Source organism: Ambystoma mexicanum, chromosome 9 (assembly GCF_040938575.1).
Source record: "Ambystoma mexicanum isolate Mex_15411 chromosome 9, UKY_AmexF1_1, whole genome shotgun sequence".
NCBI lineage: Eukaryota > Metazoa > Chordata > Amphibia > Caudata > Ambystomatidae > Ambystoma > Ambystoma mexicanum.
The window spans coordinates 485,112,012-485,688,727 of NC_090931.1; the positions used below are offsets into that span (position 1 = coordinate 485,112,012).

The 576,716-nt window shown below is 47.9% G+C and overlaps 1 protein-coding gene and 1 long non-coding RNA gene across 4 annotated transcripts; one reads left to right on the forward strand and one right to left on the reverse strand.

The window, feature by feature from the left end:
- Nucleotides 1-36,622: 36,622 nt before the first annotated feature.
- Nucleotides 36,623-476,900, forward strand: PIMREG (PICALM interacting mitotic regulator). Of its 3 annotated transcripts, none has more exons than XM_069615033.1 (5): nt 36,623-36,720; nt 193,777-194,095; nt 303,502-303,855; nt 418,481-418,572; nt 476,315-476,900. In XM_069615033.1, the coding sequence occupies exons 2-5, from the start codon at nt 193,805-193,807 to the stop codon at nt 476,487-476,489; spliced, it is 912 nt and encodes a 303-aa protein (XP_069471134.1). In that variant the 5' UTR covers nt 36,623-36,720; nt 193,777-193,804; the 3' UTR covers nt 476,490-476,900. The 3 variants fall into 3 exon arrangements, with proteins under 3 accessions (XP_069471134.1, XP_069471136.1, XP_069471135.1); XM_069615034.1 differs by lacking the exon at nt 36,623-36,720 and adding an exon at nt 140,017-140,930; XM_069615035.1 differs by lacking the exons at nt 36,623-36,720; nt 193,777-194,095 and adding an exon at nt 36,830-36,973.
- LOC138488217 (uncharacterized) lies at nt 76,554-139,006 on the reverse strand. The gene is made up of 2 exons (XR_011274609.1): nt 138,012-139,006; nt 76,554-76,863 (listed from the first exon to the last, which is right to left on the reverse strand). It is a non-coding gene; the product is annotated as an uncharacterized lncRNA (long non-coding RNA).
- Nucleotides 476,901-576,716: the final 99,816 nt, after the last annotated feature.

A 576,716-nucleotide genomic window follows, 5' to 3' on the forward strand; every position in this document is an offset into this window, starting at 1 on the left:
GTTGGAGTGAATGGGAAACATTGAAGCTGCAGGAAGCATAGATTCGCTGAATTAGCTAAAGGCATAGATCCGAGCAGACTAGATGGTAGCTGCACAACTCCTGCCAAGATCACGGTAGAAAAGGGAGGTCTGGACTAGCACCAAAGAGAACAGAAGATCATAATTCCCAAGAGCAAGGCACATTTCTCTTAGATTAAATACAGAAACAAACAGCCCTTGAAGACCAGGTGCCCATTAATTAAGGCTTAATATTGGAATAAAATTATCTCAATCAAGTCACCAGTGGACGGGAAGGTTAAAGATGCCAGCATCAAAATAGATTAAAATCCTAGTAAATGTCAAGCAGAATAATCAAAATCGTGGTCTCCTCACCCACGACTTAAAGTTGGAGAACAGGAGCCATTCAATAACTCCAGACACATATGGACTGAGGCCTTCACTCCCCTCAAATTCTCAGAACAAAGAAACAAGACAAAGCTAAGTTAAAAGCTGAGAATCATGGCTCGTAGCCTAGGAAATCAGAGATGGTGTTTTATCATTGGGAAAAGAAACTCCTTGATGTAGCTCCCCCACTAGTATAGTTGATCATGTGCTGATGAACTGCCAAATAGTCAAGGTTGGCAAAGCCAATGCCAACCAATTCTTCCCCCTCCAATAACGTTGTTTTGCAACTGTTGCATCGGCCAGTGAAGTAGTGTGGGATGACTTGTATTCACCTATCAATTTGAAGGTGGTCTGAGGTGGAGCCATCAGATAGCACATGACCAATGAAAAGATTAACCCTTGTGGATTGTATACATAGATGATTCACCTAACCAATCCCACCTTCCCGTAGGTTTTTGTAACGAGGAATGTAATGTGATGTGAGTTATGAGTTGTGCTTTTAACCTGTTGTCGAGCTCAAAACTAATGAGCACGCAAAGACAATTTGTGTTAGCTGCTGTCCCTGTTTTAGCTGGATTGTTAATAAAACAGGCCTTTGTCATTTACCTTGACTGTTCCGTTCCTGGGCCTTTCTGGTCAACTCAGGGCTGGGACCTTCTGCCCCACCGTTAAATATGGTAGCGGAGCTGGATGGTTGCCCAGAGACCTCAAAATTGTCGAGACTTCCCAATGCAAGCCTGAGGATTGCGGAGTGACCTGTGGAGACCGGAAAACCACTTGTGATCTAAGACGGTCATCGTGAGCCCTCTTGGAGAAAATCCTGCCCGCTCCTCTGCCCGTAGGGCAAAGGCAGAATGGCCGATAGAGGGAGGATCGATACCGAAGTGCTCGGCTGATCCACGGATAGAAGTATCAGTGCATTGAATTGACTAATGAAGGTGGGAGGAATTTTGTTTTGTATAATATTGAAGAAGAGTGATAGAGTTTTATTTAGGAGAGGAAACCTAATGCTAGGGTTATAGAAGGTGGTGCCCTAAACACTGGAATGGGGTATTAAATTATTAAGAAGTAAGAAAGATAGTCGAAGAAGAGGGCGCTATGCCCCATTGGATCAGTTTTAAGAGAAACGAGGATACCTTGTCAGAGTAAGGCAGGAAGACTGCCATAGGGGTTTATTGATTGTGCCATATTAAGGGTGCCTTTAGGATGCCCCCATATGTGTAGAGATTGCTGGTGCCAGTGGAAGTGGTTCAGGTTGTGAAAATGAGGACTTATAAACATTGGTTTATATCAAAGAGCATTTGGAGTTTTGGTTTGGACTCAAGTGGCAGAGTCCTGAGCATGGGCAGCATTTGTGGTGTGCGCGCAAATTGTTGTTATTGAAGCCGAGAGGCTTGGAAAGAGGTGCAGAAAGTGTTGGCAATTGAAGAAAATATTGTTAAGGGTTTGTGAAGGAGGAGTGAAGGGATAGTAGATTTGCATTTTTCTGAGTAAGTATTGTCAGTCAAGAACATGATGTGCCATTATGGAGGCTCTTGTACACCTGTGTAAATCCCTGCCGAGATACAAGGACAACATCCAGAAGTATTGCACGCAGTGGGTTCGGGGCACAGCAGGCAAAATATTTTTACCCTGGCCCCACGAAGCCACTCTTTCGAAATCAGTGCTGCAACACATGACCACATATTTACATGCTGTGTATAAAGGAATAAACTGCATAAGAGATTGGCTTTTTTATAGTTATGGCAAACCTAGGGGACTGGGTGGAAGATCCACCGCAACGGAGTGGATGCTTAAGCACCATAAAGGGCAGGGCACAGTACCCTCGGCTCCTCCTCCACACAGCATCGATCTGCCAGACGAAGGACAGTTATTCTATCCATTGAAAGAATCAGTAGTGGCAGGCAACACTAACCCCACATATGCGCCTCCCGCTTACAGCAATGAAGATGCTATAAATGGAGCCAAGTTAAATAATCAAAAGGCAGTGTCTGTGCACGATGAGTATAGCGAGCGCTGCAAACTAGGCAAAGCTAACCTAGATTGAAGAAGGGATGCAAAGACAGGAAACTAGGCAGAATGACAAGGAAGAGACAATGATTATTCCAAATGAGTGGCTGAGAGGACAGATATTAATCAAATTAGACGGAAGGAATATAGACTATTCTAAAGACCAAGAAGGGGAGGTTAAAAGGAGAAAGGAAAAAGAGGAAGCAGAGACACAACAGAGAAGGAAGCAAGAGGCGGAAGAAAGAGAATGGGGTGAGATAATGGAGAAAGTAGAAGAAAGGGAAAAAAATATTAAGCGAACAAAGAAAAGGAGAAGAAACGACAGGAAGAAATGAGAAGGGAACTAGAAGAAAGAGGAAAGTGAAGACCGGGAAAGAGTTAGAAAGTATAAGGAAGAAAGGGAAAAGCCAAAAGGATGCAGAGGAAAAGAGAGCAAGGGAAATAGAAGAAAGGGAGAGACAGATAGATTGGAGCCAAGAGAGACGGCAAAAGGAAGTTAAAAGGCTTGTTAAAGAGCACATACTTTGGCGGAAGGAGGAAAGTAAGAAACAGGAACGTGAAAGAGAAACACTTTAGAAAAATGGAGGAGATGATGAAAAATCATACTCTTCCCCAACGAAGATGAGGGAACAGCGATACGAAGGCCGGTTGGCAACCTATACAGAAGCAGGAGGGACAGTGGTGTTATCTGTAAGGTGAAAAGGAGCATAGTAGGGTCTCCACAGAGAGAACAGAGTTTATTGGAGAAAGCACTGAAGGGAATATATGGGACAAACCCTCCAAAACGATTAGATTTTGAGGACCGAGAAGATGAAGACAGTGATGACAATTGTGAGACAATATGTTCAGATGTGGAGAGGCATAAAGTGAAAATGAGGAAGAGGAGGGAGCCACGCAAGGCTCATCCACAGGCGTCAGCCCAGAGAAAGAGGCACAGTGGTCTGACTTGGAAGAATTAGTAGGGGAAAAGCCTGAACCTATACAGTACACAATGCGTTCAAAAGGGTGATGGTAGAGCTTGGAAGAGATAACCCCTTACACAAATAGGTTATGGATGCTACCAGGAGGAAAGAAAGTGAGCATGACAGGTGCCTTCACAAAAACAAAGGGCACAACTGAACCTTAATATAATACAGAATGAACACAATTCCCACTGTTGGAAAAGGGTGGAGGACAATCACACCATGTCTGTTACATCCCATTACCGCCGTTGGTCTTTGTGGCATTGCGGCAGGGTTTGTCATTCTTTGTTCCTGGCCCCTCCTAAAATGGGCGGTGTTGGTACCTGTTTAGTTTCAGCTGTGGGCGTTGGATTCTCACGCATGGACTGGACGCCGGCAGATAGTCACGTGACAAAATATAGTAGCAGTTCCGCTGTCCGACACGTCACTACACTACAACAAGAAGCTCTGTAAGTTTCCGTTTCTAGGAGCTTTTTCTCTGCTAAATTCTGCCTTTCTCTAACCCCTAACTTGAATTATAGGATCATTGATTCCCAGAGCCTCCCCCGCTTTACTGCAAGAAACTGGGACCGTAACACATTTCATAGAAACACCCTTCATTCTGGAACAGAGTTCCTTTCCATCGTTTCCCTTTGTCAGAACCCAGACTTCGAGTCTTTACCCTATCCCAGACGACCGCACCCAGCTCTGACATACGGCTCGTCCAGGCAGCCTTTCTGTTTACCTTCAACTACAGCGCAGACTACAAGGGAATCGGACCCCCTTTACTGTACAGACTACCAGCCCTCCTTCATGCTATGCAGTAACACATCTGAAGAGCCTCTCTGGTACTGTTTCTCCACACACCCGTCACTGGATCTGAGATAACCAACTAGAATCCTGACACAAAGCCTCTGAAGCAACTAGACGCTGCTCCAAGTCTCCACCTACATCCATCCAGGGTTTTTTACACCAGAGGGTTTCCCTGGGGGTGTTGTTTCCCTCCGTTCCTGGTTTCACCGGACGGGGGGCGGTAGGATTCTCAGGGGGATTCTCACTTTCATCACACTGTTGTCATGTGACCATGTTAGTGGATACTGCAGAATTTGTATTAAGTCTTTACAATGTCCACAAATGGACAAAGATAATCCTTAGATATACGTTGCCAATTTATGGGAGTGGGAAAATGGATTTATGAGCTAGAGAGGATGACCTCGGGAATGATGTTAGCAGTGGGTGACATAATTGGGGAGAGAGCCGCCGACATTTGCAAATGAGCAGGATACCCTGGGGTGACCGCACAGAACACAGGGGAGGGAGCACCATTCAATAACTACAGGGCAGATGTATGGAGAGCACCGGAGTGCAATATCGCGATATGTCAGACATGAGTGCGATTATGATGCGCAAGATGCGTGATGACGAAGACACTGTTACTTATATTCAAGAGATTCAAGAGCGATGGCGCCTTGGGACTCGAGAGCCGTGGGACAAAACTATAGCAATTTTCTTTACCATCTGTTGTGTCAGGGGTTACCCGAGCCAGTGCAGAGGCCATTGAAAACAGTTGTGGGAATTGCAGCGAAGCCATGGCCAGAGATTCAGTTGACTATAGTTCATCATTGTCGATTTGTTGCGACAGAAAGCTAGAAAGATGCTTGAGGAAAAAATGCTAGAAGAAGCAAACTTTCAGAAAAAGCCGTTGGAGTTTTAGTTGGGAGGGGCCGTGTTGACAAGTGGTTAGGGAATAGTTACACAAGACCCAGAAGGTACAGCCAATGGCTGGAGGGAATTTTGCAGGAAGGGGAGAACATAATTATTGGCCACGAGGACGAGGGGTTGCACCGATGGGAAGACGGGTTCGATTTCAAGCTCCACAAGAGGGAGGGTTTAATGTGGGACAGTGCAGATTTGGAGGGCCACCTCAAGAATGTTGGACATGTGGGAAAATGGCACACATCGCTCAAGTATGCAGAAGCAGGGGAGGTATGCAACAGAATTGGCCGGATCAAAAAGCGTCGACGTGTATCCACCACCATACAGTGCAGAGCCACCCAAAATATTATGCGCAAAATCAGACACAGTATCAGACATATACGCTGCCAATACAACCAGCACAACAAACGCCAATCTAAGCACAAACGCCAGCACAACAGAATACCATGGCCGCTTGGTATGCAGGTCCAGGGGCGTAGACACCTGAACCCAGAATAGTTCTTAGTGGGAGGGAATCCTTCCACCGGATAAGGGGTGAACCTATAACCACAATAGGACAGCCCACAGACTGACTTGATGTGTTCAGTTATATCTCTTATACCACAATCACAAGAGCAACGATGGGTTGGAGTAACCATAGGTGACAAAACATTTTCCTTCCTTGTAGATTCAGGGGTGACCAGGTCCTACTGTATTAGGGAGGGGAGATACCCAATGTCAGGCATTGCCACGAATGCACAAGGTTTCTATGGGGCTACAAATTTGGTTCCATTCACTGACGATTTGCACATTACTATAGGAGAACATGACGTTTACATGCCACTATGATATTCCTGACGGACGCCAGCCAACGTAATGGGGAGGGATATGATGAGTAAGCTTAACATGACCATCTCATTTACCGACCAGGGTTTAGTGTGCTCCATTCCAGGGATTCATTACAGGAACATACACACATTTATTTTAGAATTCTCAGGACAGAACGCACAGCAAGGAGTTTCTCATGGGTCCCTAAGTATTTCCATATGGAGTGAACCTTTTACTAGCATGGATTCCTGTTATAAGGGGCACAATATTGCAGATTTTTATTCAGGCCAGAGGTTCCATGGATGAGGAGGAAGGACATGTTTTTCAACTAGAGTTAGAAGCCGTCGTAGTGAGAGGAGACAGAGATATTCTTCACAGACTGATGACAAAGGAAAGTAATGGCGAGCAGTGATGGCTCTTGACGAAGGACACACACTGACTTCACAGATGAGGATCTATTCAGAGACGAGAGTTCAGATGATGTAGTATTCTTCATAAGCTTCACATATTAAATGAGGTTTGAGAACAGGTAAATGCCACAGATGATGGCATTGATAAAAGAAAAAGACACAAAGAAGATTTGGCACAGGTACAGAGTACACTGTGGACCAGCAGTCCATATGATGTTGGCCTGCTTAAAGGAGTCGGTGGTGTAGTTAAAATCAAATTGAAGCCAGGAGCTATCGTATATTGTAAGAATCAGATGAGAGTATTTATGAGACAATCTCTGCTTTAGTGCCATCAGAGGCCCTATATATCACAGCGGTGTACCCAGTGAAAAAAGCGACGGGGAGGTTGTGGAGATTTATTCAGGATTTACGCCCCCTAAATAATAATCTCGAAGTAGAGTTCCCATTGGTTTCAAGCACAGCTATGATATTGTGCAATATCCTATCCAAAGACAAATACTTCACTGATCAATTAAAAAATACATTCTTTTCAATCCCCCTTCATCAAGAGTTACAAGACCTAACATTGCTTTCGTTTAGAAATAAATAGTGGAAACGTACTCATTTACCACATGGGTACTTTGAGTCCTCTTCAATAGTCAACAGGATTCTCCAGATGGATTTAGGAAACGTACACCTTGATCGCACAATGATTCAGTATGTAGACGACATTCTGGTGTGCAGCGACACAGAAGAACAGTGCAGAAAATATTCCACACAGTTGATGACAGTTTCGGCAGATAAGAGCTGCAAGATAGACGAGGAGAAATTACAATATTGGCAGAGGGAGGTTTTGTACATTGGGCAGTGGATATCCCTAGTGATCCCTGAAAGGGCAGAAGCAGTTCTGAAAACAACTTGGCTAAAGAATGTGATCATTCCTGAGCCATTGCAATTACTGCAGGGTGTGGGTCTTTGATTACAGTACATACATCAGACGCATGTCAAAAAAGACTCTAAAAAGCTCCAAGAAATGACAGTAGCATAGCCTGGACAGGCAAAATGACAGAAGCATTCAATTAATTAAAAGAAGCAATATGCTCAGCACCCATTCTAGGAATCCCTGATTATAGTACAGGATTCTATTCTCGCATTCAAATGGGGTGGCAATAACAGCAGTGCTCACACACAAGAGTACCTTGGGACACAAACCATCAGCATACTACAGTGGCATCTTTGATCCAGTGATGAGATGCCATTATCACTGTGAACAATTGTTGGCTGCAGCATCCTTTTGTAATTGAGAAATCAGCCAGTATCACAATGGGCTGTGAAGTAATGTTATATGTGGAGCATGCCCTGTTCGCCATTCTTGAGAAACCCAAAAGCACATTGACCACAGAGAGAGCATCTGGGCATGAAGTGATCATCTCAGACACAGAAATCCAGATAGTACAATGTAGAATAGTACACAGAAGATTATAATATACCCCACGTCAAATAAAGAAAATGCTCTCAGAGGGGAAGTATTCTTCATTGACGAATCCTCATCAATGGACCAGAATTCAGGGGACAGGCACATTGGGACCGCACTGGTAAAACTATAACAAAATGGCAACTTTGAAGTAGTGGCAAGTGCAAGATGGCCTTTATATGTTTCAGTGCACGCAGCAGAATTGGTAGTGCTTATTGTAGCTCTAGAAATGCATGCAGATCAGGAAATCAGTGTATTCCGGCTCTGGCTATGTGATAACAGTACACACAGGACTGTCACGTTGGGAAAGGCATTATTGGACAGGCTCAGACTCACTACAACTCCCATCGGCCATTGCCATGGTGAAGTACGTAGCACACATCAGGGGGGGTGGGATTTACTTTCCCACAGCAACAAAGCAGCTGGCGTAGGTAAAAAAAGAAACGTATTTTTCTGAAATATCTGAATTTCCCACACCACCTTATAAGCGCACAGCATGGTAATGAAAGAATGCTTTAGTTCCTTGTCCATAACACAGATAATCGAATTGCAGGGACATGCGCCACCAAAAGAGCAGGAACTGTGGAAACTGAGGGGGTGCTCCTCCCCCCACCAATGCAATATGGCAACAGGACAGCACCAGCAAACCAGTCATGCCCCTCGCATTACTTAAAGTAGCTTCAGACCAGCTTCACTATCCTTCAGACACCACACAAGAGTCTTGCAGCTGACATTTCTGAAGACTGGTTTACACCCAACCTTGCTGAGCATGTTGCTGCATTCATTGTGAATTGTGTGGTCTGCCAGAAGTTTACGACTGGACACACGCTGTGTGTACATAGAGGAGAAATATCCCGTCCTACCAGACCTTTCCAGCATTTGCATATCGATTATGTGGATATACCTGAAGTTGTATGGATATGCTCCAAAGTTATAACGGCTACAGATACATGCTAGTAGTTGTATGCCCTTTCTGCAGATGCATCGAAGCAGGTTTGTGCACACATCCTGATGCCAAATGTGCTGCAAAATTCCTTGTACGAGAGGTTTTCCTGAGATGGGGAGTGTGCGAAGTCCTACCGTCTGACAGTGGACCACATTTTGTAAATGGAATATTTTGAGCACATCACAATCCTACTGGGTATTAAGTATACATTTTCTTCCGCTTATTACCTGCAGACGTACAGAATTTGTGAGCGCTTCAACATCCTTCTCAAAGAAAAATGATGCTGAAATAAGGATTGATCCATTGACTACTCTTAGCCCTATTTGCATTATGCAACCAGTCTGGCTCAGACCATCCCCAGACTCCTCTAGAGCTGGTGACGGGAAGCTGCATGCATGTACCTCTTGCTCCTCCCACTACAACACAACTGATGCCCATGGTACTGCTGTTCTTGGATCTGAAATACATGCCTATGTGGCTGCTATGACGGCAAGTGTCACTTCTATGTCCCAACAGCTTTGAGCCCAGCAGGAGGGGTCAAAGCAGAATGATGGACGACCAACAGATTGATTTACAAACTTTGCTCAAGCCCCCACCCTATATCCTGGTCATCAGGTTTATATAAGAAATTTTACAAGGAACTGGCATAGTCCCAGGTTCGAGGCCCCCTTTCTGGTGGAGAAAGTCACTCCCACTGCGGTCCAAGTCAGACGTGCATGGCTTCATCTCGGCAACGTCAAACCCTGCAAAGGTGAGCCCCCCGCCCCCTGTCGCCAGTCCCAGACATTGAATCTGAAGAGGAGGTGACGAGAGTCTAGACAATATCAGTCCCAGGAAGCAGAAGCAGACAGCAACCCGCGGATGAAACAAAACTTTTTTACACAAATAACCAGCTCGATTGAACTTTCTCCGCCAAGAACTTTTTACCTGCATAATAAAAGCAAGACCCGCACTTTCGACAAAGATAACGGTTTTTTTTGTTTTTAGAGTACTACTGTATGATAGCTATCTTGCCTTTTAAGACAAGTAAAGTACTGCTTATTGCTCCATTAGTGGATCCTAAAACAAGATTTATTTTTGAAAGCATTCTTCAAGCTACAATGGTGCAATTTTTTTTGTAGATTGCAATAACTTGGGATCCACGTAAGCGTATCTATTAAGTCTCAAAATGTATCTTTTTAACTTTGTTAGGTACAAGCTTTTGCCATGCAGCCCTCATAACGGACGTGCCCCCTTGCAGCATGTGGACACACTAGCAGTAATGAGCGTAGCTGCCTTTTTCACCTTCTGCTGTCTCTGTTTTTCGTTTTTCTGGCATTCGGCGAATTGGTCCTCTATAATGTACCCAAGCCGGTGTATACTGACATGACCCCCCTTCCCATGTTGAATGACGCACTAACCCAATCTGTCTCTATTGCTACTAAACAAATTGTCAGCATTTCGTTTAATTGTTTTAATAATTTCGGAGACCTAAATGCCTGCATGGCTGACTCTGCCCAAATTACTAACAATATGTGGTAACAGAACATGACCCAGGCAGGGAGAGGGACATCTGAAGAGAGCTGCTATGTGTGTTCTCTCATTCCCTACTCTGGCTTATTTTTTTCCATGACGTTTGTAGCCACAGAAGTACCTGCACCTGATGCCCATTGCCAAACTCATTTAGCACACTGTACGACTAGGGGACAGTGTGAGGGAAAATGGGATACTCTATGATGGATGCCAAAGGATACATTTCATTACGAAGATAGTTACATAAAAACAAAGGCCATTATAGATGAACCAAAAATGAAACAAAATGCCACCATATGTTTTAGATGGCCCAAATAAAGGAGTCTCTGCAAAAGTAGATACAAAATTGTTGCAATGCCCAAATAATGTAGGAAAGGCGATAAGACGGCTGCCAGGAGGCTTGGAGAGACCGCAGCTACTAATATAGGGATAGTTATACACTTCAGCCGGATGGGTCGAGGGCATGATGGGGTGTAAAGCACAAGCACTTGTACCAGTAGAAGTAGTGCAGAATGGAAGTGATAAATGCCTCAACAAATGGACCAAACATTTGAAACCTGGGTGGAGGATGAAGAAGACCTCCTGCCCATAATTCCCATGAAAAATTCCACATTATGCTTCAGAAATACAGGTCCTGTGAAAGTAGGAGAAAACCAAGGGTGCATGTGTTTTTGATGTGCCCGTCATGAAGTTGGCACAGCTGTATTAATGGACCACTATTGGACTTGTGGATCCAGAGCTTATATGAAGCTACGCCCAAATTGTGCAGTGCTGTGCTCCATAGTTCTGATAAGCATACCCACGTTGGTAGTATCTGAAAGTGATGTACACATTGCAGCGTTCCCCAAAATGGATGCACACATGAAAAAAAAAGATCCCTCAACCTTGATCGAGCAAAAAGTAGTAACTAGGTCTCCTCCAAAATGGAAGAGGCACTTGCTTGATGAAATACCATAAGGGCATAGGTTGTCCAGCATGACAGAAATGTTCTTTGCCTCTTGTTCCCGGGTTGCAAGCACACAAATGCCAAGCGGTTGCAGATTACCCACTGGGACCTTCTACAAACAATGAACAGTGCTGTGGAAGACTTTAATACCATAAAGGAAGAGCTGCGAGTAATAAGGCTCATGGCTCTTCAAAACATGTATGTCCTTGACTTGATAACAGCCATGAAGTGTGGCGAATGTGCACAAATTGGCCCGTCCTGCTGTACTTGCATGCCTGCTCACAATGATGAAAATGGGACCCTCACAGGGTCCACAATGCTGTTAACAGTTCTCCACAACAAAATGGTAGAGGAGATGGACGAAATAGAGCACAATGACGACTGGCTCTTATCTATTCGCCTGGATCCCCTCCTGGCTGGCTAATGCATTCAAAGTATTAATAGCAAATACTAGTGTTAGTACTGTTAGGATTTTGCATCCTGAGAATAGCTATAAGCCAATGCAAGGAGACGGCTAAAAAGGCGGTAGGGATGAAAATAGTGATAAACGTGGACACCAGGTTGCACGAGCGCACCCTAACCAATCTTTCTCCAGCATGGGGTCTGGCATGGATTCACATGCTCATGAATATTCCCCGTCGTCAGGCTGGGAATCCTCGGTAAAGAAAAAACCAGTATCAGTTTCGTTTCTGATCTGTCTTTCGTAGTAATAACCAATCACTGGTCTCTGCGTCATACTGACCACAGCCAATGACTGCCCTCTACCTAAGCACCGCCTCTGGCAGCCATCTTCAGATTTTTACCGCACGTTCATGTGTTGGGATCCTCGTGCTATTGCTCTCGAGCGTTAGTGCTATTTTTTCGCGCTTTTTCACAAAAACTTCGATTCTTTCGGTCAAAAGAGCCTCAAGCTCCACCGATCCTACATCCGATCAACGGGGACCCGTGTCGGATTCATCTGTGCCCCTCAAGGGTGAAGATTTCGTCGAGCTACACTTCGGAGGACTCCAGAAGCTTCTCAGGCCCGGTCTCGGAGATGGCCCAGGAGAAGGGAAGCTCGACGCCCGGAAAGCTGTTCAGGGCCTGCCCTGGATGCCAGCTGCAGAACGTCTTCAAGGAGGACGAACACTCTTTCTGCCTTTACTGCCTTCATGGGGACAAGACGCACGTGGAGAAGGACTGTGCGTTTTGCGGCAACATGTCGGAACGGACCATGAAGGACCGCCATCAACGTCTCGCCAGCTGGCTGGAGGGTAAGAGCCCGTCTGGCGAGAAGAAGAAGAAATCTGAGCGGTCTTCTAAGACCTTTGAGGGCGCCCCGGCGACGGGGGCCCAACATAAGGCCAAGCACCGCGAGTCCGCTGGCACCGGGAGCGCCGAACGGTCGGGCTCTACGGGCGCCAGGCAGGGCGCACCCTCCCCGGCACCATCAACCACGAGCCAACGCTCTGGGTCGGGTAAGAGGAAGGCCGAGCACCCGGCGAAGCTCCTGGAGAGACCCCGGTCGAGCTCTAAGGCAGAGGAGGAGCGTGGCAGTGCCCCCTCCCTCAAGGATAAGGCGGTGAGCGCACCTAAGGTGGTGAAGGCCTTGATCCATTCGACCAAGCCCTCTATCGAAACGGTCGCGGCGGCCCTGGCCCAGCCTGTGGAGGCTGCACCAGTGGTGGCGGCCTCGGGGCCCAGAATCTCCCTGCCTCCTCGGAGGGAGTCTTCTTTCGTGCCCATCGATAGGACCCCCGTGAAACCCTCCGTGGGGAAGAAGGGGGGGCAGGGCGTCGTCGTAGATTCGGCCTCAACCTCAGAAGAGGAACTGATCGAGGTCTTAAGCCACGGCCTAGGCGTGGAACAAGACCAGCCCGTCGGAATGGGCCCCGACGCAGGTGACGACGACGACATCGTCGAGGATACCGACGGGGCCCCTGCTCGCCCGTCGGATTCCCCTCTGCCAGCGCCGCAAGACAACTCAGCGGCCATTTTGTTGGCTATACAGTCCTTATGCTCCGAGATAAGGACGAGACTACCGTTACCGACGGAGGAACCTCTCCCGTCGGGGGATCCAGAACCGGGACCTTCTGGTGTTCCCCCTACCAAGAAAAGAAGGATCCATCCACCGCCTCCTTTTCAACCGTCGCGCCCCGTCCAGCCCTCCTCCCCGTCCACCCGAGGGGATGATACGGGGACTGACACGGCAGCGACGGGTACGGACGACGAGGCATACGACGAGGATTTTCCGTCGTCGCCTCCCACCAGGGCTTCTCCGCCCGACGAGATTGGATCGTTCCACTCAATGATCGCCAGGGCATCCGAGCTTTTCCAACTCTGCCCTGAGGAGAAGAAAAAGGAAGGCTTCCTTTACCAACGGCGCGAGACCAAGAGGAAGACGGTCCTCGCAGTGCCTCTGTTGGACGACATTTGGGATGAGGGCCTTTCCCTCCTCAAGAACCCTTCCACGACGCCAGCGAAAAGAGACCGGTACGAGAAAAAGTACCGGGTCCCGGACTCGGCCCCCCTATGCCTCCGGGCGCAGCCTACCCCGGACTCCGTCGTCTCCGCGGCAGCCAGGAAGAAAGCGGGGGGGGGTGCGGCCTCCACGTCGACTTCCCCGCCGGACGGCGAGGGAAAGAAATTGGATGCCATGGGACGCAGAGTCATCTCGTCGGCGGCGACGACGATTAAAGCGGCCAACGCCTTGGCTATCGTGGCCCGCTACGACAGGGAACTCTGGTACAAGATAGCTCCCCTGCTGGATTTTCTGCCGGACGACAAGAGGGCGGAGGCCCTTGAGATCCTGCAGGAAGGTGAGGTGGCCTCGGACCACGCCATCACCGTGGCGACGGACATCGCCGACACTGGGTTCCGCCAGATGGGCAACGGCGTTTGCCTTCGACGTCGCGGATGGCTCAAGGCTACGGACTTTCGGCAGGACGTCCAGACCAGGGTCCTGGACATGCCCTTCGACGGGAACAACCTGTTTGGGAAGACAGTGGACGATTCCCTTCAGGCCATCAAGGCGGATACTGAGACGGCCCGGGCCCTTGGAGTACTGCAGCAACGGCGGACGCCCTTTCGGAGCGGCCGAGGCAAGGGCGCCTCCAAAGGTTCCGGCGGCGGTTTCGCTTCCTACCGTCAAGCGGCCCGCTCGTCGTCGCAAGAGACCTACAGAGGACGAGGCAAGTCTGGCGGACCCCGCCGTCGTCGCCAAGGAGGCCAAGGCGGCAAGGCCGCGTCCAAGCAGGATTGAACCGGCCGTGGGGTCGGGCCCCCACCGAAGCACCCCGGTGGGAGGCCGGCTGGCGGGCTTCGTCAGCGTGTGGGAGTCCATCTCCACCGACCGTTGGGTGCTGGACGCCCTGGCCCGGGGCCACGCGCTCGAGTTTCAAAGAAGGTGCCCGCGCGTCCCCCCCGTGGCCAGGAAAGAACTTCACGTCCCTCAACTTCTCCTGGAGGTAAAGGCGATGCTCAGAAAGGGCGCCATCGAACTCGTCCCAAAGAGGCTTCGGGGCTCCGGAGTCTACTCGCGTTACTTCCTCGTGAAGAAGAAGACGGGAGGATGGCGCCCCATCCTGGACCTGCGACGCCTGAACAAGTTCATCAAGGCGCAGAAGTTCCGGATGGTCACCCTCCAGCACGTCCTGGGTCAGCTGGAGGAAGGAGACTTCCTATCGTCGTTGGATTTGGAGGATGCCTACTTCCATGCGCCGCGAGGGGATTCACGTCTACCCCTACCTGGACGACTGGCTCATCCGCGCCAAGACGAGGGAGCTCGCCGTGGTCACACGGCAAGGACCGTCCAACTCCTCACGGACCTGGGATTCTCCGTGAACTACGCCAAATCCCACCTGGTGCCCGCGCAAGTCGCACTGTTTCTGGGAGCGAGGCTCGACACAGTGTCCCTTCTGGCCTCCCCGTCGGAGGAGAGGACCAGGACCATCTTGGGCAAGGTGCAACGGATGTTGGTGGCCGACGCGGCCAAGGTGAGGTCCATCAAGTCCCTCCTCGGGATGATGTCTTCCTGCATCTACCTCATTCCCATGTGCAGGCTCCGGATGCGCCCGTTGCAAGAGTTCCTGGATGCGCGCTGGATCCAGACGACGGGCAGCTTCGAGGAAAGGATCAAGCTCGACGAGAGTTTCCGACGAGCGATACGGTGGTGGGGCACCCGCGCGCATCTGACGGCGGGCATGGACTTCCAGACCCCAGCCCACCAGGTGACTGTGACCACGGATGCCTCCCTAGAAGGGTGGGGAGCGCACACCGAAAATCTGCACGCAAGGGGACTCTGGCTCCCGACGGAGAAGTCCCTGCATATCAACGTCCTGGAGCTCCGTGCAGTGTTTTGGGCCCTCAGGTCCTTCCTTCCGTCCCTCAAGGGCAAGGTGGTGAGGATCTTCACCGACAACACCACCACCATGTTTTACATCAGGAAACAGGGCGGAACCAGGTCCCCAGCGCTGTCCAAGGAGGCGCAGGACCTGTGGCATTGGGCCGTCGCCCAAGGGATTCTTCTGGTGCCGTTTCATCTGGCAGGGATAAAAAACACCATCGCCGACTCACTCAGCAGGGAGCTGCGCTCGTGCCACGAGTGGGAACTACGGCAGGATCTGGTGGATCGCCTCTTCCGACGGTGGGGCACACCCCAGATCGACCTGTTCGCGACGGCGACGAACACCAAGTGCCGGAGGTTCGCCAGCAGGTTTCCCCAGACGAGGAGCATGGGCGATGCTTTCTCGTTCCCCTGGGAGGGCCTGTTCCTCTACGCGTTCCCTCCCTTGCCTCTGCTAATCCGGCTCGTCAACCAGCTCAAGAGGTCACGGTGCAGGATGATCCTCGTCGCACCTGCGTGGCCGGGGCAGATATGGTTCCCGGACCTTCTGGACTTGTCGGCGTCCCCGCCAATCAAGCTGCCGGCGGACGCGGATCTACTCTCCAGGGAAGGAGGCGCCATCCTCCACCACGACCCGAAGTCGCTGAACTTGCAGGCCTGGCTCCTGCAGCGCTAGAGTTTGGAGGATACGACATACCGGCCGATTGCAGAGAGGTTCTTGCAAAGGCCAGGGCGTCCTCGACTCTTAAATGCTACGGACACAAATGGAAGAGGTTCTCTGTCTGGTGCCACGCACAGAAGATTAACCCTCTACGGATTACGGCTCCCCAAGTGCTGCCGTACCTGCTGACGCTGGCCAAAGCTGGTCTGGCACACGCGTCCATCAAGATTCATCTTGCTGCGATCTCCCGATACACCAGAACCACGGGCCGGACGTCCTTGTGGTCTCATCGTCTGGTGAAAGAGTTCATGAAGGGACTGTTCAGATCGTTCCCGCCGGTGAAGGCTCCGGCCCCGGCGTGGGAGCTCAACGTGGTGCTGACCAAACTCATGGGACCTCCGTTCGAGCCTCTGCACTCGGCCCCGTTGAAGTTTCTATCGTGGAAAACAGCTTTTCTCGTGGCCATCACCTCCGCACGACGAGTGGGAGAGATCCAGGCCCTTTCCTGCAAGGCCCCGTACTTGACTTTCCACGACACGAGGGTAGTGCTCAGGACGCACCCCTCCTTCATGCCCAAGGTACCGTCGGACTTTCATCTCAACGAACCCTTGGTGTTACCTGTGTTCTTCCCGTCGCCTTCGTCGCCGGCTGAGAGGACTTTGCACTCGCTGGATGTAGCTAGAGCGCTGAAGTTCTACGTGGACCGCACGAAAGGTTTTCGGAAGACGTCACAACTCTTTGTGAACTTTGGACCTGTCAATCAGGGGAAGGCTCTCTCGAAGGCTTCCATCTCCAGATGGCTCTCCGGCTGTATCATGTACTGTCACCGGTTGGCAAACCGACCGCTGCCTGGCCGTCCGAGAGCCCATTCCACCAGAGCGATCGCAGCTACCACGGCGTTCCTATCTGGTGTGCCCCTGCTGGACATATGCAGGGCTGCTACGTGGAGGTCGACGCACACCTTCACGAAATTCTACTGCGTCGACCGGGATTCCAGGGAGGAGTCCAGGGTCGGCCAAGCAGTGCTGCGCAACCTGTTCGCCTGAGGTGAGCCTGGTGAGGAGGTAAGATGCTTAATGTTGAGTTGATGTGATGCTTAATGTTGAGCCTTTGCCACCTCCCGTGGTTGTGCATGTGTGTACTGCTATGTATTCTTTATTCATGAGCATGTGAATCCATGCCAGACCCCATGCTGGAGAAGGAACAAGTTACTTACCTGTAACTGTTGTTCTCCAGCATGGGTCTGGCATGGATTCACATGCGAACCCTCCCGCCTACCCCTCTGCGGCTCTTCACTTGGTCATACTGCCACTTCACGTGCTTCCAAATCTGAAGATGGCTGCCAGAGGCGGTGCTTAGGTAGAGGGCAGTCATTGGCTGTGGTCAGTATGACGCAGAGACCAGTGATTGGTTATTACTACGAAAGACAGATCAGAAACGAAACTGATACTGGTTTTTTCTTTACCGAGGATTCCCAGCCTGACGACGGGGAATATTCATGAGCATGTGAATCCATGCCAGACCCATGCTGGAGAACAACAGTTACAGGTAAGTAACTTGTTCCACCTCTCTTAGACTTGAGACAAAGTCCTATCGTCCCTCCAGGCTCAAACTGTTGTTATCCCTGATACCCTTGTAATTGCGTAAGATCGCTGGGTATTCTGCAAACCAGATGGGGACTGCTGCTATATGCTCTGGTCAGTGGATGAGCACATAAAACATTTGGGTGACCTGAGGGGGGGTGACAAAGATATGGACCCCCAAGATACCTCACCAGGGAGAGGGACCTCTGAGAGATTTGGTTGAGGACTCTACCAGTGGGTGGGGGGAATTTCGAGAGGCAAATGAATGCGTAATTCATAGCGTTGGCTCCTCCCCCACGTCTATACCATAGGAATGAAAGGAGTGCATAATTTATGGCATCTATCCCCTCTCCGCGGCCATACCCAAAGGACGAGAGACTGTACTCATTAAGACAACCCTAAAGGCCTTACCCCGATGCAATTGAAGAAGAGATTAATCTGCCAGCTCCAGCAGACATGTTGTAACCAAAGATGACGAAAGCAAGCGACGCCGAAACTGACACACGTAGATGCATTAGACATGAATTAGATAGGCACTCACCATGAAGTTATACATACACTAGGTCAAACTGCATTTAGACCTGAAGAATATTACCTGCATTCAATAGACACTAGAAAACATATACTCCATATATACGCTGAAATGCAAGATGCATAGGAATACATATCTTTGCCCAACACAGAAACACAACAGTAATGAGTAGACGGCACAGCCATGTTCGAGTGAATGGGAAACATCGAAGAAGCATCGAAGCAGTAGGAAGAATAGATTTGCTGAATTGGCTAAAGGTACAGTTCCAAACAGACTAGATGGTTAACTGCACAACTCCTGCGAACGTTACAGTAGAAAAGGGAGATTTAGACTAGCAGACTAGCAGAGAACAGCAGATAATTTCTCTTAGATTAATGAAACAGCCCTTGAAGACAAGGTGCCCATTAATTAATGTCCCTCCCTCTACTAGTATTGTTGTTCATGTGCTGATGCACTGACGAATAGTCAAGGTTGGCAAAGCCTGTGCCAACCAATCCTCGCCTGCCAATCACGTTTTGCAACTGTTGTGCCGGCCAATGAAGTAGTGTAGAGATAACATCTATTCACTGCTGTCAATTTAGAGGTGGTCTCAGGTGGAGCTATCAAATAGCGCATGACCAATGAAAAGATTAACCCTTATGGATTGTACACATAAATGATTCCCCTAACCAATCCCACCGTCTGATAAGTTTTTGTAATGGGGAGTGCAATGAGACCTCAGTTATGATGCGTTGTGTGCTTTTAGCCTGTTGTCGAGCACAAGACCGATGAGAGCGTAGAGACAATTTGTGTTTGCTGCTGTCCCTGTTTTATCTGGATTGTTAAAAAAACAGGCCTTTGTCATTTACATTTACTCTTCTGTTTTTGGGAGTGGGATTTCCCGGCTGATCTGGTCTGCTCAGGGCTGGAACTTCACACAACCCCATTACAAATAGTTTAACAATATGTGCACAGCCTAGAAAAAGACCCAGAGAGTCGAAACTCGTGTTGGCTGTGTGATTTTAAGCATTGTTCATGGGTTATGTTTCCTGCGTCATTTTATTTGTGCTGATTACATTTACATCAAGCCAGCACTGTGAGATATTGTTTCCACTACCAGTGTTTGCCGCTGAGTCCGGCTGGGCACCAGAACTCACTTATGCCCTGTCATCACCAGGAGCAGGCTTGCTCTTTCGACATGCAATTACTATTTCACTTGAATACTGTGCCCACGCAGGTGATTAAGCTTCTAAGTGCCCAACCCATGTTCTGAGCATATTTATTCATACCAGCTTAAAACTACTTAATGAATAAATAGTTTATTTTGAGCACACACACTATTTGAAAGTTGAATTTCTCTGTATATGGGTGACTTCACAGTTGAAGACATTACCTTGCATTTCTAGTAAAGTTAACAAAGATGCCCAATTGATTTGCTGTTTTCTGTGCTTAATTTCAAAGCAATATTGACCCAGTGAAGGTACAGAAGTATGGGTCTGACACAGTGGTGGCATTCTTGTTGACAAAGACTTTATAAAAGTAAAGAAAAGGTGTTAGGGAGAATTCTCTCTTTAGGCTGAATTTCCTAACCTAGTGAGTCCCCCAGCAGCTTTGCTGGATTTCTGGAGTTTGTTTTTTTTCTCCTGCCAAGAGTGAGACTCTTTTTCTTTTTCTTTTTCTTTTCGGTCTTTGAAACCACCGAAATATTAGAACCAAGTTGGGAATACATTGAATACAACAACAAGCTATTTTGATAGCTAATATAATACAAATGCAAGCAAAAGCATAACGCAGTGTACCTCCAATATCAGGAACCCATGAAAATAACCAATCCCACCAATTCCCAGTATGCTCTTGGGACACTTGAGAAATGAGATCCCACAAACCTCGAATATGACTTTCAATGGATCACACATACCTTGAACTGCGTTACAACCTAAATTATGCTTCAGCAATAAGTAATCAACAGCAGCTCTGTTTTGCAAAGTAGCTTTTCTAATAACTTTGCTGTCAAGGAGTAACTCTTCTAAAGCTTGAGAAGTATGATTAAGTCCTTTTACTACTAAACATGCTAATTTGATCAAAGACTTGTACCCCCCAGCAGCTAAACCCCAAACTGGTATATTTTACCTACAAGTCCCAAAGTCAACCCTTCCAGAATGTCAAAGCCAATTATGTACTCAGGTATCGGGACAATCAACACTTGGTATTTCTGCCTAGCCAAACTGCCTATTTTCATTTCCACTTCAGTTTGTACTGCGGGGGTCTCCTTCCCCCCTAGACCTGTAATAGTAAAGTGTCTGCCTTTGAATCGTGTCGGATTTCCGCGAATCAGAGAGGCCTCCGCCCCAGTGTCTGTCAATGCTCGCACCCCTTGCGTATTTCCTGGTCCCCAAAAAATATCTTAACATTAACATGGGGCCGCCTATCCACTATTATGCGAGCAGACGCTGCCGGAGCTTGGCCATAACCCTAGTCAAATTTTGAATGAGTGTAACCTGACTCTGCCTCTAGCATTGCACTCACCACCTTCCTCAAATCAGCATATGTCGGTTGGCACGGGGAAGGTGTCCCCATAGACCCCTCTTCCTGTTCTTCCTCAGGAGGGGCAGAAGGTGTGGTGTCCCTCTGTGGCTTAGTCACCACCTGTTTCTTAACGTACTTGCAGCGCTCCTTGGCTGCAAGCCCTCTCTTTTTGTATAGTTCGTACATGACCCTGGTTTCAATGCCATCAATTTCTTCCCGTGGCACGCCATCTTTTAACAGGGCCAAAAACATGTCTTTTCTGGACACTCTGGAGTCTCTACTATCTTGCCTCCTGCCTTCAGTTCTTCTCTCACTACGCCCCTCTCTCTCCCGTGGCTTGTTATCACTCTTGTCCCACTCCCCTAAATCTTCCAGTTGCCGAATGGCATCCACTACTTCATCTGTGGGTTTGCCCGTCATACCTATGAGCAAAGTCATAATGACACTTTTGTATGCGGGCGGTGCAGTCCTGATCACCATGTTTCTAGTTGAAACTGAGAGCGACACGGCCCCCATGTGTCCTGGAGCATCTATATGAATTGCCTCTTTCATAGCATGCTCTCTGACCTTTTGAATCGCCTCTTTCAAAGTATACCACTTTGTTTCCTCGCTAGGCCAATCTGTGGTAATGGGGTACTTGCGGTTACATGCTTGGGCTGCTAAGTTCAACAAAGACATTTGTGAAAGTTGGCCATTCTCATCAGGGGGCGGCCCTGCCCTTAAGACCTCCTGTACATTATTGTCATTGGACAAAGGCAAAAAGCGCAGTGAGTCTGCAGCATCTACGAACAACCCTGCAGCTCCTCCGTCTAGCAATCTCACCATCCATGTCAATAAAGGTTCCCCTGACTTTTGCCTCAAATGAGTAATGATTTCTCCAACCTCCTGTTGAGTGTAATCTTCCAGCGTGGTTATATCCACAACCCGGCCTTCAGGGTCCTGCGGGTGGGGCCCAGCACGGCGTCTTCTGACCGGCTTGGCTGCCATTGCCTTTTGATTAATTTCTGCTTTGGAATCTGACTCATTTGCCGAACTACTCTCTGCGCATGTTGAGTCAAAGATGTCTCCATCCCATTTATCGGTATCCCAATTTACATCTGCGGTTGCGATTACCGCTGCCACTTTTCTTTGGTTGACCCCTCCCCGTCTTTTTCTATACTTATATCGGGCTACTCTGACTGCTGCCCTTTCAGCCACAGCCTGATATTTGTCAGCTTTATCTTTGAAAAGTTTCATCTGAATCTGCTGCATTAACGCAATCTGTTTCTCAGCAGCTAACTCTTTTTCCAGTCGCAAAATATTATCCTTCATTTCCACATTTTTCTGATGTATCTTTCGGTAGGCATGCAGGAGAACCCAACCCCGCCTGCCTAGCGCGGCGCATTCCTTTCCCCTCTCTACTGAAATCTGTTGTAAACAAGACATTACTTCTGATGGATCAGCGTCTCCCACTCCATCATCCCATGTTTCACACAGCCACGCACCGCATGCCCATAACTGAGCCAACTTATCACATGGGCTTTTCGCCCACCCTGGAATCATCACATCGGGACATTCACCGCCAGCGGGAACTCCCTTTTTCCTGAACAAACTATTCATCATTGCAATAATGTACAAAACCTCTGTATATATATATAAATTTCTTCCTACACCGCAGTCACTTGCGCAGACACGCACACACACACAGAACAGATTAACACAGTCCAGCACTCTCTGCCAAATGAAAACAACCTTTCGCTCGCAATGTAAGCAAAACCTATCTGCGTTCAAACAGATTCTTTAATATTTGGAACAATTCATCACAAATATCCCATTCTCGTCACCAAAAATGTATTGCTCGCCAATAGTGCACGGACAGTAATTTATCACCAGTACAGCCGCAGAGCCAATACGTTGAACGCAGGTAGACAACGCAATGACTTAGAACCACACGCACACTTAGAGAGTAAGTAGCACTTATACGGCTATTTATTAATAGTTAGGCATATGTACAATACAAGCATAGATCAGATAAATCATAGGAAAGAAAGTAAATTAGCAAGAATACATCACCAAGGGCGTAACTTGACGAAACCTCATCTCGCCAGAAGCGGCTGAAAGACCCCGATAACAGCCAGGCCGAGAGCACAACAGCCCACAGGTATATCGGACCATGGCGTCCCCCCTCCGACTGAGGTCTTTGTGCTTATCCCGTCTGACCGTTGAGGGTTTCCGCATATATGCCCTCCTCAACAAGGGGTGGCAACTTCTCGAACCTTCTGGCAATGCGCTTGCGCATTGATGGGTGACCGTTGGTTGCCAGCTGGGTCAACCGACAGTAACCTCAAGGAGCAAAGCGCTTCCCTCTCCTAAACGCCCCGGAAAACAATTCCATAACTCATCTCAAAACCTTGGCGCAAGCATAGCAAACCAAAACAAACCTCGTTATCAGTTACCAGCCGGCACCTGCGGATCTTAGCTTTCCCAGCACCGTGTCCTTGGCTGAGAAGGCCTGCATTCCAAACCCATCAGCGAATAACGTTGAAAACATGTTGTTTCGCAAAGCAAGTGCAGCTTTCCACTGAGGCATGGATAAATATCCATTATGGCTCTGAGTTCCCCCAGAATGCACTGCGCACCAGTGCCATGTTTTAGCTCGAACACCACACTGCCAAACACCTGTAGTCCTAAATCTTTTGCAGTGGTCCCAGAGGGAACTGCACAGGTTTCTGCCTAACAAAAGGAAAAACCCATCTTGCCCTATTTATATGAGTAGTTGCCCCACCTCAAAAAAAAACTTGGCGTCTTCTTGATCCAGAAGGATGCTTCTCTCATTCTGGATATAGACTTTAAAGTTCAATTTGTGATGTGCCACACAATGAGCGACTGTTTAAACACAGTTCCCAGGTATCAAGGGGTGGAGGGGAAAAGTCCATTCCCCTTGTTTTCTTCACCCAACTCAAAATTGTAACCCCAAGCCTGTTGCACTGTTCTACAAAAAAGAAAGCTTAGTCCAAATGAATAAAAAAGGAGCACTGAATAAAGTGACAATGCTGTAGATACAACAAACGTTATTCTTTCAGAATCCCCTTTAAGGAGCTTTCAACCATGTCCGATGGGCACATTGCTTCTTGACCCCATGCACAACAATTGGGGTCCTAGATTACAATGTTTATTTTCTCCAGAACTTGCACCACTGCGATCGTCAAAGCTACTTCATGACCCGCTACAAGTCTATCCCAGAACATGTTTTCCTGATGTTTCTCATTACCCTCCCCGAACCTGCCAAATAATCGAAGTCTGGTAGGCCAGGTGCCTTCATAGTCCAACAACAGATGACTGGGTTAGTGCAGACTCTACACAAGGCAGTGGCCGACAGCCCCTCCCCCCCAAGCCCCTTTTACACAGAATTTCCCCTATGTGGGCCACATTTAAACAAATTCTCATGAAGTTCTTCCGGATTCTCCATTCAGGGAACTTTACTAAATATCTGGCTAGAAGCCCCTGTCTTTTATCCACTTTCTGAAACAGATTGGCTGGAACCGACGATCGCATGTTATCAATCGTTTCTATCCAGTCCATTTCTTCCAAGGCTTTCTTTGCTTTTCGAGGATGGTCAATCAATGTTTCCCGATTTGTATTTGCCCAGCCTAACTCTTCTTCAACCGTTACTTCTAGTCCAGAAAGGGTAATTGAACTGTGGTTGCCCAATTGATGTTTAATATCGGAGTACAATGTGCCCTCCTGAACCGTGATGACAAGACAGAAGAGAGAAATTCATTTCTAGCCGGCCATAATCTTTAGTGAAAGTAGGCCCAGTTCAAACCTCAGACTGGCCATATGGAGACTTGGTGGAAGACCGAGAACCCTTTACCAAATCAGGCCTTCCAGCCTCTGCCAGTCCACATTCCATAGGAAAGGCTTCGCTTCAAGGCCGTAAAGCAATATGGGGACCACCTTGGTAGAGTAGAATTTAATCAGAGGGTGAATCGAAAATGAACAGAACTTTAGCAATACCTTTTTCATCTGTGGAACTAGCTGTGTAAGCTTATTCCTGATGTCAAATTCCACCTTAGAGATGGATGGTGCAGCATAGATTGTATAGCCCAGCTAAATCACCTCTTTCACTCTTGGAACTGACTGGCCTCCGAGCAGCCACTGTGCAAAGGTCACCTTTTTTTCGGATGTCTGACGGCCACAATTTTAGATTTCTTGGGGTTAATTGCAAGGCCATTCTCCTTTGCTTACCAGTCCAGTTAAGTTAGCAACCGCTGTAGCCCAACTGCAGTGTGGTCCAATAAGACCACATCATCGACGTAAGCCAGCCAGTGAATTTTAGAGCCATTGATCACTGGACTGGCTAATGCCAAGGGCGCCAGAAACCCCCCCCAAATCTGCCAAATGTAAGTTGAAAAACAATGGGGCCCCCAAACAGCCCTTGCAGACGACTCTTTCATCCCTAATGGGATCCGAGAGGTGTCCCTCATAATCTAACCTGACCCTGATTGTTGTGTCCTTATGAAGTTCGACCAGCATTGCTAAGAGGCCCTCTGGGATACCCCACCTTCTGAGTTTTAACCACAGCCTGTTTCGGTTTACTTGTTCAAACGCCCTCGAGAAGTCTAACCAAGCCCCATAGAGTTGGTTTTCTCCCTTGTCCCTTGTCTTCTCACTCGGGACGCTCAGCACCAATCCATTCAATGGCATTGAGAGGCCCTTTCTGAAGCACGTTTGATGTTTAGACAGGATTCCTGCTTCCTTTACACAGCCCTCCAGTTCACCCAAAAGTATCTTCATAAACAGCTTACTCTCGATGTCCAGGCGGGCGATCGGACGTTAGGTTGTAGGTGAGGTCGATCATTCCCCTTGAACAGCGGGATGATGGTCGCCGTCTTCCAAGGCACAGAACCTCTTCCTCACTAGGATGTCCCCAAAAAGCCAAAAAAAGCAGCTTCGCCCAGAGGGCTGGGTTATTCTTCAGTACCTGATATGTTGGGCCATTCGGCCCAGTAGCCCTTGAGGAAGAAGACTTAAAGATTAGCTCCTCCAAGCTCTGTTCATCCAGCGGAAGACGCCATGCAGCGTCTCTCTCTGGACGGAAAGTGGACTTTATTGGGTCCTCAAAAACACCAGACAGATAGTCCACCCACCCTCTTTCTGTCACCAAGTTACACTAACTGCTATAGGTGTTTCCCCTGCAGTTGATTAATCACTGACCAGAAATTCATGGAATCCTGATTGTTAATTAATTTTAACATCAATTCCCCGTCCTGTTGGAGGCGGAACATTTTTCTATCCATTGACCATTGCTTATATTGAGAGGACAGACTCTGAGTTCCCTCCTATAGTTATCCCCACTCAGAGCCAGTTTTTTGAGTTGTCTTATTTTTTGAGCCCGTTGTTTTTTTGCCTGCCTCGTTTCTTCATCCTCCTCCGCCTACACTTGGTGGGAGCGATGACCAGATGAAATGAACAAACTCTTCCGGGCAACAATTCTCCTGCTGAATGTTGTCTTGAATTTCCAACAGGTTGCTATTTAAAACTTCCCCATCTCGTATTTAAGGAGGCAGACTTTCTCCTTCCAATTCACAAGGGACTGTTTTTGACTATCCAGTAACATAACAGCATTATCAGAAAAGGTCAAAATCAACAGCGAGTGATCACTTCCACCCTCCGGCTTGATGTTCAGCGAAACGTTTCTTGTGAACAATTCTGATGACATAAAATATAATCCAAAGTCGAGGCAGACTTGCCTCTACGCCAGGTGGGGTGGGGGGATGTCCCTTGGAGTTGACACATTTGTGACCGTTAAGCCACATCCCGCAAGGAACTCCACCCAGATTGTCCCCTTGTCTGAGATTCTCTGTGAACACGTGTTTGCAGTTTTATGCTCCAATGGGACACATTGGGCCTCATTACAAATCGCCCGGTATGGAAACAACGGTGGCGGTAAAACCGCCACCACCGTTGTTTCCATGCCGGGCGATCACAACTCCTGCAGGCGGGAGGTGATGTTCCTGCCAGGTCTGACATGGCGGGTTTAACACCGCCCGCCTGCAGGCGGACGAGGAAACACCGGCAGCATTACGAGATGCTGCCGGTGTTTCCATGATCCCCATTCCCATTGAGTCCCATAGGACTCAATGGGAATGGGGATTAAGAACCATTCCGCCTCCGTGATTCCCCGGTAATTCCGGGAATCACAGAGGCGGAATGGTAATACGAGTCCGGCGGTAACCAGGCAGTTTTACCGCCTCGGTTACCGCCGGACTCGTCATGAGGCCCATTGAGTGTTCAAGTCCCCAGCCAGTATTATCCGTGCTCCCTCATATGCTAGTTTGACATCCTCCAATAGTTTAGACAGAACCTCTAAGAAATCCTGCAGGCTTTACCAGGCGTTGTTATAATACACATTAATAAAAATGAACACCAAGTGCGAGTTTTGTTGTTTCAAACTTACTCTGCATGCTTGGATGCCCAATTTATTATAAAAGATTTCTTTTGAAGTCCAAATCGAGGCATTTTTGAATGTTATCAATAACCCACCTGATGGTCTTCCCTTAGCCTTTTGGAGTGCTGATTGGGTATAAATTGAGTAACCTTCAATTTCTAGTGGATTCACCAACCACGTTTCTAGCCGAAGCAAGACATCTACTTCATGGAAGAGCCACTCTTTTGTTTTTTTGATGTAAAGGTAATTGGACCCCACTTGTTCCAGCAAAACATAGACAATTCTGGCTGCCTAAAGAGACTGCTTTCCCACCCCCAGTTTCTGGAGCACTTGCGTTATAATCTCAGGGAGAAGAGACAGAGCATTGTCCCCAAGACTCTCTCCGTTCTCTCTTTGGACGGGGAATCAACTGGACTTACGTTGTTACCAGAGGCCTCCTTTGCCCTGGATGTCCATCTTTGGCCTGTGGACTTCAGTGTGGTAATTTCCAGTGGCAATGTAGTGGAGACCTGAATCCCCTGTCTCTCCAGATCTTTAGAAGACCCTAGTATAGCTTCTTGGCCTTCTCGCGAGGAAAGGCCTATTTTCACCAAAAAGGGGTTCTGGCGATAGGGGATCTTTACCGATTCAATGTCCTGGGTATCCCACAGATACAGATTTGTGATTTTTTTTTTAAGTGAGAGAGGATTACCCCTCTGCTCAGAGATTTGTAGTTATTATTCTAAGACTTTGAGCAGAGCCACAGTTTCAGCATCGCAAAGCTGGAGGCAGATCCTTTCTCAACCCTGTTTTGTTCCAGCAGCTGAGGCGAGTGTTGTTTTGGCGGAGTTGGCCGAAAAGCGTGTCCCTCCGTTAGGGAGAATTCTCTGTTTAGGCTGAATTTCCTAACCTAGTAAGTCCCCCAGCAGCTTTGCTGGATTTTTGGGGTTTATTTTTTCTCCTGCCAAGAGTGAGACTCTTTTACCCTCACTCTTGGGCATGATTTGAGTGTCTTTCTTTGACTCTAGATGTGTTTAATGGGCTATGGGGTCTTTTACTCCATAGGGCTTCATGTGTTTTTGTGATGTGTTACACAGCACCCTCAGTGCAGTAACACAGGGGTGTCATAGTGACCCCCCAATATAGACTCCATACCCTGGGACTGACTACTGTCTCCCGGGGCATGTAAAGTCACCATTGACTTTACTAGTCTCAAATTCTGAACAGAACCAGTACAAACCATCATATTGTGGACCTACTGGCCGGGGCAATTCGATTGCCCCGTGGTCTGTTAGTCGAGGGGGCACGTCTCCGTCCCCCCTGATCGAGTTTTGGCTGGTGGCAGTGGATACTACTTTTTATATTCGACCGCAAATATATCTCTATTGTCGTAAATCTCCCCCCGTCTCACCTGTGATCGGGATCTCCCTTGTTCAGCCGCAGGACTCTTCCTGTGGATGGTTCGCCCGAGCCTCGTCAGGTTGCAGGACGCGTTCAGAGTTCCAGGAAGTTCATGGTTCCAGGGTATCCAGGATAGCGATGAACGAGTAAGTAGGGGGGGAAATCCAGGAACAGGATAAAAGGCAAGGAAGCAAGTAAGAGGATCAAAGGAAACCAATGTAGAGAGTAAACACACTTCGGGTCACTACCGAAGATAGCGTTGAGACGTGCAGGCCCGCAGGGGCGTGACCAATTTATAGTACGTGCCACGACATGAAAGCTAGTGCGTAGCACGGAGCTTGGTACGGCCATGTTGGGAGGAACAAGGAGTACAAGCCCTTCGTGACAATGACCATGAGGTCCAGAAGGGGCAATTTCGCCGGGTCATGACAGCATGCCCCCTCCGAAGACTGGTTCCTCCAGGCTTGCCTGGGTGAATAAGATGGAATCTTCTGAGCAAACGAGGGGTCTTTAAATTAGAAACTGGTTCCCATGTTCTCTCACTAGGGGGGTAGCCTTTCCACTCGACCAGATATTGTAGTCAACCCCTCCTATACCTGGAATCACATATCCTGGACACCTCATATTCCAACTGGTCGTCCACAACAACAGGTGTGGGTTTGAAGGGTTTTCGAGTAGAACTAACGTAGGGTTTCAACAGGGAAGTATGGAAGACTGGATGTATCTTCTTCCAGGAATCCGGGAGCTTAAGTCGGAAGGAGACAGGATTGATGATCTCCTTTATAGAAAAAGGACCATAATAGCGAGGAGCTAATTTGTTTGGTCGTAGATGTCGAGGTAACATTTTCGAGGCTAACCAGACTTGATCGCCAACTGAATAGGAAGGTGATGGTCTTCTCTTAGAGCCCGCATATCTTTTGGTTCGAGTCTGGGCCAGTTCTAACTGATCCTTGGCCTCTCTTTGTAAGTCGATCAGCGTCTGAATCCAAGAGTCAAGGGTAGGTACTGGAATAGATTCTGGAAGAACTGATGGTAAAACAGACGGTGATAACCTTGACTGCAATAGAAAGGCCTGATCTTGAGAGCTGAATGATCTGAGTTATTGTAGGAGAATTTGGCTAAAGGTATAAGGAGAGACCAATCGTCTTGAACCTTGGTGGCAAAACAACGAAGATATTGTTCCCGGGTTTGATTTACTCGTTCCGTTGCCCCATTGGTTTGTGGATGATAGCCTGAGGAAAGGGCACGTTGGATTCCTAGAACACGACAGAGATGTTTCCAGAATTGTGAAATATACTGAGGTCCCCGATCCGAAATAATCTTGGAAGGAAGGCCATGAAGACGAAAAATATGTTCCAGGAATATTCCAGCAAGTTCTGAGGAAGATGGTAGTTTATACAATGGTGTAGAATGAGCTAGATGAGTGAACAAGTCAATGGTTACCATGATGGTTGTATATCCTCGGGAAGGTGGTAATTCAACAATGAAGTCAGTGGCAATAACTTCCCAGGGTCTGGTTGGCAACGTAGGTTGTAGAAGCAGACCCGCCGGCCTCTGATTATCGTATTTGTTCTGACTACAAATAGCACAGGTCTTGATGTATTGAACTACACTGGACTTCATCCCTGGCCACAACAACTGTCTTTGTATAAGACGGAAGGTGTTGGTTACCCCTCGATGGCCGGAGTGAAGAGTATCATGGCATAGATTCATTACCTTCTGTTGAAGTTCTTTTGTCGTAATGACCACTGAATTGTTCTTGAATAAATATCCTTCCTTGATTGTTAGACGCCAGGGATTTTTCTTCGATATGTCCTTCCAGAGTTCAGATAATTGAGTCTGTACTCTGATTTCTTCCAGGAGATTGATCGCTTGAGCTACAAAGATTGTGGGTGGAAACATTTTAGGATAGACCTTATCCTCCAAGGGATCGTAGTCGGGATGCCGAGAAAGGGCATCGGCAATCAAGTTTTGCGATCCAGGAACATGTGAAATTTGAAATTGATATTGAGGAAAGAAGTAGGCCCATCGAGCTTGTCTACTGTTCCTGCACTCCATGGATTGTAGGACCTGAAGATTTCGATGATCAGTACGGACTTGAACTGGATATTTAGCACCCAGGAGTAGATGTCTCCATTCAGTGAAGGCATGATGAATAGCCAATAACTCCTTCTCCAGAACTGAGTAGTGAGTCTCGCTGGTGGTCAGGGTCCGTGAGAGATAAGCAATGGGATGTTCCAACTTATCATCGGATTCTTGTTTTAAAACTGCTCCTAGGGCGTAATTGGAGGCATCAGTTTCCACTAGAAAAGGACGATTTATGTCAGGTTGGGCCCGGATGGGGCCCTGAGTGAATTCTTCTTTCAAGCGTTGGAATGCCTTGTCTTGTGGTATAGACCAGTTCAATGGAACGTCTTTCTTCAGGAGATTAACAATGGGTTGAACAATCTCGGAAAAGGTGGGAATGAATTTCCGGTAGAAGTTGGCAAGCCCCAGGAAGGATTGTATTTGCTTAACAGATGTTGGGGCGGGCCAAGCCAGTATGACCTTCACCTTTGAAGGGTCCATACTAATTACTTCTGAACTAAGGACAAATCCCAGATAGTGAACTGATGTAACATGAAACAAACATTTTTCTGGTTTGGCTAAGAGTTGATTTTCACGGAGACGTTGAAGTACTGCTTTTACATGTTCTTCATGTTTCAAGGAGTCCTTGGAGAAGATCAATATGTCATCCAAGTAGACGATAACATTAAGAAATAACATGTCAGAGAACACCCTATCCATAAAACGCTGGAAGACTGCGGGAGCATTAGTCAGACCAAAGGGCATGTCTAGGTATTCAAAGTGACCAAAGGGTGTTCTAAAGGCTGTTTTCCATTCGTCTCCTTCCCGGATACGGATCAAATGGTAAGCACCTCGGAGATCCAGTTTCGTGAATATCACTGCACCTCTCACAGCTTCAAGGATATCCGAGATCAGGGGTAGTGGGTATCTGTCTTTCAGGGTGTATTGATTTAGGCCCTAATAGTCCAGGCAAGGTCTAAGCTCTTTGGTATCCTTTTTTGGAACGAAGAACAATGAAGCACCAGCTTTCAATGTCCTTTAATCTTTTTAGAGGCACGAGGCAAGGTTGCCCGTTGTCACCTTTTCTTTTTAATTTAGTATTAGAACCATTGTTGGCTTCCAATTGCCAGGCCTCTGGGGTCTAAGTCTGGGCGATATGGCGGTTAAAGTGCTTGCCTATTCAGATAACATGATCATAATTTTAGCGAATCCGGTAGAGGGAGGTACAATTTTGAAGAGTATAATTGAGGAAGTAGGATTGATATGATATGATATGATATGATATGATATGGTATTTGTAACGCGCCTATACACAAGTGTTTCAAGGCGCGACGAGGCAGGGAGGGAGGGAAACAAGGGGAAGACGGACAAGCGATCCTACTAGGCCAGGTGTCATTCAGATCGCGCAAGTGCAGAGGTAAGGGGAAAAGGAGAAAGTGCAGGGGGAGGAGGTGGGGGGAAAAGTGCAGTACAAGGTAAGTGGCGTAGTGAAATAATAACGATAATAATAAATAAAAAGGGCCAACTAGTGGCAAGTGCGAGGTAAGTGCAGAGCAAGTGCTGAGCAGGGGGCTGTAGGGATACAGTGACAGTCCCACAGTGCAGGGGGAGCCAGGGGGGCAGTGCAAGTGGAGAGTGGCTGGGCCCTGGACCGAGGTCGCTGAGAGTGGCCCAGATGCAGGTTAAGTACAGAATTCAGTGGGGAGTTAAGCAGGTTTAGCAGGGGAGAGGGAGAGAGAAGGCAGAAGCGAAGAGGAAGGTTTTGAGGTGCTTCCGGAACCGGAGATGGTTCTCCTCAAGTTTCAGGGAGGCAGGCAGGCTGTTCCAGAGGGAGGCCCCTGCTGCGGAGAGAGATCTACCCCCAGCGCGTTGCTTCGAGAAGCGGCTGACCATGAGGGAGTTAGAGATGGATGAGCGAAGGGCTCGTGAAGGAAGATATTTAGGAAGAGAGAGTTGAAGGTATTTAGGCCCCAAGCCCCAGAAGGCCTTGTGGACAATGCAGAGGGTTTTGAACTTAATCCTCGCAGCCACTGGGAGCCAGTGAAGAGATTTCAGTCCTGGAGAGATACGGTCCCTGGGCTTGAGGCCAAGGACAAGTCTCGCAGTTCTGTTCTGGATAAGTTGCAGAGGGCGGAGAGTGGAGGCAGGGAGATTAAGATAGAGGCTGTTACAGTAGTCCAGCCTAGAGAGAACCAGGGCTCGGGAGACAGTGAGCTTCTGGGGGAAGGAGAGGAAGGGAAGAATACCCCTGAGGAGGTGCAGCTGGTAGTGTGATTTCTTAGAGACATCAGATATATGAGGAGAGAAGGAGAGTGTGGAGTCGAAGATGACCCCGAGGTTTTTAGCCTTGCATGTAGGGGCAGGAAGGGGGCCAAGGGAGGCCGGCCAGAGAGCTGCAGGGAAGGAGGGAGTGGGTGCGCCGATGAGTAGAATCTCAGTCTTACTGGCGTTAAGGCAGAGGTCATTGGCGGCACACCATTCCTGGATAGCAGACAGACAGTCAGAGATGAGGGAAGGAGAGGAGGAGGCCGAGGGTAGCCTGAAAATGAGCTGGGTATCGTCCGCATAGCACTGGAAGTGGGGGCAGAGGGCGGCGATGCGGTGGGCAAGGAGTGCCAGATACTGGTTGAAAAGCCAGGGAGAGAGGTTGGATCCCTGGGGGACACCACAGGTGGAGAAAAAGATGTCAGAGAGGAAGGAGCCCATTTGGACCTGGGAGGGTCGACCAGAGAGGAAAGAGGTCAGCCATGCCAGAGCCTGACCAGTGATACCCAGGTTATCACGGAGACGGTTGAGCAGGATGGCATGGTTGACAGTGTCAAAGGCAGAGGAGAGATCGAGCAGAATGAGAACACAGGGAGTGTTGGAATCGAGGTTTAGGAGCAGGTCCTCACGGATGTTCAGGAGAGCAGTTTCCGTGCTTCTGGCCGCTCTGAAGCCGGATTGATGGTCATGAAGATTACCCACAGATTCAGCATGGAGGTTAAGCTGGGAGATGGCCAGTTTCTCCAGGAGCTTGCCCAGGAAGGGAGTAATGGAGATTGGGCGATAGTTGGCCGGGCAGGAGGGGTCGGAAGAGGGTTTCTTGAGGAGGGGGTGCACAAGGGAGTGCTTGAGGGGGGATGGGAAGACTCCAGAGGCGAATGAGTGGTTGCAAAAGTCAGCCAGGGCAGGAGCCAGGGAGACGATATGGTCCTTGATGGTTTTGGAGGAACAGGGGTGAACCTGTTTAGACGAGGCTTTCATAGATCGGGGATTACTGTCGGGCATAAAATTAATTGTTGGAAAAACTGTGGTTTTCCCGGTTAAGGAAACCCCGTTATGTGATGAATTGGCTGATTGGAATTGTGAGTGGGCAAGACTTGAGTGTAAAGTATCTGGGGATCTATCTTATTCGAGACATGAAGAAAATATTGAATTTTAATGTTAATAAATTGATAGAGGTGCTTCAAAGAGACATTTGTAAATGGCAATGTATTAGTTTAAATGTTTGGGCAAAGGTAAACACGATCAAAATGATGTTACTTAAAGTGCTATATGTTATACAGTCGCTAGCATTGAACTGTTCAAAAAAGGAGCTTAAGCGTATTGATAGAGTATTTCAGGAATTCTTGTGGGGTACAGGGAAGAAGCCAAAAAATCTGCGTTTCATTATGACGTGTAATGTGCAGCAGGGAGGTTTTGGTTATCTCATTATTGAGCATGATCACAGGGGGGTTTTGTTAAAAAAAGTCTGCCTATTATTTTAAGGAGAAGAGGGGATCAGAGCCATTGTGGGTGTTAGAGAGAAACTGTTGACAGCCTTACCATTTAGTTGGTTTGTATTCTTTTGGGAAAATGCCAAAATTGATGGGAAAAACTGCAGACTATAGTTAATACAAAGTCTGCATTGACATTGTCAATTTTAGGGTGTAGACAAAGTCTGTTTTTATATAGCGAGGCATTTATCTGGTATAATTCAGGGTTACAAATGGACAGTAAAATGTTAAACTGGTGTAGCTGAGTTATCAAAGGCATTTTAAAAATTGAGGATATTTGTCGGAATGGGGAAATTATACCCTTTTTGGGGTTATTAGAGAAATATGGTTTGGGGAGGAGGGAGCTCGAAAGGTATAGGGCTCTGGGAGAATTGTTGGCTGAAAACCAACAGATGCTAAATATGTCAATAACGGAAAAGCCTAAGATCTTTGACATTTTTGCTAACCCGCGAGGCATGGTGTCACCCTTTCTAAAACCAATGCCTGTAGAGGGCCCATTTCTGGACTCATGGGAGAAGTTGAGACAAAATTGGATTAATGAGGTTGGTAGGAATATATCAGTAAAAGAGTGGGAGGGGCTATGGAAGGTGGCGTTTAGAGCCAAGATGAATTTAAACTTGCGTTATACACATCAAAGTGTCTTAGGCTGCCTCTATCGGACTTCCGAACGGATGAATAAGCTGGGAATGATAGGAACAGGTCTATGTTGGAGCTGTCAACGAGCGAGAGGCTTGTTACTACATATGTTGTGGAATTGCATTAGAGGGGCAGATTTCGGGAAAAATGTGCTTGACCGATTAGATACAATCTGGGGTGTTTCATTCCCACCTACTTCGACGGCGGTGCAGAGTGCAGAGTTGGTTAACAGGCATGCAAACTCTTTCAACATTTGAAAAATATGTCTATCAAAGACTATCGGGAAGGAAGTTTTGGGAATTGTGGGGTCCTTTTAATGATTTATAGGGTTAAGTGTGGATTGGAGCATCTTTAGCTGGAATATATATGTGTTTGTCGGTATGAGGGGGAAAGGTGGGGGATGAATGTAGGTCTTGTGGTTCTGTCTTTTGTCTGTGTGGTTTATGTATCAAATTGTAATTATTTAAATTTGGTTTTGGGGGAGATTAATGGGATTTACTTTTCTGAATTGTTGTGTTCAGTTTGATTCAGAGATTTTTTTTTAATGTGTTCTAACTTACTAGAAATTGTAATAACACAAGCCCTATGTATTGATTGTAACGTTGTTTTTGTGAAAATGTAAATAAAGTGATGAAAAAAAAAGAAACTAAGTACCCAATGTACTAACCCCCATTCCTGCTCCCCTCCTAAACACATCCCTTGTATTATACACACCCATGGGCTAGCCAAACTACACACAAACACCCAACATGATGAACACTCTCAACTAACAATCCCAAGCAATGGACCATACCCCTACGAACACAACAAGCAAGTGTGCACAATGATAGCCTTAAACACCAGCCAATGTACACATGAAACACACAAACATACACTCAACATAACAGACATTAACATACAACAAAAAACCCAGGCAGTGGAACTCACACTTAGGGATAAAACCAGCCAGTGTACCCAAACAACTCATCTGCAACCCAACACACAAAGTTTCTCCTGGTTCTGGACATGGACCTATCCTATCCATCTACCCTCACTAACCAACCCTGTCCTCTCTCTTCCAGAGCCACATAAGCACCTGGAGACTACCCCTGGGTGGTAACATACTTGCCAACATGCCCCGTTCCAATCTGCAGGTGCTTATTTAGTCCTGGTTTTTTCTTTGCATTCTGGGACTTCTAGTTAGAGTTTTATAATGGGAAAAGTGGAACTACAAGTCCCAGAATGCAAAGGAAAACACAAGACTGGATAAGCAACTATAGATTGGAATGGGTCATGTTAGCAAGTATGTGGTAACGGTGCGCAGTGTAAGTTAACATAACTTTTGTTTTATATACTTCTTATATTGTCATATAAATTGTGACCTTCTGTTTCGTCTATGAGGGCTTTGGCACTAGATTTGTAATTACGAATGCTATCTCTGTTAAAAATTCAATAAAACCCTTTGAACTAAATAATAAAAAAAGCACAAATAGCAAAACTAAATAGACGCGCGCGGACATATTGGAACCAGGCAAACCGATGTAATGAATGAAAAATCTCGACCATCTCTCAATCAGGTTAACGTCTCTCTTGTGAATGAAACGTAGAGGGGAGTGGCATGTTCTGACGAATGCGAGACGAGGTCGAGGCGTGCCAAGCGATTCAAACCAGGGAGAACTAAGAGCGAGCATAGGTTAGAAGCAGAGAGAGGAAAACGTCAGAGAGTCGCAGTCGCGAGTGGTGAGTGCCGCGGAATTCGTTATTTTTTTTTTACCCTGTGTTGGCGTTTCCGTTCCAGACTCAGATGGAGGAGCGGGTTGGGATCATCAGTGTTAGAACTGCTAGTATGGATGGGCCACCGGCAATGGAGCAGACTCGAGATGGCAAAATGGGTCTCTGGCGTTGTCTGCAGGGAGCCCTTTTGGTAGAAGTTGTGTGGTATCTGATGGCGCGTTTGCTTCTTGGAGGGGGAGGCGGAGGGAGCATCGGCAAGGTAGCCTCTTTGAGTAGTTGGGTCCCTTTGTGGTGGCTAGCTAGTTGCTTACAAATGTGGTGACGGGGCTGATGTTGTCAGTGGTGTTTACTTTGTGCCACTTTTTGGGGTTTGCAGTCAGAGCGCTAGGTGTTAAAGGGCTCAACAAGAGTTTATGGAGCCTGGGCAATAACTTGCGCAGTCCACCACGGAACATGCATGCATACATATGTCCCGCTCCCATTTGTGCATTGCTTGAAATAACGGATGCATAAATGAATGAATGCAACAATGACAATTTCTTAAGTCTTCAGATGTTTACGTCCCAGCCCCATCTGTGCCTTCTTCTCTCAAGTCCAAGTGTGCGGCTTCAGGTATAAGTTGTAAACAGTACCGTCTGTTTCTATCTGCGTCACGCCGAAAGCTGCAGGCTGCAACACTGGACGTTCTCACCCATGCAATGTCAGGCCTCCGAATGGGCGAAAGGCCTTTTTTGTCCAGTTTATTCATTTTATAGGCCATTCGTTTCCTGGTTGGTCGCCTGCGACAGCCATTGTTATGTTATTTGGCATTTATATAGCGCCTTATGTATCATTGGTATGACCTCAAAGCGCTGGTAGGTTGAATGCCCTCGGGAACTCTAGTTCAAGTCAGTAGAGAGAGAGACTGTTGTATGGTGTGTGGGCGCACCGGATATGTGTGCTGCTGGTGTGGTTGTTGTATGATAGCTGCTTCTTAACGGTAGGTGTGGTTCTGAGGAAATCGGGTGGATGTGTTCAGTCTGAAGGGTGGAAACACAGACTGAGTTCTGGCTGCGTTAGCCATGAGGGGACGCCCAAGCTAGCCAGAATGCGCTCGGCTAGCTATGTTCTAGCTGAATGATGGTGTAAAGTATAGGGTAAGCGTAGTAGTGTGATATGGTGGTTTATCAGTGAAGCGCTTGCAGTCAGGCATGAGAGCTTCCGCCGAGTCATGAGCCTCACGTAGGTGGGCAATGTGGAGGAGGGGGGGTCCTAAAGACCTGACCTCCATTATATTTCCCCCCCCCCTTTCTTTACTTAAGTAACAAATATTGTAACTCGCCCAACCTCTGGCGTTCTTTTTATTAGCTATTGCTTCCTCCCACGCCGGTGTTCCCTTTATTGGCATCCATACTCTACACACTCCTCGGAGGCTCCCCCCCCCCCCCTTTCTAGCATACTCATGTGGGGTGCAGGATATATCTATCCCATCCGCTTCTAGGTCCACTCATACCATTCCCGTTCCAATGGTTCTTTTATTGTTGTGTGGTATAACCTATCCACTATGTCCCCATCATAATATGTCACCAGTCTATATTTGGGTTCAGGATCCTCACCTGTTTGTACTTGTGCCTCCTGCATAATTTGTTCTGTTCCTCTCATGTTACACATTGTCACCATCATCATTGTGCCATTAGGTACTGCGTCTGCGCAGCACCGAAGAGCTAGCTGGCACACACAAAAACAGGAGAAAAAATACGATGATGGGTATCAGCATTTTGATAGTCAATCCTAGCCAGGATGGTACCCAGGAAAACATTTTATCGAACTAAGAGGTCGGGTCCACTCTTCTTTTTTCTTCATCCGTGCCCCCAAGTTGGGCACTACTTCGATGACGTTTGACAGTGTTCCGTTGTCCGCTTCTGCAGAAGGTTCGAATGTGCAGCAAGCACTCCCGATTTTTCAGCAAACACCTCCATCTATTGCCGCTAACAGGTCTAGGACATACCTGTTCTGCATTGTCATTAGCCTTAGGGCCCTTAGTTCCACCTTGATCAGGTTGAACCCCTCTTCAGTGTCGTTGACCAGTTGGATCAGCTCCCAGCGTGTGATCTGCAGCCACTTTGCGTTGGCTCGCGCCTGTATGCTAGGTACGAGGGAGGCAAATAATTTTTCTGTGGAGTTAAACGGTCAGTACCTGTCTCGAATTTGTGCCAACAGTTCTGTAGAGGCCTTGGATATGTAGTTGGATGATCTCCGCTTTCTTGATATCACACCTTGCGCGTTGTCCGCGGACAGGACATACATTGGTGGCTCTTCTGTTGGTTGTGAACTGCCTGGGCGACGGGCGGCTTGCAGTCCTTCTTCTCCTCCTTCGTTGTGACTCTCCGGGATCACCATCAGGGCCGAGTGCAGCGTCGCCAAATAACATGTGCCCCTCCAAGATTGTGAGAGGTGCAAGTATGCCTGTTTACCGCATGTTAGACGGATTTCTGAACTCTGTCCTGGTGGCGCAGAAGTTCAGAAGGCCAACCTAATTACTTGGAACAGGGTAACCTCTGGACAAGCCAGACCAATCAAGGTAGCGATCGCGGCGGTCAAGACTAGGTCTCAAGAGGGGTGAGGGTGACTGAAAGCCCGCAATGAGCACACAAAGCAAGAGCGCTTACAAACTACTCCAAACAGTTGTTATATCAAAAATATATACACATTTATTTTAAGGCCTTTAAAATAATGACCGTAGCGAGAAAATCACAATATTAAACCAACACATACCATATCAACACAATATATATACAAATACACAGTTGCAAGCGTTTAAAGCACGAAATATGTAGTCCACCTGAAAGGAAAGGAAAACAGGCAGTGCGATAACGCTTTAGACTCAGTTCGCCTTCAGAGGCACCTAACTAGATGGAAGTCCGAGCCCTGCGAAGAGTGGAGCCTTGTGCTCAAAGTACCTGCCACGCCGGTGCCAACGGGCAAAAGGGGAAGCTCTTCGGAGGAAGTCAGGCAGTTCGGGTTAGTGCACAGCAGAAGGAGAACAGGTTCCGCAACTCAAGCGCAGCCTCCACAGCGGGCAGAAGCAGAGCGCGAGTACGGCCAAAAGGGGGCTGTTTTTACACAGCAGGGAAAAGCAATGGGATACTGCAGGAGGGCGACCAGATCCTAGCTAAACTACTCACCGGTCCCCGAAGCAAGCAGACCCAGGCTTCTCCACACTAGTTTCAGCAGCTGGCAGGTTCAGAAGAGCAGGTAACGCCTCGTAGTCGTGTAGAGCAAAAAGACGTCCCAATCGACGAAACCAGCACAGTTTTGTTGCCGCAGCAGGACAACGGAGCGGCCGTGTGTATTCAAGCCAAATGTACACTCCTCCCTTCAGACTTGGGAACGCCAAGTGTACGAAGCGTGGGAGAGTGACAAGGACTCGAAATACAACACAACCTGGCGGCAGTTACAGAGCAGGATTCCCTTGTAAGCTGGTCAGTCAACTGGATGGCCCAGAGACGCTTCCGAAGGCTTACTTGGCAGGAGATGATGAAGTCGCCGGGAATAGCTGTTCCTGCTATTCCAAAGGTCGAAGCACCAGTACAGGCCTTCTGGTTCGATCCAAGGAGGAAAGGGTTTCACAGGACGACAGCAGTGCAAAGGAGGATTCCTTCAGCGGGTCACCAGCGATTCCTCGGTCCAGCCTCTTGGTTGCAGGATACTTGGCTCCTGTATTCCTTTGTTCGTGAGAACTCAGGAGATCGACATGGTAGTGGTGTTTCCAGCTCCCTCTTATCCACGGTTCCCTTCGCGCCAAAACGGAGGGGAGCCAATGGGAGATCCGCTCATCAACACACATACCATACGTGGACCAATCACGGACCACGGGGGTCCCAGGCATTCACACCACCCTAGACTCTCTGGCACCCAGGATGTGTATTGGGACCAGACATCCCAGCCCACACCCTGGAGGCACACAAACGACATGTAGAAGCCCGCGAAAGCAACCACGTTTCGCGGGAAAGTACATGCCCAAATAAGGAAGGCCCCGGATCGCCCGACCTGGGGAAGGTGAAGGGAGCAAGACGGTCAGTGGACAGGACAAAGGAGCCTCGTGGACTGGCCATTTTGGGAGCCAGGCCACCATTTTGGGTTCAGTGCGAAAAACGTGCTCAGAACGCCAAAAGGAGCTCAAAATAAACAAAACGATCGCTGCCACCATTCGAGTCCCTGAATGACTTGCACCGATCAAATACCATCCTAAAAGAGTATCTAGGGTCTGTAGAAGGCTAGAGACCCAAGAGAGCTGTAACTTAGCTTACAGTGCCCTCTTGTGTCATGTTGCACTAAAGCCGCAACACGATAGAAGAAACTACGGGAAACAGCGTTCCCCGGTACTGACTGTCTTAAGGGCATGTCAGTTTCCCCGTAAGAAAGGAGCGAAAGCCCAGAGGAGTGCGGCAGAAGGCTGCACTTCTCTGGCAAAGTCAAGAACAAGGTGTAAAACAACAGCAAAAAGTTTAGGGGTTGCCACATGGAAGGAAAATTCCCTACAATTATGAAATCTTTCCTAACACCGCAGACCCAGTAAGTGTCCATAAGGGCTGCTGTCCCTTTCTTCATATCTGGGATAATTAGCGTTCTACTGCATTTCCTTTTTTGTGCCCATTGTTGTTTTTTCCCTTGCCAAGGAAACATAGTTCGTATGTGATTTTCTTTTTGCAGTTTTGGACTGTTTTTCTATGGCTGTCACCCATGTTAGCTTTGTGATATGCTTCGTCCAAACTGGTGTCAGGTTTTCTCAACCCATTGCAGTTTCTGTCTGGCAATCCTCGTAGTGCTTCTGCTTTGCATGTTATTACTTCTTCTTTCCACTTATTTTCCGAAAACAATGTTCCTTTAATCACTAAGAACGGTTCCTTTAGGCATATCACTCCTTTGGGCCTCGAGTAGCACGTTTTTTCATTTTGCAGCATTTCAAAAGATACTGTGTGTGCCTGGAAGGTGTTCTTAATTCTACATAGGGTGAGATGAAGGAGACACGGGGCGCTTGCAAGAGGAAATTCTTGAGGCAGTAGTACCTTGGGTGTGCCTGAGGCGTGGGGAATCAAGTAGCATACGTAACAGCTCTCATTTGTTGTTTGCTTTGCAGTGGAGCTCATATCTGCATAACATTTATTTGATTGATGTGGGTTCTAAGGTCTTCTATTGTGTCTAGCCCCAGGCCAGAGTTCTCGTCATATTTTTTCCTCCCCACCTCCCTCTGTCATGATCTCTGCTTCCAAAAGATCAGGACTTGCCCGACTCCCTTGGAAGCAGACCCATAACCCCGGTTCCGAGTGCCAGCCAGTCCCAATTGGGACCTTTTGGACCCTGTCCTGGCGCCAGTGGCACCAGGCTCATAAAGATGCCCAGTCCCAGCGCTGGAAGCGCCGGGCTCATAATGCTTGGGTGGACTTACCTGCAGCAGACCATGCTGCTTACTTACCTGCTAGTTGAGCCCCTGATCCTCTTCTGTTTGGGACTACTTTTCCTGTTGGGTGGGGCAGGAGCCACTCCCTAGGTTCAGAACACTGGAACTCTTCTGGAAAGCAGGAACTCTTTTCTTACCTAGGCGAGGCTGTGGAAGGAGCTACCTAAGCACTACAGGAGGCTATTTAAACCACACCCGATGGATGAATCTTGCTTTGCGTTATTCTGCATTCTCTGCAGCAGAACGCTCATCGTGTCTTCTGCTTCTGATCCTGGGCCTAAGGGAACAAAGGCTTACCATCCTGGAATCCAGTCTTCAGCAGCACCTGTAAAGACAAAGAAAGAACAGGTTAGCACTACGGTCTTCAGTGGCAGCGCATCTCTTACCTGGTCCATCGGCTGTTACCAACGCCTCGCGCTGCATTCCGGCATCTGAAAGACAAAGGCTTACCTACTCTTCGCATGCTCCGGAGGTCTTCACACTGCATTCCGGCATCTGAAAGACAAAAGCTTACCAGCTCTTCGCACGCTCCGGAGGCCTTCGGCGCTGCATCCCGCATCTGAAAGACAAAAGAAGGTGCGTTTAAAGACATTGGGCAACTTATTTACTCACGTGCCATTACTCCTTCCCACGCCGAATCCAGTGGGTATTCCAGCACCCTTCAGCTCCTCTAAAGCTCCGAACTTGTACCTGCAAGATAAAAGGGACAGTTGGTGCGCATCGTGAAGCAGGCTACAAGCGCTTTCTTACGTGCTTCCAGGCGCTTCTATTCCTCACGCGGGTTCGATCCTCAACTCTCATCAGCCCGCCATCGCCGGAACCCTGCAAAACAAGAGATATCATTACAAAAGACTTTTAAGACATTTGAAGTGCCCAGAACTTACCGTTCGTGCAGTTAACGACGGACAGCAGTCCTCTGAGGTCAAGAGGCCTGCACCCTTATCCAGTGAAGAAACTGGTTAAGGCTCCCTGCCCGAGGCAGATGGAGAGCTCGGCGTTCACTTACCTAAGGTGAGGGCGTTAACCTTTGGGGTTCTACAGGAGAAGAGAAAGGGAAGAGGAGAGAGGCACCCAATAACCCCATTTCATTAATCCCATATTTTCTATCTGCAGACATCTTACTCTTCGAGTCAGACATACAGTGCACAGAGGTCCAGCCCAAAGAGCCAACCGTGTGTTACACATCACCTTTGAAGATACGGCATTCACCCAGTCAAGACCGGCGCCTCTGCGGGAATCAGGTGAGCGTTACACCCTCCTCCTCCTTCTACTGCTTTTGAGGTAGCCTTTCGCATTTCTTTCTTGCAGTGTTGTGCTGTTTACCCCACCCCCCTTTTCCCACTCATCGTATAGGGCCAGAAATCTGTCATCTCTGCATTCTCTTCCTGTCTATTTTGTGGAGGATTCATATTCTATGGATGGATTGACTGTTGGTGTGGGCAGGTTGGCGGTAGTGTCATATAACCATGATAAAACAGAAGGATTACGATCATTTAAACCATAGACACTATATTCAGAGGCGTTGTACCGGGAAGTCTGGCGTGGGGTCACCCTATTGCTGGTGTCAGTGGGGTGCTGTGCATGGTCCGGGTGAGTGTCATAACCCCATATGAGCTGAAAGCCATCCCATATTAAATAGGCACCTTCTTTGACCCTCTTTGTTCTATTCCCCATGTTAGTTCCATTCCCTCTCCCCTCATTCATATTGATAGAGATGAATGTAATAGCCCAATAGAAAATTAGTCCAAACATCATTGTAAAAAAATATGATTGAGGACCACACGTACGAATATCTACGCAAATCAAAATTCTCGTTGCCATTTCTGTCTGCCCTAACATTATTCGCTGCGGGCGGCCCGTTTGTTGCCATGGTTTCTCCTACACATTGAAACATAAAAGTGCATTAAACATCTCCAAATAATCATGTGTTATTTTCATTAGAGGAAAAGAGAGCGAGAAAGAGAATCTTTGTATTGCATTTTCAAAATTATATACATTTTACTTTGTTCAGTTATTTCATTCAGTTATTTCTTTTGAAGTTATACCACTATCTAGTGATAGGATGCAGCTACATCTTTTTTCTTCATTTATTGTGACACTTCTTCTTCCTCTTATACTCCTTTTTTCCTGTCCTTGTGTGACATTATCATAGGCCTTTTGTACGTCTGTTAAATTTATCCAATATCTCAGGCCCTTTACCTTCACCGCCGTTGGCGTGCAATACACTACCTCGTATGGGCCATGAAATCTTGGGGCATTCCACCTAAGCACAAAACTCCTTACATACACCATCTCCCCTGGCATTAGCTGTCCTTTTGGGCTCTCTTCTGGGGGCGTTTATTCTTTCGCTTCCTACCTCATGTATGAACGGTGGTGCAAGCTGTTTTGCCATCATACGAGCTGCTTTTGTGAGTTTTGTCAAGTACTCATTAAACTCTTCTCCTAGTACAGTGGCACTTCTATGGGCGTCTGAATGTGTGGGGAGTGTGCTGTATGCATGCGCCTTCCTGTTACAATTTTGTGTGGTGACAGGCCGTGGTCCTTGCTGGGCTGATTTCTCAGCTCGAACAAGGGCAATGGTAAACGGTGCACGCAGTTTTTGTTGAGGGAGAAACACAATTTCGACAACCTCCCTTTCAGGAGGCCGTTCATCTTCTCAACTTATCATTACTTTGTGGGTGATAAATCGAGCATTGTTTGATTCCTAACAAAGCTGTTAGTTCCCTGAAGAGATCATTGACAAAATGTGTGCCATTATCAGAGCGAATTACGTCGCAAATTCCCCAGCGTGGGAATACTTCCCTCACCAAGAACTTTGCAGCACATTTGGCATCCGGATGTGCACATGGTCCTGCCTCGACCCATCGTGAAAATGGACAAACCACTACTATCATGTAGCGGGACCCATTGCAGCTCTCTCCCATGTCTGCATGATCAATATGCAGCTCTCGAAGGGGCCTGTTGGTTTTGGTATTGTTCCTCGTAATGTCCTTAGTGTCATTCCTGAATTATATATCTGGCATGTGGTGCATTCCATTGCCATTTTTGAAAGTTGCTCCTGCAAACCTGGGACAAACCAATTCTCCTGTGTTTCTGCTGCAATGTTTCGCATTATGTGCTGGGAAGTGCAGTTGCTGGAAATCTATTTCTAGTAGTTTTATCGGCATCACTACCTTACCTGTGCTGAGCTGATGCCAGGAGGTCTGTTGCTGACTGGCTACACCCCCTTTTTTCCCATAATTATTTTATTTTTCCTCTTTTGTTGCTCCGATATTTGCCACACGGGCAGGGCATTATATCAATCTGGGAGATCCTCTTCTACATGTTTTTGTATCAAGTACTCGCCTGTTCTCTCTCTCTCTCTCTCTCTCTCTCTCTCTTTCGTTAAGTAAGAGGCTTCCTTGGCGGCAGCGTCCGCGTTTCCCAAAGAGATGACATCTGTGGTGTTTGTATGGGCCTGGCACTTCACTATAGCTACCATAGTCTGGTCTTTTAATGCCTCTATCAGTTTTTTTAGGAGCTGTGCGTGCTGTACAGGGGACACATCAGCCCTATGGAACCCTCTCCGTCCCCATCTTGCCAATCCCCCCATGCACTGTAACAGTCATGTAAACTGAATCTGTGTAAATTGTAACCGCACACCCCTTTGCTGCATGCAATGCTTCAATGAGTGCTATTAATTCTGCAGCTTGTGCTGAGTAATGGGCAGTTGGGCGCTGCTGTATTAGCACCTCGTACTCGTCTTCTTCCAACCTTACAACAGCTATTCCTACGTGTTTCTCTCCTCTCTCTGAATTTATTGATGCTGACCCGTCTATGAAGAATACCTCCCCTTCATTCAGTGCATTTTCACTTACCATGGTGGTTTCTCCCACCTCACCCCTGTATGTGGCACAATCGTGCGCTTGGCATGTCCTCCACTGAGCATGGTTCTGTAATGAACCTTGCAGGGTTTACTATCTTGCAACTCACTGTGTGTATGTTTGCGCTGGACATAATTATTTCATACGCTGTGGCCTCTGCGTCGTGAGTGTACTTTTTGATCTTTCCAGGATTGCGAATAGGGAGTGCTCCACGAACAGTGTCACGGAACATCCCATCACTATTGTTGCACTTTTCTCAATGGCGAACGCTGCGGCTGCGAGAGATTGCTCGCAAGCGAAGTGTCCTATTACTGCATCCAGTGTGCCACTGTAGTAGGCCAGGGGCTTGTGTCCCAGAGATGTCTTTTGTGTCAATACTGCTGTCATGAGGGACCCCTTGCAATGTGAGAACAGATGGAACTCGTGCTCATAATCTGGGTTTTCGAGTACTGGTGCGCTTGAAATTATTCCTTTGAGTGATATGAATGTATCATCTAGTTCTGCTGACCATTGTACTTCTGTGTTTTCTCTTTGAGCTTCCTTGAGTGCCTGCAATAATGGTCTTGTGTATGGTGCATAATCTAATATCCATGCTCGGCAATAATTACACATGATGAATAATATTTGCATTTCTTTCACTGTTTTTGGCCTATCTACTGCTGTAATGGCAGCTACCCTGTCTGGTATGATTCTTTTACCGTCTTTTGAAATTAGCTGTCCCAGGTACAACACTTCTCGCTGACAATATTGCAACTTTCCTTTATGATACGATATGGCATTTATAACGCGCCTATACACAAGTGTCGGCCCACAAAGGTTACAAGGCAGATAAAACAATGTCAAGAGAGTGATAGAATCTTTCCTGCACTCCTCCTAATTATTTTCCGCAGATCAGCAAATCATCCACGTACTGAATAATCGTGCTGTCCGTTGTCACATTTCCTAGATCTTCGGGTAGAATTTCTGTTGAATATGCTTGGGCTTTTGCAGTATCACTGGGTAGTCTGCAGTGCTCATACCCTTTTCACCCCAATGTGAATGTAGTTCGATACCTGCACTTTTCGTGGGGTAGCTGCGGGGGGGTAGGTGTGGACACATACACAGGATCACTATACCCCTCGGCGGGCACTGGCTTATTTAGGAGCAGGTACAATCACGTTACCTCTATTGACACTTCTTTTCCCCTACCCTCACCTTCACTTCCGTCTGTTGCCAGGGGAGTGGCGATAGTGGCGGCCTGCTCTGGCGCTACATCTTTCTTTTTGAGTGGGGGCACCGCTTCAAATAGTTTATTTATTTTATTTATTTTTTACATTTGTAAAGCGCACTGCAGCCCTGAGGCATAGAGGCGCTGATAAGTGGTGCTTAAGAAGGCTTGATTAAGGGTTACAAAAAAGCCACCCCAAATAGTCTCCATAGATCTAGTATCTCTCTTCTATTATGGAATTGTTTTCCCTTGTATTTTATGAATATGCATGTGGCTATCATGTCCAGGACACTTTTATCAAACGATCCTCCTTTGGGCCATACCTGGGGTAGCCCTTCACCCTTCAATTCTGTGACCCACTGGTCATGATATTTGGTTGTGTTCTGCATAGCCTGGTAGATTTTTACAAATGTGGGCCATGGGTGTTTCCGCACCCATGTTGTTCTTTCGTTGTTCACCTTCCTGTATTACCTGTCACTATCTCTGTGGCTCACGTGTGTGTGTGTGTGTGTGTGTGTGTGTGTTAGCACTGAAAATTCTGAGATACTACAATAGTTCTACACAATGTTTCTGCCCTTGACCTTACCGGGTCACACTTAAAATGACTGCTTCACAAGAACCTCTGTTACCATTAACTTAACATTATTACTTTGCAGTGCAATTTTGTAAATGGACAAAGCAGAGCTTATTCAACACATGGTAGACATCAACAAAACATTTAACGTACAACACATAACACAAACACTCACCCAGTCCCTCACCCAGTTCTTCCCTTCAACCCTTGAAATTTATGCAATATTCCCTAATATTATTTCACCCATACTAAAGAAAAAGTAAAAAAGCGTGGTCTAATTTATACACCGTGTCTCTCTCTTCTCATTCACCTTTATTTCTATTTTCCACTGTTTTACTTATTCCCAGTACTAGTCAAGATAGCACTATGCGTCGCCGCCTTCTACCCCCTTGCAGAGCTAGGTTCCCGTCTTCCTTCTTTCACCTTATTATCCTAATGGCCATATGCAGAGAAAGAGAATAGTATTAATGTTTTACAGTGCTAGTCGATTTACCCCTAAGAAAAATACCCTCTTGACCTCGTACACTCTGGTCTCTATCCCCTTCCTTTTATTGTCACTCGCACTTAATACTCAAGTGCCCGTCTTGATCCGAGACTCTCCGGACCCGGTCCATCCAGGCGGCGCTGCCTCACACTCAATAGCCACCCCCGGCTCCGGCGACCGGTACTAAGGGTTTTTTGGAGCGGGACCCGTACCCTTTCGCCCTACTGCGTGCGCACGTCCAAGCGTACCAGTTGTCGTAGGCGGGCAGCTCTCTTGAGCGGGCGCGCCGTGCATCTCCAATATGGCCTGGGGCTGTCTTATGCCAAAAGGGGACAATAAGAACGAATCGCATCTTCGGGTTCACCACTGAAGGTAAGCGTCCCCCAATAAGGCAGCTAGCCCCCCTAAATGAGAGGCAATAAAGGACACACCCCAGGAGGGAATGAGACCAAGTGCGGGTGAAGTTAAAAGGTTTTTATCAATATAGGGCATGCAAAGGACTCTGCAATACAAATACACGTCACGCAAGAGCTAAGCTGTAGGGGCCACATAGTATTGGGGATTGGATGGTGATGTCTAGCTACTACGTATTCTATATCCTCGGTGCTTCATGATTGACGGGGAACCATGTGGGGGCATCATAGTGCTTGGGTCAGCTGGGCTCATCGGGGTGGAGCGCCAGGGCACCGGCTGTTGACGAAGATTCACCACTTTAGTTCTAGAAACTTGCCTTTGTGGCCATTCATCACACTCGTCTATGCCAAGTTGTTATGTAAAAAACTTCTAACACATCAATCTAATACCTGGTTGGGGACTGGGGAAAACAGTATGCAATACGAGGCTTCCTCCATACATCATCGTGTTGTCATTAACAAAGAGTCCAGTCTCATGTGCCCAGGTGTCTTATCAGGGGGTGCGGTTCAAGCTACCTTAATCATTTTGTCCTGTTAGATGTAGTAAATGATGACTCTGGGGGATATTTGCACAGGGACGGATAACTGTCTTCGTGGTCTATTGAATTTGGGGTGAACTGGAATACCAGATCAGGGGTGGGCACATGGCTGGTACCTCAAAGGCAGCGGGCTCTAGTACTGGGTGGCTCATAATTCATTTGGCCTGGCCATGGCAGTACACAGTGGTTGTATGGCGGCCTCTGACATGGGGGAGGTAAATTCTTGAAGCGGGTCCATCAGGAATGTGGGGAGGTGAAGCTGGGCTGCTCGAACACCAGCAAGCCCCGGCTGGCCTTGGCGGGTGGAGGGGGAGATGGCCTTGTAACTTTGTCCGAGTCTCTATTCCCCGGGCTGCACAAATACTATTAGAGAGGACAGATGTTAAGGCTTGGGGGCATTGGGTAAATTACAAATTTCTGTCGTTTACATGAGCTTACATTACTAGGTGCATAACAATGGAGGTTTTTCATTGGCCTATACATTACACAACGTTAGTCGGTCTTAGGCTTGCAATTCATGAGAAAGGTGAACATATAACAAACATGAGGTATTGTCAGGTTGGGTTATATACTCTGGAGCAAGAAAGCAATGTGATCTATCATTTTGATTATAATAAAAACTGGCTCAATGCCCTAGGTGGCCTACATGCAATACAACATATTTCATCACCTCATACACAAGCATTTTATATATTGCTTTTCCATTACCCTTTTTACAATAGCAGCAAACATTAGTTGGTACAAAGTGGATTTTCGAGTGGTCGTACACTGGGCCTTAGGACAGGAAGGTGTTGCGGGGGTGAACATGTATCACCTCGCGTAAATACGAAATGGCTTGCACTGTATGTTTTAGCACCATTCAACATACATCCTTTAGCAGCATGGATGAGGCTGGGAGGCTCAAGGGGGTTTAGCATACTTGGTTAACACTTCATCTGGGAGAAAGAGGCTGGGGGTCATGAGCTACATATATCGCGTGCGAGGGGTTAGGCGCAGGGTTGGGGTATACTTGAGAGGGGCGACTTTTGTTCTTTCCCAGACCCCGACTGCAAGTCCGGTCACTTCTAGGGCAATGATGTACTGCGGAAGGTAAATTATAGTGTTTGTTCTGTTACTTGCGCGCGTCTATTTGCTCATGAGAATGGGCCTTCAGCGGATCTGCCATGGGAGGAGGAAGGGGGGAAGTGCAGGACTCTCTGTGCGCGGTCAAGTAAGGGCTGAGCTGCAGCTTTTGTACATAGGCTGTTCTGCTGGGGCCTGGGTTCAATGTGCTCAAAATGGAGTCTTGGTGTATTATAAAATGGCGTCCGTTATGCTACGCTCTGGGCCATGCGGCCTCACGTGTCGATCTGCAGCCTCCCGGGTGCATAGGGGGGGGGGCTGCCGACGAGTCATGAGCCTCACATAGGTGGGCAATGTGGGGGGGGTCCTAAAGCCCTGTCCTCCCATACATTTGATTCTTACAGAGCTGCTGATTGGAGCAAATATTGTTGGAACTTAAGTGCTGTACATGGCACATATTCACATACAATTATCTTTCCAACTGTAGCCGGTACTGATTTATTGACTTAAGAAAATTGAAAGGCTCGGCTGTTTTTGCCAGGATCTGAACTGGAGACTTGCTAACAACACATACATTGCGGCAGCAAGCGCTGAAACCACTAAGCTATCCCACCTCCTGTAAAAAAAAAAACCCGCTGTTCCCAAACGCCAGCACATAACCTGCATGCACCAACCCCCGGTCAGGGCTTTCGCACATCGCTGCAGAAAGCGCTCAACCCACTGAGCTATTTTACCACCATGTTGGGCACCCCTCTTTGTTACTGACTTTCCCTGCGTCAGCTTATCTACATTCTGACACTTGCAACACGACAGCGCTCTCTATTATATTTGGTGTCATGTCTTGGAAGTGGTAAGCACCGTACTACTCCAAAAATCCAGGCCTGCCTCACTGTCCTGCACACTTGAGCCTTTTGCCTGGGAGAGCATTGTCATTTGTCAGTTTGAGATTCCAGCCATGATTTGTAGGAGGGAACAGGTGATGTTTCGGATATTCGTAGTATGCAGTTTGTCTTATAAACCTTTGTGATGCTGGAAATGCATCAGAGGGACAGGGCCTCTGAATCCTCGTCCTTTACTGCTTTTTATCGTGTGTTCTGTCATGTGTTCTGCCCAGGAGTCCATGTGGGACTCCTGGCAGTGCAGCTCTCTCTTTTGGTTTGGTGAACAGACCCATGGGATACCCTTATGGCTCCCATGGGTAGTGGTACAACCCTGTGCCCCTAGTGTATGTTTTTGGGCACCGGTGGGTGGCCCACAGAGCAGGGTATGGGCTGGTGGCAGCTCCATGCTGAATTTGACAGGTGCTCTGGGTGTCCTCCATTTTGGGATACCCAGGCCCTGCCGTTGGGATCAGTTGATTCCTGATAGGAAACAAGATGGCCCCTGTCACCTCTTGCTTTCTATTGCCTGTTACCTTGTGTTCCCAAAGTCCTGGGAAGCCCTGACTCTGTCCCTTCTCCCTGACTGGCTGTTGGGTGGAAGTTCCATATATGGTGTTGTTGTGAAGGCCCAGCTAGACTGACTGGAGCCTTCCCAGTGACTGTATGTTGTGGGTGGGACCTGGGTGAATGGAGTGTGTGACCAATATACACTCCTTGTTGTGGTTGTCTGGTTTCTGGCATTAGAGACAAAGACTGAGACAGCCCTGCCCGAAACTGGCCTGAATGCAGTGTGTAGTGTTGAATGGCTGGGTACTTGTCCCAATCCACATTCCTTGTTGTGAGTGTCTGAAAGGGAGGAGTGTGGCCTGAATGCACTGTGTGCCTGATTGGCTGACTGACTGCATGAATGCCCTTCTGTATGATTGGCTGCTGTGTGTGTGCCAGCAGTGTGGATGAGAGACAGAATAGTATATCTGGGGACCTCTCACCACTGGTAATTGTTCAGAAGCGTTCTGGAGCTGAGTCTCCACTCTAAGAGTAACTGGAACTGCTGATCCTCGACGTCCAGCTGGAAGAAGAAGACTTGCTGCTGCATTTGCTTCGACCGATCCGAAGGCTGCCGAAATAGTCGAAGACTGACCCGAGAGAGGACCTGGTAAGGCGCCCTCTTCCCGTGCTCTGAGGGACCATCGAGCACCGCTCCATCTTCGCCGAAGCGCCCTGGAAGACAGACCCTCGAAAGGCTGCCGACCCGAGACAGGACCGCCGAGGAGATCGAAGTGAAGCACCCGGACATTGCCGCTGTCGAAGTCCATTGCCGTCGACCAGGGTTCGCAGGTTTGTGGTAACCGCTGGAGGCCCGTCGAAGTTGTGTTGCCCAGCCGTGGGAACCACTTGACGCCGTGCCGCCGACGACCGGAGCCGTCCGCTCCTTGCCTAAGAACATTTGAATCGAACGACTCCCTCGTCCGCACCGTCGACCGCTTTATCCTGCCGGAGAAAGTCGAGGACGACCAACGCGCCGAGGAGAGACCTGCCGGTGGGTTTCCCGCCACCCGAAGACCCCAAAGACTCGAACGACTCGACGCCCTTGCTGGGCCCCTGTCTCCACAATCTTTGCGGTCCAGAACAATTGTCATCGAGGTGCCTCGCACGCCTCTGCCTTGCAGGACGCCAACGCTCCGTCGTCGACGAGCACCGCTTGGATCGAAGCTGCCGCACCTCATCGACGCCGTTCTACCCTGTTTGTTGTCGGACATTCGACGCCCCGTGTCTCCCGCTTGAAAGGGAAGGCATTCAAGAAGGGCTGTCGATTCCCCGCCGCCGAACGCAGAGTTCCTCGACGCCTCTTGACGATCAGTGACTCCCGCTTGAAAGGGGGTCGCTCAAGAAGGATCTGTCGACGCCTCTTCGAAGAACTCGACTCCACCAGGTACATTTGGGGGGGTAAAAACATTGTAGGAGGGAATAAGACTTGCAGAACAATATATGGACTGGGCTTGTGCTATATCTTTATTTTACAGGTTGCCCAGGTGGGGGGGGATCTCCACACAGAGCTGTGTCTAGTGGTAGGGGCCAGTATTCTGCCTATTGCTCAACCATCTTATTTTCTCTCCTCTCGCTATTGCTGGGTTCACTCTATTGATCTGTGTGACATTGTTACAGTATTGTTGATGCACTTTAATGAGATCTAATACAAAGGGTGGTACCTCTTTAGAATTTGCCATTGTTGATTTTCCTAAGTACAAAGTGAGCTATTATGATAAGTGTACATAACCTTAATTATTGATTACATAAAGATTGTGTTCTAACCAATACAGTGTGTGGACATTCCTTTGTGGGGGCTTGGGGACTACACTGTACTTAAGAACCAGCCTGCATCACCTCCTGAGAAGCTAGGCCTTGATTGCTCGACCATAGCTACCGAATAGAGAATCTAGGCTGGGGTCCTCTGTGCCTCCCCTCTACCATATAGAGAGCAGAAGTACAGACCACCCCCTACCAGTCCCCTCTTTGACAACCTTATCTTACTAAATGTAATTCCATGCAGGTACTTTGCCAATAATGGGTTAATTGGACCAGAAACATTTTAAATGTTGGTGCACACAGCTCCCTTGAGCTTCGGGCTGGATTCAATGACTTTTTGAGTACAATTAACCAATGGCTCCCAACAAGTCCTCACATGTTTTTTAAATGAGTGCATTTAATCATTTTTAAAAACTCTAGCTAGCAGATGTGAGAGCCATGTATTGTATTTAGGCTCTCTTTAGCCGCTCGTCCTGTGGTGCATTCAGATTAGACCAGAGGTCTTCAATCTGTGGGGGGCGCGTCCACATGCCTGGGGGGGGTTGAGGGGGGGTTGTGCGTGATGCCTTGAAAAACGAGTAGGGTTTTCACTTTTTTTTGTTTTTCTGCTGTACTGATCTGAGCATGTGCAATGGGGAGCTTTCCTGCATTTGGATCGCGCGTCCAGGCTGCGTTGTGGTATCCTGTGAGCTGCTGCTGCCCGTGAGAGGTAAATCAATGAATACTCAACCCTTTGTTTATAACGCGGCTCCCCCGTGGCAGATTGCTGGGCTCCAGCAATCTGCCACGGGAGAACCACGTTATGAATGGATCAAGCATTGACTTAACAGACTGCCAAGAAAAAGTGGACCACCTGGCCGGAAGAACCCTCCCCAGACCCCATCCTACAGGAGATGGACGAACTCAGACGGGTGGAAGCCAGTGACCCGGCTGTACAGTCGGTTGATGGACAAACCCAACCCCAAAAGCGCAACCCTGAAGGAAAAATGGGAGGCAGACCTAGGAGTTACACTGACAGACATACTCTACCCCCAGTGTCTAGAAACGCCAGGTTCAGGTAGATACAATTGAACGTATTATACAGGACATACATGACCCCACATAGGGTGGCCACCTTCAACAGACAGACACCGCCGAAATGTCCCTGGTGTGCAGATGACAAAGCAGACATGGTCCATATGTTTTGGACTTGCACCAAGTCCATGAATTTCTGGGCCAAGGTAAAGCAAACTTGCACTGAAGCCGGATTAACCAGATATGAGTGGAACCCAAAAGAATGCTTACTAGGAGCACATCCCAGTTTGTGCAAACCCAAGCACGTGGTCAAATTGATGGACATAGCCTGTATCCTCGCCAAACGAACCATAGCTATGGCTTGGAAGTCACCAGCGGACCCGAGACACGAACGCTGGCTCAAAGAGTTGGAGAAGTGGACTGAAGCAGAGACCAGAGTTTGCAGGATGGAACCAATGCAAGGGGTGAAGATGTGAACGACACCCTCGATTCTTGGAAGGCCCTACTGCGCGACATACACTTCACTGCAGATCATAAACCCCCCTGATGGCAACGCCCACTGCAGATCATAAACCCCCCTGATGGCAACGCCCACCCAACAGTCGGACCAAGAACCACTCAGACACTGAGAGCCCTCCGGTCCTGACCCCCTGCACCACCCGAACTATTGCCCGTTTACCCCCTAGCCTAAACAGACTGCTAAATACCTCAAACAAAGACTGTTTTACTTAACAAGAATTAACAATTTGAACGTTTAACTGTTTATATATGTTTGCACTTATATATAAATGCCAATAAAATACATTGCGAAAAAAAAAAATGAATTGATCAAGCATGTTGATATGGATCACACTCTTTCTGTAGATCAAATTAGCGTTCCACTTGAGCTGGACCTTGGGTGGTGGTCGAATTCATGAGTAGATATACAAGAAAGGGAAGCCATATTCCTGTTGATGAGTGACAGACCGGATTGGACTGGCCAATAGGGCAACCCCAAAAGTACAGCACAACATGCTAGTTAGTGTGAGTCAATGTGTTTGGTTAAAGTGGACCAGTTGTGTGACATTTTAATGAGTTACTTCACTGGTGGTATAAATATTCAAATATTCTTTAAAATGCACTATTTGCAACACACTTTACCACTTTAAATGGGTAAGTTCTACCTGTGTGCCTCTTGGCCTCTGGGTGGCTTCCTCTCGCTGGACGTAAGGCTAGGTGCCCGTCTGGGTGCTGTCTTATGGGTCTCCCCATATGGGTCTCTCACCGTCTTATCTGTGTGCTGCTCTTGTCTTGTCTCCCATGATTCCAGCTGTTGCTGCTCCTTTAGTTCTCTTTATGCTGTGCATATCTTGTGGATCTTCTCTTGTTGTTTCCCTGCTCCCGTGGTGGTTGGCTTCCTCATTATGACACTGCGGCCCTTGAGGCTCCTCGCCCCCGGGGACTTTCCCCTCTTTCCTTATTTGCTGGTGTTCCCCAACTGGCGGGGATGCCGATCTTCCCGTTGCTGGGAGTGGAGTGGAGTGGAGTGGAGTGGAGTGGAGTGGAGTGGGATGGGCCCGGCCTAGTCTTCTCTGGTCCCCCTCTCCTATGCCGGTAGCTTCTTCTCTTCTTGCGCCGCCTCCCTAGCGGCCCGCTCCTCATCCACTCGGGCTATGCCAGGGTATTTATGCTGCCTTGGCCAAGCCGGCGCTGCCCTCTCTTTTAACGGGCAGTGGGGCAGCCGCGAATCTTCGCTCTTACTGCCCACGTGGTGGTGCACTCCTGACTGCAGCTTCCGTGGCTCGACACCGCACTGCCTCGCACGCTAGCTCCGGAGTAATTTTGCTGATTGCGTCCCCCTGCCGGTTTGTTTACAGGAGCCTGGCCAATTACGCTGAGGTTCAGTCCGCCCGACATTAGGTTTTCTTGGCTCCGGAGTGGTTGAGCAGCCTTTAAACCTTGCTGGGCTTGTGGAGCAGCTGCTGACATTTTATGTATTGTACAATGTTTTTCTGTTTCTGTGATTGCTGGTTACTAATACAAAGTGTACTGAGTCCAGTTGATAAAGGGCCCCTAATGGACTTGAGGAATTAATTTCTCCACATTTGCTGTAACCTATCCAGCTCATAGCGATTTTGCGATTTGCAAAATCAGCTGATGGCCGCAATTGCTGCTATAAACCCTACAATGCCCGCAAAAATAAACCAACATTTCACTCTGGGCTGCTGAGTGAATGCAGCCAAGTTAACTCTTCCTGTTCTGTGTGAGCAGTTTCTATGGTGTCAGACCTGACATCCTGCTCTTCTCCTACAATGTGTTGCATGATTTTTTTATTTTTTATTGATTCAGCTGTAGAAACAACTTTTTCAATATACAGATGATATTTAGTGCAGTCATCATAACAATATACATAAACAATTAAATTACCACTTAAAAAAAAAAAAAAAAAAAAAAATTTTTTAACTGGCAAGAGAAACCAGTCAATACGAAACCCCATACATTATATACGAGAAAAAGGACAAAAGACAAGAAATAAAAAATAAAGCAACAAAATACGCCATACCGGCCATCTAAAAATGATTAACAGTCTCCAATTTTAACGCTTGAATGAAGTTTGTCAATGCGATCTGTAAGGGGTATTGGTTAGCACAGAGCAAAAATGACCACCGCAATTCCTGGGCAACCGCTGCCATAGACGACATCAGATGCTTGAAGTGCGTTAATCTCAAGACAGCTAACTGTGGGCAATAACAGACTAAATGTTCAAGAGATTCAGTAGTATTGCTTTGCATGCAAAAACGACAACCAATTAACATGGCAGATCTTAATTTCCGCCGTACTTGAACCTGATAGGTTGGCCATAAATCAAAGCGGGCCCTTAAATACCCTGCTCTTAATTTGGGTGAGGGAAATTTTAATAAATATGGTTCAGGGCATTTCATCAATTTTGGCCAAAAACGAAATTTACAAGGTTGACAGTAGGTGTTACATTTGTCAATAGTGTTCAACCAGTCAAGGTTATAGAATAATTTTTTGGACCTTGCCGGGTTGTTTATGAGATTGGAGATGGAGATATTTGCTGATGCTAGGGCTTCTAAACAGAAGTTTAACCATGCGTTTGTGAAGTGCTTCTCAGCTGTCAGCATGTATTCAGCAATTACCTTTAGTAGGTAGGTGTTGTGATTTGCCATAAGGCATTTGCGGAATAACATGCAACATCGCCAGGTGTAAATTGCGCACAAGGAGGTCAGGCCCAGTTCATACTGCAACCATGTGCACGGCACACACTGGGGGAGGGATAATACAGACCTCCAGTACTTTCCTTCGAGCCTCCCAAGGAATTGCATATTGCAGTTCAGTAAAGTTTCTGCCCCATATAATATCGCTGGTATGGCTTTCATGGACCAGAAAGTCAGGGCAGGTTGGATAGTGAATTTTCCAAATTTAAATAGAATGATTTTAGCTTGTGAAATTGCGGTATTTAGTTTGGTATCCATTCGTTCTATTTGCCTATTGGGTGTAACTTCACCAGTAAATTCAATACCCAAATAGGTGTAATTTTTTACTATTGTGATAGGGGAATTGTTAATTGACCATGTCAGGTTATAATTATGTAGCCGCTTTGCCTTATATACAACAATCTGAGTTTTATTTAAATTAACTACTAGCTCATTCGCAGTCAGATATCGATTAAATGCATCGATTAAGTTCTGCAGACCCACTGGGGTCTTGGAGATAAGTACAATATCATCTGCGTAATTTAAGTTAGTAATTTTGTGTCCTTTCAAAGACGGCGCATCGGAGCAAGTCTGTTGCAAAATTGGCGTTAAATCATGAATAAAATAATTAAAGATTGCCGCAGCTAGCAGGCAACCTTGTTTTAACCCACGGTCTGTGTTAATTGGGGCAGATAGGAGACCATCTAGAGTGAGTCTCACCCGGATCGTAGTTGCTGTGTGAAACGCATGGATGATATCATGCAGGGACGGAGGACATGTGTCCCTTGCAGGTTTTGCCATCAGGAGGGTTCGTGAAACCGAATCAAAAGCTGCGTGCAAGTCAATAAACGCAAAATAGATGGCTTGATTCTGCTCCTGGCAATGTGCTTTAAGAGCATTTAAGGTCAACAGATTCACACAAGTGCCCAAGCCTGCCACGAAACCTGTTTGATGGGGGTCGCGTTTGGCACAGGAATCGGTCCAATGATTAAATTCAGATAACACCAATTTTGCAAAGAGTTTCCCCGGGGCATCTAAGAGGGCTATTGGCCGGTAATTACAAGGATTAGAGCGGTCGCCTTTCTTATAGATTGGTACGATGACCGAGCACAGCCAAGAGCTTGGAAGGACATGATGGGTCAACACTTCATTAAAAATCGCATGGAGATTTTTGGCCCATAGCTCAGGATTTTCCTGCAAAATGACGTTATGGAGGCCATCAGGCCCAGCGGCTCTAGAGGGGTTTAGGTTTACAATCAGGTCTTTAAGAAGAGGTTGTGAGCACCTTATGTTCCACTGTGTTTTAGCTTGAGTCTTATAGACATGTTGTCGATAGACAGGATCAAGATATAGACTGGTGAAATGTGCTATCCAATCCCCCTCCAATACCGCACTAGTTTGGGCGTAAGCTTGTGTTAGATTGAGGTTTGTGTTAAGCAGGCGCCATGTTTCAGCCGAATTCTTAGAAAGAATCGCCCTAAACATTGTTTCGCTGTCTTTTTGAAATAACTGCGCTCGCCAAGCCCGGAGCCAGTTCTGATAGCTACACCTACTAGCTCTAACTAAGGTGAGGCTATTAAGAGGCTTTGCTCTCAGAATGAGTCTTTTTTCTTTGCGAAATTCGGCCTTACGGTCTTTAAGTGTTTGGTCGAACTGATGTTTGTGTTTCCATGTAATCGGATTAACCACTATGGTGTTGCGAAAAGGTTTCAGGAAATCGGTGTATTCAATCAACTGCTGTGGGTGATCAATACCACAAATTGCATTCGAAAATTGCATGAGAGACTTCTTGGACCATTTCAAACGATTTTTTGCATTATTAATGGTTAGGTTTTGTGGCAACCATTGATTTTTTGGTTGTTCACCCAAGCAGCTCAATTGTAATGACAAGAGATGGTGGTCACTTGCAGAATATGGAATGATTTCAAAACAGATTACATTGCTATATAGAACATGATCAACATACATGTAGTCAATCGTACTTTGACTTGAACCTCGCTGCCACGTCGGTTGAGGCGGAATGTCACGGTTAACTGAGCCATTCAAGACACGCATGTTGTGATCCAGCATAAGATGAGACCATGTGGACATGGCCTTGGAGTTCCTCTGAATTTGGGACGAAATACAGTCCATATTTAAATCGCCCATGATGAGCACGTGGGTAATATCCTTAGCAGTTGCGATTACATCAAAAATCGCTGATAGCCCTTCAAATATGACTGTGTCTGCTAGGCCTGCTGGATTACGATAGATGTTAATAAGGGCAATGGTGAGATTGTTATGAGTGATCTTAACTAATTGGATGAAGATATTAACATGCATCCAAGGCTCTATTTTGTAACCCAATTTTTGATTAACTGCCACCACAAGGCCCGAAGAAGGGCGACCACGTGATCCCATCTTTGCTGGTAATAAACAAACATTGAAACTGTCCCAGGTGGGAGGGACTAAATACCATGTCTCTTGAAGAGCAATAATCGCATAGTCGGATAATGATTGAACAGATGATTGCAAGTGATTGTGACCACAAGTATTCCAGGAGGCTATTTTAGTCACCTGGGCTGAAGAGCCTATTAGTGATTCATTGTAGTGTGCATGTGTGTCGTCACGAGCACTAACATATATTTGTGGGTGCTGTTTAGTTGTCAATTTTGGACATTCGTTCAAGCGGGCCGGGTCTTGGGCCAAAAGAAAACCCATTTCGAATAGAGATCGTTTGGTGAGCCATAACGTATTTAAGACAATGCCAGAAGGGATCCATAGTCTCACGATGTCTGTGGAGACCTCATTCAGGTATTCGACCTGTGCTATGTCTTGGGATGTCAAGTCTTCCAATTCATAAACGTCACTAAAGATGTTAAGCACACTTTGTCTGTTCAGGTTATATGCGGGATGGGATCCTTCTCGACATTTCAGAATCAAGGTATGACAGTTAGATACTGTCGAGCCTGATTTTCGAGAATGGGTTGTATTGATGTGAGGCGCTCCATTGCCATCAAATGAAGAAGGCAATCGAGTCACCTCATTGCGCGGTGGTGCATTCATCAAACCTGTAGAACATTGTGTACGCTGTGAGTCGGCGTGTTGCTTTAGGATTGGTGGTTTCGACTGAGAGGCCACCGGGGAGGACCAGGTGACTGATTTAGATGAATTACATTGAACAGAATTTGGTAATGGCTGAGAGGGGGCCCAGCTACGTTCATCCAAATAGGAGTCAAGGGCCTTGCGCATTTCTCTCAGCAGCAAAGATATTTGACTTTCTTGGATCACCGCGAGCGTCTCTGGGGCACGGGGGGAGGCTGAAACAGCAGGCGTTCCTGCCACAGGAAGGGAGGCCAGAGGGACAGAGTCCAAAGCCTCCACCAGTTCATCCAATGGTACATGGGCTGCCACAGACAGAGGGTGGAGGGCGTCAGTGGATATCAAAGGGTTTTTTGGTGGGAGACCAATAGGACGCTGTGGAGCACCAACCACCTCGGGTGTCGGCATAGTTATTTTCTTTAAAAAAGCATTTAAAGATGCTTTGGTCATGCGAACCGCCGGTAGAATTTTGTGTTTCCTTTTAGATTGAGAACATGGTTTCGCAGTCTTAAGTTTATGACTAGATCTTAAGACTGGAAGAGGCGTGCCAAGAGAAACTGGGTTGGCAAGAATCAAGTTTGTGTTGGCCGAAACAGCCACCACATCAGGAATCACAGAGTCCTGCAAACTAACCCATGAGGTGATTTTTGGGTTAGCATTGGACGCTGAATGCGGTGGCGGCACTGATGTTATTATATGGGGGACGGCTGGCACAGTAGGGAAATTGGTGGGACACATTGGGTTGGCAGGCCATGATGACGCCATGTTCTGGGATTCAACACATGGCGAATCAGTGTTTCGTGAGATGGATGTAATCGCAGTTAGCTTAACTTTTTGAGTCCATATCAGGAGATCATCTAACTTTGAGTCTTGTTTTAGATATTTTAGCGTCAAGGGCCTCAAAGAGTTTAAACATAGCCAACAAGGTGGTATTTATTGCGGACAAAGTTAGTTCAACCAAAGCTGGTTGGGGTCCAGGCACATCAAGCATGGGATTAATCGTCGGTCGGCGTGGTGTGGGATGGACATAGGATATAGATGAAATAGAATGCGCAATAGAATGCTGTTCAACTTGTGAGCAGGAGGATAAATTTAACGAGTTTCGTATTGAAATTGGTGACTCACATTGTAAGGATTGTAAAGATTGTGACGATGTGTCCTGGCCGACCACTGGAGTCTGGTCCAGAGGTGTTATAGATATTAGTGATGTGAGATCAGCGTGGGAGATCTTTTGACATGGTGAATTCAACATTGTATGATCCGATATTTCGCCACACGGTACAGAACCAGCAAATGTTTTCAGGGCTAGATGTTGGCCAATAGCACTACCACGGGTGCCTATATTTTTGGCCTGCAAAGGCAGTGCAGGGGTCTGTGCAGTGGATTTTGGTGTAGATAAAAAAAATGGTTTAAACCAAGTAGCCTCGGCTCCTTTTACAGAGCTCCCCACTGGGGTCAATACAATTGATTTATGGGAAAGCAAAGTTTTATGCGGCGTATGTAAGTTGGGAATGACGCCAATGCCGTTAGTGAGCGCAGGGGGCATGCCCGTCTTTAAAGAGTAGGTTAGCGTGCACATATTTGGTGTACGCGCTATAACAATGTTGGAAAGAAGGGCAAACAACACTTACTATGGGGCCGCCGACTGAGAATATCGCGTTCCGCGTCAACCGCGGCAAAGCGGGTAAAGCGGTACTCAGCCGGTACTCGCGCGCTGTGCGCGTGCGCGAGGAGTTTGTAGGGGCTGACTCTACACCCAGCCAATTGCTGCGACTGGGGGCGGGATCAGGCAGCGGCCGGTGAAAGTGCCGGTACAAAACAATGGCCCGCCCTTGAAAAAGTACACAATGCGCCTCCAAACCGATCCCAGGAGCCAACAGAACAGCAAGCAGAGCGGGTAAAGCGGTACTCATGCTGAGAGAAATGCGCAAGGCCCTTGACTCCTATTTGGATGAACGTAGCTGGGCCCCCTCTCAGCTATTACCAAATTCTGTTCAATGTAATTCATCTAAATCAGTCACCTGGTCCTCCCCGGTGGCCTCTCAGTCGAAACCACCAATCCTAAAGCAACACGCCGACTCACAGCGTACACCATGTTCTACAGGTTTGATGAATGCACCACCGCGCAATGAGGTGACTCGATTGCCTTCTTCATTTGATGGCAATGGAGCGCCTCACATCAATACAACCCATTCTCGAAAATCAGGCTCGACAGTATCTAACTGTCATACCTTGATTCTGAAATGTCGAGAAGGATCCCATCCCGCATATAACCTGAACAGACAAAGTGTGCTTAACATCTTTAGTGACGTTTATGAATTGGAAGACTTGACATCCCAAGACATAGCACAGGTCGAATACCAGAATGAGGTCTCCACAGACATCGTGAGACTATGGATCCCTTCTGGCATTGTCTTAAATACGTTATGGCTCGCCAAACGATCTCTATTCGAAATGGGTTTTCTTTTGGCCCAAGACCCGGCCCGCTTGAACGAATGTCCAAAATTGACAACTAAACAGCACCCACAAATATATGTTAGTGCTCGTGACGACACACATGCACACTACAATTAATCACTAATAGGCTCTTCAGCCCAGGTGACTAAAATAGCCTCCTGGAATACTTGTGGTCACAATCACTTGCAATCATCTGTTCAATCATTATCCGACTATGCATGATTTTGGAAACCTACCCAATCTCCATTCATTTTTGTTTGCTAAACACATTGGATCTGATTTACAAACACGTTTACAATGTCGCAATTTCATTGAAAAACGATCAGTCCCATTGCTTTTACAGTTTAGAACTCGTAACCTTTGTCTCCAGTGACTGTTAAAAGAATAAAAGACTTTCACGATCAACAGAATTGCTTTTTGGGGGAGATACATCGACAATATTATCATCATTTGGAATGGATCAGAACAACAACTACTTGAATATTGTGAATTTTTTAACAATGACTATAATTTGAAATTTACCATCAATTCCAACCAACAAGCAATTAATTTTCTGGATCTTCATCTGTATATTCAAAATCGGAGTATTCACAGTACACTGTACACCAAAGACTGCTGTTAACAGTATTTTACACGCTTCTAGCAACCATCCTCGCTACATCATTCAGAATATTCCATTTGGAGAATTCCTTCGCATCAAACTGAATTGTATATCAGACTTGGAATGTATTAAGCACCAATCGGCAACTATCAAAAAATTCAAAAATCGAGGTTACAGCCCAAAACACTTAAAAGCAATGCTTCAAAAAACTAAGGAGAGATCCAGACCAACCCCACTACAAGAAAAAGCTAAAAAACTACCAGTTCCAGATACTCACGTTCATCACCACCTACAGTACAAACCACCACAGTATCAAGAAAATCTTACAAAGAAATTGGAACATTCTGACAATATGGACCTAAACATGCTTCTGGATAAAAAGCCAAATGTAGTTTCCCGTAATTGTATCAACCTCAAGAAAATAATAAGTCCATCATACTTTGATAACAAAAAATGAGAAGTACAAAAGACTCTTTAATACACACGCAATCCTGGCTACCAGCCCCCATTAAAGGGAACTACAAATGTACTAACTGCCAGATCTGTCCACACATGCTCAACGCCAAAAAGGAATTTGTGCAACCAAATGGTAAATTAACTAAAATCAAAGAATATATAAACTGCAACAGCAACTTTGTTATATATACCGTCATTTGCATATGCAAGAAACCATATATGGGTGAACATCTGAGAGCAATAAAGAATAAGGACATGACATCCCCTCTAGCATTCCACTTTCATCAATGTCAAGAGTCAGATCTAGCAAAAATCCAATGCTGTGGGATCGAAAAACGTTTACCTCCGAAAAGAGGAGGCAATTTGGAACTATGTCTTCGAAAGAGAGAAGCCTATTGGATTTGGTCTATGGACACAATCCATAGTGGGCTCAACGTAGATCATGAGTTACACCACTTTTTTGCAATGACATTAATATGTATGTTTATTTAGACAAAATTGTGTCAAAAAAAGTCAGAAATATATTATTTGCCCTAAAATGGGATATTGCTGCTTATGTTAACCAAAGAAAATGTCTTGTTTTGCAACTATTTGAACATGCAATTGCTCGACTGGCAGTAATTCCCGAACTAACATTGTATTTTCCTTTCTGCGACACACCAAGTGAAGCATTTTGAGCTGGAGTGAAAACATACCTGATTCGTCTGTCTACCTCCCTTAAAACGACCTTTAGTTGCAAATAAATATCGCAACACTTAGCCTTGCAAATAATATATAACCTAAAGCAAAATGGGTGTCTGTCTGGGGCCTACCAGTCAACATTTATTAAGAGGCACACGTATCATCAAATGACGTTTCTCCACATGCGGCACTTTTTTTGAAACCATGTTTATCTAGTTCTTCGCATAAATGAGAAATTGTAGTGAACCATTAGGTTTAACATAGCATACTCCGATTACTTTTTTTTTAAAATTGGAATTCTATTGTTCTAAAAACCTTTTGGAAGAACGAGATCACTGCGGCACCCCATTCCAACCTGGTGTGCACACACACACACACACACACACACACTTCAAATGACTTCTCTCCACACGGCATTTCAGTGAGATTACATCTATCCAGTTTTTTACATAAACAAGTGATTATAGCAAACCCATAAGGTTTAACGCAGTATACTCTGAACACTTTTTTCTTTTGTAAAAACAAACTTTTAATTTAATCATGCAAAATGACCTTTGGAACATCGAAATCCCTGCGCGTCCCCGTTTCAGTATGGCGTGCGCACAAACACACACTTTGGAACGAGTATACGTGGCAGTCGCGTCACAGCGTTCATTTCTTTTTTACACTTCCGGGTTAAACTGACAGCCCGAAAACCTCATATCTTTTACGAGAAATTGGCTGCTCAAGTAAGTTTTTCGATGCATTTAACGAAATGTCCCTATAGTCGCCCGTTTCCAAGAGTACTACTAATAATAAAGTAAATTAACAAACATGACGCATGTTAACTGGAAAACCATATTCTTTTTTCAAATAGAAGTAATTTCTCTTTTCTTTTTTGATTCCCACTAGGCACTTTTGTAAAACCAATAATATCACCAGTACAATTCAACATAAGTGAATTAGTAACTCTTTCTTTTCACTTAAATTTTAAAATCCCCTGAAGAACCGCCAAACACCAAGCGGTGAAACGCATGTCTGGTACAGATTAAGAGGGTACAGAATGAAAACAAATTGGATTTGTGCAGAAAAAGTATTGAATTGAATGGAACTAGAATGTGAAGTAACGGTATCTATTTGAATGTAATTTCTATTTCAATCTCAAAAAAATCACTGGAGTTAATGAAATTCACAAGGAAATGCCACGTTTATTTTAACCAAAAAAATGTACTGAGGTGTATGAATCACTCAATACAACCTAATATCATTTTTGGAAAAAGTCAAATTCTGTGATGCAACAGTTTTTGTTTTGAATGCAATTTATAATTTAACAAACCATTTCCTGTTTGGATTAAAACAAAGGCTAAGACAACGGAAAAACTTTTTGGTTAATTTTTTACTACCTTGAATCCATAACACAAAATAATTTTCTGTGCTGACTGAGTAAATAATCTTGCTTATTAGCAGAGTGCGAAACACCCTAAGGTCTAAACTATTATTTGTGCAGATTCGTTTCCCTTTACAGTCTAAGGGTAATAGACGATTGTTTCCGCTGCTTTGCATCTACCTTATTATGATACAGTGAGGAGCGCCGGAATCATCCAAAGACTGTTCCAATTAGATGTAAAAATAAAAGGGCCAATCGTGATTAGTGATTTTTTTTTTTTTTTTTTTATTTTTTTTAACTGGAAAGTTTAGATTATCAGCTCACAGCTGTAAAATGCTGAACGTTCACTGATAAGTAAAGGGGGACAAGGGGCTCATTACATGTTTTCCGGTGGTAAATCTGCTGGAATACCGGTAAATGGAGTTATTGATACCTCCACTTGGTCAGGCAGTATTACCACTGAAGGTATTTCCTCAAACAGTAATACCGCTAGATTACAAATGGTGGTTTTGGGGGTGTAAATCCCCATTTGATGGAGTCCATAGGTATTACCAGTAATACTGCCGGTATTTGAAGGTAACTCCTCCAATTGATCTCCAAAAATCCGTGGTATAACCATCTGGTAATACCAGCAAACTTGTATTATGGCAGTGTGGGAAAAATAGAGGAATTTTGCCTCCACGCCTAACTCGTAATGACCCCCAAAGTCAGGTAAAATAAAAGGAGTTAAGGTTGGGAGACAGGCAGAGGAAAGGGGAATGAACAATGGTGACACGAGAAAGGGAAGGGGGAAGGGAGTAAACCAAAGAAAAGGCAGCGTGGCAGGTACAGAAGTGAGCTATGCAAAAGACAAGGGAAGGGAGAGACGGAGGAAGCAATAGAGGACACCAAAAGAGAGGAAAGTGATAGGAATGGTAAGAGAAAAGACTGTTAAAGGGTCGAGGTTGAGGGAGGGGGCTAAACAGAATGGGCAAAGAACTAGTGAGAGGTTTGCCTAGAGTGAGAAGGCAGAAGTGAGTGAATGAGAACAAAGCAAAGAGGAAGAGAAACTTTCAGTCAAGCTTGGGACATCTGGGACTCTTTTCTATTACACTGTTGCAGAACCAACATATAAAATGTGCTAATAATCACACCCTGGTTCTCACACGCCCTGTGGGCAATAAAAAACATTTACTGCAAAAACGCAGCAAAAAATACAATTAAGTGCTGCAAAATTTCCTTTTTTATGCCGCAATATCCTGGAGGGTCTGATTTAATGAAGTAGCGTGGCCCAACGATCACACTGATAAACCATTTATAGATACTAATGGATGCTGTGAGCATTGCTCTCCCCCAACTTGGTGAATGATTGCTGTCATTATATTTTCTAATTTGTCCCCTTGGTTTTATTAAGATATAGGCCTTGTTTACTCTTTTGAATGCTGTTGACAGACATTTTGCGTTCACAATCTAATCTTGTATTTGTCTGCATAGTTTGCACATCCGGTGTAACTTTGCATTCCTATTTCTTTCGTGTTTATCATATTGCATTGAATGATAATTGTACCCTGTGTTTTATTATCTAACTGTATGGCTTTTAGAACTAATTGGTCGAAACAAAGATTAATGAAACGGATGCAATGATATTGTTGGCCATCGTTTCTGATTACTGATGAGGTATTCAGAGGTTTGCGGATTTGCTTAGAAACGCATGCTTTGTGTAGGCTGACATCTAGTTGTTGGTGCGGAGCATTGTATGACTTGTTTTTTAATTTTGAAAAGGGATGTCGATAGGTCGCCTCTAACACTACCCCTAGTTTGACATGTACTGTACCCATGGTCCTTCATCCGTCGAGGTCCTCTGATTGTTTTTATTCCGCCATCAGAGTTGGTCAAGGAGTTCTCAGCTTATAGCTAGCGCGATATTAATATTGCTGCTGCAACTTAATGGTCTTCAGACTGTGCTCAATGAAACTGCTGTCGGCGGCTTCTTGGAACAAAGCCTCTTCGGGCTTTGGCCTGCGCAGTAGAGGCATTGGGGAAACCTATTGTTTTTACACTTGGGGAATGTCTCTGCTTCTCTTTTCTAGCCATTGTCTGGCTGCCTTTATACATTGTCATGGAAAAGACTCCATTTAAATCCTACCCAAAGTGTAACCAAAAATGTCAGTGTAAAGGCACACACATTGTGTGCAGTCATTGTCTCCTACAAGACCATTTGGAAAGTCTGTTAGGCGTGCAAACTTCAGACCCTCCAGCATCGGCGGACAGATCGTTGGGTGGCCTACGCCATACAGGCTGAGGCCTCATTGGACTATCCCGCTGTTTTAGGATCCTGAGGAAGCACAAGGCTGCATCAGTGCTTAGTGATGCCGAGCACACAAGGCAGGAGTTGGTAGACTCCTGCATGCTAGTCTCCAGCTCTAGAGGGCAGGCGTCAAGCACTGCTGTGGAGGCAACCACTGGCAACAGGAGCATATACAGACATGGGGACATACACGCAAACGGAATAGCTGCACTAACAGCACTGCTACATGAATTGACTCTGTGTACAAAAAGTCCTTTGCGTCTTCAGCATCCTTTTTGACGCATGACCCTACATCTTAGTGGCCGCTGAGCGCAGTGGTTTCTGCGTTAACATTTTGATGCCTTCGTTTTAGCAGATGCCTGCACCTAAAAGTCCAAGCTTGCTTCTACAACATAAACTACGAGACACACGCCAAAACAACGGTCAAAACAGACGTTAACTGTTTCTAAAGGCTCACAGCACACTAGGGTCACTTCCCTCTTTTATCTGAAGACTTGCACAAAAGAGCCTCTGCTATTGACACAGAAGAGGTAGTGTTTCCATTACAGGAAACCCCATCTTCAGGTACCTGGACTAAACGGCGCTTTGAGACCACAATGGATAAGGTGTTGTTTTGCAAATTTTCTAGAGAAACGCCCTATCGAACAAAAGTATATTTTTCAGAGTGAAGGTGAACCAAAACCTAGAGTAGCAATGTACCACAGCCAGTAATATAGATAAGGATCAGGGGGATGATATGACTATCTGGATGATTACTTCATCCAGTCCCCTTATGTCCCAGATGAGCCTGTGGCTAATCTGCCATTGACTATCTGCTTCTTTTTAATCTTTTAAAGCTGCCGGTCACTTCTGAACCAGAAGATTTATTATTTATTTTAAAGGAAAAGTCAGTGGGCCAATACATTCCATTATTGAAGTTGGTAAAAAAAAAAAAAAAAAATCATGCCATCTCTGACATAGCCTGTTAAAAACTGCTATGCGGATGATACCCAGCTCATTTTCAGGCTACCCTCGGCCGCCTCCTCTCCTTCCCTCATCTCTGACTGTCTTTCTGCTATCCAGGAGTGGTGTGCCGCCAATGACCTCTGCCTTAATGCTAGTAAGACTGAGATTCTACTCATCGGCACGCCCACTCCCTCCTTCCCCGCTGCTCTCTGGCCGGCCTCTCTTGGCCCTCTTCCTGCTCCCACCTGCAAGGCTAAAAACCTCTGGGTCATCTTCGACTCCACACTCCTTCTCTCCTCACATCTCCGACGTCTCTCTAAGGTCACACTACCAGCTGCACCTCCTCAGGGGTATTTCCTCTCTTCCCCCCCCCCCCCCCCCACCCCCCAGAAGCTCACTGTCTCCAGAGTCCTGGTTCTCTCTAGGCTGGACTGTTGTAACAGCCTCCATCTAAATCTGCCTGCCTTTACTCTCCGCAACTTATCCAGAACAGGACTGCGAGACTTGTCCTTGGTCTCAAGCCCAGGGATCGTATCTCTCCAGGACTGCAGTGGCTCCCAGTGGCTGCAAGGATTAAGTTCAAAACCCTCTGCATTGTCCACAAGGCCTTCTGGGGCCACAATGCCTTCAACTCACTTCCTAAATATCTTCCTTCTCGAGCTCTTCGCTCATCCGCCTCAAACTCCCTCAGGGTCAGTCTCTTCTCCAAGCAACGAGTTGGTGGTAGATCTCTCTCTCTCTCTTCGGCAGGGGCCTCCCTCCGGATCAGCCTTCCTGCCTCGCTGAAACTTGAGAACCATCTCCGGTTCCGGAAGCACCTCAAAACCTTCCTCTTTGCTTCTGCTTTCTCTCCCCTGCTGAATTCCTGGCTGAAACTGCACTGGTTACCTGGCAACCCTTTCTGATCTCAGGCCCAGGCTCCGCAAGAGCACACCTGCACTGCGTCCCTGGCAACCCCTGCACCTCGGGACTGTTTTCTGTATCCCTAAAGTCCCTCTACCAGCACTATCACTTATGTCTGCACTTGCACTTGCCACCAGCTGGCTGTTTTTATTTTTTATTTAGTCTACTATCCCATGTACTGCACCCCCCCCCCTCTCCCTTCCCCCACGCACTTTTGCCTTTCCCCCTCCCCTTGCACTCGTGCGATCTGAATGACACCTGGCCTAGTAGGTTTGTTGTCTGTCTTCCCTTTGTTCCACCTCCGTTGCCTCATCGCGCCTTGAAACACCTGTGTATCGGCGCGTTATAAATGCCACATCCTATCGTATCATAACCCACATATAGAAAAGTGGTTTAAACCAGCTCCTAATGATCACTTGTACATTATAGGCCATTTAAAGCCAGACTCCCTTGTCGTCACTACAACTTGTAAGAGGGCAGGCACACCTCTAACATCTTCGTGGGCTACTCCAGGTAAGGAGAGCAAAACAAATATTTAGGCAAGAAGATGGCTACATCTGCAGCTTTTCAAGCTAGGGCTTCCAATAATACTACTTTTTTTGGCGAGTTATAATGGGGCCCAGTAGGAAGAACAATTAGACTCTGTGCCAGAATCTCTCAGGACACAGACTGTCAGAGGGGAAGCAAGTGGCTAATTCTATTATAAAGAATTATTTGGATGCAGCTGACACTGCAGACAGAATAGTTGCTGAGGTAACGCTAATTAAGCGCCACTCTTGGCTCCGGAACTCAGAATTCAAGCCAGAAACACAGGGAACTTTGATTAATATGCCCATTGAAAATGAGGTTTTGTTTGGTAAAGCAGTTGCTGATACACTAGGTGGCAATGGAGGAACACGTGATTCTAAAAACCCATATTCAGATCTCAAACCCTTCACGCATTTGGGATTGTTTAAACCCCATTGCACTTTTCGAGCTCAAGCTTACTCTATGGCATCAGTCCACTTTTTCACCAAGGGCATCATCCTCCACCTCCCCTTGGTAGCCAAACCAAACAACCCCTTATTTCCTTCAGTCCTCTTTCAAAGAGCTTTTCACAAAGGACTGTGTTGGGGCAGAGACCAGGCTGCTAAGGCTCAGCCACCCTCATAAAAAATTACTCTCACATTCAGGTTCCCTCCCATGTCTCCCCAGTAGGGGGGGGTCACAATTCACCCGCTGATTCATGGGCGTGAATCAGTGCAGACAAGCGTGTGCTGTCAACGGGATCAGAGGGCTACTGCATAGAGTTCCTGGAAATGCCATGCAGTCATTCACCAAGATCTAGCCGATACTCCTTGAAGAAATACAGTCACTACTTGAAGGCGAGCAATAGAACTTGTCCCTTTTGGAAGAGGTAAACAAAGGTATGTATTCTGTGTACTTTCTTATTCCAAAGAAAGACAAGTCTGATATTCGACCCAATACCTGCCAACACCCATGTCAAGTCTCAAAAGTTCAGGATGACAACCTTACTATAGGTTATCCCTCTTTTTTAAAAAAGGAAAAGGTGATTACATGGTAACGCTGGACAGGAAAGATGCATAATTTCAATGTTGCCAACTCACCAAAAGTACTTGGGTAGGTAGTCCACCCACTACCAGTTCAAGCTGCTACCCCTCGGAATCATTTCAGCCCCTCAGGTATTCACAGAAGTGGTGGCAGCTCACTTAGACCGACAGTCCATCCTAGGGTACCCTTATCTAGAAGACTGGATCATAATAGGAGACGCACCACAAATGTGTCTACAGTACTCCCAAGACTAAATCGACCTGTTTAAGCTAGCCTTTTCAAACAAGGAGGAAAATTAAAGCTCCCATCTTGGGTGTGTTAATTTGAATAGAGACTGTGATGCTGGAAATGCATTAGAGTGACAGGGCCTCCCTGTCCTTTTTCATGTGTGTTCTCTATTGTTTTCTGCACAGAAGTCCATGTGGGACTCCTGGCAGTGCAGCTCTTCCTCTTTTTGGTCATGGTGAACCGACCCTTGGGATACCCTTATGGCACCCACGGGTGGGGATACAACCCTGTGATCCTAGTGTATGTTTTTGGCACCTGTGTGTGGCCCGCAGAGTATGGGCTGGTGGCAGCTCCATGCTGAATTTGACAGGTGCTCTGAGTAGCCTCCGTTTTGGGATACCCAGGCCCTGCCATTGGAATTGGTCGATTCCTGATAGGAGACAAGATGGCCACTGTGGCCTCTTGCTTTCTATTGCCTGTTACCTTGCTTTCCCGAAGTCCTGTGAAGCCCTGACTCTGTCCCTTCCCCTGGCTGGCTGTGGAAGTTCCATATATGGTATTGTGGGAAAGTGAAGGCCAGACCTGCTGGAGCCTTCCCAATGACTGTATGTTGTCGCCCGTGGGGTGGGACCTAGGAGTGTGTGACGAATACGCATTTCATGTTATGGGTGTCTAGTATCTGGTGTGACACAATGACTGAGACGGCCCTGCCCGAAACTGGTATGAATGCAGTGGGGAGTGCTGAATGGCTGCCTGAATGCTCTTCTGAATGATTGGTTGCTTGAGGGTGACCCAGCTGAGTGAATGAGAGACCAAACTGTGTATCTGGGGACCTCTCACTGATGGGAAATTGTTCACATCCTGAAGTCGATACTCTATGCTTACTATCGAAACTGAGCTGGAAAAGGTGAACTGCTGTTCCCTTCGACGCAATCTGAAAGCTGCTGTGCCTTCAAGAACTGATCCAAGAGAGGATCTGGCTAGGAGACCTTTGCCTAAGACATTTCATCAAAGTACTCCCTTGCTCATTACCGTTGACTGCTTTCTTCCTGCCAGAGAAAGTAAAGGTCGTCGTTATCGACGACCGAGGAGAATCCTCCAGTGGGTTTTCTTCACTGGAATCTCGACAACCCGTGGCTCCTGAATTTTTTAAAGGGAGTTCACTCAAGAAGGGCCCATCGACCACTCATCGAAGAACTCTACGAAACCAGGTACATTGAGGTTGTTGGACCCAACGGTGGCTGTTGAAACAATGGCCTCAAGCAGACGACCAGTGGGACAATCTAGTGGCAAGTTGTCGTGAAGGCACTGCAGTGGTGGACAAAGGAGAACCTATTGAAGGGCAACACCTTTCACAAACCTGCAGTGGAAGTCACTCTAACAGATGCATCACTTTCAGGGTGGGAAGCTTGTTATCTTCAAACGGCACATGGCATGTGGACATTCTCTGTCCAAAAAAATATCAACATCCTGGAGTTACTGGCAGTATTCCAGGCCTTACAAGCTTTTCTACACCAGTTACCGGGCATGCCAGTTCTAGTCCTCACAGACAGCATGGCTGCCATGTTTTACATCGACAGGGTGCAACGTATTCATTGTTACTGCTAGTTTGAACAAGCTGTACGTGGTCTCTGCACAGAAACATTTTCCTCCTGACCCAGCACGTTCCAGGGGAAGACAACTGTCAGATGTGCTAAGCAGAAACGCAGCTTCTCTCCGAACACGAGTGGGAATGGCATACTGACATTGTAAACCTCTTCAAAGAATGGGGGCATCCAGACCTAGATCTTTCACAACACAAGAACGCAAAATGCCATGCTTGCGTATCCAGATTTCCCCAGAGAAGGTCAAGGGGAACGCTCTGTAGATTAATTGGTCAGGGAGATTTGTGTTTGCTTTTCCTCACTACTAAAAGCAATAATCCACAAGATGTATCGGGAACATGATCTGAATAGCTCTAATGTTGGTGCGCCAGACCTGGTTCTCATGCCTATTCAAAATGTCTGCCAGTCAAACTACCACGTCCTTACAACATGCTTTTGCAACATCAGGGAGCAACCCTCCATCCACAGACACTCAATTTAGCAGCTTGGCTCCTGAGGTCCTAGAGTTTGGGCACCTCAGTTTACCTGAAAGATGCATGAACATCTTAATGGAAGCATGACTACTGTCAATCCTATTGACTATTCAGCTTCTAATATTGTGCACTATCTGCTACTCTTTAGACTCTGGTCTAGTGTTCAATTTGCTTAAAATCCATTGTGCACCGCTTTCAGATTCTATTACTTCGCAAAGTGTATTGGTGGAAGTTTCCAGTTGTTAATGCCTTCATGGAAGAGGTTAAAAGAATGGACCCTCTTCCCAATTTCAACAACCCCCTACCCGCCGGGGTGCTGCTATAAATTTTGTCCTAACTAAACTTCTGGGTCCTCCATTTGTACCCATGCATAAAGCAATCCTTAAAGAGATTGCCTACAAGACTGCCTTTCTTATAGCCATCACCTCTATAAGAGGAGTTGGTGTACTACAAGTGCGGTCAGTCACTGCCTTTGTCAACATATATAAAGACAGTTGTCTGTCTTAAGACTACATCCACGCTGCTCACCCAAATTCATTTCAAAATGTCATGCCAAACAATATAACTTCCAGATTTTTTTGAAAACGCACAGAATTCTGGAGAAAGGAGCTCTCCATACACTAGATGTTAGGAGGGTGGTAATTTACTATCTGGAAAAACGAAGCCATTTAGGAAAACCACATCAATTTGTTTCACTGGCTGCAGGTAGAGAAGGGGACCCTGTTTCTGAACCACCAATTTCAAAGTGCATTGACCACTAACCGTGCCACACATTTGCTAATAAAAAACTGATTACACCCAGAGCACATTCAACTCTGGGTACCGGTGCAACCCTAGCATTCATGTGTCCCTAATTTGTAGAGCAGCAATATGGAGTTAATTTCACACATTCACTCAACATTGTGTGGATACTCGGACAAGAAGTGATTCTCGGGTGGGACCTCTTTTTGCCTATGTACCTTCCCACAACCCACCTCCTTCTCCTGTGACTATCGTTAAGCATGTGGTTCTTAGCAGATCCCCAAGCCTCAGAAGAAAAATATTACATGCCTTTATTCGTCTTTCTGATGCTTCTATCTACTTACGTTCATATGCGCCCACCCTTCCTTCCTTTCATTTGGAGTTGAAGGTACATGGACAACTTACAAAGTAATTGCACATCTTACAACTTTCTTGATCTTCTTTCACTGCCATGTACACTTCATGCACCCTCATGTCAGAAACCAAATTGGAGCACCTTGACGCGCGAAGTACCAATGGCTACAGTACACGTCGCAGGGATAGTATTAGAAGCCCTGTCGAAGTGCCTTTTTGAAAACCAGTCCTGCAATACTCTTCACCAACCACGAGATGTCGACCTATCCAACTCCAAGCAGATACCAGAATCAGAAAGACTATTAAAGGTATGTAATATTTGTCACGTATATTCTATCAAGACATCGTTTTAAAACGGCACCGACAACCTAGAGTGTTCTTTTTTGGCGTGTTCCAATGACTGGGACGAGTCTGAGGGTCTCATTTATAATTAATCTGTTTGTATGCCTATATCTGCCCCCCCCCGCGCCACTGACAAAGCGTAACGAAGCCAGAACAATGGCATCTCCCGTTATCACACGTAGTATACGTGTGAGTGGTATGGACCGAGCTGTTGACGTGTGCAGAGATGTATTGGAGCCGCCTCCCGTTCTCTCGTGTTGGTGCAATGTTGTGGACAGCGCAAGGGTAGACTGGCCTATTTCTTTCATCTCGACTCTGCTGCTGTCAATGTGTAAGGCAGACTGGTGCACGAGTTCCTGGTGCTCTGTACTATCTATTTTTTTTATTGTAACCTGACATTACCTTTATGAATACAGGGAGAATGTGAATGGTTTTTCTTTTTTAAGGTGTTTACCGCGATTAACACTAGACTAGATGTCATTGTGGAACTCTTGTCATGGTGAATATTGATAAAAAACGTGGGCTACTAATGGGGCGATCCTGTGCATAGTAAAGCCTTTTTGAATGTACTCCGTCTTGGTGCAGCTTTTTTTTAATATTCCATTTAAAACATCGTTTTGGGTGTTGAATGGAGTTTTTCATACGAGAAATGGATACGTCTGAGGGATGGCACTAAAATATGGAGGGAATTTGTGGGAGGCAGTACTCTGCTCGTGAAGGGTAATTCAGATTTTCAACACATTTGTTACAGAAAGTCATAATTCTATTAAAGACACGGAGGCGAAGGATTATACTTTCTCTACATCTTTACTGTTCAGCAGCAAAGAAAAACAAAATTACAAAGAACATGAGAATACAAAACTAGTAAACTACAATAACCATGTTTTTTCCTGAGTTTTTGTAGTCCATTTCTATTGGTCCTCAAACTGACCATGTGATAAGTCTCTAACCAATAAACAAGTACTCATGTATAAAACCTCCTGTCCTCTTTCCATTCCTCCTCTTTCTTTTTCCATGCGAGGTTGGGTCCAGTTAATCTTTGAAATTCCATTTGCATCCTAGATCAAATCCCGGATTGCTTGCTGTCTGTCGCCATCCCTATAGAAACATGAAATCAGAGAGGTGACTATAGACCGAAACAAGGGTGGGACAATCGTAATTTCAACTACACAGCAATTCATTTCTACATTGAGCATTTACAATATTATTTCATATAGCATCATGTATGTCTCATTAAACATGATAAATATCAACCTTACATAATTTATAATACTTTACATTCTTACTATTGATCGGGTGGGATAATCCTTTGCCTCCGTGTCTTTAATAGAATTATGACTTTCTGTAACGAATGTGCTGAAAATCTGAATTACATGTCAAGACCGGATGCTCTCAGTATGCTTGTTCAAAGCTTACTCACCACTAACAATGTTGCACTTTCCATAGGTTTAAAATAGAACGTTTTTTAAAAGTCGATTCATTCGACCAATCTGCAGACCTCATAATGTCCTCTAATCTGGCTCCTATGTTATACGCTTTAGTAGCCATCGCTCCTCTAGTTGAGTGGGCGCCATATCTCTCAATATCGATGCCCGCTTGTACCATCACCCATCTAAGCCATCTGGCTATGGTGGCCGGTGTAACCGCTTTAAATGGATTACAAATTGCTATTAATAATTGTGACACTCCCAGGGCCTTACTTTCCCTCGTCATATCCTATGCTGCTAAACATCTGACTGGACATAATTTCGGTTGAGTTGGGAAAGCCTCATAGGAAATAGATCTCAAACCTGTTTTGGCCCTTCTTGTTATGAGAAAAGTCACTCCGTTCGGAGATATACTTTTCCTGTTAATCTCCAGTGCCCTAACATCAGAGGATCTCTTGCATGCTAAGAGACATAATAGCATGGATAACTTGCCTGAAATCGCTTTCCGTGTCAAGTCTTGATTATCTGGCCATGATAAAAATAATCTCAAAACTTTATCTACATCCCATAATTGATTATAATTTACGCTAGGGGGTCTGAGCGTCTTTACTCCCCTCCAGTAGTCTACAGATTAATGGATGTTCCCCAATCGCTAAGCCCTCTACTCTAGGGTGCCCTGCAGATATCGCAGACCTGGCTGTGTTGATAGTTCTGTACGCCTTTCCTTGAGCTGCCATCTGAGCTAAAAAAAATTAGCTACATGAACTACATCAGTTCCATCGGGATGGATATTCCTTTCCAAACACCAGATACTCAATCTATCCCATGATGATCTATAAGCCTTGTGTGTCCCTGGGGCCCAGGATTCGCTAATGATGTTTTCAGCCTCATTCGATAGTCCTGGCCTAACCCAAGATCTCCTGAAATTGCCCACCCTAATAGATTGAGTCCTCCTGACCTCACTAGTTGGTAACTGAGATCTCTGGGATCTCGAATGATGAATGCTGTGTTGGGTAAAGCCACTGGGTTGTGATGAGTCAATTCCAGCAGGCTGGGAAACCACACCCGCCCCTTCCAGTCCGGCGTAACTAGGATTAGGGATGCTCTCTGGCATCTCACCTGGACTAGCCCAGCTCCTCGCTATCATGGAGAAAGGAGGGAACGCATAGTTCGTCTGTTGGCCCCATGATTGCAGGAATGCATCTGTCGCCTCTGATTCTGCATCCAGCTGAAGAACCGGGGTAGTTGCCTGTTTAATCTCGATGCAAATATGTCGATCTGGCATGGACCCCATCGAGACATCAGTTCCTGAAGCACTACCTCGTCCAGCTTCCAATCGCTGGCGTCTCTGAGGTATCTGGAGTTCCTATCGGCCACTTCGTTCTGCTGGCCCGGCAGATATTCCGCCGTCACTGAGACTGTTCTCCCCAGACAGAGGTCCCAGAAATCCTTTGCCAGTTCTGCTAGTAACCTGGGTTTTGTCCCACCCAGTCTCTTGATGTACCTGATTGCCGAGACATTGTCCATTTTTAGCAGAACGCAGCATTGAGCCCTCTCCTGGGTCCAGCATTTCACTGCAAAGGACCCTGCTGGCAACTCCAGGCAGTTGATGTGGAGTCTTGTCTCTTGATCCGACCACCTGCCCCCTGTCGACAGGTTTCCGCATTGGGCTCCCCAGCCCCATCTGCTGGCGTCGGATTCGATAATCTGGTCAGGGGAGGAACCAAATATCTCTCTCCTGTTCCATGCATCCATTTGAATGAGCCACCATTCTAACTCTTCCCTCACCTCTTGTGAACTAGTCACCTTTGACTCGTAGGAAGTGCCCCTACTGAAGTGTTGGATCTTCAGCCTCTGGAGTGCCCTGTAATGAAGAGGTCCACGGAATATTGCTTGGATTGATGCCGCTAGGCGGCCCACTAGTCTCGCAATGTCCCTCAACGACAGTTCTCCCTTTGCTAGTGTGTGTCTCAGCTGTTTTTTGATATCGTTCACCTTGTGAATGGGTAGACTGAGCGTTCCCTGAATTGAGTCCACTATGAAACCCAGGAATTCCATTGATTGTACTGGTACTATACTGGATTTCTCCCAATTTATTAGAAAACCCAGACTCTCTAACAAATCTATTGTTATCTGTACTTGCACTATCAGCGTCTTCTCCTTTTGGCACATCAGACATATGTCGTCTAGATATATTATGTCTTGTCCCTTGTGCCCTGAGATGTGATACCACTGGTTTCATCATCTTGGTGAAACACCATGGTGCCGATGCTAGGCCGAAGGGTAGGCATCGAAATTCCCATGTTTCCTCCCAGATGAATCTCAGAAATCTGCAGTGGTCTTCTGCTAAGGGAATAGTCAGGTATGCATCTTTCAAATCTATCCTGGCTAGCCAGTCTCCCTGCATTAGGGTATCTCTTAACAGGTGTATCCCTTCGATCTTGAAGTGTCTGTACACCACGTATCCGTTTAGGCCTCTCAGATTTATGATTGGTCTTGTGCTTTCCTTTTACTAGGAACATATTGCTTATGTTACCTCCTGCCTGACCTGATGCGGGTTGTATAACTCTTTTGCTTTCCAGCCCTCACAATTCTCGTTCCAGTAAGACTTCTTCCCTGTTCATTTCTAGCCCCTTTGGTGGTTTTCCCTGATGTGGTGTTTCTAGAAAATCTATATAAAAACCTTGAGCGGTCTGTATTACCCAGGAATCTCCCGATATGTTCAACCAATTGTGTAAAAATTGAGCAGTCCTCCCCCTTGCTTCTGGGATATTTATATGTGGGTATGTTATTCTCACCTGGGTTATTCTGCTGACGTTCCCCTTGTCGCCAGTTTCTGCCTCTTCCTCTACTCCTCGATGGAAAGAAAGGCGTTTGTCTACGCTCCTCTTGCTCTTGCCATTGAGCTCGGTCCTGATAGGATCGATTGTATTGGAACTGGCCAGCCGAGCAACCCCTGCCTCTACTGGCCCTTCCAAAAATGTGCCTCCCGAACACTCTCAAGAGAGGCTTGTGCCTTATCCAAGGCTTCATGGGAGTTCACAAATTTGGTTAGCTCCTTGATAAAGGAGTCCCCAAATAATTTCCCTTTCGCCGATGATGCTGATTCCAAGGAGGCCAACTCACTCAATTTAGGGTCGATCTTCACTAACAAAGATCTCCTCCTCCTTCACGTGGTAATGGCATGATTGGTGTTCCCCCAACATGCATATCGCCCTCTGGGCCCACCCGATTAAAATTGACGGGTCTATCGGCTCTCCTTTGACTTTAGCCTCCTCTCCTATCTGGAGAATCTTCGTGATGGGTCCCGTCATATGTAACATCTTATCCTGGCATGATCGCCAGGATCTATTCAGACTCTTCCTCACATCTTTTGTGAATTTGCTCATGAAGGTTATCATCTTCTCAACTATGATGGGTGTATCCGCAGCACCCTCTGGGAGGTGAGGTCTGGGGCATTCCGCCCTCATCTTGCTCCTAGCCTCTTTGGCTAGTGGCGCTCTCAGGCGTTTCTTTAGATATGCCGCTATTCTTTTGGGCGGCTCCCATTCAGATGATCTGGGATGAATGAGTGCTTCCGGATCGAAATCATCGTCCTCTGCACCATCCGCCTGTCTCCTCACTCTTCCTTTTCTTCAGCGCTTTGTGGCCTCCTTCCTCTGAGGAGGATATAGATAGTATTTCGTCCTCTGAGTATTCCTCCTCCCAGTCGTCCTTTCCCTCATCTGAGGTATTTGAGGATCCTTCTTGTCCCTGCTAGGCCCTGCTTTTCCTTTCCTCTTCCTTTTACCACCCTTCTTCGTCGGTGGTGTGCCCGGGGGGGTGTGGGCTTCTTCTGCCCTGTGGGCTGCTTTTCTGCCCCCTTTAGATTTTTTTCTGTGCCTTAAGGCCCTTGATTTCCTCCAGGCCCTGCGAGAATCTGAGCCAGTCCTCCATCAGCGCTATTTGCTGAGGTCCATGTCCCAATGAAGCCCCCAGGGCTTTATGGAGGAAATCCGTCATGTCCGTGTGGCTCCTTTTGGCTAACGCTAGCCTTCCCCTCATCACTGGAGGAGCTCATGATTCGCAGACTCTGGGGAATTGAAAAATTTGCATGTAATATATATACCAGGGATTTGGTTCTTTAAATTCCCTCTGTAAAGAGAGCTAATGCATACAAATAAATATGTATATATATTGTATAGATCCCCTGCTTCGTAAGTATATGCAAATATAATGCCAATTGACAGGTTTTACATGGGACTGTGCCCGTATTATCGTGCGGTACCCGAGATGGCCTGCAGGGGCGCTGTCGTGTTCCTGACAGGACGCTACGCTCCGATGTAACGATGCATGCTGAAGCGGAACGAAGATTCTGATAATGATGGATCTTTCGATCTAAAAGAATCAGTTTCTGCAATGCGCATATCACTCGTACGTTCGCCGTGGAATTCGCACGTAGAAAATGGGGGAGAGAGCGCTGGAACTACGCGGTCCCATCACGCGCTCTCTTCCATGTCGTAGTGCCATCTGTGTCGGGTCTGTGGAGCTGTGGCCGCCGGTGTACCAGCCCCGTCGCGGCCGCAACTCCCAAGAACCGACTAAGTTAATGCGGATATGCTCCGCTTGTTCAAGCGCGTGTGTGTGTGTGTGTGCGTGCGTGTGTGTGTGCGATAAAGAAAGGATAGTATAATAACACTATGTAAACACTCTCACAATCACTCGCATTATATAAAGGGAGAATGAAAAAGTACTTAACTCGTTGCCGAGCAGCAAAGAAAGAGGAGGAATGGAAAGAGGACAGGAGGTTTTATACATTGAGGACTTGTTTATTGGTTAGGGACTTGCCACATGGTTAGTTCGAGGACCAATAGAAATGGACTACAAAAACTCAGGAAAAAACATGGTTATTGTAGTTTTTTTTTTTTTTTACTAGTTTTGTATTCTCATGTTCTTTGGTATTTGGTTTTTCTTTGCTGCTGAACAGTAAAGATGTAGAGAAAGTATAATCCAAGCCTCCGGTCTTGACTTAGAATTGGGGAGCAGGGCACAAAATATAGCTGATTCCCAGATTTAGATTAAAATCTTATTTTATGGATGTTTAGTGATTGTTCCACTACGTCTTAGTTTTTTTTTTTTTTTTTTAAAACATTTTTATTATTTCAACCAACAAACAATACAGACCAAATATACAATACAAAATACCGTAATACAGTTTTGAATGTGTGTCGTATGCAATTTGATCTCCAATCCCCAAACCCACCCCCCCTACGAGCCCATCAAGTCTGTTTGCTCTGTGTTTGCGCTGCGCGGTGTGGTACATTCTCCATTGGAATCCGCCAAATCTGCCATCGTTCCAAACAGTTCCGATATCAATGATTTCCAAGCCAACAGGGTTCCCACCTCTTCTCCCCCTCCCACCACACTGGACTCCTGCCATACCACGGTCTCTGCTTCCGCCCACTTTTGCAATTCCTTCCACCATATCTCCACCTGTGGTTTATGACAAGCCTTCCATCCCATGGCAATCCTCCTCTTAGCCAGCACGTATGCCAAGTCCTTCAGTTTGTTAACGTGCTTCAGTTTTTGCGATCTAGGGAACCCCCCCAATAGGCAGGCCCATGCTGACTCTACCACCAGCGTAACTCCTTTGTCCGCCAGTTTCGCCGCTATCTCGCCCCAGAAGCGCCCAACCACAGGGCAGGACCAAAACATGTGTGTCATGTCTGCCTGCTCTTCATTGCACTTGGGACATGCCTGTCTGCCTGCATTTTTAAACCTTGATATCCTCAGGGGCGTCATATACGCCCTATGCGTAATGTATAATTGTATTTGTTTCAACCTAGCATTTTTCGACACCTTCTGATGATACCACAAAGCCCGCTCCCACATCCTATCTTCCATCGGGGCCCCCACCTCAGTTTCCCAATCTAATCGAAGTTGTACTGGTTCTTTACCAATCTTAAGCATCAGCATTTCATACAATCTTGAAATCTCGTGCCCTCCCTCTGTCATATCATATATAGTGTCCACGATACCATCCGGCTCTGCTTCGAGTATAGTTTCGGGCCAAGCCCTCTTAATTTCCCACACTAATCTATGATATGTCATATATTGACCTACGTGTAGACCTGTTTCCTCGCCCAACGTTTCCCAGCTTATGATGGCTCCCTCCCGCCAAACATCTCCCACCGTTGCCAACCCCGTTGATTCCCAGTGGGTTCTAATTCTCCTCCGCAGTTGCTCATCTCCTTTCGCCAGCGCCACCAGCGGTATCTGCGGGGAGCAAGGAGCTGGGATTTTCATCATCCTGCACGCGCGGCGCCAGATCCTCCACCCAAGCAACATCATTTTGGGGCGCCCCTTCATGTCTGTTTCAGATAGCCAGATCATTTCCTTTAAGTAAAATGGGGCGCAGTCTGCACTAAACAATCTGAATTCGGGGGTACTTTCATCCGAGAGCCATTTAGCTACGTACTGCAATTGGCTCGCTATATAATAGGCCTCATAGTTGGGGAGCCGTATCCCCCCTTTTTCATAAATGTTTTGCAGTTTCCACAATGCCATCCTGCACCTGGTTCCTTGCCACAAAAAGTCCCTACATATACTATTAAGCTTGGCAAAAAACTTCCCAGGTATGAGGTGTGGAATGTTTCCAAAAAAATGCAGGAGCCTAGGTAAAACCACCATCTTAAGCATTGCGCTACGCCCCATCATGGCTAGCGGCAGCTTCCCCCAAAATTGCATGCTTTTCTCGATTTTCCCCACAGCTATCTCTGTGTTGTGTCTATGTTCTTGTTCAACCGTATGATACACATCTATCCCAAGGTACCGAAAGGTAGCAACAGTCCAAGGAACTTGCAACACCGGCAGCTGGTCTACGGGGAGTCCCCTATAGTTACCTAACGGGAAAATTACAGACTTCTGAGGATTCACAGCTATCCCAGACAACCCCGCATACCGATCCATAACCTCCAAGATATACTGGAGATTCTCCTCTGGATACTTCAGATACAACAACATATCGTCTGCATATAGAGAGATCAAGTGTCGCTCCCCACCCACCTCAATGCCTATAGTGTCGTACTGCTGTCTAAGGTATATGGCTAAAGGCTCCAATGCCAGTATGTATAACATAGGGGACCATGGGCATCCCTGTCTGGTACCTCTGCCTAACCTCCATCTCTCTGAAATAACTGCTCCCGTCTTAACTCTGGCAAGCGGCTCACTATACAACATCTTCACCCATCTGACATATCCGGGCCCCATCCCATATTCCGTCAAAGCCGACAGTAGCCATGGCCACTTGACGGAATCAAAGGCCTTTACAGCATCCAGGGACACTACCGCCATGTCACCCTCCTTATCCCCCGCCCATTCAATGACTCGATGTAATCGCCTGTGATTGTGAGTTATGTTCCTGTTGGGAACATAACCCGTCTGATCCGGGTGTATGAGCTTGTCTATGACTCTTCGCAGTCTACTCGCCAAAACAGCCGTTAGTATCTTGCTGTCTTGATTCAGCATTGATAGCGGTCTATAGGAGCCACAGCTGTTCCAAGGCTTATTCGGTTTAGGGAGCGGTATTATGACTGCTTCCCTTAGCGACTCTGGCAGCCGTCCCACCTCAAACGCTTCATTTAGCATATTCAGCATCGGAGGGAGCACTTCTGCCATGTATGCTTTATAAAACTCGCTCGGGAACCCATCCGCCCCTGGGGTTTTACTAGTTGGCAATTGTCTCACCACCGCTTCTAGCTCCTCCAAAGTGATTGGTGCATCCAGCTCTTCCCTCTCCTCAGCACTTATCCTGGGCAGACCTATGTCTTCAAGCGTTTCCTTTATTCTCTCTTGGATATCCTCCTCAACATCCCCATACAGTTCTCCGTAATACGTGGCAAATTCCTGATTGACTCCCTCCTGGGTATCCGCCACACTTCCGTCCTCCCTCATTATTGCCCTGATGGTGGGTCTGGGGGTTTCGCTCTTATATAGCCATGCCAGGAGCCGTCCTGTTTTGTCCCCACCCGCGTGCTGCCGCTCTATGTATTTCTTATAATTCAGTTTACACAACCTATCCCAGCACTCTCCACACGTCTGCTGAAGTTGAAGTACCCGCTCCGCATTTAAACCAGTATCACCCCCCTCCTTTTGCGCTTTCTCCAAGTCCCTCTCAGCCTCTTGTAAATCAGCCAGGACACCTCCCTGCAGGCTTTGGGACTTTGCTATGGCCACGCCTCTCAACACCACTTTAAAGGCCTCCCATAACGTGCACGCCGAATCTACGCTGCCCGTGTTCTCTTCAAAGTAATTTATGATCTCCTCCCTCACCTCTTCTTTAAACGCGGGATCTTTGAGCGCCTCCGCTCGGAGCCGCCACGTCGGGATCCTTGCCCTTGGAGGGCGATATTGCCAGCTAACAACCAAGGGCGAGTGGTCCGACAAGACTCTCGCTTTATATTCCGCCCGCACCATCTCCGTTATTAGGCCTGACGTAGCGAAGACATAATCTAGTCTAGTGGACAGCTGTTGCGGGGCCGAATAATGAGAATACTGTCGTTCTTGGGGGTGCTTCATTCTCCATACATCAGTCAAGTCAAAATCATTGAGCAGCGCTTGTAGCACCCGTGCCGCCGGGGCAGGTTTTTCCCATTTCTGATCTGATCTATCCACCCTTGGATCTAATACACAGTTAAAGTCCCCCCCCCAGAGTACCGCACTTCCCATGCACATACCAAGTTGAACACTCAGGGTTCTGAAATACATTGCCGTACTCTGATTGGGAGCGTATGTATTTATTACACTTATCTCTCTGTTCTCTACCATGCCCCTGAGTATGACCATTCTCCCTTCCGCTTCAGCAATTTCCTGTAACACATGAAAGGGGACATGCGGGGCCACCCAGATAAGAACCCCTCTAGCATAAGCTGAGTATGTCGAACCCACCACCACTCCTTTCCATTTCTTCCTAATCATTTCCAGTCTCTCTTTCGTCAAATGGGTCTCTTGCAACAGCGCAATATCTATTTTTTGTCTTCGCAAGTATAGCATGACCTTATTTCTCTTCAAATAACTGTTTAGACCCCTAACATTCCACGTAATTATTTTAAGGTCCCCCATGGCTTGTTATGATTTCCGCCTCCATCCCACTCGCGCAATCCACTGCTCGTACCCGATCTCGTCTATTTAGGCTCGTATCCCAATTCAAACTCCCCTTAACTTCACACACCCCAAACACCCCTCCCCTCCCGTTATCCCACCCAACCACACCCAACTCCCCACACCTCCCTCCCCCCATTCTCCCACCTAACCCCCATATCCCTTTCCCCAACTGTTGCCCAGCTCCATCCCTGGATCTCAGGCTCCCCCGCATCTAGCACTTTCCTGGCTGACGCCTGTACTCGATGCCCCGCGGGGTGAGGCCGCCCTACTGGCTGGCCTAGTACTAATACGGGGGGATAGGGTGCCCACATCCTGTCGCTCCTGATTGCTATAAACTCTACACGCTTAACTATACAATTACCACATATATATGCACTTCACTCTATTCAAGTCCTCGCGTGCGCCCACGTCCATGGGATCTGCTTCCAGCGCCGCCCGTACCCAGTACTACCCCTTAGCCATAGCCATCCCCCACAGTTCTATTGGATACCCCTTGCACATCCTGTCACGCTACATGTAATGTCCCCCGCCACTTATCGTGTTACTCTTGCGCTTGATCCGCCTCCTGCTCCGGACAACCCTGCAGGTCTAGCCAGGTCGTCGCTTCTTCGGGCGTGTGGAAAAAAAACATCTTGCTCTTATGTATCACTTTCAGTTTCGCGGGATATAGCAGCATATATTTGATCCCAGCCGCACGCAGCCTTCTTTTGATCGCCACATAGCTGAATCGCTGCCTTTGGACCAGCATTGTGTAGTCTGGATATGCCGTGATGGCGCACGACGCCCTCTTAATGGTTCCTCCTTTGCGGAAGTATTCCAAAATCTTTTCACGATCCTTATAATTCAGTATTTTAGCTATTATAGGCCGGGGGGGAGCCCCCGGTTGTGGCTTCCTCATGAGGGCTCTGTGCGCACGTTCCACCGCAAACCCCTGCGAGAGTTCTGCAGCCCCTATTTCTTGTAAGAGCAGATTCTCAATATAGTCCGTCGGGTCCCGTCCTTCCTCTCCTTCCGGCAGGCCCACCACACGAATGTTGTTCCTCCTCGCTCTCCCTTCAGCCTCCTCCGCCCGAGTCTCCAGATTGGCTACCTGTTGTTTGAGCACGTGGATTTCTTGTACGTTACTCGTACTAGTGTCCGTGTTGATTTTCACGGCCCTCTACAAGCTACTTGTTCTCTCCGCCAGCCCCCTCACGTCTTGCCTCAGCAGGGCAACCTCTATGCCCACTGCGTCTATTTTGGCCTCTAGGGAAGTGCGCAGGTCCGACATCGCTGTCCCCCATGAGTCTCGCAGCTCCGTTATAGCCGCTAGTATCTGTTGTTTGTCAGTGGCCGCAGCGCCCTCCCCTGGTGCCTCTGCTTCTTTAGACGCTACGGCCGCCGGAGATTGCTGTGTCTTGGCGAATGTTTCCATCGTGGATTGCTTAATCTTGGTTCTAACCCCAGCCCCTCGCCCCGACATCTTGCAGCTTTCGTTATGTACCCGGGTTGCAAGTTCCGAGTGGGTTGTGTCCTCCCACGTATCCGACGTGCCACTGCGTCCAAGAGACCGCACACCATTCACAGCTATTATGCCCAGCTTTGGCTCAATGCCCCCGTGTCTTTTCTCTGTTGCAATGGCTTATCTTCCGGGCCAGCGAACACTTACAGCATCCCCTTCAAAGTGGTTTCGCACCCGGTGTCAGGATGCCAGGCTGCACAAGTGCCTATGTCCTCGCACTGCAGGCCCTAGACCCTTCCGGGGCCTACTGCATTACCTCAGTTCGCCGTGGTATGCCCTTCCATGCGCCGCATGTGCTCATTTAAGCCCAAAAGTTTCCCGTGGCGCCCCACACCAGCAGTGTCCAACTTTCAAAAGCACAAAGTATCCATAGCTTTCTAGCAGCCCGTTATACCATGCACGCCAGGCATTCACACGCTCACTCAGATGTCCGGCTCATAGTGCGGGACCGATCATTCTCTGCCGCTCCAATGTCACGTGCCCGTTCTCTCTCATGCCTCCCGGTCCTCACTGCAGGGGGGTAGAAAGTTACCATCGGCACCTCTGCTCGTCCCGGGCGAAGTCTTCCACTATCGCCGGGATTCGAGTGCTGGGCATCTGTCACGGGGCCGCGCGCAACTCCGCTCACTTCAGGGCTTCCTTAAACCGCCATCGGGCAGCCCATCTATACCATTGCGGGCCGTGGCACTTGCTCGCCGGGCATTCCTTTGTTCACTGCCGCCGCCATTTTGTTTACCATTTCGCCGCGCCGGCTCCCGATACAAAGTAGCGCATCTTCCGCTACAGTAACTTCAGCAGTCCGCCGGTGCGCTCAGACTGTGCCTGAACCGTTCACACATCTATCCATGTGCTCTGAGGTTAAGATGTTCTGTTAAAGCGTGCATTTTTCTTTCGGATCACCGCATCGGATCACGGAGCTCACGGATAGTGCAGCCTACTCCATGGCTGCTTGGCCACGCCCCCCACTACGTCTTAGTTATGTTAAACATTATGCGTTACTTGGGTCTGTGATCATTTGTGTGATTCTGAGTTTATTGTATTATACAGTTATTGCCCCTTTAATGGTTTGATGGGGTTAGTGACATACATTTTTTATTATTTTTTTAGGGGGGGTTATATACATATTACAAATATTGCAAACAAATATCTACTATGAATATATGTGTACATTTGCAATTTATTCTTTGTCATCTGGTTTGTTAGGTTGACTCCTAATAATAGTATGTTTTTTTTTGTAAGCTGCTTGGTTTTTTTTACATAGTGAGCATTCTCTTCCGGGTTTGTTCCAGTATGAAATGTCAATTGGTTTGAAATGTGGATTGGTTAAGCTATATGTTAAAAATGCTTTTAAATATAGTATTGGTTAGAACGATAAATAGATGGTTGTTGATGGCGAGTCTTGGAATCCTGAGTCTGCCATTTATCTCGTTCCTTGTCATTTTGTTATCCTACTGTATTTTTTTTCTTTTTCTTAAACTTTTAATGTATTACATGCGAGGCAGCTGTACTGCTGATCAAGATGCATGATGCAATATAATAACTCTTGCTTTGTCACTGAAGTTTCTACCCTGGAATGTCAAAGGGGTAAAACTCTTCAAAAGCAGGAAAATACTCCACTCGTATAGAAGATGAAAGCTTATCTAGTTCTACAAGAAACACATCTACTAGTGGAGATTATATTTTAAATATAACGTAGAATTATCTAGTTATCACCAATGATCGAGGGGAGTGACCATTCTATTTCGGTGAAATAGAAGTTTGGTGTTAGGAAATAAGTTAATAGACCAAGAGCAGGTATGTTGTGATGGAGATCACTCTGGATGGTAAACCCCTCATCCTTGATATGTATGCTCCAAACAGATCAGGCTAGCTTTTACTTGGAGATGGGGGTAATAGCTTGGAAACGCTGCAAGGAGAGTATTATTTTAGAAGAATTTTTATCTGGTTACCAATAAGGTGCTTCGTAGGTTGCCAGATAGTCTGCGTTGGACAGAGGGAACACCATCAGGGAACTAAGGGATGTAATGTAGACTTGGGAATTAATAGACCCATGCATATCATTGAATCCCATTGTCGCACAGTATAGCGCTTTGAAACACGTGAATAGGTGCTATATGAATAAACTATCATATAACCTATACTCCAACTCTGCTAACACATTGCCACATATTGATTATTTCGTGATTTCTCAAAGGTTGCTGCCTAATGTTTGGGATTCTTCAGTGGGGAACATACTACTTTTGGACCATGCAGACATTAGCATGTCATTGGAGTGTGTTTTGAGGACGCAAGAAGGGATAATGGACGAAGATTTAATGCATTCCTGCTCTCTGATGCAGCTTTTAGGGAAAATAAGGGAAGAATTTTCACACTATATAAGTGAAAATAGGATGTGTATATTTCTGTTTTTGGGAAGCTCTGAAGGCCACTATCGGAGGAGACTTGTGGTTTTTTTTTTATTTTAGTAAATCCTAAATAACAAAAAAAAAATCGCAACAATAATAAATTCTCTGACTGGCGCAGAAGAGAAGAATTAAATTGAGCCTTCAGACTGACGAATAGAGGCAGCGCTTAAGTGCTAGGAAGAAGCCGGACCGATGGTTGACTGAAAAGGTGGAAAGAGCCTTGTTTCATGTTCGACAGTCTCTTTTGGAGTTTGGGGAGAAGGAAGGGAACAAAAATTGTCACAAACAATGTGGTCTTGACCAAAAATACAAGCACTGTGGTTGATTTTTAGGGAGTTATGAAGACTTCTAAAAGTCTGAGTGTTAAAGCACAGAAGCTGATAAATTAGAATGTATAGAGGGGCCTGGGTTGTCTGTTATGCAAGATCATGATGTTGAGATTCTGGCCAATTTGCTTATCAGAGATGAGTTGTTGAATGAAATGACTATGCCAAGGAATAAAAAGCCTTGGTCCTGACTGGTTTAGTGCCCAAGTCCTATCTTATTGGATGTTTACATAGCCATTGTTAAAGGGGGAGGGTTACCGTAATCAAACTGTACTTTATGCAGGGTCAATTTAGTCATGATAATATGAGAGAAGTGATGGATGGTCCTACATCTGAATAAAGACTCTATGTGACGACTGATGGCTGTGAGTGTGACTGCTGAGCGAGCGTTTGACGAGTCAATTGGACATATCTAAATCTGGTATTGGGGAAGCTCCAATTTGGTCCGGTTATGTGGTTGTTCCAAGCTTTCTGTAGTAGGGGTAAAGTGCAGGTCTTGGTAAATGGGTCTAAATCTGCTGTTTTAGAATTCAGTCAAGGATGGCCACTATTTTTAACATCTTTATAGAACTCTTGACAGCGGCAATTAGGGCAAATAAACTTCCAGGGATCAGATGTGACAAATGTCTAAAATCTTACTGTATGCTGGTGATCTGCTTTTCCTCCCCCTCAAACCCAGAAGATTTTCAACAGTGTAATGGACATTTTTCTTCAGTTATGTAGAGCTTCATAGTGAATGGAACAAAGGCGGAAATCTTGCACATCAATCAAACATGTTTTGCAAGTGCGGTCACTGGTCGTTGGTTTTAATTGGCCAAAGATGAATTCACGCATTTGGGGGGGTCAATGTCTCATGAGAGCAAATGCTTGAACATCTTATTAAACTCAAGGAATTGTCTTCTGAATGTAAGAGATGGTCCAAAATTGATCTCACAATATGGGGCAAGATTGGAACTATAGCGATGACTGTACTACCTATTGTATCTGTTCAACATGCTACCTCTTCTTCTCTCAGACAGACAGTAATGGAGGAAGTTCAAGTGTTTCATGACTTCTTATGGGGATGAAATGGATCTTGTTCCAAATTTTATTTTCCGGTTTTCTTAAGATCAGTTGATGAGGGGGTGTGGTTTCCCTGACTTAAGGTATAATGCAGCCTTCTCCCTACACAGCCTTCACTACTGGATTAGTGTTATGTTATTTGGCATTTATATAGCGCTCTATATATCATTGGTACGACCTCAAAGTGCTGGTAGGTTGAATGCCCTTGGGGACCGTAGTCCAGGTCAGTTGAGAGAATAAGATGTCGTAGGGTGCTTGGGTGCACCAGTTATGTGTGCAACTTTTGTAATTGCCTGATGGTAGCTGCATCCTAGCACTTGGGTGTGGTGTTATTGATATCAGTTGAATGTGTGCAGTCTGGCGGGTGGACACAAGACTGGGTTTTGGCTGCGTTCGGCCTGTAGGACGCATGTGTGTGCATGTGTGTGCAGCTAGGCCGGTTTGTCATGGGATATAGCTGCGTTTTATTAGACTAATGTGTTAGTTCGTATTTGAGTAGCAATGCCGCATTTGATTGAGGGGCATAGCTGTAATCTAAATGAGAGATGGTGTAGAGTGAGTAAGCATAGTGATATGGGGTGAGAGTTTGGGTTGAGTTGGGATCTAAAATATATCTCAGGCGGCTCTTTCTAGTTGTGAGTCGTGCGAGTGAAAGCAATTCTAATTGTGTAGCACATGCAAGTGAGTCACGGTGCGATCTCAGGGGTACTTCAAGATGTGAGTTAAAGTTGTTTTCTATAAGTGAATCAATCTAACCAGAACAATTCCTACGATTGTTAATAAATGGCAGTGCCATCATAGTGTGAAATGTAGACTAGGAGATGCACAGTATGATTACTGTGGGCACTTACTAGGTTTGGTTCAATGCAATGCAATGCAATGCAATGCAATGCAATGCAATGCTATGCTAAGTTTAGTGTTAGGGCAATGCACGTTTCAAATTCTAACTTCAACGCACACTAGTAAACTCAGTTCTGTCACAGTGGGCCCTTTCTAGGTTTGAGTCATGTGGGTTGATGTGAGCCGGTATTCACAGTTCTATCTAAATGTGGCAAAGGCTAACATTTACAATCTTGCCTAGATGTGATGCAGGGTAATCGTCACAGAACTGTCTGTGTGGCAGTGGCTAGTGCACATAATTGTATCTAAGGTTGGTGTTGGCTAACATTCATAGTTCTGACTAGAAGCGGTGCAAGTTAGCATTTACAATCTTGTCTGTAGGACACATTCTAACTGTCATTACTATCATTCACAGTGTAATGTTCATGGTTGCATCTAAGTTTGGCACATGCTATCGTTCGCAATTCCATCCGTTTGGCACAGGCTAATATTCACGTTTTGTCTAGATGTGACACAGGCTAATGTTCGCAATTCTATTTGGGTGTGGGACATGCTAACAATCACGATTCCAGCTAAGTGTCATGCATGCTAATATTCACATTTTTATCTACATGCTTCTCAGGCTAATGTTCACAATTCCATCTAGGTGTGGCATGTGCTAACATTCACAATCCTAGCTAGATGCGAAAACCGAGGGGTTTCTGGGAGTCTATCAGCACGAACACGGCCCAATCACCTGTTCTTGGGTGGATGGCCCCTGGGGGAATCTCAACCAAGTCTTTAGCTCACTGTCCCTTACCCAGAGAAGACATATTACTGCATAATCAGTCTTTGTACTGCTCAGCGGCAGTCCAGCACCAAAATGCTAGGAAATTCTCCTCTGAACAAGAGTACCAACAGCAACCCCATACACGTGTTTCAGCCTTGTTGGGCATCATCAGTGAGGTGGAGCTGTGCCCCTCATCCACCCAAGAACAGGTCAATGGGCTGTGTTCGTGCTGGTGGAGAGACTCCCTGACCCGCCTTTGCTTTACGATCTAGATGTAACGCAGGCTAATGTTCACAATTCCATGTAGGTGTGGCGCATGATAACATTCACGATTCCAGCTAAGTATGATTGTTGGAAGTGATGTTTGCCTGGCAGTCTGTTTTGGTAAGGTAATGTAGAGTGGCAGGGATTTCTGGAGTAGAGTGATTGCTTTACTCCCCACCCATGCCACTCTTACCTTTTTAGTTGCTGTCGGTAGACGGCTGGCTTCCCCTGCAGCCACTTGCAGAAACTTTATGGAGCTGCCAATGTAGGAGCCACCCTTTGCCTCTGGCCCTTAGCCGCAGGGGCTGCGACGGGCAGAGGGCTGTGTCCACCCCCCCCCCACCCCTTATCGGTAGGGCAGCAACAGTTGGAATGGAGGTGTAGGATGTCTCCGCTTTGCCGGTGGTGGTTGCCCCAGTGTCAACAGGGTCACTGGTGGTGGCGCCATCGGCATCCCCCTCTGAATATGACACCAGCGTGTGGATATCCTGCGATATGTCTCTAGGGGCATCTGGGGGAACTGGGTCTCCCCCCATGTTTCCATCGTCCCCACCATGGATGGTGTGGACAGTGTATCTCCTCCTCGACGAGGAAATGTAGGTTCCTTGTCGTTCTCTGCCCCCCACTCCCACCAACCCCCCTTGGGTCCTGAAGAGAGGGGGGCGGTTGTGGGCTAATAGCCGGCATCCTCGTCACTGCCGTCTTTTCTAGTGGCTTGGACGAAGCCTCCCGCTTGGGAGGAAGAGCCACTCCGACAGCCACTGGGGCACCCTGGACTGGGTCTACCCCTTTTGCCTTCAAAAGGGAGGCGACCAACTTGATCGAGGATGTTTTGGCCTGTATCACCTGGGCCTTCACGGGCAGCTCTGACACCTCGTCCCGCTTGGCCTTCTTCTCTAGTGTCTCCTCACAGCTTCCCTGGGGTAGCCGACTTCCTCTTGGATGAAGAGATTGAGGCAGACGGAGATGATGAACGCGCCCTGACCGTCGTGATACCCGCTTGTGCAGTGACCCCCAACTAAATTGGACTCATGGTGCTTGGCCTTATTTTGGGCCCGCACGGATGGAGCGCATTCAAAGGACATAGCCTGCCCAGGTTGGTTGGGTCTGGAATAGGCATGCCCATATCACCTGGGGTAGAGGTCTTGAGCCACGCCTCCAACCGGACGTGTTGATCCTTCGTGCGCTTGGTGAAGCCACGGCAGTACTCGCAGTTTTCTTTATGCATCGGGTGCAGACAATACAGGCACTGGGCCTGTTTATCTGTGAAAACATTTTGCAAACTGCAGAACAGCTTGAAGAGGGAACATGCTCTGCTTTCCTTTTTAGATGGGTGGCACAACACAGTTTACCTAGGGACAGTACCCCCTTGTAGGGACAGATGTGTGCTTCCATGACCAGAAAGCGACCATGACTGAATACATGCAAGGCCAGCAGGTTTGGATCATGGAACCCATCCGGCGCAGTGTCTTGCATGAGAAGTGGACTGGCCACTTTGTGGTTCTTGGAAGGATCAGTAAGATTAACTACCTCATTGATGTGAAGAGCCCAAGATATACCAGTTTCCGGAGGAGGTTTGAGGATTCAAAGGACCCACAATGTCTATACCGATTCTCTTGAAAGGCTGCCCAACTATGGGTAGTTGAATTAAGGGTGCCTTGGTGGATCCTCCCACCTTGCAGGATGCTTGGTAAGGGTAGCAGGACCAGACCAATGCTTTTATCTTTGACCAGTTTTCGGCCAGTAGCCAGTCTGCGGTTTTCATTATCCCAAGGTGACCTGCCAATGGAATGTCATGAGCCAAGTCCAACAGGAGCCGTCTGTGTCACTGGGGAAGCACCAAACACTGGCTGGCCCGCGCCAACGAGTACACCTTGAACATCTTCAAGGAGCTCGAGCTCCACCCACCCTCCCCCCCCCCGGCCCGAAAATCTCCCCATCCCAGGCTTGCTTCTCTGACTGCTCATTCAGGTCTGCCAATGTTGGACAGTCACGCTGCGCTTTGCGAAAGACAGCCTGACTTGGGCCCTACTTAACTTGAGGAGACCTGTGAGGTCTAAAGCTACCGCGTCCTCCACCTCTGCTCTGGCAGGTGCCTCTGTGCACACCGGATCTGGACTGGGTAGTACCGGTGGAGCCGGTCTTATGCCATTGCTAGCCAGAAGAACCCCTGGATCCATTGCCACTAGGGCTGCTACGCGAGCGCCTTCCTTTGCCCTCTACCGTGTGACCACAGCGATTAATTTCGGCATCGGGTCTATTGTTTCCTAGCAGTCTATGGAATTGCATCCTTGACGGTGACACAGTTGATGGTTCCACCCTCCAACTCAACGATAACGGTGGGCATCGGGTGAGACCATGTAATCCACTGACTGGTCCGGTAGAACCGGTCATGATCTGGTCCTTTCGCACCCACCATCATCATACAGAAGTGGTACTGGTAGCAGTATCATTGTTTGCTGGTGCTTTGCTCCCATTAATGAACATGTGGTCCAGAAACATTCTTTGTATTGGAGGGAAGCAGGGCCATGTGGGAGACCCAGTACTTTTCGCGCTCTGGGATAGGAGGCTTTTGGCCAACCCCTGGTCAAGTGGAAATTCTAAGATGCCTACATTCGCCATTTTCTCCTTCCATGAGGGTAGCGTTAACTACGGCTGGCTTGGGTCTACTCTTGCAGACAGGATCTCCCTTCCTAGGTCTTATCTCTCAAGTTAAAGCAGACTTGAGGGGCTGTGAGCATGGAATCCTCAGTGCTAGGGATGCCCTTGCTTCTCAATCATGGGGTCTTGCATGGATTAACATGCTCATGAATATTCCCAATCCGGCTGGAGAATCATCTCGTTAAAAATTTATTTTTTAAAAAGAAAGCATTTTTGCTTTAGACTGAAAACTGCTGGTCTCCTCTATAACCAATCACTGTCCTTTTGGGTCATACACTGGCCCACCCCTGGTGGCCATCTTCAAATTGTGACCGCACGTTTCTGTGGTGTTTTTCTCCAGGATTTTTACTTTTGCTAGTTTTTTGGAAGTTTTGATAGGTTTTCCTCAATCCTTACCTCGTCAAACCCACGCGTTGACTACTGGCTGCAGGGTTGCATTGTCAGCGAGCAGAGTTCCATTGTTGGGTCTTCTTTCCAGAAGTTTCGACGGCCCTAGGCTTGCACCCAATTCTCAACTCGATGTTCAAAGCGGGCAGGAGGTCTCTTCAGGCCCTGTTGTGATGCTGGAAATGCATTGGAAGGACAGGGCCTCCGTGTCCTTGTCCTTTACTGCTTTTTATTGTGTATTCTATTAGTGCAGCTCTTTTGGCTTGGTGTACAGGCCCATGGGATACCCTTATGGCACCCATCGGTGGGGGTACAACCCTGTGCCCCTAGCGTATGTTTTTGGGCACGTGTGTGTGTGTGTGTGTGTGGCCCACAGAGCAGGGTACGGGCTGGTGGCAGCTCCGTGCTGAATTGACAGGTGCCCTGAGCGTCCTCCATTTTGGGATGCCCAGGCCCTGTCATTGGGATCAGTAGATTCCTGATGGAGACAAGATGGCCCCCGTGGCCTCTAGTTTTCCGTCGCCTTTTACTGGCTGTTGGGTGGAAGTTCCATATATGGTAGTGTGGGGAAATGCCGACCAGACTGGCTGGAGCCTTCCCAATGACCGTATGTTGTGGGTACACCTGTGGGTGGGACCTGGGTGAATGGAGTGTGTGAAGAATATACACTTCTTTTTGTGGATGTCTGCTATCTGGTCTTTGACACAATGACTGAGACAGCCCTGCCCGAAACTGGTATGAATGCAGTGTTGAATGGCGTGGTACTTGTCTGAATCCACATTCTGTGTTATGAGTGTCTGGATGGAGAAGAATGGCCTGAATGCCCTTCTGAGTGATTGGTTTCCGGAGTGTGACCCAGCAGAATGAATGGGAGATCAACAGTATATCTGGGGGCCGCTCACTGCTACAAATCGTTCAGAAGCTGAAGAGAAACTGGAGTTGAAACTCAAGCTTGACCTTGAAGCCCTGCTGGAAGAGAAGAATTGCTGTTGCTCTATGTCGCCGATCTGAAAGCGGTTGTGTCTCCAAGAACAGATCCAAGAGAGGACCTGGTAAGGAGACCTCTCCCTGAGCTACGAGGGACCATCGTGCACCAGCTGATCTTTGCCAAAGCTCCCTGGTAGACAGACCTAAGAGAGGCTGCCGAGCGGAGACCGAATGCCACGGAATCCCAAGGAGAAGCGCCCGGACTGTTGTCCGTCGCCGACCGGAGCCACAGTGCTCCCGTTGCCTAAGAACATTGGAGCCAAGGACGCTCTCGTCTGCACCGTCGACCACTTTGTCCCACGGGAGAAAGTCGAGGCTGCCGAGGAGCATCCACCGGTGGGTTTCCCACCACCTAAAGACCACAGACTCCGGATGACCTTCGGGGCCACAGTTCTTCAAACTCTTTGCGGTCCTGAATGATTGACATCAAGGTGCCCCGCACGCCTCTTCCTTGCAGGACATCTACGCTCTTGTCGACCACCGCTAGGAACGAAGCTGCCACTTCACCGCCGTAGTTCACCCTGTTCATCGCCGGACATTTGACCCGTGGCTCCTGCCTTAAAGGGAGTTCACTCAAGAAGGGCCGTCAATTTCCCGATGAGGAACTACACCAGGTAGTTTGGGGTTGCTGAACTATTGGAAAGACTTTTGTGAACAATATATGGACTGGCCTTGTGATACATCTTTATTCTACAGGTTGCCCAGGTGGACGGGGGGGGGGAATCTCCACACAGAACTGTCTAGGTAACAGGGCCTGTTAGGGAGAATTCTCTGTTAAGGCTAATTTCCCAAACCTAGTGAGTCCCCCAGCAGCTTTGCTGGATTTTTGGTGTTTATTTTTTTCTCCTGCCAAGAGTGAGACTCTCTTTCTCCCACTCTTAGACACGATTTGAGGTGTTCCTTTGACTTTGTATGTGTTCTATGGGCTGTGGGGTCCTTTACCCCATAGGGTTTCATGTGTTTTTGATATGTGGGTTACACAGCACCCTCCGTGCAGTAACCCAGGGGTGTCGTAGCGACCCCCAAACATAGACTCCATACCCTGGGACTGACTACTGTCTCCCAGGGCATGTAAAGTCACCATTGGCTTTACTAGTCTTAAATTGTGAACAGAACCAGTACAAACCATCATATTGTGGACGTACTGGTCAGGGCAATTCGATTGCCCCGGGGTCTGTTGTTCGAGGGGCACTGTCCAGTCCCCCCCTGACCGAGTTTTGGCTGGTGGCAGTGGATACTACTTTTTATATTCGACCACAAGTATATTCCTATGGGATTTTCCCATTGTTCGAGGCTACCACTTTTTAAAATAGCCTCGAACATACCGCCGGTTTACTAAATTAATAAAAATTCACCGGTTGGTATTTCCTGCCGAAACTTGGTTCCAAAATGGCGTTTGTGTTCGCTTCTGTGACTCCAACCCAAGTCGAGCCCTTTGTTCCACTTTTTTGGCGGGCTTCTCCACAGAAGCCTCCAAAAGTGGTGCCACACTGTCTGGGTACCACAGGGGGTGTGGGAGGGGGTTTAAGCACCCTGGACTGAGTTGCCTCGGCAACTCAAGTCACACTCTTGTGTGATTGGCCCCGGCTCACCACTTAGCATGTTTGAGTGAAAGCTAGGCTGAATGTATGGGGGTTTTCTGCATAAAAGCAGGGGTTTGGGGACTGGAACTTCAGAAGTCGCCACAGGACTTAAAGAATCCGAGGAGGGAGAAGCCGAGCCGACCTGCAACGACGACACCACCGGTGGAGCCCTGCTGAACCGTCTCACCACTTTTCCCGACGACAGAGGAGATCTCCAGTCCGGAGAGTCTTCTTCCTTTGACTGGTGGGGATAACCAGTTTGCCCGTCTTTTCGCCTTCCTGGACCATCTCGTGGCTGCCTTGCCCGTGCCAAGCACCCCGCCAACCGGAATACCACGGTTTACCACGAAACGCAAAGAAAAGGGCAGTACCTTGTAACCGGTAAACTCTGCGGCTGGTTTCTTCCCTGGCAGTGCAACAACCTTCATCTTTCCTCCACGTCGAGACCTCCTTTTCCTCTGGACGAAACACTGACTTGCACCCGCTGCCAGGAACCACTGCCCCCGCTGGAGCGTTCTTCCCATTTTCAGGTACTGTGTCCCGCCTGTTACGGTCACCTGGCTCCCACAGGGGCGTCGGTCGGACCTGAACTGCTGCGGCCTCCACCCACGTGATGCGTAGTGCAGCGATGACTGACTGGATCTGCCCTCCTAATCTTGTCAGCTTGACCCGTAGAAATATTCTCCTACAAGTGGAGGGATGGATTTAGCCACTTGTGGATTCAAGTGATAGCACCCCCACTGTCCTCCACACTAATCACCTCTGAAGCGCCCTCTCGCCTTATATTCTTGAAGGATGAGCCCTCCATTCTGCGAAGCACGCAGGGGCGCATTGATGACCAGTTACTTCATTGGCCTGAGGATATTGGAAGAGTTGTAGACGAATCATGACTCCAAAAGGTCCTGGCGAAGAGCCGTAAGTATATAGTTCAAAATGTCTGGAGTTCATTCCTCTTTTATCTTGCAGCTTTGACCCAATAATTGATAGCGCCCCGGTAAAAGTCTGTGTTACCCAACACTGTCGGTAAATAATGCCAAGGGTTACATTTGCTGCTTTCTCCTTATCTTACAGGTGCGGCATAAGAATATGTGGCGTGCTGATGAATTATACCTCCGGCGGTAAAATCAGGTAAGCATATGGCGGGTAAAGAGATTGTCTCTGTCTCTCTGCTCACCTTGTTGTTTCTTGTCCCCCTTAGGTGCCGGGATTCGGCGATGTAAAGATGGGGACAGCGCCGGATCGAAGAGATGCTGCGTGGAACGGTGAGTATGGTGCGGCGCTGCTGCAGGCGATGCACTGCTTTTAAAACAAAGATTTTCCTCTGGTTTGAAGATGCGATGAATCGTGTAAGAAATCAGGTAATACTCTTGTTCTAACCTTTGCTTCTTTCCTTCTTTCTAGGTGCTCCAGGTTCGAGGCGGGCGTGGCAGAAGGCTGGATGCTGCTGCTGGCACAGTGAACGTTGCGCTGCTGGATGCAGAATAAAACGAAGCGTGTTGCTCTTCGGGCGTGGTTTAAATAGCCTCCAAAGTAGTCCCAGGTAGGTATTCCTCCCCGACCATTGCCGAGCAACAAAATAGTCCCTAAGGTAAAGTAGTCCCTTGCAGGTCTCACATGGGCTTGGATCTTCTTGCAGCATGGTCTGCATCAGTTAAGTGTGCACTTATGAGCCTGGCACCTATGGCGCCAGGACTGATGTCCCCTATGAGGCTGGCGCCATAGGCGCCAGGACTGAACCCAGACAGCCCCTAGCAGGGGTTGCTGGGTTTTCTCAAGGCAACATGCCTGCTCCCGGGGCTGATGGACGTGGTCTGGATGCCCAGGGATATGCATCATGACACCGCCTGGCTTCCCCTGTGACCGATCGTTCGGCGTGACAGTAAATCCTCTACTTTCTAACCTGGGTTAGCCTGGGGCCTGTTAACTAACTTTTCCTGACTTTATCTCAATCTTTTGTGAACTATTTACAAAGACTCTTTGGGCATAACCCCACTGTGTGATCCTGGACACATTTCGCTTGCTCTCTCCAAGAGTGGGCCTGGCATTTGAACTTCCTTGCTCTCCAGTAGACTTTGCCTAACCTGCCTCACTGTGGTTCTTTGAAAAGTATTGAAATTTGTGCTTTCATAACTTTGACTTTTCCCTCCCTTTTTAATAACTTATTAGAGTACCATCTTATGTTAAGCGCACACCTCTGTCTGAAAATAAGTGGTGTTTCTCACTAAGACTCGTCTAATAAGTAATTAGGGTTGTGTATATATATATAATAGTGACTGTGTGTTGAATTTACTTACCTCTTTTTGTGCTAGTGTAATTTACAAGTGTGTCTTTAAATAAATAATTATATACTTTTTACACCCAAGCTCTGATCAGTGTGCGTTTGTGCTACTGTATCTCTGTACCTATTGTGTATACTCTATATACTGCCTAACTCATCTTGAGAGAAGTCTGACTGCTCAGCCACAGCTACCAGGTAAATCTGGGTGGTGCAGACTGCTATCAATTGGGTTTACTGCCAACCACCTGTAGTCCTAAATCTTTTGCAGTGGTCCCTAAGGGAACTGCACAGGTTTCTGCCTAACGGGGCCAGTATTCTGCCAATGGTTCTAACCAACTGCTTTCCTCTTATATCTATTGTTGGTTTCCTTTACAAACTGATTTGTGTGACATTTAACCATACAGTTGATGCACTTTGAAGAGATCGAATAGTGATTGTGGTACCACGTAGAACTGTGTATATTTGCCCTTTTAGATTAGCTGAGTACAAAGTGAGTTATTGTGATAGTGTACATAACCGTGAAGATTAATTATATAAAGAATGTTTTAACTAATACAGTTTGGAAATTCATTTGTGGGTGCTTGGGGACTACACTGTTCTTAAGAACCAGCCTGCATCACCTCCTGAGAAGCTAGGCCTTGATTGCTCGTCCATTGCTACCATAATGGAGAATCTTGGCTGGGGTCCTCTGTGCCTCTCCTCTACCATATAGAGAGCAGGAGCCCAGACACCGCCATCCAGTTTTTACACCTGTGAATCCTGTGGGCTAAAGAACTTTTGACGAGAAACAGCACCTCACGTGCCTGTATTGTCTACACCTGGACCACGGCAAAGACGGATGCGAGATCTGCTGTGGTTTCCTGGCAAAAACAAGAGGGATTGATATTGCAGGTTGGTGGCCTGGCTCCAGGAGGAGAAGGCCTCTGGCGCAGCCTCTGGGTTGCAGTCATGCCTTGTTGAGGATAGGCAGGTCCCATGAGCATGCTCAGCCTCCGAGATAGAGATTGAGGTCCTTTTGGGGATTCTCCTTCCAAAGTGATCCAAAAGAAGGCAAATCACTTTTCTGTTCCCACTAAAGACGCCGTTGCCATGGGATCTGGATCGGGAAGGGCTCACTCTTCGGCAGTCCACGGTAAGCCGGCCAGCAGGTGGGGTGCCTTCTAACCCCCCTCCAAGCACAAGTACTCTTCAAAGGACAAGTCTTGAAAGGAGAGACCTGCAGGATGCCCGGCAGCAGGTCCCTAGTCCGCTCCGGTCCCAAAGACTCCATCAGCGGTGCCCTTGTCTGCCAGGGCCACAACCTCGTTGACTGCCTCTTCGTCGATGACCACGACGCAGAAGTTAGGTGACCATCGTATCCACAGTCAAGATGACAACACCCAGGGTGGCTTTATCTCGACTACCTCAGTCGGCTGTACCGACCATGACTTTGTCATCAGCTGCACCAATTTTGCTAATTGTATAATCTCCTTCCCAAGTACTCTGGTAGGGTGGGGGCGTTGCTGCCTCCATCAGACTTTCTGCCAAGCCCTGTGAGGGTGTCTCCATCAGCTCCATTTGGGTCTCGGAGGAAATATCCCCAAATCTGCAGTAGCTCAGAGGATGAGCATCTGCCTGAGGACTTTTACACAGACAATGAAGTGGGGGCCAACTGCCCATATCCCAGGAAGGTTCTACACGCCAGGATCCATATCTGCCTTTTGCTCCTCCAAGAGGCTTCAGACCAGATCCATTACTGGTTGCACCTTTCACACCCAGGCCAACAGCCAAGGTTTTTCACTGGACATTCTCACCGCCCTGCACACTTTAACGGCTGAGACTCAGCAGAGGCTGCCTTCTGCTCCGGTTCCTGGGCCAGCCCGCTGTCCTCTCAGGCCTCCCACCAGGAGCCCACCCAGGCCAAGTTGCCACAAGATGATTGGCTTCTTCCACACCATGATCTCTCAGGCATCTAAACTCTTTGGTTTAGTTTCGAAGGAGGAGGGATTTCTCTTAACGCCATGAGCCCTCCAGAAAGACTGATCAGTCCCATGGTTCAACAACTTCTGAGACCGATTGGCACTTTTCAAAACGGCAGGTACCACACCCTCCACGAGGGACCACCTGTAGTACAGGGTTCTGGACTCTGCGCCTGGGTGCCTGAGGTTGACAGTCTCCAGACTGTGTGCTGTTGGCTGCCACTAGAAAGTGCTCATCCAATCCTTCCGTGGTGCCCCGGATCAGGAGGGCAAGAAGCTGGATGCGGTTGGCAAACAAATCATTTACACCACAGCTTCCACCGTCCAGGTTGCCAGTGCCCCCACCATCCTGTCGCGTTAAGACAAGGAGCTTTGGTACTGGCTTGGCCTGATATTGGATTTCCTTCCGGATGATGTGGCTAAAACTGGGCTCTGTCCCAGGAGGGCGAGGTGGCCTCTGGTCATGCCATCACTGTGGCACTGGACATGGCAAACTCTGGATTCTGCCAGATGGGCAATGAGATTGCCCTTTGACGAACCTCTGAGCAGATATCCAGTCTAAGGGGGTAGACCTGCCTTTTGATGGGGACATCTTGTTTATAAATTCAGGGAATGAGAAGCTCCAGGCTATCAAGACTGATACGGAGATGGTATGCTCTCTAGGGACCCTGCAGCAGAGGTTGTCCTTTCGTTCTTCGAGAGGGAATTCCCCCAGTCCTCCAAGGGGTACACTGTACCCTCTATCGTCGGCCCTCCCGCTCCACTACCGACAAAGCTTACAGAGGCCATTTGAAGGCCTACGGCAGCAGAGGCCAGCGTTGTCGTTGCCCACAGGTGACAAAACTGCACATGGCTGAACTGTTGCAGAAGTTTTAGCCATGTTAAAGAAAGGAGCGATGGAGCCTGTCCCTCAGCGACTGCAGGGTTCCGGAGTGTACTCGAGATACTTTCTTGTCGGGAGGGTGGCGACCAATCACGCTTCACTTCAATAAGTACTTGAAGTCCCAGACATTTATGATGGTCCTGTTACAGCACGTGATTGACCAGCTGGAGGAAGGGGATTTTCTGGCGACTCTGGACCTGGAGGACGTATACTTTCACATCCCCCATTCACTGAAAACATCGGAAGTTCCTGTGATTTGAGATCCACGGCCAGTGCTCTGCCCTTCGGCCTGAAAACTGGCCCCAAGAGTGTGCACAAAGTGCTTGGCCCTGGTGGTGGCGCATCTATGTCACAAGGGCATTCACGTATACCCGTATCTGGACGATTGACTCATCCGCTCCCGGTCGCACGCCCTGGTGACCCAGCACACTGCAGATACCATTCAGCTTCTGACCGCTCTCGGATTCTACATCAATTATCTGGAGTCATGCATGGTGCCATCACAGAAAGTTCTGTTCCTGGGTTCCCTCCTCAACACGGTTGCATGCCGCACATCCCCCCCCCACCCCCCTCCCCCCCCCCTTAGAGGAGAGGGTGAAGGCTGTCCTTGGGATAGTTTAGCGGCTGCCAGCAGTGTGTTGCAACAGTATGCTCCATGTCGCTGTTGGGCTTGATGACGTCCTGCATCCATTTTTTTCCCTTTTGCAGGCTCCAAATGAGGCCTCTCCAGGAGTTTCAACGCTATATGGCTGCAGCTCACGGGTGCGTGGCCAGACCAGATCGCCCTCACTCGGGAGTTCCGGCAAGCTCTGCGGTAGTGGGGAATGCTATTTCCCCTCATCCTCATCTCACGCAACAAGCCCCTTTTCAGACCCCACCGTACCGGGCCACGGTTTGACAAACCAGAAGGCGTCTCCCCACTAGTCTCCGGGGATCGGTCATCCAGGTGGCCTGGACACAGCTGTTGCTTTTGGATCCACTTCCTAGGGGTGGAAAAGTGCAGGAGGATCACCTGGGTGGGGTGTTTTCGGGGAGTTGGAGTGGGACACCAGATGAGGAGACGCGGTATCCCCTTCCCGACACCTTTACCCCATCCTACCAGGTAGGATACTTGGAAACTTAAGCCTCCCCGTTCGCGCCCCCCCCCCCCCACCCTTTCACAATATGTACACCTTCTCACAGAGAGCCCGCTATGAGAGAAAATAGACCAACACTCGAGCCGTATACCTGACTTGTCCCAATACCATGGTCAGGCAAGGTCGAGCAATTACTGACTATGACACACCTGACTTCCATTACACTTACCCATTCGGATAAAAGGCAGAGCACACTCTGAACGGGGCAAAGCACACGAGGAAACCACAGTTCCAATGTGGCAGTTTAACAAGAGTAGAAAGACTGCAAAACAGAAGGGGATTGCAAGGAGGGAAGTTCCCTTGTCCTTTTCGACAAGGAACCGTTATTTTCATGAAACCTTGAATAGAAAACGTAAGACCAAGAAACCCAGCTTAAGCATCCTGTATTGTGTATCGGAGGTACCCGGGGCTCTCCTGCATAGATAATGAAGGTGGAGTGAATCCCCAGCTGCTGTGGCACTGTCCTTGGCTCCAACACCAATGCAGCGTCAATGAAATCGACACAGCTGGTGATTTTGGGGGGGACTGGTCTGTGTTGAAGCCAAGGTTATTAGCAGCAACATTGCTTTGCGAGTGCTGGATCTGAGAACATTGTATGAAACGTGTGTGATAACCAGCACTAGTAAAGTTGATCTGCAGATAATGATTGGACTTTGAAGCCAAAATATATGATGACTTTGACGGAGTGATCCGGCGCTGGGTGCATGCTCAATCAAAGGTGTCTGTAAATTGTCCAGCTGAGAGTTGACAAAAGTGAAAGGATTGTGAATCGAAGTGGTCCTGCAACGGGTCAAGCTAAATCCTGTGCACAAGTCTTCGATGTTGATACAGTAAAGAAAGTAGATAAAGTTGGTCCCAGCCTGGCAGAGGGAGACTGATTGATAGATTTGGTGTTGGAACGGATCGGAGCCCGGCAGAGATTTTGGATACGTGGCAATCCTAATAAAATTGTGTTTATGTGAAAGACTAACTTTATGTTAAAATGGATCTGAGCCCGGTGGAGGGAAGTTGAACAGTAAATCGCCTGAGAAAAGTGAAAGTAGGAGAATCCTAAAAGTAAAGGAACTTCATTTTTTTGTATCAGGCCCTCTCAAAGAAGAGACTTTGAACAGCAGAGACACTTTGGTACAGAAGGCAGTGATGTTGGAGTTAACTGTGCCCTGGTGATAGCGAAGCCAGAAACTGTTCTAAGCTTTAGTGTGCTGCCTTATCCTGTGCTAAAATGTGGGGGGGGGAAGGGAGACCATATCATTTCTTGAACACACTTCTTTTGCATAACATGGTTTCCCACACTATTTGTATTTAGAGGGAAGGATTGGCAATGGGTTTATTAGTATGGGCCCCTTTTATTTTGACAAGACACCACTAGGACTGCGTTATTTTTTTTTATGGTTGCAGCTTGCTCCCATCTTTGTTATGTAAATTTGTAAAGCGCAACATACGTCAAAGGCATCTTGGCGCTACGGGGTAGCAGGTGTGAAGAAAAACAATTCTTGGAATACTAAAAGAGAAGGGTTTTAAGAGCCCATCTGAAGGCCAGGTGATTAGCAGTAGAACGGAGAGCCAAAGGAAGTTTGTTCCATGCTTTGGCTGCGCCACCGAGAAGGTGCGGCCTCCCGTTCGAGTGCATTCTAACGCAGGGAACCAGAAGGAGTAACACGGTCTGGGAGCGTAGAGGACGATTAGGCACAATTAGGCACATAGTGCACTTCTCCTGCAAGTATTCAGCTCCAGCCTTATAGAAGGCCCGGTGAACAAGGCACATAGATTTAAAATGGATCGGTTGTTCAATGGGGAGCCAGCGTAACTGACTCGAGAGGAGGGCCATGTGCGAGCATGCTGGCGGGCGCACTATTGCACGAGCAGTAGCATTTTGGAGCATTTGGATCCGATTGAGCAGATGGTGTGGTTGGCCGAAGTATAGTGAGTTACAATAATCCACTGCACTAAGAACCAATGCTCCAACCACTGGGCATGAAAATGGCCTGGGATAAAAGGGAGACCTCAAAGTCCGCAATTTAATGGCCGGCTTTGCAGATGGCGACCACTTGCTCAGACATCAGAGAAGATGAGAACTTAACTCCCAAGTTTCTCACCGTAGGAGACTGGAGAGGGAAGGGGCCAAGAGACATGGGCCAGAAGTCCAGAGTCCAGTAGTTGAGGGGGGTGTTTGTCCCTACCACCAGGACTTCTGTTTTACTTCCATTAAGCTTAAGAGAGTTGGTAGCCATCCACGCACCTAAATCTTCAAGACAATTCCTAAGACTGGCTGCAGTGTTGGATCGAGAGAGATCCAGACGTACCAAGATCTGCGTGTCATCTGCATAGGAATGAAATCGAAAACCGTGAGAGAATGAGCAGTGGACGGATGTAGGTATTCAAAAAGAATGGGCGATGGAGCCGACCCTTGTGAAACTCCACAGAACAGTGCGACTGATTTCAAACAGTAAGGAGGCAGAAAGACTGAGACCGGTCGGTCAGAAAGTCTGCGAATCCGTTCAACACCTGGCCCCCCAGGCCTGCGTCCGACAAACGGGATATAAGTGTAGAATGATCAACCGTGTTGAACACAGCCAAGAGGTCAAGTAATGGCAAGGCACCCACCCCGCCCTGATCAACTAACTGGGTGAGGTCATCGAATACATAATTGAGAACTGATTCGGTGCCTCTCCCAGGGCGGAAACCAGATTGAAAAATGTCAAAGTAGCCTGAGGATTCCATGTAAGATGAGGGGAGAGATCAATGCCTCCAGCGTTTTCATCATGGATGGGAGAATGGAGATGGGACGGAAATTCGCAAGGACAGCAGAGTCCAGGGAGGGCTTCTTTAGGAGCGGAAGCACCTGAGCGTGTTTCACGAAGCCAGGTATTGCCTCCTCTTGAAAGGATGCATTAATGGCTGTTGTGACTTCAGTAATCATGTCAGGGGAGGTGGCTTTAAGCACGTCTAAAGGGATGGCATCAGCAGGAGATGCCGACTTGAGACCCTGAATGGCTTTCACAATATTCTGTTCAGAGACCACCGGAAAAGAGACACAGGAAGCAATGGGAGAGGGAGGGACAGGGAAGGATTCATTTTTTACTGAAGCATCCAGTTTGACTTTGATGTCATCACATATGGCAATAATCTTGGAATGGTAAAAGAGGGATTCGCACAGAGCTTGTGAAGGCTCGATTGAAGGGCCAGAGTTGGAGGGCATAGATGGAGATTGCGCCAACTCAAAAAGCACCTTAAGCTGATTAACAGTGTTTTTTTTTTTTCTTTTTTTTCAGCTAGAATGGTTTTTTGATAAGAGCACAGCGAAGATTCCTGTTGTATCCTTTACATAGTTGGCCCTCCACTTACGTTCCGCTTGGCGGCATCCAAGTTTGAGTGTTCTGAGCTCGTCCGAGAACCAGGGTTCGGACACATGGACCCTTTCTTTACCAAGCTTGGCTGGCGCAAGTTGGTCAGCAACAGCCAGGAAGGACACACCTAGGTTCTGCAGCGTGCAGGAATTCGGCAGAGCATAGTGAGAAAGAAGTGAAGCTGATAGTTGGACAGATCGACCTTGCGCCAGTTCCTTTTCAAGGTGACCGACTTAAGAGGGCGACGTACAGGGCTGGGAAGGACCACAGTGAAGGAAATCAGATAGTTGTCTGACCCAAGGACAGGGCTGGAGGAAGTGATGGCAATGAGTGACTTTGGAGCACAAATAAAATCAAGTATATAGTCCAACTGATGAGTGGGTTCTTGAATCAGTCGAGGAAGATTAAGATTTCACATCAGAGAGAAAGAGTTCAACTTGGGTCGCCGAAGTAGAATTGGCAGGCAGGGTTGAAGTCTCCTAACACCCATAGATTGGGGTAATCGACTTGGAGAGCAGATACCAAATCGGGGAAGTCGGTATAGACCGTGGCATCAGCCCCAGGGGTTTGGTATACCAATAGGGCAACAAGTGTCGTTGAGGCCGATATAAATATAGTGGCAAGAAGACATTCATCTTCAATTAATGTAATATCAAGTAGGACATTTTTAGGGAATCTTTATGTATAATTCCCACACCCCCGTCGGGATGTATGGAAGGGCGGTCAACATGAATAAAACTATAGTTATGAGGGAGGGCTTGTACAATAGAAGGGCCCGAGGAGTCACAGAGCCAAGTTTCAGTGAGAAACAATAGATCAGGCTGAATTGTAGCGATCAGATCTTGGCAGTCCAAGGCTTGCACAACCAGTGAGCATGTATTAAGTCAACCACAATGAAGCAAGGATGTGCTAGTAGTGTGTGTGTGTGTGTGTGGGAGGGGGGGGGGTTAATGTGTACATTTTCTGGATAGCCGGTGCAGAAAGGCTTTTGGAAAAGCTGACGGGCAAAGTGGTTTCGAGGGGCGCCAGGGAGACGAGTGCATGGCGATCAAGGAATTCAGTCATGTGCCAGGGGGGGACTAACTGGCACAGGCAGGCTTGCCTTAAGTGGGCCTTTGGTGCGCCCGACCAGAAGCCCTGGCACATTTAATGTCAGTAAATGTCATGTGGGAGCCGGGGAAGCTCAGCCTCATGAGCAAAGAAAGAGGACTGCAGTGGAAAGTCCCTGCGGTCGGGAATCAACCCAAAAAGCAATGCAAGCTGAGCACTAAGCACGTTGCAGGAATACAATGATGTCTTAAAAACTGTTCAAACACACACAGATCAAATAACGGCTTAAAAGGCTTTAAAATGGGCACCCTAAAGGACACCTCACCTTTTCGATGTGCGTAGATTTAGGATTAGATTTTTCAAACCGAATTAAGGTTCAATCAACACCCTTGAACTGTGGTCACTTGCGTCTGTCTTACTGTTGATATCATGCCGTCCTTAAACGGTCACCACAGATACCTGCCTGCAAGGTTGGGCAGCCCACGCAGGACACTCATGCTAGAGGCCCCTGGCTACCGGAGGCGAAGGACCTCCACATAAACGTCCTGGAGCTCTGGGTAGTCTTCTGGGAACAAGTCATTCCAGCCTCAGCTGCGGGGGAAGGTGGTGCAGATCTTCAGACCATACCACAACCATGTTCTACATCCGGAAATGGGGCGGGACGTGCTCTCCTATACAGCGACTGGGCTTCCTTGGAAGCCCAGTCGCTGTAGCACTGGGCCATTGTTAAGGACCTGTAGTCCATCGCAGACTCACTCAGCAGGCAGCAGCAGTCCTGCTACAAGTGGGAACATCAGCAGGCGCAAGTATTCCTTACCTTCCACAAGTGGGGCCAACCCCAGATTGATCTTTATGATAGCAGCCAACTAGTGCCAGAGGTTTGCCTGCAGGTATCAGCCAAGGAGCCTAAGGGATGCCTTCTCGTTCTTGTGGGACAGGGCTTCTCCCGCTACATGTGATGAACACATTCAGACATTGCCATTGTACGATGATTCTCATTGCTCTGGCGTGGCCTCGATAGATTTGGGACCCGGACTTGCTCCAACTGTCAGTGGCACATCCATCCGGCTTCCCCACTTCCTGTTCTTTTCTCCAGAGAAAACTTAACAAGCCTACACCACGACCCAGCGTCGCCGAGCCTCACAGCCTGGCTCCTGCAGCCCTAGAGTTTGCATTATTCCTTGCCGCTTGGAATGCAAGAAGATCCTTGCCAGAGCTTCCTCTATGCTGTCTTGTTACGGACACTATTGGAAGCGCTTCAGTGTTGTGGAGGACTCAGAAGATTATGCCTCTGTGAATCGCAGCTCTGCAGCTACTTCCATACCTGCTTTCGCTGGCCTGGCTTATGATTCTATCAAGGTGCATCTAGCTGCCATTTCCTGGGCACCTGGAAAACCCTTGCTGTGTTTGCACAGGCTCGTCAAGGAGTTCCTCAAAGGCTTCTTCAGGACTTTTCTCTGCTCCGGCTTGGGAGCTCAACGTGGTTATGACTAAGCTCATGGGGCCTCCGTTTGACGTTTCTTTTGTAGAAGACTGTTTTCCTGGTGGCTATTACCTCAGCCAGGCTGGTTGGGTAGATCCAGGCCTTCTTCTGCAAGCAGATGTACTTGACTTTCCATGCTACAAGGGTGCTGCTGCAAACCTACCCCGCCTTTATGCAGAAGGGTCCATCTCAACAATCCTTTAGTTCTGCCAGTTTCCTTTCCGAACCCTTCTACGCCTGCTGAAAGGGCGTTGCATTTGCTGGATGTAGCTCATGCCTTGAAGTTTTTAGTGTCGCGTGCAAAGGATTTTTGGAAAGACTTAATTGTTAGTCAATTTTGGACCTGTGGTACACAGGAAGGCCCTGTCTACGGCTTCTATATCCAGGTGGCTCTCCAGGTGTATCCTGCTCTGTCATCGTCTGGCCAACAGACCTCTTCCAGCCGGCCGAGGGCCAATTCCACCAATGCCATCACAGCAACAGTGTTTCTATTTGGTGTTCTCCTGCGCTACATCTGCCGGTCTGCCACGTGGAGGTACACCTACACCTTGATAAGGTTCTGCTGCATCGACTGGGATTCCATGGAGGAGTCCCGGATTCGGCCAAGCAGTGATATCCAACCTGTTGGCTTGAGGTGAGTCTGTTCCAGGGGTTAGTGTATTGCTTCTGTTGAGGCTTGCCACCTCCCATGGTTGTGTATGTAGTGCTGGGTTATCATTTTTTTGAGCATGTGAATCTATGCAAGACCCCATGCTCGAGAAGGGACAAGTTACCTGTAACTCCTGTTCTCCAGCATGGGTCTTGCATGAATTCACTTGCAAACGCTCTCTCCTTCCCCTCTGTGGCTCTTCGTGGTTCATACTGCCACTTTACGTGCTTTACCAAATCTGAAGATGGCTTAGGGGGACGAGTATCATTGGCTAGGGGCAGTATGACCCAAATGACACTGATTGGTTATAGAGATGAGCAGTTGTAAGTCTAAAGCAAAACTGCTTTTTTTTAATTTTTATTTTCTTACTGAGGATTCCCAGCCTTACTGGGAATATTAATGAACATGTAAATCTATGCAAGACCCAGGCTGGAGAACAAGAGTTACAGTTAAGTAACGTGTTCATTCTCCTCTTTGCTGGATCGGACGATGTAGGTGACAGGGCCCAGAATGTCAGAGGGAAGAACCCATTCTTGAAAAAGAGGGTGCAAACCTTTGTCCTGCCCCTCTTTCCCTATCCTCTTTTGGTTTGTTTCTCACTCCCCTTGTCATCTGCTTTGGATACATTAACTACAGCCTTTTTCTGGATGCGAGTATCCACAAACCGCTTTGCGAGCTCCCAAGGGTCTGTGAAAGTCTTGCCTAGATGCTGGTATAACTCCATCTCACACTGTCTAAGCATATTCTTGCATGCAATTGTTTTAAAACATGCCCGTAAATGGGTCAACTTTGCTACCTCTGACTCAACCACTGAGATGTTTCACAGACTGATGCATACATTTGTCATTCTTGTTGAGCTCTCTAAACCTCTTGATGTACTGTACTGGGGTCTTGCAGAACTTCCGTAAGACTGTAGCCTTCATCTTGGAATAGATGGGCATCACTTCTGGAATCAACTGAATAATTTCAGTTCCTACTGGTGGTAGATGGCTCATGAGGGCTGCTCCCCACAACTCCTCTGCCACCTTCTGGAGGCTGAAAGATAACTCCAGTTTTTGGCACCAGTCGTAGATATACTCCTCCTCCCCCCCCCCCCTCTCCCCACAGGTGGACTAAGTACTGGGGGGGGGGCAGGTTAAGCTTTCCTGCTTTCCTGCACAGCCACTACTGGAGACACTTCCATCCGTCAGAAGTCTTGGTGGCCTCCTTCTGGGCCTGGAGCTTCATCTTGTGCAGCCTCACAAAGTCCCACTGCTTCTCCAGGGCTGCTCTCCTTGCTTCCAGGAGGTACAGCTTGTCTGGGTTGAATAGTGTTATGCCCTCAGTGTCTGGCTGAAGCTCAGAAACCCCTGGATGCTTGTGACCTGCGGGATGCTTCTGGTCTTTGGGAGACCACTGTTCACACTCAGTGGGGGGAATTCTGTGAAGGGTTGTCGCACTCCATGGTATCCATGCCTCCCCCACATCTCCCAGGGTGCATGGGCAATATGGCTGGGGATCCAGCTCGCTGCTGGTGCCCGGACAGCCCTCCATCCCTCATCTTCCTCGAAAGCATAGAGACCTTTTAGCAGTTTGGCTTTCTTAACCTTGCTGCCATGAGGGAGACATTCGCTATCGAAAAAGGTTGCGCAATGGTTGTAAAAACACCTTGGCAGTAAAAAACTAAAGTTAACTGCACACTTATTTTTGCTGTAGGCACAGTCGGTTTCAAATCCGACCGCTGCCACAAGTGTGACCAATTGGATTCTGCCTCGCAGGAGTACAATGGTGAGTTGGGACAAAATGGCTCGCTTAGCCCTTGCACTTCTACATACAAAAACGCAATCCTAAAGGTAAAACTGTGACAGTTAGGGATGCCTTCTAGGGTGTTTGGTAACCCTGGCAGGCTATACTCCTAAGAGGGGCATGAAGGGGAATCTGGAGAGTCCCAAACACAGTATCACAGTCCAAAATACAGGGAATGTCAAATCATGGTTCGATATAAAAATATAAACATTATGAAACCCATCTATAAGTAGAATGAAAGATTACTATACTAAAATCCACCCCAGAGGAAAGACTGAGAAGATACGACAGACTGGAGAACGCACTTAAAGCTTCGGTCCAGGGGTGGTATGTAAGGTACTACCAAAAGGGATATCTTGGTGAAGACGGGCTCAATTTATTTTTCATGTATAAAGCGTGCAAAACCCGAAGGCATCGGCACTGTTACAGATGCCAGTTACATGTGGCCAGTTGGCAATTAACAGTTGCATGCAGGATAGAGTAAATCATTACAGCCACAGGTGAGTAACAGTTGTAAGTTACAAACCCACAGTAGTAATCCAGGAAAGGGGGGGGGGGGAAATCGGCATACACTCGCAGATTATGCAAACAGCCAGGCTTTGAGAGCTCTGCGGAAGACTCCATAAGATTTTACAACCCCACCCCCCTCTCCCCTACCTCTGCAACCGACTCTCCCTCCACCCGACCTCAAAGAACCACCCAGACCCACTGCCTATTGATCCCAAGGTGCAAACTTCAAAAAGCTGGGGGCGTGAACTTGCTTGTCATAGCATCTAAGCTTTGGAAAACACTCCCTGCTACCGTCAGATCTGATGACTCATTTAACACCTTCAAGTTGAAAACAAAATCATGGCTCCTTGTTCAGAACAGAGACATTCTGCTATTGCTCCATGCACCACAGTTTGCATTCGCCTGCTTCTGCCTCTGACTCCTTGTTAATTTTATGGCTAGGAGTTTGGACGAGGCGCCCCCATCAAAGTTTAGTTTGCGTTGTGACTTGTCATACTTCCCCATTGCGAAGTTCTCTGTGCAAGGTGGGCGTTGCTCTGCTGGCTCGTCCTGCTGTTGGGCTAGGCGGTTGGTACGGAGTGCTGGGATTAGGGGATTGTGCTGTCTGATGGGGGGGGGGGGCGGCGCGTACCGATGGGGGGGGGGGGGGGGTTTATAAGGTTATGATGCCTGGCGTGGTTAGGAGGCGTTTATCCTGTTTCCCGGCCGGTGGTCCGGACAAAGCTCGCCGGGTTGGGATGGTGTCAACACCACTATTCACTGATAGCTCGCACTTGTCCAGTATTAGTTCTGTTGTTTGCTTCTGGGTTCACTGGATGGGGGCAGGCGGTGCAACCCAGGGGGCCAGCACCGGCGGTGGTATTACAGGTCTTGCCTGATTCCTCGCACTTGTAGCGAGGGCACAGATCCTTGCAGAGGTCTATGTGAGGGACCACCCGGGTGGGTCCGACCCCTCGGCCTGGGTGTCTGAATGGACCTGTACAGGCACCAGAGGTCTGTGCTGCTGACGAGCTCAGCCTGCCCCCCGTCCTGCTGCAGGCACCGTACCTCGGTCTCCTGCTCCTCCTCCTCCGCGGTGTCTCGGGCTCATCGCTTTAGAGATCTGTTCCCTCAGGGTCCCAGCCGGTGCATGATGCAGCGCTTTGGGAGCGGTGCCGGGCTGTTAGGAGGCTCAGCCGGGCTGGGGCTCCGTGCCACGTTGTCTTAAGCGCCGCCGGGGGGCCTCTCGTGGGCAGCGCCACACCGCACACAAGTGGGGGAGGAAGTGGGATCTTTCCGCCGGCCTCGGCTCCACCTGCGAGCCTCGGGTCCTCCCGCGAGCCTCCGCATGCCGCGAAATGTCTGTCGTTTGGGCCCGTGGGATCGGGCCGAGGGCCTCACGCGGGCCAGTCGTGTCTTTGGGGGCCGGATCTCGTGGCGAGCGATGGCTATGCGTATGCGCTTCTGAGCCTCCAGGGGTCGTTCGAGGCCGCTCCGGCACTCCTCCTCCCGGGGGGCACACAGCTGGTCTGAGCGCCGGCTGCTGGTACTGCCTCGGCTGGATTGGGGGAGGCGGGCGGGCACCGGCAGGCCTCCAGCCCTCACTCTCTGCCCAGGGAGTGCAAGGGAGCTCCGGCCGGGGTTTCGGGTGTGTGAGGCGGCAGGAGATGGCGCTTTCTCTTTTTTTTTTTTTTAAATTTCTTCTCCCTTCAGGGTTGGCACTTGAAGCTTTTGCGGCAACGACTGCTGCTGATATTGGGTACTAATCCACCAGGAAGACAGGATTGATCAGGATTTTGAAAGGCCGTGTGGGAGCTCACAAGGGAGCGTCAATCTTGTTCGGGTCTCCAGCGCCCTCCATCACAAAATCTGACTCCTCCATTGACAAGTCAATACTCGTTCAGTAAACTACACATCTACCACATCAATGGTTGGCAAAACTCTGAGACACATACGGCCTTTAACAAAAAAGTACGTTGCTCTTAGCCTTGTTGACGGTGAAACAAAACCAGTCTACCACTAAAGAGGCTCAGGAGACTGGGACTACTGTCTCAGGTAAATCTACTCCTAAGGGTCCCCCCGCCCCCCGAAAGAGGAGACCACACGGTGAGCACTATATCAAAGGACACTCCCAGACAGGAGACATTAAATCTACAGGTGATTCCTTTATCAGTCTCGCCCACTGCCTACTCGGAGGTTATCTTGGAGGACGTCCTGCAGCACAAAATGGACACTGATTTTAAATCTCGGCAGGACCAACAGGCGCAGTTTTCAGACTCTGAAGAGTTGGTGGAATGCCAGCAAATTCCAACTTCTCCTAATGTCCCTTCAACCACAGAGAGAAATATTTTTCTTGACCAGGGAAAACAGTGCCTTGAAGAGGCACTCCACCCAAGACTGGGACCAAGTCACCTGGGTACACGCCAAATCTCAAGTGGAAACGTGAGCCTTGTTGACAAATCTGCCATCGTTTTTGTCTTTACCAGTTCTTTCCTCATTACAGAGGGTCCTTACACAACTGGATACGCACCAGCAAATTACATCACTACAAGTCCCTCCACCAAATCGATTGCCATCTCCCACCTGGTGAAGGTAAAGGTCTACAGCACGGTCTAGGACACAATCATCCCACAGACCCTCCAGGTCATGCACAAGACGCCGATTACAGATGGGGGTCACAGGGCGGAATTAGTTCCCCCAGACATTGTGGGTCTCCATCACCCCTTCAACAAACACTCTTAGCCTTGAAGGCAAGAACAGTAAAAAGGGGAGCTCAGACACCGATCAGGATGCCCCCCCCCTCCCCGAACCCTCCCCTCTAGACACATCATCACACATTCACCCCAGACGGATGACTGCTGGGATACAGACTCGCCGGTTGATGACCTTCTAGCAGAGGCACAAAACCCTCCTTGCCAGATGACCTCCTCACCATTTCACAATGACAACAACCTGTTCAGCATAATTGCATCAGAGGACAAAAAGGTATGTTTCCTCTTTTATCACATGGGGTGAAAAAGGAAGGCGGTGGTCTACATAAGTTTTAGATCATGTATGGGAGGAACGTCTAAAAACCATGAGGCATCCTTTTACAGAGCCTGTAGTAAAGGGCCGATTAGACAAAGTTTAATCCTCTGGATTCGACACCAAAGCGCCTCATCTCACAACTGTTAAGACTGATTTTCTATACTCTGGCCTGGTGAACAGATGTATAGAAGGCCAACCTATATTGTGACGGGGTCAACTCTGGGAAGCTGTAGCCAAACCAGTTTAAGGTAGCAGTGACAGGCGGTCTAGGCTAAGTTCTTCAGAGGGGCTAGAGTGTAAAGGGTCCACAATGAGGCCCCACAATGGGAGTCGCAAATTACACTTAGACAGGATGTATAAAAATAGTTATTTAATTATGGCCAAACGCACTATAAAGAAAAATGAATACAAGCAGGTAGATTTATCAACCAATACCATCACTCTAAACTACATATATACAGTCACAGATTCAAGTGCATAATACAAATCAAAATACTCCTGCAAGGGAATGAAAGGTGAGTATTACACACAAAAAGCTCCAGTGATGGTCCCTAACTAATATTGTCCAACCCTAAATTGCCTGGGGCCTTGTGCCCTATTGTTCAGGATACAAAAACACAGAACTCGGGAGGCAGGAAAAAATTTAGGTGGGGTCTCTGGGGTCCAGTGATGGCTTCTTAGAGCCAGGGTTCAATATAGACAAGTGCCCAAAATTACCCCAACGAGTCAGAAGTCTTGCCAAGGCAAGTAATGCCAAAGCCAATAGTGTTAGGATAAAGGTTATAAGTCCATTGACTTACAATAGGAATGAAAGGGTATGTTTAAAAGCTCAGTAACTTACCCCCCTCACTCCGAATCTTCCCAAGATTTTCCAGAACAAAATAAGGGTGTCCTGACTTGCTTTTCCCGCTGAATTCCGCGGTCCTCGATTTTCACAGGTTGCAGGTTCGAATGATTCTCCTGTTAGGTTCTTTTGCTGGTGCAAGGACTCTTGATGAAGAAATGCAGAAACAAACGATGCAGTACCTTTCTCGGGACTGGAGGTGGGTCAGTAAAGCAGGTTTCGGACCGTGCACGCCACGCACATCGATGCAGCAGGACTCAGTAGCCATGGTCGGACTTTCCAGTCTTTCTCGGGTCCCCTTGGTGCTTGGGCGCTGAAATTTCGCAGAGGGTGTTGTTGTAGTAGCAATGAAGATAACCCGGTAGCCCAGAAACAAAGCTGGTCAGCCACAGGACAATTCCCAGGCACTTCCGTAGGTGATTTTTGAGCTGGGCAACGAGTAGGCTTCGGGAATGGATGGTCCCTCCACTCCTGTGGTCGTAGCACCTTTGCAGGCCTACTGAAGATTACGAGACAGACGGGGCTCCTCCAGGACTGCAGCAGAAGTTGGTTGCTAGGCCTCTTTCAGACAGGTTACAGGTTTCTTTGTGGGTCTTCTCAGCTGGACGGATTCTTGGCTGTTGGGGAGAATTCTCTGTAAAGGCTAATTCCCCAAACCTATTGAATCCCCCAGCAGCTTTGCTGGATTTTTGGGGTTTATTTTTTTCTCCTGCTAAGAGAGACTCTTTTTCTACCACTCTTGGGCATGATTTGAGAATGTGTTTTGACTATGTAAAGTGTTTTATGGGCTATGGGGCCTTTTACTCCATAGGGCTTCATGTGTTTTTGGTATGTTACACAGCACCCTCATTGCAGTAACACAGGGGTGTCATAGCGACCCCCAAACATAGACTCCATACCCTGGGACTGACTACTGTCTCCCAGGGCATGTAAAGTCACCATAGGCTTTACTAGTCTCAAATTGTGAACCGAACCAGTACAAACCATCATATTGTGGAAGTACTGGTAGGGGTAATTCGATTGCCCCTGGGTCTGTTTTACAAGGGGGCACTATCCAGTCCCCCCTTGTTGAGTTTCTGGCTGGTGGCAGTGGATACCACGCGAAATGTTCCACCGGAATATTTCCTATGGGATTTTCCCATTCATTTTAAATGCACCACTTTTTGGCGCAATGTTAAAGATACAGCCGGGTTATTTATTTATTTAAAGGGCTCGACTTGGGTTAGAGTTTCAGAGGCAAACGCAAACGCCATTTTAAAACCGAAAAGCTTAGGCTTCACTGTACTGCAAAAAGTACAGGTCAGATTGAAAAATAAAAGCAAAAAGTTTGGGGGTTCCATAAAGATGGAAGGAAAGGTGCAGTAAGGAGAATCTTTCCTAACCGCAACCATCCCTAGAATCTGTAGTTTCAGCAGCTGCTAGTCTGAAGGCCTGCTCGGACAAACAAGTGTACAGTGCCCCCAGAGAACAAAGGCAGCAACCGGGATGCTTTTGGTGATAGGCGCTACCAGTCAAGATAGCCAATTCCCTGCCCATTGTCACTCGTTACGGTCATTGGGAGATGTGGCATACGCTAGGCCCCCCGCCCCCCACCTCCTACTGGAACATCTCGCAGAAGACCAAGGAGGCCAAAGCAATCCTTGGAGGGTGAGGAGGCGTCACACCACAGTAATTAACATTGCAGTAGACCTTGCTGAGATAGGTTTCCAGCAGATTGACAATGGAGTGGTATTAAGATGCCTAGGTTGGCTGAGGTCCAGAGACTTTCGACCGGAAGTACATCAAAAGGTGGTCGACCTAGTCTTTGAAGGTGATAACCTCTTTGGGCCAATAGAGGAAGCCCTTGAACATAAAAACTGACCCGGATACAGTGCACTCCCTCATGTCATTGCAGACCCAGCGGTCCGTTCGCCCCTTCAGGGGCGCTCTGGGAACAGCAGGGATCTTCCACCTCCACTAGAGGAGGTAGACCGTATAACAAAGGTTCCTCCTACTACTTGCAAGGTTGTAGGAGATTTTACCAAGGATATTCGAGGTCAAAGGACTTCAGGCAAATGCACAGGTGTAAGCAAACTCCGGGTTCCCATAGAGCTCGGCAAGGGGAGCAGCAACATTAACAGTTACCCAAGGCAAAAGCAGGTTGGGGGTTGAAATGTGATACAGCATGTCCAAAATTGGAAAAACTGTTGTACAGCTGGATACTGGAAGCAGTAACCCATGGTCATCTACTGGAATTTACACGGCTTCCACCCGAAATCCCACCAAATCGTCACACACCTGTGCACATAAGTGTTTGGTTCGGTCAAAATTTTTTATTGCCCCTACGGTTCGGCCATGTGTTTTTAAGCTTAAGTCGCTCGATTTTAGAAAAATTTCCTATGGACCTTACCCGACTTTTCATCCATTAAACGCACGTGAAAACAGGCATCAGGGAGCTGCCATTTTGTGATAATCCTATCATTTCCCCCATCGCCCTGGCTGACCTGCTTTTGCGGCACTAAATCATATCCCCCACCCCTGACCCTGACATTATCAAAACATTCATATTCCCCGCCTCTCTCCGTGACGTTTCTGTGCTGCGTAGGCAAACGCGCCCAGTTTTCTTCTACGCGACTTCACACAGAACCCGGAAACCAACACAGATCAACTCACAACACAGCGCGCCACAATTCGGAATATGAAACTGTACTTTACCAAATGTACTGTGTTGCTGTTTGATTTAAAAGTACATTTATTTGACATTAAATGTTTTATAGAATATTCAGCAATTGCCATTGCCATATGATCTCCGAAAGTCATTTATTTTCTTTTATCTCTATCCGAAAACCCGTAAAAGTTTATCGTGAGTCACGCGCTGTTCCTTTATGGTACACACAGGGTGTTGGTTTTCGTTCAAAGAAGCACTTTTGTCACACGTTGAACCGCAAGGCTGATACATCAAGTAGGCACTAGGCCAGCGTAAAGGTTGATATGTTGCTTCTAGCCGCTAGTACCGTGTAAGGGCATATGGGCCCTTGGCAATCGTCCCATAAGATCGTCAGAATGGTGCAGTTGTTTACATTAAGCTGCAGCTGGCGGTTGAAGAAACCATCTGCCGGGGTCTGAAACTGGTGGCAGTGGCGAAAGGGAAGTATATACCTGTTTTGAAAACATAAAATTTATAATTGGTCTCGCCAGCCGATCTTTATTAATATTATTCATTTTATTTATTACGGCCGAGCTGAAACTATTTGCTTTCAAGGATAGTGCAATGGAGTATGTTCGGCTCTAAAATCAATGCGAAAACTAACGAAATAAATCGAGGTTAGTACACAATGAGAAACGACTTTTTGTCTACATGCGTGTGGAATGTGGACCTGCATGCCCATGTGCCCGCTACAAGGACGATCCCACAAACGTTTTCAAAGCTCTTCATTCGTTCGTTCATTTATTCATGCATCCATTCATTAATTCTTCATTCCGGTATAAAAGCGTCTAAAGAGTTACTTAAATTATATTTGCAATTTCCATTGTGTCTCTGCGTAATGCAGTCCGTAAATCCCACTGTGCTCTTGACAACGATTTTTCGTATACTGAACTAACATGAAACTCGGTCTAGTTTATGAATTTTCTGCTTCATCGTGTCTTACGTTATTGATTTCCCCCCAACCCCCCTTCAAATGAAGTTCTTTCGACATGGTCCCTGTCTCTCGAGGTCAAAAAACAATAGAACCTTATACTGCCAGTGCGAGTTGTGGGCCTCTTCCGGGCACGAGCTGAAAATCAAAGCCGCTGAGCATACATTCTTTCTTTGCAACATCCTGTAGTAAAGCCATCTGTGAGAACTTGAAGTTTCGAATCCATCTATGTAGTGCGCCTCAATGTGCAAATGCAAACTGGTTTCTCTCCCATCTGCAACGGCTCGCTTGGCGCATTCTAAGCCCCCCAATTGTGTCCTCGTTGTCTGGGAGCTTTGAAGCCCCAAAGAACCATAACTATTGAGACTTTTAATTTTTTGGGGAAGGTCAGGGAAAGTATAAAGTACCCGAGGAGTTGAGTTGAAAGTGAGATTTATTGTTTGTTTTATTATTTGCAATATGCAAGCCTCCCCTCGGTTAACAGTGCCCAGCATTTAGAAGAGATTGCGAACATTAATTGCATCAACAAAAATATACACACATATAGACCAGGTCAGCAATATGAGGTGAATAGAGAGAATTCAAAGATGACCCCCAGGTTGTTCGGCACCCAGGATGGTGAAGTTAGGGGTTAGGGTTAGCGTACTTTGTATGCACACTGTACAATAACATTTATTTACAAAAAGACAATCGTATTACAATTATTTAAACCAGGATTTGTACTTCACAACCAGCTCTCCTTTGGGTGGACATGGCACAGTGGCAATGTTGGATGGCAATGGATCAGTGCTCTGCACAGAAACGTTCAAAATTCCATATCTGTGCGTCTCTAATACAGCAACAATAAGGCTTTTGACAAAGTCGAACTCCATTTCCTCATAGACTGGTTTGATCACCCATTGCTTACTACTTTTTGAAAAGGCCTTAGTGTAGCGAGGCATCCTTACATTACCCGTAGTCCTAGATTGTTCACGGCCGAGATTCTCATTATGGGCCAAGACGGCAAGTAGAGTCCTATGTCTCATGCCCTGTATGCTGAAATGCAAGCGCTTTGGCCTGTACTTTAGGCACGTATTGTGGAACACCTCCAAACCTCCTGTGTGACAGAATTCTGTCAGTCCCCTCAAATCTCTTGATAGTTTGATTAAACAATCTTCTCAATGGCTTTGTGTGTCGGTGAAGATGGATTCAACCATTTCTTCTTCCGTGCGTCCACTGGGGACAAAGGGCCATGTTCACATTGGTGGAAATGTAGGTTTTCTGACCAGCGGTGCACGTTGGTACAGTGGTGCATCAGTGATCGCCATTTTTCAAGTAGTATTTCCACTGACCCTTCACAAGTTTTGGAGCTCCACCAAAGATGGTTGCTGATAGACTGGGACCACTCTGAAATACTTACCAAACCTTTTTTTTTTCCCTGCAGCCAAGATTTTCTTATTGATTGATTTAGCAAGATGCCATACGTCAAATTGATGTTTAATATGTGGGAACTGCTCTCTCATTGTCTTGGCAATTGAAACGTGTCTGTCCGTGGCTATGAGGTCGATGTGCATTCCCCTCGATTGCAGATATTCCACTGATTTTATAAATCCTAGTTTCTCCATGGCCACTGAGGATGTACATTGTTTTACCTGCACGACCACCAAACTCACAATTTTCTTACTATCCATGTCCTGAAAGTGGTAGGTGCAGTACTTGGCAGAAAATCCAGTAAAGCCACTAAAAAGTGATGCAACTGCACAATTGCCTGCTGGCAGTTTCCCCAGCATCGGTTATGCAGACCATGAGAACATATGATGTAATCCACAGGCGGCATGTATTGTGACGTTACTGCCTTGTTTTTGACGAGTCACATGAATCAATGGCTTCCCACATACTTTCCCTCTGAAGGAATGCCCACATTTCAGCATACTTATAATATCCATCAAACAACTGTCGAATACTATGTATTTCCCCTCTCATTAGACTGTCATCCTGCGTCAAAGGTGTTTCGGCCTGTGACGTTGAGGACATTTCACCACATTTGAAAGAAATATCGCTGCTATCAAGTTCTGATGCGTCAGTGAATGCTGTTGCTGGTTCATTCTGTCATTTCAACATCTGCTACTTCAACATTGATGGGAGACCACAACAATGTCGACAGCTTTTTTGGTTGCATTTTTTCGGCGGGTGTAGATTGTGTAAATTGATGTGCGACTACTTCAGAGCTATCTTCAATACATCCAGTATCATGTTGTTGCGGTGGTGCGGTCATACTGTAGCAATGGTCCTTTACAACTTTACTGGATTCTCCGGACACATTCATTTCATGTTCTGGCCATTGGACATGAGCACCACTAGTCTCAACACGCGGGGTCTGAATTAATAGTTCCTCCATAGTGTAAATGGTCTGGCAAGCAACATCTCTTATTCGCTTCACTGTCTGTGTATGTATAGTTCGGACACCCACGGGTAACTAGAGGATAGATTGGAAAAGGGATGTTCAGTTTAAACACAAGATAAAGTATAGTACAATTGACTTGAAAAAAACATAAAATAGTCCCCAGCACAAAAGAAATTCTGAAGTTATGAACTGTTTGAAACTAACCTTATTTTTGTTTTTCTTTGCAACTTTTTTGACTCGACCTTCAACATCTGCACGCTGTTGCTACGATACGTATCTGCATGTCTCCCCTTCCTCTTGCGCTGCAACGACTATATTTTTTGTATCCGCATAGACAGCACGGGGTGAGGCTCCATCGACTCCCTGAAACATAGTATTTTCATTACTGTGTATCAAAATATTGTTAGCATAAACCACACGTGAGGACGAACACACATGTACATCTCAATAGCCAAACAAGATTTAAACTTTGTGTGGAACAATCAAACGACAAGTATTCAAGCTCTGATGACCTAGTTCGATGGAGCTTTCAGTATCCATACCTCTGGCTCTGCATGGACTCCCACGAATTATTGTATTGAAGAGGAGGCATCAGCAACTCCCTGAAACACAGTACTTGCGTTAGTATGGTTTTCAATATTGTAAACGTAACACACACTTGGGGTCGACGGCACAGGTACATCTAAAGAGATAACCACAAATGTTGCATTGTCTAAAAGAATCAAGGAATTGTCATGATCACTGCTTCCAAGGAGCCAGGACCAGCCCAACGTCCTTGGAAGCAGGCCCCTAACCCTAATCCTAGGCACCAGCCGGTCTCCACTGGGACCTTTTGGACCTTGTCCTGGCACTGGTGGCACCAGGCTCATCAAAACCATTGGTCCCGGCACTGGAAGCGCCGGGCTCATAATATGTGCGAAGATGCTTGGGTGGACTTACCTGCAGCAGACCATGCTGCTTACTTACCAGCCACTTAGAAGTCCTCTGTGAACAGGAACTACTTTCTTACCTGGGTGGGGCAAGCTCCACTCCCTGGATACAGCACTGGAACTGGAACTCTTTTCTTACCTAGGCGGGGCCGTGGAGGAAGACGCCTCATCACTCCAAGGCTATTTAAACCACACCCGATAGATGAAACGTGCTTTGCGTTATTCTGCATCTGCAGCAGAACGCTCACCGAGTCTGTTCCAGCCTTTCTTCTTTCGATCCTGAACCTGCAAGAATTATACTTACCATTCCTGTATCCAGTCAACAGCAGCACCTGCAAAGAGAAGAAACAGGTTGGCAAGGCAACCTTTACTCGCAGTGCTTACTCACTTGATCCATCGGCTGCGGCCTTTTCTTCATGCTGCACCTCCGCCTGTGAAGACAAAAGCATTGTTATTACTTACCGGCACTCCGCGAATTCCGGAATTCTTCACGCTGCATCGCCGCCTGTGCAGACAAAAGCAGTGTTATTACTTACGGGCATTCCGCGGACTCCGGCGCTGCAACCCGACTTCTGAAAGACAAAAGAAGAGACATTAGACCAGTATTTACTTACGCCCATCGCGCTCGTCGCAATAGAACGCCTGCCAATACTCCGGCGTCTCTTCAGCACGAATTAAGCTGCAAGGGGAAAAAGACAGAGCGCTTGCATTTACTTATGCATTTCCAGGTGCTCACTCCATCTTCCATCTCAAGAGTCCTGCAAGACAAAAGGGGAAAAGCATTATAGAGAGTCCTGTTCAATATTAACGTGCCACGCACCTAAAGACTATAAAGACTAAAAAGGTGTCTGGAAACTCACCGCTCGTGCAGTTAACGACGGTAACGATCCTCTGAGTTCAAGAGGCGTATGTTTTATCAGTGAAGGAACTGGCAACGGCACCCTGCATCAGACGCAGATGGAGAGTCCAGCATTCACCTATCTAAGAAACCTCACCCTACGAGTTCTACACACAGTGTGAAGAGGTTCGACCCCAGAAGCCAATCGAGTCCTGCACATCACTTTTCGAGTCAGACACCTTCCTGCCAAGACCAGCGCCTCCGTGGGAATCGGGTGAGCGTTACAGGAATATTTCAATATGATCAGATTTAATCGACTTATTTCTCCGATTTCTTTACATCTGCATCATCTAAATGGGATCTTGTGATTGTAGTGGAAGCTCCATCGTCTCCCTGAAACACAGTACTTGCGTTAATAGGGAAGAAAGTATAGCAAATGGAATCGCGTTATATGATCACGCTCGATGGAGATGTCAGTATCCATACCTCGTGCTGCTGAAGAATATCTAGGGCTGTTGTCAATGTGGTGCGCACTTCCGAAAGCTGTTGCGCCGATTCGTATCCGCATGGTCCCGCTTCCACTGGAATTACTTGAATGTCAGGCTCCGCATCAACTGCGTGGGTTGACTATTCAACAACTGCCTGAAACATAGTATTTGCATTATTAAGGATTACAATATTGAAAACACAACACACGCTTGGGGTTGACCGCACAGGTACATATCAACGGCTAACCACGAATGAAACATGGTGTAGAACAATCAAACGGCAAGTGTTCCAGTCCTGACGATCACGGTCGATGGAGCTGTCCGTATCCATACCTTCTTGCTGTTGAACATCTGGGGGTGTTGTCAATGTGGTGGACGCTTCAGCATCTCCCTGAAAGACAGTACTTGCATTAGTATGGATAACACTAATTATAACTGAAAACAAACACCAGGGGACAACAACTAAGGTGTAGATCAATTGAAAAGCACTAACCAAACAATTGGTAAAATAATCACACGATACATAAAAACTATTACTTGACATGCATAAAACAAGTCTGTAGCGGAATAGCCAAGTATGATTACCTGATACGCGGTAAGTGTGATTGATAACTGCGAGCACGTGACGGAAGTAGAAATTTCTTGCTTCAGATTCAAGGGATCGTCAAGAAGTTGAAAAGGTAAATTGTTGTTTGATAATGAAATGCCAATATTTAAAATTGCCATGTAAGGCGACAGAATACTTATGCGCAATATAGCACAGTTGCCTGTGCCCATATATAGATTTCGTTTGTGCGTTATGAAATCTAAAAATAATATATTGATAAATGTCATTATTCAAAAAGCTATACACTCATATCAATGTCAAAAGTATTACAAATTGGAAACACCTAAAATATCAATGAATCCATTCGGCTACCTACACACTACCGCAAGGCCTAGAGCTAAAAACGGACACTTGACTCACCAGTGGCGGATTGTGGACGAATAGAGTGGGAATAGCGTTTGCGAGCAATTTTCGTGTCGATCGCCGTTTATAATTCTTTGTTACCCAAGATTTGGTGTACATGTTCGAGGGAAAGTGCCGGCTGCAGATGCGGTATCGATCACCCCTCTTGTCCTCAAAGACTTGTTGGACTCTACTTTCCAGCTCATCCATTGGATATCCGCAATGTCTGACCCATTCTCTTATTCGATCAACAGTTTTCGGGAAAACATGCATTGTAGTGCCTTCAGATTTAGCATGGGTCTTCGAAGGGCAACCGCTAATCGAACAGGCAGGCATTGTTGAAAATTCTGAAAATTAAATATCAAAATTATTATAAAACCTTGATGAATAAAAATGTCAAAGTAAATGAACCATACCATGCTCAATGCAAGGTTTGGTTTGGTCGCCGGAACCATACCAGTTCATCATGTGCGGCTTAGTATTTGCATAAATTACAGACATTTTTTAAATTATGTGACTAAACTCTGAACATGTGACTAGTCCCTTGGATGTTCTGTCTTGCACGAAAAGCAAACATGCTTACGTTATAGACTGGACCCCCGAAGGATGCCATTCGATGACCATTGACACAGATGAAAATAAATAGATCTATTGATAGCATAACAATTGAAACTCAAGTCAATAGCAATGAGACCAATGACCACAGCTCTATTGGGTACTGTAATAGCAAATAGATTGAAATGTAAAAATGACCGAAATATGACTAGGATACATGGCCTTACCTTGACCAACAAACAGTTGGATTCAGCAGGCCGAGCAGTATGTTGCAGGAGAACAGGTAGATGGCCACAGGTAGCACACTGACGAGTTTGCTTGAAGCTGTCACAGCTAGCACGACGACTAGCAGATTAGCATAGATCTCAGTGCTTCTCAGGTAGAAGGTTCAGTAGTTGACTTGCAAAGCACAAAGATGTTCTCATGAGACATCAAGTGATTTATAAAGTATTAGAAACAGGGGTGTGTTTGTGAATGAGTGACGTGTGTATGTTGTGGTATTATGTTTATTGCCTCGGGGGAGGCCTGCCTGAAGACACGGGGTCTGAGTAGGCCATGTGAGCGATGGCCCTTGGGCGTGGGATACCTTTTGAAGTGTACATGCTTTTTGGCACCTTGGCAGTTTGCGGCCGTGACAGCCGCCCATGCTCATCCCCGGGTGTGAACCGCCTTTGATAGAGGGGGTGGGATGGATGGGCCCGGGGCGTGCAGATAAGGCAAAAGAAGACTGCTGAATGGAGACACACTTATGTGGATTGCAGGGGGGCGGCCTGCCTGGAGACACGGGGTCTGAGGAGGCCATGTATGCGATGGTCCCTGGGCGTGGGATACCTTTTGAAGTGTACATGCTGTTTGGCACCTTGGCCGTTTGCGCCCGTGACTGCCCCCCATGCCAGCGCTCATCCCCGGGTGCGAACCGCCTTTTGGCATGCAGGCAAGTGTGTGGGAGCAAGGGGCCATCGGGCCCCTCTCATCCTTTACTTCTCAGTAGAAACTCGTACTCGTGGCTCCAGTAGTGGGTTCGCCCCTTGCCCTTATGTGATAACTTTGGATGACATTCGCATAGATGGGAACACTGAGCAGGACACGGGGCATCAATTTTTGTACCCCTTTTCCACTCCATCTTGGTGACCAGGCCTCACTGCGATAGTACAGCGCGCAGAGCACATGGCCCACACCCTCGTTCCCACTCTGACTGGAAAACTCCAGAGGTATTTGCAACAGCTAGTAAATGTAACACATCACTCTCTGAGATCACAGTCCTGCATGTGAATCGACCTGAACCAAGCACATGGCTCGTTAATCTCCACAAACGTGTCCTTGCCCACGCACCCTCGCCAGTGGAAACTTACTGCCATTCTGACCCCGTGTCCCTTCAAGGTATTCTCTTCATGTGCCAGACCACGCCATGATGCCCACCTAGCAGATCCCCAACTAACATTAGACCCCTACTGCAGTATATCGTTGCCCATCAATAGCAAATGCCACATACCGGAGATTCTTGTGAGCACAGACCCACACTTCAGTGTATTATAATGGTCAAAACCCTTGACCTAAGGCCTGTATAATCCAATGTTAATCGATAGTATAGATATGTGTGACTTTTATAGAGACCTAACCAATTGAAAGACTTTGAAAAAGTGTTATTTAGTGCATGCATTATTGATAATATATTATGTTAGCTTCGATAGTGACCGCCCTGCTTCACAGCGACCTGACCTTCACCCATTCGGAGTACAGATGTCTGACGTCCATCCTTGAATGGAGACACACTTGATTCATTTAAAAAATCCGAAACAACCGTTTTTAAATTATATGTGATGTTTTATTTTGTATCTTATTTTGATGACACAAAAATACAAAACTTTACACATTGTACAGTTCAGGTTGCAGCACAGCGAGAGAAAATCCCCTGTACTGACCGCTGTCACTTGGGAACGTTTCTCTTACGGTACGAACGGCACAGGCGGGTATTACTCTTCGAACGCGGTGTCCAAGCCTCCCGTGAAGCCACCATGTAAAGGAATGACAGGCCACCAGCCTGTACCACCTGTGAAAAGGAATGAAACAAACTTTTTCAAATGACCAAGATAAGTTTAATAAACGTTGTCAATGACAATTCTTGTAACTAATGGCATTCTGCTCGGATAAATGCTATCTAGACACTGCACACTATTGAAAGACTTTGTGCGTTACAATGATATGTATATGTAATTTTGGATATAGTAGAAGACCATGAAATAGGAGTGGCATGACAAGCAGAGTATACTTACTCGTTACTCTGATTACGAGGACGAACAGTTGCGCGAAGTTTGTGCATAAGCACCATCATTATCCTCAACACGGACCGTGTGAGGCAGGCTGCCCTGAATCTGGGAGCTCGGTGATGCATTGCGGTCGTGGCTAGCCTTCCGAAATGTAGGCCACGCATCCCGAGTTTTCACAGCAGCAGCAGTTCTCGTCCTTGGTTGGCATTAGCTCGCACCGATTGCATGTGCACCAGGTGGAAACACTGTCCATGCGACTAGGTCCAGGCTCTTCAGCTATTGAATCGTCGTCCCAAGTGCCGTCCGAAAGAACCATCGTTTTCGCGTGTTTCCCTTTCCAGTAGTTCCTCCTCGGTATACTCGGGCTCGTACATGTAGGGCATTATTGTAGCCATTGTGTGTTAAACTAAAATAATTGATAGCGGTGGTACTGGTATCTGTTCACATGGACTACAAGCAACGGAGGTAGCTGACCAGAGCACAAACGAGTCACAGAATACTCAAAGTAACACAGAGGAATGGAATCGAAAGTCTGCTGCTGTGTTGTGAAACGGTCTGTTTATACTTATTGAGGAAAGAGGCGTCCTGTCATTTCCATGGCGACACGTCATTAGCTGAAGCGCAGCGAATGTTGACACGAGACGTGCTTTGGCGTTGTGAAATGGGCGGTACGCGTCTGCTGATGACAGGCTCAGGGGCGGGGGGATATGATTTAGTGCCGCAAAAGCAGGTCAGCCAGGGCGATGGGGGAAATGATAGGATTATCACAAAATGGCAGCTCACTGATGCCTGTTTTCACGTGCGTTTAATGGACGAAAACTCTGGTAAGGTCCATAGGAAATGTTTCTAAAATCGAGCGATTTTAGGCTTAAAAACACATGGCCGACCCGTAGGACAATGAACATTTTTGACCGAACCATTCCTTTAAAGGAGGTACAACACATGTTGTCAAAAAGGGCCATAGAAAAGGTGCCAAGGTGCTACAAAGGGTATCTGTATAAAATACTGAAAACAAAATGAAGGGGGGGTGCTGCTGAGCAGCCTGCAAGATGGCTGCCTAGCTCTTTAGCTCTGTGACCTGACGGCTGAATATCTGCATGCATCAGCGGTTCCCTGCATCATCCAGCGCTGGGAACGAGCGCATCGTGTTGGTTAATACCGGACCAACACACAGATCCGTGTCGGGGCGAAAATCGGAGCTCTGGTGCTGAATGGGGCCCTTTCTCCTCCCGAGCTGCGTACCCGACAACTGAGGCCTGCTAAGCCGCATGCTATTACTACAGGCCCGGCCCCCCCGTGTGCTGCTGGGGCTGCGGTTTGCCATCTCCCACTGGTCGGCTGCCTGCTTCCGATGCCCTGCCGCGCTGTGTGCTGCCATCTGGAGCGGCGAGCTTGATCTCCTCTCTGCCTGGCCGCCTGCCTGTCTGGTCCGCTGCGCGTCTCTGGGGCGGCGCTTTTTCCCCCGGCCCCGCTCTCCCTGTCCTCGGAGCGTCGTAAGGAGTTCCTAATGTCTTTTAGGGCACCAACTTCCCTAAAGATGCACATCCCTCTGATGAACATCCCTCTGATGAACACCTTGAATGCCTCCCACCGAACCCCATCGGTTGTGTCGTGACGTTTGTGGTTATCAAAAAACAAAGTGATATCTGCAAGGATTTCGGCCTTGAAAACTATGTCGTGTAATGCCTCTGATTTAAAGCACCAGTTGGAGTGGCGAGGGAGGGCAGGCTGCAGAGTTAAGTCCAGTGTCACTGTGGAGTGGTCGGAAAGCATGCGCAGTAGTATCTGCATGCAGAGAGTCCCCCCCCCCCCCATGAGCCCAGCCGACAGGAAGAAGAGAACAATTATAGAATGACTGTCGTGTGCTGAAGAGTAAAATGCAGTGCACTGTGGATCGTACAGCGGTATCAAATACAATTTCTCGGAGGCATTACAACAAGTTACAACTAGCAGAGGATACGCAGGATGCAAAATCCATAAGTTCAACAAGGGAGATGCAGACAAGTGTTGGTGGTACACAAGGAGGCCCACCTACGAGGGACAGGACGGATTCCCTCAACCATCATCTATTGGCTCACCCACCAGGCCAGGAAGCGGAATGTGGGATTCAATGAACTTCACTGCTTCCTCTGGTACCGTGAAAAAAATATAACTTATTGCGATGGATGAGATTCAGCCATGCCGGGAACATGGCATATTCAATTTTCCTCTCTAAGCAGCTTCTTCACGCCGTTGAACTGCCTGCGCTCCATTTGCACATTGGCAGAGAAGTCGGGAAAGATTTGGATAGTTTGAGACTCCAGTTTCAGCTCTCCCTTCTCCCGGACCAAGCGTAATATATGATCTCTATGCCTGAAGCTTAGAACCTTAGCAATGACCAGCCTGGGGAAAATCACCCGGCTTGGGACGGGGTGGTCAGCGCCCGGTGAGCACGTTCGATCGTGAAGAACAGGGATAGTTGAGGATTGCCCAAGAGGTCTCTGGAGATTTTCAACAGCCAGTTCCATCTTGCCTTCGAGGGCAGTCTCCGGGACCCCCACAATGCAGATATTGTTCCTGCAGGATCTGGACTCTAAGTCGTCACACTTCGCCTTGACTTGTTTCATATCACGCACCAGGTCAGAAACAGTGTTTTGGAGAGTGTGTACCTCATACTAATAGGCCCCGATTCTGGTCTCGGCCTCCACCAGCCTGGCGCCGTGCTGATCCAATTTGGCTCGCATAGAGGCCACACTAGCATTAATGTCATCCAGTTTCTCGTGGAATGACGCAAAGTTCTTCACCATGGTTTCCATTAGGGTTGTGAGGTCCGGCTGAGGTGGACATGAAGGTGCATCTGGATCGTCCTGAGTCAAGGCAGACCCTCCCTGCTCCTGTCTAGGAAGAGACTTAGCATATTTATCCATCGCCCCCCGCCCTGTTGGCCCCGCACGATTTACTTGACATTTTGGGAACACACTGGAGCCCCGTAGGGCAGTCTTTGTGAGATGTTAGCCCGTGAGCTCTGGGCCCCTTGAGTATAACAGCATCAGGAAGAGGAGGGGGGGGTCCTCATCCTCCCATCAAGCAGGAGACCAAACGCAATATAAGGATAGGGGTGAGCTGTACACTAGGTAACAGCGTTCCAGAGCGCCGGCGCCTCCGTGCGGAGATGGTCAGTGCGTCCACTAATCCGGTGCAGCACCGTACCCAGGCGGGGTATCTTGTCAGGCAAGGCACACCGCAGGGCCAGGAGGGCCTCAGGCCACCAGTGTCAGCGGCGATGGGCAGCGCAATCAGAGGCCGCCCAGCGGGTGCGGGTGGTTAGATGCGGGCCAATCGACCGCCCAGGCGGCAAACAGGATGTGGACAGGGCAGGTCTCCGCCAGCACTGCCCACCCCAGTCTGGAGAAGCCGCAGAGGTACCCCAGGCAGTGAGTCAACAGGAGAAGGGCAGCCCAGGCAGCGGTGCAAAAGGATCCCACAGGAGAGGAGCAGCGCCGCCCTGAACCTCCGGCCAGGGGGGCTGCATAATCACGATGAAGTTTGAGGGCCCGTGGGCCTGAGGCAGCTTGGTGTATATAGGGTCTCTGGCGCCTGCAGAACTGGGCTGTAGGCAGGTTATGGGCGCAGTAAACACTCTAGGGGCACAGTACGTGCCAACTTCAGGCCCCCGGCTCCTCACCTGTAGATGTCAGTATCGGGCTCCCTGCCGCAGTAGAGGCCCCAGCCACCGCCGGGCCGCCCCAGGCGACCAAGCGGGGTGTATGCAGGCGGGCCACAGTTCGGCTCGCGGCGGCAGTCAGCCCAGCACTGTGGCCGTCACCCGGGAGGGGCAGCCGGTGGGCCAGGCACAGACGGGGGAGCTGCGTCGCCTCAGGGGTAGCAGGACCACTCCAGCAGCCTCCGCGGGGATGGACAAGTCGACGGGGAAGCCGCCAGATTAATCCGGATCAATGTCTTCGGTGCGGCGGGCCGCTCCGGCAGCCACCGCGGTGCAGAGCCAATCAATCCGGCAGCCGCAGGTGTAATGTAGCTGTTGCGCTTGCGCTCCTCCAGGGGCGGGCCGGAAAGGAGGGGCCTCCGCCCTTATCCCACCCAAGTTGGCGCAGATACGAACGGAACTGGAAACCTTCGAGACCCATGTCCTCAGGGAGATACGATACTACGCCCGACTCATTGCGGCTCAGAAGTATGGCGAAGGGGAAAGACCTGGTCGAACGCTGGCCAGACTTGCCCGGATTGAGGGGGGCAGAACCCGGATTGATAGTATCACTGACAGGAATGGAGTGTGGCATTGGTCTGACCAACCCATTCTTGAGACCTTTGCAGAATTCTATGCTGCCCTCTACGCCCCGCAGCGCGAGCATAGCCCGCAGGATCTGGATCTTCTCCTTGACCGTATCCCCATGTCCTATATATCCCACGCCACTAAAGAGCAATTGGACGCACCCATCGCCCTCGACGAGATAACCGTAGCCATCTCGGCCCTCCCCAAGGGAAAGGCTCCCGGCCCGGATGGCCTTACCGCCGAATTTTATCAGGAGCATGTTGCTCTACTGGCCCCGCGCCTACATGAGGTGTGGACCGAGTTGCTACGCCTTGCCACTCTCCCCCAGTCCCTGCGTGAGGCCACCATCACCGTGCTCCCTAAGACGGGCAAGCCTCTGGAGGAGTGCAGCGCCTACAGGCCTCTTTCCCTCATGAATACCAACACCAAAATATTTGCCAAGATCATTGCGAACAGGTTCCTCCCCATCATGATATATTTGATCCACCCGGATCAAAGTGCTTTGTCCCCGCCCGCTCCACTGCCTTAAATATCCGGCGATTGTTCAACGTCATCTCTAGAATTGACCCTAAAGCTAACGCGGTTGCTGTGACACTAGATGCCCAAAAGGCGTTCCATATGGTTTCATGGCAATACCTATGTGCGGTGCTTGAGAAGATGGGGATTGGCCCATGCATGCTCTCCTACATCAAACTGCTTTATACCAACCCTGTGGCCAAAGTCCTGGTTAACTCTGATCTGTCGGCTTCCTTCACCCTCCATAGAGGGTCACGCCAGGGGTGCCCATTTTTTCCTACTGTTCGCGATGGCTATCGAGCCCATGGCGGATAGTGAGACAAGCATACTCGCAAGGGGAGTCTGCGTGACACGCCCAAAATCATCACTGTATGTGGACAACGTACTTCTGTACATCAGGGACCCCTCGGTCCATCTTGACCCAATCATCCCCAAAATAATCAAAATAGGTACATTCTCAGGCTTTACCATAAATTGCACCAAGTCAGACATCTTCCCCCCCTCACACCTGCAACTCCCCAACCGACATGCAAATTCCTGCTCAGGTGGGCCCCTGAGGGCATTAAGTACCTAGGGGTCCAGGTATCCCTGTCGAGATCCTCCTTACTGTCCGACAACTATGTGGCTGCCGCACAATATGCAGAAGCCAGAATGAAGAGGTGGTGTAACCTTCCCCTGTCCCTTTCAGGGAGACTGTCACTAATCAAAATGATTATAGCGCCAAAGCTTCTATACATATTTGCTAACCTCCCACTCTGGCCCGGGAAGCACTATTTCACGGACTTGCATGCGGGGTGCACCGGATTACTGTGGCCTTCTGTGGGCGTACGCAGGAAGTGGCAGCATATGACATTACCCTACGAGAGGGGGGGCTTTAACGCACCGGATCTAACCCAATACTGGATAGCCACACAAGCCCAGCATGCAACACACTGGTATAAACACCAAGACCCTCCTCCTCAAGTTAAACTCGAGATTCTGGCGACCGAGGAGGTGAATTTTATGTCCCTAATCTTCCTTTCATTCGTACCATTCTGACGCCCCGGCTGATCCAGTGGCCACCACAATCAAGGCATGGAAACAGATTCTGCAATCCCACTCCGAACCCCGCCCGTACTATAAATGGTTGCCTTTATGGCCATTCCCGGGCCTCGCCCCCACACAGGATAAACCTCTCATGCCGCACTGGCTGGACCTGGGATATTGTGCACTCTCCGACTTGTTCCCGGAGGGGAAATTCATCACTCCGCAGACATGGAGGCCAGGACACTCCAAGTCATCACTGGAGTTACTGCAATACTTTAGACTCAGAACGCCAGTCCAGGACATGTGGCCTTCGTACCCGGACGAACCCCCCTGAGTCCCCTGAGATCTGCTATATTGCTAATTCCGCAGGGGGTAGGGGCATGGTATCCGCCCTGTATGAAATGCTGATAACACGAGTTGTAGAATCATCCCACAAGGTCCGGGACGCTTGGAGCCATGAGCTGGGGTTGGACATCACTGACTATATGTGGGCAAAAATGTGTGCACACACACGCAAGGTCTCCCTTAATTCTAGATTTAGTTGTGTACAATACAAGCTACTTAATCGCCTGTATTATACTCCTCATGTGGTTGGGAAATTTGCACGTGATCAGCCAGAGATGCAGATCCAACGAAGCGGATCACGCCCATATGTTCTGGTCCTGTGGGGGCACTGGCTCCATTCTTGGAGGCTGTGCTTGAGGCCCTCTCGGAGATGGTGGGGTTCTGGATTGACCCTGACCCCCCCCCTTCTGTATTGTTCGGGCTGTGGGAGGGGACTGGGGCAAGGCGTGTTGCTAAGTTCTTGAATGTGGGGGCGATAGTGGCTAAGAGATGCATTCTGCAGTGCTGAAAGCGGCAATTCCCCCCCCCCCCCCTCGCTTGAAATGGGTTAAGGGCTCTTACCTGGACACAGATATGTGAGGAGGACTATATCTACACGCTGCCTGTGAATGCTCGCCCCAAAAAACGTGTGGACAGAGTTTTGTAGCTATTTGAACAGCAAGGCTGACTTGGAGCTCCTATCTTCTCCCCCATCTCCAGAACAGGCAGTTGTGTAATTTGAACTATGAGCAGCCTTATTAGACTCGATGCGCACTTGCGAATGTACATGGTTTATTGCTAATGCTCTGCTTTGTTGTCCGTGCCCTAAAGTATGTAACACGGTTTGTTGATGTAATGTGTAATGCACCAGGTACTGTTCCTTGCCAATAAAGAAAAGTAAAAAAAAAAAAAACTAAATGAAACCACAAAAATGTCCCCGGACCTGTTGATCGACATTATGGGACTTTGGGGATGTCCCCTGCTTCCATAAAACAAAAGCAGGGGACAGACAATACATTTTAGAAAAAAGGAAAGGATGCTGCGGTGCCAGTTTACATCCACGTAAGTGAAGAGAACTGGCGTTGCAGGGAGAAAGGGAGTTGGCAGCACGCAGCAAAGTGTTAAGATTCACTGCCAATACTGTGACAAGCGTGGAAGGAGCACTGAACAATGGAACCCGGAAGTCACTGAAGAATTCTTCCCATAATTGTAACTTTCTACTGTGTAAATAACAGAGAAAGATCCAATAGTTTGAAGAGGAGACGCCCAGCCACGAAACGCCAACTAGAGAAAACGAGAAGAAAACTAATCAATACCACCAATAAGGACTGTTTTCTGTATCCCTTCAGTCCCCTACCAGCACTCATGTCTGCACTAACCTTGCACTTGTCTGAACTGTTCTTGCACTCGCCACCAGTTGGCTGTTTGTTTATTCTAGTATCCCATGTACTGCACTTCCCGTCCCATGCACTTCCACAATCTGACACCTGGCCTAGTAAGATCGTTGTCCGTCTTCCCTCTGTTCCCCCTCCCTTGCCTCGGTGCGCCTTGAAACACTTATGATATGGCATTTATAACGCGCCTATACACATCAATTTCGTGAACCACACCTCAAGATAGGGAATGAACACCAACCTGAGTGGAGATAGTCAGCAGGGTAACACAGGTAAGTGGGTATTGATGGTAGTGATCCTCAAGGAGTTCGAAGAAAGGTCACCCAACAAAGTACAAGATACCCCTATTATTAACTAATAGAACAAGGGCCACATACTGAGCACAGAGGAGTACAGTAACGGTCTTACCATAAGGGGTTAATGTCCCTCTCTGAAGTCCAAGTTCAAGCAGTTAAAGGTCCTGACCCAATGGCACGAGGACGCCTATGTATCGCACAGCAAGCGTCTCAAGTCTCTTTTTAGTCCAGGTAGTAGTTGCGATAACAGGATTCACTGTGTCTTTCCAGATAGGTTGATGACGTGAAGATAACAGCAGATAACACTTCTGATGGTGGAAATGGATAGAGCAGTGTGTGCGAGAGCAGCAGCAGGTAAATTAACGTTCAGCCAAAGCAGTCCCGTTAACAAAATTGGGTCGAGCGGCTTGCGGGGAAGAACATTTACTTTAACGTAGGATAAAGGCAGTCCTGGGGGCAGAAATGGCTTTGGCAACGTGCAAGCTCAATCCGGTATTGTAACGTTAAGCAGGACAGTCCGTGAAGCAAAAGGATTGAAAGACTTGCGGTCAGCAACAGTTATAAAAAACGTGTGGCCGCGCAATCCAGGGCACAGAAATGGGTCGGGCAGCGTGTGGTCAATTCCCTAAACAATGTGTAATATTTCATGCAGCAAAACCAAAGGAACCAATCGGGAGGGCTAAGGCGAGGCAAATATGGGAGCGTAACCGTAGTTGAAACACAAGAATTCAGAATGCAAACCGCAGAAAACAAAGTCTCTAACACTTCAATCAGAAGCACCGGACGCCTCTCTGGGGGCCAGCTTTATTCGCCTAATGTCGCGTGTGCTGGTATCACGTGGCATTGTACCGGCGGCATTGCGACGTGTGTAGTGCTTACCCTGTCGCCATGGCAACAGGTAACGGGCCAGGAATGGATCTTTCAGTTGCAGTTTAGGGGGTGGTGTAACCCTTGTTCTTAGTGGAGGTATTGTTTTCGCTGTTTGTGAAAGTAGAGGGAGCGGCATGTATTTGGTGGACAGCTTACCCTGGGTTCGCGTATGGCTGTGGTTCCTAACAGCTTGCTGCCAATGCATAACGAAGGGGATGGGAGGAGGAGCAGGTTAAAACTGTCTTTGCTGCGTGGTGGTGATCGCGATTATTGCGATTTTCGAACACATTTAGAATTCGTAATTTTCAGATTCAAAAGTTTCGTAATGGAAATATTCAGACTTCGCCGACGGGGATGGGGCGGTGGGGTTACTCCCGATATTGTTTCATAAGCCCGACTGCAAATGGCAACCCATTTTAGATCTGCACAAGCAGAACAAGTTCATTTAAAAAAAAAAAAAAGCAAACATTTGCCATGGTAACACTGCAGCTATTCCTAAAGGCAGTGCAGTCCGACGACTAGCTGGCGTCCTTAGGCCTCCAGGACGCATACTTCCACATACCAATCCACCCAAGGCACAGGAAGGATTTGCACTTCGTTGTAGAATGTCCCCATTACCACTTTCGAGTGGTACCATTCGGCCTAAAGTCGCCCCAAGTATGTTCACCATGTCTCACTCCGATAGCCGCCAGCCTGCACAGGGAGGCCATCACGTCTACCCTATTTGGACTGGTTGGTGTGAGCATGAGATGACCGGGGCACATCCAATGCCTGGGATTCTCCATTAATTACCAGAAGTCCTTGCATCTTTTAAAAATATATATTTCTTTATTTCTTGCGCAACCTTCAGGTATACAAACACTCCTGAAATAAACCCTCAGCCCCCGCCCCCCGTACAAGTTGAGACAGCCCTGTACTTATGAACAATTCATATACAGTAAACATTTGTGAGTTAAAAGCGACATCTTGAACATACAGTGTTCACTGAGTGCAAACAGGACAATACCCCTCCATGCCCCAAACCTCACAACCACTAAGCAAATATCAGCTGGGATCGCCCCGCTCCCACTATTACTGAACAGGCCAAGGCTGTACCGTCACCCTGGCTTGATTTACCTTCCCCCACCAATGTCTTCTCTGCCAGAGACCCACCCTTAATCGGGGGCCAGTAGCCACAGCTCTGGGGTATATTGTATTTGAATATATAACATCTGAGACACAGCCTCCTCTATTTTAACCTAAAATGGACGAATCTGCAGACCACTCCAGGACACATGAAAAAAAAATTAGCCGGGTCGAACCCGCACCTAGTGCACCAGGTGGGTTTATCAGGGTAAAACCCATTTAGGCATGCAAAGGGGATAATAAACTTGATGCAGAAATATAACATGCATCAATTAGAGGCCATTGTTCAAGGACAAATTGCGCGTCTGCATACGGATCACACCATTGTTCATCCGTCAACACCCTCTCCAGAGCCAACTCCCATTTGAGTTTGTTGTTACCCTCTGTGATCTAATAACTTTAGAGGATACCGGTTTCTTAGTGGTCGGTGGTGCTGTGACATTGGAGTATTGGAGAAGTTGTAGGTGCATCCTGGCAGTTTGGCCATTTGCACTTAAATACGTCTCTTAACCGGAAGTACAACAGCATAGTATATACCGTACATTCCCCTCTGTCCCTCAGGGCCTACCATGTAATTAATCTCCCATTCTCAATGAAACCGCCTAGGGTGTGGACCCCAACATTCCAAAGTGATTCTAAAATATTTTCTTGTGAGTACGTGGTATTCCGCAGACCCGATGTATGGCGAGCAGTGGGTAGTGACAAACCCCATTTCCCACCACATTTAACTGACCTCAGGTCCTGCAAGTGATTGCCACTGGTTGCATTTCTGTTCGCACCCCTCTTCCCGGGCTACCCCAAACCTCTTACGTCATTCGGGTATGTGGTTACTTTCTCGAGCAGGATGTGTGGGAGTTAAGCAGAAGGGAACCAGCACCAGATGTACCTATGCTGCAAAGAAATAAATGTACAATGTACAAATCTGGGTAATTTAGCCCTGGGGTCCAGGGCGGGACATTATTTAAATATGTTTAAAAGCTTCAGAAGGATCACCATGTCAGCCAAGTATACTCTGGCAGCCTGGGAGATGGGAAAGGTAAGATCCACGCTTCAACCTATGTTCCAGTTTCTCGAACCCTGTCACATAGTTTTCCCTATACAAGTCTGTCTGGGACAGTGATGCTGTATAAAGAGGGCGACTTATGCAGTTATTGCCAAAAGACCTATGTAATGTGTTGTGCAATATAATTTTGGTCTCGCACCGATACACGTTTATGCTTCCTGGTGGTATGCAACGCACTTTCCTAGCAAAAAAGGCTCACATTAGTACAGGTTGATGCTTACTTATACTGTGACACGGGAAGGCGACTATGTAATCATCTCGCTGGAATAGGTACATCACAATTGTGAAGAATGGTGATCTTACTACCCGTAAATCCATTGGATACCAGCTCACAGGGTGGCTGACATCAATTTTTACACAGTCGGCAAACAGTGTATGAATATGCATTCGGCAGACGGGTCGAGTCTAGCACTAGTACAGATTGGTGCTTGTTCCTGATGTGTCACAATATAAGTAAGCATCAGCCTTTATTAATGTGCCACTCTTATGCGTCCCCGCACAGGCACGGCCATGTTTTCTGGCCCCCCATTTCGATGATCTCTGGTCACAGCTGTGTTTCCATTACTCTTTCCTTCAGTCATTCACTATGACCCCCCCCCCACCTACCCGCACAATAGCACTTATATTTGCTGTTTTGGCACCACAACAACGCTGCCTTCAATACAGTGAAGACACATCATACATCACTGCATCCCTTTTTAGGTACCACCAGACTTCATTCTGCTTCCACAGCAACCAGCTATTGGTTAAATTGCGCAGTGATTAATACACCACGACTGTCGACATACCAACACCAACCTTCCTGGTTCTACAATTGTTCCTTCAAGTTATGTTCCATACCGTATTGATAGCCATTTTGTTGCCTTTCTTCTTAGATTAATCACTAGGTAATCGGATCAATTATTTTTTTGATCCCAGCCACAGCAGGATCAGCCATCAAATTCACCAGTAGCATTGGACTGTGTTCCCTTCTCCAATCCTTTTCATGAGACAACACCTCCAAGGTAGGTCCTGAACCTGCAGCATCCCTTCTCTTCTACTCAGTCTATCCCCAGGTCACTCTTAACTGACAAACCCCATATCATTCTTCTTCTACAGGTACATCACACTACCTTTTTCATCAACTCTGTCCTGATGACAGTTAGGTCCCTTCAGACAACTTACCTTCATCCAGCAACATCTGTCGGCTGTTCTTGTTCCGAACTAGAAACACACATTGTTAATTGTGTCGACAACAATTGCGTACAACTACTGTTGAGTAGTACGTGAAAATGCACAAATAATTATGATACTAACCCTCACAAGAATGTGTAGTGAATTGTGTAAATGTACCCTTCCTCACTCGGTTTGTTTGTTTTTAAGGCCTCATGTTGAAGTTTTAGGCCTACAACTTTTTAGATGTTTGTCTGAATCTTAATTAAAATGTTTCTATGGATGCATAACCCTCTTCTTTTTTTTTTTTTTTTTCTTGACCTGATCTTCGACTAGTATTTGCTACATCAGTCCATGCTGCATCCTATACCTACCCTTTTTTCGTCTCGGAATAGGGGTAGCTTTTGACTTTCTCTTCCATTTATTCATTCACCCTCTAGAGTCAGGCCTCCCTTCAACAAAAAAGAGGGCCCCTTTTGCCCCTCCAATACTTTTGTTTTGGGGTGCACATGAGTCAAAATCCTGCTGTGGGAAAAGCGTTGGGGTTACCCGTGTTTTTTCCGCTTTGCCCTTTGCGCCCCGATAGGTGCACCCACACATGTGAGGTACTGTTCATCGGGACATCTGTGGGAACGCAGGACAGTAGGCCATGTGTTGTTGGCGGCATGTTTCGGTGGCTGAGCCGAGTGAAATTTGCGGAAATTGGGGCTTTTCCGCCACATTTCAGACTTTGCCGGGGTTTCGGGGTAATAAATTCTGGGCCGATTTGCGCAAGTCAGACCTCTGCGGATTCCCACGGGGTGCCTCTTTTTGGAATTGCATGGGGTTCCCGGTTTTCCTTGGTGGTTTGGACCCCCTAGGCCCATACCTGTATGTTGTGCCCGTCTGGAAAAAATTGTGAAATTCAGCTGTCGGAAAAGACTTGTGGTTAGGGGTGTTTTAGGCTTTTCGCCTTGGCGCCCAGGTAGATGCACCCACACATGAGGTACCGTTTTCATCGGGACATGTGTGGGGACGCGGGAAGGTATGACATTTGTTTGTGTGGTTTTCATAACGTTTCGACCCATTTGCTCGTGCCCTTTGTCACACAACCCTTTCATTTTCCAAATGTGCCCTACATTTAGTCGCTGATTTGGGCACCATACACTTTTGTAACCTGCACAAGTCACCTACCCTTGAAAAGGTCTGCCTGTGCTCTTTCAACAAATGTATGCTTGCTGTTCCTCACCACATTGGTTTTCCTGATTTACACATGCTAAGTACGTCTGTTCAGGTCGTAAGCATAAAACTCCTGTGTACCATGGCTCCGTGTTTGGCTTGTGGTATTGCTTGTTTTTTGAAACACTACAAAAAATGTGTGCTTTCCTAACTGCAAGAATCGGGGGAATGTAGCGGAGCATTGTTTTTCTCAAAATTCATCGAAGTCATTGCTGTACCAAGCCAACCATATCCACCACATACTTTTTTTTTTTTCTTTTCAGTCATTTTCCTGCTTTTTCACCAAACAATGCCATTTTCCCCTACCTAGTTGTTGCCCGACCTGCGCAAATCACCCCTTCCTAATCTTGGAATTTTGTCTACTTTTCAGAAAGGTATGCCTTTCTGTCCTCCAATTCGGCTTTCCTACCCTTTTCTTCCATTCTGTCCACGCATGTCCATTTGGCAAAAATGGCCAAAATCACGTAACTCTCACAAAACGGTTGATAACCACATCAAAATAATTTGTTTTAGTTTCCAGTCAACTGTTATTGAAAGCCAGAGAATTGGGGAATTCAGTACAGCAAACCATTTGTTCCTAGCTCTTACAAGGAAAAAACCACAGGCATAATTGTACATCATTTTATTGGCATTTTTGGAGAAAAAAATGCACATTTTTCGCCCTTTTTGGTTTTCTCCCCCCCCCTCCCCCCCCCACAGCAACCTAGGATTCCTGGGTCGCGTTACGATCGCCTACATGTGGGGAGAAAAAGGGCCACATTTCGCCTAGATATCTCATGTAACAAAAGTTACAAGGAATTGAATGGCGACATACTGAAATCACCAAAAAAGGCCTTGGCACTGGGGGGAGAAGGGCGGGGGGGGACCCATGGCACTTAAAGAGTTAAAGGGACTTTATAGTTACAAGTAAAATCGAAAAATCCCTGAAATTCGCCAGTTATGGTAAGCTAAGCAACCATAACACGCGCCACCACCGTGCACTGCTAAGACTAACACCCAGGACATCAAATGTATCCTTTGCTCGAGAAGTGATAAAGTATGCATGGGTGCAAGTTATCCTATGGATTTGAGAGATATTCCTGAGAGTCCGTGGAGTAAGATTGCAATGGATGTGGTTGGTCCAATATGGGGTGGTGGAAGTTCCACTTTCTGTTTGGTTGTCATCGACATGTTAACCAGGTGGGTAGAAGTTGCTTTCATGCCACAGGTTACCACTCAGAAGATTATTGGGTTCCTGGAGGAACTGTCTGAACGAGAAGGCTACCTCGTAGAAGTATTGACGGACAATGTTTTGCAGTTTAAATCTAAAGTGATGGAGAAATATCTTAGAGAGAGAGAGAGATCCAGAAGTGTTGTGCAATATATCATCCACAATCCAACAGCATTGTGGAGCGATCTAATCTAGTAATTAAGGATGCCATCAAGTTAGCCTGGGCTAATGGAAAAGATTGGAAAGTTGTTATTAAAGAAACATTGTTAGCTCACAGATTTGCTCCCCACATCACCACAGGGGTTTCTCCCTTTGAGTTATGTAGGGGCAGAAAGGCAAATACCAAACTGTTCCCTGGGTGGATGAATGCGGTGGCTGGAAATATTGTGAATTTAGAATCAGTGAAGGAGAGTGTTGAACAGAAACCATTGACTAACAAGAGACTACAAGGTAATAGAAGTTTCAGGAAAAGACTAGCGCCACAAGTTGGGTGTTCAGTAAGAATTAAACTTCCAGTGCCTTTGAGGGAGAATGGATGTCACTGGCCAAAACCGGTCAGAGTGGTGGAAGTGTACTCGCATGCTGTGAAAACCAATGATGGCAGGGTATGGAATAATGAGAGAGTGATGGTTTTAGGAAATGAATGTGTGGAAAGTAATACTCGTGAAATGACAGGTGCGAGGAAGAAGGAGTGATGGGGAGAAAGAATCAGGCAGAGTGATGCTGGAGAGGCGATGGGAGAGGACATAGTATAGTCAGGGGTTGTCGAAGTACTTTTTCTTTGGCAAATTGTCCAGATGAGGATTCTGAAGGATCCAGGAGGAAGTCTAGAGCTGGAAGAGCATAAAGACAGCCAAGACATCTTTTGGACTATGTGAATTAGTGTGATTCAATCAAAGTGCCATAAGGAAGGAGGATGTGTAGTGTCTGTACTTCAAAGAACACAGCACGTGATGGGACAGCAAGCACATGCACGAAATGAAGGAGCGAGGCTGGAGGAGGAAAGGTTCCAGTTCAGAATGTGGGGAGAAGAGACAGTTATTGTTATTTTGCATTTATATAGTGCCTTATATACCATTGGTATGGTCTGAAGGCGCTGGTAGGTTGAACGCCCTTGGGAACCGAAGTTCGGGTCAGTGGAGAGGTTAGAGAGAGTCCAAAGTTGCGTGTGCGCACCAGGTTTGTGTGCAGCTGGTGCAGGATTCATGTGGTAGCTGCTTCTTAGCGGTAGGTGAGGTGGTTGAGAGATCAAGAGTATGTGTTCGGTCTGGCCGGAGTTATCCAGACCGAGTGTGGCAGCGTTAGGCCTGAGGAGAAATGCCTGGCTCGGGGTGTGAAACCAGCCATGTTTACTTGGTGATGGGGGGGTGAGCGGCAGATGTTGATATGAGAACAGTTATACCGAATGGTGTCATAGTATCTCTGTGTTCTAGTTGAATGGTGGTGTAAGGAGAGAGTAAGCGTGGGGTGTGATATGAAGTATGCTTTTTCCAAAGTTCCTTGCATTCCAAAGCAAAATATGCACGTCACGCAATTCTGAGCGGTCAGGTCTGTTCTATGTGTTTTGTTTCTCATCCGCTCTATGCACTGTTCATCCACTCGACGTGCTCATCTGTACAGCATACTCATCCGTTTAGCATACTCATGCGCTCTATATATCCATCCAGTCCATACACTCATTTGTTCCGTGCGTTCATACCCTCCACAGACTCATCTGCCACTCATCAGCTCCGCACTCATCCGCTCCACATACTCGTCTGCGTACACTCGTCCGCTCTATGTACTCATCCGTTCCGTGTACACTCGTTTGCTCTCCGCACACTCGTTTGCTCTCCGCACACTCGTTTGCTCTCCGCACACTCGTTTGCTCTCCGCACACTGGTTTGCTCTCCGCACACTGGTTTGCTCTCCGCACACTGGTTTGCTCTCCGCCCTCTGGTTTGCTCTCCGCCCTCTGGTTTGCTCTCCGCCCTCTGGTTTGCTCTCCGCCCTCTGGTTTGCTCTCCGCCCTCTGGTTTGCTCTCCGCCCTCTGGTTTGCTCTCCGCCCTCTGGTTTGCTCTCCGCCCTCTGGTTTGCTCTCCGCCCTCTGGTTTGCTCTCCGCCCTCTGGTTTGCTCTCCACCCTCTGGTTTGCTCTCCACCCTCTGGTTTGCTCTCCACCCACACTCTCTACATTCCCAGTGATTTATTCCTATTATCCACTTCACTGTTTAGATCTACATAGTTCTGTTTGTCATTGTAGGTTACAATCTGGTTTGTTTAGCTGTAAACTTTATATTTTTTTAAATTTATTTTGCTTTAAGTGGTTTGCTGGGTCGGTGTTATTGTGATGATTGTTGATGCTAGTTTGGAACCGGTTGGTTTTAGGGAAAGAGCCAGGTTTTCAGTAGTTTGCGGAAGGCCGTTAAGTCCTCGGGCGGATGTGGGGTGGGAGCGAGTTCCACAGGGATGGGGCCAGGGCTGAGAATGATGCTCCGCCTAACCTGACTGAGTTTGTCTTAGGAATTACTAGGAGGCCGGCTGACCTTGATCTAAGGGTGCGAGTGGGGTGATAAGGTATTAGCTTTTCTTGAAGATATTGCGGTCCAGTTTTATGTAGTGCTCGATGGGTGAGGCATAAGGTTTTGAAAGCTACCCTACGGGCTACTGGAAGCCAGTGCAGTGTCTTGAGGGCTGGGGATACGTGGTCTCTTGGTCCGAGCGCAAGTAGCACTTTGGCCGCCGCGTTTTTGTGCCCTTTGGAGTTTATTCAGTTGATAGGTGTGAATTCCGAGGTAAAGGGGGTTTCCGTAGTCCAGTCTTGATATGACAATTGATTGGACCGCGGAAACTCTGCTGGGAAATGAGATCTGGAAAGATGCGCCTAAGGTTTTTGAGGTGGTAGTGGCAGGATTTTGAGACATTGTTGACTTGGCGCGAGAGTGTTAGGTCAGAGTCCAGGGTGCATCCAAGATTTTTCACAGTGTTGGAGGGTGTCAGTGAGTTGCCCATGGCGGGTGGCCAGGGTAGTGGGTGCGGAAGAAGATCGGAGTTGCCGCAAACCATGATTTCTGTTTTGGAGGGGTTTAACAAAAGGTGGCTTTGGGTCATCCAGCGTTCTATGTTAAGGAGGCAGGATGCCAGGTCAGGAGTTGGGTTTCGCATTCAAGATTTTTAGAATTAGTTGTGTCGTCGGCGTAATTGTAACACAGGATGTTGTGTGAACGAATTATTGTTGGGAGGGTGATCAGGTAGAGATTGAACAGGAGGGCGGATAGACATGCTCCTTGTGGGACTCCTGTGTCGACAGGTCGTGCTTGGGAGGTAAAGTTGGAGAGTGTCGTTATTTGGTGCCTGTCTTTGAGGAATGAAGCTATCCATTTAAGGGCGGCTCCACGTATTCCTAGGGAGTGGAGGCGGTCAAGTAGGATTGAGTGATTGATCGTGTCAAAGGCAGCCGATTGGTCGAGAAGGATTAGTGCGGCGCATCCCGCGGAGTCGGCTGTCATTTTAAGGTCATCGCAGATCGAGGTTAGGGTGGTTTTAGTTCCGTGACGAGTTCTGAATCCTGATTGGGCGGGGTCTAGGAGATTGTTGGCTTCAACAAAGGCATTTAGTTGGGAGTAGGCGGTTCGGTCAATGAGTTTGGCAAGGTACCTGGTGTTTGAGATGGGGCGGTAGTTTTTGGGCTTGAGAGGGTCGAGCGAAGGTTTTTTAATTGGAGGATTGACGTGCACCAGTTTGAATGCTTCTGGAAAGATACCGGAGGAAAGGGAGGCATTTATGATAGATCCTGTGTGTTCTCCTGCGCAGGTGGAGGCAAAGATTTCTTTAAGGGTTGTGGCTGGGCAAGGGTCCAGTTGTGATCCAGATGGTTTGCGGGCAGATGGGAGTTTGAGAAATTGTTCTGGTGATATTGGACTGAAGGATTCGAACGTTGGTTGCGTAGAGGTCGCAGCTGATGAGCTGGCCGGTACGGGCTGAGGGTTGCCTGGTGGCTGTAAGAGAGCCAATTTGGTGGTTAGAGTTTTTGTCCTTTCGATAGCCGTGGAGTAAAAGTGGAGGGAGAGTGAATCACACAGTGATTGTGACGCGGTCGGGATGGTTGTGTTACAAGCCGGATTGGTGAATTTGGAGATAATTTTGTGAAGTTCTTTGCTTGGGTTTTTGCAGTTTAGGATTCAGGAGTTGTAGTGGGCTTTTTTTGCTTTCCGGATTTCGGCTTTGTACCGATACAGGTGTCGGGCCAAGGTGGTCTTGCTCTCATGGGTTTTCTCTTTCTGCCATTTGCGTTCTAGCGATTTGTATTGTCGTTTTGTGGTCTTCAACTCAGGAGTAAACCATCTGGGGAAAAGGCCACGGAGGGCTGATGGTTTGCACGAGGGGGTGAGCCGCATTAGAGATGCGTTGAGCCATGAGTCAAAGGCCTCAGGGGTTAGTTGGTGGTTGAGACGGCAGGTAGGTGGTGGAGACTGGAGGAGTGTCTCGGCTAGGTCTGGGGTGATTATTAGTTTCTTCCAGCATTTGCGTATGTTCGGAGGTTCAGATACGAGTACGGGAAGGGGTTCAGGTGAGTGGATGGCTAACGAGAGAATGAAGTGATCGGACCAGATGATAGGGGTGGGCAGCATTAGATGAATCAGGGTGTTGGAGCTAAAGATGGCATCAAGAGTGTGTCCTTTATAGTGAGTCGGGCCGTTTATGTGGGGTTGGAGATTAATTGCATCTAAACCGTCAACCAGGGAGTATGTCATAGGGTTGGTGGGGATGTCGAGCCATATGTTTAAGTCTCCAAGAAGGGTGAGGTTGGGATAGTTTAGTTGGAGGGTGGCAATAGAATCGCAAAGGTTTTTTGCGAAGTGTCTATCATAGCCTGGGGGCCTGTAGATTATTAGGAAGCTGTGTGAGAGCGACGGGGAGAGGGATAGTTTAACGAGGAGAGATTCGCAGGATGGAATGGAGGGTTGGTTGTCAATGAGTGAGGCGCGGAAGAGAGATTTGAATACGAATGCTACCCCCCCCCCCCTGGACGGACGGTGGGGGGGGGGCGAAGGGGGAGGCTTCATTAGCGATTGGGCCGAAGTCGTCAGAGAACCAGATTTCATTGATGAAAACTAGGTCTGGTTTGACAGAGGCGAGGAGGTCAAAGATGCAATGTCTTTTTTTTGCTACAGATCGGGCGTTAAATAAGATACAGTTCACATCGGCAGCCAAGGATGGTCTCGGTGCTGGAGCGGGACAGGGCGGTGGCGGAGAAAGTGGAGGGAGGGAGGGGGGTAGGGTGGGTGATGATAGATGGGAATAGTGGGCGAGCAGAGAGATTGGCAGGCTTCGGGTGGGGTTGGGAGGCTGCGTGTGATAGGATGATCGGGTTTGGGTTGGGGGATTTGAAGGAGGGGTGTTGGCGGTTAGGAGTTTCAGTTGATGAGAAATCGAGGGAGAGGGGTTTCAGGCAGGGAGAAGCCACGGTGGAAGGAGGGGATTGCGGGATAGAGGTTATGGGTCGAGACAAGGGAGGCGAGGAGTGCTGAGATATTGAGGGGGACCAGGAACGTTTCCTCTTTAGTTTCTTTGCTGCGACTGGTGTGTGGGAGAGAGTAGGGGGGGTCGGAGGGGGAGAGGGAGGCAGCTTCGGTTCTTGCTAGGGCTAGGCGTGCAGTTTTTAGGGAGGGGGAAAGGGTGTGGTCGGGGGGGGGGGGTGGCAGGGGTATGCAGGGAGGGTGGCAGGTGGGTGATTGCAGCTTGGGGTGTTCCAGGAATGATAGTGAGGGGAGCGGGTATAGGTAATGCTGGAGGGTCGGGGGTCGGGGGTGGGGTTCAGGGGATGAGTGGTCTTAAGGTGCGTGGCTCGCCATCGTGCCCCCCTGGCTTGGTGTTTGGAGAGGGGAATGGCAGGGAGTGCGAAGGAGGGTGGGGAGATTTGGGAGGGAGGGGACGGGAGTGAAGGCAGATCGGAGAGTGGGGGTGGTTCACGGGGGTTGTTTCTGACGGACTCTGGTGGAGTGGGTGCACTCATGATTTGTGCGAGCTTTTAGTTTGATTTAGGAGGGCTTTCTGATTGTAGTTCTAAGATCGGTGGTGACACGCTTTTAGGCACACTTCAAGGTTCAACTGCTCAAAGATGGATACTAGACTATTGGTGCTTTTCTAGATAGAATTGTGGACAGAGATGATTTTAGTTTATTGGGTACACTTCTAAGTTCGCCTGTTCACAGGGAAGATATTCGATCGGCCTCTAGATTGAATTTGCTTAGAGGGGGTATTAGATTATTAGTCACAGTTTTAGATTCTATATTACACAGCTATACTGTTAGTTATACTAATGGGATTGAATAGGGCACGGTAGTGGTGGACTTCTTCCAATTCACCTTTTATACAGGGAGGGTATTAGGCATGGGTCTAAATCAACTTCGGAGTTAGATTAATAGTCATCGTTTTAGATTCTACATTACACAGCTATACTGTAGTTATTCTAAATCTGAGTTTCACAGAGGTTGTTGAGCACCCTTCTAGATTCAACTAACACCGATGGGTAGTTGGGCCCACTTATAAATTTATAGACAGGCTATTGGGCACACTTCTAAATGCAACTTTCACAGAGGCTATTGGGCACACTTCTGATTTCAGAGAGGCTATTGGGCATAGTTTTAATGCAACTTTCCAAAGACAGGCTGTTGGGCAAACTTCTAAATTCACAATTAGCATATTGGGTACACTTCTAATTTTAACTTTTCACAGAGTTTATTGGGCACACTTCTAAATGCAAATTTTAAATGCACTTCTTAATTCAACTTTCCAAAGGGAGGCTATTGGGCGCAGTTCTAAATGCAACTTCTAAATGAACTTCTTAGTTCAACTTTTCACAGGGAGGCTATTGGGCACACTTCTAAATTCGCAGGGAGGCTATTGGGCACACTTCTAGATTCAGCAAGGCTATTGGGCACGGTTCTAAATGCACTTCTAAATGCATCTTTTCACAGAGAAGCAATTGGGCACATTTCTAAATTCACAGATAGGCAATTTGGCACACTTCTAAATTCATAGAGAGGCTATTGGGCACACTTCTAAAAACTTCTTAATTCAACTTTCACAGATGGGCAATTGGGCACACTTCTAGATTCAGTGAGGCTATTGGGCACAGTTCTGGAAGCATTCCTAAATTCAACAGTTCACAGAAAGGCAATTGGGCACACTTCTAGATTCAGCGAGGCTATTGGGCATACTTCTAGGAGAACTTTTTAATTCAACTTTCACAGAGAGGGTATTGGGCACACTTCTAATGCACTTCTAAATTCGACTTTCACAGATAAGCAATTGGGCACACTTCTAGATGCAGCTTCTAAGTGCACTTCTAAATTCACCTTTTCACAGAGAGGCAATTGGGCACATTTCTAAATGCACCTTTCACATGTATAGGATAGCGTTTCCAAATGGAAATATACTAGAAATTTAATGAGTTTACACTTGTGATGCCTTGTTATGAGTGGTAGGGTAGTATGGCGTGAAGTAATTGCTTCAGTCCCCGCCCCCGCTCCTTGTTGAAGAGAGGAAGGAGAGAGTGAAGATGCTCGATGTTCATGCCCCCTTATTTGAACATTCTTTGTTAACTAATGAATATTAACAGTAGAAGTTTAATAATAATAATAAATAGATTAGCCTTTCACATCTATGCCCCGTTACTTCACATGGTCAGGGAAATTTGTTTACGCTCCCCCCTCCCCAACAAGATAGTGCACAAGATGCACCAGGAGCCAGTCACCATGACCCTGGTTTGCTCATCTGATGTCCCTATCTCCTCCAATGAAACTGCCTTACCCGTACAACATGTCGTCTCAAGACAAAGGGGAGACACTTCACCCACGCCCGTAAACACTGAACTTGGGCCTGTCTCTCGAGGTCATAAAGTTTGGGTACCTACAACTCCCTCCGATGTATGGACATACTCCGAGAGGCAAGGAAACCTAATCCACGTTATTGCTATTCCAGTAAGTGGAAGCGTTTTGTCGTCTGGTGCAATTCTAAGAGTATCAACCCCATTGACTGCTCTCCTACCCATATTCTTTTGTACCTGACGCATTTACTAAACTTGGGCCTGGTTTTTAACTCTATAAAAGTTCACTTAGCTGCTCTTTCAGCCTACACTATCTCACAACAGAAGGTGTTGTGGTGGAAGATATTAGTTATAAAGGCTTTCATGGAGGGAGTAAAGAGCATTCACCCTCCCATTTCTAACCCGGCTCCCGGATGAGACCTGTCTCTGTTCGAGCCCATGCATAAAGCAAGTCTCAAGGATCTCACCTACAAGACTGCCTTTTTAATAGCTATACCTTAATTCATTTCAAAGTTCCATGTGAACAGTCCATAGAACTACCAACTTTCTTTCAGAACCCCTCGAGCATGGGAGAGAGAAGCCTGCACACACTAGATGTACACCGATCAGTCATGTTTTACATGGAAAGAACTCGACCACTAAAAGACAAATCAGTTTTTTGTTTCAGTGGCAGCAGGTAAAGAGGGAGGCCATGTCTCCAAATCTACTATCTCAAGGTGGATTGTCAAATGCATCACACTCTGTTGCACTCTTGCTAAGTGAGAACTGCCCTTCAAGCCTAAAGCGCACTCTACTCGAGGTATGGGGGCTTCCATAGCATTCATTGCAAATGTTACATTTGCAAAGCGGCAACCTGGGGTTCTGTACACACCTTTACCAAACACTATTGCCTCCACACTCATTCTAGGTCTGATTCTTAGGTGGGACAATCAGTACTAAGAAGTCTTTTCACAACTGTTCCTGCTCACAACCCACCTCCAACTCCGGGTACTGCTCGCTAGTCTATGCACAGCTTGTGATTCTAAACAGATTAACAAGCATCAGAAGACATGCATTTCTTAACGTAAAAGTATTTGTGGTGATTGCATCTGCTTAGATTCACAAGCGCCCATCCTTCTCCCCCGCTCGGATGGAAGGAGCATAGACGTCTACTGCTTTTTTTTCTCTTCTGTACTCACGATAGTCATAAGGCTCCCTCATGGCAGAAAAAATACAATCAGAGGGACCTCGACGCGTGAGGGATTTTGGGTACACTACATGTCGCGTTAGGGATAGTGTTACAGGCACGCCCATGTCGACGTCCCCTTTCGATTTTTTAAAGACAAATGCAATACTCTGTGGTTACCACTGGATGTCGGACTATATACACAGCATGTGAAACTAATCGGATACAATCATCAGAAATGCGTTTACGGTAAGTAATGCATGTCATATTGAGGACAAGGACCATATGCAAATCCTGGAAAACCTCTTGCATTGTACCAGTCTTTAAAAAGGGTGACTGTACCAACCCGGTAAACTATCACCCTATCAATCAATATTTTTGCTTGAATCATACTCCAAGAAATGGAGGCGTGGGCTTTAAAGACCAGCAGACTCTCAAAATTACAGACTGGGTTCAGGAAGGGAATAGGCACCGCTCTGATTGGATACATTCATTGGTGGAAGAAGTTTATGAAAAAATGACACTTCTTTAACATGTTGCTTGTGTTGATTTAACAGACTTTTGACATGGTAAATCAAACTTGTCTGTGGTCCAAGCTAAAAAAGCTGCCAGCTTCCCGAGGGTTTACTAAACAACCTGATTCATCTGCATGAAGAAACTAATCTACGGGTAAGATTGGACCAGAACTATACACTCTCCAGGAAAATACTAACTACTAAAGTGCTGAGGCAGGGTTGCATGCTAGCCCCATGTCTGTTTAATCTATGTTTCTGACATGGGTGATTATTTGACTAAACCTGCGTTAATTTCTCCCCAATTAGCAGGATGCAAAGTTAGTTGTCTAAGCTATGCCAACGACATAATTCCTCTTGGTTATTCCCAATTGGGACTGCAATGTTTTGAGGGATTCTAGATTTTAACAGATATTAATGAATTAAAATTTCATCCAACTAAAATTTTATGAGGCAAAAAAGGGAGCAGGTGTCTATTGGACATTTTTGGCAATGTTAAATAGGATGTTGACGAGACAAAATATTTGGGATTCTTCCTAATAAAGTCTGTTGCAATGTTTTAAACACTAGATTGAATAGGAAGGGCGACCAATGTGGGACACAGATGCACTAGATCACCCGGAAATATTGCAGATTTACTGTTATCCCACTAATAAAATTCTGTAATGCAAAACTGATACCAGCAGTTTTATGGTCTTGAGACTTCTTTCAGAGGATATTAACTTTGTGGTTCTAAAGGGGAAGGTCTGGCACAAGGCACTCTACCGCCCTAATTGCGTTCCTAGCACAACTATTACATGGGAATATGGTCTTCCCTCATTATATGCACTTTATAGCTGGAGGGCTATTCTTCTATATAGAAATATCATGTCTTCAGAAAATAAATTGTATTGTAATATCCAGAGAAAAATAGGGAAGCCCCATTCCGGAAATAGAAGGCCATCCCAAGAAAAGTGCTTACAAATCTTAGACATTCCTAAACATCAGTTGAGATCTAATAATCTGATTGCTGCTAAGAATTTTTTTTTTATGAGTGGGATTAGGTTGAGACCTGTGATAAAAGTGATCATTATAAACTATTTAAGGACCTAACATTAGAAAACAAATACAGCATCTTCCCAACATATTTGGAATAAATCCCTAATGGTTGATTCATGAGAACTTTTTTATGATTTAGACTCCATCTTATTTCAATTGGAGAAGTGTAGTGCATCAAGAACATTAATAAAGGAAACACCTTTAGATTGCATGACATTGACACAAATTGAGACCCTTCACCATATTGTAATGTAATGCCCTGCAGAATTTGGAGAAAAAAGTTAGTTTGTATATGAAATACACTGGTTGAATAATGATAATTTTGGAGAAGGCTGTATAGTGGAAGGAAAAATCTTAAAATAGCCACTGTAAAATGTTTAAACTTATATCGGACTTATGTGCAGACTAATTTTACATAATGATATAGGGGATGTGTATTAAATATCTTCTTTCATCTAATGCTCAACATTTCGGCTAATTTTGTACATGGTTGTAAAACAAATTGCATCTTGTCCGTTGAGATTTAGCTTTGTCTATGCTGTGTGTACTTACTGAAGTACTAAAAAACATATATTCACTGTTAATAATGTTGTTTAAAAAATTGTGTTTCGATCAGAAAGCATTTCACGAATATGGTTTTATTTACGAAACTTAATTTTGATAATGGAAGCCTGAATTGGGTTGTAACAATGGTAGTGGTGACTGTTTTAATAAGTGCACCCTCCAATGTGGATAGTTGTATATTGATGTAGTGGTTGTTTGGATACACGGGACATTGGGTTTCCCACTTAAGAAAATTTCCTGGATTTCTTTTTTTTTTATGTAAGGGATGTAGACCGTGCAGTAACTTAATTACAGATAATGTAGAATGAGGGAGACAAATCCAAAAGCAAGTAGAGGTTTTATAAAGCGTAATGAAACAAAGGAACTTCTGAAAACACCTACAATTCTTCTCTTTTAGAGGTTATAGACTTGTGTTCTGTTTCGCTGCTTAGTGCCCAGGAATGCTGTTGAATTGTAGATCATGTGGATTTTCATTTCACCCTGCAAGAATAATTTGATCTGCCATTTCTCTAGTGGCTAGTGGCATAGAATATATATTAGATGTGGAATTGTAGCCAATCTAGGTAGGCGGCCTAATTCATTCCCTTTCTTTTTATTTTGAGACCCTTTATTTCGGAGTTGAGTGCACTGAAATGGCTGTAGTTGGTTGGCTTGTATCCTTCTGGATAGCAGTGACAATTGATATTTGTTTTATTTTTATTTCTTTTTTCTTAAATTTCTACTGGTGTTGAAATATTGGATGAGTTGCATAGGTTAAATTGTACTTTGTGTGATTTTTAGCAGCATCTAGTCGACAATCTTAATGTTTATTGCAACCAGTCTTGGCTGCAATGAAGTGTGCACAGATAGTATTTACTTAAATCCTCAAAATGTGTAATTTATTTGGATGTTGAATTGATAATGGCCAATCGATTGCAAATGGTTCAGAGGCATATTTCATTACATTGATCAGCTTGTACCAAATATTGCTTCCACCTTCTCCCCGTTCTTTTCAAGTGCATGTTACCACTAATCCTCCTGAAATGCATACTATTAAAAAAAAAATGCATTGGCAATGCCAACAGTTTGTGCTTTTGTGTCGGCATGGGAAAGGCACTTGTCGGGCACTGCCAAAATGGCATTAACTGGCCATTGATGGTTGCAGGTGCAAAATGGTACGAGTGCCTGGCATGTGCCTAATGCTTACACACGGATTCCAAGATGGCCGCCGACGTGTCGGTACATGTCCTTCTGTCCTCTGTCTTGGTCCTCGGAAGTGGGCCTACGGGCTGACAACTTAAGGTGTGATGTTGTTGAGATGGATTTCTGAACTCTGAGGGGCAGAGGTTCAGAAGGCCAGCCTAGTTTCTTGGAACAGGGCAACCTCTGGACAAGCCAGACCAATCAGGGTAGCGATGGCGGCGGTCAAGACTAAGTCTCAAGAGGGGTGAGGGTGACGGAAAGACCTCAGTGAGCACACAAAGCAAGGACACTTACAAATTACTCCAGACGGGTGTTGTATTAAAAATATACACATTTATTACAAGGCCTTTGTAACATTGACCATAGCAAAGAATCACAATAATACTAAAATAAACTAACACATCGCAATCAATACAATATATATACAAGACCGAGGGGTCTAAGACGTTAGGAGCATGTAATATGTAAACCACCTAGATGGGGAGGAAAACAGGCAGTACAAGTAATCATTAGACCCATTTCGACATCTGAAATACACCTAACTAGGAGGAAGTCTGAGCCCTACGAAGAGACGAGCCTTATGCTCAAAAGTACCTGCACGCGCTGGTGCCAATGGACAAAAGAGGGCCTCTTTGAGGATATCAGGCAGTTCAGGAAGGTGAATGAAGTGATGCAGAACAAGTCCCCACTACTCAAGCAAGGCCTACACTTGTGGGCAGAGGCAGGGTGAGAGTGCGGGATAGTCGCTATTTCGCAACAGGTGTAGAAAAGAAGTGGGCTCCTGCGCGAGGGGCCACTGGTTGGGGTATGGACTACTCACCGGTCCCCGACGCAGGCAGACCCAGACTTCTCCAGTTCAGTTCACGTTGCTGGCAGGTTCAGCTGCGATGATCAGGATGTCTTGACACCATGTAGATTCTGCGTAGCAGGATGCAGGGTCGAGGTGTCCCAAATGCAGCGGACGTGCACAGGTTATTACCACAGCAGGGCAACACGGCAACCGCGTTTATTCTGGCCGCGCGCACCCGTCTCACTTCAGACCTGGGAATGCCAAGTGTATGAAATTCGGTGTGAGGGTGCCGTGGACGCAGAGCAAGCAGTAAACCAAGTTTCGAGGGCTTCCCCGAAACGGCAGCGGTGACAGAGCAAAGCGTTCTGCGTAAGCTGGTCAGACCATTGGTTGGCCCAGGGACACTTCCGAAGAGGCTTACTTGCAGGGTTTGATGAAGGTACCGGGAATAGTTGATCCCACTATTCCAATGGGTCGAAGCGCCGTCGCAGACCTTCTAGGACGATCAGATGCAGAGGGGTCTCGCAGGACGACAGCAGTTCAGGGTGCCAAACCTTCAGCAGGTCACCAGCAGTTCCTCGACTCAGCTTCTTGTTGCAGGATACTTGGCTCCTTATCCCTGGTTCGGTGTGAACTCAGGAGATCGACATGGTAGTGGTGTTTTCAGCCTCCTCTTATCCAAAGTTCCCTTCGCGCCAAAACGGAGAAGACCCAATGGGAGATCTGCTCACACACACCATACGTGGACCTATCACGGACCACGGTGGTCCCAGGCATTCAGGACTACCCAGACTCTCTGGCACCCAGGATGTGTATTGGGACCAGACATCCCAGCCCACATCCTGGAGGGGCACACAAGGTATGCAGAAGCCGCAAAAGCTTTGGGGTTTCGCGGGAAAGTGCATGACCAAATAAGGACTGCCCCGGGTCGGCTCGACCTGGGGGAAGGTGAAGGGGCAAGACAGTCAGCGGACAGGACAAAGAACCTCGTGGCATGGCATTTTGGAGCCAGGCCACTCATTTGTGCCAAACGCGGTAAGCGTGGAGAACATGGCGAAAAAGGGTTCAAAACACAGGAGAAACGATAGCTGCCACCAGTCCCGTCTGTGACACACTTGCACAGTTCATAAGTCCGAGAGTTTCTAGGGCCTTTGGAATGACTAGAGACCCAAGAGCGCGGTAATGTAAGTTACGGTGCACTCTTGTTTCATGTCGCATAAAAGCTGCAACATGAGGAAAGGACTAAGGGAAACAAAGTCTTCCAGTACTGACTGTCTTAAGGGCATGTCAGTTTCTCGATAAGAATTGAGCGAAAGCCCAGAGGAGTGCGGCGGAAGGCTGCGCTTTTCTTGCAAAGTCTAGATCAGGGTGTAAAACAGCAAAAAGTTTGGGGGTTGCCACATGGAGGGAAAATTGCATACAATTATGAAATCTTTCCTAACAGATGTTGGCTCAAGAAGTGACTCTCGCTGTGCTGAATTGCAAGTATATTTGGGAGCTGACGCCCGTTCGGCGTGGAAATGGACATTGCATCCCGTAGCTAATCTGCTTGGTGATTAACTTGAGGAGAACCATCTTAGGTTCCGGAACACCTCAAGACCTTCCTCTTTGCTTCTGCCTTCATTCTCACCTGCTGATCTGTCGGTTTCTGCACTGGGCTCCTGGCTACCCTAAGAATTCGGGCCCAGATCCCTGCCCACACAGCTGCATACCTCCACTGCCTTCTGGCAACCCCTGCACTTGGCTCTATTTCTGCAACCTTACAGTCCCCTTGCCTGCACTTATCTGACACCCTTTGTCTGCACTTTAGTCTTGCACTTGCCACCTGCTGGCCGCACTGCCTGTTTGTGTTTCGCTTTTAATTGTTCTGCACTTTCCAATCCCATGCCCCTTACACTTTCCCCTTACCTCCCCCCTGCACTTGCACGTTCTCAATGCCACTGGGCCTAGTAAGATCGTAGTTTTGTCCTCCCTTGTACCCTTCCCTTGTCGTGCCCTGAAACACTTGTGTATGGGCATGATATAAATAAAATATTGTATAAAAAAAAATCATTCAGTGGGAGGAGTTTTCCCCTTGGGCTTGTGAAGTGCCTGCTGCTGATTAGGCGGTACGAGCCTGGCGTGTGCCATAGAGACCTGCGGTAGATTATTGTGGGAGCGGATGCAGCGAACCCGGAGTGCCTGGCTGGAGCTGGTGTCAGAGAGGTACAGTGTGAGGGACAATCCAGCAGTGCTAGGAGTTGCCACTCCGCTACTCGTAATCGTGAGGAGAGGAGACCTGCTCCGCTGGTCTGTGAGGCAGTGAGTTTGGAGGGGGGCAAAGGAGTGCAGGGAGGGACCTTAGGACCGCTGGTACAGACCCATTACCTGGGCTGCGGAGAGGCCCCTGCCACCCCCCCTCCCCCCCCGAATCATTCAGTGAACAGAGAAAGGGCATTGATAGCGTAGAGGAGGAGGAAGAGGAGGAGGAGGAGGAGGAGGGAGGGAGGAAGGAACGAACGTGACTCCGGATGACTCACTCTTTTGTGGCATTGGTGAACCCCTTATATGGGTTCATCTCACCCCCAACGGACAATTGGCAGTGGCATCTGTTGTGCAGGGAGTACGCCGAGGGAGCAATGTGGAAAAGCGTTATGTGAACTGTGGCACAGTGAAGGAGGTAAGTGTAAATAGGGTGAGGAGTGGGGGTGCTTCTGTTTGGCCTTCCGCTATTAGCATATACACACCCTTCAGGAAAGGGCTCCTTGGCCCGAATCTGAACAGCTTAAGTGGTTTCCCCCCCTCTGCCCCGACACATTGAGGCACCACTGTTTCACCTTTCTAGTGGAGGCAACCCCAGGAGAAGGGAAACGCGAAATACCTTTACGGGCACGGCTATAAAGGATAACAGCAAGGGGGAATCATTTGGTGGAGAGATCCCCACAGATGCCAGTGGCTAAGGGGAAAACTGCCCAGGACAAACTTAAAGGGTCTGCTGATCCACACGGGGCACAGCTGGAACGAAGCTGGCACCAACATCTGGAAGAGGCATTGTGGCAGGTCTAGGCAAACAGAGTGAACCTACGGAGGGGCAACCATACACCATGGCCCTGAATAAATAGCTACAGGAGTGTCTTGAAGGTAAGCAGGACAGAATGATGAATTCATTCCAAGACCATTTGGCCAAAATTGAGGACGATCTGTGGAGTTCACTGCAAGAGGTTAGGAAAGAAATGAATGACTTTGGCACCAGAGTGGACATAACCTAACAGGGTTTGTCAGAAGTAGCTGAGGTCGTTAACAGAACAGTGATCTCTTGAGCAAGTAGCCAGGGCTTCCCATAACCTCGAGTTTTAAGCAGAAGATTTGGAAAATCGTTCCCACAGGTCGAACATACGAGTGAAGGGTCTGAGTGAGGCAAATATTGACACTGACCTGAGGGACACTATGCAACAATGTTTTGGAAGCCTCTTGACTGAGGCAACCGGAAGACGTGAGGATAGACCGGGTGCATAGGGTGGGCCCCAAGAGACAGGATCCAGGGACGAGGCCAAGAGATGTCTTGGTGGCCCTGGCATCATATACAATGAAGGAAGATGTACTCTGGGCAGCGAAGGTCCATCCAGGAATAACAATGGGTCCCAGATCCATGGTTATCAGGACTTGTCGCTAACCACACTACAAAAGAGGAAGGCTATGCACTGAGTGACAAACATTTTATTGCGAAAAATATTTCATACAAGCGGCTGTTTCTGTTTGGGCTGCTTTTTATGTGGGAAGGCACGCAGCAGTGAGTCAACGTATTCACGAAGGGCTGTCTGTAATGACTGTGGAGGAAGAAAGGCAGCCATTGCAATCCTCTAGATATTCATCCCCTCAAGAAGGTATCACACCTTGCGAATGGTCTGGTGGGCGGGGAAGGAGAGGCAACGGAGGCATACAACTAAAAGGTCCTCTAGCAAAGAGGGGGTATGAGCCCCACAGAAGGAACAGGACAATGTACAAGGGTTTTGGATATTCCTTTCTAGACCACACTGTTACTTGGAGCAATGTGGGAGGTTGAACATGTGGATGAGAGTCCCCCTACCAAACGTTTAAAGGGGGTCTTTGGCAACTTAGTTCTTAATGATGTTTGGCAGGTGAAGAAAGGAGAGGAAAGTGGATTCACTTGTTTCTCGGATGTTTACCAAACCTTGTCTAGAATCTAATATGTCTGGATGTCAGCAGCTCTCCTGGGAGAGGTAAAGGATATGAATTTGGGAGCGATCTCATTTGTCTGACAATGCAGCTCTGATGATCACTATAAAGAGATGTGAACCACACAGAGGGCTCTGAGCCTGGTAGTTTCCTCAAGAGATATTATCAGATTAAACTGTGGTGGGGAGGCTGGGAGGCAGGATAGGCAAGTATTTTCCAGATGATGAGAATCGTGGGGCGACACAGGAAGGGATCTGGGAGGCATTTAAAGTGGTAATACAAGGTGAAATTATAGCCCTTCAGTCCCAAAAACAGAAACAAAAAGCAGCTGTTGAAATAGACTTAGAATCCCAGATACGGGTGACCATGCAAACCTTAGCAGGGAAAAAGTGTTGAGCGACATACAAAAAATGGAAAGAACTTAAAACCCAACTAGAGTTACTTTGCTTGCATGCATAGGCAGAACGATCCTTCTTGTACGCAAGGCTTCTAGGTAGGCAACTGAGATGGGCGGAGGCGAATCGTGCTAAAACGATCATGAAACGATGGGATGGGTTGATGGCAACGGAGACGGAAAAGATATTGAACTCCTTTGAGGAATTTTACGGGTCTTTGAAGTATTGTTTTACTGCCCGCTGGTCAGGATTGTCGGTTTTGTACAGGCTGATCCCAATGCTGAAAATGGCAGCCTCTGATTGGGTGTGCCTGGAAGAGAAAATGACTGGAGAAAGAAGTGGAAGCGGTAATGAAGGGTCTGCAAACAAAACTCCCGGACCAGATGGATACGCGGCGTGTTTCTATCAAAGATTCTGTACACAACTGAGTTCAAGCCTCGTGCGTCTCCAACTCGTTTGGCCAGAGAAGTAACAGTGACCTATTCTATGGCAGAGGCAAAGGTAGTGGTGCTTGGCAAACCCAATAAAGATCCAATGATTTGTGGATCTTATCGGCCTATTGCACTATTAAACTTGGATGCCATGATTTATACGGGGGTTCTGGTGGCCAGACTATCACCTCTCCTACCTGATTTGGTTGGCATATGTGCGATATTCTCCAGCATGGGGTCTGGCATGGATTCACATGCTCATGAATATTCCCCGTCGTCAGGCTGGGAATCCTCGGTAAAGAAAAAACCAGTATCAGTTTCGTTTCTGATCTGTCTTTCGTAGTAATAACCAATCACTGGTCTCTGCGTCATACTGACCACAGCCAATGACTGCCCTCTACCTAAGCACCGCCTCCGGCAGCCATCTTCAGATTTTTACCGCACGTTCATGTGTTGGGATCCTCGCGCTATTGCTCTCGAGCGTTAGTGCTATTTTTTCGCGCTTTTTCACAAAAAACTTCGATTCTTTCGGTCAAAAGAGCCTCAAGCTCCACCGATCCTACATCCGATCAACGGGGACCCGTGTCGGATTCGTCTGTGCCCCTCAAGGGTGAAGATTTCGTCGAGCTACACTTCGGAGGACTCCAGAAGCTTCTCAGGCCCGGTCTCGGAGATGGCCCAGGAGAAGGGAAGCTCGACGCCCGGAAAACTGTTCAGGGTCTGCCCTGGATGCCAGCTGCAGAACGTCTTTAAGGAGGACGAACACTCTTTCTGCCTTTACTGCCTTCATGAGGACAAAACGCACGTGGAGAAGCACCTAAGGTGGTGAAGGCCTTGATCCATCCGACCAAGCCCTCTATCGAAACGGTCGCGGCGGCCCTGGCTCAGCCTGTGGAGGCTGCACCAGTGGTGGCGACCTCAGGGCCCAGAATCTCCCTGCCTCCTCGGAGGGAGTCTTCTTTTGTGCCCATCGATAGGACCCCCGTGAAACCCTCCGTGGGGAAGAAGGGGGGGCAGGGCGTCGTCGTAGATTCGGCCTCAACCTCAGAAGAGGAGCTGATCGAGGTCTTAAGCCACGGCCTAGGCGTGGAACAAGGCCAGCCCGTCGGAATGGACCCCGACGCAGGTGACGACGACGACATCGTCGAGGATACCGACGGGGCCCCTGCTCGCCCGTCGGATTCCCCTCTGCCAGCGCCGCAAGACAACTCGGCGGCCATTTTGTTGGCCATACAGTCCTTATGCTCCGAGATAAGGACGAGGCTACCGTTACCGACGGAGGAACCTCTCCCGTCGGGGGATCCAGAACCGGGACCTTCTGGTGTTCCCCCTACCAAGAAAAGAAGGATCCATCCACCACCTCCTTTTCAACCGTCGCGCCCCGTCCAGCCCTCCTCCCCGTCCACCCGAGGGGATGATACGGGGACTGACACGGCAGCGACGGGTACGGACGACGAGGCATACGACGAGGATATTCCGTCGTCGCCTCCCACCAGGGCTTCTCCGCCCGACGAGATCGGATCTTTCCACTCCATGATCTCCAGGGCTTCCGAGCTTTTCCAACTCTGCCCTGAGGAGAAGAAAAAGGAAGGCTTCCTTTATCAGCGGCGCGAGGCCAAGAGGAAGACGGTCCTCGCAGTGCCTCTGTTGGACGACATTTGGGATGAGGGCCTTTCCCTCCTCAAGAACCCTTCCACGACGCCAGCTAGAAGAGACCGGTACGAGAAGAAGTACCGGGTCCCTGACACGGCCCCCCTATGCCTCCGGGCGCAGCCTACCCCGGATTCCGTCGTCTCCGCGGCAGCCAGGAAGAAAGCGGGGGGGGGTGCGGCCTCCACATCGACTTCCCCGCCGGACGGCGAGGGAAAGAAATTGGATGCTATGGGACGTAGAGTCATCTCGTCGGCAGCGACGACGATTAAAGCGGCCAACGCCTTGGCTATCATGGCCCGCTACGACAGGGAGCTCTGGTACAAGATAGCTCCCCTGCTGGATTTTCTGCCGGACGACAAGAGGGCGGAGGCCCTGGAGATCCTGCAGGAGGGTGAGGTGGCCTCGGACCACGCCATCACCGTGGCGACGGACATCGCCGACACTGGGTTCCGCCAGCTGGGCAACGGCGTTTGCCTTCGACGTCGTGGATGGCTCAAAGCTACGGACTTCCGGCAGGACGTCCAGACCAGAGTCCTGGACATGCCCTTCGACGGGAACAACCTGTTTGGCAAGACAGTGGACGATTCCCTTCAGGCCATCAAGGCGGATACTGAGACGGCCCGGGCCCTTGGAGTCCTGCAGCAACGACGGACGCCCTTTCGGAGCGGCGGAGGCAAGGGCGCCTCCAAAGGTTCCGGCGGCGGTTTCGCTTCCTACCGTCAAGCGGCCCGCTCGTCGTCGCAAGAGGCCTACAGCGGACGAGGCAAGTCTAGCGGACCCCGCCGTCGGTGCCAAGGAGGTCAAGGCGGCAAGGCCGCGTCCAAGCAGGATTGAACCGGCCGTGGGGTCGGGCCCCCACCGAAGCACCCCGGTGGGAGGCCGGCTGGCGGGCTTCGTCAGCGTGTGGGAGTCCATCTCCACCGACCGTTGGGTGCTGGACGCCCTGGCCCGGGGCCACGCGCTCGAGTTTCTAAGAAGGTGCCCTCGCGTCCCCCCCGTGGCCAGGAAGGAACTTCACGTCCCTCAACTTCTCCTGGAGGTAAAGGCGATGCTCAGAAAGGGCGCCATCGAACTCGTCCCAAAGAGGCTTCGGGGCTCCGGAGTCTACTCGAGATACTTCCTCGTGAAGAAGAAGACGGGAGGATGGCGCCCCATTCTAGACCTGCGTCGTCTGAACAAGTTCATCAAGGCGCAGAAGTTCCGGATGGTCACCCTCCAGCACGTCCTGGGTCAGCTGGAGGAAGGAGACTTCCTATCGTCGTTGGATTTGGAGGATGCCTACTTCCACATTCCCATCCTAAAGGGGCACCGAAAATTCCTCAGATTCGTGGTCCAAGGGCGTCATTACCAGTTCAAAGCCCTTCCCTTCGGACTACGGTCGGCACCCAGGGTATTCACCAAGTGCCTCGCACCGGTGGCGGCGCAGCTGCGCCGCGAGGGGATTCACGTCTACCCCTACCTGGACTACTGGCTCATCCGCGCCAAGACGAGGGAGCTCGCCGTGGTCCACACGGCAAGGACCGTCCAACTCCTCACGGACCTGGGATTCTCCGTGAACTACGCCAAATCCCACCTGGTGCCCGCGCAAGTCGCACTGTTTCTGGGAGCGAGGCTCGACACAGTGTCTCTTCTGGCCTCCCCGTCGGAGGAGAGGACCAGGACCATCTTGGGCAAGGTGCAACGGATGTTGGTGGCCGACGCGGCCAAAGTGAGGTCCATCAAGTCCCTCCTCGGGATGATGTCTTCCTGCATCTACCTCATTCCCATGTGCAGGCTCCGGATGCGCCCGTTGCAAGAATTCCTGGATGCGCGCTGGATCCAGACGACGGGCAGCTTCGAGGAAAGGATCAAGCTCGACGAGAGTTTCCGACGAGCGATACGGTGGTGGGGCACCCGCGCGCATCTGACGGCGGGCATGGACTTCCAGACCCCAGACCACCAGGAGACTGTGACCACGGATGCCTCCCTGGAAGGGTGGGGAGCGCACACCGAAAATCTGCACGCAAGGGGACTCTGGCTCCCGACGGAGAAGTCCCTGCATATCAACGTCCTGGAGCTCCGTGCAGTGTTTTGGGCCCTCAGGTCCTTCCTTCCGTCCCTCAAGGGCAAGGTGGTGAGGATCTTCACCGACAACACCACCACCATGTTTTACATCAGGAAACAGGGCGAAACCAGGTCCCCAGCGCTGTCCAAGGAGGCGCAGGACCTGTGGCATTGGGCCGTCGCCCAAGGGATGTTTCTGGTGCCGTTTCATCTGGCAGGGATAAAAAACACCATCGCCGACTCACTCAGCAGGGAGCTGCGCTCGTGCCACGAGTGGGAACTACGGCAGGATCTGGTGGATCGCCTCTTCCGACGGTGGGGCACACCCCAGATCGACCTGTTCGCGACGGCGACGAACACCAAGTGCCGGAGGTTCGCCAGCAGGTTTCCCCAGACGAGGAGCATGGGCGACGCTTTCTCGTTCCCCTGGGAGGGCCTGTTCCTCTACGCGTTCCCTCCATTGCCTCTGCTAATCCGGCTCGTCAACCAGCTCAAGAGGTCACGGTGCAGGATGATCCTCGTCGCACCTGCGTGGCCGAGGCAGATATGGTTCCCGGACCTTCTGGACTTGTCAGCGTCCCCGCCGATCAAGCTGCCGGCGGACGCGGATCTACTCTCCAGGGTAGGAGGCGCCATCCTCCACCAGGACCCGAAGTCGCTGAACTTGCAGGCCTGGCTCCTGCAGCGCTAGAGTTTGGAGGATACGACATACCGGCCGATTGCAGAGAGGTTCTTGCAAAGGCCAGGGCGTCCTCGACTCTTAAATGCTACGGACACAAATGGAAGAGGTTGTCTGTCTGGTGCCACGCACAGAAGATTAACCCTCTACGGATTACGGCTCCCCAGGTACTGCCGTACCTGCTGACGCTGGCCAAGGCTGGTCTGGCACACGCGTCCATCAAGATTCATCTTGCTGCGATCTCCCGATACACCAGAACCACGGGGCGGACGTCCTTGTGGTCTCATCGTCTGGTGAAAGAGTTCATGAAGGGACTGTTCAGATCGTTCCCGCCGGTGAAGGCTCCGGCCCCGGCGTGGGAGCTCAACGTGGTGCTGACCAAGCTCATGGGACCTCCGTTCGAGCCTCTGCACTCGGCCCCGTTGAAGTTTCTATCGTGGAAAACAGCTTTTCTTGTGGCCATCACCTCCGCACGACGAGTGGGAGAGATCCAGGCCCTTTCCTGCAAGGCCCCGTACTTGACTTTCCACGACACGAGGGTAGTGCTCAGAACGCACCCCTCCTTCATGCCCAAGGTACCGTCGGACTTCCATCTCAACGAACCCTTGGTGTTACCTGTGTTCTTCCCGTCGCCTTCGTCGCCGGCTGAGAGGACTTTGCACTCGCTGGATGTAGCTAGAGCGCTGAAGTTCTACGTGGACCGCACAAAGGGTTTTCGGAAGACGTCACAACTCTTTGTGAACTTTGGACCTGTCAATCAGGGGAAGGCTCTCTCGAAGGCTTCCATCTCCAGATGGCTCTCCGGCTGTATCATGTACTGTCACCGGTTGGCAAACCGACCGCTGCCTGGCCGTCCGAGAGCCCATTCCACCAGAGCGATCGCAGCTACCACGGCGTTCCTATCTGGTGTGCCCCTGCTGGACATATGCAGGGCTGCTACGTGGAGGTCGACGCACACCTTCACGAAATTCTACTGCGTCGACCGGGATTCCAGGGAGGAGTCCAGGGTCGGCCAAGCAGTGCTGCGCAACCTGTTCGCCTGAGGTGAGCCTGGTGAGGAGGTAAGATGCTTAATGTTGAGTTGATGTGATGCTTAATGTTGAGCCTTTGCCACCTCCCGTGGTTGTGCATGTGTGTACTGCTATGTATTCTTTATTCATGAGCATGTGAATCCATGCCAGACCCCATGCTGGAGAAGGAACAAGTTACTTACCTGTAACTGTTGTTCTCCAGCATGGGTCTGGCATGGATTCACATGCGAACCCTCCCGCCTACCCCTCTGCGGCTCTTCACTTGGTCATACTGCCACTTCACGTGCTTCCAAATCTGAAGATGGCTGCCGGAGGCGGTGCTTAGGTAGAGGGCAGTCATTGGCTGTGGTCAGTATGACGCAGAGACCAGTGATTGGTTATTACTACGAAAGACAGATCAGAAACGAAACTGATACTGGTTTTTTCTTTACCGAGGATTCCCAGCCTGACGACGGGGAATATTCATGAGCATGTGAATCCATGCCAGACCCATGCTGGAGAACAACAGTTACAGGTAAGTAACTTGTTCCATATAAGGAAGGTTTCCCATCTAATAGAGAAGGTGGAGCGTTGTCGGGTTCCAGCGGTATTTATATCGCTTGATGCCGACAAGGCTTTCGACCGTGTCGAATGATCGTTTTTATTCGAGGCAATGGAACTTACGGGGGATGGGCCTCAGATTTGTAAAAATGGTTAAGGCTAACTAGTTTTTCTACGATGAGCTATTAACTCACGCCTGCCGGAAAAGGTGCAAATCTCATGAGCGACAAGACAGGGGTGCCCTTTGTCCCCACTCCTCTATGCAGTGTACTTCGAGCCACTTCTAATATCCATTAGGCAAAATCTAGATCTACAGGGCTAATGTTTGGGGAAGAGGAGCATAAAATAGCCATCGCTGATGATCTGATAATGACCCTGACACAACCAGAAACCTCAATACCGGCACTGCTAATGGAACTCTCCAGTATGGGGAAAGTAGCGGTGCTAACGGTCAATATGGCTAAATATGAATTGCTAAGTTTGGGGCTTACTAAAAATCAGGTGATGAATCTGCCAAAGCTATCCTGGTTTAGAATAGCTTAGAATACACTGGCCTAACTAGGGATTAACTTGAGCCTGTGTGGTGCAAATTATCCGGTGCTGCTCCAATATAAAGGCAGATTTAAACCGATGGACCCCTATGCGTATATCTTGGTTGGGGAGGTTAGCTACAATCAAAATGATCATCCTTCCTAGACTTCTCTACCATTTCCTGGTGCTCCCCGTTAAAGTTCCACAATCGTACTTTAAGGCAAACAACAAGTTAGTATCACAATTTATATGGCAGAACAAACACCCTAGAATAGCTCTGTAGACTTTGATGTCTCCTAGATAGAAGGGGGTTTAGCCAGTGCGATAGCACCGCGAGTAGAGCGCTTGCTTTGACATCTGTGCAGAGCATGCTGACGAAGGTTCGAATCTCGGTAGGGCCAAACTCTCCTTTCATCCTCCATTGCCTTTTTCGCACAGCTTTCTGATCATCTAAATGGTACCAAAACAGACTTGCGGTCTATTCTACATATAGACTTAGCTAAAATAACCAAGATTTACATAAACATTTATAACTTGAACATAATTTAGTTAAATGGACAACTAATTTCCTAAAGTTTACTTGGTATGCTGGGATTGAGCCCATGACTATTTTTGAGTGGCTGAAAAGCACCCTTCTGAACATTCAATCAATACGATTAGGTAAGATGCAATTTTTCCGTTCAGTTGAAGATGTTTAGATTTTGCTTTTACACTTGCAAACCGATACCTAAAAACATATGTACTCAGAATTGTGTGTCTCTTTTTTCCCCCCTTTCCTTTTTCTCCCATTGTTATTGTTTCCTTTGACATTTATACATGGTACCAATATGACACTGTTTACCCATTTCAATCCTCCCCCTATCCCCTCCTTGATGTCTGTGTTATACATGACACATTTCGTTTTATATTACTTATATATTTACTCAATGAATGATAATGTCTATGATTGAAATAGATGATGTTTCGCTAAACTAGCCCCGATTTGAGAAAGACGACTGAGTTCGTTGAAACACGTGTCATCATAAAGGGCACTTTTTGTATTCATAAAGTTAAAATTGCTTAAAAACAAACCTTGACTAAGTGGAATCTGCTTTATTTCGTACTGGCGCATGAGTGATACTATAACTACTTTTCCAATAATTATTTTCAAAACGGAGTGGAGGAACCATTTATTCTCCATTGTTACAAAACTCATGCGACGAACACTGGGATATTGTTGAAGAAAACAGGGCTCTGAGGTCTCCTTGATTGTTTTTGCAAAAGGTTCCTCAACTCTATTTGCTAGGTTTCAGATTGCAATGCTTAGGCTGTTTAAATGAAATCTTCAGGTCATTAAGCACTTGTTTATGAAAAATGTCGATAGACGGAACACTTATTGGTGGCATGAAAGTTCTTTTTTTTTTCCTGAATTCTTGCAGTTCTTCTGGATCTCTATCTTCGGTCTCAATTGTGTCTAATTCATCGAAGGAAACTTTCAATTTTCGAACTTATTTTCTCTGATCTTGCTAAAACCTTGTGCTCCCAACAAATATATTTTCTGAGAAGAATCGAATATATCACAATTTTGGAATACATACAAATAATAGCGGTGCCCACCCTACCCACCCCTGTTTCTTGCAATGGTTGCTTAGCTTACCATAATTGGTGAATTTCTGGGGGTTTTTCGTTTTTCCTGTAACCATAACGTCCCTGTAACACTTGTCCGTTGTATTGCATAGGTTTTTACTAGTGCAACTTGACCATAACGTCCCTTTAGACAACATTTGTCAGTGAATTTGATTGGTTTTTAGCAGGATACCCTTAGTTTGTAAAGATGTACTGTGCAACAAGTGAAGTTGCAGGCACCATGTTAATTCGGACAGCGGTTGTGTACTATGCATCTAGTTGCGGACATCGCGTGGCATCCAACCTGCTCAGGAAGGCATGTGCTCTCTTACATAGTGGTACCAATCGCCAAAGTCCAAGAACATATACAAACTGCACAATGTAAAAAAATTGCAAGGGAAAATGGAGTAGCTGTGCAAATCGTGTACTTAAGCAAACCGGACAAGGCATAGGGAGTACACCATAACGGAATGCACCAACAACAGAAGTGACGTCTGCCTTCAACAATCTTACTGCACTGCTACTGTACATGGGAACAAAGAACGAATGGCCAGAGTAAGGACTGAAAAGTACTAAGACCAAACCGTCTCTACAATGTAGTGAGCACAGTAAAGTTTGTCTGATAATTGCACAGGTGCTGCAGTATACAATAGTAGAGGAGCACAACGTTTCTTTTTTTTACGCAGCAATGGCAAGCACCTTAGTGGCTGGAAGAAAATTTCTCTCATGACGCAATGACTTGCGATACTAACCCCATTGGTACGCACAGTAGTGTGAAGTGTAAATTGTAATATATATTTTATTACATAATTTACGTACTAGACAAAGCCAGAGTAGGGTGAAATTCGTCGTTCCTTCTTGCACCAAAACTGTTGCTGCCTTCTTTGTCCATGCATCTTTAACTAATAAAGGACACTTTGGCTGCACGGTAAACATTGACTGCCTGTGGATTTGTTTGTGATATCCAGTTTTTCATCAAGAGCACAGCCGGAGTGCCGTTGCGCACCTGATTGGATTCCAGTCTTCCTCTTTTTGTTTATATATGTATATAAAACACATTTTCTTTTCTGTAACAGAACATATTGGAAAGGAAAAACTGTGCATAGGAAAATTGACAGGCTGGAAGCCAAAGTGAAACACTGGTGAACAATTGTGCTGCCTTAAAGGTTGCGTACGAGGGTATATTATGGACAAAATAAAACACTGGCAGACCTGCACGTGTACGCCTCCACCATGTGAGAAGCCGCCATCCCCTCAAAATCCGTGTGCGGTGAGGCATTGCGGTGATACCGCAATCTCTTCCTCCCCCCACAACCAACTTGTTCAAATCCCCAATTCCTTACAATAAGTATCCACTTCTACTACCCCTTACCTTTCCTAATGGTGTGTAGGAATGTGTTCAAGTAAACGTTAATATTTAAAAAGTTGCTGTGTATATGTGGTATTTATTTTTATAAAATGCCGATCTGACTCAGCAGCACACAGTCCTCGTTGGAATGACCGCAATTAAGGAAAAGGTAGGTGTCCTATTGACACCGAAGCTGATTGTCCTATCCATAATGACAATGGAGTCCTCCATAGGATGCCAGCATGCTCTGCATGTTGTCCACCTATGTTTACATGTGGGAGCGGAAGTTTGGTCGTTGTGCAAGTACACACATGTGTATCTGTTCCTCTGTGTCCTGGTAACGCCGCCACTGTGCAGCATATGCAAAGGAAAGGTAATTGGGCGGGGCCCCCACCCACATCCTACAGGTAGCTATACAGATATAAATTGCACCTGCTATACCCTATGAACAACCACCGTGTGGCACACTATTATTCAGTAGAGAAGTGGCAACGGTGTGCATAGGACACCTATGCACATGTGCACAGGACACCTATGCTCATGCGCACAACGTATTCTGCCCAAAACGCATCCTGTGAATAGCCGTCCCAAAGGAGAACAGTGGCGACGTAACCATGGGACCCTTATTTGGGGGGGGGGACACGATTGGGACCCTCAGACAGCAGCAGATTACAGTGTTGAGCAATGTACGGAGTGTTTTTCGGAAAGTACAGTTACAAACACAGCACAATGTGCCGTTGCACATTTATATATGTTTTTGAACAATGTAGGCCTGTCTTCCGGGTGCAAGTACTCCTCAAGGAACCCTACAAAAGGCAACGCCCAAGAGCTGCTCCGCAATCTATGTGCAGCTTTTCAGACCACATAGGTTTGCCTTGTAAGTGATGGTGGTCGAAATCTGCTGTGCTACTTTGCGTTTGCAATTAATAGCAACCATGTTAGTCCGGCTCAGTATGCACAGTAATGGCGAAAATTATGAACAACCCTTCCTGTGAGTGACTCCCGCAGGTGCGATAGTCCCCACTGTCCCAATCTCATGGGTAGCATGCTGAAAACGGGAGTATGTGCACATGCATTTCCCCAAGGACGGCGAGGGCCGTGCCCGAATAAAACAAACCTTCCTTCTTCCCTTTCCACTTTCTTCTTTCCAGCACGCCATCATTGTGTACTGTTAAAGTTCCACATGCATCCACGAATGACATTGAAAAGCTCTCCATTTAACAGTATGAGTTCTGTACAACAGTCCTCTGCGTACACACCCCGCCCAGAAAGGTTCTTGCGCAATCCCTTTGCCTCCATAGTCACATTTCCATGGCTGTCATCCTCACAATCCACGGACGTGGCTTTCATGCTGTGTGCAGGCATGGGGGAATAACTTGCAACCAGGATAGGGGGAGTTTGTTATAAAGGGCGGCTCTGAAAAGTCTTTTTTTTCCCGTTTTTTTTTAAATTTAATTTTGTGTTTTCTTGTGCAGACATTGTTACAGTAAACTCTTCACCGCATCTTGTAGACGGGCAAACGCAACCGCATTACCAATGGGCGACAACGAAATGCCATTTGCTTGGAAAAACTCTGCATTTCCACAACTAAAGAAGTCATTGTTGCAGAACAACCTCCCACCAGCGTACAAAAATGTATACATGCTTCTGTTGATTAGACCCCTTCCTTCTTCTGGCTCGGAACCACATCCAGGAGCATTGTCCCATACTCTTTGTGGTGTTATGGATGAGAAAAGCACCTTTGCAGTGGGGAAAAAGCCTCTTCACTACATTTAGCAACCTCTTCAGTCAACGGGACAAACCTAAACAAGACACGCAACCCATATGCATGCTGCTGTAGTGGATAATTAGAACATCAACAGGAGCAAAAGTCGCTACTCCTCTGCAAAGTGCATGTTTATCGGTGAAACTGCGGTCATAGACAGCGCTCCACAATGTGTCCACTCCTTCCAAACCAAAATTGACATCAAAGTGTCTTTCCAGGGCATACTTGTGCAGATCTATCACAAAAGCATCACCCGAAGTCAACACAATGCTTTTCGCCATGTCAGCCAGCCTCACTACGCAGAGTAATGTGCAACAGTATGACCGCACCTTCCTGTGAACCACACCCCCACAGTGCCTGATTGGATTATCCCCACAGTCCCATGTCCATTGGCCAGCATGGTGAGAAGTGCAGATTGTGGCACGTGCGCTAAACTACTGCGAAGGCTGCACAACAGTAAATGGGGAGCAGTTCTTCCCTTTCCACTATCTTTTTTCCACCACTACCTCATTGGGTACGGGTAAATAGGCACACACGATTCCACCAGTGGCATCCAAGATGTTCACATCTAACACTGTCAGTTCTGCACAACACTTTGTAGGTACCGTTACAAATTCAGCCTGCAAGTTTCCTGTCACTCGACAGCATGTCAAGTAGAAAGTTCGGCAAAAGGTTGCAAGATTTGTGCATCCACATGAGCACCCATCACCACAAAATGGAGGTATGAACACGTTTTCTGCAGCATGTTTACAACTGTTATAAGTGCCTGTGCACGGCATCTGCCACTGAGCGGCCATTACGTTCTTTAAAAGCATACTGGCTTTTTTCCCATTCCCTACCATCAAGTGGCACTTCAGTGGTATGTGCTTGCAACGTTTTCATTTACCCATAATCATACATTGTAATACCGAAACGGGAACTCCGCTTTCCTTCCGACAATGCTACGAAATGTTTTCCCCACTAACCCACCTCCTACATAAATCGTAAAAATATGCCACCAAAAGCAGCACTGCATGTATCGTACCAACCGAAAGCAAGTTTCCAAAAGGTCACTGTCTGCACAGCTGTGCTTCTGTCTAGGCTGCACTATTGCAACAGGCTTTTTATTTTTTTTATTTTTTTATAAACTTGTTTTTGTTTGACTTGACAACACACTTGAAAAGAGAGCAGAGGGCAGCCACAGCGATAGAAGTAAGCATACATCTACAGCAACACACAACAGTTCATCCGTGGGAAAGTGGGGGGATCAGGGTGCAAACAAGGTACCAGCATTGGAGTCGAACAGACGTACAGATAACACAGTAATCACATTGTGATGCACATTGGGGAGAGGACCGAGCAGAGTTTGAGGGAGAGGACAAGGAGGTCATGTAGTCGCGGAAGCTTCGCCAGACATCTATTGGCCGTGAGTGCGGATGGTGCATTGCACTCCAGGTTTCTTCAGTGTCATGGGCCCACGTAACTGATCTAAGCCATTGTGAGTGTACAGGTGCCCTAGGCCGGAGCCAACATAACAGAATGCAGCGGGGTGCCAGCAGCATACAGAGACCCGCCAGCCTCCTTGATTTCCGGCCCAGCTGGGGAAATTCATGAAAGAGACAATATAGTGGGGTAGGGGCAATGGGGTGTTCCAGAATGTCCGACAGCGTGGAGCAGACATCGGTCCAGAATTGGGTTAGGTAAGGGCAATGCCAGAGCATATGGATGCAGGTTGCTTGTTCCATGCCGCACCTGCGGCAACTGGAGGGGGAGTCTGGGAACATACGGTGTAATCTCTCAGGTGTGTGTGAAGATATCTATGCAGGATCTTAAACTGTATGATCTTGAATTTCGAGTTATAAGATGTATCGAGTGCGAGCGCACATTCGAGACCACCTTTCGTCAGTGATCTCCACCTCAAGGTCGACCTCCCAACTGTGTTTCAGCTTAGTGAAGGCTGGAACTGCTCTAGTCTGTACCAGGGAGTATAGTCTTGACACTTTAACTCTAAAGGATAGGTAGGAACAGAGTTCTGCAACTATGGGTTCATCTGGTGGTGTTGTGGGGAAATCAGGGTATCTGGATTTAAGATTCCTTCGAAGGGAGGAAAATTGTAGCCATGCAGAGGGACGGAGGGAGGTCCGACCACTCAACGAAGTTGCCTTGTTCGTATACATTGCGAAGCGACAGGAAGCCGGCGTCAGCCCAGTGGGTCACGATGGATAGTGGGATAGGTGGGACATCCGGGAGGAAGTTCCATAGCGGCAGGTCTCCATGGAATGGGCGCGGTGTGTTAACCAGGGCCCAGAGTTTGATAAGGGCTAGGGAAGTGCTCGCCACAGGGTCTGCCGAGTCGGGTTCGGATGGTATAGGCTTGAGGATGAGGGAACCCACCACCCGATCAGAGACAGATAGCTTCTCGAGTCGGACGTGTGTGTGTGGGGTTGGGGGGGTCGGTGGTGTTGAACCAATGAGAGGCGAATTGGGATTGAGCCACCACCCAATACCTAGAGAAATCTGGGGCGCTAAAACCTCCAAATTCCATCGGGGTGGTAAGCATAGAGAGTTTAAGCCGAACAGCCCCTGAATGCCAGAGGAAGGTATTTGTAATATGGCGTAGTGACTTAAAGAATGCATCTCCTGGCCATACAGGTAGGTGGTGAACCGATACAGGAGTTGGGGTAATGCTACTATTTTAAGAATGCCAACCCTACCTGCTAGTGAAATAGGGAGCCTGGTCCAACTAGATGTTTTACTGGTCAAGGTCGACCGATAATTCAAGTAGTTGTCCTCGCGTAGCCTTGTTGTGAGATGGGATACCTCAACCCCCAAGTATGTAAAGCTAGATTGAGACCAGGTGAAACCCATCCGATCTGAGGCGGGTCGTGTACAGTCAGTAAGCGGATAGGGGCAAGGTTGGTGTCCGGTGATCGAATATACAGCAGAGCATCTTCTGCATAGAGGGAAACTAGGTCGGCCTGGCCCACTGTGCGCAATCCCCTATGGGAGTGTGACTGGCGAATCATGTCAGCGAAAGGTTCAATGGCCACGGCAAAAATTAGTGGGGAGAAGGGGCATCCCTGACGGGTCCCTCTGGCTACCTGAAAGGGGACGGAACATCTGTCCTCAGTACGGACTCTAGCTGAGGGAGAGGTGTAAAGTAACTTAACCCAAGTCAGGAAGTTGGGACCAAATTTACATTTCACAAGAACCCGCCATAAGTATTTCCACGAGACCGAGTCAAAGGCCTTCTGCATGTCCAGAGTAGCTGCCACCGCCTGTGTGGTGGGGTTGACCCTGCTGATCACGTTAAAGAGTCTTCTCAAATTAAGGGATGTGGACCTTCCTGGGACAAATCCTGCCTGGTCAGGGTGAATAATGTGTGGTATTATTGGGGCTAAACGGTTGGCTAGGAGTTTGGCGTATATTTGAACATCACGGTTAAATCAACGACAGGGACGATATGAGCTAGATTGGGAGGGGGGCTTGCCCGGTTTGAGGAGGACTGTAATCGATGCCTCCCGCAGGGAGGGAGGAAGTATACCCTTTTCGCATTATTCCCCCCAAAGGGACAACATGTGCGGGACCAGTAGTGACTTATATTGCTTATAAAATTCAATGGGGAAGCCCATCTGGGCCAGGGGCCTTGCCAGATGCCCATGACTCAATAGCTTTGGTGAGCTCCTCAGGCGTGATAGGTCTCTCCAAGGAAATACCAGCCTCGTCGGATAGGACAGAGAGAGGGAGAGAATCCAGGAAGGAATCTATTTCCGATATGGGGGGACCATCGGCCTCAGAGTACACGGATGTGTAGAATGCAAGAAATTCGGAGTTGATGTCCTGTGGGGACACGGCCATGGAACCGTCTGGCCTTGCTATGGCCGGAATATTAGGGGTGCCGAGTTCGCGTCGGAGCAGCCTAGCTAGCATACGGCCGAGGCGTTCACCTTCACCGTATCTTCTCGCCAAACAGGGGGAGTCCAGGAATTTGATCTCTCGCTCCGCAAGGGTACGAAAGTTATCCAGTTCCGAGCCCAATGTTGAGAGAGTGACTGGGGAGTGGTCAAGAGCATATTGAGCCTCGAGATCGGCCAGGGTTGATTCACTAACAGATATCTGCGCAAATTCTCTTAAGAATGCCACTCCCCTTGGAGATAGCGATGCCCCTCGTATATGCTTTGAATGATTCCCAGAGCATAGCGTGTGTTGTCACTGAGTCCACATTGAACTCGAAGAACTCTTCAATGGACGATTCGAGTTCAGCCGCAAAGGCCTGATCGAGGAGCGCATGGGAGCTTAATCTCCACTGCCTCGGTCTATTGGCGTCAGGACCCCAGTTCAGCGAGATGACAACGGGTGAGTGGTCAGATAGTGTTCTGGGGAGGATAGCCTGGTGAGACAGAGACCTAACTAGCCTGTCGGTGATGAGCCATCTATCTATTCTTGAGTGCGAATCGCTGACTGTGGAATAGAATGAATACGCTCGGGAATCTGGGTATATTAGTCGCCAAGAATCAACTAGTGCCAAGCGTGGGAGTGTAGTAAGTATGGTGTAGGCCGCTCTGGAGAGTTGGCGAGGTCGCGAGCCCGACCTGTCTAGGGTGACATCTAATATAGTGTTAAAGTCTCCTCCCCATATGATCGGGATCAAGGGAAAGCTTTCCAGGAGCGAGGCTAGGTGTAAATAGTAGTCCGGGTCGTCAACATTAGGACCGTAAATGTTTAGGGTGGCTACCTCCTGGCACTGCAGCATGCCGATGGTCAAAACATATCTGCCAAGGGGGTCTATACGTGAGTGATTGCACACAAATTTCAAACTTCTGTGTATCAGAATGAGTGTGCCGTGGCTCTGGGTGGAATAGTTAGTATAATATCTTTGGGAGCCTCACTGTTTAGCGAACCGTTCACATTGTTCGGAACGAGCATGGGTTTCTTGCAAGCAGAGAATCTTGACTCCATGGCGCTCAGCGTATAACTGTATCTAGCGCATTTTTTTGTGATTACCCAAGCCCTGAACATTCCAGCTCATGAAAGTCAGGTCGTCACTCGCCATTTGTGTAGGGATGTTGATTCAGCTTCAGGAATGTGTTACCAAATAAGAGAAAGTCTGTAGATTCAGACATGGAAGGATTTCTGCCTGCGTGTATATGATGTGGTGCTGTGGAGCATGTGGCGCCCCTGGTGGTCGTCCAGTCATTTTCAACCATAACTACCCCTCCCCACCTCCCACGTCCCTCCCCCAACCAGAGGGAAGAAACCCAAACCAATTAACAATAACAACAAAATACTAGGCATCTCCGCCAGGGGGGCTGTAAGTTAGCCTAGCGATGGCACGCTGAACTGGGGAGAGCATAAGGATAATACACAGTGCAATAGTAATTGGTAAAGTACATAGTGTTGGCTCGCGGGAGCTGCAGGGCTACGGAATATCAGGAATGGAGCAGCCTGGAGCAAAAGCAATAGTCGAGGGTCTCCGGACGCTGAACAGGGGCGACCAGTGAATACATCATGATCCGGGTGGATCCAGAGCCCAGACAATCAGGTCCGGGTGCCCGAGATCAGCTGCGCAACAGTCACCAAGCTGGGGGACCCGTCCGGGGGCCGAGGCCGCTGCGAACATAATAAGGCTGTGTGGAAGCAAATGTCGGTCCCGCCAAGGGTCGCAACAGGCTCTTTTTAAATCTGCCCACTTCTACTGTCCGCCATCTGGAATGCATCCATAGGAGGAGTGCACGACTTGGGATCTCTCCTGCACTGAAATGCCTGCAATAGCTCCCAGTGGCTGAGAGGGAAAAAAAGTGAAAACACTGCATTATGCACAAGGCTTTCTGGGCATTGGGACCTCAATACCTTCAACTCTCACTTCCTATATTTCTCCGTGCTCGAGCTATTCCCTCATCCGCCTCAGGGTCTGTTGCTTCTGCAAGCAACGAGTTGGTGGTAGATGTAGTTTTTCGGCTGGGGCCTCCTTCTGCAACAGTCTCCCTGAAACTTGTGAACCATCGCCGGTTCCGGAAGCACCTCAAAGCCTTTCTCTTAGCGTCTGCTGTTTCTGCTCCTCTCCCCGGCTGACTGCCTGCCGTAAACTGATTCTGCACTGGTTACTTGGCTCTGATGTTGGGCCCATGTCCCCTACCCCCGCCAGGTGAACCCCTGCGCTGCCTTTGTAGCAAACCCTGCAATCAGACTGTTTTCTGTATCCCTTACAGTTCCTACACCACCTAATGTGTTCATTTATCCTCGACTTGGCACAATCGGCCTGTATTTCTACTTATTGTCATTTGTTCTTCTTCCCATGTACTGTACCTTCTCCGCCATCCACCCATGCACTTGGGCGATCTAAGTCACTCCTGGCCTAGTAGGGTTGTTGTCTCCTCTCCCCTCTGTTCTCCCTCCCTTGTCTCGTTGTGCTTTGCTAAACGTGTGTACAGTCGCATTACGAATGCCATAGCATACAATTGCACATCATGATATCATACACACAATGCATTCATAATAGTAGGATGCCTGCCAGTTACCTAGTACGCTGCAAAGTGTTTTGTTTTCCACAGTACCCCACTTAACACTTCAACAAATATCACTCAAAAGCTGCACTGCATGCATGTTACAAACTTCAAACAAGTACATACAGTTCATTCATACACACAGGATGCCTGCCCATTACCTTGCACACTGGCACCATAGCCTTCTGCACTTTGTTGTACAAAGATGCCTTCTGCCATAGTGTTTGCCTACACACCAGAGCCACAAACCTTATTAAGCAGTATCTTTCGCTCCACAGTTTCATTTCCATGGCTCCCATCCTGAAAAATGGCTGGATGTGGCACGTGGAATTGTGAAACTACAGTGTAATCCATTGAGTTTTCTTGCTAGGATGGGGGTGGGGGGGCGAGTGTGTGTGTGTGTGTGTGTGTGTGTGTGTGTGTACAAAAAGACAGTACTACAGACCCAAACCCCTACCCAGTTTGTTATGTATGTACGTGCTTGCATACAATTGTTTTTTTTTTTCTTTCGTGGAGTTCGTTTGCTTCTCCTGACATTTCTACCAACTGAAGGTCAACAGTTCTCTTACATTTCTACAGGATTCTCTGCAAAGCTTTGTGCAGAGTGCCGAACATAACAGCATTGCCAATGGAGGTCAAAAAATGCCATTTCCATGGAACCTCTGCAAATATTGCTTGTTAATGCTGTCATAGTCCGTTCATACCATCCCAGCACTGCACATAAAGTCACACATGCTTATGTTTATGAAACACATCCCGACCTCTGGCTGTGGACATATTACACCGGCATGGTCCCATGCACCTCTTGGTGGTATAGATTAGAAAATCACTTTGGCAGTGGGGAAAAGCTGCATCACTGCTGTCATCAACTTCTTGAGGTGATGGAGCAAACGTGAGCACGACATGTACCCCAAATGTAGTGCTCCATTATGCACAACCACAAAAACCACCGTACCGACAAAGGCCACACATGTACAAAGGAGAACCATGGTACTGAAACCCCAGTCATAGACTGTGCCCTAAAAAGCCTCCACTCCTTCCAACTGAAAGTTAGTAGCAAAGCCTCTTTCCATGGCATACCTGTGCAGATCTTGCACAAAGGTATCGCCCACAATCGGCACTCTGCGTCTGTCCATCTCTGCCAACCCCACTGCATCGTGGTTTAGGCAAATATATCACTGCCCCTTCCTATGAACCACACCCTTGACACCTGATTGGATAATCCCCACAGTTCCATTTGCAAAGGCACCATGCTCAGAAGGGCAGAATGTACCACGTTCGCCTTCCCAGCTACAACGCGGGCCACACCCCAGTAAAGCAGAGGCAGTCCTTAACTTTACACTATTGTATTTGCAACACTCCCGCATTAGGTAGTATTAAATAGTCACACAAGCATGTAGTCACATCCAAAACCTCCGCATCGAACACTATCATTTCTGTACAGCACTGCAGACGTACCGTTACACACAGACACACAGTACACGTCTTGTGTCATGTGAAAGCGCCTCCAGTTAACACTTCTCCAGACCTATCCACGCTTTCAGCATCCACATTCACCCATAGACATGCACTGAAAAATGTACCATGTGCGAACAATGAGCATACCCATGGAATCAACAATGCCTGCACAACTCGCAAACCACACACAAAACGCAACAATCTGAATAGTTGCAAGCAACCCACATAGCTGTTCGTGTAAGGCCTCCAGCTATGCATCCAAGACGCTAAGGCCTCACCACACCCTAGTACACCGTGTTTTACTGCTCGTGTCAAATCAGTCTATTTCGGTTTTAATATCTTCCTGACATTTGAACGAGGGCTCACGTCTATACTGTGGAGTGTCTCTAGTCTAGTCTCCAACTCCATTAGATCTTTCCTAATAGATTTGCACACCCCAAATGCAGTGGGCATGGCCCCTTGCATACACCTTAAACACCTGCTATAGAATTGCTATGGAGGAGACCTTGCTCACATTGTTTTCAAAATACATGGTCACATGTTCCTGTAACTTAAGAGCATGACAGATAATGCACCGCAGCGGGTTTAAATCGCCCGAGTGCTCGGTCTGCCTTCCGCTAGCCAGCTTATTACCATTGCTACTGGTGAATGGTCCGAAAACGTTTGAGGCAATAAAGCGCACCCCAATACCAACCATACATCAATCCGAAAGTGCATATCATGGACTGTGGAATAGTAAGTGTAATTCCAGTCTTCCTCATGGAGCAATTGCCACACATCCACTAGTCCCAAAGTTTGCATATATCCGACTATAGCGCATGCCTCTCTGGTGAGATTCCTTTGTTGTCCCTGTTCCGTCTGTGTACAAAGTAGTGTTTAGGTCTCTTCGCCATACTATTTCTGCCACCGGTTATGCAGCACAAGGAAGTAAAATCTTGTCATAAAATTCTGGGTCATCTATATTAGGCCCATAGACGTTGACCAGCAGTACTTATATAATGAGCCATGCACTAGTATTCATTGCCCTTCTGTCTCAACCACAGAGCTTATACATGTAAAAACTGAATGGATTGAAAGATCTGTATCACCAACCATTTGGATCGTGTAGAGTAGGTGTAATATCTGTCCACCCCATCCCTGCGCAAAGACCTTAGCTTACTGTTCTTGTACATGTGTCATCGCACACAACAAGCGGAAGCCTTTATTAAAAAAATATATTCTCACGGTGGCCTGTAGCTCACTAAATTTCTCTATTGGAAAGTCTAAATATCCCTCATTACAGTTGCTTATCTAGTGGGCGCTGATGTGCCGCCTATCTAGGAAAGGGGATAGAAGGGCTGGCCCTAGCCTGACTCACTACTTTCCTATCTTGACTATTCGTTAAAACCCAAACACTCGGGTGAGTGTTCTATACTTTAATCTCGCCCTCTTGAGTGTATCAAACTTATGCAGATGGTTCTGCTGTTGAAGTAAAAATCACAAATGTCAACAACCCGGGCACTCCATCAATCCGGTAGTCCTGCGGGTTCAGGGGATTGGCCTGAACACTTATCAAAATCCACTGAAACAGATAGACTGATACTAAGTCTAACCACTTTGTTCAGGACCAGATCACAACCAACGGTTGTGACTTCATAAAAAGAAAGGGATAATCACACACCTCTGTACGGGTCGGTTTTTTTTCTTCTACTGTAAACCTGCAGTGGGAGACGCACACAAAAAAAATAGTGTTTCAAGGGACTTGTGATTAGTTCTTCCAAATTCGCCCTACAATGAGAATATCTTATTGGAAGCTATACTCAAAACATTTATACGTGCACTATAATCTCATTTATTTTCTTTTACCATGTATTCATTTGTTCACTATCTTACCCACAGGGTATTGCGTGGCCACACATAGGTAGCTATTCATCTTTTTGTTTTGACTCAAATTCGATCTCTTCTTTCTCCTGTGTGTAAAAATACCCCCAGTCAGACTCCATGCCATGTATTGTTAGGAAGCACTCGCAGGTATAGGCACACTGCCCCCCCCCCCCTACCCCCCTTAGGGAGTCAAGATAAGAAAGTAATGCATCAGGCTACAGCCAGCCCTTCTTCGATCTCCTTTCCTAGATAGGTGACACATCAGCGCCCACTAGGGATGAATAAGCAACCGTATTGAAGGATATTTAGAATTTCCAATAGGGAGAATTGATGAGCTACAGGCCATTGTGTGAATTCCCTTTTATAAATAAGTTTTCTGCTTGTTGTGTGTGATAATATTGTATTAGGCGGAAGCTGCCTCTCAAGGCCCTTCCCCCCCCCCCTATGTAGTGTTTTTTGTTACTTTTACATGTGTCTCTAGAAGGAGAAAGCTGCAAGCCTTTATGGGACTACAAAATCGTCGAACATTCCACTTTAGAAGTTTAATGCCCCAATACTTTCACGCGGCTGCGCCATTCGCCGCGTGTCTCACGGCTCCGGAATCACTCGAAATGGCGTCCATGGTTGCCATGGACGCCATCCCAACAAAGAAGCCAGCCGACATCACCGCCGCGGGCCCGAGAGCCCATTTGCTGCCTCTCTGCCTGCCCCTCCCCTCCTGCTTTAAACGGAGGGGGAGAGGGCCGAGAGGCGAAGCCGAGCAGGGAAGGCCGTGAGGAAAGGCCTCCCATGCTCTTATCAGCTCTTTGCTGCTCGTCTGCCGTCTGCAAGAAATCTATGCCGCACTCTGGAGGTAAGAGCCAGAACCACCATTCACCTCGCTCATACCCATGCCTGCATAGTAGATTCATCAGACTACGCAACTGCACGCTGCAGGCCACTCTACTCCCATCCCCTACCCACGAACACCCGCAATGCCCGGCTAAGCTCGCGCACCTCACCGCCCTCGCCATATTTGATCACTGCAAGACTCATCCGCCCAAAGCCTACAGCGTCGATGAAAGCCTACAGCGTCGCCTACAGACAATAAAGCAGATAATAAAGTACTGTACCACATCCACAGTTGTGCCACAACCGTACAAAACTTGTCACCACCTGTGCCCACTTGTACTGTAAGGGAGCCCCCCAGTGTAAAATCTGTGGTTAGCAATTCTTCTACCACCATTTTGAATGTTACTGTGCCAAATGTTTTACAACCTGTGTCCACCACGTCTGAAACTAGGCCCCCCAGTGTAAAATCTGTGGTTAGCAATTCTTCTACCACCATTTTGAATGTTACTGTGCCAAATGTTTTACAACCTTTGTCCACCACTTCTGAAACTAGGCCCCCCAGTGTAAAATCTGTGGTTTGCAATTCTTCTACCACCATTTTGAATGCTACTGTGCCAAATGTTTTACAACCTGTGTCCACCACTTCTGAAACTAGGCCCCCCAGTGTAAATTCTGTGGTTTGCAATTCTTCTACCACCATTTTGAATGCTACTGTGCCAAATGTTTTACCACCTATGTCCACCCACTCCCCAGCCACTACCGAACCCCATCTTAAATGCGCCTTGATTAACGCTAGATCCATTAATGCCCATGCTCTAGACATCCACGACCTCCTAACCACCCATGACCTCGATCTACTCATGATTTCTGAAACATGGCTACACGATGCATCTTGCCCGGCACTCACCCTCGCACTACCGCCCGGATATTCCATCACCAGACAAGATCGGCTATCCAAAGGGGGAGGTGTAGCAATTATTGCCAAGTAATGCTTTTCTATCAGCAAAGGTAGAGAAATCCATGCACAACAGTGACTACCTCCAAGTCAAAATTAACCTATCTCCCCAGTGTACCATTGCTGTCCACATTGTCTACCGCCCCCCAGGCCCAACAGGTGACTTCCAAGCCTCTCTCATCCACCTCCTCTCTGACAACCTCAAGAAACAATCTCAAGCCATTCTCCTGGGGGATGTTAACCTAGGTCTCCTGGACAGGAAGGACCCAGCAGCCAAATCGCTTGACTCAGCCCTCAAGGCTCTGGGCTACAACAACACCATCTTTAGCCCAACCCACGCCCAGGGCAGAACCCTTGACTGGATTGCGCAACATAACTGCCCACTCATCATCACTGGAAACCTTCCCACCCCATGGTCAGACCACCACATCACTTTCAGCATCCCCACCACCTGCTCCACCACCCCCCCACCCCAACCCCTGCCACCCTACCTCGCCAGAAGCTCCCGCCAACTCACTAAGGAAAGGCTACTGCCTTTCCTCCAAGGCCCAGCCTTCAGACCCCCTTTCTCCACAGACCCAGAAACACTCGCAACAGCCTACGAAGCTGCCATGAAAGCAGCCATTAACTCCATTGCCCCCCTTAAACCCCGTAAAGCCGAACCCACCACCCATTCCAACTCCTGGTTCACCCCAGACCTCCTCGCACTCCGCACTGAAAAAAAGGATGCCCTCACTCAGTGGCAAATGTCTCATTCTGACAAAGACGAGATGACTTTTAAATCATGCTCCACTAGATATAAAAAAGCAATCACCCTAGCTAAGGCCAAATCCTTTGAATCCAGAATCTCTGAAGCCCAATCCAGCACTAAAGAAATCTTTGCCATTTTCAGGGAGCTAGAGACACCCACGCCTGCCCCCCAGAACTTCACCAAAGACAAGGCCTGGTGTGATGATATACAAGCAGCCATGAAAAATAAACTGAGTCTGCTCCAAAACAAAATACTAGCCACCAAGCAAGCCCTACCCAACACACACACCCCTGTCCCACCACCAGCCCTGGAACCCCCCCAACCCTTCTCATTCAAACCCATTCTAGAAAAAGACATCACCAACATAATGAGGAACATCAAACCCTCCAATTGCAAAGGTGATGTATGCCCAGCCACCATTATCAAAGACTGCGCCGAAGCACTAGCTCCCTTCCTTACAGCCTTTGTAAACGCCTCCTTTGCTACAGGGAAGGTCCCTGCCTCCCTCAAGGAAGCCTGGGTCCGCCCTCTCCTAAAAACACCTCCCCTCGACCCCACCTCCCCCAACAACTATAGACCCATCACCACTGTCCCCTTCCTCCTCAAAATACTGGACAAAGCAACATACCTGCAGGTTCAACATTTCATTGAAGAGAACAAACTCCTAGGACTCCGACAATCAGGCTTCCGCCCCAGACACGGGACCGAAACCGCCCTACTTGACCTGAAAAACCAAATGGACGATGCCAGAGACATGGGCAAACCAGCACTTCTCCTACTTCTTGACCTATCCGCGGCTTTCGACCTCGTGGATCATGACGTCCTATGCCACCACCACTCCTCTACGGCCAAATTTTCCCCAGAAGCCACAGCATGGATCACTTCCTTCTTACAAGACAGAACCATGCAAGTATTCTCGGACCTAGCATCCGCCTCACCTACTATCATACTCTGTGGTGTGCCCCAAGGCTCCTGCCTCTCACCCACCCTCTACAACATCTTCACACGACCCCTTTTTCTCATCCTTGACGCCATGGGCATTTCATACACCAACTACGCTGATGACACACAGATCCTCCTCACCCTCACTGGCAACTACGACACTGACTCCATGACCCTCAACAACCTCTACAACACCATCCAAGCCTGGATGGCTGACAATGGACTATGCCTCAACTCAGACAAGACTGAACTCCTCCTGGTAGGCTCACCCGACACGCTGAAAAATCTAGACTCCCAGTTCAGTCATTTCACCATAGACTCCATCAAAATACCTGTCTCGGAATCAGTCAAAACACTTGGCGTCTACTTCGATTCCAACCTATCCATGGATAAACAAGTCAACGCTATAGCCTCTGCAGCTGCATATCATGCCAAACTAATCAACGCAGTCAGGCCCTTTCTCTCCAAAGAGAACTGCACTAACATAGCCAGAGCCATCACTGGCTCTAGGCTTGACTATTGTAATGTACTCTTCCTAGGTACATCCAACAAAAACCTAGAGAGGTTACAAATCATGCAGAATAGCGCTCTCAGGGCAGCCCAAGGCATTGCCAAAAGAGAACACATCTCGGAAGCCAGAAAACGAGCACACTGGCTCCCAATAAAAAAGATCATCTTCAAAACGCTGACACTGACTCACAAGTGCTTGCACCTTACTGCCCCCGACTACCTTTCCCAAAGGATCCACCCTGACTCTTCTACGAGGCCAACTAGATCACCATATATTAACATGCTTTCTGTGCCATTAGTAAAAAAGCCAGAGCTGGCGGTTCCAGCTTCCCATATCTCGCACCCACTCATTGGAACGCCCTACCTCCTATAATCTGAGGTGAGGCCTCCCTTTGCACCTTCCGCAAATCCATAAAAACCATCTTATTCACATAAGATTCCTCGCACCAGTTGAATTCATCTCCTATGTTCCAGTGCATAAACTGTTTTTAATGACCAACTGTACCAACCAAAACAGCAGCTCTATGCCTGTTGAATACATAATGTACTGATGAATGCCTCTTTGCCTGTAACTAAGCTCCTGCAAGTAACAGCGCCTCAATGCCCATGGGTTACTTGCGCGCTATATAAATTTAAATAAATAAATAAAATACAAGTGCCATACAATACATGCTTTCCTGTCAGGTTTACCCTGGTACAGTCTACACCAAATGTGTTGTATTGTTTTCACCCGAACCTTCACTGCCCTCCCAGCTCCAGCAGTGCAGTCTGCCGCCCTGCCCCCTACCCACCCCTCCGAAGCCCAAACCCCTGACAAAACCTTTGCAGTTGCAATGGGGCTAAGCTTTACTGTGCTTGACAGTCTCCAAATCTCCAGTTAAAAACAGGATGTGACAACCAAACATATACAAAGTTATGTTACTGTAGGCATGTATTATGATTCAAATAGATTTTCAGTCATCAGTCACCTTGAGGAGGTTTCCGCAGTAGAAAGGCTTGGGATGGTATCTTGACTTCAGTGAAGGCGACCACCTCCTCTGGCACCGTAAAGAAATGTCTTGTTATACTGGAATCTCATCCTTGCTGGGAACATCATGGCATTTTGAATATTTTGCGCAATGGTTTCTGAACACCCAGAAACCATGTCCGCTACTGTTGGACTGCAACAGAGAAGTATGGATAAAGTTTGATAATCTGCGATTCCTGTCTCGACACCCTGTGCGCTAACCATGAAGGGCGGCAACGGCGTGGGGTTTTCCAACAATTGGAGTACTTTTGCTTACTCCATATTGCATTGAAGTGCCTCGTCCAGGAGTCAGATAATGCAGATATTATTATTACAAGACCTCGACCCCAGATACATTTCGCCTTCAATGTTTTCATATCTCATTAGCATAGTTAGTGGTTTGCAGCTCATGCAGTGTCCTCTGAGCTGATTCTGAGCTGTCCTCTGAGCTGATTCTTTTCCCAGCCAGTTATTCTTTGGGCTTCCTTTTCCAATTGAGCATGGAGGGATGTTACATTGACTGTGATGTCGTCTAACATTTCATTCATTGCCACAAAGCCTTTTTTTGCATAGAGTCCAACACTTGCTGCAGATTAAGTTTATACGATGCAGACCGGGCCAGCTGGTTTGACGGACTGGGTTACTTTTGGGTGTCTCTTCAGTGAAGTGATCCATGCTGCCTTTCTTCTTTCCCCTTGTGCCCTTTGACATGGTACTACTTGCCCGGGCACTGTAGACCCTGCTCTGCTCCACACCATCCGTGTTGCAGTACTGGCGCAAGGGATACGGCCTCCCAAAGTTATGTATTGTCATGTTGTCATTGTTGGGAGAGGGATCCTCTAACCCCTTCATCGTTCTATATGTGGAATTGCATCCCGGGAGCCAAGCCGCGACTGCCAGCGATGTCCGTCCTGATCAGATTCGTCGGAGGCTGGCTTGGCTGCCGGTGACTAGTCTCTGATCCTGGCTCAAAACAAGCTCTGCAGTGAGGCCAAGCTGACGCCTGGGGCATTCCTTCCAGTGTTCCCCATCTGGCAAATCTGACTCGCAATTCACTATTGCAATATCACCGACTAGATCTCCCCACGAAATCAGACCTCATTCATGAAGACCCCTGTTTGTTGTCCTTCACTGCCTCCTCCAATATTCACTACAAGCATGTTAGGGAGAATTTTCAAGAATGTGCTAATTTCCCTTACATTTTGAGACCCCCAGCAACTTTGCTGGATTTATAGGATTTGATTTTTTACCTGGGAAGAGTGAGCCTTTTTTCCCCACTCTTCCATGTATCTTGATGTGTGCTTTACTTTTGTGTTTTTTGGTTATGGAGTTTTAAGACGACTCCATAGGCATCATATTTTTCTGTGTCACACTGCACCTTCAGTGCAGTGACACAGGGATGTCTTTCAGACTTCCCAAGGTTTACATACCTTCTCTGGGACTGACTGTCTCCCAGAGCATGCAAAGTTAAATTGACTTTACTAGTCACGTTAAATTTACTGACCCCGCACACACTTTCTTCCTATAGAGGGCTGGAGGGGTTGCCTAGCTTCCCCTGAGTCAAAACACTCATGTAACAGTCAAATGCTACCCTTTCCTACTTTAAAGGGCTGGTGGCAGTGGTTTAGATCAAACTACTGTGATTTTTCCCGACTGCTAACAGTAGCTAATAATCAGCTCAGCCATGTTTTTCAATATGGCGCCAAAGACATATATGTAAAAACAGACTTGGGTCATCTTTTTTCGCATTTCTTTTAAGGGAAGGTCCTTATGTTTGTCTCTGCGCGCCAAACCAGGTTTGGTCCCTTTGTTCATTGGCCTTTGGCGGGCTTCAGTGCTGAAGCCCTCCTCTGGCGACTGAGTGTCTGGGATGGACAGATGTGAGGGAGGTGCCCGAATCTCCCTGTGCTTAGTCTCCTAGGAGACCTGAATGCACTCTGGCGTGATTGGCCGGCTGACTGTCCAGCAAGGACAGCCACCCTGCTGTGTGATTTCCAGCCAGGCTGGAATGAATGGGGGGGGGAAACTGTTTAAAAGCATGTCTCTGGGACTTGGAAAGCAGAGTCAACCACTGGAATGAAAGAACCAAAGACGAGCTGAAGGAAGAGGACTGCTGCAACTCCTGGACGACTGGTGAAGCCCTGCTGAAGTTCCAAATTGCCTGAAACTCTATTGATGGAAGCCCTTCAAGGCTAACTTCTTCGCTTGAGTTTGGTGGGAACAACTAGCTCGTAAGCCGCCTGGACACCGTCCCCTCCAGGTCGAATTTTCTGCAGAGTGCTGTGGAAAACCGGATAGCCAGCACGAAGGATACCAGTTTGTGGTCTTTAAGGCACTCGCACCTTAAACCGACGTTTTGCCAAGCTTGTGGTCTCATCCCTGGGCAGTGCAGGAACCTCCCGATGTACTCCTTGTCCCCACGACTGAAGCTCAGGAACAGCGAGATCTGCTCCAACTCCCAGAAACAACTGCCTCAACTACAGCTCTTCACTTTTAAGGTACTGTGCAAACACGGTCCAGAAATAATTTTGGCCACAGAGAGTGTGAGAAACTTTCTTGACTTCAAAGGCTCGTCCTTCCCTAAACATTCGTCAAACTTTTCGCCTAGCCAAATTCTTCTGAAATCCGTGGCAAAGACTTAACAGTAGCCTATACAAAGACTCTGAACCATTGACTTTGGCCCAGGCCTATGAACTGAATTGCTGGTTGTAGTTTACTGAAACCCTTTACCCTTCCTATGAAAGTATTTAGGCTGTCTATTCTTATAACCTTGTCGTTTTACCCCCTTTTAAAGTAACTGAAGTCCCATTTTGCTCCAATTCAGAGGAGCTGAACTTGTTCAGTAACTTATTGGTTGTATATTTGTAGTATATTGGTGTGTGATATTGAGCTGCTCTTGATAGTGTAATGTTTTCAAACTGACTGTGTAAATAAATGTATATTCTTTTACAAAGAAACCTTGAGTGTTTGTTTTGAATCACTGTATTTGTTGGTCCAATGTGTAACTTGTTCTACTGCTCACTTAAAATCTTCAGATAAGTCTGGCTGCTCAGCCATCGCTACCACTTTACTGTGTATTACAGGCATGTAGCAAAAGTGAATTTGTACTGACGCTTGTAGTCTTAATTGCATGTAGTGTTCCCAAAGGGTACTGCACGTGATTCTGCCTAACAAAGCACATTAAGCTTGGTACTTGGATAAAAGCTGCCAGCAAAGTAAACTTAATTGTAACGGGGGCAAAAACCTTGTGTTTTATTTTCAGATTCTTTTTTAACTCCCTCTTTGCTTTCATAAATGTTTTCCTTTAATTGTGCATCACTCCGGGTAAATCTTGAAAAGGTGATCTTATTATCGTTCCAAATTAAATCTCAGGAAGCTGATGAAAATGTGGTGCGGCGTTTTGCCTGGGTCCATTCTTGGGTGAAGTACTCTATGGACCCTATTCTATTTCTGTTGAATTTTCAATTGTCTTGCCAAGAGTTTCCGATGGCAGCTGAAGCATGTAGGTTTTCATGTTTGTGCCTTTATCTTCTGCGGTACCCAGGACTCTGAATCGGTCGCATGTCACCCTACTGCATAAAGTTTGTGCTTTCTCGTCTTCTTTACAAGCCTGCGAGTCGTAACCTGGTTTGTTCTTGCTTCTTTCCTTGGAAACTGTAGTCTGCGATGCAGGGGCACGCAACTAGCTCAAGCACTCTGGAGTTGCTTTGATGTGGTTTGTGAGGGCTTCATCAGTACCCTAAAAACACCAGAGTTGGGAGCAGTTATTTCAAGTTACTTGTCTAAATCACTGGCGCTTATGAAGATAGCGGCCATCATTGGCACATCTCAACAGCCAATATCCCCTCCCCCCCCCACCCCCCCAACCGTAATATTTTATGAATGCAAGCGCCAGACCTCAATTTGCACCCTGGGCATTGTCGAGTGTTTGATTTTTGGGTAGTAAGACACAACTTTTGCATGTAGAGAACTGAGGGGGCTAGTAATCTTTTATGCCCATCTAGTAGCGTGCAACTTGAACATTTTACTTCTCATGTATACGGTGTACATATAACCTCCAAACTGGTCTAGCAACTATAGAGAAATAGGTTTCCACAAACGTAACATAAATATGCAGTGCTGTTTATAGCTAGTGATTTTCCTGTGGTAGCCACGTGAGAAACAAGCACGTCTACAAATGGAACCTCAATCTTGCATGGCGTGGAACTGGTCTCCTTATCTCTAAAAGGGCACCAAAAAAATGCTTTCACCTGTTCCCTTCTCCACCTGTTTGGTACATAAGCTTGTGATGTCAATAACTACAGGTAGCATTGTTGTATATCCAGGATGTTTGGCACTAAAGATGTGACTGGTTCCTTGAATAGGCCCCTTAAAGAAACTATGGTGGTGACTTGGTAAAAATCCTTTCACAGTACTCCAGACATGTTGATCCCCAAACGGACAATAAGAAGCGAGAACAATGACAAATGAAGGCCTGCACATGTTCTGTGGTTGTCACTTGTATATCAATAGCTTTACATACGTTTGCTTGACTTTGGGAAGTTTTCTGCAGTCCAGTGGTTCATTCAGTAATTCTGCATAGTTAGTCTCACCCTGCTGGTCCCATCTGGAAGCATCTAGATCTGGGGCACTTCTTCGTGTGTCACCTTGAAATGTTAGTGGGTGGGCAGAGCAAGCTTTCTCAAGCACCTTTTGCTCTTCATCCCATTCAAACTAGAACTGTCATGCAGCCTGTTCACAATATTTATCTTTGTATACACTGAGTTTTCCCGTAGACTAACTCAATATTTATCAAGCAAACATTGGAGCTCTCGTTTTCTAGAAATGCTTTGACATAGGATTACCGTTTAGTTAAATAGAAATGTAAAGGGATTTGCGCAAACGGTTCCCACTGATTCAGTGGCCCTGTACAAATCGAGATGGTCCCTTCCTAATGTACGCCCTGAAATTCTAGTTTAGCCTTTCTGTCATAAAAAGAAAAGGAAACTACGTCTAGACTAACTGCTATGTAGAGCTGGAAATAGCACATTTTAGTCTTCAATACTGTTTGAAAGATTGTGGCTAAGACATCAATGTTTTGATAAAATGTCAAATTATTACATCCCTAAACATTTGTGTTACTGTATAAGCTAATTTGTCTAACCTGATGGCCCGAGTCATTGATCATCTAAATGTTGTTCTAGAAAATAAAGTCCTGTGGGGAGTGAAAAGATGGCTGCCATTTTGCATACCGTTGGGAGCACTGTTCGTTGGCGACGACACAGAATTTTAGAAGATTTTGATGAGAATGACAGCCCAGTTCCTGATAAATTTCGAAAGATTCCATCTGCAAGCTCGTTGAATAACGTTCGGATGTCGCTTAGGAAGAGGTTAACTCGGAAACATTTGGAAGCCAATGTAAGCGAGAACCCAATGTGGGAAAGTTTAGAGTTAAAGGAGACGGAGCCCCCCATACATACAATGAAGAGCAATGCCAAAAATGCCTTTGGAAACGTGTCTCAGGTAACTAAGTGATATTTAAGTGTTCGGTTTGAGTGTGAGTTAGCATTAACTGAGTGAATAGAAATGTGTTCACGTGGTATGTCTACTGCTTGATTAGCGTGAAGCACAACTACAATGCAATAAGTGTGCACCAGGGGAGATTGACTACACATCACATGTCCTTTGCAGCTTGATACGTAGCTACTTCCGCACATAGCCCTCAGACTTTCTAAAATGCACAGGCCTTAAAAGTATAAACTACTGTTGGTTTCACTGCATCTTGAAGGCTTAGAACCAACTCTCCCTGTCACTCTACCTCTTACATGGCTGCCAACCCATCCATCTCCATACTAGAGGGTTCTTGATGATTTTGAAGGCCGTGGGTAAAGCCATATGTGGTCCCTATACCAACATTGTTATTTTAGCAAAGTTAAAATGGTGCATCTCCTTGAAATAACCAAATGGTATCGGATCTCTCGACAGTCTGAATTAATGTGTTTTTTGAAATCCATTCTTCCCAGGACTTCTGCTGCTGGAGGACACCCATCGATACAGCACTGTATAGAACATGCATTTTAAAACTATGGGTCTGAAGGCCTTTGTTGCCATTACATGATTCTTTGATCTCTCCACATTGGAGACCATGCCACATGGCCAACAATTCAAACAATACCAATGGATGAATGCAGCATTTAATCTCTAGCCAAAGTACATACCCTGTCACATCACCTTTCTCTGTATTAATTACAATTATGAACCGGGGGTGTGACATGGCAATCTCCCATTGGCCAATTTCTGGACCTTATGAGCCAGTATGGCTTGTAAAATTCCATAACCCTGTGAACTTGGCCAATGAGAGGGTAAGCTGCATGACTACCCTTGTCACTGCTGCCGGTAAGACTCAGTGCAGCAGTCCCTTATGGGTGCGCTTGCTGATAACCCGGCCGCAAGTACCATTCTACTTCTTGCCCGGGCCACATCTGAAAAATACAGCCCGGGCATCAGAAATCCCCCAGCCCAGTCCACTGATCCTTAGCTTTATGGGACTTGAGGGGGGGGGGGAAGATGGCTGCACCACCATCTTCACCGGGCTGCAACTGGCAGGCACAGACCAGCTGTTTATTAAGCTATGTTCCTCCATGCTAACAACTGTACTATTTTGTTACAGGGAATATGGCAGTTCCCAGTGACCACACTCGGAAGTTTGCTTTTTTTTGTTGCCCCCCCCCCCCCTCCACCGCACAGTTGCACAGCATTTAATGGCTTTATTAACCCTGCCTTCAAGCAATACATGGAGTTATGGTCTTTGGGGCTCATCACTTACAGTACGGCCCCCAGGCTAGGTATATAAAACATATTTAATATTGGTTTGAACATTGCAGTTTTAAACATTTTCAGGTCATTCCTTTAGTGTTAACATGAAGGCCTTCATATTACTGTAGGAAGAAGTATCAGTCCAGCTATCGGACATTTTATAGAAATACAAAAAGTGAAAGATCTGATAAAAGCATAAAAAAATGGTTAATTAAAATTCCTGATTTTAGAAAATACCACATATAGTGCCATTTCACAAAAGTAGGAGCAGGAGAAGACTAACAAACACGGACCAGTCCTCAAAGGTAGGAATGTATTGAAATCTGTTATAATGTAAACTGTTGTGGTTGGACGGTACGGTAGGGTTGAGGTGGGCCGGGGGGGATGGTGGAGTGGTCTGCCAAATCAGCATGCAGTATTTTTACCTTATGAGTCTCCCAGTGGCCCACTTCTTTCCGTCGTGAATGTCACCTTTCAGTATTGAAAGAAATAGTTCTGTCCTGTCAGAAGTGATGCATTTTCTTTTCTTTTTGGTATGCATGTGTTGCCTTGCATCAATGTCCTTTGTGTGAGTTGCACTTTTGCCGCAACGTTCATCTCTTAATGCAGTTGTGGTAGCCTCTGAGGGGTGCACTTTAGGGTATTTTGGCCCTACTGTAGTGTCGTAGGATGGCATTGGTGGGATACTTTAATGCAGGCCTCCATTTGCGCACTCAGTCTACCTTTTGTTTCTGATTACAAAGGATATGACATCAGTTATGTTATCCATATGTATTCAGCAATGCAACACAATTCTTACCAAGTATTTCATCTTTTCTTTGTCCACTTGATAAGATTGGATTACTAATTGTGTACTGGGACAAAGGAGTTGTGGTAATGCTACAAATTAATATTGGGGTACTTGGACATGGAAGAGTGAGTTGGGGGCGGGGGGGCTGATGAAGGAAGAGTATGGTATGGGTATTGGGGCACTGATGAGTGTTAAGGATGATGAGTCTGAGAAGACAATTTGGCTCAGATCAGGCGTCTTTTAGCAACACAACACTAGGACTACAAAGGTTTGAGCAGAAAGCATGCTCTTACACATAATGCAGGAGCTGCTTTCAAGGGACAAGCATAGACGCATGCTTCAGATAATATAGGTTCCTTTAATAAAAAACAAACGTATGGCCAGCGAAGAACACACACATAATCTGCTGCTGGGCTGTAGCAAAAGGCGAGGAACAGGAAATGGTAGCTTCCCCTTTCCAGCAGAAGAAACCTAACCACAAGTGGCAGCTTCCTGTCTTAAACGGCACATAGCGAGTTCAAGAGATGCCTTCTTTTACACCAGTCGGATGTGATAAGACAGGAAGCACCAATAGACACCTAATACATGCTAAGAGTTTGTGAAAGCAAGTATCCCTCTTTACCTCTTCAGAAGCTCAGTTACTATAATGGATTTTGAAGTTGTGTAGGAGCAAATGACATGCTTTGCTCGTTCCCTGAGCAGAAGCCCAGTCACTCTAAGGGAGACCACTAGTGGTCATAGACAGCACCCGTCTCTTAACTTTGCACATAGAAATGTAGTATGTGCAAGCAAAGCAAAGTAACGCTCCTAATCGCTAGGTTTTAAGCTCCCATATGGTAGGATATGAAGCTCATTTTTTTTTCTTTTTATTTAAACATATAAATGGCGAGCTAAATCGGCAGAGGGTAGGCAACGCAATCAGCAGAACTCAAGCACTGGGGACTGGGAAGAGCTTGAGAATCGCAGGTCCCAGAGCAGAGGAAGACGCAGGCCCAACTGACAGGAAGCCGTGGTCTATTCGTATACAGCACAGCTTGTCCTAAAGCATGAGTTTAAATGTGGCAGTCTTGTGGTGTGCATTTTGAGAATAAAGGCATTTAGTATGTTACACATTGGTATGTTACACCATACCATAGATCAACATAACTCCCTTGTCACACAGTTGGTAAGCTAAAATGATTACTTGTTCTTTTCTCTATTAATGTAAACCATGCTCTTAGCTTACACCACAGTTCTTCTCATATGTATGGTAATGCGCTTTGTCATAGTTGCTTTTGTTATAGCGTGTGCAATGCAAATTAGAGCTTGTAGGAGATGGCTGCGATATTAAAAATATTTTAACCTGCTATCCTCCGTGTCGGCTTCATATTTCTGAATAGTGCTTTCGGAATGGTGTCTCTGATTCCAAAGAACTTCACAACATTTCCTGGCTGTATTTTCATTAATTATGCTAAGGGACGCAAACACTCAGGAAGATGGTCCCAAGCGCTAGGCCAAACCCCTGGGGAACCCATTATCATAAAAATGACTTCTGATTCACTTTCCACAGCCCCACCTGGGGTGGAGGGGAAGGAATCGAGCTTGACCACGAGGAATTAAGTCAAGTGGGTTGGTGGTGTTGGTGGTTCTGAGAGACTGATGAAGGATGTTGTGGGAGATTGTGACGAAGAGGGATGTAGCAGTAATGACATGGATTACAATTGGGTTACTGGGATATGAGAGAGGCATGTGGGGGTAATGGAGGGTTCTTCTCCAGCATGGGGTCTGGCATGGATTCACATGCTCATGAATATTCCCCGTCGTCAGGCTGGGAATCCTCGGTAAAGAGAAAACCAGTATCATTTTCGTTTCTGATCTGTCTTTCGTAGTAATAACCAATCACTGGTCTCTGCGTCATACTGACCACAGCCAATGACTGCCCTCTACCTAAGCACCGCCTCCGGCAGCCATCTTCAGATTTTTACCGCACGTTCATGTGTTGGGATCCTCGTGCTATTGCGCTTGAGCGTTAGTGCTAATTTTTCACGTTTTTTTCTCAAAACTTCGTTTTTTCCGGTCAAAAGAGCCTCAAGCTCCACCGACTCTCCATCCGATCAACGGGGACCCGTGTCGGATTCGTCTGCGCCCCTCAAGGGTGAAGATTTCGTCGAGCTACGTTTTGGAGGACTCCAGAAGCTTCTCAGGCCCGGACATGGCCCAGGAGAAGGGAAGCTCGACGCCCGGAAAGCTGTTCAGGGTCTGCCCTGGATGCCAGCTGCAGAACGTCTTTAAGGACGAACAACTCTCCTTTTGTGTCTACTGCTTACATGAGGACAAGACGCACGTGGAGAAGGACTGTGCGTTTTGCGGCAATATGTCGGAGCGGACCATGAAGGACCGCCACCAACGCCTCACCAACTGGCTGGAAGGGAAGAGCCCGTCAGGCGAGAAGAAAAGGAAGAAATCCGAGCGGTCTTCTAAGACCTTTGAGGACGCCCCGGCGACGGGGGTCCAACACAAGGCCAAGCACCGCGTGTCCGCTGGCACCGGGAGCGCCGAACGGTCGGGCTCTACGGGCGCCAGGCAGGGCGCACCCTCCCCGGCACCTTCAGCCACGAGCCAACGCTCTGGGTCGGGTAAGAGGAAGGGCGAGCACCCGGCGAAGCTCCTGGAGAGGCCCCGGTCGAGCTCTAAGGCCCCATCGGAGGGGGAGCGAGGCAGTGTCCCCCTCCCCCTCAAGGATAAGGCGGTGAGCGCACCTAAGGTGGTGAAGGCCTTAATCCATCCGGCCAAGCCCTCTATCGATACTGTCGCGGCGGCCCTGGCTCAGCCTGTGGAGGCTACACCAGTGGTGGCGACCTCGGGGCTCAGTCTCCCTGCCACCTCGGAGGGAGTCCTCTTTTGTGCCCATCGATAGGACCCCCGTGAAATCCCCGGCGGGGAAGAAAAAGGGGGGGCAGGGCGTCGTCGTAGATTCGGCTTCGGAGGAAGAGCTGATCGAGGTCTTAAGCCACGGCCTTGGCGTGGATGAAGACCGGCCCGTCGGGATGGAGCCCGACGCAGGTGACGACGACAGCGTCGAGGGTGCCGACGGGGCCCCTGATCGCCCGTCGGATTCCCCTCTGCCAGCGCCGCAAGACAACTCGGCGGCCATTTTGTTGGCTATACAGTCCTTATGCTCAGAGATAAGGACGAGACTACCGTTGCCGACGGAGGAGCCTCTCCCGTCGGGGGATCCTGAACCGGGACCTTCGGGTGTTCCCCCTCCCAAGAAAAGGATTCACCCTCCACCTCCTTTTCAGCCGTCGCGACCCGTCCAGCCCTCCTCCCCGTCCACCCGAGGGGATGATACGGGGACTGACACGGCAGCGACGGGTACGGACGACGAGGTATACGACGAGGATCTCCCGTCGTCACCTCCCACCAGGGCCTCTCCGCCCGACGAGATTGGATCGTTCCACTCCATGATCGCCAGGGCATCCGAGCTTTTCCAACTCTGCCCTGAGGAGAAGAAAAAGGAAGGATTCCTTTATCAACGGCGCGAGGCCAAGAGGAAGACGGTCCTCGCGGTGCCTCTACTGGACGACATTTGGGATGAGGGCCTCGCCCTCCTCAAGAACCCTTCCACGACGCCAGCTAGAAGAGACCGGTACGAAAAGAAGTACCGGGTCCCGGACGCGGACCCCCTGTGCCTCCGGGCGCAGCCTACCCCGGACTCTGTCGTCTCCGCGGCGGCCAGGAAGAAAGCGGGGGGGTGCGGCCTCCACTTCGACTTCCCCACCGGACGGCGAGGGAAAGAAATTGGACGCTATGGGACGCAGGGTCATCTCGTCTGCAGCGACGACGATTAAAGCGGCCAACGCCTTGGCTATCGTGGCCCGCTACGACAGGGAGCTAGGGTACAAACTGGCTCTCCTGCTGGACTTCCTACCGGACGACAAGAGGGCGGATGCCCTGGAGATCCTACAGGAAGGTGAGGTGGCGTCGGACCACGCCATCACTATTGCGACGGACATCGCCGACACTGGGTTTCGCCAGTTGGGCAACGGCGTGTGCCTTAGGCGGCGTGGATGGCTCAAGGCTACGGACTTCCGTCAAGACGTACAGACCAGAGTCCTGGACATGCCGTTCGATGGGAACAACCTGTTTGGGAAAACAGTGGACGATTCCCTTCAGGCCATTAAAGCGGACACTGAGACGGCCCGGGCCCTTGGGGTTCTACAGCAACGACGGACGCCCTTTCGGAGCAGCGGAGGCAAGGGCGCCTCCAAAGGTTCCGGCGGCAGTTTCTCTACCTACCGTCAAGCGGCCCGCTCATCGTCTCAAGAGGCCTACAGAGGACGAGGCAAGTCTGGAGGACCCCGCCGTCATCGCCAAGGAGGTCAAGGCGGCAAAGCCTCGTCGAAACAGGATTGAACCGGCCGTGGGGTCGTGCCCCCACCAAAAGCACCCCGGTGGGAGGCCGGCTGGCGAGCTTCGTCAGCGTGTGGGAGTCCATCTCCACTGACCGTTGGGTGCTGGACGCCTTGGCCCGGGGCCACGCGCTCGAGTTTCAAAGAAGGTGCCCGCGCGCCCCCCCCGTGGCCAGGATAGAGCTTCATGTCCCTCAGCTTCTCCTGGAGGTAAAGGCGTTGCTCGGGAAGGGCGACATCGAACTCGTCCCAAAGAGGCTTCGGGGCTCCAGAGTTTACTCGAGATACTTCCTCGTGAAGAAGAAGACGGGAGGATGGCGCCCCATCCTAGACCTGCAACGTCTGAACAAGTTCATCAAGGCACAGAAGTTCCGGATGGTCACCCTCCAACATGTCCTGGGTCAGCTGGAGGAAGGAGACTTCCTGTCGTCGTTGGATTTGGAGGATGCCTACTTCCATATTCCCATCCTAAAGGGGCACCGAAAATTCCTCAGATTTGTGGTCCAAGGGCGTCACTACCAGTTCAAAGCCCTCCCCTTCGGACTACGGTCGGCACCCAGGGTATTTACCAAGTGCCTTGCACCGGTGGCGGCGCAGCTGCGCCGCGAGGGGATCCACTTCTACCCCTACCTGGACGACTGGCTCATGCGAGCCAAGACGAGGGAGCTCGCCGTGGAGCACACGGCAAGGACGGTCCAACTTCTCACGGACCTGGGATTCTCCGTGAACTACGCCAAGTCCCACCTGGTACCCGCGCAAAACGCACTGTTTTTCGGAGCGAAGCTCGACAGTGTCCCTTCTGGCCTCCCCGTCGGAGGAAAGGACCAGGTCCATCCTGGGCAAGGTACAGCGGATGTTGGCTTCCGACGCGGCCAAGGTGAGGTCCATCAAGTCCCTCCTCGGAATGATGTCTTCTTGCATCCACCTCATTCCCATGTGCAGGCTCTGGATGCGCCCGTTGCAGGAGTTCCTGGACGCGCGCTGGATCCAAACGACGGGCGGCTTCGAGGAGAGGATCACACTCGACGAGAGTTTCCGCCGAGCGGTCCGGTGGTGGGGCACCTGCGCGCATCTGACGGCGGGCATGGACTTCCGGACCCCAGACCACCAGGAGACAGTGACCACGGATGCCTCCCTGGAAGGGTGGGGAGCGCACACCGAAAATCTGCACGCGAGAGGCCTCTGGCTCCCGACGGAGAAGTCCCTCCATATCAACGTCCTGGAGCTCCGTGCAGTGTTCTGGGCCCTCAGGTCCTTCCTTCCGTCCCTCAAGGGCAAGGTGGTGAGGATCTTCACCGACAACACCACCACCATGTTTTACATCAGGAAACGGGGCGGAACCAGGTCCCCAGCACTGTCCAAGGAAGCGCAGGACCTGTGGCATTGGGCCGTCGCCCAAAGGATGTTTCTGGTGCCGTTTCATCTGGCAGGGATAAAAACACCATCGCCGACTCACTCAGCAGGGAGCTGCGCTCGTGCCACGAGTGGGAACTACGGCAGGATCTAGTGGATCGCCTCTTCCGACGGTGGGGCACACCCCAGATCGACCTGTTCGCGACGGCGACGAACTCCAAGTGCCGGAGATTCGCCAGCAGGTTTCCCCAGGCGAGGAGCATGGGCGATGCTTTCTCGTTCCCCTGGGAGGGCCTGTTCCTCTACGCGTTCCCTCCTTTGCCACTGCTAATCCGGCTCGTCCACCAGCTCAAGAGGTCACGGTGCAGGATGATCCTCGTCGCACCTGCGTGGCTGAGGCAGATATGGTTCCCGGACCTTCTGGACATGTCAACGTCCCCGCCAATCAAGCTGCCGGTGGACGCGGATCTACTCTCCAGGGAAGGAGGCGCCATCCTCCACCACGATCCGAAATCGCTGAACTTGCAGGCCTGGCTCCTGCAGCGCTAGAGTTTGGAGGATATGACATACCGGCCGACTGCAGAGAGGTTCTTGCAAAGGCCAGGGCGTCCTCGACTCTTAAATGCTACGGACACAAATGGAAGAGGTTCTCTGTCTGGTGCCACGCACAGAAGATTAACCCTCTACGGATTACGGCTCCCCAGGTACTGCCGTACCTGCTGACGCTGGCCAAAGCTGGACTGGCACACGCGTCCATCAAGATTCATCTTGCTGCGATCTCCCGATACACCAGAACCACGGGGCGGACGTCCCTGTGGTCTCATCGTCTGGTGAAAGAGTTCATGAAGGGACTGTTCAGATCGTTCCCGCCGGTGAAGGCTCCGGCCCCGGCGTGGGAGCTCAACGTGGTGCTGACCAAGCTCATGGGACCTCCGTTTGAGCCTCTGCACTCGGCCCCGTTGAAGTTTCTGTCGTAGAAAACAGCGTTTCTTGTGGCCATCACCTCCGCACGACGGGTGGGAGAGATCCAGGCCCTTTCCTGCAAGGCCCCGTACTTGACTTTTCACGACACAAGGGTAGTGCTCAGGACGCACCCCTCCTTCATGCCCAAGGTACCGTCGGACTTCCATCTCAACGAACCCTTGGTGTTGCCTGTGTTCTTCCCGTCGCCTTCGTCGCCGGCTGAGAGGACTTTGCACTCGCTGGATGTGGCTAGAGCGCTGAAGTTCTACGTGGACCGCACGAAGTGTTTTCGGAAGACGTCACAACTCTTTGTGAACTTTGGACCTGTCAATCAGGGGAAGGCTTCCATTTCCAGATGGCTCTCCGGCTGTATCATGTACTGTCATCGGTTGGCAAACCGACCGCTGCCTGGCCGTCCGAAAGCCCATTCCACCAGAGCAATGGCAGCTACCACGGCGTTCCTTTCTGGTGTGCCCCTGCTGGACATATGCAGGGCTGCTACGTGGAGGTCGACGCACACCTTCACGAAATTATACTGCGTCGATCGGGATTCCAGGGAGGAGTCGTCCAGGGTCGGCCAAGCAGTGCTGCGCAACCTGTTCGCCTGAGGTGAGCCTGGTGAGGAGGTAAGATGCTTAATGTTGAGTTTGATGTAATGCTTAATGTTGAGCCTTTGCCACCTCCCGTGGTTGTGCATGTGTGTACTGCTATGTATTCTTTTTTAATGAGCATGTGAATCCATGCCAGACCCCAGGCTGGAGAAGGAACAAGTTACTTACCTGTAACTGTTGTTCTCCAGCATGGGTCTTGCATGGATTCACATGCGAACCCTCCCGCCTACCCCTCTGCGGCTCTTCACTTGGTCATACTGCCACTTCACGTGCTTCCAAATCTGAAGATGGCTGCCGGAGGCGGTGCTTAGGTAGAGGGCAGTCATTGGCTGTGGTCAGTATGACGCAGAGACCAGTGATTGGTTATTACTACGAAAGACAGATCAGAAACGAAACTGATACTGGTTTTTTCTTTACCGAGGATTCCCAGCCTGACGGGGAATATTCATGAGCATGTGAATCCATGCCAGACCCATGCTGGAGAACAACAGTTACAGGTAAGTAACTTGTTCCTTCACTCCTGACGTGCCACCACTGTTAAGTCGCGTGCAAACTTGACCAATCAGAAATGACTATTGAAAACCTGCATTCGCACCACACGTTCTGTTGCACACTTTATTTAATCTAATGAGCCAAATAAAAGCTTTTAAAGAAAATCCAACACCCACAAACAATAGCCGCATAATACCTCACCCACATTTTTCTATTCTAGAGGAAGCAATACCTCTAATTTAGTAATTATTTTGTTATGAAAGCAGAGATTGCTTCCTAAATGAACTTCAAATACTAGTCTCCTAACTAGCATTTTCTGTGATTGCTGCATCTCAGTATGTTATATTTTTAAATCAATTACACTTTTTTTATGCCACTCTAAATGAATCTAGATCTGAATCACGATCTTCATAATTGCGGATTTTCAGAAATTAAGTCTTGATGCCTTATGGGAAGTAAGACAGACTTTGGATACAGCTGCACCCTGCCAAATTTAACTACTCGACGAACTTCAGCCAAATGAACAAAGGATTTCCTCCGTGCTTTGTGCCCAACTTGTTTGTTTGAAATCTAGCTAGCAGTTTGGGCTGTGTCTGCGAGCAAACATTGGACATTTTCCCTGTGGGAACTTTTGAACCGTAACATGAATTTGCCCAAACAAACCTTTCCAGTTCCAGACCTATCACAATTTCTTGCTGATCCGTCCCATGGCTCAGAAGTTATTAGACATCACTGTTAGGCAGAAATCTGTGCAGCTCCCTTTGGAAACACTACAAAAGATTTAGGACTACAGGTGTTAGCAGTCTGTACCACCCAGATTTACCTGGTAGCTGTGGCTGAGCAGTCAGACTTCCCTCAAGAAGAGTTAGGCAGTATGCAAAGTATACACAATAGGCACTCGGATACAACAATACAAGCAAACACTGACCAGAGCTTTGGTATCAAAGTGTATAATTATTTATTTAAAAACACACTGAAACACTCCAGCACTCTTATCGTAAAACACTCTAAACACAGTTACTATTCTAATATATACAACCCTTGTTCCTTATCAGATAAGTCTTAGTTAACACCACTTATTTTCATACAGAGGTGAGTGCTTAACTATAGATGGCACTCCAACAAGTTCATGAAGAAGGGAGGGAAAAAGACAGAATATGGGAAGGTACAACACTCTAAGCTTTAGGAACACTATTAGCAAGGCAGAAGAGCAAAAGTCACTTGTGAGCCAAAGTCCATAGGCTGGGCCCACTCTTAGAGAGAGCAGAGCACAAATGCGCCCAAGATCACAGTTACCCTAGGCTTAGAAAGTCTTGCAGAGAGTTCAAAAAGAGTTTAGAGAGGCTCAGAAAAGTTTAGCCAGGGTGTCCCAGGCTAACACAGGTTCGAAAGCCGGGGGCTAAATCTACCCCGTACAGTCGGTGGCAAGGGAAGCCGGGCGGGACACGGTACCTTAAGTGGGAAGGATCCTCCAGCGGTGGCAGTTGTTCCTGGCAGCGGGTGCAAGTTTCGTCGTCGTCCAGGGGAAGAGCAGATCTCGACTTGGAGGAAAGATGAAGGTCGTTGCACTGCCAGGGAAGAAACCAGCCGCAGAGTTTTCCAGTTAAAGATATTACCCTTTTATTCGCGGACGTGGTAAAACGTGGTATCCCCACCAGTCAAAGGAAGAAGACTCTCCGGCGGGAGACCTCCTCTGTCGTTGGGAAAAGTGCTGAGACGGTCCAGCAGGGCTCCACCGGTGGTGTCGTTGTGGCAGGTTGGCTCGGCTTCTCCCTCGTTGGATTCTTAGGTCCTGTGGCGACTTCTAAAGTTCCAGTCCCCAAAGCCCTGCTTTTATGCAGAAAACCCCCATTCACTCAGCCTAGCTGTTACTCAAACGGCTCACCACTTGGGCCAATCAGGACGGAGTGCGACTTGAGTTACCTAGGCAACTCATTCCAGGGTGCCTAAATCCCCCTCCACCCCTCCTAAGTACCCCAGACAGAGTGGCACCACTTTGGAGGGCTTCTGTGGAGAAGCCCACCAAAAAGTGGAACAAAGGGCTCGACTTGGGTTGGAGTCACAGAAGAGAACACAAACGCCATTTTATAACCGAGTTTTGGCAAAAAACACCAACTGGAGAATTGATATTAATGAAATAAACCGGCGGTATGTTCGAGGCTATCGTAATAAATAAAGATAGTAGCCTCGAACAATGGGAAAATCCCATAGAGAAATATACGCGGTTGAATATAAAAAGTAGTATCCACTGCCACCAGCCAAAACTCGATCAGGGGGGACGGAGACGTGCCCCCTCCACTAACAGACCCTGGGGCAATCGAATTGCCCCAGCCAGTACGTCCACAATATGATGGTTTGTACTGGTTCTGTTCAGAATTTAAGACTAGTAAAGTCAATGATGACTTTACAGACCCTGGGAGACAGTAGTCAGTCCCAGGGTATGGAGTCTATACTGGGGAGTCACTATGACACCCCTGTGTTACTGCACTCAGGGTGCTGTGTAACACACATCACAAAAACACATGAAGCCCTATGAGTAAAAGACCCCATAGCCCATTAAACACATCTAGAATCCAAGACACACTCAAATCATGTCCAAGAGTGAGGGTAAAAGGGTCTCACTCTTGTCAGGAGAAAAAAATAAACCCCAAAAAATCCAGCAAAGCTGCTGGGGGACTCACTAGGTTAGGAAATGCAGCCTAAACAGAGAAGTCTCCCTAACCATCACATTTTCTTACTTCCTATGGATGTTGTGTTTCACCTCAACTTTAGGGCATCTAAAGTTAAGGTTAAGCCAACAAAAACTTGGTCTACCAACAAAATAAATCCTAAGGTTAAGCTAATACAGATATATTATCAATATATAAAAAATATATATACATTTAAATCAAATGTTTACCCTGACCTTGGTTTTGTAATATTTAGCTTAGTTTTTTTTTTACAGTGAAGGTAATGTAATTTGTTTTTATAAATGTTTGCTACACATTGGAAATCTTTATTTGTTTGACATTTGAGCAGCTTTTTGTTACTATTTTTTGCATTTAGTAATTTCTTAGTAGAAATTGTATGTTTCTATTTGTGTTTATGTAAAGTATGACTTATCATTTAATTGTTTAAGTTGTGTATGTATTGATGATTAAATGTTACCAAATACTTATTATATTGAAAGTTTTTTAGTTTTCATTTTATATTATATATATTTTGTCATATTACTGAATTATATATTTGTAATTGTAAAATGTAATTTGTATATTTTTGAAATGCAATTTATAAAATGTAAATTTGTATAGTGATTTATTCTGATTTTTTTAAAATGTGCCGTTTATTATAATTTTTAGTGAAGTATTTTTATGTTCTAAATATTTTATGGTTTGAATTAATGGTGTACATTTAATTGAGATGTTAATACTTTTACTTTATTAATGTAATGATTTGTATGCATATAATTGTATTTATTACATTTATGCTTTTAGGTTTAGGGGTTAAGGTTACCATGACATTTGAATTTACAAAAATATTACATTTCACATTATTTCTAATGTTTGTAGACTTTAGTTTGAACTCATTTTTTTCAAATTTCCTTTAAAAAAAGGTTTTTACGGTTTTGCAATTGTTTGTAAAATGTTAAGCAGGGTTCAAAATTCAGGGGAGCTAGGAGCTTTATATTTTTACTCCCGCTTGTGCCCTAGAAGAGCCTGGTTAGCTTGACGCCAGCAGCTGCCAGGAGTTACTTTAAACTCCCAAGGCCAACAGATGCTGAACAAACACACCTATGTGAATTTAACTGTGAATTTGGGAAATCTATAAATAAACATTAAGGCAGCTATACAACATCTAAAGCATAAGGGGTCATAAATAATGAATAAAATGATGGGGGTTTGCATATTATGTGTGGAAGCTATATTTGCGGATAATGCCATCTACTAGCTCCTTGTTTCCCATTGGTAGCTCCTGGTTATTGCTGGATACCCAGGGCTGATTTTACCTTCTGCTTACCCAAACTTAATTTTGAGCCCTGTTAAGTAAAATTTCATTTTTATAAATGATGTATTTAATTTTCATATTATGTAGCTATGTAAAATTTGATTTCATATTTGTGAAAATGTATATTTGTGATGACCTCAACATCTCCCCTTAAAGCTGCCCTTACCTGCAATTTTATTGAACCTTTGAAAACAAATTAAATATACCACATTTTCAATTTGAAACATTCCAAATTGGATTGCTTATGCTGAAAAATAATACTAAAGATTCTCCAAGTTATGATATATAAATACTTACTTTCTGGGTATCATTTTGGAAATCACCATATATTATGTAAAAGAAAACTTAAGTTATGTTAAAATGAATATATTGTGCACTTTGGTTTTATTGGTAGTAGTGTTCAATGTTTTTAATTAGTAAAAACTAGTTTTATTATTGTATGTATTTTACAACATGAAGCAATGTCAAATTTTACTAGTTGTATGCATTTTTAATCATTTGCATTTATTTGTATTTTATTGAATTTATATAGCGCTTTAATCCAAAGTGCTGTACATAAGAACTAGAAGAAATACAACAAGCATAAGATGGTAATTGAAGCACAACTCAAACAGTATAAGGAACAATTTACATTGTTGCTGATGTGAGGAGGGAGTGGAGAGGGACAAAGGGATAGGGGAGAGACAATAAACCAGTAATAATTGAAACACAAAATGAAACGGTGAAAGGAACAATTAACATTATTGGTGAGGAGGGAAGAGGGACAAAAGAATAAGGGAGTGGGAGGTACAGCAATATTTTATAATGGATTGATTTTTAAAATTGATATAAAATGTATGTTGTCATTGTGGGATTTATAATTTTAGTAAAACATAATTTTATTTTACTTTGGAAATATAAATATTCTCCAGCATGGGGACTGGCATGGATTCACATGCTCATGAATATTCCCCGTCGTCAGGCTGGGAATCCTTGGTAAAGAAAAAATCAGTATCAGTGAATGCAACCTACAAAATGTGTTCAAGGAGGACGAGCATTCGAAATGCCTTTACTGCCTCCACGAGGACAAAACACACGTGGAGAAGGACTGTGCGTTTCGCATGAACATGTCGGATCGGACTATGAGGGATCCGGACCCGTCTCTCCAACTGGCTGCAAGGCAAGTGCCCAGCAGTTGAGAAGAAGTCCAAGCGGTCTTAAGTCCTGTGAGGGCGCCCCAGCGACGGGGGCCCAACAGAAGGCAAAGCACCACGAGTCTGCGGGCACTGGGAGCGCCGAACGGTCGGGCTCCTCGGCTGCCAGGCAGGGCGCACCTTCACCGACGCCATCAACTGCGAGCCAACGCTCTGGCTCTGGGAAGAGAAAATCTGAGAACCCGGCTAAGCTTCTGGAGAGGCCCCGGTCGATCTCGAAGGATCAGGCCGAAGGGGAGCGAGGCAGTGACCCTCCCCCTAAGGTGAAGGCCTCAAGCACGCCCAAGGTGGTGAAGGCCTTGATCCCAGCCAAGGCCTCAATTGAGGGAGTCACTGCGGCACTGGCGAAGCCTGTGGAGGCTATCCTGGTGGAGGCGACCTCGGGCCCAGAGTTTCCCTGCCTCCGCGGAGGGAATCCTCTTTTGAGCCCGTCGAGAAGACCCCCGTGAAAACCCCTGTGGAAAAAGAGGGCGGGGGGAGGCCGGTAGCCGTGACGGAAACAACCACCAAGGAGGAACTGACCGAGAATTTGGAAGAGGCCCAGTCCCACGGGAGGGATCCCGATGAGGGGGATGACGAGAGCGAAGGTGATGATGACGAACTTCGCATGGAGGAGGAACAACCGTCGCTCCTGGCACGCCGTCACAACCTGAGCCACAAGACAACTCGGCGGCCATTTTGACGACAATCCAAGCTTTATGCACAGAGATAAGGACGAGACTGCCCCTACCCCCGACGGACGACCCATCTGAACCGGGTCCGTCGGGAAGCACTCCAAACAAGAGGAGGAGAATTCATCCGGCTCCCCTTCAGCCCTCACAGCCTTCTCAGCCTTTGTCGCCCTCCCCGGTCCCGAGGGATGACACAGGAACAGACACGGCCACGACAGGGACGGATGACGGCGACGACGACGGGACTGGCCTCCCGTCTGATTTCTCGGGCGTCTCCTCCCGACGAAATTGGCTCCTTCCACGCCATGATTGCCAGGGCATCAAGCTTTTTCAGCTCTACCCCGAAGAAAAGGAAGGCTTCCTCTACCAACGGTGCAAGGTTAAGGGGAAGACGGTCCTCGCAGTGCCGTTGCTGGATGACATCTGGGACGTGGGACTTGCTCTCCTGAAGAACCCGTCCGCGACGACTGCCAAAAGGGACCGGTACGAGAAGTAGTACCGGGTCCCCAACGGCACCCCTTTGTGCCTTAGGGCACAACCGACCCCAGATTCGGTCGTCTCGGCAGTGGCCAAGAAGAAAGCGGGGGGTGGGGGGGGCTTCAACTTCCCCACCCACGGCGAGGGAAAGAAACTAGATGCCATGGGACGACGACTCATCTCGTCGGCAACGACGATTAAGTCGGCCAACGCCCTAGAGATTGTGGCCCGCTAAGACCGAGTTGTGGTACAAGATCGCCCGCCTGTTGGACTGCCTCCTGGACGACAAGAGGGCAGAGGCCCTGGAGTGAGGTGGTGTCGGACCACGCCATAACTGTGGCCACGGACATTGCCGACACCGGTTTCTGCCAGTTGTGCAACGGCGTTTGCCTTCGGCGGCAGGGGTGGCTCAAGGCGATGGATTTCCGGCAAGACGTGCAAGCCAGGTTTTGGACATGCCCTTGGGGAACAATCTGTTCGGAAAGACAATGGATGAGTCACTGCAGGCCATCAAGACCGACACGGTGACGGCTCGGGCCTTGGGAGTTCTGCAGCAACGGCGGCCGCCCTTTCGGAACTCCAGAGGCAAGCAAGGTGCCTCCAAAGGATTTGGCGGCAGCTCCTCGACCTACCGTCAGGCAGCCTGCTCCCCGTCGCAAGAAGCCTACAGGGTACGAGGCAAGTCGGGTGGATCTCGCCGTCGTCACCAGGGAGGCCAAGGCGGCAAGGCTGCTTCCAAGCAAGACTGAACCGGCTGTTGCGTCGGGGCCCCTCCGAAGTACCCTGGTGGGAGGCCGGCTGACAAAGTTCATCAGCGTGTGGGAGTCCATCTCCACCGACCGTTGGGTGCTGGATGCCCTGGCCCACGGGCACACTCCGGAATTTCTTAAGTGCCCCCGAATCCCTCCCGTGGCCAGGAAGGAAAACCACATCCCTCAACTGCTGTTAGAGGTGAGGGCGATGCTCAAGAAAGGAGCCATCGAGCTTGTCCCATAGAGGCTCCCGGGCCCTGGAGTATACTCAAGATACTTCCTCGTCAGAAAGAAGACCGGAGGTTGGCGTCCCATCCTGGAATTGCGTCGGCTAAACAAATACATCAAGGCACAGAAGTTCCAGATGGTCACCCTCCAGCACGTGCTGGGCCAGCTGGAGGAAGGCGACTTCCTATCGTCGTTGGATTTGGAGGATGCGTACTTTCACATCCCCATCCTAAAAGGACACAAAGTTTCTCAGGTTCGTAGTCCAAGGGCGGCACTACCAGTTCAAGGCCCTCCCATTCGGATTGAAGTCGGTGCCCAGGATGTTCAAGTGCCTAGCACCAGTGGCGCGCAGCTGCGCCTGCAAGGGATCCACATCTACCCCTTCCTGGACGACTGGCTCATCCGAGCAGGGACAAGAGAACTCTCCGTCGAACACACAGCAAAGACCGTCCGGCTGCTCACGGACCTGGGATTCTCCATCAACTTCCCCAAATTCCACCCGGTTCCATTGCAGGTCACGCTGTTTCTGGGAGCCAAGCTCGATACAGTAGCGCAGTTGGCCTCGCCGTCGGAGGAAAGGACGCAGGCCATCCTGGGCAAGGTACAGTGAGGTCCATCAAGTCCCTTCTCGGGATGATGTCCTCTTGCATCTATCTGGTGCGCCTGTGCAGGCTTCGGATGCGTCCTCTGCAGGAGTTCCTCGACACCCTTTGGATGCAAGCGACGGCCAGCTTCGAGGACAAGATATCATCTGCCAAGCAATTCGATGGTGGGGCACCCGCGCGCATCTCGCTGCGAGCACAGCCTTTCAGACCCCAGCATACCAGGTGACGGTGACGATGGATGCCTCCCTGGTGGGGTGGGGACTGCACACTGGAGATTTTCACGTGAGAGGCCTGTGGCTCCCGGAGGAGAGGCCGCTTCACATCAACCTACTGGAGCTCCGAGCAGTGTTCTGGGCCCTCAAGTCATTCCTCCCGTCCCTCAAGGGCAAGGTGGTGAGGATCTTCACTGACGACACCACCACAATGTTCTACATCTGGAAGCAGGGAGGAACCAGATCCCCCAGCCCTGTCCAAGGAAGCCCAGGATCTGTGGCACTGGGCCGTTCCCCAGGGGATGTGTTTCTGTAACCTTTTCATCTAGCAGGGATAAAAAACACCATCGCCGACTCACTCAGCAGGGAGCTGCGCTTGTGCCACGAGTGGGGAACTACGCCAGGATCAAGTGGATCAACTTTTCCGGCAATGGGGCAAATCCCAAATCGACCTGTTCGCGACGGCGACGAACTCCAAGTGCCAGAGGTTCGCCAGCCGGTTCCCACAGCCGAGGAGCATGGGCGATGCTTTCTCGTTCCCCTGGGACGGCCTGTTCCTGTATGCGTTCTTGCCGTTGCTGCTCAGGCTCATCAACCAACTCAAGAGGTCCCGGTGCAGGATGATCCTCGTCACATCGAGGTGGCCGAGACAGATATGGTTCCTGGAGCTTCTGGATTTGTCAGCGTCCCCACCAGTCAAACTGTCGACGGACGGAGATCTTCTCTCCAGAGAAGAAGGCGCCATTCTTCATCACGACCTGGAGTCGCTCAACTTGCAGGCCTGGCTCCTCCAGCACTAGAGTTTGGAGGGTACGATATCCCGGCTGACTGCAGAGAGGTTCTTGCAAAGGCCAGGGCGTCCTCAACTCTCGTGCTACGGACACAAGTGGAAGCGGTCTCTGTCTGGGGCAGTGCACAGAAGATTAACCCTCTACGGATTACAGCCTCTCGTGCTACCGTACTTACTGTCGCTGGCCAAAGCTGGACTAGCTCATGCTTCCATCAAGATACATCTGGCAGCGATTTCCCGATACACCAGAACTGCAGGACGGTCGTCCCTGTGGTCTCATCGCCTGGTGAAGGAGTTTATGAAAGGACTGTTCCGATCGTTCCCGCCGGTGAAGGCTCCAGCCCCGGCGTGGGATCTCAACGTGGTGCTGACCAGGCTCTTGGGCCCGCCATTTGAGCCCTTGCATTCGGCTCCGTTGAAGTTCCTGTCGTGGAAGACAGCGTTCCTTGTGGCAATCACATCTGCACGACGCGTGGGAGAGATTCAGGCCCTTTCCTGCAAGCCTCCATACTTGACTTTCTACGAGACGAGGGTGGTGCTGAGGACGCATCCCTCCTTCATGCCCAAGGTGCTGTCGGACTTCCATCTCAATGAGCCCTTGGTGTTACCAGATTTCTTCCCGTCGCCTTCGTCGCCGGCCGAGATGACTTTGCACTCGCTGGATGTAGTTGGAGCGCTGAAGTTCTACGTGGACCGCACAAAGTTTTTGGAAGACATCACAGCTGTTTGTGAACTTTGGACCTGTGAACCAAGGGAAGGCTCTCTCGAAGGCCTCCATTTCCAGATGGCTCTCCGGCTGCATCACGCACTGTCATCGGTTGGCAAACCAACCTTTGCCCGGCCTTCCGAGAGCCCATTCGACGAGAGAGATCGCTGCTACCACAGTGTTCTTGTCTGGTGTGCCCCTGCTGGACATCTGCAGGGCTGCTATGTGGAGGTCGACGCACATCTTCACGAGATTCTACGGCGTCGATCGGGATTCCAGGGAGGAGTCAAGAGTCGGTCAAGCAGTGCTGCGCAACCTGTTCGCTTAAGGTGAGCCTGGTGAGGAGGTAAGAGATGCTTAATGTTGAGTTTTATGTAATGCTTAATGTTGAGCCTTGCCACCTCCCGTGGTTGCATGTGTGTACTGCTATGTATTCTTATAGTCATGAGCATGTGAATCCATGCCAGACCCCATGCTGGAGAAGGAACAAGTTACTTACCTGTAACTGTTGTTCTCCAGCATGGGTCTGGCATGGATTCACATGCAAACCCACCTTCCCTACCCCTCTGCGGCTCTTCACTTGGTCATACTGCCACTTTACGTGCTACCAAATCAGTATCGGTTTCGTTTCTGATCTGTCTTTCTCAGTAGTAACCAATCACTGGTCTCTGGGTCATACTGCCCCCAGCCAATGACTGCCCTCTCCCTAAGCCCCGCCTCTGGCAGCCATCTTCAGATTTTTATCGCACGCTCCAGTGTTGGGAGTCCTCGTGTTTAGCTCTCGAGCTTTTGCTGCGTTTTCGCGCTTTTTCAAAGAGAATTTCTCATTTTTTTTGTCAAATGGAGCCTCAAGCTCCACCGTCTCTACATCCAATTAACGGGTATCCGTGTCGGATTTTTTTCTACGCCCCTCAAGGGTGAAGATTTCATCGATTTACGCTTCTTGGGGGATTCTAGAGTTTCTACGGCCTACCCCAACATGGCCCAGGAGAAAGGAAGCTCGACGCCCGGAAAGCTGTTCATCAACCACGAGCCAACGCTCTGGTTCAGGGAAGAGGAAATCCGAGAACTCGGGTAAGCTTCTGGAGAGGCCCGGTCCATCTCAAAGGATGCGGCCGAGGGAGAGCGTGGCGGTGACCCTCCCCCCAAGGTAAAGGCCTCAAGCACGCCTAAGGCGGTGAAGGCCTTGATTCACCCGGCCAAGGCCTCTATCGAGGGAGACGCGGCAGCCCGGGCGCCGCCTGTGGAGGCTACTCCAGTGGAGGCGACCTCGGGTCCAGAATCTCCCTGCCTCCGCGGAAGGAAGCCTCTTTCAGACCCATCGAAAAAAGACGCCCGTGAAGACCCCAGCGGAAAGAAGGGGGGGCGGTGACCATTGTGGACACGGACACCACATCCGACGAGGAGCTGGTAGAGATCTTAGAGGGACTCGACGAGGGCGTCGAAGAGGCCCGTCCCCACGGGAGGGATCCTGACGAGGGTGACCACGAGAGTGACTGTGGCACCGGCGAGGGTCCTAGTCACCCGTCGCTTCCGGAGCCGCGGGATATCTCTGCAGCCATTTTGTTGGCAATACAATCCTTGTGTTAGGAGATAAGGACGAGATTGCCCTTACCACCTACGGAGGATCCGGAACCAGGCTCGAAGGAGGAACGAGAGCCGGGCCCGGCGGGAAGCCCCAGAACAAGAGAAGGCGGATCCATCCAGCCCCGCCTTCTCAGCCCTCGCGGCCTGCTCAGCCTTTACCCGTGCCCCCCGTCCCTGGGGTTGACACAGGAACAGACACGGCCTCGACGGGTACAGACGACGCGGTGACGATGGGCCTCCCCGTCTGAGATCAGTACTTTCCATGCAATGAATGCCAGGGCATCCGAGCTTTTTCAGCTCTGCCCCGAAGAGAAGAAGGGTTTCCTTTACCAATGGCGTGAGGCCAAGAGGAAGGCAGTCCTCGCCGTGCCTCTGCTGATATGTGGGACGAGGGTCTCGCACTTCTCAAGAACCCGTCTACGATGCCTGCCAATAAGGATCGGTACGAGAAGTAGTACCAGGTCCCCAACGCGGCCCCTTTGTGCCTTATGGCACAACCGACCCCTGACTCGGTCGTCTCAGAGGCGGCCAAGGAGAAAGTGGGGGGGCGTCGGCTTCAACGTCAACTTCCCCACCTGACGGCTAAGGGAAGAAGCTGGACGCAATGGGACAATAAGTTATCTCATTGGCGGCAACAACGATTAAGGCGGCCAACGCCCTCACGATCGTGGCTCGCTACGACAGGGAGTTATGGTACAAGATCGACCCCCCCTGTTGGACTTCCTATCGGATGACAAGAGGGCCGAGGCCCTGGAGATCTTGCAAGAAGGTGTAGTGGCGTCGGACCACGCCATTACAGTGGCAACGCACATTGCCGACACCGTTTTCTGCCAGCTAGGCACCGGCATTTGTCTTAGACGAGGTTGGCTCAAGGCGATGGATTTGGTTGGACATGCCGTTCGATGGGAACAACCTGTTTGGGAAAATGGTGGATGAGTCCCTCCAAGCCATCAAGGCGGACACGGAGACAGCTAGGGCCCTAGGTGTTCAGAGCACCGGAGGCAAGCAGGGTGCCTCCAAGGGATTCGGCGGTGGCTCCTCTACGTACCGCCAAGCGGCCCGCTCCTTTGTCACAGGAAGCCTATACAGGACGAGGCAAGTCGGGTGGGCCCCGCCGTCGTCGCCAGGGTGGCCAAGGCGCCAAGGTGTCCTCCAAGCAAGATTGAACCGACAGCATGGTCGGGGCCCCCACCGAAGCACCCCGGTGGGAGGCCGGCTGGCGAAGTTAGTCATCGTGTGGAAGTCCATCTCCACCAACAGTTGGGTGCTGGACGCCCTGGCCCAGGGGCACGCTCTTGAATTTCTAAAAAAAAGTGCCCCCACATTCCATCCATGGTCGGGAAGGAAAATCACGTCCCTCAACTGCTATTGGAGGTAAGGGCGTTGCTCAAAAAGGTGCCATCGAGCTTGTCCCGAAGAGGCTCCGGATTATACTCTAGGTACTTCCTAGTGAAAAAGAAGACAGGAGGATGGCGCCCCACCCTGGACCTGCGACGACTGGACAAGTACATCAAGGCACAGAAGTTCCAGATGGTCACCCTCCAGCACGTGCTGGGACAGCTGGAGGAGGGCGATTGTTGTTGTTGTTGGATTTGGAGGATGCGTACTTCCACATCCCCATTGTGAAAGGACACCGAAAGCTCCTCAGATTTGTTGTCCAAGGACGGCACTACCAGTCAAGGCCCTCCCGTTCGGATTGAAGTCGGCACCCAGGGTGTTCACCAAGTGCCTCACACCGGAGGCTCCACCTGCAGGGGATCCACGTCTACCCCTACCTGGACGACTGGCTCATCCGAGCAAGGACAAGGGAGCTCGCCGTGGATAACACAGCAAAGACCGTCCAGCTGCTCACGGACCTGGGATTCTCCATCAACTTTCCCAAATCCCACCTGGTCCTGTCACAAGTCGCACTGTTTCTGGGAGCCAAGCTCGACACAGTGGCACGTCTGGCCTCGCCGTCGGAGGAAAGGACGAAGGCCATCCTGGGCAAGGTGCAGCGTCTGCTGGCCACGGATGTGGCCAGTGTGAGGTCCATCAAGTCCCTCCTCAGGATGATGTCCTCCTGCATATATCTCGTGCGCCTGTGCAGGCTTCGAATGTGCCCTCTGCAAGAGTTCCTCGACTCCCGTTGGATCCAAGCGACGGGCAGCTTCGAGGACAGGATCCCGCTCGACGAGACCTTCCGACGAGCGATCCGGTGGTGGGACACCCGCGCTCATCTGACGGTGGGCACAGACTTTCAGACCCATACCACCAGATAACGGTGAAGACGGATGCCTCCCTGGAAGGGTTGGGAGCGCACACCGGAGAACTTCACGCGACAGGCCTTTGGCTCCTGGAGGAGAAGATGCTCCACATCAACATCCTGGAGCTCCGTGCAGTGTTGTGGGCCCTCAGGTCCTTTCTCCCGTCCCTCAAGGGCAAGGTGGTGAGAATCTTCACCGACCACACCACCATGTTCTACATCCGGAAGCAGGGAGGAACCAGATCCCAGCCCTCTCCAAGGAAGCCCAGGATCTTTGGCATTGGGCCGACACCCAAGGGATGTTTCTGGTGCCCTTTCATCTGGCAGGGATAAAAAACACCATCGCCGACTCACTCAGCAGGGAGCTGTGCTCTTGCCACGAGTGGGGAACTACGCCAGGATCAAGTGGATCAACTTTTTCGGCAATGGGGCAAATCCCAAATCGACCTGTTCGCGACGGCGACAAACTCCAAGTGCCAGAGGTACGCCAGCAGGTTCCCCCGCTGAGGAGCTTGGGCGATGCTTTCTCGTTCCCCTGGGACGGCCTGTTCCTATATGCATTCCCTCCGTTGCCGTTGCTGCTCCGCCTCGTCAACCAGCTCAAGAAGTCCCGGTGCAGGATGATCCTAGTCGCACCAGCATGGCCGAGGCAGATCTGGTTCCCGGACCTTCTGGACTTGTCAGCGTCCCCACCAGTCAAGCTGCTGACGGACGCGAATCTTCTCTCCAAAGAAGGAGGCGCCATACTTCATCCCGACCCAGAGTCGCTGAACTTGCAGGCCTGGCTCCTGCAGCACTAGAGTTTGGAGGGTACGATCTCCCGGCTGACTGCAGAGAGGTCCTTGCAAAAGCCAGGGCGTCCTCAACTCTCAAGTGCTACAGACATTAGTGGAAGAGGTTCTCTGTCTGGTGCCCTGCACAGAAGATTAACCCTCTATGGTTTACGGCCCCTCAAGTGCTGCCGTACCTACTGCTGCTGGCCAAGGCTGGACTGGCTCACGCCTCCAAGATGCATCTGGCTGCGATATCCCGATACACCATAACCACAGAACGGCGTCCTTGTGGTCCCATCGCCTGGTGAAGGAATTTATTAAGGGACTGTTCCGATAGTTCCCGCCGGTGAAGGGCCCTGCCCCGGCGTGGGAACTCAACATGGTGCTGACCAGGCTCATGGGGGTGCCATTCAAGCCCCTGCATTCGGCACCGTTGAAATTCCTGTCGTGGAAGACTGCGTTTCCTGTGGCCATCACCTCCTCACGGCGAGTGGAAGAGATCCAGGCCTTATCTTGCAAGCCTCCATACTTCACTTTTCACGACACGAGGGTGGTGCTGAGGACACACCCCTCTTTTATGCCCAAGGTGCCGTCGGACTTCCACCTCAACGAGCCCTTGGTCTTACCCGTTTTCTTCCCGTCGCCTTCGTAACCGGCCGAGAGGACTTTGCACTCGCTGGATGTGGCTGGAGCGCTGAAGTTCTACGTGGAACGCACAAAGAGTTTTCGGAAGACCTCATGACATGGGAAGGCTCTCTCGAAGGCTTCCATTTCCAGATGGCTTTCCAGCTGCATCACGCACTGTCATCGGTTGGCAAACCGACCGTTGCCTGGCCGTCCGAGAGCCCATTCGACCAGAGCTATCGCTGCTACCACAGCGTTCTTGTCTGGTGTGCCCCTGCTGGACATCTGCAGGGCTGCTACGTGGAGGTCGACGCACACCTTCATGAGATTCTAGTGCGTCGACCGGTATTTCAGGGAGGAGTCCAGGGTCGGCCAAGCGGTGCTGCGCAACCTGTTCGCCTATGGTGAGCCTGGTGAGGAGGTAAGAGCTGCTTAATGTTGAGTTTTGATGTAATGCTTAATGTTGAGCCTTTTTTCCACCTCCCGTTGGTTGTGCTATGTATTCTTATATTCATGAGCATATGAATCCATGCCAGACCCCATGCTGGAGAAGGAACAAGTTACTTACCTGTAACTGTTCTCCAGCATGGTTCTGGCATGGATTCACATGCAAACCCTCCCTCCTACCCCTCTACGGCTCTTCACTACTGCCACTTGCGTTCTACCAAATCTGACGATGGCTGCCAAAGGCGGGGCTTGGGAAGATGGCAGTCATTGGCTGGGGGGAAGTATGACCCAGAGACCAGTGATTCAGTCTACTGAGAAAGACAGATCAGAAACGAAACTGATACTGTTTTTTTTCTTTACCGAGGATTCCCGGCCTGACGGGGAATATTCATGAGCATGTGCCTCCATGCCAGACCCATACTGGAGAACAACAGTTACAGGTAAGTAACTTGTTCCTTTCTTAAATTTTTGCAGGCGAGTAGCAGCATTTGTTTCTCCTACTGCAATTTGTCCACATTTTTAAGCAGCCTAAAAAAGAATATCCATCCCCTGGATCAATATTTGATACATTTGAAAGTGACACAAACGCCTTATTTCGTTTTGGGAACTTTCGATGGTACATGCTCATGGTTGCGTTTGTGATTTTTATATATTTTTTTTTAAATATTTTACATTTCTTTTTTTTTTTTTAACTGACTTTCATTATTTTAGTATTTCGTTTTTTAGTTGTACTAACTACAGTGGACCTAAGTTTTTTTTTTTTAAATTGAAGTTTGTTCGGTTGTTTCATTTTTATAAAACTTTCTAAAATAGATCTGTTCATGTTTATTTCACATATCTTAATTTTGCTGAATTTCCCATTATTTTGAGTTACCGCCTGTTTTTTTGGAGATTTGCTGATGGTGCAGATTACTTCTGTTAGATTTCGCACATCATTTGGTCAGTAGTTTCAAAGTAGTCCCTAATCCAAGATATTAATTTTCCAAATCGAATTGTTCCAGAGGTAGCTATATTTTTTGATTTTGTTTTTTATTGTGTGTGTTTTTGACTGAGTAAAATAACTGCTCCATTGAAATTATACTATTAGTATTTTGTGATGCTTTTGTTTTATTTTTGAGGATATGTGGACTTGGAGCTGCTGGAATAGTAGTAAGATATTAGGTGATGCATGTTGAAAGTGCTGCTACACAACATACAATTATTAAAGCAGTTCTAGAACTAGACAATGTAGGTTATATTTGTATTTCAATAGGAAGTTTGTACTATATAAATATGTTCAAATTTAGTGTTTTTTATGTTTATTTTTAATTTGTTGACTTTAGGTTTAGCATGTTGAATGCAATTCATGAGATGTGTTACAGGTTGCCTCAGTGGTCACATTGGGACTATTGAAAAGTATATTGGTATTTTCCATGGTTTGTTATGAAGGATATGTGAAGGTATACGACTTCATCTTGTGCAATAAATGTTGTTTCTGCTGTAGGTTCTTTGAAAAATACATCTACTTCTTATGTGATATTACCAATAGTTGTAAAGTCAGTGGAAATGTTTATTTCAATATCCTGTTGGCTAGTGATGCATGCTTTTATGTTCCTTTTTTGGAGGAATGTTGTGTGGCTTTATTTTACCGCTTTCTTTTTATGCAGTGTTTTCTTGCTGAAATGTAATAATAAAGGGCATTTTTGTTAAAGGACTGTTTTGTTAATGGTTTTTTATGTTTAACATAGTTGTTTTTTGTGAACATTAGATTTTTTATTTTTGTGTAACCCCAATTTTATTTTACTTTTATTATTGTACATGTTAGTATTAAATGTGCTGCATTAAATATTTGTATTTTTTAGCTTTCATTGGGCAGAGTATAATTTAGTTGTAATTTGTTGAACTTTGCAAGTTTTATTTGTGATTTTTTTTATTTGTTATAAGAAATTATACCTTCAATTATTGCACTGTTTTTCCCTTCTTAATCTTATCTTCTCTTAATGTTTCACCTATACAAAAGACCTGTTATAAAGGGTAACGTGTATGTTAATCCTAGTGTACCATTAGTACATATATTTGTTAAGTCACTTATTGATTTTAACATTACATATTTTACACTATTACAAGATTACTTAAATAACTACACATTTTAGTTTAAGCAAACAGTATTACGTTGTTATAAATACTGTTCAACAGGGATACTTGTTGAAGCTGTTTAGCAAGAGATGAAACAAACATACACACGTGTTGCACCTGGTACTAGGAATTTTATTAATTTCACAAGACTAAATGGAAAGACATTATACAAGTGTGACATTATTTATGAGTAATGATGTTGTACTTTTTGTTTGGTCTATACACCTTTAAACTCTTAAAGGTGTAAATTGTATGTACGCAGTACTACCTACATTACTTTGAGCGGATGTATAATGATTTAAAGTATATTATTTTAGTAACATATATAGATGAATATGATATGAAGCATATATTTTTCAAGCTCTATATTGTGTATTCGGTTTAGCTTACGTGCTTGTACATTAGAATTCTAGTAAATGAGCTTTGGTACTGTTCAATGCACGCACTCATATGTACATTATGTATAAATGAGTACGCTTCTAATGTGGACCGTACACTTTGAGCTGTACATTCGAAGGGATTGTGTCCTCCGACGTATTCCTTATCTTAGATATAAATCCTTCAGCTTTGCTGGCCTCGGAAAATTTTTTCGCCAGAGGGCGCTGCGCGTCGATGATCGCCGAGTCGATGACCCTCGACGGCCTCCGTGCCGACGTCGACGTCATCCTGCCTATAAAGGCCGCGCGCAGCGTCCGTTGCTCAGTTCCGTTTTTCCGCGCTTCGTTGTGCCTCGGAACACCGTTGCTCAGTTCTCGTCAAGATAACGTATATAATAACTACTATTTACCTCGATATCGATGGCATCCTCCTCCGACCCGACGACCCCTCGGTCCGGTTTCAAAAAGTGCCGAGACTGCGGGAAGAAAATGTCGTTGACGGACCCTCACAGGGTCTGTTTGTGGTGTCTGGGAATCACGCACCAGAGTTCGGAGTGTGAGGAATGCCTTTCCATGACGGCGAAAGCCTTGAAGGAGCGTAGGGGGAAGCTCGAGAGAGGTAGGTCAACTTTAACTTCCTCGAAAGCTTCTTCGGTAGAGTCGAGACGTTCGTCTCCTCACCATAAAAAACACTCTCGATCTAGATCACGAAGTGGCTCCCACCACTCGTCGACATCGAGACACTCGAAGAAGAGACGTAGGAGATCCCCTTCGTCATCTTCGTCGAGTTCTCCTGAGAGAGTTCATTGCCCCACAAAACGCAGCTCGCAAGCTGAGTGGGAGGAATTCAGGAAAAAGATGCTAAGCGTCTTCGAGAAAGCGGCCTCGTCCCCCTCGAAGACAGCTGAGGGTGATACCCCGGGTAAAAAACCCAAAAAATCTAAACGCCGCGAGTCGCAGTACCCGGCGGAAAAGTCAACCCGAAAGCGCCTCGAGCCATCGGGAGATAAAGCATCATCGACGCCATCGTCGAAAACTCCTTCGAAACAGAGGTCGGCGCCATCGACGCCGTTGTCGAAGGATCCATCGGCGCATCAGTCGATCGAGTCGACGCCGACGTCGACGCCGATATCGACGCCGGTGAAGGAAAGAACCACGGCTACTCCACAGCCAACGGTTAGACAAAAGACCTCCGACTCGACGCCGAGAACGTCGACGTCGTTCTCGAGCAGGACTCCGATCCTTTCGAGTTCTTCGAGGCCTAGTACACATTTCTCGACGCTTTTCACGGCGCCTTCGAGTACTTTCACGTCGGTGTCGACGACATCGACGTTTTCAAGGCCTGTGATGATGGCTCCTTCTGCATTGGAAATGGGGTTTATACCATTCCAAAAACCAATGTATCCCCCTTTAACCTCGATTTTTGAGGAAAGGGAGGATTCAGACCAAGATATTGATTTACAGAGGACCACATCACCAGAGCCAGAGACTTTCGCCTCTGAGGAAGGAAGATTAAAAAATCTTCAGGATGCACTTCAGGAAGCTAGTGGCTTGGACACTTCTCCTGAAGCAGAATTTATCAAACCAGACCCAGGAGAACATGCGGAGACTCCATATAGAGCTCTGATGTCTAGAATCATAGAATTTATGGGTTGGTCTGCACCTTCTCCTGCCTTTCAGCAGGATGACCTCACTGACATACTGGACAAGGGCCCACAGGAGGATCCTGTGGTTCCATTTCACTCTGCTCTACAGAGAAGGATTTTGACAAACTGGGAAACGCCAGAAATTATCCCGGCAGTAAATAAAAAACTGTCAACAAAATACAGGGTGGCTAATTCTGACCCTGAATATTTGTCAAAACACCCTACTCCTGAGAGCTTGGTTGTACAGGCTGCAACCTCATCAGGCAGCACATCTGCATACCCCACTGCTCCGCAGGATAGGGATGACAAAAAGTATGATGCCATGGCTAAGAAGGTTTTTTCTGCCTGTAGCATGGCGTTAAAGTCTATTAACGCGACCTGTACGCTCGCTAGGTTCAGCCACACCCTTTGGGAGTGCGCTTCATCAGCGGCTGACTGCCTCCAAGAAGGAGAGGAAAGGGACGCATTTTTAAACATCATCAGGGATGGTAAAGATGCGATGTGCGAGACCCTACAAACTGGCCTAGATTCTGCTGACAGTATCAGCAGGGCCATGGCGGCAAGTACCACAATCCGCAGGCATGCGTGGTTGAGGAAGTCTGGTTTTGCCTCTGACGTGCAGACCAGGCTTTTGAATATGCCCTTTGACGGTTCTACCCTCTTTGGAAAGAAGGCGGATGACAGTTTGGAGAAACTGCAAACGTCCAAGGCAGCAGCCAAGTCATTGGGAGCTGCTATCCGTCAGAATACCTTTCGTCCTTCGGGATCATCGTGGAGAGGACGGTCCTTTCGTTACTATTCCTCATATGGAAGGGGCAGGGGACGACCGGCTCAAAGAGGCCAAGGAAGATTTACCCGTGGTGGACGGGGTAGGGGAAAGAAAGCCGCACCCGCAGGAGCAGGAGCCACTTTACCTTCGGCAACTGCATCAGCCGCTTCAAAACCACTCTGAGGTCTCCCCTCACAGAACACCAGTAGGGGGCAGGTTAACTCACCATCTGACGGAATGGCAGGCTATTACGTCAGATGCTTGGGCTCTGGAGACAGTGGCCCAAGGTTACTGCCTGCCCTTCCTACATATCCCTCAGAGTCATCCACCGGGGAACAACCCTTTGAAGCTTCCAGATCCGCTCCTCTTGCAGGAGGTTTTAGACCTGCTAGAGAAAGGTGCCATAGAACTGGTACCTGTAGCGGAAAGGAACAAGGGTTGGTACTCCCCCTACTTCATAATACCGAAGAAGGACGGAGGACTGAGACCCATCTTAGACTTACGGGAATTGAACAAATTCCTCCGAAAGGACAAGTTCAAGATGGTGACTCTCTCTCAGATCCTTCAGGCCCTCCAGCTTCAGGACTGGTTGGTATCTCTAGACCTCCAGGACGCTTATTTCCATGTGCCGATCCATCCCAGGCACAGGAGATACCTGAGGTTCGCAATTGGCAGCTCTCATTATCAATTTCGAGTTCTGCCATTTGGGCTAACCTCCGCCCCGAGGGTCTTTACCAAGCTAATGTCGGTTGTGGCTGCAAGTCTAAGGAGGGAAGGGATTCATGTCTACCCTTACCTAGACGATTGGTTGATCAGAGCTGTATCTTCGGAACAGGCTCAGAGACAACTGGATTATGTTTGCCACTTCCTTCACAAGCTGGGCTTCTCCCTCAATTTAAAGAAGTCACAGATGATACCATCACAGAGACTCCAATTCATTGGAGCAGTCCTGGACACTTCCCTGGGAAAAGCCTTGCCACCAGAGGTGAGGGCTCGAGATATTCTGCAGATGGTCATCAGATTTCAGAATGCCCAATATCTCCCAGCCTACGACTTTCTGAGGTTGCTAGGCCTCATGGCATCCTGCATATTCCTCGTGCCGGAGGCTCGCCTGAGAATGAGATCCCTCCAGTGGGCACTGAGAACTCAGTGGTCACAGTTCTCAGGAAGGATGACAGATCTCCTTCGGATCCCGGTCAAAGTAGCCCGAGACCTTCAGTGGTGGGCCTGTCGGGAGAACATCCTGAAAGGAGAAATGTTTTGGCAACCATGGCCGGAGATAACAGTAGTCACGGATGCCTCACTCACGGGGTGGGGAGCTCACGCCAACGACTTGACCATCAGCGGTCGTTGGTCTCCATCGGAGTCCAGACTACATATCAACCTGTTGGAGCTGAGAGCCATCAGACTAGCGCTGAAGGCTTTTCTGCCGTCTGTACGGGGAAGAAACGTCCTAATAATGACGGACAATACAGTGGCCATGCACTACCTCATCAAAAGAGGAGGCGTAGGCTCACTACCACTGTGCAGAGAGGCGATGCAGCTCTGGTTTTGGGCAATTCAGGAAGGAATCTCTCTATCGGCAATTCACCTAGCCGGAGAGAAGAACTTGACAGCGGACGCTCTGAGCAGGCAGAGCACAGTCTCTCACGAGTGGGAGATAGCTCAGGAAGTCCTTCAAGAGATCTTCGCCCTTTGGGGAACCCCTCAAGTGGATCTGTTCGCCACCAGTATCAACAGGAAGTGCGACAGATTTTGCTCAAGGGAATTTCCCCCGAGAGGAGCTCTAGGAGATGCGTTCGTAGTGGACTGGGAGTTCCCACTTCTGTACGCGTTCCCTCCGGTCCCTGTCATTCCTCAAATGATCAGGAGGTTGAGAAGGTTTCGGAAGACCATGATCCTAATTGCCCCGGATTGGGCCAGGAGAACGTGGTACCCGGACCTTCTAGACATGTCCATCTGCCCTCCAATTCGACTGCCATACAGAGAGGATCTTCTCTCGCAGAAGGAAGGTCAGGTTCTCCATCCAGCCATCAAGACCCTCAACCTTCACGCTTGGTGTCTGAAAGGTTGAGGTACAAGGATTGGGACCTTCCGGATGATGTTATGGAGGTGTTGCTTTCGGCCAGAAGGCCGGCAACTAAAACTCTATACCGCTGCCGTTGGAACAAATTTTGCAGCTGGTGCAGAGAAAAGAATATTGAACCCTTTTCTTGTGGTACACCTATGGTGTTGTCATTCTTACTTTACCTGGCTAATTCAGGCCTACAGGTTGGCACAATTAAGGGCTATCTCGCAGCGCTATCAATCTTTAAGCGCACTGCAGAGGAGCCTTCATACTTCAAAATTCCATTGGTAATACAATACCTAAAAGGATTAACTAATGTTTATCCCCCGAAACCTTTTCAAGTTCCCTTATGGGATTTAAACCTAATTTTAAACTTCCTAAAGGGTGCCCCTTTTGAACCACTACACTCTTGTTCATTGAAGCTTCTCACCCTCAAAACTGTTTTGCTAATAGCATTGACATCTGCTAGAAGGGTTAGCGAGTTGCAAGCCTTATCGTGTAAACCTCCACATACAATCTTTTACAAGGACAAAGTTGTTCTTCAGGTGAAGCCTAACTTCCTCCCGAAGGTAGTCTCGGAGTTTCACATCACTCAGAAGATTATATTACCTTCTTTCTACCCTCCTCCTCATCCGGGGAAGGAGGAAGAGAGACTGCACAGGCTGGACCCTAAGCGAGCCTTGAGCTTCTATATCAGCAGATTGGCTAAGATCAGACAAGCAGACCAACTCTTTGTAGGTTATGCAGGACATAAGTTGGGCCTTCCAATAACAAAACAAACCATCTCCAGATGGATTATTTTAGCCATTCTGGAGTGCTACAAATTGGCAGGAAAGGAGCCTCCTCAAAATCTAAGGGCTCATTCTACCAGGGGTATCGCAACATCCTCAGCCCTTCAAAGAGGGGTGCCAATTCGAGATATATGTGCGGCTGCCACATGGTCGTCCGCACATACATTTACCAAATTCTATAGCCTGGATTCCTCCTCTAGTCAAGAAACTAGATTCGGCAAGGCTGTGTTACACTCTGTCCATTCTGGAAGGGTAACATAACTTTTATTACTCCCGCCTCCAGTCACAATACCACTGCTATGGGAGTCTATCTAAGATAAGGAATACGTCGGAGGACACAATCCCTTCGAAGAACTAGTTACTCTTACCTTGTAACGTTCTTTCGATGGGATGTTCCTCCGACGTATTCCTTATCGACCCTCCCATCCATCCCCGCAGTATGACTTCCTGTGGGTTTGCAGCCTATGCTCCTTCAAGGTGATTAGTCTAATCCAAAAACATTACTGGGGACTACAAAACGGAACTGAGCAACGGACGCTGCGCGCGGCCTTTATAGGCAGGATGACGTCGACGTCGGCACGGAGGCCGTCGAGGGTCATCGACTCGGCGATCATCGACGCGCAGCGCCCTCTGGCGAAAAAATTTTCCGAGGCCAGCAAAGCTGAAGGATTTATATCTAAGATAAGGAATACGTCGGAGGAACATCCCATCGAAAGAACGTTACAAGGTAAGAGTAACTAGTTCTTCTGTATCGTGCTATTTTTCCTGTTTAGTATACATACTTGTATGTTCTAATTGTAAGGACATTTGACGCTACGGTTTTACATTTGAATTAACAATATGGTTCTCCAGCATGGGGTCTGGCATGGATTCACAAGCTCATGAATATTCCCCGTCAGGTTGGGAATCCTCGGTAAAGAAAAATCAGTATCAGTTTCGTTTCTGATCTGTCTTTCGTAGTAGTAACCAATCACTGATCTGTGTCATACTGACCACAGCCAATGACTGCCATCTCCCTAAGCCCCGCCTCTGGCAGCCATCTTCATATTTTTACTGCACGTTCAAGTGTTGGGAGTCCTCGTGCTTAGCTCTCGAGCTTTTGCTGCGTTTTCGTGCTTTTTCAGGTGAATTTTCACATTTTTCGGTTAATCGAGCCTCAAGCTCCACCGTTTCTACTCCTGTTAATGGGTACCCGTTGCGGGATTTTCCTACGCCCCTCAAGGGTGAAGATTTCGTCGAATCAACCTTTTGGAGGATTCCAGAAGATTTGCGGCCTACTTTGAGATGGCCCAGGACGCGAGTTTGTCACCCGGACCCAAGCTGTTTCGCAGCTGCCCTGGATGCGGGCTGCAGAATGTGTTTAAGGAGGACAAACATTTTCGATGCCTCTACTGTCTTCATGGGGACAAGACTCATGTAGAGAAGGACTGCCAGTTCTGCAAGAACTTGTCGGAGCGGACCATGAGGGACCGTCGATCCCGTCTCGCCAGCTGGTTGGAGAAGGGCTGAGAAGAAGAAAGGGTCCGAGTGGGCTTCTAAGTCCTGTGCGGGCGCCCCGGCGACGGGGGCCCAACACCAGGCCAAGCGCCGCGTGTCCGCTGGCTCTGGGAGCGCCGAAAGGTCGGCTCTTCGGTCGCCAGGCAGGGCGCACCTTCCCCGGCACCGTCAACCACGAGCCAGCGGTTCGGGGAAGAGGAAGTCCGAGACCCCGGGTAAGCTTTGGGAGAAGCCCCATCCGACCTCGGGAGAGGGGGAGCAAGGCGTTGTCCCTCCCCTAAGGAGGAGGCCCGGGACGCACCTAAGGTGGTGAAGGCCCCTACCCAGCAGGCAAAGGCCTCTATCGAGGCGATCGCGGCGACTCTGGCCAAGCCGGCAGAGACCCCGCCAGCGGAGACTGCCTCCGGGACGAGTTTCCCTGCCGCCAAGGAGGGAATCCTCTTATCAGCCCATCGTCATGGCCACCATGATGGAAGAAGCGAGGGGGGGCACGGTAGCCTCCTCGAGCTCGGAGTCAGCCTCGGAGGAGGAACTGACCGAGGCCGTGAGGAATCTCGAAGTCCAATTCGAGAAGGTTCGATCCCGTAAGGAGGATCCTCGAGAGATAACCGAGGAAGACGACGATGGCGAGGAAGAGCAGCCTTCCCTTCCGGCGCAGCCGGAACCTAGGCCTCCGGATAGCTCGGCAGCCATTTTGTCTGCGATCCAGTCCTTATGCTCTGAGATAAGGACGAGATTACCACGGCCCAGGCCGGAGGACCCGCAACCTGGGCCGTCGGGAAGTCCTCAGAACAAACGACGGAGGACCCAACCCTCTCCTCCACTCGCCCCCGTAAGGCCTACAGTTCCCTCCTCATCCTCCCACGAGTCGGGAGATGACGGTGCGGTGGGCTCGATGATGGGTTCTGAGGGCGACGGAACGGGTCTCCCGTCTCCCGGGCCTCTCCGCCCGACGAGATTGGCTCATTCCACGCCATGATCGCCAGGGCGTCCGAATTTTTCCAGCTCTGCCCGGAGGAGCAGAAAAAGGAAGGTTTCCTCTATCGGCGCCGGGAGGCCAAGAGGAAGACTGTCATTGCGGTGCCTCTAATCGATGACATCTGGGAGGAGGGCCTGTCGGTACTCAAGAACCCCTCCACGACACCAGCCAAACGGGACCGGTACGAGAAGTAGTACCGGGTCCCCGAGACTGCTCCCCTGTGCCTCAGGGCCCAGCCAACGCCAGACTCAGTCTTCTCGGCGTTCGAAGAAGAAAGCGGCGGGGTAAGGAGCCTCAACGTCAAATTCCCCTCCGGACGGCGAGGGTAGGAAGTTAGACGCCATGGGGCGACGGGTCATTTCGGCGGCGACGACGATCAAAGCGGCCAACGCCCTGGCGATCGTGGCCCGTTACGACAGGAGCTCTGGTTTAAACTGGCCCCCATATTGGACTTCCTACCGGACGACAATAGGTCTGAGGCCCTGGAAATATTTCAAGAAGGCGAGGTGGCGTCGGACCACACCATAACGGTGGCAACCGATATTGCAGATACCGGGTTCCGCCAGTTGGGCAACAGAGTTTGCCTACGACGACGGGGTTGGCTCCTGGCGACCGACTTCCGTCAGGACGTCCAGACCAGGGTGTTGGACATGCCGTTCGACGGCAGCAAGTTGTTCGAGAAGGCGGTGGACGAATCCCTCCAAGCCATAAAGACGGACACGGAGACGGCCCGCGCCCTAGGAGCCCTTCAGCAACGAAGGCCCTTTCGGAGCTCCGGAGGCAGACAGTGGGCCTCCAAGGGATCCAGCGGTGGCTCGTCGTCCTACCGCCAGGCGGCACGCTCCTCGTCTCAGGAGGCCTACAGGGGTCGCGGCAAGCAGGGAGCGCCTCGCCGCCATTGGCAAGGTGGCCAGGGCGGCAAGGCCACCACCTCCAAGCAGGACTGAACCGGCCGTGGCCTCGGGCCCCCACTGAAGCACCCCGGTGGGGAGCCGGCTGACGAATTTCGTCGGCGTGTGGAAGTCCATCTCCACCGACCGTTGGGTGCTGGATACCCTGGCAAGAGGACACTCTATCGAATTCCTGAAGAATTGCCCTCACTTTCCACCTGTGGCCAGGAAGGAAAATCACGTCCCGCAACTGCTGTTGGAAGTAGGGGCGATGCTCAGGAAAGGCGCCATCGAGCTCGTCCCGAAGAGGCTCCGGGGTGTACTCAAGGTACTTCCTCGTCAGGAAGAAGACTGGCGGCTGGCGCCCCATCCTGGACCTTCGTCGTTTGAACAAATACATCAGGTCACAAAAGTTCAGGATGGTCACCCTCCAGCACGTGCTGGGACAGCTGGAGGAAGGCGACTTTCTATTGTCGTTGGACCTGGAGGATGCATACTTCCACATTTCCACCCTCAAGTCACCGAAAGTTCCTCAGGTTCGTCGTCCAGGGACGCCACTACCAATTCAGAGCACTGCCGTTCGGATTGAAGTCGGCCCCCAGGGTCTTTACCAAGTGCCTAGCACCTGTGGCGGCGCGGCTGCGCCTGCAGGGGATTCACGTCTACCCCTACCTGGACGACTGGCTCATCCGCTCAAGGACGAGGGAACTCGCATTCGAACACACTGCGAGGACCGTCCAGCTACTCACAGACCTGGGAATCGCCATAAATTACCCAAAGTCCCACCTGGTGCCGTCGCAGGTGGCCCTGTTTCTGGGAGCGAAGCTCGATACAGTGAGGCGCCTGGCGGCACCGTCGGAAGAACGGACGAAGACCATTCTGGGCAAAGTGCAGCGCCTGCTAGCCACGGACGTGGCCAGGGTGAGATCCATCAAGTCCCTCCTGGGGATGATGTCCTCTTGCATCTACCTGGTGCGCCTCTGCAGACTACGGATGCGCCCTCTTCAAGAATTTCTCGACACCCGTTGGATGCAGGCGACGGGCACCTTCGAAGACAGGGTCCCCCTCAACGAGGTGTTCCGGCGGGCGATTCAGTGCTGGGGCGTTCGAGCGCACCTCACGGCGGGCAAGGGCTTTCAGATACCGGCGTACCAGGAGACGGTGACGACGGACGCCTCCCTGGAAGGTTGGGGCGCCCACACCGGAGATCTCCACGCAAGAGGCCCCTGGCTCCCGGAGGAGAGGCTCCTGCACATCAACATCCTGGAACTCCGAGCCATGTTCTGGGCTCTCAAATCGTTCCTCCCGTCGCTCAAGGGCAAGGTGGTGCAGATCTTCACGGACAACCCCACGACAATGTTTTACATACGGAAGCAGGGAGGCACCAGATCCCCAGCCCTAGCCAAGGAGGCACAGGATCTGTGGCACTGGGCGGTCGCCCAGGGGATGTTCCTGGTTCCCTTCCACCTGGCAGGAGAAAGAAACGCCATAGCCGACTCGATCAGCAGGGAGCTGCGCGTGTGTCATGAGTGGGAACTGCGCCAGGACCAGGTGGATCAACTCTTCCGACGATGGGGCAAACCCCAAATCGACCTGTTCGCAACAGCGACAAACTCGAAGTCCCAGAGGTTCGCCAGCAGGTTTCCCCAGCCGAGAAGCATGGGCGATGCGTTCTCGTTCCCCTGGGACGGCCTATACCTGTATGCGTTCCCGCCGTTGCTGCTTCGACTCATCAACCAGTTTAAGAGGTCCCGGTGCAGGATGATCCTCGTCGCACCGGCGTGGCCGAGGCAGATCTGGTACCCGGACCTTCTGGACTTGTCAACGTCCCCTCCCATCAAGCTGTCGGCGGACGCGGATCTTCTCTCCAGAGAAGGAGGCGCCATCTTCCACCACGACCCGGCTTCGCTGAACCTGCAGACTTGGCTCCTGCAGCGCTAGAGTTTGGAGGGTACGATATACCGGCTGACTGCAGAGAGGTTCTTGCAAAGGCCAGGGCGTCCTCGACTCTCAAATGCTACGGTCACAAGTGGAAGAGGTTCTCTATCTGGTGCCGAGCACAGAAGATCAACCCTCTACGGATTACGGCCCCTCAAGTGCTGCCATACCTGCTATCGCTGGCAAAGGCTGGGCTAGCCCATGCCTCCATTAAGATTCATCTGGCGGCGATCTCCAGATATACCAGAACCACAGGACGGACGTCCCTGTGGTCCCATCGACTGGTAAAAGAGTTTATGAAAGGACTGTTCGGTCGTTCCCGCCGGTGAAGGCCCCGGCGTGGGAACTTAACGTGGTGCTGGCCAGGCTCATGGGGCCCCCATTCGAGCCGATGCACTCCGCAACGATGAAGTTTGTGTCGTGGAAGACTGCATTCCTGGTGGCCATTACCTCTGCACGACGAGTGGGAGAGATTCAGGCCCTATCCTGCAAAGCACCGTACTTGACTTTCCATGCCTCGAGGGTAGTGCTTAGGACGCACCCCTCCTTTATGTGCCGTCGGACTTCCATCTTAACGAGCCCCTGGTGTTACCTGTTTTCTTCCCGTCTCCTTCGTCGCCGGCCGAGAGGACTTTGCACTCGCTAGATGTGGCTAGAGCGCTGAAGTTCTACGTGGACCGCACAAAGAGTTTTCAGAGGACATCACAGCTATTCGTGAACTTTAGACCTGTGAATCAAGGGAAGGCTCTCTCGAAGTCTTCTATTTCCAGATGGCTCTCCGGCTGCATCATGCACTGCCACCGGTTGGCTAACCGACCGCTGCCAGGCCGTCCGAGAGCCCATTCGACCAGAGCGATCGCTGCTACTACGGCGTTCCTATCTGGTGTACCCCTGCTGGACATCTGCGTCGATCGGGATACCAGGGAGTCGTCCAGGGTCGGCCAAGCAGTGCTGCGCAACCTGTTCGCTTAAGGTGAGCCTGGTGAGGAGGTAAGAGATGTTGAGTTTTTGTATTGCTTAATATTGAGCCTTTTGCCACCCCCCCTGGCTGTGCATGTGTGTACTGCTATGTATTCTTATATTCATGAGCATGTGAATCCATGCCAGACCCCATGCTGGAGAAGGAACAAGTTACTTACCTGTAACTGTTGTTCTCCAGCATGGGTCTGGCATGGATTCACATGCGAACCCTCCCGCCTACCCCTCTGCGGCTCTTCACTTGGTCATACTGCCACTTCACGTGCTACCAAATCTGAAGATGGCTGCCAGAGGCGTGGCTTAGGGAGATGGCAGTCATTGGCTGTGGTCAGTATGACGCAGAGATCAGTGATTGGTTACTACTACGAAAGACAGATCAGAAACGAAACTGATACTGATTTTTCTTTACCGAGGATTCCCAGCCTGACGACGGGGAATATTCATGAGCATGTGAATCCATGCCAGACCCATGCTGGAGAACAACAGTTACAGGTAAGTAACTTTTTCCTTTTGGCACATATGGTGGCGATGGCCACCTTTGTGGAAAAGCATTGCTAACACAACGAAGCATGGGTGTTCACTAGCAGGATATCTGGCTCACAAGTTAACTAGAAAGGCTCAGGAATTAATTTTCAGCATCAAAAAATGTTTTATTCCTGGGCCATTTAAACCGATCAGTGAGTTTTGTACACTGATTTTTCCCAATCGGGAGTCTAGTTGGAATGCACATGATTTTGTCCTCTACTGGCGTGGTGATCTTTCCTTTTGCCTACTTACAGGTTCAGACCGGATGTTCTTTTAAATGTACGGCTGCTGTTTGGATACCAAGTACTTTTCCTCAAGGATTTCTAGAATGAGAGCAGGCAGCCTAAGGCCAGGCTGCTTCTGCTGGATTTAATTTTGCCCCCATGGAGCAAAGTTTCTCTCACTCCTCTTTCCCCGGTACCCACCAGGATTTTTATTATCGCTCTGCTTTACACCTATAGCTTGGTTTTGCCCCTACTCTGCTCTCACTTTGTGCAGATGGCATTATCTCCTTCCACCCCCCCTCCCTTGTTTTGTAGTCCCTGTTCCCCATCTTGTCCTTTTTCAGTCCGGCCCCCTCCCTTTTGGAGTAGTCTTTGTTGGTCTGCCACGCTCCCTCAGCACTCTTCTTCTCTGCACACACCTTCTTGCTGGCCACACCTTTTGGACTGGTAGGGTAGTGGAGCAAAGATGTTAGAACTCGATTAGGGTGCAAGACGCATTGGGAGCGTTGCCCGTTTTCTCTGGCAGACTTATTTAAGCATCCCCATTGGTCGGCTTCACTTTAAAAAAAAAAATCTTTAAATTTGTTATTAGCTTTACCCTATGTTCACCCAGGACATGCCGTAATAACTTTTCTGCATGAGCTACTTCAGGACTGTGCTTCATCCGTGCTGCTCCTCTCTTGTGTTGGTGTTTCCCATGCTCATGGCTGCGGACAACCTAGATAAATACCAGTCCTTTGCGGGGTCAACGAGAAATAAGGGGCAAGAGTTGGTTTGTAGATGTCTGTTTTAATGGACTGTTGCTAATATTGAGAAATTAGGCATGTTCCAATTATGTTACAGAGCGCCCAACAGTGTATGATCAACTGGCCTAATGTTGTTTTGCTAGCCATACGGTTCATTGACTAGTCTTGGGAGTGATTTCCATTAGTTTGTGGGGCGGACAGGCTTGTCTGAGTGTAAAATATAACGTAGCTGGTTGTTACTGAGTCCTGTGTTCTACAGTAAGCTCAAGGAAGTGTAGGGCAACTCCCAGCGATCTGAATGGGGTGAAAAAACAACTTGCTAGGGGAAAAGGGCTCTGTGCACTCTTTTTCGTGAAAGACTAGCTTTTATTTTGTATACAAAAGGGAAAAGCGACAGACTATTACAAATCCACTGCCAAAGAGCTCTGACCTCCTTTGGTACAAAATTTGGTTTAAAAACACACAAATCGTCACTTATGACGCACTCAGTATAGTGTTAGTCCCCCACCCTCATTGTCTGCCGCCTATATTTATGCTAATGATTACATATAGCCCATCCTTCAATTGGTTCTGCTGTCTTCTCGCTCCTCTTCACCACATGTGGGTAACGTCCTTGTCCATCAAATATTGAAAAGCAATTGGTTAACATCCACTAGCCCCACCCTACCTTCGATCCTAACCACGTGACATGAACCTAGTTATCAATGTGAACTCAGTGGGCAACTTCGGGGTCAGTCTGTCCCAGCCCTTTTTTTCATCCCAGACACATTGGCCCCCCCATCATGACCTCCCCATTGTATGGAAGGGATGTAACGGTATAACGGTATACCGTGAACCTCTTAATTGAACAATAATAACTGTCACATTGTTTATACCGGTATACCATTTAAAGTGTGCTTTTCAATCTGATTTGGAAAGGCTGCAGTAAACAAGTGCTGCACAGTCTTGGTCTTGCACTGTTGGATGTGCCGTCTGCCAAGTAGTTTCAGTTGGAGCAGTTTTTAATGCCATTCCATAAACCACACGTGCCTGACATAAAATCAATATGTTAGCAATAGGAAGAATAAATACAGTGCCAAGAAGGAAAAGGGTTTACTTTGGGATGGCGGATTTGGGGTTTATATATTTATAATGGATAATGTTTGCTAAACATACGACAATGGGGGATTTCCCTGGTTTCATCATTGAATTTACATTTAATAAGTCACACTGCTAAATTCACTCGGCTATGTTGGTATTCCCTGCTGCCATACCAAAGGGTAACATGTCCGTGAATACTGAACACCTTTTGGCCCGCAAGTAAACTGAAGGCTGTAACGTAAAGAGTGTGGGTGTGTGTGTATGCGCACAAGCGTATGCTCCCATCAGCCTCCATTGATCTGTGGCATGCAGGTTATCAAGATGGCAACATGTTCATCTTTACCAGTAGCCAGTTGGGGGAGCTAAAAGCCTAAATAACCACTTAAGAAAAGCTATTCAGTTTGCTTAGCCAGTCGCAGCAGGGCTCCCCCCCGCCCCTCCTCCTCTCCACACGTGTGTTTGGTGGAAGCAAGGGGTGGCATTTCAGTGGAAAGTATATTAAAAAGCCAAATTCTGGCCCTGGGTGCCTGATTTTGTTTGTGGTGATAAATCTGACAATTTATGACCTTTTTAAAAAAATATATAAGATTAGTTAACTCCACCTGCTATACCGCGATAACCATGATATACCGTCTTTTGGCAAGAAGGTTATCATACCGTCATAAAACTAATACCGTGACACCCCTACTGTATGGGCATCGTTCTTAACTCTTTAGCACGAAACATGGATCATGTCGTTCCCTGCTCCTGTTTATCAGTGCCCATCCCCAAGAATGAGTCTAGTATCCCACTGATAAATCCAGATCACAAAGGATTTAAAGACCATTTTCCTCCATGGGTAGTAGTTCAGATAGAAAGACCATCGTTCTGGGGGGGCACTAGTGTCTTAAATCTTGGTTCATGTTTTGGCATCCTATGACCTCTACCTTCTTTGCCAGGAGCTCGACCTTGGTGCTGGGCCACAGCTCTTCACTTCTCAGGCTGCACGCATTCTTACCTAATTAGTTCAAAGGCCTAACTGATGTGGGGGCATACATGTGTTGTTACCATGCCTGAGAATTTAGATGCAATGGTGGGGGTGAGTGATAAGGCCTTGTTATGTATTTCAGTGGAAACACGGCCTGCAAGGATTCAGGCCTACTTGTAAACACGGTGTTAGGTCAGGTAATGACTGCCATAACTGTGTGTGTGTGTGTGTGTGTGTGTGTGTGTGTATATATATATATAACACAGTAGTTATGGTCAAGTTGCTGTTTCCATAGGAAGAAGTTTTTGCCCGGCTCATAACTTCGCTCCCCCTGGACGAATCCTCACCAAACTTTGCAAAAAAAAAGTATATGGGCCACTCTGAATTCTTTTGCAAAGTTTGGTGATGTTTGCTCCAGGGGGTGGGGGAAATTATAGGGGGTCCCAAACAGTCTTTTTTTTTTTTCCCCATAGACTGAATGGGGGAAAAACTTTTGTGCACGCCTACAGCCCAAACCGCTCGATGGATTTTCACCAAATTTGCGGCAGGAGCTGGAGCTTGGAGCTTGGTCCTGAAAACGTGCTTTTGTAAATTGGGTGCAAATTGGGTGCAAATCCGTCCAGCAGTTTTCTGTAAAACAACCAAAAACTATCTAAAAAAATTAGTGATATCTATGTCCGCTCCGCGGTCACACTTCCCTGTTCTCTCCACGGACAAGTTAACAATTGGCTAATGGGCTTGCGTCATGACTGCAGACACTCGACGTGTCTGCCGATTGGCTGGAGTGAGGCGTGATGTGCGTCAGATTGTTTGGATGCGTCCGACATCTTGGATCCGCTGCCGCGCTGGCGGTGAATCCAATATGTCGAACAGAGGCGAAATGCAGTTTTGGGGAGTGTTTTGGTGTGTCAGATTGCTTGGGGAGGTTTAGGGAGTAAGATATGGGTGAAATACTGTATTTGTTTAGGCAGCAGGTGCTAATGATATATTCGCAATGCCCGAGCTGTCTGGGATGTTTGTAATTACAGAAAATGAGGGGTCTCATAAGGATAGTATTTCTGTCCGTGCTGTGTGCAGGCATGTTGAAACTGTTTTAAGGACACGAGTGGTGTCGGCGGACATTAAAATTGAGTACATGCCGCAGTTAACATTTTTGATTCTATGGGTGTGGTACAGAGTTATAAGCCGTCATGGGTGTGATATGCTGTGGTGGTTGTGGCCAGGGTTAGGCCGTAGGCCATACACCAAGATTCTAGGCCCTGGCCACAACCACTGCAGCATATCACAGCAATATATACACCCGTAGTATTGATAGATATTTGAATATCAATCAGGTGGTTGTGGGGAGGGACTAGAGTCTTGGGTGCATGGCCGCAGGCTATACTCCCAACACTCTAGGCCCTGGCCACAACCACCGCACCATATTACATCCATAGATCACGCGTATAGATTTGAATATGTATGAAATGTGTGAAATTATACTTACTGTTTTATTTGTTGAGATCCGATATATTTTTTAGTATTTGACTTCAGTACTTGGAGGAAATATTATTTTTCAATTTCTGTGATAAAAGAAAAGAGCATGTTAGTGTATGTATTTTATGAAGACTTATTACATTGCATAATAGACATTTTAGCTTTTTTTACTCCTATTTAGTTTACAAACCAGTGTACTGTGCATTTTGGTCAGTTTATGTGTTTTTCAAATAATCGATTCTGGGGGGAAAAAATCCTTGGATTTAAAAAAAAAAACTTTTTTGCTATGCTACAAACTATTTGTTTCCTTTCAGTGTTCACCTGTTTCTGGTTAATATCTGTTGGCTTGTTGCAGATTTTCGAAGCAGTTAGATACCTGTTGGCATATTCTAACTGTATATTTTGCTACAAATCAGTGCTCTACATTTATTTGTGTGGTTGTTAATCATCAATCTTGGGCAGTTAGATACCTGTTGGCGTATTCTGTTTATAGTCTTTTAATTGAATTTTTCTAATTGTTGAAGTACAGATTAGTTATTAAATTTTGGCTTTAAGAAGATTAAATAAGCGTTTGTAATATCTTCTGGTAATCTCTGCTTTAGAGTAATGGTACTATCATTACATTTGAACCATCCACATTTCTTTTTAATATATGCAGTGTAGTGACCTGCATTGGTTGTGGCTCCTGCGTGGTAGATTATACCTATTGTGAAGGTTTTCTTACCAAGTGACACTTGACCGTGTGTGAATCCAGTCAGCTTGCAGTTGTTTTTGGTACCATCTGCATTGTAACGTAGAAGCATTAGTATTACGTATTTACTATGTGTCTGCATTTGTAAGGTGGAGCGATTATCTGAATTGCAGATAGTACATAATCTGCCATGGTTTGCATTTTGTACAAGTTGTTGGAATGAATTCACAATTGGATATGGATACGTACACAAAGCGCTCATTAGGGATTTGTTCCTGTGTAACATTGTTGCAGAGAGTGCATGTATGTTTCCACATGTATGAAATCTGGAAGATTTCATTTATAGGTATGTTTTTGTTTTCCACTACTTTTAGTAAGTACATTAGAAATTCTTGTGGATCTTCTTGTGAGTTTATAGTGAACCTCACCATTCCAGCACAGTAGTCCAATTCTTGTCTTATTCCGTGAACACTATACGTGTTGTCAGGATTGTTTGTTGCATTTCTATGAAGGACTAACATTTGCAAACACAATTGGTCTGTACTGTGTAAGTAAATGTTAACAATTGGTGGCAATTGAAATAGAATATTCATTGCTACATATGCGTAGCAACTTGCACCCGTACGTTTGAAAATTTGAATGGACCAGATAGTTCTGCGTCCGAGTCATTTTTTCAGAGTTTGTGTTGCTTCTTTGAATAAGTACCTGAGTTACTTTCAATAATAGGTTCTTCTTTGGTTGTGCTAATTGATGAAGTATTAGTTTCTTTTACTCTTTGAAGGATTTGCAGACAGATCCTGTTGCATTTCTGTTTGAATTGATTTTCTTTTACGTTTTCCTTTTTGTGGAACAGGATATGATTTCAGATGGGGGTGTACATTGAACATATTCCTTGTATTTTAGAATATACAATAGACTATCAGCGTTTACTTTACTTGCATCAAAGTTGATTAGAAGTAGACATCAAGTGTACGTAAGCGTGATAGTGCTACGTAGCTCATGCCTTCGTTAAAGACACTGTTTCCAATATCTATCAATGCTTTGTCTAGGGTAAGTAAGACCTTGGGATTTGTGAATGGTGACTGCATATGAAAGAGCTAGAGAAAATTGTTCTCTATGTACATACATCTCTTCAAAGACAAGGAATCGAGCTGTTGAGTGCCCTATCCCTTTTACTTGTGAAAGTTTGTCAGAGAATATTGACAAACTGAATGTTGTCACGTGGGTATGTTTGAAATCCAACAACTGTACCCAGTGCTCCATTAACTAGTCCTTTCTCCACGTCAAGGTTACGTTTAAGCATTACTCTACAATTTTTAAGGATAATTTTAATATTTTTTTCAAACCCAACAGTGTTGGAGATTGAGCTTTCTAAGGTATTTAGTCTTGTTGTGGCTTGTGGACACATGGGTAGTGTCATACCATGTACGTCCAGTTTGTCTGTGGAGCTAATTTCAAATATTGGTTGCATTTCTTTTTTTAACATTGTTTCATTGAATTTGGAACAGCTTGCAGGAGAGTTGGTATTAAGCCATACAATTGACATTTTTGTGCGCTAATTGTTCCATAACATCAGCAGCACATGCGTTATCGCCATAAAGTGAATGGATGTGCCGATGTTTTCAAAATTGCTTGTGCTTCTTCAGATAGTACACCAACTCTTAATACTTTTTAAAATGTTGGCGTAAGTGAGGTCTGCAGATTGACGCATGTTTTCTGTTAATTCTCTGTATTGGAAATGTTGCCAAAGGTTGACATTTCCTAAGCTGCCAACAGTTTTACAGCAGAGTTTGTGTCCTAATGTTTTAAAAATAGGTTCACCTTTCGCTGGTGTCAATTGTAGAAGATCTCTGAAAACAATGTGTTTTCCTCCAAAGAGTTGTTTGTAGTTTAAGTACTTCTTGCAATCTGAGGTGAATCAAAGCAAACATTAGGTTGGAGACCATGCTCATTTAATCTATTAATAGCATTTTCATTTGTTTTAATACTCTGCGTAGTTCCATTGCAGCTTCTGTAGAAGGTTTGTAATAGTCTAATTTGTTTTGGTGTTCTACTGGAAGGAGTAGTAATCGGTGTAAAGTGATACCGCCTATGTTGTAGGCAGCTAAACCTGTGGGGGCAGTTACAACAGCTGACCGGATGTCGTTTGTCAGTTGTTGAAGGAACTTGCTGATGTGTTTGATTAAGAATGTTTTGCCTGAACCAGCTTCACCACTGATGTATAGCAGTATAGGTTTGTAATTTTGGCAGGTGCATTCTTTATTTTAGTTTTGTACACCATGTGCAATTTCTTTTGTTACTACTTCAAAAATGGTCCGCTGGTCTTTAAGTTTTGATTGTAGTACAGTTAAGTCTTCTGTATCTTCTTCATAGTGACACATGGTGTTTTACACTTCTGTCATAGCTCATTCTGCCTCAGTTGTTATTAGTGGCTGCGCTAGTGGTTCTGATCTTCCTGTTACAGAAGGTTGACTACTGTCGAAAGTGTCCTTATCTAGTTGGGCCTGGAGTTCTTCTTCGTGTTGCTGTTCATTGTGCAACATTGTTTTGTACAGCGTAAAGTTCACATCTGTGATAGTGCTTTCATTTGCTTTGAACGCATCTTCATAGCAGTCATAGTTATCTAGTATCTCCTTTTCTTCATGGTTTAAAAAGTTGTAGCAGGGGACATGTAATATAGTTCTTTCTGTTGAGTTTTTAATGACAATTTGACATGATTAATTAAGCTTCGTTTGGTAAGTTTCACTGAGCTGCCTTCAGTCTGTCACTCTATATCTACCTTTGTTTTCAACGGGTTTTCTATTTTTGTATGCAAAGTTTTAGGCTATGTGGTATAGACACATGGTTTACAAAGTGGTACTCCTATTCGGGTAGTATGTGATACTAGAAGTGAAGTTGTTTTTCAAAATGTGTTGGCTTTTGGGATCATTTTTGGCTATTGTTCCTATGTCGTCATATGATTTGAGAACTTTTTCTTGATTTACAGGACCAAGACTTAGCCATACTATATTTTCAAATTTTCCATACAAAGCAGTACCGGTTAAACCATCTGCAGCTTCATAGGCGCCACATTCTCTATGAGAGAGCATTTTTATGCCTAGGCTGTACAATTTCTGAGATAGTGTTTTGTCTGATGATGGGTCATTCCAGAGGTCTTGAAGCTGTTTTTTTCTGCTTTTTGTTAAGTAGGCTGTAACCTATCGTGCAACTGCAGTGGAATTGTCTGCAATGTACTGCACATCTATATTTGGATTCCATAAGAGGGCAATGATTGGATTGTAATCATTGATATATTTTGATTCTTCTGTTCTTTTTATGTAATATGTGTTCTTAGGTGATTTACCTTTAACACTATGTTGAACTGAAGACATGAAGTTGTTCACTTCACCTGTTTCTGTAACTGGTCTAGGGAAAACAAAGCGGCATTTGGTGTAGTATTTCCTTTTGTTTTTGTATTTGCTACGGCAATATTTGCCACATTTGTGCCTTTGAAATTTTACAATTTGTCCATGAAGGTCACTGTCTCGTTTGTGAAGGGATTTCACAAGCTACATGTTTTTGGATGAACTGCAAAACAGTGGCATCACTGTCCTGACCAAATTTAGGTGCACCTTTAATCCATAAAAACATGTGGATATGTGGTGCTCCTCTGGCTTGGTATTTTCTCCAAAAGACGTGTTGCACTTCTCCGAGGGGAGGAACAGCTTTATTACAAATAAAGTTTAGCATAGCCTTGAAACGATGGTGGAAATATCTTGACACATTAACAGGATCTAGAGAGAAAAGTTCTCCAAGTGTTAGTATATCTATATTGGTTTTGTTTTTGTTATGCGTAGGAAATTATGTAAATTTTCCCATGCATATTCTGCACAAGTTAATGTAACAAAACAAGTGGGTGGTCCAAGGTTTCTGATCATACAACGTACATCTGTGACGTCGGAACCAGTATTTTTTAGTAATGAGCGGTATTCTGATGCTGTTATCTGAATGGGTCTATCATTGTATCTTCCTCCTTTGCCAGTAGGAAATAGTAGAGGAAAAGCATGTGCTTCTATACTTTTTTCCCATATGCTCATTGGTGAGTCTTTGGTTTGTCACATTTGGTAAGTTTCTAGTGCATCATCTATGCTGTCATTAGAGTGCAATGGATGAATTGTATAATGGTCCAAAAGAGTGGATACTGCAGCAGGATCCAGAAGTTCAATTGACCAGTTTCTGATGACGCTTGAATTATTTCAGTTTCCCTTAAGCTTTCTTCAATATTTATATCTTTGTAGTATTCATTATTGTCTTTCAGATATTGCAAGGCTTGTCTAACTTCATGTACGTCGACGAGTTGTTGCCAAATTCTTTTTCTCTTTTGTTGGTACACCATTTATTAAGACAATTAAAGATTGCTCTATTGGACGTTTCACTCCCAGAGTGTGCACATTTTCTGTCCGATCTAATGGTAAATAAACTACTTTGCCATGAATGCCTTTCACCAATTCAGAGGGAGGTAATTTTGCTGTTTTTGGTTGAAGGCGTATTATTCCTTGAAATGGGTGTACTGTTTGAACTATGATGCTCTCATACAAATTGAGGTGTTGCAGGGGTTTTGGTAGTGGGAATAATTCCAAGTTATTTGTGATCGCATGTGAAGGAGTTTGGTTGTTAAGTTTTGTAGTGCAGTAACTGCAACATATTAAGGGTTCGCTTATTTCGTATTTGTTTTCTGCAAAAAGGTAGACGGCTAATTCAAACCATTTGGAATCTTCATTGTCTTATTTTGTATGTTCCGTCTATAGTTTTGTGTTCCTTTTGTAAAACGTTCTGCGGAAACACACACACATGTTTTGGTACTTCAGCGGATGTACTTTTAAATTTTAGTATTTCTTTTTTGTATGTGTGTAAGAAGGTTGCCATGTGCAGAATTGTGGCGAGTCTGTTCTAAAGCTATTGCATTTTGTAAGTGGCTTTCACTTCCAAAATATTTTCTCTGGATATGGTCAATTTCTTCTTGGAGGTATTTGGGTGTACAATGCAGAAGAGTGCCATTTAAATTGGCTAGTTCTAAAGCAGGACTTTTAGCATAGTACAGTTTTTACACTAGATTTCTTACATTTGAATCATGTGTTGATATCATTTTGATATCATGGAAGGTGCTTTTGCAAATAGGTCCTGAAATGCAGGCTAATGAATGTCCTTGCAGTCCTGTGTATTTGTGCACTGGACAGGTATCCATATTTTGCAGCACTTTCATTTTGATTTTGTCTTTACCTTTCACATACTGATTGAGGAACTGGCGTAAAGTTTTGAAAGATTTGTTGTGAATGTTACACATTGTCGTGCACAGCCTTTTGTATACTGGACGTTCTGGTTCAGTTGAATGGAGAGATAATTCTGAGTTTTCTGGGGATACTTTTGTAAGCAGTGTTTCTTGTTCCATGATGGTATTAAGTTTTTCAAAACCTCCACTGCTATGGATGGCAATTGTTTGTTTGGTTTTGTTTGTATGCTTCATTAAAATATGGTTCTGTGGTCGTCGTGTGACTCCATTCACCTCCAAAGATATTTAAGAAGTTATTTTTGTTGACATTCCATTTATTGAGAAGTTTCTTTTGTAGTTTAGTACTTAGTTTTGTTAGTGGTTTCATCCTGTTTAAAACTAAAATAACTTCCTTTTGCGAAGGATTGCACTGTCTACGAGAGCTTCTAGGATTCATTTTCTACAGTAGGTTTTAAGGGTTGTGGATGATTTCGCTCCTGTTCTTCTTAGATTCTGAAGGACTCTTGTGGCAAAACATTTTTGCTGAAATACTTTTTTTACTATGGTTTCGTGCTAGTATGAGGATTTATAGGAGCAGTGTTAGCAATAGTGGTAGCCAAATTCTTGTTAAGCATTTTCTGTTTCGTGTCACATTTTGATAGAGGCGGCAATGTTTCTGTAGTTGTAGCTTCTTTTGTTTGCCAAATGACTGCATTGCCTGTTTTGTTTGAACGTTTTGTACAAACTCTGGTAGAGATTGATGCTTATTTGGACACTTTTTTATTTTCATTTGCTCTATTTCTGTGTTGCTTTCTATGGACTTGCTTTTTGATAGGCATTCTTTGGGGTCTGTTGAGAAAAAAAGGTATGGGTTGGTCTGTTCATCGTATGTGTGCTGTGTGCATGTGTGTATGAGTTTGATGGGGAAGATGTTTGTGGTGGTGTGTGAATGTGCATTGGGCAGTTATAATGAGTTAGCAAAGCTATTTTTCTGTTTTTATGTTACTACACTGTGCTTCAGATGAGAGTAGAAAGTGAGCTAGTGGTGAGGAGAAGCATTAATAGTAAATGTAATGCTATAAAATTAAAAGTTAGTTGTTTTGTAGTGCTAACATTCTAAGGCTTGAGTATGTTTGTGTTCCAAATAAACTGGGATTTGTGTGCTATTCTGCCTGTTAATCTTTGTTTAATAAATGGGGTTTTGTGGGCAGAATGGTTCAGAAATCGAGGTTTTTTTTTGGTGCTCAAACTACATGAATGAACCAGTCTCTTTGAGGAACAGTAAGAATATAAAGGTAATATTGTACGAATGAGCAGGTTTCTTCGAATATGTTTGTTGTTTAGATGGTTTTGATTTTCAGAAGAGTGGTCTTCACTGCAATTGTAAAAGGAAGAAGTTAGTCATTTTGTGTGTTTATAGCACTGATGTTAATGTACACGTTGGTTTTTATGCTTTCGTGGTAGTATTCTCGTTTAATATCTGAACATAGTGTATGCATGCATATCATTTGACTATATGCAGCCTTTATGTTTGCAGTATGTTAGTTCAACCTGCTTCGCAGATGAGTAGAATTCTAAGTTCATGAAATTCCTTTGTTTTTTTGCAGCTGTGTTGATGGCAGAGAGGTTTGGGAGTGATGGTTCATATTATAACTAACTGACCACAAAAGTGATGGGTGGAAGGTTTCAAATGAATCTCAACCACTGGCAATTGCTCTGGGCAACCCTCCACACCACCGTTTTTTAGCCCGTATGCTGGACTACCCCTTTGGGGGTGGGGCCTAGCCTGATTTGAATATGGTCTTTCCCCTTCTGTAATGGCTTGGCAGGCGAAGAACAATTGTCTGGAGGGTTGCCCAGAGCAATGCCAGAGGTTAAGATTCATTCTAAACCTTCCAGCCATCACATCTTTTGTTTTGCTCATATTATAACTAGACATGCAAACAATTGGGAGCACCTGAGAGGGAGATTTCACCACAGCAATCGGGAAAGTATATTTTTCTCATACGATCGCATTGGAATTGGCATTAATTTAGGCGGGAGACAGTCAAAAATTGTGATTTTTTTTTTAATGAAAAATCGAGTTTCGCGCGTAAATCGGGAGGGTTGGGCATGTATGTATAGGTTATGGAGGAGATGGTGAAAAGTAGTGTGATTTTTCAATGAAAAATCGGGAGTCTCGCGCTTAAAGCGGGAGTGTTGGCATGTATGTATTGGCTATGCAGATTTAGTGGCATTACATTGTTTATATGGAATCATAAGAGTTGTACATGTACTCTGAATAAAATATGCATACCTGTACTTTGTAATCATGCATGTGGATATGCATGGAGCTGTAAGTAGAAATCTTCAAAACTTGCACAGTAGTTTTTGTAGTAGGTGCTTTCCAATGATATGAGACTTGTATTCAGAGTGATCAACAGTACATTTTAATTGCGGAGCTCTGATGGAGTTAGATGTAGAGGTCATGGATGTGATTGGTGGATGGTTGTGTGACTGCTTAGCTGTGTCCAATGAGGGAATGGATTCGCGAGTGATGTGGAAAGGGTGGAAGGGCTGGTTAAGAGTTACGTGCCGCGGGTAGGGCGTGCCACATACAGGGTTTTACAGCAAATCCAGCATGGAAAGGGGACTGTCTGGATCAGCCAATCGGATGTTAATTTGTGTAGAAAGAAAGAGTGTGTGTGTGTAGTGAAGACGGCAGACGTGGAGACAGTGAGGGTGTTGATGCTCAGAGATATGTTTGTCCGTGGTTTACAGCACTATTCCCAATGCAGGCATGTGGCAACCAGTCTCGATGTTAGAGGAGTGGAGGTGGTGTGGAGCGCTGCGACTGACTGCAATGTAGAGGCAATTCTCCAAGTTTGCAGAGATATGCGTAGGATGAACAGTCCCCATGTGGTAGTTTTGCACTATGGTGCTTTACATTTGGGCTACGTGAGTTACCCTACTTTGTTGGGAGATTTGGAACAGTTAGTAATCAACATCCTTCCAAATACGAAAGTAATTTATTGTGTATTACTTCCTAGAGCAAAATGGGACAACAGTTCTGTTTTTGTCCTGATCAAAGCATTGCTAGGTGTGCAATCAATCGCGGCATGTGTGCTTTCATGCTAAGAGCTGGTATGTTTTTCTGTAGCCACGAGAACATTGTTTCGAGTAATGAGGCTTATTTTGAAGCAGATGGTGTTAATTTATCTTTTTTGGGAAATGCCATCTTCTTTTGGAATGTAAGGCTTGCTTTGGAACAGGTTATGTGATGATTTTAGGAGTAAACTAAGAAGGAAAAAACCCCCAAAAAATACAAAATAAAGGTGTCTGTCGGGCATCTGCAAAAAAAATAAAACGGCTCTTTTGAGAGCCATCCTTAAAGGGGAAATGGGGAACACTATTTAAATGTACATTCGCCACGCTCAGATCTTCTACATGTCCGCGGACATGGCTGTAGTCTGCGGACAGCACATATTACATACGGGGATTCTGGGGTGGAGAGGCATGCAAATGAGAATGAGCGGAGCTAGGGATTGGTCATTAAAGTTTAGTGGGTTTGTTGTGTACGGAGAGATTTAGTGAGGACGTCTTTTTCCTGAGAGGAGAACAGACCGCTATGGCTGTGTGTGCTCAAACAGATTATCTGGATTTTGGGAGACTCATGGATACATTGGTTGAAGGTGCATGCAGAACTTCGTGGTATATCTGCAGATCTTGGATTCCCTCATGTGGAAGTGCACTGGCATGAAGTGCGTGGAATGAAGTGGCTGGACTTGGTACCTCTCTATGCTACTTTACAGAGCGTCGTCCAGTCATAATTCTAATTCATTGTGGAGGGAACAGTTTAGGACATGTGTCTGGAATTTCTTTGCGATTTGCAATGAAGGAAGGACTTGAGAAGGTCATGGACATGTTTCCAATTTGCCAAGTAAAGACAAATGTGGCTGCGTTCTTCTTCATTTGGTCCACAAATGGAGAAAGTGAGGCGCAATGTCAATAAGGATGTTTGTGCCTTTCTAAGAGATGTTGGCATGTCCTCTTTCCACAATGAAGAAAACATTGTTTCATAGCACATTCATTTTTCACAGAAATGGAGTCCATCTTACATATGCTGGCAATCAGATTTTTATTCGAAATGTACAAAATGCATTGCGACCGTTTTTTGGAAGCATAGTTATCTATTTTGCATTACATGTTGACGAATCCCAGTTTTTCAAACCCACAAAACGCCACCAAAAAGCTCTTTTCAGAGCCACCACTTACACTCAGAGAAAAGTGCATTGGTTTTGCTAGGATTGCACCCCAACATTTTATCTGTCCTAGGACTGTCCGAGGACTTTTAAAAACAATGCGCAGGGGCCTGCACCGTTTACTTGAGAGTTTTATTCTTAAACTCAGAGGCGGCTCTGAAAAGAGCCTTTTTTAAAAACTTTGCTTTATATATTTTTTGGCTTTTTCTACACCCGACACTAGGAGAGGGGAAAGGAGGGTAAGGAAGGGACATCAACCACGGGGATAAGAACGGGCAGGTATAGAGAGGAAGATGTAGGTTGGGTCTTATTCAGTAGGTTGCAGCTCTTCTGGTGCTTCGTGACCGTAGTCTCGAAAGCACTTCGAAGACTCTTCCCCTCCGCCCCCCTGCAGAGTACTGCGTCGCAGTACATACACAATATTTTGACCCTGTAAAGGTAAGGTCAACAGAATCGCGAATGGCCTGGGAAGCAGCTGGAGGAATGCGCTCTCCCACAGGAGTGTCTCTTGTGGTGAGAGGATCGGAAATGGAGGATGCTGCGGAGGATCTCCACCTACTACGTTCTTTACATGGTACAACCTCACGAATGTCCGCACCGTGGAACAAAGTTAGGTGTCACTTTATGGATGTCGTACCAAAGCTGTACGAACCATGTCTCCCACGACTCAGCACCAAATTACACTGGTTACAGGTGACCTTGTTTGCGCGTGCTTGTGGTACGTTACCATGAATGGTAAACAACCGCCACACCCACTACTGGTAGTAGGGAGTTCCTCATTCTCTTCATCCTGTTCATCCTAGTTCTCTACATCCTCACGCGTATTCCCCTCTGCAGGCCCTTGGGGAGGTGGTGGTGGTGGTGGAGGGTTTGAGGGTGGTGCTTAGGCTGATGTAGCAACAGCAGCCATGGATGCCAGTAGGGTTGGTGAGGTAATCTCTGCTAGAGCACTAAAGGCAGCAAAAGTCAATCTCCAATAGCCAGAACTACAATGAAGATGAGCTCTGGGGTGTGGCCCTTTTATAGGGGTGGAGGGGTGCGCCTCATGACCATATCGATCACTCAAGCATTCAAAAAGTTCCAAAAAATATGTAGAAAGCTAGGGCCATTGTCTGGGACATGTGAAATGCTGTTTTCTTTTTTTAAACTGTAAAATAATTTGGATTGTCTGGATAAGTTCTTTTAAAATGTTGGGGAAGCAGGCAAAGTGCCCAAATTAGGACACACGCTCCACGTTGGTGCGGCCACATGATGTCGTGAACGCATCCGCAAAGGAATTGGGTGTTCGCAGGACACCAAATGCACAGGAACTGTCGTGCGCATGCGCGTGGGTGTTCTACGCACAGTGTTCGGGGTCCGACACAAGTGAGACGGACAGTTACGGACAGGCGCAATGTTTGCAGGATTTACGGGTGTGGTGCGTATGTGCATAGATGTTCTGCAGACTGTACGGCCAGGCCAGGTATAGTGTCCTTAGGACACCTCCATTTTGTTTGACTACGGACCTCCTGAACACCACGCCGGTTCTACGGACAGTTCTATCTTGGTTGCGAACGGTACAGACCAGTATTGTGTCCTTAGGACACCCCCATTTTGTTCATTTACGGACATCCTGGACACCTGGTGTGTTCGAAGTAAAGTTTCATCTTGGTTGCAAACGGTACGGATAGGTGTAATGTACTTAGGACATGCATATTTTGTTAATTACGGACAGGCCGCACAGGCGCGCTGTCTGCCGCCATTTTTACTCTTTTAAAAAAAAAAAAATTGACAAACAATTTAATTAAAACTAACAACATTTTTTTATTACACACATATACAGCAATTAAGAGAGGGGGAAGCAGAAACACAGAAATATAGGGGAATTAGGGGTTTGCTGAGGATAGTTATGAGGGCATAAGGGATGGAAGTTTTGTATAAACGTTTACGTTGTTCGTTAGGGTTTGGGGATAGTTCACTGGGACAAGGAGAGGCAGGACAGGTACAGGTAGTACAGTGGTATCTAGTTTTTCCTTTGACGCGCTCCTCCGCAAATTGCCTTAAACCCTTGAAATTATCTTTCAGCATGTCCACTTTCTGGTCTATGTGTTGCAAGGTGTCTTTTATTGTGTCTTTTGGTGGAATTTCTACAATTTTCGCATTGGTCTATTAAAAAGAAATATATATATGTATATGTTAAGTACACAAAGTACTGACTATTAATTTGCTTATGCAGAGAAGTGTGTACCATTATTTCGACATTTCGTTACGTGGAAAATTCTCCTCGAGCCACTTCAAAGTACTGCACATTTCTGTGTGAAAAACACAAATACATTAATTGTTCTGTACCTCACACAAAAAGTATACAAATATATAAGAAAAAGGAAGTTTACTTACTAGTTTCTGGTAATTTGTATTTGTTGTGTTTGTCTACTGTTGCTACTAGCTCTGCAGTTTCTGTGAGGTAATTACGTTGGAGGCCTATCTTTTTTGTTATGGTATAATCCATTTCATTACATATGGTCTTTAAATGGATGGTTGAGTTAGACGTGTAGGTTCCACTGCTTATTTATTATTACTTATGTGTTTATGTGCTGCTTTTTAAACTTGGGCAGTATTTATATGGTATGATAGAGCAATTTCAGATACCCCCTGAGTTTTTTTTTAATGAATTTCACAGGTTTTAAGTAGTGCAACTTAATCATAACGTCCCTTTAACAAAGTTTCAATTATCCCCACACGACACACTCCCTACAACGTCCCATGCTCATTTCCATAATTTTGATATATTTTTCGCGGATTAGTCTGGAAGGGTCGGAGGTCTGAACATTCATCTCAGCATTCCCACCCTTAGTTAATCCTTCATTAACTAACTTATCTTCTTGTCATTCCACATCCTCTTTAGGGGCCCAGGCCCTACACACGTAACAAATTACCCCATCTTGTGCATATTTTTCTGGAGTGCATGTTGGATACATGCAATCCCCATCACCCGCTAAATCTAACCACTGCTCAGTGTAGGATCAGATTAGGATCTGGTGGGAGTGATAACACCCCTCAGGGGTTAAGAGGTTGTTAAATTCTGACCATACATGGCCTATTGAAATCCTCAGTTTGAGCCTGCCCCTTTTTTTGAGCCCGGTAGTTATTCTTTCCCCAATAGTAACCATAATTTCGAATGGATTGTGTCCTCCCACGTATTCCTCCTCTTTTGATATGTTGTCTCCCAGCTTTGCTGCTTTGGATTTTTTTTTCACCAGAGTGTGCTGTGTTCAAGGCCGCAGAGCCGTTGTCCCTCGAGGGCCGCCGTCGAGTGTCAACGTCATCCACTGTATAAAGGGCTCTGCTTTGTGTCACGAATGACACATCAGGTTGTTTCTCGACGATGTCCTCCTCTACTCCCGCCACACCCAAGACAGGTTTAAAGAAATGTCAGAAGTGTGGTAGGAAAATGTCAATAACCGACCCCCATCGGAATTGCCTCTGGTGTCTCAGCCAAGACCATCGGGTTGACAAGTGCGGTTCCTGTCAGGCCATGTCCAATAAGGCTCTTAGGGAACAGAGGTAAGCTGGCGGTGGGGGAAGAAACTTACAAGCCTTCTAAAAGACAAAAAGATTCGGATGAATCTAGTCAAATCTCGACATGGGTCGAGATCGAAGATTCGCTTGAGGAAATCCTCCTCGTTTTCGACTAAAGTCAAAAAAAGCGATGTCACAGGTAGTCTTCTTTTTCCTCCTCTTCCTCCTCTGAGAGGAAAGTGACTTATCCATCCAAGCACGATCCCCTGAAAAATGGGAGGCCTTTAGGGCTTCGATGCTTAAAATATTTGAGAAAGCGGCCCAATGTTACTCACCTGGTATCCACGGGGGCGCCACACATTACTGGATGGAGGTCTAAGTGCTATCCCGGACCCCTCTCTGCTTGGTTATGTACCAGACATTGGGTAGCACCTATAACAGGAGAATGGAGTGTTAGGATACTGGTTCTGTGATGGGTGGACTCCCACCTCCCTCTGGTCCAAATCCCCTCCCTTGGGGTTATTGCTCACCTTAGGGTTTTGTGCGTTGAACTCTCCGTCCTGTGTCTCTGTGCAGGGGCGCGTGGTTGGTGCGGGCGTTCCGTGGACCTAGTTGCTTCACTGATCCATGTGGCCTTATGTCGGGTCCAGACCGGCTGTGACTCTGCTTGCTGTCTTCCAGGTGAGTTATGTCTTTTCCGTCTGGATTCTATTTCTTTCTTTCCCTCCGTTTTCTCTCTTCTTGGCGTCTTGCTCCACTAAGCTGTTCCCTGACAATGTCTTTTTGTTTTCACAGGGGATGGTTGTGATCTCGGAGTTGCCGTGCCGATGGCTAAGACCACAGTGAGTTATTGAAGCGTGGAGCGCTGCGCTGTTCATTGGTGTTAATTGCTAACCTGTGTTCTCTTCCCTTCTTTGTGCAGGTTGCGTTGATGTTCTGGAGTGATGAGCGATGAAAGTGCTGCATGCCCAGGTAAGTGCTTTGCTAATGCTGACCTTGTTCCTTCTCCCTTGCAGGTTGCGGTGAAACCCAGAGATGGGCGAGGTAAGAAAAGCGCAGGGTGCTGCCAGGACTCGCTGCTTGCCCAGGTAAGTATTGTTATCAATGCTGTCCTTCTTTCTTTACCTTTGCAGGTTGCGGCGAACTCCGGATATGGGCGAGGTAAGCGCAGGATGGATTCAAGACTGCTTACTTCACAGGTAAGTGTTCTTGCTCGCTAATGGTGTTCTTGTGCTTCCAGGTTATTAATGGAATCCAGATTTAGGGGCTTCAGGATCGGGCTGCCGGAGAAGCAGATGAGCTGGACACGGTGAGTGTTACGCTGCAGGAGTGTAGAATAACGCGAATTGTGTTCTGCCTATTGGGTGTGGTTTAAATAGCCCAGGTAAAGTAGTTCCAGGCCCAGCCACACCCAAAACACTAGACCACATGGCTTGGTTCTAAAGAACTGAGCTGTGTAAACTGGTATTGTTTTATTCCTGATAATGAGCCTGGCGCCAGGACTAACTCAATGTATGTTTCTGATGGAGTTTTAAGGCCTTTGGGGCCAGTGTGAAGGGCTTTAGCCTCACTGCTGCCAGGGGGCTGTGGGGGCATGGATCGTGACACCCAGACCCCCTGGAAGATGCCGTGTGGAGATCATGCCTCTACTCACTCTAAAAGTGACAGAGGGAGATCAAAGACAAAACACGCGAGAGCTGAAAAAGAGTCGAGACTATCAAGGGAAAGTTCCCCGATGCCTCGTACTAAGACAAAACCTCTGACGCATAAATCGGTGGTAGCGGAATCGACATCGGCGTCTAAGTCGAAACTCGACTCGACACAGTCAACGATTACTGCGTCGAAACCGCCGACGAAAATGGCGTTGACACCTTCGACTGTATCAAAGCCTGCTTCGAAAACGTCAAAACCAGCGTCGTCTTTATCGAGGCATTCTTTAATCATGATGCCCAAGTCGATACCACCCTCTTTACCTGAAAAAGCTTTCCATCCTCAACCTAGACGGGAATGTTTCAGATCTATGTCATCCCTTTTTGAAGAACACTCCTCTGAATAGGATGACAGTGGCTTAGACACTTCACCTGAAGTGGAATTTGAGAGACCAGACCCTACAGATCATGCTGATCCTAGTTATAGAAATCTCATGGGAAGGGTCATTGATTTAATGGGTTGGAAAGCAGCTTCCCCAAATTTTGACTAGGATGTCGTGACGGACATCCTGAGTGAAGGTCCTCTAAAAGATCCTGTTGTTCCATTCCATAAAGCACTTAAGAAGAGGGTGATGGTAAATTGGAATACTCCTGATTCTATTTCAGCAGTAAACAAGAAATTTGTACCAAAATACAGACCATCTTTAGAAGATCTGTAATATCTATCTAAACATCCCTCCCCTGAAAGCCTAGTGGTTCAAGCTGCAACCTCCATTAGGCAATCGGCTTACCCCCCAATACCACCAGACAGGGATGATTAAAAAAAGTTGATGCTTTGGCCCGGAAGGTTTTTTCTTCCGGCAGCATGGCCCTTAAATCGACTAATGCAAGTTGTACTTTCGCAAGATTTACATATACCCTGTGGCCTGCATGAAATCAGCGGCTGAATGCATCCCGGAATGTGAGGAACGGGATGGTTTCCTGGCTATATTAAAAGATGGTAAAGAGGCAATGTAGGAAGGCCTTCAGGCAGGACTGGACACTGCTGATCGTGTAAGCAGGTCCATGGCATCTAGCACGGTCCTACGCAGGTTTGCATGGCTAAGGAAATCTGGCTTTGCACTTGATGTGCAGTCTAGATTACTTAATATGCCCTTTGACGGCTTGAGGTTGTTTGGCAGCAAGACGGATGAGTGCTTGGAGAAGCTGCAGACCTCAAAAGCGGCAGCAAAATCACTTGGCGCTGCTATAAAACAGCCTCAACAACACTCTTAGGCATGCAAATCTTCCTGGAAGAGTCGCCCCTTTCGTTTCTACTCCTCTTTTGGAAAAGGGAGGGGGCAGGCCAGTCAAAGATGCCAACAGAAAAAACCCTTTTGTGGTGGAAAAGGGAGAGGTGCTAGATCAGCCTCAGCAGCGGCTTCTACCTCCTCGGCCACTGCTGCAGCTGCTGCAAAGTCACTTTGAGGTCTTCACCCACAAGACCCCGGTGGGAGGCAGAATCTCTCTGTATCTGGACGAATGACAGGGCATTGGGTCAGATGCCTGGGCACTAGAGATAGTGACCCATAGTTACTGCCTTCCTTTTCATCAAATACCTCAAGATCATCCACTGGGAGCCAACTCTAAAAAAATTCCAGACCCGCTCCTTGTGCAGGAGATTTTAACCCTGCTAGAGAAAGGTGCAATAGAACATGTACCTGTAGTGGAAAGGAACAAGGGTTGGTACTCACCCTTATTTTCTCATCCCCCAAAAAGGACGGAGGATTGAGACCCATCTTGGACTTAAGAAATGTGAACAAATTCCTCAGGAAGGACAAGTTCAAGATGGGGACCCTTTCTCGGATCCTTCAGGCTCTTCAGCTTCAGAACTGGCTGGTTTCATTGGACCTTCAGGATGATTACTTTCATGAGCCAATCCATCTCAAGCACAGAAAGTACCAATTGCAATTGGTGGTTCTCATGATCAGTTTCGGGTTCTACCATTTGGGCTGACCTCCGCCTCAAGGGTTTTCACCAAACTGATGGCGGTGGTGGCAGCGAGTATCAGGAGAAGGGGCTTCACATCTACCCTTATCTGGACGATTGGCTAATCAGGGCAAGTTTACCCGAATGAGCCCAGGAACATCTGGCCTTGACCTGCCACTTCTTGCACAGACTGGGCTTCTCCCTCAATTACAAGAAGTGACAAATGATTCCAAGCCAGACTCCAATTCATCGGAGCAGTCCTGGATACTTCCTCGGGGAAAGCCTTGCCTCCCGAGTAGAGAGCTCACCACATTCTGCAGATGGTAAAGTTTCAAAATGCCCAACATCTACCGGCATTCGACTTACTAAGGTTGCTAGGCCTCATGGCATCCTGCGTTTTTCTGGTGCCAGAGGCCAGATTGAGGATGAGATCCCTTCAATGGGCCCTCATGTCCCCCGAAAATAGGGACCATGGAGTCCTGTCGTAACTTCTGTAAGTCCCAGCCAAAGTGGCTCAAAATCTCCTATGGTGGGCTTGCAAGGAGAATAACCCAAAAGGGGATCCTTTTTGGCAATCATGGCCGGCGATAACAGTAGTGACAGATGCCTCAATCACGGGGTGAGGAGCCCAAACCAACGATCTGACAATCAGCGGTCGTTGGTCTCCATCGAAGTCCAAGAACACATCAACCTTTTGGCGCTGAGGGCAGACTAGCGCTAAAGGCTTTTCTACCCCAGGGAAAGAATGTCCTGATAATGACGGACAACACAGTGGCCATGTACTACCTCAACAAGAGGTGTAGGATCACTCCCACTGTTCAGAGAGGCAATGCAAGAAGGAATATCTTTATCGGCAGTTCACCTAGCCGGAGAGCTGAACACAGGAGCGGACGCTCTGAGCAGGCAGAGCACAGTCTCCATGAATGGGAGTTAGCTCAGGAAGTCCTTCAAGAGATCTTCGCCCTTTGCGGAACTCTGTGCGAGCTGTACTGCTCAAGGGAGTTTCCTCCAAGAGGAGCTCTAGGGGACGCGTTTGTGGTGGACTGGGTATTTCCACTCCTCTAGTTTCCTCCAGTCCCCGTGATTAATCATGAGGTTGAGAAAGTTCAGGAAAACCATGATCCTAATTGCCCTGGATTGGGCCAGAAGGACATGGTACATTCCGAACATGTCCTTTTGCCCTCCAATGCGTCTTCCACAAAGAGAGGATCTTCTCTCGCAAGAGGAAGATCGGGTTCTCCATCCAGAGGTCATGACACTCTGCCTTCACGCATGGTTTCTGAGAGTCTGAGATATATGGATTGGGACCTCCCGGATGACATAATGGAGATTTTGCTTTCGGCCAGAAAGCCAGCAACAAAATCCCTGTACCAGTGTCGTTGGAATAAGTCGAGTAACTGGTGCAGGGATAAGAATGTGGATCCATTTCTTTGTAATACTCCAACAGTACTTTCTTTCCTCTTACACTTGGCCAATTTGGGGCTCCAGATTGGCACTATAAAAGGATATCTGGCAGTGCTATCTATCTTTAAGCGTTCCTCAAGAGGTGTCCTATTTTAAAATGCCCTTAGTAATTCAGTTCTTGAAAGGGCTAACAAATGTGTACCCCCTGACACCTTTTCAGGTGCCCATCTGGGATTTGAATTTAGTCTTAAAATGTCATGTGTACTCCTTTGGAACCTTTACATTCTTGCCCATTAAGACTTCTCACTCTTAAAACAATTTTGTTGGTGGCTATAACATCAGCCCGCATGGTAAGTGAGTTGCAGGCACTTTCTTGTAAGCCTCCTCACACCATTTTCCATAGAGACAAAGTTATTCTAAAAGTCAAACCATCTTTCTTGCCTAAAATAATCTCTGATTTCCATCTGTCACACAATTAGCTTACCTTCTTTTTTATCCTCCTGATGCTACTAAGGAAGAGGAAAGGTTGCATAGACTGGACCCACAAAGGGCTCTGTTTCTACATTTCCAGATTGGCAAATCTTCGACAATGTGACAAACTATTTTTTGGGTATACTGGACACAAATTGGGCCTTGGAGTGTCTAAACAAACTCTATCCAGATGCATAATTCTAGCAATCTCTGCTATAAATTGGCTGGAAAAGAGCCTCCAGATGGATTAAGGGCTCATTCAACCAGGGGCATGGCAACTTCCACGGCTCTTCAGAGAGGTGTCCCGGTGCAGGATATTTGTGCGGCAGCCACCTGGTCGTCAATGCACACCTTTGTGAAGCATTACTGCTTGGATTCTACTTCATATCAAGGAGGACTCTTTGCAAAAGCTGTCCTTCATTCAGTCCATAATTGAAATTTCTGGTACTCCCGCCTCCAAATTCTTGGTGCTTTGGGATGAGGAATACGTGAGAGGACACAATCTATTCGAAGAACATGTTACTTAGCAACTGTAACATTCTTTCGATTGGATGTTCCTCCCATGTATTCCTCATCAACCCTCCCCTCCGTACAGTTTACGCCAGTTGCACTCGAACTTCCTTAAGAGCCTGAGGACATGAAGCCTGATCAGCTAATGTGACCGTGAACACCGTAAAAACAGAACTGAGGTAACAGGCGCTGCTCGAGCCCTTTTCTACAGTGGATGACGTCGCCGCTCGAGGGCGGCCCTCGGACTACGATGCAGCGGCCTCAAACACAGCGCCCTTTGAACATTTTTTTTTTTCTGAAGCAGCAAAGCTGGAAGACAACAGATCTAAAGATGAGGAATACATGGGAGGAATATCCAATCAAAAGAACGTTACAGTTGGTAAGTAACTTTTTCTTTTGCGCTGCTCGGGATACTCTAGACACTGCATCGGAGCATCATCTGGCACGTGCAAAACACCAACAGGAACACTGCAATCGGAACCAATATCTTCACCAGTGCCATAAACCAGGATGGCGCCCAGTTGCATTTCCTTAGGGGCATTCTACCTTTCCTCACCTTCCCCCAGAAGCTCAATGTCTCCAGAGCCCGGGTTCTCTCTAAGCTTACCGCAACGGCCTCTTCCTCAACCTGTTCCCCCGCCCCCCCCCCCCACCCTCCCCCCCCTTCTTGTCTAATCCAGAAGAGGACTGCAAGATTTATCCTTGGCCTCAAGCCCTAAAATCTCACTACTGACTCCCGGTGGCCATAAGGATGAGATTACAGAGCCGGGGCATCATCCACAAGGCTTTCTGGGACCTCCAGCATTCATTGCCTAAATACCTCCTGGCCAGAGTCCTTCGGTCTTCTGGCTCCAATTCTCTGCAGGTCAAACGCTTTTCCAAGCAGAATGGGAGGTGGATACCTTTCCTCGGCTGGCTCCTTCCTCCAGAATGGCCTCCTCCCCCAGCCCCGAAGACTTGAGCCGGATCTTAAGTTCCAGAAACTTCTCAAGACTTGTTCTCCTCTTCCTTCCCTCTCCCCCTCCCTTGCTAACTCTCCATCTGCAGATTTCGACTGGGGCCTGGTCCCTTCAGTCATGCAGGGGCCAGGCAGTCCCCCCAGCATCCTTTGCCAGCTTTTTCCCTCAGGGTCCCTTCCCCAGACTAGCCCAAGTTGGTCCTCCCTGTCCACGGCACTCATCTTCCCCATTCCCCTGACACTTGCCGCCTTGGCCCAACCCAGCACTGCTTTTCTCTCCCTTCCACTTACCACCTTCTCATGCACTTGCACGGTAGGATTGTCACAATGCCAAAATAACTGTTCTACTTTTTTGATTCCCATGCCACCTGCTCCCCTTGTCTTGTGGAGCCTGGAATCACCAGTGTATAGGCTCAATACAAATGGGCAATAAATAAATGAGAACGTATCAAACCAACCTTCAGTTTGAACACCTGCTTCGTTTTCCATTCCACTCTTAAGCTTATGCAAGACCCCTATAATATGCGTGCAGGACCTGTTCTCCGTTATTTGGGGGTATGTATATGCAACATGAGAACCCGAACTTGCACATGCCCCCTTCCATCGCCTACAGGAGTCCAAAAGATATCTTTTGGAGGGTCATCAACCGGATTACTCTTGGATCACTTTTGATTGCATTATTGGTCTACAATCGATATTTAGCTGGAATTGCTTTGAGCAGCTTGGATGATTCTTTCAACAAGTAGTTCAACCTCTTCCTTATCGGCTTCAATGATTGCTTGTTCTTCACTTGGGGGGAAGGGGGCGAGGCGGGGCAATGTTGGATGGATGGCAAAACAGATTGCAGCACCTCTCATTCGGATGCTATTGTCAAGTCTACTTCCGGCACCACCAGGATAGCTGAGCGCAAGGTTGTCAATGCACAGGTGCCTCGCCAGAAGGGTGGATGATGCAGGTATGCTTGATGGCCGCATACATACTACATATCCATCAATGTCGCTGTTCCTTTTGCGAGATCTGGAATGAACATTGTCTTAGTGGTTTTAAAAAATAAAAAAAATACATTTGTATTGATTTTTACAATATAGCTTAGATATCAATCAATTGTACATCACAGTGTGCATCAATGGTGTCTAACAACCCCCCCAACTGCCTCCTCCCAACTTTAGCCTGTCCCACCTAACATTCAACCATCTGTTACGACCTATACATTGGTATAATCTTTTAACCACATTTCTCGGGCTCCTCCACACATCTACATCCACAAATCCTGTACCAGCTGCTTCCAAGAATCTAGGGATGCACTGTGTTCATCTTGTCCGCTAAATGCTGCATCCTGCCATACTGCAGTTTCTGCCCTTGACCATTTCTGAAGGTCCTTCGACCATCGCCCCATCTCTGGTCCCTTACGCGCATTCCATCCCATAGCAATTCTACGTTTCGCTACCAAACATACAAGCTGCTGGGGAATTTACGTCTAATGTTATGCCCGTTGCAGACAAGGCCCAAGCTATCTCCTCCCAAAAATACCTAATCTCTGCGCACACCCAAAACGTGTAGTAAATCCTCATCAATAGTTCCACATTTTGGACAAACTTGTGCCGCAGCGTTGCCAAACTTGACTATTTTCCCCAGCGTCGCGTATGTGGATCAACTGGGGCTTTACGTTTAGTAACCTTTTTGTGGTACGTTAGAGCTCTGCCGCAGGATGCATCTGTCAGTTGCTCACACAAGTTTGCCTCCCATCTGCGCCTGGTCTGCACCATCATCTCCCCTGGTCTTGACATTAACAGCTCATACCCGTGACACCTTGTGTGTTCTCCCCCCCTCCGCCCCCCCCCCCCCCCCGAAATGTCATACAATGTTTCTATGATTTCATCCTCTTGTAATATCCCATCGGGGGCAGGCCATCTGCTCTGCACCCTCTGAAGTAGTGCTGCATGTATGATATACTGTCCGGCATGTATCCCTGTTACAGAGACGAGTGTGCTAAACTCCTTCAATTTACCCTCCTGCAGTAGGTCGCCCACTGTCGCCATGCCCATTGGTTCCCAGTATTTTCTTATCTTCAATCTGAGTTAAAAGTCTCCGCATTTTAGCGACACTAATGGCATTTGGGGCGGAATACAGCAAATCTATATCCAGAAAGTGCCCAGTTCCCTGCCATCTCTCTGCCCAGTTTCAAATGTTGCGGGGATCTAGGTTACATGCCTTAACGGCCCATACTACTTCCTTCAAGAAGAATGGGGCACACTGTGGCTGCAATAGCAAGGTGTCTGGGGACTGCACATTCCTTCAATGTGTCACAAATTGTAACAGACACGCCAGGAAGCTCAAACTGCGGAGCGCCAATTCCACGCTGGGCATATGGTTTTTGCGATTTAGCAAGAAACATACGGCATTGTGAGTTATGCCCTAGAAAGCTGCAACCTATTGTGACTAAACTCTTGAAAAAGCCTCTGGGTATATTGTATGACACATCCGTGAAGTAATTGAGTAATCTTGGCAGCACCACCATTTTTAACAGTGCCACTCTCCCCATTAGCGAAAGCGGCATCTTCCCCCAAAAAACCATGGATTTCCCGATTTTGTCGACTGCCTTTGATGTGTCTTGCACGTGATAAGTTTTAGGGTTGATAAATATCTACCCCTAAATATCTGAACGTGACTATCTCCCATTTAATCGGCAGTATTGGCAACCTGTCTCTCTTTTCTCCTTTGTACCCTGCTAAGGGGAACAAGCATGACTTCTGGGCATTAATTGTGATATCTGACAGTGCTGCATAATGTTTCAACATGTCTAGAATATACTTGAGATTAATTGCAGGGTTATGTAAATGTAGGAGCATATCATCCGCATGCTGGGAGAGCAGGTGCTGATTATCCCGTATAGTTATGCCAACGTCTTGAAATGCTTTATGGAGATATATTTCCAGTGGTTCCATGGCTAGTATACATAGCATAGGGGACCATGGACACCCCTGCGGGGTACCTTTACGTAGCTGCCATTGATCCGAAATGCACCGCTGGTCTTAACCCTGGCCATCGGACTACCGTAGAGAAGTTGTGCCCACTTTATGTATGTTGGCCCCATACCAAAGCCCTTCAACGCTGCTAGCAGCCCTGGCCACATGACCGGATCAAATGCTTTAACTGCATCTAGTGAAGCCACCACATATTATTCCGTAGTATTTTGAGTATTGTCTATGATATGGTGCAACCTTATGATGTTACATGTAATATTTCTATTTGGAACATATAGTTATGATCTTTCCGGCTTGAGCCTATTGGCTATTAGGGCTGAGAGTATCTTCCCATCCTGATTAAGCAATGATGGGGGCCTATAGGAGCCACAGTCGTCCTCAGGCTTATTGAGCTTTAGCAGTGGGACCATTATAGATTCCTTGAGTGACGCCAGCAACCTGCCCGTTTCGAACGCTTCATTGAGAATTTCCAGCAGCGGGGGGTACCACATCTGTGATTAACACTTTGTAAAATTCACTGGGTATCCATCTGCTCACAGAGCTTTACCAATTGGTAACCCCCTTATGGTGGATTCCAGTTCTTCCGCCTTTATGGGTGCTTCTAGCCTACCTGCTTGTCTGCCTCTAGTTTGGGGAGTTTTATCTCCTGTACTGCCTTGTCACTCTCCACTGGTTGTGTTGTCGATGTCTCTGCATATAGCTCCTTATAGTAATCATAAAAACATTTATTACTACCTACTTGAGTCGTATAGGTGTATCCGATTGCTCCCTTTAACCTCGCACATCAAGTCCCTTCTAAGCTCACTCCTATAAAGCCAAGCCAGCAATTGTCCCGGCTTATCACATTCTGCATGTTACCTTTCTATGTATTTGCTATAGTTTAGGTTACCTAGCCTAACCCAGTGGTCCATGCATACCTACTGCAGTCAGGCTTCTTCCTGGACCCGTTCCATGGTTGTCTTCCATGTCACCCAAGGCTTCTAGTTTGGTCTCCGCTCTGCTTAAATCCCTCTCTATTGTAGCTTGCGCACTTCTGGCTGTGGCTATCGCTATCCCTCTAATCACTACCTTGAATGCTTCCCACGATGTGCCAACTGAACTGGCACTTCCCGTATTATTCCTGAAATAGTCTTTGACCCTCCCCTCCCTTAAGCGTTCCCTAAATATCGCATCTTTAAGAGATTCACATCTTAGTTACCATGTTGGGATGCATGCTCTCGTGGGGGAATACTGCCATGTGACCAATAGGGGGGGGCATGGTCCGACAAAACTCTTACTTTATATTCTGCTGTTGTGAACTGACCAGTGTCTTCACCCCAGTAAAGAAATAATCTAATCTAGTGTACAATTTGTCCAGGGCGGTGTAGTGTGAATATCCCTGAGCTTGTGGGTGTAAGGCTCTCCATACATCTGACAACGTACATGCTTGCAGTAATGTGTTCAGGACCCTAGCTGCCAGGGCGGGGGGCACAACTTTGTCATCAGACCTATTTAACTTGGGGTTCAGAGTGCAATTCAAGTCACCACCCCATATCAGCATGCCATCTCTGTACCTGGCTAGTCGCGGGTACAGTGAGCTAAAGTAGCCAGCAGATCCTTGGTTCGGTGCATATGTTAACGATTTAAGCTCCCTCCTTTCCACCATCCCTTGTACTATGGCCATTCTGCCCTCTGCATCTTTTAAGTCTTCAGTACTTTAAAAGGGACTGACGTTGCAACCCATATCAGAACGCTTCTGGCAAATGCCGAGTACGTCAAGCCCAGGGTCCACCCGCTCCATTTTTTTTAGCCAATGTAGTTTGTCTATCCATGGTCAAGTGTGTTGCTTGGAGTAGTGCGATCGCTATTTTTTATTTAATCAAATTCTCAAATCTCATTGTTCAACAGATTATGCAGTATCTATCTAATTACCGTGTATTTCATGTTTAAAATTTAATAAAGATTATTAAAATAAAAAATGCATGACCCTATTTTGTTTGAGCCCTCCAACATTCCAGGAGACTATTTTAAGGTCCTCCATCCCAGATTGATGATCTTGCTTTTCTTGACAGTATGGTGTGCATAATCTACATCATGTGTGTGGTTCTATAGGCTAACATCCCCTTAATAACCCAAAGCTCCCCCCACCCACCACAACAGTTGCCCAGCTCAATACCTCGTGCTCAGGCATTCCTGCGTCTAACTTCTGCCTCTCCCAAAACGTATCCGTGGACCAATCCACACATGGGTGCAGGACGTCCCTCCACAGTATGTCCCAAAAGGGGCCTCACTGTAAGCCCCCTCGTTACACACAATAATAATGCCTCAATGTGTCGATAAAAGGAGGTCTCACATGATCATCGGATGTTTTCAGTCAATTGCATCTTGTCCGGTCTCGCATGTATTTGTCAGTGTTTCCTCTTGTGGCTGACGGGTCTTTCGTTTTGGTTGGTACATTTTCAGTATGCATCCATTTTATGCGCCTCATCAGGATTATCGAAAAAGACACTCCTGCCCTTGTATATCACCTTCAGCTTTTCTGGATATAATAACATATACTTGAAGTTTCTTTCACGTAGTCTCCACTTGACCGCTGTAAAGTTCATTCTTTGTTGTTGCACCTGCAGTGTGCAATCTGGATATGCCATTATATTCGCTGATGCCTTTTTTAATTGTGCCCCCCCTTCCGGAAGCGCTTTAGGATTTTTTTTTCCCTGTCTTTATAATTCAAGATGCAGGCTATTATTGGTCAGTGGGGCACCTGGTGGCGGTCTTCTTGTCGGCGATCTGTGTGCTCTCACCGTCGTGAGTAGGTTGCCTGAGCCAATTTCCTGAAGCATGTTTTCAATAAAATTAGTGGGATTAATGTCTTTTTCGCCTTCCGGAAGTCCAATTATGCATACGTTATTACGTCTGGCTCGCCCTTCTGCCTCTTCCACTCTCCCTTCTAGGTTCTGCACTTGCTGCTGTAAGATTTTGACATCACTGAAGGTATCTTTAAGACTGGTTGCATGCGTCACAACTTCCTTTTCGAGTACCCCTGTGCGTTCTGCCAGTGACCAAACTTCTTGCTGTAGGAGATTTACGTCCAGGCTGATGGCATCCATGTTGGACTCCAGTGAAATCTTCAGTGCTGCAATGGCCTCCAGTACTTGTCGGTTTCTCTTCGCATGTGTCAACACTTCTTGTGGGGGCGAGTTGCCTGAGCCATCATTTTCCAGTGGATTGGCAGACTTGGTAAAGGTGTCCAGAGTGGGCTGTCGGGTTTGGCTTTCCACGCCTTGGATGCCATATCTGCTCTCCCTTGTTGTAGTCTTGGGTCTTTTTGTGCGCCCTATACGTGCCAGCCTTCCCTTGGATGATAACCGGTTGGGTGAGGATTATCCCTGTGCATCTACAGTCCACTTTGAGCTCAAGACAGCACTGCCACTCACTTATACCTGGTGTCTCGGTTCCGCCCACTAAGGTTGTGTTGTCCAGGCGGCTTACTCTCCATCAGGCACCCGTTGTACAGATGTTGAATCTCAGACGTTTGCTTGTTGCGATTATGCCAAAAGCATGGCAGACACCCACTGTCTGGTCCACACGTGCCGATGCTCCCTCCACACCTGTTCGTTCATCTGGTTTTGTGCATTATCGACACAGCTCTCCTAGACTACCTCTATTCAATGGAAGCGTCGATATTGTTCATACCAGTCCATGCATTGGGTCATTAATATGCTCAGTGCCTGGCTTCGCCCAGCTCCTTCATGCCACCACCAATTAATGCCTCCTAAGCAGCCCAGGTGGATACGTTGCACTCCCTCTATCCTCTTGATGCTGGGCTGCGCCGGATGTTCCAGCCAGGGCCCTGTGTTGTTGTACTTGTTGCCTGCTGCAGGGAGTGATTCTATGTCTTCTGTTGTCTTATGGGCTTCCTTTTGTGCAGTTTTGGTATGGCTGCAGAGAACACTGTCATTCAAACTCCTTAGTCCCTCCTTCTGATGGCCGGACTGGCCACTCGGTCGACAGGTGGCTCTTCTACGTGTCTGCTGGCTTACTACTGTATGCCTGCTATTGACTGTTCCTTCATGCGGCTCTGTTGTACTCAACGTGGTAAATGTTACAGATGTCTGAGTGCGGCGCTAATGTTCCAGTGTCCACTGCAGTAATGCTTCCTGTGTCACGAATAATCCTTATGGGTCATGGTCGGAGCTGGCTAACAGGCCGCCGTGTCAGCTCCCTAATTCCCACTGGGCAGGTTCTACAATCCTTCCCTGCCTGCTGGTTACACATGGGCAGACTGCACTGGAAGCAGGGTATTCTCTTAAAGCGTAGTATGATGCTGTGTACATCCCACAGCTGTTTCACTCTTCCTTTTAAATATGCAGCGGGCGGACCCTAGGGGAACTGTTCTCAGCTCAACCTAGTCTTCACTGGCGACGAGCCCTCTAGGCTTTATCTGGTTCATTTGTGTGATATACTCCTCCATGGGCGGACTGCAGCGGAGACGCGCAGTCCTTCCCGATGAGTTTACCACTTCGCTTGCCTTCCTTGCAAAGCCCCGACTTCTGTGTGCTCAAAGCTCGCACTCACTGGATGTTCCTGTGTTGGGCCGTCTCTTGTGAAGTTGGCTACCAGCTTCCAGAGTCAAGTCCCCTCATATCAGGTCACGTCTTACACTTCCATTGTGCATGCATCCGTAATCCTTCCTACTCGCATGCCTTTGTCCTTAGGAGCGGACCACAGTGAAGGCTGAATGTTCGCATATGTGTCTAGACTAGCACAGCTTGCATCTCACTGCTGCTTCACCTTCCGGTATGGATGTGCTGCGGACAGCTCTCCGGGGGACCAATGTACCGTCCTCTTATGCCTATTCCGACGCAGGTCCCCCACGCTGCTGCGGCTTCTTTTGTTGTTCTGTTCCCCAACTTCGGGCGGACCACAGTGGAAACAGGCAGTTTTCACCGCTTAGGCTCCTATCTGGTCCTCTGCGCGCCCGCTGTGATTCGATACTCGTTGCAACTGCTTCCACCTCTGGTGCTATGCTATTTATTCGCCACCGCTCGTCAGTGCTCGCAATTTTGTCCTTTCTGACTCCAGCGGGGCTCCAAACTTCTCTGCCTTGTCTCTGCTGCAGCATAACCTGCCAGCTACGGGTCTGCACCAAATTGTGCCAGCCACTTTCCCACGTCCAATGCAATGTTATTTGTGGGTCCCTGCGAACTGGTACATCCGCTTCTGGTCAGGATAATTGCGGATCGTCGGGCGCTCTCTGAGTTAACATCCTCACAGCATGGCTGCTTAGCCACGCCCCACATTGTCTTAATGTTAGTACCTACTGGTACAGTTCCATGCCCTTGAAAGCAAAACTGGTGTTCAACCATGATTGCACTTTTACCAGTATTTCACATGCTTCAAACCAGGTTAGTGTGGATATATGTACGGACCCTATCTCGCAATCGTTCTTGATAATGTTCAATATGACTTCTGCGAACCCTGCCAACCCCCCCGCTGCACAGCTCACCACTGCCTTCTCCCATCTGGTTGATATGAACAACACTCCATCCAGTTTCAACATAGGGCGTTGCTTGTATTGCGGGGCACTGCTATCCTTTGCACACTTCTTCACCCTTGTCTATTAGTACAACTTTTACTTTGTGTCCCTGGAACAGACTTTGAACCTGACATAGTGCTTAGTGCACTAGACACTGTGAGAAACCTGAAGGTTTCTCACTTACTAGTCCCCGGGGGACTATCCTCCAGGTGGCCAGGACATGGCCATCGCTATTGGATCCAGTTCCTGTAGGTGGACCAGTGGGGGAGGATCACCTGGATGAGGGTTCTTCAGGGAGTGGAATTGGGACATCGGGCGAGACGCGGTACCTCTTTCTTTGTAACACCTTTTCTCCAACCTACCCGTAGATTTCTAGAAGCTCTTACCCCTCCCACCCCCCTTTTTTCCAACATGAACATTTTCCTACATTCTGACAACAACGGACTAAAACCAGAGCCGTTTAGCTGATGTGTGCCAACACAAGGGTCAGGGAATTGACAACTACACACACCTGACTTTTTTTTCTTTTCTCCACAGGAATAAAAGGCAAAGCACGAAAGCACAATTGGTGCAAGGCCGAACGCACGAGGAAGCAGCTATACCGGACCGACAGTTCAAGTGGAGGAGAAAGGCAGCAAGACCTGGAAGGACGAGGAGGAGAGAATTGCCCTTGCCCTTTTCAACTCAGACCCGCTTTGCCTCCGAAAAGGGAATCGCAGGAACGGGGGGGGGGGGGGAGTACAGCTGGCGTGTGGTGACAAAGGTGTCAACAGCACACAGGACCCTCCTGCGCTGATGGCCAAAGCGGGCAGAATTGCTGGCTACCCTGGTGCCGTCCCTGACTCCCAAGACCAGAAATGTACAGCAAGTTCGGCACAGCCGGTGGGTCGGAGAAAAGTGATCCTACACCGAACGTGCTGGGGGCAAGGTTGCATGCAGCAACTTTGTATAAACAAAACTTTCGTATATGAAGCTTTAAAGAAAGCCTTCCAAGGCTTGAGGTCAAGATGCAGAGTGGTCCGATGCCACGTAGGTGTTCGTTCGAAAGACTCTGATCCGGACCTGTTTGTTGTTGTACCAAGAGGCCTTGGAAGGCTGGTGTGAGGTGTCCCTGTGGTCAAATGAGGGTCAGGCAAAACCCCTCATACAATCGAAAGTCTTTGACACGTTGATAAGCAAAGTGAATTGTGTGTAGCGTGACTATGGTTGAGACCCAAACTTGGGTAAAGGGAAGAACCTAAGCAGTCTAAAAAGACTGTCTTGTGAACTGTGGCAAGTGTGAATCCGACAGAAGGATGCCAAGAGAAAGCATGGGGCAGGGAACCCCCTGCTTTCTGATAAGATTGTGAATATTGTGAAATAAGGCAAATTTGAACCCAACTGAGGGATGCCAAGGGGAAAGCCAAGGAGAGTGAATCCTGCACTGAGATGAAGCAAAGTGAACTGTGTATTTGGCAAACGTGAACCCGGCTGAGGGATGCCTGCAAATTGGGGTGAAGCATAATAAACATGTGAACCTTGTGTCAATAAGAGTGAACCCGGCTGAGGGATGTCCGCAGTGAATGGTTGTGTTAAAGACATTGAGACTTTTGAATATTATGTTTTGAATGAAAGGCCATAGTGATCCCGATGGAGGGAGGCCCACGTTGCACGAAGGATCAGAGCCCGCAGATTGGGATCCAATTGCGAAGAGTAATCGCCCAGTGAAGATTTATTGAAGGAACTTTTGTTTTTGTTAATTGAGACACATCCGGTGCTCTAAGGCAAGAGACTGTGTGAAAGAGACTTGGCCACAGACAGCCCTGATAATTTGTAACCGAACTGTCACCTTGTGCTGGCCAGGCCCAGGAGTGTGCTGTGCTCAAGAGTTCTGCCTTGTCCCATGCTTAAAATGTGGGAAAGGGAGCCATAACATCCTGACTTATCATTTTGTGAACACTTCTTTCTTTTCTGGTAAACGTTACCCCACGTTATTTTGTAATTTAGCGGCAAGGATTGGCATTTTTTTTTTTTAGTAAAGGCCCTTTTTATTTGAAAAGATGCCACTAGGACTGCCTTATTATTTGGTCGTAGCTTGCTCCCATCTTAGAGTTAGCTTTAAATTAAGCTTTTTTTTTCTCACCCATTTATACAGTTTAACCCTTTAAGTGCCATGGGTATTTCCCCCCCAGTGCCAATGCCTTTTTTGGTGATTTCGGTATGTGGCCATTCAATGCCTGGTCACTTTTTTGTTACATGAGATATTTCGACCAAATTTGGCCCCTTTTTTCCCCCACATGTAGGCAGTCGTAATGCCTCCCAAGAATCCTAGGTTGCTGTAGGGGGGTGAGAAAAGGACCAAAAAGGGCGAACATTTTGGGTTTTTTCAAACAATGCGAATAAAATGATCTACAAAGAAGCCTGTGTTTTTTTCCTTGTAAGAGCTAGGAACAAATGGTTTGCTGTGCTGAATTCCCCAATCTCCTGGCTTTCAAGAACAGATTGAGTGGAAACTAAAAAACATTATCTTGATGTGGCTATCAACCGTTTTGTGAGAGGTAGGCGATTTTGGCCATTTTTGCCAATTGGACATGCATGGACGGAATGGAAGAAAAGGGTAGGAAAGCCGAATTGGAGGACAGAGGCATACATTTCTGAAAAGTAGACAAAATTCCAAGTTTAGGAAGGGGTGATTGCGTAGGTCGGGCAACAACTAGGTAGGCGAAAATGCCATAGATTGGGGGAAAAGTGGGAAAATTAACGAAAAAAAGGTATGTGGTGGACATGGTTGGCTTGGTAGGGCAATAGCTTCTATGAATTTTGAGAAAAGCAATGCTCCGCTACATTCCCCCGACTCTTGCAGTTAGGAAAGTACACATTTTTTGTAGTATTTCACAAAACAAACAATACCACAAGCCAAACACTGAGCCATGGTACATAGGAGTTTTATGCTTACGTCCTGGTGGTGAGGCACGGCAAGCATACCTTTTTTGAAAGAGCACAGGCAAACCTCATCATGGTTAGGTGACTCGAGCAGGTTACAAAAGTGTATGGTGCCTACCTCACATGTGTGGGTGCACCTACCGGGGGCGCAAAAGGAAAAGGGTAACCCACTGATAACCCCAAGCCTTTCGGCACAGCACATTTTGTTCATGTGGGCAACCTACAGATTTGGGCCTAGGGTGTCGAAGCCAGCAAGGAAAACCGGGAACCCCATGCATTTCTGAAAAGAAGACACCCGTGGGAATCCAGAGGTCTGACTTGCGCAAATCGGCCCAGAATTTATATCCCAGAACCCACGGCAAAGACCCACATGGGAGAAGGGTGCCCAAGGCCAGCGATATTACCGCTGACCTTGCCGGAGCCCTGGCTGCCCTGCGTTAGTTTCTTCCCACCAGGGAGTCCCAGCAGTGTGTCAATACCTTCCCGAAGGGAAAAGCTGTAATGCAGCCCAGGCGCAACTCCTTGGCCTTGGACATCCATGTACCATGTGGGTGTACTGTCCCCTAAGCACAGCAGCAGCTCGAGGGAGCCCCGGCAGGATCCCCATTCCTCCCGGAGGTGACATCTGTATTACAGCACAGCCAGAGGTGGAGCCTGGGCTTGCAGATGGACAACCCACATGGGAGGGACTCCCAGGGAAACACCAATGTTCTGCTGACATGGGGGGCAATTTGTGGCCTGCCCCTGCAATTGTGTCCCAGCCCACCAACATATCTGCCCAGACGGCCCATTCCTACCCACACCACCAACAATCCAGCCCCTGTTTCACCCACCACACTGACGGTTGGCCCTAACCATAGAATAATAAAAAACAGTATTCGCATAACGTTGCAGCTGCTCGTGTAGAAAAAGCTGTAAACAAAACAAAGAACATGTTACCTATGGTCACACCAGCAAAAAACAAATAATTTCCAAACATGCCTCCCCCCACCCCCTTGCAAGCCATCCCTGGTGGTCTACTGACCCCCCCCCCCCCCGTGAAACTACATTTTCCCCTACCTAAGGGCAGATATCTAACTCCAGACAGGCCTGCATGAGGTACCCCTGCCACCTATTTTGGGTAAGGGGGGAGAGGGCCCCCAAAAATTGTGGGACAGGCTCCCCGGTGGGTGGGGTTGTACGGTTTAGGTACCCCTGGGCCAGATTGGCACACCAATGTGCCCCTCTGTTCCAAGGCAAGTTCAGTAAACAAAGAAAATAATTAAAAAGGGCAGCCTGCCATTTTTAAGCGGGGGCTGAAGGCCCCCCTACACCGCTGGGGAATTTTCTAATGTGAAGGGTGGTGCACCTCTGCACCCCCACCCCAATTGGAGGGGCAGCGCATCACATGTAGCTCTCCCCGGGGGCATAGAAGGGGGTCTGTCCTGCACTCCTCCCTGGGCTCAGGCGTCCGTTCCTAGGAGCAGATATTTGGTCCCAGGGAGGGCTGCATGACATGGCACCCACTCCGTGGCGGGTGTCAACGCCCCATCCCATTAGAAAATTCCCCATCCCTTTGGGGTGCCCCACAGCCCCCCCTAAAATGCATGCCACCATTTTCAATTTCTTCCTTTGGTAACCAAACTCCCCTTGGCGCAGAGGTGCACATTGGTTTGCCAATCTGCCCTGGGGTGCCCAAACCTTACTGCCCCACCCACTGGTGGGGCCTGCCCCACCATTTTTTGGGCCCCCTCACACGTCAAATGGGTGGCAGGTGCACCTCATGCAGGCCTCTCTGGGCCTCCTACAAACGGCTGCGTGAGGTACGCTCCCCCCCCTCCATTTGGGGTGGGGGGAGAGGGCCCCCAAAAATTGTGGGATAGGCCCCCCAGTGGGTGGGGCAGTAAGGTTTGGGCATCCCGGGGCCAGATTGGCAAACCAATGTGCCCCTCTGCGCCAAGACAAGTTTAGTAAACAAAGAAAATAATTCAAAATGGTACACTACACTTTAGCGGGGGCTGAGTGGCACTCTACACCGCTGGGGAATTTTTGAATGTAATGGGGATGACCCTCTCGCCCCCCCCCACACCAAATGCAGGGGAGGGCATCTCATGCAGCCCTCCCTGGGGTCAGATGCCCCTTCCTAGGAGCAGATATCTGCCCACAGGGAGGGCTACAAGGGGTGCCCCCGTTTCCCCTTGAGGGGGAGAGGGCCACCCCCCTTTTCTGTAAAATAAATCCCTGGTGGCTAGTGGCCCCCCCCACTCCCACCCAAAATTCCCTTTTTGTTTTTTTTTCATTTTGCCCCCTTCCCTGGGGGCAGACTATCAGCCATCTGCCCCCAAGGGGGCCCTAACCTGCAGGCCCCATCCTTTGGGGGGCCTGCACACTTATTCCTGGTGGCCCTCCCCTATCCCATACCAATTGGATGGGGGGCCACCTCCTGTACTCCTGCCTGGGGGCATACATCTGTGGGAGGGGGAGGGCCGCCACACTTTCAGTGGGGCAAAAAGAATCCTGGGCCCCCCACCCCCTTCCATTTAATAAAAAAAAAATGTTTTGCCCGTTCCCTGGGGGCAGATGATCGACCATCTGCCCCCAGGGTTGTGCACATATGTGCCCCCATGCTTTGGGGCCAGGGGGGGGAGAGAGGGCTGCTTACTGTAAGCAGCCCCACGTCACAAACGTATCCCTGCTGGTCCAGTGGCATTGCTGGGTGCGCTCTGCGCCCGATCCGCGCCAAGCAATGCTGTCACAAAGGGTGTAGTTGGAAAGAGGAGAGTCTCCCCTTTCCAGCGACATCTCCCTTGATCTCCAGCTTGAAATACTGCCAGAGATCGAGGAAGAGAAAAGTGAAGACTCACCTTCGATTTTCACTACAGCAGCCCGAAATGGCTGCTGCGGTGAAAATTACTTACACTTTAAAACTGAAGGTAATCCAGCCCCCTGGCAGTGAGGGGGGACCTCCCCCTCGCATAGCCCGGGAGTTGGATTACTGTTTTGAGCAATCCCTGCGTGGCATTTTGGAGGGAATTCCAAGGACGAGATACCTTGCCCTTTGCACTTAAGGGGTTAATACACATCCTTGAACTGTGATCAATTGTCTGTCTTTGTTGCCACCATGAGTTACTTAACACTGAGCCTCCAAGGTCATTATCTCCTGATGTACTAGCATTTTGGGTGCTCCCAACGCGTGGGGGGAAATGAGGGAGCAGACATAACTCCTGTTATTACCCATTTATTTATTTTATTTATTTTAATTCTTGTAACGCGCCAACATGCCCGTAGGCCTCAGGGCGCACATAGAAACTTAACAGGACAGACAAACATATAGAGTAACCAGTATAGAGCAGAGAAGGAGATAGGTCAAAGAAATTATTCCATGTTGAAAAAGTGTGTTTTTACGGCGCGTTTGAATACGGTGTAGTTCTGTATCTGCTGCATCTGGGCTGGAAGTTTATTCCATAGTAGGGGTCCCTGTGCGTCAAGAGTAGTACCTCCAAATTTAGCTGTCCTGGTTTTTGGCTGTTTGAGAATAATAGCCGAGGATGACCGACGGTTCCTGACGTTTGGCTTAATGCTTATGCGGTCTGACAGTTAGGTGGGACTACTGAGACGAAGGCATTTATGGGTCGTGGTTAATATCTTATGGGTTATCTGATGTTTGACAGGGAGCCGATGAAGTTTTTTCCTGAAATTGGAAATGTGTGTGCGACGGGACTGAATGAAAATATTGCGCACAGCATTGTTCTGAGCCACTTGTAATGTTTGGATATTGAGAGCTGTGGTGTCCGCAAGGAGGCTGTTACAGTAATCCAGTCTAGAATTAATTAGTGTGGTGGAAAGAAGAGTGCAGTTCTCTTGTGATATGAATGGGCGAATGTACCCTATTCTCTTATTTATGAGACCACCGCTTGATTTAATGCTGGAAACGTGACTTTTCATTGACAGATCTTCGTCGAGAACAACTCCCAAAGTCTTGACCTTCTTCTGGACTAGAAAGGTGTTGTCAGCAATATGGAAGCTAGCATAGTCGGGATCTAGTTTCACCCTAATGTTTTTAGATGCCACGATGAGGATTTCAGTTTTTTTATCATTAAGGGCAAGAGTTGTAGGCCATCCAATCTTGTATAGCTTTGTATATTTTGTTGATGGTTGCAGAATCGCTACTATATAAGCCACTCTGCTGTATAACCACCTGAGTGTCATCGGCGTAGTTCGTATATTGTATGCCTAGTTTGTTTAAGAGGTCAAGAAGGGGACGAATATAAAGATTGAAGAGCAAGGGCGAAAGACAGGAGCCCTGCGGAACTCCGCATGTCTGAGAAATTGGAGCAGATTGGCTATCGCCCACGCAAACTCTCACCATTCTGGGACTCCGAAAGGAGGCAATCCATCTGGATGCATTTCCGGAGCTTGGCGACCTCTCCGAGCCTTGACACCAGTAAGCTGTGATCAACTAGGTCAAAGGCTGTGGAGAGGTCAAGTAACATGAGCAGGGCAGCTACATTATTATCAGCTATGCTAGCTAAGGTAGATTTGAGATCTAGCATAGCTGTCTCAGTCCCGTGACGTGCCTTATAGCCCGACTGACGGGTGCCCAGGATATAATATTTTTCGACATGGGCCTGTAGCTGTAAGTAGGCCAATTTATCGATTATTTTAAGAACATAATGCACGTTGGTAATAGGCCTGTAATTGTCGTTATTCGCTGGATCGAGGTTCTCCTTTTTCAACAAGGGTGTGATCCATGCCGACTTTAACAGTTCCGGCACCAGACCCTCATTAAAAGAGAGATTAACCAGTTTAGTGATCCATGGAACCAGAGTTTCTAGAGACTCTTTAAGAGTGCTTGTGGGACAGTCATCCGCAGGACGTGTCTTTGAGGTCTTTTATGATTTTAAATACTTCATCTTCAGTATAGTGTTTAAAGGAGAATTGAGGAATATCGTTTTCATAGTTGCTGGGCGAGGTGGTGTCAGTAATGTTTTGCGTGGATGTTACATTGCCTAGGGCTTTTTTTTATTTTTTCCGTGAGAGTCAATCTTGAGTGAAAAAGCTTTCCCCACTGAGTTCATTTAACTGTACCATACATTATGAAATTATGAAACTCTGGTTGGTGCACATTGGACATTGCATCAAACACAACCCCTTTGTACTGATCATACTTTTTTTTTTTTTTTCCTTCCTCTAAACCTCTTTTACCTCGCATTTTCAAATCCCATGATAACGTGTCCTGTACCTTCATTCGCTTACCACTGTGGTTAGATATTCATCATTTGGTGGTGTAGCTTCGAGAAAATTGGCAAAAAATTAAACTTATTGACATTTTGTGAGGTAATGCTACTACATCGCCTCTCCTCCTTATATGGCCCACCCATATAACACCAAATATACATATTAACAACCCAAAAGGCAAATCTGCACACAAGTGGATACAATATTGTGCTGCAATTTTGCACAGAACACATATTTTTAATATTGATCACACTTCAGTCATTTGAATAAACATGATGCATAAAAAGGGCAAAAACTGTATTCACAAAGAACCAGAAATATCAAAAAAGGAAAAAACAAATGCACCCAATACTGCTGAAAGTATTCAAAACCAAAATCATCAAACAATCGTAATTTAGAAACACTGTGTCAAAATGCTAACACGTAGGGGGCACGGTTTGTGGTGCTTTTACAAACAGACAAATGTACCCAATAGCTCAGTTCTTTTGCTTTGACAGCAAGAGGGGGCTAGCATATACTAAAGTGTACGGACCATTATAACGAGGTTCACTCCACCTACACATGACCCACTTTATGTACACTTTATCATTGGGGAACAATTGTAATGGAGGTGAACTTGCAGAATCTGGTGCAGTGCTGTTGACGATGTCCTCCGATCGCAGTGAAACAATCTGTTGAGAAAGGTATTTAGTACACTTTAACTGTGCTAAATACGAATGAAATTCATCCCCCCTCACCCCCTGGATTGACGCAGCCCTGTGAGCATCTGAAACGCACCGCCCAGCAGTTAGATGTGTGCATAACATCTCACCGTCACAAACTCATGAGGGGAGAGGTGATGGTCCTTACAGGGCTGGTTCTTTAAACTGAATTGGGCCAAGGCGAGACAGTGCACCTAGTATCTCTTCAGTGGTGACACAACTTGGATATTTTTGTTTTCAACAGCCCGTTCTTCAACCCCGTTGGACTGCGGGTGATAAATGGAAAACAGCTTGTGCTTTATTCCGAAAAGAGCTGCAATTTATTTTAACAAGTCATTAAAGAAGTGGGTGCCATTGTCCATCATAAGGGTATTACACACTCCCCATCGGGGAAACACTTCTCTCACCAAGAACTTGGTGGACGATTTGGCATCAGGATGTGGTCACGGACCAGCCTCAATCCAACGGGAGAAGGGACAAACAACCACTATCAAGTGAAAGGCATTACACCTCTCTCCCATATCGGAAAAATCGATGTGTAACTCACAGAATGGACCAATTGGCTGTGGCAGAGTACTGCCTTCAGAGTTTGTCCTGTACTATAGGTCTGACACACTACACAGTTGGACGTGAACAGAGATGACCATTCCTGGATATTGGGCACGTACCAATCTTCATGAATATCTGCTGCAGGTCTGCATTCAGGACCCCTCCTCATATCCACAAGTCCAGTGAGTGCTCACACCCAGCTGGCCAATGATCTTCCCCACTGATGCACGCCAGCAGTGGTCCATTCAGGGACCACTGCTGCTCTTGTGCACACCTGGTGCCAGTCCACTTCCTGGTTACCTGCACACGTGACATGCATTAGACAGCGAAAAGCTGTGGCTTTCGTGGGTGAATGCATGCCCAAATAAGGACTCCCTAGGTCACAAATATCAGGAGGAAGGCCTACAGACAAAATGGCCAAATGAGAAGACAAAGACCACGTGGCACTGCCATGACGTGCACTAGCCAGTCATGAGCCAAGCGCGCTATGGCTCGATAAAAGTTCATAAATGCATGGAAAGGCTTCTGCTGCCACCAGTCTACTCCTAGGCACGTTGTCCAGTTACCAAAAAATCATTAGTGGATGTCTAGGGCTCAAACGCAAGGACCCCATTGCACTGTACTGTAATGTACTTAGCACAATGAAATACTGTTGCCAAATATGGCAACAAAGTCATAAGAGAAACAGTTTCTCATTACTGACTGTGTGAAGGACATATCAGTTTCCTCCATAACGATGAACGAAAGCTCAGTGGAGTGCAGCTGAAGGCTGTGTTCCACTGGCAAAAGTCAGGACAGAAGGCTGAAACAAAAGCAAAATGTTTGTGGGGTCCACAAATGGAGGTAAGAGCACTTAATCCACCCCTTGGTGATTCTCATGTTCAGGTTGGTTAAACATTCTGGACAAACCTTCCGCATTGCTATGTTAGACCTCTTGGTCTATGCTTAATAGTGAAGCCAAAGCCTTGGAGGCTAATGGAGCACCTGAGAAACTTAATAAAAGATATTTGATAGTCAGGGCCCTGAGAACAGGGCCCTAGCACAAGGAGTCCTTTAAGCCTTGTAAAGCCTGCTCACACTCCTCAGACCAAGAGACCTTCGTTTTCTTTGGCATAGTGAGGGTTGTTGGGGGCAGCTATGGTGCCATAGTCTGCCGTGAAATTCCCATAATACCCAGTGAGCCCTCACTTGTGTTTGAGTTGTAGGGGTAGACCAGTCTTGTACTGCTTGTACCTTACTGGGAAGAAGCTGAATTCTACCTCCACCAATCTCATGCCCAAGGTAGACCACTGAGCCCTGACAAATTTGACACTTGCTGGCCTTTATGGTCAGAAGGGCCTTCTGAAGAGCCTGCAACACAATCCCTAGGTGTCTCACATGTTCCTCCCAAAAGAGGCTAAAGACTTCTATATCATCCAGATATGCAATGCAGAATTCATCCAACCCATTCAGAATATGGTTAACCAACCTCTGGAATGTAGCAGGTGCATTCTTCAATCCAAATGACATTAACCTGAACTGTTAAAACCCTTCTGGAGTTGAAAATGCAGCCTTCTCCTTTCCATTCTACATCTGAGATTTGCCAATACCCTGCTCTGAGATCAATGGTGCTGAGATACTTTGCAGCACTCGGCTTGTCTACCAATTCGTCTGTTCTTGGTAGGGGGTGAGCATTTGTCTTGGTGACAGCATTCAGAGCCCTGAAATCCACATAGAACCTCAACCCAGAGGTACCTGCCTCTGGCACCAGAACCACAGGACAGGGCCATGGACTACTGGAGGGTTAAATCACTCCTAGATCTAACATCTTGTTGACCTCCGACTTGATGTGGAGCCTAACTTTGTCTGACATCCTATAGCTCCTACCTTTTGATGGGCACACTTTCTCCATTGTTAATGTCATGTTTGCACCAAGGTGTCCAACCTGGAGTGAGTGAAAATAAGGGGGAGAATTGCTTCAGCAAAGTTCTCATCTCACCTTGTTGCTGAGGAGCCAATTTCACACCCTCAGTGGAGCAATTTCGAAGGGCTGCCTTGGAACAGGTCAGATAGGGGTTCAGATTTCTCTTACTGTGTCTGGTGCCAAGAGTAGAACAGCTATTTCAACCCACATAATCAGGACTTCCTGGCCTGGGGGAAAGTGTACAAGTGAAGCTTTCTGGTCAAACCAATGTTTGACCAATGCCTGATCAGCCTTCAGCTGGTTACTGTCCTGAGCAGTCGGTAAGGCCATTCACTTTCTCAATCCCAGCACATAGTCCACTACATTGGTAGTGACAGGAGGAGTGGGGAGATCTCATCCTCCTTTAACTATAGCTAGGTGTCCCCTGACAGGGTGACCAAAGATAAGCTCAAAGGGACTATATCCAATCCCTTGTTAAGGGACTTCTCTGTATGCAAATAATAAGCATGGTAGAAGAAGATCCCACTTTCTCCTTTGCGGCTCCTCAAGAGCTCCAATCCTGCTTTTGAGAGTTCTGTCAAATCTCTCCAACTAAGCAGTTTGTCTATGGATGATAAGCTGATGAAAATGTATAGGAGACCCCACACTCGTTCCACATGGCTTGCATGTAACTGGACATGAAGTTGCTGCCTCTTGTTAGGGAATCCAACCCTAATGAAAATGCCAAGCAATGCTTTAGTAACCTGGCAGTTACTGTCTTCAGTGGTATTGATTCAGGATATCTAGTGGCATGGTCAACTAACACTAGAATAAATCTGCTGCCACAGGATGTTGGAGGGTAAAGGGGACCAACAATGTCAATCCCTACCCACTCATATGGTACACCCACCACAGCGAGTGGTACCAATGGAGCCTAAATTGCTGCACCACTTTTACCAGAGGTTTGGCAAGTGGCACCATCTGCAGTGGCATTCTACCGGGACCCCCATTTTGGTCCATTAGAAGTGCATGGAAAACATCTCCTTAGTCTTCTTGATGACGTGCAAGAGGTACCTCATGTGCCAACTGCAGGAGGATGGGTCTCACTTGAAGGGGGACCACCAAACTCCTATGGTCTTTCAGTGGACTCTGTGGGTTCACTGTATAGTTGCCCACCTTCCCAATTAATTCTGTATCCCAGCAGGTTCACCCTCAATCTGGGAACAGGCCCATCTCCTAAGGCCTTCTAAAGATGGGCACTAGCGTTGGCCCTTACTGAACTCTCCCCTGTCAGGACCATCTTCCTCAAGCAAGCTCTGCAATTCAGGATGGTCATGCGGTTTAAGTATTTCAGGCAGCCCCTCTTTCTGGTCAGGTTCAGCGGCTTGGCCAACTGCCTCCACTTCAGTGGTAGGTGTGTTTCCCCTCTCTTTTGCTTTTTGACTCCTTTGTCCTTGGGTTTCCCCGTTTGGCTTTGGCTCAACCTTGGACTGTGACCTAGTGCAGGGTTGTTCTGCTGTATATCCCAAGAGATCTACGCCTCTGATATCATTTCTCAGCAGAACTCTCCCAGGGACTTGCCTCTGGACCCTTACAGGTATCCTTACTACTCTACCATTCTCAGCTAGAGTTACAGGCATAACTGGAAACTTGACAGGGGCTCCATCCACCAATTTAGTGGGCAGCAGAGGGGCTCTGCCTAGCTCCTTTGGGTTTTCCAAAGTGAAATCCACTACAGTTCTGCTGGCCCGACTGTCATTGATGGCAGAAGTGTCTGCCATTTGAGTGGTTAGGAATTGACATTGTTGGTCCCCTTTACCCTCCAACACCATCTGCCAAGACGCTATCTTTAAAGTAATGCTTTCCATTATTAGGGATGGAGGCATATGCCCCAGCTACTCTAGGTTCCCAGGGGAAACTAAGACTACCTTTTGATCACATCCCACAGGGTAAGGAATTGGAAGAGAAGGATGTCCCTTTGACTATTTCTTCCTCATCATGAGAGAAGGCCAGATTCAGAGTGAACCCCCAAGGTTTTGACCTTACATCTGGGGTCCCCCTTCACATGGTTTATTTCTGCGCAAGCCACACAAGATCCACAGATCTTGGGACATAAGGAGGCTTAGAAAACCAGAGTTGTGCTTGGGATGATTAGTCCAACTACCCTGTACATGGGCATGTGATTTATCCTGCATAACTTTATCACATTATGGCCCTGTTGGGATGAAGATTTATCAGATGACCCATCCTCTTTCTCTTTTGGTTGTGGTGACTTGTTCAAAATACAAAGGATCGAATGCCTTTTTTTTCGACACCAAAAGTGCCGAAAAAGATTCAAATGCTTTTTTTTAAAAAAAAAAAAAATGGGGTTGGGGGTGTTCCCCCCCCCCCCCCCCCCCCTCTCCTCACCCAACTTTGTTTTCTTTTTGAAAAAAACTTTTTATACATGCTTAACTAAAAAAATATATAAAAGCATTTGGAATTTCTTTTCGGTCCTTTTGGTTTAGAAAAAAAGGGCATTCGATCCTTTTTTTCTGAAACTATGACTGGACACCTTTTTGCTTATTCCCCTCTACCTGATTCCCAGAAGCGGACTTGTCCTCATGACCCCTGTGGGATACCCATAAATCTGCTTCATTTCTTGGGCTATATCTCCTTCTACTCAACCAGTCAAACTCTTTAAAGATCCAGTAGCATATGTGACCCAAATACTACCTTCTCTTTTCTTGTAATCCCTGAATCTTCTCAATCATTGGGCAGGAGACTTCCCAAACTTCAAGATCAGGGGTTGCTTCATATTTTGCAAAACCGTTTCTCAGTCTGACATTTCCACAATGTCACTGTAGCCAGAGTGAGGCAATCTACTGAGCAACTATTTAATCTTACAAGTATCTACTACTTCGTGCACTTCATATGCAGACTTAAATGCAGGCAGTCAGTCCATGATGTACTTTCTTTCATTATACACACTGAGCAGATCTTTAGGAAATGTAGGATGTGAGGAGGGATCATAACCATTCCCAGACCCTTTTGAGGAGCTGTTGGCAGCTTGAAGCTTGGCAACCTCCAACTGATCTCTATCTTTTTGTTTTTCCAATTTATCCATCTCCAACTTAGCCATGTTAAACCCAAGTTCCTTTTCTTTGAGCCTAAGCTTTTGTCTTTTGAGATCTAACACAGCCTCAGCTTCATTTTGAAATGGGACACTTTGGATTGTGCATCATCATCTTCATCCTCTCTATGATGGAAGCAACAGACAGATTGTGACTGTTATTGGGAGCATCCCCAGCGTCTTCTGTACTATCATAAGAGGGAAGAGGTACAATTCTACATTCCTGCCCATCAACAGTCTTTTGGATTAACTCAGTTTGTGTGCCAGAGGTAGTGATGCCTCTTTCTGCACATAGCCTTCTTAGCGTTTCAGATTTTGAAGCGCCTAAAGCAATAGCAGTGTCTGATTCCATTTTATAAGTTTAGTTAAGTAATTTTCAAGCGCTGGCTAACAAAATGTACTGGGTAAATGTAATCCAGTGCCACACCAGTGTGTAAAACCCAAGTACTTCAGTTCTTATCCCACCACTCTACACCAATTTGTTAGAATGGATTTCTGAACTCTGCTCTGGTGAACAGAAGTTTAGGAGGCCACCCTTGTTAGTGAAACTGGGAGCACTATGAAGTTAGCCAGGACAAATGAAGGTAGCTAGGAGAGCAGCCAAGGCTAAGTCTCGGTAGTAGTGGGCTGATCTGAGGTCTTGGATGAGCACACACAGTAGGACGACAAGAATTGCCCTTAGACAGTAGTGTATAAATAATATACAATGTATTAGGCCCAGAACAAACACAAGTGAATAATGGCACTAACAGTAATACCACTGCTTAAACACACACTATGTAAAGTATATGTACAGTCACTTTTGGTCAGTGCAGTAAAGTCCAGATTCCCACCAAAACCTGTACGAAGGGAAAGCAGACAGACCTTACCACGTTGGCAACTTCAGAGATGGATAACCCTAACTTTGCAAGTCCAGCCCTACGAAGATTGGAGCCTTGTGCTCAGTGTCAGATGGACGCATAAAAGCACTTGGTCTTGCGTAAAGACGCAAAGAACAATTCTCAAGGGGGTGGAATATTAGAGAGCGGATTCCGAAGTGTAGAAAACTGGTTCCAAGAGTCGGGGAAGGATCTGCTGCGGAGAACAAAACGATTCCCAACTTTCGGACGGTTTTAGTGAGCAGAGGCCACCCAAGCCAGGGCAAGAACCACAAGTGGTCCTTTGTGTGTTAAAAAAAAAAATGGATGAACTAGGTGACACCGGTAAGTGATAGGATTTCTCAATGCCCTTAGCTCACTCCAGGTCCAAACTTGGCAGGTCTGGAGAGGGTTGGCTGGAGGACGAAATCGCACCCTTGGTTAAACCAGTGCTGCAGGTGCAGATGCAGGTCCGGTATACAACTGAAGGTGTATCTCTCATCTCGATTACAGGACAAAGAAAGCACTGATGCAGCTGGTCTCATGACACTTTAAGAAAGGCAGGAAAGTCCCCAGCAGTGACCGCCACTGTCACACAGTAATGCACCCAAGTCTTGCGGTCTGACACACGCTTCTCTCTTGCTGCCCAAAGCAGCTGGGACAGCAAATTTTGGCAAGATGCTTTGCAGTGCGAACTAGGATTCTCCGCATGTGCCAGGGTTAGAGCTGGTGAGCCAGTCTACTGGAGGGCCCAGGGACACTTCCGAGAGAGCTCTTTTGCAGGGAAACAAGAAGACATTGAGTGATTGGTCCCACCACTCCAAGGAGTTGAAGCACCTTTGCAGGCCTTCGGAGATCAAGCGCAAAGCAGGGCTCTACCGGGACAGTGGCGTGCTCAGGGTGCCAATCCTTCTGCACGTTTCACAATAGTCCTTGGGTCCGCTTCGCTCTCCGGATACTTGGCTCCGTGTACAGGTCGATTCCGACCTTCGGGTGATCTGTGGGTCTGCATTCAGGACCCCTACTCATATCCACAAGTCTTGAGTGTGCGCACCCAGCTTGCCAATGAGGTCTGCCCCACTCATGCACGCAAGCAGTTCAATCGGGCGCTACTGCGCCTCATGCACAGCAGACATCCTGGCACCAGTAGTGTGGATTGGGACCAGACAGTCCCAGCCCACTTCCTTGGTACTGACACTCGTGACCTGCTTTAGCCCGTGAAAAGCAGTGGCTTTCGCAGGTGAATGTATGCCCAAATAAGGAATCCCCGGATCACAAAGATCAGGAGGAAGGCCAACAGACTAAATGTCCAAAGGCGAAGCCAACATACCTTGTGGCACAGCCATGAAGGACACTAGCCACAGTCATGAGCCAATTGAGGAAAGCACGGTATGGCTCGGTAAAAGTTCATAAAAATACATGAAAAAGCTTCTGCTTTCTTCTACTCCTAGACGCATTTCCCAGTTACCAGAAAATCCTTAGTGAATGCCTAGGGCCTGAAAACATAAGGACCCTATTGCACAGTACTGTTATGTGAAATGAAATCCAGTTGCCAAAAGTGGCAACAAAGTTATGGGACTAAGAGAAACTAAGTTTCTCAGTACTGACTGTCTGAAGGACATGTCGGTTACCCCATAATGATGCGCGAAAGCCCAGTGGAATGCAGCTGAAGGCTGTGCTTCACTGGCAAGTCATTCCTGGGGGCTGAAACAAAAGGAAAAGGTTTGGGGGGGTGCACAAGTGGAGGTAAAAGAACAGTAAGTGACATAAAGGCAACCTTGTTGGCTGAAGCATGTGGGGTGATATGTCTTTTTGATGTTGCTGTGAGAAGAATTCGTAGAGAAAGTCTGCAACACGCCTGTTATGTGCTATGATTGGACCGAGGCGGCCACTGCCTGTAAATAACCCTCACTTCACCCTGGAAAGCCCCTCTATAGGCATTGGCAGATTAGGAGGGTGTCCCTTACTGCTCTGGGGAGCACAATGACAGCCCTTCTAGGTTGGTACCAAACTGGGCTTCACTAGGCACATTTTCCCATGCCATCCTCTCTGCATGTTACTCTGCGTATTGTCGCTCTCTTCCTGCACGCGCTGTTGCTCTCTCGCTCTTGAACATAGCCGCTTAGTCAGTCTTACCCGACTCTCTCCTTCGCTCTCATCCTTCCTCTCGCACTAACTTTTCCTCATACTCATTTACACTTTCTCGCTCATATTTCTTCTTGCTCATCAGCACCCTCATGGCTTCCTCTCTTGCTCTATTCCCCTTCTCATTCCATTGCACACCTGCACCCCCTTATCGCACCCTCCTTTAAAACGTTGCACTCTCCTCTTTCTACCCTGGCGCTTGTAAGTACAAAAGGCAAAGAACAGTAAATGCCAAAACTATTGCCAATGCTTTTTTTATTTTATTTTTAATTTATTGGATATTTGTAAGCCTATACAACAAAGTGTTTCAAGGCGCCACAAGACAAAATAAACGGGGGGCGCTGGGGGTAGAGACAAGGGAGAAAGAGGAGAATAACGGTTTTACGAGGCCATGTGACATTCAGATCGTGCAAGTGCAGTAACAAGAAGTGCGAAGGAGAAGAGTGGATTGGGGGTGGTGGGGGGAGGGGGGGAGTGCTGGTCTGTGAAATACAAAGTACTAGGCTGGGAAGGGAAGTGCAGGCAGGGTAAAGAGGAGAGTGCAAGTGATAATGATAATGTGTTATTTATATAGCGGTTTACAGAGCACATATCTACATACAATATCACCCAACCGAAATTGGTACTCATTTATCGACCTCGGAAGGATGAAAGACTGAGTTGGCCTTGCCGGGATTCGAACCTGCGACCTGCAGATCACGCTCAAGGGGGGGGGTGTAGGAGGGTTGAAGAGGTCCACAGGAGCTAGGCGGGTGCTAAGGGGAGGCAAGGAGGGCAAGTGCTAGGGATTGCATGGGGTGTAGGTCCACATGCGAAGTGCGTGGAGGGGGGTGGAGTGAGTTGGGGGAGGGGGGGCCTGGTGCCCTGTAGAACTTGCAAGGAACCTGGCAGTCTGCCACTGAGGCAGATGGGGGTGTTAACGAGGGAGAGGAAAGAAGGGTTTTGAGGAGCTTCTGAATTTAAGGAGATCCGGCTCAAGGCTGAGAGGGACAGGGAGTCAATTGCAGAGGGAGGAGGCTCTGTGGAGAGATCTACCAACCCCCCCCCCACCCCCCCAACCGCCACTTTCTGCTTAGCGAAGCGTCTGATCTGTAGAGTTTCGAGCTAGAAGACCAAAGAGCTCTAGCAGAGAGGTTTTTCGGGAGCAAGAGTTGGATGTAGCAGGGTCTCGGGCCCCCGAAAGCCTTTTGGATGATGCAGAGGGTCTTGAACTTGATTGTAGCAGCAACCAGGAGCCAGTGGAGCGATTTTAGGGCTGGAGCGATGCAATCCCTGGGCTTGATGCCAAAGGTGAGTTTCGCAGTTCTATTGTGGATTAGTTGGGCGGAAGGAGGCTAAAGGAAGATTGAGGAAGAGGCTTTTGCAGCAGTCTGCCTAGAGAGGACCAGAGCTCTGGAGACATTGAGTTTCTGGGGGGAGGTGAGGAAAGGGAGAATGCCTGAGGCGCTGCAGCTGATAATGGGCCTTTCTTGGCGAGGTCTGCGACGTGAGGAGAGAGAAAAAGATGACATCAAAGTTTTTTGCCTCACAAGACGGTGACAGGAGGGGACCCAAAGAGGGCGGCCAGAGGGAAGGAGGGAGCTGTAGTCCCAATGAGTATGATCTCAGTTTTACTGGCATTAAGGCACAGATCATTGCCAACACCACGCCTGAATAGCAGTTAGACAGTCCGGGATGAGTGAGGAGGCAGTACAGGCAAACTTGAAGGAGAGCTGCATGTCTGCATAAACACTGGATGTGAGGAGAGAAGTAGTACAATACCCATGTTTGGAAATCTTAAAATATATCTTAATACATACTTGTTCCTTGTTTTATAGCACTTCTCATGTAATTTATAAAATGATGAGTCTACACATTTTTCTTACAATTAAACAAATTAGTATTTACATATGTTTATTTTAAAACGTAGTGAATAATTAGGGTTCAACGTGTCTTTGTACAAATTTGTTTTATAAACGTGTATAGAGATTATATTATAGTCAACATGTCTTAGATATATTTGGCACAAACAGCAACATTCTAAGCAGTGTACCATTTTATAATACCGATATCTTGCCAAAGGACTACAAAGGAAAGCTTCTCAAGTAGTGGGATGATGCATGTGTAGCTGTGTACTCCTTGTTAGGAACTATTTGAAATGCTATTAACACATATGTAGAAATGTAAGTGTGGTCTAAATATGGGCAGATACCTAGTGATCTTATGTCTGATGCCATTAGTTAAATAATCATTGTCATATATTAGCAATGTCATCAATGATGTAATTGTAGTCATAGACCGCAACAGGGTGTGCAAAGTTAAGGTGGCTTTAACTTAATTTCAGGGGTTTTGTTGCATCAAGTTCTCTCCTTAACGTCCCTGCAATTGATGTTTTTTCCTTGAATTTCTAGCTGTGTTATTCCATAGATTTTTCTTTTGCGCACATGGCCTGTGGCCGTGCCTACTGTATATTTTAAAACCCTACCAGACCACTAGCTATTGCCAGTGGGTACTGCTTTCTGCCGTGCCCACTGTCCATTTTTAGGACACTACCAGGCTACTAGCCATGGCTGCTAGGTACGGCCACACTATATTTTAAAACACGTGCAACCCATTACTCAAATGTTCATCAATCAGTGATTTTGACCTGTTTCGACATTGGTATTATGTATAAAAGATTGCAGGCTTTGAGAACTCCCAATGTTTCTAAGCAATGCCCAGTGTGATTACATTATTTGCCAAGGATCACACCCTTTGGTTAAGCAGCGTGCTACAAGCCCTTTGTTTTATGGCCGGTCTGTTGGTGACTGTTGTGATACATGGCATGACCCCCAACTAGCTGCGTTTAAGCAGCACGGAAAATGGAAATATATAAACGACTGCATATGCCCAGGTACGTTTGCCCCATTGTGAAAATCAAAAGCTGGCACCCATGAATATTCGCACAGTAAGTCAACCTATACAAATGTGGTTCAATTGACCTTCCCCTTAGAAGAAAGTGTTCAAGACAAAATAGCATTGCACTTTTAAACAAAAAGTAATGGACACCAGAAAAATAATCTGAGCGGAAATGTTCCATAAATATGCTGACAAAGTATAAAAGGTGCTCACCTTTTAAACCCAGCAATCTGTCGTGAAATATTCCCTGAAAACAAAATCCCAATACAAAACAATTGCTTGTGGGTAAGCGTCTGCACTGGGAACATGACAACCGGACTTAAATATGGGTAGCCAAATAATTGAGCAAGCTAGCCAATCTAAAGAAAAAAGGCGATGCGCAAGTCATCTGAAAATAAGTTACTGTCCTTTATTTGTTCCCTGAAAAGCAGCCACCATCGGGGGCAAATACCTGCGCCAGTGTCCAGCATTGCAAACTCTCAAATACTCATGACTTGCCGTCATCATTTTCCCCTTCCTTCCCCCCTGCCTGGCTTTCAACAATACTCTGCTTTATAAAGATAAATTGAAAGATACACGTACCATAGTGTCACGCAAATATATAAATCCTTATAGAGCTATGTTAGGCAAAAAGTCTACAATTGTGGCATTATCCCGCCAGCTTGACTTGGAGACTACAAATACCAGAATGCAATACAGCAAAAGGCAAACCATGGTCTGAGTGCAATACTTTCAAGGACTGAGTGCGGTTTAAAATAAATGATGCAGATGCCATGTGTTTTCTTAGTGTGTTCTGAAAAATGTAACACTAAGAAAACACGTGTCATCCAGGACTGTGGACTGTCTCTGATCCATGCAGTAACTGGGACTGACTCTGCATAGCTTCAAAGCGAGGAAGGGGCTGGCCCCCTCGGGCCATGTTGCTCTAAGTGGTCTTCTAACTTGGGCTCATTTATTAAGCAACATGGCCCAAGGAGGCTGGCCCCTTCATCGCTTTGAAGCTAAGCAGGGTTGGTCCCAGTTACTGCTTGGATGTGAGACCCAGATGCCTATCGTATCACTGGCCATGGCCAGTGATTTTTTTTTTTTATTTATTTTTTTTTTACCCCCGACGTCTCTGCAGCTGTACAAAATAAATCTGTAGTTATATTGTGAATCATGGGAAAACGGCAGAAACAAATGATTTTTTCTTGCCCCATGCCATCACCAAGTGTCCCCCTCTTCTGTGCCTTCTCCCTACACACTCATGATGGCCTCCTCATCTGCCATCTCCCATTCACCCCCCCCCACCCCCCACAACACATGCTGTTTGCGTCATGCATTTTGCTTTCAAATGTCGATTTTTGCACCTATTCTGTTGATAGCCAGGGCTATAGAAAAGCTTTGTGTTGCAAACTCCGACCTTAGACCCCCTCCAACTCCCAAATTTCACTTGGTGTCCTCCATTTCCCCCACCTCTAGAATGATGGCATTTGCATGTTTTTGACCTGCAAATGGGATTTTTTCTGCGTTTTAATTTTCCGATAGCCGCACCTATAGCCGAGGGCATCTCTCGCATCATGCAAAAACAAACGTGGCAGCTTTTTCATTTCTAAAAACTGGCAATTAACTCGAGCTATAGTTATCTATTTTGAAGAAGGCGGACAGCCCCTTCTTTGTCAAATATTTAAACTACTATACAGAATAACCCCAAACCACAAAAAGGCCTCCAGTTAATGCTTCGTGCCCAATTCGTTTCGGGCCTAGTCCAAATCCGTTCAGCAGTTTGGGCATTGCGGTCCGGCAAAAATGTACCTTTTTTTGACAATGGAAAATTAATGGTGAAGTAGGCCTCAACTTATATTATGGGAAACAAATATTTCCCAAACTGTGCAGTCTGGGTGGGCCCAGGCATTCCTAGTTGTCTATGAAATGTTGACCAAATCCATTGCACGAGTCAAAAGTTATGTTTATATTTAGAGTTACATTTAGTTTGGGCTTGAAAAATCATTTGCCATAGCCATAATAGGCATGTGGGACTCGCATCCATGCAGAAGCCGTGACCAACCGTGCTTTGCTTCAAAGTGAGGAACGTGCCACACTCATGACATGTTACCTAATGAGGACAAGCTACAAGACCACTTAGATCAACATTGCCGGAGGGAGCGGCCCCTTCCTCGCTTTGAAGCTAAGCAGGGTTGATACTGGTTACTGCACGGATTGTTGACGGTCCACAGTTCTGGATGCCATGTCCTTTCAACTGTCTCATAATACACTAAGAAAACATGCAGCATCCACATTTTCTTTTTAAAACCGTGCTACTGTCAGTCCTTGAAAGTATTGCACTCTAAGCTGTCATGAGACCCACATGAAGAGAGCTTCTATCTCTGGCTAAGGAGCTGCGATTACATGGAGAATTGCAAATCCAGGATGCACATGCAAGTGTGTGAGATATATATATTTCTGATGTTTGTTAATCTGCTTAGAATCACATGCTGTGCATAGGTCCGACATCCAGTGGTCACTGCGGAGTATTGCATTTTGTTTTTCGTAGTCGAAAAGGGGACGTCGACAAGGCGTGTCTAACACTATCCCTATAGTGACGTGCGTTGTACCCATAATCCCTCACGCGTCGAGGTCCCTCAGATTGTTTTTTTCCGCCCAGCTTCTGGTCGCCTTACGCGGAGCTCCTAGAGAGACATTGCAAATACTTACTATCGGACCTCGGTCCTTAATTATACTTATTATATTGTTAAAGATCCCTCCCCTCGACGTGAGCAAGTTTTCAACGGAGGGGAAGAGACGGAGGAGATCCTTCGGCACTGCTGAACACGTGGCCTGGCCTCGCCGGCCAACATACAGTAGGGAGAGTGGGGGTCGAACTTTTATCTTCTCTTTGAGAATGTCTTTCTTTCTCCCCTATCTTTCCCTTGGGGTTGTTATCACCAGTTATTATTGCCTCAGCTATGGAGAGGACACCTAAGTTTTGCCCACGCTGTAGGGGCAAATACACTTGGAAGGACAAACACAAGCTCTGTAATTGTTGCTTGCCCCTCGATCATAAGGAGGACAGCTGCGCGGCCTGTAAGCTCTTGAAACCAAGAACTCTGAAAGAACGCAAAGTTAAGAGGTGGGCGGACTATGCTATGTCGAAGTCAGTTTCCTCACCCGCCGCTGCTGTTACAGAAAGTGACGAGGAGGGTGATAACTCGACATCCGTTACGGAAGTCATTAACCCCCAGAAGGAGCGCTCGTGCTCCTCGACGTCCGTCCCCGGCCCCGACGGGCTCGGCTCACGCCCTGCTCATGGGGATGAACACCCCGGCGACAGGGACGCACACAGACCCCATAGGCCTAAGCACACAACCCACGGCTCTTCGTCGAAGACGAAGGATCCATCAGCGCCGAAGGGGACGCAGGGCACTCCGGCGTCTACCTCAGACCGTAAGGGTCTCAAGCCCCACCCGCAAACGCAGTCGCGACCAGCGATTGGGCTTTCATCAAACACGGCCGCTACCCCAAAATCATCCGACGTAACGCTCCATAGAGCGGCCGTCGAGGAACAACCCGTAACGCAGGCAACGTCGACACCAGAGTCCTCTACTGACAACCTCGTTGTCGAGAGCCTGGCGAGAATTGTTTCCGAAGACACACGTAAGCGGACGACGAAACAAACGTCGAATACCGCACAAAAAGCTATAGAAACGCCGAAAAAGCATAAGAGTAGCCAGGAACTGCCCCTTTCATCTAAGGGCACTTCGGAACTACCGGAGGGCTTTTCAGATGGCGACGGAAACCTTTCTTCTACATTGTGGGAGCGTTCTAAGCGTTTTGAAGGTGAAAACACTGATTTCCCCCCTCTAGACTATTCAGGGGTCCCCCATGGGACCCTTGAAAGACTCCATTCTTGTATGGAGAAAATGGAAAGGTTTTTGGGAAACCAAAAGACTAAGAGAATGGCCCCAGGATGACCCTAGGGTCAAAATTCCTAGGCTGTTTCCCCCATTCTACAGACGTATATGACCTCACTGAAGAGGAGCAATACCTCCAGGAAGATGAGTGTTTGGGTGGAGAGGAAGAACATGAGGAAGAGGGGTTTGAAGAAGATCCTTACACAAGTGCAGGAGCTTTCGAAGAAGATACAGCTACCTCGCAGCCCTGGCAATCCCCATCAGTGCAGCCTTGGCAATCCCCATCAGTGCACTCAGACCCTGATGTCTTTCACCCTTCTCCTCCCAAGGATTCACCTATTGGAAACACCTCTCCCATAGATGACCAACCTTCACTTAATGCACTATTGCGCAAGGCAGCAGCGCATTTTGAAATAGACATAGGGGAGACTCTTCCTGACAGACTTTGTAGAGAAAGTTATTAAAGAAAAAGTCCCTGTTAGTCAGTCTATTCCGCTCCTGGCTTCTATAAAGAGAAGAATAACTCCTTCCCTTTCCAATCCTGCCTTAGTCAGAGGGGTCAACCCTCGGATAGAAAAGCTCTTCAGACCTTCGCCCTCTGACCCGTTGTACATCAGAGGCCATTCTATTCCGGACTCCCTAGTAGTTACTAATACAAGGAAAAGAGCAGGGGTACCACTATCCACTAGTGAGGCACCACCTGACAAAGAGGGCAAAAAGCTCTACGCACTTGGGAAGAGAATCACAACGTCCGCCGCCTTTTCAACTAGGATTGCAAATAACAATTCCCTACTAGCTAGCTACGCAGATGCACAGTGGAGCAAGCTGCGCAGCGAAGCAGAGGACGCACCAGAACCCCTGCGTTCACGCCTGTTAGCTACAATCTCAGAAGGAACTCTTGTAAACCAGGGCATCGTAAAGAACTCCTTAGATGCCACAGAGACGGCTGGCCGTTCCCTGGTTCAGGGAACACTTCTCAAACGACACGTCTGGCTGCGCAATTCGGGATTTAAGCCGGAAACCCAGGCTTCCCTGATAAATAAGCCCATAGAAGAAACGCATCTGTTTGGGAAAGCAGTTGATGAGGCCCTAGAACATGCGAAGAAAGAGTTTGATACCATCAAAACTCTTGACCAAATTTCTAGGCCCCCTAACAGACGCGGCTATGGCAATAGACGCTCCTTTCGTGGCCAACGCCAGCAGCAAAACCAACAGCAATTTTACTCTGCTACCAACTGGCCCTCTAACCAGGGTAACAACACCCAGTTCAGTCAAAGAGGCCAACGCCGTGGCAGGGGAAGAGGTCGCTGCTCCAGCCCCAAAGGTTCCACGCCCAATACCAACAAATGACCCGAAGATTCAGGTCACCTCCCATGCATCACCGGTCGGGGGCCGGCTAACATCGTTCCTTTCAGCATGGGGGGGAATATCGTCAGACTGCTGGGTATTAACCACCATAGCCCACGGATACTGCATCGAATTCAACGGTTCCCCGAAGTACAGACCCCCACGGAACCGACGCATGACACCGGAACACCTCACCATTCTTCTACAAGAAGTAGAAGAGGTACTGAAAAAAGAAGCTATAGAGGCTGTCCCCCTATCTCAGGTAACAGAAGGTATTTATTCAGTGTACTTCCTTGTACCCAAAAAGGACTTAACCATGCACCCTGTATTAGATCTGCGCCCAGCGAACAAGTTTGTCAAACCCCAAAAGATTTGTATGGTGACCTTGCAGGAAGTAATCCCACTGTTATCACAGGGGGATTACATGACAACACTGGACATGAAAGATGCATACTGTCATATTTTAATGTTGCCAGCGCACAGAAAATACCTCCGGTTCAAGATAGAGAACAAACACTACCAGTTCAGAGTACTACCCTTCGGGATAGCATCTGCACCAAGGGTATTCACGAAAGTACTGGCAGTGGCAGCGGCCCACCTGCGCAGGTTATCCATCCCGGTATACCCTTACCTCGACGACTGGCTCATAACAGGGGATTCTTACGAAACATGCTTCTCCAATACCCAAAAGACTGTAGACCTTTTGTTCCAACTGGGCTTCTCCATCAACGAAAAGAAGTCCAGCTTAGGCCCCAGCCAAATCAAACAATTCCTAGGGGCTCTAATTCGAACAAAGGACGGCCTCGTCTTCCCCTCCAACGAGAGGGTCCAAAACATGCTGTTTCAGATCCCCCATTATGTGGCAGGTCGAGAGGTGACGGTACGCAAAACATTGCGCTTGCTAGGAATGATGGCGTCATGTATTTATTTGGTACCTCACGCGCGCCTGCGCATGCGCCCAACAGCCAGTGGTGTCAGGCCAGCGGACAATGGGACGATCTAGTGGTGGTCTCGCAGGCCTTGGTTCTCTCGCTACGGTGGTGGACAAAAGAAAACCTGTTATTAGGGAAAGCTTTTGCCACACCCGCAGTGGAAGCCACTCTAACCACAGACGCATCCCTTACAGGATGGGGGTGGGGCTCACCTATCCCATCAGACTGCTCACGGAGCGTGGACTCCGAGTTTAGCATCCAAGCATATAAACCTGCTGGAACTACTAGCGGTGTTCAAAGCACTGAAAGCCTTTCAGGAACACCTACAAGGAAAGACAGTGATGGTCCTCACAGACCGCACCACAGCCATGTACTACCTCAACAAGCAAGGGGGCACTCACTCTCCAGGACTGTCCAAGCTGTCCCAGAACATCTGGAAGTGGGCTCTCAAACACATGTTCCTACTATCACAACATGTACCAGGGGAACTCAATCTGCTAGCAGACGAAGTCAGCAGAGACTTCCCCCTGCCCGTAGAGTACGAATGGCGGTTACAAGAAGACATCGTCTTCGACGTCTTCACACAGTGGGGTTTCCCAGAAATAGACCTGTTCGCAACTCTGGAAAACTCTCAATGCCAAGATTACGCCTCCAGGTACCCCCAGAACCAGTCCAAGGGGAACGGGCTATCGATTCCATGGTCAGGGAAATGTGTTTACGCTTTTCCCCCGACTCCCCTTCTCAACAAGATAGTGCACACGATGCACCAGGAACAAGTTACCATGATACTGGTGGCCCCTATGTGGGCCCGACAGCCATGGTTCGCTCACTTGTTGGAGATGTGTCTATCTCCTCCAGTGAAACTGCCCTGCCCGTACAACCTGCTGTCACAAGACAGGGGCAGGACACTGCACCCATGCCCTCAGACCATGAACTTAGCAGCCTAGCTCCTGAGGTCATAGAATTTGGACATTTACAACTTCCACAGAGGTGCATGGACATCCTCAGAGAGGCCAGAAAGCCTAACACTTGTCACTGCTATTCTAGCAAATGGAAAAGATTTGTCATCTGGTGTAGAGGGAAGAGTATCAACCCCGTTGACTGCGCTCCCACACAAATTATTCTGTACCTGACCCATTTACTGGATTCGGGTCTAGTATTCAATTCTATTAAAGTACACCTGCAGCGCTTTCTGCTTACACCACTTCACAAATCAAAGTATCGTGGTGGAAGATCCCAGTAATCAAAGCCTTCATGGAAGGGGTAAAGAGAATACACCCTCCAATAGCAAACCCAGCTCCCGGCTGGGATCTAAATGTCGTACTCACCAGGCTCATGGGGTCACCCTTTGAACCCATGCACAAGGCAACTCTTAAAGATCTCACTCTTAAGACTGCTTTCCTAATAGCTATTACCTCCATTAGGAGAGTAAGTGAACTACAGGCCCTTTCGGTTTTAGATCCCTTTGTAACAGTTCACAAGGATGAAGTGGTTCTACGCACACACCCAAGGTTCACACCGAAATTCATCTCCAAATTCCATGTCAACCAGTCTATAGAACTACCAACGTTATTTCAAAATCCTTCAAATCTAGGAGAAAAAAGCCTGCATACACTTGATGTGCGCAGAGCTGTCATGTTTTACATGGAAAGAACTAGTCCACTGAGAAAGACTAATCAGTTCTTTTTCTCGGTGGCAGCAGGAAGAGAAGGAGATGCAGTTTCAAAATCCACTATATCTAGATGGATTGTACAATGCATCACTCTGTTACACTCTTGCTAAGAGAGAACTACCCTTCAAGCCAAGAGCACACTACTCGAGGCACTGGGGCATCCATAGCATTCATTGCAAATGTTCCCCTTGAGTCCATCTGCAAAGCGGCAACCTGCAGTTCTGTACACACCTTTACAAAACACTACTGTCTAGATGCCCACTCTAGATCTGATTCCCAGGTGGGACAAGCAGTATTAAGACATCATTTTCTCTACTGTTCCTTCTCACAACCCACCTCCAACTCCGGGTACTGCTCGCTAGTCTATGCACAGCATGTGATTCTAAGCAGATTAACAAACGTCAGAAGACAATGCATTACTTACCGTAAAAGCATTTCTGATGGTTGTATCTGCTTAGATTCACATGCGCCCACCCTTCCTCCCCACTCGGATGGAAGGAACATAGACCTCCTTTTCTATATCTCTCTTTTCTGTACTCACTCACGTCTAGAAGGCTCCCTCAGGGCAGAAAAATACAAACAGAGGGACCTCGATGCGTGAGGGATTATGGGTACAACGCACGTCACTATAGGGATAGTGTTACAGACACGCCTTGTCGACGTCCCCTTTTCGACTACGAAAAACAAAATGCAATACTCCGCAGTGACCACTGGATGTCGGACCTATGCACAGCATGTGAATCTAAGCAGATACAACCATCAGAAATGCTTTTACGGTAAGTAATGCATTGTCATATTCTCTGATGCTTGTGCTTAGATCACATGCTATACATAGGCCGACATGTAGTGGTAGCTGCAGAGTATTACATTTTTTGTTTTCAAAACTCAAAGGGACGTCGACAGGGCATGCCAGTAATACTATCCCTAATGTGACTTCCATTGTACCCATGGTCCGTTTTTATCCTGCCATCAGTCTGACACATATCACAGAGTTACTTCTTGGTTGACGCCATTATTTAGTACATTTTAAACTTAGTTTTTCTTTCTGTCCTTTCGACACCCGTACACCGCAAGATCTCTGGCAACGGCTTTCGAGGACAAGACCATCTGACGACTCCCGTCATGGTGAACTTTGTCTGCAGCCTTTCCAGGCCCTAACAGGCCTAGGTCCTGTACAGTAGGGAGAGCGGGGATCGGGGGGGGGATTGGGGGGGGGGATGTGCTTCATATTACATCTCACTTAGAGAATGTATATTCCCTTACACTCCTATACATTTCGCCAGGCTGCCATCTTTATACACTATGGAGAATACTCCTTTTAAATTGTTTCTATCCTGTAACAGGAAGTTTTCCTGGAAGGACTTGCACCAAGTGTTTAACCTTTGCCTCCCTAGGGACTACGCCAGAAAACAGTGCAAGTCTTAAACTATTTAGGCCAAAAACTTTAAAGGACCGCAAGACGAAACGCTGGGACCACCATGCCATGCAGGCCGAGGCATCCATGGGCGTCGAGGGAGCCTCCGGCGTTGGCATCCTAAGTGATGCTGAGGGCAATCAGGATCCAATGGATTCCCACGTGCGAGACCCCGACTCCCAACAGGCAGGCCGGCGGCTCTGCTTCGGAGGCGACTCCCGGCTGCTCAAGCACCCTCAGTACACACCAGACCAAGCACACCCCCCCCCATTGTTCGACCGCGTCATCGACTGATAAGCCACACGTGGTGATGAAGGGAAGGTCTGAACATTTTCTGTCCTCTGGGCCATCGCGGTCATGATTATCACATGACAAGCCCCTGAAACCGATGCCTAAGTCAGTTTGCGACACTGATCTGCAACCAAATCTGGGAAGTCCCGGCAACCGGGTTTCAAAAGACGTGTCGAAGGCCCCTGGAAAAAGCTCTAAAATAAGTGACTTAATTAAAAACCATGTCCCTGTCACCCTGGTGAAGGCCAGAACGTCGAAAAACTCTCCAACCCCCCCAAGCCTCAGTCACAAGGTACTAAAAGTAGGGATTATTCTACACCTTAGGACACCCTTTCTGGGGCAATGCATCATAAACAAACCCCTGCCCCAGAACCTCCACCCACGCCCTCAGTGTTGCCAAGCTCCTCCCAATGGACCCCAGAATAATTTGATATGGTCATGAGGAGAATGTCCAGTTTTATACATTTCTTTGATGAACACCCAGATCAACTCCACAACCTTCAACGCTAGAGGACGTAATCCCACTGCTAAAATAGGGGCATTACATGGCAACCTTGGATATGAAAGATGCGTACTTTCATATTTCAATGTTCCCAGCGAACGGAAGATTCCTGCGCTTCAAAATAGCGAACCAACACTACCAATTCAAGGTGCTACCCTTTGGCATAGCTTCCGCTCTGAGGGTATTCACCAAGGTACTAGCGGAAGTGGCAGCGCACCTACGCAGAGACTCAATCCCAGTGTACCCTTATCTGGACGACTGGCTGATAACCGGGTAATCACCCCAAATTTGCAAGAAAAATACTCAGAGCAATCAATATTCTGTTCCAATTAGGATTCCCAATCAACGAGAAAAAGACAGAGGGCATAGTCTTTCTGTCAAACGAAAGAGTGCAAAACCTACTGCTGCACATACCTCGGTATCTAGCCGGTCGCCAAATTACCGTACACAAAGCAATGCGTTTGCTCGGGCTTCTGGCTTCATGCATTTACCTGGTTCTGCATGCACGGTTGCACATGCGCCCAATGTAGGAGTGGTTAGCAAAACAGTGGTCTCAGGCAAGGGGTCAGTGGGACGATCTAGTGGTTGTTTCAAGCACTACGCTGGTGGACAAAGGAAAATTTGTTGAAGGGGAAAACCTTTTCACAACCCTACAGTGCAAGCGATTGTCACAACAGACTCCTCACTCACTGGGGTGGGGGGAGCGCATTACCTTCACCACACAGCACATGGCCTGTGGACCAATGTCACAGCCTAAAATCACATAAAGCTCTAAAAGCTACTAGCAGTGCTCAAAGCCCTACAAGCTTTCCAAGTGCATCTGTCAGATCTGACCTTTCAAATCCTCAAAGACCGCACCACTGCCATGTTTTACATAAACAAGCAGGAGGCACACTCTCCAATTCTGTCCAGGCTAGCACAAAATACTTAGAAGTGGGCATTGAAGTGGAACATGTTCGTAGTATCGCAACATGTTCCATGAGAACTCTATTCTCCGGCGGACTTATTAAGCAGCGATCATCTACCCGAATAGCAAGTGTGGCAGCTCAGCAGAAATATTTAAGACCGTATTTTCTCCCTCTCGGGCTATCCTCCCTTAGACTTGTTCGCCACAAGCCAAAAAACACTCAATGCCTGGATCCAAGGGGAACGCCCTGTGGATGAGCTGGTCAGGGACATTTGCCTATGCTTCCCCCCCCACCCAACAGCAGTACTGAGTAGGATAGTGCGAAAAATGCACTAGGAACAAGTGACACGACAACCTTGGTTTCTGCATCTGCGCAAACTGCTGATGTGCGATCCAATCAAACTCCCATGCACCTTCAGCATGCTCACCCAGCACGGGGGCACAACGTTACACCAACATCCTCAGTCCATGAACTTGGCAGCTTGCCTCCTAAAGTCAGTTTGGCCTTTTAAAACTACCTCGACGGTCTATGGAAATCTTAAAGGAGGCACGCAAACCAAATGCCGGACACTATTATTTGCACAAATAGAAAAGATTTGTAAATATGGTGCCAGTCGCACATTACTTAATGACATTCTCCACTTAATTAACATTACCAACAGCAACCCCATACATGTGTTTCAGCCATAGAACAGGCCATTTATGCAGTGCCCGTTCTCATAGAGGTGCGCCCATGACTATTTTTTAGATTCTTTTTTTCAAGGGCCTTAGGTCTAGTCACCCTAAGTTTCCCAGGGTCATCCAGTCGTGGACCCCTTGCTCACTGTGCTCAGAGAGGCAGAGCTCCACCTCACTGATGATCCCCAACAAGGCTGAAACACATGTATGGGGTTGCTGTTGGTACTCTTGTTCAGAAGGGAATTGCCATAGCATTTCGGTGCTGGACTGCCCATGTGGGCGGGACAAAGACTGATATGCAAATAATATTTCCCATCTGTGAAAGGTACAGTGAGCTAAAATGTGGCTGCATACTCTAGAGTGGGTATCTTCCCATAGAACAGGCCATTTATGCCGTGTTCGTTCTCATAGAGGGGCGCCCATGACTATTTTTTTACATGTTCACAAAGGTATTGGCAGTAGTAGCAGCGCACCTACGCAGAGAATCTACCCCGGTGTACCCATAGCTAGACGACTGACTTGTAATAGGGGAGACACCACACATTTGCAAACCCAACGAACAATCAACCAGTTCGAATTGGGGTTCTCCATCGAGGAAAAAAAATCAGTTCCCAGTCGAATCAAACAATTCCTGGGAACAATTATAAAAACACAAGAATTGGTCTTCCCCTCAAACGAAAGAGTGCAAAACATGATATTTCAAGTACTTCTACATAGCCGGTCGTCGGATAACCATGCGCAAGGCAATGCAGCTGCTTGGGATGATGGCTTCATGCATTTATCTTGTTCCACACACGCGACTGCTGCCGATGCAAGAGTGGCTAGCAAAACAATGGTCTCCTGCAAGCAATCAGTCGTACGATCCAGTGGTGGTTTCGCTAACCTTATTGCAAACTTAACGCTGGTGGACAAAATACGTGTTTAAAGGGAACCTTTTCACAACCCACCAGTTCAAGCCACTCCTACAAGAGATGCCTCACTCTCAGGATGGGTAGATCATTACTTTAATCACACTGCTCATGGCGTGTGGACACAAACGGCAAAAAAAAAAACAAATAAACCTACTAGAATTTGGTAGCAGTCCACAAAGCCCTGCAACACCTTGTAGGGCAAACTAGACACCACTGCCATGTTTTATCTAAACCAACAGAGCAGGGGACACTGTCTAGGTTGTTTCAAATGGTTTGGAAGTGCCCACTCAAATCAAACCTGGTCCGAGGGTCGCAACACGTTACAGGGGAACACAATTCACTCGCAGAAACATTGAGCAGAAGTCTACAGCTACCTGTAGAACACGAGTGGCAAATACACAAAGATATTTTAAGCGTTATCTTCCCCCAATGGCGACCTCCACCTCTAGACCTGCAACAAAGCTAAATGCACAATATCCAGACTTTGCATCCAGGTTTCCCCTACCAGTATCCAAGGGTAACCCCCTGTGGATGAGTTGGTCAGGGAAATGTGCTTACGCTTTTCCACCAACAACGCTCCTGAACAAAATAGTGCACAAAACGCACCAGCAATAAGTCGCAGTGATCCTAATGGCTCCAATGTGGGCATGACAACCATGCTTTCCACACCTACTAAAACGAGCAATGTGCAAACCAATCAAGTTTCCGTGCCTTTTCAGCATGCTTTACCAACAGAAGGGGATGACGCTCCATCCATATCTTCAGACTCTGAATTTGGCAGCTTGGCTCCTGAGGTCATAGAATTTGGGCACTTAATTCTTCCACAAAGGTGTATTGATATCCTTAATCCATAACACAAGACACTGTTATTTTAACAAGTGGGCGGCCCCTATCCTGCCTTTCATTCTGCTCGCCATTTTCCGGTGGCTGATGCATTGCAATGTTTCAGTGGGAGCCCCCTTCACCCAAAAGGAGCCTCCCCATGTGGTGACAACGGACTCCTCTCTTTCGGGCTGTTAGGCCACTCTGGAGGGCTATGCCATCGATGCAGCATGGTACAGGGCTGAAGCCCTCCTGCATATCAACCTGCTCGAGCTCCAGCTAGTGGCCCTGACCCCCGAGGCATTTTTGCCTCATCAGTGACAGGTCGGTTCTGGTCAGGATGGACAATTTTACTACAATGTTTTACCTGAACAGCAGGGTGGCACATGTTCCCTCCCTCCTATTCATGGAGGTGGTTTCGATATGAGAATGGGCCCTCATGGAAGCACTCTGGATTTCATCAGTCCACCTCCCGGGGACAGCAATGCAGGATCGGATCAGTTGTGCAGCCTGGGTTCCAACACCTACGAGTGGGAGTTGCACAACTCCTTGTTGGCCCTGTTCCAGCATTCAGGGTTTGTGGACCTGGATTTGTCCCCGTCCCCCGGGACTGCCATGTACCCCCAGTTTGCTTCATGGGCAGGGTCGGTGGTAGTTGGCCGACACCTTCCAGATTTATTGGCACGGCCGCAGGTGTTGTCCCCCCAGCCCCTCTGCTGCAGTGGACCCTCTGCAAGTTCTGGGCCTCTGTGGGTGCAGTCTCATCCTGGTTGCCCCCTACTGGCCTATACCCAGGTTTTTGGATCTGCTGCAGTTGTGCTCCAAGGCTTGGTTCCTGATCAGCAGAGGCTTCAGCATGCTCAATTTTCGGATGACAACTGGGACATCATTTAGGAGGCCCTTGACCCGTTCCCAGTTTAAGAGCAAGGGGACTAGGTTCTGCCAATGGGCTTGTCACAAGCAGCTGGGCTTGTCACAAGGAGCTGGACCCTGTCACCTGTCCTCTGGATGATGTATTGGCTTTTTTAGCACACCTGGCCCATTCTGGAGTTAAGGTGGCTACTTGCCTAACGTATTTGGCAGCCATCGGGGCTTACAGGAACTTCCCTTGAGCATGTTTTCGGCAGCCGACCCAGTGGTTAAGGCCCACCTTAAGGAGCTGTCTAGGCTTTCCTGCTGTGCATGGACCACACCTGGTCTGAGACCTCAATTTGGTTCTTGCTGCTTTGAAACGCAAGCCTTTTGAGCCAATGGCTTCTGTGGACATCCTCTTGGTGATGCAAAAGACTGTTTTATTGGTGTCTCTCACCTCTGCGCTTGGGGTTGAGCTACAGGCGTGGTCTTTGTGTGAGCCCTTCACCATGTTTCACGACGACAAGGTCATCTTTCACACTCACCCACACTTCTTGCCCATGGTGACCTCCATTTCATCTGAATCAAGAGATGTGCCTGTCGGTGTTCTTCCCGAACCTGCCATCCGTGGCAGAGAGGGCCTTGCATTCCATGGACATCAAGAAGGTCCTCAAGATTGATCTCTCTGACGAAAACCTTCAGGAAGTCTGAAGCATTGTTTGACTTTTGGGGGCTCCTGCCCCGGCTCTCGGGCGTCTAAGACTTCCATCGCTCGTTGGATGGTTCAGGCCATTTCTGAGGCATATACGCGCATGGGCAAACCTGTTTCTGAGGGGATTCATGCTCATGCGGTCAGACCCAAGGCCATGGCCATAGCGTTTCAGAGATACGCTTCTTTGGATGTCATCAGCAATGCGGCTACTTGGGCCACTCTCGGCTTTCTGCAAGCACTACTCACTGGACACCAGCTACAGGTGCGATGCAGAGTTTGGTGAGGCGGTTCTGAAGAACATTTTTGCTTTGTCCTAGATAAGGCAGGTTATCACAGCTCCACTTTGTGTATTGTTCGGTGGAATCACCTACAAGGAGCAAAGGGGACGAGACGTATGAGTAATTAGTTACTCACCATAGTGACTAGAGTACTTCTAGTCCTTAGTCCCCTTTCCTCCATACGTCCCACCCACCTTCCCCCCACTAGTATGCCAAGGGCTAATATGTATAAGTGTAGGCTGGTATCTAAGCGAACAATGTGTTTAAAATGGGGGGGTATGGGAGGGGTATGGGGGGTGAGTCGGTGGGAGGGGGTATGGGGGGTGGAGGGGGTGGGGGAGGAGGGGGAGGGGTGGGAGGGGGTCTCGGGGTGGGCGGGTATGTGGGGGCAGGGGGGGGAGATGCCCACAAGGATGGAGGAAAGTGGACTAAGGACAAGGAGTACTCTAGTCACTACGGTGAGTAACTTTAATTTTGCACAAATCAACTGTTTCATGTTTCTTTGCATACGGTTTTGAGAAATGGCATGATTTTTTTTTCTTGCAGACAACACAGAAGACTTGCAAGAGCCAGAGCAAATACTTGGTTGCTTCTCCAGATAAACATCCTATGGGAAGAAAATGCAGAATCACTGCCATTGGTAAAAAACAAACTGATTTATACAGCACTCCTTGTCGCAGAAGTAGCAAGCAGGTGGCTATGAGCACCCCAAGTTCAGACTCAAAATCCACCAAAATAATGTCTCTGCAATCTGGGTTGGTGAAGAAGCGGAACAAATCTGAGCGAAAGGAGTTGACTTTTTCTCAGTGGATTGGAAATGAGCGTTCCCTCCGGCGCTCTCTAAGGAGAACTGAGCTACAGAGCCCCTATTCCACACTTACTGCTGCCAGGAGAAGGCAAGTACAGTTTGGTCCAATTGAAGAGGGTCTCTCACAACATTGTTCTTTTAATATGCAAGTAATTTCATAGTTGATCCGCTTATGACATATCCCACTTGACTACAAATGAGGAGCTACTATATAGTAAAGATGTTGAACAATGCAGTAGTCGCTATTGAGGGATGGTGGGTTCAAAATTGCTGGGAGCTCTCTATCTCCTGCGTCTAGCCTAGGAGAGCCTGGCTAGCTTGAAAGAAATAGCTGCCAGGAGCTACCTTTTGGCTCCTTAGACCAAATGGTGCCATACACACATTTGTAAGTGACATTAACTTTGTGTTTGAGAATGTTAACAATGAATTAAGAATCTAGCATGCATCTAAACATAATATATCCGAATAACTGGGCAAGAAGTTAGTGTGCATCTCATGTGAAAGTTACTTTTGCTGTGCTCTGTTACCTGCACCTGATTCTGCAGCAGTAGTTCCTGCATACTTGGTGATGTGACACCCTGGGAGAAGGTTTTTACTCCTGCTCATCTTAATTTCAAACACTGGGGAAGTGGTGTGGAATACTTTTTTTTGTGTTAAATGCATGGAAAGACATGGTGGGTGCAAGTTGACATACTCTCTACAAATAGTTAAACAGACAAAACATATACATGCACCTTATTTTTTCTATCCTACAGAAATTCTTCAGGAATCTTAGTACAGCCAGTTGTAATTTCACTCTTTTGCTGTGTAACATATCCATCCATAAAAGTTCTAAATCAACTTGTTCCGTATTTGGTACATATTGGCTAAAACTATCAATTTGTTCCTTCGTAGCCCATCACACTCTGTCAGGATGTGTACTTGTGTTTCACAAATTTCATTTTTTCTACAGAATCTACACAGGGAAGGGTTTTCAATGTCACCAGTTCTTATGTCCATTATTTCCCCTGTTTTGAGCACATTAAAACGGAATCTCATATATTCTTGTCTCCACACTCTATCTGGGAATTTGCTCAAATAGGGTTCTGGCTGCCCCATCTTTTTACACTGTGATACTAAATGCATGTACAATTTTTAGATTTTAAAACCTCACTTACAGTAAGGTTCCAATCAGAATACAGCAATAGTTTCTTTACCTTCATCGGGTTTGAGATGAGCAACTCATGAGGAACCCCCAATTTGTCAAGGGCTGCATTAGATTTTTCAACCATCTCTTTAAGATATTTTGAGACTGGAGATCCATTCCCAATACCTTTACCCATGATTTCATATAGGGTTGTTTCTTTGTAGGTAATCTGTTTCCTGTAAAGTGATAATCTCTGCCATTCTATTATACTTCTGATTGAGAAAAATCCCAGGTCATAACTAATGGCTGCTAAAGGTACACATTTATGTAAACATCTCACCATTGATTTTACCAGTCTAGATTCATGCTTTGCTACCTCGCCCCTGCACCATAAAGGGGCTAATTCCATACCATAACACAATTGTACAACTATTTTGTTTTTATATAGGCGTATACTCGGTAGTAAGGAGAATTTGCAAAATTTTAGCTCTATTTTACAGAGCTGTGCTATCATAGGATTGATTTTACCATCCAAGTATGCCCGATAGTTTATCTTTTTGCTGTTATCAAATGCAGGATATCCCAAATATCTTGGTGCAGTGCTTGTAGGTAGTTTCCCGTGATTTAAAAACCAAGCATGTTTTTTATGATGATTCTTATTAGACAGACATAGAATTACTGTTTTGCTCTAGTTGATTTTTAAAGCATTTATACTGATATATTATTTGAAGGCAGACAAAAGGCGCTGCAGCCCTATCGGAGTATGATTGTATAATGTTACATCGTATGCATATGCTGTCCAATGCACCTCGATGCCTTCCACTTTCTGTGAACTTGCCACAACATTTTTTAAGTGACTACCAACATCAGAAATGTAGGTTGAAGATAGTAGGTGCATATATGCATCCTTGTCTCAGGCTGTTTTTTACCATTATTTCTCGGGATGATATAACTTCCGAACTAAGACGCACTCTTATTCTAGAGTCTTCATGCATATTATAATTAATAAACAATAAAGATAAGGCATTCCTAATTTAACCAACTTGGTGCACAGGATTGTTTTATCTACCAGATCGAGCCCAGGCATACTTTTGCATGATGTTCACCAACAATCCACCCGCATCCGTTACCACGTTTTTCCTGAATCCAAATTGGAGTGGTGACGGAATATCAGATTTTTTCCATCCAGTTCTGTATATGCTAAAGAATTAAGTCTGCAAAAAAAATTAAGTCAACATTCAGAAGGGCTATCGGTCTATAACTAGTTTGCATTGACCTGTCGCCTTTTTTTTATAAATTAGGATCTCATAGGACAGTCGCCAAGTTATTGGAATAGATTTAGTAATCAGAATATCCTTGAAGTAAAAAAAATAGGATTTTAGCCCATAAATTTGGGTTCCCCTTCAAGAGCATATTACTGAGCATATTCGGACCTGGTGCTCTAGAGGGAGAGCTTTGCATAATGATTTCTTTGATATCAGTTACACTAATTGGAATATCCCAAAGTACATCGTTGATTCTTGTTGGCGGGATCCACTTCTCATCTGAAGGACTATATAGTTTACCAAAGTGTCCTTTCGAGGGGATTGGGTCCTCCGACGTATTCCATATCTATGTCAGGTAATGTCCAGAGCTGTGCTGCTTAGGAAAATCTTTGGCGTCTGCGTCGATGCGCCGTCCCCGAGGACCTCCTCCAACGGCCGACGTCACCCGATGTGATAAGTAGGACGCACGACGCCCATAGCCTCAGTTCTGTTTTTTCCGCGAACGTGTTCGATACGTGAATCTCGGTACGCCTCGACTCGTTGGAGTTTGGTGTTTTCAATTTTCGGTTCGTTGAACCTGTTCGGTTTGTTGTGAAGACCTGTTTGTGGCGATGTCGTCTTCGTCTTCAACCCCACGTCCGGGCTTCAAGAAATGCGGGGACTGTGGGTCCAAGATGTCGGTCACACTCGCACAACGCCTGCCTCTGGTGCCTCGGGGAGGCCCACGATACGGACGACTGTCGACTGCCAGTCGCTCACAGCAAAGGCCTTGCGGGAACGCAAGAAGAAGCTGTCGGTAGGCCGGGTTTCTAAGCCCTGGAAGTCGAGGTCTGCAGGGATTTTCGACGGATGACTCGAGGGGCGACTCTCCGCGTCGGAAGTCCAGTGGGCCTCCTTCCAGGAGTCGGTCTCGCCACTTCTCCGCCACTTCTCCGCCTCTTCGAGGCATTCCCGGAAGCGCCGGCATAGGTCGTCTTCCCGTCCTCTTCCGAGGACTCCGCCCGTCGGCGGGTCGCTTGTCCCTCCATGCAAGCGACACCAGAGGAATGGGCTTCCTTTGGGAAGCAGATCCTAGCGATTCTTGAATCGCAGGGCACCGGTCCGTCCGCGCCTCCGAGTGGGGTCATTCGGCACCGGTCGAGAGACACCGCTCGTACGCCTTCAGGCTCAGGTGGTCGGCACGGCTCGCGGGAGAGGTCCCGCTCGGACAAGGGTAGCCGTTCTCGCCATGCCCGTTCCAGGTCCCGGTCCTCGACACGTTCGAGACCACGTGATCCTGTGCCATCTTCGAAGAAGAAGTCGACGCCTGTGGCGCGGAGGTCGTCAGCGATTTCTCTTGAGGCTCCGCCCCCGAGGGGGGTGGTCGGCGCCTAGGTCGTCGAGAGACACGCTCGGAGCTCCGGCTTCGAGGCATGTGTCGACGCCGCCGATGCTGGCGGCGCTGCAGCTGACGTTGACGCCCATTCGCTCGACGTCTACGCCTTTTCTGTCGGCGCCGACTCGTTCGGCGCCCTCAACGCCTTACGAGGCGGTGGTGTCGGAGGGGCCCCGTGGCACGGGGTTTGCCCCTAGAAAGGCTCTGGCTAAGGTCAGGCACTGCTTTGGTCCCCAGAGGTCTTCCTCTCCCTGCCTGGAGTACATTTCAGAGGGTGATGAAGGCTCTGATGGCGGCTTGGTTCCGCTTATGGTTCCCAATGGGCCATAGCCAGTTTGATGACCTGCAGCAGTCTCTGCATGATGCCAGTGGACTGGACACCTCTCTGGAGGTGGAGTTTTGTAGGCCGGAGCCTGGAACTCATGCCGATTCTTCATATCGGCGCCTTGTGTCTCGGGTCACTGAGTACTTGGGTTGGTCAGCTCCCCCAGGGGAGTTCGTTCAGGATGATCTCACGGCCATCCTTGAGCTCGGTCCCCCCACTGACCCGGTTTTGCCTTTTCATATGGCTCTGCAGAGAAGGGTGGCGGCGGCGGCTTGGACTGCTCCGGAGAGTCTCCCGGCAGTGGGCAAGTCTTTGTCGCGAAAATACCGTCTAGCCAGTAGAGACCCCTGCTACTTGTCTAGGCACCCCACTCCGGAGAGTTTGGTGGTGCAGGCGGCTACGGCCCCGGCAAAGCAGGCGTCGTATCCTACCATCCCTCCGGATAGGGATGACAAACGTTTTGACGGCTGGGCGCAGAAAGTGTTTTCTTCGGGGGGTATGGCGCTTCAGGCGGCCAACTCCATATTTGCCTTGTCTCGTTTCACACACACTGTGGAACTGTGTTGCATTAGCGGCTGAACATATTCCCGAAGGGGACGAACGGGATGGTTTCCTTGCTAAGGTTCAAGATGGCAAGGATGCCATGTGTGAGGCCGTTCAGTCGGGTTTGGACTTGGCGGATTGTGTCAGCCGGTCCATGGCGGTGAGCACCGTAATGCGCAGGTTTGCGTGGTTGCGGAAGTCTGTGTTCGCTCCTGATGTGCAGTCCCGGCTCCTCAACATGCCCTTTGACGGTGAACACCTTTTTGGCAGCAAGGCTGACGAGAGCCTTGAGAGGTTGCAGACCTCCAAAGCTGCAGCAAAGTCGTTGGGCGCTGCAGTTCGCCAACCTCCGCCTTTTTGTCCTAGGGGACAGCAATGGAGGGGAGGTTCCTTTCGCTATTACTCGTCCTTCAGTAAAGCGAGGGGAACTGGCAGTCAGAGGCCATCGTAAGAGTGCCAGAGGTGGAAATAAAGGTACTCGAGGTGCCAAGGCCGCTCGGGCAGTTGCCTCGTTGCCCTCGGGCAACGCCGCAGCCGCTACCACTCAGTTATTAGGCCAGGTCCCATGGTTTGACGGTGGGGGGAAGGCTGGTGCAGCATCTTGTAGAGTGGCAAGCCATTACTTCGGATGTGTGGGTTCTGGAGTTCATAACCCACGGCTACTGTCTTCCTTTTCGGCAGAGGCCTCACAACAATCCACCAGGGAGCCTCTTTGAAGAGTCTGGATCCGCTCCTTGCGCAGGAAATTCAAGCCATGCTGGAGAAAGGCGCCATAGAACTGGTGCCTGTAGCGGAGAGGAACAAGGAATGGTATTCCCCTTATTTTTTGTTATCGAAGAAAGACGGGGGGATTGAGACCCATCATGGACTTGCGCGGTTTGAACAAACTCCTCGGGAAGGACAAGTTCAAGATGGTGACTCTTTCTCAAGTCCTCCAGGCCCTTCAACTTCAGGACTGGTTGGTATCTCTCGACCTCAAGGATGCTTACTTCCATGTGCCGATCCATCCCAAGCACAAGAAGTACCTGAGGTTCGTGGTTGGCGACTCGCACTTTCAGTTTCGGGCCCTGCCGTTCGGATTGGCCTCCGCCCCGAGGGTTTTCACCAAGCTCATGGCAGCGCATCTCAGGAAAGGGGGGATTCACGTCTACCCCTACCTGGACGATTGGTTGATCAGGGGGAGCTCTCCCGAGCAAGACCTGGATCATCTGTCCGTCAGCTGCCACTCCCTTCACAAGCTGGGCGTCTCCCTCAATTTAAAGAAGTCCCATTTGACACCAACGCAGTGGCTCCAGTACATTGGAGCAGTGCTCTACACGTCCCTGGGGCAGTGTTTTCCTCCTCAGGTGAGGGCTCTTCACATTCAGCAGATGGTGCACAAGTTTCATTTTGCCCAGGATCTCTCAGCGTCTGAATTTTTGAGACTGCTCGGCCTCATGGCATCCTGCATTCTTCTGGTGCCAGAGGCTCGTCTGCGGATGAGATCTTTGCAGTGGGCACTCAAGCTCCAGTGGTCTGTCCTCCGGCAGGCTGTCAGACCTTGTTCAGGTGCCGCCCTCGGTAGCCCGGGACCTTCTGTGGTGGGCCGTCGAGGGCAATCTGATGAAGGGGGCCCCATTTTGGTTGGCCTGGCGGGAGGTGATGATCGTGACGGACGCATCCCTCACGGGATGGGGAGCTCATGCCAACCAGTTGAGTCAGCGGTCGTTGGTCTCCGTCGGAGTCCAGACTCCATATCAATCTGTTGGAGCTGAAGGCCGTCAGGCTAGCCCTGAAGGCTTTTCTGCCGACTGTGCGCGGAAAGAGTGTCCTGATTCTAACGGACAACATGTGGCCATGCACTAACTCAAAAAAAAGGGGGGGGCAGGGTCTCTTCCGCTGTGCAGGGAGGCGAAGCAGCTCGAATTCTGGGCCATCCAGCAGGAAGTTTCGATCTCGGCTGTTCATCTGGCTGGAGATGGCGAACGCTCTGAGCAGGCAGAGCTCGATCTCTGACGAGTGGGAGCTGGCTCAGGAGATTCTCCTGGAGATCTTCGCCCTTTGGGGGACCCCTCAAGTGGATCTCTTCGCCTCCAGTGTCGACCAGAAGTGCGAAAGGTTTTGCTCGCGGGAATTTCCTCCAAAAGGAGCCTTAGGAGATGCGTTCGTGGTGGAGTGGTCATTCCCACTGCTGTATGCGTTTCCTCCAGTCCCCGTCATCCCGCAAGTGCAGCGGAGGTTACAGAGGTTCGGTTCCCGGATGGTCCTCATTGCTCCGGCGTGGGCCCGGAAGACGTGGTAACCGGACCTTCTAGACTTGTCCATCTGCCCTCCACGTCGTCTTCCCTACCGAGACGATCTGCCCTCACGGGGGGGGGGGGGTCAGGTTCTCCATCCAGAGGTCAGATCCCTCAATCTTCACGCTTGGCTTCTGAAAGGTTGAGGTATAAGGATTGGGACCTCCCTGAAGACGTGATGGAGGTGTTGCTCTCGGCCAGGCGGCTGGCAACTAAGTCTCTGTACCGTTGCTGTTGGAGAAAGTTCTGCGACTGGTGCAGAGTTCAGAATGTGGATCCTTTTGAATGTGACATTCCCATGGTTCTGTCTTTTTTGCTTTCTTCGGCCCACAGGGGTTTGCAAGTGGGGACCATTAAAGGTTACCTGGCGGCGCTGTCCATATTTAAGCGCTCATTTGAAGAGTTCTTATTTTAAGATTCCTTTAATTTCTCAGTTTTTGAAAGGGCTCACTAATGTGTTCCCTCAGTCACCTTTTCTGGTGCCAAGTTGGGATTTGAACCTTAAGTTTCTTATGGGTGCTCCGTTTGAGCCTTTACATTCTTGCCCTTTGAGGCTGTTAACTCTTAAAACTGTTTTTGGTTGCGGTTACTTCCGCTCGCAGAGTGAGTTAAAGGCACTTTCAGTTAAGCCACCCTTCACTGTGTTTCATAAGGACAGGGTTGTCCTTAGAGTTCGTCCTTTTCTTACAAGGTGGTTTCGGACTTTCATTTGAGCCAGAAGGTTGTTCTTCCGGCGTTCTATCCTCCTCCACATCCTGGTAAGTAAGAGGAGAGGCTCTATAGGCTTGATCCTAGTAGAGCGTTGAGCTTTTATATTTCGCGCATGTCCCGGGTCAGAGTGGACGATTAACTTTTCATTGGTTACGCTGGAAAGCGTTTGGGACAAGCTGTGACGAAACACTTTGTCTCGTTGGATTATTTTAGCTATCTCCGAGTGTTACCGCTTGGCGGGGAAGGATCCTCCGGCTTTCCAGCGTCTACTGCTCTACAGAGGGGAGTTCCTATTCGTCACATCTGGGATGCAGCCACCTGGGCTTCAGTACATACTTTTGTACGTCACAACTCCCTCGATTCCATCAGAGGGCAGGATCTGGCCTTTAGCAAGGCAGTTCTCTATTCTGCAATTTGATTGGGCATGCTAAATTTGTATTCTAAATTCTTTCCCACCTCCTTGCTTGGTACTGCTTTGGGAGTCTGTCATAGATATGGAATACCACGGAGGACCCAATCCCCTAGAAGAACAAGTTACTTTCCTACCTGGTAACGTTCTTTCGATGGGATGGTCCGACGACGTATTCCATATCGCTCCCTCCCTGCCTTCCCCGCTGCAGAATTTCTTTTGCGATTGCAGCTTGCGTTCCGCAAGGCCTTGTGTCTCTGACTGGCAGAAAACTGGTGGCACACGTTCTGGGGAAAAAAGCTATAACTGAGGCTATGGGCGTTGTGCGTCCTACTTATCACATCGGGTGACGTCGGCCATCGGAGGAGGTCCTCGGGGACGGCGCATCGACATCGACGCAGGACGCAGACGCCAAAGATTTTCTGAAGCAGCACAGCTGTGGACATTACCTGTCATAGATATGGAATACGTCGTCGGACTATCCCATCGAAAGAACGTTACCAGGTAAGAAAGTAACTTGTTCTTCCATGTCTCCGAACTAATACATACTGTTTGTATTTTCATCTGAGCCGGCCCATCTTTATTGATCAATGCACAGAACTTGTGTATTTGCATCGAGGAGAGAATTAAGCATATCCTCTGCATCCTGCTGATAGTTTCGCTCGCAGACATCGTGCTTTATATTTCCATTTATTTTTTATTTTACTGATTTTACCAGTGTCTGCCTCTCTAAGATAATGTTTATAGAAAGATCTAATTTCTCTATTCCTATATACGTATTGCATTTCTTCACAGAATGAGTGTTTATGCCTTGGTCTCCCTGTGCTGGTTTTCCTTATCCCTGACGGACCTCTAATTACTGATTCTATATAGTTCTTAAAGGCATCTGATGAATACCTTTTTGTTTCTAGTCAAATTCAGTCTTTTCGTAGTCTAACTGAAAGAGTATTTATTTCCTCGGTTTGCTGAGTGCCAAGAGATTCTATTTAGGGGTTTGTTGATCGATAGCACTGGAGAATATCACCCCCCTCACTCTTATTGAAATCTACCTGCGGTGTAATTTTCAATATTGTGTGGTCACTCTCCTGTGTAGGTAGTAGCAATAATTCTACTATAATGTTAAATATTCTTATACTGACAAAAATATAGTCTATAGTGGAGTACCACTTTCCATTTGACCTGGTTGATTTTTCAAAAGTATCCTCCAGTAGATCGTTTGCACAATGCAACCCCCATCCCAGCAGGAAGTGTGCCCAACGATTACCTTGATAACTTTTCTGTAAAATACTTCTATCCTCAGATAGAAGTACCCTGCTGTCATTTTCTAAGCAAATATCAGAGTTAAAATCACCACAGATAATAACATTCAGCTCTTTACACACATTTTGACATTCCTGTATGACTAGATCTAACATGTCAATATTTTTGTTCAGATCCATGTTCGGACACCTATATATATATATATATATATATATATATATATATATATAATTGGAAGAAGTATCACAGACTCCAATTGTCCTAATTTCAGAAAAACCGCCATACATTGTTAACATCGAAACTTTTTATGGTTTTGAACTGAATATTATTCTTAACTACGATGAGCAGAGAGGGCGCTAGAGAGCCATCCAAGATGGCTGCCTCCTAGAGAGCTCTGTGTGGCTCTCCATTAATCCTGCGACATCCTTCCCTCTGCGGTGTCCGTTTCTCCCACAACTACAGCCAGGCGCATTCAGGAGGCGCCGACGAACATTTTAAGCCCAAAATCGTCTTTGGCGGCAGAGCAGCGGCCGAGTCCCGGCCTGGCCAGCAAGGCCTGCCGTTCACGCCGGCAGTGAGCCTCGGACGGAGGAGGGGATCGGGAGAGAGGTGCAAGAGCTCCCCATCAAAGCTCGAGCGGCGGCGTCGGTGTAACACCCGACACCCAGAGCCAGCGGAGACCCGTGGGGAGTGAAGAGCTGGGCCGCGTCAAGCAGCGGGTAGACGTGCGCGCCGGTGGCGCCAAGAGACACAGAGTCTCCGTCCCTGCAACAGCCTGGCCGCAGCTCAAAAAGAAGTGCGACGAGCAGCGGTGCTCTCGCCGAGCACCCAGGTAGGAGCTCCCCCAAGCGTGCGCAAGCTGCCTCCCCGATCCGTCTGTCTACGGACACCCTGCGCTTCCGTCAAATCATCGGTGAACGAGGGAGGCACAGCAGGATACGCCTCACCAGCAACCGTCCCCAACGCCGAACCGGCTGCCTCCCCTCCGTACGAGGGCCGCACCCGACCCAAGGCAGAGCGGAACACGCAGCGACAGGGGGATATCGCCATCATTCCCCGCAGCCACAGCGAAAGCCACAGCGATCAGCCCATTTGGCCGAAGCCAACACTGTCAAACCCCACGGCCGCCGAGAAACAGTGCCCAGATCAGAGACCCTCAGCACCCCATAGCATACAACAGAACGGCAGGCATAGGAGACCCAGACTAACAGTATCACTTCTAGGGTTTTGGCTACGACACAAGGCCATACGGATCCCGCCGATCGGCGACACAACTCCTCACACCGAGGCCCGGAAAAAGCCCGGCAGCTCACAACCAGAATACCTGCAGCCTGAGGAGCACAACGACCCCGTCTGAGAACCTCAGAGGACGCCTCCGCAACCCGGCGCTACAAACCCTCGAGTAGAGGCAGACGCTCCTAACCCCCGAGCTAACCCCATACTCAAGTGCCTCTGCAGTAAAGGGAGTAGACTGCTAGAGCCTGCAAATCAAGGGGAAAAAAGCCGCCTCACCAGGAATTCACTCCAAACCTCCCCCAAATAGCAACCCAACGCCGACGCAGCTACTACCCTAACGTAGCTACCTTAACGAAAGCAATAGGCGTCACTCGATCACCAGTCTTTGACCACCAGCTATCCGCCTGTTCCATTTTCGAGTGCTTGGAAGCAGAAGATAGTTTAAAATGGGGAAATTAGACAAATCCCAAAAGAAACTGAACTTTGGGTCTGGCTCCACGAGCAAACCGCATTCCGAAGCGAGCGGAGCAGCGTCACCAACACCCTCTATGTCCCTGCCAGAAGAGCAATTACCAAGTTTCGATATCAGGGAAATTCTGATGGACCTCGAAGCTGGAATTGGCGACTTAGGCAGTAAACTCGACAACCTATCATCTAAAGTAGACCTGCTCCAACATCGCCTCGACAAGCACGCCGATAGGTTAGATACAGTGGAGCAACGAGTATCCGACCTGGATGATGGCGCAACAGGCCTTACCACAAGAGTCACCGCCCTCGAGTCCCAGATGAAAGCAGTCTGCGCCAAGAATGAAGACTTAGAGGGTCGCTCACGAAGGAATAACATCAGAATCATCGGAATCAGGGAACAACAACTCCGAACGAAAATGGAGGACCATGTCGAACAGATCTGCATAGACCTCTTCGGGAAAGAGCTTCTCTCCAAATTGTTTGTAGTTGAACGAGCCCACAGAATTCCGAACACCAGACCAATCCCAGGCGCAAATCCACGGCCGATTATTGCAAAACTATTAAACTATAAAGATAGAGATGCGATACTCAAGGCAGTCAGAGAAAAAGGGAAACTGCAATATGACGGAGACCCAATCCAGTTCTTCCCAGATTTCTCCCCTACCGTTCAAACACTGAGGCGCTCCTTCACGACAGTTAAGAGAAGGCTGCAAGACAACCAGATACTTTACTCAATGCTCTACCCAGCAAAACTTCGCATCCAACACGAAGGGAAACCCCTCTTCTTCCACACACCTGAGGAAGCCAGCGACTACCTTGATCACGCCGGCTGCAGATCCGCCGCTAATAACCCCAGACCATAGCGTGAACACCAAAGACGCAGAGAACCACCATAATGTTCGACCCAGGCACCCAAGGGAACAGGATTCATACCCCCGGCACCAATGCATAAACCTAATACCGCAGAGACTCACTCCCAGTGCGTTGGAGAGCCACCCGCCCCTCTCAGGAGGCACAAGTGCCCCAAGCACAGCAACCCTTATAGTTTAGTAATGAAGAGGGAACCTCGCGGGTCAGTTGGGGGTTACCCGCGCGCGGGAGGGAAGTCAGTTGCCACGACACCTCCAGTTGAGGTGCGCATCCTCACCTTCGTTTTGCCGTGAGGAGTGGCCAAGTTGTGCGCCACCAGTTCCACGCCGTCCTCCGACCCTGCATCCCCTCCGCTCGCCACCACCTCTACCTCACCGTCCATCCACCGAACCTCCTGGCAAGACCATAGGGAACAAAAAACGAATCAATATAGACCCTGACCCATTCCATTCAGAATCACAACCTGGAACATAAGAGGAGGCAACATCCCATCTAAAACCAGGAAAATCCTCCAGTACCTTAGAAGACACGAAGTCGACGTTGCCATGCTTCAAGAAACTCACTTACTCCCAGGGAAGGATCATCAGTGGGCCAAGAGCTGGGGTTGCCATAGATACTTCTCCTCGTACTCATCTTACTCCAGAGGAGTCGCGATCTTAATACACGAGGATCAGCTTCCGGCTTGTCCACACCACAAAAGACAACGTAGGGAGAACTCTTCTTGTGAGCGGCATTATAGCAGGCCAGACAATCACCTTTGTTAACTCATACGCACCAAACACAGACGGCCCCGACAACTTCAGCTGGGTACTATCCCGTCTATCATCCCAAGAACCTGCGACCATAATCTGGGGCGGAGACATGAATACAGTGCTGGACCCGGTGAGAGACAGATCAAGAGCAACCCCACAACCTCCATCCAAAGCCAGCCTCCAAATAAAAGAAATCTGCAAGGCATTCAATCTGATGGATGCCTGGAGAACGTCTAAAGGGGAGCTGCGTGAATACACTTTCCACTCCGCCGTACACAATTAGAGTTCCAGGATCGACTATCTGTTCACCTCCATGAACGGCCCATGGATCAGCGGCCCATGCGATATCCATCCAAGAACTCTCTCAGACCACTCCCCGGTAACTCTCGTTCTAAACCCAGCACACCCCAAACCCCCCCTACAACGGTGGCGTTTCAAAACCGGCTCAATGCGTGATGAGGTATTCGCTGCCGAACTAAGAGAAGAGAACGCGTTGTTCCTCGAAGTCAACACAGGATCTGTGGCCTCACCCAGCACACTGTGGGAAACTCTAAAGTGTTTCGTCAGAGGGGTCTGCCACGCCAAAGAAAATGGCATCTTGAAACTCATACGGCGGGAGCTAACAACTTGTGAAGAGAAACTAAAACAACTTGAACTCCAGCGCTCCAACACAACCAACCCGGACATACCAGTCGCCCTGAGGGAAGAGCTACAAAAATTCAGTAACGCAGTGGATCGGGAAGTGAAATTTCTAAATCGCAACAGTCTAGTCAGACAATACAGCGAAGGTCAAAGACCGGGCGCCCTCCTGGCAAACCTGGTCAAGGCACACAACAATCAATCGCCAATAGAAAGGATTCGGTCCAGGCAAGGACACTTCGTCCACACTGACGAAGACATAGCGGAGGAATTCAGGCTCTATCAGGACCTATACAGCAGCAGTCACAACAGCGACCCACAAGTCGGGTTGGAGTACCTCGAAGATGCTGAGTTGTACTGGGTCGAGCACTCTCTGCGGGAACCACTGAACGACCTAATCACTCAAGAGGAGATCACAGAAGCTATCAAAACCCTCCCTAGCTCAAAAGCTCCTGGCCCAGATGGCCTAACGGGAGAATTTTACAAAGCCTTCGCCACCACCCTCGCCCCCCTTCTGGCGGCAGTATACGCCGAGGCACTAGAAAAAGCGACACTCCCCCATTCCACCCGTGAAGCCAACGTCATCCTCCTGCATAACCCAGGCAAGCCACCAGAGGACTGCATCGTACAGGCCCATTTCCCTCCTCAATCTCGACAACAAAATACTCGCAAAGGTGCTTACCAACAGGCTACTACCATTGATGCCCACCCTCGTCCTGGCAGATCAGGCAGGCTTCATCCCAGGCCGCAACACGACCTTCGGCATCAGGAGGCTGTTCAGCGTCATTGAAGCACTAGACCCCTCAATTCAAGCAATAGCGGTCCTCCTCGACGCCGAAAAGGCATTCGACTCGGTGGAATGGCCGGTTATGTTCGCTGTGCTCAACAGAATGGGTCTGGGAGCCCGCTTTATCAAACTAGTATCGTTATTGTACAACGAGCCGCGCTCCAACATCATCATAGGTACTGCAAAATCGGCTCCAGTGATACTCCAGCGGGGCACCAGACAAGGCTGTCCACTCTCAGCATTGATCTTCGCCCTGGTGATGGAACCGCTGGCCTCCATCCTAAGAGAACATCGGCAACGAAGAGGACTCGTTATTGGACCACACAAGCTCATCATATCCCTCTACGCGGACGACGTGGTCCTGTTTGTTCGCGATCCCGAAGAGAACCTGAACCCAGTCATGAGGGAAGTAATCAAATTTGGGACAGCCTCCGGCCTGAAAATCAATCAATCAAAGTCCATCATATTCCCGCTGACCCCAGCCACCAAACCCTTCGAAGATGACTTCCAATTCACATGGAAAACGTCCAATGTCCGATACCTGGGAATCCAAATGTCCCTGAGCTACCATGAGGTGTTCCGCGACAATTACGAAGAGGTGACCAAGTCCCTTCAGGAAAAAGTGACAAGATGGAAGACCCTACCACTAACGCTCTGGGGAAGAGCTTCCCTGGTCAAGATGGTGATCCTACCAAAATTGCTCTACCTGTTTACCAATATTCCAATAGTCCTTCCTCAAACTTATCTGAAGAGACTAAAAAGCATGGTCCTCGAACTACTATGGGCAGACAAACCGAGTGGCATATGCAACACTAACACTTCCAGTGGCGAGCGGTGGCCTCGCCCTCCCAGACCTGGAAAAGTACTTTTGGGCAGCGCAAGTGCAATTTCTCAGTCACTGGTATGCCTCCCACACAATCAGACCTCACGTTCAGGTGGAACGGGCGCTAGCAACACCGAACCTGTTAACCGCAGTCATCTTCAGTCAAATTCTTGTTCCCAACTTCACCATGAACGTAATGCTGTCAACATATAGAGTTTGGCTGAGATTGGCCCAAAGGTACGGGGTAAAAACGAGATACTCTCCCCTTTTGCCTGTTAAATTCATTCCAGGAGTTCTGCTTACGTCTGAAAAAGTATTTCATCAGTGGGCCGAAAAACTGAAAATTGAGACTCTGGGGGATCTCTTCACAGAGGACGGCTTTATAACGCCGCAACAAGCAAAATCGAAAGGCGGCAACACCGCACTCGATGTATTCCTCTATTTTAGGACCCGATACACGTTTCAAGCGCTCCTGCCAGACTTCCCACGTCAGCCACAGACCTGGCAATTACTACACAACGCCATTCAAGCACAAGGTGAAGGCAAGCTGGTGTCACAAATCTACAAAGCTATTATTACTGATACATCACCTAAACTCTGCCAAGCAAAGATCAGATGGGAAAGGTCCCTGCACAGTACAATATCAGAGGAGGACTGGACCTACATCCTGAAGCAGACTCAAAAAATCGCCCTCAACTCACGCTTTAAACTAATCCATTTTAACTTTCTACACCAGACCTATTACACACCTGCGAAAGCAAACAAGCACCGCCCTGAAACAGCTGCAAAATGTGGAAGATGTGGAAAACATTCAGCAGACTTCGTCCATTTGGCATGGGACTGCCCCGAAATAACACCGTTCTGGAATCATGTCTTGGAGACAACGGCAGCAATAGTGGGAGAGGCGATACAACCAAGCCGGACAGCGGCCCTGTTGGGTATGACTAGGCTGCTCTCTGCCCCGACAAGGAAACTGACGGGACTTCTGCTGACACTGGCCCGGAGGAGAGTGGCCATGTCCTGGGGCCAAGGCCCCCCCCCCCATCGTTTAGCGCCTGGCGCAAAGACATCCTTTATTGCCAGGATGTAGGAACAGACTTTGTCAAACAACTTCCCCTACATGCCCGGCCTCCAGACATCTGGGGTCCGCTGATAACATTCTTGCTAAAAGAATCAGGAGGATTCTACCAGCCAACCAGATGCCTCAGACGGTGTCCAGTCATTTGGTCGACTACAAACTGGTCGACTGCAATTTGGTCGACGTCATTTGGTCGAAAACCAAATGGTCGAATTTTTTTTTTTTATTTATATGTTTTGTGGGTTTTCGTGTTTAAAAAAAAAAAGAAAAAAAGGGGGTTGGGGGGGGGGGGGGGGGGACCCCCCCAAAAAAAAGGGGTAAAAAAAAAAAAAAAAAAATCGACCATTTGGTTTTCGACCAAATTGATTCGACCAGTTGTCCAGTCGACCAATTGTTTTCGACCAAATGACTGGCAACCGCCTCAGACACAGGAGAAGGGTCACAGTGAAGGCACAGAACTAACAGCACCATTTCCATGCTACATCGACCTGGAATCAGGACGGCACAAACAGTTGAACTATGGGCCGAGCCGGGGGGTGGAAGGGGAGGGGAAGGATGGGTGGTGGGACACGGCGCAGAGTTAAAGTCCACCCTAATGTGGGTGTGTATTTGTTCTTATGCCTTTATAGAATAATACAAAAACCAAAAATAAAGGTTTTAAAAAAACTACGATGAGCAGACCACCGGACGGTCTCCCGCTGTTTTTTTTGTTTTTTTTTTTGGCGAGTTGATATACCGTATACCCATCTAATGCTATCTTTGACAGGGCCCTAGTTTCTTGAATACACAAGAACGAAAACCCAATAACCATTGAGCAAATAGTTGATGACTGGAGTAAGGATTGCGATCCCCTAGAGCTCCATGATAAAAAGGTAGTATTACTTGAACTCTAGGGGATATCTTTCATGTCCTGAATCTTAGAAATAGATTCTCTGAGTGTCGGAGCAAGCCATCTAAAATCCGACTCATTACTCGTTAAGTGTTGAATCTTCCATCCCCATGAACATCTTTGTTCATATTATATTCTCTTGTATTAAATGCTCTTTCTCCTTCCTGTGTTTTCAGAGAGCCCTGGCTGTAGTTTTCTAGGTCATACCCAAATCTTTGCAGTGATGTTGCCTCAGAGAGGACCAGTTCATATATTGATCTGGAATGGAATACTATTCTTACATAGTCTTATCTATGTGGGTGTATATAGTCTACCAGCTTAATATCGCTAGAGGATATTAATGATAAGCGAGGGATCTCATCAACTAGGGATAGGATCCTCCATTGATTTAAGTACGGAGGCCCCCTATTGGCAATAGAAAATGTAATGTAACACTTGGATCATCCACAAATTTAGATTGTCTCCAAACGATTTTCTCCTCCATCCATGTGTTTGTATACAATTTTCCTTGGTCCTCGGCGGCAGAATTGCTTCTCCTACCTCTCTCCTTATAGCCGCCAACATATGTTCCGCCCCCTCAACATTTTGTTTCCTTCCCATTCTGTTCCTGCTCCATTTCTATATTTCGTGATTCATACTTTTCTCATCTCTTCTCCCCTTGCCTTAACCTCATTTTGCGGTACATTTCTTATAGGCCCTTCTCCGTTGCATACCTCTGCGTTATTAGAGAAATGTACCTGAGGGTTAATTTTACACCCCCCCCCCCGCTTTAATGTTGTTACCGATGTAGTGTTTTTTTCTGATGTTTTATGTTCATTCAATCCCTGGTCCATATTGTTTATTGGTATACTTTCAATGATGTTCACTATACCTTTCGTTAAATCTCCCCATTGTTATAATGGTTTAAAGTCCTCCCCGACCGTCCCCCTAATCGGGTACCTGAGGATGATCCACTCTCCGCTCCACCTCGTGCCCACAGGATAACCCATGACAAAGAAACCATGGAAAGGGTAGTGTTGGCATGGATCAAAAACTGTAGGAATTGAGCAAGCCAAAGTGAGCGTGCTCTAGCAACGAGATACACTATTTGCAATAGTAGAAAAGCTATGCAAACAAATGTGGCTATTGCATAAAAAGGTGCATGAGGAGGACGACGTGTACCCCCTCCTCAGCGATTACAGGGACATGGAGCAAACCATCCAAGAGTGTAAGCTTGAGTCAACCTGTCCAAAAGTTGTCAACATTCCTATTTTGGGTAATAAATGCCCCAATAAAGTCTCTGGTAACTCAAACGTTTCTCAAGAGAGAAGTGCTTGAGTTTGCTACTGATATTCCAACACACCAGGTCCATGTTGCCTGGAATAGGATGGATTTACTTTCTTTTACTAAAGATTATCCAGACAGACAAAATCCAGAATGGTGGTACACCCAGACGGATCGGGTTCTTAAATCAGGTCAGCTCAGGTTTGGAGATGGAGATCAGTTTTCATGCATTCTGCGAGCAGATATATGGCGCCAATGCAGAATGCAAGACAGTCTAGATCCTGTCATAAAGTGGGATGAGCGGGCAGAGGCAGCGAGCAAAAGGGGAAAACTGGGGAATTGTGCGAAGAAATAGCTCTTCCAGCATTACTGATGGCACATATCCAGCAAGTGGTTTCCCGCAAGCAAATGAATAGGGATAAATTGACTGCTTGTAGGCAGGAGGAAAGAGTTGGTTGAAAAATATTTTGCACGGAAGGAAGAAGCCTTTAGCTTGTTCAGTGGAACGGGCATGGCTATTCCATGGGGACAGAAAGCCTTTTGTTCACACTTTGTAAAGGGTTGTTACCTCACCTAAAGAACGATCTACAAACCTATATGTCTACATGGTCGACTGAAACTGCTGCAGATTTTAACCTTGGCTAGGTATTCTGCAAACCACCACGCTAAAGACAAAGGGGAAAAGGAAAAAGAGTTAAAAACCAAAGCATTAATGCAACTGGTGTTTCCATAAAGAGGCAGAGGCAATATATGTATACAAAGGGGAAGAGCATGTATAGAGGAGGAAGAGGTGGTAGCTCCCCGCCAAGTAGTGGAGCAGGTATGATGGACAGTGTCATTTTTGCAAGGCAGAAGACCACTGGATAAAGGTGTCAGTTGCGCAAGAGAGGGCACAGATGCTCTTATGGGCGAGAAATGACAAGAGGAACTTCTATAAGGACTGAGGCCAGGAACAGTGTAATAACAAATGCTGGGACACGAGAAGAGAATGAGCAACAGCATAATTATTTTGATCCTAGGCAAGGCAAGCAATATTCAGCCTGGGATTGTTATGAGGATGATTACAGTGCAATGGACTACACATCTTGGGGCTGCCCTGGAGAGGGAAATGGGTGGATATTTATCCCGGTAGAAGCAAAGGGGCCATTTATATAAGCTACAGCGCAATGCAAATGGGCGACATTCCTCCTTGATACAGGTGCATCCAATAAATCAATTTCCCACAAACTAGTGCCCCATATTCCTCTCTCCGGGAAAGTATGTGGTCCAAAGTCCAATATCTGACACCGTACAGTTTACTCTAGGCCCTATATCTTGCATGGCACAGCTTGTCACTGATAAATGTGCTTTAAATCTGTTGGTAATGGATTTGCTGAAACATTTACATGCGCATATATATATATATATATATCTCACCTGATGAACTGGAGGGAGTTGACCCTATGATTGGGCCATGGGATCTAATGATGTAGGATATATCGTAGTTGACCCAGTGAAAGTATGGGTTAAGCCCGGTGCAGTTTTATCACAAAGACAGTCAGTACCTATTTGCCTTTAATGTGAAAATGCAGTCCTACACCTTCCGTAGGGCGCCCACAGGGTTACTATGAAAGCCCTAGTATCTACAGCCAAGCATTGAAAACACAGCTAGACATGTTTACACCGACTGCAAATACCATACTGCTCCAATACGTTGATTTGTTGATAGCTGCAGATGCCCTAGAACAATGCATGGATTGCACACAAAACATTCTGCAAAACCCAGGTCACCTATTTGGGACACCTATTGTCAAAAGGGGAGCCTAAATTGCACCCTCAGTGCATAGAGGCTACAAGGAAAATGCCTGTCCCTATCGCACTGAAAGATGTCACAGGGTTTTTAGGGATTTCATTTTGCAGGCAGCAGATTCCCAATGTTTCACTTTAAGCAAACCCACTGCTAGATCTAACATTGAGTTGTACTCCAGTCCCCTTGCCATGGACTGCCCCTCGGCAAGAGTTTTGATATTTTAAAATCTGAATTTTGTAATTCACCTGCTTTGGGCATTCCGGATTATACTAAATCATTTACATTGTTTGTGCATGAAAAACAAGACTCTGCATTATCTGTACTAACTCAACAGCAAGGGGGTAAAAACGGACCATGTGCATATTTTTCTTCTACAGTGGAACCAGTGGCAAAAGTACTTCCAAATTGTTTAAGGGGTGTAGCTGATGCAGCTATTTCCATGAAGCGAGCCAATGCCATAATATTGGTACACCAAGTTACATTGTCTGTGCCACATGCAATTGATATTTAATTGAACCAAACTAAAACATGGTACCTGACATGCCAGGTTGACTAGATATTGGCAGACAGCGTTGTAACACTTTAAATCCTGCCACCTTGCTACCCCTCCCATCGGATGAATCAAAAGTAATGCATGCTTGTGTATTAATAACAGATAATGAAACTAAGGGACTGGTACATTTGGTCTATACTCCGCTTGATAAATCTAATTGTACATTATATGTGGATGGCACGTGTTTTTAAATTACCAGATGGTGGTACCACAGCAGCATATGCCATTGCAGCATTGAAAACTATTGTTGAGGCTTGTATGATATCTCAGCATTCAGCACAAGCAGCTGAAATTATTGCCCTCACCCGAGCTTGTGAGTTGAGCTCCGTTCTTGTAGTTAATATTTACACTGACAGGCAATATGCATTTGGAGTATCTCGCAACTTTAGCCGCTTGTGGGCTGAGAGGATTTTTACCTTCACATAGGACAAAAAAAAAGCATGGTACATTGATTAAAAAATTATTGTATGCACTGACCCTGCCACAGAAACTTGCCATCAAATGCAGCACGCACAAGGCCGTTGTAAATGATGTGGGAAATGGTCATGCTTTTGCTAACCAAATTGTAAAGGCAACTGCTGTCCCCTGTATCTCTCGTATGGTACATGATCCAGCCAGCGAATATCCTATTTGGTAATTCCCATGAGACAGTTGCCAACCTAATACATACCCCTAATACTGTCTCATACCTATGGCTCATCTTGTGTAGGAGCAGATGGTTTGCTTAGTCTGCTGTCCACAGTATGGAGCAACACTAAACTAAGACAAGGATCAATTGTGTATTGTAGAAAATGTCAAGTCTGCGCTGTGCATAATGTTAGCAAAGGAGAAGGTGCACCAAAAGGACATTTTAGACCTCCCGAGTTCCCATTTGAAGCCCCACAAATGGACTTCATTGAGTTGCCTCCATGTCGAGGAAAACTATGTATTCCTAATAGTATGTATGTTCAGCAAATGGGTAGAGGTGTTCCTGTTAAAAGATAATGCTGCCTTGAGCGCAACTAAAATACTAGTTGAATATTTCCCCGATTTGTGTTGCCACACACTTTGGAGCGATAATTGCATTAATTTTGTTAATACCACAATGGAATTGGTATGTAAGGCTTTAGGCACCAAGCTGCGAATATCCTTATGCCTTGCGCCTGAATACCCACGGGTCTGGAGCGCAATACAAGTAATATACAAACAGGCGTTAGGCAGAAATGTCACACCATCTACCATCCCCAAGCAGCTTGATTGGTCGAGAGAACTCTAATTTAAAACATAAACTAGTGAAGATATGAGCTAGTAGTGCTCCAGAATGGGTAGATGCACTCCCACTAGCGTTATTCTCTGAGAACTACTGTGCATTCAGGTGTTGGATTGTCTCCTTACGAAGTAGTCATGGGCCACCCATCTTATGTATGGGGTGTGCCAAATCCAAAGAGTACTGTACATTACGCTTTGTTCATAGATTACTGTAAGGAGCCGACTAAAAAATTCTCTGTTCTCCACAAACATATTGCTGACAAATTGCCAAATCCACCAGAGGGGCCAGGACTCTGCATTCAACCAGGAGGCGAGTGGGTCTACATGAAGAACTTTCAGCGAACATCTTGGTTGCAATCCAGGTGGAAAGGCCCGGTGCAGGTGCTACTAACCACTCTGATTGCATTGAAGTGCATCGGCCACAAACGCTGGATCCACTCTAGTCATGTGAAGCGTGCACCGTGCTTTGTCACCCTCCCCTGTGGATAGTGCATTGCCTGGTAAGGCGATCCGAAAGCCCCTCCCAATGAGAAGACTATTGACTTTTGTACTAACATCTCTAGCCCCAGAGACATTGCTAGAGCAACAGAGGGGGCGCAATGTAACTTGAGACACAGGAAACTGTCAACCGACAGTTACTGAACTACAAACTGTGAAGAGGAATCCCTTTCTATGAGGGACGGCTACCAGGTGGGCAAGACCGCCATCTTTAATGGACTACTTGGGGGTGAGGTATTAAGAGGCACTCCATAAAAAATACAGCGCGATTAAAAGTTGTGCCTTTGCCTTACTTATTACATGGTTGACAAATATAATCTACCACGACAAGAGCATACCGTCCTATTGCTCCAAAGAAGTTCATCCATGAAGGACAAAAAGACAGAATTGTATACTTCAAAGACTTTTATGTATACTTTTGTTGATTTTGGTCATATTGTTATCTGTGGGTGGTTATTAGTAGAATATGTTGTGTATGTTAAATGTTAAAGGTATTTGTACCGCGCACCGTCACCAACGGAATTGGTTCCCAGGCGCTCTGGCGGATCTGCAAACGATAAGGGGGGGATGGGTTAGTAAGGTGAAGGAATAGGATAGTGAGAGGAGTGGTGTTCTGTTGGCAGCTTCAACTCGGTAGACATCGGGTGCTGAGCTTTGGTGCGGGTAGTGGATCGGTGTCAGTCCGCGTGTGCTGTTGCCCCGGCTTATGTGTTGTTGCAGTGTTGTGAAGTGCTTACGGCTTGTGGTGCGAGAGATGGTTGTGTGAGTTTTTGAGTGAGATAAGTATGCAGAGTTTGAGGCTATATTGGTTAGTCGGTTACCTGACCTTTTGCATGTTAACATTCACAGTATTGTCTAAGTGTGGCACTTGTTGGTCTTCACAATCCTATCTAGATGCGGCGCAGGCCAATGTTCAGAGTTCTATCTAGGTGTGGGCATGCTAACATTCACAGCCTTATCTAGATGCGGTGCAGGCTGGTGTTTACAGTTCTGGGTGTGGCACATGCTAACATTCAAGTTTCATGTAGGTGCGGGCATGCTATCCTTCAGTCAAGATCCTATCTAGATGCGACGCAGGCTAATGTTCACAATTCTAAGTGTGGACATGCTAATATTATGGCACTCTTTTATTTGGAGGTAAGGTAGAGTGGCAGGGGTTTTCTGGAGTAGTGATTGCTCTACTCCCCACCCATGCCAGACTCAGTTTTTGTTGGTGTCTGTTAGCTGCTGGCTTCCCTGGCGTCCCCTGCGGACACCTGCAGACACATCTTGGAGCCGCCAATGTCGGAGCCGCCCTTGGCCTTGGGGCCCTTAGCCGCGGGGGCTGCACGGGCAGGGGGCTGCCCTGCGGTGTCCTTGATGAGGGTGTGGTGCGCCAATCCAGGCTGGGGGGCGCTGAGGGAGGCGGGTAGAGGGAGGTTCAGGAAGCGGGTTTGGGAAAGGGGAGAGGGACATTGCGCTGAGTGCGCTCACCGTGCTTTAGGCACAGTTGAAAAAAGATTTGGGAAGCCACAAGATGGCGGGGTCAGGGGGCACCTACCTGGTCAGTAGTCCATAATACCACTATTGCTGTGCCTAAGTTGTCCACTGAAAAAATCTGAAAGAGCTGTAACAAGTTTGAAAGCTCTAACAGAGGTGCTTTGACATTCTTCAGGAGACATGCAAACTAAATGAATAACATGCTACGTTGATAAGGCTTTGAGGACTTCCATGAGGAAGGATATGGCAGGAGAAACCAGTGTGGAAGCAACTTTAGGGGCTGCTTGATTCTGAGTGAGTAGTTTCACAATGATTGTAATCCGTTTTTGACGTGCTTTATGCACTCTTTTGGAGTGGTGTGTTTTTCTCTAATATATTTTTTTAAAATCATTTATTTATTTAATCATTTATGTATCTATTTTTTGGTGAGCATTGTGTGCCAATCTGCTGCCTGTCTAGTGTTTCTTTTGGCTTCTGAGCCTGTAGTTTCTGGGCTGCATCCAAAGGGTGCAGTCTGTGGGGTGTAGTCCTTTGTTTATGTCTGGCCTTTTCACAGTCCCACTCTCCCCCTTCAACCCGTCCCCCTCCCCTGATTGGTGCATCCACCTGGTCATAACAGACCTTCCCAGGGCAGCCCCCTCGGCTAAGGGCAGCTCCAAGGCGTGTCTACAGGTGTCCGCAGGGGAAGCAAAGGAAGCCGGCAGCCAACAGACAGCAACAAAACTGTAGGTGTGGCATGGGTGGGGTGTAGAGCAATTACTCTACTCCAGAAAGCCCTCGCCACTCTACCTCACCTCTCCATAACGTAGACTGCCATAGAATTACGCCATGCATTCATAGAGAGATTTGTGACCACAATCCTAATTCCATTCTTGGTCTGACTGTAAATGTTGCATTGCATTACGCACTAACACACTAGCCAATGTTACCTAGTACCACACCTATACAGAAATGTTAAGATTAGCCTGCGTCATCTTTAGACAGAGTTAACAATGTTAGCATGTGCCACTCTAAGATGAAATTCTTAACCTTAGCTTGTGTCGCATCTAGATAGAAATGTGAATGTTAGCTTGCGCCACTTAGATGGAATTCTTAACTTAACTTGCGTCACATCTAGATAGACATGTGAATCTTAGCATGCTCCATACTTGGATGAAACTGTGAATGATGGCAAGTGCAATACTTGATTGGAATCGTGATCACTAGCCTGCCTCACATCTAGACAGAATATTGAAAATTAGCAACGATGGAATAGTGAATGATAGCAAACATCAGACATAGACATAACTGCAAGGACAGCAATGCCAACTAACCAATCCACTAACAATTTCATCCCTCTGCATACACCTCTCAAACTCTAACCAAACGCAACCGCAAGCCTAAAACGCAGCAATCCGCACTAACTTCACTACACTGCAACAACAAAACAAACCCCACATAGACTTGCACAACAGCACACGACGACTACCGACCGTAAAACACCCCAAGCCCAGCTGATGGACCCGCCGGGCTCAGGCTGCCATCAGTACATCACTGCTCTCTTGCACTTTTCCATCTTATTCCCAATAACTCACCCCCCTTCCCTCTTTCAGAGCCACCAGAGCGCCAGGGGACCACTCCGGTGGTGATAGTGCGCGGTACAAATATCCTTTAACATTAACAAAAGAAATACCTTAGGGAGAAATTTCTAGAGAAAAATACTTTTGTTTCGCTGTTACATAACACATGAATTCCTCATTAGAATCAACCGTTATCTGTCTGGATTACCCCGCCTATGTTGGCGAAGGCCTCCTTTACCATTCTCCACCTCATGTTATGTACTACATGTAGCTGTGGCAAGAGGCAGACTCCCTTTTATTTAGCATGTATGCTAAAATAGTTGGCACCAAGCGTAACTCGCCATGGATCCCATATCCGTATCTTTATGAAAATCTTCTATAAAAAATAAAAAAAGAAAAGAGGGTTGTGAGTGTCACAATGCCTAATGCAACCTTCCTGCTAATGGACCTGTTCCCTAGAGAATGACATGAATGGTCCTCCCTTATGAACATCTCCTCATACAGCAATTGAGATTCTCAACTGCCTTCCTATACACCAACTCTCCATAGAAGGAACTATACTTTCTTTGGTAGTGTGCGTCGCCAGCGATGGTACAAAGGATATGGGTTTTACCTTGAACTTTAACTATACATTGCACCTACCGGCCAAGGTGTTCAAATGCCCTCTCTATGTAGGGGTATCAGTATATTTTATCTGTGCTACCTATGCATATTCTTGGTCCCGTCTGACTGGGCAGGGCGGTGCCACAAGCGGTTTGTGCTGCCTGTTATTACAATAAGATAACCATTAGTCTTCTCTCTCACGACAAAAGCGTTGTTTATACAGGATGATACTGGACCTTAGGTATTGGGAGATATTCTTAAAGCGATCATTCCCTGGGTTGGCCCTACTTTTAATTCCAGAGATATATGCAGATTGTCACGACTGCTAGAAGCCACTGTAAGTGAAACATCTGATGCCCTTGCTAATATCACTATTGAGTTGATAGCTGTGCGCTTTGTAGCAATGCAGAACAGAGTAGTACTCAATATGATTTTAGCAGAGAAAGGAGGAGTTTGTCAGATTATCGGGAACAAATTTTGTTTAATACCCGACTCCTCCCCCTGAGTGTGGCATGCCATTAATAATCTCCAGAGTATTGTGGACCAAGCACACTTCCCTACGGGGACATTAGACCTTTATGGTCCTTAATGGCAACATTTGGGTGGAAACTATTGTCCGTTTTATTTATTTTATTGGCCATTTTTCTTTTCCATATGTCTTTGTATTAATTGTGTGCCTGCCTTGTGCCAGACATTAACTTCATGTCTCAGACCATAGGCAACTTCAGTATCGACCACAAATGCAATAGAATGTTATTAGAGAGATGCTGGCCATAGATGTAACAGATTGACTTGCTTACTAATGTTACATTAAAATAATCGAACTATGTTCAAAAGAGCCAATCGTGGAATATTTTGAACAAATAATTGTAGGCATTTGTGTAAAATGAGTGAATATTAGTTCTATAATCAGTTGGTCTGTGCACACGGTTAAAGTGTGCTTGCCTTGCAGAAAAAGTAGCCATTTGCTCGGCGCATACACATGTATTCTTGGAGCAGGCTCCAGGTTTGAAAATAGCACTTTGCCAGCTGCATAAGCAGTACATTGAAATTGAGTCCCTGGCTCTGGGTTTACATTTAGCCTGTTGATTTAATGCCTGTCAAGAAGCAGTGTAGCACTGAATGTATAAAGGTTGGTTGTTCTCATAATAACATCAGAGGCACGGACGAAGCAGTTGCTTGTCTGTTCTCCGCTTAAGCGTGTTATGAATTAACTAGGGCTGTAAAGCCTTTGAAATCTTCTTTGCTGGTGTCTCTGCTGATTATGGGCACAGGTGGGTATTATGGCAAGTATTTCCCACATTCCCCGCTCTGACGTCCTCCTCAAAGGCTAGGCAACACCCCTTGTCGTGACGTTGGTGCACGCCGGGAGCCAAAAGTCCTCTTTACATACTGCATTCACGTCTCCCCTGAACATGTGCAAGACACCTTTTCATTTAATAAATATCAAATCCTTTCTCATGCCACTTTTATTCTTGTTCTCGCTGTGTGTGAGCACGCGTTTAAGTTATTTCTGGCCTTTAAGACTTGTGCTTAATGGTATACTTCTACTAACTCCACCGTCACCTGTAACCCAAAGTATTTCCACTACTACAAAGTGCTCTGATCTATGGGCTTCGAATTCATATAGTGTACCTTGTGTAATGGTTTATCAATTATGTGTCTATTGAAATTAAATTATGGATTTTATTACATTTTTTAAACCTAGTTATTTGACTACTTCACTGTATTTTCTTAAACCACATTGCTAAATTAACTTTGATTGCTATGCAGTGATTATATCGAATATGAAATAACTAATGCAATTTTATCGAAATAAATACTGAATGCCAAATGTCTTTGGGGGTAAGAGGTTAAAGGTGTGGGGGTGGTTCGGGTGGGGTTAGAAGCATTGGTTAACAGGGTTTGCAGGGGACCCCCCCAATTTTTTTGCCTCCCCAGTAAAATTGCATTTGTTATTTCTCAATTTCTTATCACCTGTAACCACTTTGTTTATAAATGTAATTTGCTTTTTTTCTACGGTTTTGTTTCTGGTTTCATTTGTCCCCTATCATGGCTGGTTTTCGGGAATTGATGTATAAACCAGAATTGAAGGATGAGGAAATACTTGCAATGCAAATTCAGCAACAAATGGTTGAGATGACTGCTAGTGGGTGCAACGATTCACCAGATCCTGAACCGAGTGGAACGGAAGATGTTTCCACTTAATGTAGCTGCCGTCGTCGAGTGATGCCAACTTTAGATATATCTGTTGCTGCGAAAATCTCCACCTGCACGGCCTACTTATCAAAAGTTGATCCTCTGTCACTATACGTAACACCACAAACAGATTTCAGGACCGCGCGCCTTATTCCGGTCTGAAAATGCTTGCTTCTTATTCACGAACTTTGTGGCTGTGTTGGTGCTCGTTTTATTTTTTAGATTGCTTTGAAATTTCTGTGTAATGCAGATGTGCATCTATCTCCATTGTTCTCTGCATTTGTTTTGTAAAAGACATCCTAATTTTAAGAGTCAACCTATCAATGTAACGGTTAAAAAAAAAAAGGAAAATGACGACAATGCTTGTCACAAAGCTAATCTAACAAATGAATGTGACTTCAATATATTCCTTTAAACACTATCCAGCAAATATTGTTATTTAATGTAGAAATCCATTGATCAGTACTTTTTATTGTTAATCGGTTCTAGCAGATTATAATTTTAAACATTTTTTTTAAATGTAAAAGATTAGCAAAAATTGTAACATTTTCTTCACTTCCTTTCACTCCACCATTTCCCTTATTTCAACAGATGGTACAGGCTTGTTCTATAGAGCCTATTCATTATGGATTCACAGAAGATTTGGGATCTATGTCACACCCGAGTTTATTTTACGAGCCATAAGAGAATCAGAAGTCGTTTCCCAGCAATTCCGGCAAATATATTATACTAGTGGCGGTAATCAGGAAAGAATTAACATCTGCTCCTCACTTGTAGAGGGGTGGATGTGGCCCACACCCTCTACTTGGGACCCTTATTTGGCAAATTTGATTACCTTGACGAAGAGGAGAGATGGAACAATTTGATGAGGGGAGAAAACATCAAATGGACCATAGCAGTGGCAGGCTTTTACGAAAGCCTAGGTCTACTGAAACGCCCGGAATCTGATCAAATAGACCTCATAATTTGAGGCGAACACATTCTCCCTCCTCCTTCTCTTCAAACAGCAGAGGCTGGCACGATTGGGACTTTTCTTTTCTCGACTCTAGACTGAGAGACGTATTTTCACGGAGAAATCTTGTAAAAATGTTTTTTTTAAATCGAGTATAAAAAAATAATTATATTAAAACATTGAATACACTTGTTCTATAAATATTTCCATTATTTCTTTTTGCAATCGTTTATTTTCTTGATATTCTTTCCAATTAATTTTGTTACTAGCAACTCACCAACTCAATCCTGTTGCTTGGTATGCAGATATCCAAAAATTATATTTTCCATTGTGCACTAATGCATAAACCGACATGTGAAATGACAAAGAATAACCATATTGTGACAAAATGACTTCTACTATGTAGGTGTATAGGAGTGAGTAGTGACAAAACCACATACACAGCTCTCGCACCTCTACAAACCAAATTGATCCCAATCATAATGGTGAAACAGGTGGTTCAACCCCCACCATTTGATTTTGTGATGACGTGAGGCAAGGGATGTCTATACTCTAAAGAGTGGTGTGAACATGATCCAGTAGCAACCAAAACAGCAAAATAGTTGAAAATAAAGTGAATGCCCAATCAAGGGTCTATAAAATAGATGTACTTTAATTAAACACACCATCCACATGAATTACTGAAGAGAGAAACACTGTACAAAGCCTACACCTATGGAAAGAACCTCGAATATGCAAAAGATAGGATGCAGCACTCTGGGCGAAAAAGGTAAGAGAGGAAAGCCAATTTAATAGCCAAAATGTTCTTTAAATAATGTCTTTGGGTGCAAAAGGTGCACAATTGACCATAACATTCTCCAGGGCCCACAAATAGACCAGGGGGCAGTTATGCGTCGGTATAGTTTGCCTTAGACAATTTGTACTGCTTTGCTGTAATTTCATGCACCAAGCAGATTATGCCAATTATTCGAATGATGGGTTTCTGCATTTATTCCCAATATGGTTACCCCCTCAAGCTACTTAATTTATCAGCCAAAAGACCTTGGTATTTGGAACGTGATGCTTTACTTCACGGTAAGCTGACTAAATCATCCATATGCATTCATTCTTGTCCATTGATGTATGCAAGTTTCACTTAAGCAGCTGATCTGGCGCAAACGGAGCATGCTCGCTCTGTCTTCCATTATGGGTTAAGATTACATTTTGCTCTCAAAAGTGGCAGCAACATTAAGGATAAACTACTGCACTCAACACTTTTAATTGAAAAATGTCCTGCCACCATTGAACAGTCCTTGTGCATTCCTAGTGTTTTTCCCACAGGCCATTTTCCTTGTGGACACTGCAGTGTTTGCCGATTTACTGATGAAAAAGTCAGAATTTACACAAGGTCACCTCTGTTCAGACATTTCTCTACTTGTCAGACAAAAAAATGTCATATATGGCATCAAATACTGTCTGCAATATTATGTTGACATGGCGATACATGGTCACTACCTGCATACTAGACCATAGGTGTAGCAGGGTTCGAATTTGAGGGGTACTGGGAGCTAGTTGGCTTGTGCTAGCCTATGTGGTCCTAGTTAGCTTGAAAACAAGGTATGAAGAGCTACTTTGGCTCCCTAGATCAATAGATGCCTTACAAACATGCATATGTGATACACTGAGTATTTGGGAATGCTAATAAAGAATCATTAGGACACATCTAGTGCACATTTAAAACCTAATGAACCATACATAATGGTCAAAAAGGTCAAGTGTGCGTCTATCAAGTGGAAGTTAGATTTACAGTGTATTAGGTATTCGCTTTTGGTTCCCCAGTGGTAGTTCCTGCTATTGGGTGATGCCTGGTGCGGAGGAGCTGGTTTTAGATCCTACTCGTCCAATCTTAATTTGGAACCCCGGTGTAGGATTAGGACTTCCAATATCCAGGGCTCTCTAGGCCAACATTTTTTAGGAAAGTTCCACAATGAAAATATTTTTTGTTTAGTCATTGACAAACTGTAGCCAGATGTTAAAATTTCCATTTCAGTGTTTCCTTAAATTGGACAGCATTGGCTCTGTTGTCTACAGACACAATCCACTGGCCTGAACAACTATCTCCAATCGAATGATCCAATACGAATGTGTTTAAGCAGTTTTATCTGATTCTTTTGACAGTTCTGTGAGGCTTATGTGTATACATTTTGACAAATTTGGGAAATGTGTCCCTTTTTGCCAAGAGGGAACCACCCCCATTGAGGCTAGGGAAGTATGCCTGCTCCACAAAGCCCTCACTATGGGTTTGAGCAAGTGGAATCACGCTGGTAGTGACTCTGCCCCCCCCTCTATCGGACGAGGACACCCAGGGCAGACCAAGAAACACTCCTTTCTTTCTATATGGGGACCAGAGGAGTTGGAAAGGTGATAAAGCTAAATGGTCTAACACCAATTTTGAAGCCGCCTCAGACTCAAACCAAAATAATCAGAAGCACATTACCTGTCAGCACTGAGACTCGTTAAGTCAATACCAAATAATCAGAAGCACATTACCTATCGGACTGAGACTCATTAAGAACACTAAAGTCCTTAGTTGGAGGAGGAGATACCGTGACGCATGGCCAAACGGCAGGGGAGGAGCCATGCAGAAGGGACGCTATCATTGGAGTGCAGAATGTAGGGCACCTGGTGGCGAGACGATGGAGGATATGGTGGGCTCATAGCCTGCAGAACTTCCCTGGGTTTCAGAAATACCAGGGCGAAAGCTCCTCAACCTTAGAATCCGAGGAGAGCCACAAGCTCTGGCAAGGCTAAAAGAAGGCTGCCACAATGAGGGGCAACCAAACAGTAGGCGGACGCTAATGCTGCAGACCCAGGCATCGACTGACTGAAGCACCGCGAGGAACCCGGTACGCAGGCCATACAGGAAGAAGGGGAAATGGGTGGTTGATAACTACCAGGCAGGCATCCAAAGCCTGAATAAGTTATGGGTTAAGGAGCCTAGGCACAATCTAAAGACTGCAGAGTCACGAGTGATACAGAAGAAGTCAAGCGTAGAGAAAGTCGAGAGAACCAAATGGCCAATTCCCAAGAGGAGAAAGGGGCACACACCCTGGCTGAAGGCTACAAGGGGAGTCCAGGGGCTTGAGAGCCTGCAAATAGCAGAATGTAGAGCTGAGGGGACCAGAGAGACATAGCATCTGATAATACTGAGGGTCAAGAGAACATTGAATTGAGATGTGTATTGTCTACGCTATCCATGAGTTGGAGGGAATGAGATGGGCCACAGAATGTATCGGTTTTAGCGAGAGGTTGAATAAGCCACTGGATGCAAGCAATGACATCTTTAGTGAATTGAGCTAACAAGAACTAATTGACTTTGTATCTCTTTTCTGAGTGGAACATTTATTTGATTTGTTTTTACTTTTTTCGAACAATGTCCTGGGGGGAACATTTACATTGACAATGGTCTGAAGCAAGGGTGTCAGCTAGGAGCTGTTGACAAACCCTAGGGTTAAAGCTCTTTTCTTTGTTTTTTTTTCCTCCATTGAATCCTTCATAGTTCATAGATTCACACGCTGTATGAATATTCCCAGTCAGGCTGGGAATCCTTGGTAACATAGAGCAGTTTATTTGAAAATGAAATTTCAGTCACTTTGCTAGCCTAGTCATTTTGGGCATTGTTGCTCGATGCCAATAGAAGGGGCTCCCTTAGCTCCACCCCTGAAGGCATCTTTAGATTTTGGCATAGCGTGTGTAAAGTGGCAATATGAGCCAAGTGTGGTAGGTGGGAAGGTTTTTTTACCGCACGTTGGGTTGGGCGTACTCCGAAATCTCTCTTGTATCATAATGGAAGCAAATGTAATTTTATCTGAGTTCTTGTTTTTTCAATGTTTGTTGAATCCGTAGCCCAAATGACATCAGGTGTTGGCTGCTGTTCCGGTTGCCTTTGCCCCGTAAAAGTGGATTCTCGTCTGACCATAAAGCCTACATTCAGCATGCTGAACACCAAGAAGAACCTCTTCAAGGCCTGTGGCAGATGTGGCTTTAAAAATGTGTACATAGAAGACTTACATCAGGATTTCCTCTATAGTCATTTGGCCATCGTCATCCACGACTGCTCCATCTGCCAGACTTTCTGAGAACGCCCCCCTAGGTTAGTGGCTTGATGACTCTTGGGAGGGCGCAAGGGAGGGCCTCTGCCCGGAGTGGTGCATCACTCAGGCAGAGCACACCTGTGCAGTGTACTCCATTCAGCAAGAGATCTAAGTATCATGGCGATACTTCCCGGGGTAGGAAGTCTTGGAAGACCCAATCGAATAAGAACTCAACATGGTCTTCAGCTGTGGTCTCTTCACCCACCTCTGTAGCCTCAGCAATGAAACACTCTTCGTCAACATCAGCAATGACACAAGGCAAGGGAGCTTATTCACCTACATTTTCACTGTTTCATAAAAAATCATTGTCTACAAGTCAGGGAGTCAATTCTTAATCTGCAACCCAGTCTACCGGTCATGTCAAATCTTTGTCGCTGAGGACAAATCAGACCTCTGTTGACGAACCAGTCAACAACGGTGCATAGGACATTGACTGCTAACCAGTCTGATAAATCTTCGATCAAGAAAGTAAACTGGCCAGAAGGCTACGCCTGCTACACCGTCCTCACAGCCATCTGCTTTGGCTGCAGTACCCAGGATTCTGATGCCTTTTCCATTAATCCTAGGGGGTCCCTCGGGTATGCCGAGCTCATTCTACCTTTGTAAGATCTACAACCTGCCCTTGATTCTGACCTGGAAGGCCTTGTGGGAGTCTTTTGTAGAGGGATATTCTAGCACATAAAAAAAACAAAAATCTTTGCTGAGGGACCAATAAAGACCCAAACACTTAACCTGTTTCACACTTCTTCCCCCTCCCAACCCCCCCCCCCCCCACTTCCTAGCACGATAACTGTAGTTTCTGCAGTAGTTTTAGGATTAAATGTGCCACATCCGGCCTTTTTCCGCATAGTAGCCATGGAAATGGGACTGTGGAGGCAAAGGGATTGCTCAATAAGGTTTCTGGTTGTGGTGTATATGTAAAAACTGTGGCAGAAGGTCTCTTTGTAGAGAGAAATGCAGAAGACTATGGTGGAAGTGTACAAGGTAAGTGGCAGGCAATCTGTTATGCATGTAATGTGTGTATAATATATGATGTGATATTGTATGATATGTCATTTATACTGCGCATAAACACACTTTTTTGAAGGTGCGCTGAGGCAAGGGAGGGGAGACAGACAACAAACCTACTAGGCCAGGTTTCACTCAGACAATGACAATTAGTAAAAATATGGCCCGATAATGGCAAGTGCAAGGATAAGTGCAGACATCAGGTGGTGGTGGAACTCTTAGGGATACAGAAAACGGTCCCCAAGAGCGGGGTGTACCAGAAAGGCAGTGCAGGGGTGCGACTGGCCGGGGGATGTTGCCAGGGCCTGAGATCAGAGGGTGGCCAGGTAACCAGTGCAGAATGTTTCCGCCAGGAAGTCGTCAGGGGATAGCGGGAGAAAAAGCAGATGCAAAGAGAGGTTTGAGGTGCTTCCGGAACCAGCCATGGTTCTCAAGTTTCAGGGAGGCTGTTGCAGAGGGAGGCCCAACCGAAGAAAGATCTACCACCAACTGGTTGCTTGCTGAAGCGAGTGACCTTGAGTGAGTTGGAGCCAATGAGGGAAGAGCTCGAGCACAGATATATTTAGGAAGTGAGAGTTTTTTTCACTGAATTTGATAGGTTTTTAGTAAGGCACTGTAACCAGAACCTTCCTTTAGCATAGTTTCTTCAGTAACGGGGATAGGTTTTTAGTAGCTCAACTTAACCATAATGTCCCTTTAACAATGTTTTTTGTTAGTGATATATACGGCCAGCAGTAGCGGCTGTGTAGTTATGGTTAAGTTGCTAAACTCATAGGAAGAGCACTTTTTCGACGGCTTATAACTTCGTTACCCCTGGAGGAATCCTCATCAAACTTTGCCAAAAAAAAGTATATCGCGGGCTCTGAATTTTTTCACCAAATTGTGTGAGGTTTCGTGCAGGGGGGGGCCTCAAAGTTACAGGGGGGGGGACCCAAAGTTATTTTTTTTTCTCCATAGAATGAATGGGGGAAAAACTTTGCGCACGGCTACAGCCCGAACGGCTGCATGCATTTTCACCAAATTTGCGGCAGGAGCGGGGCTTGGGCCAGAAAGCATGCTTTTGTGTTTGGTGGAAATCGGACCCGTAATTTTTGTTGCAAAATACTGAAATGTACATCCCAAAACATTAGTGATATCTGGGTCCACTCCGCGAACCCATTTCTCTGTTCGCTCCGCGGACCAAAGTCTTGGTCTGCGGTACGCCGTGCATTCGGCGGATGCGGCCGGTGGTTGGCTGAAGGAGAAGCGTGCTGTGCATGAAAGGGTTTGGGAAACGTCACCATGGTGTATCGGAGGACAGTGTTGCGGTCTGTGTGGCAAGTTTCTATGCTACTGTGTGAATGACTGGCCCTTTTGTACGTAGCAGTGTGAGTTCTAAAATTGGTCATATCAGGCTCTGCAGTCCTATTTCCCGGTTCTCAGCGCGGTCAAACCTTTGATTGCACTGCAGTGTACGGTGACGGGATGTGTGAAAAGTGTTCCATGCTGGTGGTATGTTGTATCGGAGGACAATGCGATGGCAAAAGGTTCTGAAAAACGTAGTGTTCAGCATCTGGTGACTGGGAGAAGGGATGGAAAGGGTGCGGCAGTGAGAAGAGCTTCACGTGATATTATCATTGTACAAGAACACGGTGGTGTGAAAGCGCTATCCGTGCATGTTCTCCCAATGCACGTACACCTTAACTGGCAACTATCTTGTGTGGTCTTTGTAGGCTGCCTTAGTTATGGCATGAGAGCTACAGCAACAATGTCTTTCTTTCATGAGTGGTGGCAGGCAAATTTGCAGAAGGGGAGTACATTGCACGACACATGAGGATGTCAACATAACGTGCTCTATGGTGTGTTGTGTGAGGTAAGTCTGTAGCCCCTTACATGCATGGGTGCAGCCCTAGCACAGAAAATTATGTCCACTGGTTGAAAGTAGTTGCCACATTGTTCTTTGTGTCCGATTTGGTTGCAGTGCACACAATGTTGGTTGCATGTGTGTGGTGATTGGTACAACAACCAACTGTTGTCGGTGTATGGGTGGAGATGGTGCAGTGACCAGCTGTGCAGTATGTCCACTGGGTGTATTAACGGAATAGTGTACATATGGAAGAGGTCCCGGTGGAAATGTTTCTTGTATGTGCTTGTGTAGTGTCCATTGTGCAGATTAGTAAGTGTTGCTGTGCAGTATGCAACATTGGTATTATGCACGTACTAGAGTATTAGGATCAGGCTGAATGTTGCGAAGATTGTCTTGTTTAGTTGGCATGCTTATAATGCTTTCAGATTGAAAGTGGGTAGCGGTCCCAAACACGGTATGTTTCTGCATTACGGTAAGTGGAACACATGTCCTTGTGTCCCTGATTTATGTTGTGGCAGTTGGGTGGAAGTGCTGGTGCATATGTTGCCTTTGTGATTTCTGGCACATGCGTACCTGGTTGCCTGCATGGCTCTGTTATGTTGTGGTGAGTGTGACGTAGGCCTGGACTGTTTGTTGCATGGCTGAATGCCATGCACCCAATACCCTAGGCCTTCATCACAGCCTCCACAATATAATGCATCAATGCAGTTGGTACTGTGCATGCATTTGCAGTTGGTGAGTAGCTCACGATGGTTGCAGAGCAGTGTGCACTTGGTGGAGCAGCAGAAGTGAGCTGCTATGCGTACATTACCATATGGTGTAAATCATTGCCCCTGTTGCACAACAGGGAGCCACATGTCACCATCTGCGTTTGCTATGGGTAGGCCCTTATAAGACCCTTGCTTGAAGTGTTTTACCACATTGCACCATGAAAGGAAGTCATGGGCATCAGAAAGTTGCAATATGCACAATGTACACAGCCACTCACATACTGGTATGCACAGGCAACACAATGTAATTGAGCGATGTATGTACAGATGTGGCCTGTGTGAAAGTTGGCCGGTGCATTTGCAGATGGGGGGCCTGCATTACACATGACATGAGAAGTAAAACATAGGATGCCCTAGGGTGTGCAGTGTGGTGATGCCCAGCGGTCAGTGATGATAGAGGAATGGCAGAAGCGGAGAACAATGGAGCACACATGAAACTTGCAACGTGCACTGCAGTACGGTGTGTTGCGTTTGCTAAGCCTGTAGGCCCTTCCATGAATGGGTGCCCACCTTGCACTGGCAAAAAAGTGTTGTGGGGTGCAGTAGGTTTTACAATGTTGCCTTCGATGTGCGTTTTGTGATTATTGCATAAACCACCTTGGACATTAGAGAGCCACATGGTGCTACTTGTGGTTGACTTGAGTTGCCCTTTGCATGTTTCTGGATTGTGGTATGTGGGAAATGTTCTCTTTCATGAGGCCATTATGTTCTGCTGGGTGTAGGTAAGGCCTACAGTATTGGGTACATGGCCAAGGGTTGTAGGCCATTGGTTATGCACCCAAGAGCCTATTCCTTGACGACAGCCAGCATACCATACTGCAGCCATGTAGATTTGCCTCTGCTTCTGTCCGAGGATGGTGACCTTTGAATAATGGGTGTGGAGCGCATTTTACACTTGGTGGACCAACCGAAGTGAGGTGCTATGCGTTCGCAAGTACATGGCGTAGGTAATTGTGCGTTTGCACATTAGGCTATTATTTGCCCACAGCCACAGGTCGGGAGGTATTTTATAAACGGAAGCATGTGTGCTTTTATATTCAGTGCCTGGATGTTCAGCACAGACTATGAAAGCATTAAGGAGCAAGATTTGCAGTGGGTCCAAGGAAATCAAATTCTTTTGCCCTCCCTTGGCAATGCTGTTTTGTTTGCCACTCTGCACACAGCATTGCATACAATTCTGTAGAACTGTAAGAGAAGCGTTGACGTTCAGTACGTACAAGTGTGAGAAGGGAACAGAAAAGCATCGAAAGACATAAAAAAAGTGTAAGCAAGCATGTACATAACAAAAACCGGACACAAACCCCCCACCCCCAAAAATAACCTTTTATTTTGTGAGACAGTACTACAGACCCAACTCTTATCCTGTTTTACATTTACACCCCCGCCCCCAAAAGCACCCTCCCTCCCTCCCACAAAAAGTCAGCATTTTGCGCTGTACTTTACGCTTCCACGTGCCACATCCAGCCATTTTCTGGATGGGAGCCATGGAAAGGAAGCTGTCGAGCAAAAGACATTGTTAATAAGGTTGGTGGGTCAGGTGTGTACTCAGTGTACCATAAGGTTTCTTTGCACAAAGTGCAGAAGGCTATGGTGGAAGTGAGCAATGTAAGGGACAGGCAACCTGGGTGTATGCATCACCTGTATGTATTTCTTTGGAGTTAGTAACATGCAAGGTGTGCTGCGTGTGCCCAATATTTTGTGAAGTGTGCAGTAAGTAGGGTAGTGCGGAAAACAAAACAACTTTGCCGTGTATACAGTAAGTTGCAGGCATCCTACTGCTGTGCAAGCATTGTGTGTATGATATCCTATGATGTGCGACACACGTGTAGCAAAGCACAACGAAGCGACGGAAGTCAAACGGAGGGGAGACAGTGAAAATGAACGTACTAGGCCAGGTGTGACTTAGATCGCCCAAGTGCATGGGTGGAGGGAAGGGAAGGTACAGTTCATGGGAAGAAGAGCAAATGACAAGTAAAAATACAGGCCAATTGTGCTAAGTGTACCGATAAGTGCACACACGAGGTGGTGGATGCACTGTTGGGCATACAGGAAACGGTCCTCACCTGTGGGGTTTGCTAGAAAGCCAGTGTAGGGGTTTGTCTGGCAGGAGGAGGTGACATGGGTCCAACATCAGTCGGGTAAGTAAGTAGTGCAGATTAAGTGTATGACATGCAGTTAGCCAGGGAGATGAGCAGAAACAGTAGATGCAAATATAAAGACTTTGAGGTGCTTCCGGAACCGGCGATGGTTCCCCCCAAGTGTTGACAAGGCAGGGAGCATGTTGCGTAGGGAGACCTCAGGTGAAAAAGCACATCTACCAACTGTTTTTTTGCAGAAGTGTGTGACCCTGACTGAGTTGGAGACGGATGAGGGAAAAGCTTGCGCACGCAGTTTTATAGGGGGTTACATTTGAAGGTATTGTGGGCCCAGGGCCCAGAAAGCCGCCTGCATAATGCAGTCTTCTCACTTCATTCCTCGCAGCCTCTGGGAGGTATTGGGGACATTTCAGTGCAGGAGAGATACCATCCCAAGTCGCGCACTCCTACACTCCGCCCTCTGCAACGCATGCAGAAGAGAAGGGGAGCAGATTTAAATATATCCTGCTGTAATAGTGGAGCCTACCTAGTACAGCTGTGCAGACAATGATCTTTGGGAAAGTTTCTTTCCTTGGGCTATGATTGAATGCTGCTATTGATGCAATTTTTTTACAATTTATGTTGGAGTTGGGTTAGTGGGGAAAACATTTCGTAGCGATGTCGGAAGCAAAGCGGAGAGTTCCTTTGGCGCTATTCCACTGTATGATATGGGTCAATGAGAACGTTGCAAGCACATATCACTAACGTGCCACTTCATGGTAGTGGATGGGAGGAAAAAACAGTATGCTTTTAAAGACTGTAAGGGCCACTTAGTGGCAGAGACCGTGCGCAGAGGCACTTATAGCACAGTAATACGCATACTGCAGAAACATTTCTCGTACCTTAAATTTGTGGTAGTGGGTGCGCAAGTGGATGAATGTGGATGCACACATTTTGTAATCTATTACCGAAATTTGTAGTGGACGTGCTAAACTTTATTTATTGATAGTCATGACTCTGCAACAACACAATGGAAATAAAAGGTACATAATCAAGGCAAGTACTTGCATTACATAATGTCAGACATTTTTTCAAAATAGGGCATTGGAGAGCCTTCATCAGACCTTTCACAGAGGTATATTCTAAATGGGGTCCAAATGTCCTTAGGTCAAATCGTTCTAGGCAGCGTCATAGCATACTGTTCCTCGCATTCATTCACATATGTGAGTTCCTTAAGGAAGTGGTCTAGGCGTGGTGCTCGAGGGCTTTTCCAACTCTGAAGTATACATTTCTTTGCTACCGCACAAGACACATTAAACAGTCTTCTTGTTACTTCAGCTGTTTTCACTATGTCCCCGAACAAGTATTTGAGGTGTGAGAGCGGCCGGGACCTGTTATTTCCTCTATGATCACAGCGACCTTCCTCCAAAACCCAGTGATCAGCGGGCAGGCCCAGTACATGTGCAACAAGTCTGCCAGTGGATTCCCACACTTCTGGCAGACTCCAGTGCAATTCTCTGTGAACTTGGCCACCTTGGCTGGCGTATAATGCAATTTATTCAACATTTTGATTTGGATCAAGCGGAGACCAGCATTAAGTGATACCGTCTTGGATAGTTGACAAAACTTTAACCACTTCTCATCTGCGATTGTGACCCCCATATCAGACTCCCAAGTGGACTTAACCGTTTTCAGTGAGGGAGTGGTGTTTGTATTGTGGCATATAATTTGGAAATGCTGGATCCGGACCGGGAGGACAAGGACCGTAGGCATTCATGTGAGGGTGGTTCTTCTGGAAATAGTGGCCATTTGACGCTGAATGCTGCTTTCATTCGATGATACTGGAGCATTCTCAGCTGACCACTTCCCATAGTGTTCACAAAGTCTTCCAAGTCACATTTCCCATTTGGAAACATATCCAGCATTCTTATCTCCCTATTGGGGTCCCACATCCTCTGGATATCTGCATCGAATGTCAGTGAAATACCGGGGAAGTTCCAGATGGGGGCGTCCGGATCATAGGGTGTCTCTATCTTTTAACCTTTTATAGATCATGGACCAGGCGTGGCCGGTTGTGCTAACGGGGTCTAATTTACAAGAATCCTTGTGTTGTACTTTGAATAAAATGGAATGCAGGTCGATTGGGAGTGTAGAGTGGCGTTCTATTGGGATATGTGGTGCTGTCTAGTGGGTCATACCAGTGCTTAGCGTATTGTGCTTGTGCCACCAAATAGTATAATTCAAAGTCAGGTGCTGCTATGGCCCCTGTGTTGTAAGGCTCGACCAGTTTATCCCACTTCATCCTAGCCGCTCCCCCATTCCATATGAACAAATTGGTCATTGATCGCAAACTCAAATGTCCTGCCCGGCCAAATCGGGATGTTCCCAAAAATGTACAGGAGTTTGGGGAGAACCACCATTTTCAGGATTGTGACACGGCCGATCAATGATATGGGGAGTCTGGCCCATAACTGCAGTTTGGTTGCAATTGTGTGTAAAAGCTGTTCATGATTGTCAGTATATAGGGAGGTGTTATCCTTAGACACTAGAATGCACAGGTATTGTATTTTTGTAGGTGACCATTTGAGACCACAGGTGTTGGTTGGGCATTTAGTTGCGGGCGTCAATGGAAATATTTCCGACTTTGAATTGTTTATCTTGTAGCCCGAGTACTCGGCAAACTCGTACATAACCCTCATAATGGGGCCGAGGTTGGCTTCAGGTTCTCGGATGTAGAGTAGCGTGTCATCCGTGTATAATGATATGGATTGGGTTAACCCGCCATTCTGATTCCTCTGTCCCAGGTTTTGTCTGACAGTTGCCGCTACAGGTTCTTTTGTCAGGGTGAACAAGTTACGGGAGAATGGGCAGCCCTGTCTAGTGCCCCTTCCAATTGGAAAGGTTTTGGAGATAGTACGGTTGGTAAGGACCTTGGCTCCAGGTTTGGCGTATAATAACTTGACACATTTGAGAAAATAGGGGCCTATCCCAAACTTGCCAAGCACAGCAAACAAGTATTCCCAGGACACCGAATCGAAAGCCTTTTCGGCATTGAGGGAAATCCCAGCGGCCTGCGCCTCCGGATTGATCTGTGCCATAACCCCGAATAATCTGCGTGGGTTCAACGCGGTCAACCTCTTTGGGATGAAGCCACATTGGTCCGGGTGGGTAGACCAGCCTGGGCATGTTCGGTAGGAGCCTGGTGGCCAATACTTTAGCGAATATTTTCGCATCAGAATTTAATGAAAGGGGCGTATATGAGGACATGTCATGGGGTGGACGCCTGGGCTTCAACAACACCGTTATAATAGCTTCCTGAAATGATTCTGGCAGAGTTCCCCGTTCCATTGCCTCCTCCAATACCAGTAACATTATCGGGGTGAGTTCGGCATGGTACTCATTGTATAATTCCACACCAAAGCCGTCCTACCCAGGCGCTTCCCAGATGTTAGGGATTTAATTGCTTCCGTTATTTCCTCACATGTGATCGGCTAGTCTAGGGCAAAACGGTTTTCTAAATGGAGTTTAAGGAGTGTTAATACATTCAAATAGTTTTCTATTTCCGTGCCGGATTTTACATCTTGGTTTGCATAAAACTCCTAGTGGAAATTGGTGAATTCCTAATTAATACCGTCCTCCCCGGTGATTACGTCGCTGTCTCTCGCAACTATACTAGAGATGGGCGTATGATGACGTTCAGCTTTCAGCAAGGTTTCTAAGGAGCGCCCTACCTTATTGCCTTCGCCATATCTGCGTGCCCGCACAGGTGCTATCATGTATTGCATTTCCATGGCTGCCAACTTGTTAAATTCCTGCAGCAGGTTGTGAATATCCGCCAGGGTTCTATTTTCGTGGGTTTCACCATATCCAAGTTCAGGTTACCGCAAGCGCCTCTCCACATCAGCCAATTCCGACCTAACAGTTTTCAGTAACCCCGTGGATTTAGACATTAGCCCCCCCCCTTACCCAGACCTTGAAAGTTTCCCAAAGTGTCGCGTGTCGATCTACGGAGCCCTTGTTTATAGTGAAGAATTTGCCAATCTCCATGTGAAGTGACTCTATTACATTTGGGTCTTTAAGGATATCCGGTGACATTCTCCATCTCCTAACTGGTGGTCAAACATCTTGTAGTACCACCTCGAGGGACATCGGAGAGTGGTCTGACAGTGTACAGGGGTGTATGTCGCAGCTGCTTAACTTTCTGGAGAGATGGGAGGAGATAAACCAATAATCAATGCGGGATTCCGTATCCTGGGCAGAGGAGTAAAACAATTGTCTTTCTAGTGGGTGTAATGTCCTCCACGCATCGATGAGCGGTGTCTGTATCAAAATCTGGTGTAAAGTGGTGGGTGCCCTGGTAGGTCCCCTGTGCTTATTAGAGGATCGGTCGAGGGAGACATCCAAATGGTGTTAGTCTCCCCCCCCCCCCCTCCTCCACAGTATCCATACGTTGTCTACCGGGGCAAGCATATTTGAGACGTTTATATAGAAATCGGGGTTATCTATATTTGGCCAGTAGGTGTTGACCAGAACCAATGCCCTCCCAGCTACATTGCCCCACAACACCATGTAACGGCCCTGGGGGTCTATTGTGCTCTTCGTGTATTGAAAGCCCAGTGATGGGTGTATTAGTGCGAGTACCCCTCTAGTCTGAGTGGAGTATTCAGTGCAATACCTTTGCGAGCCCCAGTGTGAGAGAAGGTCCGTGTTTACTTTGCAGAGTGCTTGTTTCTCCTGTAACATCAGGATGTATGGGTTATGTCTAGCGATCTATGCGCCTACTTTTTTAGGCTTTGTCTGGTTAGTCAGTCCTCCTTAGTTGCTGGATTGTAGTGTGCCATATATACAGATGAAGGTGATTTATAATTGTACTCTTCTTTGCTAGGCGGGTGTCGCATGCAGCAGCGTGACCATACGTGTGAACAAACTCAACCGCTCCAACAGGACCCAAATTCCCCAACTTCCCCCCACCCTCCATGTGTCTTGACCCCCATATCTGGGCCTAGACTTCAAAAACCTCTCAGCTTCCACTGATACATTGTGGAGAAGCATACTTCCCCTTCTTTCCCCACCCTCACCCGCATCATTATTCCCAACTTGACAATGCTGCCCTTTGAACTTGTGGAGCTTTCCCAAGGGCATCCTCTTGAACTTGTGGAGTTCTCCTGAGGTGCGCTTGTTGCAGCTACATGGCTGCTGTCATCGGTGGGCTCACCACCCCGAATTTAACTATCCGAGCCACCCATTATCATAAACATTTGATCATTATAAAGGATATAAACGTGTGTCCTTCAATCTGAGGGATCACGTCTCTTCTCTCCTGGTCGGGGTCGCACGTTTTGGTCGGGTCCCCCGTTCTCTGGGGGGGGGGGAAGAGGAATAGATGCCTCGACATATGCCAGAGCTTCCGATGGATTTTCAAAAAAATGCACTCTTCCCCTGTGTTGGATTCTCATCTTCGACAGGACGGTAAGTGTGTAGGGAATTCGGCGCAGACTGAGTTGCTGCTTAAATGGTTCATATGACCTCTGCTCTTGGATATTTCCTGAACATTCCGGGTAGATATGTACCCTGTTCTCCTCATAGTGTAGGGTATCTTTTTCTCTGGCCAGTCTCAGGATCATGTCTCTGTCCCTGTAGTTGAGGAGGCCTGCAATTATTGTGCGAGGAGGTGCGCCGGGTCTGGGAGTCGGGACAATGGTGCGATGGACCCTTTCAACCAAGAAATGTTCCCTAGAAAGATTCTTCTCCTAAGAGGGTTTTCAGAAGGGCTCATGTGTCCCTCCATTGTGCCTTTACCGAAGGACCCTGATATTCCAACAATCCAGATGTTTCTTCTGGATCTCGATTCGAGATCATTGCACTTGTCCTGGATCGTTGATGGGTCACTTTAAAGTTTTGCTATGTCACTGTTATGTTGAATGATTGGGTCTTCATTTGTACTTATCCTATTTTGCGTTTCAGTAATTTGGGCGCTTTCCTTGTCCGCCCTTGCCTTAAGAGAGCCGATGGTTGTCACCATGTCATCCAACCGCTAGGAATCCATTCTGCACGATAGTCATTAGGCTGTCTTCCCTGGCATCAGTGGGTGCTTCAGTCTGGAGGTCGGCGGCCGGTGATGACATTGCAGCCGACCCCTGAGGTTGGGAGTTGGTGAAGGAGTCCATCGGGCCGTTTTTTTTTTTTTTGGGCATTTGTGCCCTTCTTCTCGTGGCAGCCCATATGTTGTAATCTGTAATAGGGAGTGGACTGTGTTCTCCCACGTTTTACGAGTAATCTGTTTGCGTCGTGCTGGTTCTACACTGCCAAAAGGGGTGTATGAAGATCAGGTCACCTGTGTAGCAGGCTGATTTTCTAACAGTACCTATGAAGTGTTGTGCAGCACAGACTGCATTAGATGGTAACGTCTTGGATGGCATTGATGGAAGTGTGTGTGCCCATTTACCTGTACCCACTGAGGTGGTGCTGGACAAAAGGTAGTGGAAAGTGAAGGACTGCTTTCCTGGGATGCGGCCCTCGCTGTACTTTGGGAACCATACGTGCCACAATCTGCTCGTTTTGCGTAGTTGTCCAATGAACATGGGACTTTCGTGATTATCCAATCAGGTACTGTGGGTGTGATTCAGAGGAACGGCCGTTGAAACTACTGTACATTTTCTGCGTAGTGAGGCTGCCTGACATGGCGAAACCCATTGTGTTGCCTATCGGTGATGCCTTTCTACTAGATCTGCACAAGTATGCCCTGGAAAGAAACCTTGATGGCAATTTCGGGTTGGAAGGAGTGGTAGCATTGTGGAACCGTGTCTGCGAGCGCAGTTTCGCCGACATGGATGCACTTTGCAAAGACCTGGCAAGTTTTGGTAGAGGCGAGGTTATAGTCATCCACAACGACGGCTTGCACATGGGTTACATGTCTTGTTTAGGTTTGTTCTGTCGACTAAAGAGGTTGCTGAAGCTAGTGAAGAGGCTTTTTCCCACTGCCAAGGTGCTGTTCTCATCAATAACACCATGAAGAGTGTGGCCAACTGCTGATGGATGTTCTGAGCCAGACGCAGGAAGGTGTCTCATCAACAGAAGTATGTATACTTTTTTGTCCGCTGCTGGGATGTTCTTCTGCAACAATGACCTCATTATTTGTGGAAATACAGAATTTTTCCAACCAGATGGTATTTCTTTGTCGCCCATTGGTAATGCTGTTTTCTTTGGCAGTCTACAACATTCGGTGAAGAGTTTACTGTAACGATATCCGTACAATAAAACTGAGATTAAAAAAAAATATGAAAGATTTTCCTCTAGAAGCATCTAAAATACAAAAAATAACAAAGATCTTTTAAGAGCCACCCCTTATAATAAACTTCCCATACCCTGGTTGCACGTTATGCCCCCACGCTCGCACGAAAGCCACATCCAGGGATTTTCAGGATGGTGGCGATGGAAATGGGACTAGGGAGCCACAGGGATTGTGCAATAACATTTCTGGGTGGGCTGTGTACGCAGAGGACTGATACTGTTACATGGAGAGAGATGTTCAATGTCATTGGTGGAAGCGTGTGGAACTTTTAAACAGTATTTGTATTTATTGTGTTTATATAGCGCTTTAATCCAAAGCAATGCCGGCGTGCTGCAAAGAACAAACTGGAAATGGAAGAAGGAATGTTTGTGCTTCATTTGGACAAGGCCGTCACCGTGCTTGGGTACACGCACATGCGTATATTCCCTTTTTCTGGAAGTTACCAATGACATTGCGACAATGGGGACTATCGCTGCTTCAGGTGTGGGTGCCACCATGGCCTGTTCATAATTTTCCCCACTAGTGTGCGTACCTAGCCACAGTGACATGGCTGGTACTAGTTGCAGACGCACCATAGGTGAGCAGTTGTGGTGCACCATTACTTGCAGTGCAAAACTCTGTGCCATACTCCTGCTCAGAAAAGGCGCAAACTCATTACACAGCACTTCTACGGTGTGCCGTTTGGGCAGATTGTGGACATTTTTCACCCGGAAAGCAGGCGTACATTGTTCGCAAACATGCATGCATGCATGCATGCATGCATGCATGCATGTGCAATGGGACATAGCAAATACTGCATACCTTGCTCAACCCTATGTTTTGCCGCTTTCAGAGAGTCCACCTCCTGTCCCCGAAATGAGGGCACACGCGCACCTTCTGTGTGGTCGGCTGGTCAAGTTGGCACTGCTGTCATCACGCGGCTCGAAAGGCACATCTGGGGACTTTGAAGATGGCGGATATGGAAATGGGACAGTACAGCCACAAGGATTGCGCAACTATGTTTGTGGCCTTGGTGTGTACGCAGAGGGCTGTTGAAAACAACAAATACTGTGACATGGAGAGCTCTTCAATGTTATTGGTGGAAGCGTGTGCAACCTTTTAAGCATAAGCAATGTCGCTGTGCTGCAAAGGAGACACTGCAAAGGGATTAAGTAATGTTTCAGCTTCATCCGGACAAGGCCGTTGCCGTATTTGGGTAAACACACGTGCGTATACTCCCTTTTTCTGCAAGCTGCTTATGACATGGGGACTGTCGCTGCTGTGGGTCTGGGTGACGGGAAGGGATGTTCATAATTCTCTCCACTACTGTGCATATTCAGTCACAGTGAAATGGTTGCTGTTAGTTGCAGACACACTGTAGGACACCACTTTTAGCCATTCCACCATTGCGAAAAGTGAAATGCACCCAATTTCTTCTAGAAATGGTTTCAAGAGACACTCTTTTACCCCAGCCTACCCAGGCCTGTCACATGCATTTGTGAGATACTGCTCGAACATTCAGAGGCCCCATGCAGTGTTTGTGTACCGTGTGCGGTCTGACTGATTGTGTAGGAAACTGAGTGATATCTTATGAAGGTCGGTAATGCACTTTGCAGAGACCCCTACCAGTGTATGTGTACCTTGTGTGGTCTGAGTGACTGTGTAGGAAAGTCACTGATGTGTTCTTAGAGCCTCTATGCCAGTTTCACAAACCCGCAATACTGAATCTGTTTCTTGTGAGATCACATTGCCTGTGTAAGAATCTGAAGTGATAGATTATGTTTTATTTACTTTTTTATTTATTTGGATTTGTAAGGCACACTAGCAGCCCAAGGGCATTGAGGCACTCTTGCATGACTGTCTTAGTTACATGAACTTGTCTGAGTTACATAGGGATACTTGGGTCTTGGTTACAGTGATATAATCTTATAAAGACCTTCTACACAATCCAATGCTTTAACACATCCAAACACAGAAGAATACAATCCATGTACAAAAGAAAAGCAAATTTAAAGCATAACCTGTCCTAACAAACTCCTGCTCACGGCCACCAAGGAAAGTATCTCCTTGTTCTTCTTCATTAAAGAAACATTGGATTATGAAACCCATTCCGTTCAACCAGTACAAAAAGCTTTGACAAATTGTCTAGTGAAATTATAAAACAAACTTGCAAATTATAAATGGGTACTTTTCGCCGACTGAAGATCCACACTTTGTGGCGAAACACGTGTAGAGGACTTTCTCTTGAATAACTAAGGATTCTTTTCTGGAATGATTTTGATGCAGATGTGTCATATTGTTTAATTACAGATTGTCCCAATTTGACATAGTTGTGCTTGTTTGGCAGTAGTTGTTGTGGGAGTCACATTTAGCTCCTGCTAACTGTTGAGAGTTAAGCTAGGCAGGCCCTTCTCTGCTACAAGTAGCATCTACATTGCTCCCAGCTGCCCTGATTTTTGAACCCTGTATTGTATGGTTGCTCATAATTTGGCCCCATTTTTCTGATGCTTATTTTAATGTAACATTACGGTTCGTAACACCAAGTACACTTTTTTTTTTTTTGTTAAAGTGTAGGCTTTGTTAGGCCTCTACAAAACAAAATCAAGGTACACTCTGCTATTTAAAAAGTTACTGCATTTACCTACTGAGTACACTATTATTAATTTCTTTAATTGCTAGTCTTTCTCCAGCATGGGGTCTGGCATGGATTCACATGCTCATGAATATTCCCCGTCGTCAGGCTGGGAATCCTCGGTAAAGAAAAAACCAGTATCAGTTTCATTTCTGATCTGTCTTTCGTAGCAATAACCAATCACTGGTCTCTGCGTCATACTGACCACAGCCAATGACTGCCCTCCACCTAAGCACCGCCTCTGGCAGCCATCCTCAGATTTTTACCGCACGTTCATGTGTTGGGATCCTCGTGCTATTGCTCTCGAGCGTTAGTGCTATTTTTTCGCGCTTTTTTCACAAAAACTTCGATTCTTCGGTCAAAAGAGCCTCAAGCTCCACCGATCCTACATCCGATCAACGGGGACCCGTGTCGGATTCGTCTGTGCCCCTCAAGGGTGAAGATTTCGTCGAGCTACACTTCGGAGGACTCCAGAAGCTTCTCAGGCCCGGTCTCGGAGATGGCCCAGGAGAAGGGAAGCTCGACGCCCGGAAAGCTGTTCAGGGTCTGCCCTGGATGCCAGCTGCAGAACGTCTTTAAGGAGGACGAACACTCTTTCTGCCTTTACTGCCTTCATGAGGACAAAACGCACGTGGAGAAGGACTGTGCGTTTTGCGGCAACATGTCGTAACGGACCATGAAGGACCGTCATCAACGTCTCGCCAACTGGCTGGAGGGTAAGAGCCCGTCTGGCGAGAAGAAAAAGAAATCCGAGCGGTCTTCTAAGACCTTTGAGGGCACCCCGGCGACGGGGGCCCAACATAAGGCCAAGCACCGCGAGTCCGCTGGCACCGGGAGCGCCGAACGGTCGGGCTCTACGGGCGCCAGGCAGGGCGCACCCTCCCCGGCACCATCAACCACGAGCCAACGCTCTGGGTCGGGTAAGAGGAAGGCCGAGCACCCGGCGAAGCTCCTGGAAAGGCCCCGGTCGAGCTCTAAGGCAGAGGAGGAGCGTGGCAGTGCCCCCTCCCTCAAGGATAAGGCGGTGAGCGCACCTAAGGTGGTGAAGGCCTTGATCCATCCGACCAAGCCCTCTATCGAAACGGTCGCGGCGGCCCTGGCCCAGCCTGTGGAGGCTGCACCAGTGGTGGCGACCTCAGGGCCCAGAATCTCCCTGCCTCCTCGGAGGGAGTCTTCTTTTGTGCCCATCGATAGGACCCCCGTGAAACCCTCCGTGGGGAAGAAGGGGGGGCAGGGCGTCGTCGTAGATTCGGCCTCAACCTCAGAAGAGGAGCTGATCGAGGTCTTAAGCCACGGCCTAGGCGTGGAACAAGACCAGCCCGTCGGAATGGGCCCCGACGCAGGTGACGACGACGACATCGTCGAGGATACCGACGGGGCCCCTGCTCGCCCGTCGGATTCCCCTCTGCCAGCGCCGCGAGACAACTCGGCGGCCATTTTGTTGGCCATACAGTCCTTATGCACTGAGATAAGGACGAGGCTACCGTTACCGACGGAGGAACCTCTCCCGTCGGGGGATCCAGAACCGGGACCTTCTGGTGTTCCCCCTACCAAGAAAAGAAGGATCCATCCTCCACCTCCTTTTCAACCGTCGCGCCCCGTCCAGCCCTCCTCCCCGTCCACCCGAGGGGATGGTACGGGGACTGACACGGCAGCGACGGGTACGGACGACGAGGCATACGACGAGGATTTTCCGTCGTCGCCTCCCACCAGGGCTTCTCCGCCCGACGAGATCGGATCTTTCCACTCCATGATCTCCAGGGCTTCCGAGCTTTTCCAACTCTGCCCTGAGGAGAAGAAAAAGGAAGGCTTCCTTTATCAGCGGCGCGAGGCCAAGAGGAAGACGGTCCTCGCAGTGCCTCTGTTGGACGACATTTGGGATGAGGGCCTTTCCCTCCTCAAGAACCCTTCCACGACGCCAGCTAGAAGAGACCGGTACGAGAAAAAGTACCGGGTCCCGGACACGGCCCCCCTATGCCTCTGGGCGCAGCCTACCCCGGACTCCGTCGTCTCCGCGGCAGCCAGGAAGAAAGCGGGGGGGGTGCGGCCTCCACATCGACTTCCCCGCCGGACGGCGAGGGAAAGAAATTGGATGCTATGGGACGTAGAGTCATCTCGTCGGCAGCGACGACGATTAAAGCGGCCAACGCCTTGGCTATCGTGGCCCGCTACGACAGGGAGCTCTGGTACAAGATGGCTCCCCTGCTGGATTTTCTGCCGGACGACAAGAGGGCGGAGGCCCTTGAGATCCTCCAGGAAGGTGAAGTGGCTTCGGACCACGCCATCACCGTGGCGACGGACATTGCCGACGCTGGGTTCCGCCAGCTGGGCAACGGCGTTTGCCTTCGTCGTCGTGGATGGCTCAAAGCTACGGACTTTCGGCAGGACGTCCAGACCAGAGTCCTGGACATGCCCTTCGACGGGAACAACCTGTTTGGGAAGACGGTGGACGATTCCCTTCAGGCCATCAAGGCGGATACTGAGACGGCCCGGGCCCTTGGAGTCCTGCAGCAACGACGGACGCCCTTTCGGAGCGGCGGAGGCAAGGGCGCCTCCAAAGGTTCCGGCGGCGGTTTCGCTTCCTACCGTCAAGCGGCCCGCTCGTCGTCGCAAGAGGCCTACAGAGGACGAGGCAAGTCTAGCGGACCCCGCCGTCGTCGCCAAGGAGGTCAAGGCGGCAAGGCCGCGTCCAAGCAGGATTGAACCGGCCGTGGGGTCGGGCCCCCACCGAAGCACCCCGGTGGGAGGCCGGCTGGCGGGCTTCGTCAGCGTGTGGGAGTCCATCTCCACCGACCGTTGGGTGCTGGACGCCCTGGCCCGGGGCCACGCGCTCGAGTTTCAAAGAAGGTGCCCGCGCGTCCCCCCCGTGGCCAGGAAAGAACTTCACGTCCCTCAACTTCTCCTGGAGGTAAAGGCGATGCTCAAAAAGGGCGCCATCGAACTCGTCCCAAAGAGGCTTCGGGGCTCCGGAGTCTACTCGCGATACTTCCTCGTGAAGAAGAAGACGGGAGGATGGCGCCCCATCCTAGACCTGCGACGGCTGAACAAGTTCATCAAGGCGCAGAAGTTCCGGATGGTCACCCTACAGCACGTCCTGGGTCAACTGGAGGAAGGAGACTTCCTATCGTCGTTGGATTTGGAGGATGCCTACTTCCACATTCCAATCCTAAAGGGGCACCGAAAATTCCTCAGGTTCGTGGTCCAAGGGCGTCATTACCAGTTCAAAGCCCTTCCCTTCGGACTACGGTCGGCACCCAGGGTATTCACCAAGTGCCTCGCACCGGTGGCGGCGCAGCTGCGCCGCGAGGGGATTCACGTCTACCCCTACCTGGACGACTGGCTCATCCGCGCCAAGACGAAGGAGCTCGCTGTGGTCCACACAGCAAGGACCGTCCAACTCCTCACGGACCTGGGATTCTCCGTGAACTACGCCAAATCCCACCTGGTGCCCGCGCAAGTCGCACTGTTTCTGGGAGCGAGGCTCGACAGTGTCCCTTCTGGCCTCCCCGTCGGAGGAGAGGACCAGGACCATCTTGGGCAAGGTGCAACGGATGTTGGTGGCCGACGCGGCCAAAGTGAGATCCATCAAGTCCCTCCTCGGGATGATGTCTTCCTGCATCTACCTCATTCCCATGTGCAGGCTCCGGATGCGCCCGTTGCAAGAATTCCTGGATGCGCGCTGGATCCAGACGACGGGCAGCTTCGAAGAAAGGATCAAGCTCGACGAGAGTTTCCGACGAGCGATACGGTGGTGGGGCACCCGCTTGCATCTGACGGCGGGCATGGACTTCCAGACCCCAGCCCACCAGGAGACTGTGACCACGGATGCCTCCCTGGAAGGGTGGGGAGCGCACACCGAAAATCTGCACGCGAGGGGAATCTGGCTCCCGACGGAGAAGTCCCTGCATATCAACGTCCTGGAGCTCCGTGCAGTGTTTTGGGCCCTCGGGTCCTTCCTTCCGTCCCTGAAGGGCAAGGTGGTGAAGATCTTCACCGACAACACCACCACCATGTTTTACATCAGGAAACAGGGCGGAACCAGGTCCCCAGCGCTGTCCAAGGAGGCGCAGGACCTGTGGCATTGGGCCGTCGCCCAAGGGATTTTTCTGGTGCCGTTTCATCTGGCAGGGATAAAAAACACCATCGCCGACTCACTCAGCAGGGAGCTGCGCTCGTGCCACGAGTGGGAGCTACGGCAGGATCTGGTGGATCGCCTCTTCCGACGGTGGGGCACACCCCAGATCGACCTGTTCGCGACGGCGACGAACACCAAGTGCCGGAGGTTCGCCAGCAGGTTTCCCCAGACGAGGAGCATGGGCGATGCTTTCTCGTTCCCCTGGGAGGGCCTGTTCCTCTACGCGTTCCCTCCCTTGCTTCTGCTAATCCGGCTCGTCAATCAGCTCAAGAGGTCACGGTGCAAGATGATCCTCGTCGCACCTGCGTGGCCAAGACAGATATGGTTCCCGGACCTTCTGGACTTGTCAGCGTCCCCGCCGATCAAGCTGCCGGCGGACGCGGATCTACTCTCCAGGGAAGGAGGCGCCATCCTCCACCACGACCCGAAGTCGCTGAACTTGCAGGCCTGGCTCCTGCAGCGCTAGAGTTTGGAGGATACGACATACCGGCCGATTGCAGAGAGATTCTTGCAAAGGCCAGGGCGTCCTCGACTCTTAAATGCTACGGACACAAATGGAAGAGGTTCTCTGTCTGGTGCCACGCACAGAAGATTAACCCTCTACGGATTACGGCTCCCCAAGTACTGCCGTACCTGCTGACGCCCCCAAAGCTGGTTTGGCACACGCGTCCATCAAGGTTCATCTTGCTGCGATCTCCCGATACACCAGAACCACGGGGCGGACGTCCTTGTGGTCTCATCGTCTGGTGAAAGAGTTCATGAAGGGACTATTCAGATCGTTCCCGCCGGTGAAGGCTCCGGCCCCGGCGTGGGAGCTCAACGTGGTGCTGACCAAGCTCATGGGACCTCCGTTCGAGCCTCTGCACTCGGCCCCGTTGAAGTTTCTATCGTGGAAAACAGCTTTTCTTGTGGCCATCACCTCCGCACGACGAGTGGGAGAGATCCAGGCCCTTTCCTGCAAGGCCCCGTACTTGACTTTCCACGACACGAGGGTAGTGCTCAGGGCGCACCCCTCCTTCATGGCCAAGGTACCGTCGGACTTCCATCTCAACTAACCCTTGGTGTTACCTGTGTTCTTCCCGTCGCCTTCGTCGCCGGCTGAGAGGACTTTGCACTCGCTGGATGTAGCTAGAGCGCTGAAGTTCTACGTGGACCGCACGAAGGGTTTTCGGAAGACGTCACAACTCTTTGTGAACTTTGGACCTGTCAATCAGGGGAAGGCTCTCTCGAAGGCTTCCATCTCCAGGTGGCTCTCCGGCTGTATCATGTACTGTCACCGGTTGGCAAACCGACCGCTGCCTGGCCGTCCGAGAGCCCATTCCACCAGAGCGATCGCAGCTACCACGGCGTTCCTATCTGGTGTGCCCCTGCTGGACATATGCAGGGCTGCTACGTGGAGGTCGACGCACACCTTCACGAAATTCTACTGCGTCGACCGGGATTCCAGGGAGGAGTCCAGGGTCGGCCAAGCAGTGCTGCGCAACCTGTTCGCCTGAGGTGAGCCTTGTGAGGAGGTAAGATGCTTAATGTTGAGCCTTTGCCACCTCCCGTGGTTGTGCATGTGTGTACTGCTATGTATTCTTTATTCATGAGCATGTGAATCCATGCCAGACCCCATGCTGGAGAAGGAACAAGTTACTTACCTATAACTGTTGTTCTCCAGCATGGGTCTGGCATGGATTCACATGCGAACCCTCCCGCCTACCCCTCTGCGGCTCTTCACTTGGTCATACTGCCACTTCACGTGCTTCCAAATCTGAGGATGGCTGCCAGAGGCGGTGCTTAGGTGGAGGGCAGTCATTGGCTGTGGTCAGTATGACGCAGAGACCAGTGATTGGTTATTGCTACGAAAGACAGATCAGAAACGAAACTGATACTGGTTTTTTCTTTACCGAGGATTCCCAGCCTGACGACGGGGAATATTCATGAGCATGTGAATCCATGCCAGACCCATGCTGGAGAACAACAGTTACAGGTAAGTAACTTGTTCCTTACTCACTCACATGTCTGTTGTTTTACCAAGACCTATTCAAATGGTTAATTCGTACATAAGTAATACATGTGTCGGGATCTCCTACATTGTTCACTAGGTTTCATCCAGTTCTAAAAATCCAAAGTTAAATTTGTAAATTACATTGTTATGGATATGTTTCAAGAGGAAATTGTGTTCTGCTGAGGAAGAAACTGGTGACACTATGTACATGTCACTCATTTGATACTTCTCTTTATCATGATGGATGAGAGGATATGGGATGGAGCACACCAGGCACTCCTCTGCTGTGATCTCTTGAAGGCCATATGCCAACTGAGGTTGATTCATGTAATGTCATAAGGTCACAGTTAATGTGAAATAATTTGGTGTGATGTTATGTACTGTCATTTCTTTGGTGAAGTTGATGTGGCATAATTTCCTGATATGTCATCAATATGCTAGGTATGATTTTTGAAACTTTAACATGCCTACACCTTTTTGGGCAGAGAATGTTGTCATATATGCTTTTGGACGACTGTCCGCTGGACGCGTTTTGGGCGCACTGCGTTGTGCGCACTGCGTTGTGCGCATGTGCGTGGGTGTTCTATGCACACTGTTGCCAATTTTCTATGGACTAATTGTGCGCAACACGTGCGCCAACCATTTTGGGAAGATGCTGGCTACTTATTGGGTGCACCAGGTCGGATGCTTATTTGCATACATATCTGTAGGACGTGGGTGCACGCCCCTTCCACATTAAAGTTCCTTCGCATATGCTGCAGAGTGCTGATGTTACCAGGACACATAGGCACACATACATATGCCTGTACTTGCAGTACACACAAACGTCCGTTCCCACACGCATAGCTAGGTGGTGGAGAACATGCGGCCATGCAGAGCCTGCTGCTATTGTACGGATGCGTACATTGTGATTGTGGTTATTCCGTAGGACACTTCTCTTTTGTTTTGTTGCAAGGAGGACACTGCCGCTGAGTCTGAACACCATTTCAGTAAAAAAACCATACCACCCAAACACTTAGCAACACTATCGTTATTGATGTTCACTTTTGCACTTTCCTACTACCCATTAGTGAAGGGAAGGGGTAGGACAATTCCATACTTATGGTGGGGAAATGTGGATTTGCAGAACTTGGTTGTTAGGGAAGGAAGACATTGCTGTGTCACCGTCACGTCTCCCATGACGCAATTTTTGAGGGGATGGCGGCCTGCGACATGGGCAAGTAGTATACATGCAGGTGTGCCACAGCCATTTCATTTAGTACAAAACATTTTTGTACGCAACTTGTAAGGGGGCACAATTGTTCCCCATTTTTTTCACTTTTGCCTTCCAGTCTCTCCTTTTTGCTATTTGCAGTTTTTCCTTTTAGTATGCGTTTTGCTCGAAGCTCCTGCCAGTCGTTACTGTAAAGACTGGAGTGTGGGTCTGTACCCCGGCGCTCTATATTGTAGAGGAGAGGCACAGGAAACCCCAGCCAAGATTCTCTATTGTTGATAGCAATGGACAAGCAATCAGGGCCTAGCTTCTCAGTAGGTGATGCAGGCTGGTTCTTAAGTACAGTGTAGTCCCCAAGCACCCACAAAGGAATGTCCACACACTGAATGTCATGATCACTGCTTCCAAGGAGCCAGGACCAGCCCAACGTCCTTGGAAGCAGGCCCCTAACCCTAATCCTAGGCACCAGCCGGTCCCCACGGGGACCTTTTGGACCTTGTCCTGGCGCCGGTGGCACCAGGCTCATCAGAATCATCGGTCCCGGCACTGGAAGCGCCAGGCTCATGTGTGCAGATGCTTGGGTGGACTTACCTGCAGCAGACCATGCTGCTTACTTACCAGCCATTTAGAAGTCCTCTGTGAACAGGAACTACTTTCTTACCTGGGTGGGGCAAGCTCCACTCCCTGGATTCAGCACTGGAAAGCTTCTGGAACTGGAACTCTTTTGTTGCCTAGGCGGGGCCGTGGAGGAAGACGCCTCATCACTCCAAGGCTATTTAAACCACACCCGATAGACGAAACGTGCTTCGCGTTATTCTGCATCTGCAGCAGAACGCTCACCGAGTCTGTTCTAGCCTTTCTTCTTACGATCCTGAATCTGCAAGAATCATATTCCCCATTCCTGCATCCTGAATCTATTGCGGGAACTCGGGGCACTTTCTTTGAGACTGTCCAGTGAAGCCAGCTAAGAAGGCTGTAGGAGCCGCAGATTCCAGTACCTCAAGTTCTGAGCAGGGAAACAACCTAGCCCGGCAACTGTAGAGGTCCTCTTGCCGAGCGTTAAGATCTGTCCCGTGACCTCGCATTTCGTGGTGCCCATGGTCCTCATTAGTCCTGCACGTCTGGATCGTTTGCATGCAATTGAAGCTTACATCGACAGCGGAGCAATCGGCAATTATGTGGACCGTGAAATGGCATCAAGGATGAATCTACCCCTTGTCCCTAAGGCAGTAAAAGACGTCATCACTACAGTGGATGGCACGGAGATAGCCTCCGGATCAGTAACGCACGCCACCCAAGAAGTGACGCTAGTGAGCCAAGATGGACACCGGGAGAAAATCGTGTTCGATGTGATCAAGGCCCCTCAGTTCCAGATCATTCTGGGAATCCCTTGGTTATGAAGCACAATCCTCAGATCAACTGGCGAGCAAAGACGGTTCAGTTTCCAGAATGTTTTACCACTTGTTATCCTCGGCCTGAAGTTTCAGTGGCGGCAATCTCTTCTGAGGTTCCCACATTACCTCCCGATTACCAAGAATTCCAAGATGTCTTTCGGAAGGATCAAGCTTACACCCTGCCTCCTCATAGGTCTTACGACTGTCAAATAGACCTGATACCCGGAACAACTCCTCCTTGCAGTAGGATTTATGCCCTCACCGAGCCAGAGAATCTTCACCTCAGGCAATATCTGGACCAATACCTAGCTAACGGGTTTATCCGTCCTTCTAAATCTCCAGCTTCCTCGGCTTTGTTCTTCGTTCCGAAAAAAGGAGACCTTAGAACTTGTATAGATTACCGCGCCCTGAATCAAATCACCGTTAAAAACAGATACCCGTTACCTTTGATCCCTGAACTCCTGGACCAAGTCAAAGAAGCATGCATATATACAAAGTTGGATCTCAGAGGAGCCTACCACTTGGTACGAATAAAAGAAGGCGATGAGTGGAAGACGGCCTTTCGCACCAAGTATGGGCTATTCGAATATCAAGTGATGCCCTTTGGACTTTGTAACGCTCCTGCCGCTTTCCAGTATTTTATGAACGATGTCCTTAGAGAACTCATAGATGTGTGTGTTGTTGTCTACATTGATGACATCCTTGTCTATTCATCATCTGAAGAGGAACATCAGAGACACGTTAAAAAGGTTCTCGAGAGACTGCGTCAACATAACCTTTTTGCCAAGCTTGAAAAATGCGTTTTCAACGTAACTGAAGTTGAGTTCCTGGGATTCATATTGTCACCTAATGGGGTTCATATGGATTCAAAGAAGGTCGATGCAATCATCAAGTGGCCATCACCAACCTCGGTAAAAGGAGTTCAAAGCATGTTAGGCTTCGCTAACTTTTACCGCAGATTCATTCCTGAATTCTCTGGGATAGTCCAGCCCATCACCGCTCTTTTAAAGAAGAACAAACGTTTTGAATGGTCTACTGAAGCAGAACAAGCTTTTCAGGACTTAAAAGCTAAATTCATTTCGGCACCTGTTCTAAAACATCCTCGTCCAGAACTCGCCTACATCGTGGAAACGGATGCTTCTAGTCTTGCTATGGGGGCAGTGTCATCACAAAGAGATCCGGTCACACACCAATTACATCCAGTAGCCTTTTGGTCCCGCAAATTCTCGGCTTCCGAGATCAACTATTCAATTACAGACAAGGAACTTTTAGCTATCAGATCGGCCTTTAAAGCCTGGCGGCATTATCTTTTGGGAGCCAGACACACAGTCACCGTAATGACTGATCACCGCAATCTACAATATCTGAAGACTGCCAAAGCTCAGTCTTCCAGACAGCTTCGCTGGGCTCCGTTTCTGGCTGAGTTTGACTTTATAATTACTTATCGACCCGGCAGTAAAAACGGAAAAGCAGATGCCCTCTCTCGGATGGGAGTAGATGAACATTTGACCAATCCAGAACCAATACCCATAATCCCAGAACAAAGGATTTTGGGGTTGGTCAGCTCTCAATCCTTTGAAGACATCAAGACTACAGTCAAGGCACTCCTAACTCCGGCCGATTTGCAGGACTGGCAATTAAAGGGAAAAGAATTCTCGGTGGATCAAGACCTACCATATTTCCAAGGGCGATTGTACTTGCCCTGTGAGAAAATACAAAGACAAGTAATTTCCGGTTATCACGTCTCTCTAATGGAGGGTCACCCTGGCATTACCAAAACCATGGAAAAGATCAAGAGACATTTCTGGTGGCCATCATGGAAGAAGGATATTAGAGACTTTGTAATCTCCTGCGGTGTGTGTGCCCAGAATAAAAGTCAGAAGGAGAAACCAGCCGGCCTTTTACACCCTCTGGATATTCCTCCCTGTCCATGGCATACCCTGTCCATGGATTTCATCACGGACTTACCTCCATGCTCAGGGTATAATACCATTTTGGTAGTCGTGGATCTATTCTCCAAGATGGCTCACTTCATTCCCCTGAAGGGCCTACCTTCGGCTTCGGTATTGGCCCGAGAATTCTTAGAAAACATCGTTCGGTTACACGGTTTTCCCTCGGTTTTAATCTCCAATAGGGGAAGTCAATTCATCTCCCACTTTTGGCGAAGTTGCTGTCGTCTAGCCCAAATTGATGTAAGACTTTCAACCAGTCACCATCCCCAAACTGACGGACAAACCGAAAGGACAAATCAGACTCTAGAGCAATATCTGCGTTGCATGCTCCAACAAACTGAAAACCCTTGGAAGGATATTCTTTGGATCGCTGAATATGCTTACAACAATTCGACTCCTTCTGGAACCGGGAAGACTCCCTTCTTCCTATTATACGGCCATCATCCTAGAACCTCTAATCTGGATCCTCCCCAAGAATTCGAAACACCTGCTGTGGATCATTTGCACTCTGAGATTACCTGTGCTTTTAAAGAAGCCACTGCCCATCTGCAAAGAGCTAAAGCTCAAGTCAAAAAGGGAGCAGATCGACACCGTAAAGAGGCCCCTCACTACGCAGTAGGCGATCAGGTCTGGTTATCCACTAAGCACCTGCCTCTAAAAGGACCCCGCACCTTCAACCCCAGATACCTTGGACCTTACCCCATCTCTACCATAGTTAATCCAGTGGCGGTCAAATTGGAATTACCTGCGCATATGAAAATACATCCAGTATTCCATGTCTCCTTATTAAAACCAGTACAACCAGAAACCCGATTGACTGAACTCCCAGAACCTGTTTTGGTAGACGGAGAACTCGAGTTCGAAGTAAAGAACATTCTAGACTCCAAGATCTCCAAATCTAAGTTATATTATCTTGTTGATTGGAAAGGATACGGCCCCCAGGAAAGGTCTTGGGAACCCTCAGAATATGTCCACGCACCTCGTCTGGTCAAGAGATTCCATCTGAATCACCCCGACAAGCCAAAACCCCCGGAGAAGACACGCTTAGGAGGGGCCTTGAGGGGGGGTACTGTCATGATCACTGCTTCCAAGGAGCCAGGACCAGCCCAACGTCCTTGGAAGCAGGCCCCTAACCCTAATCCTAGGCACCAGCCGGTCCCCACGGGGACCTTTTGGACCTTGTCCTGGCGCCGGTGGCACCAGGCTCATCAGAATCATCGGTCCCGGCACTGGAAGCGACGGGCTCATAATGTGTGCAGATGCTTGGGTGGACTTACCTGCAGCAGACCATGCTGCTTACTTACCAGCCACTTAGAAGTCCTCTGTGAACAGGAACTACTTTCTTACCTGGGTGGGACAAGCTCCACTCCCTGGATTCAGCACTGGAAAGCTTCTGGAACTGGAACTCTTTTCTTGCCTAGGCGGGGCCGTGGAGGAAGACGCCTCATCACTCCAAGGCTATTTAAACCACACCCGATAGACGAAACATGCTTCGCGTTCTTCTGCATCTGCAGAAGAACGCTCACCGAGTCTGTTCCAGCCTTTCTTCTTACGATCCTGAATCTGCAAGAATCATATTCACCATTCCTGCATCCTGAATCTGCAAGAAGCATACTCACCATTCCTGCATCCAGTCGACAGCAGCACCTGCAGAGACAAGAAACAGCAGGTTCGCAAGGCAGCCTTAACTCGCAGTGCTACTCACCTGATCCATCGGCTGCGGTCATTTTCGGCACGCTGCACCTCCGCCTGCGAAGACAAAAGCATTCTCACTACTTACCGGCACTCCGTGAATTCTGGATTTCTTCACACTGCATCACCGCCTGCGGAGATAAAAGCATTGTATCTACTTACGGACTTTCCGCGGACTCCGGCGCTGCAAACCAACTTCTGAAAGACAAAAGAAGAGACATTAGACAGGTATTTACTTACGCCCATCGCGCTCTTCGCAATAGAACGCCTGCAATACTCAGGCGTCTCTTCAGCACGAACTACACTGCAAGGGAAAAGGAAAAGACAGTTAGAGCGCTTGCATTTACTCACGCCTTTCCAGGCGCTTCACTCCATCTTCCTCAAGAGTCCTGCAAGACAAAAGGGAGAAAAGCATTATACGAAGTCCTGTTCAATGTTAACGTGCCTTGCACCTAAAGACTATAAAGACTAAAAAGGTGTCTGGAAACTCACCGCTCGTGCAGTTAACGACGGTAACGGTCTTCTGAGTCCAAGAGGCCTATGTTTCACCAGTGAAGGAACTGGCAACAGCGCCCTGCACCAGACGCAGATGGAGAGCCCAGCATTCACCTATCTAAGGTTAGCACGTTGACCTGGGGGCTCTACGGAGAGGGAGAGAGAGGAAGAGGGACATTGAACAACACAGACCATTAACCCCCATATTCTTTCACCTGCAGAAACCTCCCCCTACGAGTTCGTCACACAGTGCAAAGAGGTTCGACCCCAGAAGCCCATCGGGTTCTGCACATCACCTTTCGAGTCAGACACCTTCCTGCCAAGATCAGCGCCTCCGTGGGAATCAGGTGAGCGTTACACTGTATTAGTTAAAACAGTCTTTATATAATGTTCAGTTATGTACACTATCACGATAACTCACATTGTTCTCAGTTATCTACAATGGCAAATATATACAGTTTTACGTGGTACCACCATCACTATTCGATCTGTTTAAAGAGCATCAACTGTACGGTTAAATTGCACACACATCGGTTCATAAAGGAAACCAACAATGGATATAAGCGGAAAGCAGTTGGTTAGAACAATTGGCAGAATACTGGCCCCTACCGTTGGACACAGTTCTGTGTGGAGATCACCCACCCCGCCCCCCAACCCAACCTGGGCAACCTGTAGAATAAAGATATATCACAAGCCCAGTCCATATATTGTTCACAAGAGTCTTTCCAATAGTTCAGCAACCCCAAAGTACCTGATGTAGAGTACCTCATCAGGAAATCAACGGCCCTTCTTGAGTGCACTTGCTTTACGGCAGGAGCCACGGGTCGTCGAACGTCCGGCGATGAACAGGGTGAACTACGGCGGTGAAGTGGCAGCTTCGTTCCTAGCGGTGTTCATCGGCGACGGAGCGTAGACGTCCTGCAAGGAAGAGCGTGCAGGGCACCTCGATGTTGATAGTTCAGGACCGCAAAGAGTTTGAAGAACTGTGGCACACCAATGGCGTCGAGTCATTGGCATCTCTGGTCTCTAGGTGACGGGAAACCCCCCTGTGGATGCTCCTCTGCGCGTCGGCGGCCTCGACTTTCTCCGGCGGGACAAAGTGGTTGACGGTGCAGACGAGAGCATCCTTGGATCAAATGTTCTTGGGCAACGGGAGCACTGCGGCTCCGGTTGGCAACGACGGTCGTCGACGGTGGCGGACAACAGTCTGGGCGCTTCTCCTTGGGATTCCGCGGCAGTCCCCGTCTCTGGTCGGCAGCCTTTCGTAGGTCTGTCTACCAGGGGACTTTGGCAAAGATCAGCTGGTGCACGATGGTCCCTCGTAGCTCGGGAAGAGGTCTCCTTACCAGGTCCTCTCTTGGATCAGTTCTTGGAGACACAGCCGCTCTCAGATCGGTGAAGTAGAGCAACAACAATGCTTCTCTTCCAGCAGAGCTTCAAGGTCAAGCTTCAGTTTCAACTTCAGTTTCTCTTCAGCTTCTGAACGATTTCTAGCAGTGAGAGGCCCCCAGATATACAAGTTGATCTCTCATTTATTCTGCTGGGTCACACTTGTGCAACCAATCACTCAGAAGGGTATTCAGCAGTCTGTCAGGCGCACGGTGCATTCAGGCCTTTCTTCTCCATCCAGACATTCTTAACACAGAATGTGTATTGGGGCAAGTACCCAGCCATTCAACACTACACACTGCATTCATACCAGTTTTGGTCAGGGCTGTCTCAGTCATTGTGTCAAACACCATATACCAGACATCCACAACAGGAAGTGTATATTCATCACACACTCCATTCACCCAGGTCCCACCCACAGGTGTACCCACAACATACGGTTGTTGGGAAGGCTCCAGCTAATCTTGTCGGCACTTCCCCCCCACACTACCATATATGGAACTTCCACCCAACAGCCAGTCATGGGGAAGGGACAGAGTCGGGGCTTCCCAGGACTTCAGGAAAACCAAGGTAACAGGCGATGGAAGACAAGAGGCCCCAGGGGCCACCTTGTCTCCATCTGAAATCTGCCGATCCCAATGGGTATCCCAAAATGGAGGACGCTCGGGGCACCTGGCAATTCATCACGGAGCTGCCACCAGGCAGTACCCTGCTCTTTGGGGCGCACACAGGTGCCCAAAAACATACACTAGGGGCACAGGGTAGCACCCCCACCCATGAGTCTGTACACCAAACCAAAAGAGAGGTGCACCGCCAGGAGTCCCACATTAACTCCTGCGCGAAAAACATGTCAGAACACACAATAAAAAGCAGTAAAGGACAATGATACAGAGGCCCTGTCCCTCCGATGGTTTCCAGCATCAGTTACTCTAACCATGACTTTAGTTCCCATGTACAGTAGCAGTGCGGTACGATTGGTGAAGGCTAACATTAATTCTGTTGATGCATTCCCTTATGGTGTCCTCCCAATGACTTTCTCCGGTTTGTTTTGTACATACACAATTTCTACACCTACTCCATTTTCTGTTGGCATTCTTTGACATGCTGCTGTTTTCATATATTTTTGTGAAAATGCAATATGTAAGCAAAAAACTATTTCGAAGGGATTGTGTCCTCCAACGTATTCCACATCTATGACAGGTAATGAGCTGTGCTGCTTGGGAAAATGTTCGGCAGAGGGCGTCCTGGTTCGACGTCACCGGATGTTATATGTAGGACGCCCGTAGCCTCAGTTCCGTTTTTTCTGCAAACGTGTTTGCTTCGTAATCTCTGCGCGCTCGATTCTTCTCTTTGAACGATGTCTTCGTCTTCCTCTACTACCACGAGTTGGGGCTTGAAAAAATATCAGGACTGCGGTTCGAAAATGTCTATCACGGACCTGCATGACATCTGCCTCTGGTGCCTCGGTTAATGCCACGCCACCGACGACTGCGAGGACTGCCAGTCCCTGACGTCTAAGGCCATGCGGTAGTGTAAGGGGAAATTGAAGGTAGGTAGGGTGTCCAAGCCCCGTAAATCGAAGTCCGATGGGCTTTCGACCGATGACTCGAGGGGCGACTCTCTGCGTCCGCGAAAATCCAGGGGGGTCTCGGTGTAGGAGTGGTTTCCACCATTCCTCTGCGTCGGCGAGGCATTCTATAAAGCGCTGTCACTGGTCGCCTTCCCCATCTTCGTCTGAGGACTCTGCCAGACGATTGACTTGTCCCACCAAGTCTTCGTCGCCGGCTGTATGGGATTCATTCTGCCAGCAGATGTTAGTAATTTTTCAGTCGCAAGGCACAGTTCTGTCCGCGCCTTCGAAAGAAGCCGGCAGGGAACAGGCTCGGTCCACCGCTCGCATGCCTTCGGGCTCTGGAGGTCAGCGTGATCATCGGGAGCCGTCGAGGTCCCGATCGGACAAGGGCAATCGCCATAGCCGTGCCAGGTCCAAGTCCCGGTCCTCGACGCCATAGAGACCGTCAACCTGTGAAGCCTTCGGCATCGGCGCTGTGTCCGTCGACTGACTCTCTCGGGGCTCCGCCTTCGAAGGAGTCGTTGACGCCATCTATGCCGATTCCCTCAACGCAGTTTGTGGAGGATTTGCCGGAGGTGCCTCAGAGGGCTGTGGAACCTCTGAGGAAGGCTAGCAGTAACTCTGTGAGACCTATTTGTGTGCCCTTTTCTATTCCTCCTCCTAGATTGGATTTTTTTCCAACCTTTGCAAGACATTTCGGGGGTTGAGGAGCTGTCTGATCAGAGATGAGCTTGAATCCTGACGTCCCTGGTGACCTTTTGTCTGGGCATAGTCAGATGGAGGACCTCCGTCAGTCATTGCATGACGCCAGTGGCCTCGACGCCTCTCCGGAGGTGGAGTTTGGCCGGCCTGAACCTGGGGCGCATGCTGAGTCATCCTATTAGCGTCTCATGTCGAGGGTGACGGAGTACTTGATGTGGTCTGCCCCCCAGTGGTTTTTGATCAGGATGACTTGACCGATATCCTGAATCAGGGTCCGTCCACTGACCTGGTATTGCCGTTTCACATGGCTTTGCAAAAGCGGGTGGCAGCGGCTTGGCCTCCGGGCATCCCATGTCCCTGGGCTATGCTCTGGGCAGTGCTCTATCTATTTTATCAAATGCAGTGCTCAGGTCCATAAATGCTAAATACAGGAGCTCACCCCTCACATATATAGAGGTAGCTCCCACCAAATACAAATTCAAAGCCTGGTCCCTAGTCCCCCAGAGTCAGAGATCCATTGTTCCAACCTTGCCAAGAACGCCCGACCAAAGATTTTAAAAGAAGTATCGAGCAAGGAAATGGGTCTATAAGAAAGAGGACTACCGGGATCACCCTTCTTAAAGATAGGGAAAATGATTGCCTGCCTCCATGTTGACGGGTAAAGACCAAGCTCCAGAAATGCATTGAAGCACTTAGTCAAGATTGGAGCCCACAGGGCCACCTCATTGCAGAAAATGTCTGCTGGGATAGCATCAGGTCCAGGGGCACGATTAGAGAAGATAACATAAATGTACATAGATTACATTCTGTTTATATTACATTTATATTACAATATACATATTGGGAGTAGTGGACGTGCTATGGATGAGTCAGCTCTGAGGGGGGCAGGGAAGGAGTTCCAAAGTTTAAATGCAATGTATAGGAAGCCTAGCCCTCCGGCTGTAGCTCTCCGGATGCATGGTATGTGTAACTGGTTAGTGTACTGAGTTCTGGTAGGGCACGCTGAGGAGGTTCTTGAAATAGCTTCAGTAAGATAGGTGGGAGCTGTGCTGTTGATGCATCTGTGTGTGATAGCGGGGATTTTGAGTGTCATGCAGTCTTTGACCTGGAGCCACTGCGCCACTTGTCTGGCTTGAGATATATGGTCTCTTCTGGGGATGCTCATAGCGGCTCGCAGGGCATTGTTTTGTGTGGTTTGTAGTCTATGTATGATTTTGGAGGAGGTGCCGGCCAAGAGGGCGTTGCAATAATCGAGTTTGGTGCTGTAAGCTGACGCAGAAGCTATGGCGCCAACTTTTTTGTTCATAGATAAATTCGCATTCATGTGGACACCTAGAGACTTGACAGAGGAGGATACAGTGATGGTGGAATTATCTATGTTAAAGTTGGCGTATTGGGGACTTAGCTTAGTTATTGTGTTTTTCTGCCCGAGGATAAGGATTTCAGTCTTGTCCCCGTTAAGACATAGGCCATTGACAGCCATCCAAGCTTGGATTGTAGCATAGATATCGTGTAGGGCCGTGGTGTCTTGGTGATGGGAGCCAGATAGTGGTAGAGGTACTTGGGTATCATCGGCATAATTGGTATATGCTAGACCCATTGACTCAAGTGGGTCAAAGAGGGGTTTAGTGAAGAGGTTATAGAGGGTGGGGGCTGTACATGAGCCTTAGGGTATTCTGCAATTTATGGTTGTAGGGTCGGCGTTTGCTAGGTTGGAGAAAACCTTCATGGCTCTGTCTTCCAGGAAGGATGTAATCCATGATGCTGCTTGTTTAGAGAAATGGGCTGCCTGAGTGAGATGGGTAGTTAGGGTTTTATGATCATTGATGACATCACATGCGCATTTAGTTTTCATGGGAAGCCTCCACAAGGGATTACTATTGTTATGGTGGCAAAACACTATCAAACATCATTGGAAGAACTACCAAGAGCGAAGTAGTTAATTGAGCAATGCATAGCTATACACACCATTGCATTACACACTTCTTTTCAGTACATGAACCAATTAATGTGGAAACGAAGCCATTATCTACACCGTGCCCCATTGAAGTGTAATATTGAAAATGTTTCCATGTTACATAGTGACATCATAAATGCTTTTGTTTTACAGTTTTGGGTACTGTGAAACATGTAAGAAGTAGCTACCATTCCCTTAACTACATAATTGCACTGCTGTACAGAAAACAGACACCAAAATGCATGCCAATGTGAACATATACAGAAAAATGAAAATAAGCAAAAAAGGAGCACATTAACCAAAATATGTCCATAACAGAACTGCTTATCTTCATGCACAGAAGTGCTTGCTGTGTTTTACGCTTTCTTCTTCCCCTATATGTACATGTATGCCATCATATGAGTGTACACTAAGGAAAGTAGTGTAACAACATATGAGAAGGGTGCCGTACACAGACAGAACCTCTTCAACTCTTACGGTTGGTGAACAAAAGCACCTGGCCTACTTATGTCAGTGAACAAAAAAAGGGGAGCTACACATGTCATGAATGAGATTTGTGATGGCAGCTCTGATGTCTTGGGTGTTAGTCCTTGCAGTGCACACTGGTGGCGCGAGTTATGTTTTCTTAGCTTACCATAACTTGCGAATTTCAGGGTTTTTTTGTATTTTACCTGTAACCATAACGTCCCTGTGACGTTGTCCACAAAGGATGGCACACCCGGCAAGAACTCCATGAAACATTTTCCTAAAAATAAAGTTGCCAAACGACGACGATATACTTAAAAATCAAAATTTTTATTTAGACGTGCAGTAATGAAAAAAGAGAAACCAGGTACAGCGCGTTTCGTAGCGCACCCGCTACTTGTTCACGTATATCCTGTCTTGGTTAAGTATTTCTTCAACTCCTTTAGGGTGTCATAAATAATTCTGCCTTTTTTTGGCAAAAGGTAAACATTAAAAATCACTCGTTCAATTTGCCCAATCAAAGCCTGCAGGACTATTCCAAACGCCTCCCTCGTCATTGTCCTATTCCTTAAGTTATCAAATGGATATTAAGTTTGACGCTCGCTCAATGCTTGTATCAGACACGGAGATATCATGCATGTCCCAAGTTCAGATCTTGCCAGCACTAACTGTCCCTTGTCCTTCGAAGGTCAGAAAAACGAGAACCATTAAATTGGGGTAAAAACACCTATTTTTTTTAAAGCCATTAGATGTGGGATTAATCTGCCAAGTGCGTTTTGGCAATGTGATTGTGTTTCTTAATGCATATTTAAATTACGCGCATCCAGCGAGTGCTCCAGGAGTGCTGTTCGCCGTTGTTCGGCCCATTGAATCATCTCGCCACGTTTATTCAGTGACTTATTTAAGGACTCAAGTCTGTGCAGAGGCATAAGAGTATCTCCACGACAATTGCTATTCTTTTTACAGAAGACTTGTGAACATTACACATCACGCATTTACTAACAGCTTGTATACTTTACTTTATTCAGGCAAACTATATTGGGACATTTTCTGCTCACGAAGCAATGGTCACACCCCCTGAACCCGAAGCAGCACATAAGGAGCAGGCACACTCATCCAGCGAGTGCTCCAGGAGTGCTGTTAGGAGGATTCGGGGGTGATGCACAAGGCAGAGTTTTGAATGTATGAGTCTGGCTACTTGCTTGGGTAGTCTTCTTTTTCTGTGACGCTAGATAAACACAATATGAGGAAAATACAATGGCTCCGGTTGACATACTTACGGCCAATGTTCCCTCTAATTATTTTTCTCTGTGCGGAACCGGTTGTTTGTTGTGCGCACATTATTTTCCATGTGTGCAACTGACTAATGAGATAAGCCAATTTGTGAGCTACGGTCGCAGAAGAGAGTTTGGAAAGGAATTTCCTCTTCCCAGCCACTGCAATTCTTTAAAAATCTTACAACACTTTTTCCAAACACATAGGCTAAAATAAAATATGTCTTATGTGATTATACAAAAAACCCATCAACCAGTCGAAGACTTCAATATCTGCCACAGTACCTTGCAAACGTACTTCTGCGCAGAGAAGAAAAAATGTCAGCCTCATTACGAGTTTGGCAGTAAGTGGTAAAGCTGGTGGTAACTCCATTACCGCCAACTTTACCACTATGCCAAATTACGATTTCGGGCCTGAACAGGAAAATTCTGGAGGTAAATCCTCCAACTCAACGCCAAAATAGTCGGAATTTCCACTGCTGTAATTCCGCCAAAAAAGCCACTGAGTCCAATGGACTCAATACGGACTCGATATGAATGAGGAATTACACCGCCACCACCAGTTGTAATCGAGTGGAAATTCCTCCGAACCAAGTGGCGGTAACAGTCATTGTGTTTGGGCGGTATTCTGGTGGATTTATGCTGGGATACCCTCCCAAATCGTAATGAGGCCCTGTATGTTTTATGCCACTGGAAAATCACTCATTTGTATTACAAACCACAAATATCTCTTGTCATAACTGATGTGGCTGTCAAGAAACTCGGACAGAATACATTTGCCGATGGATTAATGGCAATTAAACGCAATGTGTCAAAAACATGCTGAAAGGGATTTGAATGCCACTTTAATGAATTAATTCAAGGGCCTGGAGAACAAGCTTCTATTAATTTGTGTAAGGATGATTATTGCATCAGAATAACTGCACCTTAGAATATGATCCAAAATTCCTGTGCCTCTGCTTACTATTCACATTACGTTCTCCAAAATTCATGTGCCTCTGCTTACTATTCACATTACGTTCTCCTGTGGCTAGTGATAGCACCAGCTTTACAGCTAAAAGACATATGCACCATTCATTTTTACTCCCTAAAAAAAGGAAAATGGGCCTAAGAAAAATCAGAAACAATAAATATATCATTGCCTCAACCCACCAAGCACCAATGATATTTTTTCGAATTGGTGACCAGTAGAGCAGTGGCACAGGAAGGAAGGAACTCTAATAATATTAATGCCCGATCTTAAAAGGAATTTTATGGGAAAGAACTTCTTTTAATGAGCAGTTGGCAAAGCTAATTACTTTTTTACTCCCTGAAAAATCGTTTGACCTCAAAGTAGGGAGCAAAATCTGATTAGAGCCCTGCTTGTACCCCTGACATAGGGAGTGAAATGACATGGCACATCATAGTGTATAGTTTTGCCCACCATTCTGCACCACAGCCTAGATAAAAATATACAAGAGCCTTACTGAGGTTTATTGTGGAGCCCTGTTGAAGAAAATTACACATTTGCCTGTTAAGTTAACTGCATCAATTCATCAGAGATACAACTGATTGACTGCCTTCTTCTGTAACTATAGATCCCTCTTCTGTAATTATTTGTGATCCGTTAAATAGATGTGGGGAGAGGCTAGAGACTGCACACACACAACATAGTTATATTGAAAAGCACTCCGCAGTTGAGCATAGAAAGAAAAAGAAGGTGCTGTCCCCTAGATGGGTACTATCATGTCCTATCCTTTAGCAAACACGCAACACATTTCCTTCAGTGTACTGCCGAAACGTCTGACTTGGTCTTTGAAATGTGCTGCTTTGTTCATCACCCACAATGAGTGATGCTTTGACCCATTCCCTTCCCCAAACCCTGTTTTTGCCTCCAATACTAGTTGATAGAGCACTGTAAAAAGTTAAGGATTGGAGCAGTAAACTCACTGGGATATTTGCAGACCCACAATACTTTGCAAGCCAGGCATATTCAAATGACTCAACATATGATGTGCATTTTAAGAATGTCATGACTCTGCATGTACACAATTCCTTTGCAGTGCATACAAGATTGTTTGCAACATACCCCACCCGTACATCATTGTGTAGGATTATACAAGTGCTCAGTGAAACTTTTTTTGTATAGATGTGAGTTACCATATAATTTGAAGGTCTATGCCCAAAGGAAATCTGAACACTTGGAAACGATGCAGATTGTGTGAAAAGCATTCTCCTGCCTGAATATCCGGTGCCTGATACTATGGACGAGTAATCCCAGGCATAGTCCATACCCATTATCCCTTGTGGGCTAAGTAAATGATATTACAATGTTGCTCTCTAATTATAGGGTAATGTTAGTAATGGTAAAGTAGGAGACGCTGAGCATCACATTTGTCTTTTCAAAATCTTTAGAGGGCAAATTAATATTTGAGTTTTATAATGCGTTAACTTACGAGGGGGCCGCTTCAAAGCACTTGCGTGACATATGAACAAAGAAGAGGAAGTATAGGATTTGGTTACACATCCAAGTAGCCGGCTTACAGTCAGTACCTGGTATTTGAGCTGGTAGTTCGATTATATAGTGTGGGTGACGCTTTTGGTAATTCACAATGAGTAACAAATACTGGCGCGTGAACGTTATTCATCAAACATAAAACAAGTGGATGTAGGTACACGTTTGCTAAGCTTTCGCAGAGCGAAGAGAGGAAGAGTCAAGGTTAATTGGTAGTATCGCAATGTACTATGGGGCAGAAGTTCGAGTCATATGATAAATGTCTGGTAGAGTCAAGTCAGGTTTAGGAGTTATGGGTGGGGAGGGAAAATTGTTGTTTAATGTGTGCAGGCAGGTTTAGGCCAATTTTACCGTAAACAAATGGTCGCAATGACCATTTATTCTAAAAATGCTACCAGCAAAGGTTCGAACACCAAAAGTTTGAACCTTTGGTGGTAGCATTGTAAAAAAAAAAAAATACTGGGGCTGCGGTGATGTCCCCCGCATCGCCCCACTCACTATACTTTATGGTACAGTGAGCAGGGGCTGCGGGGGACACCCCTGCAGCCTTTCGTTTGAAAAAAAAAAGAAAAGGACTGTGCAGCGCCGGTTCCTGATCACGGAAGTGAAAGGGAACTGGCGCTGCAGGAACCCAGCCTGAAGACAAGGTAAGTGGGGTTTGTTTATGTTGGCGGTGTGGGTGGGGGGGTGTTATGGGTGTGTTGTGTGTGCGTGAGAATGTATGTGTTTTCGCATGCGATAGGTGGAAACCTTTGGTAGTTCGCACCTTTCTCATGCAAACGAATTGCCCGCTGTACTTTCAGCCGCGGGCAAATCACTTGGATTCGTGCAGGCATATCTTGGTTAGATTAGTCTGTTCATGGAGCCAGTTTTTTAGATTAGTTTTTAACCTCTTGTTTTGTATTTTGCTGTTAGGGAGTTCAGGTACATAGTAGTGTAATGCAAATTAGCAGAATATCAAGACTAGCTGCTTATTTTAAGAGAATATTTCAGGCAATTGCTGTGGCTTATGCCTTATTAAATGTTTTTGAATAGGTGCGAATTGTCTGTGTGCGCTGTTAAAAATATTCTGAGCGGCACCCAGAAGGAAGCTGGGCAAGCGCACATGCGCACAGCTTAGAGGGAACATTGCTTACGGCCCTGCTGATATTTTCAAATCGCTGGAACAGTTTGGTGCATGCAATGGCCCTCCCATTACCCCCTTCACCAGTTAAAATAAGTTCTCTGGTTGAACCTGATCGGGGGACTAGTGACGGAGAGCGGAGAAGGGAATGCCCAGCATTATGTCGGCCCTCCTGTCCTGATAGAAGAGAACACTAATGCAGTGGTTTCGTCTATATTAAATCTACACAACCCTTTTTTTTTCTAAACAATTTTATTGTAGACCGGCTGCACAATTCGAGACAATAGCTGCGTATGACGGACTGATTCCTCTCCGGTCCCCCCTCCCCCACCAATCTACCCCTCCGACTCCACAGATTCATGCATTTCCCTGGTCCAGCGGCTCGTAGTTGAGTCTGTAGTTCGGCATTGTCTTCTAGGGCCTGTTGTGTGGAGCAGGGTTAGTGGGATTGTGCTGGGCAGCTCCGGTCGTACTCTATAATGGGGGCCCAAATGTCTGTGAACCTTTGCAGTAGGTCCGCTTTTGCTGCCGTAAACTTCTCTGGCACCAGAATGTTCCAGATTTTGGTCCACTATAGGGTCACTGAGGGACCCTCTGCCGTCTTCCAGGTGCTGGTGATTGTGATCCTTCCAGCTAGCAGTTGTGTAATAAGTTTGGCTGACCTCCCTGTCCTCGGGTATGACCCTGGCGCTGGTATGCCCAGAAGGATCACCTCTGGCTCCCTGGGGATTGCAACTTGAGTGATAGTTTCTGTGGCAGATATGCAATGGTCCCAGAAGATTTGCACAGCGGAACAGGTCCACCACATATGAAAGTATGAGTCGAGCTGTCCGCATTTCCACCAGCATTGAGGATTAAAGGATTTTTGGAACTGGTGGAGGCCTACTGGTGGGTTAGTACCGGCGAAGGAGGAGCTTAAGGGCACACTCTCGGGTTGTGATGCAAAATGAAGTGGCTTCTGGTCCATATGTCCACCCAGCTATGGTCCTCCAGTGAGTGCCACAGATCCATTTATCACTGTGCCATGTATGGGGGCCTAAGGGAAAGCATGTCCTCTTGTGGCAGTTTGTAGAAGCTGGAGATCTTACCTCTCGCTGGCGCCCCCTGCAAAGTAAGTTCAATGGGGCTGAGATTTTGGGTGGCTTCCTGTCAGACCAGAGGGTGGTGAGTGCACCAATGACGAAGTTGGGAGTAAGAGAACCCATCTACGCAACCATTTATTAACAGAAATGAAAACTCAGACTTCACATTTAAAAGAAAATTTGTAATTAACTGGCATCCCTTATATATTTGATAAGGGCGTCTTAGTGTGTCCATGAAGCCCGGTTGGGCATTACTGCAGCCAAAGAATTGAAAAAGGGCTTTTCTTTAGAACACGATGGGAATGGTGTTACTGTTAGTGTGAAGGAGACAGCACCTGATAAGACAAAACATAGCAATGTAGGGTCCAATAGGGGCACTATTTCTACCAATAGTATTTATGTTAAAAATAAAAAAAATAGTACTTTTTTAGTAAGGGATTTTTTATAAACAAATCATCTCCAATTCATGCACAATATTGCGCCGTCTGATTTAAATGACTTGCTGAGCGCCTTGTCTATTCTGTAGAAGTCGATCCAGTCCAGGATGGGAGCCCACAGTTGAAGAGAAATGACAAATGACTCCAGAAATCGGGCGCGAAGGCTCCATGAGGGGTTGGGGCAAGGTTTTTTGGTATTGAAGGGGCTAGAAGTGGGGCATTGCAGTTAAAGTGGAAACAGCAGAGGCACTGTTGGCTAAAGATTCTCTTAAAGGGCTCTCGGATGCTAATAAAAATGATAAAAGGGACGTCTCTATTATGGTCCCTACGATGAATGTGATGGAAATTGGAGACCTCATTAAACTACTAATATTGCAGGAAAAACATAAAGCAGTAAATGAGCAAGGAAAGGCCAGATGCGTGCAAGAGATAAAGATTGACCTCCAACATGAAAAAACATTGGTTGACACAGGGATGGTCTGGGTAATTTGGAGACGCAAAGTTCAAGGGATCACTCTAACACTGATAAATCATTAAACCCAGGAAAGTACCTTACTCTTCACTTAGTGAGTTGTGAAAGATCTTTGTCTCCCTCTTAGGGGCGATCAGAGGTTAATTTGAAACATGCCGTAAACTAAGTTAGGGACGGCTTGAGGGAGATTGTTAAAACTACTCTAACTAATCTCAATATCCCTATTAAAACTAAAAGGGAATTTAACCATGGAGTTAAAGAGATCCCCTCATTGGTATGAGGATATCAGTAGACTTAACGGGAGTCCCCCTCACAGGAGGGGTGTTTTATCTCCCAAGCAATAAGCCTTTGCAGTCCTGTTTCAGAGAGCCGGTTTTCCCGAATGAAATAAGCTTAATGCTCAACTACATGTTTGATAGAGGTGGACCAGATTACCTAAACAGGAGCACAGTTCTATCCCTGTTTAATGAAACACCTGCACTTAGGCTCATTGCATCTAATGACATTAAATGGTAGATTTTATACAGCTGGGAAGTTGACTATTTCTGTTTGGTAATTCCCTCGAATGGTTTATGGGGTACTGATGAACGAAGTAGAGAATATCCACAAATTACGCTATGATTTTATGCCTTTTTGATTCCTTTTTGAAGGTGGGTCAAGAGGGTAGTGGTTGTGAAGGGGCAGATCTACGTATGAAGAATAAGGGGGATTGGTTTGGAAAGCACACACTGACCTAAATCAGGGGCGGCATGAATGTAATTAGCAGTGGCTAGCAATACCACTTAGAGAAGCCATTGCTCAATTAAAAGAAATGAGAGCTCCCCTTTAGCGTAGAATCTGATCTCACACTAGCCTCTTGGAATGCGCCAGGATTTTCTGCATTTTGTTCAAACCTAACTTTGTGTAGTTTTTTGCACTAATTTATCTGCCTACAAGAAACCTGGTTGACGGAACTACCTTAATTTCAAGGCTATTGAAATAGTTCACCAGCCACACAGGGTTTGAGGGGCTGCCCTGTTCGTGGTTTGCTTGATGCTGTCCACCAAAGAAGGGGATTCTACATCACAAATCACTATAATGTATGTAAGGGTGTCTTGGGTGTGGTTATAAAAATAGAAAATGTAGATCATTTGAATCAAATTTTATCGTTTAGCATATATTGGAATTTGGTTGGGAATCTGGAAAACACGTTATTGCTGTTTAAATCAAAAGATTGAAGACTGGTACCTTGCATGGCCAGGTGGTGTCAGGGAATTTTAATGCGGATTGTGACAGGTCCCCATCGACGGATTGTGATCAGTTATTAGGGGCCACCTCCCCAACTGGTACAATGTGCAGGAAGGGGGGGGCAGGTTCTGGGGGCTAGTGCAGCTCGACTTAAAAGGTAACTGGGACAAAGATGCGCTCTAACATGGAAGGTTGGGGTCTTCGACTATTATGTGTAACCATGGAGGGGGAAGAGCAAATCTCTGCTACTTGCTTTGGTAACAATACCTCATGCATAGATTATATATTTGTATTGAAAGACGTCTATAATCGGAACAGTTCTTTTGAAAATTTGCGTTCTGAGTTTGGTGCAGAAGTAAGGGGGATTCTGGGAGTGTCTCTAACTACAGACCTATATCCCGGGTTAGAGTCTCAACCAGATTCTTTAGGTCACCATTCTTTCACAGAAGAGAAATGTCCACTGCCCAATGGCAGTCCAGCACTGAAATGCCAGGCAATTCTCTTCTGAACAAGAGTAGCAACAGCAACCGCAGACACGTGTTTCGGCCTGGTTGGGCCTATTCAGTGAGGTGGAGCTGTGCCTCTCTAAGAACAGTGAGCAAGGTTTCTGAGTTTAGTGACCATGGCATATTATTGGCAACCTTTGATTGGAACAAATCTGATCAGATTGAAGATATCTAAAGTTCATCTTTGAAGATAAATCAACAAGGCAAACGACTGAGATGGAACAAAAAATGTTTCTCTGTTCAATATATCTCTCCTAAAGGATTTCAAGAACTCCTCTCTAGAGTTAATGAGGTCAACATACACCCCTACGTCTTTTAATAAGTATATAATGACTGTACTAGCGACAATTGGGAAAATGTTTTAATATGTACTCAAGTAAAAATGTATCCCCATAAATTCGACCCGATTTAGTACAACAAATGAAAAGGTCCATCCGAGAAGAGTTAAGGCAAGTAAACAATATTATGGATGGGGGACTGAGGTAAAAACCATTACGATTAAAAAGATGAAGCAGAAACTGAAGAATTGGACCAAAACCTATCGGTTTACTCTTCTTCAAAATGATAGTGAGCCTATGCTGACCTCTTTGAGGGAGGGGAGTTCACAAACATTTTGGAGCTTCATCAATTATCTAGAAAGGACACAATGTTCCCTACAAACCAATCCTTTAATGGAGGAGTTGTAGGCTGTGCAGTTCGGGGATTTCTACAAATTAGGGTTAAGTACAAGTGGCAATTACCCTTAAGGAAACCACGTTTTGTGGTCATTGGAGTTTACCTCGGAAGAAATAGCAGAAAGAATATGCATGGCTAGTTCCTCGAGAGCAGGGGGCCCTAACTCCCTAACGTATGTAATATTTAAACAGAATATTGATCTGTGGTCCAGAATATTGTATGTATTTTTCACTGATAGTGTTAACACGCAAAAGATACCCACATCCTGGAACATCTCTTATGTAATTCCAAAATATAAGCGAGGCAGGATATCTACATGTAATTATCGTCCCATTTCTCTAATGGATGCCGACTCAAAAATATTTGCTTCAAAACTTATGCGACATATAGAAGAATGGTGTATTGAGAAGAACATTTTACATACTTTTCAGCTGGGCTTTCGGAAGCATATGGGTACTAATTATGGAGGCCTCTTGCTGAGTACAGCAATTGGCTTGGAGAGATGCCTTGACAGTGGTATATGTAGCTTCTATGGACCTTTCTACGGCCTTTAATTTGGTTGATCATGGACTAAATTGAATAATCTGGGAATTTCTGAAAGCCTACTGAGTATACTGATTTTCAGTCATAAGGACTTGTCCATTCATTTGAGGCTTAATAATGAGGGACTAATGTCTCAATCACTCCCAACTTTAAATGGTCTTAGACAGGGATGCATATTGGCCCCAATACTATTTAACATATATGTTTCTGATGTGGGTGAGTTTTTTTTTTTTTTTTTTTTGTTTTTTTTTTTTTTTTATTGGCTTGTCTCTCCAAGAATTGATAAACTAAAGATAGTTTGAGCAGCATATGCATATGATTTCATGCGAATGGATTTAACTTCAATTGGGCTCCAAAGAGTGATTACAAGTTTAAATGATTGTCTGCAAGTAACCTGCTGATCAATCCATTAAATAATGTTATATTGAAATTGAGTAGATCGTGTAAGAAATGTAATTTTTCATTCTATATAAATAATACCAAACTCCAAGTTAAAGAGTATGGTTTATCTGGGGTATTCCATCATTGCTCACCGCAACAAGAGTTTTTATAGAAATTACCTAAAGGGCAAAACTTCAGTTTTTGGCAGTCAAATGCTAAAGGTGGATAAAAAATATGGTATTTTTTCAGCGTTGCCAGTTATAAAGTTCTATCTTGCTAAAGTTATCCCTTGATTGATTTATGGACTGGAATTCTTCCCGGAGTGGTTCATTCTGGAATTGGACTTCTATGTGGTTATCATCTGGAGGAAAGTATTTTTCCACTTTCCAAGGTGTTAATTTTGTAGCCATCCGGTATGAATTGGGCTTGGAATCCTTGGCCAGCCGGGTTGAATGGAGATAGCTGTCCCTTTTTTGAAAGATCTGTTGTAATGCCGTCCATCTGGACACCCTGGGGGACACCAGAGGTGGAGAGGGAAATCGGAGAGAAGGTGCCCAGGATGACTTGAGAAGAGTGGTCATTAAGGAAGGATGTCAGCCAGGCCAATGCCCATTCCGAGATACTATAGGTATTGTGGAGCCTTTGTATGAAGATGGAAAGACAGAAGAGTGATCAAGAAGGATAAGGACAGCTCGGGAGTTGGAGTTCAGAGATGCAAGCAGTTCTTCACGGGTGTTCAGAAGAGCAGTTTCTGTGCCTCTGGATGCTCAGAATCCAGATTGATGGTCAGACTGGACGCACAAGGGAGTGCTTAAGGGAGGAGGGGAAAGATCCTGTGAGGAATGATTGCAGAAATCAGTGAGCAGGGGCAAGAGGCCCAAGGTTATCCTTGAAGGTCCTGGATGAGCAGGAGGAAACCTGCTTGGAGGAGGCCTTCATGGATCGGACAACTCTGCTAAGTTCTTCAGGTGTGACAAGGGTGAAGGAGGATGGAGGAGTCAGGTGAGACGGACTATGGAATATTGCATGGTGAAGAACACTCCACTGTCCGGTCTGGGTGGAACCGCAAAAGCACCCTGGAACTCCCAGCCCACAGGGATATGCCGAAGCAAGATCCTGCATGCAACAAGTTGAGCCCACGCGGAACCAAATGTAGACAAGCTCTCTTCACTACACACTGGCCTGCAAACGACCCGGACCAGCCCTGGGCACATGGCGACCCACAGCTGAACAGATATATCGCGGAGCTCCTCCAACGGCGAGCAAAACCTCATTAACGCCCTCGCTTGCCTCAAAACCTCCACCACCATTACAAACAACAAATAATCTATTCGGGCACACAGGCAACTTCCTAATACTGGAAGTGGTTGTATGGCTAACACAAGTGACCAATCCACGACTGTTGCAAAGGGATAGGGGCACATACAGCACCATGTCCTAATGCATCAAAGTACGCCACTTGCAACGGTGCACTGGCAATGATTGAAAAGACGTATCAAAAGGAGAGACGCACTACCAATCTTTCTTACTACACTATGCGTGGCACAACACGGCTAATAGAGCAAGCTGAGACATATCCCGAGAGACCACCTATACTGACTCTGTGCATTTGTATGTTGCTGCCGCCTTGCAACACGAGGTTGGGCAACATGTTTGTGCCACCTATATTGACTCTATGCATTTGTATGCTGCTGCTGCCCTGCAAAATGGGGTTAGGCAAACTGTCTTTGCAAGCACTTATGTATCTAAGTAAGCTGCCCTGCATCATGGGCTTAGGCAACATGTATGTATACAATATTTTTGCAGCACTTATGTAACCAAGTAAGCCTTCTGTAACAGCGCTGCGATGCCTGAGGGCTGTTGTGCACTTAATAAATGCAAATAAATAAAATAAAAATACTGTCCTGGGGAAAGAGGGAATGGAGTGTTCCTTTAGTGAAGGCTTCATACCAGTTTTTTTACTCACAATCTATAAACCTATTGAACAAAAAGTGGGACCACACTAGAAGTATTGATAAATAATATGAATTTTGTAAAAAGAACAAATCAATCACATTTTTCGGTCTATTGCTACGGATGAGGTAACCAGAACTAAATTATATTCTCAGATTGTGTCATATGAAAAAGCATTAGGAACCCCAGAATTTTATTGGACACGCGTCCCAGAAAAAGTGTGCAAGGAACTATTTCATGCGTTTTATTTTCAATGTTTTATTAACTAATGAAATTATATGTATAAGTGGAATTCAACCTAATTCGGCATATTGTAGGATTTGTCAAAATCAAGCAGAAAAAGAATCATTGCCTCATTTATTAGTCTATTGTATAGCTTTAAAAGGATCGAATATTTCGGAAAATGTCAAATCTTAGTTGGGTGCCACTAGATTGTCTTTGGCGGAATATGATACACGGCAAAAGTGTTTCATTGAAGAATGTTTGCAAAATCAAGTAGATTAATCTATCAGGACGGCTTATAAATAGATGGATTAATATACGGTACGTTTTCTCATATTTATATCTAGGCATTTCATTTAAAACGAAATATAAAGGCATTTTGTAATTTCTTTCAATTTGAATCTTGTTTAGGTTTTCAAGAAATTTTGTATTGTATTTGTATAGAATTTAGGACATTTTGTAAAGTTTTTTTCTTCTAGAAAGTTTTAAAATGTTGTACATTTGTTTTGTAAAACCAAATACAATGTTTAAGAAAAGTGTCCTAAAATCGCTTCACAAGTTTCCCTTATTAAACCACATTCCACATTGTAGAGGTTACAGATATACCATTTCCCTAACACTGGGAGCCCAACTCCCCTTTATCTGCTTGGATCTGTTCAACCAAGCTCAGCTGTTGGAAAAATGCTGCTTCGATGCATCCACCTCCAACTCTGAGGGTCAGTTGCTTTTCCAAGCAGAGAGTTTTGGGCAGATCTTTCTTCGTCTGGGGCTTCCCTCTGGAATAGCCCCCATGCCTCTCTCAAACTTGGGCAGAACCATCTCCGGTTCCGGAAGCAACGGAAGACCTTCCTCTTCGCTTCTGCTTTCTCTCTTCCATGCTGATGAGCCTTCTGGTTCATGCACTAGTCACCTGGCTACCCTCTGAATTTGGGTCCAGGTCCCTGCCTGTCCAGTTGCACCTCACACTGCCTCTTGGCTCCCCCAGCACTTATGGTCTATCTGTAACCCTGCAGTCCCCTCTCTCTGCACTCATGAGCCACCCTTTGGCTGCACTTTTTGATTACCTGCACTTCTCCACCCCCCATCCCCTTTTGCACTTCTCCTCTTCCCCGCGCTTTCGCGATCTGAATGAGACCAGGCTTAGTAAGATCATTATTTTGTCCTACCTCTGTTCCCCCTCCTTGTCTTGTCGAGCCTGGAAACACCTGTGTACAGACACATTATAAATGCCATATCATATCAAAAGAATTGAGCTGCTCCCAACAGGCTGGTATCTGCACTTTCAAACAGTATTGTGAATTCATATAAAAAGGGACACGCGTCATCCAAGATGTTTGGCCCCATTTGAATGTTTTCCTTCCTACCGGTACATTCTGTGGAGTTAAGCAGTTGTAAGAGGGTTAATCAATACACAAGGACCAGCAGCTCATGAAAGGAGAGACAAATGTGTGGGGCTAGGAGTGTGGAGGGCTTAAATAGTGAGAGAATGCACCAATCCAGGTTTGCGCTCACTGCATACATCTAGACTTTCAGTGCTGTAGAGTGCACCGTTGCAGAGTTCACCCAATTTCTGAGGACTGTGAGAAACCTGAAGTTGTCTCTCTAGCTAGTCCCCAGGTATTTGTCTTCCAGGTGGCCAGGACACAGCCATTGCTATTGGATCCAGTTCCTGGGGGCGGACCAGTGAGTTTTTGTTAAAGAAAAGTCCAAAGTTGTGCTTTCACCTTAATGATTCAATGAACGCTGCATTGTGAACAAGAGTGTTTATTTGTTGATAATTTCACTGCAATTTAAATAAATGGCCTCTTGAATTTTCTTCAAACAAAAAAGGAAGAACTTTTTTGTTCTTCAGTTAAGGTTCACTATGTTTGAAATAGACTATGGCTAAACTTTGCCATTTTATTCAACATTGTTGCCTGCTCCCCCTGTTCAGCACTGTTGTCTGCTCCCCGACACGCGTTTCCCTGCTGTTTTTATCTAGCGGTTCTTCAGGAGGTGCAGTTTTCAATAACAGATATTGTTTACTCAATTTAATCAAATATTTGCTTCTTTTTGTTTTGTGCTTTCATTGTTATGAGTGAATTTAATTTGAATCCTAAAAACAAAACAAGACTATGGACCAATTTTCATTGTCTTGAAGCTATTTATATTAAATACCTAAATAGGAGAAAATGATTTTACTTAAAATCAGATGCCTCTATAGATAGTAGTTGGATGTGTTGCTCCAAATGAATGATGTAGTGGATATTATTGGGTCATGTAGTTACCCTGAAATTAAGGACCTATGATATAAATCTTAAGTAAATTGTGGTCATGTATTGCTGAAGACCATGCTGGACATTGGGTCAGCAATAGCTAGAAGGTGCTTAACTGAAAAAATAGATTTCTTGATCTTCAGATGCTCAGTGGTATGATTGCCTTTGTGTTTTCTGTTTCAAAATGGCTGCTATTTATGTCACGCGGTGATGTCATCGTGTGTACGTGCACGATGACATCATGCGTTATTTACGTGCGGTCACCATTTTTAGTTCGGGAAAGCAAATCTGCCGTTTCCTCTTATACTTCTTAAAGATCTACTTGCTGATTATATGTAAAATGCTTTATTGCTTGTTTTTTTCCAAATAAGGTTTGGTTTGTCTTGGTTATAGTTGAGTACATGAAAACATTTATACTTGTAATGATAACAAAAATTATGAACAAGATAAAGAGTTGTAATGGTCATTAAAACTAAACTGATAGTCCTAATAAAGCATTTATACATATGTTGCAAATTTCTTATAAAAACAATGAAAAGCTGAATTGATCACTTAGGCTGAACCAATATTTATTATTATTCATTGGATAAATAGTTATGATACATTATTGGAGATGGTAAAACAGTCAGATTAGGTTAAAGACAATATAGTATGGTGTGATTGTTTTGATGCCTTTCATAAGAAATGGTATAGCTCCTGGTCTGTGTTGAGGCCGGAGGGACACGTATCCATAGTGCAAATCCAATTGGCTTCTTGTTTCTCTAAAGTTTTTCTGGGTTGCCACCTCTGGGTGGAAGGGTTACCTTTTCTATCCCAAATAACCTGAGTTGACAGAGTTGTTCTTGATTATGAGTTTCCTGAAAGTGTGCAGCTAATAGCGATCTTGAGTCTTGTTTGATGATGGCTCTAATGTGTTCTCCAATCCTTGGTTTTAATGTCCTGATGGTACTACCTATATAAAGTTGGTTGCATACACATTTTATAGCATAAATCACATTTTCACTGTTGCAATTGATCAATTGCTTGATTGCTACTTGTGTTCCATTAGGCTTTTGAATTGTGGTTTTGGCGTTTTCTAAGTATTTACAGACTTGGCATTGGCCACATTTGTAGTTTCCTTGTAGTGTTTGTTTTAACCGCATAGGTTCTGGCGTCACCAGGTATTTGTCATCCAGGACACAGCCATCGCTATTGGATCCAGTTCCTGGGGTTGGACCAGTGAGGAAGGATCACCTGGATTGGGGGTCTTTGGGGAGTGGGAGACCGATGGACAAGGCAGGGTTTCCCCCTTCTTTCAACACCTTTTTCCACCCTCCCACGTAGGATATTCCAAAACCCTACCCCGCTTTTCCGACGCGCACACTTTCACACAACACGGAGGACAACGGACTAACGTCAAAGCAGTTTACCTGACATGTCCCAATACAAGGGTCAGGCAATCGACCAGAAACACACACACCTACCTATCTGACGGCCCTTTACCTTCCCCACAGGGATAAAAGGTCGAGCACCAGACGAGCAAAGCAGACCGCACGATGTGACAGCTAAGTCAGCATGGCCGTTTAAGAGGAGGTGAAAGACGGCGAATACCGAGAGGGTGACAAGGAGAGAAGTAGGCTTGCTCTTTCTGATCAATGCCCTTGAAACCTCTGCAGATGAAACAGAAGACCGCAAACAATACCCTGCGTGTTGCAGCAGAAGTCTACAGTACGTGAAACCCTCCTCTGCTGATAACCAAACCGAAGGGCGCTGGTCTCGGTGGTACCAACCTTGCTCTTGAGGATAAACAAAGGCAAGTGCAGTGTGAAGTACACTGAAGTACTGCTGGCTGCGTGCGGGCACTCTCCCCATTTGAAAAGTTGCCAGGATTTTGTGAGCCGGAAACCTTACGGACATCCTTTCCTGCTACACTGTGCTGCCTGACCTCTAAAAGGTGACTGGACTATTGTTAATATACACAACACTACTTTTATAGTGTTTACGTACTTAGCCTGATAGTTTGTCTCCCCTTCACATTGTGTTGTTCAAGTGCCACAAGTCACGCGATATTTTCACGTTGTGCCCCCGTGTTATTTTTTCACGTTGTGACCCCGTGCTGCTCTAAAATTCTTTCACACTTGTACATACGTAACTCACGTTGACAATTGTTATTTTTGTCTTTTCTTTCCCTGATTGTTTCTTCTTTTCTTTTGGCTAGAGGTGTGTCCTAATTTGCCAATCCGCCCTCCTGGTGGTCACCACCTCCTTTTGGAATTAAATACCAGATACGCCGCGCACCGTGAAGTACACTGAAATACTGTTGGCTGTTCGCGGTGCGGCTCGCGGGGACTGGCTCTCTGCTTTATCTAGTAGTAAACTTGGGGTAGGAAATTGATTTTTCTTCCTGTTTAAATCACATGGTTAATTATTCTTGTTCTGTGTTATTTATAGTTCAAGAACTTCTAGAGTTTGTTGTGCCAATTACTGTTGTATTATATATTTGGCTTTAAGAAATGGGGAAAAAGAGGAGTGAGTGTTCCTCTAAAACCCTTCCCTCCGCTGACTCTCCAAAAAACGCAAACAAAAAGAAAAAATGTAGCCCTGTAACCTCACTTAATGGTAAACAATCGTTTCTATCCATGTCAAATCAGGACAATGCGTTGAAACCATTTGATGAAGTTGACACTGTCTGAAAAACAAACCGTACCCGTTGGGTCTGACGGAGTTTGTTCGTTAAAAAAAAGCAAACGATAATATAATCAATGATCCTTTTGATACAGAGGAACACACTTGCGACATTCAAAACGTAATCGCTGACATCCATGACAATAGATATTTACCGATTTCTGACATTTCTATGCTTGCACCTGTAATTATGTCAGACTTAGACAAAAGGGTGCGTTTATCATTCGGCCCCTCCACTCCAGTTTCTACTCAAGGCATGCGGATGGTGCACGTACACTTTCACAAATCTAACATCAAAGAGTTCAATTATCAGTGTACAGACTCAGGAAATATCAGAGAAAATTGCTGTGCAATTTCCATCCACCAGTTCGCCTTCAAAGAGATCCGTGTCTAATCCACTCACACAAAGCCCACTCTTTGAGCAGAAGAATACTTCGGCTCCTGTGTTTAACCTTTCCAATGTGCCCGTCGTGCCCCAGACTCAAGGAACTATTGAGGAGGACTGCTTTGAACAAAAAATCAATGATCTACCTATCTTCATGAAAATTTTAAACTTGTTGGATTGTGATCATGAATACTCATCTTCTATTGCAAGAGTTACAAAGGGAAATGATAAACACTTCCCACATCACCAAAATTGAAGGTTCTCCAGCATGGGGTCTGGCATGGATTCACATGCGCATGAATATTCCCAGTCAGGCTGGGAATCCTCGGTAAAGAAAAAATCAGTATCAGTTTCGTTTCTGATCTGTCTTTCGTAGTAGTAACCAATCACTGATCTCTGCGTCATACTGACCACAGCCAATGACTGCCCTCTACCTAAGCCCTGCCTCTGGCAGCCATCTTCAGATTTTTACCGCACGTTCAAGTGTTGAGATCCTCGTGCTATTGCTCTCGAGCGTTAGTGCTTTTTCACGTCTTTTCTCCGAAAAAGTTCTCTTTTTTCGGTCAAAAGAGCCTCGAGCTCCACCGTTTCTTGATCCGATCAACGGGGACCCGTGTCAGATTCGTCTGCGCCCCTCAAGGGTGAAGATTTCGTCAAGCCACGCTTTTGGAGGACTCCAGAAGTTTCTCAGGCCCATCTCGGACATGGCCCAGGAGAAGGGAAGCTCGACGCCCGGAAAGCTGTTCAGGGTCTGCCCTGGATGCCAGCTTCAGAATGTCTTCAAGGAGGACGAACACTCCCTTTGCCTTTACTGCCTACATGAGGACAAGGCGCACGTGGAGAAGGACTGTGCGTTTTGCGGCAATATGTCGGAGCGGACCATGAAGGACCGCCATCAACGTCTCGCCAACTGGCTGGAAGGAAAGAGCCCATCGGGCGAGAAGAAGCAGAAGTCCGAGCGGCCTTCTAAGACCTTATGAGGGCGCCCCGGCGACGGGGGTCCAACAGAAGGCCAAGCACCGCTAGTCCGCTGGCACTGGGAGCGCCGAACGGTCGGGCTCTACGGGCGCCAGGCAGGGCGCATCCTCCCCGGTGCCATCAACCACGAGCCAACGCTCTGGCTCGGGTAAGAGGAAGGCCGAGCACCCGGCGAAGCTCCTGGAGAGACCCCGGTCGAGCTCGAAGGCCCCATCGGAGGGGGAGCGAGGCGGTGACCCTCCCCCCAAGGAGAAGACGGTGAGCGCACCTAAGGTGGTGATAGCCTTAATCCACCCGGCCAAGGCCTCTATCGAGACAGTCGCGGCGGCCTGGGCTCAGCCCGTGGAGGCTACACCAGTGGTGGCGACCTCTGGGCCCAGAGTGTCCCTGCCACCGCTGAGGGAGTCCTCTTTCATGCCCATCGACAGGACCCCCGTGAAACCTCCGATGGAGAAGGAAAAGGGGGGGCAGGAGGTCGTCATGGATTCGGCCTCAACCTCTGAGGAGGAGCTGATCGATGTCTTAAGCCTCGGCGTTGGCGTGGAAGAAGACCAGCCTGTCGGGAGGGACCCCGACGTAGACGGCGAGAACGTCGAGGGTGCCGACGGGGCTCCTGACCGCCCGTCGGACTCCCCTCAACCAGTGCCGCAAGACAACTCGCCGGCCATTTTGTTGGCTATACAGTCCTTATGCTCGGAGATAAGGACGAGACTGCCGTTACCACCAACGGAGGAACCGCTCCCGACGGGGACCCGGAGCCAGGCCCTTCTGGGAGCCCTCCCCCTAAGAGAAGGATTCATCCTCCACCTCCTTTTCAGCCATCGCGCCCTGTTCAGCCCTCCTCCTTGTCCACGACATGTGGGGATGATACGGGGACTGACACGGCCGCGACGGGTACAGACTGCAAGGTTTACGACGAGGATCTCCCGTCACCTCCCACCCGGGCTTCCCTGCCCGACGAGATTGGATCGTTTCACTCCATGATCGCCAGGGCATCCGAGCTTTTCCAACTCTGCCCGGAAGAGAAGAAGGAAGGTTTCCTTTATCAACGGCGCGAGACCAAGAGGAAGACGGTCCTCGCTGTACCTCTACTAGACGATATTTGGGATGAGGGCCTCGCCCTCCTCAAGAACCCATCCACGACGCCGGCAAGAAGGGATTGGTACAAGAAGTAGTACCGGGTCCCGGACGCGGCCCCCTTGTGCCTTCAGGCACAGACGACCCCGGACTCGGTCCTCACCGCGGCGGCCAGGAAGAAAGCGGGGGGGGGGGCGCGGCCTCTAAGTCGACCTCCCCGCCGGACGGCGAGGGAAAGAAATTAGACACGATGGGACGCAGTCAACTCGTCGGCAGCGACGACGATTAAGGCGGCCAACGCCTTGGCTATCGTAGCCTGCTACGACAGGAAGTTGTGGTACAAACTGGCCCCCCTGCTGGACTTCCTACCAGACGACAAGAGGGCGGAAGCCCTGGAGATCTTGCAGGAAGGAGAGGTGGCGTCGGACCACGCCATTACGATTGCGACGGACATCGCTGACACTGGATTTCGCCAGTTGGGCAACGGCGTGTGCCTTAGGCGGCGTGGATGGCTCAAGGCTACTGACTTCCGTCAGGACGTGCAGACCAGAGTCTTGGACATGCCGTTCGACGGAAACAACCTGTTTGGGAAAACGGTGGACGATTCCGTGTCCGCCTTGATGGCTTGAAGGGAGACGGCCCGGGCTCTTGGGGTTCTCCAGCAATGGCGGCCGCCCTTTCGGAGCAGCGGAGGCAAACAGGGTTCCTCCAAAGGTTCCAGCAGCGGATTTTCCACCTACCGTCAAGCGGCCCGTTCGTCGTCACAGGAAGCTTACAGGGGACGAGGCAATTCAGGCGGACCCCGCCGTCGTCGCCAAGGAGGACAAGGCGGCAAAGCCTCGTCGAAGCAGGACTGAACCGGCCGTGAGGTCGGGCCCCCAACCGAAGCACCCCGGTGGGAGGCCGGCTGGCGAACTTCGTCAGCATGTGGGAGTCCATCTCCACCGACCGTTGGGTGCTGGACGCCCTAGCCCAGGGTCACGCGCTCGAGTTTCTAAAGAGGTGCCCGCGCATCCCCCCTGTGGCCAGGAAAGAACATCACGTCCCTCAACTTCTCTTGAAGGTAAAGGCGATGCTCAAGAAGGGCGCCATCGAGCTCGTCTCAAAGAGGCTTCGGGACTCCGGAGTTTACTCAAGATACTTCCTCGTGAAGAAGAAGACGGGAGGATGGCGTCCCATCCTGGACCTACGACGACTGAACAAATTCATCAAGGCACAGAAGTTCCGGATGGTCACCCTCCAACACGTCCTGGGTCAACTGGAGGAGGGCGATTTCCTGTCGTCGTTGGATTTGGATGATGCCTACTTCTCCAGCATGGGGTCTGGCATGGATTCACATGCTCATGAATATTCCCCGTCGTCAGGCTGGGAATCCTCGGTAAAGAAAAAACCAGTATCAGTTTCGTTTCTGATCTGTCTTTCGTAGCAATAACCAATCACTGGTCTCTGCGTCATACTGACCACAGCCAATGACTGCCCTCTACCTAAGCACCGCCTCTGGCAGCCATCTTCAGATTTTTACCGCACGTTCATGTGTTGGGATCCTCGTGCTATTGCTCTCGAGCGTTAGTGCTATTTTTTCGCGCTTTTTCACAAAAACTTCGATTCTTCGGTCAAAAGAGCCTCAAGCTCCACCGATCCTACATCCGATCAACGGGGACCCGTGTCGGATTCGTCTGTGCCCCTCAAGGGTGAAGATTTCGTCGAGCTACACTTCGGAGGACTCCAGAAGCTTCTCAGGCCCGGTCTCGGAGATGGCCCAGGAGAAGGGAAGCTCGACGCCCGGAAAGCTGTTCAGGGTCTGCCCTGGATGCCAGCTGCAGAACGTCTTTAAGGAGGACGAACACTCTTTCTGCCTTTACTGCCTTCATGAGGACAAAACGCACGTGGAGAAGGACTGTGCGTTTTGCGGCAACATGTCGGAACGGACCATGAAGGACCGTCATCAAAATCTCGCCAACTGGCTGGAGGGTAAGAGCCCGTCTGGCGAGAAGAAGAAGAAATCCGAGCGGTCTTCTAAGACCTTTGAGGGCGCCCCGGCGACGGGGGCCCAACATAAGGCCAAGCACCGCGAGTCTGCTGGCACCGGGAGCGCCGAACGGTCGGGCTCTACGGGCGCCAGGCAGGGCGCACCCTCCCCGGCACCATCAACCACGAGCCAACGCTCTGGGTCGGGTAAGAGGAAGGCCGAGCACCCGGCGAAGCTCCTGGAAAGGCCCCGGTCGAGCTCTAAGGCAGAGGAGGAGCGTGGCAGTGCCCCCTCCCTCAAGGATAAGGCGGTGAGCGCACCTAAGGTGGTGAAGGCCTTGATCCATCCGACCAAGCCCTCTATCGAAACGGTCGCGGCGGCCCTGGCCCAGCCTGTGGAGGCTGCACCAGTGGTGGCGACCTCAGGGCCCAGAATCTCCCTGCCTCCTCGGAGGGAGTCTTCTTTTGTGCCCATCGATAGGACCCCCGTGAAACCCTCCGTGGGGAAGAAGGGGGGGCAGGGCGTCGTCGTAGATTCGGCCTCAACCTCAGAAGAGGAGCTGATCGAGGTCTTAAGCCACGGCCTAGGCGTGGAACAAGGCCAGCCCGTCGGAATGGGCCCCGACGCAGGTGACGACGACATCGTCGAGGATACCGACGGGGCCCCTGCTCGCCCGTCGGATTCCCCTCTGCCAGCGCCGCGAGACAACTCGGCGGCCATTTTGTTGGCCATACAGTCCTTATGCACTGAGATAAGGACGAGGCTACCGTTACCGACGGAGGAACCTCTCCCGTCGGGGGATCCAGAACCGGGACCTTCTGGTGTTCCCCCTACCAAGAAAAGAAGGATCCATCCTCCACCTCCTTTTCAACCGTCGCGCCCCGTCCAGCCCTCCTCCCCGTCCACCCGAGGGGATGATACGGGGACTGACACGGCAGCGACGGGTACGGAAGACGAGGCATACGACGAGGATTTTCCGTCGTCGCCTCCCACCAGGGCTTCTCCGCCCGACGAGATCGGATCTTTCCACTCCATGATCTCCAGGGCTTCCGAGCTTTTCCAACTCTGCCCTGAGGAGAAGAAAAAGGAAGGCTTCCTTTATCAGCGGCGCGAGGCCAAGAGGAAGACGGTCCTCGCAGTGCCTCTGTTGGACGACATTTGGGATAAGGGCCTTTCCCTCCTCAAGAACCCTTCCACGACGCCAGCTAGAAGAGACCGGTACGAGAAAAAGTACCGGGTCCCGGACACGGCCCCCCTATGCCTCCGGGCGCAGCCTACCCCGGACTCCGTCGTCTCCGCGGCAGCCAGGAAGAAAGCGGGGGGGGGTGCGGCCTCCACATCGACTTCCCCGCCGGACGGCGAGGGAAAGAAATTGGATGCTATGGGACGTAGAGTCATCTCGTCGGCAGCGACGACGATTAAAGCGGCCAACGCCTTGGCTATCGTGGCCCGCTACGACAGGGAGCTCTGGTACAAGATGGCTCCCCTGCTGGATTTTCTGCCGGACGACAAGAGGGCGGAGGCCCTTGAGATCCTCCAGGAAGGTGAAGTGGCTTCGGACCACGCCATCACCGTGGCGACGGACATCGCCGACGCTGGGTTCCGCCAGCTGGGCAACGGCGTTTGCCTTCGACGTCGTGGATGGCTCAAAGCTACGGACTTTCGGCAGGACGTCCAGACCAGAGTCCTGGACATGCCCTTCGACGGGAACAACCTGTTTGGGAAGACGGTTGACGATTCCCTTCAGGCCATCAAGGCGGATACTGAGACGGCCCGGGCCCTTGGAGTCCTGCAGCAACGACGGACGCCCTTTCGGAGCGGCGGAGGCAAGGGCACCTCCAAAGGTTCCGGCGGCGGTTTCGCTTCCTACCGTCAAGCGGCCCGCTCGTCGTCGCAAGAGGCCTACAGAGGACGAGGCAAGTCTAGCGGACCCCGCCGTCGTCGCCAAGGAGGTCAAGGCGGCAAGGCCGCGTCCAAGCAGGATTGAACCGGCCGTGGGGTCGGGCCCCCAGCGAAGCACCCCGGTGGGAGGCCGGCTGGCGGGCTTCGTCAGCGTGTGGGAGTCCATCTCCACCGACCGTTGGGTGCTGGACGCCCTGGCCCGGGGCCACGCGCTAGAGTTTCAAAGAAGGTGCCCGCGCGTCCCCCCCGTGGCCAGGAAAGAACTTCACGTCCCTCAACTTCTCCTGGAGGTAAAGGCGATGCTCAGAAAGGGCGCCATCGAACTCGTCCCAAAGAGGCTTCGGGGCTCCGGAGTCTACTCGCGATACTTCCTCGTGAAGAAGAAGACGGGAGGATGGCGCCCCATCCTAGACCTGCGACGGCTGAACAAGTTCATCAAGGCGCAGAAGTTCCGGATGGTCACCCTACAGCACGTCCTGGGTCAACTGGAGGAAGGAGACTTCCTATCGTCGTTGGATTTGGAGGATGCCTACTTCCACATTCCAATCCTAAAGGGGCACCGAAAATTCCTCAGGTTCGTGGTCCAAGGGCGTCATTACCAGTTCAAAGCCCTTCCCTTCGGACTACGGTCGGCACCCAGGGTATTCACCAAGTGCCTCGCACCGGTGGCGGCGCAGCTGCGCCGCGAGGGGATTCACGTCTACCCCTACCTGGACGACTGGCTCATCCGCGCCAAGACGAAGGAGCTCGCCGTGGTCCACACAGCAAGGACCGTCCAACTCCTCACGGACCTGGGATTCTCCGTGAACTACGCCAAATCCCACCTGGTGCCCGCGCAAGTCGCACTGTTTCTGGGAGCGAGGCTCGACACAGTGTCCCTTCTGGCCTCCCCGTCGGAGGAGAGGACCAGGACCATCTTGGGCAAGGTGCAACGGATGTTGGTGGCCGACGCGGCCAAAGTGAGATCCATCAAGTCCCTCCTCGGGATGATGTCTTCCTGCATCTACCTCATTCCCATGTGCAGGCTCCGGATGCGCCCGTTGCAAGAATTCCTGGATGCGCGCTGGATCCAGACGACGGGCAGCTTCGAAGAAAGGATCAAGCTCGACGAGAGTTTCCGACGAGCGATACGGTGGTGGGGCACCCGCGCGCATCTGACGGCGGGCATGGACTTCCAGACCCCAGCCCACCAGGAGACTGTGACCACGGATGCCTCCCTGGAAGGGTGGGGAGCGCACACCGAAAATCTGCACGCGAGGGGACTCTGGCTCCCGACGGAGAAGTCCCTGCATATCAACGTCCTGGAGCTCCGTGCAGTGTTTTGGGCCCTCAGGTCCTTCCTTCCGTCCCTGAAGGGCAAGGTGGTGAGGATCTTCACCGACAACACCACCACCATGTTTTACATCAGGAAACAGGGCGAACCAGGTCCCCAGCGCTGTCCAAGGAGGCGCAGGACCTGTGGCATTGGGCCGTCGCCCAAGGGATTTTTCTGGTGCCGTTTCATCTGGCAGGGATAAAAAACACCATCGCCGACTCACTCAGCAGGGAGCTGCGCTCGTGCCACGAGTGGGAACTACGGCAGGATCTGGTGGATCGCCTCTTCCGACGGTGGGGCACACCCCAGATCGACCTGTTCGCGACGGCGACGAACACCAAGTGCCGGAGGTTCGCCAGCAGGTTTCCCCAGACGAGGAGCATGGGCGATGCTTTCTCGTTCCCCTGGGAGGGCCTGTTCCTCTACGCGTTCCCTCCCTTGCCTCTGCTAATCCGGCTCGTCAACCAGCTCAAGAGGTCACGGTGCAGGATGATCCTCGTCGCACCTGCGTGGCCGAGGCAGATATGGTTCCCGGACCTTCTGGACTTGTCAGCGTCCCCGCCGATCAAGCTGCCGGCGGACGCGGATCTACTCTCCAGGGAAGGAGGCGCCATCCTCCACCACGACCCGAAGTCGCTGAACTTGCAGGCCTGGCTCCTGCAGCGCTAGAGTTTGGAGGATACGACATACCGGCCGATTGCAGAGAGGTTCTTGCAAAGGCCAGGGCGTCCTCGACTCTTAAATGCTACGGACACAAATGGAAGAGGTTCTCTGTCTGGTGCCACGCACAGAAGATTAACCCTCTACGGATTACGGCTCCCCAAGTACTGCCGTACCTGCTGACGCTGGCCAAAGCTGGTTTGGCACACGCGTCCATCAAGATTCATCTTGCTGCGATCTCCCGATACACCAGAACCACGGGGCGGACGTCCTTGTGGTCTCATCGTCTGGTGAAAGAGTTCATGAAGGGACTATTCAGATCGTTCCCGCCGGTGAAGGCTCCGGCCCCGGCGTGGGAGCTCAACGTGGTGCTGACCAAGCTCATGGGACCTCCGTTCGAGCCTCTGCACTCGGCCCCGTTGAAGTTTCTATCGTGGAAAACAGCTTTTCTTGTGGCCATCACCTCCGCACGACGAGTGGGAGAGATCCAGGCCCTTTCCTGCAAGGCCCCGTACTTGACTTTCCACGACACGAGGGTAGTGCTCAGGACGCACCCCTCCTTCATGCCCAAGGTACCGTCGGACTTCCATCTCAACGAACCCTTGGTGTTACCTGTGTTCTTCCCGTCGCCTTCGTCGCCGGCTGAGAGGACTTTGCACTCGCTGGATGTAGCTAGAGCGCTGAAGTTCTACGTGGACCGCACGAAGGGTTTTCGGAAGACGTCACAACTCTTTGTGAACTTTGGACCTGTCAATCAGGGGAAGGCTCTCTCGAAGGCTTCCATCTCCAGATGGCTCTCCGGCTGTATCATGTACTGTCACCGGTTGGCAAACCGACCGCTGCCTGGCCGTCCGAGAGCCCATTCCACCAGAGCGATCGCAGCTACCACGGCGTTCCTATCTGGTGTGCCCCTGCTGGACATATGCAGGGCTGCTACGTGGAGGTCGACGCACACCTTCACGAAATTCTACTGCGTCGACCGGGATTCCAGGGAGGAGTCCAGGGTCGGCCAAGCAGTGCTGCGCAACCTGTTCGCCTGAGGTGAGCCTGGTGAGGAGGTAAGATGCTTAATGTTGAGTTGATGTGATGCTTAATGTTGAGCCTTTGCCACCTCCCGTGGTTGTGCATGTGTGTACTGCTATGTATTCTTTATTCATGAGCATGTGAATCCATGCCAGACCCCATGCTGGAGAAGGAACAAGTTACTTACCTATAACTGTTGTTCTCCAGCATGGGTCTGGCATGGATTCACATGCGAACCCTCCCTCCTACCCCTCTGCGGCTCTTCACTTGGTCATACTGCCACTTCACGTGCTTCCAAATCTGAAGATGGCTGCCAGAGGCGGTGCTTAGGTAGAGGGCAGTCATTGGTTGTGGTCAGTATGACGCAGAGACCAGTGATTGGTTATTGCTACGAAAGACCGATCAGAAACGAAACTGATACTGGTTTTTTCTTTACCGAGGATTCCCAGCCTGACGACGGGGAATATTCATGAGCATGTGAATCCATGCCAGACCCATGCTGGAGAACAACAGTTACAGGTAAGTAACTTGTTCCTTCCATATTCCCATCCTAAAGGGACACCGAAAGTTTCTCAGGTTCGTGGTCCAAGGGCATCACTACGAGTTCAAAGCCCTTCCCTTCGGATTGAGGTCGGCACCCAGAGTGTTCACCAAGTGCCTCGCACCGGTGGCGGCGCAGCTGCGCCTTGAGGGGATCCACGTCTACCCCTACCTGGACGACTGGCTCATCCGAGCAAAGACGAAGGAGCTCGCCGTGGAGCACACGGCAAGGACAGTCCAACTACTCGGACCTGAGATTCTCCATAAACTACGCCAAGTCCCACCTGGTTCCCGCTCAAGACGCACTGTTTCTGGGAGCGAAGCTCGACAGTGTCGCTTCTGGCCTCTCCGTCGGAGGAAAGGACGAGGGCCATCTTGGGCAAGGGCAGCGGATGCTGGTTGCGGACGCGTCCAGGGTGAGGTCCATCAAGTCCCTCCTCGGAATGATGTCTTCTTGCATTTATCTCATCCACCTGTGCAGGCTCCGGATGCGCCCTTTGCAGGAGTTCCTGGACGCGTGCTGGATCCAGACGACGGGCAGCTTCGAGGAGAGGATCACACTCGACGAGAGTTTCCGACGAGCGATCCGGTGGTGGGGCACCCGCGCGCATCTGACGGCGGGCATGGACTTCCAGACACCCGGCCACCAGGAGACAGTGACCACGGATGCCTCCCTGGAAGGGTGGGGAGCGTACACCGAAAATCTGCACGCGAGAGGCCTTTGGCTTCCGACAGAGAAGTCCCTCCATATCAACGTCCTGGAGCTCCGTGCAGTGTTTTGGGCCCTCGGGTCCTTTCTTCCGTCCCTCAAGGGCAAGGTGGTGAGGATCTTCACCGACAACACCACCGCCATGTTCTACATCAGGAAGCAGGGCGGTACCAGATCCCCAGCCCTGTCCAAGGAGGCGCAGGATCTGTGGCATTGGGCCGTCGCCCAAGGGATGTTTCTGGTGCAGTTTCATCTGGCAGGGATAAAAAACACCATCGGCCAGGGCGTCCTCCACTCTTAAATGCTATGGACACAAATGGAAGAGGTTCTCTGTCTGGTGCCACGCACAGAAGATTAACCCTCTACGGATTACGGCTCCCCAGGTGCTGCCGTACCTTCTGACGCTGGCCAAGGCTGGACTGGCGCACGCGTCCATCAAGATTCATCTTGCTGCGATCTCCCGATACACCAGAACCACGGGGCGGACGTCTTTGTGGTCTCATCGTCTGGTGAAAGAATTCATGAAGGGACTGTTCAGATCGTTCCCGCCGGTGAAGGCTCCGGCCCCGGCGTGGGAGCTCAACGTGGTGCTGACCAAGCTCATGGGACCTCCGTTCGAGCCTCTGCACTCGGCTCCGTTGAAGTTCTTGTCGTGGAAAACAGCGTTTCTTGTGGCCATCACCTCCGCACGAAGAGTGAGAGAGATCCAGGCCCTTTCCTGAAAGCCCCCGTACTTGACTTTTCACGACACGAGGGTAGTGCTCAGGACGCACCCCTCCTTTATGCCCAAGGTGCCATCGGACTTCCACCTCAACGAACCCTTGGTGTTGCCTGTTTTCTTCCCTTCATCGCCGGCCGAAAGGACTTTGCACTCACTGGATGTGGCTAGAGCGCTGAAGTTTTACGTGGACTGCACAAAGTGTTTTCGGAAGACGTCACAACTTTTTGTGAACTTTGGACCCGTCAATCAGGCGAAGGCTCTTTCAAAGGCCTCCAATTCCAGATGGCTTCTCGGCTGTATCATGCACATGGCAAACCGACCGCTGCCTGGCCGTCCGAGAGCCCATTCCACCAGAGCGATCGCAGCTACCACGGCGTTCCTATCTGGTGTGCCCTTGCTGGACATCTGTCCTATCTGGTGTGCCCTTGCTGGACATCTGTAGGGCTGCTACGTGGAGGTCGACGCACACCTTCACAAAATTCTACTGCGTCGATCGGGATTCCAGGGAGGAGTCCAGGGTCGGCCAAGCAGTGCTGCGCTATCTGTTCGCCTAAGGTGAGCCGGGTGAGGAGGTAAGAATTGCTTAATGTTGAGTTTGATGTAATGCTTAATGTTGAGCCTTTGCCACCTCCCGTGGTTGTGCATGTGTGTACTGCTATGTATGCAAACAAAGGGGGGGTCTGGGAATCTCTCTACCAGCACGAACACAGCCCAATGACCTGTTCTTGGGTGAATAACCCCTGGGAGAGACTCTACCAAGTCTTTAGCTCACTGTCCTTTTCACAGAGAAGAAATTTCCCCGCATATCAGCCTTTGTCCTGCCCAATTCATGAAATTGCACTGAATCAACTGGTTACTCAAAATAAAAAACCCACAGAAGCAGTTTGTGAAACGTTCTAATGTGGAAGTCATTGACATGAAAGGAAAAACTCATAAGAAATCGAATCTAAGGTGCAGTCTGAGTTGATGGTTAAACCCCATTTAACTTTGTTTTTTACTGATATTTCCTCAAAAAATCGGATGGGTTCACTAGAAACATAACTCTGAAAAGTGAAGAGTCTGCGTCTACTGCGACTGAAGAAGATAAACACTCAAAAACCATGCATAGCAAAGAAGTGTTAGAAAAAATTGCCATATTACTAGAATCAGTCCCCAAAGAAGAAGGCTCTTGCATAGATATTCACATAATGCAAGGTCAATTGATTGAAAAGGTTCTGCAGACGAAGGATCCTAGTCAATCCATATCTGTTTCCACAGGATCTACCCTCGCTAAAAACATCCTTCCAAAAGCAATCATACAACAAGACCAGGATGGTCAAACAAGGGCTGAACTTATAACAAATTACCATGCTGGGGGTGATTTGCCCGAAGAATTGAGAGAGCGCTGATGAGGCTTTTCAACAAGAGTGCCCTAATGAAGTAGAAGAGAATCAAACCATCCAGCAATTCCAGAATATCCCCTCGGATATGAAAAATACCATTGGATGGATCAGTGACGTCAAAATTAATGGAACAGCTCGCATTAACAGATCGTTCCTTATGAATGCCTTATATAAAATTCCTCCATTCAGAAATTTGGTTACAAATGACATAGTGGATTAGATTGCCGAACATGAACAGCAGGATGCTGTCTAAAATGTCTTCTCTCATAATTGCTAAACTGATGTGGGATCACCAAAGTGATCTCTTGATCCTTGGTTTGGCTACGGTTGAATTTCCACAAATAAAAATTGCTATGGACTTTCAGGAGTACCAACCACTCCCTCCGAAACTAAAGAGTGACTTCACAGATTCACTATCTGTGGATAATGCATCGAACAAAAACATGTCGGAACAACTTTCTTCCTTGACTAATGGCCTAAATGGGCTCAAATGGCTGGAGCCTCTCATAAAGTCTGCTGTTAATATAAGTACATCTACAGCCTCTTCACAAAGTCATGACCTTACCATTGTGTCGTGGAACTGTTGTGGGCTACTTAATTTACTTAAATGGAGAAGAGCGGCAGAACACAAAATCTTACCTAACTTCTTACTTATTCAGGAGTCTATGGCCACGAAAGACATCCAATTTGATGGCTATAAAACCTTTTCCCACCATGCTAAAAAAGGGGTTAAAGGGAGACCTACTGGTGGCATTGCGATCTTGATTGACACCCGTTTAAACTTTACCATCAATAATATATAAGAATCGGATATGTTCATCATGTTGGACATTTCCTTTATGGTTAAAACTAATGAAAATCTATTGTTGGTCTCCCTTTATTGGAATCCCGTTCAACTCCAAATTGAAAAAGTGGTTGATCTTAGGTGATGCCATGAACCTTGCACTCTGCAAAGCTCCATCTGCAGAAATCCTTATCGGAGGAGATTTTAATTCCCACATGGGATACCAGGGCATCTCTAAGAGTTCCTTCTCACACCATCATGCCTCTAGTCTAAAAGGAAAGATTTGGTGTAAATTCCTTAAAACCTGGAATATACACTTAATTGCCCACACAGACACTCATTGTAATGTCACTGGGAAAAGGGGAAATGCAAGTTCATGGATCGATCACATATTTGCCTCAAATGGACTTTCTCGTTCTATGACTAAAACAAATACCCTTAGGACTGATATGGGAGATCATGCGATGATCACCACCTCAATTCGGAACGATCTTACATTGTGTCCTCCAGTAGCTCAGTTAGCATTAATTCAAAGTCACAGACCAGGTGCCTCAATTAAATGGTGGTCTGCTCTCTGCAGATATTTCACATTTCTTGTCAATAGAGACCTCTGGAAAGATAAAGCACAACATGGCATGTTTAATTCTGTAATCCTAAAATGGAATTGTGAAATGATTGCCACACATTTGGCTAAAGGTGTTTTTCGTAAGTCTGAGCAACTCTCCTGTGAATATTACAGATGACTTTTGTGCTAAGATAGCAGTTTTAAAAGTAAGAAAAACGCTCATATACGGATGTTAAAGAAGTCTACGTGGTGCTCCAATGCCGAGTATTTTGCGCTAAAAAAAAGGTTCTATTTTTATATAAAAAAACAGTAAGGGAGATTCATGATGCTAACAAACTGCTTCAAAACCAAAAAATAGTAACTCTTCTTTGCAATCGCAAGACCAAAGACATATGGAAGACGATAAGATCTCTAGACACAGAATCTGCGTGTGAGTTTGTCTCTGGCATTGATAGTGCAACCTGGACTTCTTTTTTTCTCGCCAAATATGCTCTTCCAGAAAATTTTACCATGCTTGATACTCCACCTGATTGCCATTTACTTCCTAATGTTTGTCCTTGGGGAAAGAATGACATACTTGAGGCTATTCAGAAATTAAAAAGCTCTAAATGCGCAGGTCCTGATGGACTCCCTCCTTGTTTAATAAAGGATGATCCTTTATTCTGGGCCCCTATTTTTCTTATGATTTTCCAAGAGATATTCAAATCTAAAAGGATGCCGGAGTCCTGGCTTACTTCAATTATCATCCCCTTTCACAAAAAAGGCTCAATTGAAGACCCAAATAATTATCGTCCTATAGCGATCATTGATGTCGCTGCGAAAATATTTGCTTCTCTAATTCTACAAGAGCTTGAAATATTTTCACGCTACGATGATTCATTGTGTCCTTCGCAAGTGAGATTTCAAAAAGGGATGGGAACTCCCCTTAATGCGTGTTTGATGGCTCAGATTATATCTCATTCTACTTGCCCGTCTCATGGCCCCGTTTTTGTTGCCTCCCTAGACCTGAAAGCTGCGTTTGACGGGGTTATTAGGAGCAAATTATGGGAAAAATTGCGGCAAGCGAAATTCCCCCAATACCTCATTACTCTTATTCAAATGTTGCACTTTAGAACTAACTTCAAAGTTAGAATCAACAGGGAAGGCTCACTAACCCAAGCTATTCCATCTTTTACACGTGTTAAACAAGGCTGTAATTTAGCAGCGATACTATTCAATCTCTACCTCCTAGATATAGAAGATCTATGGAATGCTAAGAAGTCGTTTGCAATTCGTATCAGAGCCTTTACCTTGTCTTGGTTAGCGTACGCTGACGACATCTTATTTTTTGATAGGACTCAGTCAGGTCTTCAAGCTAAACTTGATTGTTTCATGCAATAGTGTAACTCTAATAATTTGGTAGTCAATCCTCAAAAATCTAACATTATTTTTTTTCAAATAAGAAAAAAGTATGTAAGTTTGTATGGAAAATTGGTGTCTCTCCAATTACAATTAGTCCCACTTTACCGCACTTAGGAATGATTCTCTCTAAAAATACCTCCTATAAATTCACGAAAGAACAATTGATTGCGAAAATTGCTCCATTAAAATGCCAAATGAAAAGCTCACTAAAGAAAATTTGTAAATTTTCTCTATTGCCACTTTTGGAATTTTTTTCAAAAAAAGTTGAAGCCATTTTATTATATGGAGTTGAACTTACATGACCTAGGGCCATTATTGGACCAACTTCAAGGGCTTATTTGGAAAGATGTATTAGGCTTACCTTTATCTATGCCTAATGTTGTGATAAGACACGAGTTGGGGATTAGTTGGGGATTAATTCCCTCTCCTCCAGATACAACTGGCGCATGTTAAATAACTTTGCTAAAATATTATTTCCTATTAGAAACTCGCTCTACATAGGGCTAAACAGAATGTTAACAGATAACAACCCTCCCTCTATGGTGCAATTTAAAGAACGCATGCTAACTTTACTGGATAAGATCAATCTCCCAATGGAAGATTTGGAATTTTTTCAAGAGAAAATCAAGAAAAAGCTATTGCTTTAGGATTGGGGCGATACCTGTACGAAAATGGAAATCTACCCTTCTTGGGCGGAATATCGCAAATTCATACATAAGCAGAAACCATGCATGTCTTATCTAACACTTTGCCCCTGTTCTAAGGTCCGTCGCACTTTTATGCGCTTCAGGCTAGATTTAATTCACACTCGATCTAAAACGAAACACTGGTCTAAAGATACATTGGCTGACACCAAAGAGGTTTGTCGTTTTTGTAATCCAGCTCTGGAGACTTTAAAACATCTGTTCTTGCTGTTATTTTGAAAATGTACGATGCATTCTTATAAAGTCCTTTGTGCAAGCTAATACGATTCTAGCTAGAGAGTGTTGAATGAAAAGTAGCCAACGGCTAATTTGAACTTTGAAAGAACGAAAGATACAATTGAGGAAGAGGGGGAAACCAGCAACAGAAAAGTCTGGCACCACGTGGGTGCTCAGGCAGGAAACTCTGGGCGTTTACCCAATGGTAGAAACTTCCGGATCCAGAACCCCTTGGGAAGAGGCGAAAAGAGGTCAAAGTTGTCATACAGGGGTCTTGAAAAATCCTCTGTACCGTCGAAGTCTTTGACCTGTAGATGATTAAAAACAAAGGGAAATGAATCCTGCTTGGTGAAATGAGCGCATGAACAGTATGTTGTAAAAGTTGGCGAGCATGAACCCGGAAGAGGGAAGCCGACAATCGGGAATGAAGCCTGAAGTACGGTTTAAAGAGACATTAAGACTTGTGAAAGTAAGATATAACGGAAGACCACAAGTGTCCCATTTGTTAAGTGGGTCCGAGCCCGGTCGAGGGAGATCCAGGGATGAAAAGTAATCACCCAAAGTTCATTGAGAAAGTAACTGTTAAGTGATTGGTTGAAAGCGATATGTGAGGGGTCGGCGCCCGGAAGTAGGGGACCCAGGGGTGAAGCCATCACCCAACGTGAACTGTGGAATAGAACTTTGTGTTTGCTTGTTTGGATACATTGGGCCTCGAAGGCGAGAGACTTTTTAATGCAAAGAGACTTTACCATCGAAGAACCTGATGGCTGGAACTGTTGGCTCGTGCTGAGAAAGCTTGGCGTGTGCTGGGCTCCAGGGTGTTGCATTGTGGACTGCACTACCACTGTTTCTCCAGCATGGGGTCTGGCATGGATTCACATGCTCATGAATATTCCCCGTCGTCAGGCTGGGAATCCTCGGTAAAGAAAAATCAGTATCAGTTTCGTTTCTGATCTGTCTTTCGTAGTAGTAACCAATCACTGATCTCTGCGTCATACTGACCACAGCCAATGACTGCCATCTCCCTAAGCCCCGCCTCTGGCAGCCATCTTCAGATTTTTACCGCACGTTCATGTGTTGGGATCCTTGTGCTATTGCTCTCGAGCTGTAGTGCGTTTTCACGCTTTTTCTTACGAAAATTCTCTTTTCGGTCAAAAGAGCCTCAAGCTCCACCGTTTCTTTATCCAATCAACGGGGACCCATGTCGGATTCCTCTATGCCCCTCAAGGGTGAAGATTTCGTCGAGCCACGCTTTTGGAGGACTCCAGAAGTTTCTCAGGCCCATCTCGGACATGGCCTAGGAGAAGGGAAGCTCGACGCCCAGAAAGCTGTTCAGGGTCTGCCCTGGATGCCAGCTTCAGAATGTCTTTGAGGACGAACACTCCCTTTGCCTCTACTGCCTGCATGAGGACAAGACGCACGTGGAGAAGGACTGTGCGTTTTGCGGCATTATGTCGGAGCGGACCATGAAGGACCGCTATCTGCGTCTCGCCAACTGGCTGGAAGGGAAGAGCCCGTCAGGCGAGAAGTCGTCCGAGCGGTCTTCTAAGACCTTTGAGGGCGCCCCAGCGAAAAGGGCCCAATAGAAGGCCAAACACTGCGAGTCCGCTGGCATCGGGAGCGCCGAACGGTCGAGCTCTACGGTTGCCAGGCAGGGCGCATCCTCCCCGGTGCCATCAACCACGAGCCAACGCTCTGGCTCGGTTAAGAGGAAGGCCGAGCACCCGGTGAAGCTCCTGGAGAGACCCCGGTCGAGCTCGAAGGCCCCATCGGAGGGGGAGCGAGGCGGTGACCCTCCCGCCCAAGGAGAAGGCGGTGAGCGCACCTAAGGTGGTGAAAGCCTTGATCCACCCTGCCAAGGCCTCTATCGAGACAGTCGCGGCGGCCCTGGCTCAGCCTGTGGAGGCTACACCAGTGGAGGCGACTTCGGGGCTCCGTCTCACTGCCACCGCGGAGGGAGTCCTCTTTCAAGCCCATCGACAGGACCCCCGTGAAACCTCCGACGGAGAAGAAAAAGGGGGGGTAGGAGGTCGTCGTGGATTCGGCCTCAACCTCTGAAGAGGAGCTGATCGAAGTCTTAAGCCACGGCATTGGCGTGGAAGAAGACCAGCCCGTCGGGAGGGATCCTGACGTAGGAGATGACGAGAACGTCGAGGGTGCCGACGAGGCTCCTGACCGCCCGTCGGAATCCCCTCAACCAGTGCCGCAAGACAACTCGGCAGCCATTTTGTTGGCTATACAGTCCTTATGCTCGGAGATAAGGACGAGATTGCTGTTACCACCAACGGAAGAACCGCTCCCGACGGGGGACCCGGAGCCAGACCCTTCTGGGAGCCCTTCTCCTAAGAGAAGAAAGATTCATCCTCCACCTCCTTTTCAACCATCGCGCCCTGCTCAGCCCTCCTCCCTGTCCACGACCCGTGGGGATGATACGGGGACAGACACGGCCGCGACGGGTAAAGACGACGAAGTTTACAACGAGGATCTTCCGTCGTCACATCCTCCCCGGGCTTCCCCGCCCGACGAGATTGGATCGTTTCATGTCATGATCGCCTGGGTATCCAAGCTTTTCCAGCTCTGCCCGGAAGAGAAGAAGGAAGTTTTCCTTTATCAACGGCGTGAGACCAAGAAGAAGACGGTCCTCGCTGTAACTCTACTGGATGATATCTGGGATGAGGGTCTCGCCCTCCTCAAGAACCCATCCACAACGCCTGCGAGAAGGCATCGGTACGAGAAGAAGTACCGGGTCCTGGCCATGGCCCACTTGTGCCTTTGGGCACAGCTGACCCCGGACTCGGTCGTCTCCTCGGCGGCCAGGAAGAAAGCGGGGGGGGGGGGGCTTTGGCCTCTACGTCCACCTCCCCACCGGACGGCGAGGGAAAGAAATTGGACACGATGGGACGCAGAGTCATCTCTTCGGCAGCGACGACGATTAAGGCTGCCAACGCCTTAGCCATCGTAGCCCGCTACGACAGGGAGTTGTGGTACAAGATCGCCCCCCTGCTGGACTTCCTACCAGATGACAAGAGGGCGGAGGCCCTAGAGATCTTGCAGGAAGGAGAAGTGGCGTTGGACCACGCCATTACGATAGCGACGGACATCGCTGACACTGGTTTTCGCCAGTTGGGCAACGGCGTGTGCCTTAGACGGCGTGGATGGCTCAAGGCAACGGACTTCCGGCAGGACGTGCAGACCAGAGTTTTGGACATGCCATTCGACGGGAGCAACCTGTTTGGGAAAACAGTGGACGATTCCCTACAAGCCATCAAGACGGACACGCAGACGGCCCGGGCTCTTGATGTTCTCCAGCAACGACGCCCGCCCTTTCGGAGCGCCGGAGGCAAGCAGGGTGCCTCCAAAGGTTCCGGCGGCGGATATTCCACCTACCGTCAAGCGGCCCGTTCGTCGTCACAGGAAGCCTACAGGGGACGAGGCAAGTCGGGCGGACCCCGCCGTCGTCGCCAGGGAGGACAAGGCGGCAAAGTCTCATCGAAGCAGGGCTGAACCGGCCGTGGGGTCGGGCCCCCACCGAAGCATCCCGGTGGGAGGCAGGCTGGCGAACTTGGTCAGCGTGTGGGAGTCCATCTCCACCGACCGTTGGGTGCTGGACGCCCTGGCCCAGGGTCACGCGCTCGAGTTTCTAAAGAGGTGCCCGCGCGTCCCCCCCCCCCCCTCCCCATGGCCAGGAAGGAACATCACGTCCCTCAACTTCTCTTGGAGGTAAAGGCGATGCTCAAGAAAGGCGCTTTCGAGCTTGTCCCAAAGAGGCTTCGGGGCTCCAGAGTTTACTCAAGATACTTCCTCATGAAGAAGACAGGAGGATGGCGTCCCATCCTGGACCTACGACGACTGAACAAATTCATCAAGGCACAGAAGTTCCGGATGGTCACCCTCCAGCACGTCCTGGGTCAGCTGGAGGAGGGCGATTTCCTGTCGTCGTTGGATTTGGAGGATGCCTACTTCCATTTCCCCATCCTAAAGGGACACCGAAAGTTTCTCAGATTCGTGGTCCAAGGGCGTCACTACCAGTTCAGAGCCCTTCCCTTCGGATTGAGGTCAGCACCCAGGGTGTTCACCAAGTGCCTGGCACCGGTGGCGGCGCGGCTGCGCCTGCAGGGGATCCACGTCTACCCCTACCTGGACGACTGGCTCATCCGAGCAAAGACAAAGGAGCTTGCCGCGGAGCACACGGTGAGGACGTCCAACTACTCACGGACCTGGGATTCTCCATAAACTACGTCAAGTCCCACCTGGTGCCCGCGCAAGACGCACTGTTTCTGGGAGCGAAACTCGACACAGTGGCGCTTCTGGCCTTTCCGTCGGAGGAAAGGACGAAGGCCATCTTGGGCAAGGTGCAGCGGATGCTGGTTGCAGACGCGGCCAGGGTGAGGTCCATCAAATCCCTCCTCGGAATGATGTCGTCTTGTATTTCTCATCCGCCTGTGCAGGCTTCGGATGCGCCTGTTACAGGAGTTCCTGGACGCTCACTGGATCCAGACGACAGGCAGCTTCGAGGACAGGATCACACTCGACGAGAGCTTCCGACGAGCAATCCGGTGGTGGGGCATCTGTGCGTATCTGACGGCGGGCATGGACTTCCAGACCCCGGGCCACCAGAAGACAGTGACCACGGATGCCTCCCTGGAAGGGTGGGGAGCGCACACTGAAAATCTGCACGCGAGGGGCCTTTGGCTGCCGACGGAGAAGTCCCTCCATATCAACGTCCTGGAACTCCGTGCAGTGTTTTGGGCCCTCAGGTCCTTTCTTCCGTCCCTCAAGGGCAAGGTGGTGAGGATCTTCACCGACAACACCACCACCATGTTCTACATCAGGAAGCAGGGCAGTACCAGATCCGCAGTCCTGTCCAAGGAGGCGCAGGATCTGTGGCATTGGGCCGTCGCGCAAGGGATGTTTCCTGGTGCCGTTTCATCTGGCAGGAATAAAAAAAACACCATTGCCGACGCTCAGCAGAGAGCTGCGCTCGTGCCACGAGTGGGAACTATGACAGGATCTAGTGGACCGCCTCTTCCGACGGTGGGGCACACCCCAGATCGATCTGTTCGTGACGGCGACGAACTCCAAGTGCCGGAGGTTCGCCAGCAGGTTTCCCCAGCCGAGGAGCATGGGTGATGCTTTCTCGTTCCCCTGGGAGGGCCTGTTCCTATATGCGTTCCATCCATTGCCGCTGCTGATCCGGCTCATCAACCAGCTCAAGAGATCATGGTGCAGGATGATCCTCGTCACACCTGCGTGGCTGAGGCAGATATGGTTCCCGGACCTTCTGGACTTGTCAGCGTCCCCGTCAATCAAGCTGCCAGTGGACGCGGATCTTCTCTCCAGGGAAGGAGGCGCCATCCTCCATCACGACCCGAAGTCGCTGAACTTGCAGGCCTGGCTCCTGCAGCGTTAGAGTTTGGAGGTTACGACATACCAGCCGACTGCAGAGAGGTTCTTGCAAAGGCCAGGGCGTCCTCAACTCTCAAATGCTACGGACACAAATGGAAGAGGTTCTCTGTCTGGTGCCACGCACAGAAGATTAACCCTCTACGGATTACGGCTCCTCAAGTACTGCCGTACCTGCTGACGCTGGCCAAGGCTGGACTGGCGCACGCTTCCATCAAGATTCATCTTGCTACGATCTCCCGATACACCAGAACCACGGGACGGACGTCTTTGTGGTCTCATCGTCTGGTGAAAGAATTCATGAAGGGACTGTTCAGATCGTTTTCGCCGGTGAAGGTTCTGGCCCCGGCGTGGGAGCTCAACGTGGTGCTGACCAAGCTCATGGGCTCTCCGTTCAAGCCTCTGCACTCGGCTCCGTTGAAGTTCTTGTCGTGGAAAACAGCGTTTCTTGTGGACATCACCTCCGCACGACGGGTGGGAGAGATCCAGGCCCTTTCCTGCAAGCCCCCGTACTTTACTTTTCACAACATGAGGGTAGTGTTTCGGTCGCCTTCGTCGCCGGCTGAAAGGACTTTGCACTCGCTGGATGTGGCTAGAGCGCTGAAGTTCTACGTGGACCGCACGAAGAGTTTTCGGAAGACGTCACAACTTTTTGTGAACTTTGGACCTGTCAATCAAGGGAAGGCTCTCTCGAAGGCTTCCATTTCCAGATGGCTCTCCGGCTGTATCATGTACTGTCATCGGTTGGCAAACCGACCGCTGCCTGGCCGTCCGAGAGCCCATTCCATCAGAGCGATTGCAGTTACCACGACGTTCCTATCTGGTGTGCCCTTGCTGGACATCTGCAGGGCTGCTACGTGGAGGTCGACGCACACCTTCACGAAATTCTACTGCGTCGACCGGGATTCCAGGGAGGAGTCCAGGGTCGGCCAAGCAGTGCTGCGCAACCTGTTCACCTAAGGTGAGCCTGGTGAGGAGGTAAGAATTGCTTAATGTTGAGTTTGATGTAATGCTTAATGTTGAGCCTTTGCCACCTCCCGTGGTTGTGCATGTGTGTACTGCTATGTATTCTTTTATTCATGAGCATGTGAATCCATGCCAGAACCCATGCTGGAGAAGGAACAAGTTACTTACCTGTAACTGTTGTTCTCCAGCATGGGTCTGGCATGGATTCACATGCGAACCCTCCCGCCTACCCCTCTGCGGCTCTTCACTTGGTCATACTGCCACTTCACGTGCCACCAAATCTGAAGATGGCTGCCAGAGGCGGGGCTTAGGGAGATGGCAGTCATTGGCTGTGGTCAGTATGACGCAGAGATCAGTGATTGGTTACTACTAGGAAAGACAGATCAGAAACGAAACTGATACTGATTTTTCTTTACCGAGGATTCCCAGCCTGACGACGGGGAATATTCATGTGAATCCATGCCAGACCCATGCTGGAGAACAGTTACAGGTAAGTAACTTGTTCCTTATTGCTTCTACTATCTATTTGTATTTATTATTGTTTCTTCTCTGCTCCGCACTTTCCACTCTCCCCCTTCCATGCACTTTCCCTTTTCCCATGCACTTGCGCGTTCTCAAGGTCACCGGGCCTAGTAAGATCGTTTTGTTCTCCCCTGTTTCCCTCCCTTGCCTTGTTGCGCTCTGAAACACTTTGTGTACGAGCGCGATATAAATAATCATATCATTGTCCCGTGCTGAAAACGTGGGGAAGGGAGACCCCTGTCAATCACACCCTGATTTATTATTTGGAACACTTTTTTTCTTTATTCAAACTCTATCCCACACTTTATATAATTTGTAAGGAATTGGCAATAGGTGGTTCTTACTATAGGCCCTTTTATTTTGACACAACGTCCCTAGGACTGCCTTATTTTTTGTTTGTTGGTCGATGCTTGCGCCCATTTTAGATTTAGGTTGGGTGTTTTTCCACCCTGCATTAATTGTTCAATGAACTCCCTTGAACTGTGATCACTTGTCTGTCTTTACTGTTGCCACCATGAGTTCCAGTGCCACTCGCAGTCTTGTCTATTTCAGTACCAGAGCTTCAGGCAGGCAATCTGGAATGGTAAGGAATCCCTGGAGCAGCAGATGGATCTCTCAAGTTTCTCAGAGCCATGCGTGAGAAGGGCATCAAATCCTTGTTTTTACTTTGGATTCTTGGGCTTGTGGTTTCTTTCCCGTTAAAACATTTAGGAAAACTGCAAGTCAGATTTCCAAGCAAGCAAAAACAAGGCGGGGTGGACTTCTCACCGGTGGACAAAAGATGTGATTTTTGAGCTCCAGGAACCGCAGCAAGAATTTTCAAAGCACACAACAGCATTGGAGGATTTCTGTTTGCCACATGCTAATACTTGTTTAAAAAGTGTATTTTCCTGAAGCGATTGATGGGGTATGTGAAAGAGGACAGAGAGTCAGTTAGTTGTATCACATTTGAAGAGTGCTGGAGGGGTTTTCTTGGCAGAATGCAGCGTCACTCACCAATGTTGCTTCCGTACAGCAACAGCAATACGGACTGTTCATGAATTGTGTCCACTAAAGTGGCTTTTGACATCTGAACACACAGAAAGGAGAGGAACACTGCAACCCAACATACATTGGCGTCCCACAACCTTGCACTGATGGGTGTATGACTCGTAAGCAGGCAAGCCCAGAAGTGCAGCTGTTTGGAGCTACAAGTTGCTTTTTTTTCACAGGGCACTGCTCGAAGTATAGGGCCTCGGGTGTAGCCAATGGCGCTGCTCATGTCAGTTAGTTTTCATGTCATTTCAGAAAGTATAGGGCATAAAACATGACATTGCACACCCTGCAAAGGGCTTTTCAACAAAATATAACCTTGTTGGAATACAGGAGCTGACTGGTGTGTGTTGTGCTGACTTGGGATGCTGTTCAACATGCTCCCTTCCTCTCCGACATCGGAGTTGCGGGGCGAGGGGGCCGCGGGGGGAGTTCTCATAATTCCGCACTTAAATGGGCCCAAATGGTAGCTTGAAGTTTTCATAAAGGCTGCTTAAACTCGTGTTTGCTCTGACCCAATCACAGGCAACAATAGTTAGTACAGATTACACGACTCCACTCACATCCATGTACATCACTCCAGGGCCTTTACAGTCAATTGCTGAGGTTGAGTTGCAATGAGAACGTTTGTATGATTAACTTGACCTTGTTGCATCTTGTTCATTCGGTTGTATCAGACAGAAACCGATGTCTGCATTCATTTTCCCGTACATTCACTTTCACATTTACCCCTTCATACTTTTTATTACGTCTGTCTTTTAGTTCTAACATTCACGTTTTTATTTCAGCGGGAGCCCTGCTTCTTATTTGGCTAAGACTATTTGATTATTTCAACCTCTAAAATTTGTTGAAAGGAGGAAAGGACTGTTCCTTCCTGCTTTGAAAATCTGAGCTGCTGATTATTAATTGTTTTAACCTTTGTTGGAGTACATTGGCCACCCCAGTGACCCCACATGGTAGGGACTGGACTGCGAAGTTCTTAAGAGGCAGTGACCTCTCCATCCCCCCCTTGATATGATCTGATATGGCATGTATAACACGCCTATACACAAGTGTTTAAAGGCGTGACTAGGGCTGGGAGGGTAAACGGAGGGAAGACCGAGACAACAATCCTACTAGGCCAGGTGACATTGAGGTTGCACAAGTGCAGGGGAAGGGAAAGGGGAAAGTGTGGCGGTAAAGGGGAGGGGATAGTGCAGTACATAGGATAACAGTAAGCTAAATAAAGACAATAAATAAAAGTGCGGCCAGCAGGTGGCAAGTTCGAGGGTAAGTGCAGACATCAGGTGTCAAGTGCTAGTCGTGGATTTAGGGATACCGAACAGTCCCTGAGTGCAAGGGATGCCAGGCGGGCAGTGCAGGTGTGCAACTGGTGGGGAGGGGACCTGGGCCCGAGATCAGAGGGTAGCCAGGTAACAAGTGCAGTTACAGATTTAGCAAGGAGATCAGCAGGGGAGAGGAGGTGAGAAAGCAGAAGCAAAGAGGAAGGTGTTCCGGACTGAAGATGGTTCTCAAGTTTCAGAGGGGCCGGGAGGCAGTTCCAGAGGGAGGCCCCAGCAGAAGGAGAGTTCTACCACCAATTCGCTGCTTGGAAAAGCGACTGACCCTGAGGGAGTTGGAGGTGGATGAGCGAAGAGCACGAGAGGGAAGATATTTGAGGAAGAGCAATTTGAAGGTATTGAGGGCTCAGACACCAGAAGGCCTTGTGGACAATGGAGAGGGTTTTTGAACTTGATCCTCGCCGCCAGTGCAGAGATTTCAGTCCTGGAGAGATACGATCCCTGGGCTTGAGGCCAAGGACAAGTCTTGCAGTCCTGTTTTGGATGAGTTGCAGAGGGCGGAGAGTAGAGGCAGGCAGATTGAGATAGAGGCTGTTGCAGTAGTCCAGCCTAGAGAGAACCAGGGCTCTGGAGACACTGAGCTTCTGGGGGAAGGAGAGGAGAGGAAAGGAAGAATACCTCCTGAGGAGGCGCAGCTGGTAGTGTTACTTCTTAGAGATGTCAGAGATGTGAGGAGAGAAGGGAAGTGTGGACTCGAAGATGACCCCAAGGTTTTTAACCTCACAGGTGGGAGCAGGAAGAGGGCCAAGGGAGGCTGGCCAGAGAGTGACAGGAAAGGAGGAAGCAGGTGTGCCGATGAAGAGATTCTCGGCCTTACGGGCATTAAAGCAGACCACTCCTGGATAGCAGACGTTCAGATGAGAGAATTGGTGGCAAGGAGACTGAAAATGAGGTCATCTGCATAGCACTGAAAGTTTGGGCAGAGAGCGGCAATGCGGTGGGCAAGAAGTCCCAGGTATTGGTTGAACAGCCAGGGAGATAGGTTATACCCCTGGGGAACACCAGAGGTAGAGAGGGAGAGGAAGGACCCAAGTTGGACCTGGGAGGGTCGATCAGAGAGGAGGAAGGTCAGCCAAGCCAGGGCCTGAACGGTGATACCCAGGTTATCAGACGGTTTAGCAGGATGGCATGGTTGACCGTGTCAAAGGCAGAAGAGAGATCAAGTAAGATTAGGACACATGGGGTGTTGGAGTTGAAGTTAGAGAGTAGGTCTTTGCAGATGTTCAGGAGAGCAGTTCCTGTGCTTCTGGCAGCTCTGAAGCCAGACTGATGATCATGGAGACAACCAACAGATTCAGTGTGAAGGTTAAGCTGGGAGATGGCCAGCTTTTCCAGGAGTTTGCCCAGGAAAGGAAGGTAGATTGGATGGTAGTTAGCCGGGCAGGAAGGGTCGGCAGAGGGGTGAACAAGGGAGTGCTTTGGGGGAGGGGAAGACTCCAGTGGCAAAGGAGTGGTTGCAGAGATCAGCCAGAGCAGGAGCCAGTGTCAATGTGGTCCTTGATGGTTTTGAGGAACAGGGATGAACCTGTTTTGACGAGACTTTCATAGATCAGACTTGTCTAGAAACCTTGTCTGGGGAGAACGGGGGGAAAGGCAGAGAGGGAGGAGAGGTGGCCACAGAAGGGTCAGAGGAAGAGCAGGGAGTAGAGTGGGTAAGGGAAGTGGAACAGTGAAAGGATAGGATGTCCTGAATTTTAGTGATGATGAAATGAGAAGTCAGGGCCGTGCAGAGGACCTGAGGGTCCAAAGTTCTTGGGAACAGTTGGGAAGGTGCCTTGGCTTTACTAAGAGCACACAGGCACCCTTGAAAAACCCTGATGCCATGCACCGAGTTCTCCTCCATCACAGCTGAGCAGGAGCAGACCTCAGTCATTTACGAGTAGACGTAGGCCCATGCGCCGAGGCTGGCAACACCAGAAAAGAATCATTGGTCTTGACTATTACCAGAACTTGCCTGTGGGACACAGGTTGAAGTGCTTTTCTCACAAGTAACTCAGGACTATGAGGGGTTCCTTGTTGCTGCACATTAAAAGGGGCTTCTGAATGGAGTTCTTGGTGAATCCTATTCTAGCAAAGAGGGCATGGAGGCAGCAATCTACACCTTGCTAGAGAAGAGCTCCACCACCAGTGTGACATGGGTAGAGATGGAATTGGGTTGCTATTTTCTGGTTTCGGATTCAGAATTAATACCAAGTCATGGTTGCGCCCAAGGGGTGACTGCCTTTTGTGCAGAAGATTCTGTTCAAAATAGTCACTGCAAAATGGGCTTGTGTCCACAGGAGATTAGCTTGATCTGCTGGGCACCAGCCATCACATCCATGTGACTAGGGGACCAGAGGTTTCTCCGATTTGAAGTGGGTTCAGAGCATTATCAGTTTTGTCCTTTGGGCTGAGGTTGGCCCATTACATCTTCACCAATGCCCTGGCTGCCCTCTTGGCTCCACTGCATTAATGAGGTATTGCCATTTCATTACCTGCACATCTGACTCACGCGGTGTAGGTATTGTTCACACTGCAGAGGTATTAATCTGCAACCTGTACTTTCCTCTGCAAAGGTAGATGGAAAATGAATGAACTGTCCACATGCGGCTAAAATGCAGGGGGGGGGGGTTAGTGTAAAGGAGTGTAATTCGTTACCTGCTTGTAACTGATGTTTGCCCCTAGACTGGAGCAAGATCATAAGATGACTGTATGGCTGTGCCCAATGTTGATGGCAACCACAGTCCGACTCCTCAATTGGTGGTCCCTAGCTTCAGAGGACTGACCACTGTTCCCATGTCTTCCTCCCTGGCAGCCAGCATGCAGTGGTGTACTGCTAGAAGTCCTTTGGGGGTTTCCCGGTCGATCTTCCACTAAGTGGTAAATAAAGATGTCAGTACTATTTGAAACTGTCATTTTGACACTGACGTAGTAAGGTTGGTGTGTGGAGGAAGCACAATGATCCACACATTGGAGGGTCTATTCCGGGCCCTCCAATCCTTTGCCCAAGGATACAGCAGTCCCATGTCTTAGCCAGGACAGACATGACTACCTTCGCATATATCAACTTCAAGGTAAGAAGAGTGCAATCCAGAAATCTGGTGTTTGTTGTGGGTGGGTTGGGGCTGTGGGCAGAGGAGAACCTTGCATTGCGCTGGGCAGCTTACATGAGGGGTGCCTAACTACTTGGCTGATTCCCTCAGCTGAAAATGTCCAACTTCCCTGAGTGGCCTCTGCGCCCAGAGGAGTTCACTCTGATGACTCAATCGTGGAGTGTTCCGATGATAGACCGGTTTGCATTCGGATTAAACGCTTGTCTTTTGTCCTTTTTGGTTCAGGAGTGGCGTTGGTGGTGGAATGCACTGTTTATATAGCCACAACAGGATTTATTTTCAGGGATTCTACCTATTACTCTTCTCCAAAGCCCAACAGAAAAGTATGAACTACTTGATGAGGCCATGCTGATAGCTAATTATTGGCTCTGCAAGAACTGTTCTCCCCTTGCTCCCTGAGGAATTTGAGAGTAGACGCTACTTTACATCTGGAGAAGGATAGAAGTCCAGTCCTCATGAGGTCTTGCCATCTGCTTCTCAACAGCTGGAGCTGGGTGGCATGGTACTGGTAAGAGGCAGAGGGGCATGGAGGTGTAATGCTTGGATTACTTAAGGTAATCGTAATTACTCTTAGTCCTACTTTTCCTTATCCAGAACTTAAATCCACCACGCCTTCCCACTTGTGTGCAAGCGCTTATCCAGCTTTGCTAGAAGTGAAACAGGAGTGAGGATTCTTGGTAAGTGGGGCGGTTTTTATACAAAAAATGTGGCGTCTCTGTTGTAAACGAACTGGTTTTCAATGAAGTACTGGAACGAGGAAGAATGGGACTATGGGTAATGGAGGTTACTGTTAAGGAATTGAGATTGAAGCTAGCGGAATGGACCAAACAGCCAGATCCTTAAAATGAGGATTTACTGAAATGTGAACATATCTAGTGAATTTTTGTCGAAGCGGTCTGCAATCAGAAGGCTGAAGGATTCATATTCACTGGAAATGCATGATATGACACGTTACCTGGCACACTAGTTTTGTAGACCATGTACATGGGTTCCTTGTGAAAAGATGAATGTCATGCAGTTAAAAAAAAAATACTTTTTTTCTATTTGCAGACAGTTTGATAAAGATTTAGAAACCGTCTCCACTGGAATTCGACAGCTCAGACGGCTTTCTCAAGTGTTTGATGAGGTCATTGTCAGAGATGAAAGGTAAGGGTTTGGTTAGGCCAATGTTATGTATTACCTGTACTAGGGGCACCCTGCAGCCGTCTTCTCATGCATGCAATGGATTTGTCTGATTGCTAAAATCTTTGGGAAAATGTATGATTTTGGAGATCCAAAAACCTCCTAGACTTGCATCTGCTGGTGCGTTTGGGGTGGGGGAGGGAGGGTTCTCGGTTTCTAAAAGGGCTTGCTGTTCTTTGCCTCGGAGAAGAATCTTCTCTTGAATCAGGATAAATTAAATGCAACCATTAGTGCTATTGAACATCTTTGGGGCAAATGAGCTGCTTCTTTGTTAGATCAAACAAGCTCACTTTGAAGTTGGGCGGTAAGAATTTTTATTATGTAAACCGTGAATTCCTATTCCTAAAAGTGAGTTTTAATGTTTACAATAGTGAAAATATTGTAACCGAGAGCATGCATCTTTGTAATCCTCGTCTTTCCGCCTACTAAAACACGATAAAGGCATTTTTACCAGAAAACTCACACTCAGATCAGATTCTATATCCAAGCTCCTTTGTTGTGACACCTCTGTGGTTACCACTAACCCAACACATCCACCATGCCTTTCTTTTTTGTTGTGATAACGTCTCTATTTTTGGAGTACAAGTGGTTGGTACGCTGCATATTTGTGAAGCTGATTGTTGTCCCTCCCGTCGTCTCGGTTGTTTTAATATTAAAAAGACCTTTGCATGCAATTGTAAGCAGTTTTGCAATCAAGTTTGATTGTTGCACAGTTGCCTGGAATTCATCCACTCCAAAACAAGAAATGTTAAGACTGACCACCTGAAACCAATATTTTGTAGTGCAAAGGACTGAATTAGCTCTCATAGTTTTTAAACATAACCAATGCCATTGCGTTCTACCTGTAATAGTGAGTATCTACACCCACAGTAGAGCACAATAAGTCTAACGTGGTATTTATGCTGCCTATTTAAAGCTATGGCTGTTGAAATGCTGCTAAAGAAACGAGGTACACTACCACCACAGCTCTGTTGCACAAAACTGCATTTGGTAACTAAGCAATGCTTGTTTTAATCAACCTTGTGATGTCTCTGCAGATTGTATTATTGCAACAGAATTTCCATTTGGTTTCCGAATACATGGAAAATCATACACTAGATAATTCCAAATAAAGTTGTACCTCCATATTGCTGGACCCCTGAGGTTTGTTGTTGGTGTGACCACCTTCCTTAAACTAAGGCTGGTTTTTGACCAATTTTGGAGTGTATCAGAGAACTGGTGGCTCCATTCCGCTGGCCAAATGCTCACTTTTACCACATATCTAGATAGGCAGGTCTTTTATTCCCTCTGCATCTGGTAGTCATTCCTCCTCGTTCACAATACAGGTCTTTGCGAACTACATTGTCCTCTAGCAAAAACTGCTCCGCTAAACTGCTCCACTCGATGATTCCCTCTAAAGATGGCTGAACATTGGCATGAACTCTGGCATTCAATTGCATGCAGAAAACTCTACAGTGGTTTGCAGCCGCATGTACAGTTAATGGCGATCTCCAGTGTAGTATACTGCCTCCAAAAATGTAATGCATTTTGCACATGCTCTTCTTAATGTATAGACAGTTTGCCTCTCAGTGGTGTTTAACTAGGTCATACACTAGCCCAGTTGCAACAAGTCAGTGATGGTATTTGGGTAGATCACTGCGCCCAACTGTCAAAACGGCACCAAAGCTAATAAAGATAATGGGGAAGTGGGGTAGATTCCCCTTAAGAGCTCATGCACCGAGGGTATGCTCCTTTTTCAACTAGGCCTTCTGAAAGTTCCTAATGTCATTCATTATGAAATACCCAATTACTGAATATCCCCAGTACTTTATTCAAGCGACCACAACAAAAGGCTAGTTAGTAAAGCTCCATCGTCGGACCATACTGTTAACCGTGATCTTCCCATAAACGGGAAAAGCAAACCTACCATGAGCAGTACCGACAGTTCTGAAAACATCTGTGAATTTCCTGGACAAATGTGCAGAGAAAGGTTTGGCACCATGCTAGTCCAGTTTTATAACCCCTCCCTCTATCCCCCCAAGATGCAGGTTATGATATCTGTAATTGGACCAACTGAAATTACCCTGTAGAGAATGAACAATGTATTATCGTTCAAAATCATGTAGGCTTCTACATCAGGTGGTGCAGAGGAGTGAAATGATTAGTAACAACCCATAGGACGGTTCATTGTCAAAGTGAAGAAGAAAAACATTTTAAACTTCATTGGCTAAAGGAATAGCATGCATTGAATGTAGGTCTGAAATTGAGGTTTTATCTAAAAGATGATTAAAAACTGAAAGCTGAGAGAGCACATCCTTTTGAAAACTGTCCTAATTTCTATCTGAGTTATATTGTTTTTTTGCAATATTTTCAGAGATTAAAAATTGCATGTAATGTTTTCAGAGTTCAGGCAATCTTAAAGTGGGCCCCATTTATTAAGTGTTGCAACTTGGCAGTTTATGCAGTAGGGCAGGTGGAGGCAGGCCAGGATTTTTACTCTGGCAGGTATTGTTGAAAGAGGCACATTTTTAGTGTTTTGCAGAACTAGAGTATGGCGGAGGCATGCTGAGCCTCAACTGGGATCGATTTCTCGATGGTCAGGGTGAGGCAGTCGAAGGACTGCTTGCAAGTCTCATCTTTACGGACTAGCTTGGATTCCAACTGTTTGATGGCTTTGCATTGTTGGGTGCAAGCGTCTTCGGAGATGTGGTGTTTAGCCTCCAGGAATGTTGGCGTTTCGTTTGAAATTGCTTTGTAGATGATGCATGTCGTTTTGGATATAATCCTGGTGGGGAGGGAGGAGCCAGTGAAGTGCACCTGTAAAGAAGCATACTGTGACTTGTTGAGCTGCCTTGAAGGGGCCAGTAAGGAGGGCTTTTCCCCTTCAATGTGCGAGATCACGAGGGTTTGTATTGCTGCATCAAAGCTATGGGTGAGCTTTGATTTTGCAGAGTGTTGATCTTTACTCTTGCAGTTTGTGTCTTTTTGGCTCTGTATTTTTGGAAGGAAAGGACACTGTCAACAATGAGGCCCAGCGTTTTGGCTGTTAGACACCTGCATGGTATTTACATCCATGCGTGTCGTCCAGCCATTTTTACTGGATTTTTGCTGGCGGTGGGACCCATGAGGATGAATCTGCTATTGCTCCGAGCAGCCTTCGTCCTTTCTAGCACCTTTTTAATTCGGTGCTATTAGAAAAGGAAAAGCCAAATGCTAATCATTCTCGAACCTTCCACTTAAAGGAGCAGTCCCATCCTGAAATCCTAGCCAGGTCTCTTCTACAAGGGAGCATTTGTTCAACATCTGTTTATGCATTTGTCAACAATATTTGCTATTATAAACATTTTACATACTGGCTGTGTCCAAACACATCGTCTGGCCGCACCAATGTAGGCCAATATGCTCATGTAAGAAGACTCATTCTGTTGCCTTTCCGCAGCATGCTACTAAAAATAATGTTCTAGATTAAGAAAAAATGCTCATACTCTCAACACCAATGTACCCCCCCAAAATGTATCCCCCAACATAAGAACACTTGTTATTGCTTTGCTCAAAACATCAGTTAAAGTGCTATATCGCTGTAAGTAAATGTCCACACTGGCTGCACCAATGTGTCAGTACTTTTCTCCCCACGGCTGGCACCAGCAAAACTCTGACCACACTTTTCTGCAAAAAGCTTAGATACAAAACACATTTGTCTTTAAGACTAATATGACTCCCTCCTCTACCTTCTTACTCCCTGCACACCCCAAAAAACTATCCGTTTTGTTTTGAGAGTGAATGAGCTGGTGGGTAATCTGCAAAATAGACTTTACAGACTACAGATTGGGTGGTATTACTCCTCCTGTATTATCTTGCTAAAGCCTTAATCGTGTGCCATGGGTAATTGATTTCAGCTGGAGATTTTATTTCAAAAGTAATTGGCTTTTCTTTATCAAGAAGAAAGTTATAAGCTGATTTCTTCACTCTCTCAAACCACTGTGCAATGTTGGGGATCAGCGAAGAACTCCAACTGGAGTCGGTTTAGAAATATTCAATATTTTTTAAAATGTTTTTTATAGGAGTGTACCACACCTGTCTGGTGACCTTTTGTTTTGTATTTGTTCGATTAAAGATACACTTTTAAGTAAGTGCTAAATGATCGAAATCTGGGTAACGTATACGCCTTGACATAATGCCTCCTCCACCTTCTCTGGACTTGTGTTATGGGAGGGGCACAGCTTCAGCCCAGGCCCGAGGCCACAACCTACCTTCCACCATAGTTCTTCCTGACCAGGCAGCAGTGCATAATGGCTCCATGGCTCACCTCCGTATAACCATGGTTCAACCTCCACCCCTGCACTAGGGCTAAATTTCCATTGCCTAAAAAACATCCAATGGATATTGAAAGTGCGCATGACTTACGGCTGACCATGATATCAGACTGGACCAGGCCTGCTGTCAGTCACACAATGGCCAACATGTTGTACTGTTTGCAGCTAGCTTAGAGGCAGTCGGGCTTGACCACAAATGCCCTGCTGGCTTACAAAAGGAGAGCGCTACACTACCTGAAGGTACAGAAAAGCAATCCTCTAATGGAATGCACGGAGCGTTGCTACATGCAGCAGCAACATTTATTTGAACCAAAACGTCACCTTGAATCCCAGGCCGGCCACCACATATGCGTAAGCATGTGATTTGTTAAAATCTGTCTGCCACTTCCTCACTAATTTAATTTTCAAATCAATACTTGCTTCTTTTACATAGTTCCAAAAACATGGAGAGCTGTGCCCTTGTGCCCGTGCAGAGGAGTCGACACTGAACCACGTTTATTTGGAGCCAAAGTTGAAAAAGTAGCCTTCCTCTTATTTTTATCCTTAGCTGGCACCCTCCACCCCCACACCACTATCTGTGCAATCACATTTTTACACTTCGCTTACGTAACTTGCACACTCAGCATGCCCTGCATCCTCACAAAACCATGCAGTATGCTCTATAAGGCTACCACACAACGACCAGTCAAGCCCTGCACGTCATCAGCCATGCTGGGTTTCAGGGAGGTAATATGTTTAAGGGAAATAAATGAAGGCCTACTTTACTGTCCCTTGCAAGTCTTTGGGCAGTTGAAGGTAAAGGGGGGGTATTTCATACACTTTCCAAGGGTACCATATAGTGATTGGTGAGGAGCAAACGGCCACAGACGCTTGAGAGCCATGCCACACTTGGACAGTGATGGTTACTCAAAGGGCTGTTATTGAACAGTTTTAGCACTGTGGTCCTAGCTCATTTACACATACATGTGTCCCAGATTCCTACCCATTAGTGGAAGCATGTTTTTAGAACTTTTGGACACAGCATAATGAATAGCAAGATCACGGGTGTGACTTATTGTATTTCGCTCTGCAGGAGTAAAACGATGAGTAGGGGTAAAGTGGCGCACTCAGCCCTCACACTTTTACAAACCAAAACGTAATGCAATCATAAAGGTAATGCAATCAAACACAAAGGTAAAACAGGGACATTTAAGAGATATGCCGATACACCACCTTTGCCTTTTTACGTGGGACGGTTATGCTTTAACAAGGGTTGTGAAGGTGAACCAGTAGTAACCCTAACAATACAATATCACAATCCAAAATAAGGTGAATGTCCATTCAAGGTTCTATACAAATATTTCGAAGGGATTGTGTCCTTCCGACGTATTCCTTATCTTTGATAATACGTTTCCAGCTTGCTGGCCTCAGAATTTTTTTTTTCTGTAGAGGGCGCTGCGCGTCGACGTCCGCCGAGTCGATGTCCCTCGACGGCCACGTATCGGTGCCGAAGTCGTCATGCCCATAAATAGCCACGCGCTGCGTCCATTGCTCAGTTCCGTTTTTCCGCGCTTCGTGGGGCCTCGGAACGTCGTTGCTCAGTTCAGTCAGGATAATTAGCTATATCTACTCGAATATACCTTATCGTTCTCGATGGCCTCTTCATCGGAACCGACGACGCCGCGATCCGGCTTCAAGAAATGTCGAGACTGTGGTAAAAAAAATGTCGATAACGGATCCACACAGGATCTGCTTGTGGTGCTTGGGATCCGAGCACCATTGTTCGGAGTGTGAGGACTGCATGTCCATGACGGTGAAAGCCTTGAAGGAGCGCAAGGGGAAGCTCGAGAGAGGTAAGTCAGTCAAAACCTCCTCGAAAGTTTTGTCGGCTGAGTCGAGGGATTCGTCTCCTCGCCGTCAAACATTCCCATTCTAGATCTCGAAGTAGCTCCCACCATTCGTCGAGATCAAGACACTCAAAAAAGAGACGTCGAAGGTCCCCTTCCTCGTCTTCTGTGTCACCAGAAAGGGTCTCCTGTCCCAATAAACACAGTTCTCAAGCTGAGTGGGAGGAATTCAGAAAGAAAATGTTAAGCGTCTTCGAGAACGCCGCCTCAACCCCCTCGAAGACAGCTGAGGGCGATACCCCGGGTGAAAAACCCAAAAAATCAAAACGCTGCGAGTCGCAGCACTCGGCGAAACATTCCACCCGAGAGCGCCATGAGCCATCGGGTAAGAAGGCACCATCTTCGCCGTCGTCGAAGATTCCTTCGACACACCGATCGGAGCCATCAACGCCGTTGTCGAAGGGTTCATTGACGCATCGGTCGATCGACTCGACGCCGATGAAAGAGAGGACCAAGGCCACTCCACAGCCAACAGTGATTCCTAGGGCCTCCGGCACGACGCTGAGACCGTTGTCGATGCCTCAGAGTAGGATCCCGATCCTCTCGAGTTCTTCGAGACACCTTCCAGTTTTTTCGACGCCGTTCTCAGTGCCTTCGAAGCCTGTTACATCGGCGTCGACGACATCGACGTTTTCTCGCCCAATAACGACGAGTTTGGCTCCTTCTGCCTTAGAGATGGGTTTTACACCATTTCAGAGGTCAGAGTACCTTGGACTAGCTTCAATTTATGAAGAGGGGGAAGATTCTGACCAGGAAACTTTCGCGTTACAGAGGACCACATTGCCTATTTCAGAGGATTTCACCTCTGAGGAAAGAAGCCTGAAGGACCTGCAGGAGTCACTGCATGAGGCAAGTGGGCTGGACACTTCCCCAGAAGTGGAATTTGTTAACCCAGACCCAGGGGAACATGCCGAAACACCCTATAGAACCCTGATGGCAAGAATTATTGAATTTATGGGTTGGTCTGCGCCTTCACCTGTTTCAACAGGATGGCCTAAGATATATTAGATAAAGGCCCACAGGAGGACCCGGTGGTCCCCTTCCATGCAGCCTTACAAAGGAAAATTGCATCTAATTGGGAAACTCCTGAAGTTATCCCTGCGGTCAATAAAAGATTGTCAGCTAAGCATAGGGTAGCGGCTGCTGACCCTGAATACTTATTAAAACACCCGACCCCAGAGAGCCTGGTGGTTCAAGCGGCAACTTCATCTAGCAGTAGGACCGCTTACCCTACTGTCCCACAGGATAGAGATGACAAGAGGTACGACTCTATGGTTAAGAAAGTCTTCTCTGCCTGTAGTATGGCGTTGAAGTCCATCAACGCCACCTGTACGCTCGCCAGGTTCAGTCACACACTATGGGAGTGTGCTTCATCAGAGGCTGACTGCATACCCGAAGGAGAGAAAAAGGAAGCCTTCCTTAACATTATTAAAGATGGCAAAGATGCCATGTGCGAATCACTTCAAACTGGCATCGATTCCGCTGACAGTATCAGCAGGGCCATGGCGGCAAGTACAACAATCCGCAGGCATGCGTGGTTGCGAAAGTCGGGCTTTGCTCCAGATGTACAGGCCAGACTTTTGAATATGCCCTTTGACGGCTCTTCATTATTCGGGAAAAAGGCTGATGACAGTCTGGAAAAGTTAGACTTCTAAAGCAGCAGCAAAATCTTTAGGAGCTGCTATCCGCCAAACTCCTTTTCGCCCCCCAGGAACCTTTGGGAGAGGAAAGTCCTTTTGCTATTCCGCATTCGGGAAAGGCAGAGGACAGCCGGCTCAAAGAGGCCAAAGGAGATCCACCCGAGGTGGACGGGTCAAAAGTACTAAGACCGCAGCAGGTGCCTCTTTACCCTCGGCATCTGCATCAGCCGCCCCCAAACCACTCTGAGGCCTTCCCACACAATACACCTGTAGGGGGCAGGTTAACTCACCATCTGACGGAATGGCAGGCTATAACGTCAGATGTTTGGGCATTGGAGACCAAGGTTACTGCCTACCCTTTCTACACATTCCTCAGTCATCCACCGGGGAACAGCTCTCTAAAAGTTCCAGATCCGCTCCTCTTGCAGGAAATTATAGACTTGCTAGAGAAAGGTGCCATAGAACCGGTACCTGTAGCAGACGGGAACAAGGGCTGGTACTCCCCCCTACTTTCTCATACCAAAGAAGGACGGAGGACTGAGACCCATCCTGGACTTAAGAGAATTGAACAAGTTCCTCAGGAAGTGGGGGTTTACAGGAGAGAGCTTGTAGCTCGCTCATCCTCCTAGCAGATGTTAGTGCTACCAATAGGACAGTTTTAAGCGTGAGACATCTCAGCGCGCAAGAGTGAAGTGGTTCGAATGGAGTGCCCATTAGGAAGTTTAAGACTAAATTTAAGTCCCATAAGTGAACCTGGAATGGTTTTGGAGGGTAAACATTAGTTAGTCCCTTGAGAAATTGTACCACTAGAGGAGGATTGAAATACGATGGTTCTTCCGCCTTGTGCTTGAAGATAGAAAGCGCTGCGAGATAACCTTTTGCAGTGCCAACTTGAAGGCCTGAGTTTGCCAAGTAGAGTAGAAACGATAACACTGTTGGTGTACGACATGAACAAGGGTCGATATTCTCTTCCCTTAACCAGCTGCAAAATTTGTTCCAACAGCAGTGGTATAAAGACTTTGTTGCCGGTCTTCTGGCCAAAAGCAACACCTCCATGACGTCATCAGGGAGATCCCAATCCTTGTGCCTCACCCTTTCAGAAGCCAAGCATGAAGGTTGAGGGTTCTGGTGTCTGGATGGAGAACCTGACCTCCCTTCTGCGAGAGAAAATTCTCTGAGTGGAAGACGGATAAATCTAGAAGGTCCGGGTACCACGTTCTCATGGCCCAATCCTTGGCAATTAGGATCATGGTTTTCCGGAATCTTCTCAACCTCCTGATCATTTGAGGAATAACAGGGACTGGTGGAAATGCATAAAGGAGTGGAAACTCCCAGTCCACTACGAACGCATCTCCTAGAGCTCCTCTCGGGGGAAATTCCCTTGAACAGAACAGATCGCACTTCCTGTTGGTGCTTGTGGCGAACAGATTCACCTGAGGGGTTCCCCAAAGTGGGAGACTCTGCTCTGCCTGCTCAGAGCGTCCGCTGTCAAGTTCTTCTCTCCGGCTAGGTGGACTCCCGAAAGAGATCCCGGAGGAGATCTGTCATTCTCCCTGAGAATTGCGACCACTGACTTCTCAATGCCCACTGAAGAGATCTCATTCTCAGGCGAGCCTCTGGCACAAGGAAGATGCAGGATGCCATGAGGCCTAGCAACCTCAAAAAGTCGAAGGCTGGGAGACGTTGGGCATTTTGAAACTTGGTGACCATCTGTCGAATATCTTGATCCCTCACCTCTGGTGGCGAGGCTTTTCTCAGGGAAGTGTTCAGGACCGCTCCAATGAACTGGAGTCTCTGTGATGGTATCATCTGTGACTTCTTTAAATTGAGGTAGAAGCCCAGTCTGTGAAGGAAGTGACAGACATAATCTAGCTGGGCCTGTGCCTGTTCCGGAGATACAGCCCTGATCAGCCAATCGTCCAGGTAGGGGCAGACGTGGATTCCTTCCCTCCTTAGACTCGCCGCCACTACCAACATCAGCTTGGTGAAGACCCTCGGGCGGAGGTCAGCCCAAATGGCAGAACTCAAAATTGATAATGAGAGTCGCCAATTGCAAACCTCAGGTATTTCCTGTGTTTGAGATGGATTGGCACATGGAAATAAGCATCCTGAAGGTCCAGAGATACCAGCCAGTCCTGGAGCTGGAGGGCCTGAAGGATCCGAGAGACAGAGTTACTATCTTGAACTTGTCCTCCCAAGGGTGGTTTCTGAATTTCATATTACTCAGAAAATTACCTTACCTTCGTTCTACCCTCCTCCCCATCCGGGGAAAGTGGAGGAAAGGCTACATAGGCTGGATCCAAGGCGAGCTCTCAGCTTTTACATCAGCAGAATGGCTAGGATCAGGCAAGCAGACCAACTGTTTGTAGGGTACTCGGGACACAAGTTGGGACTACCCATAACAAAACAAAACATCTCCGGGTGGATTATTTTGGCCATCCTGGAATGTTAGACTGGCAGGGAAAGAGCCACCCCAAAATCTCAGGGCTCATTCAACCAGGCTCTCCAAAGAGGGGTACCGATCCGGGACATATGTGCGGCTGCCACATGGTCGTCCGCACATACATTCACAAAATATTACAATCTGGAATCCTCCACTGCTCAAGAGACCAGATTTGGCAAGGCCGTATTACATTTGGTCCATCCCTAAAGGGATACATAACATTCTCACTCCCACCTCCAATTACATGCCACTGCTATGGGAGTCTTTCAAAGATAAGGAATACGTCGGAGGACACAATCCCTTCAAAGAACAAGTTACTTCTTACCTGGTAACGTTCTTTCGACGGGATGTTCCTCCGACGTATTCCTTATCGCCCCTCCCAACCAAACCCGCAGTGATACTTCCCTTGTGGTTGCAGCTTACGCTCCTTAAAGGTCAATAACCAATTCAGGCATGACTTTTCTTATGCTACAAAACGGAACTGAGCAACGGACGCAGCGCGTGGCTATTTATGGGCATGACGTCGGCGCTGATATGGTGGCTGTCGAGGGACATGGACTTGGCGGATGTCGACGCGCAGCACCCTCTACAGAAAAAAAAAATTCCGAGGCCAGCAAGCTGGAAACGTATTATCAAAGATAAGGAATACGTCGGAGGAACATCCCGTCGAAAGAACGTTACCAGGTAAGAAGTAACTTGTTCTTCTGATGCTTGTGAATCTATACATGCTGTGCACGTAGTTCGACATTTAGTGGTAATTGCAGAGTATTGCATCTTTTTTGCGAAGATCGAAAAAGACGGCGTGTCTATAACACTATCCCTAATGTGACGTGCACTATACCAAAGATACGTCGCACGTCGAGGTCTGCCAGGTTTTTTTTCCACCATTCTGGTGGGTCGCTTTCTTTGGAGCTTGTGAAGACTAAATGTGTTGCTGTTCCATGCGTCTTCGATGCATCTATCGACTAACTTCTTCGACTGTTCCAGTTTGCCATCCTGCAAACATTTGTTGAATCCAACGACTCAACTGCTGTTGTCAGCCTGTTCCTTCAGGCTTCGGCCTTACAGTAGGGAGAGTGGAGGCTCATTTCTCGACACTGCTTTGGATAATGCCTTTTTTTTCTTTTCCCTCCTTCCTTTATTCGTCTGGCTGCTCTTTTTCCACGTTACCAGGGAGAGAACTCCTTTTAAATTGTGCCCTTCCTTTAGCAGGAAGTTTCCATGGAAGGACACCCACAGGGAGTGCAACAATGGTCTTCCTTGTGATCATGATGAGCAGCATTGCAACACCTATCGACTCTCTAGGCCCAAGACAAATTGGTGAATGGCCAGTCATTCTTCTGCCGTCATCTTGGTCAAGGATTCCCTGAGCAGCCATGGCTCTGTTTTGGAGTTCGAAGAAATTATTGTAGTCTCGGCTGATTCCCGCCGACCCAGCCCTGCTAAGCATGCTGTCTGCAGTGCGATGTGGAAATCGCACCCTAGTGACAAACACATGTGCTCTTATCCCAAGCACCCAACCCCTCTGCCTCCTTTGACGGAATCGTTGAAAGACTTTGGCACCTTTAGCCCGTCAAATATTTTGACAGGGCCTACTGAACCTGAGGGTTCGGGGCCTGCTGCACCTCTGCCGTCGCGGTTGGCGCATGGTACCAAGACTTAAATTTCCCAGGGTTCCTTCCCTACATTTTCGATGCATGTTTCGAAATGCACTTTTTTAGACAAAACTAACCCCAAACTCAGGGGGAAAAGCACTTTTAAGTCCCTCCTTATGGTTTGGGCCCCCAAAAATCCCTTTTTGCCTTCAGGGTATTCACAAGCCGCCTCCTCCTTTGTCCCAGGCCCTGCAGGGGCCCAGAGGCCCTGCGCCATGTGATTCAGCATTTCCTCTTCAAGAAGCTGCCACATCCACTCCTGGTCTAGAGAAAGGTTTGCACACTGTATGAACAAGGTGTCTGTATTTATTGGATTTTCACAAGAGGTCCCGTCCCTTTGAAGGAGGCCCTAGGCCCTTGAAGTCTCCTAGACTTCACTCCCCTGAGCCTAACTCTTCTAGACAAAAATTGCCTGATGGCTCTGAAGACATTTTTCTAGATGCTCATTATGATCATGGCGATGAAGTCTAGTATGTCCCGGATCATGATGGCTTCCAAGATCCGATTTCCCATGACCCAGATGCTTGGATTCCTGCAGATGACCAGGGTAATTGGCCCACTACTCCTGCTCAGAGGGCTGAGCCGGATAATCATTTTGGACGCCTCCTCCTTTATCCCAACATAGGGAGGCTTCCGGTATTGATCAAATGCTTTTCAACACTATACTTTGGAAAGCAGCAGACCATTTTAAGATCGTTAAGCAGAAGGGGGTCCCTGATTCTGATTTCGTAGAGGACCTCCTCAAGGAAAAATGTACAGTCATCCAAGCCATCCCACTTTTTAATTTCATTAAAAAGCACCTTGAGTAGTAGAAGGGGTTCACTTTTGCACAAGTCAAAGTTTTGACAGATAATCATGCCTCCCTGCTTCTGGTATTAGTCCCTTCCCCTTTTGATGTGCTTTGATATAAACTTAATATATATTTGATTATAAAAATGATATCAAAATATTTGTCCGGCTATACAAATCCACACAGTTGAATCCACGTCTGCCACATTTTGCATGGATTCCTCCTTTGTTTGGGGCAAGATTGTAGTCTGTTTGGATGCAAAATATTCACCCTTATTCACTGATGCTAACCCTGATTCACTACAGTAGCTACTAGGAGGCAACATTTTGAAAACTGAAGCAAAATGGTCGATGTGTTGGTTATTTCTTTTGAAATGTATTACTGCTGTATACAGTTCGAAAGTGTTTATTCTACATTTTTATTCCCTTCAAAAATGCTTTATCGTTTTTATCACGCGACTCCAAATATGGGAATTGGTAAAGTTACAGTTTACTTAAGTTCATTCAGGAGAAGAGGGCACAATCGATCTTTCTTGGCCATTTTTTGTGTGACTGAAACTTGCCACACAAAAAACAAACATCACTTGGAAAAGCTCCTACTGATGCAAAGAGAAAATCAATATCAATAACTTTTGGAACACTGCAACAAACAGCAGCACGACTTGCCGACCAGAGAACAAGAGCAGCATCCTCCAGAGCACATGAGACACCAGAGCAAACTGAATCAGGACTTGCCGACAAGAGGACTCAAGCAACATCCTCCAGGGCGCACATGAAACACCACTCAATCAGGCCACAGGCAACGCCGGGTACCTCAGGTAGTTGGATATGAAGTGTTTTCTAATTTATATCAGTTTTGACATAAAGTTAATATAAATTTTATATAAAATCTATATATAGATAGGAGCGGCACTCGTCGATGTTGCTCGGTCGAGCGCTGAGAGCGAAATGAGCTCTGAAGACGGGCACTGTGAATCTAGGGTTTCGCAGAGTGAAACAGTCATGATGTCAGAGGGGTTCCGCCCTGCTGCGATAGGAAGCGGAAAATATCAATCAATTTTGAAATCTTTTTTAAGATAAACATGTATATAAAAAGAGAAAATGTTGATAAATATTACAAATCATATTTTGTATAAAATATTATATACAAAATAATGTAAACATTTTTATATAACAATGTATATACAAAATATAAAAACATATTTTTATACAGAATTTTATGTAAAAATGAATTCCGATATAAAATCATTCTCATTTTTATTTAAACTTCCCCTAAAATTTTGATATCAAAACATGTTATCAATTTTGATATAAAAATGTGTGTCGATCTTGTATGAACTGGCTTTGATATACTTTACTTTAAAAGTAAAGTGTGTTTCCCTAGACACTGTGCAAAAGTCAAAGTATTGTCTTGACAATCCGGCAACTTAAGTAACACTGGCAGGGGTATTTATCTACGGCAAGGCCTGGGGAAATCCCAGGAATGTGGTGACTCATAGATGGGTATTCTAGCTGCATCAGCAGAAAACACAGATAGGGCCTCATTACGAGAGGGGCGGTAAAGGGTTAACGCGCCGGCATTGGCCGTTAACCCTGTACCGCCCCATTAGGAGGTTCCCTCGCGGGACCCGCTCTGGACGTCTGGTTTCACCAGCATGCTAACAAATGGCCCGTCATTAACGGGCCCGTTGTTAGCATTCTCCCCATTCCCATTGATCCTATGGGGGCTCAAGTGGGAATGTGGATGGTCTGTGTTCCCTGAATGGGGAAATACTGGGCCCACCAAAGTCCGAATGGCCCGGTATTTCCCCATTCAGGGAACACAGACCCGAGTTTGGAGGCAGCCATGTCCTTATTAAGGGCATGGCTGCCTCCAAACTCGTAATGAGGCCCACAGTTGTTATTTAGCTTGCCAGAAAATACAGGATGTTTTGTGCCTACTGTATAAACAGACTGTCCATGACAATACACGCGGGCATTGTTTCATTTTAGATATTGCTATAAGGATACAGGAAGCTAATTATTCACAATCCAAGGTGCCACGTGTTATTCCTGCCAAGTATGGATGAAATCTGTGTGTGCTGATAAGAAAGTGGCACCAGGACAGGGAAACGGCTTTGACCCAAGAAAGAGCTAAAATTAGATTTGTTACAAACCCTGTACATGAGATCATGAAATCTGTATTGTTGATAATGAAACATTTAGCTTTTACCCTTTACAAGGGATTCTCTTACTCCAGCAAGGGTACTGCCAACCTCAGCGTCGGAACACCTGCTTGATGATCCCCTGCAGTGGCAGCTAATTGACTTGGAAGAGGTGATTGCAACTCTACCCGGGGGCAGGGGCCTTAGTTTTCAGCTGGATTTGATCGTGGGTCTGTAAATACTGGGATAACTGCCTGCAAAGCTCGCTGATTGGAAACTGGCCTGCCCAGCTGTTTATTCAGAGTTTTATTTCAACAGCAGAAAGGTGAGTTTGGGTGGTATATCAATACTTTAATGCATTGCTTTTGTGGTTAGTACAATTTATACAGTTTTATTCAAGCTTGATAAGGCTTTTTTACTGTAATTCTCGATAGGCAGGTCCTTTTTGAGGCAGGCCCTTTTTGAGATGGGCTGTGCATTTTTAAACTTAACAGTTATTTGGTTTTAATGACGTGTTTGAAAATGTATAGTTTCCTTAGAATGCTCTGTGGTTATGCATGTGTGCTAGAATAATACATTGATATTGATAGTGCCGGATTCTATGCGTGGAGTTTATGCTTTAGAACTGATTTTGACAACGTTTTGGAAGAAGTTGAAACTGTGTGTAGAGGGTTTTGTAGTGTTTAGTATTCATGGCGCTGCTACACAATCAGACACTCGAACAATCATTCATACACTTCAATATTAAAGCTTGGAACCCGTAGCCCTTATTGCCATTCCAAACCTTAAATTCGAGGGGATTGGGTCCTCCGACGTATTCCATATCTATGACATGTAATCCCCACAGCTGTGCTGCAATGATTACATGTCATAGATATGGAATACGTTGTCGGACCATCCCATCGAAAAAACGTTACCAGGTAAGAAAGTAACTTGTTCTTTAATGTTAAATAAACCCTGACTGTACTTTCGGTGCACTTTTTGTGATGCAACCTATTTGCACGCGCACAATGCTGTGTTTCAGCTTCACAGCGTCGCTAAAGTTGATGAAATATTTCAAAATGCGTGCAATGTGAAGTTAGTATTTGGGTATTTGAGTTTCTGCCAAAGGTCACACATTTTGTCCAAACGTTACAGCCGTGATTTAGTGGTTCAAAGTACTAGAGTTGGTGACATTTTAAGGGTGGCAATCATTCAGGCACTCGCACAATCATTCAGACACTTCAGTATTAAAGCTTGGAACCCACAGCCCTTATTGCTCTTCCAAACATTCAATTAAACATTACAGAAACCCTGACTGCACTTATGGTGCACTTGTTTTTTTTAATGCAGCATATTTGCATGCCTTTTCTCAGCTTCACAGCGCCAATAAAATTGATTAAATATTTAATGCGTGCAATGTGACGTTGGTATTTGAGTTTCTGCCAAAGATCATCCATATTGCACAAATAGTACAGCCATGATTCTTTTATATAAACTGATTGCAATTTCAATTTCTTAGGGCCCTCTACTTGGTTGTTAACATTGGATTTAATATGGTGCTGGCATTACAACACGCTGCGTGTTGCTCCAGTTGTAACATTGTTGGTGAATATTGTAATGTGCTGATGCTCGCTGTGTAAAATGTGCTCTAGTCTGATTCTATATTCTGTTTTTTTATAGAAATGTTTTCCAACAACTGGATGTTACAGCAGGCCACCCCTGAAAAAAACAGCTTGCTGATATCAGCATTCGACCCTTTGGGTTTATGAACAAGTCTACACCTAATTCCAACAATTTCTGGATGTTTTGAGTACCTGAGTGGTGTTTGGGGGCCCAACAATCAATCATTTTCCCGCAGTGTGTGCGACATGTGGCCTCTTACAACCAACATAAGCCGACGCCATGGATCTAGGGTTTCCCATGTATATGACTGACTGGTTCACGCAATCATTGAGGATAGATCTGCGTGGCAAATATTTGTGGAATGTGTCGTTGGAAGGGGCTGTTTTTCAGGGGGCTTCAAGCCACAAAGGCCTGGGTTTGCCACCGACAATGGAGATTGGCTTTTTGGGAAGTTCAAGGCGCTCCAGCAACGAGCATCTTGTTAATGGACATGGTTTTTGGATGCCCCGTTAACCACAAGCCCAAGAGCCTGTAATGGCCCCTATTGTTTCATTACCTGTACCAGAGGAATTGTAGCTGTGAGAATGCCACAGCCATCTAGTTGTCAGTCATGGGGTGCTATAGATCCCAAGAACCAGCACTACAGGATTTATTGATGCCGCTAGACTATTTAAGTGTGAAGCATTGTTTTGAGGGTTCGAGGATGGGGCCGCCTGTTTTTGTCAAATCATCAAGGACCATAGAATGTCTTGATTTATCAATGGGCCTCGAACATATGTTATGGGGTGCCTGACGAACAGCAACCCATTGTTTTCTACAGGGGTGATGGGGCGCTATATGTTGGATGATTCCTTATAACATCTAAAGGTATGTCATGTATCATACAGTGGAAGTGTGTTTTACACTAACTTTGCAGATGATACTCCGATCCTCCTCCCACTTTCCGGGGATAACTGCAACAATTTGGCCTTAGTGAACAGTTTACCTCATCCAGGCATGGATGGCTACTCTGTCTATGCCTGAATGATGACAAAACAGAGCTCATCATCCTGGGTACCCCTACTAACCTTAAAAAAACTAGGCCGTGAATACACCTCCTTCATAATTGATGGTAAACCTTGTCAAAGAGAGAGGGACTGGTGGGGGGTGATCTGTACTTCTGCTCTCTATATGGTAGAGGGGAGGCACAGAGGACCCCAGCCTAGATTCTCTATTCGGTAGCTATGGTCGAGCAATCAAGGCCTAGCTTCTCAGGAGGTGATGCAGGCTGGTTCTTAAGTACAGTGTAGTCCCCAAGCCCCCACAAAGGAATGTTCACACAATGTATTGGTTAGAACACAGTCTTTATATAATCAATATTCAAGGTTATGTACACTTATCATAATAGCTCACTTTGTACTTAGGAAAGTCAACAATGGCAAATATACACAATTCTAAAGTGGTACCACCCTTTGTATTATATCTCATTAATGTGTATCAACAATACTGTAACAATGTCACACAGATCAATAGAGTGAAACCAGCAATAGAGAGAGGAGAGAAAATAAGATGGTTGAGCAATAGGCAGAATACTGGCCCCTACCATTAGACACAGTTCTGTGTGGAGATCCCCCCCCCACCTGGGCAACCTGTAAAATAAAGATATAGCACAAGCCCAGTCCATATATTGTTCTGTAAGTCTTATTCCCTCCTATAATGTTTTTACCCCCCCAATGTACCTGGTGGAGTCGAGTTCTTCGAAGAGGCGTCGACAGATCCTTCTTGAGCGACCCCCTTTCAAGCGGGAGTCACTGATCGTCGAGAGGCGTCGATAAGCGTCGGAACTCGGCGGCGGGGAATCGACGGCCCTTCTTGAATGCCTTCCCTTTCAAGCGGGAGACACGGGGCGTCGAACGTCCGACAACAAACAGGGTAGAACGGCGTCTATGAGGCGGCAGCTTCGATCCAAGCGGTGCTCGTCGACGACGGAGCGTTGGCGTCCTGCAAGGTAGAGGCGTGCGGGGCACCTCGATGACAATTGTTCTGGACCGCAAAGATTGTGGAGACGGGGGCCCAACAAGGGCGTCGAGTCGTTCGAGTTTGTGGCCTTCGGGTGGCGGGAAACCCACCGGCAGGTTTCTCCTCGGCGCGTTGGTCGTCCTCGACTTTCTCCGGCAGGATAAAGCGGTCGACGGTGCGGTCGAGGGAGTCCTTCGATTCAAATGTTCTTAGGCAAGGAGCGGACGGCTCCGGTCGTCAGGGGCACGGCGTCAAGTGGTTCCCACGGCTGGGCAACACAACTTCGACGGGCCTCCAGCGGTTACACAGACCTGCGAACCCTGGTCGACGGCAATGGACTTCGACGGCAGCGATGTCCGGGTGCTTCACTTCGATCTCCTTGGCGGTCCCGTCTCGGGTCGGCAGCCTTTCGGGGGTCTGACTTCCAGGGCGCTTCGGCGAAGATGGAGCAGTGCTCGATGGTCCCTCGGAGCACGGGAAGAGGGCGCCTTACCAGGTCCTCTCTCGGGTCAGTCTTCGACGATTTCGGCAGCCTTCGGATCGGTCGAAGCAAATGCAGCAGCAAGTCTTCTTCTTCCAGCTGGACGTCGAGGATCAGCAGTTCCAGTTACTCTTAGAGTGGAGACTCAGCTCCAGAACGCTTCTGAACAATTACCAGTGGTGAGAGGTCCCCAGATATACTATTCTGTCTCTCATCCACACTGCTGGCACACACACAGCAGCCAATCATACAGAAGGGCATTCATGCAGTCAGTCAGCCAATCAGGCACACAGTGCATTCAGGCCACACTCCTCCCTTTCAGACACTCACAACAAGGAATGTGGATTGGGACTAGTACCCAGCCATTCAACACTACACACTGCATTCAGGCCAGTTTCGGGCAGGGCTGTCTCAGTCTGTCTCTCATGCCAGGAACCAGACAACCACAACAAGGAGTGTGTATTGGTCACACACTCCATTCACCCAGGTCCCACCCACAGGAGGTACCCACAACATACAGTCACTGGGAAGGCTCCAGTCAGTCTAGCTGGGCCTTCACAATAACACCATATATGGAACTTCCACCCAACAGCCAGTCAGGGGGAAGGGACAGAGTCGGGGCTTCCCAGGACTTTGGGAAACAAGGTAACAGGCAATAGAAAGCAAGAGGCCACAGTGGCTATCTTGTCTCCTATCAGGAATCAACTGATCCCAATGGCAGGGGCTGGGTATCCCAAAATGGAGGACACCCAGAGCACCTGTCAAATTCAGCATGGGGCTGCCACCAGACCATACCCTGCTCTGTGGGCCACCCACAGGTGCCCAAAAACATACACTAGGGGCACAGGGTTGTACCCCTACCCATGGGTGCCATAAGGGTATCCCATGGGTCTGTTCACCAAACCAAAAGAGAGAGCTGCACTGCCAGGAGTCCCACATGGACTCCTGGGCAGAAAACAACACAGAACACAATATGAAAAAGACTACAGGACAAGGACAGGGAGGCCCTGTCCCTCCAATGCCTTTCCAGCATCACAGTCCTCATCAAAGTTGCCAATGAGGTAAAAACCCTAGTCTTTTACCTCGACTCCACTCTCACCTTCACAAAACAAGTCAATGCATGGCCTTTGCCCAAGCTTACACATGTAAACTCATCAGAACCGGCAAACCATTTCTTTCCAATAACAGTTGCATCATCCTGGCCAGAGCCCTCATCCTGTCCAGGCTGGACTATTGCAATGAACTCTACATTGTTTTCAACAAATATATCATTGGGAAAATCCAAACTCTCCAAAATAATGCCCTCAGAGCGGCCCTCAGCATAGCCAGGAGAGAACATATATCTGAGACCAGGCGACAAAATAATTGGCTTTCTACTACAGCTGAAAACTGCTTTGCTCACTTATAAATCACTGAACAATGCTGCTCCCAGCTATCTGAGAGATTCCACAGAAGGACCTCTTCTAGACCTTCTAGATTAATTAATGCTCACTGCCTCTCTATTCCCAGGTTTAAACTATCTAAGGTTGGGTGAAGTAGCTTTCCTGTAAAAGCGGCCCAGCTTTGGAATTCCCTGCCACCTTCACTCTGAGCAGACCAATCATACCAGAAGTTTAGATCTAATTGCATTAACTAGCTTAAGACTACAGACCACTAAGGCCTGTCACCCTCAACACACTGTGCATAGATTTCTAAAATGCTGCTCTTGGGTTTTAGACTTGGTGCTCCTGCTGGTCTTCCTATCTTATTTGTGATGACTTGTAATTGCTACCTTTTGTCTGACTTTGTTCCATATTTGCCATGAGTTTTTATTGCTGTAACCTAAGCTGTGAACTTCCTTGTAACTTCTACACCCTGATACCTCGGGGTCTGGTGCACAATGCAAATAAACAGTCTTAAATGTCATATTGTTGAAGAAAATATGCAAAAACGTGTCACATGTTTTTATTCGTGCTTCTAGGTATGCTAAAGAAGACCATGCATTTAATTTGTAGGTTTTCACGTGGCGCTTTAGTGCCGAATATACACTCCGAGATACAGCAATGTTTGTTTTACCAACCCCTAGAAGGTTGCAAGGCTTACCACCCGCTGTGATTTTAACCTCACCCGAGGTGCTTGTACTTGGATCTATGTACATAGTTTGTTAGTGCTCAAGTATTTGTCCTTATAGATACCAGGCTACAACATCCGTTCGCGTGTGTTCTGGCAAGGAGTGCCAGCTGCGGCAAGAGTTTTTTTGTCAGAAAACATGTAGAAAATGCTTACACCACGATGAAACACCTTCCAGATAATATTGTGTGGTTCTAGAGCTTCTGGCAACCTCTCTATACCACCTTGCAACAGCAGTTTAAACACCTTCGGTTTGTAGAGGGTATGCCCAACAGTCTCAATGACGATAGTTTACTTTCGCCTAGCATGGTGAATATGATCATTGTGGACGATTTGATGACCGAGGGGGGCCAGAACGCCAAGCTAGAAGAAGCCTTTACTCCCACCACCGCAATCTAAGCAGGTTACATCGTGCAGAAACTGTTCAACAAGGGCAAGAGTAACATATCTATAATGCTAAATGCTATTTACATAGTGTTATTGAAAACCCCCTGGGATAACCAACCAGGCGTGATAGTCCGCCAGATGTATCGGTCCAAAACCTTTATGGAGGCTTTTGGAGACATGACCAGGAAGCCCTATGGATATCTCCAGGTTGATTTAAAAACAACCACTCTAGAGGATTATAGATTTGCGCACCAATATATTCCCTTTTGGGGTTACCCGCTGTGTATATTTCTAAAAGGACATCTAAAAAACATGAACCGCATTACAGCATCAGTAGCCGGTCGTGCTTTTACCATGTCGACACTCGTACAGAGCAACATCGAGTTGCTCAAAATGCTTGTATACGCCACCCCTCAACAGCGCAAGGCCATTCTAGTTGCGGCCTCTGACAATCTGATGGCCACTATTTTGGAGATTGCTCAGAACAGTTTAAAGGGACACGTGCCCCCAACACGCAGTCAAATAAGTGTGTTGAAAAAGGTCATCAAGAAGCTGGTCAATAAGCGGATATCGCTAAAGGCTAAAAGAAAAGCAGTCTCACAGGCTGGCGGATTCATAGGGTCTTTGATTGGCATAGCCCTACTGCTAATCGCCATCTTGCTCGGGGGTCAGTGATGGAGCACACCCATAAAATGTATTTGGTGGACAAGCAGCAGTTAAAGTCTCACAACCCCCCCACCTCCAACACCCCGCCGGATTGGGATATAAGTAAGTTTACCACCATGCGTCTTGACAATGAAGGATATTTTAAACCGACCTGATTTACTGGTGCATGGTAAAGCAGCCTTGTATACGGATATTCTGCATAAATACTTCAACCACACCCGACGATGCAGAGAGAAACAAACCTACTTTACACATGCTGCACGAGAAATCTAGTGGTAGGAAGGCTCCATCAGGTCCAGATCCGGTTGCGGCTGACGTGGTGAAGACCCTTAGCCAACGCTATAAACTGAGCGTGAAACTATTGCTACATAAGATGGAACTTGCAAAGGATGTGGCCGGCTGGACCGATATGGGCAAGTTTATTTACAGAGGCAGGGTTGAGGGGGTGCTACGAATCAACACCCCACATCTATAATAAATTCCCCAATCGGCTGGTACGAGTTCATGCAGGCGGTCGCTGATTTAAATATCCTGACATCCGTTGTGGGTAATGTCGCCCAACGATGCCTTCTGGAGCAGCTAAAATCTGGTGCCCCTGTTACTCCTCATCAACAACACAGCCCTCTAGATAGCCCTGTGAGTAGAACCCGTTTCCCCCAGTCCCGGTGAGGGCTGGAATACCAGCTGGTTTAAGGAATCTTCACCCAACACTTCACAAATCTACGACGCCACCATCAGCCATACCACTGAGGCGTCTAGGCTGCCTCAGACACGTGCCTCCTTATCTGGTTATCCGACTGTGCTCCCCATCATTGTCTGAATGTATATGTTTCTTCTTTGCTGTATTGGCATGTTTGTGGTATAATTTTCATTCTTTCTGTATTAAGTATGTCTGTTTTTTCTTTTTAATAATACATGTTTTCAAATCGTAAAACCGCCTCGTTCTTCATTACGTTGTATTATTTATTATGTATAATGACACACAACGCATGATGAATTTAAAAAGTTATTTTATTGACACATGCATCACTGGATAGACGACCCGCATTTATCTTTTTGAGACGCTGTGAACATTTTGCAACACTACACACATTAGGTAAAGTCTTGTTAACTAATCTGGCCGCCATTTGATCATTATGATTGCGATTGCTCGAATACATTTTCAAAACAGCCGACCGCGATCTCCAATCAGACATTTGACTGATAAAAAAAAAACATACAGTGCTGACCACAGGTCACGGTTTAAGAGTCTTGAACCGGCACAGTGGTATAATGTAAATACGTTGCATAGCTTGCCACAGAGTCCTTTAAAACTCTAGCATATATGGGGTGTTGCTGGTAGCGTGCCAAACTATTCAACACTGTTGGCACATCACCCTCCAACCACAAAGCTATCCAATGTCTTTCAACACAGGTCTGCGGATCGGTGTTCATGACCAGGCTAACTGACCGATTCCTGGGTAGGCGCTTGGGACATGTATCGCTGGCGTACACACCATGAAATGTTTTCCGAGTGGATCTATGCTTATGCAAAAATCCTTTATCTGTACAGTATCCATTAAATATCCCAAGTATGTTTCTTTGTGCTATTTGATCTCAAACGCTCTACACTAGCAGCGAGTGTGACACGGTTCGGTTTCTTTCAAACTTTATTTCAGCACGTAGCTTTCTGCTCCTCGTGAGGTTGAAATGACCCATTGATGCATTGGCGGGTTTTAGATCGAAGTCCAGTAGGGTATAGCCGAGAACATACCTGTTGCGTGCGATTGAGACTGGTGCATCACGCATGTGCTTCCCCGTGACAGCAACCATGCCGATGTATATGATTATGTTTGGAACTCCAAAGTTAAGAGCGTATGCCTTGGCAGGCATCAGAACACCATCTGAATACAGCGCCGCATAGTTCATGTTAGTGTTTGAAGTCAAAGGGATTTTGATCGTATGCGCTGGTCATCGATACTGTTTCAACAATGCCCATGATTATTATTTTTGGAAGCTGGCCCAGGAGCAGGTCGTCTTGACTGGTGCCCCTGCTACTGGTAGGAATGCTGAAGACTTTAAGGGCGACTCGTTCCACAGGATGCTTCATGTGAGATGTAGCTCCTCTGCATGTGCCAGTCTAATGGTCGGCAAGACAGTTTGCCAAATAAACTAGCCGATATGATGACTAGTTTGTATTGTTCAGTGTCTCCACTCAGAGGGAAAGTCTGTGTTTCTGTATAATTTCACTTTAAGATCAACACCGTTGATCAATAGTTTATCCTGTAAGAAAAGGTCCGCGTGTAGACTGCCTAGTAAATCAAATACTCTACTGGTTCTGGCGTGAAGGGCTCTCTTCAGTGTTTTCGCAATGCCCTGGTTTGTAGCTATAAGAGACCCACTGAGTGCTGCTTATACAGGACATTGTGGCTATAATTTAGTAGTCTCTGTATAGGCCTGCATATTATCGCTCTGCGTGATCATTCGATCACATAACGTCACGTCCATCTGGTTGAACATAGTTGCTATTGTGTAGGCAATCGTTCCCACTCGTGCTGTACCTGCAATGTCGATCCCAACCGCCTTTTGTTATTTTGAGGGTGTGATGCAGCAGCGTGTTCAAATCCAGATACATGTCAGTCGACCCTGATACAAATGACTCTATGGGGGCCAGTGGCGATAGAGCTGCCAGAGCGAGATCTCCATGTAGAAACTGTTATCTATGCTTGTTTGGGTCCGCAGGACAGAGATTGAGCTTAGATTTCACACATTCCCTGGGGGCTCGGTGTAAGAAGGCCATTATTCTTTTAAAGATATCCCCAACCTTGTGTCTTCTAGTGATAACACACTTCTTCTTCTTACTCGGCGGTCTGTGTCCGGCCTTTGATCTGCTTTTTTTAGGAGGCTGCGCAGCAGGGACACTGACCTTGTCCTCATAATGCTCCTCTGTGGTTTATAAATGAGCCCTGATCCGTCCTGGCCCTCCTTTTTCTGGTTGGAGAGACGCTCAGCAACTGCCGTTATCACGCTTCCCATGACATGATTTGCGATATTGTTAGCTGCCGTTTTCACATACAGGTAAGCCAATTCAAAGCTGCAGCGAAGGAAGGGCATTGTGCATCTGAAAAGACTTTTCAAGATACTGCCAAGCCCTGCACCATACATTATGGGGGTTCAGCTAAAATACGACTGATCGCTGTAACTGGCCTGGTTCATGTAATATTCCATATAGGCCCCAGGTTCTCCATAGTTCTTCACCACAGCCATTATTACTTTGTTAACCGCCGCCAGATTTTTCTATATTTAATTGATACAAACTCCCCGTCTCTTATCTGTATGTTGATGGTGTCAAAATGGTTTTTACACACAGGGACTTAATCTGGCTTGTTGTATTGAGTGTTCACAATATTGTTGCTGTTCCCTTTAATCTCCACGGTTTTAAGCAGCGGGGCGTAGCTATCCCCCATCCTTTGATACTCCACAATATTGCTGTAAAGCAGTAAGTTATAAAATAACCCTGTTAATGTCGGGGCAGGTATTGTCCCACAGTTCTTTATTTCCAATGGGCTGCACGCTTCCCTATATGTTGCTTAGTGTTCCTGCTGTTGAAAACCTAACCGATGCGTCCAGACCCTATAAAAAAGCATTCTGCTGGTGTAGGTGTAGCTTCGTATCACTGTACTTGGGTATGATTGATACGGCTTTGTTGATGACTCTGACAAGTTCCTGTATATTTGGGTAATACCCCTCAGAGAACCTGCCCGGCCAGAGCCTTGGAGGGTTTGTTCATTTTATGACAAAACTTGTCTTTCCCCAGGGCTGAAGTGTCCCACGATCGGACGTACTGAACTTCAGTGAGCCCCACGTCTACTGCCGTTGCAAATGAATGGGTTTGGTCAGCTTCACAGTAAAGTAGGATATTTGTTACCTGGGAATGTCTCAGCTGAAGCATTGCTGGGGAGCTTTATATAGAAAGGTGCAGACTCAATGCCGTACTATTAAACACCCGTGGCCTCAAGGGATGCAGCGGGCACCCAACTGTTGCATTTGTCAGGCCACCGTAGCCATTTGACTAGATACTGTTTCCTGGAACCACAACCTTTACTCTTTGACTTTGTCAATACTATAAACTCACTGTAGGTCTTTACTGACTTTCTGTATCTCCTGCTTGTAAAAACACCTTGAATACCCTTGCCCAGGAGGAAAGGGTGCGGGTGTTCGTGGTCTTGGGAGGCTGTCTACTGCTGCTGCTTGGCCGCACCCCCTGCAGGACTAAAGCCGCTGCCATAGCCCGCAAGGGTGGAAGCCCGTGGGAGGAAACGGCGCGGTTGTTTGCTCCCGCCTGGGTGTTCGCGCCCAGACAGCGTGGAGCACCTAGCATCCAACTTCAAGCACCGTGCATCTGGACCTAACACACGGTACAAGAACCGGTGACGAGGCTCATTATCCCTAGCACTGTGTACGGGGTAAAGTGAGATTTTCCATTTCTTTTTGATTCTGGATTTTGGATTTTGATCTCCAAAACCCCCCTCATTGTAAGATGGTCGGCCTCTTTGGGGGTGCCAGCTTTGGAGTCCACCGTCCTATGGAAGAGGGGGACCGTTCATCTCCCTTTACCCCATCCATCTCTCCAAATCCACCCTTTTGTCCAGCTTACAAGGCCCCTCGGCCCCCGTGGAGCACCGAAAACGGATCTTGGGGGAAAAGACTAGGGGGGGGCTTGCCGCACAAGGCACCCGGGGTCATGCACGTTACTGAAGCCTGTACCGGGAGCCCACTTGTGAATGGAGGGCTTACCCATCCAATTAATGCCCAGTGGCCAGGGGCCTGCACTCAAGTTGCCCTGCACCCCTCTACCAAGCATCCATAGCCCCGCAGCCCTTCTACGTTCCTCTGGGTCCACATGTGGTTTTGCTTCATCTCCTCGACTCATTCCTGCCCAGCTAAGCCAATTTCTGGATGAAAATGTGCCCTCGGTCAACCTCTTAACCCCTGGAGGGGGGCCTTGACTGTGTAGCCACCACCGTTCTTCTGGACACTCTGGCCACTGGATGTGAGAGGATTTCATTGGGCATTTTCAAGCTGCCAAAAGGACACGTTGTATTGGCCCCACCGTTGGAACCTTCCCACCCACCGTCTGTTCCGAACCCTGTTCTATCAACCCCGCAGTCGACGGTGGTTCTTCCCTGAAGTTCATCCACTGTCTGCTTTTGCTTCTGCTCCTTTGGCTCTTGCCACAAGGAGGGTGGGCAATCTTGATCTGGGCAAGAAACCTAGCCCCCTTTCCTGCAAGGGGAGCGTGCCCACGCCTGCTGCCCCCTTGAGGGTTAGCTCCTCCTTACGAATCAGCCCTCTCCGGGCCCCGGACCCCCCCTCCACTGGAGCTCGGTGCTCGCAAGTCCCACTTTCTACTGCATGTGCCGATCTGCCAAGTTGTCCGTGCCAACTCCTGCTCCCAGAGCTGGTGGAGATCAAAAACCTCCTATTGGTTCTGACCAAGGAGGTGCTCAGGGTCAGGGGGGAGGGTAGTGTGGGGAGGAGAGGAGAGGTCTCAGCAGGGACAGGGCCTGGGGGTCCGAACCCAGTCTCTAACACAGGGTCGTATCCCTCGCACCCCTGCCTGCCCCCAGCCCCTGTGGATAAGAACCCCCAGCCCAAAAGTTGCCATTCAGGGGTGGCCCATTCCCCAGCACCACCCCGCCGGAGGGAGCTTAATGGGACTACAGCTAATGAGCTACCGCCAATGCAGAATTTTGCAGGTAGAGTCCAGTGTAACATGTGCTCTGTGCGGAGGGGGACTGGTGTGTCAACCCTCGGGCGGGGGAGGTCTACGTCTGGGCACCTTATCCACCAAGGCCACTCCAGCTCCACAGTATTCCTCAAGGGAGTCCCTAAATTACCCACGGATAAAAGAGAACCAAGGGACGCCTTGCGGAACAATTGTCTTCACTGGTTACGGGCTGTAGGGGAGTGCGGGTTTGTGTCAACGGACTCTTTGTTAGAGTGCACTACATTGTCCAAATGTGAAGCTAAAACGGACATTGTTAGAGTGGTTTTAGGGGACGCAGATTTGGCAAGGGAGGTTTTGGAAAGATACAATGGCCGAGGGCGCCCGTGGGAATCTGGTATCATGGTCAGGTCTACTCTCATCCCTGTTAGCATGCGACCCATCGGTGATTTCCCCCCCCCCCCAAAGCTACAGCCCCCTTTCAGGGGCTAATCTGACCGCCCTGGGTCTGAGGCAGTTTGGGAGATGGGAGGGTCGAGGGGATGGCGGTTCCTGATTCTTGGCTTAAAGTACTGTCGGGCAGCACCCAGGTTAGGGTGCAGCCTTTTGCTCTTGTTTGGGTATGTTTTTCCTTCTTTTTGCCTTGTCTACTGTAATTATATTTTAGTAATGTATTTTTAGGATTTACTTTGATGGCCTTTTTCAGGCCGAAAAAAGTAGTTTGACTGTATATATTGAGGCCCTCCCTTTGGTCACTCCTCTGCGTTAAAAATTGTGTTGCTGTAGTGCTACGCATAGCCCTTTGTAAAGATGGCCTTTTGTTTTGAGATCCGCACACAAGCCCCCTTTTTAAGGGGTATAAACGTCATCTTTTTTAAAAGCCTTTCGCCATACAGGTTTTTTTCCAGACCTCCAGGGAATTCTTCAGCGTTACATCAGCGGGAGTGGTTTTAATAGATCTACGATGTGTGTTATGCACATTTACAGTTGGCACAGTACATCCTCTATTCCGGCGAGCTAAATATAAAGACCATCTGTATTTTCTCCTGATGTGGCTAGAATACCTCTGGAGCACCACATTCCTGTGATTCCCCGAGCCTTGTTGTAGATAAATACCCCCTGCAGTGTCGCTTTGCAGCTGTTTGTTGGGTCGCATAGCGGCAGAGTGGCTTACGTGGTTGCCGGATTGTCAAGGCAGTGCTTTGACCTTTGCACGGTGTCTGGGGAACACACTTTTCTTATGATGTAAACTGCTTTAGTTATTTCAAAGCCAATAGTTTGAATTTTTGTACAAGCTCTGGTAAGCACATTTTACTAATAAAGCAATCTGCTTTTCATTATGTATACTCTGTATCAAAGCCAATTCATAAACAATATATGTTTATCAAAATTGATATTGTTTTGTCACACATTTTAGGGGAATTTTATATAATAGAATTTTATATAAAAAAGTTAAAATGTTATATAAAAATAATTTTTACATGAAATTATCTATAAAACGATTTAATATTTTTCGTATATACATTTTTATATCTAACATATTTTGTATATAAAATTTCATATACAAATGAGTTTTAATATTTTATATGCATTTTTATATCAAATGTTTTTATATACATTTGTACATGAAGAAATATACATTTTAGATGCATATTTATATTAAAGATAAAATTGTTTTATAATTTTCTGCTTTCTATTGCAGCAGGGCGGAACCCCTCTGTGACATCATCGCTGCATCACTATGCGAAACCCTAGATTCACAGTTCCTGTCTTGAGATCTCACTTTGTTCTCGGTGCTCGACCGAGCACCATCGTCGAGAGCCGCTCCCATAGATTTGAAATAAAATGTATGTTCACTTTATATCCATGTTCACTTTATATCAAAACTGATATAAATTAGAAAACACTTTTTGTACATATAAGATATAAAATCAAATCTATATTAAGCTTATATCAAAGCACATCAAACGTGGGCGGGACCAAGACCGGAAGTAGGGGGTATGCCCACTCTTTGCTTACACCCTCGCTTACTCGGGCAGTAAATCCACAGGTCAAGAAGATGTTTCACCCGCGTCTTCTGATCCACTGTAGAAACTGGCTTTCCAATTATTTTCTTGTGACCAATCTACTATCCTCTGTGCTACCACGATAAGCTTAAAAGCTAAAGAAAATTGCAAACAGGAACAACCGCAGCAAAATAAGTGAAAACATCCATAATGTACAAACTCGAAAATCTCCATTGTGTAAAGAATATAAAGAGACAGTATTAACTTTTCTTCTCACATTGCTAATCCATAGAGGGTATTTGCAGGCTTCTCTAGCACCCAATCGTTGCATAATACATCTTTTTCAAGGTAAAACCTAAAATTAAGTGTTTTTTTTGGCTACTCACTCACGTTCCATGCAGTTTAATGGCAGATCATTGGATAACGTAGGGTGGTTTAAAGCTTGAGAAATAAAATTGCAGTTTTGGAGAAGCTGAACTCGGTGGGAAAAACTGCAATTTTTTTTTTATTGATTTACATTCAAACCTTGAAAATACAAACATTCATTCATTCATTCCACTTCAATCCATCTTTGTGCTCTGCTTTGTTACTGAGTCCACTGCATCTGTGTGCCTGAGTATTTAGCTATTACAGCCTTACTGTGAACACACCTTTAATGATTTCTCCAGGATCCAATAGATATTTCGTGTCCTCACTTATTTGCAGATACACTTGGAGGTGACAGTTGATTTTCAATTATCGCCAAAAAATGAGTTAAAGGTAGAACTAACTTCATGTCTCTCCCATTAAACATTTGTTGCCACCATTCTTCAGCATTAAGAGCCGGGTGCGAATCACTCCAGAAGCCCAGGAGACGCGTTCTTTCCGTGCGTAAACTACTGCAGAATAGCACCAAGTGTTTCAAAGTTTCGGGTTCTTGTGAGCAGCCACGACACAATGGGTTCAAGCTTGCAAATGTTGACCAGGCTTGCAGCCTCTCGAGGGTTTTAAACCCATTCAGTCTAAACTGCATAAACGGCCTTCTGCGTTCAGGTCAGGGAATAAAAGGATGTATTTTTGTGTGCCGTTATATGCCCGGGCTTCAGGTGGGGCCTCGCACAAGGCCTTTAAGGACAGTCGTTCCGACCATGTTAAATCCCAATCTGCTCGCCAGATTTTTATTTTTGCTGCATTCGGGTTACCTTGGAGCAGCTCAGGCCTGATATTATACTCAGACATTAGGTTTTCACAACGTTTCATCCACATTGACATGACGTCTGATCCAGATGAAGTAGCACCATGGAAGATTCCAAATTGCGGGATTCCTTCGCAAGCTTTTGTTTTGCGGTAAAGTGAAAACAAGCTCCAGCAAACTCTCGCGTGGATTGAAATTAGAGATAATTCATATTTTATGGATGTCGTTGCGATGCCTTTCGGTAAGTTAAGTACTTTAGTCCAAAAGATATTCTCGAACATGGGCCACGTCTCCCATGTGCAGCCCAATGCATTTTCTGCCCCATACGTTAGTATGGGTATAACCTTTTGTTCATAAAATCGCAAGACTGCTTTCAAGAAGAATTTCCCATATCTATTTTTTATCACAAGAGCTTGGCACTCCAGTTGCTTACATTTCCGTCTGGTCTCTATCATCCACGGGCCGTAATTTAGACTAGAACTGACCATCATTCCAAGATATTTCACACTAGGAGAAATTGTCAGTTTTTCTTGACCCATGAACCATGCAACTCTTTTTGCACGTCTTGTCCTGCCGCTTTTCAGGTCTCTCAAAACCAAGATTTCGCATTTCTTTGTGTTGATAAGCAGCTGGTTTTCGGCCACATATTGTTGCATTGATTTTCCTTTGTAGGCCAATGGATGTTAAATCCAACAAAATCAGGTCGTCGGCGTAAAGATGCCAACTCAGCCGTGATTTATGCATTTTCGGTGAAAAGGAATTTATTGCCTCAAGGGAATTCCCAATGTCAGAAATAAACAGGCTAAATATGGTAGCCGCCAGTGGGCAGCCCTGCTTCACTCCCTTAAGTGTTGATCGGTCGGGATAGCGTGCCTGCTTGATCCACACGCACTCTGATTGATGTTCCTGTGTGCAGTTTTTATTGCAGCCAATAGATCTTTCGGGCAACCCCATGCACACATTTTGTCCCATAAGAGTGCGCGATCAATCGCGTCGAACGCGTAGAAGTCAATGAAGGCGAGGTATACCACTGTTTGAGATCTAATTGCCTCCATTTTAAGTAAATTCAACAGCAACAAATTCAACGAGCAGCCAACCTGCTTATCAAAGCCTGATTGCCTTACGTCTACATGTTGTGATTGCATTGCTCATTTTACCAATTTGTGCTGTAGCATGGTTGCATACACTTTCCCTACTACGTCGAGCAGAGCAATGGGCCGATGATTTTTAGGGCATGATCTGTCCCCCTTTTTGAACACTGGGACAATTATAGCAGATTTCCATAATTGCAGCGTTTGTCGCTGTAGATTTATTCTCTTTAAGAGAGACACCCAGAAATCGGCCCACAGTTCCGGATGTTGCTTGATCGTAAAATTGGCCATGCCGTCAGGCCCAGGAGCTCTTGAGTTTTTGGCTTTATTGATTATATTCAGAATGTCATCTCTAGGAAATAATAATGACCAATTTAGCGTGTTATGGTTCTCTGAGATGGGAGGACTTCCACTTGCCTTGTATAGATCTTTAAAGTGGACTATCCATACTGCTTCGGAAACCTTAAGGTTTGTAAAGCTGTCTGCTGTGCTTGTGTATCATTAATGATCTTCCAAAATTCTCTGGTGTTATATAAGCTTTTTAACATACATTCTGAATCTCTGAAACATTATTCTTTTATGCGATTTAATCCAATTTCTGTATCGTTGCTTCGCCTCTTATCTTCAAACCACATGTCGCTATATCAGCTGTTCGAGCTCGCCGAATTGAACTCCTCATTCGATGTTTGTTTTAGTATGGCTAAGTCAAAACAATGAGTCCGTTTCATCATCATGTGTTTGGATCCACCATTCAGAATTTTGAAGTTGGCTAGTAGGTGAGCATATTCTAGCGTCGTCGTGTCACTGCTGAATTGATGCACTATTTGATCAACTTCGTTCTCCGCTACTCGTAGGCGCACCCTACTTGCTCCTACTTCGAGCTTTAATTGCCATTTTGGTTTAAAGTCAACTGGAGTGATCGCGAATTCCATCTTTAGCATTTCATGGTCACTGTTGGAATTTTGCACTACTTTTAACTTTGTCACTTGTTGATGGAAATTTGCCGTTACAAATATATAATCTATGATGGACCCTTGATTATTTGCCCGGTTCCACGTCGGGGCAGGCGGTATATCTCCCGGCGTACAGCCATTGAGCAACTGTAGGTTTCTTACTTCCATTTCCTTAATCCATTGTGTTGCCAACGATTTTTTCTTAAGCGATTTTTGGATTGAAGTAGTCTGTTCAAATCGCCACAAAGTATTATTTTAGACCCGTCATGAGTAACCAATAGACGATCTATAATCCTTGAAACTGTGTCGATGAATGTATGTGGTTCCAATATAAATTTAATATGGAAACTTGGTCTTTAAAGCTAGAGTGTTTCTCCAATTTAACAATTGTTGTTTCTTGAATGAAGGGTAAGTGATTTACCAAATTGAAGATGTTATAACCAGACGAACGTCGTACTAAGGTTATAAGGCCTGCCATTGGTTGACCCTTGTCTAGTTTTATAGCAGGGTTTAATGCTATCTCATAATCCGGTATAACAGGGGTATCACTTAGCCAAGTCTCTTGTAGACATGCAGTGGCTAAGCCACCCAACCATAGTATTATAAACAGTACGGACTTGGCTCCTAAGGACCATTACATAATTAATATTATCCAGATTTCTATCACTAGAGCATTTAAATGGTTATGACTAATGTTTAGAGATGAGTACAGTGGTCACTGCAAATACAAAGATGTAAAGACAGATATATGGTACTAATGTATTGAGCATATATTGTCAAAATTGTTAAAAAATTATGTCATATTATTAATGAAAGCACAATTGTAATTTCTCTCTAGAAATCACTTATTGCCCCTGATGAAGAGTGTGCTGCACTCGAAACGCGTTGGGCCCCTCCTGACTTCGACATCATGAATAAAAAGATGGTTTCTTGTGACCTAAAATTGTTTGAGAAATTTTCTTTCAAGAATATTCTGCTTCTAAAAATATAGATAATTGTTTTAACGGCATGTTTGAACATTACTAATTATTGGTCTGGTTTTCCAGACAAAAGATAGTGTGCAGGGGACGTGAGTTCCCGATTAGGGAACTTATTTGTATTGTCTACTAAGCCACCCAACCACTCAGTGTTCAACAAGTGAATAAAACCACGTGTGTTCCAGGATCCAAATACACAATGCTGCAAATCAGCATCCTTCTGGCATTATTGATGAGAGTTATTTATAGTTTCGGCTAACCATTGCCAATCATGTGGTGACTCGTGATTATGACTAGTTTTTTGCTGGTTTGGTACCGCTAAATCTGGTAGCATTTTACCCTGTATAGTTATGTTAAGTCTCTCACTCCCATCCATTAGTGTTGGGCTTTGTTCTTCAGCAAACGAGACCCGTTTCTTTCCATTTACCACTTCTGTTTTTTGGACCATCTTTACCAGGCCTAATACATATTATTGTCGTTTGACCTGTCAGCCACTTTGAGCCTTTTTCGGCTGATGGAACTGATTGGTTACGTAAAGTTGAGGGACCAAGTACAGAGTGGACATCGTCATTCCGGTCCATAAGGAGAGGCACATCCTGTCCAACGTTCAGTTTATAGACCTCAAATCCCAATGAGAAGAGACACATTTGCTTCTAGGATTTGAAGCCGCAACTAAAGTAGAGGTGACGTGCAGTACCACTTTATCATTTTTGCACTCGTCAGGGAATTCAACGATCTTCAGGTCGTTGGTGGTAATAGCACGTAAACTAGGTACGTGGTGCAGTAGGTTAATGATGTTTCGCCTGTTTAAGATCAAGTTGTCAGACGAGTTTAACCGCTCGACCATTAGTCTGACCAGAAGACTCTGGGCGACTCCTTTAGAGGATTTAATCGTTGGCTCTTTGTGGGGGCCCTTTGGCTGTCGTTTTGAATGATCATTTTTGTATTTGTCATTTTGGTTTGTACGCTGTTTGGCATCGAAATTAACACTTCCATGGCTAAAATTCTCATGAGGGACATTCGCACCCTGCACATCAGAGTCCCGCATTGCATGGGGCTCAGAACAGTTTCCACTTATCTTATTTCTTTTTTCCTGCAATGTCTGAAAGATCGGACTCATTGGGTTCTTGATCGTAAGCTCTGTTGGCGTTTGATTTTCGAGTGAAAGGGACGAGCTTACAAGTGGCTGAACTGTTTGTCATACGTACGGCAGGAATACTTGTCTTCAGTGCTTGCTTGTCAAGAATGACAATTCTAGCGTCAGTCCGACCCTTTCCCTCACCCTCTTCTTGTACTTTGAGTGTGTCCTCGCCAGTAGGAACAGGCCGGCCCTTTCCACCTTCTTGTACTTTAAGTGAATCTTCACTGACAGGGGAACTTGCCTTCTGTGCTTGCTTGTCAAGAACGACAAGTCTAGCATCAGTCCGACCTTTTCTCTCTTCTTGTACTTTGAATGTATCCTCTCCGATGTTTTGAGCTTCAGCGAGAGAGGCAGTGGACACAGCAATGTCCTTGTACTCAAGGTAGTCGTAAATTGACATATATAGCAGTTCAGATGATATTTTCAAGCGGCACTGTACTCTTGTTACTTAAACATCCTGTTAAGTCATTTATCGACAAAGGTTCTACAGGCAGGTTTTTTTTTTTGTTGTAGTAGGAACAGATTTAATCTTTTCATTGGCAATCACATGTACCACTTGAATATTCCGAATGAATTTACGGGCACCATTCATTTTATTCCCCTTCTTTTTTTTTTCTTCTTCTTCTTGCTGGGCATTTGGCTGTTTCATAATGCCCGTCCTTGTTGATAATGCAACTTCATTGTTTAATATCGGGAACAACGTTGGCACTGGATTTAAAGCGACTATTTCATCGTTTAAGTCGACGCCCTTCAATTGAGTGTTACTATTTAATGTGGATTCAGCTTGAAATACACCAAAAGCCAAATTCGCAGAGCTTCGTGCTTGCTCAAAAGCTGTATGAAAGGACACGTCCGTGATTTCCACAATTGGCACTATCACGGGATTTAGATTTCCAGTATTTTTTGACGGGTTTAGAACCCTTAGTTGACTATTACTTGGCTCAGTAGTACTCGAACTCTGAACCAAGGGGGTCGTAAGTTGCAATTGAGAGTTGGATTTCACGGTCGCAGTCACTTGTTTATTGATCTGTGGCATTGTACATGTCATTTGTGACAGGCAATTCGATACACCTATATTACATTCAATTGAAGGCGTTACTTGGGTGTTCCGATTTATGGACAACCGTGAGTTCTCCTCAAGTTTCGCACTTGGCTCAGCGTTTCCAGAATTTCGTCCATCCTTTTTACAGTGCGAGTGCTTCTTTGTCGACTTCGGCAAACAGTATTTTGTCTATTATGTCATTTTTTCTTTGTTCATTTAACAGCTTGTTGGATTCGTCTAGTCTTTTAAATCCCTCATGTTTGCTATTCGTGTTTCCACAAATCTGTTCCAACTTTGCCACTTTGGAGTTTAGTAGGGCCACCACAGCTGTCAAATCAATGGTTGCTTCATTTAAGTGCTCATATAGTTTCCTAAATGGTGCCAGAGAAATAGTTAATGATGATAGAAGCAACGCTTGTAGCTCCAATGACGGCACGGCTATAACTGTCTCAGCTCCATTTGCCAATCCTTTTGTGCATTTAGGCAATTTATCTGATCTACCTCTATTATGCCTAATTTTGGGAAACGGTCGTTGCATGAAAGACGAGTCGGTTGGCTCTTCCAAATCAGGGTCATCAATATTTGATAGTTGGGATCTATTACTATTAATGACACCACCATCTACCTGGTGTTTTTTGCTGTTATACAACCTTTTCTGCGATGAGATCGTTAAGCCGGAGATATCGTGTGAGTGAGGTTGCGACGCACCCTTTTCGGACATTTTTAATCGTTTATAAGGCACATCCAGCATAGAATGCTCACAAGGATCATTTAGTGCGGTGTTAGTGCACTTCAAAGTTGGTTTTGGACAGCCTTCACTATTCATAGGAGTAGTCACACTTACTTTTAATGACTAACGCCAGTAAGAAGAAAGTAAGTTCTGTAGCACATTGTTGACGATTTCCAGCGAATCACGTCATGGGTTGAAGCTTGTTATTACTGGCATCTGTGAAAAAACAGAGGGCATGACTTTGTTTGGAGCGGCAACAATTTCTTCACACCATCCTCCTAATATGGCGTCTATTGGTTTTGACTTATTTAATCCTTCAGGGGCATTGAAGACGCCAGTGAGCGACTCCGTTTCAATGCATTGGGAATGAGTCACTAAAGCCCCGGCACCAGGTGAGCTAGCACTTAGCGGATGCAAAGGACAAGAGATTGCATCGATTGTGCCGCTTTCGACCGTTTTAGCCTCAGAGACCAACATTTCTCAATTCGCAGCCCCCACAGCCCTCTTCGCACAATCCTGCAATGACGGAGGTAGCCCCCCATCCGCGATCCCCGCGGCAGGACCACCCATCCCATCGTTCCCCGAAGGCACCCCACCGACAATCGGCACCACGGAGTCAAACCCCTGCCCAGAACCCAAAGGTGAGTTGCCAATGTCGGCTGAGCGTCGGTTGGCAGCCTTTGAAGTTTGTGTTTTGAGGAGAGATTATCAACTCATGGTGGGACCCATGCTGAGACTTTTCTACCTCCTTGTATGTCAGTGTGGGCGATGCATTACAAGGATCATGTTCGCCATACAGGTCCATGTTATTAATACAGCTAGCGTTGCACTTTCTACAAGAATCATGCCAGACGGGGGTGTTAGTTATTGGGTAACGATTCTGTGGAAAAGACCTTGTCGGTCTCATTAACATTCTCAGCTAATGGCAATTGAGCTACTGTACTATAAGTTTGTAAAGCTGGCAATTGAGTAGACGACACAGTGATAGTATCACTTATGGAGGTACATGAAATATAAGTGCTTACTTTGTTAATCCGTATGCGTTGAGGCACAGCGATTGAAGAATTTTCTCCAGTACAATCACGTCTCTTCTGTGCACGCGTTTTTGCTATTGACTGAATCGACATGTTATTTGGTTGGCTTGATTGCATTGTACAGAGCCTAAGCTTGATTTCACAGCCAAAGTTTTTTTCGTCGCCAGTCGCCAAACAGCCCAACAGCAGTCGTGAGTCAGCCCTTCTCTCCTCAGGGCTTAGCGCTGCAAGGGCGGCGTAGGCGGCCTCTTGACCCTTGACCCAGCTGACCAGGCAGCTGCAAGGGTTAAAGGCACAGGCACACGCACCTCCCAGGAATCTCCTAGTCTTGGTAAGAAAAACGAACGGAAAAGATGCAATGCTTTTAAATCCAGCAGAAATGGGCACTCGCCACAGCCCAACAGCAGTCGTGAGTCAGCCCTTCTCTCATCAGGGCTTAAACTGCAATTTCAAAATGTAGTGTGGCAGGCTGATAGTGACTTCTGAGGGATCTTACACCGACCATGATCAAAGCTGCCGGGCTGCTTTGTGACAGAGCCCATCTCGTTATATTGTATATATACGAACGACTACAAGCACAAACCTAGCTCACAACTATGGCCCCAGGTCAATAAACAGCACAGCCAGGTACGGCAAACCCAAACCTCTGCAAGCCCCCCAACCGACAACAATCGCTATGAGGCCCCCAGATTAAGGGAGCGCTAATAAACTCCAGATCCCTAGTAGCACATGCCACGGAAATTGCCGACCTGATCCAAAGAGATGACTTAGATTTCCTTGCCATCACTGAGACATGGCTACACCCTGCTGCAGGTCCTATGCTCATGCTAGCAGTCCCTGACGGCTACTCTATTCTGAGACAAGACAGACTAAAATCCAGAGGAGAAGGCTTCGCTATCATTTACAAATACAGCCTCTCTGAGATTAGCCACCCCGATAGAGGTCCACTCATGTGAACTTTTATCACTTAAAGTACCACTCACCAATGCCCAAACCCTTAATATCCACCTGACAGGCCGCCCCACCAGGCCCTCCCAGAACATTTGAGGATGATATTAACACTATCCTGTCTAGCAATCTCAAATGTTCAACACAAGTACTTTTACTTGGAGACCTTAATATGGGCTTTAATGACCCGTCAGACTGGCTTGCCCTAACTACAGCTAACATCCTCTCAGAACTTGGTTTCACCCAAAGAAGCAAAACCTCCACCCACAACAAAGGTAGTATACATGACTGGGTGGCAGACCATAACTGTCAAGCCAATATCCTCTCCATCTCACCACTAATTCAACTTCACCAACGTTTCTATTCCTGAAGTGGAAAGAATTATTCTGTCCCTTAAACCCTCTAACTGTCAGGACGATCTTTGCACTGCGCAGCTCATTAAGGATGCGGCCCAAGACCATCACCTTTCATAACCAAGCTTATCAACGCGTCCTCTACTGGTATCATCCCTACTAACCTTAAACAATCCTGGGTACTCCCACTCCTAAAAAAAATCTACTCTTGACCCTTCCACACCTACCAATTATAGGCCAATTACTACAGTGCCCTTCCTTCTAAAAATTCTGGACAGGGTATCTTATGTACAAATCCAAAAGCACCTGGAATTACACCACCTACTAGGAGCCAGACAATCAGGCTTCCGCCCCCAACACGGAACGGAGATAGCCCTCATCGATCTTAAGACCCAAGTTGATGAGTTTAGAGATAATGGGAAATCAGCCCTACTCTTCCTAGAGATCTCGGCTGCGTTCGACCTGGTTGACCACACTATTCTATGCAACCACTTTGACATAGCAGCACACTTCTCTGACAACACTGTCACCTGGATTAGATCCTTCTTAAATGGTAGAACAATGAGGGTCTTCTCGCCTCTAGCAGCTGCCGACCCCATACCCATTACCTGTGGTGTGCCTCGGGGATCTTGCGTCTCGCCCACACTGTACAACATTTTTAGTAAGCTCCGTTTCGATGATCTGGATCATCTCGGTATCACCTACACTAACTCTGCAGATGATACCCAGATCCTCCTCCTGCTTTCAGGGGATTATGAAAAGGATTTGGCCTTGGTGAATAGAGTGTACATCATCATCCAGGCATGGATGGCCACGCATGGTCTATGCCTGAATGATGATCAAACCGAAGTCATCCTGGGCACCCCTTCTAACCTAAAATAATTAGAATCGGACTATTCCTCATTCATAATTAATGCTATTGCCTTCAAAGTAGAACATGAGGTAAAAACACTTGACCTTTCATTTGACAAACAGGTCAATTCTTTAGCGTCCTCCACGGCCTACACGTGCAAACTCATTCGCACAAGCAAGCAGTTTCTCTCTGACACAAGCTGCACCATCCTGGCCAGAGCCCTCATCCTGTCTCGCCTGGACTATTGCAATGCCCTCTATTTAGGATCAACTAAAGCTACTATCCGAAAAATCCAAACATTACAAAACAATGCCCTCAGATTGGCATTAGCCATTTCCAGAAGAGATCACATCTCCTGTGAGCAGCCGACAGAATAACTGGCTCCCAACCAACGACAACAGCCTTCTAAAAACTTTGTCGCTCACCCACAAATCTCAACAATGCTGCCCCCATCTACCTGGCTTGGATTCCATAAACAGATCTCCCTGAGACCACCTAGAACAGCTAACAGAGATTGCCTCTCCATAACTAGTTTCAAACGCTCCACAATCAGAGGCATAAGATTCCCTGTGAAAGAGCCTAATTGTGGAATTCCTTCCCTCCCACACTGAGACTAGACCAATCTTACCAAAACTTCAGATCCAACATCATTATATGGCTGAAATCTAATGATCAGTAAATGACTCCTGCTCAGCAGGCAGCTAAGACTCACTGCTACAGCACCCTATGCCTGTATGGAGTGCATCCTTCGTTGCCTCTCTCGACCCAATACCCTGTGGCAACTACAACTGCCCTACTCACTGCCTGTAAACTTGTACTTATCTCCGCCCACCTGGATATATCTACAAACACCTTAAACCGTGTATATATTGCTGATGTAAGATGTCTATCATTTGTATATACCCCTCTTGTATCCCACACCTGTAAATGGGTACCATCTGTATATACCTTCTTGTAATTAACTACTTGTATATAGATTTTATACCTTGCTGTTGTAACTTAGCTTTGCATATACCTGTAACTGCTGCGCCCTGTTACCCCCGGGTATGATGCGCATTATGAATAATAAAACAAACCTAGTTTTGTTTTATTTCCATTGCTGAGATGAGTCAATATTTCCTTGGATATAGACACATGGGGGATGGACTGTACTTTATTGAAAAACATCCCTGGGGTGGCCTTAAGACCTTTTCCTTTTAATGCGAAATGTGACCGTCGATCAATATCATTTTAATACATATGGATGTAGATTGCATGTGATTAGATCCAATTCCTCTTAACATATACAAATCTATATAAAATTGTGTGCGTCTTTTTTGCTGCACATGTGTACATTATTCGAAGATGTGTGCTAAACATCAAGCTTCCACCGCAATATAATGAAACACTGGTGTACAAAATAAAGGAACCAAAGTCTGATTCTCACTAAGGTATTTTTTTTATTCTTCCATTTGTTGTCAGTGATGTGACCGTTTCATTACTAACTGAATACTGGACTGACCATGTAACCCTTCAATGAGCATTCAAAAGCAAGTGCACAAAGCTACACACAATGTTATGAAGCATGCTCTGCAACTTTGAAACACTTGTGTCCTTACTGTCCTTGGCAAAGCACTCGAAATAAATCCCTTATGGTGAAATAAGTAAATGCTTTCGTTTCCAAGATTTCTTTCTTGGATAGTACCTCTTTATTGTATTTTTAATTTTTAGTACACGGACTCCTCTCCAATGCATTACTTAAAGAGCAATCTTTTTCTGTAGGTTATTGGTTAGGTTCCGGTGTACTTTTCCCATGTTGTGTTCCTCCCTCTCCCTTCAGAGACTTGATAAGTGAATCGGGCAGAGGCGTTGCTAGGGGGGAGCGGGGGCTGAGGGGGCTATAGCCCCGGGTCTTTTGGTTGAAGCCCCGGATAGAAGCTCAGGGGTTACAATCAAAAAGGCTAGCTAGCCCCCAGTCCCGACGGTCCCAAAATTAGCATAGCCCTGGATCTTTTCCAGACCTAGCAACACCTCTGGAATCGGGTCTCAAGTCCAGGGTACACAGAGCCCCCCTCCCACTTTTTTTCAGAGATGGGACGCCGTCCCACAGGGTATTTTAGAGCTGTGTTTAAAACCAGACACTTTGAATGTCTTTTTCCAAATTATGATTTTAAGCGTGACCTGGGGATTCGAACCTCAGTCTCTAGGCTCACAGGTCGGGAACTTCACGACTACACTGTAACTTGTTAAAAAAACGACGAACATCTGAAGGTGAAATGTCACCTTTCAGGACTGAATTCTCCAGGGAAACAATGGCATTGATTCTTGGTGTTTTAAAACGTGCACAATTTTAACATTTTTATAAGAAAATATCATCTCTTGGTTTTTTTTGTGTTCATTTCATGAAAGGCAAATGACCATTTGCCCTGGTAATTTGTATGGTTATACAAAGTCAAGTGAATGCAATCTGCATATTTCACCTTGATATGCACATTTCTGGTAACCTCACATCCCATCACATACGTTAATGTGACCCCACTTTTCTTTTTTTTATGTCTTGACCGCTTATAAGTATTCATTCCTTTTTGACACTGGGTGTTTTTCTTGGCCAGTCAGGTTTTTGTACACATGTTTATACCCCCACTGCGCTAATTTGGTTGAGTTTGTTAGCACAACTTTATCACTTCCTTGTGATGAATTGACTTCTGTCTTGCAGGAGTACAAAGAGGAGTTAGATGCCAAAGCGCACAGATATACCGCCTTCACCTTTTGTGGTAACGTGGGATGAGGGAAGGCTGTACTCAAGTGGGGTGTGAATGTGATTCAGTAGTGACTCAAAGGAAACCATTTCACAGCTCAAAATAAAGGAAATGTCTAATCAAGGTTCTATAAATATATAAACTAAAAATACTCACGACTGGGGCCATACCTGAAACTACTGACGATTCAGCATTCATAGATAAAATAATTGAATAATTAAACACACCATCTGCAAGAAAATGAAATGGAGAAACTGTGGAATGGAAAGGGGATGCAAGAATAGAGTGCAACACTGGGTGAGAATACAGGGGTGAAAAGGAAATTTCAACAACCAGTGTTATTTGTGAAAGGATATGTCTTGGGAGAAAGGTGTACATGGGACTTAACCAGTTTCTAATGCCCAAAATGAGCTAAGGGGGGGAGATATGGGTCAATGGAGCATGCTTGCTAGTTTGACTACGGTGAAACAGAATGTGATGTTCGTGCAGTTTGAAGCTGTTAAAGTGTAGCGGTTGCAGTGTCTTAGACGGGAAGTGGTGTCGAACAGAGCTTGTTGCCGTTTGAAGGGAATACTGGGAGACCAGCAGATCGTGAGGACCACTAGAGTCACTTTGACGGTCAGTTTGAAGAAGCTGGTTACCAGGGTCGGTTAGATGCTAGAGTTGACTGCAGACTCTGGTGACTGGATGTGCCGGTTCGATTCAAAAATGTGATGCTGCGTCCAATGTTCAGAGCGCAAAGATCCATGAGGGTCGGTTAGACTGGTGATAATTATCGGGGAAGATGCTTACGGAAAGAGCAGTGATTCAGCAGCAGATGCAACAAAGAAGCTTGCAGTTGGAGCTGTTGCAACGACCCGCTCAGCTAGTGTAGTGTGAGGGCAGAAGGCCGCTCCAGAGGGTCCTGCTGGCTCGAAATGCAGTGAACTCTGCTTGACTGGTTCGGTGCAAGGCAGCAGAGGGTCTGGACTGTCTTGGCTCTCTGGGGACAAGCCCAGTCCTTGTTCTCTGACTCCCAGGGCACACAAGTTAGGGAGACTTGTGTACACTTTCAGGGGTTCTTCAACAAGTTGTGGTCCTGGCTGCAGAGAGGCATGTCTTGTTCCAGCAGCAGGTTCACCCCAATGCGCCAAGGGGATGGGTAGGGAACAGAGCGCACCCCTGTCTTGGATGCTCAGTCTTCACGTCACTGGTGGAGGGCTATGGAAAGTCCATTCTCCCAATAGAGTTTCAATGAAATAATCTTCCAGGTTTGGAGCACAAATGATGATCTGAAGAAGGGGGTAGGAGACAGCTTATTTTAAAGTCAAAAGATTGTAGGTTATTAAGCTAGACTGCTTTAGTGGTCTAATCTCTGCACTTGAAATGACTGGACTTTGCCCTTCTAACATCACACACACAGTGCTGTGCTCTAGAGGAAGTCGGGGGACAGGAAGGAGAGCGGCAGAGCGAAACAAGGTGGTGGAAGTCTTCCCCCTATTGTACAGAGCTCCTCTGTCTACACTAACCCTACTCCTTTCCTTCGCACTACGATCAAAGGCCTTTGGAAATGCAGCACCCTGCTGAGTTTACCCCCTTTGAAGGGATGCACTCCTTTGATGGCTGGGTCAGCTTCCTGTAGAGTGGGCGTTTCTGGCGGAAGGTGTTATCTACCGTGGAGGAACACACTGCAGAGTGCACAGATACACACTGCGTTTGACATGGAGCTTTCACACCCTTGCAGGATAGCAATTCCTCACACTGGTTCACTCTACTTGGTCTTCACGATTTCCCCTCACAGAATGCTCCCAACCTATCCTGCTAGCTGGGACTGACCATGCCACCAGCCTCGTCCAACTTGCACATTCCTCCTGAACTTAGCTTGAATAGGCTAACCTGCCAGTAAATCTCCCTTTATTTAGATAATGTGCAAGTGCATTTCGTGGTTCACTGGGCTAGTGTGATAGTTTGCTTTCCTTAGTCTACCGAATAGGCCCTTCTTTATTATGTATAAATCACTGTCCCCCTTCAAACGCATACCCATTAATTTCTTTACCCTCAGGTATCTCCTGGTTCCACACATGGTTTATTTTCTGGCTTGGTCTGCATTGTTTACCTTTAGTTGGCTTTATGCATTGCTGTGTTGTGAATCTGCACCCCTACTTAAGAACATATTGCCATGTGAAACATTGCTTTCTGCAGACAAACTTGCTATCCATTTGACTTTGTAACCAGCTCTTTATCTGCTTTTTTCTAATTGGAAAGGACTAACCGTTTTCTTTGAATTTGCCCAACAGCATCTGCTGTCTGCAGTGTTCCACAAAGCCCGAGGGTTTTAGCTAGTTCGAGCTCTTTTCAAATTGTATAGGTATTAATAAATAGGATGCAAGAACACTCACCTTTCAATAGTTCCTAATTTAGACTTCAAAATAGAGAAGTTGGGTAAGAATATGCACAGACCCAAGATAAATGTCTCCAGTGTGCCACTTGCACAAGTCCAAAACGTCTGCTTGCAGTTTCCATTGCCTTATCACGATCGTTCCTTCCCTTTTGGAACATATTTTAGGATTTAAATGCATATGTTTACTTGTGATTGGAAATCGAGTGGCCATAAGACCTAAATCTGGTTTAAGTGCAGAGAGGACAACTGTGTGACGCAAGTCTTAGATGAGCTCCACACGGGGGTCACCAAACCAAACACTGACTGGAGGCACGTCTCTTCTTGTGCGCCTGATACATTTACTGGTGCATGCACACTTAACATACCTCCCTAACAGAAATGTTTTCTGTCTATACCTGTTTGAACAGCCTTTAGGTTTTCAGCTATCTAGGGATAGAAATTCTGTCGGTTCACATGGGCACATGCTTGTACATCATCTTCGAATATAGAAAGTGGACAGAGCCTCATTTCGTTTGAGTCCACCAGGCCATTCGTTGTTAAATTTCTGTCTGATGCTCTCTGTGCAAGATGAGACCAGGCTCCTAATTTAGTCAGCAAACTGAATTCAACCACTTTGCTATTTACATAAACTACACAATGGGCCTTATTACGAGTGTGGCAGTCTGGAAACTAGGGTGCCGGTAAGCTTACCGGCACCCTTGTTTCTGGGCCGCCATACTACAAGTCTGCATGCAGGGGCTGTTGTGCCCGAGAGGTCTGACCCTGCTGGGCGCAACGGCCCCTGCAGGTAGAGTTTCCACGGAAGCACCAGCACCGTTATTAACTGTGCCGGTGCTTCCGAGTCCCCACTCTCATGGAGTCCTTTTGGACTCCACGAGAATGTGGACTTAACCATATCCGCTGCCTGACTTCACGCGCTGGCGTAACTTGCAATGCCCCAGTGGCACTGGGAAGTCAGGTGCCGAAATCGGTGTTTCGGGGTCAGCAGCAACCCGCCGGTGGAACCGCTGAGTTACCGATTACCTGATAATGAAGCCCAATGACTGGGCAGTCGACTACCCCCAAAACTGCTGCCACCTTATAAACTGGCCTTTTTAAGACTGGCATCTGAAAACTCAATGTCCAACGTTTAATACCAGGTTATATTCTCCATTTCCATCTGTTTATACTTAAGATGACTGTGAAATACCAAAAGATTACACATCTATATTTGACTAAGGATATGGGTTGGTCTGCAGCTAACTGATAGTTGTAAGGGTGTAGAAGGAGGAGACTGGCACTCATGTGGCATGATCATTGGTATACACTTGTATTTGTTTGGGAAAGTTGGGTAACCCTACTTCTCTTCCTTACGACTCCATCAAGCACATCCCCAGGCTCAAAACCTGCCTCTCGCTGGTCCAGTCTTGGCTCTCCAGTGCATACTTGAAGCTGAACCCCGCTAAGAGCGAATTCATACTCCTCACCAACGACGCCGAACACCCAGACATACAGACCTGGCTATCATCCATGAACCTTGAGGGCTTCACAGCCCAGCTCACCTCCTGCGCCAAGTCCCTTGGGTTCCACCTCGCCTTCAAGACATTCAATACACACATAGCTAAGAAAGCTCGGACAGCTTGGTATTTGGTCTCCCTCGGAAAGTCAAGCCCTTCCTCCCTGCGGACAACTTTGTATCCACAGTTCAAGCACAGGTCCTATCCCACCTGGACGGGGGCAGTGCCCTCTTTGAAGGCCCACACCCTCTCTTGTGCTCCTGAAACTTGGCCTATATGTGGCAGCACGCCTCACGGGTCGACACAGATATGACCACATCACCCTGGCCCTCCTCAAACGTCACTGGTTCCCACTGCACGCACAAATCACCTTAAAGTCTTGCTGCATCTATAAGGCAGTCGCCCTCCAGTCACCCAGCTATCTCACAGAGAAACTCAGCATCTTTGGTGGACATTGCACCACTAGAAGCCAGGAACCCTGCAGACTTGCAATCTGCTGCTGCAAAATGGAAAGGACCAGAAAACAAGCCGCCACTGACTAGGACCCAGGACTATGGAGCCTCCTCCCAGCCAGCATCAGACTTGCCCCCATGCTGTGACAATTCACAAAAGAATTCAAGACCCACCTCTTCAAGTAGTCTCTCCTCCTCAACACCCAGGGTGTTCCAACTCAAGGCCTTGAGGGCCGGATCCATGCTGGGTTTTCAGGATACCCCTCAAAATTCATGAGACATTTGCATACAATAATTCTAAATGTACGCACATTTAGAACCATGGATATTAATGAGGGATATCCTGAAAAACTGGCAAGATTCTGGCCCTCGAGGCCTGGAGTTGGGCAACACTCTAGGCGATCACTCTACTCCCCTGCGCCACCTGACTTGCTAGATGCTGTACACCCCTTTCCACCCCGTCACCCTGCACAGCCGTACCCCTCCTCTGTATCCTACCCCTGCTGTATATCTGTTCTATTGTTATCTCTGAAAAGCACTTTATTATGCATCTGCACTGTTGTATACTGCTGTAAGGTGCTCTGTTGCTTCTCGAAGCTAGGTCCGCGCTCAAATACCATAATACACGTGAACCTAAACTATCGGTAAAGTAAATGTTCTTGTTCCAGGAGAATGACTTCCTTCTTCTGGCCTTGCGATACAAGTTCACTTTCAGATTTGGTTTTTTTAGTTAACTGCTCTCCAGCACAAAAAAAGGTAAAGTTGTAAAGTTCAAACAATTCTTCTCGACAGCCACACTGCCTATGTCCTTGCACTCTGTCTCAGCAAGTCTCTAACTTTTGTTACCTGGAGGGTGACTCCCTCTGCCTGCTATCTTGATTTAACAGTTCAATACAGCCAGGGGAAATGACTCCCTTCCCTTGGCCTTTCTTTCACTTTTATAACTTAGTTCAACACCACCACTGGGAATTACTTGCTTCCCCTGACTTCTGTCTCACTTTGGTAACAGTTCCACATCACCAGGGAGAATGACTCCCTTCCTCTGACTTCTATCTTGCTCTTGTGCTTCTCAGCAATATAGTTCATAGGTATCACTGGTCAGGTTCTGGCGTGGCTGACTTCTTTCCTCTCTGACCGACCCTCCCAGGTCCAACTTGGGTCCTTGCTCTCTATCTTTTTCTCTACCTGTGGTGTCCCCCAGGGGTCTAACCTCGCTCTTTGGCTGTTCAACCAATACCTGGCACTCCTGGCCCACCGCATAGCTGCTCTCTGCCCCAACTTTCATTGCTACGCGGATGACACCCAGCTCATCTCCAGGCTACCCTCGGCCTCCTCCTCTACTTCCCTCCCCTACTTACCTCATCTGACTGTCTGCTGTCCAGGAGTGGTGTGCCGCCAATGACCTCTGCCTTAATGCAGTAAGACTGAGATTATTCTCCTCAGCACACCCAATCCCTCCTTTCCTGTAGCTCTCTGGCCGGCCTCTCTTGACCCCTTTCCTGTTCCCACCTGCAAAGCTAAAAACCTCGGTCTTCTTCGACTCCACACTCTCCTCCTCTTCACACATCTATGACATCTCTAAGAAGTCACACTACCAGCTGCCCCTCCTCAGAAGTATTCTTCCTTTCCTCTCCTTCCCCCAGAAGCTCACTGTCTCCAGAGCTCTGGTTCTCTCCAGGCTGGACTATTGCAACAGCCATTTTCTAAATCTACCTGCTTCTACTCTCCGCCCTCTGCAACTTATCCAGAACAGGACTGCAAGACTTGTCCTTGGACTCAAGCCCAGGGATCGCATCTCTCCAAGACTGAAATCTCTGCACTGGCTCTGATTGGCTGCGAGGATTAAGTTCAAAACCCACTGCATTGTCCACAAGGCCTTATGGGGCCTCATTACCTTCCACTCTCTTCCTAAATACCTTCCTTCACGAGCTCTTCGCTCATCTGCCTCCAACTCCCTCAGGGTCAGTTGCTTCTCCAAATCTCTTCCTTCGGCTGGGGCCTACTTCTGGAACAGCTTCCCTGTCTCCCTGAAACTTGAGGAGAATCATCTTCGGTTCCGGAAGCACCTCAAAACCTTTCTCTTTGCGTCTGTTTTTTCTCCTCATCTCCCTTACTGATTTCCTGGCTGACACTGAAACTGCACTGGATACCTGGCCGCCCTCTGATCTCGAGCCCAGGTCTCCTCCCCCGCCAGTCGCACTCCTGCACTGCCTTCCTGGCAACCACGCACTTGGTGACTGTTTTCTGTACCCCTACGGTCCCACTACCAGCACTTGAAACCTGTTGTCTGCACTTACCCGTGCACTTGCCACCTGCTGGCCATACTTTTACTTGTTTATTTATTGTCTTGACTCCACTGTTATTGTATTGACTCCACTGTCCTCTCACCCTACCCCCGCACTTCCCCTCTTTCCCCTTCCCATGCACTTGCACAATCTGAATGACACCTGGCCTAGTAGGACCGCTGTCTGTCTTCCCTCTGTTCCCCCTAGCCAGCCTCGTCTCGCCTTGAAACACTTGTGTATAGGCGCATTATAAATACTATATCCTATCATATATTGGTGGGGTCCTTGGTGCACTATCCTGCCAAGTACTGCCATGAAGTAGATTTCTTGTAGTTTCCTTCGGTTTTGTGTCCGGGGTCCCAGAACCATAATCCTTTGCTTCTTTGCTTCTGCAGACTTGGTTACTTTCTTGTCAAGTACTGCCGGAGGAAAATTACTTGTTTTCTCTTCTTGATATATGCCTTTAAGGTTGGGGGTCTGACCTATGCCGCGATTGGGGAACCACTTCACATTATGGCTCTCCTCACTTCTCCCTAGCTGAGGGTTTGTGTCCCAACCCTGAGTTCTCGATCTCTCCTTTTTATATGGTTCCACTGTAACCCAGACCTTCTGCTAACCCCACCAGCCATCCCATTCACTTTTGTACCTTCCGGGACTTCTCTTGTGGACTCTGGTCTGCCTTCAGGTCAGCCTTCATGCTGTTTCGGGTCTCAGGGATTCCCCAGGCTGCTTCTTCACTGTGTGGCTCTGCAGCTTCTGGCCTTCTGCAATACGTGTACCTGTTGGACTGCTTAGTCCAGCTTCCCTGCAAGGTCAGGTTACTGCTTTGCCAAGGGTCCTTCAGCATTGGACCTGCTGGGGGTGCTGTCTGTGCCTTATTAAGCGTCCTAGACTGCAGCCATTGAACCTCCTGCGTGTAGCAGCTTCCTGGTCCTCTGTTTCTCCTGGCATGGCTGAGCAACATTGTAAGTCCTTCGTCGCTTCTTATCTGATATTGCGTTGAACAACTAGAATGCTCAGTCCAGTTACATGGAGCTTTCCCTATGGCTCTGCACCTCCTTGTCCCAGTATGTATCTGATATACTCCCTTCTGGTCATCACCAATCTTCCTCATCTCAGTCTGAGTCACAGATTTACAAAGGTACATGGGAGTATTGGGTGAAAGGTTGGGATCTAGGGGATATGGAAGTGTGTAATGTGTTGGGTGAGGAATGTCATACTGCGTTTTCCTGAGATGTTCTCACTTGTCCCCTGAGGGGATGTCTCTTCCCATGAGATCCTGCCGCTGAGTATCACCACCCAAGGGGTCTATCAGGTAGTAGCCTCACCACCCTGACCTCATGGGAAGGGGCTCCTCCCTGGGGAGATTTGACGCCATCTCAGGATTCGTCATAGTCCACTGGAGATGTTACACTGTAACTCCAGGCCGTCAACTAGAAGTGATCATAAGTGGCAACTTGGCAGCGTGAGCACATGACAAAAATATTAAACAATGAATGCGCTACAAAAATAGACAATGGGGCGCCACCGGGGGGCGCTGAGATGTGCTGATGCTTCTCAGCCGGTCTCCTCCACTGGACGAGGTAATTAGAGCTGTGAGCCCCCCCAATCTCCTTACAACACTGCTCTAACCCCCCCCAGAGGACGCTTGGAAGTGTCTGGAGCTGGCGGAGCGAAATTCCGGGGCAGATTGGTGGGATAATCCGGAAGATCGAGGCCACTCGTAAGACACCGCTCGAGGCCTGGCGGACATCTCTGCTGTGTGAGCCAGGTGGACCTTGCCTGCAGTGCGGTGGGGGAGGGGCGGAGGCCCGCTGGTCGCTGAGGTCTTGGGCGGCCGCCGTGGGGGTTCTCCCCGAGTGCGACGTACGGTGGCTGGTGGAGGTGGAGACTCGCTCGGCCCGTGCTGGGGAGGCGCCTGGCAAAGTCTGTCCTGCGGAGCACTTTCCCGGATTGCTGCTTGGTGTTGGAGCCCTGAGTGTGGATCGTCGGGGCTGCCTCTGGGGACCAGGCTTTGGTGCTGATGCGGCCTGGTCTCGTGGGGGAGTGGATTTTTTGAGGCCGCTGAGGGGGACGGCTTGGCCCTGGCTTTCAGAACGTCCCCCCGCAGACTCTGGCTGGCGGGCGGGCCCCTCCTGTGTGCATGCTTGAGTGTTAGTGCTGGGCAGTGGAAGTCAGATTACCCTTTTTGTGAAGGCTTTCTGCCCCGTCACCAGGGTGTTAAGGGACATTTCTTGTCATTGGAGGGCCGCTTGTGCGGGGCTGTGCGCACCTGAGGCTTCCCAGTTTTAATGTGCATCTACCCAGGAAAGACTATATACTCCCATTGAAAGGCATCCCTAGCTGGTCTGGAGCATCATATCTGGTCGGCTTTCTGCATCTCTGCTGTGGGAGGAGGGCCTTGGCATCATCCTTTGCTCTTTTCGTCAGGGGCCATCAATAGCCCTATTGGCACTGTGACTGGGGCTCTGCGGGCTACTGAACTGTGGTGCAGACTAATCTGGGTGGAGAGGATGAGGGGCTAGTCCTGGGGCCGCTTCCATTTGGGGCCCCGAGTGCGTTTTGCCTGCCTCCTGGGTAAGGGAGCTGCTGCCTTGATATTGGATGATTGGGGTTCAGGCGCTACAGACGCTCTCCCCCACAGGTGAAGGCTCCCAACATGCAGGCTACACATCTGTCGGCTACACTGGACACGTTAGATGTGAGTCGTAATATGGTGGCTTTACTGGAGGAGATCCGGGGTTTCCGCGCTGACATTAGCAAGAGGCTGGATTCTTTGGACAAGAAGATGGATGATGTGGAGGATCGTGTTCAAGCCTTGGAGGCTAACCAGTCATCTGCTGATCTCTTCGAGACACAATTTGATCTGCGGCTTCTTGACTTGGAGAAGGAGGAAAAGATTACGCTCAAGCTGGATTACTTGGAGAATCGTGAGCGGTGCTCCAATCTGAGATTTTTTGGGGTGCCTGAGCAGGAGGGGGAGACGCAAGCAGGCATCAAGCAAAAGGTTAAGGAAATAATAAACTGCTTGTTCGGGGGTGAGAACACGGATGTCCCTACCATTGACAGAGCTCATAGAGCCGGGGGCTGAAGAGGGGTTCCTCGCTCTATCCTTGTGAAGTTTCACTGTTTTGCTGAGAAAGTAAAGGTTTTGGAGGTGGCCCGCGAGGCAGGTCCCATCGATTGGAAGGGTGCCAAGATATCTATATATCGGGACTTGTCAGCGTTTACGCTAGCGCGTCGCAAGCTTTGCGGCCCCTGACGAAGTGGTTGCAAGCTAAGGGAATACGGTATAGGTGGGGGCACCCATTCTCGCTTGCTTTTGAGTTTAACGGTGATAAGTATCTTCTTATATCTGAAGCCGACATCAGGAAGGCAATGGATGAATTGTTGAATGACCCACACATGGAGCGGGATGTTATCGAGGGGTGGCCCAGTGAAGGTCGCCGTAAGGAAGCCTCAGGGTTCTCGGGGTGGCGATGTGTCCGGGGGACACAGGAAGTTCAGGAAAATAACCCCCCCCTCTCCGGGTCCATCGGGGACTTGATTGCGGACCCATGGCTATTTTTATGTTTATATGTCCTGGGCCCAATGGTTTTTGAAGTGGGCTTTGCCTGCATTGGGGGTACATGCTAGTATTCTGCAATCTGTTGATGCTAGCGAGTATTGGCTGCATGGATGGGGTAAACAATTTGTTTTTTTTTTACAAAGCCTGGGGGGGCTCTGTATATGATTTTCTTCAAGGTCAATCGTCCTGGTGGAGGCGATCCATGGTGGCCTGAAGGCTCGACAAGAGGATGTCGCAGCTCTTTCAGGCGCTCAAAGTTTGGGGGGTGGGAGTTGGGGTGGGTGGGGAGGGGCGGGGGAGGAGTTCGAGCTACTGGGGATATGGAATTCAACAAATTATTTTTGGTTGTGGTACTGTGCATAGATGTTGAGCTAGGCATAAATGCTGGCCTTCCTAAGGAGGTGATTGGAGCACTTGCTGACTCTCATGGGTGAGGTAGTTCATCCTATATCGGTGGGGTCCCTCAACGGACGAGGTTTGAACTTCCCCACAAAGCGGTCATTGATTTTGAGAGAGTTGACCAGGCTCAAATAACTTTTTTTTGGTTCAGGAACCTCACTGGGTCAAGGGGAAGGAACCTATTTTTGAGTCCAGGGCTGTCCAGTATCTGTTCCAAGCTTCTTATGGAAGTAAGAAGCGTGGGGTCCTTCTTTTGGTCTCTCCTGAGGCAGGTTTTTCGCCCAAGTCGCATAGGGCGGATCCCGAAGGGCGTTTTATCATGGTGAAGGTTTCGTTTATTCACTTAGGTGGGAATTTATGCTCCTAACGAGGCCCAAGAGGTTTTTTGGGAGGGGTTAGCGCAGAAGATAAGAGATTTTGCGGTGGGAACGATCATTGTTGCGGGGGACTTCAATATGGTATCCCCAGATAGGGACAGAAAGTCAACTAGGCTGGGTCCAGACCCTAGGTCCCAACAGAAGTTATCAGACACCTTTCGTCGGGTAAATGAGGAACTGGGTTTGGTGGACGTGCATCCGATGGACGGTGATCTCGACCCTCTCTACACCTATTATTCCTCGGTACATCAATCCTTTTCTCGGATTGACTATGTTTTGGTTGACTCCTCATTTAGGGACTACATCACAGATTTCGGGGTTGTGACGGTCCCATGGTCTGATCACGATCTTGTCAAAGTTAGCTTGGGAGTCCCGTTGGCTGCCCCTAGAGCATCTCGATGGATATGCAATGACTCTCTGTTAATGGATAGAGAGCTGCGTCAATCCTTATTGTCTTCTATAAATGACTGCTTCCGTTTGAACGATACTGCTGATGTCAGTATTGGAGGGGTGTGGGATGTGTTTAAGGCCACAATTCGAGGGGTGCTGATAGAAATGGGGGCACGGAGAAAGAAAGCCCGATCTAGGATGGAGCTTGAATTACGGGAAGACATTTCTGCTATCCAGCCGGGAGGTAAATTAAGATCCCAGATAAGTCCCCTACAGCGCGACCGCCTCCAAAAACTTAGAGCGGAGAAACTGGCGTTTTTGAAACCGCATTACATGGAGAAGGGAGAAAAGGCAGATAAGATTCTGGCCTGGAGATTGAGGGAGTTACGCAAAAGCAGACGGGTCAATCTCATAGTTGATCACTCAGGGGTGAAACGGTTGGGAGATGATCACATTGTGGAGCAATTTAAAGATTATTATGAGAAGCTCTATGCCACCGAATATGTTGGTGACGGAACTGATGTAGACCAGTTTTGGGACTCCCTCCCTCTCCCAGGGCTGACTCGACAGTGCTGCCTCGATAGAGATGCTCCTCTCCCCTCAAGAAGTGGTCGATGCAATTGCATCCCTGAAGAGTGGGACCGCCCCGGGGGACGATGGGTTCACTGTCGGTTTTTTTAAGATGTTTCGTTCCACCCTGGCTCCTTTCTTAGCTAGGGTGTATAATGATGTGCTGCAATCGCGTTGCCTCCCTCCCTCTATGCTGTCAGCTCTCATTGTGGTCCTCCAGAAGGAGGGGAAGGACCCCTCACTCTGTCAATCGTATAGACCCATCTCCCTTTTAAACATCGATGTGAAAGTCTTTGTCAAACGTTTGGTCCATGGTGATCAGGTAGGTTTTGTCCCCGTGCGCCAGGGAACGGATGATATCAGGAAAACGCTGGGTTTGATGCATGAAGTATCCAGACGAGAGTCCGAGGCCTACCTCCTCTCGCTGGACTCTGAAAAAGCTTTCGACCGCGTAGAGTGGTTGTATTTGGGGAAAGTTCTCCAGAGGTTTGGCTTTGGCGATAACTTCTGCAGATGGGTTTCGGCTCTGTATAACGGACCATCAGCTTGGGTATTAGTAAATGGGTGTATGTCCTCCAGGTTTCAGCTAGCCAGGGGGACACGCCAGGGATGTCCTCTTCCCCCTTGTGCGCCCTGGCGATGGAGCCATTTGCTACGGCAGTCAGAGCTGATGAGGGAGTGATGGGGTGAGCTGTGGGGATCAGGAATTTAAACTGTCCCTCTTTGCAGACGACATTCTGGTATATTTAACTGGGATACATGCCTCCCTTCCTCGGTTGTTCGGCCTGATTAGCAGGTTCAGGGTGTTCTCCGGACTTAAAATCAACATCTCTAAGTCCAGTATTACGCCCATGGGAGTACAAGACCGGGATATTGAAGGTAGGAAGGCAGTCCTGGGCGTGTGGGTTGAGATTGTAAGTACCAGGTATTTGGGAACCGTTCTGCCAAGGGATCTTGGGAAGAACTTCGAATTGAATTTTCTCCCCCTGCAGGCTCGACATTTTTAAGACTTGGCTAGGTGGGTTCCCCTAACCCTTTCTTGGTTTGGACGGATGGTCTCGGTAAAGATTAATGTTCTTCCCAGGCTTCATCATTTTACCTCGCTTACCTGTCACATTCCAGATTATTTCTTTGCATCTCTCCGATTGCGCATTACGCGCTTCGTGTGGGGCAGTAAAAGAGCAAGAATAAAATGATACCCTAACACTTCCTAAAGCGCTCGGAGGGTTTGGCCTACCAGACTTTCAACTGTATTATACGGCACCTCAGTTGCGGGTGATGTTCGAGCATTTACGGGACGACCTAAGGACGTTACTGGCTTACGTGGAGGATATGCAGGTGCACCCTTATAAGTTCAGAGACTTGCTTTGGTCCCCCTCGCGTTCCCGGCCAAGGGCTATTAGAACCCACCCGATTTTGTCTGTTCTTTGGGCCTTATGGAAGCCAGAGAGACAATACATTTCTTTAGTCCTGGCCGTCCCCCTTGTCCTCTTTGTGGGGTCATCCACTTAATTTGGGGGCCAAGGGCTTCCGAGGGACGCAGTCGTGGTCGGATCAGGGGGTCGAGAGGGCTGCACAGCTGTTTCCCCAAGGAAGCTTCATCGAGTATGCCCATCTGTCGGAACTGTTGGGGGATAATCCTCCCATTTTTTACTATTTGCGCCTTAAGGGCATTCTTACTGAGGCTGACTGGGTGGTTCCTCTCTCCCATCCACTGACCCCGTTTGAAACATTGTTTGTGGAAGCCGGATCCAGAAAAAGGTCCATCTCTAAAATGTATAGCGCTCTGGTTGTAGCCAACTTGGGGGATAGACAGGCATTCAAGCGGGTGTGGGAGGAGAGATTGGGTATGGCCATGGATGAGCCTACTTGGGGTTCTGTGTTTAACTCCATTTTTAAGGGGAACCTTTATACGGCGGCCATGGAGCACAACTTTAAAATCCTCCACTCCTGGCATCTCTCCCCGGTCTCATTGTCTAAGATGTTTCCAAATGTATCCCCGATGTGTCCTAGGACGTGGGCAGGTAGAGGGACATGGTTCCACATGTGGTGGGAGTGCCCTGTGATTCAAGTCTATTGGGCGGAGCTCCTAAATTGGATTAAGGACATACTGGGAATGTGCCCGTCCCTACACCCTTTGGAGATCTTGCTGGGTATTCCCGTACCAGAGAGTAATGACTTGCCTTTCTCCAGGGTGACTGGGGCGATGTTGAGGGCCGGGAGGATGGCTTTAGCTCAGAAATGGAAGAATCCCCAGGCCCCCCCACAAAAGCGGAATGGTTTAATAAGCTTTTGAATATTTTCACATACGAGAAACTAACTGCTTTTGCCAAGGATAATATGTCTTCGTTTTTGCAGGATTGGACAATTATGCTGCTACATGAGGACTGTAAAGCATTCATGCTCTAAGTTTGGTTGGATTTGAGTCGGTGGGCATTGTTGGGAGGGGGGGTTAATCCGGACATGCTTGGCCTGCCTCTTGGAATTGGGAGGGTCGTCACCGTCGGGAAACTGTGGAGGATAAGTCTAATTTGGACTTGTGCTGAGGCTCTTCTTTCTATGCACTTTGGGTTCTCAGTTGGGGTTGTTTACTTTTTCTTGGATGTTTTGGTTGTTATTGAAAAATTTGCAATAAACACAAAGTGCGAAAAAAAAAAATAAACATTGGTATGGTTTGAGTCGGGAGGAAAAATACTTCAGTCCATAGCCTCTAACCCCAGAAACTCAAAACTGTGGTCAAGTAATGTGCAATTTGACAGTTTTAGAAATATTAGTACTTTTTTGTAAGGAAGCATGCATGGAATTAAAATCCCACTCAGGTGCAGCTTTCGTGGTTCATGCTGTCCTTTTTACTAAGAGCATGCCTTCTAATCTTTGACTAATAGCCATGCCATGGTGTTCTTATTAATAACTTGACGTAATATATATTTGTTTTATCTTTTCGCAGAGAAGACGCAGTAGCACACTATCAAAGCTTAACGGCAAACAATATGCTGCATTTGCAACAGACTCAAAGATTCTCTTTGGCATCACTACGGATGGGGGCACGACGACTTGGATGTACTGCTGGCAACTTGACTGAAAGTGTTCTAACCAGTATTACTAATGCAGGCGCACACTAGGACTATATTGTGTGGGACATGGGCCATGCAGCTTTAGGATTGATGCACTCTCCTTTAGAAAGGAAGCCTCTCGGTGCTCACCACAAGTCTCTGAACCGTTTTACTCACCTTTGTGTACCGTTGGGTCTTGTTTTTGTTTTAAAGTAACATGTTCAGGCCATGATTCAGGTACTGTGGATGTAGGAGTCAAAATAATTCAATTGGCTACGTCCTTGTTTCACCCAAAAAGGAGTTTTCACAGACTGTTAAATTATGTTATCTGTCTTCTCACTGACTCCAGTTATTATGAACATGGTATAATGGTGATCCTAGTCTCCCTTTCATAGGGAATGGAGATTAGCTTCTCCAGCATGGGGTCCGGCATGGATTCACATGCTCATGAATATTCCCCGTCAGGCTGGGAATTCTCGGTAAAGAAAAAACTCGGCATCAGTTTCGTTTCTGATCTGACTTTCGTAGTAGTAACCAATCACTGATTTCTACGTCATACTGACCACAGCCAATGACTGCCCTCTCCCTAAGCCCCGCCTCTGGCAGCCATCCTCAGATTTTTACCGCACGTTCAAGTGTTGGGATCCTCGTGCTATTGCTCTCGAGCTTCAGTGCGTTTTCGCGCTTTTTTCATAGGAAAATGTTCTCTTTCGGTCAAAGAGCCTCAAGCTCCACCATTTCTATATCCGATCAACGGGGATCCGTGTCGGATTCTTCTACGCCCCTCAAGGGTGAAGATTTCGTCGAGCCACGCTTTGGAGGACTCCAGAAGCTTCTCAGGCCCATCTCGGACATGGCCCAGGAGAAGGGAAGCTCGACGCCCGGGAAGCTGTTCAGGGTCTGCCCTGCATGCCATCTTCAGAATGTCTTCAAGGAGGACGAACACTCCCTTTGCCTCTACTGCCTGCATGAGGACAAGACACACGTGGAGAAGGACTGTGCGCTTTGTGGGAACATGTCGGAGCGGACCATAAAGGACCGCCATCTGCGTCTCGCCAACTGGCTGGAAGGGAAGAGCCCGTCGGGCGAGAAAAAGAAGTCTGAGCGGTCTTCTAAGACCTTTGAGGGCGCCCCGGCGACGGGGGCCCAACAGAAGGCCAAGCACGGCGAGTCCGCGGGCACCGGGAGCGCCGAACGGTCGGGCTCTTCGGTTGCCAGGCAGGGCGCAGCCTCCCCAGCGCCATCAACCACGAGCCAACACTCTGGCTCGGGTAAGAGGAAGTCCAAGCACCCGGCGAAGCTTCTGGAGAGGCCCCGGTCGAGCTCGAAGGCCAATTCGGAGGGGGAGCGAGGCGGTGACCCCCCCCTTAAGAAGAAGGCGGTGAGCGCACCTAAGGTGACGGAAGTCTTGATCCACCCGGCCAAGGCCTCTATCGAGACAGTCGCGGCGGCCCTGGCTCAGCCTGAGGAGACTACACCAGTGGAGGCGACCTCGGGGCCCAGAGTCTCCCTGCCACCGCAGAGGGAGTCCTCTTTCAAGCCCATCGACAGGACCCCCGTGAAACCTCCGACGGAGAAGAAGGGGGGGCAGGAGGCCATCATGGATTCGGCCTCAACCTCTGAAGGAGCTGATCGAAGTCTTAAGCCACGGCATTGGCGTGGAGGAAGACCATCCCGTCGGAAGGGACCCCGATGAGGGGGACGATGAGAACGACTAGGGTACCGACGAGGTTCCTGTCCGCCCGTCGGAACCCCCTCAACCAGTGCCGCAAGACAACTCGGCAGCCATTTTGTTGGCTATACAGTCCTTATGCTCGGAGATAAGGACGAGATTGCCGTTACCGCTGACGGAGGAACCGCTACCGACGGGGGACCCGGAGCCGGGCCCTTCTGGGAGCCCTCCTCCTAAGAGAAGGATTCATCCTCCACCTCCTTTTCAACCATCGCGCCCGTCTCAGCCCTCCTCCCTGTCCACAACCCGGGGCGATGACACGGGGACGGCCGCGACGGGTACAGACTAGGTTTACGGCGAGGATCCTCCGTCGTCACCTCCTCCCCGGGCTTCCCCGCCCGACGAGATTGGATCGTTTCATGCCATGATCACCAGGGCATCCGAGTTTTTCCAGCTCTGCCCGGAAGAGAAGAAGGAAGGCTTCCTTTATCAACGGCGCGAGACCAAGAGGAAGACGGTCCTCGCTGTAACTCTACTGGACGATATCTGGGATGAGGGTCTCTCCCTCCTCAAGAACCCATCCACAACGCCTGCGAGAAGGGATCGGTATGAGAAGAAGTACCGGGTCCCGGACGTGGCCCCCTTGTGCCTTCGGGCACAGCCGACCCCGGACTCGGTCGTCTGCGGGGGGGGGGGCATCGGCCTTCACGTCAACTTCCCCCCAGACGGCGAGGGAAAGAAATTGGACACGATGGGACGCAGAGTCATCTCATCGGCAGCAACGACTATTAAGGCTGCCAACGCCTTGGCTATCGTAGCACGCTACGACAGGGAGTTGTGGTACAAGATCGCCCCCCTGCTGGACTTCATACCGGACGACAAAAGGGCTGAGGCCCTGGAGATCTTGCAGGAAGGGGAAGTGGTGTCGGACCACGCCATTACGGTAGTGACGGACATCGCTGATACTGGTTTTCGCCAGTTGGGCAACGGCGTGTGCCTTAGGCGGCGTGGATGGCTCAAGGCAACGGACTTCCGACAGGACATGCAGACCAGAGTTTTGGACATGCCGTTCGACGGGAACAACCTGTTTGGGAAAACAGTGGACGATTCCCTGCAAGCCATCAAGGCGGACACAGACGGCCCGGGTCTTGGTGTTCTCCAGCAACGACGGCCGCCCTTTCGGAGCACCGGAGGCAAGCAGGGTGCCTCCGAAGGGTCCGGCGGCGGATATTCCACCTACCGTCAAGCAGCCCGTTCGTCGTCACAAGAAGCCTACAGGGGACGAGGCAAGTCGTGCGGACCCCGCCGTCGTCGCCAGGGAGGACAAGGCGGCAAAGCCTCGTCGAAGCAGGACTGAACTGGCCGTGGGGTCGGGCCCCCACCGAAGCACCCCGGTGGGAGGCCGGCTGGCGAACTTTGTCGGCGTGTGGGAGTCCATCTCCACCGACCGTTGGGTGCTGGACGCCCTGGCCCAGGGTCACGCGCTCGAGTTTTTAAAGTGCCTGCGCGTCCCCCCCGTGGCCAGAAAGGAACATCACGTCCCTCAACTTCTCTTGGAGGTAAAGGCGATGCTCAAGAAAGGCGCCATCGAGCTCGTCCCAAAGAGGCTTTGGGGCTCCGGAGTTTACTCAAGATACTTCCTCGTGAAGAAGACCGGAGGATGGCGTCCCATCCTGGACCTACGACGACTGAACAAATTCATCAAGGCACAGAAGTTCCGGATGGTCACCCTCCAGCACGTCCTGGGTCAGCTGGAGGAGGGCGATTTCCTGTCGTCGTTGGACTTGGGGGATGCCTACTTCCATATCCCCATCCTAAAGGGACACCGAAAGTTTCTCAGATTTGTGGTCCAAGGGCGGCACTACCAGTTCAGAGCCCTTCCCTTCGGATTGAGGTCGGCACCCAGGATGTTCACCAAGTGCCCGCGCCTTGAGGGGATCCACGTCTACCCCTACCTGGACGACTGGCTCATCCAAGCAAAGACCAGGGAGCTCGCCGCGGAACACACGGCGAGGACCGTCCAACTACTCACGGACCTGGGATTCTCCATAAACTACACCAAGTCCCACCTGGTGCCCGCGTAAGATGCACTGTTTCTGGGAGTGAAGCTCGACACAGTGGCGCTTCTGGCCTCGCCGTCGGAGGAAAGAACGAGGGCCATCTTGGGCAAGGTGCAGCGGATGCTGGTTGCGGACGCGGCCAAGGTGAGGTCCATCAAATCCCTCCTCGGAATGATGTCTTCTTGCATTTATCTCATCCGCCTGTGCAGTCTTCGGATGCGCCCGTTGCAGGAGTTCCTGGACGCTCGCTGGGTCCAGACGACGGGCAGCTTCGAGGACAGGATCACACTCAACGAGAGTTTCTGACGAGTGATCCGGTGGTGGGGCACCCGCGTGCATCTGACGGCGGGCAAGGACTTCCAGACCCCGGGCCACCAGAAGACAGTGACCACGGATGCCTCCCTGGAAGGGTGGGGAGCGCACACCGAAAATCTGCACGCGAGAGGTCTTTGGCTTCCGACGGAGAAATCCCTCCATATCAACGTCCTGGAACTCCATGCAGTGTTCTGGGCCCTCAGGTCCTTCATTCCGTCCCTCAAGGGCAAGGTGGTGAGGATCTTCACCGACAACACCACCACCATGTTCTACATCAGGAAGCAGGGCGGTACCAGATCCCCAGCCCTGTCCAAGGAGGCGTAGGATCTGTGGCATTGGGCCGTCGCCCAAGGGATGTTCCTGGTGCCGTTCCATCTGGCAGGAATAAAAAACACCATCGCCGACTCGCTCAGCAGACATGACCTAGTGGACCGCCTCTTCCAACGCTGGGGCACACCCCAGATCGATCTGTTCGCAACGGCGACGAACTCCAAGTGCCGGAGGTTCGCCAGCAGGTTTCCCCAGCCGAGGAGCATGGGCGATGCTTTCTCGTTCCCCTGGGAGGGCCTATTCCTGTACGTGTTCCCTCCTTTACCGTTGCTGATCCGGCTCATCAACCAGCTCAAGAGGTCACGGTGCAGGATGATACTCGTGGCACCCGCGTGGCCGAGGCAGATATGGTTCCCGGACCTTCTGGACTTGTCAGCGTCCCCGTCAATCAAGCTGCCAGTGGACGCGGATCTTCTCTCCAGGGAAGGAGGCGCCATCCTCCATCACGCCCCGAAGTCGCTGAACTTGCAGGCCTGGCTCCTGCAGCGCTAGAGTTTGGAGGTTACGACATACCGGCCGACTGCAGAGAGGTTCTTGCAAAGGCCAGGGCGTCCTCAACTCTTAAATGCTACGGACACAAATGGAAGAGGTTCTCTGTCTGTTGCCACGCACAGAAGATTAACCCTCTACGGATTACGGCTCTGCTGGGACTGCCGTACCTACTGACGCTGGCAAAGGCTGGACTAGCGCACGCTTCCATCAAGATTCATCTTGCTGCGATCTCCCGATACACCAGAACCACGGGACGGACGTCCTTGTGGTCTCATCGTCTGGTGAAGGAGTTCATGAAAGGACTGTTCAGATCGTTCCCGCCGGTGAAGGCGCCGGCCCCGGCGTGGGAGCTCAACGTGGTGCTGACCAAGCTCATGGGACCTCCGTTCGAGCCTCTGCACTCAGCTTCTTTGAAATTCTTGTTGTGGAAAACAGCGTTCTTTGTGGCCATCACCTCTGCACGACGAGTGGGAGAGATCCAGGCCCTTTCCTGCAAGCCCCCGTACTTGACTTTTCACGACACGAGGGTAGTGCTCCGGACGCACCCCTCCTTCATGCCCAAGGTGCCGTCGGACTTCCACCTCAACGAACCCTTGGTGTTGCCTGTTTTCTTCCCGTCGCCTTCGTCGCCGGCTGAAAGGACTTTGCACTCGCTGGATGTGGCTAGAGGGCTGAAGTCCTATGTGGACCGCACGAAGAGCTTTTGGAAGACGTCACAACTTTTTGTGAACTTTGGACCTGTCAATCAGGGGAAGGCTCTCTCAAAGGCTTCCATTTCCAGATGGCTCTCCGGCTGTATCATGTAGTGTCATCGGTTGGCAAACCGTCCGCTGCCTGGCCATCCGAGAGCCCATTCCACCAGAGCGATCGCAGCTACCACGGCGTTCCTATCTGGTGTGCCCCTGCTGGACATCTGCAGGGCTGCTACATGGAGGTCGACGCACACCTTCACTAAATTCTACTGCATCGACCGGGATTCCAGGGAGGAGTCCAGGTTCGGCCAAGCAGTGCTGCGCAACCTGTTCGCCTAAGGTGAGCCTGGTGAGGAGGTAAGAGACGCTTAATGTTGAGTGTTTGTATTGCTTAATGTTGAGCCTGTTGCTACCTCCCGTGGTTGTGCATGTGTGTACTGCTATGTATTCTTATTCATGAGCATGTGAATCCATGCCAGACCCCATGCTGGAGAAGGAACAAGTTACTTACCTGTAACTGTTGTTCTCCAGCATGGGTCTGGCATGGATTCACATGCGAACCCTCCCTCCTACCCCTCTGCGGCTCTTCACTTGGTCATACTGCCACTTCACGTGCTACCAAATCTGAGGATTAGGGGCTTAGGGAGAGGGCCGTCATTGGCTGTGGTCAGTATGACGCAGAAATCAGTGATTGGTTACTACTACGAAAGTCAGATCAGAAACGAAACTGATACTGATTTTTCTTTACCGAGGATTCCCAGCCTGACAACGGGAATATTCATGAGCATGTGAATCAACAGTTACAGGTAAGTAACTTGTTCCACATTTACTATAAAAGTGCCCAATGTGATGTCTTCCACTGGTATTTCTTCCTATCTGTGATGACACCTCACGGTTGGTTGAGGTGGCTTTAATTGTAAGGAGTAGGTTGAGTAGTTAAGATATTGGCTAGGTTTGAGAAAACATGCATTCGTAGTCTTGGAGCTTTGATCAGTTCAAGAGTTGGTTCAGATTCCTTCCATCTTTAACCATGTGATAGTGTTGAATTGCTGGTGGCTACAATGCTCAAATGGAAATGGAGCCGCTAGCCTGCCTTCCTGAAATCAGAGTATTTTGTTCCAGTTTTGTTTGCCTGCGCCAAATTGCTTTAATCTCTGGATTCACAGAAACACTGAGTATTTTTATACCATTAATGTGTAGTGAGACGTGTGGGTGCCTTTGCCAAACCAGGTTTTTTTTTGCGATCTTTTGTTTGCTCCTGCCATCTTAATGGTATGCTGCCAGTGACTTAATTCCAGATCGCCAACACAATCTAATTTTGACTACTATGTAGGAACCCTGTAGTAGAAGGTAAGCATTAGGTTTCGGTACGGACTTAGTTAACCTAACCTGCTTCTATTTAAACAAAAAATATTTGACATTTTAGGAGATCTATGAAAAATGTCAAATCGTGAGCGCTAGCCCCCATTTTATAATGAAGAGAGGTGCCTGATGAGAAAAGTAATTGAATACCAAACTTCATTTACAATATACAAGTGTAGCCCTAGCACCAACTATGAAATGTTGGAAAAGCCAACAGTTGTGTATCTTGCTACATAGTTGGAGTTGCCAGTCCCCAACTGGGTCATATTCCTCCATAGTTATCAAACGGATATTAACCTGGGAAGATACCTCAGCGATTTAAATTCTTGTTTATGGCTTGAGGACAGAGTTCACATTAAAAGTTCAAATCTTGGCAGAGCAATCTGTCCTTTTGTCTTACCAAAGTCAAGAAAACAAGTACCATTAAATTGGGTAATATTAACACTTAATGTTAAAGTAACTGGAAGTTGGAGACATTGGACATGCAGCACTATATGAAAATGTGAGTATATGGTTCATAATGTATATTTAAATGTTAAGGAATGTCACCAATATCTCTCCCCATTGTTCCACATTTTAAATCACATTCCAAATAGAAGAGGTCACAGAGGTAACCTTTTGAGCACACAGAGCCCCAACTGCTATTCCTTTGCTTGGATCAAGTTAACACCTGGCAGTTGAAAAAATGCTGCTTCAAATGCAAATGTTGCAGTGGAAGGAACGGTAGTCCATCAAGATGCTTCATACAATATTATCGGTGGCCTTTACAGGTCTGTATCCCACATCACTTTGCAGTATTGTATGTGACTTTGGCTAGATACATCACTAAGTTTATTAGAAGCTTTGAGTAGATCATTTTGCAGAATGAAAATGTGTGCTTTGCAATATAAAAGAATTGCATCCTAACCGTGGTATCTGCACTTTGAAAACATTGTGATTTTATATAAAAATGGAAATCTGCCAGCCAAGCTCTGTTCGACTACTTTTCCGTTGCATTTTTTAAGAACCCGAACTCTCAATGTGATGCATTTTTTCTTTACACTGGTTTCATTATGTGGAGTTAATTTGCAGTCTCATCATAATTGTGGAACCAGAGCTTCTTGCTGGCATATAACAGTGCCAGTGATCTGAATTGTTAAGCAACCCCAAGAGAAGTAGAGCTCTTAAGTTTCCTGTGTCTCTGCTGCAGGAGGCCGTCCAGTTTGGTTCCCCCCTCCGCTCATTAGCCTTCTGGGACTTGCACTTTGCATAATTTATAAATGTGAAATAAGTCCCAGACTTCTGAGCAAAACAGAACTGAATGGTGTTTGCACGGATGGCCACAGGAACCCCAGGGGCCCTTGAGAAGAGAAGGGACTTTGAGCTGCAGATGTTGCAGGAATACTTCTTGCAGCTCACTAAATAAGGAGTCCCTCAGTTGCACATCAGCTGTTCCGCAAACATGAGGTGATGCTGACCTCCTTCTGTTTGACTTCTTATTTCCAGTGTTGGAATCTGACCTTTTAGCTTCCACTCCTGTTTTACTATTCACTTACATAATTTTGCTAACGCCACTTCCTGGTAAGAATGTGCCTAGGGCCTCTGTGTGTGTCTCACTCCATCTGACTTTCACACTTGTTCAGTCTCACTCCGATGGTACTCTCTGGTAGTGTCTCGTTCTACGATTTGATCATTGTCTTTCGATCTCCCCCTATCTACTGTACTGCCACTGCTTACTTTCCCTCTTTATTCCTTTTTAAATATCTCGGACCATCCTTTTTTCTATTGCTTCTCTTCTGTCTCACTCTTTTTCTCCTTCCTTAAGTTTGTCTTTCTGATGTACTGTTTATTACACTGCCCTGCTTTATTGTATTGCCAATACTTACTTGGAAGAGTGACAAGGGTGCTACCTGATGGAGGCAAGGGGGGGCTTTGGGGAGGAGTGAGTACTGATAGAGGTGGTAATGATAATGATGAGTTATGTATATAGCGCTTACGCGTAAGTGCCTTACATAGAAAATATATACATACAATATCACCTAATCTCAGAAGGATGAAATGCTGAGTTGGCCTTGCTGAGATTCGAATCTGCACCCAGCAGATCACAGCAGTAAGCAATCAAACAGTTGAGCTATTTTACTAGCTCTAAAGTAAAGCAAATTCCACAAAGTACCCTTGATGAGGTGCTGACACGTAACAAGTCAGGCTAGAGGGGGAATGCTACTTGCAAATCTGATGGGGGAGGGGGGGGTTGGTAGTGCACCTCATGACACACTGATCATAGAGTGCAATAGTACTGAATAGAGACTGATTGTAGCAGTTTGAAGAAAATGGGGTTGTGGTGGTTGGAAAATTCTATTAAAGTTGGGATTTTCTAGGGAGTAAAAATGTAAATCTAATTTCCAGTGAGAGCATTTTATAAGTGAGTAAAACTAGGTTTTAACTGAAAAACTCAAAGGTTTTTGTAATATTTATTTTGGATGGATTGTGTCCTCCCACGTATTCACCTATGATATCTCCTATATCTAGCTTCAGCTGCTTTGGATGTTTTTTTCCGGCAGAGGGTGCTGTGCGTTGATGCGGTCTACTCGATGTCCCTCCATGTCCTCTGTCTCATCCATGGCCTCTGTCTCAAGTATGACAACATCGAAGCTATGTATGGAGCGTGCATCTCCCGTTGGTTTCAGTTGTTTTTTCAAGTAAGCTATTGCTTCATGAGCTACGCGCGCTTCATATTGTTACTTCGTAGTGTTGAAAATGTCTTTGTCTTCGGCTCCGACAACCCCGAAGACCGGGTTTGAGAAATGCCAAGACTGCAGTGCTAAAAATTCGCTGACGGGCCCACATCGGGTGTGTTTGTTGTGCATTGGTGTGGAGCACGAGACCTCGGCCTGTCCATCAATGACAGGAAAAGCTCTGAAGGAGCGTAAACAGAAATTGGCGGTAGGTGGACTCCCCATAAAATCCCCTTCTCCAGCGTGTGGTCTGGCATGGATTCACATGCTCATGAATATTCCCCGTCGTCAGGCTGGGAATCCTCGGTAAAGAAAAAAACCAGTATCAGTTTAGTTTCTGATCTGTCTTTCGTAGTAGTAACCAATCACTGATCTCTGCGTCATACTGACCACAGCCAATGACTGCCCTCTACCTAAGCCCCGCCTCTGGCAGCCATCTTCAGATTTTTACCGCACGTTCAAGTGTTGGGATCCTCGTGCTATTGCTCTCGAGCGTTAGTGCTATTTTTTCATGTTTTTTTCTCAAAAACTTAGATTTTTCGGTCAAAAGAGCCTCAAGCTCCACCGTTTCTTCATCCGATCAACGGGGACCCGTGTCGGATTCGTCTACGCCCCTCAAGGGTGAAGATTTCGTCGAGCCACGCTTTTGGAGGACTCCAGAAGTTTCTCAGGCCCATCTCGGACATGGCCCAGGAGAAGGGAAGCTCGACGCCCGGAAAGCTGTTCAGGGTCTGCCCTGGATGCCAGCTTCAGAATGTCTTGAAGGAGGGCGAACACTCCTTTTGTCTGTACTGCCTACATGAGGACAAGACACACGTGGAGAAGGACTGTGCGTTTTGCGGCAATATGTCGGAGCGGACCATGAAGGACCGCCATCAACGTCTCGCCAACTGGCTGGAAGGGAAGAGCCCGTCAGGCGAGAAGAAGAAGAAATCCGAGCAGTCTTCTAAGACCTTTGAGGACGCCCCGGCGACGGGGGTCCAACACAAGGCCAAGCACCGCGAGTCCGCTGGCACCGGGAGCGCCGAACGGTCGGGCTCTACGGGCGCCAGGCAGGGCGCATCCTCCCCGGCACCATCAACCACGAGCCAATGCTCTGGTTCGGGTAAGAGGAAGGCCGAGCACCCGGCGAAGCCTTAATCCATCCGGCCAAGGCCTCTATCGAGACAATCGCGGCGGCCCTGGCTCAGCCTGTGGAGGCTACACCAGTGGTGGCGACCTCGGGGCTCAGTCTCCCTGCCACCGCGGAGGGAGTCCTCTTTTATGCCCATCGACAGGACCCCAGTGAAGCCTCCGACGGAGAAGAAAAAGGGGGGGTAGGAGGTTGTCGTGGATTCGGCCTCAACCTCTGAGGAAGAGCTGATCGAAGTCTTAAGCCACGGGGTTGGCGTGGAAGAAGACCAGCCCGTCGGGAGGGACCCCGACGTGGGAGACGACGATGACGTCGAGGGTGCCGACGGGGCCCCTGACCGCCCGTCGGAATACCCTCAACCAGTGCCGCAAGACAACTCGGCGGCCATTTTGTTGGCTATACAGTCCTTATGCTCGGAGATAAGGACGAGACTGCTGTTACCACCAGCGGAGGAACCGCTCCCGACGGGGGACCCGGAGCCAGGCCCTTCTGGGAGCCCTCCCCCTAAGAGAAGGATTCATCCTCCACCTCCTTTTCAGCCATCGCGCCCTGTTCAGCCCTCCTCCACGACTCGTGGGGATGATACAGGGACTCACACGGCCGCGACGGGTACGGACGACGAGGTTTACGACGAGGATCTGCCATCGTCACCTCCCACCCGGGCTTCCCCGCCCAACGAGATTGGATCGTTTCACTCCATGATCGCCAGGGCATCTGAGCTTTTCCAGCTCTGCCCGGAAGAGAAGAAGGAAGGTTTCCTTTATCAACGGCGCGAGGCCAAGAGGAAGACGGTCCTCTCCGTACCTCTACTGGACGATATTTGGGATGAGGGCCTCGCCCTCCTCAAGAACCCATCCACGACGCCGGCTAGAAGGGATCGGTACAAGAAGAAGTACCGGGTCCAGGACGCGGCCCCCTTGTGCCTTCGGGCACAGCCGACCCCAGACTCGGTCGTCTCCGCGGCGGCCAGGAAGAAAGCGGGGGGGGGGGCGCGGCCTCTACGTCGACCTCCCCGCCGGACGGCGAGGGAAAGAAATTGGATACGATGGGACGCAGGGTCATCTCGTCTGCAGCGACGACGATTAAGGCGGCCAACGCCTTGGTTATCGTAGCCCGCTACGACAGGGAGTTGTGGTACAAACTGGACTTCCTACCGGACGACAAGAGGGCGAATGCCCTAGAGCTCTTGCAGGAAGGAGAGGTGGCGTCGGACCACGCCATTACGATTGCGACGGACATCGCTAACACTGGATTTCGCCAGTTGGGCAACGGCGTGTGCCTTAGGCGGCGTGGATGGCTCAAGGCTACTGACTTCCGTCAGGACGTGCAGACCAGAGTCTTGGACATGCAGTTCGACGGAAACAACCTGTTTGGGAAAACAGTGGACGATTCCCTTCAAGCCATCAAGGCAGACACGGAGACGGCCCGGGCTCTTGGGGTTCTCCAGCAACGGCGGCCGCCCTTTCGGAGCGGCGGAGGCAAACAGGGTGCCTTCAAAGGTTCCGGCGGCGGATTTTCCACCTACCGTCAAGCGGCCCGTTCGTCGTCGCAGGAAGCCTACAGGGGACGAGGCAAGTCAGGCGGACCCCGCCGTCGTCGCCAAGGAGGTCAAGGCGGCAAAGCCTCGTCGAAGCAGGACTGAACCGGCCGTGGGGTCGGGCGCCCACCAAAGCAACACCGGTGAGATGCCGGGTTGCGAGCTTCGTCAGTGTGTGGGAGTCCATCTCCACCGACCGTTGGGTGCTGGACGCCCTAGCCCAGGGTCACGCGCTCGAGTTTCTAAAGAGGTGCCCGCGCGTCCCCCCTGTGGCCAGGAAAGAACATCATGTCCCTCAACTTCTCTTGGAGGTAAAGGCGATGCTCAGGAAGGGCGCCATCGAGCTCGTCCCAAAGAGGCTTCGGGGCTCCGGAGTTTACTCAAGATACTTCCTCGTAAAGAAGAAAACGGGAGGATGGCGCCCCATCCTGGACCTACGACGACTGAACAAATTCATCAAGGCACAGAAGTTCCGTATGGTCACCCTCCAACACATCCTGGGTCAGCTGGAGGAGGGCGATTTCCTGTCGTCGTTGGATTTGGAGGATGCCTACTTCCATATTCCCATCCTAAAGGGACACCGAAAGTTTCTCAGGTTCGTGGTCCAAGGGCGTCACTATCAGTTCAGAGCCCTTCCCTTCGGACTGAGGTTGGCACCCAGGGGGTTCACCAAGTGCCTCGCACCGATGGCGGCGCAGCTGTGCCGAGAGGGGATCCACGTCTACCCCTACCTGGACGACTGGCTCATCCGAGCGAAGACGAAGGAGCTCGCCGTGGAGCACACGGCAAGGACCGTCCAACTTCTCACGGACCTGGAATTCTCCATAACCTACGCCAAGTCCCACCTGGTGCCCGCGCAAGATGCACTGTTTCTGGGAGCGAAGCTCGACAGTGTCGCTTCTGGCCTATCCGTCGGAGGAAAGGACGAGGGCCATTTTGGGAAAGGTGCAGCGGATGCTGGTTGATGGACCTCACTCTGGCCGCGTCCGTAAGTCCCTCCTCGGAATGATGTCTTCTTGCATTTACCTCATCCCCCTCTGCAGGCTCCGGATGCGCCCGTTGCAGGAGTTCCTGGACGTGCGCTGGATCCAGACGACGGGCAGCTTCGAGGAGAGGATCACACTCGACGAGAGTTTCCGACGAGCGATCCGGTGGTGGGGCACCCGCGCTTCTGACGACGGGCATGGACTTCCAGACCCCCTGCCACCAGGAGACAGTAACCACGGATGCCTCCCTGGAAGGGTGGGGAGCGCACACCGAAAATCTGCATGCGAGAGGCCTTTGGCTCCCGACGGAGAAGTCCCTCCATATCAACGTCCTGGAGCTCCGTGCAGTGTTTTGGGCCCTGAGGTCCTTCTGTCCCTCAAGGGCAAGGTGGTGAGGGTCTTCACCGACAACACCACCACCATGTTCTACATCAGGAAACGGGGCGGAACCAGGTCCCCAGCCCTGTCCAGGGAGGCGCAGGATCTGTGGCATTGGGCCGTCGCCCAAGGGATGTTTCTGGTGCAGTTTCATCTGGCAGGGATAAAAAACACCATTGCCGACTCACTCAGCAGGGAGCTGCGCTCGTGCCACGAGTGGGAACTACGACAGGATCTAGTGGACCGCCTCTTCCGACGGTGGGGCACACCCCAGATTGATCTGTTCGTGACGGTGACGAAAGTGCCGGAGGTTCGCCAGCAGGTTTCCCCAGCCGAGGAGCATGGGCGATGCTTTCTCGCTCCCCTGGGAGGGCCTGTTTCTATACGCGTTCCCTCCATTGCCATTGCTGATCCGGCTCATCAACCAGCTCAAGAGGTCACGGTGCAGGATGATCCTCGTACCTGCGTGGCCGAGGCAGATATGGTTCCCGGACCTTCTGGACTTGTCAGCGTCCCCGTCAATCAAGCTGCCAGTGGACGCTGATCTTCTCTCCAGGGAAGGAGGCGCCATCCTCCATCACGACCCGAAGTCGCTGAACTTGCAGGCCTGGCTCCTGCAGCGCTAGAGTTTGGAGGATACGACATACCGGCCGACTGCAGAGAGGTTCTTGCAAAGGCCAGGGCGTCCTCCACTCTTAAATGCTACGGACACAAATGGAAGAGGTTCTCTGTCTGGTGCCACGCACAGAAGATTAATCCTCTACGGATTACGGCTCCCCAAGTACTGCTGTACCTACTGACGCTGGCCAAGGCTGGACTGGCGCACACGTCCATCAAGATTCATCTTGCTGCGATCTCCCGATACACCAGAACCACGGGACGGACGTCTTTGTGGTCTCATCATCTGGTGAAAGAGTTCATGAAGGGACTGTTCAGATCGTTCCCGCCGGTGAAGGCTCCGGCCCCGGCGTGGGAGCTCAACGTGGTGCAGACCAAGCTCATGGGACCTCCGTTCGAGCCTCTGCACTCGGCTCCGTTGAAGTTCTTGTTGTGGAAAACAGCGTTTCTTGTGGCCATCACCTCCGCACGACAGGTGGGAGAGATCCAGGCCCTTTCCTGCAAGGCCCCGTACTGACTTTTCACGACACGAGGGTAGTGCTCAGGACGCACCCCTCCTTCATGCCCAAGGTGCCGTCAGACTTCCACCTCAACGAACCCTTGGTGTTGCCTGTTTTCTTCCTGTCGCCTTCGTCTCCGGCTGAAAGGACTTTGCACTCGCTGGATGTGGCTAGAGCGCTGAAGTTCTACGTGGACCGCACGAAGTGTTTTCGGAAGATGTCACAACTCTTTGTGAACTTTGGACCTGTCAATCAGGGGAAGGCTCTCTCGAAGGCTTCCATTTCCAGATGGCTCTCTGGCTGAATCATGTACTGTCATCGGTTGGCAAACCGACCGCTGCCTGGCAGTCCGAGAGCCCATTCCACCAGAGCGATCGCAGCTACCACGGCGTTCCTATCTGGTGTGCCCTTGCTAGACATCTGCAGGGCTGCTACGTGTAGGTCGACGCACACCTTCACGAAATTCTACTGCGTCGATCGGGATTCCAGGGAGGAGTCCAGGGTCGGCCAAGCAGTGCTGCGCAACCTGTTCGCCTAAGGTGAGCCTGGTGAGGAGGTAAGATTTGCTTAATGTTGAGTTTGATGTAATGCTTAATGTTGAGCCTTTGCCACCTCCCGTGGTTGTGCATGTGTGTACAGCTATGTATACTTTATTCATGAGCATGTGAATCCATGCCAGACCCATGCTGGAGAACAACAGTTACAGGTAAGTAACTTGTTCCTTCAACTACCCTGTCGAAAAAACATTCCTCCATCAAAGTGAGAGGTGACTCTCCTCGACGGAAGAAAACTAAAAGGTCCAGGTCTTGGAGTGACTCTCACTGTGCCCGTCGGTGAGAAAATGGAAGAAAAGGCATCATGAATCGCCTACTTTCTTTTTCCTTTCCAGAGAGGAGTTTAGCTTGCTTTACTAGGGCCTCTACTACGGCTGAAGGGCAGTCATTCAGGCAGATATGATTAAAATTGTTCGAGAGACAGGCTCCCTCGAAGCAAGTAGGCCATGCTGCTACCGAAGCCAGTAAGGAAAGGGCGAGAGCCAAATCCCACGCGCCCTCGAGTCAATGAAATGTCATTGAAGACTGAGTCATCGAAGTCTGTCACAGACTAAGTCCACGGAGAAGTCGACGTCAGAACCATTGACGCCATCAGCATCCAAGACAATGACTTCATCAAAGCCATGCATGCCAAAATCAAGTTTGCCTACGACTCCATCAGCATCTGGCTCGAAACCATCAACGCCTTTACCGGACATTCAAAAATCCTTTAAACCATTGCCAAAAAATGTAAATCTCTCACGTTGATGTATGTAGGTTATGTGCCTTCAGACAACAATTCTCCTTTTGGGTTACAATATGGCACACCTATTGTTCCTGATAGTTTTATATCGGAGGAGTCTAGGATGAAGGACCTGTGATATTTTACAGTCAGCCCGTGGAGTGAACACCTCCCCAAGAATGGATTTTGTCAAGCCAGACCCAGCAGATCATGCAGAGGCCTCTTATAGACAATGACCAAGGTCATTGATTTTCTGGGATGGAGCAGGCCTGCCCTCCCATTCGAACAGGATGGCCTCACGGATATCCTGGACAAAGGTCTTCAAAGGGATCCAATCCTACCATTTCATGTTGCTCTACAAAAAAAGAGTAAGTGCAAGCTGGGAAGTACCAGAATCGGGTCTGGCAGTCTGCCAACTCTACATGTGCCCTTACAAAATGTACCTTCACCCTATGGGACTGTGTATCCATGGCGGCTGAACATATTTCCGAAGGGGAAGAAAGACGACTCAGTCTTCATAAATTGACATCAGAGATTTAAAATAATCCTTTTTTAGCAATGGCTTAAAGGATTTTTGAATGTCCGTTAAAGATGTCATTGTAAAAGATGGGAAAGAGGCCATGAGTGAGTCTCTACAGTCCGGTTTGGATTATGATTACAGTATCAGCAGAGCCATGGCGGCAAGCACCATGATACGCAGGTTTGCGTGGTTAAGGAAGTCTGGATTTGCACCGGACGTGCACTCTAGACTCCTTAATATGCCTTGAGAAACTGCAGACCTTGAAGGCGGCAGCCAAGTCTCTAGGTGCCGCAGTTGGGCAGCATCATCTGTTTCACCCCAGTGGACCTTCTTGGAGAGGTAGATCCTTTCGCTTCTACTCCTCAGTTGGTGGACAAGGTAGAGGTGCAAAGTCCGCCCAAGCAGCGGCATCTTTGCCATCAGCCGCTGCTTCAGCCACCTCAAAACCTCTGAGGTCTTGACTCGCGAGACCCCGGTGGGAGGCAGACTGTCTCAGCATCTGAAAGAATGGTGAGGCATTACTGTTAGGGAGAATTCTCTGTTTAGGCTGAATTTCCTAACCTAGTGAGTCCCCAGCAGCTTTGCTGGATTTTTGGGGTTTATTTTTTTCTCCTGCCAAGAGTGAGACTCTCTTACCCTCACTCTTGGACATGATTTGAGTGTGTTTCTTTGAATCTAGATGTGTTTAATAGGTTGTGGGGTCTTTTACTCCATAGGGCTTCATGTGTTTTTGTGATGTGTGTTACACTGCACCCTGCGTGCAGTAACACAGGGGTGTCATAGTGACCCCCCAGTATAGACTCCATACCCTGGGACTGACTACTGTCTCCCAGGGCATGTAAAGTCACCATTGACTTTACTAGTCTTAAATTCTGAACAGAACCAGTACAAACCATCATATTGTGGCCATACTGGCTGGGGCAATTCGATTGCCCCAGGGTCTGTTAGTCGAGGGGGCACGTCTCCGTCCCCCCTGATCGAGTTTTGGCTGGTGGCAGTGGATACTACTTTTTATATTCAACCGCGAATATTTCCCTATGGGATTTTCCCATTGTTTTAGGCTACTACCTTTATTTACGGTAGCCTCGAACATACTGCCGGTTTATTTAATTAATATTAATTCTCCGGTTGGTATTTTTTGCCAAAACTTGATTCTAAAATGGCGTTTGTGTTCTCTTCCATGACTCCAACCCAAGTTGAGCCCTTTGTTCCACTTTTTGGCGGGCTTCTCCACAGAAGCCCTCCAAAGTGGTGCCACTCTGTCTGGGGTACTTAGGAGGGGTGGAGGGAAATTTAGGCACCCTGGACTGAGTTGCCTAGGCAACTCAAGTCTCACTCCGTCCTGATTGGCCCAAGTGGTGAGCCGGCTAGGCTGAGTGAATGGGGGTTTGCTGCATAAAAGCAGGGCTTTGGGGACTGGAACTTCAGAAGTCGCCACAGGACCTAAGAATCCGACGAGGGAGAAGCTGAGCCGACCTGCCACGGCACCACTACCGGTGGAGCCCTGCTGGACTGCCTCGCCACTTTTCCCAACGACAGAGGAGATCTCCTGCCGGAGAGTCTTCTTCCTTTGACTGGTGGGGATAACCAGTTTCACCATCTTTTCGCCTTCCCGACGTACCTTGTGGCAGCCTTGCCCGTGCCAAGCAACCCGGCAACCGGGATACCACGTTTTACCACGACCGTGAAACAAAGGTACCACCTTTAACGGGAAAACTCTGCGGCTGGTTTCTGCCCTGGTAGTGCAACGACCTTCATCTTTCCTCCAAGTCGAGATCTTCTCTTCCCCTGGACGACGACGCAACTTGCACCCACTACCAGGAACAACTGCCACCGTTGGAGGATCCTTCCCACTTAAGGTACCTTGTCCCGCCTGGCTTCCCTTGCTACCGACTGTACGGGGTAGATTTAGCCCCCGGCTTTCGAACCTGGGTTAGCCTGGGACACCCTGGCTAAACTTTCCTAAAGCCTCTCTAAACTCTTTTTGAACCCTCTGCAAGACTTTCTAAGCCTAGTGTAACTGTGTGATCTTGGGCGCATTTGTGCTCTGCTCTCTAAGAGTGGGCCCAGCCTTTGGACTTTGGCTCACCAGTGACTTTTGCTCTTCTGCCTTGCTAATAGTGTTCCTGAATCTTAGAGTGGTGTACCTTTCCATATTCTGTCTTTTTCCCTCCCTTTCTCGCAAACTTATTGGAGTGCCATATAGTTAAGCGCTCACCTCTGTATGAAAATAAGTGGTGTTTTACAGTGACTTATCTGATAAGGAAAAAGGGGTGTGTATATATTACAATAGTAACTGTGTTTAGAATATTTTACAATAAGAGTGCTGGAGTGTTTCAAACTGTTTTTAAATAAATAATTATATACTTTGATACCAAAGCTCTGGTCAGTGTTTGCTTGTATTGGTGTATCTGGGTGCCTAATATGTATACTTTGCATACTGCCTAACTCTTCTTGAGGGAAGTCTGACTGCTCAGCCACAGCTACCAGGTAAATCTGGGTGGTACAGACTGCTACCAAGTGGATTTACTGCCAACACCTGTAGTCTTAAATCTTTTGCAGTGGTCCCTAAGGGAACTGCACATGTTTCTGCCTAACAATTACTTTGGATGCTTTGGCATTAGAAACCATAGCCCAGGGTTACTGCCTTCCCTTCATTAAGAGACCTCAGAATCATCCACTGGGAGACCATTCGTTAAAGGTTCCAGATCCATTCCTTTTGCAGGTAATTTTGAGCTAGAGTAGCTGTAACTGAGGAACAAAGGATGGTTTTCTCCATATTTCCTAATCCCCAAGAAGTACGGAGGACTGAGACCCATCTTGGACTTGAGATACTTGAACAAGTTCGTCAGGAAGGACAAGTTCAAGATGGGCACACTTTCTCAGCTCCTTTAGGCCCTCCAGCTCCAGTATTGGATGGTGTCATTGGACCTTCAGGATGCTTATTTTCATGTGCCAATCCATCTCATGCACAGAAAGTACCTGAGGTTCGCTGTTAGTGGTTCTCATTATCAGTTTTGCGTTCTGCCATTCGGGCTGACCTCTGCCAATGGTTATTCACCAAACTGATGGCGGTGGTGGCAGCGAGTCTCAGGAGAGGGGAGATTCATGTCTACCTCTACCTGGATGATTGGCTGATCAGGGCACGTTCTCCCGAACAAGTCCTGGATCATCTCAGCGTAACCTGCCACTCTCTCCACAATCTGGGCTTTTCCCCCCAATTACAAGAAGTTCCATATGATACCATCTCAAAAGCTCCAATTAATCAGGGCTGCACTGGATACATCCTTGGGAAAAACCTTACCACCGAGGTGAGAGCTCAACACATTTTGCAGATGGTCACCAAATTTCAGAGTGCCCAGCGTCTCCCGGCCTTCGACTTCTTGAGTTTGCTTTGCCTCATGGCATCCTGCATTTTCCTGGTACCGGAGGCTCGCCTGAGAATGAGATCCCTTCACTGGGCTCTCTCGACACAATGGTCTCAATTCTCAGGCAACATGTCAGACCAACTTCAGGTTGCAAACCGGGTCGCACAGGATCTCCTGTGGTGGGCCTACGAGGACAGCATTCTGAAGAGAACCTTTTTGGCAACTATGGCCAGAGATGATGGTAGATACGGACGCCTCACTCGCGGGGTGGGGAGCCTGTGCCAACGATCTGACAATCAGCGGTCGTTGGTCTCCATTGGAGTTCAAACTACATATCAACCTTTTGGCGCTGAGGGCAGACTTGCGCTGAAGGCTTTTCTGCCCTCTGTATGGGGTAAGAATGTTCTGATAATGACGGACAACACAGTGGCCATGTACTACCTCAACAAGAGAGGAGGCTTAGGATCAATACCACTGTGCAGAGAGGCAATGGAGCTCTGGTTCTGGGCAATGCAAGAAGGAATCTCATTTTTGGCAGTTCACCTAGCCGTAATGGAGATTATGGCGGCAGAGGCCCTGAGCAGGCAGAGCACAATCTCACATGAGTGGGAACTAGCTCAGGAAGTCCTTCAAGAGATCTTCACCCTTTGGGGAACCCCTCAAGTGGATCTATTCACGACTAGTGTCAATCGGAGGTGCAAGCTGTTCTTCTCCAGGGAATTTCCCCTAAGAAGAGCTCTAGGGGACACATTCATGGTGGACTGGGAGTTTCCACTTGTGTACACGTTTCCTCCAGTCCCAGTCATTCCTCACGTGATCAGGAGGTTGAGAAGGTTTGGGAAATCATGATCCTAATTGCTCCGGATTGGGCCAGGAGGACGTGGTACCCGGACCTTCTGGACCTGTCCATCTGCCCTCCAAAACGTCTTCCACCAAGAGAGGACCTTGGGTTCGCCATCCAGAGGTCAACACGCTCCAACTTCACGAATGGTTTCTGAGGGGTTGAGATACAAGGATTGGGACTTCCCGGATGACGTAATGGAGATCTTACTTTCAGGCTGCTGCAGTTTGAACAAATTCTGCACCTGGTGCAAGGATAAGAATGTGGATCCTTTTCTATGCAAAACACCAGCCTTGTTATCTTTTCTGCTGCATTTGGCCAATCTGGATCTCCAGGTTTGAACCATTAAAGCTTATTTGGAGGCGCTTTCCATCTTCAAGTGCTCCTGAGGAAACGTCCTATTTTAAAATATCTTTTGGTAGTACAAGTTCTAAAGGGACTCGCTAACGTTTTCCTTCCATCTCCTTTTCAAGTTCCTATTTGGGACCTCGATCTTGTTTTGAAATTTCTCGTGTGCATCATTTGAACCACTAAATTCATGTCCTTTAAGACTACTAACATTCAAAACCATCTAAACCACCTTTTATGTTTTTTTATAAGGACAAGTTCGTTCTTAAGGTCAAACCTTAATTCCTACCCAAGATTGGATCAGATTTTCATCTTGGGAGGATAGATCAGGGGAAACGTGCACGCCTTGGAAGCAAGATGACACGGAGCAACATCGGTTTGATCCCCGGGTCCGCGCTTAGAAACCTCTGGGTATTATGCACGCTATAACTAACCAATCCTATCATATATGGGACAAAAGTTAGTATTACCTACCTTTTTTTACCCACCACCTCATCCTGGCAAGGAAGAGGAAAGGTTACACAGACTTGATCCAAGAAGGGCTCAGTTTCTAAATTTCAAGAATGTCTGAGTTTTGTCTAGATGACCAACTGTTTATAGGATATACTGGTCATAGATTGTGACAGGCTGTAACAAAACAAACCTTGTCCAGATGGATTATATTGGCTATTACCGAATGCCATAGAATGGCTGGGAAAGATCCCCCAGAAGGCTTGAGAGCCCATTCCACTAGGGGCATGGCTAGGCCTGCTCTGCATAGAGGGGTTCCAATAAAAGATATTTGCGAGGGAGCCACTTGGTCTTCCAGTCACACTTTTACAAAGCATTGCTGCTGTGATTCCACCTTAAGCCAGGATGGAAGCTTTGGGAAAGTAGTCCTTCATTTGGTTCGTAACAACCCTTGATTACAAACTTCTTACTCCATCCGCCAAAACTAATACTGCTTTGGGAGTCTATCATAGATGAGGAATACAGGTTTCTCAGATGGAAGAAAGGATAAGGGGTCTGGCTTAGACAGATGGGTGACTCAGTCATTGGCTTTCCAAGTTTCCAAAAACATGCGATCTGATAATAGGTCTACACTCCTTTGGTGCTTAAAGTGACATGTATTCATGATTTAAAATGGTAGTACCTTTCTCCCACTACCCACTGTAATGCAAGTCCTTTAGCGCACATTTACTGAACTTACAATACAGTTTGATTTCTGTGTGCTTATAAAAAGGTGTGCAGTTGGATGTAAGCATTATTTACAAACAATTTATGAGATGGCATATTTATATCTGGAAATGACTGTGCATTTGGTAAATCTGACTGTTATACAAAGAGAGGTTATCCAAACTTACTGTAGGTTGTGACATGACATTAAAAACCATGCACCTCAAATAATACAGGCCAGGCTTCCACTTTAAATACATGTGTAGGGGACAGGGAGAACCTCATGGGTGCCTGGCGGGAGACACACACATTGTGGAAATGTATAAGGAAAACTAACCATTTGTTTTGTGACGGTGTCCAACACGTTGCCTGCGCATACAATCTATAACATGAATTAACACTGTATTTGAGAGTAGGCCTGAATCCTCGCAGGCTGTGTTGGAAACGCAGAACACTGAGGCCCCTTCTCCTGCACGACTATTACATTTCCAGGCACGGCAGGGAACATGCACGTACACACACCTACAAATGTATCCAGCTAGAACTTTGTATAATTAGGCAGGAAAGTGAGTAGCCAAATGGTAGTAGGGCTGCAGCCCAGTACCCCATATTCATGGGAGCCAGGGCAGAGGTCCTATGCTGCCAAACACAAGTTGAGATTTAGGACACCAGCGCCCCCTGCAATAATGGCCAGTCTATTTAAACTACCAGATGCCCAGGAATTAGACTCAAATCCATCATGAATTGGATGAATTAGTGGGACATGTAGGGATTCCTGGCCTACACCCTGGGAGGAGTAGTTCATAAAGGGGAGAGCAGAGAACAAGAAGGTCCGTGATTTGTAACAGGGAGAGCAAAGAGTGTTGCCAATGCTTATAGGATTGCAGTGTGGAGGCATGATGGGGCGCCTGTGTATCTGCGATGAGAAAAATAGTTGCTTTGTTTTAAACGACTTGGCAGACATCAAAGTTATCTGACAAGCTCATTTTGATGACCAGGTGCACATCATGCGGTTAGGTTTTAGGACAGGGCAGTGCATTTTCAGGTCTAACCAATCACTTTACAGTACCTTAAGGTGAAGAAAAGAGGCCGTTGCCCACGTGTAAAGAAGATGAAAGGGAAGATGATCAGATCAATCGGATAGGCGTCTATATGTGAATAAATAAGTGGCAGCAAATGAGTGGGGAATGAATTGTATATCGAATACGCCAAGAATTAGGCTTTTTCACGCTTATAATGTGATGTTTGCTTTGATGAAGGCAGAGAGCTCTGCGACAGGGAACTTATAATACCATGTCGCCATTTTCCTTTTTGTATGCAAGATAAAGCTCTTCTGGATAAAGGGTTGACAAACCTGAAGGTGTCTCCCTGGCTAGTCCACGGGGATCTGTGGCTTGGACACGGCCATCTCTATTGGATCCAGTTCCTGGAGGTGGACTATTGAGGCAGGATAACCTGGATGAGGGGTCCTTTGGGAGTGGGACACCGATGGGTGAGATGCGGTATCACCCTTCTTTCAACACCTTATCCCCTTCCAACCACATAGGATATTCCAGAACACTTCTCCCCCCACCCTTTCCCGATACTTTTTCACAACACGGAAGACAACGGACTAATACCAGAGCCTTTTTACCCAACATGTCCCAATACAAGGGTCGGGCAAAGTCAGGCAATTGACCAGAATCACACACACCTAACGGCCCTTCCCCACAGGGACAAAAGGTGGAGTAAAGAGCACAGTATGAGCCAGGCAGACCACACCACGAGACAGCTTATCAAGCCCGGGAAGTTCAGGGGAAGGAGAAAGGCAGCAAGAATCGAGGGGGTTCCAAGGAGAGAAGTGACCTTGCCCTTTCTAACCCAAACCTGTGAAACCTTCAAGGAAGAAACTATAACTCCAAGAACAATAGCTATACAGTCTTGCAGCAGATGTCAACTGTACACAGGGCATGCCTATAACGATCAGCCCGGACGAGGGAGACTCCTGCTACAGTGATACCAGTCTTTACTCCAAATAGAAGGAAAGCCAAGCGGTTCATCACATTCATTGAGTCAAATGGAGAACCACTAAGAGCCGGGCTGTGCTGAATGAAAGTCGCTAAGTGGCATATTGAGAGAAGCTCAAAGAACTGTGAAATTGTTAAAGGAAGACCTACTGCAGAGGCGACCGGCACCACGTGGGTGTTGTCTTGAGAAACCCTGGTTTACCGCATATTGATTAAACTACAGATACCAGAAGGCCACAGGAGAGCTGCCAAAACAGGTCAAAGTGATCATATTGGCGGTCTAGCAAAATCCCCATACTGTTGAAAGCCTTTGACTTAAGAACTGTAGAGAAAGCAAGGGAAGTGAGTCCTGTAAACATTGAAAGCAAATGTGTGTGTGAAGTTGGCCAGAGTGAACCCGGCAGAGGGATGCTGACGAAAAGGGGGCAAAGTCTAAAGTCCCAAGAAACAGTGTGTTGACAAAGGTGAACCTGTTTAACCTATATACAATTGCATTGTGAAAACCTAGCCCTTTTCATCACTATACAGGGCTCTCAGACTTAGGTGTGTTTTCCTCTGGTATTTAAAATTGCATTGTGCAAGTAGTTCCGTCTTTGGTTTTGCCTCCTATAAAGCACTTATCTAGCAAACTTCTACCGTTATCTAAGATCCAGTCGTCTTGTCCAATTGTCTACTTGTCTCGTCCGCTTGGCCTGCCCTGTGTCCTTCCCTAATGTTTCTCCCTGCCCCCTCCTGCACCCCTTCCTCCCTACCTACTCTATGGTGCTCTGTCTCTTCTATCTTTTCTAACTGCTTCTCTATAGACTATCCTGCTCTCCTCACTAAGTCTGGTAGGAAGAAGTTTAAAAAGGACATCCTGGCTCCAACCTAGGCCTCCCTATCGCTGACACCTATACCAGTGCCTCCTCCAGGGAAACCCTCACTGACATCCTCTTTGTCGTTCCCTCGCCAGACCTATGGACTCTTCATATGGTCTCTGTGTTCTCTCCTTTCTCTTCTCCCATTATTGGTGGCACCCGGTGGGAGGCCCTCCTGGCCTCCTTCCACTCCTCTATGCTCATCATTAATGTTTACTTGAATGGTACCGTCTTGGTCCAAGGCCCCAAGCCAACCCTCTCCTCTTTGATGGACGTTTCCCGCACCTCATCAATTTCCTTTCTTCTCCTGCAGTCCCCTCTCTTCACTCCACGGCTTCCTTGCCTCCCCTGCTGTCTCCTCCTTGGCTACCTTGCCCTCTCCTCCTTCCTCTTCTGCCCCCCCCGAGCTGCTTCTACACCTCTGCAGGGCGTACCTCTGATTTGTACCCCTCACTGGAAGTCTTTCAAGGATGGCAACCTTCTCCATTTTGCCCCGCTAAGCCCTCGCTCAGCTGTCACACTCCTCTGGCATCTGCTGCCGTCTGGAGGAACTTGACCTTGATGTCCTCTGTCTGAGAGACATGGTACATGGCCAGCTCTGTCACAAGCTTTGACACTCATCCCTGATGGTTACAAGATTCTCTCCGCGCCCCGATCCAACCATTCTGGAGGATCTTCCCTGAGTGGACTCCTGCCTCTGTCATTCCCAAGCAGGCCTACTCATCTTTTGAATGCCTCGTCTGCAGGCGCTCTCTCTCTCTCCTGGCCATTCCCTTACTGTGGCTACCATCTATCGGCCACCTGGTCAGATGATCTCCTTCTCTGAATGGGCAGACCTCTCCTCTTCCCTCCTGGTCTTGACCACTCAACTCCTCCTTCTTGGAGACTTTAACATCCACCTGGATGCTTCCTGTCCTCTGGTCTCTTTTGTGACCTCTGCTACTTTCTTTCTATTCTCCCCTCTAGCCTGACTCACTCCACAGGGCACACTTGGGATGTTCTGATCTCTTCAGACCTTCCCCTTTCTATCCCTCTCACCACTCCTCTCTCCTGGAGTGATCACTTTCTCCTTTCCTCCCAGCTCACCCTCTCTACCCCTCAGGCCAAGCCTACTCCAGCAGTGCCAACTACCTTCTCGGTCATCCGACCCATGAAGCGTGTGTCCGTTGAGACTTTCACCACCACTTCCCCTCTCCCCCTCGGCTGACTTATACCCGGACACAGCCCTCTCCATGCTCCATTCTGCTATATCTGATACGCTTGATGTTCTTGCCTCTGTCCTGAGAATCTGCTTGAAGCCCAAAGCCAAGTACAAGTCTTGGTACAACTCGGACCTCGTCACCCTTAAACGCAAGTTCAGGGAGGCTGAGAGGAAATGGCATGCTTCCGGTACATCCTCTGACAAACTAGCCTGCCGTCTGCTCCAAAGGCAGTACAGACTCTGTCCTTGCCAAGAAGAGAGTCCACATCCAACACCATGTCTCTGCGACATTTAACAACTCGGCCGAACTCTTTAAAATCTGCAAGGAGCTGGCCAATCCTGCTGCAGTCTCTACATCTCCTGTCCCCTCCCAGGCCCTCTGCATGGCCCTGGCTTCATATTTCGTCTCTAAAACCCAGGATTTCATATCCTTTCTTCCTCTCTCCCTCCTCCCTCTACTCCCTGCTCTTCCTCCTGGCTCTTCTTCGGCCACCTATCCTCCCTCCTCTGTCTTTTCCCTGTAGTCCCCAGACGAGGTGTATAGACAAGTCCGATCTATGAAAGTCTCATCAAAACGGGTTCACCCCTGTTCCTCCAAAACCATCAAAGACCACATTGCCACCCATACTCCTGTACTGGCTAACTTTTGCAACCACTCCTTCACAACGGGAGTCTTACCTTCCCCTCTGAAGCACTCCCTTGTGCACCCTCTTAAACACTCAGCCGACCCCTCCTGCCCGGCTAACTACCACCCAATCGCCATCACTCCTTTCCTGGGCAAACTCCTGCAAAAGCTGGCCATCTCCCAGCTTAATCTTCACACCAAATCTGTTGGTTGTCTCCATGACCATCAGTCTGGCTTCAGAGCTGCCAGAAGCACAGAAACTGCTCTCCTGAACATCCATGAAGACCTGCTCTCCAATCTTGATTCCAACACCCCCTCTGTCCTCATCTTGCTTGATCTCTCTTCTGCCTTTGAAATGGTCAACCATCCCATACTGCTCAACCCTCTCCTTGATAACCTGGGTATCACCGATCAGGCCCTGGCTTGCCTGACTTCTTTCCTCTCCGATCGACCCTCCCAAGTCTAACTTGGGTCCTTTCTCTCCTCTCCTCTACCTCTACCTGTGGTGTTCCTCAGCGGTCTAACCTCTCTCCCTGGCTTTTCAACCAATACCAGGCACTTCTTGCCCATCGCATTGCCCCTCTCTCCCCCAACTTTCAGTGCTATGCCGATGACACTCTGCTCATTTTCAGGCTTCCTTCCGCCACCTCTTCTCCTTCTTTCATCGGACTGTCCGTCTGCTATCCAGCAGTGGTGTGCCGCCAATGATGTCTGCCTTAATGCCAGTAACACCGAGATTCTCCTCATCGGCACACCTGCTCCCTCCTTTCCTGTCAATCTCTGGCCGGCCTTCTTGGCCCTCTTCCTGCTCCCACCTGTGAGGCTAATAACCTTGGTGCTATCTCCAACTCCACACTTTCCTTCTTTCCTCACATCTCTAAGAAGTCACACTAGCAGCTGCACCTCCTCAGAAGTATTCTTCCTTTCTCCAGCATGGGGTCTGGCATGGATTCACATTCTCATGAATATTCCCAGTCAGGCTGGGAATCCTCGGTAAAGAAAAAATCAGTTTAGTTTCTGAACTGTCTTTCTATTAATAACCAATCACTGGTCTCCGGGTCCTACTGATGCCAGCCAATGACTGCCCTCTACCTAAGCCCCTCCTCTGGCAGCCATCTTCAGATTTTTACCGTACATTCAAGTGTGGGGATTCCTCGTGCTATAGCGCTCGAACTTCTATTGCGTTTTTTCAGAGAATTTTCTCAATTTTTTTCTGGGATAATTGAGCCTCAAACTCCACCGATTCATCATCCGATTAAAGGGGACCCGTTTTTGGAATCTTCTACGCCCCTAAAGGGCTAATTTTCGTCGAACTTCACTTCTTGGAGGATTCCAGAAGATCGTTGATGCCTACCCCGCGTGGACATGGCCGAAGACAAAGACTCAAAGCCTCTGTTCAGGATCTGCCCAGGATGTGGACTACAGAACGTCTTCAAGGATGATGGGCTCTCCCATTTCCTTAACTGCCTACACTATCGCACGTGGAGGCCTGTGCGCTCTGTATGGACATGTCCTCCCGCACAATGGAGGACCGTCACAAGCGGCTCGCTGAGTGGCTGGAGACAAGGAACCCGCGGGCAGGTGAGCCCCGGCAACATTCTTCTCCCAAGAGAAAATCTCAGCGGTCTTCTAAGTCCTTTGAGGGCGCTCCGGCAACGGGGGCCGAACAAAAGGCAAAGCACCGCAAGTCCACGGGCACCGGGAGCGGCGTGGGTACGGGCTCCTCTGCAGCCAGGCTGGGCGCAGCTTCACCGACAGTCAACCACGAGCCAACGCTCCAGTTCAGCGAAAAGAAGAAAGTCTGAGCAACCGTTAAGCTTCGGGAGAAGGCCCGATCGTCTCCGATGGAGAAAGCCAAGGGGGAGCGAGGTGCTGGCCCTCCCCCACGGTGAAGGCCTCAGACGCGCCTAAGGTCATGAAGGGCCAGGTTCACCAGGCTAACGCTTCAATTGAGGGAGTGGTAGCGTCCCTGGCTAAGTCCGCAGGGGCGGCCCCAGTGGAGACGACCCCCAAGCCAAGAATTTTCCTTCCCACCCGGATGGAATCTTCTTTCCTGCCCATCGAAAAGACCCCTGTGAAGCCCCTGGCTGAGAAAAGGGGGGGCACAAGAAGAAGGGGGCGGGGCACAATGGTCCTACCGGACTCGGATATCTCCTCCGAGGACAAGCTTTCAGGCCTTAAGATAGTTCTTGACAAGTAGTTTGTCGAGGCCAGGTCCTACGGGAAGGAGGCGGATGTGGAAAGCGACGAGGGAACTGATGAACAGCGGCAGGATGGCGAGGAAACTGAGGACACCGTGCCGCTGCCGATGCTCCCGTTACAACCACTGCCACCACCGACTGACAGGTCGGTGGACATCCTGCAAGCCCTGCACACCCTGTGCTCAGAAATAAGGACAAGGATGCCCTTGCCTCTGGTGTGCGATCCAGCGGCGCATGGACCATCAGGGGACCCTCCACCCAAGCTGAGGCGAGTCCACCCGCCTCGACCCTGCCATCCTTCACCTCCATCCCCTCGGCTGAGGGACGAGACGGGACAGACGAAGGTGGCGACGACGGAACAGACCTCCCGTTGCCTCTACCCCGGGCTTCTCCCCCAACGAGATTGGCTCATTCCACGCCATGATCGCTAGGGCCTCACAGCTTTTTCAGCCCCGCCCCGAAGATCAGAAGGAGGGATTCCTTTATCAGCAACGAGAGGCTAAGAGGAAGGCCGTGCTCTGGGTCCCGCTGCTGGACGACATCTGGGACGAACGGCTGTCCCTGCTGAAGAACCAATACTCGATCCCCGGCGAAGAGAGACTGGTATGAGAAGAAATACCTGGTTCCAGACTCTGCACCGATGTGCCTTAGAGCAAAGCTGTCCCCTGACTCATTGGTCTCTGCGGCGGCCAGGAAGAAATCTGCAGGGTCGGCCGCATCGACTTCTACTTCCCCACCAGACGGCGAAGGCAAAAAGCTGGACGCCATGGGACGACGGGTCATGTCGTTAGCGACGACCATTAAGGCAGCCAACACTCTCGCTATCGTGGCCCGCTACGATGGGGAGCTGTGGTTTAAAATCACCCCTCTCCTGGACTTCCTCCCAGACGACAAGAGGGCGGAGGCCCTTGAAATCCTACAAGAAGGCGAGGTGGCTTCGGACCATACCATCACGGTGGCCACAGACATCGCCGACACGGGTTCCGGCAGATGGGCACCAACGTTTGCCTTCGCCGGCGTTGTTGGCTCAGGGCCACCAACTTCCATCAGGATGTGCAGGCGAGGGTACTGGACATGCCCTTCGGCGACAACTTGTTCAGCAAGGCGGACTAGTCACTGCAGGCCATCAAGGCAGCCGAGATGGCCTGTGCTCTAGGCACTCCAACGACGACGGCCATCCTTTCGGTCCTCCGGAGGCAAGTCACAGGGTGCCTCCAAAGGATTCGGTGGCAGCTCTTCTTCGTACCCTCAAGCGGCCCCTTCTTTGTCCCAGGAGGCCTAGAGATGCCGCAGCAGGGCTGGAGGAAATTGTCGGCGTCGCCAAGGGGCCCAAGGTGGTAAGGCCTCGGTGAAGCAGGACTGAACCAGCCGTGACGTCGGGACCCTACACGAGCACCCCTATGGGAGGCCGGCTGGCGAAGTTCATCGGCGTGTGGAAGTCCATCTCCACCGAACGTTGGGTGCTGGATGCCCTGGCCAACCGACACACTCTGGAGTTCCAAAGGAAGTGTCCCTGTTTTCCACTTGTGTCCAGGAAAGAGAACCACATTCTACAGCTGCTTGTAGAGGTACAAGCAATGCTGAAAAAGGGCATGATAGTACTCATCCCGAAGAGGCTCCAGGTCTCTGGAGTATACTTGCGGTACTTCCTCATCCGAAAGAAGACAGGTGGTTGGCTGCCCATCCTAGATCTCCGCAGCCTCAACAAATATATAAAATCCCAGAAGATCCGGATGGTCACCCTTCAGCACATGCTGGGACAGCTGGAGGAAGGATACTTCCTGTCATTGCTGGATTGAGGATGCTTATTTCCACATCCCCATTCACAAGGGATATCGAAGGTTTGTGCTTCGTGGCCAATGGCCAGCACGATCAATTCAAGGCCCTTCCCTTCGGTTTGAAGTCGACCCCAAGGGTCTTCACCATGTGCCTGGTACCGGTGGCGGCGCAGCTGTGCCTGCAGGGGGTCCACGTCTACCCCTATCTGGACAATTGGATCATCTGAGCGAAATCAAAGGAACTCGCTGTCGAGCACACAGCGAGGACCGTCCACCTGCTCACAGAACTGGGGTTCTCGATAAACTATGCAAAGTCCTGCTTGGAGCCATTGCAGGATGCTCGGTTCTTGGGAGCAGACTCAACACGGTGACGTGCCTAGCTTCACAGTCGGAGGAAAGGATAAAGGCAAGGTACAACGGCTGTTGACCATGGAAGTTGTTAGGGTGAGGTCGATCAAGTCCCTGCTCGGCATGTCATGCATCTACCTCGTTTGGCTGTGTAGACTACGGATGCGGCTGCTGCAGGAGTTTCTCGACACCCGTTGGATGCAAGTGGCGGGAAGCTTCGAGGACAAGATCACCCTCAACGAGACATTCCGTCGAGCGATTCAGTGGTCGTCGTCGACACACACCTTCACGAAATTCTACTACATCCACCGGGATTCCAGGGAGGAGTCCAGAGTCGGCCGAGCAGTGCTGCGTAACCTGTTCGCTTGAAGGTGAGCCTGGTGAGGAGGTAAGAGATGCTTAATGTTGAGATGTTGAAATGCTTAATGTTGAGCCTTGCCACCTCCTGTGGTTGTGCATGTATATACTGCTATGTATTCTTTATTCATGAGCATGTGAATCCATGCCAAACCCCATGCTGGAGAAGGAACAAGTTACTTACCTGTAACTTTTGTTCTCCAGCATGGGTCTGGCATGGATTCATATGCGAACCCTCCCGCCTACCCCTCCGCGGCTCTTCTCTTGGTCTTACTGCCACTTTACGTGCTACCAAATTGGAAGATGGCTGCAAGAGGGGCTTAGGTAGAGGGCGACTGGAAACTTCCCCCAGAAAGAGGGTACAGAAACTAAACAAACTGATTTTTCTTTACCGAGGATTCCCAGCCCGACGACTGGGAATATTCATGAGCATGTGAATCCATGCCAGACCCATGCTGGAGAACAACAGTTACAGGTAAGTAACTTGTTCCTTCCTCTCCTTCCCCCAGAAGCTCGCTGTTTCCAGAGCTCTGGTTCTCTGCAGGCTGGACTACTCCAACAGCCTCTTTCTAAATCTGCCTGCCTCTACTCCCCGCCCTCTGCAACTCATCCAAAACAGGACTATAAGACTTGTCCTTGGCCTCAAGCCCAGAGATCGTATCTCTCCAGGACTGAAATCTCTGCACTGGCTCCCAGTGGCGGCGAGGATTAAGTTCAAAACCCTCTGCATTGTCCTCCAGGCCTTATGGAGCCTGTGGCCTCAATACCTTCAACTCTCGCTTCCTAAATATCTTCCTTCTCAAGCTCTTCGCTCATCCGCCTCCAACTCCCTCAGGGTCAGTCGCTTCTCCAAGCAACGAGTTGGTGGTAGATCTTTCTTCGACCGGAGACTTCCTCTGGAACAGCCTCCCTGCCTCTTAAACTTGTGGAGAACCATCTCCGGTTCCAGAAGCACCTCAAGATCTGTAACACCAACCTGGTATCCACTGGGACGCCACTCAGCCTGTTTGGACTTCGTACGACCTCAAACCCTTCCCTGGAATCTGTTCGACTGGAGACTGGGCCTGAAACACAGGATTGCCAGAGTTTAACTCTATTGTCTCTGCTTGCCTGATCCCCCCCTCTGCCCTTAGGGACCAAACCTTCCCCTTTGTCCACTCCTCACTTGCTTTCTTGTGTGGTGCGCTCCATCCTGCCCTTCGGTGCAGGAGTGTGTTGACTGATGAGGGCACTATGCTGCCTAGTTGCTTCAATGGCTCAGGCCCAACAGACTGGGCTTGCTATAACTTCAGCCCAACCAGTAAGTTAAACGATTCTTCTGACCTGTCCTTTTGACTCGTGTCCCTTCTATAACTTGTCTCTCCTCCCTTAGGTGTTGGAGGGGGTCGGAGATGGCGTTGTGCTGCTGAAGGGAGCCCGAGCACTAACGGTGAGTGAGAGCGTGATGCTGGACTCTCTTCCTTGTATTGACCAATGTTTGTCTCTGTGTCCCGTTCAGGTGCTGAAATATCCCAGCGTGTCTGCCGGCTGAGAGGGTAAGGTACGGTGAGTGAGCGTGATGTGCGGCGCCTCCTTATGCTTTCCGTGCTAACCTGGAATGTCTTTTCCCCTTGCAGGTGGATGAGATGCTCCAGAGCTGAAGTTACCCCCAAGCGGTTTGAGTTCAGGTATGCTTTTGACTCTTCTTACACTTTTTCGAGTAAGCTAAGATATGAAGAATGCTTAATAATGTCTTTTCTCCCGTTCGTTTTTCCTCCCTTAGGATGCGGCGTGCCGAGATGGAGATGACACCGATGTAGCTGCCCACAGGACCAGTGGGGTGATGGCTGGAAGCCGACTGCTCCCGAAGGTAACTATCATGTTAATGCTGTTCTTGTTCTTGCAGGTGCGCAGGATGCGGAGGAAAGGCAAAGGCCTTCAGGAGACCGATCCGAGCACAGTGAGTGTCATGCTGCAGGTTCAGAGAAATGCAAAGCAGGTTTCTCGGGTCAGGCGTAGTTTAAATGCTTCGAGGTATCCCAGGTGTCGATGGGGTGAACCACACCTAAAAGGCTAGACTGCTTACAAGTTCAATGCCAAGTGATTCTTCAGAGCTATGTGTGAGCCTGGGGTCATAGGTGCCAGGTCTGACTCCAAGTGGGTCTCTGGTAGGATGGAGAGGCCCTTAAGGGCCATATAGGGGATTGTGGCCTGGCTCCAGCCTGATGTCTGGGGGCAGGAATCATGACACCTTCCTCTTAGCTTCTGTTATGTCAATTTTGTATAGCGCCTTATGTATCATTGGAATGATCTCAAAGCGCTGGTAGGTTGAACACCCTCGGGAACCTCAGTTCGAGAGATATATATATATGCCTAAGCTAGCCGGTATGTGCTAGCTAGCTTTATTTTAGTAGGATGATGGGTAGTTTGATGAGTCATGATAGTATGAGAACAGTTATACCTAATGTGTCATAGTACTGCTGTGTTCAAGTTGAATGGTGGTGTATAGGAGAGAGTAAGCGTAGTAGTGTGATATTGTGGTAATCAGTAAAGTGTATGCGACCAGGCACACTCAATGATGTTCGGAATACCTTCTAAATTGAACTTTAACACAGTGATGTTATTACGGCACGTTCAATGATGTTGGGATACCATCTTAATTGAACTCTAATACAGTGACGCTGTTAGGGCATACTTCTAAGTTCAACTTTAACACAGTGAGGCTATTGGGCAACACTCAATGATGTTGGGAACACCGTCCAGATCCAACACCAGCACAGTGATGCCATTAGGCACGCTTTCCAAGTTCAGCTTTAACACAGTGATGCTATTAGGCATGCTTTCTAAGTTCAGATTTAACACAGTGACGCTATTAGGGTACACTCACTGATTTTGGGAATACCTTCTAGATTCAATATTAGCACATTGATGCTATTGGGGCACACTTCAAGTTCAACTTTAACCCAGTGGTGCTATTAAGTTACTCAATGATGTTGGGAATACCCTCTAAATTCAACTTTAACACAGTGACGCAATTAGGGCACATGCTATTTATCACAATTATGTCTAAATGTGGTACATGCTATCTTTCGTAATTCCGTGTAAATGCGGAGCTTGCTGTCCGTCACAATTCCGTCCGAGTGTGGCACAAGTTAACATTCATAATTCCATCTAAGTGTGGTACGTGTTATCATTCACAATGCACTCACGAGAGGGATATGCTACCAGTCACAATTCTATCTAGGAGAGGCACATGCTACCATTCGCAGTTCCACCTAGGTGTTGCACATGTATTTTTCACAATTCCATCTAAGTGTGATGCATGCCATTATTCACAATTCAAGATAAGAGTGGGGCATGCTAACATTGTTACACCTGTCTCAATGTGAGGCTGGCTAATTATCACTATTGTCTCTGGGAGTGGCACTAGTTAGTAATGCAAGTATTTTATAATGTTATGCAGGACAACATTTACAGTCCAGCCTTGAATTAGGTTGGTGCTCGGATCTCTCTAGGTGTGCAAGGTGTAATTCTTTGGCAGTTTACTTTATGGGAAGGTAAGGTAGAGTGGCAGGGGCTTTCTGGAGTAGAGTAATTGCTCTACACCCCACCCATGCCACACTTAGTTTTGTTGGTGTCTGTCCGCTGCTGGCTTAATTGTCTTCCCCTGCTGACACCTGCAGACACCTTGTGAGGCTGCTACTGTAGGGGCCGCCCTTTGCCTTGGGCCCTTAGCCGAAGGGGTTGCCAGGCAGAGGTCTGCATTAGGTGGGCAGTTTTGATGCTTAAGCTCGCCAGTCACGGCACGGTGGCGGGGAGGGACAGGGAACCAGGAAGACTAGCATTGGGGAGAGGGGGCAACAGGGAGCTACACAGGGCCTGGGGGCATACATTTACTTTAAGGATGGGGTCGGGTGAGATGTAGTTACTGCACACTCACCTCGGGTCTCCACAGAAATGAGTGGGCAGCTGCCGGGCTGAGGGCTGCCCGGGGAGGTCAGGTATAACCAGATGAGCTCACCAATCAGAGGCCTTGGACGTGGCAGCACTCACCAGTTTCAGGATGGAAATGAAAGCAGGGGGGGCTACCGCGCGGTGAAAGGCATGAGAACAGGGCCTTGGATAGACAATGGGAGCGGTGGGCGGGGTGGGAGGCAGGAGCTGGGCGGACATGGACAGAGTTGAGGGGAACAGTGCCTCGAAAGTAACTTTCTGGGGGCATCTGGTATTGCATGGGAAGCGGAGCACTCGCCTGCTTCAGGATGGAAATGGATTATGACTAGTTGTAACGCCAATCAGGGTTCAGGGCTTGTTGGGGGCAGGGTGAAGGGTGGAACATGTAAGAAGAGAAACAGCCTGGGGAGGTAGCCTGCTCCTAGAGCTCACCGGCCTTCTCACCTGCTTTCTCTCCTCCTCTCCCCTGCTTATCTCCTGATTGAAACTGCTCTGTTTACCTGGCTACCCTCTGATTTTGGGCCTAGGTCACCTCTCTGCCAGTTGCATGCCTGCCCTGCCCCCCCCCGGCAAACCTTGCACTCTGGGACTGTTCTGTATCCCTACCACCCCCTATCTGTACTTGACACCTGACGTCTCCACTTACCCTTGCACTTGCCACCACCTGGCCGCACTTTGTCTTTTTTTACCGTTATCCTATGTACTGCACTGCCCCCTCCCCTTTCCTCCCGCACTCTCCCCCCCCTCTGCATTTGCTCGATCTCAATGTCACCTGGCCTAGTAAGATCGTTGTCTCTGTCGTCCATCTGTGCCCCCTCCCTTGCCCAGTCGCGCCTTGAAACACTTTTGTATAGCTGCGTTATAAATGCCATTTCATATCAACCCAGCAGAGGGATGTCCACTGGAACCGTTTAAAAAGACATTGAGATTCGTGAACAAGAAAAGCCATAGTGAACCCGGTGGAGGAAGGCTGAAAATTGAGAGGGGTCTGCACCCAGAAGAGGGGTATCCGGGGGTAAAGAATCCGCATCCCAAGTACCAGTTGACAAGAACTTCTTTTGTTGATTTTTCTGATCCTCAAAGACAAGAGACTTTTTGTTGAAAACAGACTTGACCGTCGAGGCTCATGGGAAGTTAAAACCCGAACTGTGGTCTTGTAATGGGGAAAGCTCGAAGTGCGCTGCGCTCAGAAGTCTCACCTTATGCCGTGTTCAAAACCTGGGGAAGGGAGACCCAGGCTACTGCTTCCTGACATATTATTTGTGAATACTTTATTTTCTTGAAAACTATCCCACACCGTTTTTGTATTAGTTGTAAGGATTGGCAATAGTTTTTTTTTTTAGGATATGCCCTTTTTATTTTGCCAATGCCAATAGGACTGCCTTAATTTGCATTTGATGATCGACGCTTGCTCCCATCTTAGATTTAGGTTAGGCGTTTTTTTCCACCCTACATTTATAGTTCAATAAACACCATTGAACTGTGATCACGTGTCTTTCTTTACTGTTGCCACCACAAGTTCCATACAGGGCACACCAAGCCCGTTTCCCCTACTGGGTTGTTTTATCTATGTCTGTTGTGGATTTGCCAAGCACTGTAGTCCTGGCCTACTCTTTACCAAGTAGAATAAGTCTGTATAGATACTTCCTTTGATGTACTTAAAGCAGCTGCCGGTTGCCCATTAGTACTCTGACACATTTCAAGTTAATTACCTGCCATCAGAATCTACAGTCTGCACAGTGAGTGCCATGAGGATGGACCACTTTCACTAGGTCACAAGATCCCCCAACATGCCTCTGTAGGTGTGGGCCTTTAGCTTTGCCCCTTTACCCAAATTAGGCCCACCTGTAAAATTAGTAGGTGCGCCTTTTGTCCATGAAGCAAGTTTATTGTACAAAGGCCGGGAGGGGGCTTAAATGACATCTAACAGTCAAACTAACCCTGGTCCCCCCGAACCACACAAAGAGCACATTATATACAGCTTGCAACAGTTAATACACTCCCCCAGATACCGTTACAAAGGCATCCCCCCAAACATGATTGGTTGCCCTATACAGAGAAACCTAAAACCCACACAGTTCTTTGGACACCGACATTATAACACAATCCTCTAAAACTTATAATTACAAGGTTTACATTTTCAACACACCCCTTCCTAAAAACCTCCCCATATTTGGTGGCAGACTTGCCTCTTAGTTACAAAATAACAGAATTCCTATTAATGACACATACGGACCTTCCCTAAAAATACCTAAGCACATGAAGATAGGAGAAAGACACGTAGATTCCCTTCAACCTATTAGTGTTTGCTAACCGCATTGCCCAAACCTGTCCGGTTTTTGTGACTAGTGACCCTTCCTATTCACATGAGTTCCACCTACACTGACAACACAATCACGCTCCTGAAATGTATTACTACTGATCTCCATAAGTGTCCTCGGTGAAGACAACTGTTCCAGCAACCCTGTGGGTTTAATAAATGCCTATCTCTTAAAACAATGAACTCTCCTCTTTACCAGCGATGAAATCTTCCCTCACCCTCCAACACTTGAGCCATCCGCAACTACTCCATTGACCAGCTTACGTGCCTTTGCAATGATTGCGAAATCACTCTTTGATACATAGAGAAACCACACCTCATATTTTTTTTTTAAACTTTATTTCATTACGCTTGACATTTCAACCGAAGGGTAAGCTGTAGGCTACATTCATTGATTTCTGCAGATAACATATTTAGACTGTACACTTACAATGACAAATGGAATCGAGAGAAGTCACATTAGTGGTTAGTCGCTGAGCATACCTAGCATGACGAGAATAGATCAAACATTCAGGGGGGATTGTTCTGAGATGGGGTCTGTTCAGGGGAGGAGGTATCGGAGCTGCAAGGTAGGAGCGGAATCTGGACCACACATCCCTAGGTCTAGTTGCTTGTGGCAATTGGAAGGACCAAGACTCCTCTGTGTCGGAGGCCTAGGTAACGGCTGATAGCCACTGTGCATGCGTGGGTGTCTGGGGCCGGAGCCAATACAACAGAATAAAACGTGCAGCTAGTAGCATACATAGCCCGGCAAGCTTTCGGGAGACTCGGTGAAGGCATGGGAAGTCATGGAAAAGACATTTCGACAGAGAAGGGGCAAACTTATGGTCAACGATTAATGAGATTGTGGAGCATACATCGGACCAGAATTGGGCAATGGAGGGGCAGGTCCAAATCATATGGATATATGTTGCATCGTTAGACTTGTATCTGGGGCAACAGGGTGAGTGGTCTGGAAACATGCGGTGTAGTTGTAATGGGGTGTAGTGGTATCTGTGTAGAATTTTAAATTGTATCAACTTGAAGCGGGAGTTTGATGAGATTTCGTGGGTGCGGGAACACATCCGCTTCCTTCACTGGTCGGTCATCTCTAGTTCTAAATCCCTGGCCTAAAATTGTCTCAGCGCTTCGAATGTAAGGGGAGTCGCACATTGTAATAAAGAGCATAACCTGGAAATGTTCCCTCTAGTGTTCATTATTTCAGCAAGAATTGGGTCATCAGGGGGTACGATGGGGAAGCCAGGGTACCTCTTCAGAATCCGACGAAGGGCTGAGTATTGGAGCCATACTGGTGAACCTCGCCGTAAGGTTATCGGCAGATCCTCCCATTCAATAAAGTGGTCCTGTCGAACACATCGCAGATGTTTTCGAAGCCAGCCTCCACCCATGCTCGAGCCACTGGGAGGGGAACACAGGGGATCCCGGGGAGGAAGTTCCAGAGAGGTAGACTGCTGTGAAATGGGTTGGGGTTATCCGAGTGTGTCCATAGTCTGGCGAGTGCCTGAAAAGTGACATCTACCGAATCAAGAGGGTTACTTTTATGGTTGGGAGGGGAGAGCGTTAAGGGGCGAATAGCACGATCTCCCACCGCGCGACGTTCCAGTCGTACGTGCGTTGGAGGATTAATGGTGGTGAACCAATACGAAGCAAATTGTGCTTGGGCGACCAGCCAGTAATTCTCAGTTGGGGGCACCAAAGCCTCCAAGCTCCGAGGGGGCAGCCAGGGTGTTATATTTGAGGCGGACTGCTCCGGAATGCCAGAAGAATTTGTTGTGTGGTTCAATGATCGAAAGAAGTCCCTGCCTGGTCACAAGGGGAGATTGAGGAAGCGGTAGAGAAGTTGGAGTACCACCATCTTCAAGACAGCAAGTTTACTCGCAAGAGACAATGGAAGTTTAGCCCAGCCCTGGCATTTCTGTGTGAGCACGGCCAAATAATTCTGGTAGTTGGCCTCATAGACTGTCGTGCGTGCGCGCCACAACTACTCCGAGCTATGTGATTTCTGATTGTGCCCAGGCGAAGCCATGAGATCGGGGGAGGGAAAGGTAGCGGCAGTTAATGGGAAGAGTGTTGATTTGGTGCAATTGACCTTAAGGCTGGAGATTTCCCCAAACTGCACCACATCTTCAAGGATCGGTGCGAGATTCTGTTCAGGTAAGCAGATGAAGAGCAGGGAGTCGTCTGCGTATAGGGAAATAATGTTAGGCGTATCTAGTAAACGCAGGCCCTGGTGTGAATGTGCCTGCCGTATTCTATCCGCTAGGGGCTTGATGGCAATGGCAAAGATTTTGGGGGAGAAAGGACATCCCTGTCTCGTACCACGAGATATACAAAAGGGGGGTGAGCACATACCCTCCATGCGAACCCTGGCTACAGGGTTTGAATAAAGTAGTTTAACCCACAAGAGAAACCAGGGCCTGCAGCTGCATTTCACAAGCACTCGCCAGAGAGAGCTCCAAGACACGGAATCAAACGCCTTCTGCATATCAAGAGCAGCCACCATGGCCTGGGTATTTGGGTTGATCCTGCTAATGATGTTGAACAGGCGACGCAGATTTAGAGAAGTGGAACGGCCGGGGATAAACCCGGACTGATCTGGATGTATATTGTGGGGCATATACGGAGTTAGTCGCATGGGAAGCACCTTAGCATATATCTTGACGTCGCAATTTGAGTGAGCGAGGCCGATGTGATCCACATTAAGTGGGAGACTTACCAGGCTTAAGTAATAGGGTTATAACGGCCTCCTGGAGAGTGGGTGGGAGTTTTCCTGACATACAGGATTCTTCCCATAACGCTAAGAGATGGGGGACCAAACGTGATTTGTATTGCTTATAGAACTCAATGGGGAAACCGGGCTTTTGCCCGATGCCAATGAGTCGATGGCCTCAGATATTTCCTCCATTGTGATAGGGGAATCTAGGGCAATTCTAGTGTCATCGGAAAGAACAGAGAGAGGAAGGGCACCTAGATATGCATCTGTCTGACTCTGGCAGAGTGTTGACGTTTGTATATAAAGCAGAGTAGAACAAACAGAACTGGTTGTTCATGTCCTGTAGAGGGTGGCCACAGAGCCGTCCTGTCTTTCAATAGCAGGGATGTGTGGTGAGCCCATCTCCTGCCGAAGAAGTCTGGCTAGCACACAGCTGGATGCTCTCCCTCGCCATAGCGTCTCACTAGTCCAGGAGTGTCTATGAATTTTCTCTCCCTTTCAGCATGAGTGCGGAAGGTGTCCAACTCTGCACCAATACTAGCTAGGGTGGTTTGTTTGTTTATTTATTTGTATGGCGCACCTTACCCAGGGGCAACAGGGCGCAGGCAAAAGATAATTCGAGGCTTACAATGTTACAGAAATATACAGTTGAAGTAAAATTAGATATTCAAGAATTACAGGAATAAGAAATATACAAATCTTCATACATAAAAAATATCTATCTATACAGGAGAGAAATATACAGATGTGTACAGGGGCTGTTAGAGGCGAGGGCAAGGCCGCAAACAAAGAGTATCAATATCTATACATAGGTATAGAATGTGCAACTAAATGCAGGGGTTATTGGAGTTCAGGTGACTGATGAGGTGCCTTCTAAAGTCCAAATATGGTTGATCAGCTCTCAGGTTGTGTGGCAAAGAGTTCCAAAGTGTGGCAGCTTTCACCGGGAAACTGTTGCCACCAATGGTGGAGAGTTTGAATCTGGGAATTATCAAACAGTTGGAATTGATAGTTCTTGTTTGTCTGATGGAAGACTTTCTCTTTACCTTATCCATCAGATAACTAGGTGCGGCATTGTTGAGGGCTTTATGGGTTAGGGAGGCCAACTTTAGTTTGATTTTGTTGTCTGTGGAGAGCCATTTGTGTTGGCGTCTGGTAGTGGAGATATGATCTCTCTTATTAATGCCGAGGGCAGCTCTCAAGGCATTATTTTGTAGGATTTGTAGCCTATGGGTAATAGCTTTGTTAGCACCGCTATAAAGGGCATTACAATAATCGAGCCTAGATAGTATGAGTGCTCTTGCCAGGATCATACAGCTGTCATTGGATAGGAATGGTCTGCCTGCACTTATTAATTTGCAAGTATACGCAGTGGTAGATGCTAGTGAGTTGACCTGTTTAGTGAATGACATAGTGGCATCCAGATAAAAGCCGAGGGTTTTTACTTCCCTGGATACTTTGATAAAGTTACCATCTATGTTAAATTCGGCATATTCAAGGCCTAGTTTGTTGATATTAGCGGGGGTACCCAAGATGATGAGCTCTGTCTTGTCATCATTCAGGCATAGACCATGAGATGCCATCCATGCCTGAATGATGAGATATACCCTATTCACCAACTCTCTGTCCTTACTGTGATCCCCTGAAAGTGGGAGGAGAATCTGAGTGTCATCTGCATAGTTAGTGTAGGTGACACCCAGATGGTCTAGATCGTCGAACAGAGGTTTGGTGAAGATGTTGTATAGTGTGGGGGAGACGCATGAGCCCTGCGGGACTCCGCAGGTAATAGGAGAGGGGTCTGCTGCTGCTGAAGGGGAGAAGACTCTCATTGTTCTCTCACTCAGAAAGGATTCAATCCATCTGATAGCTTCTGGGGAGAAATGAGCAGCTGAATCAAGGTGTCTGCAGAGGACCTTGTGGTCGACAAGGTCGAATGCTGCGGAGAGGTCGAGTAGGAGGAGGAGTGCTGTCTTACCCTTGTCCCTCAGATCATTAATTTGGGTTTTCAGATCAATGAGGGCTGTTTCCGTGCCGTGTAATGGGCGGAAACCTGATTGTCTGGAGCCTAGTAATTTGTGTAGTTCTAGGGATTTTTGAATCTGGACATAGGCCACTTTATCCAAGATTTTCAGTAGGAAGGGTACCGTGGTGATGGGTCGGTAGTTGGTGGAGATGAGAGGATCAAGCGTCGTCTTTTTGAGGAGGGGGAGCACCCAGGATTGTTTTGTTGGAAGGGATACTGCCTGAGGAAAAAGAGGCGTTTGAGTTTGGAGATAAAGGGCAACAGGTCTCTGGCTGCGTCCTTGATTATGTGTGCAGGGCAGATGTCGCCTTTACAGTTTGAGGGTTTAAGAGAATGATTTTCTCAACCTCCAGGGTGGTGGTTTTAGAGAAGGTGAATGAGTTAGTGTGTGTGCTTGGTAAGACATTAGGCGGAGATGTGGAAGAGTTGGTGAGGTTTAAGGAGTCTTTTTTTAGTTGAATTTTGTTTTGTAGGGTGTTTATTTTATTTGCTAGTGCCTGTTGGATGTCTGTGCACCAAGTCTGGTCCTTGGTGCAGGTGTCGGGTGTGGCAATGGGTGACTCAAGTTCCTTCAGTATGGAGAAGAGCTCCTTCATACTTGAGTTGGAGTTGGCAATGCGGTTGTTATAGGAATTCCGTTTAGCTAAGCAGATTTCAGCTTTGTAATGACGAGAAATCGTGTCAAGGATGGCTTTCTTTTCACTGGAGGGGCATAGTTTCCAATCAGCTTCACTTTTTCGCTTTTTTAGGCGGAGGGCTTTGAGTTCAGGTGTGTACCATTTGTTTAAATGGGTTTTAGGCTTGCTGGTGCGAAGTTTAAGTGGGGCAATTTTGTCCATGGTAGTTAACATGATTTTATTATATTCGTGAACTAGTGTGTTGGGATCTAGATTGTCTGGCAATGCGTTTAGCGTTGGAAGGATGGCTGGGATGATTTTTTCTACTGATATATTTTTCTTGTTTCTTGTGAGACAGGGCGGTGCCAGTGACACGGTTGTGGTAGGTGGTCTGGAGGTCAGTAGGTTAAATGAGAACAGCGAGTGGTCAGTCCAAGGTAGTGGTGTGGTGGAGGAGATAACCGCTGAGCAGTTAGCATCAGCAGCCCAGTCTAGGGTTCTTCCCTTCAGGTGGGTGGGTAGGTTAACTTTTTGTGAGAGTCCGAGTGATGAGATTGTATTGGCTATGGTAGAGGCATGTATGTCTGCTGGGTCGTTAAACCCTAGGTTAAGGTCACCTAGTAGCAGTAGTTGTGAAGTGGTTTTCGCATTGTTGGAAATTAGGTTATGCAAATCTTCCTCGAAGGTCCCGAGCGGACCTGGTGGTCTGTAGATCAGGTGGATGGTGAGGGATTGGGTGTTGTTTATAGGGAGTTTGGCAGTGAGGGATTCGCACGATTGCAGAGTTTGGGTCGGGGCTAGTCTGAGAGCTAAGCTTTCTTTGGATATGATGGCAATGCCACCGCCCCGGTTGCCCACCCGGTCCTGCCTGGATATGGTATAGCCATCTGGGATGGCCAACATTAGAGACGGGCCTGCTGCATTGTGGAGCCAGGTTTCAGTTAGAGCAATAAAATCTAGTTTATCTTTAATGATTAGGTCTGCTATATCAAGGGCATGTGCGACCAATGATCTAGTATTGAGGAGAGCTCCTTTATAGGAATGTACATCCGTTTTTACCAAGATGTTTGTATGAGCGATAGGTTTGGACTTGGTTGTGGGGATGGCGGGGCCTTTAGTGGTGGGAGGGGCACGCTGGTGGTTTAGGGCCGTGGGTTTTCTAGTGTGGTAGCTTTTGGCTTCGCATTTGGAGTCAGACAGGAGTCTTCGGGGCGGCTCATATAGTTTAGAGAGTCTAGCGCGAAGTTTGTTGTTTCTTTCGGTGGTAGGGCAGGGGTTATAGGTCCTGACCTGCGATGATACCTTGGGCAGGAGGGGTCAGAATAGTGACTAGTTATGTAGGAATCGTTGGTGAGACTGGTGCCTGGCTGGGAGGGGGGGGCTCCTGAGTCGGTATCCTGAATGGGAATATCTGGGGATGCGGGCGTGGCCATCGCACAGAAGATGAGTAATCTAGTTAGCGAATGATGCAGGGCATATTGGGCCTTGAGGGAGGATAGTGTAGATTTGCTCAACGAGAGGTCTCTGCGGATAGTCCTGAGGATCCCAGACTCTTTGGAGATAGCCACTCCCCTGATGTAGGCCTTAAATGACTCCCATAGGGTGGATTGTGTGGGAACAGACCCAGAGTTCAATGTAAAGTAGTCCTCAATAGCCTCTTCTAGGTTGGTCTTGAAGGCCACGTCCATTAATGATTGAGGTTTTAATTTCCAGGAGAGGGATGCAACGTGAGCCGCGCCCCAGGCGAGGGAGTTAGTCACTGGGGAGTGGTCCGAGAGGGTTCTGGGAAGAATTAGCATTTGAGTGACATACCGGAGTAGTGCATCTGAGGTAATCCATCTGTCTATCCTGGAGTGAGAGTCGTGGACAGAGGAGTAGAATGAGTAAGTCCGGGAATTGGGGTGTATTATTCTCCACGCATCAGAGCTCTAGCTGTGGCAGGGATTCTAGGATGACCTTGGCTGTTCTGGAGAGTTGGCGGGGCCTGGTGCCCAACCTGTCCCAGTCAACGTCCAGGATCGTGTTAAGGTCGCCACCCCAAAGTATTGGAATCAGGGGAAACCCGATTAGTAGTGTGATGACATGGGAATAAAACTCGGGGTCATCAGTATTGGGTCCATACACATTGAGAAGCATGATCTCTTTGCCATTCAGACATCCATGAAGCAGAACATACCGCTCTAGGGGATCTATGCGGGAGGAGATGAGATGCAACCTTCTACTCTTATGGAGTAGAATCATGATACCCCCTGTTCTGGGTAGAGTAGTCCGTATAGAATCGCGGTGTGCCCATGACTTTGTGAATTCTAAGCACCCCTGTAACCTGGCATGCGCCTCCTGTAGGAAAATAATCTTAGCACCATGACGTTCTACGTACAATTGAACATACCTTTCTTTTTTTTTAAATTAAATTTCCAAGTCCCCTCACATTCCAGCTTAAAAGGTCAGTTCATTATCGGCTATTATAGATGTTTAAAAAGAGAGGTACCATACAGCGACGAGGCCACATATTTTGTACCCAGGGTGATTGGCATAAGAAGAGTCTGTCCAGTGCAAGTGTCCAAAATGGTGTAGTCTCACGCACCCCCTCCGTTGCAAAAGTCAAGCATTTTTCTGCGTAACACCCCAATATAACAACCCCCAATGATATCCCTCCCACAACCAGAGGGGTAGAATCCCTCTTGCCCGCCCACATCCCTCCCCCAAACGGACGAATGAATTCCATCCCCTTGTTAAACAACACATAACTTGGCAACTTTTTCTGCGGGCCTTGGTGACAGTCGAACATGAGCACACTCGTGCTGGGATAGTAACTAGGTTGCTGTGGCTCATGAGTATTGAGACAATAAACTATTTCAGAAACTAGGCAGTAGTCAAAAGAATCTGATAGCTGCTCAAAGGGGTTAGCGCAATAAAGGATACATGACTTGGGTCTCCCCGGAGTAGGGATCATAAGAGGGGGAGCCATTAGTGCCGTAGGTAGCTGGAGGGCCGATCACCATAGTACATCCCTCCGCACATGGGCACCGAATCAAGAGGGAGCGCCTGAGAAGAGCAGTGTGTGACCAATGCAGAGGAAGTGAGCAGAAGTCTGGCGGACATAACGAAGTGTATACACCAGGGTGTACATTATGCCGTGATCAACCATGTAAGTGTTCCTCTACGAATTTGTTCGCTTCTTCAGGCATAGTGAAAAAGAGGATCCGGTTTGCGTATTCAATCCTGAGCTTGGCGGGGTATAACATGGAGCATTTCACGCCCAGGTCGCACAGTCGCTTCTTTACTGACAAAAAGGGCTTCCGCTCTTGCTGGACCGCTGTGGAGAAATCCGAGGTAAAGATGAATTCTAGAGGACCCCATGAGCAGTTCGGCCTTGGCTCTCGCGGCAAGAAGCAGGGCATCCCTATCTCGGTAGTTTAGAACCCTCGCAATGATAGGGCGGGGGGGCGCTAGGTTTGGGTTTAGCAGTGAGGGAACAGTGGGCTCTCTCAATGGCGAACTGTGGGGACAATTTGGGGGAATCTAGCAGGGTCAGGAGAGTTTGTTCTACATACTCCTCCATGGATTCGTCGATGTTTTCAGGTACGCCAATAATACAAATATTGTTGCGCCTAGAGTGCGATTCAAGGTAATCGTTCTTCTTACTGATGTGTTGGACCCTACTGGTCAGGGTGTCCACCTCAGCACCAAGGGAGGTGATGTCATCTTCTGTCGTGCTCACCCTGTTCTCAACTTCTGTGACCCGGCCATTGTCTTCTCCATGTGCCTCTTAATCGAGAATATCGTCCCGCTCATGTCGTCCAATTTAGAATGGAGCAATGTGACCCCCTCCCGCATGTACTCAAACATTTTAGTAGAGTCTTGGTTGCCAGACTCCGATGTTGTGGCCATCTCGGGTTCTGCTCGTGACTCTGCCGTCTTCTACGTGGTCTTAGTAAACATGTTGATTGTGCTTTGCTTCCTGTTCCGTTCGGGCATGCTGCCTGTGGAGTGTTTGCCAGGCAATGCTCTGACAGCGTGTCACAGTTTGCTGTGAGCTGGTTAGCAGTGATTAGGGCGGCGGGGCCCGTTCGATGAGTTTGTGCAGAGCAGGTCAAGTAATTCAGAAGTTCCGGCCGCTGATGTAGGATATGGTAGCAGCAGCAGTAGTAGTATAACCGCCACCCCTGTACTAAGTGTACAGTTGTATTGAATGGGTTGTAGCCTCCCACCTTAATATATCAATCAAGTTATGTTCTGGACTGTTCAATGGGTTAGGGCCATCAAGACTCCTCTGGTTTTCGCCCCAATCAGACAGGACAACTGTACTATCCCTGCTGTGTGCAACAATGACACGCAACAGCAAACCACGTTTGGGAGTAAAGATCACGCCTGGGGCTGCCAAATTTAGCACAATTGGCAATAACAAGGGTGTTTGTGGCAGCAGGTCCCCCGGGGGTTAGCGTTGACTAGTGTGTGTTGGGAGCTATGCACTCGGAGGGTTCAATAGCTCACCTTATGGTAGGCAAGAGGATCCAGTGCGCACGTCTCCATCAGGGTCTGTGTGGAATGTGGGTACTGAGAGTTGTGGCTCAGAGGCAGTGGGAAGGCAGTAGGAGCTGTGGGCCGGATCCCGTAGGCCAGAATACGGGTCCAACAACAAGCCCAGCCAAAGGTGAGGAAAGCGTCCACCATATGCCAGAAGGTCATCACCCTGCTTGAGATAGCAGGGGGAGCTGTTTGCCTCTGGTAATGCGGCAGTGGAATGCGGTAACAGGAGGTCCCATCTCGACACTGCGGCAATTTGGTGGAGCAGGGAAGGGGGCCGGATCACCCCACACTGAAGACCAGCAGCCAAAGGATCCGGGGATCAAGGGCCTCCAGGGTGCATCCCCTCTGCACTGGGCGGATGCCTGTGTAGAGTAGCAGCAGCGCCGGCAAGGTGACCAAGGACAGGCGGCGAACAAAGAGTGAAGGCGGGTCGGGGCCCGATGATGGTAGAAGCTGTGGAATATGTGTAGTCTGCCGTGCCCCGATCTGCATCGTCATGATGGGCGTGAAACCTGCCCATGAGTTTGGGTCGGCTGAGCCCTCCCTCCCCCCCCCCCCCCCAGCAGGCCTGCCGTGTTGTCGGGTGGCCAGGAAGGGGATGCGTCTGGAGCCGCCTCTCTGGCACAACCACGGATCTCCCCACGGTGGAGGCATGAGCTGCAGAGCACCTCACCCCCAGCTCAGTGTATTGCTCTCCCCTGAAAAGTGCACGGAACAACCATAAATCACCAAGGCAATTATAGAGCAAATACTTCAACCCATAAACAGACAGACACAATAACTCACAGCCATGATAATCGGCTCTTTACGGCTATTTATTCAAAGATTACAAGTACATAGAAATAATGCATAAAACTAATATGGACATAGATCACAGAAGGAGTAAAGAAGTCAAAAAGAAATGCATCACTGTGAGCGTAATATAATTCCTCATCCCGTCCAGAAGCCGCTAGAAGACCCCGGGGACAGCCAGGCCGAGAGTGCCACAGCTCACAGGAAGGCCAGACGGAGCGTCCTTCTCTGGCTGAAGTCTCACCTGACCCCCTCCGGTTTTCCGCATATATACACACTCCACAATGGGGAGTTAATTCTCGGTTGCCAGCTGGGTCAATCGAGAGCTGCCCTCAAGGAACACAGGGCCTCCCTGCTCTAAAAACACTCTCCACAGAGAACAGTATCAAGCCATAACAACATTAGCTTTCCCAGCAGAAATGGCCTTGACCGCATACCAGGTTTTGGAAAAGCATGTTTGTCTCAGCACTGTGAATCTAACACTTCAGCAAAATGTGTGCAGCCTTTCACTGCGGAGTGAAGTAAATATCTAACATGGCTCCAAGCGCTCCCAGAATGCATTGCTCGTCCGCGCCATTTTGAACCAAGCATAAATCAAGCATAACACTCGGAGAGGGCCGGGACGCGGCCTGCCGATGCAGAAGAGGTACACCTCCCATATGGTCGAGCAGCGACAAAAAAAACCTCAGCGTGCAAGTGCCTCGCAATTGGATCGAAGGATGATCCCAGCATGGAGCAGAAGCTCTTTGTGGCCATTTTCAGACATGTACAACAGCACCCACACCTCATATATTTCATATCTTTTACTAAATTCAAAAAATACTTCCCAATTTTGTGTGCATTTTATGCCCATTATGATCTCCTCTCATGACCGCAATTTATACAGCTAAACTCCATGTGCACATATTGATCGTATACTTCACCTGAGTGTGGAGGGGTCCTCTGTGTGACAATGTTTCATCGGTCTGTTTCTGTGTGCATGCAAATCTGTAAATGAATCACCTCTACACCAAATAACACAAAGTAACTTAAAGATAACATTATCCCATTTACCATAAATATTGTAATATTTGTAGCAATTTGTGAAAGTGACAGAAATGATGACGTTTGCACCCCACGGTCAGTGGTATGGCGCGTGAAGTTTGAACTTTTCCAATTTCCCAACATTCCCCCCTTTAGTTAATCTATTAACTAACGAACCGATTTCCAAATCCTCAATCTCACTATTTTTATGGAACAAATCTTCACAACCACTTTTCCCATAATCCTCCACTAGACAATCCCAATTTGACTCATTAGTTCTGCAATCTATACATTGTCCTTCCCAATGTTGGAGTGAATGTGTAGAACAATCATTCCAAAATCATTTAGAGTGCCCATATGAAGAGAATTGGTCCTATACCTAGCTTTATACGGTGTTACAAGAAACATGGCAGTACTCCTAGGCATCTGAGTTGAGCAGCATCGAAGACATAACTGACAAGAGCAAAAAAGTGCTAGAGAAAAAATCAAAACCGGTGAAAGTACTTTTAAGATTCTGTTCATCCATGATGGCATCCAAGAGAAAAGAGTCCAAAAAAGTGTAGTCAGTAATTCCCGCCTCCCTCTCCATGACCCCCTTCAGATTTTGCAGCTCAGTAATTGTTTGAGCCAAAATTTGGTTATACGAACCATTAGGAGGCACATATCCAAATCATGTTTTGCCCAATTTATGCCACACCCCACCCTCCATAGCTGTTAGGAGGTCCAAGATGTGTCGATTCTGCAGGGCTACAAGATGCAAATCCCCAAGTTCATTGATGGCACTGAACGCTAACCCAGGAATTGACAAATAATAGCAACTTGTAGCGGGTTATCTGAAGCCATTTTGCATTAACGGAGGATTGCATGCCTGGGGCCAATAGAGAGGAGAAAAAGGTTTCAGTAAAGCTAAACAGTCAAACGATCAAGAATGTCCCTTATAGCCTCAGAAGATGCTGCTGACAGTTAGATTTTTTTTAATCTCCTCAAAAAGTCTGTTTTTCCAGAGTCCTGCAAAGTTTGTATGTCCGTTGACACAAGGGAAGCAGGGGACACGGGGGAAACTAGGTGTCAGGTGGCTCTGCGGAACCACAAGGACAGCACGTGCAGCCTTGCATCTCATTATCCCTTGCTCCCATTTGTTCACGATTATCAGACCTTCAAGGTTAAGCTGCACTCTTTGCATACAACAAACATCTTTGTGATCCTACTCAGTTGAAATTGAACATTTTTCATTGATCGGAAGGACAGAAGCTGCTACATATTGCCCCTGAAACTGCCCTCTAACCCTTCATAGGGATAGGTGCACCAGACAATGTGTGTCTGCCACTTCTACCACATTAGGAATACATTATCTAGGGACACCTGAGGCATGGGTAATGAGGGAGCAAATGTAGCATGACTCAGTTATTCTCTTCCCTCTCTCTTCATGTGCTGGTACCATATATTAGCTGCAAAACTGTGCGTCATTTACAATTTCTAAAGTCCCATCAGAATCATTGATGCAAAATCAATTTCGAAACTGTTGTGTTTCATTGTACCCAAATATTCCAATGTATCCTCCCCATACACATTACCCAAAAAAGAACAGAACTCTATAAATCTCTGAACACATTGTCCTTCTACAAACAATTCCTACTAAAACAATTCTATATTTGAAGACCAAACGTTTAAAACAATTGTCAGGTTTTGTATGCTCTCCTCCCCCATGTCCGCTGGAATGATCTGTGATTCCTTAGATTCCACTTAACTTAATTATTAGTCGACTCCTGTTCCTCAGGAGTCAGTGGTGGCATCCCGGTGTCCCTCTGAACATCGCAGAGATGTACCCATGCTTTAATGCCTTCCACTCACACAGCCATAGGAGTGGAGAGGATGACCTTATGGGGTCTGTGGAATCGAAGGTTGTTCCAGTGATGGACAAAAGAGCAAACGAAGAAACTCTCACCAGGGAGTAACAATGGATGCTGCTTGTTTGGTCCCACGCTGCCTTTCATCTTATTTTGCTGATGAGATGCAGTAACCTGTGAAGACACAATTCTGACACTCTTGGTTAAAGCCTTAAAATAGCTATCACATTCATTTCCCAGAATTTCTGCTGACTTATGTGCATGAGTAGCTATGCGTGCGTGTGAGAGTGGTGTAAACATTGTAGGTGGTGATCTTTTCCAGGCTTTTTCCACAAACAAAACGATGCCAATCGAAGGCAATATAACAATGACTTATGCAAATCAGAACCCATTTTTGATATTTGAGTTTTCAACAAGCCATTGAGATGCTCCACAATTCCATTGACCGGAGGGTGGTACACTGAGCACAACCTGTGCTGTATCCCCAAAAGTGAGGTCATTTCAGTGCACAAAGCATTGAAGAAGTGAGTCCCATTATTGGATCTTAACACTTCACAAATACCCCACCGTGGAAATACCTCCTCACCAAGAATCTGGGTTCTTATTTAACATCTGGGTGTGCACGGGGCCAGCCTCAAGCCATCAGAAAAAGGGACACACAACCACAATTGAATAATGATGGGTGCCGCACCTTTGTACCATATCAATGAAATCAACATGTAATTCCTTAAAATGACCTGAAGGTCGGGGAATAACCCCTCTTACCGCCCACAAAGTATTTCCTGGATTGAATTCCTTACAGAGTGTGCAATTACCAATAAACCTAGTCACCTGCTCAGAGAGGTTGGGCACAAACCAATCGTCCTGAAGTTCGGCTGCGATTTGTTGCCGATGAGTATGTGCCAGGAAATGCAGTTGCCCCAAAGCTACAAGAAGCAACTCTATGGGCATCACTACCTTCCCCGTCAGGTCCCCTCTCGACAACAAATTTGTGGGCGAGAGCGAACAACCTATCTTCACCCAAAGCTTATTTTCCTCCTGTGATGCTTATCCCTGCAGTTCAAGAATTTGTAACTAGGGGACTGCAGTATACGAGACTGGCAACTGTGCCTGTTGGAACATCATTTCAGTTATTGGGCTATCTGGGAGGGGCAAATAAGTTGCAGCCTTTGCTGATCGGTCCGCGGTATTGTTACCAAGTGCAATCTGTACTGCTCGTATGCGCAGCGCATCGAACAACCCCTACCTCCACAGGCAATGTTAACGTGTCAATCGTGAAAGCAGCACAACATGCTGGACAGGGGTCCCATCAGATCTTCTAAACCCTCTTCTCTGCCATCTAGAGACCCAAAATGTATTGTTGTGGTGACGTACGCAGAGTCAGAATAGTGACTGCCTTCCCCTTACTCATTTCCAGCACCTCAATATGCGCCAGCAACTTGGCTACTTGCGCAGATTGATGTGATGGCAGTCGCTTCTCTACCACCACCCGGTGCTCACCACCCACAAGACTTACAACTGGTGCTCCTTTGTTTCTCACCAGTGCCCTGATTAATCATTGATGATCCATCAACAAAGTGTTCCTGCCGTCTCCAAAGAATCTTCAACTGTTGTACTTTTTTCCTCATCTCCCTCGTAGGTTACACAATCATGAACATCATCACCAGGATGCACTGGGTCAGCCAAATCAATGGCTGGCTTTACTACGTGACACCTCATTGGTCGTACGGATGCATTTGACAAAATAACCTCATACCCAGAAACTGAGTGGTCAAAGTTGATTTTGATTTCTCCAAAATTGAAAAAACTGCATGCTCCACGTACTGTCGCCGGACAGCCCATAGTAATGGCTGACGATATTTGTATCGCAAAGCCGCTTCCGCAAGAGATTGCTCGCACGGAAACCAATGCTGTATAACTGAGTCTAACAAGCCACTATAATAGGCCAATGGGTTGTGACCTAAAGATGTTTTCTGTGTTAGGACCGCTGTTATTACCTTCCCATCTGTATGCAAAAAAAAGGAAAAATGGCTTTTGGTAATCTGGAGTTACCAAAACTGGAGCATTACTGATCAGTCTTGAGCTCCCGAAAACAAGTTCTCATTTCATCTGACCACTCGGTCGGACTCTTTCTTTCTGTGTTTCCTTGAGAGCTTGCAGCAGGGGCCTTGTGTAATTATAGTAGTCGAAAATCCAAGACCTACGATAGTTAGAGCCTCAAAAACTGTTGCATCTGTTTTACCGTACTTGGTTGAAGCGTGTTCTGAACTGTGGTAGCTCTCTCAGGCCTTACCGTTCTCCCTGCAGATGAAAGTACCTGTCCCAAATACACTACTTCTGTTTGAAAATATTGCAGTTTTTCTTTGTCTACTTTGCATCCCTTCTCCACAAGCAGGGCGAGGAGCCTGACTGAGTCTCCTCAACACTGTACCTCTGAAGCACTACAAACAAGTAAATAGTCAATGTACTGAACATTTGTAAGTTCCCCAAATCCATCTGAACAACTGTTAAAACACCTGGAGATTTACAGTACCCATGGGATAACTTTGTGTGTTCAAATCTCTGTCCACGATATGTAAATACTGTGAGGTGCTGGAAATTGGGGTGTAAAGGAACCGAGAAAAGGGTATTTTCAAATCAATAACTGTGAAGTGGGTTGACCCAGTAGGGATGTTAGAGAATGCTAGCAGGATTTGGTACCACCAGAAATTCGGCTTCAACAATGTTGTTCAGAGGCCGCAAATCCTGAACCATCCTCCAACTAGACCCCTTTACCTTCTTAACAGGGTAAATGGCTGTGTTACATGGGGACACAGAAGGTTGTATAATGTCTTGCTTCAACAATGCCATAATGGTCTAGAAAATCCCTTTGTTTGCCTCCTTAGACATGGGATAATGCCTAATCCTTTGTACAATTGCTCCTTGTTTTAATTTTATTTTCACTGCCCCTACACTTTTCAATAACCCCACATCATGGGGATTGCTGGTCCATAAGTGGTTTGGCACTTTCTCCAAATCCTCCTTTCAGTGTGGCGATGGTTTTCTCACAGTGAGTATAGTCTGTGGTGCCTTCCTTTGCTCCACCATTATTTGGCAAGGCACCCCATCTCAAAAACCATTTCACCTGCACCCTCAAAGAATTGCTCATCGGACACATCTCTTAACGATGAGGTTGGATCAATACACAGCACTGTGTGCCATTCTTCTTTCCTCATCGGTGCCTGAAAGAACCACCCTGTGCATCTTCACAACCAGGGCTTCTAGAAGAATGGTAACGATGGTCCCTGGCGTTATCGCCTGTGACTCGGCAGACCAGAACATAAATTCTAGGGCATCCGCCATGTCCGATCTCTTATTCCAGATACCCAACTTAACACAATCATTACCCCATACAAGAATAATGCATAATGTACTGGTACCCCCTAATCGTGCTGTCACTGCAATGCGCTGGGAAAAGCACTGCTTCTCTTAGTGGGTAGAATCCTGGAGTTGAGCACACTATGCTGTCCTTTGAAAATGTAATGGACATATTAAGCTTGCTCAGAAGGTCCCTTCCCAAAGGTCCCTTCCCAAAAGGTTCACCGGAGTATCTCTGCAGTATAACAAGGGAGCAGATAGTTTGATTACCTACCTTGATATTCAAATCATCAGTGTATGGAACCGCTAGGACAGCCCCAGAAAATCCCAACGTGTCCATTGCTTTGCCTGAAGGGGAAAATCCACCTTCTTTAATACAGGATTTTGAGGCCCTTGTGTCAACCATGAAAGAGAATGTCTGTTTACTTACCGTTACACCTATCCGGGGTTCCTCTTCCGGATCTGTAGTAACCGATAGAATTGGACACGTCAGCGATACCTGCGAAAAAGGGTTTCCTCCGAGTACACTTGCTCCAGTCTAAGGTGTAACTGTCCCATTCAATAGAGGATTCTTCTCCCAAGCCTGAGCAGGTACCAGGGCCGACATGATCGGTGTGTGAGTCTGTCATTCCAGTTCCCACGTTCTGATCAACCTGGACTTTCTGCAATGGCACAGATTTCGGGGCATGGTCGATATTTGGGTATTCATCTGGGGGGACCTGCGTTAAAATACTGTGGTCGAATTCAACAATCCTGTGACACATGCCCCATTCTTCCACACACCTGGCACTGCACTCCATACATTCCTCCATACCCCCTTCCCATAGGCCCATTGAACCGGGGTCCCATTTCTCTAAATTTGCCTAATGACCTGACCTCTCGCGAAAATCCTCCCCTACCCCGTGGAAATCCTCATTGGTCTTGGTCCAGGTACATACTTGTCCGTCCATTTTTGTCCCATTCCAGAGCCCATTTGTCATGGTTGTCCCTGCTGTCCCTCTATGGGGCTGGTTATCATTGCCACCTCTAAACAAATATTCACTAGTTTTTTCTTGACCAGCTTGGCCTCAGCATTTTGTGCCTGGTCCGTACCCTCCTTTGCCCGTCACCTCTTACAAAAATGTACAATGTGTGCCTCTATCTCCTGCCAACTGTTCACCTCCATCCCTACAACCTTGTCTAGGTCATGCTGTACTTCTTTAAGAAGTCCCTTTGTCAACATGTCATAAAAAATAGCCACATTTTTATCCCATGCTACTCCAATCTCTGCTCTCCACATCTCCTGAATCAACTGAATGTGTGCAGTGGCATCCTCTTCATTGTTTTTGCCAAAATTGATTTTTTTCGGCGTATCGAGATAAATTATCCTCCGTGCTCCCCAAACTTGTGCCCTATAATTATTGAAAGCCACTCCATCATGGGTATTCATGTCCAATTGAATTCCCAGATACCCAGCTTTCTTCCACTACTCGTCTGCCCGTTCCCCCATCAAGTCTGTGAAAAGTGTTTTCATGCCCCCACGCCAACATAACGCCATCAGTTTTTGTGCGTAAATCCACTTCCCCGCCTCTGCAGTGAGTGAAGGAAGCGTTTTCATTGTTATTCCAATCCATGTGTGACCACGGGACATAATACACCCTCCCCCGACCCTTCTGGAGTAAGTGGGTATTTAGTCACCTTTGCTTTTACTAGGGCTTCCCCTATCTGTCCTCACCCTCTCCCTATAGCCATGCATGCTACATGGCATGTCCAAAGACCCCATGGTGTACTTTGCACGCAGTCCTTCCTAGAGCAGGAGTTGTAGCCTCTGCTTTCTGTCCTCCTTGCTTGTTGTCTGCCTCCCAGTCATCCTCCTCTGGCCCTTCTATCACATCCCCTGATTCTCTTGTGAGGACTATCACCCCTTTGGGGTTGCCGTAGGAGGCCGCCTCTTTCCTTTCGTTCGAAGTCTGCATCTATAGCTGTGCTTTCCTTTTCCATGTCCACACTTGCTCTCTTTATGACATATTTATCAAGCTGTGGGAGAATCTGACCATGTCTCCATCTTTCATCCTCCACTTCCTGTGTTTCCCTGTTCTCGTCTTCCTGCTTTTTACTCTTATCATGTTGTACCCATGCCACTTCGCTCTTTGCTAACCTTGCCCCTTCTTCCCGATTCTGCTGTTCTTGCCTTTCCACTGCTATCCATAATCTATCCTCTATCCGGGAACCGGGGGGCAATTCGCCCCTCGCTGACTCTTCATGCCTGCTCCTTACAATCCTCTCACCCTGGCTCTTCTGGTCCCAAAGTTAACGCTGATTTATCCATAAAATAGACTTCTTCTTCCCTCTTCCCTTTGGGGCCTGCCAAGAACCTTTACCTTCTGCTTCCATCATATTCCTGTCTCTTGAAAAATTGGTGCAGACTGAGGCGTTTCCCTTGGCAGTCTCGTAACCACCGGAGAAGTCAATGGATAATATGGAGGTTAAAACTCTGGATTTGTATACCCTTCTGCGGGCGACAAAGGATAGGACCCATATGGGGGTTGTGCAGAACAAATTCCTACACCTTCCTTCCTCGTCCCTTATTCCATAGTCACAACCTCCTGGGCCTTCCTGCCCTTCTCATATAACCTCCATAGCTCAGATATTTAGTCTATTGTCCAATTTTGACCCCTTATGTTTGGTCCCTAAGAAAGTATGCACATTTTCCAATATATCCTTATCATAGGACCCCTCAGCACGCCACGGTTTAGACATATTGTCCTTTTGTTTCCCTCAACCATTCCCGATGATATTTCAAATCTTTTATTTTATGTCCGGGAAGCACTTGACAAATGATTCAATGGCGTTACTATGTTTTCGCGCCTTGAGACACTTGTGTATAGGTGCGCTGTAAATAAAACATCATATCAAATACCATATCAACACAAATCCCCCCAAAATCCCAATATTATTAAAGAATACCCCAACACGTCTCTAACAAAAATGACTACCCAAAAATTCCTTTTCTGTCCCTTAAAAGATTTTCCCCACACTCACTGTCCGCACTCACTGCTTTATCATAACCGCCTCAATAACTATGTATTCCTGTAACCGCACACAAAAGACATTTTATTAAACACGCCCGCCCAAATTCTTTCTATTCATTTGAGATTTCACCTTCACTTGAGTATAGAAGGAGCTAAATGTTTTCCATTACAACATGGCTGTATCTCTTCCTTTTTTCACCAGTATGGCACTTTTCACTACCAGAAGAGACCGACACTACGTTAGACTAACCAAGAAACTCAAGGTGCTGAGTCCACATGCGTAATTAGTACAAGTAAGGCCTTACCAAGATATGTCTCAGAAAGGTATCAACGGGTGGTCTTACCATAACATGCCACCTCACTCTAAAGTGAGGGCTCCAGCCGACTAGACAAACAATCTGAAAGTATCGAGCCTATCCCCATGAGTAACTGCGCTGAATGACTAAACCTCTAAAATACCAAACTAGATAAAAAATGTTTAACATAAAACAATTCATACACTTCCTAAACACATTCACTCTTCAACCTGCTTAGTTTCTTCTAATGCCGCAAACACATTTCTTACCCTACCTAAAAACCCTGTTTCCTTTTTCTCCCATTACACCCCACTTGGTTTACCTATCAAAGATGCACTTACGTGGATGTTGAGACCTCAAAGCGCTCCGAACCGGTGCTTTACCCCATCACTTCTGCTTCACAGCTGGGCAGTGGAACTTCCACCTCAGGGACTGAAAACCACTTTTTTTTTGTGCACAAGCTGGTCCCTGCAGTGAAGGACCACAGTCGAGCTGGACGAACAGGAGACCCCCAATATTTTCGGAGAGCCTAAGGCTCCTACCTGGCTTGCCAAATTGTAGGCATGGACCTTTAGCTCCGCCCCTTTACCTAAATTGGGCCCACCTCTAAAATGAGTACATGTGCCTTTTGTCCATAAAGCACGTTTATTGTACAACGTCTGGGAGGGGATTAGATGACCTCGAAGAGTCAAACTAACCCTGGTCTCCCTGACCCACACAAAGAATACATTATATACAGTTTGAAACAGTTAATACACTCCCGCAGATACTGTTACAAAGGCATCCCCCAAACATGATTTTTTGCCCTGTACAGGGAAATCTAAAACCCACACAATTTATTGGACACAGATATTATAACACAATCCCCTAAAACTTATAATTACAAGGTTTATATTTTCAACACACCCGTTCCCAAAAACCTCTCCATATTTGGTGGCAGGCTTGCCTCTTAGTTACAAAATAACAGAATTCCTATTAATGACTCAGACCTTCCCTAAAAATACCTAAGCACATGAAGTTGGGAGAAAGACGCATAGATTCCCTTTGACCTATTTGTGTTTGCTAACCGCATTGGCCAAACCTGTCCGGTGTCTGTTTATGACTTTTAGCCTTTCCTATTCACAGGAGTTCCATTCACTCTCTAACAACCCAATCACTCTCCTGAAATGTATTACTACTGATCTATGCAAGTGTCCTGAGTGAAGCCATCTGTTCAGACAACCCTGCGGGTTTCGTAAATGCCTATGCCTTACAACAATGAACTCTCCTGTTTACTAGAGATCATATCTTCCCTTCGCCCTCCAGCACTTGAGCCATCTGTAAACTGACTGCAACCACCCTGTTGACCAGCTCACGGAACCTGTTCCCTGACTGCTGACAGGCCTTTGCCATGATTGCGAAATCACCCCTTGATACCTAGAGCAACCACACCTTATATATTTAATATACTTTACTAAATTCGAAAAAATACTTCCCAATTGTGTATACCATTGTGTGCATTTTATGCCTATTAGGATCTCCTCTCATGACTGCCATTCATACAGCTAAACTCCATGTGCACATATTGATGGCCTACTTCACCTGAGTGTGATGGGACCCTCTCTGTCACAATGTTTCATCATTCTGTTTCTGTGCACATGCAAATCTACAAATGTGTCCCCTCTACACAAAATACCCCCAAAGTAACCTAAAAATAACACTTATCCCATTTACCATTGTTAGGGAGAATTCTCTGTATAGGCTAATTTCCCAAACCTAGTGAGTCCCCCAGCAGCTTTGCTGGATTTTAGGGGTTTATTTTTTTCTCCTACTAAGAGTGACTCTTTTTCTCCCACTCTTAGACATGATTTGAGATATCCTTTGACTTTATAATGTGTTTATGGGCTATGGGGTCTTTTGCTCCATAGGATTTCATGTGTTTTTGGTAAGGGTGTTACACAGCACCCTCAGTGCAGTAACACAGCGGTGTCATAGTGACCCCCAAACATAGACTCCATACCCTGGGACTGACTACTGTCTCCCAGGGCATGTAAAGTCACCATTGACTTTACTAGTCTTAAATTGTGAACAGAACCAGTACAAACTATCATATTGTGGAAGTACTGGTAGGGGTAATTAGATTGCCCTTGGGTCTGTTTTCGAGGGGGCACTGTGCAGTCCCCCCCTCGTCGAGTTTCAAACGCACCACTTTTTTGGTGCAATGTTAAAGATACCGCTGGGTTATTTATTTAATATTTATTCCCTGGTTGGGTCTTTTTGCCAGGACTCTGTTTTAAAATGGCGTTTGTGTTCGCCTCTGTAACTCCAACCCAAGTTGAGCCCTTTGTTCCACTTTTGGCGGCTTCTGCGCAGAAGCCTCCAAAAGTGGTGCCACTCTGGGTCTACAGGATGTGTGGGAGGGGGTTTAGGCACCCTGGACAGAGTTGCCTCGGCAACTCAAGTCACACTCTTGTGTGATTGGCCCAGTGGTGAGCCGCCCGGCTCACCACTTAGCATGAGTGATAGCTATGACTGATGAATGGGGGTTTTCTGCATAAAAGCAGGGCTTTGGGGACTGGAACTTCAGAAGTTGCCACAGGACCTATAGAATTCGAAGAGAGAAGCTGAGCCGATCTGCAACGACGACACTACCGGTGGAGCCCTGCTGAACCGCCGCACCACTTCCCGACAACAGAGAAGATCTTCGTCCTGGAGAGTCGTCTTCCTTTAAAATGGTGGGGTTAACCAGTTCGCCCTGTTTTCGCCTTCCTGGATCGTCTCGTGGTCGAATCACCCATGCCAAGCACCCCGGGCTGCCGGATAGCCACGCTTCACCACTACTGCGAATAAAAGGGTAGTACCTTTTAACCGAGAAACTCCGCGGCTGGTTTCTTCCCTGGCAGTGCAACGACCTCCAGCTTTCCTCCATGTCGAGATCTTCTCTTCCCGTGGACGAAGCACCGACTTGCACCCGCTGCCAGGAACAACTGCCCCCGCTGGAGCTTTCTCACTATTTCAGGTATTGTGTCCCGCCTGGTCTCCCTTGCAACAGACTGTTCAAGGTGTCCTGTAAATCCTTGACTCACTATCCTGGGGTGACCTGGGACCTGTTGACTAACTTTTCTGAACTGATCCAACTCTTTTTGAACTATCTGCAAAGACTTTTAAAGTATAATTCAACTGTGTGATCTTGGGCAAATTCCGCCTTGCTTTCTCCAAGAGTGGGCCTGGCCTATGAACTTCCTTGCTCTTCAGTAGATTCTGCCTTCCTTGACTTGCTGTGGTTCTTTTAAAAGTGTTGGTATTGTGCGCTTTTCTAATTCTGCTTTTCCCTCCCTTTTTAACTAATTATTGGAGTGCCATCTTGGCTAAGCGCTCACCTCGGTATTTGATAAGTGGTATTCTTTTCCTAAGACTTGTCGAATAATTAATCAGGGAGGTGTATATATTTGTAATGACTGTTAGAACTTGCTTGACATATTAGTGCCAGTGTATTTTTACAAGTGTGTTTTTAAATAATTATGTACTTTTATACCAAAGCTCTGGTCAGTGTTTGCTTGTGCTACTGTATTTTTGTACCTAATGTGTATACTCTATATACTGCCTAACTCTTCTTGAGAGAGGTCTGACTGCTCAGCCACAGCTACCAGGTAAATCTGGGTGGTATAGACTGCTACCAATTGGCTTTACTGCCAACACCTGTAGTCCCAAGCCTTTTGCAGTGGTCCCTAAGGGAACTGCACAAGTTTCTGCCTAACAACCATAAATATTGTAATATTTGTAGCAATTTGCGAAAGTGACAGAAATGACGATGGCATGTCCACAGTCAGTGGTGTGGCACGCGAAGTTCGAACGTTTCCAATTTCCAAACACCACCTGATGATCACAATAGGAGTACCTGTCTCTGATTGCTGACCATGAGGCTGAACTGCAGAGCACACGTTTGTGCAAAGATTTAAGAGTCCGATATCTATGTGGACATTCCACCGATGCATCATGCTCACTTCATGGTATACTGGCTGTGGAACCATGGCAGCCATCCTCAACAGTTGCTACCTACCAAAAGGGGTTATAGGTATAGCCACCTTTGTACAAGGTGTTGTGGTTCTGCAAATGTGCCTGACGTACCTGGAACTATTGTTGGGAAGGGGGCATCCCCCCACCCCAGGCGCTTTAAAGTAAGGCATGATGCATTCAAGGTACTGTGATGAGCCAGGGGGGAGGGGGGACAGTGAGAGGGACGCCTTCCCGTCCAGCAGGACCGCATGCTAATATAACCAATTAGAGTGTATCTACATGGTGGGGCTCAAGGCGCAGGCTGCATCGCTATTTTGTAATAGATATTAATAATTCCAGGTAGAAGGGAAGGCCTGCATGGTAAATGCGACATTACATGCATTAGGCCCAAATCCTCGAGGCCACAGAAATCTCCAGTCATGCCCGAGTTCCCATGAGGACAGTTGGCACCCCGACTCGCCACACTGTCTATTCATTGTTCATGAAAGTGTTGCAAAGGGGTGTTTTTCACCCAAAAGGAATGTGCCCTACAAGGCCGCGATCAGAGACCAGTGCCTGGTGTGCATGTTATCTCACACTGACCAAAACATGACCCGGCCCATTCCCGGGTGACCACGAGTTATAGCCCATATCGACTAAACCCTAAGAACCCGGAATTCCATGGCACCAAGTGCCCTTTGACCACCAACCCCAAAGTAACCAGTCCTGAAATATTCAAAGAGGATGGACAGGGTATGATATGTTATTTCTCCAGCATTGGATCTTTCATGGATTCACATGCTGTGAATATTTCCCCGTCGTCAGGCTGGGAAACCTCAGTAACTTTAACTTTGCGTTTTCCTATGGAAAACTTTGACACTTTAGTGTCCTATCAATGTCCTTTTTGGGTGATTTAGGCCCCACCAATGGGACGCCTGGTATAAATAGCCCCGCCCAGCGGCTTCCCTGATTTCAACCGTCTCCAAACTGTTGGGATCACCTTGTCTCTTTGTGTTTTTGCATGTGTGTTTTGTTCATGGGCTACAATGTCGTCTGTAGCCCAGACGTCTGTTTCAGCCGTGTGCTACCTGCGGCATGAAGGAGTATGAAGGGGATGGTCATATGCACTGTCTTTATCCTCATCACTCGGCAGATACCTGCGAGATATGTCAGGGGTTTTCGCAGAAGACCTTGAAGGATCATAATCGACGGCTCATATGTTGGCTTAATTGGGGCACGTACCCGGCGTCGGAGGTGGGTTCGGCCGGGGGGAGCCAATCTTCCGGAAGGGCGTTGAAATCCACTGAGCATCGCCGAGCTGCGGCAGAACCCGCTGCTAAGAAGAATCGTGCCACAGTGCCTGCGTCGTTGGTGGGGAGTGGCAGCAAGTCTTCATCGAGGCTGCATCAGTCATAAGGGGTGAGTGGCTCTTCATTGTCCAAACATGGTCGGCCGGACAAGGTCAAGGGGTCTGGTGGTCTACGGTTTCGGAGAAAGGCCTTGCGAAGCCGAGGGAGTCTTCGTCGAGGCACTCGTCGTGTAGAGACCATCACAAGTCTTTGTCCAGCTGGGAGTCTTCGAAGCATCGTTCTGGGTCTTCCAAGAAATCTGGGTCTCTGGTAAAATCGAGACCAGGGGATGTGGTTCCGACAATTAGCTCGTCGATGGTGGTGTCATCGGAGCTGCCCACGACTTTGACAGATAGTGGTCTGCTGTTGTCGTCACAGATGGAATCGGAAGGGTTGTTGACGACGGTTGAGGTGTGGCAGTCCGCTGCCTTTGAATCAGTCCTTCCTGAGAACATATTGCAGCAAGCTCCTGCTATGTTTTCTGTTTCTTCAGGAATGGAGGAGGAACAGCAGCCAGTGTTTGACCCATCAGCCTTGGGTCTTCGTCGAGTGGGATAGGGGCTGGGCCACCCCTTTTATCCTTTGGTTAACGCGCAGTCTGCTGTTGCTGCAAGTACTGCCTACGCTTCAATCTTTGTTGGGGCAGCGAGATGCAAGGTTGCCTCATCCTCCGAATCCGGCGGTGCCGGTGGTTGAGGGGTTGCCTGGTGAGGCAGGTAGGAAGTCTCCTCTGGCACGGTTGCCGGTGTGGTTGGGTCATCCACGGTCTCATCTTGAAGAAGGCAAGCTACCTAATTCGGACCCTGAGAGTGTGCTACAGGAAACACCCGTCATCGCCGATGACGAGTAGGACACGGAGGTGGAGCAGCCCCGTAGTCCGGCTCAGCCATCGCCTCTGGAAGATATTGGAGCGTTCCACACCGTGATGTCGAAAGAATGTCGAGTTTGGGCTGACACCTGAAGAGAAACGTAAGGCCTGCTTCCTCTTTGACCATTTGGGCAAGCGCAGGAAGGCGGTCTTCTCGGTGCCGATACTCGACCACGTGTGGCAGGTGGGCCTGCGCATGATGCGCCACCCATTTTTAGAGCCGGCAGTGAAAGGTCGCCTTGACAAGAAGTTCAAGGCTCCGGAGTCTACCCCTAGATGCCTGGTGTCGAAGCCCACGCCCAAGTCCGTGGTGTCGGCGGCGGCCAGTCGTAAGGCCAGAAGCCAACATAAATGTGTGACGCCTCCGGACAATGAGGCCAGGAAGCAGGATGCTTTTGGTAAAAAGGTCTTAACTGTAGGGGCTACGACTGTGAAGGCTGCAAATTCCTTGACGATTATGGCCTGATATGATCGTGAAATGTGGCATCAACTGTTAGGGAGAATTCTCTGTTTAGGCTGAATTTCCCTACCTAGTGAGTCCCCCAGCAGCTTTGCTGGATTTCTAGGGTTTCTTTTTTTCTCCTGCCAAGAGTGAGACTCTTTTACCCTCACTCTTGGGCATGTTGAAGTGTGTTTTCTTGGTTAAACCTTGTGTTGAATGGGCTATGGGGTCTTTTACTCCATAGGGCCTCATTTTTTGTGATGTGGGTTACACAGCACCCTCTGTGCCGTAACCCAGGGGTGTCCTAGGGACTCCCCAACATAGACTCCATACCCTGGGACTGACTACTGTCTCCCAGGGCATGTAAAGTCACCAAAGACTTTACTAGTCTTAAATCCTGAACAGAACCAGTACAAACCATCATATTGTGGACGTACTGGCTGGGGCAATTCGATTGCCCCAGGGTCTGTTAGTCAAGGGGGCACGTCTCCGTCCCCCCTGATCGAGTTTTGGCTGGTGGCAGTGGAAACTACTTTTTATATTCGACCGCGAATATAAAGGAAGCAATGCTGTTGGTTCGAGAGGGGGAGGAGGCCTCTAACCACAGCATCAATATTGCTGTGGACCTGGTGGAGTCTGGTTTTAAACAGATTAATAATGGAGTTGTGCTCCAGCGTTAGGCCTGGTTGAAGTGCACAGACTTTTGCCCGGAGGTCCAACATAAAGTAATCGACATGTCCTGTGAAGGAGAACACTTGTTCTGCAAAAGAATTGATGAGGCCCTGAAGGGGATGAAAGAGGATACAGAAACCACTAAATCCTTGGGTTCCTTACAAAATGGTCACTCTTTTCGCTACTTTTGAGCTTTCTGTGGAGCCTCAGGGAATTCATGGTTTTGCCCAGTTTGCTGCCTTTAGAGATTGTGGTTATGGGCGCTCCAGCTACTCTTCTCAAGGGTATTAGCGTTCTGTCCAGTCAGTGCAGAAGTGCCGGGACTTCCACGCTCTGCGAAAGAATAAAAATGACTGCCATATGGACAATCTGCTGGGGGGCAGGATCGCCATCCAAGTCGACGAGTGGCGACGATAACATCAGATTGATGGGTGCTGGACACGGTGCGTCTTGGCCACTCGTTGGAGTTCCGGCGTCATCCGGTTCCTATTCCGCCGGTGCATGGGCTGCAGCCGCATCTTCAGATCCTGCGTCAGGAGGTGGTGCTCATGCTAGAAAAAGGGGCGATAGAACCAGTTGCGGAGCGGGGCCAAGGGGTGTACTCCCGGTACTTTGTCGTGAAAAAGCCCAATGGCAAATGGAGGCCTATTCTAGATATTCGGGCATTGAACAAGACTCTGCAACGCCTGAAGTTCAAGATACTTGCCCTTCAAGATGTCATCCGGTCGCTGCTGTCAGGCAAGTTCCTGGGGTCGTTGGATCGTCTGGGCGCCTATTTTCACATTCCTATACGGTGGAAGCACCACAGGTTCCTGCCGTTTAGGGTTAGAGAGGAACACTATCAGTTTCGGGTCCTCCGAAGTGTCTGGCTCTGGTGGCGGACTTCCTCCGGAGGGAAGGTCATCATGTGTACCCCTGCCTAGACGATTGGTTGGTGAAGGGTTCGTCCATGCGGCTTTTGCAACGGCTGGGATTTGCCGTCAACTTTGAAAAAAATCGGATTGGACGCTGTCAAGAGTTGGTGTTAATCGGGCGCAGTTTCATACCCGGCAAAATCTGATGAGGCCGTCCAGCAAGCGTGTGGAAAAGTTGCGGGCCAAGGCAAGCAAGTGGAAAAGGGGCCTGGTAATCTCAGTCCGAGGTTACATGTCGCTGTTGGGGGGGGGGGGGGGCGGCATGGAATCGTGTATCCCTCGTCTTCCCGATTGCCGCCTGTTCATGAGGCTAGTGCAGGAGTTCCTCGCAGATAGATGGTCGCAGAGTCAGGGATTATGGTCAGACAGTTTGTTGGTTGACAAAAGCTTTGTGGACGCCCTTCACTGGTGGTCGGACACAGTCAATCTTGTGCAGGGCATGCCCTTGCTGGAGCCGGAGTTCCAGTTTACGATCATAGCAGACGCTTCCCAGGTAGGATGGGGTCACACCTCAACAGGTCACAAGTGCAGGGCCTATGGCCTTGGGTGGAGACTTTGCTACATATCAGTGTGCTCGAGTTGAGGGCGTTGCACTGGGCCCTGAAGTCGTTTCTTCCGGCGATCGGTGGTGAGGGTGTTGACAATGCCACCACCATGTTCTATTTAAGGAATCAGCGAGGCACACATTCCAGAGTCCTGACGAAGGAGGCGCAGGACGTTTGGCATTGGGCTCTAGCCCAAGGGATCAACATTGTCGCTTTCCATCTGCCCTGGGTTCTGAATGTTCAAGCTGACGTCCTCAGCAGGGACTCCAGTCAGCTGCAAAAGTGGAGGCTGAAGAAGCAGCAGGTGGCATGGATCTTCCGGGGATGGGGCCATCCTCTGTTGGATCGGTTTGCCACGAGGGAAAACAAGCGATGTCTGCAGTTTGCCAGCAGAGGGGCTCATCCCGAGTCATTGTGGGACGCGTATTCATACCTGTGGACGGGTCTCTTCACGTATGTGTCCCCCCCCCCCCCTACCCGCTCATTCGGAGGACCATCCAGTGGATTCGGAAGTACCAATGTCGAGTGATTCTGGTGGCCCCGTTCTGGCCCAGGCAGACGTGGTTTTCAGATCTTCTTCATCTGGCGGTGGAGGAGCCGATTCGTTTAGGAGCGGATCCGGATCTCCTGTCTCAGGACGACGCCAGAGTGTGGCATCACGATCCAGCGTGTCTCAGCCTGGCGGCGTGGCTCCTGACCACTCAGAGTTTCCTCACTTAGGAATACCCCGAGAGTGTCGACAGATTTTGGAGGCAGTGAGGGCACCGTCTACGAATGTCTCGTATGGAGCTAAATGGATGAGATTCTGTGAATGTTGCAAGGGTCATCCTGGGGTTGAGCCTTTAGACGTTTCTCCGGCGCAGGTTCTCCCGTACCTGCTACACCTGGCGGAAGGGGGTCTGGCGTTGTCATCCATTAAGGTGCATTTGGCAGCGATTTCTAGGTTCACGAGAAAGCCCCATGCTGCTCCTTTCAGTGATCGCTTGGTGAAACATTTTCTGAAAGGGTTGTTCGGACATTTCTTCCAGTGAAGAAGTTTGCGCTGGTGTGAAGCCTTAATGTGGTGCTTTCGGCTTTGATGAGGCCTCCTTTTGAGCCTGTTTCGACGGTTCCTTTGAAGTACATCTCATGGAAGTTGGCTTTTCTAGTGGTAATTACCTCGGCCAGGCGGGTGTCTGAATTGCAAGCACTGGTCATTGACCTGCCTTACCTGAGGTTTCTGAAAGACAAGGTTCTCCTGGCCACTAACCCACACTTTATTCCGAAAGTGCTGTCAGCATTCCACAAACTTGCCTCTATTGCATTACCCACGTTCTTTGCTAATGCATCCTCGCCAGCGGAAAAAGTTTTATCTGACTCGCACACAGGGCTTCAGGAAGTCAAATCAGCTGTTTGTGGCGTTTGGGCCCTCCAAGTGCCAGTCCATCTCCAAGCAAGGACTTTCCCACTGGGTTTCCTCTACAATCTTGTTTTGTCATGTGAAAGCTGGCAAGCCTTTGAGGGGGAATCCGATGGCTCATTCTACTCTGTCCACGGCGTCGGCGGCATTGTGGTCTGGGATACCGCTGGTGGACATTTGCCAGGCAGCCTCCTGGGTGGTGCCGCATACCTTCACCAGGCATTACTGTCTGGGGCAGCAACATGTGGAAGATGTGCAAGTGGGGCGTGCGATTCTCCAACACCTGTTCCAATAATGTAGGTCCTGCAGCTTCAGGGTTTTTTCTATGTGCTATTTCACTTACTGGGTTAGTTGTCTCATGTATGTGATTAAGTACTCTTTTTGGTTTGCCTGTGACACACAGCCACACATTGGTTGTACTGCTGTGTAATCTATTCACAGCATGTGAATCCATGAGACCCAATGCTGGAGAAGGGAGTAGTTTCTTACCTGTAACTCCATTTCTCCAGTGTTGGTATCTTTCATGGATTCACGGGGCAATACCAAACTTATAATCAGCAGCCCCAAGCACTGGATGCACAAGCGTGGCACTGGCCTCAGCAACAGCAGGGCAGTACTGCCCCAGTGATTAGGGTGTTGGTGGGACTGCTGCTCCGTTTCGCGGAGCAGCAGTAGTAGGAGGTAGCTCCTTCTCGTTCCCTGGAACAATCGCATATCCCAATTAGGACAGCCCACAGAGAGAACTTGCGTGTCTGGTCTTGTTGACGACTATCCACCCTGAAGAGGAACTGTTGGTTGGAGCGAAAATAGAAAATATGCAATTTATATTCATGGTGGACTCTGGTGCAGCTAAATCATGCATCATGGAAGGAAACTTTCCACTATCGGGAAAATATCTTGACGCGCAGGGATTCTCTGGGGCTATTTCCAAGGTTCCATACACTGAGCAGTTGAATGTAAAGGTGAGCGTGAAGGTACTACGTGTGCCCTTACTATATTCTGAGTTGCCCTGTAAATTTACTGGGTAGGGACCTGCTCAGTAAGTTAAACATGACTATATCCTTTACAGTACATGGAGTAGCATGTTCCACGCCTTTAATGTGTGCTGTAAGGGCGCTGTTGATAATGCACACAATGACAAGGGAGGTGGTAGTCCATGGGCCTCCCATAGACCCTGGACATGTTTATGGTATTACGGTGCTTGTGAAGGCAGTGCCCCAGATTGCTGAGCAGTGCTGGCGAGTGCCCACTGATTTAGTTTTTCGCCCAGCTGTTTTGCCCCGGTTGGTAGCAGAAACGATATTGTCGCTGGACCTGCAGGGGTTGTTGGTTTCAGACAAAGGGATTGTCCCTTTGGGAATGGATAGGGACGGGTGTGAGTGGCGCACAGTGCTCTGTGTAGACCCAACAGTGCAGCTGAAGGATTTGATGGACCACAAACTGTTGGAGAATTACGACAGAAGGGGAACTGATACTGGATATTTGCATTCCATGTGACGTAATGATACATTCTCCAGCATGGGCTCTGGCATGGATTCACATGCTCATGAATATTCCCCGTCGTCAGGCCGGGAATCCTTTGTATAGAAAAAATCAGTATCCATTTCGTTTCTGATCTGTCTTTCTCAGTAGTAACCAATCACTTGTCTCTGGGACATACTGCCCCCAGCCAATGACTGCCCTCTCCCTAAGCCCCATCCCTGGCAGCCATCCTCAGATTTTTACCGCACGTTCAAGTGTTGGGAGTCCTCGTGCTTAGCTCTCGAGCTTTTGCTGCATTTTCGTGCTTTTTTCAGGAGATTTTCTCATTTTTTCGGTTAAAAGAGCCTCAAGCTCCACCGTTTCTACTTCCGATCAACGGAGATCCGTTTCGGAGTTTTCTACACCCCTCAAGGGTGAAGATTTCATCGAGTTATGCTTTTGGAGGATTCCAGAAGTTCCGAGGCCTACCCCGGACATGGCCCAGGAGAAAGGGAGCTCGACGCCTGGGAAGCTATTCAGGACCTGCCCTGGATGCCAGCTTCAGAACGTTTTCAAGGAGGACGAGCATTCGTTATGCCTCTACTATCTCCATGAGGACAAGACGCACAAGGAGAAGGACTGCGTGTTTTGTGGAAACATGTCGGAGCGGACCATGAAGGATCGCCACCTCTGTCTCGCCAACTGGCTGGAAGGTAAGAGCCCTCCAGGTGAGAAGAAGAAGTCTGAGCGGTCTTCTAAGTCCTGTGAGGGTGCTCCGGCGACGGGGGCCCAACAAAAGGCTAAGCACCGCGAGTCTGCGGGCACCGGGAGCGCCGAACGGTCGGGCTCCTTGGCTGCCAGGCAGGGCGCACCCTCCCCGGCGCCATCGACCATGAGCCAACGTTCTGGCTCGGGTAAGAGGAAGTCCGAGAACCCGGCGAAGCTTCTGGAGAGGCCCCGGTCGATCTCGAAGACTCCGGCAGAGGGGGAGCGAGGCTCTGACCCTCCCCCGAAGGTGAAGGCCCCAGGCGTACAGAAGGTGACGTTGGCCGTGATTCACCCTGCTAGGACCTCGATTGAAGATGTCGCCGCGACCCTGGCTCAGTCTGTGGAGGCTACACCAGTAGAGGTGCCATCAGGTACCACAGTGTCCCTGCCACCGCGGAGGGATTCGTCTTTCAGGCCCATCGAGAAGACCCCCACAAAGTCCTCGTTGGAAAAGGGGGGAGAGGGTGGTGGCCGTCGTGGATATGGACACGACCTCTGAAGAGGAGCTCATCCAAGTCGTGGAGGAGACCCAGCCCATCGGGAGGGATCCCGAGAGTGGGCAACGACGAGGGCGATGGTGACGCAGACGAGGCTCAAGAGCCCTCGCTCCCGTCGTTTCCGGCGCCGCAGGACACCTCGGCGGCCATTTTGTCAGCCATCCAGTCCTTATGCTCGGAGATGACTAGGTTGCCCCTTCCCCCGACGGAGGAGCCTGAGCCAGATCCGACGGAGGATCCGGAGCCAGGACCTTCGGGGAGCCCACCGCTTAAGGAGGACGACGCATCCTAGGCCTCCTCTCCCGCCTCTGTGGCCTTCTTTGCCTTCCCCCCGGTCCACTACCCACGGGGATGATACAGGCATGGACACGACTACGACGGGTACGGATGATGACGGAGGCGACGACGGGACGTGTCCCCCGTCGCCCCCTGCCCGGGCGTCCCCGCCCGACGAGATTGTATCCTTCCATGCAATGATCTCCAGGGCATCCGAGCTCTTCCAGCTCTGCCCCGAGGAAAAGGAGGGGTTCCTTTACCAGCGGCGCGAGGCTAAAAGGAAGACTGTCCTCGCTGTACCGCTTCTTGATGACATCTGGGATGAGGGGCTCGCCCTCCTCAAGAACACTGCCACGGCTCCTGCGAAGAGGGACCGGTACGAGAAGAAGTACCGGGTCCCTGACGCTGCCCCCCTGTGCCTTAGGGCGCAACCTACCCCGGACTCGGTCGTTTCAGCGGCGGCCAAGAAGAAAGCGGGGGGGGCATCGGCCTCGACCTCAACCTCCCCTCCGGACGGCGAGGGTAGGAAACTGGATGCGATGGGACGACGGGTCATCTCATCTGCAGCGACGACCATCAAGGCGGCCAACGCCCTGGCCATCGTAACCCGCTACGACAGGGAGTTGTGGTTCAAGATCGCCCCTCTGTTAGACTTCCTTCCGGATGCCAAGAGGGCTGAGGCCCTGGAAATCTTGCAGGAAGGTGAGATTGCCTCAGACCATGCCATTACGGTGGCTACGGACATTGGCAACACCGGTTTCCGTCAGTTGGGCAACAGCGTTTGCCTGAGACGACGAGGATGGCTCAGGGCGACGGATTTCCGCCAGGACGTTCAGACCAAGGTTTTGGACATGCCCTTCGATGGGAACAGCCGGTTGATGAATCCCTTCAGGTGATCAAGACGGACACGGAGACGGCCCGTGCACTGGGTGTGCCCCAACAGCGACGGCCGTCCTTTCGGAGCTCCGGAGGCAGACAGGGTGCCTCCAAGGGAGCCGGCAGCAGCTCCTCTACTTACCGTCAAGCGGCAAGGTCTTCATTGCAGGAGGCCTACAGGGGACGCGGCAAGTCAGATGGATCCCGCCGTCATCGCCAAGGAGGCAAAGTGGCCTCCAAGCAAGATTGAACCGTCCGTTGGGGTGGGCCCCCGCCGAAGCACCCCGGTGGGAGGCCGGCTGACGAAGTTCGTCGGCGTGTGGGAGTCCATCTCCACCGACCGCTGGGTTCTGGATGCCCTGGCCCTGGGGCACGCCCTCGAGTTCCAGAAGAAGAGCCCCCGCATTCCTCCCGTGGCCAGGAAGGAAAATCACGTCCCTCAACTGCTGTTGGAAGTAAGGGCGATGCTCAGAAAAGGTGCCATCGAGCTCGTCCTGAAGAGGCTTTGGGGCTCCGGAGTTTACTCAAGATGCTTCCTCGTGTGGAAGAAGACCGGAGGATGGCATCCCATCCTGGACCTGCGACGACTAAACAAATTCTAAAGAGGCACCGTAAGTTCCTCAGGTTCGTGGTCAAAGGGCGGCACTACCAGTTCAAGGCCCTCCCGTTCGGATTAAAATCGGTGGCCAGGGTGTTAACCAAGTGCCTAGCATCGGTGGCGGCGCGGCTGCGCCTGCAGGGGATCCACGTCTACCCCTACCTGGACGACTGGCTCATACGGGCAAGGACAAGGGAGCTCGCCGTGGAACACAGTGAAGTCCGTCCAGCTGCTCACAGACCTGGGATTCTCCAACGTTCCAAAATCCCACCTGGTCCCGTCGCAAGTCGCCCTGTTTCTGGGAGCACAGCTCGACAGTGGCGCGGCGGGCCTCACCGTCGGAGGAAAGGATAAGGACCATCCTAGGAAAGGTGCAACGTCTGCTGGCCACGGACGCGGCCAGAGTGAGGTCTATCAAGTCCCTCCTCGGAATAATGTCCTCCTGCATTTATCTGGTGCCCCATTGCAGACTTCGGATGCGGCCCTTGCAAGAATTCCTCGACGCCCACTGGATCCAGACGGCGGGCAGCTTCGAGGACAGGATCTTGCTCGACGAAACGTTCCGTCAGGCGATACGATGGTGGGGTGTCCGCTCATCTGACAGCGGGAACATGCTTCCTAGCCCTGGCCCACCAGGTGACGGTGACGACGGATGCCTCCCTGGAAGGTTGGGGAGCGCACACCGGGGGCCTCCACGCGAGAGGCCTTTGGTGCTCGGAGGAGAAGACTCTCCACATCAACATCTTGGAGCTCCGCGCAGTGTTCTGGGTCCACAGGTCCTTCCTTCCGTCCCTCAAGGGCAAGGTGGTGAGGATCTTCACCGACTACACCACCACGATGTTTTACATTCGGAAGCAGGGCGGAACCAGATCCCCTGCCCTGTCCAAGGAAGCCCCAGGATCTGTGGCATTGGGCCATCGCACAAGGGATGTTTCTGGTACCCTTTCATCTGGCAGGGATAAAAAACACCATCGCCGACTCACTCAGCAGGGAGCTGCGCTTGTGCCACGAGTGGGAACTGCGCCAGGATCAAGCAGACTGACTCTTCCGACGATGGGGCGAACCCCAGATCGATCTCTTCGCGACAGCGGTGAACTCCAAGTGCCGGAGGTTCGCCAGCAGGTTTCCCCAACCGAGGAGCATGGGCGATGCTTTCTCGTTCCCCTGGGACGGCCTGTTCCTTTATGCATTCCCGCCTTTGCCGTTGATACTCCGGCTCGTCAACCAGCTCAAGAGGTCCTGGTGCAGGATGATCCTCGTCGCACCGGCGTGGCCGAGGCAGATCTGGTTCCCGGACCTTCTGGACTTGTCTGCGTCCACACCAGTCAAGCTACCGATGGACGCGGATCTTCTCTCCAGAGAAGGAGGCACCATTCTTCATCACGAACCAGAGTCGCTGAACTTGCAGGCCAGGCTCCTGCAGTACTAGAGTTTGGAGGATACGACATCCCAGCCAACTGCAGAGAGGTTCTTGCAAAGGCCAGGGCATCCTCAACTCTCAAGTGCTACGGACACAAATGGAAGAGGTTCTCTGTCTGGTGCTGGGCACAGAAGATTAACCCTCTGTGGATTACGGCCCCTCAAGTATTGCCGTACCTACTGTCTTTGGCCAAGGCTGGCCTATCTCACACTTGCATCAAGGTACATCTGTCTGCCGTCTCACGTTACACCAGAAGTACAGAACGGGCGTCCTTGTAGTCTCATCGTCTGGTGAAGGAATTTATGAAAGGACTGTTCCGATCATTCCTGCCGGTGAAGGCCCCTGCCCCGACGTGGGAGCTCAACGTGGTACTAACTAGGCTCATGGGGGGGCCCCATTCGAGCCTACGCATTCAGTGCCGTTGAAGTTTCTGTCGTGGAAGACCGCATTCCTCGTGGCCATCACTTCTGCACGACGAGTGGGAGAGATCCAGGCCCTGTCTTGCAAGCCTCCATACTTGACTTTTCACGACACGAGGGTGGTGCTGAGGACGCACCCCTCCTTCATGCCCAAGGTGCCGTCGGACTTCCACCTCAACGAGCCCTTGGTGTTGCCAGTTTTCTTCCCGTCGCCTTGGTCGCCGGCTGAGAGGACTGTGCACTTGCTAGATGTAGCTAGAGCGCTGAAGTTCTACGTGGACCGCACAAAGAGTTTCCGGAAGACATCACAGCGGTTTGTGAACTTTGGACCTGTGAATCAAGGGAAGGCTCTCTCGAAGACTTCCATTTCCAGATGGCTCTCCGGCTGCATCATGCACTGTCACCGGTTGGCAAACCGACCGCTGCCCGGCCGTCCGAGAGCCCATTCGACCAGAGCGATCGCTGCTACTACGGCGTTCCTGTCTGGTGTGCCCCTACTCGACATCTGCAGGGCTGCTACGTGGAGGTTGACGCACACCTTCACGAGATTCTACTGCGTCGACCGGGATTCCAGGGAGGAGTCCAGAGTCGGCCAGGCAGTGCTGCGCAACCTGTTCGCCTAAGGTGAGCCTGGTGAAAGGTAAGAGTTGCTTAATGTTGAGTTGTTGTATTGCTTGATACTGAGCCTTGTGCCACCTCCCGTGGTTGTGCATGTGTATACTGCTATGTATTCTTATATTCATGAGCATGTGAATCCATGCCAGACCCCATGCTGGAGAAGGAACAAGTTACTTTCCTGCATCTGTTGTTCTCCAGCATGGGTCTGGCATGGATTCACATGCGAACCCTCCCGCCTACCCCTCTGCGGCTCTTCACTTGGTCATACTGCCACTTCAAGTGCTACCAAATCTGAGGATGGCTGCCAGGGGTGGGGCTTAGGGAGAGGGCAGTCATTGGCTGGGGGCAGTATGACCCAGAGACCAGTGATTGGTTACTACTGAGAAAGACAGATCAGAAACGAAACTGATACTGATTCTTTCTACATCGAGGATTCCGGCCTGACGACGGGGAATATTCATGAGCATGTGAATCCATGCCAGACCCATGCTGGAGAACAACAGTTACAGGTTAGTAACTTGTTCCATATAGAAGAGTGCAGTGTACTTTAATGGCAGCAGTAACTCCATCCCCATTTTTTTTTCGATGAGCATTCCCAAAGGTGCTACATATTTTACTGCAGTGGATTGAAAAAAGGCATTCTTCTCGATTCCATTACATCCAGAGATGAGGTACTTTGCAGCATTTATGTAGGGCCAGATGTGGTTCAAACGCACTAGATTGACTCGGGGGGGGTGGGGGGGGGCTTACTATACGAGCCCTAGCATATTTAACAAAATGCTGCATGCCGATCTAGGGAATATTCAGGTGTCTAGCACGATTATCCAGTACATGGACGATCTGCTAGTGTCTAGTAACAGCGAACAGCACTGCCGAAGGGACTCCATTGCACTCTTACAATTGCTGGTCTGTAAGTGGTACAAGGTTGACCAGGCTAAATTGCAATATTGCGAACAGAAAGTAATATGTTTGAAGCAGTTCATATCGACAAATGGGAGGAGGATCTTACCTGACTGGGGAGCGTCTGTATGCGCCACCCCCAGACATGCCTCAGTTAAGGAGATGCAGATGTTTTTGGGCCTATGTAATTACTGTAGGACCTGTATTCTAGATTATGCGATATACACAAGGCCACTCCTGCAGGCCTTTAGGGAGCACAAAAGACGAATGATCACAAGTTACAGTGCTGAATTGATTAGGCAGTTCGACGATTTAAAGGAAGTGATTAGTGCGGAACCCGTATTGGCCACCCCAGATCACACACAGGGATTCAATTTGTTCTCATATTCTGATGATCAGCTTACGACAGCAGTGTTGATACAAAAAAGCACTATGGGCCGCAAGCCATTGGCCTATTATAGTGTAGGATGCATTGATGCAGGGGCAGTTCACGTGCAAACAAGCATTGGCAGCTACTGCCTTTGCTATAGAGAACTTCTACGATCGTAATGGGGTGTTTAGTAATGTTGTATGTGGAACATTCTTTGCTATTCTAGAAATTTCAAAATCTACCCTCACTACACAAAGGTCATCTGCATATGAGGTCATCATCTCTAAACCCCATACTCATGTGGTTAGGTGTAAAACAATGAATTGGCCACCTTTTTAACAGACATGCCTACTACAGAGGATCCGAGGGCGCATGATTGTGCCACATATGAGATATGAGGGGGAGGAAGATGATAACCCCGAAGTAAGGGATTGTGCATTGACAGAGGGTGAGCTACTTTTTGTTGGTGGGTCGCCCACAATTGATCAGGAGGATAGACAGGGGCAGCAGTGGTACAACTTGGGGGAGAGGAGTACAAGATGGTGGTCATGAAAAGGTTGCCTACACACTATTCTGCACAAGCGGCAAAACTTGTGGCGCTCATCGAAGCACTGAGGGTCACACGGGTGCCATGTCACAATATATTCTGACTTTGTGTACGTTACAACAATGGTACACGCTGGTCTCTCCCACTGAAAGAGGGGTATTCGGAGGGCGGATGCAGTGTTGCTAGACATGCCGGTAGATCATTATCGCAGCCATCTGTTATGGGGGGGTCATGAAGTGTGACCGCCCATACTCACGGGGCAGACGATAAATCTCGAGGGAGAACGTAGCCGCTGACGTGGCAGCTAAAATGGTGCCATATTGTTACACTCACCTGGTCTCTGCGGAGGTGTTGGGGCACGGTTGCAGCCCTCCCTGAACTTGAATCGCCCCCTTCATGTCTTTCCCTCAGTAGAAAAACTGTGAGCGGTGGTACGTGGTGATACTGCCCCTGTGTGGAGATAAGAGTGTGTGAGTGTGCCAATCTGTGATTGTTGTACCTCTCAAACCCTTCACTGCAATATATGGTTTCTGTGAGCATACGCCGGCCCATAAAGCTCACCTGTGAATTATGGAAGATGAGCTCTCCATCCTGCTACTTCTGGAGAGGGGTGTGTCGATTGGGATCTAGTTCCTTCACTGATCCCTGATAAGGATTAGTCAAATCAATCCAGCTGCGACTATGCTTCTCCTTATGATTGGTAAGTCTTTTTTGAACTCATGCGATGCTGTTCGTTCTCTTTAATGTCTTTATATGTTGCTCCTATTTATGCCCGCAATAATGTCTCTCTTCTGTTTTCTTCCCTTAGATGGAAATGCGGCCTCTATGCAGCTGTGAGTAGCGGCCGGCTGGAAGATGGATGCTACTGCAATGTTCGACAGCAGGTAAGTGATGGTTTAAGGAAATTCGCAAAGTATGGCGAAGCGCAACCTTAAACTAACTGTTTTTTCGATGTCTAACCTTGTCTTCTGTTTTTCCTTGCAGGTGCTGCTGTCTACGATGGAGTGTGTCATGCTGCGGTGCCAAGATGAAGATTTCGGCGAAGAGATGTACAGGTAAGAACAGCTTCCCCAGTTGGTAAGTATGCTGGCAGGAAGCAGGATGTCCAGGAAGCAGGATGTTTAAAGGTAAGTCTGACCTCAGGCGACGGTGAGCGTTATGCTGCTTACAAGTGCAGAATAACGTGAAGCGTCGGTCTTGAGGATCGGGGCAGCTTATATAGCTGAGATCGTGGGCACGCACATTAGGGCCGGCTTACCTGCCGCTCCTAGAGAGTGAGCACCTGCAAAGGCAATCCATTAGCAGCCACACCCAAGAATACACTTGGGGCTGCTTAATGGATGGAATGTTCAAGGTTAATGCATCTGAAGTGTTATATCAATAATAAAAGCCTTTTGGTGTTAAATGGATGTTCTTGTTTACTTTGGTTTATGAGCCTGGCGCTAAAGGTGCCAGGACAGTGTCCACCCAGGTCTCCTATGCATGCGACCCCTGCATGCCTGTGCCCCTGACTTAATGACCATGACACGCATCTGCCAAATGAAATGCCCACTGAGTACGTAATGACTGTCCCACCCACAAGCGAGCATCCAGTGCCTTACACAGCATTGCCCATCTCCTCGATTAGCAAACTACAAGGAAGGGCACCTAAGAGGGAGGAGGAGTTGTGGTTATGGAGAGGGTGTAAGCAACCTTCTACAGATCTGTTCAGGAGGGAGGAGAGCTCTGGGAAGACGGTAATGTTCCTGGAGCTGCTAGCCGTTCCATTAGAAAAATTACTCTTCTTGTCTCTCAGTTCAAAGCAACATAGCAGCAGACCTACAGGAGAACTGGTTCACATGAAACATTCAGGAAAGCATTACAGAAATGGTCATACATTGCACCAGATGTCAAAGTTTTGGTACAGTTCTGACAATGCAAATGTTAGGGGGAACCTTGCCCCGCCCTACCGGGCCGTTTTGTGAATTACACAGACTATGCTGATATGGGTAAGTCAATGTTCCCTCTAAGCTGTGCGCATGTGCGCTTACCCAGCTTCCTTCTGGGTGCCGCTCAGCGCACACAGACAATTCTCGCCTATTCAAAAACATTTTAATAAGGCATAAGCCACAGCAATTGCCTGAAATTTTCTTTCTCTTAAAATAAGCAGCTAGTCTTGATATTCTGCTAATTTGCATTACACTATGTACCTGAACTCCCTAACAGAAAAATACAAAACAAGAGGTTAAAAACTAATATAAAAAACTGGCTCCATGAACAGAAGAATCTAACCAAGATATGCCTGCACGAATCCGAGTGATTTGCCCACGGCTGAAAGTACAGCGGGCAAATCGTTTGCATGAGAAGGGTGCGAACTACCAAAGGTTTGCACCTTTCTCATGCGAACACACATACATTCTCACGCACCCATAACACCCCCCCACCCACATCCTCAGCACACCCCCACCGCCAACATAAACAAACCCCACTTACCTTGTCTTCACGCTGGGTTCCTGCAGCGCCAGTTCCCTTTCACTTCCGTTATCAGGAACCGGCGCTGCACGGTACTTTTCTTTTTTTGTCAAACGGAAGGCTGCGGGGGTGTCCCCCGCAGCCCCCGCTCACTGTACCATAAAGTATAGTGAGCGGGTCGATGCGGGGGACACCACCGCAGCCCCGTTTTTTTTTACACTGCTACCACCAAAGGCTCGAACTTTTCGTGTTCGAACCTTTGGTGGTAGCATTTTTAGAATAAATGGTCATTGCGACGATTTGTTTATGGTAAAATGGCCTAAACCTGCCTGCACACATTAACCAACAATTTTCCCTCCCCACCCATAACTCCTAAACCTGACCTGACTCTACCAGACGTTTACCATATGACTCGAACTTCTGCCCCATAGTACATTACAATACTACCAATTAACCTTGACTCTTCCTCTCTTGGCTCTGCGAAAGCTTAGCAGACGTGTACCTACATCCACTTGTTTTATGTTTTTTGTAAAATGAATAACGTTCACGCGCCAGAATATCGGTTACTCATTGTGCCTTAGCAAAAGCGTCACACACACTATATAATCGAACTACCAGCTCAAATACAGGGTACTGACTGTAAGCCGGCTACTTGGATATGTAACCAAATCCTATACTTCCTCTTCTTTGTTCATATGTCACGCAAGTGCTTTGAAGAGGCCCCCTTGTAAGTTATCGCATTATAAAACTCAAATATTAAGTTGCCCTCTAAAGATTTTGAAAAGACAAATGTGATGCTCAGCGTCTCCTACTTTAGCATTACTAACATTACCCTATAAGTAGAGAGCAACATTGTAATATCATTTACTTAGCCCACAAGGGATAATTGGTATGGACTATGTCTGGGATTACTCGTCCATAGTATCAGGCACCGGATATTCAGGCAGGAGAATGCTTTTCACACAATCTGCATCGTTTCCAAGTGTTCAGATTTCCTTTGGGCATAGACCTTCACAAATTATATGGTAACTCACATCTATACAAAAACAGTTTCACTGAGCACTTGTATAATCCTACACAATGATGTACGGGTGGGGTATGTTGCAAACAATCTTGTATGCACTGCAAAGGAATTGTGTACATGCAGAGTCATGACATTCTTAAAATGCACATCATATGTTGAGTCATTTAAATATGCCTGGCTTGCAAAGTATTGTGGGTCTGCAAATATCCCAGTGAGTGTTTACTGCTCCAATCCTTAACTTTTTACAGTGCTCTATCAACTAGTATTGGAGGCAAAAACAGGGGCTGGGGAAGGGTATGGGTCAAAGCATCACTCCTTGCTGGTGATGAACAAAGCAGCACACTTCAAAGACCAAGTCAGACGTTTCGGCAGTACACTGAAGGAAATGTGTTGCGTGTTTGCTAAAGGATAGGAAATGATAGTACCCATCTAGGGGACAGCACCTTCTTTTTCTTTCTATGCTCAACTGCTGAGGGCTTTTCAATATAACTATGTTGTGTGTGTGTAGTCTTTAGCCTCTCCCCGCATCTATTTAATGGATCACAAATACTTACAGAAGAGGGATCCATAGTTACAGAAGAAGGCAGTCAATCAGTTGTATCTCTGATGAATTGATGCAGTTAACTTAACAGGCAAATGTGTAATTTTCTTCAACAGGGCTCCACAATAAACCTCAGTAAGGCTCTTGTATAATTTTATCTAGGCTGTGGTGCAGAATGGTGGGCAAAACTATACACTTTATTATGTGCCATGTCATTTCACTCCCTATGTCATGGGTACAAGCAGGGCTCTAATCAGATATTGCTCCCTACTTTGAGGTCAAATGATTTTTCAGGGAGTAAAAAAGTAATTCGCTTTGCCAACAGGGATACTTTCTGCTCATTAAAAGAAGTTCTTTCCCATAAAATTCCTTTTGAGATCGGGCATTAATATTATTAGAGTTCCTTCCTTCCTATGCCACTGCTCTACTGGTCACTAATACGAAAACATATCATTGGAGCTTGATGGGTTGAAGCAATGATATATTCATTGTTTCTCTTTTTTCTTGGGCCCATTTTCCTTTTTTTAGGGAGTAAAAATGAATGGTGCATATGTCTCTTAGCTGCAAGGCTGGTGCTATCACCACCCACAGGAGAACGTAATGTGGATAGTAAGCAGAGGCACAGGAATTTTGGATCATCATATTCTAAGGTGCAGTTATTCTGATGCAATAATCATCCTTACACAAATTAATAGAAGCGTGTTCTCCAGGCCCTTGAATGAATTAATTAAAGTGGCATTCAAACTCCTTTGAGGATGTTTTTGACACATTGCTTTTTCTTGCCATTAATCCATCGGCAAATGTATTCTGTGCGAGTTTCTTGACAACCACATCAGTTATGACAAGAGATATTTGTGTTTTGTAATACAAATGAGTGATTTTCTAGTGGCATAAAACATACAGGGCGTCATTACGATTTGGGAGGGTATCCTGGCATAAATCCACCAGAATACCGCCCAAACAAATGACTGTTACCGCCACTTGGTCCGGAGGAATTTCCGCTTGATTACATCTGGTGGTGGCAGTGTAATTCCTCATTCATATTGAGTCCATTGGACTCGGTGGCTTTTTTGGCGGAATTACAGCAGCGGAAATTCCGACTATTTTGGCGTTGAGTTGGAGGATTTACCTCCAGAATTTTCCTGGGGGCAAATCCTCCACTCCAGGCCTGAAATCATAATTTGGCATAGTGGTAAAGTTGGCGGTAATGGAGTTAGCACCAACTTTACCACTTACTGCCAAACTCTTAATGAGGCTGACATTTTTCTTCTCTGCGCAGAAGTACGTTTGCAAGGTACTGTGGCAGATATTGAAGTCTTCAACTGGTTGATGGTTTTTTTTGTATAATCACACGAGACCCATTTTATTTTAGCCTTTGTGTTTGGAAAAAGTGTTGTACGATTTTTAAAGAATTGCAGTGGCTGGGAAGAGGAAATTCCTTTCCAAACTCTTTTCTCCGACCGTAGCTCACAAAGTGGCTTACCTCAGTAGTCAGTTGCACACATGGAAAATAATGTGCGCACAACAACCAACCGGTTCCGCACATAGAGAAAAATAATTAGAGGGAACATTGGTAAGCATTGTAATGGATCTAGGTGCCTCATTGTCGTGGTCTGTCCTTTCTCAAGGTGGGTGGAAGCAAGCCCATGTGCATACCTGTGTGCAAAGTGTGCTGCAAGGTTTATAGTGCAGAGGTTTTCCCGTGCTGGGGATTGCACGTTTTTTTAGGTCCGATAATGGCAGACATTTCTACAATGTGTTATTCCAACACTTTACAGCACTACTTGGCCTCATGCATCGGATGTTTTCGATTAATCATCCACGGACCAATGGTGTGGAAAGAATGAATGGCTTCCTTTAGAGCAAGTTATCCAAATTGTGTGCCACGTTGAAGAAAAACTGGGTGCACTCTTTGCCCATGCCCTATTTCAGTTTACGCATGCAGCCAAGTAAGGATCGTCTGTTACCTCACGAGGTGGTTGCTGACCAGTATATGCATACCCCATTATCCCCTGTAAGAGGGGCGTCTGATGCGCGCAGGGCCTCAGCGGTGCTAGGAGAGGAATTCAATGAATATTTGACTACACCAACTCAGGCCATTAAATGTGTCTCCTTACAGATCGCACCTCCCAGGATTGTGACCACAGAGACGCCCAATGCTGCACAGACTACGTTGACACAATTCCTGAGCATATAACGACTCAACACTGCTGCCTGGGGACTATTTTTACGTTTGCAATTTTGTACGCAGATGCAACAATCTTCGGTTTCAAGGTCAATACGAGGTGTTTTTTTGTACTCCCCTCGCTGTTAAAGTGGAAGAATTACAGCTCTGATGTTCGTAGGGTACCTCCAGAGAGCAATTTGGTTCATCAGTTATCTTAAAAATAAGGGGTAACAGTACATTTACCCCGATTACTTCACTGGCCTGTCCAGGGGTGAAACGGGTGTGGTGGCAGACCTCAGCTGCTAGCTCTGCATTTTTCTGGGAGCGCTTTTCTCTCTGCCCCCCCAACCCCTCTCTCCCTCCCTGTACCCCCCTCTAATTTCTTTTTCCTTTTTGTACACCGTACATCTTGTACGGTTTTCCCTTTTTCGCTGTCTTGTGTGTCTGATTATATTTCATGAAAGAAGATGGAAGTGACTAATACACATAAACTTACAAATACTTGCACCAACTCTCGGTCCCAGTATTTAAGAGTCAAAGCTGGCGGAACCAGCTTTGAAGTCCTTGCACCTAAAGCATGGAACGTACTACCGCCTAGTCTAAGAAGTGAATAATCCCCCTCTACTTTCTGAAAAACCTTGAAAACAAAGTTATTCAACTAAATAGTTTATTGCTCTGCCTTGCTTTCAATATTGTTCCACTGTAACCACGGAACACGTTTCCACAATGTTATATAATCCTGCATGTTACCATTGCTGATAATACGTACCAAGCTTAATATTCTGTAACAGCGCCACGATGCCTCAGGGCCGCTGGGTGCTTGATAAATCCAAATAAATTAATACAATATTTAAGTAGGGACCCGAGATGTAAATAAACAAATGAGATTGTGAACATATATCTATTATTGTGGGTCAGTACTTGTTGGAGGATTGTGTGATATTGCTAATAGGGTTTTTATAGGCGGAGGTCCTATAAAGGGGGTGAATGGGGGAAATAGGATTGTATATTATCCAAATGGAGCGATACATATAAATGTTAATACAAGTGGATTTACATATATCGGTGCTAACGTGAACACCAATAATAATAATGGAAATGGATTTAATGACTCCAATATGCAGGTTTGTGTCTGTGAAGGAAACGGAGAACAGGTTGTTTACAATAAGTAGGGGATTGTCTGCCATTATGGAAAGGCATAATGTTATTTCTGGCAGTACTTCTAAAGCAGCCACCCTTGAGAATATATATAGAACAATGAAAAGAGAAGTACAACATACGTATGGCACGTATCAAGGGTTGGGTTTTGATCTGATCGGGGATATTCATCACCCTGAGTTCACTAATTCATGGTACTCTGATTTGAGTGGTGTGGGGAGAAACACTGTGGATGGGAGCTGTTATGTGTGTTCACTCATTCCACACGTGTCAGGGGCTCCCAAGGTGTTAGTCCCACAAGCAGTCCCAATTATAGACACAATGCCTGGCTCATCTTGTGCTGTGCAGAATAAAAGCAACGTTCCAGGCACACAGTGTGCAACTACAAATGGTGGGCCCAGATTTTTTTAAATGCACCGAAGACCCTGAGAAACAACAAGTGTGTGGAGTTACCTGAAGGTGAATGGGCAGAAATATGTCAACAGCTGGCAGGACAGCACATTACCTTGCTTGGCGGAAGGACTGGTAACGTAAAGCAAGGAAAAGATAGCACGAGTGGTCAACTTCTGTGCGCATATCACAAAGCTGACGTGGATTGCAACAATGAAAAAGCCTGTGTAAGTGCACAAGGAAGAAGAATATAGACTCTGTTTCCACAGCAAAAGTACAGTCTTTGTTTGCACAAATGAACATTGTAGTGAAACTCTCTTGATCACAGACATGAAGAAAGGAAAGCAGAACTGATGGATTACTACTGGATCTGTGGCCGACAAGCATCATGGAGGGGCTGTTGTTTGCTGGCTGCATTGCATTCAGCGCTTTTAGTAATCCCCGAAGAACACCTGAAAGGGGGGGCGGGGGGGAGTACTGCCTGCAGAGGGGCCAATGAGTTTCCACACAATGGAAAATGAAGACAAGAGTTTTGGTGCCCACGCAAGCGCCCCACATCCGGCTAGAAAAATTAGTTCCAACAACCACGGAGGCTGAAAATTTCGAATTACCTTTCTAAAGACTCTTCCACATTGCTGAAATACCAGAAGAATAGAGGCTTTTCAGTTCAGCAGAATCATTTTTCACCTCTTTACTGTTGCCGGGAGTGCAGACTGCAGCTAATGCCCAATGGCTGCAAAGAGTGAGGTGGGAACTGGTTCAGCTCGCGAAACGACACAGAGAATGGGTTCCATGTGGTCAAGGTTGAGTTGCAGGCATTAAGACTAATGCAAAATCACTATGTGCTGGACATGTTAACAGCGATGGAGGGTGGGGTTTGCAAAACATTTTGCAATTCCTGTTGCATGTTTGTGCTGCCAGAAGACACAGAAAATGCATAATTATCCCACATCACTGCAGCCGTCCATGGCTTGGGTGTTTGCATGAAGGAGGAGGGAGGAATTCAGGACAGTGATTGGCTGAATATGACATTTAACTGGAGCAATCATGAAGATGTTAATGCAGATCGTTGTGTTCATCCTGGTCATTTTCTGCACTTGTAAGCTGGTTCTTTGATGCTGTGCCACTGTGGCGCACAAATGATGTTATTGATTGGGGTTCAGAACCCACTTGTGAAACAAAAAACATTGAAGTACAAACCGATATCCCTGAGGGTGGCACAAAGTAGGAAATGCTCCCCCATCCCGTCGGGAGATGAAGTTGATCCTCTATGCTACACTATCATTTCTCCACCCCCTGATCCAGAAAATTACACACAGGTTTGGGTGAACCTGGCGGGGTGGGAGGATGCATTTACATGACCTGTTTACCCAAAGAGTACGCACGTAGGGGTGATAGTTTGCGATTGGTGTGCAGGAGGTGGGTGCCAGTAAAAAGGAATAAGACATCTGGGGAGTGGGAGCACAGAGCTATTCCAGAATTCATTACTGTAGAAGTAACAAAAGGGGGGAATGTTGGGAAGAGGGCAGTTCCATCCTCCCTAGGCACTTTAAGACGAGATGCATTTAAGGCACTGTGATGAACCAGAGGGCAGTGGGGGACAATGAGGGATGCCTTCCCATCCAGCACGACCCCATGTTAATATAACTAATTATAGTGTAACTACATGGTGTGGCCCAAGGCAGAGGTGGCATCGCTATTCTGCATAGATATTATTAATTCGAGGTAGAAATGAAGGCCTACCCGGTAAATGCAGCATTACATACATTGGGCCCAAAATCCACGAGGCCACAAATCTCCAGTCATGCCTGAGCTCCCATGAAGACAGTCTGCACCCCAACCTGCCACACCCTCTATTCATTGTTCTTGAAAGTGTTGCAAAGATGTGTTTTTCACATGCGAGGAATGTGCCCTACAAGGCCGCGATCAGAGACTGGCACCTGGTGTGCATGTTACCTCGCACTGACCAAAGCATGGACCTGGCTCATTCCCTGGTGACCACGATTTATAGCCCATATAACTGACTAAACCCTAAGAACCTCCTATTCTATGGCACCGGGTGCCCTTTGGCCACCAACCCCAAAGTAACAAGTCCTGAAATGTTCAAAGAGGATGGACAAGGTATATTGTTGAAGTGACAGTTGTGTGATTTGTATTGCAAGGGGCTGGGAGGGATACATTATAGTACCCAGCCTAGTGTACTATATAGCGCCCTCTGTTATTTTCAAGAATAGGTAAGAGGATGCGGGGGAGTAAATAGCAGCCATGGCACTAGGCTGTAAAATAACATAATACTAAAAACCAATGTCCACAAACTATGGAGCACTGGCGTCCCTGCACACCTGATTGTAATGCATGACAATCAAAGTGTATCAATTACAAATTCCTTATAGGAAGTATTCATTCACACACAATTTTATTTTACTGAAATTCCATTATCTGGATGTGGAGTTGGAACTGAAAGAGGAAGTGTTGACAACTAACATTTTCCATAAACCTACAGAACTCTCTGCACTATATGAGCCAACAACCTAGGCATTTGAAGGACAATTTGCCATTTAGTCAATTCCTGAGATTGAAACGCATTGTCTCTGACGATGCCGCACTGGGTCTGGAAAATGAAAAGATGACTAATAATTATCTGCAGAGAGGATACCCCAAGAAAGTGATTGAGGCAGCCGAGTCTAAAGTGGGGTTATAACACGTGAGGAACTTCAGAATAAAAAAAACCAAGGCCAAAGAAATTCTGTCCTCTACACGCTTAAATACTCTAGCAAGACATAGGGCTTCATTATGAGTTTGTCTGTTCGGAAACAAGGGTGCCGGGAAGCTCCTTTGCACCCTTGTTTCCGGATAGGCAAACTTTGAGTCTGCCTGCTGTGCTGCTGTGCCCGACAGGTCTGACACTACAGGGCGCTGCGGCCACGGTAGGCAGACTGTTCATGGAAGCACTGGCACCATTGCTAACGGTGTCGGTGCTTCCGTGTCCCCACTCCCATAGAGTGCAATAGGACTCTATGGGGATGGCGATTTACAATTAGCCGGCGCCTGACTTCCTGGGCCGCCAGACTTTCAAGGAGCTGGTGGCACCGGAAAGTCAGGCGCCGCTAAAATATTACGGATCCGCTGGCAACCCACCGTTAGCACCCGCAGGGTCACTGCCTAACCCGTAATGAGGCCCATAGTCTGTACCTGGCAGGGGTACTACCAAAATACTAGACCAACAATGGGCCCTAGACCACAACCAATGGCACCGAGAGAGGATGGAAGTGACATTAGCAGTGAAACACCAGTGAGTGGGGATGAAATTAGACAAGATAACACAAACGGCAGAGTCACAGTGAGTAATCCAAATATAGTTCACGACTTACATTCTGCCTCCACATTAACACCACCCATGGTCTCTTTTAGAAAGAAAAAGAAAAGACAAAGCCATAAGAAATCTATGGTCTAGGAACAAGCAAGGGAACAACAAGTGGTTAATATTTCATCTAAACATCTTACCAAGTACCAATTGGAGGCCCTTAATTTAGGATTATCCTTTACACCTTCACAGAACACTTCCCATTTGGAAGAAAAACAAACTTGTTCAGGTTAGTACGTATGATGAGATTTAAGGTTTTCTTTGGCCACCAATCCCCATGGGAGGAGCCCTCGGTGACATTCGACTATATCAAAATGAAACCTAAAAGTACATTTGACCAATATGGCTATTAAGCTCTTTGAAGCCCAGATGCTAGCGGATATGAAGATGATTAACTTTAAGAAAGTCTCAAAATATAATATTAGTAAACACAAAAGCCAACTGATTACAGAACTTGCTGATGACTACACTCTCACCTTAAAACCAGCTGATAAGGGCAGAGCCATAGTGATCATGGATACCAGCTTTTATAACCAATAATGTATGGCCCTATTAAACGATACCAACACTTACGTGCCAATTGACCAAGATCCTACAAAGACAATAGCTTTACTAATTAATGAGACATTGGGAAAAGCATTGGATAATGTTTGGATAAACAAGAAGACACAAAAATTCTTGACCAATCAGTACCCGATCACTCCCTTCTTCTATGGGTTACCTAAAATCCATAAGAAGAACACTAGTCGACCATTAAGACTGATAGTAGCAGGAACTGACAGCATCTTTGATCCACTGGCTATCTATGTGGATCAGGTACTACAGCCCATTGTACAAAGAACAGAGACATATCTAAGAGACACTACCCACTTCCTGAACACTCTGAGAGATACGCACAGCTTTTTTACATTCGAGAAGCAATATTACAAGCAGAAAGGGAATCCGTCTTGAATCACCCACGTTGGTCACCCAAGTTAGTGGTCTGGAAACAATACGACAATGTATTCGTAATCTGGAGAGGTGAACGTGCTGAATTGATGAGTTTTTAACATATCTCAATTCTGTTCATGAACGAATACACTTCATGGTTCATGAATGGATATACTTCACGATGGAGCAGGGTGAACCGAAATTGCATTATCTTTGTGGAGTTGGAAATGAAAGAGGGAGTGTTGACAACAAACATTTTCCATATACCGATGGATGTGAATAACTCTCTGCACTATATAAGCCCACACCCTAGGCATTTGAAGGACAATTTGCCATTTAGTCAATTACTGAGATTGAAACTCTGACGATACCACTCTGAGTCTCAAACAATAAAATGAATAATAAATATCTACAGAAAGGATACCCCGAGAAAGTGATTGAGGCAGCCAAGACTTAAGCAGCGATATAACACATGAGGCACTTCTGAATAAAAAAAAAAACAAGGCCAAAGGAATTCCGTTTCTCTACGCGCTTAAATACTCTAGCCAAAGTCACCATGTGACACGACTAATCAAGAAGAACTGGAAACTAAAACAACTCGATATGCAGTTGAAACAACTTTTCCCAGAACCTCCACTTATAGAATACAAGAGAGGTAGGAATTTCAGGGACGTACTAATTAAAGCTGAGAAAATGAAACCAAACCCGCAGACTGTTCTAGCGAGGAAAAAATGTGGAACATTTGCCTATCTACATTGTGGTAACTGTAATAATATTATGAAGGGGAGCTATGTGAGACATCTATGTACAGGATCCAAGATCAAATTGAGAGACTTGGGCACATGCAATTCAATGTCAGTGATATATGGTTTGAGCTGCCCATGGGGCATCTTCTATGTTGGGCAAACTGCCAGAAAGATCAAGGAAAGATGTAACAAACATTAAAACAACATCAGGAAAAAAAAGATGCTCGCCTGTTGCCATGCACTTTACAGAGCATCACCACACTGTTGCCCAACTTATATTTATTGTGTTTGAGGTAGTACAAAAATCGAACAGCGGTGGAGACTGATCAAAGAAATTAAGTCAGAGAGAGCTGTATTGGATCGAAAGGCTGGACAGTTTAAGCCCCAATGGCATGAACAAGGACTTTTACCTGGGCCCATACTTGTGAATCACATAGGATAATTGAGTTCATATTGTAACTACCATGTTGAGTGTTGAGAATGGGAGTATGAAATGTGTCTGTGGACATCTTGTCCAAGAGATCACTTACAATTAAAACTGTTGGTTCAGAAGAAACCCCTGGCAAGGTGAGTGGTGGATGGCCCCTCCAGCCCCATAACAACTTTTTTGGCCATCCAGGTGCAGATTTAACAAAGCCATCGAGCGGCGTGCACCGTGGCACCTGCTGCAATTCTCAAGAAACCCCTGGCAAGGTGAGTGGTGGTGGCCCCTCTAGCCCCAACCAGCCCCATAACCACTTTTTCGGTGCTCCCTAAAGCACGCAGTGTGAGGCCGTAGCATGGCGACTCCCAGGCCTTCCCCGCTTCCTGGTCCTACTAGTCCTTGCCTCCCAACAGACCTGATTGGCCATTGCACCTTCATCAAGAAAACCCCTGGGCAGCCCACTGCCCGTGCAGCCCCTGCGACTAAGGGCCCCAAGGTAAAGGGCGGCCCCAACAGAGGCGGCTCCAAGATGTTTCTGCAGGTGTCTGCAGGGCAAGCCAATGAAGCCAGCAGCCAACAGACACCAACAAAACTGTAAGTGTGGCATGGGTGGGGTGTAGAGCAATTCTCCAGCATGGGGTCTGGCCTGGATTCACATGCTCATGAATATTCCCCGTCGTCAGGCTGGGAATCCTCGGTAAAGAAAAAATCAGTATCGGTTTCGTTTCTGATCTGTCTTTCTTAGTAGCAATGCCAGCTACCCAATCCACTAACAACTTCATCCCTCTGCATACACCTCTCAAACTCTAACCAAACACAACCACAAGCCTAAAACGCAGCAACCCGCACAAACTTCACTACATTACAACTACAAAGCAAACCCCACATAGACTTGCACAACAGCACACGACTACCGACCATAAAACACCCCAAGCCCAGCCAACAGACCCACCGGGCTGAGGCTGCCAACAGCACATCACTACTCTCTTGCACTTTTCTAGCTTATTCCCACTAACTCACCCCCCCCCCCCTCTCTCTCACTCTTTCAGATCCACTAGAGCGCCAGGGACCACTCCGGTGGTGATAGTGTGCAGTACAAATATCCTTTAACATTAACATAAAATTTTTCCGAAATATGCTCTGATGACTTATGGGTATACCAACATGGACTTTGTCAAATTCTGAGAATTTGGTTGCATCCGTGTATGAGCTAATGTATTAAATACCTTCAGGATGTAGCATGGTTGGACCAATGAATACATCAGGGGAAACTTGAAATCGATGTATTATGACTGTCTCTGACATATGCCAGACCGTAAATATTGTGAGCATGCTACCCTATCAACAACCACTCACCTGGAGCAGACCTAGAATTCCATATTGGAATATATTTCCTTGGGTAAATGCATTTTCTCTAGACCCTTATTATTCCGTCTGCAGATTGACACACAAACTCAATTTACACCCACGTAATCTTGACATATCTAGTAGAGACACTGTTCAGGTCTTTCTAAACCTATCGAGTAGGGTGGGGAACATGCAACTAATTAGGAGCACACATCACACTGGTCGCAAGACATTTTGGGAGTAGTGATACATTTTCACTATTGATTGCCAGATAACCGCAACTGCATCTGTGCAGTACACTTGTTTACATATGACGCCATCAAGCGTGTACACGGTGATGATGCTACACACAAAAGCCAATTCTTTCTCTATCCGCGCATTGGACGTGGTAGATATTAAGGAGAAGTAACATGGAAGCATTTGGTGAGTAGTCTCATCTGGATATAATAGAGCACATAGCAAGAGTCAGACTATTGGAGACTTTAACATTTATGACTGACTCACTGATTTTATTGAATGTTGGTATTTTGAGCACCTTACACACCGCGCGAACACAGGTTGAGTAATAGAGAGTCTCTGAGATGTGCGCTTCTGGAATATTGACGCCATTATTTTTTACTCCATACAGTTACAGCATACAGCTACAGGGTATGTTTTACATTCTGGGTTTATAGTGGACGAGTGGCCATGATTTATTTGCTTTTAAACAAGGGAAAGAGATTGTTAATAAGAGAGTACGATCTAGATTACGACTCATTATACTTGGAGGATTTATTTTATTCACTCACATAGGTTGAAACCCCTACTTTTCACGTGATTTGAACATTTATAACGCTATTACAGCTGCATTTAAGGGTCTGCCCAAACATGAGTCTGGCTCCAAGCTGGGGGTAAATGCAGCGAACAAAAAGCCTATTTTGGGTGCAATTAGCGCCGTGCTATTTGTGCGCTAATTGCGCCGAAAATTCCCTATTGGGTCCAGCGGACCCAATGGGGAATTAGTTACTGCCCAACCCGTGAGCCGCCGGTAATACCGCCAGATGGTTGGGCGGTACTGCAAATACAGTTGGGTGGTATCCCAGTTGGGACACCACCCAACTCGTGATGAGGCCATAAGAGTCTATACTTTGGATCCACACCAGGTGAATGAAAATTAATGGGGCAGGACAGTAAAACATATTGTGCCATTTTATGTTTGGGAAGGGAAATAGAATATACTAAAAAAAATGGTATCTCTTGTTACTTTTGATTAGATTCTGTTGAAAACCTTAGATTCTGTGGACAGTGCAAACTTGAAGTTTGAGCTCCTAAGGAAGGGACACTGGTGCCGAAACACGTAGAGCATGTTTTTATTTTGATTCCGTAAACAATTGTTGACCATATGGTGAAGAACTTGTATATGTGGTTCTATACATTTATCATTACATTGCTAATAGGAGTTCTTTTTATATATATTTATAAAAATTGTGTTTGAATGAATACTTCCTATAAGGAATCTGTAATTGATAAAACTTTGATTGTCATACATTAAAATCAGGTGTGCAGAGGATGCGAGTGCTACAGTTTGTGGGCACCGGTTTCTAGTATCAGGGATAAATTATAGTTCAAAACTAGGGTGGAGACCTTGCACCCGGATGGCACAGAGGGAGTGGGTGAAATGTGCGTGTGAAGGTTAGAGTACCCCAGAACCTCCTGTGTGTCTGTCTTAAGGCCTGGCGAGTGCACATTATGAGTGATGAAACAAGCTGTATAGTAGCAGTATAATTAATTTGTCTGACCTTTAACATGGGAAGATGAGCCCCACAGCACCCACATGATGGAAGACGGAAAGCACTGGGCTGGGACCAATAAACTGCCATACCATATGGATAAAGGTGGTACCTGTATAGGGTCCATCCAATCAGCAGCGCAGGTTTTTACTTTATGTATTACATCATGTGTGACAATGTTTTGCTTTATAAGATTCTGCTTGTACTACTTTTCGGCAGAACGTTCTTAGCAGCAGAGTTATTTGCTGTTGCTCTCATCTGCATGTAAGATTAAACTTGTTATCCTTAAAAGATTGACTTGGGCCTTTCTTCCCTGGCGGGATGTATTCTCTCTGGAGTGAGCGTTCAGGGGTGTGCCTTCACAACTCCATTGTTGGGGAACAAGGGCTCTTAGCCATTTTGACTGTCCTAGAAGCTTGTGACTGGACAATCAAACATCATGACAAGAGACTGATGCAGGGACCAGAGTTTTAGGTTCTACTCACCATTTACTTGAAACAGGAACTTTATTAATCTTTCTGTGCAGTGATTTTGAACTAGACACTCCTTTATAGAGCTAACCTAGACACTCATGCACCTTTTCTGGTGTCGCTGGTTGAATAGCTCCATGCTGAGTTCCTACATGGCAGTTATTGTGCTTCTTTCTCTGATTGAGGGCAATTATACCTTAGCATGCTTTACTATTCATGGAAGGGTTGGGGAGGGGTGTTGCATATTTTATGCAAGCATGTTTTGAATTCTTTACAAGCCAAACTATTAAGCCTGAACTAATCAACTTGCTTTTTTTTCTCCAACAAAACTATTTATTGAGAATTTTCCCATTGGTTACAACAACATAAACTGTAAAACATATACAAACAAAGAAAACCAGTGGGTCCAATGGGGGCAGGAGTGTTCATTCCAATGAATTAAACACAGAAATAGGGTTTCGTAGATGCTCTATGCTGCAGAGAATCCTGGTGTGCGGTAATGTAGGGGAAAGTAGAGGGCTGATTCCAAGGCTTACTGAGTTTATTGCACTATATGGAGTTCTAGGGGAACTGGGAGGGTCAGGAGTTTGAATCGTCCTCTTAGTTGCATTTCTTGAGCCATAGGGTTGCGGGGGGGCCAGCGAGCTATACCTGGATATTGCTCCGAGTAGTCCAGGAAAGGGGCACATATACTGTGACATTTATTTGTGTTTTCCATGCGGATGGTGGATATATTCTCGGCAACTACTGTGTCCCAACATTTTGCCCACCACATGGGGAGCGCCGGGTCATTGGGATGCTTTCATAGACATACTATGGAGATTTTGGCTACAGTGAGTGAGTGCATAGGTCCGAAATGTGCCCTGTCAGCAGAACTATCCCCAGATCCCATGGGATGGTCAGCCCCATAATCAGCCTAATCTGCTCCAGCACCTCACGCCAGAACCGGCTAGACTTCGGGCAGGACCATAGTAGGCGAAACAGTGAGCCGGTGGATAGGCATCCTCTCCAGCATTGAGGCGGTATCTCTGGATTGCTTTTGTTTAATATTTCTGGGGTATGTACCACCAATAGTACATCTTCACCGCCCCCTCCTTGTTCGTGACACATCTAGAACTTTTGTGCAGTCTGGCCCATATCCAATCCCATTCCTGTACCTCTAGTTCCTCGGCCCAAGTCCCTTTCCCATTTGAACATGTACTTTACTTTATTAGTGGGTCAACTTTGTCGAGTAGCTGGTATAGGGTTGAGATGTTCCCCTTGGGAGCTGATGTTGTTAGAGTGGGCTCCACAGCATGTAGGTCCCTTCCTCCGTTAGTTCCCATGTTGCTATGTGACATCCAGTGTCTGAGTTGTGCATATTGGAATCTTTCAGCCTCTGTGACCCGGAATTTCATTTTACACTCTTTTGAAAGTTAGAGGGGTCCATCTAACAAATAAGTCGGTTACCAGGGTTAGACCCCCAACCTTCCACTTATCAAACCCCTGAGGGGGAGAAGTCAAGGTGGTTCCAGATCGGGGATATGGGGCCCAGTGTGCCCTTGCATCCCCATTTGCAGGCTGCCTTTCTCCAGCTTTCTATCCTGTTTTTAGTAGAGGTTAGTGGGCCTGAGTTTGGGGACCTTCGAGGAGTTGAAATGTGTGGGAGGGCTGCTAGGGGACTGAGCTCCATGCTTCCTCTAATTGCTTCCAGTGGGGTGGGGGGTTGCTTGTTGATTGCCATGCAAAGGTGTGTGAGAGTTGAGCTGCTCTGCAGTATCTGGACACATCCGGATCCCCCAGCCCGCCCGTGTTTGTGCCTCGGAGCATTGTCCACCTGCCTATTTGTGGTTTTTTCCTACACCAAACGAATTTCATTGTTTTTTGCAGCTTTTGGAAATCCCTCTCGGGGATAAAAACTGGGATGGATAGGCGGTGGTATATTAATCTTGAGAATATGTTCATTTTTCCGGCTGTTATTCTCTCATGCCAGGACACACCTTGTTTGTGCCAGCACTCTAGGCCTTTGTGCATCACTCTGAATAGCTGAAGAAATTTGGATCGATATGTTTGCTCTATTTTGTTTGGGACTTGCACCCCCAGGTAGTTGATGTGCGATTCAGCCCAGGGGATGGGGTGTTTAGCTGCTAGTGCCACTCTCTGCTTTTGTGTAATATTAATAGCTGAAGCCGCTGATTTAGAGTAGTTAACCCTGAACCCTGATGCTTTACTGAATGCTTCAATTTCCTGCCAGAGGTCGTCCATCGATCAGTCTGCCTAGGTTAGGGTGAGCAAGACGTCCACGTACATAGCTGCTTTGAAGGAGCTGTCGCTCACTTACAGGCCATTTATAGGCCCATTTTCCAGAATTTTAATAACAAATGGTTTCATAGAGAGTGCGAATATTAATGGTGAAAGGGGGCAGTCTTGACGGGTGCCTCTAGAGATGTTAATCTTGGGTGATCTTGTGGAATTGATAAAATGAGATGCCAGGATTGTTATCATTAGAAGAATCATAAGACCCTCTGGTAGAGAACCATTGTTTAGTATTATCCCCTTTAGGCCAGTTTTGAGTAGTATATTATTGAAGTAGACACTATCCACATTATTAGACTGCCACCTTTGTATGCATTTGCTATTTGCTTATAGAATGATATGTTTGCATTATAGTGCTTGCCAATAGGAGAGAAACATGCTAGACACTTTGCCATTTGCAATAGAATGACACTTGCACATATTTGAAGTGCCATGATTGTGCTTTTGAGACACGGTATATTTGCATCATGATTTGCTATGTATTTATATTTGCATTAGAAATAGCGCTTAGGCTGAGAGAGAAACTTATTGTTTGCACTAGAAGAGAATGAATTGGGCCTGGAAATGACAGTCATATTTTAAATGACATGAAGAGCCATTTAGCACACATGTATGCTTTGTAGAGACACATTTAGAGACTCATGTATGTATGTTGAGTATGCACTTAGAATGAGTTTGAATTATGTTAGAGCTTCCTTTGCGAGAGAAATTGTAAACGCTAGGAAGCATTTAACACGAGGCCTATGAGACGGAAGTTGTTTTGCACTGGGCTCCGCGCGAAGATTGTTATGGAACACTGAAAGATAAGAAGTCACCCTTGTCCAAGAAGGGAGCCTAATCAGCTTGAGCTCTGTGCTTCGCGGAGACAACACGAGGGTGGGGGCTGCACCAGAGAGAGCGACATGGAGAGATGGAGGGATTGCTTTTGCATGAGAGAGAGATGGCCTATTTTCTGGACAGAGAGAGCATTTTGTGATGCTTACAGTGGAGGGAATGGGTATGAATGGGGAAATAGATGGTATTTTGCACTGCAGACACAGATGGCCATGAGAGAAGATACGATGTTCCAATGTCACTTTGACACTCTTTGACACAGGACATGCCGTGAAAGTACACGAGACAGGAACAAATAACAGAGTCTGGCAGGCATTTTTGCTAAACGCTGACAGACAGACATTCTTAGCTTATAGAATGTGAGTAACCATAGGGATGAGTGCGTCATTGTTTAGAGTATAACCAAGGGGGAGAGGAGAGCCTGTTACAGTTCCTAGTGTTTTCTGGTTGGAGTTGGTTGCTGAAGGAGTTCAGGAGAGTTGCAGAGAGTTGGCTGGAGATGGTGCAAGATGGAGTTCGAGATGCAATGAGAGATGACTTGATGCAGCAGAATCCGTAGGCCTTGATCAGATCGATCTGGCAGAGGGAGAGCTTGGCATTTGCCAGTTACCAGAATTGAGGCCTGCCACTGACTGGCTGATTGCAGAGTCGTGCTGGCAAAGACAGAGCTGGAAACACATGCAAACGGGAAGTATGGTTTTGTATGGACTGACTGATTGATTAGAACAGACACTCACATAAGGGGAGAAGGGGAAACCAGACAGGGATTGTGTAGAGTGAGAGTGGGAAGGGTTGGTGTGGATTGGTATGGATTGATTTTGCATGAAGGAGCGCTTGCATTAGACTGCATTAGAACCACACACTTGCAGCACAGGCTTGCATTAGAAACCTGTAAGGCTTATAAATATTGCATGGTAGATTTGCTTTGCACCAGAAGCATAAAAGGTGCAAATTAGGCATAGCATTAGGATTGCCTGCATTGTTATGCTTTGCATTCTGTGTGATCATAAATAAATGTATTTCGTTGTTATAATTGAATCGATTCATGTGTTATTTTTGTGTTGTGTCTTCTGTTATTCTGTTACCCGCAGTAATCTAGGAGTAACACAGTGCACATAGGGCCTGAGATACGAATGCAGCAAGGGGGCTATAGTGATCCATAACCCCCTAGGAGATTGTCAAAGATTGACTGATAGCGGCGCATGCTTGCCCGGGGGGGGGGGGGGGGGCAAGGCGATGGTTAGGGATTTGTTTTTTTCAGACTGACAAATGGACGGGACACCCGGATCTTCACAAAGTGCTGACTGAAAAGATTTTTTGCAGCTGGTTTGTTGATACACTTATCGGTTTTGCAGCAGTCGAAGTTTGAACATCTTGTGCAACTGTTTTGTTTTTTTCTCTGTTCGTTGTGGGAAGAGATTTTTTTGTTTCATGTTTTGGCTGTCTTGGGGATGTTATGTTATTGTTATTGAGCATGCTGTCTGCAATTTTGTTCATCATAGGAAGGGGAACGTAATTGTTTGACTTTTTGACGGAATTGGTTGACATTGACCGAGAGCAGTATTTTATGACTGGCAATGTTTTATGAATAGATGTACATTGATTCACCGAGTGAGAGAAACAGTTTTTTTTTCTTGAAGACGCTCGTGGTAAATAATTGAAACTGCAGAATGAGTTCATTTGCTGCTTTGTGAGCATCTTTTGTGATATGCAGCGAGAAGAGAATCCATTTGGAATGACCTGAAGGCAATAAGAAATCTGCTTAAAAATATGCTTGAGGCCTGGGATGTATCACAGGCACCAACTGTATTGAAAGTGAAAAGTGACATAGCTATGACAGAGAGGAGCCCATATATTGATTTGCATTCAGTAATATATCGTCTGAGATATGATTAGTAACTGGGAAAATGTCCCATTGGACTCAGACCCATTGAAATCAATTTCATCTGCAGTGATGGGCGAGAATAGAGTAATGCATGTTGTTCGTGGGGAGAAAGAGTTACCTCAGAATAATGGGAGAGATAGTACAGATTTGACAGACATGTGCAGTGTGCATAGAGAATTGGCTAGAGGAATGCATAGAGAGGTTGCCTATGAAGATTTGAGGCATTGTGCATTGAAGAGACATTTGCATGAAAAGAGTTATGTGCATGAAGGTAGTTATGTGAAGATCTTTGATTTGAATGGGAATAATGACAGTTTTTGCATCAGCACTCTGCCTACGTTTTCGAGTGGGAAAAAAATTTTGTTGAATGACATAGATATTTTGATAACATTGCAGGAGAATGTTGATAAAGGGAATCGTGCTAAATTTGGATGTTTTGAAACATTGCATGCTTGGAATTTTCATAGTTTAAATGTGTGCATGGGAAAAAAGTTTGACTTTGGAGATCACGCTGGACTGGCAGACTGTGTATTTGAAGCAGGAGATAGCAGTGCATCTCTTCCAGGAATGCAGGAATGTAGTGTGAATGTGAATTGCATTGTATATGAGAGAGGCTGTTTGAAACAGATTTGATTTTTCAACATGTAGAAATTCAGCTTCGTGAATACTTAATGATGAAAAATGGGGAGAGTGTTGTGGCTGGAAGACATGGAAGTGACACAGAAGGAAATGCAGGAATGAAATTGAATGCAGTTGTGACATTTTTGAATGTGCAGCATTTGGAGTATGTGAAACTGATTGTTTTGTTTTGAAAAGGATAGGGCTGTAACTGCAGGAGTCATGCATTAAGCAGGCATGCATTATGATGCATGGAGAGACAGGCACAGTAGTTGGAGGCACTGACACATTGATAGAACACACAGGGGAGATAGCATTGATGTCCTTTGAGAGACCTGAGAAAGTGTAGAGGAATAGATGTGCACTTCAACGCACAATGAGAAATGCAGTTTTATTTTTTTTTTGCTTTGAAAACACCTGAAACTGATTTAGACGGATACTTGCACTTTTGTTTTCTTTGCATGAAATCTGGAGACATCTTGACCAGACCGAGATTGCATTGATGACCAGACCAGATGGCATCGCCGCATGAATTGACCAGACCATGATTTGCACCAGCATGACCCCTGAAACCGGCATGACCAGACCAGATTGATCCATGATGGCTGACACCTTGTGACTTTGCAGCACCAGAAAAAGACTGGCTTTTGTCACCTTGTAATGTGACTTTGCATCATGGCTGTTTGTTTGCAGCAATGATGAGACATTGGCATCTGACATTTGACGCTTTGCAGCAGCACTTTTGGGGAATGCCGACCGATTTGAGGCCTTAGGGTGTGGCCTTGTCCAATGGCTGTGCTCTGAGAATGTACCCAGAAGATCGGCTGCTAGACAGACTT

Excerpts from the sequence above, each read along its gene's own strand:
- PIMREG (XM_069615033.1), top strand. The coding sequence starts at position 193,805 with ATGGCTGCCATTTTGCATACCGTTGGGAGCACTGTTCGTTGGCGACGA. Across the intron at positions 194,096-303,501 it reads CCTTTGGAAACGTGTCTCAG|ACAACACAGAAGACTTGCAA; the intron begins GTAACTAAGTGA and ends TTTTTCTTGCAG. Across the intron at positions 303,856-418,480 it reads CTGCTGCCAGGAGAAGGCAA|TTTGATAAAGATTTAGAAAC; the intron begins GTACAGTTTGGT and ends ATTTGCAGACAG.